Below are 576,716 nucleotides of genomic sequence, written 5' to 3'. Positions count from 1 at the left end.
CTGCAGTGTGTTGTATGATCAGTCTAACCTGCAGTGTGTTGTATGGGCAGTCTAACCTGCAGTGTGTTGTATGGGCAGTCTAACCTGCAGTGTGTTGTATGGGCAGTCTGACCTGCCGTGTGTTGTATGGGCAGTCTAACCTGCAGTGTGTTGTATGAGCATTCTAACCTGCAGTGTGTTGTATGTGCAGTCTAACTTGCAGTGTGTTGTATGGGCAGTCTAACCTGCAGTGTGTTGTATGAGCAGTCTAACCTTCAGTGTGTTGTATGGGCAGTCGAACCTGCAGTGTGTTGTATGGGCAGTCTAACCTGAGTTGTGCTGTATGGGCAGTCTAACCTGCAGTGTGTTGTATGGGCAGTCTAACCTGCCGTGTGTTGTATGAGCAGTCTAACCTGCAGTGTGTTGTATGGGCAGTCTAACCTGCAGTGTGTTGTATGGGCAGTCTAACCTGCCATGTGTTGTATGGGCAGTCTAACCTGCAGTGTGTTGTATGGGCAGTCTAACCTGCAGTGTGTTGTATGGGCAGTCTAATCTGTAGTGTGTTGTATGGGCAGTCTAACCTGCAGTGTGTTGTATGGGCAGTCTAACCTGCAGTGTGTTGTATGGGCAGTCTAATCTGTAGTGTGTTGTATGGGCAGTCTAACCTGCCATGTGTTGTACGGGCAGTCTAACCTGCAGTGTGTTGTATGGGCAGTCTAATCTGCAGTGTGTTGTATGGGCAGTCTAACCTGCCATGTGTTGTATGTGTTGTCTAACCTGCAGTGTGTTGTATGGGCAGTCTAACCTGCAGTGTGTTGTATGAGCAGTCTAATCTGCAGTGTGTTGTATGGGCAGTCTAACCTGCAGTGTGTTGAATGGGCAGTCTAACCTACAGTGTGTTGTATGGGCAGTCTAACCTGGCATGTGTTGTATTAGCAGTCTAACCTGCCATGTGTTGTATGGGCAGTCTAACCTGCCGTGTGTTGTATGAGTAGTCTGACCTGCTGTGTGTTGTATGGGCAGTCTAACCTGCCGTGTGTTGTATGGGCAGTCTAAACTGCTGTGTATTGTATGAGCAGTCTAACCTGCAGTGTGTTGTATGAGCAGTCTAACCTGCCGTGTGTTGTATGAGCAGTCTAACCTGCAGTGTGTTGTATGGGCAGTCTAACCTGCAGTGTGTTCTTTGGGCAGTCTAACCTGCAGTGTGTTGTATGAGCAGTCTAACCTGCCGTGTGTTTTATGGGCAGTCTAACCTGCAGTGTGTTGTATGAGCCGTCTAACCTGCAGTGTGTTGTATTGGCAGTCCAACCTGCAGTGTTTTGTATGGGCAGTCTAACCTGCCGTGTGTTGTATGGGCAGTCTAACCTTTGTGTGTTGTATGGGCAGTCTAACCTGCAGTGTGTTGTATGGGCAGTCTAACCTGCAGTGTGTTGTATGGGCAGTCTAACCTGCAGTGTGCTGTATGAGCAGTCTGACCTGCCGTGTGTTGTAAGGGCAGTCTAACCTGCAGTGTGTTGTATGGGCAGTCTAACCTGCAGTGTGTTGTATGGGCAGTCTAACCTGCAGTGTGTTGCATGGGCAGTCTAACCTGCAGTGTGTTGTATGAGCAGTCTAACCTGCAGTGTGTTGTATGGGCAGTCTAACCTGCAGTGTGTTGTATTGGCAGTCTAACCTGCAGTGTGTTGTATGGGCAGCATGACCTGCCATGTGTTGTATGCGCAGTCTAACCTGCAGTGTGTTCTATGAGCAGTCTAACCTGCAGTGTGTTGTATGCGTCGTCTAACCTGCAGTGTGTTGTATGGGCAGTCTCACCTGCAGTGTGTTGTATGGGCAGTCTAACCTGCAGTGTGTTGTATGGGGTGTCTAACCTGCAGTGTGTTGTATGGGCAGTCTAACCTGCAGTGTGTTGTATGTGCAGTCTAACCTGCAGTGTGTTGTATGGGCAGTCTAACCTGCAGTGTGTTGTATGGGCAGTGTGACCTGCCGTGTGTTGTATGGGCAGTCTAACCTGCAGTGTGTTGTATGAGCATTCTAACCTGCAGTGTGTTGTATGTGCAGTCTAACTTGCAGTGTGTTGTATGGGCAGTCTAACCTGCAGTGTGTTGTATGAGCAGTCTAACCTTCAGTGTGTTGTATGGGCAGTCGAACCTGCAGTGTGTTGTATGGGCAGTCTAACCTGAGTTGTGCTGTATGGGCAGTCTAACCTGCAGTGTGTTGTATGGGCAGTCTAACCTGCCGTGTGTTGTATGAGCAGTCTAACCTGCAGTGTGTTGTATGGGCAGTCTAACCTGCAGTGTGTTGTATGGGCAGTCTAACCTGCCATGTGTTGTATGGGCAGTCTAACCTGCAGTGTGTTGTATGGGCAGTCTAACCTGCAGTGTGTTGTATGGGCAGTCTAATCTGTAGTGTGTTGTATGGGCAGTCTAACCTGCAGTGTGTTGTATGGGCAGTCTAACCTGCAGTGTGTTGTATGGGCAGTCTAATCTGTAGTGTGTTGTATGGGCAGTCTAACCTGCCATGTGTTGTACGGGCAGTCTAACCTGCAGTGTGTTGTATGGGCAGTCTAATCTGCAGTGTGTTGTATGGGCAGTCTAACCTGCCATGTGTTGTATGTGTTGTCTAACCTGCAGTGTGTTGTATGGGCAGTCTAACCTGCAGTGTGTTGTATGAGCAGTCTAATCTGCAGTGTGTTGTATGGGCAGTCTAACCTGCAGTGTGTTGAATGGGCAGTCTAACCTACAGTGTGTTGTATGGGCAGTCTAACCTGGCATGTGTTGTATTAGCAGTCTAACCTGCCATGTGTTGTATGGGCAGTCTAACCTGCCGTGTGTTGTATGAGTAGTCTGACCTGCTGTGTGTTGTATGGGCAGTCTAACCTGCCGTGTGTTGTATGGGCAGTCTAAACTGCTGTGTATTGTATGAGCAGTCTAACCTGCAGTGTGTTGTATGAGCAGTCTAACCTGCCGTGTGTTGTATGAGCAGTCTAACCTGCAGTGTGTTGTATGGGCAGTCTAACCTGCAGTGTGTTCTTTGGGCAGTCTAACCTGCAGTGTGTTGTATGAGCAGTCTAACCTGCCGTGTGTTTTATGGGCAGTCTAACCTGCAGTGTGTTGTATGAGCCGTCTAACCTGCAGTGTGTTGTATTGGCAGTCCAACCTGCAGTGTTTTGTATGGGCAGTCTAACCTGCCGTGTGTTGTATGGGCAGTCTAACCTTTGTGTGTTGTATGGGCAGTCTAACCTGCAGTGTGTTGTATGGGCAGTCTAACCTGCAGTGTGTTGTATGGGCAGTCTAACCTGCAGTGTGCTGTATGAGCAGTCTGACCTGCCGTGTGTTGTAAGGGCAGTCTAACCTGCAGTGTGTTGTATGGGCAGTCTAACCTGCAGTGTGTTGTATGGGCAGTCTAACCTGCAGTGTGTTGCATGGGCAGTCTAACCTGCAGTGTGTTGTATGAGCAGTCTAACCTGCAGTGTGTTGTATGGGCAGTCTAACCTGCAGTGTGTTGTATTGGCAGTCTAACCTGCAGTGTGTTGTATGGGCAGCATGACCTGCCATGTGTTGTATGCGCAGTCTAACCTGCAGTGTGTTCTATGAGCAGTCTAACCTGCAGTGTGTTGTATGCGTCGTCTAACCTGCAGTGTGTTGTATGGGCAGTCTCACCTGCAGTGTGTTGTATGGGCAGTCTAACCTGCAGTGTGTTGTATGGGGTGTCTAACCTGCAGTGTGTTGTATGGGCAGTCTAACCTGCAGTGTGTTGTATGTGCAGTCTAACCTGCAGTGTGTTGTATGGGCAGTCTAACCTGCAGTGTCTTGTATGGGCAGTCTAACCTGCAGTGTGTTGTATGGGCAGTCTAACCTGCAGTGTGTTGTATGGGCAGTCTAACCTGCAGTGTGTTGTATGTGCAGTCTAACTTGCAGTGTGTTGTATGGGCAGTCTAACCTGCAGTGTGTTGTATGGGCAGTCTAACCTGCAGTGTGTTGTATGGGCAGTCTAATCTGCAGTGTCTTGTATGAGCAGTCTAACCTGCAGTGTGTTGTATGGGCAGTCTAACCTGCAGTGTGTTGTATGCGCAGTCTAACCTGCAGTGTGTTGTATGAGCAGTCTAACCTGCAGTGTGTTGTATGGGCAGTCTAACCTGCAGTGTGTTGTATGGGCAGTCTAACCTGCAGTGTGTTGTATGGGCAGTCTGACCTGCCGTGTGTTGTATGGGCAGTCTAACCTGCAGTGTGTTGTATGAGCAGTCTAACCTGCAGTGTGTTGTATGGGCAGTCTAACCTGCAGTGTGTTGTATGGGCAGTCTAACCTGCAGTGTGTTGTATGGGCAGTTTAACCTGCAGTGTGTTGTCTGGGCAGTCTAACCTGCAGTGTGTTGTATGGGCAGTCTAACCTGCAGTGTGTTGTATGGGCAGTCTAACCTGCAGTGTGTTGTATGGGCAGTCTAACCTGCCGTGTGTTGTATGGGCAGTCTAACCTGCAGTGTGTTGTATGGGCAGTCTAACCTGCAGTGTGTTGTATGGGCAGTCTGACCTGCCGTGTTTTGTATTGGCAGTCTAACCTGCAGTGTGTTGTATGAGCAGTCTAACCTGCAGTGTGTTGTATGGGCAGTCTAACCTGCAGTGTGTTGTATGGGCAGTCTAACCTGCAGTGTGTTGTATGGGCAGTCTAACCTGCAGTGTGTTGTATGGGCAGTCTAACCTGCAGTGTGTTGTATGGGCAGTCTAACCTGCAGTGTGTTGTATGGGCAGTCTAACCTGCCGTGTGTTGTATGGGCAGTCTAACCTGCAGTGTGTTGTATGGGCAGTCTAACCTGCCGTGTGTTGTATGGGCAGTCTAACCTGCAGTGTGTTGTATGGGCAGTCTAACCTGCAGTGTGTTGTATGGGCAGTCTAACCTGCCGTGTGTTGTATGGGTCGTCTAACCTGCAGTCCTTAGAGGGAATGCTGGAGAGCGCTCGAAAAATGGCCTGGAACATTTTCTGGGGGAATTTTTGTGGAGCAGCCCATTGCCAGTTTAGGTAGTCACGGCCCCCTCATTCAGCTTCCCCCACCAGCCACCCCCGCCCCGCCGTTGCCTTTGGCTCTGCTCATCCATGCGGAATCCAGATTTTCCACTTCTTCATTCAATAAGCTGCCTGCTCATGCTCACATATCGGACCTTTATGTGATCATTCCACTCCAGCGGGGAACTTGTTGATTGTGAGGTGGGGCATGGTGGCGAGGAAGATTGAGAACAGTGTTGGAGCGATAACGCAGCCCTGTTTGACCCCGGTCTGGACGTGGATTGGGTCTGTAATGGATCCGTTGGTAAGGATCACGGCCTGCATGTCGTCATGGAGCAGGCGAAGGACTTTAACAAACTTTTGGGGGCATCCAAATCGGAGGAGGACTCTCCTAAACTACAGAACCAGTGGGATGCTGTTTAACCCACGCCGCCTCCAGGCCAGGTCCAAGATCACCCCAACCTCTGTCGTTGAGCTGCAGTACAAGGACGACGCCTGCATCTGCGCACATTCTGAGGCTGAACTCCAGGATCTAGTCGATGTATTCACCGAGGCATATGAAAGCATGGGCCTTACGCTTAACATGCATAATACAAAGGTCCTCCATCAGCCTGTCACCCTCGCACAGCACTGCCCTCCAATCATCAAGATCCACGGCGCGGCCCTGGACAATGTGGTTCATTTCCCATATCTCAGGAGCCTCTTATCAACAAAGGCAGACATTGATGCAGAGATTCAGCATCGCCTCCAGTGCACCAGTGCAGCCTTCGGCCGTCTGAGGAAAAGAGTGTTTGAAGACCAGGCCCTCAAATCTACCATCAAACTCATGGTCTACAGGGCTGTAGTAATACCCGCCCTCCTGTATGGATCTGAGGCATGGACGATGTACAGAAGGCACCTCAAGTCGTTGGAGAAATACCACCAACGATGTCTCCGCAAGATCCTGCAAATCCCCTGGGAGGACAGGCGCACCAACATCAGCGTCCTCGACCAGGCTAACATCCCCAGTATTGAAGCACTGACCACACTCGATCAGCTTCGCTGGGCAGGCCACATAGTTCGCATGCCAGATACGAGACTCCCGAAGCAAATGCTTTATGCGGAGCTCCTTCATGGTAAACGAGCCAAAGGAGCACAGCGGAAACGTTATAAGGACACCCTCAAAGCCTCCCTGGTAAAGTGCGACATCACCACTGACACCTGGGAGACCCTGGCCGCAGACTGCCCGAGGTGGAGAAAGTACATCCGGGAGGGCGTTGAGCTCTTCGAGTCTCAACACAAGGAGCGTGAAGAGGCCAAGCGCAGGCAGCGGAAGGAGCACGCGGCAAACCAGCCCCACCCACCCCTTCCCTCGACGAATGTCTGTCCCACCTGTAACAGGGTCTGTGGCTCTCGTATCGGACTGTTCAGCCATCAAAGAACTCACTTTGGGAGTGGAAGCAAGTCCTCCTCGATTCCGAGGGACTGCCTATGATGATGATGATGACTATGATAGAGTTGTTCCATCACAAACCCATGACTAGATATATAACGAGACCTGAACAGAGCACATAAATAAACCTTAAATGATGTACCTGCTCAGTTTCACAGCTCAGTAGCATAGTCTGACCTGTGCATTTTTGTACTCAATCTCTGTGAGATAGTGGATTGAAGTTGGATATGAAGGGGTTAGGTTCAGCATGGCTGAGCTCCCTGATTATGTTACATAGGATTACATAGGATATACAACACAGAAATAGGACATTTGGCCCAACCAGTCCCTGCCGCCATTTATGCTCCACTCGAGCCTCCTCCCATCTTTCCTCTTCTAAATCTATCAGCATAACCCTCTTTTCCCATCTCCCTCATATGCTTGTCTAACCTCCCCTTAAATGCATCCATACTATTCGTTGCAACCACTCCCTGTGGTAGCGAGTTCCACATTGTCACCACTCTTTGGGTAAAGAAGTTCTTGGTTACTATCTTGTATTGACGACCTCTAGTTTTGCTCTTCCTCACAAGTTGAAACATTCTCTCTGTATCGATTCTTTCCAAACCTTTCATAATTTTAAAGATCTCTATTAGGTCACCCCTCTGCCTTCTTTTTTCAAGATTGTTCGGAGATCGGTATCCAAGTGAACAATATACAACAGCTTAATAACCTGTTTATGTATAGACTATTCACTCAAAGGTTTTCGAATATCTTTCAAAGCAATTGAGCAAGGAAGCAACTCCTAACTACTGTAAGTTTTAATAATGGCGCCAAGAGCTTTTTTCCCTTGTTATAATGATGATGCCTTTGTAGAGCTCCTATATGGTGTCAATATAGAGTCCCTGGCCAAAGACCGCCCTAAGTGGAGGAAGTGCATCCAAGAGGGCACTGAGCACCTCGAGTCTCGTCGCCGAGAGCGTGCAGAAAACAAGCGCAGGCAGCGGAAAGAGCGTGCGGCAAACCTGTCCCACCCTCCCTTTCCCTCAATGACTATCAGTCCCATCTGTGACAGGGACTGTGGTTCTCATATTGGACTGTTCAACTACCTAAGGACTCATTTTAAGAGTGGAAACAAGTCTTCCTCGATTCCGAGGGACTGCCTCTGATGATGATATAGTTTCAAACAATGAGCTGTTACTCAAGCAGTTTGAATGAAGACCCACTCGGTGTAACGTTAGGCATCTTCAAATTCTTTTGAAACATTTTTATAGGTCACCCTAGAGAGTTTTCAGGAAAGGTGCTATGGAAATATGTAAGTATCTTTCTGAAGCTGCAGTGCCAAAACAAGTGGCCCCAGGATGAACTCTACCAGAGTATGCTCTGTATAGAAGCAAAATACTGCGGATGCTGGAAAACTGAAATAAAAACAGAAAATTCTGGATACACTCAGCTGGTCAGGCAGCATCTGTGGAGAGAGAAGGGTCTGACAAAGAGCCATTGACCTAAAGCGTTAACTCCGTTTCTCTCTCCACAGATGCTGCCTGATCCGTTGAGATTTCCAGTATTTTTTGTTTTTATATCTGTGGAGAGACAAACAGAGTTAATGTTTCAGGTCGATGGCCTTTCATCAGAACTTGAAAAAGTTAGAGATACAATAGATTATAAGCAAATACAGAGGCAGGGAAAGAGGAGGAAAGATCAAAAGGGAAGGTCTGTGATAGAGTGGAAGTCAGGAGAAATTAAATGACAAAAGGAATTAATAATGGAAAATAAGGAAATGGCAGAGATTTTGAACAAATATTTTGTATCGATCTTCACGGTAGAAGACACTAAAAACATTCCAATAATGGATAATCAAGGGGCTATAGAGAGGGAGGAACTTAAAACAATCACTATCACGAAAGAAAAAGTAGTTGGTAAAAAAATGGAACTAAAGGTGGACAAGTCCCCTGGACCTGATGGCTTGCATCTTAGGGTCTTGAAAGAAATGGCTGCAGAGATAGTGGATGCATTGGTTGTAATCTACCAAAATTCCCTGGATTCTGGGGAGGTCCCAGCAGATTGGAAAACCGCAAATGTAACGCCCTTATTTTAAAAAGGAGGCAACAGAAAGCAGGAAACTATAGACCAGTTAGCCTAACATCTGTCGTTGGGAAAATGCTGGAGTCCATTATTAAGAAAGCAGTAGCAGGACATTTGGAAGAGCAGAATACAGTCAAGCAGAGTCAGCATGGTTTTATGAAAGGGAAATCATGTTTGACAAATTTGCTGGAGTTCTTTGAGGATGTAACGAGCAGGGTGGACAAGGGGAAACCGGTGGATGTGGTGTATTTGGATTTCCAGAAGGCATTCGATAAGGTGCCACATAAAAAGTTGAAGGGAGCCTCCTATCAACAAGAGCAGGCATCAACGACGAGATCAAACACTGCCTCCAGTGCGCCAGTGCAGCCTTCAGCCGCCTGAGGAAAAGAGTATTTGAAGACCAGGCCCTCAAAACTGCCACCAAGCTCATGGTCTATAGGGCTGTAGTAATACCCGCCCTCCTGTATGGCTCAGGGACATGGACCATGTACAGCAGATACCTCAAGTTGCTGGAGAGCTATCACCAACAATGTCTCCGCAAGATTCTACAAATCCCCTGGGAGAATAGGCGCACCAACATCAGCGACCTAATCCAGGCCAACATCCCCAGCATTGAAGCACTGACCACACTCCATCAGCTCCGCTGGACAGGCCACATAGTTCGCATGCCAGACATAAGACTCCCAAAGCAAGTGCTCTACTCAGGGCTCCTTCATGGCAAATGAGCCAAAGGTGGGCAGCGGAAACGCTACAAGGACATCCTCAAAGGCTCCCTGATAAAATGTAACATCCCCACCAACACCTGGGAGTCCGTGGCCAAAGACCGCCCTAAGTGGAGGAAGTGCATCCGAGAGGGCGCTGAACACCTCGAGTCTCAATGCCAATAGCATGCAGAAATCAAGCACAGGCAGCGGAAAGAGCGTGCGGCAAACCAGTCCCACCCACCCCTTCCCTCAACGACTATCTGTCCCACCTGTGACAGAGTCTGTGGCTCACGTATTGGACTGTTCAGCCACCAAATAACTCATTTCAGGAGTGGAAGCAAGTCTTCCTCGATTCCGAGGGACTGCCTATGATGATGATGATGATGATGACATAAAAGGTTACCGCACAAGGTAAAAGTTCACATGGTTAGGGGTAATATATTAGCATGGATAGAGGATTGGCTAACTAAGAGAAAACAGAGAGTTGGGATAAATGGATCATTTTCCGGTTGGCAAACAGTAACTAATGTGGTGCCGCAGGGATCAGTGCTGGGTCCTCAACCATTTACAATCTATATTAATGATTTAGTTGAAGGGACCGAGTGCAATGTAGCCAAGTTTGCTGATGATACAAAGTTGGTGGGAAAGCAAATTGTGAGGACACAACAAATCTGCAAAGGGATATAGACAGGCTAAGTGAGTGGGAAAAAAATGTGGCAAGTGGAGTATAATGTGAGATTTTCCACTTTGGAAGAAAAAATAAAAAAGCAAATTATAATTTAAATGGAGAAATATTGCAAAGTGCTGCAGTACAGAGGGACCTGGGGGTCCTTGTGACTGAAACACAGAAAGTTAGTATGCAGGTACAGCAAGTAATCAGGAAGGCAAATGGAATGTTGGCCTTTATTGCAAGGGGGATAGAGTATAAAAGCAAAGAAATCCTGCTGCAACTGTACAGGATATTGGTAAGGTCACACCTAGAGTTTTGGTCTCCGTATTTAAGGAAGGATATACTTGCATTGGAGGCAGTTCAGAGAAGGTTCACTAGGTTGATTTCTGAGATGAAAGGGTTGGCTTATGAAGAAGGGCTGAGCAGGTTAGGCCTGTACTCATTGGAGATCAGAAGAATTAGAGGTGATCTTATTGAAATTTATAAGATAATGAGGGGGCTCGACAAGGTAGATGCAGAGAGGATGTTTCCACTCATAGGGGAAACTAAAATTAGGGGGCATAGTTTCAGTTAGGACTTTTTGCTTAATGTGATTTGTCCACAAAGTAGTGGAAGTTAAGCCCGCGATCCGTAGTGGGTGGCTTATGTCCTGTCCTAAATCTGTGGAATTCTCTGCCCCAGAGAGCTGTGGAGGCTGGGTCATTGAATATATTTATGGCGAAGATAGACAGATTTTTGAGCGATAAGGGAGTAAAGGATTATGGGGAGCGGGAAGGGAAGAGGAGCTTGTTATGTTCATATTCTATTTGTTTGTTACAGTTCAGGAGACAGACATTAGGACCCTGCGGGAGCTATTCACAGTTGCTGTACTCAAGCTGGTTCATGCTGGTTTGGGGACACCATTTTGGGTAAAAGCACAGTTAAGTTAAGGAACTGGCTCAGTTTGTCAGTTATTTATGTGTACACAACATAATTTGGCAACGAAGAGGATTCAAATTAGCCTTCCTACCCACCTGCCTTTCCTCTCCACACTCGGGGACCCTCCAATTCCGTGCCCGAGTTGGATAAAATATTTTATTATATACATTGCGGCAAATGGGTTAGACGGCGACAACATAACATCAGTTCGCCGCTATGCAATACTTATCCACTACCTCGGCACCGAAGGCCAACGCATCTTTGGTCAAATCGAAGACACGGAGTCCTACAACAAAACGGTAAGCGCCCCAGAGAACTAATTTGGGCCAAAGAAAAGTATTGTGATGGAGAGATAACAATTTCGTAAAAGGGGGCAAGGGAATGGTGAACCAATCAAACAGTACATCATTTAATTAACTGAACCGGCCATTGCATGAAATTTTGGAGCACTCACAGAGGAAATAAGGGATCAAATTATTGAGAAAACAACGATCCCCTGCACTCAGGAACGCTTGCTAATGGAGGATGATAAATTAACATGTGGATAAAGCAACTAATTTGGCCATCCAAATCGAATCAGTGCTTTCCGATTCAAAAGCAATCAGATCCCCTGCTCCCCTGTGCAGCAGACTGCAGCTACAGCCCAGGTGCAAGGCGTTCATCCAAAGTGGAAGTTACAGCAGAGACCCAGGGCTAGTAATAAGCCACCCACTATGAATCGTGGACTTAACTTCCACTGCTGTAACTGAGGGGACAAATCACATTCAGCAAAGAGTCCTAACTGTCCTGCACTTGGGAAAAAATGCTCTGCATGTGGTAAAACGAACCATTTTGCTCGTGACTATTGCACATTGCAGCATATTCAACATGTGGACAACCCCGATAGTGATAAACCCAATATGGTTTACACCGTTAGTGACATTTTGGACATCTGTTCGGGCAAATTCAAGGACTGAGGTAAACATTGACGGCATGTCCTGCTGCCTCCTCATTGACCTTGGAGCCAAAGTCTCCATATTGAGCAAGTCTGTGTACAAAACCCACTTCACGCACTGTCAACTGCAGCCCACAACTTCCATTCTACACGCATACTCCAACTCCAAAATTGAGATACTTGGGATCATATCTGTCCCGATATACTACAAGGACATAACATTGGAGAACTTTTCCTTTTATGTCATGAAGGGATGAAGCCTCATGGGTGTTTACCTTTTTGACAGCTTGGGTTCAAAGTTTACAACCCAATGGGCACACCTGTGTACATGGTGGACTTTGACAAGCAGTATCTCTCAATCTTCACAGGGATTGGAGTGACAACAAAATTCTGCCATCGTCCCCGCATTGACCCTTTCGTCAAACTAGTCACGCAGCAACTTTGCCGTCTCCCATTTGCGGTTCGCGGTACCAAGTAGCTGCAGAATTAAAACAACTCGAATCTCAGGGAATCATTGAGAGCATCGACTCCTCAGCCTGGATCTTGAACTTAGTCATTAATTGGTGTAAAAATGGAGAGATCCACCTATGCATCTGTAATGACTCAAGAGTCTGGTTACTGTAAACTCACTCAGGTGCAACCTGATCCATCTTTATTCCAGCCCAAGATTGCCCGCATGACAAAGACACCCAGCTTATATACAGGTGACCAAGCACACATGCCACATGCGTACAGCCCGATGACCTCCAACCGTGGCGCCCTCTGGTGTCTGGTGACCCCCAAGCATTAATACATAAGAACATCCCCCTTTTAAAATCTTAACAACAGTCTTTTTACAAATTAAGACGGTCTGGGGCTTTCCTCTCACGAATTGATTGTCTCAGTTCAACTTTGTCTCTGGGCGAGCGTTCTGAGTCCGCTGAGACTGAGGGCTGAGTAGCCGATCTGACGGGAGTGGTCATGACCACATCAGAGACTGAAGGTTCAGAGTCAGTAGTGTCAGCAGAGTCCTCTGATGAGTGAACAATGGTTGGTTGGTCACTGACTGCATCTTCCTCACTCGGTTCCAGTTCATCCGTGTGCCGCAGTTTAACCCGGTCAAGGTGTTTCCTGCATATTTGCCCATTCTTGAGCACGACAATAAACACTCTGTTACCCTCCTTGGCTGTAACAGTGCCGGCGATCCACTTTGGACCTTGACCATAGTTCAGTACATAAACCGGATCGTTGACCGAGATGTCACGTGACACGGCAACATGTTCATGACACCATTGCTGACTTTGACGTCTGTTTTCAACACGATCATTCAAATCAGGATGAACAAGAGAAAGCCTGGTTTTGAGATTTCTCTTCATCAGTAGTTCAGCAGGAGGAACCCCAGTAAGCGTATGAGGTCTTGTCCTGTAACTGAGCAATATACATGACAACCGTCTCTGCAGTGAGCCCTGAGTTACACGTTTCATACTTTGCTTGATCATTTGAACAGCACGCTCTGCTTGACCATTAGAAGCAGGCTTGAATGGAGCTGATCTCACATGTCTGGTGCTGTTGAGTTTCATGAACTCCTGGAACTCAAGACTTGTAAAGCAAGGTCCATTGTCGCTCACAACAATGTCAGGCAATGAGTAGCAAACATGACACGAAGGCTCTCAATGGTAGCTGTAGACATGCTAGGTGACATAATAACACACTCTATCCACTTAGAATATGCATCTACTACAACAAAAAACATCTTTCCCAGGAAAGGGCCCACAAAATCGATGTGTATCCTCAACCATGGTTTAGATGGCCACGACCAAAGACTCAGCGGAGATTCCACTGGTACTTTACTTAGCTGCATGCAAGTATTGTAGTGATGCACACATGATTCCAGATCAGAGTCAATTCCAAGCTACCTTACATGAGACCTAGCAATGGATTTCATCATGACAACACCAGGATGCGTTCTATGAAATTCAAATTTTTCTCTATCTTTCTTAGGCATGATTACACAATTACCCCACAGTAAACAGTCTGACTGAATGGACAGCTCATCATTTCGATGGTTGTAAGGTTTGGTCTCCTCACGCATCTCAATAGGTATGGCAGACCAATCACCACTGAGTACACACCGTTTCACAACCAATAAAATAGGGTCATGGCTATTCCAGATCCGAACTGTGACAGGGGTTCCTTCACTCTCAAAAGTATCCATTACTAACGGTAGATCTGCAGGTTGAGGCGTCTCCATCTCAGCTGTGGGTAAGGGCAGACGACTCAGTGCATCGGCACAATTTTCAGTACCAGGTCTGGGACGGATGATGTAATCATAGGCAGACAATGTCAGCGCTCACCTTTGAATGCGGGACGATGCATTGGTAGTAATACCTTTGTTTTCGGAGAACTGTGAAAAGAGTGGCTTGTGATCCGTTTCATGTTCAAAATTAAGACATAGCAACATAGAAACATAGAAAATAGGTGCAGGAGTAGGCCATTTGGCCCTTCGAGCCTGCACTGCCATTCAATGAGTTCATGGCTGAACATGCAACTTCAGTAACCCATTCCTGCTTTCTTGCCATACTCCTTGATCCCCCTAGTAGTAAGGACTACATCTAACACCTTTTTGAATATAATCAGTGAATTGGCCTCAACAACTTTCTGTGGTCGAGAATTCCACAGGTTCACCACTCTCTGGGTGAAGATGTTTCTCCTCATCTCGGTCCTAAATGGCTTACCCCTTATCCTTAGACTGTGACCCCTGGTTCTGGACTTCCCCAACATTGGGAACATTCTTCCTGCATCTAACCTGTCTGAACCCATCAGAATTTTAAACGTTTCTATGAGGTCCCCTCTCATTCTTCTGAACTCCAGTGAATACAAGCCCAGTTGATCCAGTCTTTCTTGATAGGTCAGTCCCGCCATCCCAGCAATCAGTCTGGTGAACATTCGCTGCACTCGCTCAATAACAAGAATGTCCTTCCTCAAGTTAGGAGACCAAAACATAGAAACATAGAAAATAGGTGCAGGAGCAGGCCATTCAGCCCTTCTAGCCTGCACCGCCATTCAATGAGTTCATGGCTGAACATGAAACTTCAGTACCCCCTTCCTGCTTTCTCGCCATAACCCTTGATCCCCCGAGTAGTAAGGACTTCATCTAACTCCCTTTTGAATATATTTAGTGAATTGGCCTCAACTACTTTCTGTGGTAGAGAATTCCACAGGTTCACCACTCTCTGGGTGAAGAAGTTTCTCCTCATCTCGGTCCTAAATGGCTTGCCCCTTATCCTCAGACTGTGACCCCTGGTTCTGGACTTCCCCAACATTGGGAACATTCTTCCTGCATCTAACCTGTCGAAACCCGTCAGAATTTTAAACGTTTCTATGAGGTCCCCTCTCATTCTTCTGAACTCCAGTGAATACAAGCCCAGTTGATCCAGTCTTTCTTGATAGGTCAGTCCCGCCATCCCGGGAATCAGTCTGGTGAATCTTCGCTGCACTCCCTCAATAGCAAGAATGTCCTTCCTCAAGTTAGGAGACCAAAACTGTACACAATACTCCAGGTGTGGCCTCACCAAGCCCTGTACAACTGTAGCAATACCTCCCTGCCCCTGTATTCAAATCCCCTCGCTATGAAGGCCAACATGCCATTTGCTTTCTTAACCGCCTGCTGTACCTGCATGCTAACCTTCAATGACTGATGTACCATGACACCCAGGTCTCGTTGCACCTTCCCTTTTCCTAATCTGTCACCATTCAGATAATAGTCTGTCTCTCTGTTTTTACCACCAAAGTGGATAACCTCACATTTATCCACATTATACTTCATCTGCCATGCATTTGCCCACTCACCTAACCTATCCAAGTCACTCTGCAGCCTAATAGCATCCTCCTCGCAGCTCACACTGCCACCCAACTTAGTGTCATCCGCAAATTTGGAGATACTGCATTTAATCCCCTCGTCTAAATCATTAATGTACAATGTAAACAGCTGGGGCCCCAGCACAGAACCTTGCGGCACCCCACTAGTCACTGCCTGCCATTCTGAAAAGTACCCGTTTACTCCTACTCTTTGCTTCCTGTCTGACAACCAGTTCTCAATCCACGTCAGCACACTACCCCCAATCCCATGTGCTTTAACTTTGCACATTAATCTCTTGTGTGGGACCTTGTCGAAAGCCTTCTGAAAGTCCAAATATACCACATCAACTGGTTCTCCTTTGTCCACTTTACTGGAAACATCCTCAAAAAATTCCAGAAGATTTGTCAAGCATGATTTCCCTTTCACAAATCCATGCTGACTTGGACCTATCATGTCACCATTTTCCAGATGCACTGCTATGACATCCTTAATAATTGATTCCATCATTTTACCCACTACTGAGGTCAGGCTGACCGGTGTATAATTCCCTGCTTTCTCTCTCCCTCCTTTTTTAAAAAGTGGGGTTACATTGGCTACCCTCCACTCCATAGGAACTGATCCAGAGTCAATGGAATGTTGGAACATGACTGTCAATGCATCCGCTATTTCCAAGGCCACCTCCTTGAGTACTCTAAGATGCAGTCCATCAGGCCCTGGGGATTTATCGGCCTTCAATCCCATCAATTTCCCCAACACAATTTCCCGACTAATAAGGATTTCCTTCAGTTCCTCCTTCTTACTAGATCCTCTGACCCTTTTTATATCCGGAATGTTGTTAGTGTCCTCCTTCGTGAATACCGAACCAAAGTACTTGTTCAATTGGTCTGCCATTTCTTTGTTCCCCGTTATGACTTCCCCTGATTCTGAATGCAGGACACCTACATTTGTCTTTACTAACCTTTTTCTCTTTACATAGCGATAGAAACTTTTGCAGTACATCTTAATGGTCCCTGCAAGCTTCCTCTCGTACTCTATTTTCCTGCCCTAATCAAACCCTTTGTCCTCCTCTGCTGAGTTCTAAATTTTTCCCAGTCCCCGGGTTCACTGCTATTTCTGGCCAATTTGTATGCCACTTCCTTGGCTTTAATACTATCCCTGATTTCCCTTGATAGCCACGGTTGAGCCACCTTCCCTTTTTTATTTTTACGCCAGACAGGGATGTACAATTGTTGTAACTTCATCCATGCGGTCTCTAAATGTCTGCCATTGCCCATCCACAGTCAACCCCTTAAGTATCATTCGCCAATCTATCCTAGCCAATTCACGCCTCATACCTTCAAAGTTAGCCTTCTTTAAGTTCTGGACCATGGTCTCTGAATTAACTGTTTCATTCTCCATCCTAATGTAGAATTCCACCATATTATGGTCACTCTTCTCCAAGGGGCCTCGCACAACGAGATTGCTAATTAATCCTCTCTCATTACACAACACCCAGTCTAAGATGGCCTCCCCGCTAGTTGGTTCCTCAACATATTGGTCTCGAAAGCCATCCCTTATGCACTCCAGGAAATCCTCCTCCACCGTATTGCTTCCAGTTTGGTTAGCCCAATCTATATGCATATTAAAGTCACCCATGATAACTGCTGCACCTTTATTGCATGCACCCCTAATTTCCTGTTTGATGCCCTCCCCAACATCACTACTACTGTTTGGAGGTCTGTACACAACTCCCACTAACGTTTTTTGCCCTTTGGTGTTCTGCAGCTCTACCCATATAGATTCCACATCATCCAAGCTAATGTCCTTTCTAACTATTGCATTAATCTTCTCTTTAACCAGCAATGCTACCCCACCTCCTTTTCCTTTTATTCTATCCTTCCTGAATGTTGAATACCCCTGGATGTTGAGTTCCCAGCCCTGATCATCCTGGAGCCACGTCTCCGTAATCCCAATCACATCATATTTGTTAACATCTATTTGCACAGTTAATTCATCCACCTTATTATGGATACTCCTTGCATTAAGACACAAAGCCTTCAGGCTTGTTTTTTTAACACCCTTTGTCCTTTTGGAAGTACGATGTCGTGTGGCCCTTTTTGTTTCTTGCCTTTGTTTACTCGGCCTTCCACTATTCCTTTTTACCTTTCTGCCATCTGTTTCTGACTCCATATTACTTCGCCCTATCTCGCTGCATAGGTTCCCAACCCCCTGCCATATTAGTTTAAACACTCCCGAACTGCATTACCAAATGTCACCCCTAGGACATCAGTTCCAGTCCTGCCCAAGTGCAGACCGTTCCTTTTGTACAGGTCCCACTTCCCCCAGAACTGGTTCCAATGTCCCAGGAATTTGAATTCCTCCCTCTTGCACCACTGCTCAAGCCACGTATTTATTCTAACTATCCTGCTCCCTCTACTCTGATTAACACGTGGCACTGGTAGCAATCCAGAGATTACTACCTTTGAGGTCCTACTTTTTAATTTAACTCCTAGCTCCCTAAATTCAGCTTGTAGGACCTCTTCCCACTTCTTACCTATATCGTTGGTACCTACATGTACCACAACAACTGGCTGTTCACCCTCCCTCTCCAGAATGCTCTGCAGCCGCTCCGAGACATCCTTGACCCTTGCACCAGGGAGGCAACATACCATCCTGGAGTCTCAGTTGCGGCCGCAGAAACGCCTATCTATTCCCCTTACAATAGAGTCCCCTATCACTACAGCTCTCCCACTCTTTTTCCCCCCCTTCTGTGCAGCAGAGCCAGCCACGGTGCCATGAACCTGGCTGCTGGTGCCTTCCCCTGGGACGTCATCTCCCCCAACAGTATCCAAAACGGTATATCTGTTTTGGAGGGAGATAACCGCAGGGGACTCCTGCACTACCTTCCTGCTCTTGCCTTGTCTCTTGGTCACCCATTCACTATCTGTCCTAATCCTTACCTGCAGTGTGACCAACTCACTAAATGTGCTATCCACAACATTCTCAGCATCGCGCATGCTCCAGAGTGAGTCCATCCGCAGCTCCAGTGCTGTCATGCGGTCTGTCAGGAGCTGTAGCTGGACACACTTCCCGCACACATAGTAGTCAGGGACACTGGAAGTGTCCCTGACTTCTCACATAGCACAGGAGGAGCATGACACGGGTCCGAGCTATCCTGCCATGACTTAACCCTTAAATTAATTTACTTACTAAAATTTACTTAAACACCAAACAGCTACTTAGTAGTTCGCTGCCAATTAAACCAATCTAAAAGTCAGTCTAAAAGAGAGTTATACTTACCAGTCGAAGATGCCAACCACTTACCAGCTTGGCTGTGACGTCACCTCTCGATTTCGCACCCCTCTATCTTTGTCTACAACTGGTTGGGCTGGTCTCTGGGCCTCCGTCTCCTACTCTTGCACTCCTTATCAGCTGCTCTAGTGTCAGCACTGGTAGGAAAAACAAGACAAAACAGCACCTGCCATCCCCACTTGCCCGAAGTCACCCACTTACCAAACTCACAAATGCCACTCTATGCTGCTGCACTCTGTGCTCTGCACGAGCTGCCTCTTTTTAAATTGTATCTAGGTCAGATGACTCACTACTGGTCAGTCGTTTACAGAACTGGTTTTACCTAGCTGCTAATTGCCTCCTACTGGAGAGTTACCTTGTTTTTCTCTGCCTAAACCTGAAAGATTCCCAATTATTTAACTTTTCCCCTTTAAATTAAACTGCTACTTACTTCGAAGCTACTGGCAATTGCTACCAACAATTTACTCCAGCCTCCAAATGGTTTAAAGAGAATAACCCTTAAAACTCACCCACTTACCAAACTCACAAATGCCACTCTATGCTGCTAACAGATACTGGTGCATTTGTCTTTACCCCATACACACAGGCCAAAGCTTCTTTCTCTATCATACTGTAAGCTCTTTCCATTTTAGACAGACTTCTCGAAGCATACGCAACAGGTTGTGGCTTGCCCAATTCATTTGCTTGTTGGAGTACGCAGCCAACCCCATATGATGAAGCATCACAGGCCAATACAAGATGCTTACAAAGATCATAATGAACAAGCAACTTGTTTGAACATAGCAGATTCTTGGTTTTCTCAAAGGCTCTATCTTGAAATGCACCCCAGACCCAGTTGTCGCCTTTTCTTAGTAACACATGTAGTGGCTCTAGTAAAGTGCTCAATCTGGGTAAGAAATTATCAAAGTACTTGAGTAGCCCAAGGAACGAACGCAGTTCCGTCACATTCTGAGGACTGGGTGCGTTTTTGATGGCCTCGGTTTTCAAATCAGTAGGCCTGATGCCATCAGCAGCAATCTTCCTCCCGAGGAATTCGACTTCAGGTGCGATGAATACACACTTCGAGCATTTCAGCCTGAGTCCCACTTTGTCCAGATGCTGTAGGACTTCTTCAAGATTGTTCAGATGTTCAGCAGTGTCGCGACCTGTGACCAGAATGTCATCTTGAAACATGACAGTTCTAGGAACGGACTTCAGTAAACTCTCCATACTCCTCTGAAATATGGCTGCAGCTGAACAAATCCCAAAAGGACACCTGTTGTAGACGAACAGTCCTTTATGGGTGTTGATGCAGGTGAGTTTCTTTGAAGTGTCGACAAGCTCCTGGGTCATATAGGCCGATGTCAGATCCAGTTTTGTGAACGACTTTCCAGCAGCTAGCATGGCGAACAGTTCATCGGCCTTTGGTAACGGATACTGATCCTGTTTTGAAAATCGGTTAATCGTAACCTTGTAATCTCCACAAATCCTGACAGTACCATCACTCTTCAACACAGGGACAATGGGACTAGCCCACTCGTTAAACTCGACCGGTGATATGATCCCTTCACACTAGAGTCTGTCAAGCTCAATTTCAACCTTCTCCCTCATCATGTACGGAACAGACCGAGCTTTGTGATAGACAGGCCTTGTATTGGAGTCCAGGTGAATCTGCACCTTGGCTCCTGTAAAATTACCATTGCCCGGTTCAAACAAAGAAGGAAACTTTTTAAGTACTTGAGCACACAAAGTACCATCCACCGAGGAGAACATCTTGACATCATTCCAGTCCTCGTGATTTTCTCGAGTCAATTCCTGCCGAACAGCTTTGGACCATTACCTGGGAAGATCCATAATGGTAGCTCGTGAACCACACCGTCATATAATACCTCGATTGCTGCACTGCCGAGCACCGGTATGAGATCCTTAGTGTAAATACGCAACCTGTCATTGACTGGACTCAGCTTCGGTTTTGCAGCCTTAGTGTCCGACAGCTTGTCGAATGTCCTTTGGCTCATTATCGACTGGCTCGCACCCGTGTCCAGCTCCATTGGGGGATACAGGCACTCCATTCAGCTTCATATTAATGATTATCGGCTGGCTCTTGCTGAGGAACGAATACAGTCCATTCACTTCCTCCTAGGGTTGTGTATCCGGGCCATCACTGAACTGGTCCTCATCAATCATGTGGTGAGCCGCACCACGCTTGCTCCGTTATGGACACATCCTGTGAAGATGCTCCACTTTCGAACATCCATTGCATGAGTATTGTCTAACCCGACACTGATGAGGCCGATGATTGCCCCACAATGCCAACAGGGTGAAATCTGGTTCCAACCAGTTGGTGGGCTCTGAACAGCGGCAGGTTTCGTGTAAGCAGCTCTGCCCGAAGACAACGTCATCTTGTTTACAGTACTTGCCGTGGAACTCCAACTCGTTGATGATATCTGCTTCAAATTATCATCCAGCGTCTCTGCAGCCAACAGCTTCCTGAGGGTCGCAGCATGCCTATCACGAAGACATCACACAGCATGTCTTCCAGCATGTTCCTGAACTTACACGGCTCAGCAAGATGTTGCAGGGTTGGCGACAAATCCCCACATGACCTGGCCCTCAGCACGAACATGCGTGTAGAAACCGAAGCGAGATATGATGATCCCCTCTTTTGGCTTCAGAAGGTTACCCACCAACGTACACAATTCCTTGTACCCTTTTTCCATCGGACGTACAGGCGAGAGAAGATTCTTCATGAGGCCATAAACTTTCGGACCACAAACGGTGAGGAGAACTGCCCTGCGCTTAACTGAATAAGCCTCTGCCTCCATCGTGTTGGCCACAAAATACTGATTCAGGCAGTCAACAAAATCCCTCCAATCTTCGCCATCCATGAATCTCTCCAGGATTCCAACAGTGCCCATTGTGCATGCGAAGGTTCTTAAATTACCTCGTCGCTAATTGTAATGTCTCAAGAGTCTGGTTATTGTAAACTCACTCAGCTGCAACCTGATCCATCTTTAACCAGCCTAAGAGTGCCTGCATGACAAAGACACCCAGCTTATATACAGGTGACCAAGCACACATGCCACATGCGTACCGCCAAATGACCTCCGACCGTGGCACCCTCTGATGTCTAGTGACCCCCAAGCATTAATATATAACAGCATCGACCTGAACGAGGTCAACAAGGCCATCATCCCCGACAAGTAACGTCTTCTGACCATCACCGAACTGTCTTCAGAATTCCACGGCTTAATAGTTTTTACGAATCTCGACATAAGAACATAAGAACATAAAAAATAGGAACAGGAGTAGGTCATATGGCCCCTCGAGCCTGCTCCGCCATTCAATAAGATCATGGCTGATGTAATCATGGACTCAGCTCCACTTCCCTTCCTGCTCCCTGTATCCCCTTATTGCCTTATTGTTTAAGAAACTGTCTATTTCTGTGTTAAATTTATTCAATGACCCAGCCTCCACAGCTCTCTGAGGCAGCGAATTCCACAGATTTACAACCCTCTGTGCAAAGAAATTTCTCCTCATCTCCGTCTTAAATGGACGTCCCTTTATTCTAAGATCATGCCCCCTAGTTCTAATCTCCCCCATCAGTGGAAACATCCTCTCTGCATCCACCTTGTCAAACCCCCTCATAATCTTATATGTTTCGATAAGATTATCTCTCATTCTTCTGAATTCCAATGAGTAGAGGCCCAACCTACTCAACCTTTCCTCATAAGTTAACCCCCTCATCTCCGGAATCAACCTAGTGAACCTTCTCTGAACTGCCTCCAAAGCAAGTATAATCTTTTGTAAATATGGAAACCAAAACTGCACGCAGTATTCCAGGTGTGGCCTCACCAATACCCTGTATAGCTGTAACAAGGCTTCCCTGCTTTTGTACTCCATCCCCTTTGCAATAAAGGCCAAGATTCCATTAGCCTTCCTGAATACTTGCTGTACCTTTTGTGTTTCGTGACATGTGCCGCAGTTACCTGCAAATACCCCTAGCGGAGGACAACAAACCGCTTATGGCATTCACGACGCATGATGCTCTGCATCAGTATTGACGCATGCCCTATTGACTATCTTCTGCACCAAGTGCATTTCAGAAGTTTGTCACTACTATGCTAGCAGGCATAGAGGGAGCCTTCAATTTGTTTGACGATGACCAGCAACTTCATGCAGTTATGCTTAGACTTGCTGCACATAACATTACATTTAATGCCGATGAGTGTACATTTGCTGCTGGAGAAATAAACTGTCTGGGGTACAGAGTCACAGCACAAGGGGACATTGATGCGATCCAGCAAATGCAGGAGGCTACCAATGTCAAAGAACTCGGCACTTGCAACTTCTATCTGAAGTTCTGCCCACACTACGCACACATTGCCGAACCACTTCACAATTTGCTGCGCAAGGACTATACAGTATAAATGCACACGAGGCCCAAACTTGAGAGAAGGTCACTCTGTGGCCAGTTACCTTTATTACCAAGGCCTCAAGTGATGAAGGTGGGTGGAGCTTCCCCTTTTTACCTGAAAGTCCAGGTTAGGAGTGTCTCCCACAAGTTCACCCCCTTGTGGTCAATGTTCACAGGCTGAGTCAGGAGCAGCGTCGAGGAGGTTCGTTGGTGAGGCCGATAAAAGGCTGCGAGGTTGGGCGGTGCGTCGCTGAGTCAGGAGCAGTGTCGAGGAGGTGCGAGGAGAGGCGTGGCTTGTGCAGCTACAGGGAGAAGGCAAAAAAGAAGCAGAAAGAAATAGAAAGGTGACATCACAGCCAAGGGGGTAAGTGATTGGCTGGTGATTGGTGAGTAGTTTTTCTTTTTTCTCTTCCATAACAGTGAGTAAACTTTAGCATTGTTGTTGCAAATTTAAGTGTATCTAAAGGTTAAGTCATGGCAGGAGAGCTCGGTCATGTGATATGCTCCTCCTGTACCATGTGGGAACTCAGGGACACTTCCGGTGTCCCTGACGACTACGTGTGCGGGAAGTGTATCCGCCTCCAGCTCCTGACGGTCCGCGTTGCGGAATTGGAGCTGAGGGTGGATTCACTCTGGAGCATCCACGATGCTGAGAATGACGTGAGTAGCACGTGTAGTGAGTTGGTCTTACCGCAGGTGAAGGGTCCACAGCCAGATAGGGAATGGAAGACCAGCAGGAAGAGCAGTGCAAGGAAGGTAGTGCAGGGGTCCCCTGCGGTCATCCCCCTGCAAAACAGATGCACCGTTTTGAGTACTGTTGAGGGGGATGACTCATCAGGGGAGGGCAGCAGCAGCCAAGTTCATGGCACCGTGGCTGGCTCTGCTGCACAGGAGGGCAGGAAAAAGAGAGCAATAGTGATAGGGGATTCGATTGTAAGGGGAATAGATAGGCGTTTCTGCGGCCGCAACCGAGACTCCAGGATGGTATGTTGCCTCCCTGGTGCAAGGGTCAAGGATGTCTCGGAGCGGGTGCAGGACATTCTAAAAATGGAGGGTGAACAGCCAGTTGTTGTGGTGCACATTGGTATCAACGATATAGGTAAAAAAAGGGATGAGGTCCTACGAGACAAATTTAAGGAGCTAGGAGCTAAATTAAAATGTAGGACCTCAAAAGTAGTAATCTCGGGATTGCTACCAGTGCCACATGCTAGTCAGAGTAGGAATCGCAGGATAGCTCAGATGAATACGTGGCTTGAGCAGTGGTGCAGCAGGGAGGGATTCAAATTCCTGGGGCATTGGAACCGGTTCTGGGGGAGGTGGGACCATTACAAACTGGACGGTCTGCACCTAGGCAGGACCGGAACCAATGTCCTAGGGGGAGTGTTTGCTAGTGCTGTTGGGGAGGAGTTAAACTAATATGGCAGGGAGATGGGAACCAATGCAGGGAGACAGAGGGAAACAAAAAGGAGACAAAAGCAAAAGACAGAAGAGAGATGAGTAAAAGTGGAGGGCAGAGAAACCCAAGGCAAAAAACAAAAAGGGCCACTGAATATATAGGGGCTGCAGGAGGGGTCAAAACTAAAAATCATGGTTTAAAAACTAGTATTAAAACACTCTACCTAAACGCACGCAGCATTCGAAATAAAGTAAATGAATTGACGGCACAAATCATTACAAATGGATATGATCTGGTGGCCATTACAGAAACGTGATTGCAGGGTGGCCAAGACTGGGAATTAAACATACAGGGGTATCTGACGATTCGGAAAGATAGACAAGAAGGGAAAGGAGGTGGGGTAGCTCTGTTAATAAAGGATGATATCAGGGTAGTTGTGAGAGACGATATTGGCTCTAATGAACAAAATGTTGAATCATTGTGGGTGGAGATTAGAGATAGTAAGGGGAAAAAGTCACTGGTGGGCGTAGTTTAAAGGCCCCCAAATAATAACTTCATGGAATAATCAAGGGAATAATGGAGGCATGTGAAAAAGGAATGGCAATAATCATGGGGGATTTTAACCTACATATCGATTGGTCAAATCAAATCGTACGGGGTAGCCTGGAGGAGGAATTCATAGAATGCATAAGGGATTGTTTCTTAGAACAGTATGTTACAGAACCTACAAGGGAGCAAGCTATCTTAGATCTGGTCCTGTGTAATAAGACAGGAATAATAAACGATCTCCTAGTAAAAGATCCTCTCGGAATGAGTGATCACAGTATGGTTGAATTTGTAATGCAGATTGAGGGTGAGGAAGTAGTGTTTCAAATGAGAATACTATGCTTAAACAAAGGGGACTACAGTGGGATGAGGGCAGAGTTGGCTAAAGTAGACTGGAAACACAGACTAAACGGTGGCACAATTGAGGAACAGTGGAGGACTTTTAAGGAGCTCTTTCATAGTGCTCAACAAAAATATATTCCAGTGAAAAAGAAGGGCGGCAAGAGAAGGGATAACCAGCCGTGGATAACCAAGGAAATAAAGGAGAGTATCAAATTAAAAACCAATGTGTATAAGATGGCCAAAGTTAGTGGGAAACTAGAAGATTGGGAAAATTTTAAACAACAGCAAAGAATGACTAAGAAAGCAATAAAGAAAGGAAAGATAGATTACGAGGGTAAACTTGCGCAAAACATAAAAACAGATAGTAAAAGCTTTTACAGATATATAAAACGGAAAAGAGTGACTAAAGTAAATGTTGGTCCCGTAGAAGATGAGAAGGGGGATTTAATAATGGGAAATGTGGAAATGGCTGAGACCTTAAACAATTATTTTGCTTCGGTCTTCACAGTGGAAGACACAAAAACCATGCCAAAAATTGCTGGTCACAGGAATGTGGGAATGGAGGACCTTGAGACAATCACTATCACTAGGGGGGTAGTGCTGGACAGGCTAATGGGACTCAAGGTAGACAAGTCCCCTGGTCTTGATGAAATGCATCCCAGGGTATTAAAAGAGATGACGGAAGTTATAGCAGATGCATTCGTTATAATCTACCAAAATTCTCTGGAGTCTGAGGAGGTACCAGCGGATTGGAAAGCAGCTAATGTAACTCCTCTGTTTAAAAAATGGGGCAGACAAAAGGCAGGTAACTATAGGCCAGTTAGTTTAACATCTGTAGTGGGGAAAATGCTTGAAGCCATCATTAAGGAAGAAATAGCGGGACATCTAGATAGGAATAGTGCAATCAAGCAAACGCAACATGGATTCATGAAGGGGAAATCATGTTTAACTAATTTACTGGAATTCTTTGAGGATATAACAAGCATGGTGGATAGAGGTGTACCGATGGATGTGGTGTATTTAGATTTCCAAAAGGCATTCGAGAAGGTGCCACACAAAAGGTTACTGCAGAAGATAAAGGTACGCGGAGTCAGAGGAAATGTATTAGCATGGATAGAGAATTGGCTGGCTAACAGAAAGCAGAGAGTCGGGATAAATGGGTCCTTTTCGGGTTGGAAATCGGTGGTTAGTGGTGTGCCACAGGGATTGGTGCTGGGACCACAACTGTTTACAATATACATAGATGACCTGGAAGAGGGAACAGAGTGTAGTGTAACAAAATTTGCAGATGACACAAGATTAGTGGGAAAGCAGGTTGTGTAGAGGACACAGAGAGGCTGCAAAGAGATTTGGATAGGTTAAGCGAATGGGCTTAGGTTTGGCAGATGGAATACAATGTCGGAAAGTGTGAGGTCATCCACCTTGGGGAAAAAAACAGTAAAAGGGAATATTATTTGAATGGGGAGAAATTACAACATGCTGAGGTGCAGAGGGACCTGGGGGTCCTTGTGCATGAATCCCAAAAAGTTAGTTTGCAGGTGCAGCAGGTAATCGGGAAGGCGAATGGAATGTTGGCCTTCATTGCGAGAGGGATGGAGTACAAAAGCAGGGAGGTCCTGTTGCAACTGTATAGGGTATTGGTGAGACTGCACCTGGAGTACTGCATGCAGTTTTGGTCACCTTACTTAAGGAAGAATATACTGGCTTTGGAGGGGGTACAGAGACGATTCACTAGGCTGATTCCGGAGATGAGGGGGTTACCTTATGATGATAGATTGAGTAGATTGGGTCTTTACTCGTTGGAGTTCAGAAGGATGAGGGGTGATCTTACAGAAACATTTAAAATAATGAAAGGGATAGACAAGATAGAGGCAGAGAGGTTGTTTCCACTGGTCGGGGAGACTAGAACTAGGGGGCACAGCCTCAAAATACGGGGGAGCCAATTTAAAACCGAGTTGAGAAGAAATTTCTTCTCCCAGAGGGTTGTGAATCTGTGGAATTCTCTGCCCAAGGAAGCAGTTGAGGCTAGCTCATTGAATGTATTCAAGTCACAGATAGATACATTTTTAACCAATAAGGGAATTAATGGTTACGGGGAGCGGGCGGGTAAGTGGAGCTGAGTCCACGGCCAGATCAGCCATGATCTTGTTGAATGGCGGAGCAGGCTCGAGGGGCTATATGGCCTACTCCTGTTCCTAATTCTTATGTTCTTATGTTCTTATGTTCTCATGGTGTACAACTTAGGTCAGCTTACACATGGGTTACAATGATAGTTGAATACATGACATCACCTCCCCCCCTAAAGTCTTATTGGGATCACAGGTTAAGTCTCTCTGGTGGTTTACGCTCCCTTGTAGAGCGGCTGAGTTGGGGCTCCGATTGTTGGGCGCTGGCCTGAGTGTCTGCTGTTTGCGGTGCCTCAGGCCTGTCCGGACTGCCCACTGTGACTGGGCTCTCCTCCACTTGGTTCCGGTGTTCGGTCACCTGTGGTAGAGTAAACTCTACCTCGTGTTCTTCCTCTTCTTCTTCTATGGGGTTGATGAACCTCCTTTTAGTTTGATCCACATGTTTGCGGCAGATTTGTCCATTGGTAAGTTTAACTCCCAAAACCCTATTTCCCTCTTTGGCAATCACAGTGTCTGCAAGCCATTTGGGCCCTGCAGTGTAATTAAGGACAAAGACAAGGTCATTGACATCAATACATCGCGCCCTCGCATTCCTGTCATGGTAGTCACATTGTGACTGGCGCCTGCTCTCAACAATTTCTTTCATCGTAGGGTGTATAAGGCATAACCTGGTTTTGAACGTCCTTTTCATTTGCAGCTCTGCGGGTGGAACCCCTATGAGCGAGTGTGGTTGGGATCTATTGGCCAACAGGAGGCGTGATAAGCGGGTTTGTAGGGAACCCGCTTGGATTCTGAGCATCCCCTGTTTGATTATCTGCACTGCTCATTCTGCCTGGCCGCTTGAGGCCGGCTTGAACGGTGCCGTTCTGACATGGTTGATTCCATTGCCTGCTATGAAGTCCTGAAATTCAGTGCTTGTGAAGCACGGGCCATTGTCGCTGACCTAGACATCCGGTAGACCATGGGCGGCAAACATTGCCCGTAGACTTTCTACCGTGGCAGAGGATGTGCTTGAATTTAAAATGGCACACTCAATCCATTTGGAGTAAGCGTCTACTACAACCAAAAACATTTTTCCCATGAAAAGACCTGCGTAGTCCACATGGATGCGTGACCATGGTTTGGCGGGCCAGGATCAGGGGCTAAGGGAAGCTTCCCTGGGTGCGTTGCCCAGCTGGGCACACGTGTTGCACCTGCGAACACAAAGTTCCAGGTCTGCATCTATCCCTGGCCACCAAACGTGTGACCTGGCAATTGCCTTCATCATGACAATGTCCGGGTGCTCATTGTGAAGTTCTCTGATAAACACCTCTGCCTATCTGGGGCATGACTACTCGGTTTCCTCACAGTAGGCAATCGGCCTGAATCGAGGGTTCATCCTTGCGCCTATGAAATGGTTTAAATTCCTCAGGGCATGCCCCGTACGTGGCTGCCCAGTCCCCATTCAGGACACATTTCTTAACGAAAGACAGTAGCGGGTCTTTATTTGTCCAGACTTTAATCTGACGGGTTGTCACAGGTGAGCCTTCGCTTTCGAAAGCTTCAACAGCCATGACCATCTCACCATCATGTTCAGTTGCCCCCTCAGTGGTGGCTAGTGGGAGCCTGCTGAGTGCATCGTCGCAGTTTTCGGTGCCCGATCTGTGCCGAAATGTGTAGTCATAGGCGGCTAACGTAAGTGCCCACCTCTGTATGCGGGCCGATGCATTCGCATTTATAGCCTTGTTGTCGGCCAAAAGGGACGTTAGGGGTTTGTGATCTGTCTCCAGCTCAAATTTCCTGCCAAACAGGTACTAGTGCATTTTTTTTACTGCATATACACATGCTAGTGCTTCCTTTTCTACCATCCCGTAGCCCCTTTCTGCCTGGGACAGACATCTGGAGGCATAAGCTACCGGCTGGAACTGCCGATTGACATTCACATGCTGCAACACACACCCGACCCCATAGGACGACGCATCGCACGTTAGAACAAGTTTCTTACATGGGTCATATAACATTAACAGTTTGTTGGAACATAACAAGTTGTGTGCTCTATCAAAAGCCCTTTCCTGGCTGTCCCCCCAGAGCCAATCGCGATCTTTGCATTGGAGCAAGTGTAGCGGCTCTAACAGCGTGCTCAATTTGGGAAGAAAGTTACCAAAATAGTTTTCGAGCCCCAGGAACGAACGCAGCTCCGTCATGTTACGGGGTCTGGGTGCTCTCTGGATCGCTTCCATTTTGGACGCAGTGGATCTGATCCCGTCTGCTGCTACCCTCCTCCCTAGAAATTCTATCTCTGGAGCTAAGAAGACGCACTTCGCCTTTTTCAGTCGCAGCCCTACCCGGTCCAGTCTGCGTAGCACCTCCTCCAGGTTGTGGAGGTGTTCTTCAGTATCGCGACCTGTGATGAGGATGTCGTCTTGAAAAACCACCGTCCTTGGAATCGACTTGAGGAGACTTTCCATATTTCGCTGAAAGATCGCGGCGGCCAAACGAATCCCGAGCGGACATCTGTTATACTCAAACAACCCCTTGTGTGTCGTGATGGTGGTCAGCTTCTTCGACTCACTTGCCAGCTCCTGGGTCATGTAAGCTGAGGTCAGGTCCAATTTTGAAAAATGTTTGCCACCGGATACTGTCGCAAAGAGGTCCTCCGCTCTCAGTAGCGGGTACTGGTCTTGGAGTGACACCTGATTGATGGTGGCCTTGTAATCACCACATATCCTGACCGACCCATCCGCCTTGAGCACCGGCACAATCGGACTCGCCCAGTCACTGAATTTGACTGGCAAGATGATGCCTTCCCTCAGCAGGCAGTCCAATTCGCATTCTATCTTTTCCTGCATCACGTACGGCACCGCTCTGGACTTGTGATGTACTGGCCTGGTGTCCGGGTTTATGTGAATCACTACCTTGGTCCCCATGAAAGTGCCGATGCCGGGTTGAAATAATGAGTCAAATTTGTCCAGGACCTGTGAGCATGATACTCGCTCCACAGAAGAAATTGCATTGACATCGCCCCATTTCCAATTCATGACAGCAAGCCAACTCCTCCCCAGTATTGCGGGACCATCCCCCGGGACAATCCAGAGTGGCAATCTGTTCTCCGAATCTTTGTGGGTCACGATTACCGTGGCGCTGTCTAGCACAGGAATGATCTCCTTTGTATATGTCCGTAGTTGTGCGTCAATCAGCAATAATTTTGGCCTCCTGGCCTTGGACACCCACAACCTTTTGAACTGTTTGATACTCATCAGGGTCTGGCTGGCCCCCGTGTCTAGCTCCATTAATACTGGGATGCCATTGAGGAGCACTTTCATCATTAACGGTGGTGTCCTGGTATATGAACTGTATATGTGCTCCACATGAACTCGCTGAACTTCAGCTTCCAGCAATTTCCCCCAGTATTCATTTGGCCTCGTAGGGCTTACATCGGGCCCGTCCTCCTCGTACATCAACCTGGCTGCAGGCTTCCTGCACATACACGCCAAGTGACCGCTGATGTTGCAGTTTCTGCAGGTATATTGCTGATACCTGCAAGCTCTGGCTGGGTGTTTGCCTCCACACCTCCAGTTTGAGCTGGAGGCCTTGTTGTTGGAAACAAAAGGTCCATTACCAGTCGATCGTCTCTGACTGTCTCTGTAACTGTCCTTAAGCGCACCATTAATAGGTGTTACTGGCCGCATTGTCCATTGCAATGGCATGAATCGCAGTTCAGCTAGCCATTGTCTATGTTGAATTCCCCCTTTGGATTCGACTACATGCTGGGGCATGTCTGATTGCCCTTGTCTGCCTAGAGAACTGTGTGCCGCGTTAACAATGTTGACTCCCTGGTCGTTTGCCGCATTTGAGCCAAGATTTGTGTCATACATCATTCTGGTCTCTTCCTCCCCTGAGATAAATGTCTGGGCTATCAGAGCCACTGCTTCCAAGGTCAAGTCTTTGGTCTCAATCAGTTTCCTGAAAACCCCAGTGTGCCCGATGCCCTCAATAAATAAGTCTCGCAGCATCTCTGCTCTGCATCTGGGAACTTAGATAGGCTTGCCAGTCGCCGGAGGTCTGCCACGAAGTCAGGAACACTTTGCCCTTCTCGCCGCCGGTGCATGTAAAACCGGTGTCTCACCATGTGCATGCTGCTCGCCGGTTTAAGGTGTTCCCCGATCAACTTACCGAGCTCTTCGAACATCTTGTCCACCGGCTTCTCTGGCGCTAGAAGGTTAGGCGTGTCTCCAACAAGTTCACCCCCTTGTGGTCAATGTTCTCAAGGTGTACAACTTAGGTCAGCTTATACATGGGTTACAATGATAGTTGAATACATGACAGACATCACTTGGGAATGGACAGATTCCCAGGCTCAGACATTCACCACGCTTAAGGAGAAAATCACATCGCCTCCTATCCTCGCGCACTTTGATCCGAATGCCACTATGTACATCACCACGGATGCATCAGGCATCGCTATGGGTGCTGTGCTCTCGCAATGGATTGACGGCCTGGAACACCCAATTGGTTTCGCCTCTCACACGCTCTTGTCTGCAGAACGTAAATACTCTACAGGGGAACGCGAAGCTGTCGCTTGCATCTCCGCACGTGAACGCTGGCACATCTACCTCCAGGGCAGGTAATTTACCCTCCGTACGGATCACCAACCGCTAACTACGCTACTCGCTGCAACTGGATCTGGGCACAGACTGCTACGAATCAGCCGATGGTCGGATCGCCTTCATCAGTATAACTTTGATGTACAGTACATCGCTGGCAGTCGCGACCACGTAGCTGACATGCTCAGCCCCTCGACACCTGCTTCGCACTCTGGTGCTGACTTGTTCACAGATGACGACACATAGGTCACGTCGATCATCACGCAGTCCATCAGAAACCTTGTCTCCTGCGACGAACTCAAAACAGAATCACAGCGTGATGCTACGCTCCAGCACGTGTGCCACTTCCTCCAGACTGAGTGGCCTAAGCAAATTCCGGAAGAGCTGAAAACCTGCCACAGACTTCACGATTAATTTTCCATTTGGAACGGTGGCTGCCTAGCTCATGGTAATGGAGCAGTAATTCCAAAGTCGCTTCAACGGTGTGTTCTCTCATTGGAACACGATGGACACCCTGGCATTGTTCACATGAAGCAGAGATGTCATGATTCAGTATGGTGGCCTGGGATTGACACTCACATCGAGGAGTTTGTCTCACACTGTGAAGCAAGCATTCTGAGCGAAAAGGCCACAAACATCTGACCAGTGCCAATGAAGCCCATTGCATGGCCACAAAGACCATGGCAACAACTTCAGTTGGATATCTTCGGTCCAGTTGAAGCAGCTCCACAGCACCAACGTTTCCTTGTTGTAGTGCATGACCTGCATTCCAAATGGCCCGAAATCGCTACAACGCGTTCAGTGACCTCATCAACGATCGTCACTATTCTGCAGCGTATGTTCACAAGGTGGGGCCTCCCAGAGGTCATAATCACTGAAAATAGACCACAGTTTGTGTCCGAACAGTTCACGGATTTCCTCACTTGTCATGCTATCGAGCATCGCCTTACTGCTCGGTACAATCCTCAAAGCAACGGAGATGTTGAGCGATTTAACCGCGTCATCAAAGAGAGTTTGAAAGCCAACCTCGCAGCAGGCCAAACATTCGATGAAGCGGTTCAAACCATTCTCCGCACATACCGTTCAACAAAGCACTCGCTAATGGGGTAGACACCCGCTCAGCTCATGATTGGACGGAATCTTCGCTGGCTACTGGACATTCACAAACCCCCAGCCAAACCTAAGAAGATAACCACACTCGCATCCCAGATTTCGGAACGCCAACGAAAAGCGAAGTCGTACACTGATACAAAACGACACACTCAAAAGCGCCAACTGAAGAATGGAGATTGGGTCAGAGTTAAGCGCCAAAAGCGGAGTCATAAGCTCGCATCTTCACTTTCGCCTCCAAAACAGATCGGGCGAAAGTTCAGCCCTCACACCTATGAGCTCAGTGATGGAACTCGATGGAACGCTCATAGTCTGACCCCAACTCACAGGCCAACAGACCAGTACGATGGAACAGAGGCACCGTTCTGTTTCCCAACCGAAAACCTCGATCAAACACCGCAAGCTCCACGACGGTCTTAGAGTATCAGAACACGGCCTGGCTATCTCAAGGAGTTTGTCTGTTCATAGACTGCATTTTCAAAAGGGGGAAAATATGTTGTGTTCATACTCTATTTGTTTGTTACAGTTCACTAGACAAGCATTAGGACCCTGCGGGAGCTATTCACAATTACTGTACTCATGCTGGTTCATGCTGGTTTGGGGACACCATTTTGGGTTGTGTAAAAGCACAGTTAAGTTAAGTTACTTTTCTCTTGATCCAGTTTGTCAGTTATTTATGCATACACAACAGAGCTGAGCCCATGATCAAATCAGCCACGATCTTATTGAATGGCGGAGCAGGCTCAAGGGGCCAAATGGCCTACTCCTGTTCCTATTTCTTATGTTCTTATGTTGTTATGAGACACTTTAACAAGCTTTCTCCAACCATAGATGGAAGTAGCACAAACAACAAAGCTATTTTATTAAATGTTTTTATGCTGGCACAGAAAGCTTGTCTTGTGTTACATGGTTATTTGTGGACACTCTTGGCACCTCGCTCATGGAGTTGCAAATACTTTCAGGGCATAGTGTTTACGAATTGCCATATCTTCATGCATGAGAAGCATGTTTCCTTCTCTGATTTACTCTGGGTGGAACACAAGAGGAAATCATATGTGACAGTACAGTGGTTTGTAAACAATGCTCCCATTTGAGGTATTTAGCAGTTCATAATAAAGTCCACCCCCCTAGGGGGCACAAGAAGATTACCCTGTACTATCAGTTTGATACGTACTGCATGACAAGCTGCCTGTTCGATCTTAAAAACGTAGAGAGGGGAAAGACCGTCGCTTTGTGTGAAAATGGACTGCATTCAAATCATGTCATTTTCAATCATTTATAAAATCAAAATGATGTTTCTCAAAGGGTGTATAATGTTTGTACAATTTGAGCTGGTAACGCCACTTTAAATGGAGCAGGGCGCATTCAGGAGCTAGCCCGTGGGACTGAAATGTGCTTGCCTTTATGTAATGCATTCATTTTTTTTCACAATCTGTATAATAGCTGATTACAAGGTTGATCCAGATATTCCTACAGAAATGAACTTTGTAATCCAAGGAAACATTGAAACCCGTCAGGAGCCAAGCGACTCAATGTCCTGGAATGATTTTCATCCAGCATTAAAGATAGGATGAAAACCCAATCAATACCACATAACACTTAGGTCCTCTATCCACCAGAACCTTTATGTTCTCTCTTGGCCTCCAGACACCATATATTCAGCTGCAGCTGAGAGCAGGAAATCTTCTCTCAAGTTTCTCCCAGTGTTCTTCGAAGCTGGCTGTGGGGTGGTGTTTAATTTAATTTAATTTAATTTCCATTCCTTACTCTCTGTGGGCTAGTGGCTGGCCTTTGTTAGGTGCCTTGGCATGGCAAAACAGTTACGACTGGGGACTCTGGGTATACGTTGATGCTCTCGGGCTCTGTGCCAGCACAATGGGCAGTGAATTCGTGATATGTGTATTATCATAACAGAACAAATTTGATCCAAAAGCAAAATACTGCGGAGACTGGAATCTGAAATAAAAACAGAAAATGCTGGAAATACTCAGCGGGTCAGGCAGCATCTGTGGAGAGAAAAATAGAGTTAACGTTTCAGGTCGATGACCCTTCATCAGAGCTAATCTGATGTCTGTTAATGACCTCCATTCTCATTATGAATGTTCAATGAACACTCAAGCTGCAGGATTTAGTGCCCAGGCCTACCAGCTCTCCCATATTTGGAAGGGATCTCATGCCAAAGAGTGATCGGCCCTGAAAATTCATGAGCAAAATTTCCATATGCCAGCTAGGTACATCCCTAACCCCATTGGAATTCCAAGGTCAGGATATTTGAATAAAATGGGAGGCTGCTGGAGACAATATCGGCACAACTGGGGTGTTGGTTAGGTGTGGGGAGGAGGAAATGGGGTGTCGACCAACCACTGGGACAAGTGCTGGCAGATCCGGCTGAAGAATCTCTCGAATGAAAAGAATGAAGTCTTTCCCAAGAAAGCCTCTTTCATTAGGCTGCCATAAGCAAATCAGTCTTTCTAAATTTGGTGGACCCCACATTTCCCACCAGCTGTTACTGCACCCAGTCCTGACTCCTTCTCTGATGTCCATTGCAAAGGGGGCATGTTCAAGAACAACCTGTCCCCTTACCCCGGAAAACACTGGTGCATCAAACAGGAGGCATTGATCCAGCCCGAATGGGTGCTGTGACAGGAGCCATTCTCAACAGCTGTCCCAATTTGCACCCTGCTACTCCCTGCCTGCCAGGATAATGCACCATCGCACTACAAACCCCGAGGAAACTTGGGGAGTGGGCAGGGAAGGGGACCTGAGTCCATGATCGGGTCAGCCATGATCATATTAAATGGCAGAGCAGGCTCGAGGGGCTGTATGGCCTACTCCTGCTCCTATTTCTTATGTTCTTGTGTTCTATGAAACCCAGGGCCACAATGTTTGAAATCATCTGCCGGGTAGGGTAGTAAAGACAAGGACCTCGAATTCCCTCTGAGTTTTTGATGCATTGGTGGCATCATCTGGGTGAGGGCCAATGGGAAGGAACTTGGGATGAGAGCTGTCAACACTGGGTCATCACTCCCTTTTTGATGCACCAGTGTTTCCTGATGGGGCGGGGGCAATACTGCGGATGGTTCTTGTGTATGTCCCCTTTGCAGAGGACGTTAGAGAATAAATCCCACTGTCACTGTGACTTATTTATATATTTAATGTGGCTTTCGCCAGTTGCTTTTATATTACAGCCAGTGGCTTTGCTTTAAGTGTAAGACCACCCGGTGAGGTCTGATAGGTGATTGGCTAAAAGCACTTTGTCTTGCATTTACCAGAAAATGCAACTCGCCACATGTAGTTTATCCTGCCATAGAAAGCTATGGTTCCCACCTCATCCCCATGTGCAACTGCCTCTTGAATGATTGCAGAGTTTTGGCCTCCATTACCCTATCCAGAAGATCATTCCAGTTATTAATCACTTTTTAATTTTAGGAAATACTTCCTGAACTTGCCTTTTACCGGTTTACTTCCCTTGCTCTCCAGTTGTGGTTTAACTTAAAAAGTGTTTCGAATTAACTATTTCTATTCCACTTAGTACCTTGCATACCTTTATAAGGTCCTCCTTCATTTTCCTAATTTCAAGACTCACTAATCCAAGTCTTTTTAATCTTTCCTCTTTACTCAGTTCTCTAACATTGAGAATACACCTTGTGAGTCGTCTTTGTACTGCTTCAACAACAACTTGTATTTATATAGCACCTCTAACGTAGTGAAACGTCCCACAGGAGCGTTATAAAACAAACTTTGACACTGAGACACATAAGGAGATAATCAAGCAGAGGTAGCTTTTAAGGAGTGTCTTAAAGGAGGAAAGAGAGGTAGAGAGTCGGAGAGGTTTAGGGAGGGAATTCCAGAGCTTAGGCCCTTGGCAGCTGAAGACACGGCCACCAATGGTGGAGCAAATAAAATTTGGGATGCTCAAGAGGCTAGAATTAGAGGAGCTCAGGTATCTCGGAGGATTGTGGGGCTGGAGGAGATTACAGAGATAGGGAGGGTCAAGGCCATGGAGGGATTTGAAAACAAGGATGAGAATTTTTAAATCGAGGCACGCTGAACAGGGAGCCAATGGGTTTGAACGTTTTTCATTGTGCCTTAGTGACCAGACTGAATGCAATATTCGAGGTGCAGCATTACATGAGCGTTATACAACCTCAGCTTAATTACCGCAGACTTAAACTCTACTGATTTGGTCATCTCGTTCAGCATTCTGATTTTTGGATGTGGTCAGTGTTGAGTCTACGATCACTCCCAGATCTCTTTCAGCACTTCCCTAAATTGTTCAACACAATTTGTTCAATAAGTAACTCCCCCCCCCGCCCCTTTTTCCAGTACTGAAACTGTATCGAATTTCATCTATTCAAATTCTTCCCATTTGCAAATATTGTCGAGGTACTTCTGTAGTTCCTTAGCTGATTTCTTAGGACTCTACTGTCCTCCGCGATTTAGTATAATTGGCAATTTTGACCCACTTACATTTAAAAAATGAATTGTCAAAGCACATTGCAGAAAAATAGAGGCTGCTCACTAGGCCAGGTGATATGAGGTATATAGAGGATATCGCTGGAACAAGTAGTATGGGGTACACAGACTATCTACTGAGGAAATAGCATATAGTGTAGACTCCATACTGTGGGAAGCAGTGTGAAATACGTAGAGGTTTCCTTTTTGGAGTAGCATGTTGGAATATGCAGAGGCTGTTGTTTGAGAGAGGCCATGTGAAATTTCGACACCAATCATTAGGAATGGAATATACAGAGGCTGCTTGCGAGAAGTAACATTGGTAAATAGGGACTTTCTGTGCAGGGTGCTCACAGAGGAATGAGTGATATATTGAGAGAAGCAGCATGGTGTTATAAAGGATGCATGCTGCAGATGCAACATTCCATATGGAAACTACTCATGGGGCGGTTGTCGTTAACAGAGTGGCTATGTACAGCCAAGCAGATGAGTGACCACTTAACTTCCCAACTCATAAATGACACGCTGGTTGGAAAGGGGACAATGGTTTAAATCTGAATCCAAGTAAACTCTGGAGGAAAACAAAATCATAAACCTGTTAAACATGGAAAATCTTATCCTTTCCCACCCAACATGAGATCAAATTTCAGAGGGGAAGCAGAAAGCCCATTTCCTAGCAATGAAGGCAAGTGATAACCAGTTCCCAGTCCGCTGACACTCTTGACTGAACAGGTGTACAAGAGCTGTTCAAGGAATTCGCCTCCCACTTATTTTTTTTCCCATTTCCCTCCTCATTTCTCCCAGCTGGAAGTATGTTGGCATTTCTTGCTCTCCCTATGGCACAATGGTGATCTGCAATTAATGTGAGGGGATTGCTGGCACAGGCAATATTTCACCTATTCTGTGAAATATTCCTTGATATGTTGTACAGTCAGGCTGCAAGTAAGTAGATTTGAGAAGAATGGCACTTTTGTCAGGGTCACTGCCAGCAACTGCATTACAGATGTTAAGTTGCTTAATGCTAATAGAGAGATCTCCCCACCCCCACTTTGGTCTGTGATTTAATTACCAGTCGGATCTTGGGTACAAAGGCTTTATCACCAGAGGTTTCAAAGAGGCAGGCTATGTCTTTCTGTCTGAAAGGATTTCCATCATCACCTAAATTGTTGCAAGTGTTTTGCAGTTCTCTAATGTTCTGCAGCTACTTCTAGGTGGTGAGAGGCTGAATTAATACCTTGATGAAAGGCCAATCTCCTTATAAGGGCCAAAGCTGCACATTTTAAATCTTGTATTTAACCCATAACCACATGGCATTACATAAGAGCTTCCGTTTACACTAAGTATCCTCTGCATTTCAACAATTTTTCTTGGTGTTAAGTGTGGCACTGGAGTGTGTTTATTACATGACATCTGGGCTGCCTTGGACCTTTGTCAGCTGTCTAGTAAAACTCAATCACCATGTTATGTAATAATCTCCATTAATGCTCTTTAATTGCATTCTGAGATTTTTGACTTAATCCTTTGATTGACAGGTGGAGGGATTTGATCCATCTCACGGGGTGTTTGAGTGGAAATTAGTCTCTAGTTTGGCTTCAGACTCCAAGGAATGCAATTAAGAAGCACAAGCAGGGTTTTGAGTCACCAAGCAATGGAAATAAAGAGAAAATACCAAAAATAAAATCAATTTATATCAGATCAGATTGAAGTCTTGGAAAAGGAGCCACATGTTTTCAGATTCCTTTTTAATTCATCGGGTTTAACTTTTTAGACTCCTAGCTAGGTCTCCATATGCATAACTTGGCTGACCAAGTGCTGCAAGAACAGAATTTAACTCCTATTTATTTGAGTTAAGTTTAAGCAGGTACAAAAACTTTGGTGGGACACTGCACCCATGTGATTGCTCTTTGATCTCACTAAGAAACAATGCGAGATCAGAGAGAGAGAGAGAGAGAGAGAGGGAGAGGAAGAAAGAGAAAGAGAGAGGGAGAGGGAGAGAGAGAGAGAGAGAGAGAGGAAGAAAGAGAGAGGGAGAGAGAATTTCCAACTTGAGGGCTGATACTGCCCATTTTCTGCCATCACCTAAAGTTAAAATCTTGGGATTGAATCCAGCCCAGACTGATGGGATGGAAGTTTCACTGTGAAGGAACTGTATGGCTCCTAAGATAAATGAGGGTAATCATAACCTAATTCTTGGATTGCATGGGTCCATATGACAAGCAACCTATAATTTGATGCAAATTGCTATGAGCTGTCAATCTAACTGCCTATAGCACGTGAGACACAGCTGCAGTGGTATCTGCCTAATATATGATGCTGAAGTTAGGATTAGGATGCAGTTCCATGTGGATAGAAAGATTTTACTCTGCATCTGATTCATGCTATATCTAAACTGGAAGAGCGTGATGCTAAAATTGAATTCAGGAATATGGGGATAGGGCGGAAAAGTGGGGTTGAGGCAGAAGATCAGCCATGATCTTACTGAAAGGTGGAGCGAGCTCAAGGGGCCGTATGGCCTACTCCTGCTCCTATTTCTTATGTTCTTATGAATGGAAAACAAAACTGGCACCTCTCACCTGATGAAAACATGAATGAACAAAAACCTTCAGGTAACTACAAAGAGGTTATTTTTTGTTATATTATTTAGGAATATGTACAGCACTTTCTCGGATCATTTTCATACCCTCCTGTCTCATTACCAAGACCAACCAAAAAAATGTAAATATCTGCTCAAAAAGGTACGGCATTCCTGATCTTAACTCTGTAAACTTGAGCTCATGCAAAACTCTGCTACCCATGTCTTAACTCACACCAAGCCCTGTTCACCCATCACCCCTGTGCTCGCTGACCTACATTGGCTCCCGGTTAAGCAACGCCTCGATTTCAAAATGATCATCCTTGTTTTAAAAACCCTCCGTGGCTTTGCCCCTCCCTATCTGTGTAATCTCCTTCAGCCCTATAATCCTCCAAGATGCTGCGTTTTTCCAATTCTGACTTCTTGCGCTTTCCTGATTTTCATCGCTCCTCCATTGCCAGATGTGCCTTGAGTTGCCTGGGTCCTAAATCCTGGAATTCCCTCCTAAACCTCTCTGCCTCTCTCTGCATTTAAGGCGCACCTTAAAACCTACCTCTTTGACCAAGCCTTTGGTCACCTGTCCCAATATCGCCTTATGTGGCTTGGTGTCAAATTTTATTTGATAATGATTCTCTGAAGTGCCTTGGAACATTTTACTGCATTAAAGGCGCTATATAAATCAAGTTATTGTTGGCGTCGCCCAGATCCCAAGAGCAAAAAAAAGCCTTCTTTATAATGTAATCATTATTTTTGTATTAATAACAGGGTATCTCCTATGGCATTACTCATGGGAGTTAACTAGGAATGGAGCTCAAAGATCCCAGTCAGCATTCTGGGAAACCAAACAAAACATTGTTAATTACATGAACCAGAATGGCCAGTTGCAGGGCCGACACTTCAAAGGGGTCTGAGGCCGCACATGCACAGAGGCCTGATGTGACACACAACTCTCATAGGAGGAGAAAATATTTCCATTTTCCAACAACAAAACTGCAGGACTGACCTTCTCCACAGGTACTTTGCATGGTGTGTGGCAGCTGATTTTTTTTTTAAGCACACATCTCTCTCTGCCCCTCTCTCACTTAAAATGAATGCTTTATTCAACCACACAGATGGTTCCATTGAAGCCAGACCAAATTGCCAGTTAGCATACCAAAAGAACAGGCTGTCACATTCAGAAATATACATTTTCTTAGGAAACTAAAAGTCACAGATATACGTTAAAAACATACATATAGCTGACCCATGTGATATGAACGAAAACATGTGAACAACTTTAGGACTCTCTGTTTTAACTTACTTTTTTTTTCAGTTTCACATATCGATCTAGAATATTTAACCTCAGCTTCTTCCATGGTTCCTTCATGGCCAAAAGTATAAAGTGTAAAGTTTTCAATAAAATTAAACAAACAACTTTCTTTTATAGTTATCTGCTCACAGCAGTTCCGTACCAACAATATTGATAGAACGCCATACCCAATTGGTGTCTGAATTTTTATAATTAAGTCCAAGAAATATAACATTGAAGAGATTAAATTAATTTGCTTTCTTTTCTGAATAGTTATTAGTGTATACTGTATTAACATAGAACCATAGAAAATAGGTGCAGGAGTAGGCCATTCGGCCCTTCGAGCCTGCACCATCATTCAATAAGATCATGGCTGATCATGCAACTTCAGTACACCATTCCTGCTTTCTCTTCATACCCCTTGATCCCTTTAGCCGTAAGGGCCACATCTAACTCCCTTTTGAATATACCTTACAAACTGGCCTCAACAACTTTCTGCGGTAGAGAATTCCACAGGTTCACAATTCTCTGAGTGAAGAAGTTTCTCCTCATCGCCGTCCTAAATGGCTTACCCTTTATCCTAAGACTGTGACCCCTGGTTCTGGACTTCCCCAACATCAGGAACATTCTTCCTGCATCTAACCTGTCCAATCCCGTCAGAATTTTATATGCTTCTATGAGATCCCCTCTCATTCTTTTAAATTCCAGTGACTATAAGCCTAGTCGATCCAGTCTTTCTTCATGCATCAGTCCTGCCATCCCGGGAATCAGTCTGGTGAACCTTCGCTGCACTCCCTCAATAGCAAGAAAGTTATTCCTCAGACCAAAACTATACACAATATTCAAGGTGTGGCCTCACCAAGGCCCTGTACAACTGCAGTAAGACCTCCCTGCTCCTATACTCAAATCCTCTCGCTATGAAGGCCAACATGCCATTTGCCTTCTTCACCGCCTGCTGTACCTGCATGCCAACTTTCAATGACTGATGTACCATGATACCCAGGTCTCGTTGCACTTCCCCTTTTCCTAATCTGTCACCATTCAGATAATATTCTACCTTCCTGTTTTTGCCACCAAAGTGGATAACCTCATATTTATCTACATTATACTGCATCTGCCATGCATTTGCCCACTCACCTAACCTGTCCAAGTCACCCTGCAGCCTCTTAGCATCCTCCTCACAGCTCACACTGCCACCCAGCTTAGTGTTATCTGCAAACTTGGAGATATTACATTCAATTCCTTTGTCTAAATTATTAATGTATATTGTAAATAGCTGAGGTCCCAGCACTGAACCTTGCGGTACCCTAATAGTCACTGCCTGCCATTCGGAAAAGGACCCGTTTATTCCTTCTCTTTGCTTCCTGTCTGCCAACCAGTTCTCTATCCAGGTCAATACATTACCCCCAATACCATGTGCTTTAATTTTGCATACTAATCTCTTGTATGGGACCTTGTCAAAGGCCTTTTGCAAGTCCAAATACAACACACCCACTGGTTTTCCCTTATTCACTCTACTAGTTACATCCTCAAAAAATTCTAGAAGATTTGTCAAGCATGATTTCCCTTTCATAAAACCATGCTGACTTGGACCAATCCTGTCACTGCTTTCTAAATGCGCTGCTATTACATCTTTAATAATTGATTCCAACATTTTACCCACTACCGATGTCAGGCTAACCGGTCTATAATTCCCTGTTTTCTCTTTCGCTCCTTTTTTTAAAAGTGAGTTACATTAGCTACCCTCCAATCCATAGGAACTGATCCAGAGTCTATAGAATGTTGGAAAATGATCACCAATGCATCCACTATTTCTAGGGCCACTTCCTTAAGTACTCTGAGATGCAGACTATCAGGCCCTGGGGATTTATCGGCCTTCAATCCCATCAATTTCCCTAACACAATTCCTGAATAATAAGGGTTTCCTTCAGTTCCTCCTTCTCACTATACCCTCGGTCCCCTAGTATTTCCGGAAGGTTATTTGTGTCTTCCTTAGTGAAGACAGAACCAAAATATTTGTTCAATTGGTCTGCCATTTCTTTGTTCCCCATTATAAATTCACCTGATTCTGAGTGCAAGGGACCTAATTTGTCTTCACTAATCTTTTTCTCTTCACATATCTATAGAAGCTTATGCAATCAGTTTTTATGTTACCTGCAAGCTTACTCTCATACTCTATTTTCCCCCTCCTAATTAAACTCTTTGTCCTCCTCTGCTGAATTCTAAATTTCTCCCAGTCTTCAGGTTTGCTGCTTTTTCTGGCCAATTTATATGCCTCTTCCTTGGATTTAACACTCTCCCTAATTTCTCTTGTTAGCCACGGTTAAGCCACCTTCCCCATTTTATTTTTACGCCAGACAGGGATGTATAATTGTTGAAGTTCATTCATGTGATCTATAAATGTCTGCCATTGCCAATCCACCGTCAACCCTTTAAGTATCATTCGCCAGTCTATCCTAGCCAATTCACATCTCATACCATTGAAGTTACCTTTCTTTAAGTTCAGTACCATAGTCTCTGAATTAACTGTGTCACTCTCCATCTTAATGAAGAATTCTACCATATTATGGTCACTCTTCCCCAAGGGGCCTCGCACAACAAGATTGCTAATTAATCCTCTCCCATTACACAACACCCAGACTAGGATGGCCTGCTCTCTAGTTGGTTCCTCATCATATTGGTCTAGAAAACCTTATACACTCCAGGAAATCCTCCTCCACTGTATTGCTACCAGTTTGGTTAGCCCAATCTATATGTGGATTAAAGTCACCCATGATAACTGCTGTACCTTTATTGCACGCATCCCTTATTTCCTGTTTGATGCCATCCCCAACCTCACTACTACTGTTTGGTGGTCTGTACACAACTCCCACTAGCGTTTTCTGCCAATTGGTGTTCCGTAGCTCTACCCATACAGATTCAACATCATGCAAGCTAATGCCCTTCCTTACCATTGTGTTAATCTCCTCTTTAACCAGCAATGTTACCCCACCTCCTTTTCCTTTCTGTCTATCCTTCCTGAATATTGAATACCCCTGGATGTTGAGTTCCCAGCCTTGGTCACCCTGGAGCCATGTCTCCTTAATCCCAATTACAACATATCCGTTAACAGCTATCTGCGCAGTTACTTCATCCACCTTATTCTGAATGCTCCTCACATTGAGACACAGAGCCTTCAGGCTTGTTTTTTTTAACACTCTTTGTCCTTTTAGAATTATGTTATAATGTGGCCCTTTTTGATTTTTGTCTTTGATTTCTCTGCCCTCCACTTTTCCTTATCTCCTTTCTACCTTTTGCCTCTGCCCCCATTTTACTTCCCTCTATCTCTCTGCATAGATTCCCATCCCCCTGCCATATTAGTTTAAACCCTCCCCAACAGCAGTAGCAAACACTCCCCCTAGGGCATCGGTTCCAGTCCTGCCCAGATGCAGACAGTCTGGTTTGTACTGGTCCCACCTCCCCCAGAACCGGTTCCAATGTCCCAGGAATTTGAATCCCTCCCTCTTGCACCATTCCTCAAGCCATGTATTCATCTTAACTATCCTGCTATTTCTACTCTGACTAGCACGTGACACTGGTAGCAATCCTGAGATTACTACCTTTGAGGTCCTACTTTTTAATTTAACTCCTAGCTCCTAAATTCAGCTTGTAGGACCTCATCCCATTTTTTACCTATATACTTGGTACCTATATGCACCCCCTCCCCCTCCAGACTGCCCTGCAGCCATTCCGAGACATCCTTGACCCTTGCACCAGGGAGTCAACATACCATCCTGGAGTCTCGATTGCGGCCGCAGAAACACCTATCTATTCCCCTTACAATAGAATCCCCTAACACTATACCTCTCCCACTCTTTTTCCTGCCCTTCTTTGCAGCAGAGCCACCCATGGTGCCATGAACTTGGATGCTGCTGCCTTCTCCTGATGAGCCATCTCCCCCAACAGTATCCAAAGTGGTATATCTGATTTGGAGGGAGATGACTGCAGGGGACCCCTGCACTACCTTCCTACTCCTGCTCTGCCTGATGGTCACCCATTCCCCATCTGCCTTTGTAACCTTTACCTGCGGTGTGACCAACTCACTAAACGTGCTATTCACGGCATCCTTAGCATCGCGTGTCCCTGATTTCCCACATAGAACAGGAGGAGCATGACATGGGTCTGGGCTCTCCTGCCATGACTTAACCCTTAAATTAACTTAATTTTGCAACAATGCCAAAGGTTTCCTATTGATAAGAAAAGAAAAAGAAAAAGAAAAAGATAAAATACTCACCAATCCACCAGCCAATCACTTACCTGCTTGGCTGTGACGTAACACTTCGCTTTCTTTTTACTTCTTTGTTTTACTTTCGGCCTCAATCTCCTGCTCTCACTGCTGTGGCTCCTCCCAAACTCCACACCCTTTTTATGGGCCTCTCGATCTCCCGCTCCCGCTGCTGTAGCTATGTAGCTAAGTAATGTAGCTATGTAGCTAAAATGTTCTACATATTTAATTTTGCTTAGATTCATAAGAACATAAGAAATAAGAGCAGGAGTAGGCCATTTGGCCCCTCGAGCCAGCTCCACAATTCAATAAGATCATGGCTGATTTTCCACCTCAACACCACTTTCCTGCCCTATCCCCATATTTCCAAAAATCTATCAGAACTTTTTATTCAGAGCTTCGCTCCAAATGAAAGTAGCATTACAATCCTTTCAAAATTTCCTGCTCTTTTATTAATCTTTTTTCTGTCGATTGCTTTTGAATTATCTCTCTGATGTACATATTGGTAAACACAGCCTGTTTAAAAGCCGAGATGATCGCTTGTGAGATGGGCTTTTATTCCCTGGTGGGCATCCCTCTCCCACCAGTGCTGATACTGAACCAGCTATTGTAAGAATTACAACAAAATCCATGTTGAATGGATTCCGTGCCAAATAATTCCGTCGCTCCATCCTTGTGTTAGGCTGAGCCGTTTGGGTGAGGTAACTTCTCCCAGTGCAAAACGGATACATCTTCCTCTGAAAGCTCATGAAGTAAACAACAGCAGATTTTTCAAAAGTTTATTTGCGCATTTCACTTCCCTTTCGCGTGGGGACGGCAGCAAAGGAAAACCACCTGGCGGTTTCTGCTTATCTCCTGCTTTTCCACCAGTGCTAATGTTCATTTTCACCATTGTTGCTGTTAAACAGCAGCAAAAAAACAAGTCTAGTTAATGTCTAGAATGGATAATACACAATAAAAATGAAAAAGTATTTCTCAGCAAGCAAGTATTATGTTTAAGAATGTAAGGAAATCCTGATATTGTAAGAGCGTGAATGAGTGTGAGATGGTGGTGGGAGGGGAAATAGAGAAACCCAAGGTTTGGTGAACCTTCACTACAAGTGCCTCTGTGTTAATGAAGCTCCTGTGATGGCCATTCCTCAAACATTAAAAGTATTGTATAATTAAAACAAATCTTAGAATTAATCACTTGACCAAAGGAATTAACCATTGTGTATGATCCTACTATGATACTTGCTTAACAACAATGAACAATCAATCCAGAAACTGTGTATGACTCAGGAATAGTAAAATATTTAATTGATTAACCATTATAATTTTAGCAGGGAATACATTTTAAAAGGATATACACTTGGGGTTATTAATCAGGGCTAGTAGGTGAAATGCTACTCGGCCTCTGCCGGGTCAGTTCTGTAATTGGCTGCTAGAATGTACCTAAGAGTAACCTTAGCTTACTTAGCTGTTGGTTAAAATACTTCCTAATCCTAGCCCCTACTTGGCACTAATGACCTGGCTGATATTGGGGACTCTCCGTTGCAAAGTGCTTTGAAGCACTCCTTTTCTTTTCTTTCTAGATTGATGTGCAAAGTTGTGAATGATGGAATTGAACCTGAAATTTAACCCATTGGAACTGAATGTGTAGAAACGAGAGAGATGGAGAAATTAGAGCAACCAACATGGGCTCTCCAATTCACAAAACCCGCTGCCCCAGTCTTCAATATTAAGGAGCATTCATGAGATGGCAGGTAAACATAAAATTATTTATCAGTCTTGAAATTTGTGGGCACGTATTTCTCCAGCCTGATGTTCACCAGTAATTTCCTAAGTCATAAGTATGGGTAAAAAGAAAAAAAGAAAGATATAGGGCCTTTCATGACCACTGGATGTCTCAACGTGTTTTACAGCCAATTAAGTACTTTTGAATTGTAGTCACTGTTGTAATGTAGGAAACACGACAGCCAATTTCGCACAGCAAGCTCCCACAAACAGCAATATGATAATGACCAGCTAATGCCTTTTTTTGTGACATTGATTGAGGGATAAATATTGGTCAGGGCACTGGGGATAACTCCCCTGCTCTTCTTCGAAATAGTGCCAGGGAATCTTTTACATCCACCTCAGAGGGCAGACGGGGCCTCAGTTTAATGTCTCATCCGATAGACCTCCAACAGTGCAGCACTCCCTCAGCACTGCATTGGAGTATCAGCCTAAATTTATGTGCTCAAATCCCTGGAATGGGACTTGAACCCTCAATCTTCTGACCCAGAGGCAAGTGTGCTGCCCACTGAGCCACAGCTGACACAGGGTACCCATTTACTGGAGACAGGAATCTTAAAACAGCTAGGGCTGAATTCACCTCTTTGTGGCAGGGAAGTGGCAGAGTTAGACTTATACCACTGTGATGCCATTGCAACCCTGACTCATTTTCTTGGGCTGGGGGTCATTTAGTGTTCCATGGCTCTTGGCATGGTCCTCGCCACCAAGAGGGAGTTAGCCGCTGCCAAGAATGGAAATCCTGGTGCTGTTGCAGGAGGACCACTTAAACCAAAAGAAGAGTCCTGAGCACTTCTGTAAATCTTTTACTGAAGGCTTCACTTGGGACTGTGGCCTTGAGAAGGTAAGGGGTCGGGCTGATATGGAGGGAGAAGAGGCCACTAGTATGTCCTTGTCCTCCATCAAAGGACTTTGGCACCTTCCTGCCCCTTGCCCAGGGACTATGCCAAGTCTCATCTGGCGGTCCAAGGAAGAGCAGCAGATGGGAGGAATGTGGGCCAGGAACCTGGGCCCTGCCTCCCCACTATCACTCACATACAGGAGGCAAAGAAGGCCCCTACTGTATTGCTCATTCCACCAACACAATTGTCCCATTTGTCCTCCTGTCCCTCCGCCCCCCCCCCCCCATCCTTCTTTTTACTATCACTCATTGTTGGTTGCTTAAATTAAAACAAGCAGATTAAAGTTCTGACTCACCAAATAAATTGCTGGTTTGAAATATATTAAACTTTACAACATAAAAACAGTTGAGAGGCCTTGCTCTCCAGGTTTTTGTGGGTAGTGGATTTGTTCCACAAAAGTTTTCACATGGTTATTCTGATAATTGAAAGCACACAATTTGTTTTCTTATTCAACAGCAATGAATCAAGAAATGAGTGCATATGAAACATGTTTTGCCTACTTAGATGCAAGTGTTTTTGCTGCCACTAGATGGTGCTACGCATGCCTAGTTCCCCACTTGAAGTGATTCTTACCATAATCGCAAGTGCTGCAGATTCTGTAGACTGTCCCACATTCCTGATGTAAATTTTCCTTACCTCTGTTACTGACTGTTCCACATTATCTCTATTAGCTAATTTTTTTTCATTTTGTGTGCAAAGTAGCTTCAAGTTAAATACCTTAAACTCGATAAAGACCGAATGTTCATTGACTTCTTTCACTCAACAACAACAGAACCTTTAACATAGTAAAATGTCCCATGGCTCTTCACAGGAGCGTTTTCAAACAAAATTGGACACCGAGCCAAATAAGTAGATATTAGGCCAGGTGACCTAAAGCTTGGTAAAAGAGATAGGTCTTAAGGAGCATCTTAAAGGAGGAGAGTGAGGTGGAGAGACAGGGAGGTTTATGGAGAGAATTCAGAGCTCAGGGCCCAGGCAGCTGAAGGCCACAAATGGTGGCGCGATTAAAATCAGGGATGTGCAAGAGGCCAGAATTAGAGGAACACAGAGATCTCGGTGAGTTGTTGGAAAGACGGTTACGGTGATAGGGAGGGGGCGAGGCCACGGAGGGATTTGAAAACTAGAATGAGGACTTTAAAATCGAGGCATTGCCAGACCGGGTGCCAATGTAGTTCAGCGAGCACAGGAGTGATGGGGGAGTGGGACATATTGCGAGTTAGGTTGCGGGCAGCAGAGTTTAGGGTGAGCTGAAGTTTACAAAGGGTGCAAGGTGGGAGGCCGGCCAGGGGAGCATTGGAAAAGTTGAGTCTAGAGCTAACAAAAACATTCCTTCCATTTTGCTTAACAATGAGGTGCAGCAAAAAGATAGGAGTGTTATTTTACAAATGTTAACTTTACAACGAATCTGTATGTTGTATATCATAAAAAATCAAATGCAAACAAAGTTTTTGTTCTGTGCTCTACACTTGTTCCACAATTGATTGAGTTCCTCAGTAGTTTTCCCATCTTCTGAGCATAACTTGCTCCCAATGAAAGCATGTCCAGGCCCCTGCCAGCCAGTGCTGCTCTTCAGCGTTTTTGCTAGTTAGTGTAAGCAACAATAAAGTACCAGAATTGAATGGTAGTTACGAGTGCTGTAGCCAGTGCTTTCAATCTGTTTTGCTATACTTGTACTGCACTGTGTGAGTGTTTAGGGCATCTCTCGGGTTGCAGTTTGCAGCTTGGCTCAGAAGTACCACTCTCACCTCGGAGTCAGAGGATTGTGGCAGTCACTCCCATTCTCAGGACATGAGTACATAATCCAGAGTGTTATTGTCGTGTAGTAGGGAGGAGAGCTGCATTGTGGGAGGCACTGTCCTTTGGTTGAGAAGTTAAGCCGATTTCTGTTTGCCCACTCAGATGGATGGAAAAGATATCACAGCACTATTTGAAGATCAGCAGGGGAGTTAGTTCTCCTGGTGTCTTGACCAGCATTTATCCCTCAGTTAAACATAACACCCCACAAAACAGATTTATCTTATTGTTATTTGTGGGAATTTGCTGTTACACATTGGCTGTTGCATTTAACTACATTCTCCCTGTGGCTGAGGAGCTCCTCCCAGAGTCACAGTGCGGATTCTGTCCCCTACGGGGTATAACGGACATGATCTTTACGGCATGCCAACTGCAAGAGAAATGCAGGGAACAGCACCAACCCCTGTACATGGCCTTCTTTGGCCTCACACAGGCCTTTGACACTGTCAACCGCGAGGGCATATGGAACGTCCTCCTCCGTTTCGGCTGCCCCCAAAAGTTTGTCGCCATCCTCCGCCTGCTCCGCGACGACATGCAGGCCGTGATCCTGACCAACGGATCCACCTCAGACCCAATCCACATCCGGACCTGGGTCAAGCAGGGCTGTGTCATCGCGCCAACCCTCTTCTCAATCTTCCTCGCTCCAATGCTCCACCTCACACTCAACAAACTCCCCGCTGCAGTGGAACTAAACTACAGAACCAGTGGGGACCTGTTCAACCTTCGGCACCTCCAGGCTAGATTCAAGACCATCCCATCCTCTGTGGTCGATCTACAGTATGTGGACGATGCTTGTGTCTGCGCACATTCAGAGGCTGAACTCCAAGCCACCATTTTCACCAAGGCATACAAAAGCATGGGCCTGACACTAAAAATTCGTAAGACAAAGTTCCTCCATCAACCTGACCCCGCCACACAGCACTGCCTTCCAGTCATCAAGATCCACAGCGCAGCCTTGGACAACATGGAGCACTTTCCATACCTCGGGAGCCTATTATCAGCAAGGGCAGACATCGACGATGAGGTTCAATGCCGCCTCCAGTGCGCAAGTGCAGCCTTCGGTCACCTGAGGAAGAGAGTGTTCGAAGATCAGGCTCTCAAATCTGACACCAAGCTAATGGTCTACAGGGCAGTCGTGATACCCGCTCTCCTGTATGGCTCAGAGACGTGGACCATATATAGTAGACACCTCAAATCACTGGAGAAATACCACCGACTATGTCTTTGCAAGATCCTGCAAATCCCTTGGGAGGATAGATGCACCAACGTCAGTGTTCTCGATCAGGCCAACATCCCCAGCATCGGAGCACTGACCACACTCGACCAGCTCCACAGGGCGGGCCACATTGTCCGCATGCCCAACACAAGACTCCCAAAGCAAGCGCTCTACTCGGAGCTCCTACACGGCAAGCGAGCCCCAGGTGGGCAGAGGAAACGTTTCAAGGACACCCTCAAGGCCACCTTGATAAAGTGCAACATCCCCACTGACACCTGGGAGTCCCTGGCCAAAGACCGAAGTGGAGGAAGAGCATCCGGGAAGGCGCTGAGCACCTTGAGTCTCATCGCCGAGAGCATGCAGAAAACACGCGCAGGCAGCGGAAAGAGCGTGCGGCAAACCAGACTCCCCACCCACCCTTTCCTTCAACGACTGTCTGTCCCACCCGTGCTAGGGACTGTAATTCCCGTATTGGACTGTTCAGTCACCTGAGAACTCACTTTTAGCGTGGAAGCAAGTCTTCCTCGATTTTGAGGGACTGCCTATGATGATGATTAACAACATTACAACAGTGATTACACTTCAAAAGTAGTTAATTTGCTGTGAATCACTTTGGAACTTCCTGAACATGAAAGGTGTTATGTAAATGCCAGCTTCTACTTTCCTTCATACCCCTTTGCACAATGGGTGACCCTTGACACCACTGTGCGTACGTTACTTGGAGCAAGAAGAGGAAGCATGTTTGGATACTAGGGGACCAAGGATACATTGCAGGAAGAGGGCTCCTACCTGTTAACCACATATATCAGGGGCAAAACTTTTCACTGGCTGGAGTCATATCTAGCACAAAAGAAAATGATTGTGGTGGTTGGAGGTCAATCATCACAGCCCCAGGACATCGCTGCAGGAGTTCCTCAGGGCAGTGTCCTAGGCCCAACCATCTTCAGTTGCTTCATCAATAATCTTCCCGCCATCATTAGTTCAGAAGTGGGGATGTTCACTGATGACAGTGTTCAGTTCCATTTGCAACTCCTCAGATAATGAAGCAGTCCGTGCTCGCATGCAGCAAGACCTAGATGACATTCAGGCTTGGGCTGATAAGTGGCAAGTAATATTCGCGCCACACAAGTGCCAGGCAATGAATACCTCCAACAAGCGAGAGTCCAACCACCTCCCCTTGACACTCAACGGCATTACCATCGCCGAATCCTCCACCATCAACATCCAGGGGGTCACCATTGACCAGAAACTTAACTGGACCAGCCACATAAATACTGTGACAACAAGAACAGGTCAGAGGCTGAGTATTCTGCGGCGAGTGTCTCACCTCCTGACTCCGCAAAGTCTTTCCACCATCTACAAAGCACAAGTCAGGAGTGTGATGGAATACTCTCCATTTACCTGGATGAGTGCAGCTCCAACAACACTCATGAAGCTTAACACCACCCAAGAAAACGCACCTTATCCACCACCTTAAACACTCACTCCCTCCACCACCGGCGCACCGTGGCTGCAGTGTGCACCATCTAAAAGATTCACAGCAGCAACTCACCAAGGTTTCTTTGGCGGTACCTCCCAAACCCATGACCTCTACCACCTAGAAGGACAATGGCGGCAGGTGCATGGGAACACCACCACCTCCACATTCCGCTCCAAGTCACATACCATCCTGACTTGGAAGTATATCAACATTCCTTCATTGTCGCTGGCCCAAAATCCCAGAACTCCCTCCTTAACAGCACTGTGGGAGTACCTTCACCACATGGACTGCAGCAGTTCAAGAAGGCAGCTCCTTCTCCTAGACAATTAGGGATGGGCAATAAATGCTGGCCTTGCTAGCGATCCCATGATCGAATAAAAACAAATCTGCAGTGCACTGTTGCATTAGGCAGGTGACTGATGCTTTGTTTGCACTGAACTATTCACGTGGAAAAGGGGGCTTCTAAAAAGCAGCTCGCAAACATTGCTGAGTTGCACGAGAACCAGAACAAGCACATTTGCCAGTTACAAGAGTCATTGAACAAACATTCATAAAGGAAACTTTCCCTTAATCAACCCATGCACTCTTTGCACCAACAATCCTCATCGCCTTCCCCATGCCCTGGAATAAATAGATTTTTAAGAAGCAATCAAAGAAATCTGAAACATGATCCATCAAATTTAAAGGAGATGGAGAGCAGAGAAAGTTGTGTGGACAGTGGAGAATGCAGCAAAGAGCCAAAAGGTCCTAGCCTTGGGAATTTGGCAAAAACAAGATGTTGCACATTATAAGACAGGCAGAATCAAGTGCAGAGGCTTGGAAGAAAATTCACTCGAGGAATTTTACTTGGATGCCAAGGAAATGAGAGTTTGGATGGTGCCATCGGTAGTGAGTAAAACAGTCATATTATTTCAACTGGATACAGGAGCACAAGTGAATGCACTGTCTCAGATTGCAGAACGACAACAACAACGATATTTATATAGCGCCTTTAACGTAGTGAAACGTCCCAAGGTGCTTCACAGGAGCATTGTGAGATTAAAAAATTGGATACCGAGCCACATAAGGACAAATCAGCTGACGAAAAGCTTTGTCAAAGAGGTAGATTTTAAAGAGCATCTTGAAGGAGGAAAGAGAGGTAGAGAGGCAGAGAGGTCTAGCCAAGGAATCCAGTGCTTAGTGCCCAGGCAACAGAAAGCACGATCACCAATGGTTGAGCAATTATAATCAGGAATGCTCAAGAGGGCAGAATTGTGCTAAATTGCAAGAGGGTAAGGTAACAATGATGGGATACTCATGAGCAGACCGTGAAAGTAAGAGACACTGCCAACATCACATATAAGGACACTAAATACAAGTTATTATTTGTAGTGGTGCCAATCAATTTTAGATCTGAGTGCCTGTGAAAAACTGGTACTTGGAGACCTGGGGCTTAATTTTCTCCATGCAGTTTTTTGGCGTATTGCCAGAGTTACGCTCGTTTTTCTTGGCCTCAACTACTCCAAAAAAAAGTAGCAAGTTTCCCCGTTCTATTTTTTGAAATTGGCGCTGCGCAGCCTGCCCTGTAGCCTCGGGGGGTGGAGCCCAATGTCTGCGCCGGAAGAAACAAAGCTGCCCCTTCTGCGCGTGCGCGGGGAAAAAAGGACGGGATTTCTATGGCGCGCATGCTCAGTGCAGCTCCCAGTCTGCATTCGGCCATTTTTAAAGAGCCAGTTGTGTGTGAGAACTTTAATTCTCACTGGAAAAATCGGAGCTGCAATACAAGATGCAACGAGGCGCAAGGATCAAGAATTTCTCGCAGGATGAAGTGGGGGCCCTGGTTACTGTGATTGAGCACGAGCTGGACACCAGCAGAGGTCACATAAAAGTTCCACCCAAAGAAATGAAGAAATACTGGAACCAACTTGCAGAAGATTACTGTGCAATGGTGACCACTCCGAGGTCTGGAGGCCAGTGCAAAACAAAGTGGCAGGACATTGGTCAAGTAGTTATTGTAAATAATATTTTCCATTTATTTTCAATGGAATTGCAATTGTAAATGTGACCAGCTGTATATGTCCCACCCAGCGGAAAGACACCCTCTCTAAAAATTTATGTTTTCATCTTTGCAGAGGAAGGTGGCCCACAACAAACGAGAAAGAACTCGAACAGGAGGAGGTCAGTCAAATCGGCACCCACTGACACCCTTGGAAGAGAGGGCCTACTCATGCCACCCACCCTGCCCCCTCCTCTGCTGCTAACCATTTGTCTGTTCTGTTATATTTTGCAGAACTTGAGGCCAAGCCTGACGATGCAGAAGAAGATTCAGAAGCGGACAAACCTGAAGAGGAGAACATCTTCCAATCCAACCCTCCAGACCAAGAGCATGGGGGTGAGGAGCAGGGGGAGGGGAGGGGATGGATGAAGGCCCCACTGTGTACTCACTCTGGAGGAGGTGCAAGTGCCGCCCATTGAGGTGCCAGCCCCTTCCCTGAGTGGTTTGAGTGTTGGTGGACATTCCATGGTTTCCCACTGTCCAAGGCTGGGGATTCCAGTGGGGTGCAGTGAGGCACACACGGGGCCCCACTGTCCGGGGCTGTGGGTCCTAGTGGGGTGCAGCGATGCACACCCAGGGCCCCACCATCCGAGGCTGCAGGTCTCAGTGGGATGTAACAAGCCACACCCAGGGTGAGGAGGGGAAGGAGAGCTCAGCAGCCCTCTCCTGAGATGCAGGATGTAAGAGATGTGGTTCAGATGATGACAATGAGTTGGGAGAGCATTGACCTTACCCGATCGCTCCTGGACACCATCAGTGGGGTGGGTGATGAGGTATCGGGACTGTCGGGAGAAGTAACAACACTCTCATGAGAAATGGCAACACAGTCCGGGAGCATGAGGGAGGGAATGTCTCAGTCAGCTGATACAATGTCGCTGCACATGAGGGATGGAATGTCGCAGGTAGCTGATGCGCTGTCAGTGAACATGAGGGAGGGAATGTTGGAGGTAGTTGACACACTGTTGCTCAACATGAGGGAAGACATGTCACAGATAGCTGAGTCACTGTCGGCGAACATGAGGGAGGGAATGTTGCAGGTAGTTGACACACTGTCAGGGCACATGAGGGAGGGAATGTCGGAGTTAGCTGCTGCAATAAGGGAACATGCCCAGACCCCGTGTCCATTGACAGAATCGTCTGCCACTCCCACTCCAATCCCCAGACCAGCCTCTGAAGAGGCCCAGCCAGGACCCTCCACATTACCGCCTGCCACCATGCCCCCCCACCCCGCTCCATCAAGAAGTGCGCATTACCCGGTTGTTCAAAAGAATAAGCTTGGTACCAACCCAAGAAATGCTGTGCCACCGCCTGCGGGCAGGGGTGGAGTCACCAAGATCAAGTGCAGCGGGTGGTCTTAGATTAAGGTGGAGGAGAGATGGGTATAGCCTTTCTTTGCTGCTGCTGTTGTTGTTGTTGTTGTTGTTGTTACTGTTGTAACTATTCTCAAATTAAAAGGTTTTTGTAAGTGATGTAAATTTACAAGTTTAGAAGTTTGTAAGTGATCTTAAAGTTTTTAAGTGATCTTCGAGTTTGTAAATTATCTTAAAGTTTGTAAGTAATCATAACTGAAAACTTTAAAGTTTGATACAAGAATATTTTTATTAAAGTTACGTTAAGTACAAACATATGTTTGTTAAACTTTTGAACAAAATATATTTTACATTATAACTGAATAATTTACATTATTTGTTCCAGTATTAACACGACTTTTTGAAGTAAACAAGAATCATTTCCATTATTTGTTCCATTAACACAACACAACATTACGGAACAGGTCCATATAGTAAACATGGTCCATGTGGAATAGTTGCCACTGAGCCTTCAAGTAGCAAAGCGTTCACGGATGAACTGCTGACACAAGGCTCGGCCAATCGTTAAAGGGTCAAGACGGCCTGCCCTCATCTACCGTCGTGCTCTGGGTTCAGGTAGTTGCATGGCTTCCTCGTCCTCCTCCTCCTCATCATCTGCACCTTCCTCAAAATCATCAGCTACTCTCACCTCAGGTGGGTCTTCTACTACCAGCTACTGCTGCATCATGATGGCTAAGTTATGTAGCATGCAGCACACAACAGTGAACTGACCGACAATCTCAGGGGAGTATTGCAAGTAGCCTCTGGAATGGTCCAGGCATCGGAAATGCTGCTTCAAGATGCCAATGGTCCTCTCTATTATGCTGTGCGTCGCAATGTGCAACATGTTGTATTCCCGGTCAGCTTCTGTCCGGGTTATGCGTAGAGGCGTCATGAGCCAGGTGGCGAGGCCGTACCCTTTGTCTCCCAGTAGCCAGCTCTGCCCTTCTGGCTGCTGCTGAAACAGGTTAGATATAATGCTCTCATGCAGGATGAATGCATCATGGGTGCTCCCAGGGTATCTTGTAACAACTGACATGATGCGATGCATGTTTTTACACATGAGCTGCACATTAATGGAGTGGTAGCCTTTTCTGTTCCTGTACATCTCGGAATCCTTGAAAGGTGCTCACAAGTTGATGTGGGTACAATCAATGCAGCCCTGTACCTTTGGAAAGTCAGTAATCTTGAAGAAGCCCACAGCCCTTTCACGCATTGCTTGAACGGTCATGGGGGACTTTATGTAGTCATTCCTCCGGGCATATAGTGCAGCAGTCACTTGCCGAATTCAGATATGTGTTGCATGTTGAGAAATGGCGCACATATCCCCAGTTGTGGCCTGGAATGATCTAAATGCATAGAACCTTCACTTCAACTGATAAAGCAGTCCTCCTGACGCTTCTAGGTTACAGGTCTGCTTTTACTAATTCACAGATCTCGGTTACAACTTCTCTGCGGAAACGCAGCCTTTTCACACAGTCTGCATCACTTAAGTGCAGGTACGAACACCTGTCTCGATATACCCAACCTGGGTAAGGCTTCCTGCCCATCATCCTACGTGCGGTGACGTCGAATCAATTGTCCCCTCCGCAGCACCATCATGCAGAAGGCTTGCACAAGTCATGGCATTGTCAGTATTGCCCCCATGATTAAATTCTACCTTTGTGAGAAGCTCAAAACGGCAGGCAGGACAAGGTTCTTTGTTCTCTCTCCCCAAGGTCGATGCCCTTGTATGGACCACACCCGGGTCTGCGCAATAATCGGGAACCTCCCACTTCACCTCGGGCTTCATTTGATGCATAGTGTAAGCTTCTCAAGCCTTCCGTTTGTCTTGCACAGCCCCCCCCCACCACCACCACAGGCTTCTTTTCAAGCCGAGCCCCGAGCCCCTGTGTTCGGGCCAGGAATCGATTCTGCCGGCTGTCGTTCCAACCCGCGAGCTCGGTTTGGAGACGTTCGGTGGTGGCATGTCAGTTTTTAAAAAAAATGAAAACTTAAAGAATTCCATTAAACTTCCATTTCCTGCGTTTTAAGTTTTAAACATTTAAGGTTGATTATGGATATTTATGTGTTCTTGACTCTCTCCAAAACTACACATAAAAACAATGGCGTCTTTCTGTGCCGATTTTTTAATGTGCGCTGGTTTCTCTTAAGTGCCCAGAAGGTTTGTCGGGTCTGGTCACATACGCTGTCCTAGGAGAAATTTAAATTGGCCAAACAGCCAAACTTTCATAATTCTGAAAAACTGGCGCAGGCATCAGATGACACAAAAAAACTAACCTGAAAAAATTGTAACTAACTGAGTTACGCTGGCACACAAAGATTGGGCAAATTTGGATTTTTTAAAATTAGGCCAAAAAAAGCGGCGTGTGCCAAAAGAAACGGCGCAAATCACTGGGGAAAATTGAGCCCATGGAGTGTGGAACATAACATGAATACAAGGATCCATTTCAAGGACTGGGTTGATTGGCAGGGTAATATTGGATCAAGATTGATAAACAATTTACCCCAGCGATTCACAAATGCAAAAGATTCACATTTGCACTGTGGAAAAATAATAAAAATAGATCTATGGGCCCAAAATTCCACATGGACTTTTTTTTGGTGCAAGTACGTCCGATTTTTTAGTGGCCCAACTGCGCCAAATTTTGCCGGCATAACCTTTCATTTTGTAGCGGCACAGATTGTCCTTAAGCTCTGTGGGTGGAGCTCTGTGGGTGGAGCTTAAGGTCTGTGCCCAAAAAACTGAGGTTGCCAGGGTAACGAGGGATGTTCTGAAGGGCTGAGGCTCAAATAAAGCATTTCCCTTTTGTAAAATAGAACACTAAGTGAGACTTGGGACAACAGACTGAAATCTCAATATATGAAACAATATGAAATTCCTTTGTTCATTTTTAGCATTTAAAGATTTATTTCACCTCTACAGGAGCGGTGCCGTTGCTCCCCCCTCACTGGCCCGCACCTATCCTGGGCCGAAAGGTGCCCCTCCCCCCCCACTAGCCTGCACCTATCCTGGGCCGAAAGGACCCCGGACCGGCCTGCTGCCATCCCGGGCCAAAAGGGCCCCACCCAGTGCCGTGTCTTCAGCTCTGCTGAAAGAAACAATGACGTCTTTTCTCCGCCGATTTTCTCTTCTCTGCGCGATTTCCTTAAGTGTCGGTAAGGTTTTTCAGAAGGTGCAGTGTGCCGTTTTAGAAAAAAAAATCGTACTTGGCCAAACTCGCTTAAACGGCCAGAAATGGCGCAGCCGGCAGGTTCCGCCCCCCAGTGACGTAAAAAAATCGGCAACTAAAAAAAATCGGACGTACCTACTTTAGAATGCCGCAGAAACTTTGGTGAAACTTTCAGATTTTCATCTGCTCCCAAAAAAAACCAGTGTAGGCCAAAAAATCGACACAGAATGGTGCCAAAAATTCAGCCCACAGATTGGAGGACTTGGATGATAAAGAACATAGGTGACCAATGCAATGTGTGAACTTATTAGTACTTGTTGACAAAAGGAATGCTAAATTGCACTTTTTCTTGAAATCCACAGACCTAAATATGGATATTCAATGGGAACAAATTATGAAGACGCTGTTTTACTTTGAAGATGACAGGACAAGCTGAGAAGGCTGTTAAAAAAAAAAATGGGATTCTTGGCTTTATAAATAGAGGCATCGAGTACAAAAGCAAGGGAGTTACGCTAAATCTTAATAAATCACTGGTTAGGCCCCAGTTGGAGTATTGTGTCCAATTCTGGGCACCACACTTTAGGAAGGATGTCAGGATCTTGGAGAGGGGCGCAGAGGAGATTTGTTAGAATGGCACCAGGGATGTGGGATTTGAGTTATGTGGCGAGACTCGAAAATGGGGCTGTTTTCCTCGGAGCAGAGAGGTTACAGGGAGATTTAATACGTGCTCAAAATCATGAACGGTTTTGATAGATAAATAAGGAGAAATCGTTTCCAGTGGCAGAAGGGTTGGTAACTGGACACAGGCTTTAGATAATTGGTAAAAGAACCAGAGGCGACATGCGGAGAATTATTTTCACGCTGTGAATTGTTATGATCTGGAATGCACAGCCTGAAAGGGTGGTGGCAGCTGATTCGATAGTAGCTTTCAAAATGGAATTGGATAACTACTTGAAGAGGGAAAAAAATTGCAGGGCTAAGGGGGGAGGGCTGGGGAATGGGACTAATTGGATTGCTCTTTTAAAAAGTTGGCATAGGCACGATGGGATGAATAGCCTCCTTCTGTGCTGTATCATTCTATGAATCTATGGTACAATTTGTCAATGCAAAATATTAGCAAGTTCATGTCTCTTCAAGGTTCTGTCAGTTGAAACTGAATACAGCTGTACTTTTTTATGAGCCTTTTGGCACTGCTTCAGCTGTATATCGCTCAACTGTCCAACAGATATATAGTCAGTGTGGTATTCATCCAAAAGAGGACTTCAGTAAATACTTGAGGTTACTCGAATAGTTGATGTGAAACAAAACAAATGCCTATTTTGATACACTGAGCTGAAATTTCTTGAGATGTCATCCTAAGTGAAGGCATTAATCCTAACAATGTGAAAGTTACAGAATGTCACAGCTCAAGGAAGACATGGAGAAGCTCTTAGGTGTGGCAAGTTAAAGTTGGACCAAATGTTTAAGAAATAGAAAAGTAATTCTGGATCTGGCCAAGGTCCGACTGGGGAAGATTTGCGGTTAAGGGACCAGGAAATGGGATGTGTATTCCACCCAGTTTTATAGAAGACCTCAATAGAACTTACCCCAGCTAAAAGCATTCACAGAAAACTTTTAGAATGCACTACTTTACGGTGCTGGGACAACAATCACAAAGAGGCATGGGATGGTTCGAGGTACTGCTCTTGCAAGAGTTGCTTCAAAAGTTCTCTGTTCCTGTCAGACCAATAAAAATTTCAGCTGATGCATTACAGACAGGAATTACAGGGTGTGCTGCTGTAAATAGATGATGGTGATTAATGGCAATGTGTCATTTATGCATCATGCTAATTAGCAGATTAGGAAAAGAGATAAGCCCAGGTTGAGAAAACCCTTTCATGTTTTCTTGTCAAAGTTGTTATCTGTTTGTGTATGGACATACTGGTAGGGTTGAAATGCACCACAAGCCACTAATTGCGCTATTTGTGATATCTTTGAATGATTATCATTTTTGAATATAATAACGGTGATTAGGCTGCAGAGGTATGACCTGATGGTATCAAATACATTTGGAAAATTTATTTACACTGCTAAAGCACTATGAAAAGGCAGTGGACCAGAATGCAAAAGGCAATGATAAAGCAGTTGATACTGTTTAGTATATTCAGTACAGTACAGTATATATTATGGACAGTCCAGTATCTGATTAAAGTTAATCCAAACTAAAACAGAAAGGGATGACAATTTTTATAGAATCATAGAATCATAGAATGGTTACAGCACAGAAGGAGGCCATTCGGCTCTGCAATAGCACTTCAGCTAGTCCCACTCCCCTGACCTTTCCCCGTAGCCCTGCAAATTATTTCCTTCAGGTACTTATCCAATTCCCTTTTGAAAGTCACGATTGAGTCTGTATCCACCACCCTTTCAGGCAGTGCAATCCAGATCCTAACCACTCATTGCATAAAAGGTTTTACCTCTCGTCGCTTTGTTCCTCTGACAATCACCTTAAATCTGTGTCCTCTAGTTCTTGACCCTTCCGCCAATGGGAACAGTTTCTCTCTATCTGCTCTGTCTCACCCCTCATGATTTTGAATGCCTCTATCAAATCTCCTCTCAACCATCTCTGCTCTAAGGAGAATAATCCCAGCTTCTCCAGTCGATCCACATAACTGAAGTCCCTCATCCCTGGAACCATTCTTATAAATTTTTTCTGTATCCTCTAAGGCCTTCACATCCTTCCTAAAGTCCGGTGTCCACAATGGCCTAGAAATCGCAGCCTCCCGGGTCCATACGGAGTGTGTATGGACCAGGGAAGGTATCGCAAAAGCCAGTTTTCAGCGCATACCGCGCATGCGCTGAAAACCGGCTTTTCCAATCTGTCATGCTCCAGCTTGACAGATCCTCCGCATCTCGGGAGCCAGGACATTTGCATGGGCAAGGTTATGGTATTTACCCATACCATGTCCAGCAATGTCCTCAAAACTCTTGCGCTTGATAAAAGCAGGTGCATCGCCTACTTTTACAGGCGTAAGAGTTTTAAAACACACAAAAACATTAAAAATTAAATTTAAAAATTTTTTTTATTGTTTAAAACCCATGGTAAATTTATTTTAAACCATAATTAAAAAAACTTTTTTAAAAATCTGAATTTTTTTTTCTCTCTAAGACATTTAATTTCAATTAATTTTTATTATGTGGGGTGTGTTTTTTATTTTTTATTATGGTGTTTAGTGTGTTTTTTTTTCCTCATTAATAGCAATGAGAACTTGTAGATACGGAGTTCCCATTGCTATTAATGAGAATACTGTGGAATACTGTACCTGATTGGCTGAGCAGTCACACCTTCTGCGTGGGAACCAGGAGGACGGGAGCTCGCTTCGCAGCGCGGGAAGAGAAGGCTTCCCCACCGGAATCGCAGGGCACCTCCAGGGCCGCCAGGTACTTGTGTAAAAATTCTCTGGTCGGAGGCGTTTGTCCGACAGAAGCCTCCAACCGGAATTTCAGGGCCAGTACTCCAGCTGAGGCCAAATCAGTGTTTTCTCAAGGTTCATCGTAACTTCCTTAGTTATTTTGATGTCCTTAAAGAAACAATAATGTCTGTCATGTCCAAATAAACACTCAAATTGGTGGTAATAACTAGTTGCTTTTATATCCAGGCGCTCCAGAACATTTCTGTCAAAGAATAACAAAGTATTGCAAGAGAAGTGTAATTGCTGCAATCCATCAAGGGCCCCTCAATTGTTCGGTTAACAATATGCAAGTACCACAGATATCAATGGGGACATAGCCACAAGTAGAACAAGACTGCTTTCCATAAATTAAAGATTACTATTACAGTAAAAAAGCATGAACAGAATAGATGGAATAGTACACACATGGAATTAAAAGCAGCATCACAGGTCAGCAACGCAATTAAAATGCTAACAAAGCACTGGGATTTATTTCTGTGGGTATAGGATTCAAAAATAGTGCAGTTATGTTAAACTTATATAGGATCCCGGTCAGGCCGCACTTAGAGCACTGTGCTCTCCATACTATAAAAAAGGCATAGAAGCACTGGCGAAGGTGCAAAAAAAGATTTACATGGATGGTACCCGAACTGAGAGATTGCAGTGATCGGGAAAGATTGAACACGTTGGGGCTTTTTTCTTTAGAAAAGTGAAGACTTAGAGGAGATCTGATAGAATTCTCAATGGGTTGTACAAGGTTGATGTGGAGAGAATGTCTCCACTGGTGGTGGAATCCAAAATTAGGGCCCATAAATACAAGATGGTTACTAATAAATCCAATAGGGAAATAAGGAGACACTGCTTTACTCAGAGAGTGCTTAGAATGGAACTCATTACCACAGGAAGTGGTTGAGGCAGATAGCTCAGATGCTTTCAAAAGGAAACTAGATGAGTACATGAGAGAAAAGGGAATATAAAGATATGCTGAAAGGCTGAGATGGAATGGGAGGAGACTCGTGTGGAGTGTAAACACCAGCGCAGACTAGTTGGGCCAAATGGCCTGACTCTGTGCTGTATATTCTATGTAAGCATCGGCGTAAACATCGATACAGACTTCAGGATTTTGGACTCTAAGTTTTGGACATTGCTTTTCATATTTCAAAAGAGCTGACAGCATGACTGGGACAGGCCCAGGCATGTTCCCCAGGAATACACATCAGGTGGGCGGGGATAGCCTGGGATGGCTGAAAGCAGTTGGAGGACCCTTTTTGTCATGTAATGGGAACCCATCAGTGAGCGATCAGGTAAACTGGTCAGTGCTCAAGCCATCGAAATGACTGAGAGCCCCGGAGCGCGGGGACCTCAGGACAAAGGAAGCTATTTGGCCACCCAGACTCGTTGGAGCCTTTAAGCCCAGGAAGAGCCCGGTAACAAAGCCACAGGCCGAAGATGTGATTCATTGCTCTTTAGTTGGGCTGCCTCAGGCAAAGGACTGTTTTTTGGCACGAGGATTCAGCGAGCATTTTTCAGGTATAAGAGCAGGCAGTTTGCTGCCATATTGCTCTCTCTCCTCTTCTACGCTTGCTTGCTTCGTTCAACGCATTCAAGAACCGAGCACTCCGCCTGGGATGGGGAGAAGAAACCATCATCTACGAGTAAAGAGAGCCTCGCTATTTCGACTGGGAAGCTGACCTTGAGACTGGACTTGGAAACCACCGATTGGTACGGAACCAGAAGATATGCCTCATCGGAAGAAGCAGTAAGTAAGCCAGAGGAGTAACTGGTGAGCATTATCCCAGCCCACACATCCTTTAGACCACTGCATAGTGTGAAGGGGTGTCGTGTGTCCCAACCAAGCCTTAGAGGTTTAGTGGGGAGGTTCTATGTGGATCATAGGTGTACGCACAGTCTGTTGGAGAGATTCAGTGGTGCCCTATTGAGCCAAGCAGGGGTGTTTTAGTCGTGGGTACTTGGCGATAGGGGTCTGTTCAGACGGGCCAGTGTTGTGTGTTGTACTGTGTTTGTTTGTTTTACGCCACCAGGGTGTGTTTTACTGGAAGCAGGTGTGTGCTTTAACTTGAATAAAAGCATTGTGAAGGTTGAGACCAAAAGATCTGTCTATAACTGAGTATTCTGTTCACTGCTATAATTCCCGGGGTCTAGAAGTATTGTAAGGAGGGGATGATTCGAAATCACCAGGGGCAAAACCACTTACATCAGCTTGCAAAGGAATTTCTACAAATTGAAGTCCAAATTGTTCACAACTAAATTGGTTTGTGGATCAGCCAGTACAGATTATGAAGGTCTGATGAAATAATCGTGAGAAAATAGGAATGATATGGTGACAAAGACATAGGTGAGGGTTTCAGCAGTAGATGGGTTGAAGCAGTGATGGAGGTGGGCGATGTTACGGAGGTGGAAATATTCAACCTTTGTAACATGGGGAACCCAGGGATGTGGAGATCGGGCCTTATAGAGGCCTTCAAAATGGAGATCAGCCATGATCTTATTGAATGGTGGAGCAGGCTCGAGGGGCTGTATGGCCTACTCCTGCTCCTAATACTTATGTTCTTATGAGCCTTTGGGTTTGGAATCTCAGCTCGGGGTGGACTAAGATGCCGACCTTGAGAACAGTCTGGTTCAGCCTGAGACATTAGAGAGGGAGAGGGATGAAATCAGGGGTGGGGGTACAGAGTTTGTGGCAGGGGTCAAAAATGATGGCTTCAGTCTTCCCAAAATTTAACTGGAGGAAATTGAGTCACATCCACGACTGGATATTGAACAAGCAGTTTGACAGCACCGAGTGGATGGGTTGAGAGAGGTAATGGAGAGGCGGAGCTGGGTGTCATCAGCGTGCCTATGGAAGCTGACTTCCATGTCTGCAGATGATGTTGCCATGGGGCAGCATGTAAATGAAGAAGAGGATGGGGAAAAAGACAGATCCTTGGGGTGCTCCGGAGTTAATGATACAGGGGCAGAAAGATGCTTTGGCTATGATCGGATAAATGATAGTGTAAACAAGTGAGGATAATCCCATTGAACTGGGCAATAGAGGAAAGTAATTGGAGGAGTATAGAGTTATGTCAAAGACTGCACACAGGCCAAGGAGGTTAAAGAGACATGATGAACCATGACCGCAACTACAGACTTTGGTTACGGCCATTTCAGGTCTGTGGCAGGGACAGAAACTTAATGATATCTTGCCTACCCCAGCACCAGTCCAGAAACACTCACTTGTGGGGAAGTAAATAGCCACCCTCAGCTGCAGATCCTAGGGGCCAAAACATTAACGGGTAGAAATTGCCCCTTGCCTGAAAAGGGGCTCACGGACACTGTTTTACCGCAGGTGCGGTTCAGGTCACCTCTTGAGCGACATTCCACTCTTTGTTGGTTTTTTTTTCCTTGGATCCAGAAGTCGCTCTTAATGGGGGCGGTGACAACACCTGAGGGGCGGAAACGCGACGGTGGCAAAGACCTGAGGGGCGGAAGTTGGGGGTGGTGCGGAGTGACCACCGTGATGACGTCACCACGGCTATCCCCTTCACTTAAAGGGGAGAGCCAGGCTGCCTGTTGGCAATCAGCCGAGAAAAAAACATGGTTGCAGCAGTGCACCCTCCCCTTTAAGGGAAGCCGCACTGCAGGTTGCAGAGGTCCACAGCCTCACTGGACCACCGGGAAAAAACTGATTTTGGCAGCGCCGGGCGGGCTGAAGATTTTCAGATGGGAATGTCACCGTCGGGGTGGGGGGGGGGGGGGGTAGATCGGCGGTGCGCATGTTGATGACACGCTTACCACGGATCGGCAGCAGCAGAGTGGTGGGGCGGGAGGGGGAGGGGGGAATCGGGGCACTATCGGGAAACCTCGGGGATCAGGGAACCACCGGGAGACCTCGGGAGGGCAATTGGGCTATCAGCGGCCATTCCACGAAAAGTGGGCGGCAACTCCACGCCGCAGTGTGGCCACCAATTTGCGGTGGTAACATGCCTTAAGGAGAGGACCAATTTTAGCCTCAAGGAGTCCAGGTTTTAAAAGAGGAATGATTCAGGAGCATTGACCTCATATGCAGGCAGGCGAGCTGGTTTCCATCCATGTGGTTAAGACATGACGAGTTGGCAGGAATCCATTACATGTATCAGCAACACATTGCAGGAACTTCCTGATGACATGCAAAACACCTTGGAAAGTGTGACAGCCCAGGTGATTTCTATGGCCAGGAGGAGATTCTAAAGATTTTAGTGACTTCCAGAGTGGTGGCCACTGATTGAAGGTCAGCCTGACTTTTGCACAGCTTCCAAGACTTGATTGGAATTATTTAGTGGGTGGCGCTAATCAGCAGCACATCAAAGGCTGTGCCCTGCGTCAGGCTATAAGGAGTGGTAATCGTCGTTATGGTCTCTCAGGATAGTGACAGTGCACCTATTTCTCTCAGGCTCCCTCTAATGCCAGAATCTGAAGGAGCTTCAGACCTGGGCCCAGCTACCCTTTGCCAATGCAGGAGAATTCACAACCGCAAGCCATTCCCTTGGGGACAGCAGCTTCATCGAGACAAGAGTTAACTCAATCCTCGAAGGTTCCAGTAGAATCATCCCAGTCACCTATCTCGCAAGGAAGGTACAAAAGAAAGAAAGACTTATATTTATATAGCGCCTTTCACAAACACCAGATGTCCCAAAGCCCTTCTCAGCCAATGAAGTACTTTTGGTGTGTAGTCACTGTTGTAATGTGGGAAACGCAGCAGCCAATTTGCTCACAGCAAGCTCCCACAAACAGCAATATGATATCGACCAGCTATCTGTTTTTGGTACTTCGACCTGAGAGAGCAGATTTGGTTTAACGTTTCATCCAAAAGGACTCCCTCAACACTGCAGTGTCAGCCTAGATTTATGTGCTCAAGTCTTTGGAGTGGAACTTGAGCCCACAACTTCCTGACTCAGAGGCAAGTGTGCTACCCACTGGGCCACAGCTGACACTTACTAAATTGGTAAGAATATAAGAAATAGGAGTTGGAGTAAGCCAGTAGCTGGCTGGAACAAAGGGTAGGCGTGGTGGTAAGAACTATTTGTACTTAGTGTGTTTAAAATTATTGGAACATTGTGTTGAACTTTGTTGCAGAAAGTGAAAATTGTTTAACCACAAAGATAATTTCTTTGGATGTTGACATGTGAAAGTGAGACTTCTGTGTTACGGATGCAAAGTTCAGAAGTGTTTGGAAGTGCAGGTCTTCGTAAGGTAGTTGTGACCTGAGAGGAAGGGAAGGACAGGCAAGAAAATATATTTTATTTGGTTTATCAATGCTTGTTTAGTGAAAGCACTATAAGTTTCTGCTTTCTTTCTCTGGCGGCAGACTGATGGCTCTCCGGCTCAGTCTCCTCCTTCCTTTACAGCCTCTTCCCGATGCGGGCATGGCAGGCTTTCTTCCTTTTCTTTATCATCATCATCCCTTCAGCTTCAGGAAGTAGTAACCTTTTGTGCATGGCGATGTTATGCAGAATGCAGCGAAGCAGCAATGATATGAGGGGCTGTCACTGGGCTGTGTTTTAGGGTCCCACCAGATTTATCCAGGCACTTAAAACAAGATTCATAATAGCAGGGGGCTCATTATGTTTATTCTCTCCCTCTGTCGGTAGATGCTTAACTGGAGTCATAAGCCATGACCGCAAGAGGGGATATCTCTGATGACCAAATTATCATTCTCATACATGATTCTCAGTCATTGAAGCTGGTAAAGTAGATTGTCACTTGATAAATGCATCGTGACAGTTTCCTAGGTAGTAGGCATTAACATGATAGTGTGATTGGCATCTCACACTCGCTGGACATTTACTGAATAAAGCCTTTTCTATTCATTAAATTGAAGGGTTGGCATATGGGGCTTTCAATGCCATATGTGTTCTGTCAATTGCTCTTTGCACCTGTGGGAACCCTGCCAATCTATGGAATTTGACTTATTTCCCACTTTGTTTTGCAGGTTCCATGGAGAAGTTCATAACCTACAAGGCCTACATAGATAGAGCAACAGTGACCTTCTGTTACACTGGTGCACTGCTGCCTAACCAATGTGGCAAACATCCCTTGAGGCTGCTTGGAAGTATCCTGCGTGAAAGAAAAAAAATCAAGGCAGTGGTCACTTTCAGTGCTACAAACACTGCTGCTCTCCTTGTAGGTTGCAGGTCTTCAGCCAATAACTGCCATATCTCTTCAATAGTTTGCAGGGGAGGTGCAGCTTTCTGAGGCACTGGTGTACAGAGAATTCTAAATAGATCCTTTTTAGGTCTGTAAACCTTATGCAGTATCAACATGTTAGAAACAAATATCTTATATGCTACCTCACTCTAAGTTCATCTGATCTCGCCCCTTCCATTTCCTTATCTTCCTCTTCTTCATCACATGGGAAGAGATGGAATTCTCATTAAGAAATCCATTTCACCAGTCCAAAAAGTACATTTCTCCCAGTACTCAGGAGTTGCTCCACAGCAACAAATAACAAAAAATGATGTCCAGGCAAAGTTTCATAAAGCTTCAGACATCACAACCAAGATGGTCTCCTCAATGCAGTATCAACCTTAGTGATGCCACTGATAAACAGTTCAGATGAAAGTTCATCAACCTGAAATGTTAACTCTGTTTCTCTCTCTCCGCATGTGCTGCCTGGGCTGCAGTTTCTGTTTTTATTAGGGATACTACTGTTCTGTTCATTCCATGTGCTGCCGATTTTCTCAGAGTTTGGGTTTGGGGTGGAATTTTTGGAGGGAACAGAACATAGACCTAGGACATGCCCACCATTTACACGCAGTGGGGTGGGCAATGATCTGGACTGGTGATTTTTCATGATGAAAATTCTGCTAAACATTTTTTGGATTATGGTAGGATTATGGTAGTAAGTGACACCATCCCATTGTATTGTTTTTAACCACTGAAAAACTGCCTGAAAACCGACAGGCCAAAGAACACCTACACTGTCAGTGCATTTGTAAGTTCTGGATAAATTTCAAAAAGTGTTCACAAACTGCAAGGAGCTACTCAGCCATTTTTGGAGTTTGGTTTGACACATCACTTTGACATACTGCGTGCAATACTAACAACCCTAAGTGGTGTGAGACAGCCTCTTCTGGGGAGGGGGTCACACCATTTCCCTCCAGATTCAAGTCAGAAACCACTGTGCAAGAATAGTCCATTTGCAGTATAATATATAAGAGATAATTGGATAAATAATTGAGCGAGTGGGTGATTGAGAGGTGTTCAATCACAGCAGGCGGTTAAGAAAGCAAATGGCATGTTGGCTTTCATAGCGAGGGGATTTGAGTACAGGGGCAGGGAGGTGTTGCTACAGTTGTACAGGGCCTTGGTGAGGCCACACCTGGAGTATTGTGTACAGTTTTGGTCTCCTAACCTGAGGAAGGACATTCTTGCTATTGAGGGAGTGCAGCGAAGGTTCACCAGACTGATTCCGGGGATGGCGGGACTGACCTATCAAGAAAGACTGGATCAACCGGGCTCGTATTCACTGGAGTTCAGAAGAATGAGAGGGGATCTCATAGAAACATTTAAAATTCTGATGGGTTTAGACAGGTTAGATGCAGGAAGAATGTTCCCAATGTTGGGGAAGTCCAGAACCAGGGGTCACAGTTAAGGATAAGGGGTAAGCCATTTAGGACCAAGATGAGGAGAAACTTCTTCACCCAGAGAGTGGTGAACCTGTGGAATTCTCGACCACAGAAAGTTGTTGAGGCCAATTCACTAAATATATTCAAAAAGGAGTTAGATGTAGTCCTTACTACTAGGGGGATCAAGGGGTATGGCGAGAAAGCAGGAATGGGGTACTGAAGTTGCATGTTCAGCCATGAACTCATTGAATGGCGGTGCAGGCTAGAAGGGCCGAATGGCCTACTCCTGCACCTATTTTCTATGTTTCTATCTATTCATTATTTTGGACCATCCAGATCAAGTCATTTTTTTCCAAATCTTTACTTTGCTAGGTTCTTGTGTAACTGTGTGGAATGATCAGCTCAACAGTTTAGAGAAAAGGTTAAGGAGAACCTCTGCCATATATATGAGGTGTGAATGATATAGATAAAGTGAACCCAGAATATGACTTCAAGATAAGTCAGACCAGTAGGACAAGAGTGAAAGGCACATTTAAGACAAACCTTAGATAAAGCATAATTATTTAATGTTTTGAATGATCTACCAGGTAAGATGATGGAATAAAAAGAAAATTAAATATCAAGCTGGTTGTGTGAGCTGAATACTAGATGGAGAGCTTGATCGGCCAAATTACCTTTTCCTTTCCTTGATTTTTTTAATGTTCTTAACATCTGTCATTTGAACATGCAAATTTAGAAATATTTTTCTTCAGTGTTTCAATTCAGTTGAATTCAATTCAATTATTCAACCAGTTAATAATTGAATAATTGGCTGGAGAAGTAGGTTAGTCTGCAAGATGAGGATTGGAAGTGGGGGTTGAACTGCAGCATGTACAATTTGGACATAACTAAGCTTAGTTATTATTCCTTTGTCATTCAATGTTGGATTATTAGAAACCCGATAAACAATCTCAGAACATCACACTGTAATTACTGGGCTGAACAGTAAAGGAGTTGGATAATTGGCAGACATTTTATGCTTGTACTAAGTCCTTGTATCTATTTCACGCTTGGAGCAGGAATTCTATATAATGGGAGTGAATGGGAAGTGGTTTGCGTTATTGGAAGGCTTAAATTGAGTATATGTATTCACAGTCAGCTGTTATAATCATGAATTAAAAATAGAGTTGGATTTTTGACCGAAAGCTTTTGGCAAAATCTGTGCTGGATTGCTTTTCCTTTAATTGGTGTGTGGTCCTCTTGATTGTCTTGCTCTATATGTGTTTGATATTAAACAGAATATCCAGTTGTGACATGGCCTGTTGTTCATCAGTGTCCTTTATTCACTGTCACAATCAAGCTTCTGTGCCGCTGTTATGAGAAGCCCAGGTTTAACAGGATAACACAGTTTATCTCATTCCAAAATACCCCAGCCACAAATTAACTGTCTGGTGTTGGAGAGTAACCTGGGAGATATCGCATTACCGGTGTGTTCTTTAACAGCTGCCTTCTGTTTTCAGCTCTTTTGTGCATCTGATCCTGTACACTCAGACACTGGGCACCGCTTACGGGGAGAATGGATAGATTTCAGCAGATCCTGGTCGCTGTCATTGTGGAGCGATATGAAACATCACTAGTCGTTGATGCAGTTGTCACAAGAGCGCGTGAAACGTTTTCAGGGTTTATTTTTTTTCCTGAACCTGCCACAAAAATACGTGAAAGTAGCCACATCAAATACAGGTCAAAAATAAATCAGAATGTCATAATCAGAAAACTTAAGGTTTAATCAGCAAACAAATTTGGAAGAATCAATGTAATTACTTTAACTAAGTAAAAACTTGCAACCGTCTTCATAAAGCATAATGCCAAAAGAAGTTAGTGTGCATAATTAACTGCAATCTCAGTGCCTCCTTCCCCATGGAACTTTGTTCTGCCTTGTACATTGCATAAGCAACTGAGCGTAACGTTCTACATTGATATTATCCCTCGGTAGAGGGAGAAAATGAAATGTACCCTGTGCCAAACATAAACAGTGGCTGTGTGCCTCACATCAGAACTGCAGCGTGCTGATGTTAACAATTCTGGGCTTTTATCAAGTCTAACCCTAATATTAGAATGCATCCTGGAGGGCAGAGAAATCCAAGGCAAAAAAACGTTCTACATTGATATTATCCCTCGGTAGAGGGAGAAAATGAAATGTACCCTGTGCCAAACATAAACAGTGGCTGTGTGCCTCACATCAGAACTGCAGCGTGCTGATGTTAACAATTCTGGGCTTTTATCAAGTCTAACCCTAATATTAGAATGCATCCTGGAGGGCAGAGAAACCCAAGGCAAAAAAACAAAAAGGGCCACTGTACAGCAAAATTCTAAAAGGACAAAGGGTGTTAATAAAACAAGCCTGAAGGCTTTGTGTCTGAATGCAAGGAGTATCCGCAATAAGGTGGATGAATTAATTGTGCAAATAGATGTTAACAAATATGATGTGATTGGGATTACGGAGACGTGGCTCCAGGATGATCAGGGCTGGGAACTCAACATTCAGGGGTATTCAACATTCAGGAAGGATAGAATAAAAGGAAAAGGAGGTGGGGTAGCATTGCTGGTTAAAGAGGAGATTAATGCAATAGTTAGGAAAGACATTAGCTTGGATGATGTGGAATCTATATGGGTAGAGCTGCAGAACACCAAAGGGCAAAAAACGTTAGTAGGAGTTGTGTACAGACCTCCAAACAGTAATAGGGATGTTGGGGAGGGCATCAAACAGGAAATTAGGGGTGCATGCAATAAAGGTGTAGCAGTTATAATGGGTGACTTTAATATGCACATAGATTGGGCTAGCCAAACTGGAAGCAATACGGTGGAGGAGGATTTCCTGGAGTGCATAAGGGATGGTTTTCTAGACCAATATGTTGAGGAACCAACTAGGGGGGAGGCCATCTTAGACTGGGTGTTGTGTAATGAGAGAGGATTAATTAGCAATCTCATTGTGCGAGGCCCCTTGGGGAAGAGTGACCATAATATGGTGGAATTCTGCATTAGGATGGAGAATGAAACAGTAATTTCAGAGACCATGGTCCAGAACTTAAAGAAGGGTAACTTTGAAGGTATGAGGCGTGAATTGGCTAGGATAGATTGGCGAATGATACTTAGGGGGTTGACTGTGGATGGGCAATGGCAGACATTTAGAGACCGCATGGATGAAGTACAACAATTGTACATTCCTGTCTGGCGTAAAAATAAAAAGGGGAAGGTGGCTCAACCGTGGCTATCTAGGGAAATCAGGGATAGTATTAAAGCCAAGGAAGTGGCATACAAATTGGCCAGAAATAGCAGCGAACCTGGGGACTGGGAGAAATTTAGAACTCAGCAGAGGAGGACAAAGGGTTTGATTAGGACAGGGAAAATGGAGTACGAGAAGAAGCTTGCAGGGAACATTAAGGCGGATTGCAAAAGTTTCTATAGGTATGTAAAGAGAAAAAGGTTGGTGAAGACAAACGTAGGTCCCCTGCAGTCAGAATCAGGGGAAGTCATAACGGGGAACAAAGAAATGGCGGACCAATTGAACAAGTACTTTGGTTCGGTATTCACTAAGGAGGATACAAACAACCTTCCGGATATAAAAGGGGTCAGAGGGTCTAGTAAGGAGGGGGAACTGAGGGAAATCTTTATTAGTCGGGAAATTGTTTTGGGGAAATTGATGGGATTGAAGGCCGATAAATCCCCAGGGCCTGATGGATTGCATCCTAGAGTACTTAAGGAGGTGGCCTTGGAAATAGCGGATGCATTGACAGTCATTTTCCAACATTCCATTGACTCTGGATCAGTTCCTATGGAGTGGAGGGTAGCCAATGCAACCCCACTTTTTAAAAAAGGAGGGAGAGAGAAAACAGGGAATTATAGACCGGTCAGCCTGACCTCAGTAGTGGGTAAAATGATGGAATCAATTATTAAGGATGTCATAGCAGTGCATCTGGAAAATGGTGACATGATAGGTCCAAGTCAGCATGGATTTGTGAAAGGGAAATCATGCTTGACAAATCTTCTGGAATTTTTTGAGGATGTTTCCAGTAAAGTGGACAAAGGAGAACCAGTTGATGTGGTATATTTGGACTTTCAGAAGGCTTTCGACAAGGTCCCACACAAGAGATTAATGTGCAAAGTTAAAGCACATGGGATTGGGGGTAGTGTGCTGATGTGGATTGAGAACTGGTTGTCAGACAGGAAGCAAAGAGTAGGAGTAAACGGGTACTTTTCAGAATGGCAGGCAGTGACTAGTGGGGTGCCGCAAGGTTCTGTGCTGGGGCCCCAGCTGTTTACATTGTACATTAATGATTTAGACGAGGGGATTAAATGCAGTATCTCCAAATTTGCAGATGATACTAAGTTGGGTGGCAGTGTGAGCTGCGAGGAGGATGCTATTAGGCTGCAGAGTGACTTGGATAGGTTAGGTGAGTGGGCAAATGCATGGCAGATGAAGTATAATGTGGATAAATGTGAGGTTATCCACTTTGGTGGTAAAAACAGAGAGACAGACTATTATCTGAATGGTGACAGATTAGGAAAAGGGAAGGTGCAACGAGACCTGGGTGTCATGGTACATCAGTCATTGAAGGTTGGCATGCAGGTACAGCAGGCGGTTAAGAAAGCAAATGGCATGTTGGCCTTCATAGCGAGGGGATTTGAATACAGGGGCAGGGAGGTGTTGCTACAGTTGTACAGGGCCTTGGTGAGGCCACACCTGGAGTATTGTGTACAGTTTTGGTCTCCTAACTTGAGGAAGGACATTCTTGCTATTGAGGGAGTGCAGCGAAGGTTCACCAGACTGATTCCCGGGATGGCGGGACTGACCTATCAAGAAAGATTGGATCAACTGGGCTTGTATTCACTGGAGTTCAGAAGAATGAGAGGGGACCTCATAGAAACGTTTAAAATTCTGACGGGTTTAGACAGGTTAGATGCAGAAAGAATGTTCCCAATGTTGGGGAAGTCCAGAACCAGGGGTCACAGTCTGAGGATAAGGGGTAAGCCATTTAGGACCGAGATGAGGAGAAACTTCTTCACCCAGAGAGTGGTGAACCTGTGGAATTCTCTACCACAGAAAGTAGTTGAGGCCAATTCACTAAATATATTCAAAAGGGAGTTAGATGAAGTCCTTACTACTCGGGGGATCAAGGGTTATGGCGAGAAAGCAGGAAGGGGGTACTGAAGTTTCATGTTCAGCCATGAACTCATTGAATGGCGGTGCAGGCTAGAAGGGCTGAATGGCCTACTCCTGCACCTATTTTCTATGTTTCTATGTTTCTATGTAACCCGAAGATCAGGAAGGCTTACATACAGAAAGTACCTTTCCAGATGAAATGTCGGTACCAGATGCTTTGTTCTGTACAATGTGGCAGGCAAAGGTCTTCAGAGAGTTAGCCATCTCCACCCTGACCAACAAAATTCTAACTTTAATCTTCTAAAGGTTTTTTTTTGGCAGATCCATATGCAAAATAGATCTGAGTTTAGAAGTTGGAAACACTGAGATGTCTGTCACAAATGTTTAGTGCTGCAGTGTTTCCCGAGATCTATAAAAATGTTACAAACCACATTATTCACTTATGTGTTTAAGTGTCAAATAGCATCAGGTATTCTTCTGACGTCGCAGGTCGTTGTAATGTTTATAAATTAACCAGCCTACATCTCCTCTAGGAGTGCAGGTCTGGTGCTCAGTATCAATAACAATGAAATCAATCTGTTTTCAAAGCAGTGGGAGCCTTTTTTTCCCTTTACATAGAATGATATAATCAATTTTAGAGAGTTAGAAATCATGATCATGGTGGAACCCGCCCTGTTGCACTGGCATTTGTGCTAGGCTGAGTGAATCTACCTGGCTTACATCATGGCACTCACTGGGTCTACCTGGATACCATCATCATCATCATCATAGGCGGTCCCTCGAACGAGGATGACTTGCTTCCACGAGAGTTCACAGATGTTTCAATGAAGGACCCGATGTTTCAGTGCTGAACTCCAGTTGAAGGGGTGGAAGTTGCCTGTGCGTGGATTTTTTTAACATGTGGTGACCATTGCACATCAGCCACCTCACGGGTTTGACAGAGCTAGGCCTTTATCCAGTGTCAAGGGTTAACCAGGACGACTGGAGACCTGCTCTGCTACGACTGGAGACCCGCTGCCTGGAGACCATCACTGCATTGAGTGCATCCACCTGGCTTACAATACTGCTCTCACTGGATCTACCAGACTACATCACGGCACTCACTGGGTCTACCTGGCTACATCACTGCATTGAGTGCATCTATGTGGGTTATGTCACTGCACATCTCCGGGAATTATCTGTAGTTTAGATTCACTAGGATGCTACCAGGGTTGAAGGGTTAAAGTTATGAAGAAAGATTTGAGAAGTTAGTTCTTTTTACATGAGAGCTGAGAAGGTTAATGTGGCCTGATAGAGATTTTCAAGATTATGAAGGGTTATAAGGTAAATGTTTCCACTAATTGTCAAGAAGATAACGAAAGGGCATAATATTAAGGAAATGACAAAACTAATTAAAGGGAAGGTTAGGGAAAAAATATTAACACTGAGTGAGAAGAATATGGAATTCCCTGCCATAATTAATAGTTCAGGCACAGTTCTTTTAAAAGGGAATTGTAGAGTTGCTTGGAAAGAATAAAGATTGAAGAATATGGGCAGCGAGCAAGAGAGTGACATTAGACTAAATGGCTTATGGGGAGACTTCAGGAGCAACTGGCCTGTTTCTGTTCTGTAACATTCTATGGTATTAAGGGAACAGATAGGGTAGATAGCGAGAAACTATTTCTGCTGGCTGGGGAGTCTAGGACTAGGGGGCATAGTCTAAATATTAGAGGCAGATCTTTCAGGAATGAAATTAGGAAATACTTCTACACACAAAGGGCGGTAGAAGTTTGAAACTGTCTTCCGTAAATGGCAGTTAATGCTAGGTCAATTGTTAATTGTAAATCTGAGATTGATAGATTATTGTTAACCAAAGGTATTAAGAGATATGGGGCAAAGCGGTTATATGGAGTTAGGTCACAGATCAACCATGATCTCATTAAATGGTGGAAAAGGCTTGAGGAGCTAGATGGCCTGCTCCTGTTCCTATGTTCTGATGATTGCAAACCACTTGCACATTGAGAGATTAGAAGCTGTTACAGTTGATGCATGGTATTCAACTGATTGACAATGGCCATATCTCCATATGGGTAAAAGCTAGCAAATCCAGCACTCTGACACATCAAGCAATTCTATAAGGCTTTGCTATTTAGCTGGTTCTCTCTTAGGATTTCTGGGAAATGAATGAACCTGCCTGTCTTCCAGAGCAGTGCATCAGTCATAAAAAATTGGAGCAGGAGTAGGCCATACGGCCCCTCGAGCCTGCTCCGCCATTTAATACTTTGACTGCAGGTGGACATTGCATTCTGACTAATGCCAATTGAATCACCCCTGGCACCAAAGCAAAGATATTTACAGCTGTTGTCAATTTAACAGCCATAGACAGAGCAGATGGAGTCAGTGAGGGCCCATCATTCTACATAGATCTTGCTGAGCCTCGATCTCCTTAAACCTTGCTCTTCTGACAGGTGCTAGGATCATTTATTCTGGACTGTGAACTCTTTCCCAAAGTAGGATCTGGGTCAAAGTTTTCCTCCTGTTAGCACATCACTATTTCCTTCACCTCTGATATGCCTATTTCAGCCATTTTATTCAATATACTAAGCTATGGTTTACCAATATTGGTAATATGGATCTTAAAAGAAGTGGCTGCATAGATAGTGGATGCATTGGTTATAATCTATCAAAATTCCCTGGATTCTGGAGAGGTCCCAGTAGATTGGAAAACAGCAAATGTAACGACTATTTAAGAAAGGAAGGAGACAGAAAGCAGGAAACTATAGAGCAGTTAGCCTAACATCTGCAATTGGCGAAATGCTGGAGTCCATTGTTAAGAAAGCAGTAGCAGGACATTTAGAAAATCATATTGCAGTCAAGCAGAGTCAGCATGGTTTTATGAAGGGGAAATCATGTTTGACAAATTTGCTGGAGTTCTTTGAGAATTTAACGAGCAGGGTGGATAAAGGGGAACCAGTAGATGTGGTGTATTTGGATTTCCAGAAGGTATTTGATAAGGTGCCACATAAAAGGTTACTGAACAAGATAAGAGTTCATGGGGTTGGGGATAATATAGTATGGATGGAGGATTAGCTAACTAGTGGGGTGCCACAGGGATCAGTGCTGTGGCTTCAACTATTTACAATCTATGTTAATGACTTGGATGAAGGGAGTGAGTATAATGTAGACAAATTTGCTGATGATACAAAGATGGGTGGGAAAGCAAGTTGTGAGGAGGATGCAAATAATCTGCATAGGGATATAGATAGGCTCAGTGAGTGGGCAAACAATAGGCAGATGGAATATAATGTGGGAAAATGTGAGGTTATCCACTTTGGTAGGAAAATAAAAAAAACTAATTATTTTTAAAATGGGGAGATTACAAAATGCTGTGGTACAGAGGGATCTGGGGGTCCTTGTACATAAAACACAAAAAGTTAGCATGCAGGTACAGCAAGTAATTAGGAAGACAAATGGAATGTTGGCCTTTATTGCAAAGGGGATGGAGTAAAAACGTAGTGAAGTCCTGCTACAACTGTACAGGTGAGACCACACCTGTAGAGCTTTGGTCTCCTTATTTAAGGAAGGATATACTTGCATTGGAGGCAGTTCAGAGAAGGTTCATGAGGTTGATTCCTGAGATGAAGCGTTTTCTTATGAAGAAAGGTTGAGCAGATTGTGCCTCTTCTCATTGGAGTTTAGAAGAATAAGAGTTGATCTTATTGAAGCGTGTAAGATTCTGAGGGGGCTTGACAGGATAGATTGAGAGAGGATGTTTCCCCTCGTGGGGGGATCTAGAACTAGGGGACATAGTTTCAGAATAAGGGGTCGCCCACTTAAAACGGAAATGAGGAGGAATTTCTTCTCTCAGAGGGTCGTGAATCTTTGGAATTCTCTGCCCCAGAGAGCTGTGGAGGCTCAGACTATATTTAAGGTGGAAATAGACAGATTTTTGATTGATAAGGAAGTCAAGGGTTATGAGAGCGGACAGGGAAATGGAGTTGAGGCCAAGATCAGATCAACCATGATCATCATCATCTCATCATCATCATAGGCAGTTCCTCGGGATCGAGGAAGACTTGCTTCCACTCTTAGCATGAGTTCTTAGGTGGCTGTACAGTCCAATACGAGAACCACATTTTCTGTCACAGGTGGAACAGATAGTCGTTGAGGGAAAGGGTGGGCAGGGAGCCTGGTTTGCCGCACGCTCCTTCCGCTGCCTGCGCTTGATTTCTGCATGCTCTCGGCAACGATACTCAAGGAGCTCAGCGTCCTCCCGAATACACTTCCTCCACTTAGGGCGGTCTATGGCCAGGGACTCCCAGGTGTCAGTGGGGATGTCGCACTTTATCAGGGAGGCTATGAGGGTGTCCTTGTAACGTTTCCTCTGCCCGCCTTTGGCTCGTTTGCCATGGACGAGTTCCGAGTAGAGCTTTTGCTTTGGGAGTCTCGTGTCTGGCATATGAACTATGTGGCCTGCCCAGCGGAGCTGATCAAAATTTGTCAGTGCTTCAATGCTGGGGATGTTGGCCTGGACGAGGACACTAATGTTTGTGCATCTGTCCTCCCAGGTTATTTGCAGGATCTTGCGGAGACATCGCTTGTTGTATTTCTCCAGCGACTTGAGGTGTCTACTGTACATGGTCCAAGTCTCTGAGCCATACAGGAGGGCGGGTATTACTATGGCCCTGTAGACCATGAGCTTGGTGACAGTTTTAAGGGACTGATCTTCAAACACCTTTTTCCTCAGGCGGGCGAAGGCTGCACTGGCGCACTGGAGGCGGTGTTGGATCTCATCATCAATGCTTGCTCTTGTTGATAGGAGGCTCCCGAGATAGGGGAATTGGTCCACGTTGTCCAGGGCCACGCCGTGGATCTTGATGTTTGGGAGGCAGTGCTGTGCGGCGAGGACGGGCTGGTGTAGGACCTTTGTCTCACTAATGTTTAGCGTAAGGCCTATGCTTTCATACGCCTCGGTAAATACGTCGACTATGTCCTGATCTTATTGAATGGCGGAGCAGGCTCGAGAGTATTGCTGCTCCTATTTCTTATGTTCTTATGTAATATATCCTGGTGCAAACAGGAAAGATGTTAGTTTTATTTTCAATAACTGAAGGTGGACCAGTGTATGAATTGGTGGGATGTCCTCAGTTTTAGCCCATTGATGTAAACCAGAAACCATCCAATACCACGTTAAACCCATGTTGGAAAACATAATCATAAATATGCATGCAATTCTAAAACAAGTTTTCTATTTTTCATAAACTTGTAAGTTGGTATAAAAGTTAGCACAGAAAATAGACTCATAGATTTCCAGCATCTCAGTTCCCACTTTTAATTATATTTTAAAGTATATAAAAAGCCAAAAAGGAGGAGTGAGCAAGCGCTGATGTTTAAAAAGGTGAGCATTAATACAAATTTTAAACAATATAGACAAGGATTCAAAAGAAAGCCAGACATGAAGTCTTTTCAAACATCAGCTGCAGACAATTAAAATGAATAAGACAATGGGTAACTGGAGAATGGATTATGTAATCCCAATACCCTAAAAAGGTGTGTGACAAGAATCAGGAATTACAGATCAATTAGTCCAAGATCTCAGTGGGATGGGAAAACTTCTCACGAGTAAATTGCGGAATGCTATTGATGTTCATCTAAAGAACATAGAGGCAGAAAGAGTAGTTAGTATAGGCAATGTCCATTGGAATTATGTTAAAGAGGCAAATAAATTAGTAAACAACGGATATTCAGCAGATACGATAGATATGTGATAAAGGTTCCACATTTGAGGCCTTTCGATAAAATATATGTGTATGGAATTAATGAAAAATTAGCTAGCTGGATTGAAAATTGGTCTGGTAATAGAAAGCAGAAAGGGATGATAAATAGACATGGTTCTGTCTGGAGGGCAGTGATTAGTGGAATTTCCCCAGGAGTGTGTTCTTGGCCCTCTCCTGTTTACTCTATTTATAAATGATATGGTAACGGTATTGAAAATAATATCAAATGTGGTGATAACACTAAGCTGTGTGATCAGGTAATGTGCAGGGAAGATTGATAACATTTAAAGCATCAAGATAAATTATGAAACTGGATTAAGTAATGGCAGATGGGATTTAGAATGGAAACATTTCTGTAATGCACATTGGTGTAACAAACATGAAACATGTGTCCGCAATTGACGGGTGTTAACCTGCAAAGGTGAAATTAGAAAAGGACTTTGGTGTGATTATTGACCATTTACTGAAATTATCCAATCATTTTGAGGCTGTTGTTAATAAGATTAATTGATTCCAAGGATGCATCCCAAGGGCATTTCATTGCAGAGCAAAACAAATTATTTTAACCCTTTACAGCATCATGGTGAGGCTGCATTTGGAATACTGAGTGCATTTTAGCCACTTTAATTTCAAAGGGACATTGATACATTAGGTAGGGTTCAGCGGAGAACAATGAAGAGAATCTGTATTCAAAATGTTGTTATGATCGTCCCAGTTTTGCAGTAACTGTGAAGGATAATAAAGAATGAGTATAATGGTATTGTGGATAATTGAGGCTGTACTGTAATACAATTATTGTATTGTTATCTGAGCATCCTTCTTACAAACACTCGGGAAAATGAGACTGCAGGACAGAGAATGGCCCTTCCTGCCTCACCTACGTGCCAGCCCTAAACCTACACTCATCATGGATACAATCCACCTCCCTTCTAGGGACACCCCGGAAATTCCAAGGGAGGAACCCACTTTTATGTAGATCTTGGTGACTCTTATTTTGGTGGCAGCTAGGCTCATGCAGACAGTGGTGATTGCAAGACCCCATGATTGAACCATGCAATTTCAACCGCAGGACATATTTTTTAGTCCTGAAGCTAAAGTGTTGGGACCAGAGAGTGCCGAGTGTAATGTTTACTGACTTCTCACTTGGCCAAACTCGCAGGGTTTTCTGGGGTTGGCCTCAAATATTTATTCATGGTGAACTCCATATTGGGTCTAGAGTTCGGGGCTCGCCAAAAGGGGATCGTTGGAAAATTGCACAAAAATTTAAAGGGATGTGGGCACTTAAAGGCTTATCGGGGGGAAAAAATTGCTGAAGGGCTGCAAGTATTTGAATAATATATTTTAGAAATGCCAAAGGCTGTGTGGGGATTAAATATTTGAGGCCAACCCCAGAAAACCCTGCGAGTTTGGCCAAGTGAGAAGCCTTTCCTGATTCACGCTATCAAAACCCTTCTTCTCACAGCCTTCTCTGCTCCTGTGGAAATAATCCCAGTATCGCAAGTCTCTCCTCATAACTATAGTTTCACATTCTTTGCATTATCCTTTCAGAAAATTATATTACTGAAACCCCTAGGTGTCCCTGTCACTCCACACCCTTCAACACTTTTCCATTGTATGTATATTCCAATTCCTTGCTTTTTTTCCCAAAATCTATTACCTCACAGTTATTCATATTACATTGCATCTGCTACTAGTCTGCCCATTCCACTAACCTATGCCGTCTTAAAGTTTTGATAGTCCGCCTCGCTGTTTCCCAAACACCCTTCGTGTGTGTTATCTGTAAATTTCAAGATTGCATTCCCTACGCCCAAGTCCAAAGCGTTTATTTATACCAAGAACAAAAGTGGACCCAGCACCGACCCCTGTGGTACCCCACTTCCAAACTTTCTCCAATCTGAGCAACACCCTTTTACTGTGTTTGTTTCTGTCCATGAAGCAGTTATTGCTCCATGCTGTTACATTTGCTCTGATATGCCTGCATTTTCTAACAAACCTGTTGAGATATCTTGCTAAAAGCCTTCTAAAAATGTATTATGTCGAATGTATTTGCTTTATCTATCCAACCAGTCACTACTTCAAATATTTCCACTCCAGGACTCCCCTCTCCCCCAAAAAGACAGCAAGGCAGCATGCCTGGTGGTGGGCATGTTTAACACTTTATACATTACCTACACCAACATAGTAACAGATGGTGAAGAGCTTAAGGATGCTGCCAAAGTAAGATTACTCATTTGCCAGGTACATGGTCCAAGTATGCCTGGCACAAAGCATTTCCTATTAACCTGTTCCACATTTACTCCTGGCCTATTTCACTCACATAACCTTTAAGTTCCTTCGTGCCATACTCTAGCAGAGAACACATAAAAACCGGTGCAGCACTACATATCTGCATGATTTGTGGTAATTTACTGACCCCTGGGTCTGGTGACATTGGGAAGTCAGATCAAGTTGTTTTTTTCTATTCAATGGGAAAATAAACAAAAGTGCTGGTCGTGTCAAGTTACGTGTCAGTCACCTATTTGGTACATGTGTGAGGAGGGCGTTGGGCCATACTGCAGATGATTCCTAAGGTAGCCTGGAAGGAGGCAGAGGCACAAAACGTTCCGGGAGATGGTGACCTTGATCGCCACTGACAGCGCTGCTGCTATGGTGCAAGATTGGGCTGCAGCTGTTTGCAGCAGAGGGCACGGATCTGTCCTGGGGCCTGCACAGACAGGTCCCCAAGGTTATCGCCAGGTAGGTGGGCCAGGGTCTACAGATATCACACAAAGGCAGGTGTGGGCAGTCTGGCTTTGGTGCTTGATGCTCTTCTTGGCATGTTTTCCTTCATGTCTTGGCTTCAACCATGAAATACTGTATTTGTGGTCCTTTAAATCAAGTGACAGCATTCATTTTAAATTGACCTGTAGACTCACTCAGGTGGCTTGTCATTTGCTGAGCAACTGTGAAAGTTTGTGTTGTAAAAGTGCCTACTAACTTTTCCCTCTCTTTTTCAGCTCTTCCTGTCTTGCTATAGTCTTAGAAACGCTTCAATCACAGTTAATTTTCCAGTTAGACAATATTAGACATAGAAACATAGAAAATAGGTGCAGGAGTAGGCCATTCGGCCCTTCGAGCCTGCACCGCCATTCAATGAGTTCATGGCTGAACATGCAACTTCAGTACCCCATTCCTGCTTGCTCACCATACCTCTTGATCCCCCTAGTAATAAGGACTATATCTAACTCCTTTTTGAATATATTTAGTGAATTGTGTGACTATTTTATGAATTGTGTGACTATTAGTGAATTTAGTGACTATTTTAAGTGTCCTATAAACATTAATGTAATAGGGGAAAGAAAAAAAATCTCAATTTCAAAAAAAATTATTTTTTTAAATTATGGAAATACCAATATAAGACTTGCAGAAACCAGTATTAAAAACATGCTGTAAAACTGTAAAGAAGGGTTTTAAACCCTTTAAGAGCTCCACTGATCATGGAACTTCTCTTAGTACTAGTCTAGATGGCCAGTGAAATCCCAGCTTAGGCAAATAGAAAATAGTGCGAGGTTTCATTTAAGTGCATCGTAACATTTAACTAAAGCTAAGAGCCGTTTTTGGTGATAACTCTATAGGCTGGTGTAAAAGCTCCTCTGGATAATTGTGCTTGGCATTAAATTGCAGATCTGCCATTCTGGACCAGAGCCAGACTTACCCGTCCCCCTATATTCTGCTCCTTTACTGCCGACCGTAACAATTGGAAACATACGTTTAATTACTTATGAATTTGCGAGATTTTCTAGGGGACTCTTCGCAAACACATTTATCGCGTTGCTCAACATAATAACCTCACGCTGAGTTAAACAGGCAGTTTTAAAAACAAAAAAAAATTCCAGTTCGGCCTTTCCATACAACTTTTATTTGTTTTATTGAGTTTTAGTGCTGCTTCCTACTAATCTAGCCAGGTTTTGAACTTTTACAACCTTCTTCCAACAGTTCTTGGCTGTGTTTGTGCAGTTCTTCTGGCACGGTGTCCTTATTACTGACTGATTTGTTCAGTTAATTCTGGTTGATATCCCCCACAGTACATATCACATGAAATAATAAATACCGGAGAGGATACAAGCTGTAATCCCATTTTAGGTGTGTAAATCACTTATGCTTTGGCAATGTGGTTCATGATTTTGTCAGAAGGCCCTTCATTAAGCTGTTACACTCTCCAGCCAGGTATCTATTTTCCATATATTGAACAGCATTAATAAATACCATCCAATGTTTATGCATTTTAATAGTTTATTGTAAGGTTTACTTCAGCCACGATTGTACAAGCCAAAGTTTCATGACAAAAATAGTAATATTTTAAAGGGCATTGTTTTCAAGCGAAGTGCCAATCTGAAATGCATCTTTATATGAACATTCAGTTGATATCCGAAGTCAGGAAGCAACAGAAGCCGAGAGGTTCAAAATCACTCACTGTGGGGTGGGGGGGGGGTTTCAGTGTCAGTGGGGGGGGGGGGTTCAGTGTCAGTGTGGGGGGGGGGGGTTCAGTGTCAGTGTGGGGGGGGCGGTTCAGTGTCAGTGTGGGGGGTCAGTGTCAGTGTGTGGGGGGGGTCAGTGTCAGTGTGGGGGGGCGGTTCAGTGTCAGTGGGGGGGGGTTCAGTGTCAGTGTGTGGGGGGGGTCAGTGTCAGTGTGGGGGGGGGTTCAGTGTCAGTGTGGGGTGGCGGTTCAGGGTCAGTGTGGGGGGGGGGGTCAGTGTCAGTGTGGGGGGGTTCAGTGTCAGTGTGGGGCGGGGGGTTCAGTGTCAGTGTGTGGGGGGGTCAGTGTCAGTGGGGGGGGGGGGTTCAGTGTCAGTGTGGGGGGGGTCAGTGTCAGTGTGGGGGGGGGTCAGTGTCAGTGTGGGGGGGGTTCAGTGTCAGTGTGGGGGGGCGGTTCAGTGTCAGTGTGGGGGGGCGGTTCAGGGTCAGTGTGGGGGGGGGGTCAGTGTCAGTGTGGGGGGGTTCAGTGTCAGTGTGGGGTGGCGGTTCAGGGTCAGTGTGGGGGGGGGGGTCAGTGTCAGTGTGGGGGGGTTCAGTGTCAGTGTGGGGTGGCGGTTCAGGGTCAGTGTGGGGGGGGGGGTCAGTGTCAGTGTGGGGGGGTTCAGTGTCAGTGTGGGGGGGGTCAGTGTCAGTGTGGGGGGGGTTCAGTGTCAGTGTGGGGGGGCGGTTCAGTGTCAGTGTGGGGGGGCGGTTCAGTGTCAGTGTGTGGGGGGGGTCAGTGTCAGTGTGGGGGGGGTTCAGTGTCAGTGGGGGGGGGGTTCAGTGTCAGTGTGGGGGGGGTCAGTGTCAGTGTGGGGGGGGTTCAGTGTCAGTGTGGGGGGGGGGTTCAGTGTCAGTGTGGGGGGGGCGGTTCAGTGTCAGTGTGGGGGTGAGGTTCAGTGTCAGTGTGGGGGGGGGGGCGGTTCAGTGTCAGTGTGGGGGTGAGGTTCAGTGTCAGTGTGGGGGGGGGTTCAGTGTCAGTAGGGGGGGGGGGTTCAGTGTCAGTGTGTGGGGGGGGTCAGTGTCAGTGTGTGGGGGGGCGGTTCAGTGTCAGTGTGGGGGGCGTTCAGTGTCAGTGTGTGGGGGGGGTCAGTGTCAGTGTGTGGGGGGGCGGTTCAGGGTCAGTGTGGGGGTGAGGTTCAGTGTCAGTGTGGGGGGGGGTCAGTGTCAGTGTGGGGGGGGGTCAGTGTCAGTGTGGGGGGGGGGGTTCAGTGTCAGTGTGTGGGGATTCAGTGTCAGTGTGGGGGGGGGGGTTCAGTGTCAGTGTGTGGGGGGGTTCAGTGTCAGTGTGGGGGGGGGTCAGTGTCAGTGTGGGGGGGGGTCAGTGTCAGTGTGGGGGGGTTCAGTGTCAGTGTGGGGCGGGGGGTTCAGTGTCAGTGTGTGGGGGGGTCAGTGTCAGTGTGGGGGGGGTTTAGTGTCAGTGGGGGGGGAGGGTTCAGTGTCAGTGTGGGGGGGGTCAGTGTCAGTGTGGGGGGGGTTCAGTGTCAGTGTGGGGGGGGGTTCAGTGTCAGTGTGGGGGGGGGGTCAGTGTCAGTGTGGGGGTGAGGTTCAGTGTCAGTGTGGGGGGGGGGGGCGGTTCAGTGTCAGTGTGGGGGGGGGGTTCAGTGTCAGTGTGGGGGGGGCGGTTCAGTGTCAGTGTGGGGGTGAGGTTCAGTGTCAGTGTGGGGGGGGGGCGGTTCAGTGTCAGTGTGGGGGGGGGTTCAGTGTCAGTGGGGGGGGGTTCAGTGTCAGTGTGTGGGGGGGGTCAGTGTCAGTGGGGGGGGGGGGTTCAGTGTCAGTGTGGGGGGGGTCAGTGTCAGTGTGGGGGGGGGTCAGTGTCAGTGTGGGGGGGGTTCAGTGTCAGTGTGGGGGGGCGGTTCAGTGTCAGTGTGGGGGGGCGGTTCAGGGTCAGTGTGGGGGGGGGGTCAGTGTCAGTGTGGGGGGGTTCAGTGTCAGTGTGTGGGGGGGTTCAGTGTCAGTGTGGGGTGGCGGTTCAGGGTCAGTGTGGGGGGGGGGGTCAGTGTCAGTGTGGGGGGGTTCAGTGTCAGTGTGGGGGGGGTCAGTGTCAGTGTGGGGGGGGTTCAGTGTCAGTGTGGGGGGGCGGTTCAGTGTCAGTGTGGGGGGGCGGTTCAGTGTCAGTGTGTGGGGGGGGTCAGTGTCAGTGTGGGGGGGGTTCAGTGTCAGTGGGGGGGGGGTTCAGTGTCAGTGTGGGGGGGGTCAGTGTCAGTGTGGGGGGGGTTCAGTGTCAGTGTGGGGGGGGGGTTCAGTGTCAGTGTGGGGGGGGCGGTTCAGTGTCAGTGTGGGGGTGAGGTTCAGTGTCAGTGTGGGGGGGGGGGCGGTTCAGTGTCAGTGTGGGGGTGAGGTTCAGTGTCAGTGTGGGGGGGGGTTCAGTGTCAGTAGGGGGGGGGGGTTCAGTGTCAGTGTGTGGGGGGGGTCAGTGTCAGTGTGTGGGGGGGGTCAGTGTCAGTGTGTGGGGGGGCGGTTCAGTGTCAGTGTGGGGGGGCGGTTCAGGGTCAGTGTGGGGGTGAGGTTCAGTGTCAGTGTGGGGGGGGGTCAGTGTCAGTGTGGGGGGGGGTCAGTGTCAGTGTGGGGGGGGGGGTTCAGTGTCAGTGTGTGGGGATTCAGTGTCAGTGTGGGGGGGGGGGTTCAGTGTCAGTGTGTGGGGGGGTTCAGTGTCAGTGTGGGGGGGGGTCAGTGTCAGTGTGGGGGGGGGTCAGTGTCAGTGTGGGGGGGTTCAGTGTCAGTGTGGGGCGGGGGGTTCAGTGTCAGTGTGTGGGGGGGTCAGTGTCAGTGTGGGGGGGGTTCAGTGTCAGTGGGGGGGGAGGGTTCAGTGTCAGTGTGGGGGGGGTCAGTGTCAGTGTGGGGGGGGTTCAGTGTCAGTGTGGGGGGGGGTTCAGTGTCAGTGTGGGGGGGGGGTCAGTGTCAGTGTGGGGGTGAGGTTCAGTGTCAGTGTGGGGGGGGGCGGTTCAGTGTCAGTGTGGGGGGGGGGTTCAGTGTCAGTGTGGGGGGGGCGGTTCAGTGTCAGTGTGGGGGTGAGGTTCAGTGTCAGTGTGGGGGGGGGGCGGTTCAGTGTCAGTGTGGGGGGGGGTTCAGTGTCAGTGTGGGGGGGGGGGTTCAGTGTCAGTGTGGGGGGGGGTTCAGTGTCAGTGTGGGGGGGGGGGGGTTCAGTGTCAGTGTGGGGGGGGTTCAGTGTCAGTGTGGGGGGGGGGGGTTCAGTGTCAGTGTGGGGGGGGCGGTTCAGTGTCAGTGTGGGGGTGAGGTTCAGTGTCAGTGTGGGGGGGGGTTCAGTGTCAGTGGGGGGGGGGGTTCAGTGTCAGTGTGGGGGGGGGTCAGTGTCAGTGTGGGGAGGTCAGTGTCAGTGTGGGGGGGGGGTTCAGTGTCAGTGTGGGTGGGGGTCAGTGTCAGTGTGGGGGGGTTCAGTGTCAGTGTGGGGCGGGGGGTTCAGTGTCAGTGTGGGGGTCAGTGTCAGTGTGGGGGGGTTCAGTGTCAGTGTGTGGGGGGGTCAGTGTCAGTGTGGGGGGGGGGTTCAGTGTCAGTGTGGGTGGGGGTCAGTGTCAGTGTGGGGGGGTTCAGTGTCAGTGTGGGGCGGGGGGTTCAGTGTCAGTGTGGGGGTCAGTGTCAGTGTGGGGGGGTTCAGTGTCAGTGTGTGGGGGGGTCAGTGTCAGTGTGGGGGGGGGGGTTCAGTGTCAGTGTGGGTGGGGGTCAGTGTCAGTGTGGGGGGGTTCAGTGTCAGTGTGGGGCGGGGGGTTCAGTGTCAGTGTGTGGGGGGGGTCAGTGTCAGTGTGGGGGGGGTTCAGTGTCAGTGGGGGGGGGTTCAGTGTCAGTGTGGGGGGGGGGGGTCAGTGTCAGTGTGGGGGGGGGGGTTCAGTGTCAGTGTGGGTGGGGGTCAGTGTCAGTGTGGGGGGGTTCAGTGTCAGTGTGGGGCGGGGGGTTCAGTGTCAGTGTGTGGGGGGGGTCAGTGTCAGTGTGGGGGGGGTTCAGTGTCAGTGGGGGGGGGGGGTTCAGTGTCAGTGTGGGGGGGGGGTCAGTGTCAGTGTGGGGGGGTTCAGTGTCAGTGTGGGGGGGGGGGTTCAGTGTCAGTGTGGGGGGGGGCGGTTCAGTGTCAGTGTGGGGGTGAGGTTCAGTGTCAGTGTGGGGGGGGTCAGTGTCAGTGTGGGGGGGTCAGTGTCAGTGTGGGTGGGTTCAGTGTCAGTGTGGGGGCGGGTTCAGTGTCAGTGTGGGAGAAGGGGTTCAGGGTCAGTGTGGGGGGGTCAGTGTCAGTGTGGGTGGGTTCAGTGTCAGTGTGGGGGCGGGTTCAGTGTCAGTGTGGGAGAAGGGGTTCAGGGTCAGTGTGGGGGGGTTCAGTTTCAGTGTGGGGGTCAGTGTCAGTGTGGGGGGGTTCAGTGTCAGTGTGTGGGGGGGGTCAGTGTCAGTGTGGGGGGGGGGTTCAGTGTCAGTGTGGGTGGGGGTCAGTGTCAGTGTGGGGGGGTTCAGTGTCAGTGTGGGGCGGGGGGTTCAGTGTCAGTGTGTGGGGGGGTCAGTGTCAGTGGGGGGGGGGGTTCAGTGTCAGTGTGGGGGGGGGTCAGTGTCAGTGTGGGGGGGGTTCAGTGTCAGTGTGGGGGGGGGGGTTCAGTGTCAGTGTGGGGGTGCGGTTCAATGTCAGTGTTGGGAGGGGTTCAGTGTCAGTGTGGGGGGGGTCAGTGTCAGTGTGGGTGGGTTCAGTGTCAGTGTGGGGGGGTCAGTGTCAGTGTGGGTGGGTTCAGTGTCAGTGTGGGTGGGTTCAGTGTCAGTGTGGGGGGGGTCAGTGTCAGTGTGGGAGAAGGGGTTCAGGGTCAGTGTGGGGGGTCAGTGTCAGTGTGGGGGGGCGGTTCAGTGTCAGTGTGGGGGGGCGGTTCAGTGTCAGTGTGGGGGGGGGGTTCAGTGTCAGTGTGGGGGGGGGTCAGTGTCAGTGTGGGGGGGGGTTCAGTGTCAGTGTGGGGGGGGCGGTTCAGGGTCAGTGTGGGGGGGGTTCAGTGTCAGTGTGGGTGGGGGTCAGTGTCAGTGTGGGGGGATTCAGTGTCAGTGTGGGGGGGGGGGGTTCAGTGTCAGTGTGGGGGGGGGTCAGTGTCAGTGTGGGGCGGGGGGTTCAGTGTCAGTGTGTGTGTGGGGGGTTCAGTGTCAGTGTGTGGGGAAGGGGGGGTTCAGTGTCAGTGTGTGGGGGGGGTCAGTGTCAGTGTGGGGGGGGGGGGTTCAGTGTCAGTGTGGGTGGGGGTCAGTGTCAGTGTGGGGGGGGTTCAGTGTCAGTGGGGGGGGGGGGGTTCAGTGTCAGTGTGGGGGGGGGTCAGTGTCAGTGTGGGGGGGTTTCAGTGTCAGTGTGGGGGGGGGGGTTCAGTGTCAGTGTGGGGGGGGGGCGGTTCAGTGTCAGTGTGGGGGTGAGGTTCAGTGTCAGTGTGGGGGGGGCGGTTCAGTGTCAGTGTGGGGGGGGGTTCAGTGTCAGTGTGGGGGGGGGTTCAATGTCAGTGTTGGGAGGGGTTCAGTGTCAGTGTGGGGAGGTCAGTGTCAGTGTGGGTGGGTTCAGTGTCAGTGTGGGGGGGGTCAGTGTCAGTGTGGGTGGGTTCAGTGTCAGTGTGGGAGAAGGGGTTCAGGGTCAGTGTGGGGGGGGGTTCAGTTTCAGTGTGGGGGTCAGTGTCAGTGTGGGGGGGGTTCAGTTTCAGTGTGGGGGGGTCAGTGTCAGTGTGGGGGGCGGTGTCAGTGTCAGTGTGGGGGGAGGGGGTTCAGTGGCAGTGTGGGGGGTCAGTGTCAGTGTGGTGGGGGGTCAGTGTCAGTGTGGGGGGGGGGCAGTGTCAGTGTGGTTGGGTCAGTGTCAGTGTGGGGGGGATTCAGTGGCAGTGTGGGGGGTCAGTGTCAGTGTGGGGGGGATTCAGTGTCAGTGTGGGGGGGTTCAGTGTCAGTGTGGGGGGTGGTCAGTGTCAGTGGTGGGGGGGGGTTCAGTGTCAGTGTGGAGGGGGGTTCAGTGTCAGTGTGGGGGGGGTTCAGTGTCAGTGGTGGGGGGGTTCAGTGTCAGTGTGGAGGGGGGTTCAGTGTCAGTGTGGGGGGGGTTCAGTGTCAGTGTGGGGGAGGGTCAGTGTCAGTGTGGGGGGTGGTCAGTGTCAGTGGGGAGAGGGTCAGTGTCAGTGTGGGGGGGGTTCAGGGTCAGTGTGGGGGGAGGGGGTTCAGTGTCAGTGTGGGGGGGGGGGTGTCAGGGTCAGTGTGGGGGGAGGGGGTTCAGTGTCAGTGTGGGGGGGGGGGTTCAGTGTCAGTGTGGGGGGGTTCAGTGTCAGTGTGGGGTGGGGGGGTTCAGGGTCAGTGTGGGGGGAGGGGGTTCAGTGTCAGTGTGGGGGCGGTTCAGGGTCAGTGTGGGGGGATGGGGTTCAGTGTCAGTGTGGGGGGGGTGTCAGGGTCAGTGTGGGGGGAGGGGGTTCAGTGTCAGTGTGGGGGGGGGGGGTTCAGTGTCAGTGTGGGGGGGGTTCAGTGTCAGTGTCAGTGTGGGGGGGGGGGTTCAGTGTCAGTGTGGGGGAGGGGTCAGTGTCAGTGTGGGGGGGGTCAGTGTCAGTGGGGGGGGTTCAGTGTCAGTGTGGGGGGGGTTCAGTGTCAGTGTGGGGGGGGGGTCAGTGTCAGTGGGGGGGGCAGTGTCAGTGTGGGGGGGGGTCAGTGTCAGTGTGGGGGGGGGTCAGTGTCAGTGTGGGGGGGGGGTCAGTGTCAGTGTGTGGGGGGGGGGTCAGTGTCAGTGTGGGGAGTGGGTTCAGTGTCACTGTGGAGGGGGGGTTTAGTGTCAGTGGGGGGGGGGGGAGAGGTTTCAGTGTCAATGTGGGGGGGTTGTCAGTGTGGGGGGATGGGGTTCAGGGTCAGTGTGGGGGGGTGGGTTCAGTGTCAGTGTGGGTTTGAGGGGTTCAGTGTCACTGTGGGGGGGGGGAGTGTCAGTGTCAGTGTGTGGGGGGTGAAGTGTCAGTGTGGGATGGGGGATGGGGGTTCAGCGTCACTCACTCTCGGATGCTACAGAAGCCGAGAGGTTCAAAATCACTCACTGTGGGGTGGGGGGGGTTTCAGTGTCAGTGTGGGGGGGGGCGGTTCAGGGTCAGTGTGGGGGGGAGGGTCAGTGTCAGTGTGGGGGGGGGCGGTGTCAGTGTCAGTGTGGGGGGAGGGGGTTCAGTGGCAGTGTGGAGGGTCAGTGTCAGTGTGGGGGGGTCAGTGTCAGTGTGGGGGGGGTTCAGTTTCAATGTGGTTGGGTCAGTGTCAGTGTGGGGGGTGGTCAGTGTCAGTGGGGGGAGGGTCAGTGTCAGTGTGGGGGGGCGGTTCAGTATCAGTGTGGGGGGGTTCAGGGTCAGTGTGGGGGGAGGGGGTTCAGTGTCAGTGTGGGGGGGGGTGTCAGGGTCAGTGTGGGGGGAGGGGGTTCAGTGTCAGTGTGGGGGGGGGTTCAGTGTCAGTGTGGGGGGGTTCAGTGTCAGTGTCAGTGTGGGGGGGGTTCAGTGTCAGTGTGGGGGGGGGGGGTCAGTGTTAGTGTGGGGGGGTCAGTGTCAGTGGGGGGGGTTCAGTGACAGTGTGGGGGGGTTCAGTGTCAGTGTGGGGGGGGTTCAGTGTCAGTGGCAGTGTGGGGGGGTTCACTGTCAGTGTGGGGGGGTCAGTGTCAGTGTGGGGGTGGGGTTCAGTGTCAGTGTGGGGGGGTTCAGTGTCAGTGTGGGGGGGTCAGTGTCAGTGGGGGGGGGTTCAGTGTCAGTGTGGGGGTGGGGTTCAGTGTCAGTGTGGGGGGGTTCAGTGTCAGTGTGGGGGGGTGTCAGTGTGGGGGTGGGGTTCAGTGTCAGTGTGGGGGGGAGTTCAGTGTCAGTGTGGGGGGAGGGTCAGTGTCAGTGTGGGGGGGGTCAGTGTCACTGTGGGGGGTTGGGGTCAATGTCAGTGTGGTGGGGGTCAGTGTCAGTGTGGGGGGGGGGTCAGTGTCAGTGTGGGGGGGTCAGTGTCAGTGGGGGGGCCAGTGTCAGTGTGGGGGGGGTCAGTATCAGTGTGGGGGGGGGGTCAGTGTCAGTGTGGGGGGGGTCAGTGTCAGTGTGTGGGGGGGGTTCAGTGTCACTGTGGGGGGGGGTCAGTGTCAGTGTGTGGGGGGGGGGTCAGTGTCAGTGTGGGGAGTGGGTTCAGTGTCACTGTGGAGGGGGGGTTTAGTGTCAGTGGGGGGGGGAGAGGTTTCAGTGTCAATGTGGGGGTGTTGTCAGTGTGGGGGGATGGGGTTCAGGGTCAGTGTGGGGGGGTGGGTTCAGTGTCAGTGTGGGGGGTCAGTGTCAGTGTCAGTGTGGGGAGGGGGGTTCAGTGTCAGTGTGGGGGGGGGGTCAGTGTCAGTGTGGGGGGGGTTCAGTGTCAGTGTAGGGGGGCGGTTCAGGGTCAGTGTGGGGAGGGGTTCAGTGTCAGTGTGGGGGGGGGTTCAGTGTCAGTCTGGGGCGGGGGGTTCAGTGTCAGTGTGGGGGGGGAGGGGTTCAGTGTCAGTGTGGGGAGGGGGGGTTCAGTGTCAGTGTGGGGGGGGGGGTTCAGTGTCAGTGTGTGTGTGTGTGTGGGGGGGGTGGGTTCAGTGTCAGTGTGGGGGGGGGGGGGGGGGTTCAGTGTCAGTGTGTGGGGGGGGGGGTTCAGTGTCAGTGTGGGGAGGGGGGTTCAGTGTCAGTGTGGGGGGGGGGGGGTTCAGTGTCAGTGTGGGGAGGGGGGTTCAGTGTCAGTGTGTGGGGGGGGTTCAGTGTCAGTGTGGGGAGGGGGGTTCAGTGTCAGTGTGGGGGGGGGGGGGGGGGTTCAGTGTCAGTGTGGGGGGGGGTTCAGTGTCAGTGTGGGGGGGGGTTCATTGTCAGTGTGAGGGGGGGTTCAGTGTCAGTGTGGGGGGGGCGGTTCAGTGTCAGTGTGGGGGGGGAGTTTCAGTGTCAGTGTGGGGGGGGCGGTTCAGTGTCAGTGTGGGGGGGGGGTTCAGCGTCAGTGTGGGGGGGTCAGTGTCAGTGTAGGGGGGCGGTTCAGGGTCAGTGTGGGGAGGGGGGGTTCAGTGTCAGTGTGGGGAGGGGGGTTCAGTGTCAGTGTGGGGGGGGGTCAGTGTCAGTGTGGGGGAGTGGGGGTTCAGTGTCAGTGTGGGGGGGGAGGGGGTTTCAGTGTCAGTGTGGGGGGGGTTCAGTGTCAGTGTGGGGGGGGTTCAGTGTCAGTGTGGGTGGGGGTCAGTGTCAGTGTGGGGCGGTTCAGTGTCAGTGTGGGGGGGAGGTTCAGTGTCAGTGTGGGGGGGTTCAGTGTCAGTGTGGGGGGGGGGGTTCAGTGTCAGTGTGGGGGGGCGTTCAGTGTCAGTGTGGGTGGGTCAGTGTCAGTGTGGGAGGGGTTCAGTGTCAGTGTGGGGGCGGGTTCAGTGTAAGTGTGGGGGGGGGTTCAGTGTCAGTGTGGGGGGGGCAGTTCAGTGTCAGTGTGGGGGGGGGGGTTCAGTGTCAGTGTGGGGGGGCGTTCAGTGTCAGTGTGGGTGGGTCAGTGTCAGTGTGGGAGGGGTTCAGTGTCAGTGTGGGGGCGGGTTCAGTGTAAGTGTGGGGGGGGGGTTCAGTGTCAGTGTGGGGGGGTCAGTGTAAGTGTGGGGGGGGGTTCAGTGTCAGTGTGGGGGGGTCAGTGTCAGTGTGGGTGGGTTCAGTGTCAGTGTGGGGGCGGGTTCAGTGTCAGTGTGGGAGAAGGGGTTCAGGGTCAGTGTGGGGGGGGTTCAGTTTCAGTGTGGGGGTCAGTGTCAGTGTGGGTGGGGTTCAGTTTCAGTGTGGGGGGGGTCAGTGTCAGTGTGGGAGGGGTTCAGTGGCAGTGTGGGGGGTTCAGTGTCAGTGTGGGGGGGTCAGTGTCAGTGGGGGGGGGTTCAGTGTCAGTGTGGGGGGGGGTTCAGTGTCAGTGTGGGGCTGTCAGTGTCAGAGTGGGGGGCGGTGTCAGTGTCAGTGTGGGGGGAGGGGGTTCAGTGGCAGTGTGGGGGGGTCAGTGTCAGTGTGGGGGGGGGTCAGTGTCAGTGTGGGGGGGGTCAGTGTGGGGGGCGTCAGTGTCAGTGTGGGGGGGGTTCAATTTCAGTGTGGGGGGGGTCAGTGTCAGTGTGGGAGGGGTTCAGTGGCAGTGTGGGGGGTTCAGTGTCAGTGTGGGGGGGTCAGTGTCAGTGGGGGGGGGTTCAGTGTCAGTGTGGGGGGGGGTTCAGTGTCAGTGTGGGAGGGGTTCAGTGTCAGTGTGAGGGAGGGTCAGTGTCAGTGTGGGGGGGGGCGGTTAGTGACAGTGGGGGGAGGGTCAGTGTCAGTGTGGGGGGGTTCAGTGTCAGTGTGGGGGGGGGTTCAGGGTCAGTGTGGGGGGAGGGGGTTCAGTGTCAGTGTGGGGGGTGTCAGGGTCAGTGTGGGGGGAGGGGGTTCAGTGTCAGCGTGGGGGGGTTCAGTGTCAGTTTGGGGGTGTTCAGTGTCAGTGTCAGTGTGGGGGGGGTTCAGTGTCAGTGTGGGGGGGGGGTCAGTGTCAGTGTGGGGGGGGTCAGTGTCAGTGTGGGGGTGGGGTTCAGTGTCAGTGTGGGGGGGGTTCAGTGTCAGTGTGGGGGGGGGGGTCAGTGTCACTGTGGGGGGTTGGGGTCAATGTCAGTGTGGTGGGGGTCAGTGTCAGTGTGGGTGGGGGTCAGTGTGGGGGGGGTCAGTGTCAGTGGGGGGGGCCAGTGTCAGTGTGGGGGGGGGGTCAGTGTCAGTGTGGGGGGGGTCAGTGTCAGTGTGGGGGGGAGAGGGTTCAGTGTCACTGTGGTGGGGGTTCAGTGCGGGGGGGGGGGTCAGTGTCAGTGTGGGGGGGTCAGTGTCAGTGTGGGGGGGCGTTCAGTGTCACTGTGGCGGGGTCAGTGTCAGTGTCACTATGGGGGGGGTCAGTGTCAGTGTGGGGGGGTTCAGTGTCACTGTGGGGGGCTCAGTGTCAGTGTCACTGTGGGGGGGGTCAGTGTCAGTGTGGGGGGGTTCAGTGTCACTGTGGGGGGGGATCAGTGTCAGTGTGTGGGGGGGGTCAGTGTCAGTGTCACTGTGGGGGGGGTCAGTGTCAGTGTGGGGGGGGTGTTCAGTGTCACTGTGGGGGGGGGTCAGTGTCAGTGTCACTGTGGGGGGGGTCAGTGTCAGTGTCACTGTGGGGGGGGTCAGTGTCAGTGTGGGGGGGGGGTTCAGTGTCACTGTGGGGGGGGATCAGTGTCAGTGTGTGGGGGGGGTCAGTGTCAGTGTCACTGTGGGGGGGGTCAGTGTCAGTGTGGGGGGGGTGTTCAGTGTCACTGTGGGGGGGGGTCAGTGTCAGTGTCACTGTGGGGGGGGTCAGTGTCAGTGTGGGGGGGGGTTCAGTGTCACTGTGGGGGGGGGGTCAGTGTCAATGTGTGTGGGGGGTGGTCAGTGTCAGTGTGGGGAGTGGGTTCAGTGTCACTGTGGAGGGGGGGTTTAGTGTCAGTGGGGGGGGAGACGTTTCAGTATCAATGTGGGGCATTGTCAGTGTGGGGGGGATGGGGTTCAGTGTCAGTGTGGGGGGGTGGGTTCAGTGTCAGTGTGGGTTTGAGGGGTTCAGTGTCAATGTGGGGGGGGGGAGTGTCAGTGTCAGTGTGTGGGGGGTGAAGTGTCAGTGTGGGATGGGGGATGGGGGTTCAGCGTCACTCACTCTCGGATGCTACAGAAGCCGAGAGGTTCAAAATCACTCACTGTGGGGTGGGGGGGGTTTCAGTGTCAGTGTGGGGGGGGCGGTTCAGGGTCAGTGTGGGGGGGGCGGTTCAGGGTCAGTGTGGGGGGGCGGTTCAGGGTCAGTGTGGGGGGGGCGGTTCAGGGTCAGTGTGGGGGGGAGGGTTAGTGTTGGGGGGGGTCAGTGTCAGTGTGTGGGGTCAGTGTCAGTGTGGGGGGGGTTTTGCGTCAGTGTGGGGGGCGGTTCAGGGTCAGTGTGGGGGGGGTCAGTGTCAGTGTGGGGGGGGTTCAGTGTCAGTGTGGGGGGGCGGTTCAGGGTCAGTGTGGGGGGGTTCAGTGTCAGTGTGGGGAGGGGGGGTTCAGTGTCAGTGTGGGGAGGGGGGTTCAGTGTCAGTGTGGGGGGGAGGGGGGTTCAGTGTCAGTGTGGGGGGGGGTTCAGTGTCAGTGTGGGGGGGGAGGGGGGTTCAGTATCAGTGTGGGGGGGGTTCAGTGTCAGTGTGGGGGGGGGAGGGGGGTTCAGTGTCAGTGTGGGGCGGGGGGTTCAGTGTCAGTGTGGGGGGATTCAGTGTCAGTGTGGGGGGGGTGGTTCAGTGTCAGTGTGGGGGGGGGTTCAGTGTCAGTGTGGGGCGGGGGGTTCAGTGTCAGTGTGGGGGGGGTTCAGTGTCAGTGTGGGGCGGGGGGTTCAGTGTCAGTGTGGGGGGGGCGGTTCAGTGTCAGTGTGGGGGGGGAGTTTCAGTGTCAGTGTGGGGGGGGGGGTTCAGTGTCAGTGTGGGGGGGGAGTTTCAGTGTCAGTGTGGGTGGGGCGGTTGAGGTTCAGTGTGGGGGGGGTTCAGTGTCAGTGTGGGGGGGGGGGGTTCAGTGTCAGTGTGGGGGGGGGGGGGGTTCAGTGTCAGTGTGGGGGTGGGGGGTTCAGTGTCAGTGTGGGGGGGGGGGGTTCAGTGTCAGTGTGGGTGGGGGTCAGTGTCAGTGTGGGGGGATTCAGTGTCAGTGTGGGGGGGGGGGGTTCAGTGTCAGTGTGGGGGGGGGGGTTCAGTGTCAGTGTGGGGGTGGGGGGTTCAGTGCCAGTGTGTGGGGGGGTCAGTGTCAGTGTGGGGGTGGGAGGTTCAGTGTCAGTGTGGGGGGGGTTCAGTGTCAGTGTGGGGGGGGGGATTCAGTGACAGTGTGGGGGGGGGGGTCAGTGTCAGTGTGGGGGGGGTTCAGTGTCAGTGTGGGGGGGAGGTTCAGTGTCAGTGTGGGGGGGGCAGTTCAGTGTCAGTGTGGGGGGGGGGGGTTCAGTGTCAGTGTGGGGGGGGGGGTTCAGTGTCAGTGTTGGGGGGCGTTCAGTGTCAGTGTTGGGGGGCGTTCAGTGTCAGTGTGGGTGGGTCAGTGTCAGTGTGGGTGGGTTCAGTGTCAGTGTGGGGGGGTCAGTGTCAGTGTGGGTGGGTTCAGTGTCAGTGTGGGGCTGTCAGTGTCAGAGTGGGGGGCGGTGTCAGTGTCAGTGTGGGGGGAGGGGGTTCAGTGGCAGTGTGGGGGGAGGGGGTTCAGTGGCAGTGTGGGGGGTCAGTGTCAGTGTGCGGGGGGGTCAGTGTCAGTGTGGGGGGGGTCAGTGTGGGGGGCGTCAGTGTCAGTGTGGGGGGGGGTTCAGTGTCAGTGTGGGGGGGGGTTCAGTGTCAGTGTGAGGGGGGGTTCAGTGTCAGTGTGGGGGGGGCGGTTCAGTGTCAGTGTGGGGGGGGAGTTTCAGTGTCAGTGTGGGGGGGTCAGTGTCAGTGTAGGGGGGCGGTTCAGGGTCAGTGTGGGGAGGGGGGGTTCAGTGTCAGTGTGGGGAGGGGGGTTCAGTGTCAGTGTGGGGGGGGGGTCAGTGTCAGTGTGGGGGAGTGGGGGTTCAGTGTCAGTGTGGGGGGGGAGGGGGTTTCAGTGTCAGTGTGGGGGGGGTTCAGTGTCAGTGTGGGGGGGGGTTCAGTGTCAGTGTGGGGGGGGCAGTTCAGTGTCAGTGTGGGGGGGGGGGGTTCAGTGTCAGTGTGGGGGGGGGGGTTCAGTGTCAGTGTGGGGGGGGCAGTTCAGTGTCAGTGTGGGGGGGGGGGGTTCAGTGTCAGTGTGGGGGGGGGGTTCAGTGTCAGTGTTGGGGGGCGTTCAGTGTCAGTGTGGGTGGGTCAGTGTCAGTGTGGGAGGGGTTCAGTGTCAGTGTGGGGGCGGGTTCAGTGTAAGTGTGGGGGGGGGTTCAGTGTCAGTGTGGGGGGGTCAGTGTCAGTGTGGGGGTGGGTCAGTGTCAGTGTGGGAGGGGTTCAGTGTCAGTGTGGGGGCGGGTTCAGTGTAAGTGTGGGGGCGGGTTCAGTGTAAGTGTGGGGGGGGGTTCAGTGTCAGTGTGGGGGGGTCAGTGTCAGTGTGGGTGGGTTCAGTGTCAGTGTGGGGGCGGGTTCAGTGTCAGTGTGGGAGAAGGGGTTCAGGGTCAGTGTGGGGGGGTTCAGTTTCAGTGTGGGGGTCAGTGTCAGTGTGGGTGGGGTTCAGTTTCAGTGTGGGGGGGGTCAGTGTCAGTGTGGGAGGGGTTCAGTGGCAGTGTGGGGGGTTCAGTGTCAGTGTGGGGGGGTCAGTGTCAGTGGGGGGGGGGTTCAGTGTCAGTGTGGGGGGGGGTTCAGTGTCAGTGTGGGGCTGTCAGTGTCAGAGTGGGGGGCGGTGTCAGTGTCAGTGTGGGGGGAGGGGGTTCAGTGGCAGTGTGGGGGGGTCAGTGTCAGTGTGGGGGGGGGTCAGTGTCAGTGTGGGGGGGGGGGTCAGTGTGGGGGGCGTCAGTGTCAGTGTGGGGGGGGTTCAATTTCAGTGTGGGGGGGGTCAGTGTCAGTGTGGGAGGGGTTCAGTGGCAGTGTGGGGGGTTCAGTGTCAGTGTGGGGGGGTCAGTGTCAGTGGGGGGGGGGGTTCAGTGTCAGTGTGGGGGGGGGTTCAGTGTCAGTGTGGGGGAGGGTCAGTGTCAGTGTGGGGGGGGGCGGTTAGTGACAGTGGGGGGAGGGTCAGTGTCAGTGTGGGGGGGTTCAGTGTCAGTGTGGGGGGGGGGTTCAGGGTCAGTGTGGGGGGAGGGGGTTCAGTGTCAGTGTGGGGGGTGTCAGGGTCAGTGTGGGGGGAGGGGGTTCAGTGTAGCGTGGGGGGGTTCAGTGTCAGTTTGGGGGTGTTCAGTGTCAGTGTCAGTGTGGGGGGGGTTCAGTGTCAGTGTGGGGGGGGGTCAGTGTCAGTGTGGGGGGGGTCAGTGTCAGTGTGGGGGTGGGGTTCAGTGTCAGTGTGGGGGGGGGGTCAGTGTCACTGTGGGGGGTTGGGGTCAATGTCAGTGTGGTGGGGGTCAGTGTCAGTGTGGGTGGGGGTCAGTGTGGGGGGGGGTCAGTGTCAGTGGGGGGGGCCAGTGTCAGTGTGGGGGGGGGGGTCAGTGTCAGTGTGGGGGGGGTCAGTGTCAGTGTGGGGGGGAGAGGGTTCAGTGTCACTGTGGTGGGGGGGTCAGTGCGGGGGGGGGGTCAGTGTCAGTGTGGGGGGGTCAGTGTCAGTGTGGGGGGGCGTTCAGTGTCACTGTGGCGGGGTCAGTGTCAGTGTCACTATGGGGGGGGTCAGTGTCAGTGTGGGGGGGTTCAGTGTCACTGTGGGGGGCTCAGTGTCAGTGTCACTGTGGGGGGGGTCAGTGTCAGTGTGGGGGGGGGGGTTCAGTGTCACTGTGGGGGGGGATCAGTGTCAGTGTGTGGGGGGGGTCAGTGTCAGTGTCACTGTGGGGGGGTCAGTGTCAGTGTGGGGGGGGTGTTCAGTGTCACTGTGGGGGGGGGTCAGTGTCAGTGTCACTGTGGGGGGGGTCAGTGTCAGTGTGGGGGGGGGGTTCAGTGTCACTGTGGGGGGGGATCAGTGTCAGTGTGTGGGGGGGGTCAGTGTCAGTGTCACTGTGGGGGGGGTCAGTGTCAGTGTGGGGGGGGTGTTCAGTGTCACTGTGGGGGGGGGGTCAGTGTCAGTGTGTGGGGGGTGAAGTGTCAGTGTGGGATGGGGGATGGGGGTTCAGCGTCACTCACTCTCGGATGCTACAGAAGCCGAGAGGTTCAAAATCACTCACTGTGGGGTGGGGGGGGTTTCAGTGTCAGTGTGGGGGGGGCGGTTCAGGGTCAGTGTGGGGGGGGCGGTTCAGGGTCAGTGTGGGGGGGCGGTTCAGGGTCAGTGTGGGGGGGGCGGTTCAGGGTCAGTGTGGGGGGGCGGTTCAGGGTCAGTGTGGGGGGGAGGGTTAGTGTTGGGGGGGGTCAGTGTCAGTGTGTGGGGTCAGTGTCAGTGTGTGGGGTCAGTGTCAGTGTGGGGGGGGTTTTGCGTCAGTGTGGGGGGCGGTTCAGGGTCAGTGTGGGGGGGGTCAGTGTCAGTGTGGGGGGGGTTCAGTGTCAGTGTGGGGGGGCGGTTCAGGGTCAGTGTGGGGGGGTTCAGTGTCAGTGTGGGGAGGGGGGGTTCAGTGTCAGTGTGGGGAGGGGGGATTCAGTGTCAGTGTGGGGGGGGGTTCAGTGTCAGTGTGGGGCGGGGGGTTCAGTGTCAGTGTGGGGCGGGGGGTCAGTGTCAGTGTGTGGTGGGGGGTTCAGTGTCAGTGTGGGGGGGGTTCAGCGTCAGTGTGGTGGGGCGGTTGAGGTTCAGTGTGGGGGGGGTTCAGTGTCAGTGTGGGGCGGGGGGTTCAGTGTCAGTGTGGGTGGGGGTCAGTGTCAGTGTGGGGGGATTCAGTGTCAGTGTGGTGGGGGGTTCAGTGTCGGTGTGTGGGGGGGTTCAGTGTCAGTGTGGGGGGGGTTCAGTGTCAGTGTGGGGGGGGGGATTCAGTGACAGTGTGGGGGGGGGGGTCAGTGTCAGTGTGGGGGGGGTTCAGTTTCAGTGTGGGGGGGGGTCAGTGTCAGTGTGGGGGGGGTTCAGTGTCAGTGTGGGGGGGGGATTCAGTGACAGTGTGGGGGGGAGGTTCAGTGTCAGTGTGGGGGGGGTTCAGTGTCAGTGTGGGGGGGGGATTCAGTGACAGTGTGGGGGGGGGGGGTCAGTGTCAGTGTGGGGGGGGTTCAGTGTCAGTGTGGGGGGGCGGGGTTCAGTACCAGTGTGGGGGGGGGGGGGTTCAGTGTCAGTGTGGGGGGGCGGTTCAGTGTCAGTGTGGGGGGGAGGTTCAGTGTCAGTGTGGGGGGGCAGTTCAGTGTCAGTGTGGGGGGGGGGGTTCAGTGTCAGTGTGGGGGGGGTGTTCAGTGTCAGTGTTGGGGGGCGTTCAGTGTCAGTGTGGGGGTGAGGTTCAGTGTCAGTGTGGGGCGGGGCGTTCAGTGTCAGTGTGGGTGGGTCAGTGTCAGTGTGGGTGGGTTCAGTGTCAGTGTGGGGGCGGGTTCAGTGTAAGTGTGGGGGGGGGTTCAGTGTCAGTGTGGGGGGGTCAGTGTCAGTGTGGGTGGGTTCAGTGTCAGTGTGGGGGCGGGTTCAGTGTCAGTGTGGGAGAAGGGGTTCAGGGTCAGTGTGGGGGTGGTTCAGTTTCAGTGTGGGGCTGTCAGTGTCAGAGTGGGGGGCGGTGTCAGTGTCAGTGTGGGGGGAGGGTTTCAGTGGCAGTGTGGGGGGAGGGGGTTTAGTGTGGGGGGTCAGTGTCAGTGTGGGGGGGGGTCAGTGTCAGTGTGGGGGGGGGGGGTCAGTGTCAGTGTGGGGGGCTCAGTGTCAGTGTGGGGGGGGTTCAATTTCAGTGTGGGGGGGTCAGTGTCAGTGTGGGAGGGGTTCAGTGGCAGTGTGGGGGGTTCAGTGTCAGTGTGGGGGGGTCAGTGTCCAGTGGGGGGGGGTTCAGTGTCAGTGTGGGGGGGGGTTCAGTGTCAGTGTGGGAGGGGTTCAGTGTCAGTGTGAGGGAGGGTCAGTGTCAGTGTGGGGGGGGCGGTCAGTGACAGTGGGGGGAGGGTCAGTGTCAGTGTGGGGGGGATTCAGTATCAGTGTGGGGGGTTCAGGGTCAGTGTGGGGGAGGGGGTTCAGTGTCAGCGTGGGGGGGTTCAGTGTCAGTTTGGGGGTGTTCAGTGTCTGTGTCAGTGTGGGGGGGGGGTCAGTGTCAGTGTGGGGGGGGTCAGTGTCAGTGTGGGGGTGGGGTTCAGTGTCAGTGTGGGGGGGGTTCAGTGTCAGTGTGGGGGGGGGGTCAGTGTCACTGTGGGGGGTTGGGGTCAATGTCAGTGTGGTGGGGGTCAGTGTCAGTGTGGGGGGGGGTCAGTTTGGGGGGGTCAGTGTCAGTGGGGGGGCCAGTGTCAGTGTGGGGGGGGGGGTCAGTGTCAGTGTGGGGGGGGGGTCAGTGTCAGTGTGGGGGGGAGAGGGTTCAGTGTCAATGTGGTGGGGGGGTCAGTGTGGGGGGGGGTCAGTGTCAGTGTGGGGGGGGTCAGTGTCAGTGTGTGGGGGGGGTCAGTGTCAGTGTCACTGTGGGGGGGGTCAGTGTCAGTGTGGGGGGGGGTTCAGTGTCACTGTGGGGGGGGGTCAGTGTCAGTGTGTGGGGGGTGGTCAGTGTCAGTGTGGGGAGTGGGTTCAGTGTCACTGTGGAGGGGGGGTTTAGTGTCAGTGGGGGGGAGACGTTTCAGTATCAATGTGGGGCATTGTCAGTGTGGGGGGGATGGGGTTCAGGGTCAGTGTGGGGGGGTGGGTTCAGTGTCAGTGTGGGCTTGAGGGGTTCAGTGTCAATGTGGGGGGGGGGGGGAGTGTCAGTGTCAGTCTGTGGGGGGTGAAGTGTCAGTGTGGGATGGGGGATGGGGGTTCAGCGTCACTCACTCTGGGATGCTACAGAAGCCGAGAGGTTCAAAATCACTCACTGTGGGGTGGGGGGGTTTCAGTGTCAGTGTGGGGGGGGGCGGTTCAGTGTCAGTGTGGGGGGGGCGGTTCAGGGTCAGTGTGGGGGGGCGGTTCAGGGTCAGTGTGGGGGGGAGGGTTAGTGTTGGGGGGGGTTCAGTGTCAGTGTGGGGGGTCAGTGTCAGTGTGGGGGGGCGGTTCAGGGTCAGTGTGGGGGGGGTCAGTGTCAGTGTGGGGGGGGTTCAGTGTCAGTGTGGGGGGGCGGTTCAGGGTCAGTGTGGGGGGGTTCAGTGTCAGTGTGGGGAGGGGGGGTTCAGTGTCAGTGTGGGGCGGGGGTTCAGTGTCACTGTGTGGTGGGGGGTTCAGTGTCAGTGTGGGGGGTGGGGTTCAGTGTCAGTGTGGGGGGGCGGTTCAGGGTCAGTGTGGGGGGGTTCAGTGTCAGTGTGGGGAGGGGGGGTTCAGTGTCAGTGTGGGGCGGGGGTTCAGTGTCACTGTGTGGTGGGGGGTTCAGTGTCAGTGTGTGGGGTGGGGTCAGTGTCAGTGTGGGGGGGGCGGTTCAGGGTCAGTGTGGGGGGGGCGGTTCAGGGTCAGTGTGGGGGGGGTTCAGTGTCAGTGTGGGTGGGGGTCAGTGTCAGTGTGGGGGGTTTCAGTGTCAGTGTGGGGGGGGGGTTCAGTGTCAGTGTGGGGGGGGGTTCAGTGTCAGTGTGGGGGGGAGTTCAGTGTCAGTGTGAGGGGGTTCAGTGTCAGTGTGGGGGGTGGGGTTCAGTGTCAGTGTGGGGGGTGGGGTTCAGTGTCAATGTGGGGGGGGTTCAGTGTCAGTGTGGGGGGGGCGGTTCAGTGTCAGTGTGGGGGGGAGGTTCAGTGTCAGTGTGGGGGGGGGTTCAGTGTCAGTGTGGGGGGGGGTTCAGTGTCAGTGTGGGGGGGATCAGTGTCAGTGTGGGGGGGGGTCAGTGTCAGTGTGGGGGGGTCAGTGTGGGTGGGTTCAGTGTCAGTGTGGGGGGGATCAGTGTCAGTGTGGGGGGGGGTCAGTGTCAGTGTGGGGGGGGTCAGTGTCAGTGTGGGGGGGGTTCAGTTTCAGTGTGGGGGGGTCAGTGTCAGTGTGGGGGGGTCAGTGTCAGTGTGGGGGGAGGGCCAGTGTCAGTGGAGGGGTTCAGTGTCAGTGTGGGGGGGTTCAGTGTCAGTGTGGGGGGGGGTTCAGTGTCAGTGTGGGGGGTGGTGTTCAGTGTCAATGTGGGGGGGGTTCAGTGTCAGTGTGGGGGGGGCGGTTCAGTGTCAGTGTGGGGGGGAGGTTCAGTGTCAGTGTGGGGGGGGCGGTTCAGTGTCAGTGTGGGGGGGGGGGGTTCAGTGTCAGTGTGGGTGAGGGGTTCAGTGTCAGTGTTGGGGGGGGTTCAGTGTCAGTGTGCAGGGGTCAGTGTCAGTGTGGGTGGGTTCAGTGTCAGTGTGGGGGGGGGTCAGTGTCAGTGTGGGGGGGTCAGTGTGGGTGGGTTCAGTGTCAGTGTGGGGGGGGTCAGTGTCAGTGTGGGGGGGGTCAGTGTCAGTGTGGGGGGGGTTCAGTTTCAGTGTGGGGGGGTCAGTGTCAGTGTGGGAGGGGTTCAGTGGCAGTGTGGGGGGTCAGTGTCAGTGTGGGGGGGTTCAGTGTCAGTGTGGGGGGTGGGCCAGTGTCAGTGGAGGGGTTCAGTGTCAGTGTGGGGGGGGTTCAGTGTCAGTGTGGGGGGGGTTCAGTGTCAGTGTGGGGGAGGGTCAGTGTCAGTGTGGGGGTGGGTCAGTGTCAGTGGGGGGAGGGTCAGTGTCAGTGTGGGGGGGGTTCAGTGTCAGCGTGGGGGGGTTTCAGGGCCAGTGTGGGGGGAGGGGGTTCAGTGTCAGTGTGGGGGTGGGGTTCAGTGTCAGTGTGGGGGGGGGGGGGTTCAGTGTCAGTGTGGGGGGGAGGGTTCAGTGTCTGTGTGGGGGGGGTCAGTGTCAGTGGGGGGGCCAGTGTCAGTGTGGGGGGGTCAGTGTCAGTGTGGGGGGGAGGTTCAGTGTCAGTGTGGGGGGGAGGTTCAGTGTCAGTGTGGGGGGGGCGGTTCAGTGTCAGTGTGGGGGGGGGGTTCAGTGTCAGTGTGGGTGAGGGGTTCAGTGTCAGTGTTGGGGGGGGTTCAGTGTCAGTGTGGGTGGGTTCAGTGTCAGTGTGGGGGGGGGGGTCAGTGTCAGTGTGGGGGGGTCAGTGTGGGTGGGTTCAGTGTCAGTGTGGGGGGGGTCAGTGTCAGTGTGGGGGGGGTCAGTGTCAGTGTGGGGGGGGTTCAGTTTTAGTGTGGGGGGGTCAGTGTCAGTGTGGGAGGGGTTCAGTGGCAGTGTGGGGGGTCAGTGTCAGTGTGGGGGGGTTCAGTGTCAGTGTGGGGGGGTTCAGTGTCAGTGTGGGGGGTTCAGTGTCAGTGTGGGGGGAGGGCCAGTGTCAGTGGAGGGGTTCAGTGTCAGTGTGGGGGGGGTTCAGTGTCAGTGTGGGGGGGGTTCAGTGTCAGTGTGAGGGAGGGTCAGTGTCAGTGTGGGGGGGGGTCAGTGTCAGTGGGGGGAGGGTCAGTGTCAGTGTGGGGGGGTTCAGTGTCAGCGTGGGGGGGTTTCAGGGCCAGTGTGGGGGGAGGGGGTTCAGTGTCAGTGTGGGGGTGGGGTTCAGTGTCAGTGTGGGGGGGGGGTTCAGTGTCAGTGTGGGGGGGGGTTCAGTGTCTGTGTGGGGGGGTCAGTGTCAGTGGGGGGCCAGTGTCAGTGTGGGGGGGTCAGTGTCAGTGTGGGGGGGGTCAGTGTCAGTGTGGGGGGGGGGTTCAGTGCCACTGTGGGGGGGTCAGTGTCAGTGTCACTGTGGGGGGCTCAGTGTCAGTGTCACTGTGGGGGGGGTCAGTGTCTGTGTGTGGGGGGGGGGTTCAGTGTCACTGTGGGGGGGGGGTCAGTGTCAGTGTGTGGGGGGGGGTCAGTGTCAGTGTGGGGAGTGGGTTTAGTGTCAGTGGGGGGGGGGAGAGGTTTCAGTGTCAATGTGGGGTGTTGTCAGTGTGGGGGGGATGGGGTTCAGGGTCAGTGTGGGAGGGTGGGTTCAGTGTCAGTGTGGGCTTGAGGGGTTCAGTGTCAATGTGGGGGGGGGGGGGAGTGTCAGTGTCAGTCTGTGGGGGGTGAAGTGTCAGTGTGGGATGGGGGATGGGGGTTCAGCGTCACTCACTCTGGGATGTGTAAAATTTAGCGTTGTTAATCGGAAGTTCAGCTTAAACAGTAAACTTTGTTTTTGGCAGGTTTTCGTGCAGTTTAGCGTGGAGAACAATAGCAATACTGATCCATAGCTCCTGGACCCCGCTGTGATATAATGGATGTGACAGGGAGCGATATTTGTTCTCGCCCCGTTTGGGGGCAGTAACCGATGTAAAGCGGGACTTCCTATGCCCGGCTGGGAATTCCCGCCCTGGCTGCAAAAATTGGGGTTACTACCCCCCCGAGAGGAGATGGAGCACGGGACCGGGGCGGTAAGTGCGCAAATGTTGCAGTGTTACGCGGGGTGCCTCGTAGCGCATGGTGCGAGCTCTGGGGCCCTCCCCGCCCTTTAAAGGGGCATGCACACTGTGAGCTCCGTAGTCGGGGCAAGGGGCCACCACTACACCTCCGGGGGGGGGGCGGGGGGGGAGCGGGGTGCCGTGCTGCACCTTCGCGGCACTGACTCCGCGACATCGTCAGCGAAATGCCCGACCGGTAAGTCGGCAATTTCAAAAAAATTGCGGCACGCACCTCCCCCTTTTACTTCAGGCCCCGCGAGAGGAGTGGGGCACGGCCAGTGAGGCCTGTGCAAACAGAGGCAGCCTAGCCGGGTGCGATCCAATTTCCGCTCTGGGGCATAAGATGAATTGCTGCGCACAGCGATGACATCATAATTGCTAGCTCCATATCTTGGGGCGCGACAGGCAGGATCAGGGCACTCCCAGTTTGTACCTCCGCTAAACTCCCGCGCAACTTCACAGGAGGCGGCAGCCCCACCCCAGGCGAGAAATTAGTCTGCACCCCGTTAGCAAACCCAGGCGGGGTAGCGGGAGCCGCAAACAATGCAAATTTCTCCCCCTGTAAACCATTATGTGCATAATGTCCCCGCAAACAATGACCTGAAGTCGTGCCTGCTGTTAGCTGGAAGAAGCCATTACTGAAGAAATAGCTTTCATTTTTCTACAGCACCTTCCGTGACCTCAGGACATCCCAAAGTACTTCACAACCAATCAAGTACTTTTGAAGTATAGTTACTGTTGAAATGTTGGGAAATGCTTCAGCCAATTTCTGCATAGCAACGTCCCACAAACAATCATGTGCTAATGACGACGGGATAATCTGTTCTTTTTCATGTTGTTTGAGGGAAGTATATTGGCCTCAAGACCTCTCCTGCTCTTCTTTGAATAGTGCCATGGTTTTTTTTAACGTCCACCTGACGGCACAACCAACAGTGCAGCCCTCCCTCAGCACTACACTGGAGTGTCAGCCTGGATTCTGTGCTCCAGCCCCTGAGCCCACCACTCTCTGACTCAGACACGAGAGTCACGACTGTCAAGTTTTCCATTATTTTTTTTTCCTCCCAAGATTGCTGGTAGTAGGTTGGAATTGCTGGAGCTCTGGATGGTAACGTGATCATCAGCTGAGCTTCCTGACCTTTGAATTGGTTGTCTCGGAGGTGGCTGGAAGGCCATAACCCACTATGACCAGCGGCTTGTGGTATTACCCCCTCTCTCTCTCTGCACCAAGACAGTATAAGCTTTTTGTCTTTGTGGGTCACTTGGGAGTATCCCATGGAGTCCATTTATTTACCATGGAGCTTTGTACTCTCCATATAGTTTAAATTGATACTTTAATTATTTTTTTGGTGTTTTAATTTAGAACCACCAGTGAGGCAACAAAAGTAAGAATAATCCTCTCCAAATATTCAGGCCCACAAAATTCATTCAGAACAAACCAGTGAATATGAAATAAAAGTGGAGATAGAATTGAACTGACTGTGTTTCATGAGCCTGATTGCCAGAGCATGCAGGCTGTGTGTGAGCCACAGTTTAGATACATCTGCTCTAGATCATGATCAGGAAATACTCAATGCAAATGTGACTCCAGGGAACTGATAGTGATACTGAACAATAAAATGACTTTAGAAGTAAAGCATATCAATCATAATGTAAGCACATCGATGCAGGCGGATGAAAATGATTGGCCTGGATTTCCTTCCAACATTCTGCCTGTGACATTGAACTGGGGCTGTGGAAGAAAACTGGACGGGGGAGGCATCCCATTGCCAACCTGGATTCTTCTCCTCCTGCCTCAGAGGGCAAGGCTGCCAGCCTCCCATTCCCCATCCCACTATATGTAAATAATGGCGGAGAAAGCAGGGCCTTGCGAGTTCCCTGTCTTCTGCCATTGGCACTGCTGATCCATCAACTGGCAGAAGATTGGTGGCAGTAGTTCTGGGACAGCAGCAAAAAGGCCCGCCAATGCCCACGTTGGAGGGAGAGTTATCCAGTAATTGGCACTGCTTCCTCCCCTCAGGCCCCCAAACGTACCTGCGTTTAGGCTATAGCTCAGAGGCCTAAAATAAATTCTAACTGCGGGCCTTTAAGCCTGTTCTGTCCCCTTTAAATAGCTTCCACTCTTCTGGTGCTACATAAGAAAATAGGAGCAGGAGTAGGCCATTTGGCCCCTTGAGTCTGCTCCACCTAAGATCATGGCTGATCTGATCATGGACTCTGCCCGCTCCCCATAGCCCTTTATTCCCTTATCGCTCAAAAATTAGTCTATCGCGCCTTAAATATATCCAATGACCCAGCCTCCACAGCTCTCTGGGGCAGAGAATTCCACAGATTTACAACCCTCAGAGAAGAAATTCCTCATCTCAGTTTTAAATTATTCTGAGAATATGGGCCTAACTTTGGCCATGACTTGCATCAATTTTTTTGGAGTAAGTTGTTTTTTCTGGAGTAAGTAAAAAAAATTCAATTTTTTCAGTTTTTTTTTTCAAAAGGGGGCATTCCCAGACACTTACGCCAGTTTTGGCCATTTATGCCACTTTGGCCAGCGAAAACTTACTCCTAATCGACCTAGGTCAGCGTATGTGGCCAGCTCTGCAAAACGTTGCAGGCAGTGAAGAAAAAGCAGCGCACATTCGGTAGACATTAGGCCAGGGATAGGGGAGGGAAGGGAACTGGAGAGGACCTCAACAACCAAGCACCAAACATTGCAAGGAAAAGCTCAAACAATTAAAATACTAATAAATATGAAGTAAATCCTACCACGAAGTCACCGGGGGGGGGGGGGGGGAGGGTAGCCAGAGAGAGAGATGCTGGTGTACAAAACACTCTTTTATCCCCCCCACCCCCCAAAACACTCTTCCCCCAAAACTCTCCTCCTCCCCCCAATACTCTCCTCCTCCCCCCAGCCTCGTACACTTCTCCTTCCCCCCCACTGCCCAATCAAAACTTTCAAGCACAACCAATAAATAAAAAATACAGCCGAAGTCCTACCTCGCCTGGGAATTCAGCGGGCCAGCCGACCGGTGCGGGAGGCCACTCGGACGGGGATAGGGTGCGGCGAAATCGGGGCGTCTCTTTGGCCGGGGATAGGGACTGCGAGCATCGGGTCCTGCTCACAGCCCGCAGGACATGCAGGGAGGGCAGGAGCATGCGCGCAAACTTCACTGCGCATGCGCGTAGGTACCAGCACTAATTTCCGGGGCAGGCCTGTTGCCCTGCCCCCCACTTCAGAATGCACGCCACGCTGGGACTCGGAGGAGCGGCCAGGATGGGGCCCCTTATTTCTGGCGCCATTTCCAGCGCACAAAGTCAGCGCACAAAAGGGGTTGGGCAAAGTTGGGCCCTATGTCCCCTAGTTTTAGTTTCCCCTATGAGCGGAAATATCCTCTCTACATCCATCTTGTCGAGCCCCCTCATTATCTTATACATTTCGATAAGATCACCTTTCACTCTTCTGACCTCCAATGAGTATAGGCCCAACTTATCTTCATAAATCAACCCCCTCATCTGCGGAATCAACCTAGTGAACCTTCTCTGAACAGCCTCCAATGCAAGTATATCCTTCCTTAAATACGGAGACCAAAACTGTACGTAGTACTCCAGGTGTGGCCTCACCAATACCCTGTACAGTTGTAGCAGGACTTCTCTGCTTTTAATACTCTATCCTCCCTTGCAATAAAGGCCAACATTCCATTTGCCTTCCTGATTACTTGCTGTACCTGCATATTAACTTTGTGTTTCATGCACAAAGCACGGGTCCCTCTGTACTTCAGCACTTTGCAATTTGTGTGTGTCTTGCTGAAGCCTAGCCTGCATTTGCCTTGTTGGCAGAGACAAGAGTAACAAGCCTTAACGCAAGTCAGAGGTCGCTATGGGGTCAGAGTGGCAGCCAGAAGTTCCATCCCAACTCTCTGCTGGCGGGAGGAGGGTAATTCAGCCCACTAGTTGGGGAAATCATTCATTGTTCTTATTCTCTGCAGCTAACCTTATAAACAATGAATGTCTGAGTGGAGCATAATTCCAGGAGCATCATTTTTTTTACATACATGTGCACAAAGGCCCACTGTCCTTCTTGGGTGCCAACCTGCCCATTAGATTTTAACTGTTCCATTATTGGTGGCCGTGCTTTCCGTTGCCAAGGCCCTAAGCTCTAGAATTCCCTTTCTAAACCTTTACACCTCTCTCTCCTCTTTTAAGATGCTCCTTAAAACCGTCCTTCTGAACCAAACTTTTGGTCACCTTCCCTAATATCGTAAGTGGCTTGGTGTTGAATTGTGTGTTAACACTCCTGTGAAGCACCTTGCGATGTTTTACTACATTTAGAGGTGCTATTTAAATACAGGTTGCTGTTGTTGGTACTAGCAGACCCCCACCTTCTCCCAGGCAGTGGCTACCACAACGTATGCAGCTGCCCGAATGGGGAAAACGGAGGAGATTAGGCGGCAGTGCCTGCATCCCAGGTAATGATCCACTCTCCTTCATTTTCCAGCATTACCAGGCTGCGTGGAGACTCCATCAACATGAAAAGCTCAGAGTGACCAGCACACATGCACCAGCAGACCTCAGGTTTGCTTTTATTTTTATTAGCTGTTCCTCTCATTATATTTTTATTTAAATGCATAACAGATACATTGTACAAAGCATTTAGAGAAAGTACCTCAACTTGCTGGCTATTCAAAATCAGATATAAACAAAACAAAAGAAAAGACAATCTGCTCCGCCACAACAGGCGAAATAAAAGAAATACAATCTGTTATTTTTTTTTCGTTTTTTTAAAACATAAGTTTGGCACATTTATACCTTAACTGCTGCCACTGAATAGGATTACTGGAACAAAACACCACACAAGCAGACAAACAGCTTAAAATATCTGGTACAGGTCTAATTAGAAGAATCATGCTGTAATGAAGGAATCATAACTGCTTATACAATCGAATCAGCTCATTGTATTAAACAAAACAAACTAAGTAAAGTCTATTCATTAGGCAGATTCATTAAAACGCGTACGATTGAATTAATGTTTTTTTTTGTTTTTTTTTCAAACACTATTTGGCACTCGTGTATATCCATTGCCTTTCCCCCTCCCCTCCCCCTCCCCCTCCCCACCCCACCCCACCCCACCCTTACCCAGACTCGGAATCAAAGATCTCAACCTGTGATATAAAGCACCTGTGAGTATGTGTGTATGCTCATGTGTGGAATGAACAGTGCGAGATCGCTAAACAAACAAATAAATAGCACAGTGCTGCACACACTTTAAAAAAAAAGTTATAAAAAAAATGATTGTCTAAAATTAAAGTTAATTTGAAAAATTTGGGGTAAAGAAAACATTTATTTGTGAAAGCAGATTGGTGGTCTTCAGTGAGGAACCTGTCATTTTTATTTCATGAAGTGAACTTTGAATTGTTTTAATAACACGACAAAAAAAAAACACAAAAAAAATAAAAAGAGTCTTGATTTGTGCTTAAAAGAACACAAAAATAATGCAAATAGCAATTTGTACAGGAAGAGCCAATGTCACCCCATCTCCCCTCCTCCCCCATCAAATGAGTTTTATACAAATGATTTAGTTTTCAATAAATCGAGTGCTAGAATACATTGAAAATGGTCAAACCCTCTCCCAGTGAGTACAATGGAAGACGCCCGCTTGTGCCATTGAGGCGTGAGCTCCCAGTTCCTAGTCGAACTACTTTGTGTCACATTGATCCTCACAACAACGCAGCTGCCTTCGCTGTGCAAAACAAAATACTAGGAGAATAAATACAATTCTTTTTTTTTAAACTGTCAGTTTAAGGTCACAAAATTCCGATTGGGGTGACCCAGCAGATTTCTAAGGCGTTCTGCTCAGGAGTCTCTCTCTATAAATAGACACAAAGGAAAGGGCAAAAGTAAAAGAAACAGAAAATGTCATGCTATGTACGACGCTGGACTTGGTCCCATCCGGTTATTGCAAATCGTCATACATGGCTCATGGACTGGAGGGTGCTGGGCTCCGATGCTGCTCTCGGCATGCTGTGCCACATGTTGGGAGCATTGTGGGATGCGGAATGGATAGGTTCCTTGTCGGACAGAGATAGCATCATGGCATACGCCTACCAAGAGAAAGAAAGGGGTGTAAGTCAGGCAAATAGCATTTATTTGAATCGCTACAGTATGCATTTTAAGTGAACTTTATTTACTTATTATTTTGCCGCTCATTTTAATTTTCTTCTCTCGCACCCCCTCCCCCCTCATTTTTAGGTCTCTTCTGGGGTTCAAGAGGTGGGGTCTCCTCCTGATCGGTGGGTTTGGGGCATACAATGATAAAGGCGCTTATATAAATGCAAGTTAACAAAGTAAAATGTCCCAAGGTGCTTCACAGGAGCACAGATCCAGGAGTTGGTGCTTTTTTGTTGTTGATTATTTTTGGATGTGTGGGAAGGATAGTAGTGGTATGTGGACTAGATTTCAGAAAATAATTCACAAGGTACTGCAGTCAAATCCAATTATCAGCTGTTTTTATAGTTATGAGTGGCAGTTCATAGTACGGGGTTCATAAGGTCTTGTGGGGTCACAAAAAGGGAAATGATAATTCAGTTGAAAAGTTTTGTCGGTCAGCTTCCCCAATGGCTCAGAGAGTTTATCCAGTGAATAACTGAGCCAGAGGCTAGGACGATCCCCCCCGGTTTGGCCTGTGATCTGAGCTGATCTCAGCCCAGTGGGGACACTACCAGTGTCGTTGGTATGTCTTGGTTAGCGAGTGGGGGGGGAAAAAAAATCAGCTCAAGTTCCTGTTGCTAATTGCTATCCAGCAAATCTTGCTAGAAATGCAGTGTGTGGACTTCAGGTGAAGGCAGCGGCAGACTTGGCTGGGATATTTATTGTGGTTGAATGGTCTGGCAGCACTTAGCCAAGACTCTCCCACTTGGGGTAAGTACCGGAGGTTTCATGATATCTGTGCAACATCCTTCAGGTAGGGAGAAGTGGATGTGTTCTGTATTTAATTTTGAATAGCTCCCATTCTTTTTTTAATAAATGAACATATAAAATGAAAGGTGAGAAAAGGCCATTAGGCCAACCAGTGCTCACTCCACCGTTAGCGCCCATTCCGAACGGGTGCTGTGCAGCTAGACAGCCGCCCAATTTGCATTCAAATCAGGGGCTCAATAAGCCCACTGTGGGGCATGCTGGGAAAGTCATGTGCTTTATGAACCTTAGGCCCCTGTGCCTAATCATCTGGGGAGTGGGCACCTGGTGCACTTCAGTACAGCGGACGTATGTCATGATATTATCCACCCACTTGTGCCAGTGAAGGTGAACTCACTCCCTATTGCTCCCCGAGTCTCACCTGTGACTTGGATTTCCTGTACAAGGGCTGCTTCAGGTCTTCAGACAGGTGGGTAGTGCTGTACTTGGTGAGATCGGCCTCACTGAACTGATTCCTCTCGGCTTTCCTTGTGTTGAGGGTGTCTGTGAAGTGCCGGATGTGTTCCAGGGCGGAAAGGCTACTCTTGGTTTCAAGTCTCATATCATCTTCTTTATAACTTGAAAAAGTAATACATTAATTGTACAACATGTATGAGCAGACGATAACGAGTAATATTACGTCAGTCACAGCATTTCACATTTTCTCCCAGAACAGAACTAAGCAAGCTGCTTGCCAGAATGTGTCTAAATATTAAAAGCTTGAGTTTACAAGGAACATCGCTGTGTGCTTGATGCAATGTGGAGAATGGAGGCTCCTTCAGTACTCTTGAGTACTGTCCAAACCTTGCCCAAGTTTCCAATCGCAGTTCTGTAGCTGAAACAACGGGCTCATTTTAACCTAACCCCCCACCCCTCCCCCCAGGCGGGAAAGTTTGGATTCAAGCCCACTGCCTGCTTTACACCTTTACAGGTTTTACTCTTCTTTGAAGTCAATGGGGAGTACAATCAGGTCCGGCTGTAAAATGGTCAGCTTCCTGCCGGGCGGGATAGGTTGAAATTATCCCCCAATATCGCAGGATAACTTGCTTTATGCAATAAGAAATCTTAAAAATGAGCTGGTATGCGTTTCTGCAGCTGCCATTTCCTCGTGCAATGGCTTCTCTATCTCGCAGTCCAAGGGGCCAGTGAACAACAGCGAGTGTTCTCCCCGGGCAGCAGGAAGACAGTGAGCCAAAAAATCAAAAGGCTTGTAAAATATTTAACTGAATATTTAATTAGAATATGGCATATGTTTCTGCTGTATGTAAGTTAAGTAGGGGTCTGTTTTTCTTACAATCCCACACCCCCTACCCAAAAGGTATCTAAGTTAGCTGGCAGGGAAGCACCTACAAATGTGGTCTTGAGCAGGGCATGTTTGGGGGTTAGTCAGAGTCCTGTTGGACTGTGTTCCAGGTGCCACTCACAGTATACACCAACCTGCTGGGAGATTCCTTGTTGTTCTGCTCTGGCTCCCTCGGCTCATCATATTCAATTCCATCTTGGTTTCCTCCATCCAGTTTACAAGCAATCGGATCATTGCTTGGCTTTCTCATCATGTTACATCCTCCTTTAGCTTCCTCTTCTTCCAGTCGCACCTCTTCCTCTCCATCTCCATCGTTCAGCTCGTGAATTTTCTGACTGGTCACGGGGGCTGTCTCCTCCTCACAGTGGCTCCCATTGATTCTGAAGGATGAGAAAAACAAGGCATGAGTGGTCTCTCACTCCAGGACTTGATATCACGAGTCTCAGTATTACTGGCACAACTTTCAATGTAGATGATTCTATCCAATCAAATCATTATCAAGAGATGTTCACAAAGTCTGTTGATGATGGTAGTTTTTGAGGTGTAAAAGAGCTCCTTTAAAAAAGGGTTTGCCTTTTAACCCTACTTCTATCACTCAGACATCTCACTGAGGAGATTACTGAGTACACCAAAGGGAAGGCAGTAGGTATGGTATATCTCAAAATTTAAAAAGCATTTGATAAAGTGCCATATGAGAGACTTCTTGAAAAGATGGCATTAAGATAAAGTGGATAGAAGACTGATTAATGGATAGAAAGCTGAGAGTAGGAGAAAATCGATGGGTCTGAATTTGCGGTCAGAGGCTTCCTGCGGGCGGATACCACCGAACGGCAAAAAATCTACAAACCTACCTGATGGTCCTGGACCCATGGACCTGCGTAGAGGCCCACATATCCCAAGGGCGCAGACGTTTCGCAAGCGTCCCTGGGATCATGTGGGCTGGCCCAACCAGTGAAAGAAGGGGATCCCTAGTCATGGGGATTCCATATTGATGGGGATCACGTAAAAAACATTTACATACCAAATAAATATTTTTTTTATTACACATTTTAAATTAATACATTTTAAGTAAACATTTAAAACAAAAATTGAATTTTTTGAAAAATAAATTCAAAGGTTTTAAAAGGGCGAAATAACTTATTTTACAGGTGTTTTAATGTTTAAATAATTGAAAAAAAATGTTTTATATTCATTTAAACTCTTCCGCTGGCAGTAGTTGGGCAATAGACAACTCTCTGCCTACGGATACCCTTTTACCGGGTTTGGCAGACCGCAAGATCCGGCCTTTGCGCATGCGTTTTGCGTGCTAAAACCTGGAACTTGTGGGGCATTTACCGGCACGTACGCACCTCATACGTAGCTGTAGACCCTGGAACATCTGGGCCAATAGCTATTACTTTGGTAAAGCAGAGTAAGTGGCGTGTCCCAGGGATCGGTGTTGGCACCTCTCGTGTCAGCATACATAAATGATTTAAACATGGGGCTTGTCCATGTACAAAAGTTATTTGACAATGGGTACAGAAGGACTACAATTTGCTGATGCCACCAATTTAGAAAACATGCTGAATTGAGAAAGAATACAGGAGACTGAGACAGTTTATGGGTGTGGATGAGGATTTTGGGAAAAAGAACAGATAATGGAAATATAAACTTAATGATAGCATTCTCACTGAAGTGGAGGACAAAGAAATGTAGGGGGACAGATACAGAGACCTTTAGGAGCAGGATTGTTAGATGGGGAATAAAAGGAAAGCAAGTGGGATATTGCGATTTAGATGTCAAGGTGTGAATACACAAACAGTGAGGTGATGATGAACCTGTTCAAGACATTGGTTGGGTCACATTTGGAGTACTATGCTCCGTTTTGGAGCTCCCGTTATAGAAAGATATAGGAGCCACGGAAAAGGCCCAACATACATTTACCGGGATATACTTATGATGAGAGACTTGGAAAAAATAAAACTGTATTACTAGTGCATAAATGGTTAAATTGGAATGTAATAGAAATTTTGCAAAGTTTTGAAAGGGTTTGAGTGAAAGATTATTTTCACTGGTCAATGGATCAGTAAAAAGGATGGATGAATTTAGGATTAGTCCATAAAGCATAAAGGGGGAGGTTGCAGGACATTTTTCATGCAAGAGTTTGAGACCATGGAAGGCATCCCCTCAAATGACTATTGAAGCCATCAATCATGGCATTTAAGAGGGACCTTGGAAAGTAAAAAAATGAAAAAGGAATTAAATTGGACTTGAGTAGATAGCTTTGATATTGAGATAGCACCAGCACAAAGCTGATGTGCCGAATTACCTCCTCTGTTGAAGTCTGAATTGAAAATCTACCCCATGACTCCACAATGTTATTTTTTGCAGATTGTAAAATGGGGTTCCTTACTCCCCTCTCTGATCTCTCTAATTAAGAAGTCACTGTATCGCTCCTGTTGTGTTGGATGCTACTGGTTGAGCACATTGCAGCATCATCTTTCTGCCCCTTTCATGGTATGTGGCAGCTGCTCAGTCTCATTCCTTGTATTGGTCACTACTGCTGGAAGCTGGTATTAATGGAGTTAAAGGAGAACTTTAATTAAATAAAAATGTAATTGTAAAAATTGAATTTTTTCCCCCCATACTATTGGATAATTCTAATAAACAAAGGTAAACGATTTAAATGTCACATGTCATGCTAACAACCACCACTAGGTGGCAACTTCCAGCAGGTGTCTGGTCAAAAAAAATATTTCAGCTCAAAACATTACAGTAGCAGCATTACTCAAATCAAAACTTTCACAAAACTCGTCCCAGTAATTCACTCACACGCAGACATTCGATTTTCACATAGGTCCACTTTTATTCTGATGAAGGATCTACGCCTCAAACATTAACCTGTCTATTCTGTTTTCTGATCTTCAATATTTCTGTTGTTTTTAATGGCCCTCCAACCCACTGGAATGATTTAGCAATGGCATTCTTCATACGATTTAAAGCAAGTAACAAGCTCAGTGACCTTTGAGTAAATAACATGGATATCATCTCGCTGTGTTATTTTACAGGTGAGTTGCAAGTAAAAATGCAAATGCTGCTTTGATTGAGTTGGGTGAAGGTGATTGTTTGGATATATGAATAGGTACAAATTTGCTATTTATTTACTTTCCATACAATTTTTAAAAATATAATTTACTACAGAAATGTTACTGATAAAATATAAAAATTGAAAGAACAGCAAGTGCCCCTGCCCAGCTGTGACTGTGACTATGTATATAATATATGTGTATATAACTCTCACATACATGTCTTTGTCCTATAGGTGAACTGCAGTTTGAAATTGCAGTATCTGTGCGAGTTAGTCTGGCTACCAGTATAACTGTAATACGATAGGCACATTAGGAACTATTTTTCACGTGTTTCAGTTATTTAATTTTTCCTCCTCCTATTGGATATTGCTTTTTTTTTTCAGCAATATAAACTTCAATTCCTGACACATTTATTTACCAGTTAAACTATCTGCCATGGTCTCTATCAGGCACTAATTCCACTGTTTTTTATACAATAAACAGCTATCATTCTGTTGCTGTGTAACCTGTTTTTGTTATATAAATAGATACAACCAGTCTATATATGATTGCAGACATATGTTTGGATTTTACTCAAGAAATCATTAGACTGCCTCTCATTTTAGAGAATACAAAGGACCCAATATACTTGGAGAATGCATGTTCCAGCTCGGTGTTCTTAAGATTCATTAAAATCACACTAACTGTTACCAGGTGCTGGGTATAACAACACAGAGAGACAAGCATTCACACTTTCACACACACACACACACACACACACACACACATATACTCTCTCACACACACACAAATATACACTCTCTCACACACACATACACATACACTCTCACACACACACACAAAACTAATGCATGCATTCACGCTGTGATGCATAGATATTAATTAGACACATATCCAAATATATACACAAATGTGTACATAAGATAGGTACCTACTTAAAAGATGTGCATGAGCATTCATATACTCATGTTAGGATACATACAAATATTTATGCATACATTCACACGGTCATATGCACAGAAACATATAGGTACACATGCAGATAGAAATATGTACAATATATCCATAAATATAAATATGCAGGGACATGCATTCACAATTGTACAGTTCTCTCCACAACACTCACACATATATACATATGTATCAGGAGTCCTGTAGCTTGACAGCCCGATTTGTGAAGAGCACAGTCCAACTCTCTCTTTTTGTTTGGCTGGAGTTCTGGACACTGTTGAGTATCACAAAAGCTGTTTATTAACCCAGAAACAGATTAGCAGTCAGAACAGTAGGCCGCACGCAATACCAGAATCCCACGTGGTTGCAATCCTGACAATGTTGTGGGTCTGGTGAGCTGCCATTGGATTCCATGGCTCCCGGGCCTGGCTGAAGACAGGCTCCATGCTTCTATGCGCACATGTCAGGGCACACTCACTGGTACACTCCTGGGAAACAACCAGCCATAATGCACATGTACAGAGGTGCAGAACAGGTTAACGTGTCTGTTGTGCAGCAGGAGTCCCAGGTCTATTTTTCTGCTGCATAGGCATAGGAAACTGTGGTTAGTGGACACTCTGCTGAATGGTAGTAATTAAGGCCAAACAATGATACACTTCATGTTCTTGCTACGCGTGTTGCAATGCACGGGCTTCCATTTAGATGCTGGCCTCCCATAAGGACAATGGCAGATTGCAAGATAAATCATTTGACTACTGCTCTCCTGGGACACATGTAGTAACATGAAAGCACCTTATTACAGCTTCCAGACATTCAAGTTATTCGCAACAGCCTTTTAATAGGCTTCTTAGCTCCACTGTGCACTGCGGGATTATACCTTTGTCTGCTTCATGCCCCTATGCCCACACCTTGTGTCCTGAAATTCTTACATAGTTGACTGGAGTAATGAACACATTTTTCCAGAACTTTGCATAACACAAACTGGTTCCCTTCTTGCTGAATTTGTCCCATTCATACAGCCTAGGCAATTGCTTCACGACCACATTGATTACTTTATCATCTTAGATGTGGACCTTCCCTAATGGAAGGTCCTTGATGAACAGTATACATCAAGAATGAGCTGGTGGGCCGTCTCAGAGACTCCCCCTGCGGGATAAGTGAATGTCTCATGACTCTCCGACTCACCCTAGCCCAGAACCAGTGCGCCACAGTCATCAGCGCGTACGCCCTGACACTCGACGCAACAGAGGAGACCAAGGAGAAAATCTACTCCAGCTTCGAACATTCCCTGTCCCGAGTCCCTACAGACTACAAGCTGATCCTCCTTCGTGACTTCAATGCCAGAGTCGGTAAGGACACAGACCCCTGGGGAGGTGTGATCAGCAGAGAGGGGGTAGGGCAAACCAACTCCAGCAGTACCCTGCTCCTGACAAAATGGCTAGGACATGACCTTGTCATCACCAACACCTTGTTCCGTCAGAGGGATAAGTACAAGGCATCATGGCAGCACCCTCGCTCCAAGCACTGGCATCTGCTTGACTACGTCAACGTCCGAGTGGGGGATCGCAAGAACGTGCGCATCGCCCGCGCCATGAAAGGAGCCGATGACTACTGGATGAACCACCTCCTAATCCGTTCCGTCATTAACATTAATATAGCCCCAAAACAGCGACGGCACCAGAAACAATGCCGCAGAAAAATCAACGCTGGGGCACACAAAGACCCAGTTAAGAAAGCCCTATACAGCCAGCGCCGCACTACCAACCTGACGACCCTTGATGACCCCGAGACGCAGAGTGCCCATAGCGTCTGGTCTGCCCTCAAGGCCTCCATAACCAGCACCTGTGAAGAGACGCTCGGTCACTCAACCAGGAAACACCAAGACTGGTTTGATGAGAATGACCAGGAGATCCAGGAGCTAATAAGCCGCAAGCACAAGGCATTTCTGAATCTAAAACAGCAACCCCATTGGGGACATAAGAACATAAGAATTAGGAACAGGAGTAGGCCATCTATCCCCTCGAGCCTGCTCCGCCATTCAACAAGATCATGGCTGATCTGGCCGTGGACTCAGCTCCACTTACCCGCCCGCTCCCCATAACCCTTAATTCCTGTAGACCAGCAAAGCAGCTCTATAGGTGGCTGAAGGCCGAGGTCCAACAAAAAACCCATGACCTAAAGAATAGTTGGTGGGTGGAGAAAGTACAGGAGATCCAGCAGTTGGCCGACAAGGTTTCTTCAACGCAGTCGTCGACCTATGGCCCAAGCACCCAAGGCCCCACCCCACTGCTGGCCAAGAACAGAGGCGCACTCATTAAGGACACCGAGGCAGTCAGGACCCGACGAAAGGAGCATTTTGAAGATCTCCTAAACTGAGACTCTGCCTTCGACACGAGTGTCCTTGACTTCATCCCGTAGCATTCTACCCGCCACGATCTCAGCAAAACCCCAGCCCTGCGCGAGGTAGAAAAGGCCATCCATTAGCTCAAGAACAACAAAGCCTCAGGAGCAGATGGAATCCCCGCCAAGGCACTAAATATGGCAGAGAAGCACTACTGGCATGAATGCATGACCTCATCTCTTTTATCTGGAAGGAGGAGAGCATGCCAGGAGTTCTGAGAGATGCCGCAATTGTGACGATCTTCAAGAAAGGGGACTACAAAGGAATCTCCCTGCTGTCGGCCACTGGGAAAGTCGTTGCAAGAATCCTCCACAATCGTCTTCTCCCCGTGGCTAAAGAGCTCCTCCCAGAGTCGCAATGCGGATTCCGTCCACTAAGGGGCACAACAGACAGGATCGTCACCGTGTGACAACTACAAGAGAAATGCAGGGAACAGCATCAACCCTTGTACTGGACTATCTTTGACCTCACAAAGACCTTTGACACTGGTCAACCACGAGGGACTATGAAGCGTTCTCCTCTGTTTCGGCTGCCCCCAAAAGTTTGGCACCATTCTCCGCCTGCTCCACGATGACATGCAAACCATGATCCTGACCAACAGATCCACCACAGACCCAATCCACGTCTGGACCGGGGTCAAGCAGGGCTGAGTCATCGCACCAACGCTTTTCTCGATCTTCCTTGCTGCAATGCTCCACCGCAGTCTCAACAAGTTCCCCACTGGAGTGTAACTAAACTATAGAACCAATGGGAACCTGTTCAACCTTCGCCACCTCCAGGCTAGATCCAAGGTCATCCCTACCTCTGTCGTCGAACTACAGTAAGCGGACGGTGCTTGCGTATGTGCACAGAGGCCAAACTCCAAGCCATCGTCAACACCTTCACCGAGGCATACGAAAGCATGGTCTTACTCTAAACATCCGTAACTCTAAACAACCTGACCCCGCCACACAGCACTGCCCCCCGGTCATCAAAACCCATGGTGCAGCCTTGGACAACACGGACCATTTTCCATACCTCAGGAGCCTACTATCAGCAAGGGCAGACATCGATGGCGAGGTCCACCACCACCTCCAGTGAGCCAGGGCAGTCTTCAGTCACCTGAGGAAAAGAGTGTTTGAAGACCAGGACCTAAAATCTGGTACCAAGCTTATGGTCTACAGGGCAGTAGTGATATCCGCCCTCCTATATGGCTCAGAGAAGTGAACTATATACAGCAGACACCTCAAAGCGCTAGAGAAGTACCACCAGCGCTGTCTCCACAAGATCCTGCAAATCCACTGGGAGGATAGATGCACCAACATCAGTGTTCTCGCTCAGGCCATTATCCCCAGCATCGAAGCACTGGCCACGCTCGACCAGCTCGTTAGGCGGGCCTCATCATCCGCGTGCCCAACACAAGACTCCCAAAGCAAGCACTCCACTCGGAACTCCTACACGGCAAGCGAGCCCCAGGTGGGCAGAGGAAACATTTCAAGGACACCCTCAAAGCCTTCTTGATAAAGTGCAACATCCCCACTGGCACCTGGGAATCCCTGGCCCAAGACTGCCCAAAATGGAGGAAGAGCATTCAGGAGGACGCTGAGCACCTCGAGTCTCGTCGCCGAGAGCATGCAGAAATCAAGCGCAGACAGCGGAAGGAGCGTGCGGCAAACCAGGCTCCCCACCCACCCCTTCCCTCAACCACTGTCTGCCTCACCTGTGACAGAAACTGTAATTCCCGCATTGGACTGTACAGCCACCTGAGAACTCACTTTTAGAGTGGAAGCAAGTCTTCCTCGATTCCGAGGGACTCCCTATGATGACATCAAAAGTACATTTCTGGCCTGCACGAATGGACTGAAAATCAAAAGGACAGACGTAATGCAACACAGTAAAGTAACAAGGTGACGGGTTCCTCTTGAGATTTGTTGCTTACAAGTTTAAAAACTCTCCTCACTATCTCAGCTATGACACATATACATACACACCTACATGCAGACAGTTACACATATGATTGTCTCCCCCACTGGGGTGGACAACAGATGGTACACACTTATCTCACATATATCTCAGGTGGTTGTAAAAGATCCCATGGCACTATTTCGAAGAAGAGCAAGGGAGTTATCCCCGGTGTCCTGGCTAATAATTATCCCTCAATCAACATAACAAAAAAAAATGATCTGGTCATTATCACATTGCTGTTTGTGGGAGCTTGCTGTGCGCAAGTTGGCTGCCGCGTTTCCCACATTATAACAGTGACTACACTCCAAAAGTACTTCATTGGCTGTAAAGAGCTTTGAGACGTCCAGTGGTCGTGCATGTAAATATATAAATGCAAGTCTTTCTTTCTTTATTTCACAAAATCTAAAATCCATTGTTGCTTAATCTATCCTTTTTTGCCATTGACAATTTTCCATGGCAATTTTTCCCCCTTCCCTCCTCTCCTGAAGGTGACAACTCCTTGCTGTGGATACAGTTACCCAAATGAAAATTATTTATCCGTGATCCTGTCCTCACAACATCTCCACATGTGCACTTCATATACTCATGTTGAGAAGTTCTTGTGTTCTTGTAATGAAAGCAAAAAGGGTACAAGAAGTAAAACCAGGGCCTTACATGTAACATTATGAATGACTTCATTTTTAAAAAGGGAAGGGCGAATGTTGAGGAGCAATGGGGAAATTCCACTGACCATTTATACTTGGATATAAATATACTTTCCGGTGAGATCTAACCCAAATAGCCCAGGGCATAGGGCCAGCAGAGTGTGGTGCAGCTTACAGAAATCACAGTGACATCAGCAGTTATCAGATGCCTCAATTCTGCAGGAAAAGCACGATTTGGTAAATCGTCTGAAACCACGAGGACAAATGATTCACTGATTACAATCCAAGACGTGTTTTTTTGTCAGTCTCGAAACACCAGACCAATCGTGCATCTCCACAACATCAGTCTTTCTCTCCCAACCACAGAAACAATTACAATAATTGGTTTACAGATTGGACTTGGTACAAAAGACAGGAAATGATCTTTTTGCAATAAAAAAAAAATAGATGATTTATCCAACAGTTTGTGAAGGCAAAGTTAAAGGAAAGCAGCAGAACGGAGAAGATTAATCATGGGAGTCAGCCCATGTGAATATGGAGGCCAGGCATTCAGCCTAATCACTATGTCTCTATGATATAAACCATGTGCAACATGTGTACTCTGTGTGATATGACTTCACATGATCGCTGACTTTATGTACAGGTTAAAATTGTTTCCAACAGCATATTAATGCGACGGAATCGTCCAAAACATGATTATTAAAGTCAGTTGAATTCACTGTTTAAATATTCTCAAATAACTAAAAGACACGTTTCAATTCTTATCAACAGATCATGTTTATTTCACTTATAAGTACAAAAATTGGAGCTGAATTTTATTTTCCGAGCTGTCAATTTAGTACAAAACACACTTTCCTCTGTCCCTGTTTCACTATGAGGAGTTTCATTATATCAGCAGCCAGTGGTAATATTTAAGTGTATTAAGATATTTTTGGTCACCTTACTTAAGGAAGAATATACTAGCTTTTGAGGGGGTACAGAGACGATTCACTTGGCTGATTCCGGAGATGAGGGGGTTACCTTATGATGATAGATTGAGCAGACCGGGTCTTTACTCGTTGGAGTTCAGAAGGATGAGGGGTGATCTTATAGAAACATTTAAAATAATGAAAGGGATAGACAAGATAGAGGCAGAGAAGTTGTTTCCACTGGTCGGGGAGACAAGAACTAGGGGGCACAGCCTTCAAAATCCGGGGGAGCCAATTTAAAACCGAGTTGAGAAGGAATTTCTTCTCCCAGAGGGTTATGAATCTGTGGAATTCTCTGCCCAAGGAAGCAGTTGAGGCTAGCTCATTGAATGTATTCAAGTCACAGATAGATAGATTTTTAACCAATAAGGGAATTAAGGGTTACGGGGAGCGGGCGGGTAAGTGGAGCTGAGTCCACGGCCAGATCAGCCATGATCTTGTTGAATGGCGGAGCAGGCTCGAGGGGCTAGATGGCCTACTCCTGTTCCGAAATCTTATGTTCTTATGTTTTCATTCGGGAGAATTTTAATGTTTTATTATTAGATTGAGTATACTCAGAATGGCATGGTACTTGGCATTATTAGAGTTGAAATTCTGAAGAGGTTGAACAGATTTAGTGCAGGCCAGAATGTGTCAAAAAGCAACTATAGCCTGGTTAGTGCAGAGAGCTGCCCCACTGAAAAGACAGAGAAGGGAGCCAGGTATTGTAGATATCAGAAGCTGAGAGTATCACACATTAAGTGAGTGATAGACACAGGACTTCAATTCACTGTACAAAGTAGGGATGAAATGGTCATATTCCTGAGTATTCCAATGCAAGCAGAGACTAGTTTCCTGTCAAATTGCAAGTGAGATTGTTGCAAACGAAGGAAGGCACAGAAACCATCTTGAGTAATTCACGATTGGACGACATGCCATCGGCGCTACAGCTGGAGACTGCTCCACGGCTCTCCTTTAGAAAAATGCACATTTCTAATGAATGGATACGGCCCTCGTGCAAATCCTCACCCCATCCCATGTTTGCCCTTACTGTTCAGAAAATATCACAGAACTAATGAAACAGGTAGTGCATCGCCATCCTTATTCAAGGGCTCCCCAATAATATTACTTCTGTTTAATTCTTCTCCTCAAAGATTGGTACAATTGCGTTAAAGTCCACCTAACGTGCAAGACTTAAAAGTAAGAAAATCTACACCACTGTATGAAAGAATGGGTGTCTTAAATCTGAAATAAACCACATGACAGTGCATGGAAATATGGATGGGACAGCACAAACATAGACCCATCATTTTAAGAATCTCCCCACTACAAGAATCATTACTGGTTTCAGTTCAAAAGTGTAAAGGGGCAACATAATTCTCTTACACCTGAGCCAATATTAAGAACGTAGCTTGCTGGTGCGAGATTAAATACGATCCATATGTGCTCTCTAAATCCGCCTGTTCTCAATGTATAATCTGCCATCTTGCACTTTTCCTTGGGATAAAAACTGCAATATCTCTTACTGTTCCTCAGTATGTACTCTTTATATCGCACTTTTCCCCAAACTATAGCTTATCTATCTCATTTTTGCCCACTGTTTTTCTTCTCGAGCCAACAATTCTCTATTATGTTTCCTGTCTATCCATTGTCTGCTGTATAACCAGATAGCAAGTGCCCGACGAGGCCCCACAAGTTCCCGGTTTAGGCACGTGATGCTCATGTGCCTGAACCCGGCACTTGTGATCTGTCATCACGTGCCTCCCTGGGAGGAGGGCCTTCGATAGTGGAGATTTGGGCCATTTGCCCAACTCTTGCCCAGCGAATGTCCTTCAAACTCTTATGCCTGGTAAAAGCAGGCATAAGGCCTGCTTTTACCAGCGTAATAGTTTTAATAGATAGAAAAAATAAATGTTATTACTTATTTTTATATTAAAAACCCTGTCAATGAAGGTAAGTTTATTAACACTTAAAGCATTTTTTTTTAAACTCAATACATTGTTCTCTAAAACATTTAATTTAATGCAATTTCTATTAAGTTTTTAAAAAGTGAAGTGTTTTTTAAATTGACGTTTGTATTTTATTTGATTTTAGGAGTATTCTCATTGATAGTGATGGGAGCTCACTCCCATCATTATCAATGAGAATACTACATTGTGATTGGTGGTCCAGGCCCACGTGATCCCAGGTTGTGCTTATGTTCCTGGGATGCATGGGCCTCTGCGTGGGCTGTGCATCCAGGCCTCAGAGTGTAAGTGTGAGGACCACCTGGTATCTTCGTAAAAAAAACATTGGTCAGAGGCATCCGCACGGGGAACTCTTCAACCGCAATTTTTGGCCCACTGAATGGAAGTCAGTGAGGGAGTACCTTTAACACTTAACAAGGATATGAAGGCAGAGAAAGAACAATTCCATGTTACTCATTTTTGCATTACATCTGCTGAGAAAATAATGCCTTATTTAGTCTCTCCTTATCAATGTATGACAATAATGAGATTTGGACAGACATGAAGGGGGGTACGATTGAGTATAGTTCAAACTGCCAACTTGCAGGCCTGTCATAAACGATGTAGAACTGGCTCTATACCAAAAGAATAAGGCTAGATGATTAAGAAAACAAAATTGCTAATTACACTTTCAAATGCAGTAATTTGCAGAGGATAAAATATCCATCAAAAGCAGCTGAAAGTGCAGGAGTTAGAAAGGAAACATTGCGTGACCTCCTGACCTCGTCTTTCTTTACCAACTTCCTGCACTATTACATGTTGAGGCCAGATGTTGGCAGGGAAAAAAGCCTCGATCACCAAGAGAAGTTTTAATGTGCACGTAATGTAAATTTAATCAAATTTCATCTTGCATATTTTAGCTTTGATATTTCTATCATTCATGTTGCCATTTACAAAAAGGGGGAAAAACTGAAGTGAACTGGGAAGATTTTTATCTCTGTAATCTTTGTGATGTTTAAAAATGTTATGCAGAATTAACAAGAACAAAAAAAACACTGCAAAAAAAAAAGTGTGCTCCTAATCTTAGATTTAAACGTGACTCGGGAGTTTAATGAATCCGAGCAAAAAAAAAGGTCTCTTTTAAAAAAAAAAAATTCCTTTCCAGAAAAGTAATGGAAAACTATTTAGGAGAAGAAAAGATTCAATATCAAGTCTTAAAGCTGTGGAGTGATCCGTCATCAAACTGTATGGCTCAACAACTTGTTACTTCACACAGGTGCCAGGCTTAGCTCCGAGACTGCAAAATGTACAGTACTGCTGAATGTGACTCAGGTTGCAGATTGCACCTAGAAGCTTGGTACCCATTGGGAGAATTTACTCTGATCATTCCTCATTTCATTCGATGTTTTTTATATTTATGAACTTAATAATCAGAACTCCGAATTAGCGGATGCTTTTCACACTCTGCCATTTGCTCAGTTGTCAGCTGTGGCTCAGTGGGTAGCACTCTCGTCTCTGAGTCAGAAGGTTGTGGGTTCAAGTCCCACTCCAGTGACATGAGCACAAAAATCTAGGCTGACACTCCAGTGCAGTGCTGAGGGAGCGCTGCACTGTCGGAGTTGTTGTGTTTTGGATGAGACGTTAAACCGAGGCCCCGTCTGCTCTCTCAGGTGAATGTGAAAGATCCCATGGCACTATTTCGAAGAAGAACAGGGGAGTTATCTCCAGTGTTCTGGCCAATATTTATCCCTCAATCAACATAACAAAAACAGATTATCTGGTCATTATCACACTGCTGTTTATGGGAGCTTGCTGTGCATAAATTGGCTACATTACAATAGTGACTACACTTCAAAAGTACGTCATTGGCTGTAAAGCGCTTTGGGACGTCGTGAAACACTATATATAAATGCGTATTTCTTTTCTTTCTTTCTGCCATCTAGATGTACTGGCAGGAACCTGAAATACCAGAGACACTCACCTGAAAGTTTCGGCCTTGGTAACACTCTTGCCTCTGAGTCAGAAGGTTGTGGATTTGAGCCTCAGAATTTAAGCACTCCTGAGAGAACTCTGCATTGTTTGAAGTGCTGTCTTTTGGATGAGGTTTTCTGCATGCTCAGGTGGGCGTTAAAAAATCCCATTGCACTATGTGAAAAAGGGCAGTGGTGTTCTGCTGGTGTACTGAACAATATTGATCCCTCAGCCAACACTACTAAAATTATATTAATTGGTTATTCATATTATTGCCTGCTTGTGGGACTTTGCTGTTTGAAAATTGACTGTCCTGTCTGCCTACAAAACAGTGACAACACTTCAAAAGTAATTTATTGGATTTAAAGGACTTTGGGACATCCTGAGGATGTGAAAGGCACTATATAAATAGAAGTTCTTCCTGTTTCTACAAACATATCACAGCCTTGATCTGAATGTGGACACAAGAGCTGAATGCCAGAGGAGAGGTGAGAGGAACTGTCCTTGACATCAAGTGGTAGGTAATACTTGTGCCACACAAGGGCCAGGCAATGACTATCTCTGAATGAGAAAAGGCACCAATCACATGCAGTGCCCTTTGACAGCACCGGCATCTGTTGATTCGCCGCTATCAACTCGATCAGCAGCTTAACTGGACCGGCCATATCTATGTTAATGAATTGGATGAAGGGATGGAGTGTAATGTAACCAAGTTTATTTATGATACAAAGATCGGTGGGAGAGCAAATTGTGAGGAGGACACAAGAAATCTGAAAAGGGATATAGACAGGCTAAGTGAGTGGGCAAAATTTTGGCAGATGGAATAGAATGTGAGAACATGTGAGGTTATCCACTTTGGCAGACAACATAGAAAAGCAAATTATAATTTAAATGGAGAAAAATTGCAAAGTGCTGCAGTGGGGTCATTGTGCATGAAACACAAACAGTTAGCATGCAGGTACAGCAAGTAATCAGGAAGGCAAATTGAATGTTGGCCTTTATTGCAAGGGGAATGGAGTATAAAAGCAGAGAAGTCCTGCTACAATTATACAGTGTATTGGTGAGGCCACACCTAGAGTACTGCGTGCAGTTTTGGTCTCCGTATTTAAGAAAGGATATACATAGAAACATAGAAAATAGGTGCAGGAGTAGGCCATTCAGCCCTTTGAGCCTGCACCACCATTCAATAAGATCATGGCTGATCATTCCTTCAGTACCCCGTTCCCTGCTTTCTCTCCATACCCCTTGATTCCTTTAGCCGTAGGGGTCAAAACACTTGCATTGGAGGCTGTTCAGAGAAGGTTCACTCGGTTGATTCTGGAGAGGAGGGGCTTGACTTATGAAGATAGGTTGTGTAGTTGGGCCTATGCTCATTTTAGTTAGAAGAATGAGAGGTGATCTTATCGAAACATAAGATAATGAGGGGGCTCAACAAGGTGGATGCAGAGAAGATATTTCCACTCATAGGGGAAACTAAAACAATAATATAGTCTCAGAATAAGAGGCTGCCCATTTAAAACTGAGATGAGGAGGAATTTCTTCTCTCAGAGGGTTGTAAATCTGTGAATTCTTTGCCCTAACGAGCTGTGGAGGCTGGGTCATTGAATATATTAAGGTGGAGAAAGACAGATTTTTGAGCAATAAGGGAATAAAGGGTTATGGAGAGCGGACAGGGAAATGGAGCTGAGTCCATAATCAGATCAGCCATGATCTTATTGAATGGCGGAGCAGGCTCGAGTGGCCAAATGGCCTACTCCTGCTCCTATTTCTTATGTTCTTATATCGATCCTGCAATCAATGACCCTCTGGATTCTGGGAAAGCCAACAGTTCTGTAGAATACTGTTACCTTCTCACAATCCTGTTGCTGGTCAATTGTGAAAGCGCTGGGATTGTTTGCCCAGCTAAATCTGTGAACTCCTTCATTTATCTGTGAACAGCAAGTTGGCTAGCACTGCGGAGGCTGGAAGAAGCCTGATGCATAAACATTGAGGAGCACCGTGACTTTGACAGCCATTGGCAGTGCTGTATGGATAATTTGTGCTATATAGAGGATTTCCTGAAGGAGATGACTAGAAACTTAATTGGACCAGCCACATAAATGCTGTGGCTAAAGAACAGATCAGAGGCTGGGTATTCTGCGACGAGTCTCTCACTTCCTGACTCACCAAAGCCTTTCCACCATCTACAAGTCACAAGTTAGAGTGCGATGGAATACTCTCCACTTACCTGGATGAGTACAGCTCCAACAACACTCAAGACTCATCCAGGACAAAGGAGCCTGTTTGATGGCACCCCATCCACCACCTTAACCTTAACCAATAAGGGAATTAAGGGTTACGGGGAGCGGGCGGGTAAGTGGAGCTGAGTCCACGGCCAGATCAGCCACGATCTTGTTGAATGGCGGAGCAGGCTCGAGGGGCTAGATGGCCTACTCCTGTTCCTAATTCTTATGTTCTTATTATGTTAAGCATTCATTCTCTCCACCACCGGCACACCGTGGCTGCTGTGTGTACCATTTACAAGGTGTACTGCAGCAACTCACCAAGGCTTCTTCAGCAGCACCTCCTAAACCCGCGACCTCTACCACCTAGGAGGACAAGGGCAGCAGGTGCGTGGGAACACTATTACCTCCAAGTCACACATTATCCTGACTTGGAAATATATCACCATTCCTTCATTGTCACTGGGTCAAAATCATGGAACTCCCTACCTAACAGCACTGGGAGTACCTTTACCACATGGACTGCAGCAGTTCAAGAAGGCAGCTCACCACCACCTTCTCAAGGGTAATTAGGGACGGGTAATAAATGCCGGCCTGGCCAACGACGCCCACATCCCAAATGAAAAAACAACTTGTCAGTGTCTCCTGCTAAACCTCAGCCTCCTTAGGTACATCTCGACTATCATTGTCGGGTTACGCCGCGTGGTATCGGAGACCCGCTGTGTGGCGCAGGACTTGATGGAATGCCATGCATGCCACCTGATATCACAGCCAGCCCTTTCCTGCTCTTGTTGATCTTCCTCTGTGAAGTCCTGTGTGAGTGGAACAACGCATACAATCCCCAAAGTGCACAAAAAGCTGAAAAGTGCCAAGAAAACTTGAACCAACTCCCACTTTTAAACAAAAACACCACCTTTATCATTGCAGCCACTCCAGCAATCTTTGTTGTGTTTCTGCAAAATTAACGCAACAGGCCAGCGATGTGTTACTGCTGCAACACGAGTCGCTTCCCACTTAACTGCCCAATCTGCTGGTTTAATTGCCCTTGTTGAATTACTTGACTGTATTCGTGCCAGTGCTTTAAAGTCTTCATTTAACATTTTGTTAAAAAAGATTTGCATTTATATAGCACCTTTCACGACTACCAGGCGTTTCAAAGCACTTTACAGCCAATTAAGTACTTATGGAGTATAGTCACTGTTGCAATGTAGGAAATGCGGCAGACAATTTGCTCACAAGCAAGCTCCCACAAACAACAATGTGATAATGAGCAGATATAGTCTGCTTTTGTTATGTTGATTGAAGGACAAGTATTGGCCAGGACACCAGGGATAACTCCCCTGCTCGTCTTCAAAATAGTGCCTTGGGATCTCTCATGTCCACTTGAGAGAGCAGATGGGGCCTTGGTTTAGCGTCTCATCCAAAAAACGGCACCTCCAACAGTGCAGCACTCCCTCAGCACTGTACTTGCGATGAAATTCTAGTGGCGGAATAGATGCAGCACCAAGGAAATACCTGACCAGAACATAGTGAACTGGTTAGTAGGTGAACACTATACTGTACTAACTTTCCTGGCCACTATTGCACATTTGCTACCAGTGGAAGTTTTATGCCATCAGCAATTTCTAGGCTCCTGCATGTTCTCACTAAATTGTTAGTGTATCAGATTTTAGAAAAGTTTTTGAGCGCAGTAATAAGTATGTGTTAAAAAAGAGTGAGAAAAGGATACAGAGCAATTAAGTCCACATCCTATAAGAAACCATACACAATATACACCGCCATTGACTCTACTCGACTTGATTCGTTTTCTCAGTGAACTCAATAACTGCAGATAAACCTTTCAAAAAGATAAAGTTCTCTGAAATTTCTCCCTGTTCTTCAAAAGTAATGAATGAAGCAAATAGATAGAAAGAGAAGAAGGAATTTGCATTTATATGACACTCTTCACACCCTCAGGACACCACAGCCAGCCCTTTCCTGCTCCTGTTGGTTCAAAGGAGCTTATTCGATGAACTTCAGTCCTGTTATTCATCAGAAATGTATTTAATTCTTCTTTAAACTAATTAATTAACATTTGATGGCAATGTATTCCACCTATCAGTCTGTGTGAAGAAACACACAATCTTGCTTGCATCCTGTTAATTTTGTACTTTTAATCTTGTCCTGTACTTAAACTAAATATCTTGCTTCCATCTACATTATCAAAGTCTTTCAGCATTTTAAAGCCCTGGATTATGTCCTCACTCAATCTTAATTACTTAAGAAAAATATGCGTAGTCCGGAGAGCTTTGCTCCACAATTTCGAGTTTTAAATCCTGGTGTAGTCTTTTCTGAGCACTCTCAGATATGTGAATGTCCTTTGAAGGTCGGTGACCCCAAACTATACACATAATGTTGCAAATGTGGCCTCGCCACTAAGTTAAGCTCCTATTATTTTAAAAATAATTTCCTACAAATTCTACCATCATTGTTGGTGACAGCCTCACGTTGACAGGATCTTTTCAACAAATGATTGATAATCACACAAGGATCCTCTTTGTTTTCCACCTTTGCTTTTGGCCATCTACTCATTGTGAGCATGTTTAATATTTCCTGCTTAAATATGCATCACTCTACATTTCTATCCAAATACAAATCCCTTTGTCATTCCTTACCATGTCTACTTAACTTATCCAAGTCCCATTAAACTTGAACAATCTTCCTAACTGTTAACTGGTAACATGATTTGATATCACCAACATTTGTTTTAATTTGTTTTCGGATTTCTATCTGAACTACCCCACTCTATATGGTTTATAAATAGTGTAAATAGGAGATTCAGAATAGAATTCTGTGGAGCTTCAGCTGCTATTACCTTCCAGACATGGTTCATGTATCATTACCTTCTGATTCTCCTGCCAAGAAAGTGTTCAATACAGCTCGCTAATTTGCCATATGAGCCTTAAGCTTTCCTTAAAATCCTCACATGTGGAACTTTATTAAATACTTTACAAAATCCATGTAAATCATTGCAACTGGTTATATGATACTGGCTAAGTTAGTTACCACCTCAAATAATCCCAATGGATTTATGGGGCATGATCTATTGACCTTAAAACTGATTATGCTATAGCTTCTGCACTGTTTAAATAAATGGTAACAGCCTTCAATGGAACGCTTGAGGATTTTTCTTACTTTTAGTGTTAGAAGAAATGCTCTCTAATTCCCAAGTTCATGTCGACCTTCTTTTTTGGAATATTGCATGTTTCCAATCATCCATTTTTTATATTTATATCTGCGATATGTTCCTATATTTATGCAGCTCCTACAAATAGTAATCAACATTGTGCCCCACTTCCCAAGAGGAATTCTATGGCATAGTTCATCGTGTCCAGGCATCCCTGTGGTCTTTTAATTCTTGTGCTTCTTCTTAACATGCTTTACCGAGCCGTACATCTGTTTTAGATTCCTGGGACAATTTGACCAGAACTGGAACTTGCCTACAGTCTTCAATTGTGAAAACTGATATGAAGATTTCATCCCAACACCTCTATGGTTTCCTAGTTGATGGATTGTGCTTGAATAACTCGCAATTTCAAATGAACTCGCACCTTAACTGCCCAGGATCAAGGTACCTATTAGTGCGTGACCTGTGAGCATCTGCAACACAATCAATTTTCTCGTGGATACACATGTAACCTTGTTGGGTGTGCTTGTTAATAACACTTAATTAGTGTTTATACTTTTGGTATAAAATTAAAGGTCAGAGCCACATTCATTGTGATTATGGACAGATTTTGCAAGCCCTCCAAGAGACCATTTAAATTTTACCCCTCGAAAATTGTAACCTTGTGTACGGTTAGGTAAATACTATATTACAGCATGGATGTATTTGGTTGTCACAGGGAAAAGAAAAATTCAAAAGCTAAATTTACCTATGAATGACACTTGAGCACACATTACAGCCAAGTAGTTAAGGATATACAACGTATAAGCCAATAAATTAAAATAACAAAGATTTTTTGTTACAATGGTGCCAGAATTATTCTTTTGATTTCAGTTTTCTTAATGATTTACAGGTGTAAATGATTAAAAAAGGAGTATCCCTTTTCAGTGCTGTTCTCAATGCTGTAACTCAATAGCCAGACTGCACATCACATCTGTAAAGCAGGAGACCAGGCCACAGATTTATTAAAATCACTGTTTGACTGCTACGAACTAATTGTGTGTTGAGTGACTAAGGACTGAAGAAATCCCTGCAGGAAAGGGCCAAATCCTTTAGCTGGATGAACTTTGATGCAAAGCCAAGATGACCCACAGAGTATGAACAGGTCTAAATTTTTGTTCAAATGCATGTATTTTTACTCCAGCAATCTGTGCGTTATCTTCTCCTCGCCCCTCCCATCTTTGTGAGCACCAATAAACATTTCCTTGACTAAGAACAATTAGAGATTGTTCTGCTTCTTGTAGGTTACCTATACTACTCCTGGCCAAGGCCCTGGTAGATGTGTAGTTTGAATTTAAACTCTACCCCATTCCAGGTATACTGTATCTACTGCATCCTCATATCCAAAAAAATATTCATTCTGATGCTAGTTACATCCACAGGTCTCATGTCCCAGAGCATCTGTCTCCCTGCATCAGTACTTAATAATAATGAATATATTTACATGCCATTGTGTTTTGACAGTGCTGCCCTGACTGGCAGAGGTGGTGAAAATAATACAACAAAATCAAGAAAAATGGATTTCAGTGGGGCAATAAAAATGTTTCCGCCTCATTAACGTGGGAATCCAGCATATGATCCGTCAGCAAGATATACTCCTCACCTCTCCTCCACATGCCCCGGGGAGCACTCAGTGTTGTTGCTGTTTCCAATGAAATTCCGAATCTCTGTAAAATAGGAATCCTCCTTATTGTCCAGAATGACACCACCGCTGTCTATTTCTGAATGAGGCGAAGATGTTGCAGTGCCTGTTGAAAATTGACAACATTGAATGCTATAGTCTTTGGTTGGGAGAGTAGGGACCTAAAAAGAGGGAGTGGGGGTGGAAATGAGAGCTATATAGTTGGAGGCTTTTTTTTTGTACAGTGGCTACCATGGGAATACTTGATACTGTAGCATTACAGAATTCCTCCGCAAAAGCAAAAGGTTAATAGCTTGGTCATCCTGTTGAAATGATCAAATCAAACAGTTCCATCATGAGAAAATGTTATGTTAACTGTGATACGTTTTCCCCATCATCCAAAGCCAATTCTTGCAACTTTCTGAACAAAAGGGACATTGGGAGGGAATTAGGGGGGAAATTTCCTTGGGCTTTCCCTGCTCCTCTATCATAACTTTGTTGGGTGTTTGGCAGCAAATTATACAGTGGGATACTGGTATATCAATTGGTCTCTCCACTATTTCTGGAAGGGGGCATCAACCCATTTATTGCAAATGGAGTAACACCTCTGCTAACATGCCATACATATATTTAATGTGTTTGGATGCGAATATTGCACTGCATACTTTCAGGACAATGATTTCACTGGCGGGTCATTAATTGCAAAGAAAAACAAGTACCTGTATTCTTTCATTCTTTGTTAAAAGTGGAATCTGACCCTCTGACCCCATGTTTACAAATAGCACAGTGGTTCAATCAGTGATGCCATTAATTGCCACAAATTGCATTTGAAGTTGATAACTTAAGTTAAACTAAAAGAAAACATAATGAAACAAAAAAGCCTTGGAGTAGCTTGGAGCTTCTAAGCAGATGTTCGGATGGAGGCTGTTCTTGTCTGCTTCAAGAATAGACTATGCCCAAATCCTTTAATATGGTAACAATAACCCCTTTAGGATTTCTTCAGCATTAACTGCAGGGCTGTCAAGAGTCCAATTTACTTTTCTCTTCCTTACTTGGGCTTTCATCATTGGTATTATTTCACCGACAAGCATTTCCCCTGTTTATCACTATCAAGAGATGTCTGGCCAGAAAAGACAAAAAAAATTACAACTATAAAACATCATTTGATAGTCTACTTGTCCAACACCTATTTTCACTGGACCAAGATGTCATTTTATACTAGCTAGCATCCAGTTATTCCATGTCAGTATAATACTCTGGTTACGGGGGTTGTGCTCTGTTTAGAGGCTGTGCCAAAATAAACTGTTGGGATCGTCCTGTTTCTCATAGCACTTTGGTGAAGTAATTCTAGAGCGTGAAACCTGAGCAAGGCTAGGAAGAACTTTAAACATGGGGATAACCATTTAAAATTTCAGATGTTGGGAGATCGGGAGACAATGTAGGTCAGTAAAGACAGGCGAAATAGGTGCGCAGCAGTTGGTACAGGATAGGATCTGGACAACAGAGTTTTGGATGGAGGGTGGAGGATGGGAGGCCGGCCAGGAGAACATTGAAATAGTCAAGCCTAGAGGTAAAAAATCTCATACTTTTGCTTAGAGACGCAGGCAAGATTATATTAGCTGCAGCTTGAAAGAAGTCGTATTTCGATCTAACAGTTACTGACATGTGATGAGTATGGCCAGTGCTGAATGAATAACAATTACTGTGCGTCATTGTCGGATATTTTGCGGGTAAATATTAAGACACCGTGGCAACCATGTTGAGCTACGCAGCTGTGCTTCAGTAATGCAGACTCCACAATACAGGAATGTAGAAATATTGGGAGGGATTTTAATCCATCCCGTCAAACAGGAACGGGGCAGTGAGGCCTTTAAAATGGAGCGTTCAATCTTACTGCCCAGTTCCACTAGAATACCACTGGCCACCACTATAACTGCTCATTGCCGTTCAGTAACTGAGGCACCCACTGGAAACAGGTGGGACACACATCTATTTTTGCAAATTGAGGTCGACACCGATTGGATTTTAACTCAGGCCTGAGCAGGGAAGTTCTGTCTGGCAGTTGAAGGAGGATGAAGAAACCAAGGTAAGTGGAAATCTTCCGGACGTGGGGCCAGGAGAAGTACTCCTCCGGGTCCCACAAGGAAAGTCACCCCCTACATTCCCTCCCATGAGACCCTCCTTCCCACACACCTACCTGAATGTCGCCAGGCAGTAATGGGCCATCTGATTTTCATTAGGCCACTTGCAGCTGAAGCCCTCATTAATAGATTTTTTACCTCTAGGCTTGACTATTTCAATGTTCTCCTGGCCGGCCTCCCATCCTCCACCTCCATCCAAAACTCTGTTGTCCAGATCCTATCCTGTACCAACTGCTGCGCACCTATTTCGCCTGTCTTTACTGACCTACATTGTCTCCCGATCTCCCAACATCGGAAATTTTAAATGGTTATCCTCGTGTTTAAAGTCCTTCCTCGCTTTGCTCAGGGATCACACTCTAGAATTACTTCACCAATCCCTTCTGCTGCTCCACCTCCCATTCCTTCTTTAACATCCTCTTTAAAATCCAGCTTTTTGACCAAGTTTTTGGTCACCCTCCCTGATATCTCATTCCATTGTCCATGTCCATTGATTTTTTTATTATGCCTCAGTGAAGCGCTTTGCGATGTTTTTCTACATGAAAGGTCCTATATAAATGAAAGTTGCTGTTATTTAAAGATAATTGTTTCCTCTTAGGGTCTACCTCCTGTTCTGTACCACTTTCTGATTGAAAAGGACAAGGAGATGATCTGATTCCAGACTTATGCCAGTGTAACTCAACCAGTAAAGTGGGGGTAACTCACACCCTTGTTTTCCCTTCCTCCTTGCACAGTAAGTGATCAGCCTCAGACTGGGATCTCACTGCAGAGTGGATCCATACTTTAATCTATGAAGTGACTTTCTTTACAAAAAAGCACAGTAGAAATACTACAGTCCAAAAGTTCAAAGTCAAATCTCAATGCCAAAGCCCAAGTCTCAAGGTTCAGTTTTGGTTGCGTACCTGACATATTTCCATTCTCATGTTTTTTCAGATGTCTGTCCAGATTGGTCTGTTGACCAAAGCATCTGTCGCACAGGTGACACTTGAATGGTTTTTCCTTGTTGTGAATGTTGCGAACATGTCGTTGCAGATTGGAAGAAATACTGAAGGAGCGGTCACAGTATTTACACCTTTGGAAAAAAAAAGTGCGGATAAGTAACATTTCTAAAGATCAAGAACCGTTCACGGTTTTGAAAGCCCTTGTGCCTTTTTCTATTTTGACTTTTAAGAAAAACACACAAGCTATCTTACACAATATCCCAGCAGTAGAGCTTTTGATATCCTGTTCTATATAATGCCTTGAATTAAAACAGCTTATTAGAGCTTAAATTATGTTCAGGATGGAGTCCTACAAGACATGCTCAAAATATTATAGGCCTTAAAGTAAGAAAAGTCAATAAAAACAGAGGATAAATGTTTGATAAGCAGTCTCAACTTTATTTCAAGGCAGCAATCATCCCTTGTACTGTTCAAAAAATTACAAAGTATTTTTTTCTTAATGGTCTCTCAGAATTCCAGAGTACTCACTGGAAGCTCTTTGGAGACCAGGAGAGATGCAGTACACTGGTCACTTTTAATGTTTGGTTCGTGCAATGAGATTTGATTGGAGCATTCGGCAACCCATACACACCAACTGAATCACTAATGCAATGCCCTCAACAGATGCTGTAACCTCGGTCTTTGGAGCTCCAGGCCGGCCAGGTGCACAATCAATTTTTGATATCTGCACATGTCAGATGTATCCAACGAAAGCTGTGGTCAGGCTGTCTTTTTTTAAACCAATATTCTTTAGGTTTCTGGGTGGAGTGGTTTACGGACGATAGAATAGTTCCTCCAGAGTAAAGGAGGCAGAGTGAGGAAAGAAACCGTTTCCTCCCTCCCTCCCCACCTAAACATGAAGAATTCTCAGGATGCTTTGCATTTTCACCTGAAGTTCGTGAGGAAGTGTGAGGTGGTGAAGGACAATGCATATTAAAAAAAAACGCAGGCTTTGAGAAAAAAATGAGCATGTGACAGATTTTTGGGCAAGATCATTAAATCTATATGTTGATTAGGTTAGATGAAGTAGAGTGGGAGGAGGCTGGTGGGGAGCATAAACACTGAATGGCCTGATTTTGTGCCATGTATTCTATGATTGAAGCTGCCACTACAGATACACAGACAGCCAATGCTACACTGAATCTTACAGCTGTGTGATGTGATCTGACAGATAACGCAGGGCTCAGTGTTGGGTCCCTTGCTTTTTGTGGTATATATCAAGTACTTGGACTTAAACGTTTGGGATTAAGAAGTGTGCAGATGACACTAAAATAGGCTGTGTAGTTGATAATGAAGAAGAAAGCTGCGGACTGCAGGAAGATATCAATGTACTGGTCAGGTGGGCAGAACAGAGGCAAATGGAATTCAATCCGGATATGTGTGAGGTAATGCATTTGGGGAGGGCTAACAAGGCAAGGGAATACACATTAAATGGCACGACACTGAAAAGTGTAGAGGAACAAAGGGACCTTGGAGTGCAGGTCCACAGATCCCTGAAGGTAGCAGGACAGTAGTTAAGAATGCAAATGGAATGCTTGCCTTTATTAGTCGAGGCATGGAATACAAGAGCAAGGAGGTTATGCTTGAACTGTATAAAACACTGGTTAGGCCGCAGCTGGAGTACTGTGTGCAGTTCTGATCATCACATTACAGGAAAGATGTGATTTCACTGGAAAGAGTGCAGAGGAAATTTACAAGAATGTTGCCTGGAATTTTGGCTATGAGGAAAGATTGGAGATGCTGGCTCTGTTTTCTTTGGAACAGAGGAGGCTGAGGGGAGACCGGATTGAGGTGTATAAAATTATGAGGGGCCTGGATAGAGGGAATAGGAAGGACCTGTTTCCCTTGGAAGAGGGGTCAACAACTAGGGGACACAGATTTAAAGTAAGTGGGGGGAGGTTTAGAGGAGTTATGAGGGGAAATGTCTTCACTCAGAGGATGGTGGGGGTCTGGAACTCACTGCGTGAAAGGGTGGTAGAGGCAGAAACCCTCATCACATTTAAAAGATAGTTGGATGTGCACTTGAAGTGCCGTAACCTACAGGGCTACGGACCAAGAGCTGGAAAGTGGGATTAGGTTGGATAGCTCTTGGTTGGCCGGCGCGAAGATGATGGGCCGAATGGCCTCCTCCCATGCTGTAAATTTCTATGATTCTATAACCTGCTACACAGCATGGAAGTTACGCAATCACGCACTTGGTGCAGAGCTACTTTTCTTCTTTTCTATATGTTTGAGTGTGCAGGGCCTCTGTGATTCAATGTCTTTGGTAACACAACAAAGTTAGAAAGTGCTCAGCTTGGTCTATCCCATGTGATGCAGCTTCTAAAGAATGACAAACAAGGCCAAGATTTTTCATGCAAAATTATATCCAGTGATTACATCTTTTCTTCTTCCACGATTAGCCTGCTCAATTGCCAGTCCCAAAGGAAGCTCTGTTATCTTCCAAGAAAGATTACAATAAACAGAGTAAATGTTTAATACTGTGCCAGTGTGTGCAGTTTAGTCTAGCAAGCTGGTACCAGAGGCATCAGTTTTCATACCCTGTAGTCATTTAGAATCCCCTTGGGCCTTTACTGTATTTCTCCATGAGCTGTTACACAGACATAAAATTATTATTCTGACTGCTGTTTCTGGCAGATCACCGACAGTCTTCAGCACCCTTATTTTTCATCTTACTTCCTCTCGATGACTTCAAAAAAAATTTATCTGTCACATAATGAAGCATGGCAATTTTTCATTGCGAAAATTATTTAATATAGTTTAATTGTTTCGGTCTCATAAAGCATTAGAAAACATAATCGGCATCATGCTTGCAGTTATATATAAACCATAGACGGTGCAGTCTGGTTCCACACAGCCACACACACTCAGGAACAGCAGAGCCTTGGGGGCATGCCGTGTGGAATGTCCTAAATCACTTTTCTCTGTCTTATCGCTGAAAATCTCTTTGCTGATTGCACAGCCTACAATTTGGATTGCACAGCAGTTTAGAGTCTTTCTACTGTTACAAGAATCTCTGCAGTCATTACCCATGGGTTGTCCTTGGCTGGTCTCTCCAGAAGCAATCTCTACTGTTACATTACGTGCGCGCACAAGGATATTACAGAGTCCTTTTGTTTCTAAGGGTGTGGTGGGGGGGAGGGTGGTAAGGTTAGAAGCAGACAAATGATCAGGGAAGTGTGTGGACTGAGTTAACCAAATGTCATATAATATTGTGAAAAATTATGAGGCAGATTTTCAACTGGCTACCCGAGCATCAAACTGGGGGTTGTGGATTGGCGGCCCATTATAGAAACCACTAGACTTTCACTCCCATTTAAACCAATGGAGATGAAAATCGGGCTGCAAATTGGATAGCCAATCTGCAATGCTAGTTTTCTGCCTGGGGGCAAGTTAAAAACCTACCCCAATTTGTTTGTTATATTTGCACTTCTGTTACCGTTTATGTCTCTCTGTAAAACTGTACAGCGTTATAGTCTGCAGAAAAGGTAAGTGAATTAACAGATAACACATAGTCCATGTGATCTCCTGGACTGGTTTCGCTTGCCTGAGGGGGGTGGAGAGAAATTTTCCAGGATATTTTTCCTTTATTGGCCTTGGATTTTTCTCTGGGTCACTCGTGTTGTGTGGAATAAATTCGGCATTCACAGCTAAACGCAGAGTGTTCTATTAATGGGGATGTCAGGATGTTTACTGACAGCACACAGATATGCACTGAGCACCTTTTTGAGAGGTTCTGGTTGTGATCCAACTGCTCTCGTTCACCGCTGAGTTTCCCAAGCGTAAGTACCATCCACACAAAGTGTAAAAAAAAGTGCAAGATTAAATGCACAGGACCACGGGATAATATTTAGGAAAATGTTCCAGAAAATCAAGATGGAACACTAAGATTGAATAGGAAACAAATGGGTCCGAGCGTTTGTACAGATAGTGATGCTATCTGGTTACGAGTGTATGTTTAAAGCAATTTCCAGCTCAGTGAGGGAAGGTTTTATGATTTTGCAAAATGTTTCCTGATAATTAAGTACATTGACAGATATTCCGACTTGTCCTTTAAAAAGTTTAATTATATTGGAGCCAAATTCAGAGGCTCTGTTATGGTACATTATTGGCCAAAACATGGTCTGCATCACAGTATACTACGTATTTAATATAACTATGTATATGAGCTCCCTCAAAGCCATTTCGGGGTGTGTACTGTGAGATCCAATGGTTAAATCGGATCTTCTTGCAAGTGCTGATGTCCTTTAATTTCGGGGGCGTGACTTGTTTTTTTAAACTGACTGCTGACTGGTAAGGATGTAGCTTCTACGCAGGGGCAATGTATAGCTGGGATTGTCTGGTAATTCTCATTAATACACTTATTTTAACCTGTAAGGTTGCTCTCCAGTGTGTGTCCGAAGGTGTCGGGTCAGGTTTGCAGATCTTGGGAAAATCTTGCCGCAGTATCTGTTATGGGAAGAAAAGCAAGATCAGACAGATTGTTACAAGGAACAGATATGGAATTCATCCTTTACTTTGTTTGGTGCACAGGGAGAAGAGAAATATTTTTTAAAATGCTATTTATTTATAAATAATGATTCGAATGGTTAATTTCATCTTGAGAGAAAACCTCTTTTTCTAATTACAGCAATCTGAATGTCGTTAGGCAGGAAACAGAAAAGAGCTTTTCCTGGCAACGAAGTAGTTTGGCTGTCGCCTCCTGAATTCGGGTGCAAAAGGGGGTTTTCAGAAATGCTCAAACTCCCTGCATACAAGGAGCACACAATTGTACAGCATCAATTGTTTTCATTTATCTGGTAATATGCCCTTATTTCAGGCTGCTTTCTTTGAACTGTCTCGCTTTCAAGGTCCCCAGCATTGTGTATCATCTCCAGGTGAGAGTGCGATCTTCTCCAGGTCTCCACCAGTGTTGTTCTAAAATTGACCACCCGGAGGTGTGCAAGAGCAGCCTGCTGGGGTCATCCTCTGTTTGATTTTCACTCCCTCCCTAGGGCGAGGCATTTGGCCTCTGCTCAGCACTTCCTTGCAATTACAAAGTGGAGATTGGTAAGTTGCCATGTAGAGGATAGCACGTCCCATCACTGTGACACAGGCTAGTGATATAATGGCTGTGCTCCCCTCATCAACCACAAATGGATATTATTTGTGTTCTGACTTGATAAAATCAAATATAGACACAACAAAAAAAAAAATTACTTCTGATTTTCATCCAAGTGCACAATACACAGATGATAAAATTAGTCATGAACAAATGAGTCAAACCAGACAGTCTCCCAACTTGTTCACTGGGTACTTTACTAGACACACTAGAGTATCTCTATTAAGTACAGTACTAGCCAGATTGGAGAATCTCCAATGAGTACAGTATTAGCCAGAGTGGAAAGTCTCCAGTGCGTCCAGTATTCAGTAAACTGCTATCTTCAAAATAGCAGAGAACTCATCATAAGAACATATGAAATAGAAGCAGGAGTAGGGCATTCAGCTCCTCGAGCCTGCTCCGCCATTCAATAAGATCATGGCTGATCTTCGATTGCAACTCCACTTTCCTACACTATCCCTATATCCCACAATTCCCTTAAATCTAGGGGTCCAAAATCCATCGGTCTCTGTCTTGAATATACTCAACTTTTGGTGTAGACAATTCCAAAGATTCACCACCAATTGAGTGAAGAGATTTCTCCTCATCTCAGTCCTAATTGCCCGACCCCTTATTCTGAGACTGTGACACCTGGTTTTAGACTCCCCAGTCAGGGGAAACATCCTCCCTGCATCTACCCTGTCAAGCCCTGGAAGAATTTTGTATTTTTGAAGACTGTAGTCCTGAGTGCTTTGATTTCAAAATCCTCATCCATGTGTTTTGATGTTTTCATTGCCTAACTCATTGCTATTTTTGCAATCCCCTTGAGCTCTACATCTCTGTCCAACACTGGTCCACAGCATGTTGACCTGCCAGAGATCCGCCCAATTTTCATTGCCATTGAAATCAATGTGAGTAGTCATCAATGTGTTCTGCTCCACCAGCTTACTGCCCAAGGTGAAAATCACCCCTCGAGAATCATGGCTGCTCTATTTTTTATGCACATCATAAATTAACACACAGTGAGAAGGCATTCCATTTTAACTCACAGACATGTGACTCGACCAATCTCAGTGATTAATAGAACCTAGTCTGTTTCAGCATATAAAAAATAACTTTCGGACTGGATATGATCAGCCTATTTACTTATATAGTCTCAGACGTGTGTCGCTGTTAGGATGTTTCCCGGGTCATCTAAACAAGAATGACTTATATGATTGAGTTATCAGTTCTGATGAAAGGTCATCGACCTGAATCGTTACCTTTGTTTCTCTGAGCACAGATGCTGCCTGATATGATGGGTACTTCCAGCATTTTCTCTTTATATTTCATATAATTGCTCTTGATTTCACATTTATCGTTTCCCACGGGTAGCTTCCTCGAGCTGAGAAGTCAAAATGCTCTCAGCCATTTTTGCCACTAATCCACTCCCATGATCAGTGATGGGAGGAAATACAAGTGAAGATGGAATATGCTGTACCTAGTGGTCAGGCACACAGCTAAAGAAACTGTCCCTATCCAAAAATGCAGGTGGGACCAAGCTTGATCTGGGAGTGGCAGCATTTTCCCCAGAAAAGCAAGTGGGTTCCAGTGATAGGGCACTCTAGGAGTGATGCCATTATCCTCAATGAGGTAACTAGATTCCACTATCAGGCAGTGCTGGAATCAATTAGTCTTGTGGATAAGACTCAAGCTCCAATCCACTTTGTCGAGTGATCCTGCTAGGTATCCCAAAATTACATTTTTATTTTAGAGCAAATGCACTGTGATTTGGTTTTAGTTAGCTGGGAATATAGAAACGTAGAAAATAGGTGCAGGATTAGGCCAGTCGGCCCTTCGAGGCTGCACCACCATTCAATACGATCATGGCTGAACATGCAACTTCAGTACCCCATTCCTGCTTTCTCTCCATACCCTTTGATCCCTTTAGCCGTAACGGCTGCATCTAACTCCCTTTTGAATATATCTAACGAACTGGCCTCAACAACTTCCTGTGGTAGAGAATTCCACAGGTTCACAATTCTCTGAGTGAAGAAGTTTCTCCTCATCTCGGTCCTAAATAGAAACATAGAAACATAGAAAATAGGTGCAGGAGTAGGCCATTCAGCCCTTGTAGCCTGCACCGCTATTCAATGAGTTCATGGCTGAACATTCAACTTCAGTACCCCATTCCTGCTTTCTCGCCATACCCCTTGATCCCCCTAGTAGTAAGGACCTCATCTAACTCCTTTTTGAATATATTTAGTGAATTGGCCTCAACAACTTTCTGTGGTAGAGAATTCCACAGGTTCACCACTCTCTGGGTGAAGAAGTTCCTCCGCATCTCGGTCCTAAATGGCTTACCCCTTATCCTTAAGCTGTGACCCCTGGTTCTGGACTTCCCCAACATCGGGAACATTCTTCCTGCACCTAACCTGTCCATTCCCGTCAAAATTTTATATGTTTCTATGAGATCCCCTCTCATTCTTCTAAATTCCAGTGAATATAAGTCTCGTCGATCCAATCTTTCTTCATATGTCAGTCCTGCCATCCCGGGAATCAGTCTGGTGAACCTTCGATGCACTCCCTCAATAGCAAGAACGTCCTTCATCAGATTACTGTACACAAAACTGTACACAATATTCAAACTGATTTCAATTAAATTATACAGGTGCAACGTCCCGAATCTGGAATTCCGAAAACCAGAATTGTCCGAAAACAGGATATTTTGGCGAGCGGTTAGGAACAGAGGATTGGCGGGCAGCGAGGTCTGAAGTCTGGCAAAACCCAAAATCCGGCAAGGATTCGATCGCGGTGAGGTCTGAAATCTGGCTAAACCCGAAATCCAGCATGGATTCGGTCCTGAGGATTCCCGATTTAAGACTATTAATTTTCTTATCTGAAATCCGGAAAAACCCAAACACCGGCACGGACTCGGTCCCAAGGATTCCGGATTTCAGACGTTGTACCTGTACTTTCCTATTTTCACTCTCGTTAGAAGATAACAATGTATGGCTGCCATTTTCATTACTTCGTTATGGTTATTTGCGGAAGAAAATGCATGGAAACGATTCAAGTGTCGCTGCGACCATATTTCTCCTTTTGTGGGGACCGTGATTACCTGCAGGTATACCGCTCCTTCCCCTTTCGCAGCAGGCTTTCGGGAATGACAGACGGGGGAGCCCGGAAGTCAAACATTGAGGGGACAGACCGTAGGAGGTCATTGGCTTCTGGCTTCAGTGAACTGAAACCTTCCAGCTTCTCTGCCATGTTCTCAATCGCTGACATCTGACATGTGGGGGAAGAAGTGGGGGAGAGAGAGAAAATAAATTACATTTTATCAAGAAAATACAGGTATTAATGTCTGACTAAATAAGCCAGGGTTTGCGAAAAAATCTGACACTTTTTTGAAATATTTAAGCAGATAAAAATATGCCGCCAAGATGACTATAAATACATTTATTAATATTATACAATTAGACCACACAGCTTGTCCACTTTTCACTGTTTGTGGGGAAGCTGCCTTGTGGAGTGTGGATTTATCCTTCAGATTTGGCTCCTCTTTATGCAATGGAGCAGCTGATGTATTTATACTTCCCCAATTAATTGTTTACATTTACAGTAAGTACCTTCATTCCAAAACCTGCAGACTGCTCCAGCCGCCCACTCTCTCCCTTTCACACTATAACTCTCGATGCTAGTTACAAATTGCATTGTACAAGGCACCTCTGCCAATTTGCGAAATGTCTTTCATCAAACATTTGAAAATCTCCAAGGAAAGTCTAGATGCATTTGCTTGTCACACAGCAAATGTGAAAGCACTGGAAGGCACTGGGGTCTGCCTGCTCTTAGGCTTGATTCATAATCACTCATAGCTGCTAAAACATTCCCTGCACAATGCAACCGGACAGCACATTTGTCAATATGAAGGATGCTGACATCACAGATCAAAGGGCAGACATAGGTAATAATGATGCTGCTGTGTGTTACAAGGGAAATCTTCCCCCCGCCCCCCCAGGCCAATGTTTTGTCAATCCATAGATTTCTAAATATATATTATATATATATCTGATAGTATATGCAAAATACTTTATTTTGTTATTATTACAAATTAATTTTGATACAAAATATTTTTTTTTAAACAAGAGCACACTTTTAGTGAAACGACTAAAGATGACTGGATAACAATTAAAGCATAAAAAAAAGGAGAAATCTTAAACCTGTGACACCTAGTTATGACAAAAGGGTGGAAAGGTCTTACACTGACTAGTTAAGGGAAAGGATAATGAATACATAGGAAGTTATTTTATTAATAATTCATACTCAGAAGCAGTTTCTGGAAAATGGTTTGGAAATAAATCATTCCGAGAACAGGAACAGATTTTTTCTAAATAAAATGTGTAGTTACTATGCTGACCCATTCTTAACAATGTAATATCCATCTGCTGAGAGGGGGATTTAACTTTAATACGATTGCTAGGGTTCAGGAGAAGGTTGATGGGAGGTGGATATCTAGGCACTGTGCATTATATCATCAGAGAAGCTGGGATACATTTAATAATCCTTGTTGAAAATCTCAATTATGACTCTGAATCTAATCGAGGAGGCGTGGTTATTATTTAAAAATGCTTTAAATTTGTTGCAATATTCCTTCAGTGGTCAGTTCCATAAATTAAAAAGCAACCAATTGCTAATACTGTTTCAGTACTGATTCACAATCAAAACTGTCAGTAATGGGCAACCACAATAAAAGAACAAATAATTTGATAACTGCAGTAAGAACCAAATGAAATGTGAAAAGACATTTCTGAAAGATAAAGCACTTTTGGGCAAAGAATTCATCTCTGTGTGTAATGTTCGCTGGAAGTTAATATTGCTGTGGTTTCAAACATTAAATGCAACATAAGTATTTTTAAATCTCATTTTTAATAGCATTAATCTTATTAATGGCAAAATGACGTAAGGAAAGTTTACTGTGTTTAATCTTTGGATATTCTGGGAGGAAGGAATACTCTGGTGGCTCTGCATGGCAAAATTATAAACACATTCTTTTTGAATGGTATATACAATGACCAGAACAGCAACATTGCCATTCAAGGGACAGTACACGCGAGTGGACATCACGAAGAAGAAATGGTACAGACTTTAGCAGAGAACCGCCAATCTCTGGAAAAAGGGAATGCTGCATTCTCAGTATAATGGAGACACTGTAGTGTTAGTCTATAGTTCTAGAGTGCTTCATAGTCATTCATCTAATTACACAGCAACTTTGGGATTACCTTGCTGGGCAGGATAGAATCGTAATCCAAAGCATTCTTACCACCACTGCCCCTCTATTGGATCAGGTGAGGAATAAATTAGGGCCCTTCATATTTGTGATACAAGTGGTTGGTTATATTAACAATATCAGGTTTGGATTGGCTTATCAAATGCCAAAAAAAAAATTATTAGAGGAAAATATTACTTTTACAAAGTTATAATTTGATAAAAGCACATATCACATCAAACAGCTTTAAAAAAAACCCAACATATTTGTTCAAAGATCCCCAGGGAGTGAAATCGCAGCAGTTACTGCCCTACATAGATGTAAGACCTACTTAATATCAGTGAATGACAGTATTACTTAGCAGCTGAATAATTTGTGATTTACTTTCTCACAATCGCTGATCTTATCTACAGCCAGATGTCTGAATAAGGAAATAATACCACCCCCTCCTAATCCCACTGAGGCTGTTAACCTTGTACTGATGCAATCCAGCATTTAACTCTATTCCCAGCACAAATCAAGTATGCAGACGTCGCCATCATTGGACAAAAGCAAATATTTATAAACTTTTTTTTGTGAAAGCAAAGATATGATCAACAATGGCCTAAGCAATTATTACAAACTCTGCTATTCACTGGTTCTAATCTATCGGTGACAGAAATAAATACAAGTGGGTTTTGAGAGGCCCTGCTATCGTTTGAGTTACCAGATGGAGTGATTTATAACTCTGATACTGTGTGAATTACTTAAATACTGCTTGTGATTATGGTAATGCAATCTGATCCTGAAGTAAAATGGCAAACATTTACATTTTGATTTTGTGGAGGGTAGGGAGGGGGGGCAGGGGATTTTAAATCATCATGAGTTATGCACCATTTAATAAACCTTTCATTTTGATCTTTATGAATTATGGTTTGGAATTATAAGCAGAGGAACTTACCCAAATTCTCTGATCAGGCAAGCGAAACTAGGGAGTAGGACCAAAATACAAAAATAAATTACAATCCACAAACTGCATCTCTTTCAGCTGCCATAATTGTTTACAAATGACAAATGATATTGTTTGCATGTCCGCTGATGAGATTTTTTTTCAAAAGCTTAAACATCAGAGTTATTACGGAGGCCTCAAATCATTTCTTCACAATGCTTTTTTGATGTTAGATTGATGACACCAGATTCGTACTGCCTCTCTCAGCATAAACCCAAATAAGTAATGTCCAGGATAGCTGGATTCTGAAACATCATCATTTCTGTTTATTTATTGCCATCCGAGCCTCTCATTCTAGTGGTTTAGCAGGGATTAGTTTGATTGTAGATTTTGTTCAGGAATCTGTTTTACTAGTTTCTAAGTTATCCCATGCTGTTGGTGTTTGAATTATTAACAAAGCCAATTAAAAATATATTTTTAAACATCACTGTTTTTTGTAATAATGATGAATTTTGTAATTAATTTTAAAAAATAACTGTGAGGTAATACTCCATATAGAAAAATTTAAACAAACATTCCATGGAAGTTTTTCCCAAAATCGACCCTCTGGACTCCCTCCCATTACTTTATTTCCGGACGTTGTCTGTCTATATTCAAGTTGCGAGTGCCAAATGCCTTTTTGTGGTATCCAATGTCTATCAAGGTGCATAAATGAGCTATGTGTGGAACAGTTCGGCAATACTGGTAATGTATTAAATATATACATTTTGAATTTTTTTAAAATCCAATTAACAGCATACCTCAAAAAGAGGCATGAAAAGAGTTACCGTTTTAAAACTCATCAAAATAAAATCATAATCATAAGTCCATGTTTAGTTTAATTTGCATCGTTTCCTCTCCTTTTCATATGAACCATTCAGCTGGATGATGTAATCTAATAAGCATTACATATGTGGCATCAGCAGCAGAGTAGTGAGTGGAGAATCAACTTACATTTGATCATTGTATTAAAGAGGTGTACTCAAGTTTTAGCATCTTTAAAGGTTATAATTAGAGATTATAATTGGTTAGAATTTAATTTATTGGGGGTCGAATAATCTACCAAAGGAATTTACTTTGACAAAGCTAATTTGAAATTCTTTGAAACTAGTGGAGTTCCCGTGTGACTATGTGCAAGCGGTCTGGAGTCAGAGGTTGGAGGCTGGGCGCTAATCACAGCCACTAAGTACAGTTTTGCACTCGTGACCGTTGATTAGTACTGTGCAAGCCACTCTCACAACACAAACTCAACAGAAAGTATATCAAGAGGAGGTGAAAAAAAAACTGGGTTGTATTGTCAGCCAGGAAGACTGTTGGTTAATACAGCAAAGGCCATCCTGGAATCAGGTGTTGAAGCTGAAGTGGGTGTGCAGCCGGATATGGAAAGCTCATCAAAAACGCTGCATAAAAATGTCTTCAGTGTGTATAAAGAGGGATTCTATAGCAATGGTGGTCAAAATGGTGGCTGGAGGGAAGCGGATGGGAGGTCACCAGTTTTGCAGAAAATGAGACCCAACCAATTCTCTACCCACATCCAGCCGAACTTTATTGGCACTGGTTCAGAACCCTGGCAAACAAAGAACCCTGGTTTACCAGCAGCCAATTAGATTGCTTACAAGTAGCGTCGAATTGGCCTTACAAAAATCATTGATGTTTAAAAGAACATGTGATTGATATTGACCAGAGTTTTCTAGAAAAGGACACCAACAATTAGCATTGTCACACGATTCCTATTAGCTGATGAATGCTCAACAGAACCCTTTTATTATAGGTTAATATTTGTAACAAAAATGCATATTTATGTAACTATGCATAAAGCTATTAACACAAACAGCTAGTGTAACGTTTTCAGATTTTGACAGTATTTTAAAACCTTTATAGAAAAGTACATATAATAAGTAAACTAATGGCAATGTATGTAGCAGAATCGGTTGACTATTTGGACATTTAGCTAAGATAGAAATGATCAGCCTATATCAAACAGTGACATAGCATTTGTCTATTTGATTTATGGCAGCTTAAACCCTGCATTATAAATATAAAAACATAATAATTCATAACTCTTATATTCACATTCTAATCTTGGGTATTATTTTGATTTATAATTATTATATCTATGTTAAATATCTCAATATTTTGCCTGTGGACCCTTAGACACATAAACACATGATCAGTGAAACACGTTACTAAAAATGAAAAGAGCTGTCACACAATATATTTTAAGTTACCAAGGTAACAATATTACTTTGGCTTTGAATTATTATACCCAAGTCAGAAAGAATTTCCATGCCTATTCTTCCAATTCACAGAAGTGACTAAAGAATCGCAAAGCTGCAATCCAGTGGTTATTTTGCAATCAATAGTCTGCAGTGCTTCATGTACTACCACTCTATTTATTTATAGCTGTGAGAGGGAATTAACGTGAAATCCACCCAGTTTAAAATTCCACCACAGCTCCAGCAATTTTTGCCAGCTGGTGATCAATCGGTTTAGACAAAAGAGCAGTGGGAAATTCAATTAGAAATTCTCATGAATATTTCCAACAGCGGGTCTGGAGCACTATCAACTATTTCAGTCTAAGGAACCCCACTTCAACTGCTGGTGGATGGGGGGCAGTGGGGGAAATATACATTGCTCAATGACTGTAGGTCACATGAATGTGCCCAATCCCACTTTGGTGCAATGATGGCCAGTTGCTGGGATTGAACTGAGTTACTTGCCCAGTGGACATAGCGAAGATGTGACAGTTCTTGCCACTGACTAGCTGGAATTGGATATCATTTTTGACTTCCCAGTTATTTGGACGATGGGATGGATGCAAAAAGGTTAGTTTTTAAATCACTCCACTGCATAATAGGCATATTCATAGTGACACCAAACCCAGAAAGGATAAGTCTACTTTGAATCAACAGTGCTCCATATTCTACTTTACAACAGAGATCCCAGAATGGAGACTGCTGTTCTGGTTGGCACAACTTTATTCTAGAATGGGGACTGATGTTCTGGTTGAAACCATTGCTCATTCAAAGATGTTTGTTGCGAGCAACAGAGTCTGAAGGAAACACAAGCATTCCTAATTCCTTGCAAATGTTCTTGAGGAGAGAAGTGAGATTGAGCTAAGTAAGTAGAATTTACAGTGACTTTTATAACCTATGTTCACTTATTGCCTGTGAAATAAAACAGCTTAATGATTTGTATCTGGTTTCGTCTCAGCAAATGTTTCTCATTCTGCCTTTGAAAAATATGGGAGAAGTACAAGTGAGGGTACATACAAAAGACATCTACGGGGTAAAGTTGGTCGGGGGAGGGGGGAGGTGGTAACACTCCCCAGGCACAGAAGTCTTGCCTCCCTCGAGGAATTAGGGTTACCGCACCCGAAAGGAAGTGGAGCACAAAATAAAAGTGTTCCACTTTTTTTCTGATGTCGTAGCAGGGCTGGTGCATTGGGAGCGGGCAGCGGGGCACATCGCTACGCACCGAGCCGTGTAGGAGGGGCTCTTCCCTTAATTAAAGGGAAAGGCCCAAGCTGCAAACTCTGCAGCAAAGAAAGGGTCCTATCTGGACCACTGGCCAGCGGGGGTGTCATGCCAATAAGCCCGGCACTCAAGCAGAGTGCCGGGCTGACTGATCACGGCACGAACCCCACGTTCGAAGCGGCAACGGGGCGCAGAAGGAAATCGGAGGGTTCTTTTTTTTTAAATCAGCACACCTCCCCTTTATGTTTCATGATTCTAAACTGGAACTATTAGGGGCCAATTTTCCACACTGCCAATTTTTGGCGCAGTTGTAGATGTATGTCTGATTTTTTTTAGTGGCAGACTGCGCCAAAAAAAAGTTGTACGTTTCGCCAGAATAAACTTTCATTTTAGAGCGGCGCAAAATTGTCCCTACGCTCTGTGGGTGGAGCTTAAGGTCTGCACCGTAAAACTGAGGTTGCCAGGGTAACGAAGGGCTGAGGCTGGAAAGTGAAACATACAAAATGCAGCAACACATAAGCAATTGTAGAGCCTTGGTGCCAGTGCTATCCCGGGCCGAAAGGCCCCCCCCCCCCCCCGCACCCGGTGCTATCCTGGGCCAAATGGCCCCCCACCCCCGGTGCCATGTCTTCTTTCCTCCTTCCAAAACCTAACTCAGCTCCACTAAAACAATGGTGTCTTCTCTGCACCGATTTTCTCAAGTTCAGATAAGATTTTTCAGAATGGTGCATTGTGCCATTTTTGAAAAAAATCCTAGTTGGCCAAACTTGCTTAAATGGACAGAAATGGCGCTGCCAGCAACTGGCACCCCCAAGGACGTCAAAAAAATCAGGAACTAAAAAAATCGGCCGTAAGTAGTTTACGATGGTGCAGAAACTTTGGCAAAACTTGCAGATTTTAGTTTGCGCCCAAAAAACAGCGGATGCCAAAAAACGGTGCAGAATGGTGCCGAAAATTCAGTCCTATATGTTTTGGTTGTCAATGGTCTGAGTAGCCAAAGCACTCACCCCTCATAGGCCAGTAAAGCAGTTTTTTCAATCGCTGACTTGAGTAGACCTTCGCCACGTGTTGAGGAGGGCACTACTTCCAGTTAAATAGCTGTGAACAGTGATTCCAAAACAACTGCACATGCATAGGCTTATGCATTGCAGATGTTTTAAAGTGGAACCAGTTGTCATAGAACTTGCCGTGCAATATAAACGCGGCAATTTCTATCTGCACTGGGACCGGAGACCAGCACTGAAGAAGCATTCAGGAAGCAGTTCTGCAGCACCTCTGCATGAGTAGAAATGAATGATATGGGCTTATTAGACACTAGCACCTTAGCACTGCTTCAAAGATTGCCCAATCAATTGGTTGTGAAAACTTTATTTCAAATCTTTCACCACATTATTTTCTTCTCTCTCCATTTAGTGACTTGTGAATAACTTTTTCTCATCTGTTTCTTATTCCTTTAGTCAGAACACTCTGTGCTCTGATTTGGACGATTGGATTTGCCATGGCATATTTTGTTTCTCGTTAAGGATTTTGAGTAAGTGATATCACAGCACGTTGCCCTCATGAAATGGTTCACAACGGTGGAATGGAACTAATATCATAGTGCTATAGTCTTATACAGGAACTAGGGGAGTCATGGATTCTCAGTTTGTCATTTCTCACCCTCAAACACTATTAAAAATACATTATAAGCCCTTTGTTTCACTGCTGTCACCTTATCTTCTCCTACTGTTGGAAGGAGAAAGTCTGAAAATGAGCTTCTTTGGATTGCCTTCACACTCATTATATGACCAGCTCAGCAAATGTTTCACTGACAAAATGCCTCCTCTGGTGAGCATTGAACAAAATGTGCCCAAAGAGAACTGGATTTAGATGATAACACAGCAGGTCAATATTCTATTGCTGTTCCAGACATTTATTTTAATATTCATTCTTGGGATGTGGGCATCGCTGGCAAGGCCAGCATTTATTTTCTAACCTTAGTTGCCCTGACAAGGGCCACCTTCTGGAACCGCTACAGTTTGTGTAGTGAAAGTGTTCCCACAATGCTGTTAAGTAAGAAGTTTCAGATTTTGACCCAGTGATGATGAAGGAACTGCGATATACGTCCAAGTCAGGATAGTTTGTGACTTGGAGATGATGGTTTTCCCTTGTACCTTAGGATGTTTTACTACATTAAAGGCGCTGTATAAATGCATGTTGTTCTTCTTTCTTGAAGATACAGTAAAAGACCGCATTGTCTGCGGTTTGAATGAAACATTAATACAGAGGAAATTGTTGGTAGAAGACAGATTCATGTCCACTAGAACTCTCGAAGTAGCACTTGGGATGGAGATCTGTCAGGCTAGATAGCGACCTACAGACCATAGGGTCTAACAGCTCTGGAGTGAACATAAAAATCGCTCAATCATGTTGGAGATATGCTAAAAAAAAGTCATCCAGACCGATGTTTTAGTAGGAAGGTTAAATACCATAACTGCACAAAGTAGGGCCATTTAGCCAAGTCTTACTGGAACCCAGTCAGTGCTGCTAGATTGGAGGCAGGGAGAAGCAATCAAGACCCCAAGTCATACCAAGAAAAGATAAAGATTCAAAGATACGTCAATTCCAACGAGGAACTCGAAGAAGAAACTGTACCACAAGATGAGATGAATGAAGAAAAGATGCATCTTCCTGTATATTCCATGATAGAATGGGGCAATGGAAAATTGTGGTCCCTGTCTGATCAGAAGGTTTGAAATGTGAATTTGAATTGGACACTGGGGTAACTATGATGTCATCAAAAGTATATGAGTAAAGGATTTGGAAAATTGCCTTACTAAAAACAACATTTTGCTGAAAGGTTATTCTGGACACCAATTGCCAGTCTTGTGGAAAACAAATGCCCAAGTAAAATACAAAAATCAGCTGAAACTATTGTCTGTAATTGTAGTTAACAGTCTCTGGATTACTGGTCTCGTGGCATAATGATACAGTTGTAATGCCCCAGGCCTACTGAATTCAGGCCAATACAATTAAGTTATCATGATAGCAGTGTGAACCCAGGCTGGCATGAGGTAGATTTTCAACTTGTCTCCCATGAAAATCAAATTTAGGCAATTTCTATAACTGGCTGCTGATCCGCAACACCACTTTTAAGCCAGGGTGGCAAGCTGGAAATCTGCCCCAGTACTCCATTATCTTTAACATAAATATGAACATCGTGAATTTGCCCCCACCCCATGCCCCGGGAGCTCTAAAACCACACATGGATTAAATTGAGAGACCAGTGTGAATGTTGCCAAAATGTTAGTCAGGTGCTGGGATACTGAGGCCTGGAGGATGAGAAGAGGTCGAAATATATAGTTGGGTCAATGTGAGCAGTATCTGGCACAGGCTTGACCCTGAAATGCGGTTACGATAAAACAAAGTGAATGGATCAAATACTACATATTCTATAACTGTCATCATCAAGCAATCCTAGGATGGTGAAATTTAGGCTTTGAGACACCAACTAGCACGCTTTTCCAGAAAAAGAAACTTTAAAAGTTCTCCTAGACCTTGCACGTATTACAACCAGAAACATTCTCCAAAGTTTTATATTTTTACTAATATAATGGCCTAGAAATCCTGGTTGAGGTCTTCCTGTGGGCGAATGACTGAAAAAGGGGGAAAAAAAACTGCGCACTTACCTGTTTCTGCTGCACCCACAAGAGATCCCGGTCCTGAGGCCTCCTCTCCCTGCACATTGGAGCGCGTGCACGTCTGGACAGACGTAAGTTGGAGCTGCAGTCACATGGCTCTGGGCAGCCAATCAAGGTGCAGTATTTTCTCATTCATAATAATGGGAACTCCGTAAGTTGGAGTTCCCATTATGATTAAGAAACAGCCCCCAAACACCAAAACACTAATAAAAAATAGAAAATATACACTACATATTTAAGATTAATTTAAATTAAAACGTTATTAATATCTTATAAAAAAAAAAAATTCCGATTTTTAAAAAAGTTTTTTAAATTATGCTTTTAAATAAACTTGCCATAGTGGGCAGTGTTTTTAACAATAAAATGTGTTTGTTAAATTTTATTTTGTTTTTTTGTATGTTTTAAAACTCTTACGCCTGTAAAAGTAGACTATGCGCCTGCTTTTATCAGACGCAAAAGTTTTGAGGACATCCGCTGGGCAAGATATGGGTAAATACCACAATCTTGCCCATGCGAATGTCCTGGCTGCTGAGATATGGAGGATCCGTCAAGCTGGAGCTTGACAGATCGGAAAAGCCGGTTTTCAGCGCATGTGCATTTTGCGCTGAAAACCGGCTTTTGCGATGCCTTCACGGGTCCGTACACATCCAGTACAGACCCGGGGCGGCCGCGATTTCTGGGCCAATAGATTCCATTTTGTCCTGTTTTAGAGCTTTGCTATTTGGGTACCTCCTATTGTCATCTCCCTCCATATTTACAATTATGTGATATTTTAAGATATAGATTTGTCACTTGACAGGGTGTAGGCTAGTAATTTAAAATATGTTAATGGTAAACTATTTTTATTCAAACTGGAAAATTAAATACGTAACTGTTCACATAGAAACATATAGCACTCCAATATGAGTTCATGAAGCACTGTGTTACTGGGGTTTAATATTCCTATATATAATATACAATAACACACTGTACTACTGGAGCAAAATACTTCTACATATAATATAAAATAATATACGTCACTATTGGATATAATAATCCTACACATAATAAACAATAAAACGCTGTGCACCAGGTTTAATACTTCCACAAATAATCTATATATATATATATCAGTACACTGGGGTTTAAAGTTAAAATATATACACTGTGCTATGTGGGTATGTAACCCTATATATAAAATACAATAATACACTGTGCAACTGGACCATAATAGTCCTAGCATATAATAAAAAATAATACAAAATGCTACTTGGTTTAATACTCCTACATATGTACAATAATACAGTGCTTCTGAGGTTTAACATTTGTATATATACTCAGAACAGGCAAAAGTACACTATGTTACTGAATCATAAAGTATTAGTCTGAGATAACACTGCATTAACATTTCTGAAATTGGGGTCAATGAACAGGGAAATCAATTTACCTGTGGATGAAATAAGAAACCTGGAGCAGGCTTCATGTACTTCTCCTTTAGTGCTTCAACTGGGTCAGAAAGTTTCCTTTTTTCCACTCTACTTTGACAAAATTATTAACAAAATTGACAAAATTAATCTCAGTCGGTGAAAACATTTTGAAAAAGCGACAGAGAGGACAATAGTGCTAGTTTACTGCCTGAACCAAAACAGTTAGTAACAGACAAGTCCAATGTTTGATGCAAGCAAACCTACATGAATATTACTTTTGGTCATAGTAGGATGCTATTTTGTGCCTGTGATTCTTTACGCGGTGAGTGACTGATCTCAGCCAGGCCAGGAGGTACCTGGAGCAAGCAAAGAACCTACCAGGTTCGAGGAGGAGGGGATGCTGCCTTGTTAAGAACCTATTAGTACAGAGTTGCATTGGTAGATGCGGAGTAATAGGTTGCTTGTCCTTCTCTGTACTGGAATGTTATCAGTATATGAAAATGTAAAAAGGGGAACACAAAACAATATTTTAAATATAAAGGAATAAAAAAAAAACTAGTCTACTTAGTCATAAACCAACAAACCCAAAGAAGGTGCTGTAGGTAAGGGGAATGCAAAATGACAGGACAGCTTAACTGAGTCGAGTATTAATATCATATGAAATGGAACAGTGTAGGGGTGATTTAATGTGTAGTGTTCCTTTAAATGATGACAATAACTTGGAATTTATCGTGCTATCGCTGGATGCAGCAGTTAGTAACTGGACTGGACAAAGGAGTGTGCTATCTGAGGCACGTACAGGTTTTACTGGGATATTCTAGCCAATGGGAAGCCAAGTGTGATGCCTGCCAAGCACATAGTGTGAAGCTGTAAGAAACAGCAGAGTTACTGGGAACATAGGTTTGAGCGATTCTGCCAAAATTATAGTTTTGCAATCAAAATGAAAATTGACTCCGTGGAATCACTCTACGAAGAAAAAGGGATCCCATCGAGATCATGACTTTGTATTACTTAGACATGCGGCGTAACAATCCTCATTCGTTTTGTGCATGTTCAACTAAATTGTAATTAAAGTATCAAGCCAAATGCAACATGTTGTCTTACCTGTAAATAGGATCCATGAAGAAAGGGGTCGGTTTGGCATGCTGCAGAGAATGGTCTGAGCTTTTGGCTTGCTCAACACTGGAGCTCCTCCTCTCCCCAAACACATGGTTTTTCCGTGGTTCTACCTGGGTGCTTGCACTAGCTCGGCTTCTGCTGCTCATGCTTAGATCCAGTGGCTGCTCTTCACTGGCATAGTGGGAAGTCAGTGGCTTTAAGGTCACAGCTGGCATTGGTTTCTCTTCTTTGCGCTTGGTGGTGAGGTCAAATGGGGACTCGGGATTTCCACTTCTTAGCTTCTTTAGTTCACTTGGCGATTGCGGCTCTATTTTTAAAGGTACAACACTCAAGTCTCTATCTGGGAATGGATACATTGGTTGAGAAAACGCAGGGAAAAATTGAAAGGGGAACATGGAAGGGTATGGCAGTGGCCCTACTTTTTTGTCTTGCATGCCAACAAGTCCAGTAGAACCAAAGTACTTCTCAGCGATAGAAGCGATTGCCTTAATAGAATCATTAACAGCTCCAGTCACAGCAATCTGTTCATCCAGTGGTGGGGAAAAAAGTGAGTGGTTGGAAAAATCTTTCTTATTATTGTTTATAGGGACTGCTTTCTGGGGGCTATTTACTTGGTCACCTGCAGTTTTGCCATTTTCTTTATTTTTCTCTTTGTCGCTTTCAACGTCGCTTTCCAGCTCAGATCCAGACGTGGTCTCCAGGTCGCTGCCACTGGGTGTGCTGACGTCATCAAGGTCACTGCTTTCCGACTGGTCGCTGGTTTTACCACGCGGCTTCTCCTCACAGCATTTCTCGGAAGGAACCTCCAGTGCCCGGACTTGGTCTGAGGATGACTGTCGATGTACTGCTTTCAAAAGGTCTGGTGTGGTAGGTAGCATCTGGGACGGTGTCAACAATTGGCTTTGGTGTTTGGTGTTGTGTTCAGTGGTCGACAGCCCTTTCACTGGTGAGCTAGCAGGTATCAATTGTGGTCTGTGGTAAAGCCCTGAGGGGAACAGGCCAGGAAAGCTAAATGGAAAGCCAGGGGCTGCTGGGAAGGTTAGTCCAGCTGGGTGCCTATTTGCACCAAAATAGTCAGCAAGACCAGGATTGCTATGATTCATGTTAACCAAACCAGACTTATCCAGAACTGAAGCGTTTGCAAGGGTAATGCCTTGACCAAATAATCCCCCCGTGGTGAAATGGTTCTTGCCCTCACAGAATCGTCTATGCTTGTTTAATGATGAGGTCGTGCTGAACATTTGACCGCAGTCTTTGCATTTGATTTGCGTTCTGCAGTCAGCGTGCATCCTTTTATGGCGGCATAGGTTAGAAAACTGTGTGTATGATTTGTGACAAACCTCACCTGCGTATGAAAAATGAAAACATGTCAACTGTGAAGCAATGTATCATCAAGCACCTGCGTAAGTGGAGTCGCGACAATATTTCAATGACTTAGTTCGGGCAGCAACTCCGCAAAGATTGTCCAGTGGATGTCTGAGATATAGGCAATTCAATTAGATGCGTACAATAAGTCCCCATAATATTGTATCTATCAGGCTGATGGGTAAAACAGAAACGACACAAGGGAAAATTCAATTTGAAAAATATCAAACTTATAATTTAAACACAATTGCACTGCATGGAATATTTTTTACTGAGGGCACTCACCTACTAGGAAGCCTCAGGTTTACTCCATTTGTCCTCTTTGTAGGTCTGTCATGCCATGCTCTGTGCCACTAGGAGGATGGATGGGTGTTCTAATCACTGCCCATCACCAATACCAAGGATTTGAGTGGAAAATATGGGATTTAAATTTTTTTTTTTACTTCATTTACTTTTTCGTGTGAATTTTGTGAGATGTTGCAAATGGAGAGTGAAACACTTTTCATTTCAGGCACTCAGTGTCAGCATCAAGCACTCTCACGTCAGTTGCAGCATAGTCAGGTACAGAGTACTCTGTCCCAACATTATGCTTTAGCCATCCTGTGGCCTCTGAGTGAGATGACCATATTACTGTCAATGAATGCCAAATTAACGCCAGTTTTATACTCTGTCCCCATGTCTATTGGGAACTGAACTGAATTGCCAAATTTATTTCAGATGGGACTCTTAGAGCCAGCAGACAGAGAAGACTTTAATCCCATTGGTTTGGATTGTATTAGAACCCAGATCCTGGAGGTGAAATGTCTAACCCATTGCCAATTCCCACTCCTAAGTACAACATTTTAATCTGTTCCTTGCATGTATTCTCGATGGTCATTCTCTCCAATATGGTGGAGCAGGAAGTCCCATCCCACCCAGTTAAATGCCTTATCTGTATCCATAAGTACCAGAGATGATGTGGCTGTGTTATTGCGGTGGTGGATCACACTGATTTGCCTCTTGGTATTGTCGCTTGGGAGGTGCTCTTGTATGAACGTTGTTTGATTCAGATGGACCACAGCTTGTAGATCACTAAATCTAGTTGTACACCCAAGATTTCAACTATTACTACTGAGTAAGGATATGAACCTATTGGTTGTGTATAAGATGATGTCTTTACCCTTTTGTGCATGTGTGAGATTGTGGCTGATTGGAACGATGACAACTGTTCTTGGCTCTGAATTCTCATGATGCAATAAAATACATTTTTTTAAATGGAACCAGATGTTATTTTTTTTAAGAATCCTGGAGCCTCTGTTGGTATCTTGGGATCTGCACTTGTTAATAGAGAATTGTTGCTGTATTCATACTCATCCCTTGCACATCAAAGGAGGAAAACAATGGGTATTGAGTGCTCTGAATCACTTATCAACAACTATTTTTTAACATTTGTAAAAGACTGACAAAATATCACAATGGAATGATCCAGTCGCTATTTTAAGCAGAAAAGAAGGAAGCTGAATTGAATGTATCCCATCCTGCACTCTTAGTTCCCATGGACCTACAATCACATCCTCCATTTCCCCTCTTGCTGTGCCTGATGGTAGCCTTCCTGCATTTGAACGTTTTTGCAACCTCAGTCATTCACATTAAACACTGAAGGATAACTAGAAAACACTGAAGAGTTTTAGAGATGTAACTGGGAGGCTACACTGAAGGAGGCTGATAACCCTTCATATATTTTCAATAAAAACACTTCAATCTCTCTGATGATGACCTTAGAAGACCACACTATTAATATAGTAATTATGTAACAAATGCTTGTATTTGCTTGTAGTAGCAAAAGCTGACCAACAGCTTCAGAAAAACTAAAACCGTCCCAGAAAAGCTGACTATTTAAAAACAGCCTGGAATAAAAGCCTTATGATACGTGAAAGCTCACCATTAGATTTAAAGTGTAGCAGAACACAGGTTTGTCATAACTTGAGCTGCATAACTTTTAAGGTAGGGGAAAAAACCTAAAGTACACAAAGGGACAGTTGTTGGATGGTAAATTTAGAAGTTACTGAATTTAGAAATTACTTAAAGGGGGGAATGTGGGGATGTGAGTGCTGAAGGCACAAGATTTAATGGGGTAGAAATTCCGATGTCCTGGGCCCGTACGAAGTTTCAATGCGCATGCGCAGAAAACGGGCTTTTCCGATCCGTCAAGCTGGAGCAGATCGTAGACATATCGGGAGCGAGGACATTTCTTGGGCAAGTTTGCGATATATACCCATATCTTGCCCAGCAAATGTCCTCAAAAATCTTGCGCCTGAAAAAGCAGGCGCATAGCCTACTTTTACAGGTGCAAGCATTTTAAAATATGCAAAAACACGATAAAATTAAACTATAACCACAGTTTATTGTTTAAAAACCCTTCCCACTATGATAAGTTTATTTTTAACCATAATTAAAAAAAAAAAAATTTTAATTTTAAAAATCGGGAAAATATATTTTTCTAAGACATATAATAACATTAATTTCAATTAATTTTAAATATGTGCAGTCCGTTTTTTATTTTTTATTACTGTGTGTGTTTGGTTCCCATTAATAGCACTGAGAACTCGTAGATACTCAAGTCTCAGCGCTATTAATGGGAAGCTGTGAAATACTTACCTGATTGCATCTTCTGCGTGGGACAGGAGCTCGCTTCGCAGCGCGGGAAGAGAAGGCCTCCCCAGTGGAATCCAGGGTACCTCCTAGGCCACCAGATACTTTAAAAAAAATCTCCAGCAAGGAGGCAATTGCCCGCAGGAAGACCCCCAGAGGAATTTCTGGGCCATTGTCTTGCAATGTCTGGGGGTCTTACGCCATAGAACCTTTCAAGCCAAAAATAATTTCACCTGAAAAAGGGTTAAATATACTTTAAATATGAAAATAAAAAAGGTGCTGCACAGACTTTAATGCAACTTTGCTGGGTCTAATTGCTTTTATTGAGAATCTAACCCCAGGTGCATCAGATTATTTTATGAAATGGTACATTTTCTAACACACCCTATAATATAGTCCTAACTGGTAGTGCATTCTCCATTCACAAGACAAAACCAGCTCACTGTCACATCTGTACCTGTTCCAGATTGTGCAGCAGCCCAGAGGTAGTTGGGAGATAGAGGGCACAATGATTTAACTAGTTTCAGCAAACAATTTGTAAGTAGCCTTCAGTAGGCATGAGAATAAGTTAGAATCATCCAAACAAAATCTGAGAGCTGAGTTCTGATGAAGGATCAGGTCTAAATATTAACCTGCTTTTTTCCTCTTTTAGTTGTTGTTCAACTTGCGTGCAAGTTCAAACAATTTGACCGGGCTTTTGCACTTCTGTCCTCGTCAGCTAATGATTTTGCACCCATGGGACATATTTTGACTTTGTGCAATAGTGTAAAAGGAACGATAATGAATTGGCAGCCCATTGACTCCAATGGAAATAAAACCTGGATGAGGTGTAAAACGGGCTGCCTATTCGCTATCATCCTTTTTGCACTAACGCACAAAGTCAAAATCTACCCCATTCACTTTAAAGGGGGGGGGGGAAGATTGCAGGGCGACAAGTGCAGATGCTGAAAACCTGTTGTAAAACCTTGAAACAGAGATGCTAGAAAGTACTGTTGGTGACGGCTGAAGTTCAAATGCCTCTGTCTGCTATGTTAATGGAGGTATTAACTTATTTAAAGTAAATTCATTAATGTTGCTGTTAAAATAGCAGACAAAGGAATGTATACAAAGAAATTAAGTGTTTGCCCACTATTATCGGCAACAGTAATTTTTAGGCTATGTTACTCTTTTGACCCTGTCGAAAAGATTTATTTTCTTGCACTGTAAATAAAAACTATTTCAGACTGTAATCATTAAAAAAAAACTGAACTGCACATAATGTAATTTTCCAGAACAGGCATAAAGGAGCTACATTTTGTACTCTCAAGTGGACCTGACCAACTCCTGCTAGTCTGGGGTTTGCCTTCGATTAGATGCTTATTGGTTAAGAGTGTCACCTCCCACGATGCTGACCGCTCTAATATGGAAAGTGCAGGTTCTTTTCCTAGTTACTGCATAGCAACAAAAGAACTTCCACCACAAGAGCATAAACAAGCCGAAAACATTTTCAAAGTGACATAGCATAACCAGGTGCTGTGACCCATACACAAATACACCAATGATCTGTATCACATTACAATAGCACGTTGTGTATTTTAAAAAAATATAAGTAAATACTATCAACACTCTAACTTTCTCCTCATTTTATTTCCAAACCCAGGCAGTTCCACGAATGTAGTGATAAAAATGTTCACATAAAGCCAGTTAATGCCTTCACACTCGGCAACATCCTTCTCATCTCAGCCAGACTTGAATAAAGTAAGCCTGAACATAAGAAAATACCAGGGAATCTCCACAAAGTTCCTTTATTCAAAAATGTAATTTGGTAGTGCGTTTATTATAGGAGAATCATGATCGGGGCCCAGGGGCAGCACGGGCCAGCCCACACTGCGATCTATGGATAATAGGAGCATGTGTGCGCACTAGGTGGTCTCCGGTAATCCTGGTTAACCCTTGCCACTGGATCAAGACCCAGCTCTGTCAAGCCCGTGTGGTGGCTGGTGTGCAACAGCCACCCCACGTTAAAAGAATCCATGCACAGGCATCTTCCACCCTTTAGTATGTAGTTCGGGATTTGGATTGTCAGGTCCCTCATTGAAACACCTGTGAACTCATCTATTTTTGGTGTGGAAGTGGGTTATCCTCGATACGAGGGACTGCCTAATACTACTATTATAGGAACACACCTATAACTATGACTCTCAGAAACCATCAGCTCATCTTAAAAGTTTTCTGCCTCAGGTTAGTATGCAACCAACTGTGGTAGTAGGTAAATTCTGATGATTGGTTTTGAAAACTCTATACCCAACCACCACTGATCCAATTGGTTCCGACCATCTCCAGCACCACCCTGCAACTGATCATATTGTTTCTGACAGGCACCAAACTATTTGATTGGTTGATGCGTCTAACCACCAGTCCTAGTGAGAAAAGTTAATTCTTCTTGTGAAATATACGAGTTGAACCACTGACCATCAGCTTAAAACACTGATGCTTGGTGTGTAAAGTGTTAAGCTGGTTTTGAAGAATTAAGCTGACTGACATTACATAGGATGCTTTGGTCAGATGGAGCACAATAGCATTTTCCAGTTCTGTACATTGCTATGTATCTAGTCACAGTGTCATATATCCTATATGGCTATTGTTGGTACTATCACAAGGTGTGCCACCAGAGGGCACAGCAGTGGGAGACTTGTGGGCTACCTGTACAGGTGTACCTGGCCTAGTATAAAAGACAGGCCATCAGGTGTGATCCTCACTCTGGAGTTGGCAAATAAAGGACTAAGGTCACTACAGTTCAAGTACAACACATTGCCTCGTGGAGTCATTATTAGAGTATCTAAGGACACAATAATAGACGACGAGACTACGAACTTTCAAGCGAAAAGGGCTACCCTTGGTATGTTGCAGCAAAAAAAGAGGGAGAGAGAGAAAACGGGAACTTATAGACCGGTTAGCCTGACACCAGTAGTGGGGAAAATGTTGGAATCAATTATTAAAGATGAAATAGCAGCGCATTTGGAAAGCAGTGACAGGATCGGCCCAAGTCAGCATGGATTTATGAAAGGGAAATCATGCTTGACAAATCTTCTAGAATTTTTTGAGGATGTAACTGGTAGAGTGGATAAGGGAAAACCAGTGGGTGTGGTGTATTTGGACTTTCAAAAGGCTTTTGACAAGGTCCCACACAAGAGATTGGTGTGCAAAATTAAAGCACATGGTATTGGGGGTAATGTACTGACGTGGATAGAGAACTGGTTGGCAGACAGGAAGCAGAGAGTCGGGATAAACGGGTCCTTTTCAGAATGTCAGGCAGTGACTAGTGGAGTGCCGCAGGGCTCAGTGTTGGGACCCCAGCTATTTACAATATACATTAATGATTTGGATGAAGGAATTGAGTGTAATATCTCCAAGTTTGCAGATGACACTAAACTGGGTGGCGGTGTGAGCTGTGAGAAGGACGCTAAGAGGTTGCAGGGTGACTTGGACAGGTTAGGTGAGTGGGCAAATGCATGGCAGATGCAGTATAATGTGGATAAATGTGAGGTTATCCATTTTGGGGGCAGAAACACAAAGGCAGGTTATCTGAATGGCGGCAGATTAGGAAAAGGGGAGGTGCAACGAGACCTGAGTGTCATGGTACATCAGTAATTGAAAGTTGGCATGCAGGTACAGCAGGCGGTGAGGAAGGCAAATGGTATGTTGGCCTTCATAGCTAGGGGATTTGAGTATAGGAGCAGGGAGGTCTTACATAGAAACATAGAAACATAGAAAATAGGTGCAGGAGTAGGCCATTCGGCCCTTCTAGCCTGCACCGCCATTCAATGAGTTCATGGCTGAACATTCAACTTCAGTACCCCATTCCTGCTTTCTCGCCATACCCCTTGATCCCCCTAGCAGTAAGGACCTCATCTAACTCCTTTTTGAATATATTTAGTGAATTGGCCTCAACAACTTTCTGTGGTAGAGAATTCCACAGGTTCACCACTCTCTGGGTGAAGAAGTTCCTCCGCATCTCGGTCCTAAATGGCTTACCCCTTATCCTTAGACTGTGACCCCTGGTTCTGGACTTCCCCAACATTGGGAACATTCTTCCTGCATCTAACCTGTCTAACCCCGTCAGAATTTTATATGTTTCTATGAGGTCCCCTCTCATTCTTCTGAACTCCAGTGAATACAAGCCCAGTTGATCCAGTCTTTCTTGATAGGTCAGTCCCGCCATCCCGGGAATCAGTCTGGTGAACCTTCGCTGCACTCCCTCAATAGCAAGAATGTCCTTCCTCAGGTTAGGAGACCAAAACTGTACACAATACTCCAGGTGTGGCCTCACCAATGCCCTGTACAACTGTAGCAACACCTCCCTGCCCCTGTACTCAAATCCCCTTGCTATGAAGGCCAACATGCCATTTGCTTTCTTAACCGCCTGCTGCACCTGCATGCCAACCTTCAATGACTGATGTACCATGACACCCAGGTCTCTTTGCACCTCCCCTTTTCCTAATCTGTCACCATTCAGATAATAGTCTGTCTCTCTGTTTTTACCACCAAAGTGGATAACCTCACATTTATCCACATTATACTTCATCTGCCATGCATTTGCCCACTCACCTAACCTATCCAAGTCGCTCTGCAGCCTCACAGCATCCTCCTCGCAGCTCACACTGCCACCCAACTTAGTGTCATCCGCAAATTTGGAGATACTACATTTAATCCCCTCATCTAAATCATTAATGTACAGTGTAAACAGCTGGGGCCCCAGCACAGAACCTTGCGGTACCCCACTAGTCACTGCCTGCCATTCTGAAAAGTACCCATTTACTCCTACTCTTTGCTTCCTGTCTGACAACCAGTTCTCAATCCATGTCAGTACACTACCCCCAATCCCATGTGCTCTAACTTTGCACATCAATCTCTTGTGTGGGACCTTGTCGAACGCCTTCTGAAAGTCCAAATATACCACATCAACTGGTTCTCCCTTATCCACTCTACTGGAAACATCCTCAAAAAATTCCAGAAGATTTGTCAAGCATGATTTCCCTTTCACAAATCCATGCTGACTTGGACCTATCATGTCACCTCTTTCCAAATGCACTGCTATGACATCCTTAATAATTGATTCCATCATTTTACCCACTACCGATGTCAGGCTGACCGGTCTATAATTCCCTGTTTTCTCTCTCCCTCCTTTTTTAAAAAGTGGGGTTACATTGGCTACCCTCCACTCCATAGGAACTGATCCAGAGTCAATGGAATGTTGGAAAATGACTGTCAACGCATCCACTATTTCCAAGGCCACCTCCTTAAGTACTCTGGGATGCAGTCCATCAGGCCCTGGGGATTTATCGGCCTTCAATCCCATCAATTTCCCCAACACAATTTCCCGGCTAATAAGGATTTCCCTCAGTTCCTCCCTTAGTGAGGCCTCACCTGGAATATTATGTTCAGTTTTGGTCTCCTAATCTGAGGAAGGACATTCTTGCTATTGAGAGAGTGCAGCGAAGGTTCACCAGACTGATTCCCGGGATGGCGGGACTGACATATGAGGAGAGACTGAATCGACTGGGCCTTTATTCACTGGAGTTTAGAAGAATGAGAGGGGATCTCATAGAAACATATAAAATTCTGATGGGACTGGACAGGTTAGGTGCAGGAAGAATGTTCCCAATGTTGAGGAAGTCCAGAACCAGGGGACACAGTCTAAGGATAAGGGGTAAGCCATTTAGGACTGAGACGAGGAGAAATTTCTTCACTCAGAGAGTTGTTAACCTGTGGAATTCCCGACTGCAGAGAGTTGTTGATGCCAGTTCATTGGATATATTCAAGAGGAAGTTATGGCCCTTACAGCTAAAGGGATCAAGGGGTATGGAGAGAAAGCAGGAAAGGGGTACTGAGGCGAATGATCAGCCATGATCTTATTGAATGGTGGTGCAGGCTCAAAGGGCCAAATGGCCTAATCCTGCACCTATTTTCTATGTTTCTATGTTTGTATGTTCACCGATGGTGATGATTAGGTTGCCTTTGTGCAGAGGCTTGACTATTTCTTCACAGCAAACGACCTGGCAGGAGACGACCCGGCCACACTGGCTGATAAGTGCAGAGCTATCCTGCTAACCAGTTGTGAGCCCACCGTCTATGGCCTCGTCAGGGACTTGCTGGCACCAACGAAGACGACGACCAAGACATACAAGGAGCTTGTAACACTGATCCATGAGCAACTCAAGCCCAAGGAGAGCATCCTGACAGCCAGACACCGGTTCTACACCCACCGACGGCCCGAAGGCCAGGAAATCGCGAAATACGCTGCAGACCTCAGGAGGCTGGCGGCACCGTGCAAGTTCAGCACTCACCTCAACGAAGCGCTGCGGGACATTGTTGTCATTGGAATTGGCCACGAGGGCCTTCTTCATAAGCTACTATCGTCGGATACCACAGTCACACTGCAGAAGGCCATCTCCGTGAGCCAGGCATTCATGACCTCGACCTGCGGCTCTAGGCAGATGACTCACCCTCAGGACTCAAACCCGGCAGTTACTATGCACAGAGTGTCACCGTTTAGAGGCTGGACCATAGAGCACGGACCCTCTCAGGGAAGAGAGAACAGGTCCCCGAGTCCCTTAACTCAGAGTCCGCCGAGGGGAGCTAATCGAGTAGCTCCGTGCTGGAGTTGTGGAGGGAATCACAGGGCTCACCAGTGTCATTTTAAAGACTATATATGCAAGGGCTGCAGCACAAAGGGCCACCTCCAGCGAATGTGTAAGAGAAATATGACTCACTGTGTCGATGAAGAGTCTGCAGATGGCAATGAATCTAGCACGGATTATGAAATGATAGGCAGAGAGGCAGCTCAGCCCCACGATGAGGTATATAGCACGTTTACCTGCACCACCGAGTATTCCCCGCTGAACATGGAAGTCGAGATAGATGGTGTTCCAGTCTTCATGGAAGTGGACACGGGGGCGAGCCAGTCAGTAATGAATCGAGAAGCCTTTGAGAGGTTATGGGACAATCAAACTGAACGATCCAATTGGTCCTGGTTCAGGCAAAGCTGCGCACCTACACCGATGAACTTATCCCAGTCGTCGGTAGTGCGAATGTAAAGGTACTCCATGATGGCGCGGTGCACAAGTTACCCCTGTGGATTGTTACAGGTGATGGACCAACGCTTCGCGGCAGAAGTTGGATGGAGAAGATCCATTGGAGTTGGGAAGACTTCAACCCTCCAGCGATTGACGTCCTCTGCGTTCGAGGCACAGCAAGCCCTCACTTGAGGGTGGACCCAGCACCAGACTGCAGACGAGCACAACACCCGAGACACAGACCGCTCAGCATGACTGCGTGGAGATGATCCAGCTGAGACGACCCGAACACACCTTCCAGGCTCCAGTGGCAGGACTCTGGAGGAAGAAAATCGGATCCAGAGGCGACTTCCCAGCTTCGGTGGCAGAACCCAGGGAGAAGTGGATCACCGCAGTCGACATCATGGATGGAGGAAAGATGGCACCCAAACCACGAGGCGCTGAAGAAAAAGATGGCGGCGGCCAGACCATGAGGTGCAGCGCTGATGGAGCAACACGTGGCACCAAACGGAGAAGAGGATTGGGGTAAAGAAAGCAAGGCTCTCTTAAAGGAGTCTGCAACCCACCACACTTAAAGGGACAGTTCCACACACTCAAGCAATGTAATAGCAACTGTAAGTTAGAGACAAAATGTGTAACTGACGATCAGAGTTGTTTACATGCAACCAGCAAGGAAAAGTCGCGCGATCAAGATTGGAACTACAGCGTATCCATCATAAGTAATGAAATGTTGTCCAATGTAGGATTTCAACTGCATGCACCCAATACAGCGGACAGATACCCATCGGGTGCACACAGGTCCAGCGAGCTACCCAATGCAGTAGCCTGCATCCCAGGGACCAGAGTGATGCACCATGGAGTGTGGCCACAAGCAGCCAACACACACGAGCTGCGTAGCAAGTGATCTCAGGAGGGCAACGGCACCGGTATCGATACCTTGCCCCTGATCGGCTCCACCTCTCAGGCACCCGATGGCACCAACCGCCACGAGCCTGAAAGAACAAACTGTGTTAAGGCACAGCCCCCAGACCCCATCGCCACCAAGGCCATACCCGTGAACGAAGGGTCACCCGCTACAGTCCCCCCAAAGGGGACCGGGACCAGCCAGGATCCCAAACCAAACAACGCCCAGGTCAGCGAGTCAGCAGTTCCCTGCGCACTGCTCGACGATAGCTCCTCAGCGAGCAGCAGCGACCCAGGGCACAAAGAAAGGACAGGGAGGTCACAGGCATTTGTGAATCTGCCCGACACGAGGAACCACGGCAACAGCCCCGAGAGCAAGCAACTTGAGCCAACCGGGTTCCCACTGCCGGCACTGGGCACCACGCCGCCACCAGACTGCAGAGACACCATCCAGCAGTTCTGGAACTAGTTTGTCCTCACGCACCAGTCACCGCATCGATAATGTATCTCACCAGTCTAATGTACTTGTCTCACACCGGAACCACAAATGTAATGCAAATCTGTTTTTCTGAACTTGAATGTATATGAATGCAATGAGCCTCCGGCATAATCTATATGTGGGGGGGAGGGGAGAGAATGGAGTGGTCAGGGACGCACACAAACAGCAACCACCAGCATTCTACAGCACCAACCACTCACACAAGGTTGAAACGACCTGCTAAGGGTCAATCAGATAGAACCCAGATGGAGCTAAGCCCAGAGCACAGTCAATGCAGAGGTGATTTGCACTAAAGGCTTAGGGGAGAGTGATGTCATGTATCCTATATGGCTACTGTTGGTACTATCACAAAGTGTGCCACTAGAGGGCACAGCAGTGGGAGACTTGTAGGTTACCTGTACAGGTGTGCCTGGCCTAGTATAAAATGCAGACCACCAGGTGTGTTCCTCACTCTGGAGTTAACAAATAAAGGACTAAAGTCACTGCAGTTGAAGTACAACACATTGCCTCATGGAGTCCATTATTAGAGCATCTAAGGACACAGATATTCTAAAATAAGTTTAATATTTTAAAATAATCTGTATTTGCCCCTCAGTCTGCTTTAGTCTTTTGGAACAATCAGTCACAGGCTTATTGAGTGTCTATCAAAAGAAATAGATGTAGACTTTCAGCTTACTGCCCAGGCATAAAACTGGTGTTACAGATTGTCCACCTGTTCACCCATTTTAATTTCCATTGGTTTAAGGGAAATAACAATTGGTCAGTTTACATAATGGGCAGCTGATCCACAATGCCTTTGTGCCTGATGTTACAGGGAAAAGGCGATCAATGTTCTGCATCAGGCACCTGTCATCTTATTATCGCCATTTCATTCAGTATTGCTGATTCCCCAACGCCTGTCCCTTGAGACATGGAGGCAGATTTTCAACTTAACACCCATTATAGAAACCAACTAATTTTCATGTTATGCTGAAATAAATGGAAGCGAAAATTGGCTGGTTTCATAGTGGGTGGCCAATCCACAACACCAGCTTAATGCTGGGACATGAAGTTGCCAATCTACCTCATGTTGTGTATTCTCTAACCATATCCTCAGTGTGCACACTACCTCAATGTGCATTCTCTTTTACTAAGGAATACTCATAAATATGAAGTCAAATTCAATAAGGCTGCAACCCCAGAGCAGAGATTTGCTAGACACGAACATATGTTAGAAACGGGGCTATAGCACTATTGAACTGATTATCCAACCTGCACTGTCACCCGGTAAGTGTCAGCCTTGGTTCAATGGTTGCATTCTCACCTTTGAGTCAGAAGGTCACATATTCAAGCCCTATTCCAGGATTTGACCATATAATCTAGGCTGACGCGTCAGTGCAGTACTGAGGGAGTGTTGCACTGTCGGAGGTGCCATTTTTCAGATGAGACATTAAACTGAGTTTCAGTCTGCCCTCGCGGGTAGACGTAAAAGATCCTGTGACACTGTTCGACGAAGAGAAGGGACACTCTCCCCAGTGTCCTGGCCACCAATAATCCCTCAACCATCATCACCAAAAACAGATTAACAGGTATTAATTTAATTCATGTTTGTGGACTCTTGCTGTGTGCAAATTGGCTGCCATGTTTACCTACAAAACAGCAATGGCTACACTTCAAAGTAATTGACTGGCTATAAAGTGTTTCAGGATACTCTGAGAATGTGAAAGTAGCCAGTTTTTTTTTCCTGTAACGCGCCTCATTAGGAGGGAGGCCTCACTGAATTGGTCCTGTAATGAATACAAGTCAATAGGCAGAAGATTGAGAAATAAATCTTAACAATACACCATGCAATATTGGCATACGAACACTTAGTGCATCTGCTTGAAATTGATTTGTCAGAATGTTAAAGGAGGCGTTAATCCATTCATTTTACACCGAATAGTGAGATATCTGAGATGGAAATTGTGTTATCAAAATACAAACATTTCATGCGTTCGTATGACATTCTTTTCTCGACTATTTTAATGGAAGTTATGATATTGCAACAAAGAAACACTGCGGTAAAACCAGAGTCATGTGACAACATGGATCTACTTTACAAGAAAGACGTGTGTATCCTCTTACCAGGATTGGCTCTGTCTTGTAGCTATCCAGGATGATAATTAACTGCAGGCCAGCTCACTAGTCCTTGCTGCAGTGCTAGATCTGTGCTGCCAATATGCAAATTCCACTCAAAGCCAACCCCAGTTCTTAGCCTCAAGCCTTTGGTCTTGTCAGCTGTTTGCCCCATTTGCTATTTTTGCTCTGCTGCTCATTAAGTGCTTACTGCTGCCATTCGCTACAACACCACCCACATGGGGATTTACCAGAGACAGGACTTGACCTGCGATGATGGGCGCGACTGAATTTATTTATTTTCTATGAGGAAAGAGCAGGTCCCGGGGAGTTTCATTTGTAGTCCAATGTTAGAAATTACTTCTGGCAGCATATGCCTTCATTCAGGTGAATCAGAGTCTTTCATTGATCTCAATGGATTGAGTCATTACACTTCACACAGGATTATAATTCTGTCAGGCTGATAGAGTGAAATCATCATCTCCTTTTCTGGATGTGAGGGTTCGAGTTGAAATAAGCCCAAGGAGGCTGAACCCAGTCCCTGGTGGGCATAGGTCAACAATAAAGCACTGCTCATAAAGAGGCATATTATCATCTGGATGCTAATTTGAACAAACATGCAATCATGAGTAAATCTGTAAGGGGCCTTTTAGAAAAAGAGTTAACAGGTTTTTTTTTGTACTTTATAACCGCTATGCGAGTGATGCTCATAAAGTAAATTGGGTGGAAGGAAATTATCAAAATATATTGCTTGCTTAGAGGATTGTGAAGGCTTATTCTTAGAAAATCATGCAGAATTTCATGGGGAAACTGGGGATATAAATTAGACGCCGAGTCCTGAACTCATTGAAATTGTAGATTAGTTTCTGAGGAAAAAATTATCACAGAAAATAATTTAAAGAACTCTGCAATAAACTGTAATTGATAGTGTTGGGTATATTGTAATAACTTCATAGTTCTTATTTAGGTTAGGTTGTAACAGAATTTTAATAACTAGAGATGTCAAACAGCTGATCATCAAATATTTATCTGACATTTTTGCATAGAAGAGTGCAACTGTCCTTTGACAAACAGCAGGGTTCAGATGGAATAGGCCACTCTTCATAGTTTCAGTGCCCAGTGATACATAGTCACTATGGGCCCAAGTTTCCACACGATAAAAAACGGGCGCCCGGGTGCCCGTTTTTCGCGCCTAAAAAGGCGCCGGAAAAAAAACTTGCGATTCTGGAGCGTTCTGCAGCTCCTTGTCTGCCTGGCGCGGCGCCCAGAGGGGCGGAGCCTACACTCGCGCCGATTTTGTAAGTGGGAGGGGGCGGGTACTATTTAAATTAGTTTTTTTCCTGCCGGCAACCCTGCGCGTACGCGTTGGAGCGTTCGCGCACGCGCAGTGTGAAGGAAACATTGGCACTCGGCCATTTTTGTAGTTCTTTGTAGCTGTTTAATTTTTGAACATTTTTTAAATAAAAGCACATTGCCATCAGCACATCAGCACTTGCAGCCTTCTCACTGTCTCCTTCCCCCACCCCGCGGGAAAGAACGGGCGCCTCCTCCCCCCACCCCCGCGGGAAGAACGGGCGCCTCAGGCTGACTGCAGCATTCTCCGTGCCTGAAGCACTTTCACACAGGTAGGAAGATGGTTTATCTTTTCTTTGCTTATAAATGTTTATTGAGGTTGGATTTATTTGTATAACATTTGTAGAAGTATAAATAAGGATTGATTGTAGAATTTAATGACTTCCCTCCCCCCCCCCCCCCACCTCGTTCCCGACGCCTAATTTGTAACCTGCGCCTGATTTTTTAATGTGTAGACAAGGTTTTTTCAGTTCTACAAAAATCTTCACTTGCTCCATTCTAAGTTAGTTTGGAGTACGTTTTCACTGTGGAAACTTTCAAATCAGGCGTCAGTGGCCGGACACGCCCCCTTTTGAAGAAAAAATTCTGTTCCAAAGTGGAACTGTTCTACCTGACTAGAACTGCAGAAAAAAAAATGTGGAGAATTGCGATTTCTAAGATAGTCCGTTCTCCACCAGTTGCTCCTAAAAATCAGGCGCAAATCATGTGGAAACTTGGGCCCTACGGGTCAGGTCATTATAAAATCGCAACAAATAGCATGAAATATAATTCCAGAAAAAGTGTAATAGAGATGATCCCATGCAAGATAACGGGGGCTTCCCAGCACCATTTCTGCAATAGCTTCATTAATGCAAGGTTACTCATCCTCCGTCATGTGGTAAGCATTGTTCTTTCCAAGTAGATGAACATCTGCTGGTACAGAGTGAGCACCGTGTGTTATTCAGTCACTCTGCTTTCACTTAGTTAAGCATTATTTGTAATAGGGCAAATGCATAATCAGAACTTCACAGCCGAATCAATTTGAGATATAATTCTATCAAAAAAAGAAAACGAAAGAAAGCTTTGCATTTGTGTCGTGCCTTTCATGATCTCAGGATGTCCCAAAATGCTTTACAACCAATGAAGTACGTTTGAAGTGTAGTCACTGTTGGAATGCAGGAAAAAACGGCAGCCTATTTGCGCACAGCAAGGTCCCACAAACAACCATTTAATAATCTGTTTTAGTGATGTTGGTTGAGTGATAAATGTTGGCCAGGACATGGGATGAAACTCCCCAGCTCTTCTTCGGAATCCTTTATATCCACCTGAGAGGGCAGACCCCTCTTGGTTTAATGTCTCATCCGAAAGTCAGAAACATTGATCAGAAATTAAAAAGTCCTTCAATAATTTCAATGTATATTGGTGATTTCCTTTTCTAAATTAAAAATGATAGGCAAATGTTATTCTTACTGCACTTAGGTGTAAAGGATTGAATGAGTGTAGATCAGGTGGGAGGGCTGCATGCATGTAATTGAGGCAGGCACCAAGTTTTCTTCTACGGGCTTTATACAGGAGATCTTTCAGATCCAAGTGCAATATGAGAAAAATGTTACATAATAACTACTGAATACGCAAGGTACCCTTGTAAACATTTTGCATCATTATTAATTATATTTTAATTAATATATAGAATAAAAATTATAGCCAGGATGTTATCGTACAAATGCTTTAACTGGCTCATATCAAATTCCTTCTCATTGCCAGCTTAATAGAGGCATTAACCTGTGGCAAGATAGGAATTTTGTATGACGACATGAAGTGTTTGTACAATAACGTCAGCAACAATAATCTCCACTCATTTCTCTAAACAGTTATTCATTTGAGTTCAAAATCTCTCCCATAGAACAGGTGACAATACATTTAAAAAGTATTTCTCGTTTTGTTTATTGTACACCTTGAAACCTTTTGCACAGTTAAAACAAATCAATGGAGAAGTAAAGTGCATGTCAACACCTTTCTAAAAAAAATGTGATTGTTCAAACGTATTACCTCTTCCACATCAACTCATGGGTTCCAGTGCAACTGTCTGCAAATTTTGACAATCCACAGTTGGAATACCAAACTTTTCAACTGCTAAACCAGTTAAGTGTTAATTTAGGAACATTTTGTAAGTATGTAGTGATTGTTTTTCTATTATTCCCTTTTTTAAAATTATGTTTCATGAAACTGAGTGCAAGAAAATGACCCCCAACTGCCATTTTGATCAAAGACTATTCAAATCTGCAACAACAAAAAAGTTACCTTTTGTTTTTAAGAAAAAAGAAAAAGAGGAACCGTTCCCTCAGAAAACCCCTTGAATGTGGATAGGATACTGATACAGCAAGGGGCAGTTATTTGAAACTGGTGTCAAGACACTTTTTGGGAGGAAAATAAATGGAGTTTCAATTTTCACCCATTCTGTATTATTCTCTACCTGGTTGTACTCAATACTGATGTTGATATTCCCTCCGCCGCGCCCCCACTCCCCAATCTCCTTCCCATTATCCCTCGGACATCCTTTATCCTGAGAGACACAAAAATTCAAGTTCAACCAAAAATCTAATGACTAAAAGATGGAATTCAAAATTATGAACACTACATTAAACCAATGGAGATTGATACGCTTGAAAGTTTCTAAAAAAAACTATGCATATTAATGAATGTTCCATTTTTCAATATATGTGGCTCCCTATGATCTCAATAGACTATGAGATAATCGGTCGAGTGATATCATGCACTCCTAACATCAGCCGTTCAATTCCTGGTATTATGCGAGTCTTGGGAGGAAAATAGCAGCACACTAGAAATGCAAAGCTTCGATTTTATGATCTGGAGTGCTTGCCTACTGGGGTTTGATGAGGGACCTGCTACTTATCAGAATGGGAAAAAGTTAAGGATTCACATCAATTCCACAAAATATTTCCTTTACTCCCGACGGTAACTCTGGATTCTGATGCTGCTCAGATATTTGAATGTCTGTTGAATTCCCCAGTGTGCTGTATGGTTTGTGCAACGTATGCAAGAGCCACATGTGAGGATAATATTAGAAAGCTAGCAGCACTCGCAACTCGGTGTAGTCTTTCAACTTCACACTTCATTGTTTCACTCATACCTCTCCCCGTTTTTTTCCCTCTCACTCCCTCTCTAATTTCTAAATGTTCCAGACATTACCACCCGACAAGCTTTTCATCACTCCCAAATGCCATGAGCACACCACAAACCACAAAGCGCTTTGTAATATCAGGTCCATCTGATGCCAGTATGCTTTGTGAAGCAATTTTCTGAGAACACAGTAATTAGTCAGTACTCGGGGGCTGCATATTTGTTGCTTATTAAAACAAATTAAGTGCTATTTTGAATATGTTTGGCCCATAAGTCCATGTGGTTTCCATTGAGTGGCTTATTTTTTTTCAAACAAGCTAATAATTACCTTTCTGTTTTGTTTTATTATAGTTAAGGGTTTTTTTTCTGTTTAGCTATGGCAGGACACAGTAATAAGAGACAGTTGCTAAAAACAGGCCTAGCAGAAGGACGCACTGTGTTATGTGTGTGTGGGCCTTTTAAATAAATCACTATGGATGAGATTGAGGAGAGTAACACAATACAACACTTGAACAATATAATGCCACTTGGTACAGCTGGATTACCAGACAATTTGTAAGATCATTACCTAGCAGTAAGCAAATTAAAATCAACTGTAATATCATTTGATAGGTTTATGACACAGAAAAAAAAAACAGGTTAATGGGTTTAATCCCTTGGAAAATGCAGAAATGCGATCAAATGTAATAAAAAGTACAATTATTTGCTCTCGAGTTTTCTAACTTTGTTTTTACCCACCTACCAGAGTTGACTAATGAATGAGGTGATAAGAAGCGAGAAAAAATGATACTCAAACTATCTTAGTATCTATTTCTTAGTTCCTCAAGAGCGCAGCGGGTATACGCATCACCAAGGTTCGATGCTGGGCCACACAGAGTAGAAACATCCTGGCTTTGACCTTTGCTGAGTTAGCGGATCTTAACCAGGATGGTAATAGGGCCCCTACAATTGGTCTCAATGCTCCTTTGTTATGGGGGAGGAAAAGAAGCCAGACGTTCTCACTCCTGATTTGTACTAAAAGGTACACGTGTGGATGTCAGATGAAGGTAGGATTTGATTATGATGTTCTCTGTGATCAAATAGCCTGCTAACACGCCCCAAATGGCCTCGGGCACGAAGAACAGCTACTTAGGCGAGGGAGCACTGAATTATACTAAAGTACGAGTCTATACCTTCAGAGGAGGAAGGATGAAAGAGAAAATTGGGGGGAAATCAATTCCTCAATTTAAAAAAAACTGTTACGTGAATGAAATAAATGTAATTTAAACAGAATGCACATTGCAAAATGGTGAACTTTAAAAGGGAAAGTGTAGATTACATGCTGCCGTGCTGGTTAGTTCTGATATCCATGCTGATTTTGGATAGTTTATTTGCCATAATTTGCTGTTACTTGATATGCATCCTCTGATCAGAGTACAATTGGATCAAGTTACTATCTGCATTCACACAGTCCTCCTAGTCCACTCAGAGCAGGAATGTGGTCATGAACAGACAATAATGGGTTGCTTTTACCTCACGGGATGGTGTGCAGGGACTGAGCAGTGCAGTGCGCAGAGTGTACAATCGTCACCCAACCATCATTCTCACTCATGTGGTTTTTCTAGCAACACGATCAGAGAACCCTGTGCCCAGTTGGTATTCTGCCTAGCTTATTTTATAGTTGCAATAGCAAAAGATTGACTGATAACAGAAGTGTAGTCTTGCACAGTGTATTGAAACTTTACCATATCCCACAATGAGGGGTCATGACATGAGTTTGCATCCCCAAATCTTTATAACAGCAGCAGCACCAGCAACAACTTGCATTTCTATAGTGTCGTTAATGGAGAAAAACATCCTATGATGCATAAGGAAAACATGATAAGCCAAAGAGGGGGAGATTAGGAGAGGTGACCAGAAGCTTGGTCAAAGAGGTGGGCTTTAATGAGATCTTAAAAGGAGAGGCAGGTGGAAAGCCGGAAGAGTTTGGCGGAGGGGAGGAATTTCAGAGTGGAAACTCCGCAGCTGAAGGTATGGCCACCAACAGTGGGTTAAAGGGAGAGGGGAACATGCGTAGATGGCCAGAGTCAGAGGAATGGAGGGAATGTGGGGTTGGAGTTTGTAAGGATGGGGAATGTCACAGTGATAGGGAGGGGTAAACCTATGGAGGGATTTAAACACAAGGATGGGAATCTTTAATTTGTGGCATGGGGGTCAGTGAGGACAGGTGTGAGGTTGCAAACAGTCTGGTTTAGCCGGAGACTGAGGAGGGGGATAGGGTCAATGGTAAGGGAGTTTGTGGTGGGGCCATAGACAATGGGCCTGAGTTACTAGCCCTTATGGGCAGGTACAAGGTGTGCACACGCCCATAGGGGTCCCGCGAGTTCCGGTTTAAGCATGCGAAGCAAATGTGCCTAAACCAGGAGCTTGCAATCTGTCAAGAATCGTCTTGACGCATGCGAAGATAAAGGGCCGTGAAATTCTTATAGCCTGCTTTTATCAGCGCAAGACTTTTAAAGTACAGAAAAATACATTTTCTTAAATAATGTAAACATTTCAAACATAAGGCAAGTTTATTTTTAGACCTTTTATTTTTAGACCCTTTAAAATATGTAAATTTATTTTTCAAACAATTAAATTTTTGTTTTAAGTAATTAATTAAATTTCATTTTGATTGATTTGAAATGCGTGGGTTTTTTAATTTATTTTCAGTTGTTTGTGTGTTTTTGGGGATATCCCTATTCATACTTATGGTGGTTCCGGAATCACCATAAGTATGAATGGGAATACCCCATCTCTGATAGGTTGGGCCGGCCCACGTGATCCGAGGGATGTGTACACTCCTGGGATATGTGGGCCTCTACGCAGGGGCCCAGGACCGCAAGTCCCCGAACCTCCACGACCATTTCGTAGGAACTTTTGCGGTCAGACGCCTCCGCCCATGGGAAGCCTCTGACCGTAAATTCTGGGCCAATAACTTCTGGTCTGCCCAATATTTAGCTGGAGGAACTTACAGCTCATCTCAGACAAGCATAGAATAGATTAGAACAGCGTAAAGCTGCCTCTATTGTGTCCCAGTAAGGCACATTAACCGCAACTTCAGAACAGCACCCTCAATCTTCTCACCAGTTATTTTTGTGTTTTCTTTCAGTAGGTGTGACAATTTAATGGAAATTATCAAATTATAGGCATTTCCCTGCAGTGGACTCACACAACACGAGGAACTAGATTTAGGTTATACCGAACAAAGTCTTTTCCTAGAATCTTGAGAGAACCATCAGAGAAAGAGACCTCCATTATCAGTTTGGGCTGCATTCAAAATCAACTGCAACAGATGGAAGTACCTATATAGCCTGAATACTCTCGCTTGAAGACCAATTGAGCAGTTTCCTTCTTGGAATACCATCAACAATAACTCCAAGAAATTCACGAGAGAATTGACCACGAACAAATCCTCTTCTACCGTACTGATGTTCATGCATTCTTCGGTGAAGTCACCGATGTCGCAGCTAAAGGTGAGGAGAACAAACAGAGGGACTCACAGATGAATGGCTTGACACTGCTGTGGATGTGCTTGTGTTGCTTGAGACCTGAGGAAGTGGCGAATGTCTTTCCACATTCTGGACAGGCGTGTGCCCGAGCACCGATGTGCTGTGAGCGAATGTGTCTCTGTAGATTGCTGGGATCCGTAAAAACCTGCTGGGAAATAGTAAAGAAATCCGATGCAGGGAGATGAAGCAAACCTTTATTTTGATGCCCATAAACTACAGTTTTTCACACTAACATGGAGCCCAGTTTCTATATACAGCACTTTATTTTAACACCATCTCATCGCATTGACTTAATCTTTATATCCTGTATTTAGTATGTTCTCCTTTTCCTATCTGCTGTTTTGCCTGTGCTATGGGACCAGGAATACTTAGTCTAATAATGGTCATTGATACATAGTACACTTAAATAAAGTCAAATCTGAAGCTTAAAAACTAATATGTTTAGAAAACTGCTTATATATTTACTGTAACAGCTAGTGTATCTTCACATGGGAACTGATTCCACACTCCCAGCACATAAAATCACAGGCTGCATGTCTCCGAATTACCGCTGTACACTCCCTCTGTACATTGCCCCCTGCTGGTGGAGCAAAAATGGGCCCTATGATTTTATTTTACATTAGTCCTCTAAATAAAGAACAATGACTTACTGGTATTTAAAAAATAAAACAATGAATAAGCAAGTATAAATTGAAGGAGTTCTAAGCTGGATTTTACAACAAACTAAACACATTGGGGTAGATTCTGACTGTGCGACAATGTAAAACGGGTGATAGTGAGTGTGCAACCTGTTTTACATCTCTCCATTGACTTCGAAAGAAATAAAAATCTGGAGAAATGCAAGACATGCCGCTGACTCACGATCACCCAATTTACATTATTGCATAAAATAAAAATCTACTCCATTGATTACCTGGGAGTAGAAGTTTGTTTTTAAAAAATTACTCTTCATTTTTAGGTGGAGACCAAGCATACCTGAAGTAGAAAAACTCTTACCTTTAAAAGGTATTTTTTATATTTTTGCAAGCATTTTAAGAATTATAAATGGATTGAGAAATGTCAAATTTGCATTAGAAAATCCAAATCGGTCCAAAACACACACTCTCTTTCTCCGGCTAAATTCCTTCAGAAGAATGCGGCGTACTTTTGTGAATTTCTAAAGCTTTTTTTCTTTCCTAGTCTGGTGACAATTGAAAGTATAAGGCATTGAAACCCTTCACCATACCTTGGCGCAGTTTTCACACTCGTAGTGCTTGCCACTGTCATGTGACATCTGGTGACGAATAAGATTCGACTTCCAGTTGAAGGCTTTAGGGCACTGGTCACACTTGTACTCTCGCTCCTCCGTGTGTGTTAGCAGGTGTCTGTCCAAGCTGTTGAGTCAGTAAGAGAGAGGCCATCACTCCCTTTCTCTAGTTATCAATGACTCTGCCTCGCCTGTACCCAGTACCAGCATGTGGGAGACCAAAACGCTTTCATCTCATCACCTTTCTCAGTGTAAAATGAGCTGGATGTAGTCCTCACTACCTCGGGGGATCAAGGGGTATGGCGAGAAAGCAGGAATGGGGTACTGAAGTTGCATGTTCAGCCATGAACTCATTGAATGGCGGTGCAGGCTCGAAGGGCCGAATGGCCTACTCCTGCACCTATTTTCTATGTTTCTATGTTTCTATAAGGGGACAATTTATTACAGCTGGGGCTCTCCTCGCCTTAAATGATTAAAAGAAACACATTCCAGTAGTGTTTCTCTCAATTCTTTGCCCTTCTCTCCAATGGTGTGGAGTTTTGCTGGGACTCTGGTTCAACGCCCCTGGCAGCTTCCACCACATCACCAATGTGTCCTCTCTTTACGTGTGAGTGTCGATGGTACAATGAGTGGTAGGAAGCTATTTTACTGATGTCCGCACCCAGGCACTTCCTGGCAGGAGTCAGTGGCTGAGAGTTAGGAGTGGATCTCTGGCTAATCTAGTGACACGGAGGCCAGTTATAGCACATTCCAATAAATGTTAGTATTTTTTATTTTGGTTCAATATATATTTGCTTTGGTATAATAATGGAAAGCCATGTGGGGCTAAATATCTGCACATTTCACATGTCCAAGTATTCACTGAGACTTTCATTTTCTTTGTAGTTCTGAGCAAGATATGCAAAGTCGTGAGACAGAGTGCTTCAGTAGCTTTGGCTGGATTGTTGTGGGGCAGGGTAAATTAATCAAGGGATACCGTCCCTGCTCCGATCAGACACAGCTCAACTGAGCAGCTATATGCATGGCGCCCATGGAGATTGCTCACAGCATTACTAATTTTCCATCGTTTTCCGACTGCCTATGTTTATGGAGTTCTTTTTCTGGCAAACTCTGCGAAGCAATAAAGAAAGTAATGTAGATCCATCGTTCTCAAGACTTCAATTCTAAAGAACGTGCTTGCTTACTTCACAGCTGTCAGTCAACTGTGTCCCTGTGACTAGGCCCCACCTGCCTCCAGTCTGTCAGCAGTGAGTGAACTTGCTCCTGGCCACACTGCTGACTGACAAGTTGAAAGGTAAAACAACGAACTTTACATTCCTGTGGCTCAAGGATTCTAGGCAGAACTGAAAGTGGATTGTTTTGGCTCATGGGTGTTTGAGAAGTGCTCTAAACATAAACAAAGAAGGGCCACGTCTAGCTTTAATGTCTAGCAGTCACCACCACTGGACTTGATGTCAAAATTAGCAGTGGCATTGCAGAATGGATTACCTACTCTGACCTGGAGCTTGCGATCCCAATGACGGCGTACACTCAACTTAAGCCAGCCATCATAAGCCTTCTAAAAGGCTCCACAAGTTCCGGGTTTTCACATGCTCTGCGCATGCATGAAAACCCAGATCTTACACAAGAACATAAGAAATAGGAATAGGAGTAGGCCATACGGCCCCTCAAGCCTGCTCCACCATTCAATAAAATCATGGCTGATCTAATCATGGACTCAGCTTCACTTCCCTGCCCGCTCCCCATAACCCCTTATCGTTTAAGAAACTGTCTACTTCTGTCTTAAATTTATTCAATGCCCCAGTTTCCACAGCTCTCTGAGACAGCGAATTCCACAGATTTACAACCCTCTGAGAGAAGAAATTTCTCCTCATCTCAGTTTTAAATGGGCGGCCCCTTATTCTAAGATCATGCCCTCTAGTTCTAGTCTCCCCATCAGTGGAAACATCCTCTCTGCATCCACCTTGTAAAGCCCCCTCATAATCTTATACGTTTCGATAAGATCACCTCTCATTCTTCTGAATTCCAATGAGTAGAGGCCCAACCTACTCAACCTTTCCTCATAAGTCAACCCCCTCATCTCCGGAATTAATCTAGTGAACCTTCTCTGAACTGCCTCCAAAGCAAGTATATACTTGAAAGCAAGGTATGCCACGAGAGATCTACCGAACTGACTGGAAATTCACTTTTGCTGGTGTAGATTTGGGCTATTTACCCAACTACTGCCCAGCAAATGCTCTCAAAACTCTTACACCTGGTAAAAGCAGGCGTCAGACATGCTTTCACCAGCGTAAGGGTTAATATAAATCTTAAATAAAAAATTGTTAAATAAAAAATGATCCACCAACACTTAAAATTAGGTTATGCAAATTTTGGCCCAGATTAAAATGTTTAAAATTATTTTTCAAAAAAGTACTTTTTTTATTGTATCTGCTGTATGAATGGACTTCTAATTAAATTTGAAAATGAGAACATTTATTTTTATTGCAGTTGTCTAAATTGTTTAATTATTTCGGGATTCCATTAGGGTTTATGGACATTTCATTGGTAAATGGAATCCTCCTTTCTCATTGGAGGACCTAGCCCACATGATCCCAGGGATGCTTCTGAACCGCCTGCGTCCCTGGGATCCATGGGTCTTTACGCATGTGCATGGCTACAGGCCCACGACCCAAACTCTCCATAGCTGTGGAGACAGAGGATAAGTTCGGAAATATTTTGCCGGTCAGAGGCATAGTCCGATGGTTTGCCTCCGGCCACAAAAGAACAAAATATTTATAAACACTATGGTCATCAATGAACAAGATGAAAAATCTGTGGTGATATTTCAGCCCTATAATATATCTACTCCCATCGTCCTGATCACCCATGAGATAGCTGCGTTCCTCTAATTCTGCCCTCTTGAGCATCCCTGATTATAAATCGCTCAACCATTGGTGTCTTTGCCTTCTGTTACCTAGGCCCAAAGCTCTGGAATTCCCTCCCTAAACCTCACTCTCTCCTTCTTTAAGACATTCCTTAAAACCTACCTCTTTGACCAAGCTTTTGGTCACCTGCCCTAATTTCTCCTTATGTGGCTCGGTGTCACAATTTTATCTTATAACACTCCTCTGAAGCACCTTGGCTCATTTTACTACGTTAAAGGCACTATATAAATACAAGTTGTTGTTGCTGTTGTCCTATTGCACCTTCATCCTGGTCATTGGAATGTGGGAAGGGAAGACCTTGAGATAATCACTATCACTAGGGGGGTAGTGCTGGACAGGCTAATGGGACTCAAGGTAGACAAGTCCCCTGGTCCTGATGAAATGCATCCCAGGGTATTAAAAGAGATGGCGGAGGTTATAGCAGATGCATTCGTTATAATCTACCAAAATTCTCTGGACGCTGGTGAGGTACCAGCGGATTGTAAAGCAGCTAATGTAGCTCCTCTGTTTAAAAAATGGGGTAGACAAAAGGCAGGTAACTATAGGCCAGTTAGTTTAACATCTGTAATGGGGAAAATGCTTGAAACTATCATTAAGGAAGAAATAGCAGGACATCTGGATAGGAATAGTGCAATCAAGCAGACGGAACATGGATTCATGAAGGGGAAATCATGTTTAACTAATCTACTGGAATTCTTTGAGGATATAACGAGCATTGTGGATAGAGGTGTACCGATGGATGTGGTGTATTTAGATTTCCAAAAGGCATTCGATAAGGTGCCACACAAAAGGTTACTGCAGAAGATAAAGGTACACGGAGTCAGAGGAAATGTATTAGCATGGATAGAGAATTGGCTGGCGAACAGAAAGCAGAGAGTCGGGATAAATGGGTCCTTTTCGGGTTGGAAATCGGTGGTTAGTGGTGTGCCACAGGGATCGGTGCTGGGACCACAACTGTTTACAATATACATAGATGACCTGGAAGAGGGGACAGAGTGTAGTGTAACAAAATTTGCAGATGACACAAAGATTAGTGGGAAAGCAGGTTGTGTAGAGGACACAGAGAGGCTGCAAAGAGATTTAGATAGGTTAAGCGAATGGGCTAAGATTTGGCAGATGGAATACAATGTCGGAAAGTGCGAGGTCATCCACCTTGGGAAAAAAACAGTAAAAGGGAATATTATTTGAATGGGAAGAAATTACAATGTGCTGCGGTGCAGAGGGACCTGGGGTCCTTGTGCATGAATCCCAAAAAGTTAGTTTGCAGGTGTAGCAGGTAATTAGGAAGGAGAATGGAATGTTGGCCATCATTGCGAGAGGGATGGAGTACAAAAGCAGGGAGGTCCTTCTGCAACTGTATAGGGTATTGCTGAGGCTGCACCTGGAGTACTGCGTGCAGTTTTGGTCACCTTACTTAAGGAAGGATATACTAGCTTTGGAGGGGGTACAGAGACGATTCACTAGGCTGATTCCGGAGATGAGGGGGTTGCCTTATGATGATAGATTGAGTAGACTGGGTCTTTACTCGTTGGAGTTCAGAAGGATGAGGGGTGATCTTATAGAAACATTTAAAATAATGAAAGGGATAGACAAGATAGAGGCAGAGAGGTTGTTTCCACTGGTCGGGGAGACTAGAACTAGGGGGCACAGCCTTAAAAAACGGGGGAGCCAATTTAAAACTGAGTTGAGAAGGAATTTCTTCTCCCAGAGGGTTGTGAATCTGTGGAATTCTCTGCCCAAGGAAGCAGTGAGGCTAGCTCATTGAATGTATTCAAGTCACAGATAGATAGATTTTTAACCAATAAGGGAATTAAGGGTTACGGGGAGCGGGCGGGTAAGTGGAGCTGAGTCCACGGCCAGATCAGCCATGATCTTGTTGAATGGCGGAGCAGGCTCGAGGGGCTAGATGGCCTACTCCTGTTCCTAATTCTTATGTTCTTATGTTCTTATTGGACACATATGCCCTCTACATATGGAACATTTCAAAGGTACAGCACCTGTTTTAAAAAGTGAAAATTGCAAACATTTCTTTTCTTGAACATTTTACAAGCAGTTCTCTTACAACAAAATAGAATTGCGTGGCCCTTTTGTCAAACATTATTGAGAGGAGACAACATTTGTTGACGTCACCCAGGGGACAGAATTGAGCTGCAGGGGCTGAACCTCAGCAAATAACATTTTCCCGATTGTTCCTTGGTGTCTGGTGGTACAGTACGTTGAATTAGTATGCCAAAGAAACTCACAAGATTAGTTTGAATTGCTGCACTCACCTTTGAGTATCTGGGTATACTCCATCGCACTCTTTACACTCGTGAAGTTCGTCTTCACCGTTCAGCTTCCGTTTGAAGTCTTCGTCTACCATAGAGAATGCAGTGGGGGAATTGTTGCAGGTAAACTTCTGATGGTCCAGCAGCTCTGCCTTGCATTCAAAGAGCTTATTGCACTCATCACACCGATACTCTCGCTCCTCTGTAACATTGAAACGCCACTTCATAAACTTGAACCGTGATTCAACTGAACTTTAAGACTTAATAACTCCAATTAATCATTATCAATACTAGATGTGGTAAAAGTCCATTTCACTCGCAGTAGAACCAACCACTCCTCTCAATTAATGATGCCACATGATGCAGATTTTATATGGCCGTTAGTCAATAATCAATTAAAGATGGCCTACAAATAATGGTTAGCAGAATCACACAGTCCATGGTCCACATAACCTTCCCACACCTCAAGATCCAATTAGAGTTCAGGTTATTATTGAAAGCCACCTTTCGACATTTCACATTCGCACCCCAAAGTCATCAACGACAAATGGCGAGTTGTGTTGTGTTTTTACTTTGAAATTTAAAAAAAAAAAATATTCCAACAACAGGGCCAATATAAAATGAACCAAGGTATTTTTCCTACATGCTGGCTGACATTTGGGGTGGGATTGTTGGCATATATCGAGTGGCTATGTTGACATATTTCAAGTTGGTGCCTTCATATAGTTTGAACATAATTTAATCAAAATGGCCAGCAGCAAAACACAGCCATAAGGTAGACATGTACAGTCCATGAATAAATACTGAAATGCTCTACAGGGCTGGTAATCAGATGAAAGTGCCCCAGAGGGATAGTAACCATATCAAAGTGTCCCAGAGGACTGGTAAGTGCATTAAAATGCCCCAGAGGACAGTGATATTATTGAAGGCTAACTGTGTCTCCGCTCTACAACCCAATGCTCTCCAACCATGAATTGCATGTAAATTTATCACATACTATGTGAGCTAGATCCTCTTGACAATTCCTTCACCTTCTCCCCAGAACACTTTAATTAGAGTTGGCATGAACCCCAATTCAGATCATTCCTCTAACATCTGCAAGTTCCATCCTTAAAACTTGGAAGCCCAAGGAGCATTGGCGATTCTGTTGGCCAATCCCGGTGCCCGGCAGTGTGGAATTCTGCACTGGATGTGGGAACTTTATGTTTTGGACGTATGCCTGATGCCAGAACTAAATTCCTGTTTGACTCTTGGATTCCATCAGACATCAAGGACCTTCATTGGCTTTCCCTGGTTCAGATTCAAGCAGCTCCCTTGAGAAGAGAGCCAATTATTCAGAGTAATGTCCTAGCAAACTGTGTGCCACCCAGCCCTTGCCTTTTTGTAATAAATCGCTGATATTTTGTTTGCCAAGACATGATTATAAACAGATTTGGGGTTTCAGTCTTCTGTACACGGTTATAATAAGTGTCTTTTATTGCACAGATTTTTTTTTTGGTTCTTTCATGGTCAAAATTGCTTTTCTTTCAAAGTGCAGTTCCAAAGACATTTTCTTACACAATGAGAAATTAGTTTGACCCACTTCAAAAAAAGCACATCGAATAAGAAAACGGTGACTTCATATGGTAACAATGGGAAGGAAGTCAATTTATTACACACAGCTACTTACAAAACAAGCAGTCACTGCCAGGATCAATGGATCATGGCCTTTAATATCTCCAAGAATGTTTCTTATGAAGAAGAGAATAGACCAACTGAGTGTATTGTATCAGCAATGCATGCAAACTGCCAAATGCTTGATAATTAATCTTCTGTTTTCATCACTGGTGTACGGCGTATTTAAAATGCAACTTCAGGCACAAGATTAATATTTTAATCCAACCGCATGCAACATCAAAAAGGGACACACAGTCCCGGCTGCTGGGAGAACAAAGAGGAAAGCAGCCACAACTGGCGTGAGCATCGGACTGTTTCCACACAACCGGGATCACGCTACTCAGGGACGAGGCGTTTCACCACAGTGGAGTCAAGGGCTGGAGAGTTTCACCCCTTCGGACACCGTGAACTTTGTGTCGGAGTCAGAGTGGACAAGTAAATTTATCCCAACTCCAACTGCAGTGAGTGTGACAGCACCTCCTCTTGCTGTCATCAATACAGACTGTTCCAGCCTACTGAAATAGAATCTCTTCACTGTAGCTCAATGGGGACGTTCGGATTCCAAAAAGCAGGACTCTTCTCTCAAAATACTTTTTAACCAGTATTTGGCACCAAGAGAAGAAAAACACTTAACTATTTTAAAAAAAGCAGAAAAACTTGAGATTAACACTAACAATTCACTTAAATCCCATTAAAAAAAAAAATGGAAGTTAATGGGAAGTGTTTAATTTTTATTAAAAAATAATCTCGGTCTGGCCCGAGCTACTCTAGAGAATCAGAACATTATCGAAGAGCTGAAGATGATCACTTATGGAACAGATAATGCATTAATAAAACGTATTATATGGTCATTGCAATGTGGAAACAGGAGGACATCATATTGGGAGTCAAACCATCCAAACTTGCTGGCATCTCAATGTTGCTGCGTTCAGACAAACTAGTTACTTTTGACATGTTCTCAAATCAATGAAATAAAAACAGGTTGTAAACATTTGTAAACAACGGCGCTGTGTTTTGCAACAGCGCAATGATAATTCACATCAATGAACAGCCTCGCTGAACAGGATTGGGTGCAAAACATTGAATGTGTTTGTGTGTAACCTGGCCAGGACATGTGCTTTTGACCAACTTGGAGGTGCGTTACAACACGCAGAGCGCAGCAGTCGGAGATTTTCAAGGCAGTGACACAGTTACCCACCATGTATCGCTGGTGCCATCGTTTCCTGTGAGTAGCCTCCACTCTTCATCAACACTAAGAGCTCCTCCCCAGGGCTAATGTCTCGTATAATTCTGTAAAAAATCTGAACAACAAAAAAAAACACAGGTTGCACTCAGTATGAATAAAATAATTGGCCCTAGTGTGCGACAGGCTGGAGGGTGCTTCGGTCAAATATGGCAGGGACACTCATCTGCTGTCACTCCACTCTGTCACACACTGCCTTTTACCCAGCCTTTCAAGTACCTGGGGGCAGATCTTCAACTTGGCGCCTGTGATATCAATGGAAATTAAAATCAGGTGGTTTCTTTCTTGGGCAGACGATCTACAATGTCAGACTTACGCTTGGGCAGCCTGTTGAAAATCTACCCCATAATGCTTCACCCAACAACCAAAACAACAAACAGATATATCTAAACATTTCAAATGCATTATATTTTAGGATCAAAGTGAAGACACTTACAAGGTACAGAGCCACGCTGGGGGTGTGTTTCACGAGTTAATATCGATCAGCAGCACCTCCACACAGCTCACATAAATCAATCTTATCGCCGTTATGTATTGAGACTTTCTTTGTATATAAAATATGTTTCTCATAATATAATATAGCCTCCCAGGGCATTGCTTCTGGAAAGTCAGCAGATGCACTAAGGTGTTTAAAATTCTGAAAGGATGGAACAGGGTAAATAGAAGCAGACTGTTTCCGGTAGTGCAGGGGTAAAGTACGAGGGTTCATAGATACACGATTAGATGGAAGAGATGTAGAACAGAGGGCAGGGGAAACTTCTTCACACAGAGCGTTGTGAGGCTGTGGAATTCACTTCCAGGGTCAGGGGTTGAGGCAGAAACTGTCAACATTGAAGATTAGATTGAATAGGTGGATGTAGGATAATAAGTTGAAGGCATATGGGAACAGGGTGGGTAAATGTGATTAGAACAATAAGGGTGAACATGGACACAGACTGCTTAGGACAAATAACCTGTTTTCATGTTGTGCATTTCGATGCATCCGAAATATCACGGGACGTAAACGTGATGCTTATTTGAAGTGCATGATACAGACAAGACTTTTAACATATTATAGATATGCAATGGTGATGTTCAGCTTCATTCTTTACAAAGGTTTGAAGCTACTCCTGGATGCTAGTGTTTCTGGTAGCCTGTTATCTGAACATTCGGGGGCTCAAAGTGTGCATTCATTCCAACATACTCCCACCGCAACTTCGGCAGGAATCAGCTGGAACAGCCACAAGCTCCACGGCAACCCGGATGTGTCAGATACTGGCCTTGGACTGCCGTTTCCTGGAGAGATTTGTGGGGACTGACCCATCTGCCTGGTCCTACAAGACCATCAACTTAATGGGGAAGGTGGTGTGGGATAAAGTTTGGGATTCCCTTAGTTGGAAATTCTTGTGCCCTGGCCTTCAATCGAGACCCAGTGTGGATATACCTGGCCTTATCAGGCATATGCTGTTAACAGGGGGGAGCAGGGGGGGGAGCGGGGGAGGGACCAGGAGCACCTCCACCCCACTTGCCGGTAAGCTTTGGCCGTTATTTCTAGCCTCTTTGGCGGGGGAGTGCTCCAGATATACCCCAAGCCATCAAAGGTCTGCTATTCGTGGCCACGCCCCCTGACCTCATGAACTTCAGCAAGGTCAGCCATGGGCAAATGTACATCATCGATCACCCATCACCCCCACCCCATAGATTTTATAAACCACAGGTTTGGAAGCATTTATAACCTATCCACCAGCTCATTTCCAGTTATGATGAAGGACCCCAACCCAAAATATCAACCTGACTTTTATTTTGTCAGGTGCTGATGAACCTGTTTTGTAGCTCATTATTTCCACCGATGGAACAGGCTTCACAATAAAACTTATTTTATGCATTTTATAGTTTTCTGCGTAAAAGAGAGCTGCTTGTATCAAGCATATTATAAGATAAATAACTGAAAATAAATGTAAGTAAAAAAAGAAACATTTTCACACCTAAAGCACAGGTCTGAAGAAATCCACTAAAACCTTGGATATCTGAACATTTTACCAGCAAGGTTAAGACATCCATCTACACTGCATCAATCTGCAATTACTAACCCATCCAGCAATAAGTCACACTGATGTAACTGAAAGGATTATATTCAACATCATCATAGGCGGTCCCTCGAATGAGGATGATTTGCTTCCACGAGAGTTCACAGATGTTTCAATGAAGGACCCGATGTTCCAGTCCTGAACTCCAGTTGAGAGGGTGGAAGATGCCTGTGTGTGGATTTTTTTAACATGTGGTGACCGTTGCACATCAGCCACACACGGGCTCGACAGAGCTAGGCCTTTATCCAGTGGCAAGGGTTAACCATGATGACTGGTAGACCTGCTCTGCTGCATGGGCCTAGTGCACACACATATCGCAGTGTGGGCTGGCCCGTGCTGCCCCTGGGCCCTCGGCTCTTCTGCGACCCGTATCATCATTTGCCGCCCTTCCGCTACGATCTCTCACAGCTCCTCCGCCAAAAACATTCACCGCAACCCCCGCCACGATCTCTCGCCGCTCCTCCGCATCAAACAGTCGCCAAACCTCCGCCACGCTCACTTGCCGAATCTCAGCCACAATCTCTCATCACTCCACCGCCTCGACATTCCCACTCCTCCGCTGTACCTGGGCCTCGCTGATGTTCCTGCCCGCGCTGCAAATGGTGACCTGGGTTTTGATGACTTCACCCAGTCGCACACCTCGAAATCATCGCACACTTGGAGCAGCTCATGCTTTGGTATGCTCTTTCATAGCCCAACCTGCGGAGGTATTCTCTGGACCTATATTATATTCAACAAGGATATGCTAACTGCACATTTAATATCTTACTTGGGTTTAACAATAAATACATGGGCAGAAACGGCATCAAGTGTGATGATCCTGTTGTCTTCAGGTGTGATGTGTCTATCTCTCATATCATCCCCCTCACCCCCTCCACCATCACCCCTCCCTCACCCCTCCACCATCAACCCCTCCCCACCCCCTCCACCATCAACCCCTCCCTCACTCCCTCCACCATCAACCCGTCCCTCACCCCCTCCACCATCAACCCCTCCTCACACCTCCACCATCAACACCTCCCTCACTCCCTCCACTACCCTCCTCACCCCCTCCCACCATCACCCCTCCCTCACCCCCTCCACCATCAACCCTCCCTCACCCCTCTCCACCATCAACCCCTCCCTCACCCCCTCCACCATCAACCCTCCCTCATCCCCTCCACATAACCTCCTCACCCCATCCACCAAATGCTAAACCAAGATACAAAGATCACTGTTCCACATCAACCCCTCCATCACCCCTCCACCATCAACCCCTCCCTCACCCCCTCCACATCAACCCCTCCCTCACCCCCTCCACCATCATCCCTCCTCCCTCACCCACCATCAACCCATCCCTCCCCCTCCACCATCAACCCCTCCCTCACCATCAACCCCTCCCTCACCCCCTCCACCATCAACCCCTCCCTCACCCCCTCCCACCATCAACCCCTCCCTCACCTCCACCATCAACCTCCCTCTCCCCTCCACATCACCCCTCCCTCACCCCTCCACCATCAACCCCTCCCTCACCCCCTCCACCCATCAACCCCTCCCTCTCCCCCATCCACCATCAACCCCTCCCTCACCCCCTCCACCATCATCCCCTCCCTCACCCCCTCCACCATCAACCCTCCCTCACCCCCTCCACCATCACCCCTCCCTCACCCCCTCCACCATCAACCCCCCTCACTCATCAACCCTCCCTCACCCCTCCACATCAAACCCCCCCTCATCCCCTCCACCATCAACCCCTCCCTCCCCCTCCACCATCAACCCCTCCCTCACCCCCTCCACCAGCACCCCTCCCTCACCCCCTCCACCATCAACCCCTCCCTCCACCCCCTCCACCATCAACCCCTCCCTCACCCCCCTCCACCATCAACCCCTCCCTCACCCCCTCCACCATCAACCCCTCCCTCACCCCCTCCACCATCAACCCCTCCCTCACCCCCTCCACCATCAACCCTCCCTCACCCCTCCACCATCAGCCCCTCCCTCACCCCCTCCACCTTCAACCCCTCAGCAACCCCTCCCTCACCCCTCTCCACCATCAACCCCTCCCCACCCCCTCCACCATCACACCCTCCCTCACCCCCTCCACCATCAACCCCCCCCTCCACCAACCCCCCTCACCCCCCCCAGCAACCCCCCCCTCACCCCCCCACCATCAACCCCCCCTCACCATCAACCCCCCCCTCACCCCCCCCACCATCAACCCCCCCCTCACCCCTCCACCATCAACCCACCCCTCACCCCTCCACCATCAACCCCCCCTCACCCCCTCCACCAACCCCCCTGCTCACCCCCTCCACCAACCCCCCCTCCCACCCCCTCCACCAACCCCCCTCCTCACCCCCTCCACCAACCCCCCCCTCACCCCCTCCACCAACCTCACCAACTCCCTCCACCAACCCCCTCCTCCTCACCCCTCCACCAACCCCCCCTCCTCACCACCTCCACCAACCCCCTCCCTCACCCCCTCCACCAACCCCCCTCCACCACCAACCCCCCCCTCACTCACTCCACCACCAACCCCCTCCTCACCCCCTCCACCAATCCCCCTCACCCCCTCCACCAATCCCCCCCTCACCCCTCCACCAATCCCCCCTCACCCCTCCACCAATCCCCCCTCCTCACCCCCCCCACCAATCCCCCCTCCTCACCCCCCCCACCAATCCCCCCTCCTCACCCCCCCACCAATCCCCCCTCCTCACCCCCCCCACCATTCCCCCCTCCCACCCCCCCCACCAATCCCCCTCCTCACCCCCCCCCACCAATCCCCCCCAACCCCCCCCCTCAACCCCTCCTCACCACCCCACCAACCCCCTCCTCCACCCCCCCACCCCACCACCCTCCTCCACCCCCTCCACCATCAACCCCCCCTCCACCCCCTCCACCATCAACCCCTCCCTCACCATCAACCCCCTCCTCACCCGCTCCACCAACCCCCCCCCCCACCCCATCCACCATCAACCCCCTCCTCCAACCCCCCCCACCCCAAACCCCCTCCACCAACCCCCCCTCACCCCCTCCCCATCAACCCCCCCCACCCCCTCCTCCAACCCCCCCTCACCCACTCCACCAACCCCCCCCTCCTCACCCACTCCCCCTCCTCACCCACTCCACCAACCCCCCCTCCTCACCCACTCCACCAACCCCCCCCTCCCACCCACTCCACCAACCCCCCCCTCCTCACCCACTCCACCAACTCCCCCCTCCTCACCCACTCCACCAACTCCCCCTCCTCACCCACTCCACCAACTCCCCCTCCATCAACCCCCCCCACCAACTCCCCCTCCATCAACCCCCCCCCCCTCACCCACTCCACCAACCCCCTCCCTCACCCACTCCACCAACCCCCCCCCTCACCCACTCCACCAACCCCCCCTCCTCACCCACTCCCCCTCCTCACCCACTCCACCAACCCCCCCCTCCTCACCCACTCCACCAACCCCCCCCTCCTCACCCACTCCACCAACCCCCCCCTCCTCACCCACTCCACCAACTCCCCCTCCTCACCCACTCCACCAACTCCCCCTCCATCAACCCCCCCCCACCAACTCCCCCTCCATCAACCCCCCCCCCTCACCCACTCCACCAACCCCCTCCCTCACCCACTCCACCAACCCCCCCCCTCACCCACTCCACCAACCCCCCCCTCACCCACTCCACCAACCCCCCCCTCACCCACTCCACCAACCCCCCCCCTCACCCACTCCACCAACCCCCCCTCACCCCCTCCACCAACCCCCCCCTCACCCCCTCCTCACCCCCTCCACCAACCCCCCCCTCACCCCCTCCACCAACCTCCCCCTCCACCAACCCCCCCCTCACCCCCTCCACCAACCCCCCTCACCACCTCCACCAATCCCCTCCCTCACCCCCTCCACCAACCCCCCTCCACCACCAACCCCCTCCTCACCCCCTCCACCACCAACCCCTCCCTCACCCCCTCCACCAACCCCCTCCACCACCAACCCCCTCCTCACCCCCTCCACCATCAATCCCCCCTCCCCCACTACCGAACCCCGTGCCCTGAACAAATTTGTAAACTTTGAATTAAAATTGAAAAACAACAAAAAGTACATCATCAAGTTGGCACTGCAGCCAATTTATTGCCCACCACGGCACAGACCTGTGCCATGGAGGAGGGGAGAGGGGCTTTGGTGTGGCATACGTTTTAAGTGGAGCGGCCTAATTTGACTAGTTTTGCTTTAACTGGAACTCCACCAATGTGCCCCTTTTACAGATTTCTGTTGTTACGGTGGAAATGAGTGAGGTTTGTGCATTTCACCACCAGGTGGCTCCTTGCAACCAGGGATCCCTGAGCAGTTGCTGAAATTAAGAGCAATAGAATTTTTGAAGTGGGTGTCTCATTGCTAGAAAGGTGTGCATTTGGTTTTATTACTTTGTCTGACAGCAGGCTCTATATAAGATAAGAAAAAACCTTCTCTCCTTATCTGTGCCACTATGGGAAGGCAGTTTTAATAAGATGGAGGGAGCTGAACTTCTATTTAATGCTCACAACACAAATTCTGTTATTTCTCCAGACATTCTATCGTCTACTTGGAACACTTTTTAAAGCTGTAGACTTTTTCCAGACCTTTTGGATTGCCCTATCCAGAGGGGTGTTGATGCCTAAACTGAAATATATAATTCAGCATTGAACACAGAGGGGAAAGCACAGAAATGCAAAAATCAACTTATGCCAACAGAATCGAGCATAAACAAAACGGTTCACTTCATTCAGAGGATGCAACAAAACAAGAATTATTCTCTTACCAAGACAAAATACTGTAGATGCTTGAAGTCTGAAGAATTCATCTCTGTACAATTTGCCACCCCGCTTTATCGATAAAGAAATAGCAGGTTTTAAGTGGACCACAATGAGACCTCTGCTTTTGATGTAACTCCTTCAGTTCATTTTCCTCTGGAGAGACCTACACTCTCTCCACCTCAACGTTACCACCATTACTCCCACAATTAACTCTTATCTCCACCTACTGTTACTAATACAATCAATTTAGGGTCTGTAATAGGTTATGTAACACACTACTTCACTTGAAGATATATAGATGTAGGATCTTGCATAGTTCTGCACATCTTGATTGCGCTGTATACACTAAGGTTTATGGGTGAGAGACCTCTCTTGATAGAGTGGAACCTAGATCTAGCGATAAGGCTAGAGGGTTGAGGGGATACAATCTGTGCGAAATGAGATCAATAACTGTGGTGGGGCTGCTGAGCTGATTAATACACAGTCAATAGCATCTTTGAGTTCCTGGCCAAATTGTTCAGAATTCACTGTGCTTAAGTTTCCCCTCCTCCTCCTCACTTGTCAAAACTCTAATTTTCTTTGTTTTGTGTAGCCGATAGATGGTGTTGCACTGAGCGTTGCAAGGTAAGAACTGGTGCAAAAAAGGTACAGAGAAAAATCTCTCCAGGTACTGTATAATGCAGCATTACCCTGAAAATGGAAAGGTTCTCTTGGTACTCAAAGGATTCATGAAAAGATGGGCACGGTGCTGTAGTGCTTATGTTACTGGACTAGTAATACAGAGGCCTGGACAAATAATCCAGAGAATGAGAGTTCAAATCCCACCGTGGCAGTTTGAGAATTTGAATTCAGTTTAAAAAACCTGGAAATAAAACACTGGTATTAGTAAAAGCGACAACTGTTGGATTGTCGTAAAAACCCAACTGGTTCACGAATGTCCTTCCTTTAGGGAATGAAACCGGCCATCCTTACCCGGTCTAGCCAAATTCAACTCCAGTCCCAGATCAATGTGTATGACTCTTACTTGCCCTCAGAAGTGGCCTAGTAAGCCACTCAATTGTATCAAGGATGGGCAATAAATGCTGGTCTTGCCAGCAATGCCCACATCCCAAGACAGATTTTTTATTAAACTCTCCCCACACCCAGTATTAAATAGACAAGATTTATATGGTATATAATTTACACATTTGGAATAGGTCAGGTGGCCTGCTCTATTAATAGATGTGACTGCTCACATGTGCTGACAGGGGTAATGAATAATTGCAGACCTTTCAACTTTCCAGGAAGTTAACTGGGATAATACAAATGGAACTCGAGGACTATTGCTCCTAATGGTTAATAACAGGCTCATTCTACTTACAGAGTCCTGTAGGTTTACACAGCTAATGCCACAGAGAGGCAACTAAACCTTCCTTCACATGGATGACCATTGCCAGCGGACACCTCGTGTTCCTCCCACTTTTCACACACATCTCACAACTCCCCACAAGCTGAAGGCGGTGTCAAAGTGCTCCTAATAAATGCATCCGTTTCCTGGTCTCAACAGTGGTCGCAAGTCCAAAAACAGAGTCCACATAAACTTGGCCACAATGACATTCCCTTCATTCCTGCGTTGTACGCAAAATGAAGAAGCAATTTGATACAATAGTTGAATTTGTTTTAAATTGGCACCTTACAGTTAGATGGTAGTTTCAGCTCAACTGGCCCATGGATTTTAGCCCTGCTGGACTAGGAATTGAGCTATTTCCTGGGTCAGGTGCAAATAAAAACATGATGACTGAAGACTGTATACCATATTGGATCAGATCTGGGTTTGTCCTGTCGATTGAATCAAGTTTGAGTTTTTGATTTGCTCCCTTGCACACTCACACAATAGTTTGTCTAACCGTTCAGTTAAACATAAGAATTAGGAGCAGTAGGCCATTCAGCCCCTCAGGCATGTTCCGCCATTCAATAAAAACATAACATAATAAACAGGAGCAGGAGTAGGCCAATTGGCTCCTCGAGCCAGCTCCATCATTCAATAAGATCATGACCGCTGCCCATAACCCTTCGTTCCCTTATCGCTCAAAAATCTGTCTATCTCCACCTTAAATATATTCAATGACCCAGCCTCCACAGCTCTCTGGGGCAGAGAATTACATAGATTTACAACTCACAGAAGAAATTCCTCTTCATCTCAGCTTTAAATGGATGGCCCCTTATTCCGAGTTTTAGTTTCTCATAGGAGTGGAAATATCCTCTCTGCATCCACCTTGTCGAGCCCCCTCATTATCTTATATGTTTCAATAAGATCACCTCTCATTCTTCTGACCTTCAATGGGTATAGGCCCAACCTACTCATCCCATCTTCATTAAGTAAGCCCCTTCATCTCCGGAATCAACCGAGTGAACCTTCTCTGAACAGCCTCCAATGCAAGCATATCCTTCCTTAAATACGGAGAACAAAACTGCACGCAGTACTCCAGGTGTGGCCTCACCAATACCCTGTACAGTTGTAGCAGGACTTCTCTGCTTTTATACTCTATCCCCCTTGCAATAAAGGCCAACATTCCATTTGCCTTCCTGATCACTTGCTGCACCTGCATACTAACTGTTCATGCACAAAGACCTGGCTGATCATCTACCTTAACTCCACTTTTCCAGCCTATTCCCATATCCCTTAAAGTCTATCATTCTCAGTCTTTAATATGCTCAACAACTGAGCATCCACAGCCCTCTGGGGTAGAGAATTCCAAAATTTAAACTACTGATGTTTATTAAATAATTGTTTTTGCTGCAATGCAAGTTATTGGTGGTGACCCAACATATAATTTTAGATAAAAATACTTTTCCCACTTATACCAGTGTACAGTAACAGTCCACTCGGGAATGTGTTGGACATGCAGAAAATTCTTTAAACTTTCATTCTTGAGCCAATGGTGTCATTGAATGGCTGTGCGGTACCAGCTGATACTTGGTGCTTTCTCATTTTTTGATATACCTTTAGATCTCTGAACTGTAACGATAGTCAGTGGCTTGTAAGGAGAGAGACCTAACACTGCACAGAGAGTTGGCAGAGCCCCGGACATCCAGAAGAGGGCCACATGATACTCTTCAATAGGCAGTTAAAAAGAACAATTGAGCCCAACTTAGATTCACACAGGAGAACAATTAAAACCAAACATCTGAAAGTGGAAAAGCACCCCTGAGTTTAACAGTCAGGCTGTATCATTTCTTGTATGGCATCAATAATGTAATAAGTGTAATATTTTTGTGTATTTATTTCTTGAATATAAATGTAAAGCTATGTATTAATGCTGGCTGTGATTGTAATAACGGCCCTTATTAAAATGTGAGACATGAGAAATGCACAGGGCATGCTCAAGTTGCTCGAAAGAGTTAATATGAGTTGGCCATTGTCCTAACCCAAATATACCAGAGATGGTCCAACACTATAGGCACAAATATCGCCGCGCTTCTCCAGAGCAAAATATCTTGATGGTGAAAAAGTGCTGAATAACCCATCCTTATCCTCCCTGCACCCCCATTCTTGCACAACTGGTGGTGTGAGGGAAACATTGATATGATAATTAGTGAGAGCTACTAAAAAAATGTTTGTAATTATGTACGTTTCACCAACTCCAACTCACAGCGAAGCAGGTACCTCCACTCACACTTCAATTCGTTAAGGAAAATAAACAAATGCCCACATACATAGACACCTAGACATACATGTGCATACTTACATACATAAACTTGTGAATAAAATGCTAATCATTACAGTCTCTAATTTAAAGGCACCAGACAAGGTAGCAGACGGATGGCCTGACTGCTTAAATCATGAGCAACTTTGACACTTACTGCGTTGCGCGGTCAGTTTGCCGATTGTGAAACCATGGTAACAAGCCAGTACCCAACTGTTGCACTTGATTTAATGAGCACGAACACTGCTCAAAACGAGTAAAACAAAATATCACTAGGGTGTTATGGTCAGCTGGTACTTGCACAAACGATTGAGCAAGCCAATCATTCTACAACATGGCAACAGGGGCACATCAGAAATGGTCGCATTTCATTCAGCGCCTGCATTTGGGATCCCGAGACCGACCTTATCCATTCAGTGGGCAGTCCATTACTCCACTAACCATGTTAAATCAGACACATTACCCAGTGTAGGTGTGGAAGCATTACTCAGGGCCGTTTAATACTTTCAGCTACCTGGGAAGTTCCCGGAATACAAATTTTCTGTGATATAGTTAGGTGAAAAATAAATGTGTGGGGGGGTGGGGGGGGAACTCACACAAAGCATTGCTGAGTTTGAGGAACGTACAGAGTCACAGAACATTTTGGTTGTAGAAAGACTCTTTAAATTGCTAAAGAGCTCCCGCAGTCCCAGAGGGTCGTGTGCGTAGGCTGATATAGCCTTTGCTGGGCTGTTGGTTGTGCATTGCTATTCACAGGCGAATCGAATATTTCAGTACAAAGCAGATCTGTACAAGGAGAAAAATTGCACAATGTGCAGCATGCAACTTGGAACAAGCTCCCAACACTGAACGAGGAGGAGGGTACAGACATTTACAAATTATGAATGGCAACAAGAACATAAGAAATAGAAACAGCAGTAAGGCCTTACGGCCCCTCGAGCCTGCTCCGCCATTCAATAAGATCATGGCTGGTCATGAACTCAGCTCCACTTCCCCGTCCGCTCCCCATAACCCCTTATCCTCTTATTGTTTAAGAAACTGTCTATTTCTGTCTTAAATTTATACAATGTCCCAGCTTCCACAGCTCTCTGAGGCAGTGAATTCCACAGATTTACAACCTTCAAAAGAAATTTCTCAATAACTCTGTTTTAAATGGGCGGCCCCTTATTCTAAGATCATGCCCTCTAGTTCTAGTCTCCCCCAGCAGTGGAAACATCCTCTCTGCATCCACCTGGTCAAGCTCCCTCATAATCTCATACGTTTCGATAAGATTACCTCTCATTCTTCTGAATTCCAATGAGTGGAGGCCCAACCTACTCAACCTTTCCTCATGTCAACCCCCTCATCTCCAGAATCAATCTAGTGAACCTTCTCTGAACTGCCTCCAAAGCAAGTATATCTTTTCGTAAATATGGAAACCAAAACTGCACGCAGTATTCCAGGTGTGGCCTCACCAATAACTTATATAGCTGTAGCAAGGCTTCCCTGCTTTTATACTCCATCCCCTTTGCAATAAAGGCCAAGATACCATTGGCCTTCCTGATCACTTGCTGTACCTGCATACTATCCTTTTGTGTTTCATGCACAAGTACCCCCAGGTCCTGCTGTACTGCAGCACTTTGCAATCTTTCTCCATTTAAATAATAACTTGCTCTTTGATTTTTTCTGCCAAAGTGCATGACCTCACACTTTCTGACATTATACTCCATCTGCCAAATTTTTGCCCACTCACTTAGCCTGTCTATGTCCTTTTGCAGATTTTTTGTGTCCTCCTCACATACTGCTTTTCCTCCCATCTTTGTACAGTCAGCAAACTTGGCTATGTTACAATCAGTCCCTTCTTCTAAGTCGTTAATATAGATTGTAAATAGTTGGGGTCCCAGCACTGATCCCTGCGGCACCCCACTAGTTACTGGCTGCCAACCAGAGAATGAACCATTTATCCCGACTCTCTGTTCTCTGTTAATTAGCCAATCCTCTATCCGTGCTAAAATATTACCCCCAGCCCCATGAACTTTTATCTTGTGCAGTAACCTTTTATGTGGAAACTTATCAAATGCCTTCTGGAAGTCCAAATACACCACATCCACTGGTTCCCCTTTATCCACCCTGTTACATCCTCAAAATATTCCAGCAAATTTGTCAAACATGACTTCCCCTTCATAAATCCATGCCTGACCGAATTTTGCTTTTCAAATGTCCTGCTACTGCTTCTTTAATAATGGACTCCAACATTTTCCCAACCACAGATGTTAGTTTCCTGCTTTTTGTCTGCCTCCTTTTTTTAAATAGGGGCGTTACATTTGCAGTTTTCCAATCTGTTATGATTACTGGTCGTGTTTATCAGTTTATTTTTTTACAAAAGTCAATGAAGGTGGTGTTGGAGGATTAAAGACTGTGAGTAATCCACAACTTTGATGAGCTTCGTAACGTTTATTTACCGCAGCAGAGCTACTATGCTGATTTTTGACTGTAATACACATATGCTAATGTATGTACATGGTAAAATCCACACAGTATAATGAGAGGCCCTGAAATTCTGTGGGGATTCTCCTAGTTTTTGGGTGTGACCACTGTGACAGAGACTACAGCTGTTTACATTGTTTATTGGAGGGGGGGGAGGCTGGTCCGCTGGAATTATAGTGCGAGACTGGAAGGAACCCTGCAGAGTTTCAGGGCCATAGTGTGAACTTGCCACAGCTGGGAGCCCCACACCAGGACCTGAATGTGTGCTTTACGGTGTGCAATTATCTGTGCTTGTACATGTTTTCGGTAATCCTTTCAGAAAACATGTTAAAATAAATGTCCTGTCTGCATGGCCATGTGGACATTAATGTTAGATAGTAAGGCTGGTATTCTGGAAGAATGAGACCAAGCATGAGATCAAACACACAAAGGGGCCATTTTCATCCAAACCCATCTTGGGAGCTATATCTGCACAATATACACACGTACACAAAAAACATACATACAAGCATATCTCTAAAGTGAAAGACATACACAATAAACATATATACACACACAATAAAGTACACAAAATAAAAGCATATATGGAACAAAATACAAACAGTAAATTCATACAGTAATAAATGCACAAAGACATACAAAGTAAAATACACAAACATATACACATTAGTAAAATAGACAAATGCACACAGTAAAACATCCATACACACACACACACACACACACACACACACACAAATTTTGACCTGACTCGCTGGGTGGGAAACCCTTGGGATAGGGTGCATAGTTGGTTTTATATCCGGCCCAATATTACTCTCCAGTCACTTCAATGGAGAGTAAAATCGGACGGGGTGTAAAGCCAGCATTGCATCCGATCCGAACAGACAGGTTAGGTTAAATTTGCCCCCGACATTTCCCAGGTCTGGAATGTTCCAATGCTAAAGGGACCGGGGAACTGAAGTGCCTTGTTTTCAAGCAACACACCTTTCAAACATTAGACGGTGAATTAACTCATTGGTCAAAATTAAAACCAGCAGCTGTTGATGGAATTGAAGCACATGACGTGACAAAGAATCGGTACAGGGTCTCAAAGTTCCTCATTGTATCTCCAGAATCTTTATTCATCCAATATTAATCAGTAGTAGATGCAAATTTACAGCAGGGAGTATTTTACTAAATTTTAAAAATATCAATTTACGATGTTCACTTTATTAATAGTCATACTTATTACAGTATATGAATAATGCACCTTTACAAAAAGATTTTCAAAGATTTCTAAGTTACAGTGACTGTAGCCTTATGCTGAATGGGAGTAAATTGAGGTACATTACCCCAAGCTGGGCTTTTCAGTAGTAAACTAATCATGATGCTTAACTGGGCCTTTGGCCTTACGCCTAGGTTCCAATAATAGAAATCATGTGCAACCCACATACTCAGTGTGATACAACTGTGTGTGATTACTGTCCTTATTATAGGTTCGAATTATTCTAAACATAAATAATTGTTTAAAAGTGGATATATCTCTGCTGAGGAATTATCCTCACAAATGCATTTTTTTCTTAAACTTGTGAATATTATGAACCTACAGTAGGAATAATTAAAGATTAGGTTTTACTGACCTGTCAGCAGTGGGTGTATGCAGTCTTAAATAGTGTAATTATGTGTGGAACAAATTATATATGTATATACACCTTTAATGTAGTAAAACATCCTAAGGCACTTTACAGGAGTGTTAACAGACACAAAAAATAAAGTTGACACCAAGCCAGATAAGAAGAAATTTCGGCAGATGACCAAAAGCTTGGTCAGAGGTAGGTTTTAAGGAGCGTCTTGCAGGAGGAAAGAGATGTAGAGAAGTGGAGAGGTTTAGGGAGAAGTACCAGAGCTTGGGGCCTAGGCAACAGAAGTCACGCACACAAGGACAGTAATCACATAGAGACGTATGTACCACATAAAGCACACAGGTTGCACATGATCTGCTGAACTTTAGAAACTTTACCCGTTTTCCTGCCTTAGTGTAATACACTGTCCAAACCTGGTAAACTCAGGACTACTTCACCGGAGAATGCTCTACTCAGCTCCAGAGCATTATAACCTGCAAACACAAAGGCCCAGCTATTTGCAAATCTCTGGTGCTGTTTGATTATCCATTCGGCTGCTCAACCTGAACATCAATGGCACACAACACCTAAAAGAAACAGCTAACTAATGCTAGAGTGATCAGCCCAAAACATGCTGCAAATACTGAGAAATGTCTGGCACTGGGGAAACTATATTTAGCATTGTTAAAATACGAAGAAATAGAGAACTATGAAAATGTTGTGCTCGGATCAGGATTTTGTATTTAAATGTTTTGCTTGGATGTAGGATTCTATACAATGGGAGTGTATGGGATGTGGTTTGCTCCACTGGAATTTTATGCTTGGATACAATTATCCTTGGAACAGGCCTGGGTTTATCTTAAGTCAGCCAGATCCTAAAAACAGCCTGAGTTAGTACTTTTAGTGGCTGTGCAGAGAAGAGAAGTTCCCAACATTGTTCCTCTGAATAATCAGTGTTTATAATTACCGTATCATGAGATGGGAAAAGGGCTGTGGGATTATCATGGGTTCATTATTATTTGATGAATTGAGTATTGTTTTATCATGACATCCTTAATCGGAGTGCTTTTCCTAGAGGGGGCGGCAATGTAACGAACGATATAAAACTGTCACCAGGCCAAACAATTTCTTCCCAAAGGAAGGAGACAGAAATGTGAAAGGGTTGATTCAGACCAGGTGGCAATATAGACATTGAGACCAAGGAAGGCATTGTTAAATCTATAGAATTAATTCCTTAAAAAACCTGTGCACTGCTGGAAGTCTGTGGTTTAAGCATGAGAATAATTAATATATCACATCACAATAGTGATTAATGCAACGACAGGGGTCAGTGTGGTTGCTAGTCAGTGAAATAAGTTGGTCACTGCAATCACCAGGCAGTGGAACAATTAGTAACACGGAAGTTCCCACTGCTCTCCTGCTCAGGACTCAGTTTAAAATTGTAGATCAGGCCTCGATGATGTCATACGAACCCGATCTCCAAATTTAAAGAGGACTCTGTCAGCTTGGGATGTGTTTCCTTGCTGCCCGCAATTTAAAATTGAATTCAGCAAGATTGGGAAGGGAAAGGAGTGGGTAAGTCCCCTGTTCCATTTCAACTGCCGCACTGCCTAAGAAGAAGGAGTTAAAATCGAACCTCTAGTATTGGAGGAAAGGCCAAATAACTAAGTCACGGTGACCTTGAAAGAAGATGAATCAAAGGGTGTCTTATACAGGTAATAGAAGATAGTAAGTGAAACGGAAAAGATAAACCCAGAACAGCATTTTAAGTTAGTCTATCATCTAGGATATTTATACAAACTGGTAAAAGGCACGGTAAGGACTGATGTAAAGAATGATTAATACCCGGAATGACAATAAGGGAGGCAACAGCTCTGGGATCATTTAAGAGGCCGTTTGATGTTGTGTTGGGGAACACCAATGGTTTCAATGTAAGGAAGGACTAGATGGGCCAAGTAGTCTTCCTTGTCTGTACTTAACTTTGGGATCACTGGTAAGTGAAACAATTCAGTCACTGCTATTCCTGAGAGTAGAATCAATGGGGGTCATCTTAACTTTTAGTGATAGTATAAAACGGGCGTTATTGGATCGGCTGCCCATTATACATCTCTCCAAATTTGCCCTTCCATTGACTTCATACTTACTAGGGAGTATTGCCCATTTGCAAACCAGAATCACAACATCCTGTTACAATTATTATTACAGTCAACATAACAGCCACTGTGTTTCAGTGTAATTCGCTGTGCTGGGCACCGAGAAATGCTTCAGTGTGATAGAGCACTGCCATTATTAAATAAAAGCTGTAATAATGAAATATTTAATATTGCATAGTGTGTGATCAGCATTATGGATTGCGACCTTTTGAACCTTTAAGCCTCAACTGTTTCCATAGCCATTTATCTCAGTTTCATTTAACTCATTAATACAAGAGAAAGAAAAACTAAACAATAAAAATGAATTCTTTATTAACTTGATTAAACAATCGCAATTAGATCTAAATTGAAGTTAATTAAACAGTATTTAAAAGAGATCCCAAAATGCAAATACAAGTTATCAAACAATTTTCATAGAAAAAGAGAAAAAGAATGGGGTGTGTATTTATCACATTGTTTGCATTGAATGGTGGTTGCTAGGTTGCTAGTCAGAACTAAAACTTTTCTTTCATTCTGTTTTTTTTTTAAACTGGAGGTGTGAAAGGTGAAGTAAGGAGATCAGTGTTTATTCTGGAGTACAAAAAGGTTCCAATCTGGCTTTGTCCTACATTCATAATACAGCATGTTCTCCTGTACTGAGGCAGGAGGCGTTCTTTCTTTTCAAGCGCAAGACATAGGTGACTAACATCAGACTGAAAGCTGAAGTCCAATCTTGAGAGTCTCACACAAAGTGCCATCGCTTGCTTTTATCACCTCACAGCTGCAAAGAAATAATACAGCTCTACGCTACCCCAAGATAACTATCAAATATTTGCAAGTCTTATCTGAAGACCTTCTACTTGCAGCTGTCTGTGTGTATATGTGCATACAAGAGGCTCACTCCTGGCCTTCATCCAGCGGGACACTTGGTAATGTAAATCTATGCTACCTTACCGAGAGCACTCGCAAAAAACCGCACCCCTTAAGAAACCAATTCTCGGTGTTGAATTTAACAGGTAATTATAATTAAGGGCTAACAATCACTACTGATCAAGTGTCTGTTTCAGTCTTGATATTGAAAGACGCCTCTCACACAAAGGAGGCGTTCAGTGGATGACGAGTGGTGCTCATTCGCAAATTGTCAATTCTTTGCCCCAAGTGGAAGAGGCAGAGAGAAAAAAACACAACTGCAGGGGGCACTTGAGTCAGTTCCTCAGCAGCCGGACACTTTAGAAGGCTCTCTCCACTCAAAAAAGGACTAGTGTTCACTCTGCTATAGTCAACTATTAAATATTCCATTGCTGGCTTTCTTTCAGCATTCCTTCTGTATTTCTTGGCATCAGACATTATAATTACACTGCAACTCTCACATATAATTCATTATTCTCCCCCAGGTCATATTTCCCACAGTATTTACAGCTGTGGTATCACCTGTACAATATTTGTACACTTAAAACAAAATGAAACCGAACTTTGCTCACTTGGATGACACATGCATGAGGCTGATTGAAGGGATTTATTCTCCGCCCCTCCCCCACAAAAAAAATTGAGTAAATGACAAGAAAAACTACAAAAAGGAAATAAACTTTCAATAACAGATGGCAGTGGGAGAGTAAGGATTATAAAAAAATCAATGCAGTTTACCCATTCAATCACATAAACCCAAAATCAACAAGGGGGCACACACATTTTTGTGATTCAGGCTTCAGCCATCTATTTTGGAATTTGGTTGTGGCCTGTGGACCTGTTGGATAACGTGAATTAGATGAGATTTTCATCTGAATTAGTTTGACATTTTATATGATCATTGTACCGCAAAACTATTTTACAAATGAGCTGTCAAGATTCCTAATCCTCCTCACAAAGTGCGCTGATAGGGACACTTTGTCTCAGCGCTACACCCTTGCAACAAAGGAAGGGCTGCTGATTGGTAATCACTAAATGAGTGAAGCACATCAATTGGGAGTTTTCCTTAATACTATTGCACCGTGGTAATGGTTAGAGCCAGACTGATACCATGCCTGCCCAGCAACTACCTCCGATTATAATTTTTAGTACCAATGATTAGCCTCCATTGACTTGGCTTTCTTTGTATAAGTATTAGTTTCTTTTTTTTTAACTTTTTATTCAAACAAGCAGAGATACCAAACCATAATTGGACTATAAAAAGGAAATATGAGTCCGAGGGCTACTGGATATGATGTCTATCCCACAGGTGGACCCAATATCATAATGTACTCATGACATTGTCGCCTGTGTGTCAGATAAATATTATATCCAAGAGAAAATGTGCTTATTTTCTGTTGTACTTGTGGACTGTTCAGCCTTCCAATAGACATGCCAAAATTTTTATGAAGTAATGAATTCCAAAAAGTACTGAATACATACCTTCATAATTTCCCTTGCCATCCCCACCCCCTTTCCTGTTCGTACTCCGTTTTACTAATGTCATAGGTTGAAACTGAGCCGTGAGCCTCACTCATGACATCACACACTGGAACAGTTTATGAAGAGAGCAAATTGAGTATTGTACAGAGAACTATTAGACACTGGGGTTAATAAGGCAACTGTTCCCCTCACAATTTTTACTTGTTGACCGCCAGTTCCAAATGTTGTTTCTAAATGAGGTTGTATTCCATTTGCATGAGGTAGCCTATACAGCTAAATATGCAAAAGCGAAAAACTGTGGATGTTGGAAACCTGAAATAAAAACAGAAAATGCTGGAAATACTCAGCAGGTCAGGCAGCATTTGTTGGAACGAGAAACAGTTAATGCTTCAGGTCAATGACCCGACAGAAGGTTATTCTCCTCCTTCTCTCCATCATTTTAAAGCTGTAAGCTCCCATTATTCAACAATGCGGAAATCAATACATGTATAACACTGGAGATACATTGACAGCTATATCTCATTTTCTCAATTTAAAAAAAAAGTATTTTTATTCTGGCCACAGTTCTATGGACCAAATTTGCTGTGTTTTAAATTATGAAACTCTTCGTTTAACAGTATGAGTGGAGAGGATCTGAATGCTTAACTCTGTCTTTTGAAATTAACTAACCTACCTTTCTCTTTCAGATGCTGCCTGAACTGCTATGCATTTCCAGGGCTTTCTGGTTTTATTCCTAAAGCTTTAATATTTACCTCACTTTATTGAGCGTCCTGTTCATTGCAAAAGTACAAATCTAAATGATGGTGGATATTTGACTCTACCTATTTAAGAAATGCAACGATATTCGTCATAGTCCACAAACTGACACAGCTCATTTTAAACAGAATCTGGTTATTGTGTTTAAAACAGGGCAACTATCTCATGTCAATGAACTGCATAGTGTTATTTTTTTTTAAAACAAGAAATCTAAATGCAAAAAGCTTAGTCATAACTTAATATCTGTGGACTGCACAATCCCCTCAGTGCTGTTGTATGAATCTTACTATACTGATGTATCCAAATGTTTATTTTTAATTACAGAAGATGCCCACTCACTCAATCAATAATATACAAGCCTATGTACTTTAACAGAGAATTAAAGTAGGCTGGCAATTGAGGATCAAGATAATTAATGAGGCTGGATTACCTTCGATTCCCTGCTACGGTGCCCCATGTGCACATTATTGATCATTATTTTGTATTTTTGAAGAGGTTATTTATTAGGGTCAGTCATTTTTACTACGGGATGCAGAAGTAATGGAGATTGCACTGGCCTTACCTACACAGCCCAGCACTGCGAGGTGATACACTGCGTCTCACAAGCATATTCTCCATTGAGCCTGAAGTGAAGGCAGTTAGCTAACAATATTTAGCTATATAGGCTACCTCATGCAAATGGAATACAACCTCATTTAAAAACAACATTTGGAACTGGCGCTCAGCATGTAAAAATTGTGAGGGGAACAATTGCCTTATTAACCTCAGTGTCTAATAGTTGGTTAACAAGAGGGCATCTCCTCCCTCAGCAGTGTGGCATTTCTTGGCACTTGTGGCTCATCATTTTGAAGCTTTTAAAAAAGGGAAATGGATAAATATTTGAAAAAGTAAAACTTCAAAAAGTATGGGGAAAGGGCAAGTGAATGGAACTAAGTGGATAGCTCTTTCAAAGTGTCAGCACAAGTGCAGCAGGCTAGATGGCCCTCTTCTGTGCTGTAAAATTATATGATTCTATGAGCTGTGGTTATGACTGCATCATTGAACCAATAAAACAAAGCCAATAAAAATGAACAACTTTGCTTAAACAAAAAAAAAAGGAATAAAATAGGCAAATGGAATTCAGTCCACAGAAGTGTGAGGTAACACATTTAGGGAGGGCTAACAAAGCAAGGGAATACACAATAAATAGCAGGATACTGAGAAGTGTAGAGGAACAGAGGGATCTTGGAGCAAATGTCCACCGATCCCTGAAGGTAGTAGGTCAGGTAGATAAGGTGGTTAAGAAGGCATACGTCATATATTTATGCTACAGCTAATAAAGGAAAATAAGAACAGGGAGATTATGCAAAAACACTAACTAGTATAAAACACTAGTTAGGCCACAGCTAGAGTACTGCATATAGTTCAGGTCATCACATTACAGGAAATATGTGATTGTACTAGAGAGGGTACAGATGAGATTTACAAGGATGTTGCCAGGACTGGCGAATTTCAGCTATGAGTAAAGATTGGATAGGCTAGAGTTGTTTTCTTTAGAACAAAGGAGCCTGAGGAGAGATCTAATTTAGGTGTATAAAATTATGAGGGTCCTAGATATAGTGGATAGGAAGCACCTATTTCCCTTAGCAGAGAGGTCAATAATCAGGGGGAATCGATTTAAAGTAATTGGTAGAAGATTAGAAAGAAAGACTTTTTATGTATTTATATAGCGCATTTCATGGCCACCAGCAGTCCCAAAGCACTTTACAGCCAATGAAGTACTTTTTGAAGTGTAGTCACTGTGGTAATGTATGAAACGCAGCAGCTAATTGTGTACAGCAAGCTCCTACCAACAGCAATGTGATAATGACCAGATAATCTGTTTTTGTTATTTTGATAGAGTTATATATATTGGCCAGGACACAGGGGATAACTCCCCTGCTCTTCTTTGAAATAGGGATCTTTTATGTTCATTTGCGAGAGCAGACGGGGCCTCGGTTTAAGGTCTCATCTGAAAGATGGCACCTCCAACTGAAGTGCCAGCCTAAATTTTTGTGTTCAAGTCTCTAAAGTGGGACTTGAACCCAGAATCTTCTGAGTCAGAGGCGAGAGTGTTACCCACTGAACCACAGCTGATGATTAGAGGGGAGTTGAGGAGAAATCTTTTCACCCAGAGGGCAGCGAGGGGTTTGGAATATACTGTTTGGGTGGTAGAGGCAGAAACCCTCATCGCATTTAAGAAGTACTTAGATAGGCACTGGAAGTGTCGTAACCTGCAAGGCTCGAGTTGGAAAGTGGTTTTAGCTGGATAGCTCTTTTTCAACCAGCACATTCACGATGGAGTGAATGGCCTCCTTCTGTGCCATACATTTCTATGATTCTATGAAGGAAAATCATTAGTAACCAATGAGTCATCATCATAGGCAACCCCTTGAATCGAGGATGACTTGCTTCCACGTCAAAAAGCTCACAGGTGTTTCAATGATGGACCTAAAATTCCAGATCCCGAACTAAATCTTGAAGGGTGTGGATTTTTTTTTAACGTGTGGTGACCATTGCACACCAGCCACCACATGGGCTTGACAGAGCTAGATCTTAGTCCAGTAGCAAGGATTAACCAGGATGACTGGAGACCTGCTCTGCTGCACGGACCTAGTGCGCGCACACGTATCGCAGTGTGGGCTGGCCCGTGCTGTCCCTGGGCCCTCGCCTCTTCTGGGCCCAGGGGCAGCACGGAGTAGGCTAGGAGACAAAAGCAAAATACTGCGGATACCGGAAATCTGGACTAAAAACAGAGAATGCTGGAAATACTCAGCAGTTCAGGCAGCATCTATGGAGAGAGAAACCGAGTTAACATTTCAGGTTGCTGACCTTTCATCAGAACTGGAAAAAGTTAGAGGTGTAACAGATTTTAAGCAAGTGGCAGGGAAAGGGGAGGGAAGAAGAGGAAAGAACAAAAAGGAAGGTTTGTGATAGGGTGGAAGGCAGGATTGATTAAATGACAAAACATATGATTGCACAAAGCAAAAGTAGATGGTTATGGGACAAGTAATGAAACAAAACATGGGTCTAGAAGAGGTGTAAATAGAAATAGCAGAAAGGCTTTAAGGCCTTGAGAAGATTGCGGAAGGTTATTGCCGGTGTGAAAGTCTTTTCAGGACTTGAGCACAAAGCTGAACACACTCGAATAAACACATGTTAATAATATTACAGCAATGACATAGGTTGTATAACTATAGAATCCAAGCTTAGTTTCCCCGATACCCATACACAAATGTTGTAATAAGATCTTTCACATTAATACAATGGGCTTCGAAAGGTGTTAATGACACAAAGGTGTGTTTTGTAGATCAGCCTTTTTCCACGAAGGGTCTTATCTCCAGGGATGTTATCTGGTTCAGGCGTGACAAACTTTATTTTGTGTAATGCAACTCACGTAGCAACGTGACAGAACCGTCTAAGAATGTGACACCTTCCCCGCCCCCTCATGAAGTCAGACGCCATTGAAAAATCAGATTGTCCTGCTTCAGGGTCGCGAGCTGTCTCTTGTTATTACAAACATTGTGGGGAGACTCTCCCAGCTGATTTGGCTTACTGCCTGATGAATCATCTCCATAACTATATATTTACTCAATGATTTACCTAATTGTTCTGAAGCTGAGGTGACAGCCAATCACAGTACTATATGGGTGGTAGGTAAGTGCCATGACTCGACATTTTAGAGGCAAATTACATCACAACAAAGCTGCCTCAAGACAACTCTGAGGTTTACGACTTTGAGGATTTGGTTGAGCTGTGGCTCAGTGGATAGCACACTCGTCTCTGTGTCAGAAGGTTGTGGGTTCAAGGCCCACTCCAGGGACTTGAGCACTTAATTCTAGGCTGACACTCCAGTGCAGTGCTGAGGGAACACTACACTGCCAGAGGTGCCCGTCTTTCAGATGAGACGACAAACCAAGGCCCTGTCTACCCTCTCGTGGACGTAAAAGATCCCACAGCATTATTTTGAAGAGCAGGGGAGTTATCCCCTCTGTCCTGGCCAATATTTACCCCTCAATCAACATAACAAAAACAGTTTATCTGGTCATTATTATATTGCTGTTTGTGGGAGCTTGTGTGCAAATTGGCTGCCACGTTTCCTACATTACAACAGTGACTACTCTGTACATTCATTGGCTGTAAAGCACTTTGAGGCGTCCGGTGGCCATGAAAGGCACTATATAAATGCAATATCCCAACACTAAATTAGAACACTCTGGCATCGCATTAATAATGTTTAGTGTCACAATGTCGCTGCTTGTGTGAACAGGGAAATTACACCGACTATGCATATTTTCTCCCAGTGTCTTGATGATTAAATAGACAACAGCAATTTTAATTTATGTAGCATTCTTCATGCAAAAGAACGGCAAAAACTTTAAAAGGGAGAAACTTGGGTACTGGACGGGAAGTGAAAGAATTTGAAGGGGAAGATTGGAGGTGTGGTCAAAGTGAAGGTTTCTGATGTTATGCAAGGATGTAGTAAGATGATGTGGTTTTGCAAGAGAATGTCACCGTGGGTGGCTGAATGATCAGCTTTTGACTGTTGAAGGTAGAGAGCTGGAACCAAGTTGTATTCCAGGCACAGAGAAAAAGAAAGTAGGATGTTAAGCTGGAGTAGATTTCCCCAATGCAGCAAATGGAGTCTATGCAAGGATTTGAAAATGGGGACCAAGGTCTTAAAATTAGATTGGTTGAGGCACAGGGAGCCAGTTGAGTTGGAGGAGAACAGGTACAGTGATTGTGCATGACTGTGTGGAAGAGGAAGCAGGCCACTGAGTTCTGGACTAGCTGAATGGTGCAGGCAGTGAGGAGAGAGCATTTGAAGACTCAAGCTCAGGGTGATTGAGAGTTTCAGCAGCACCCAGGGGCGGGGAAGGAGCATAACTGGGCAAACCTCCAGAAATGGAAAAAGACAATCTTGGCAAGAGACCAAATGTGGGATTTAAACCTCAGCTCAGGACTGTTATGCACCATGCAGTTCTGCCCAAGCAAGTAGCCAGGAAAATTGATGAGCCAAACAGGAAGGCTTCAGTTTTGTGAACTTTGAGGTGCAAGAAATTTTGAGTCATCAAGGACTTGATCTCCGACAGGCAAATGGAAGTGTAACAACTGCCCTAAAGCTAAAGGCACAGTGGTGGCAGCTGAATCTTCTGAAGTATGACCCACTAATCCCATAGCTACGGCCAATGAAATGATCATATTTCATTCTATCATCCAAATGCTTAGCCAAATAACCATTAATTAATATGATCCTTGACTATTCCTTTTTCAAGCAAACCACCTGGTAATTTCTTTACATCTATATTGGTGTAATACTGAACTTGCGACTACCTTCTAGTTTGGCTAATGAAACCCTTTGTTTTTCCAGTTGTGATGGAGTAGTAGAGGCACTCTGGACACTGCTGAGTTCTGCTTGCTGTGATGTTATTCCTGAAAGTATTTTTTTTGTATGTTAACAATTATCAGGTGCATTTCATTAGCAAAATGTCAGAGAGGTGTGAATAGCTATTTTCTGAGCCACCTCCCCATCCCACCCAAAGAACATAAGATAACAGTGTAAACAATGCAAAAGTGCAGCAGTGCTGTCTGCAGAGCAGTCTGGCTAGACTCAGTGTTAGCTTTGTGTCAATAAAAGCATTAAGAGGGCTAGAAATTCAGTTTCTGACGAAAACGGTATTTTTTTTCACCAAAAATACCACGTTTGCTTCACTACTGCTACGAGGTCTAAAATTCAGGCTTCAATCTGCGCAGCAGTAAAAATCGGCATTGCATGAGGATTCGCGCGCAAACCACAAATTTTCTGCAACTTTACTCTGAGGCCGATAACGCTGCGAGAGAGGCCTTAGGAGGGGGAAAACGCAAAAAAAAAAATGGCAAAAAAACAAAAACATTTTTAAAAATCACAAAACATTCGCAACTATTGAATTGCTGAAAAAGAATTGCAGAAAGAGTCAGGTATCATTTAAAGAACTGTTAATAAAGAACTATGAAAATAATTCCCTGAGGGGAGGTTCTATCACACTTTAAAAATAATGAGAACATAAAAAATAGGAGCAGGAGTAGGCCATACAGTCCCTCGAGCCTACTCCTCCATTCGATAAGATCATGGCTGATCTTCGACCTCAGCTCCACTTTACAGTCCTATCCCCATATCCCTTCATTCCAAAAATCTTTCTATCTCAGCCTTGAATATACTCAACGAATGAATATCCACAGCAATTTGGGGCAGAAAATTCCAAAGATTCACAACCCCCTGAGTGAAGAAATTCCTCCTCATCTCAGTCTTATAAGGCCGACCCCTTATCCTCAGACTATACCCCCTAGTCTTAGAATCTCCAGGCAGGGGAAACAACCTCTCAGCATCTACCCAGTCAACCCCCCTCAGAATCTTACATCTTTCAATGAGATCACCTCTCATTCTTCTAAACTCCAGAGAGTATAGGCCTAATCTGCTCAATCCAATTATGATGCAGTGGCAGAAATTGCTTCAAAAACGTTATTTTTTCACTAAACCCCTACACCTCACTTCCTTTCTCTTACCTCTAAATGCCTTCTGTAAACATAGAATTAATAACACAGAAACAGGCCATTTGGCCCAACAGGTCCGGTGTTTGTGCTCCACACAAGCCTCCTCCCACCTTGCTTCATCTTGCACCATGAACATAGCCTTCTATTCCTTCCTCCCTCATGTACTCCTCTAGCTTTCGCTTAAATGCAACTATGCTAATCGCCTCAACCACTCCTTATGGTAGCGAGCTCCACATTCTCACCACTCTCTGACCTACATATTGAACCATGCCTTTGATCGTAGCATTTTGAGACATTTTCTAATTAAAGTCCTCATATAACTGCATACAATTTTGGACCCCTTATTTAAGGAGGGATATACTTGCATTGGAGGCAGTTCAGAGAAGGTTCACGAGGTTGATTCGCAAGATGAAGGGTTTTCTTATGAAGAAAGGTTGAGCAGGTTGGGTCTCTACTCATTGGAGTTTAGAAGAATGAGAGGTGATCTTATTGAAATGTATAAGATTCTGAGGGGGCTTGACAGAGAGGATGTTTCTTCTCATGGGGGAATCTAGAACTAGGGGGCATAGATTAAGGCGTCCTCTCAGAGGGTCATGAATCTTTGGAATTCTCTCCCCCAGAGAGCTGTTGAGGCTGGGTCATTGAACATATTTAAAAAGGTGGAGATAGACAGATTTTTGAACGATAAAGGGAGTCAAGGGTTATCGGGAGCGGGCGGGGAAGTGGAGTTGAGGCCAAGATCAGATCAGCCATGATCTTATTGAATGGCGGAGCAGGCTCGAGGGGCCAAATGGCCTACTCCTGCTCTTATTTCTTATGTTCTTATGTTCTCTCCTCATAGGACAACCCTGTCATCCCAGGGATCAATCTAGTGAACTGTCGTTGTACTGCCTCTAGGGCAAGTATGTCCTTCCTCAGATAAGGAGACCATAACTGTGCACAGTACTCCAGGGTGGTCTCCCTGGAAACCTGTACAATTGCAGAAAGACTTCCTTACTTTTGTACTCCAAATCTCTAGCAATAAAAGCCAAAATGTCATTTGCCTTCCTAATTGCTTGCTGTATCTGCGTGCTAACTCTCTGTGTTTCTTGTACTTGGACACCCAAATCTCTCTGAAGAGCAACATTTAATAGTTTTTTACCATTTAAAAAATATTCTGTTTTTCTATTCTTCCTATAAGCAGGAAAAAGGGACACTCTTCTCAGGGAGAGGGGCCTGAACTATAACCTTAAACATTATCATTGCTCCAAAAACTTATATTTTTATTCTGTACATTGACAAAGTTTAATCCTCTCTTTAAAAATACTCAGAAGAGATAACAGCATGGAAATTATTTTGACTATATACATGGACAACTCTGAATGCATTTGTGATATCCCTTTGGCCACTGTTTTAACTTGGGCATTAAGCTGTTTATTTTAAATGTGTTAACACGTCTACTAAAATAGTGGACAAAGACAAATTCATTTTATAAATGATAATATAAGTTTTGGTGAGGTGAACCAGATTCTAGATGGTTTGTAGTCATTGGTAACTTCCAATACATGGTTCAGGTGTAGCGTTTCCACTGTGGGCCCAATTGGCGATCGGGGCACAAATTGCGCTATGTGTTGAGAAGTGTATTTTTTCCTCAAGTTTCCACTAAAACTCATTTGCATATCACAGAACATAAAAAAAGAAAAGAAAGACTTATAGGTATATAGTGTCTTTCACGGCATCCCAAAGAGCTTTACAGCCAATGAAGTACTTCTAAAGTGTAGTTACTGATGTAAAGTAGAAAGTGCGGCAGCCAATTTCGCACGGCAAGCTCCCACATACAGCAATGTGATAATGACCAGATACTCTGTTTTAGTGCTGTTGGTTGAGGAATATATATTGGACAAGATACCAGGGAGAACTCCCCTTCTCTTCTTCAAAATAGTGTCACGGGATCTTTTACATCCACCTCAGAGAGCAGACGGTGCCTCGGTTTAACTTCTCATCTGAAAGACAGCACCTCCAACAGTGCAGCACTCTCCCAGTATTGTACTGGAGCATCAGATTGTCATGCTCAAGTCTCTGGAATAAGATTTGAACTCACAACCTTCTGACACAGAGGCGAGAGTGCTACCCACTGAACCACGGCTGAAACTCTGTCATTAATCAGTGCAATCGGGTGGCATTTAGATTATAATTTTTTGTAAATGTTTTTGCTTTAAAGAATATTCATTGATATATTTATGAGTGGTAACCTGGTGCAGCTTGATTAATATGACTGAAAATGGGTTTATCTCCAAAAATAAGCATTTTAAATTAGAATGCCCAGTCCACTACCTGTAAGTAACTCGATTTTAAATAACTGAAAGTGATTTTTTTTTAAACTATGCAGAACCTTTTGCTAGCTATATAGAAAAATATAAAAAATAAATGTTTAACAAAATATTTAAAAGCTTTTTAAAAAGTGTCTATAGCTGTCCTTACACCCAAAAATACAGCTTCATTTCAAGAGCCTCCTCCAAGGCCCACAAACGGGCACAATTAGCGGAAACGCACAATGGTGATTAATTCGATCTGAGGGCATGGTCAGTTTTGTGGGCAGGGCCAGCTTCCAACAGGATGCTTTTTTTAAATCACGCAAAAGATCACGGAAACGCGATTTGCGCAGAATGTAAATTGCGCTTAAAATTTGTGATCTTTTGCGCTGGTTTGGCTGACTTCGGGCGATTTGTGCTCAAAAAAAAAACCAATGCAACTGAGCGGAAATTCCAGGCCATAATGTGTGTGTGTATTGTGTGTCTGTACGTGTTTGTGAGATCTCTGGCCTTGAAATTACAGTGTGCAAATATTAGCATAAGAATGCTTAAGGAGTTCAAATAAAATCCCTTTGTCTGGTATTTTTTAATAGAGACATTAACCCACTTAGAATTAGCAGGTTAACATCTCATTAAAATATGAAACAATGGAATTTAACACAAACAGATTAAGGCAAAGAATTATAAATAATTCTTATGCTATTATTTACACATTGTAATTTCAAAGCTTCTGTTCATTAATTAACTGCTGAGAATAAAATCTCGTCATAATTAATAGGAATCATTGCAAAATTCCCTCTTTAAAGAGAGCCCCGATGGCGAGACTCCCTCTTTAAAGGGGCGAAGTCATACTGTGCGATATTAACATACAAATGCATTGACACTTTTGAATGAAATTCCTTTGTCCACTGTTTTAACATGGCTGTTAGCCCATGTAATTGTGTATCATATGATGCAATTTCACCTTGTAAGTAATTTGTATGCACTGAGTTTGGCAATCATATTCTACTATTTAGCAAAATTAATATTTCGAGAAATATCCAAATGATAAGGGTAATAACCTACTCGTATCTGAAAAAAATATAGCGAACCATCAGGAACTCCAAGCTGAGCCTTGGTCAATATTAATACCTAAACCCAGATCCTGCCCCTTTCTCCAGTGATCAATTTCAGGTCAGTTTCATCCATCCATCCATCAGGTCAACCATCGCTGTGTACTTAGGCTGATTTACCAGCAGAGCCATCAGTAATTAAATTAGTGTAATAAAATAGAATCAACAGTTTAAAAAGAGAACTAATTAGATAAAAACAAGCAGATCGCTCAAAAAAGAAAAATAGACTTTGATGGAAAAAGATTTTGTCAGTGGCTCAGGTAAATGGAAATTGCATGTTTAGTCATTTTTAGCCTAATTTTTAATACATCTCCCACCCAATGCAGAAAAATGTAAAGAATTCTGCTTCATCAATAGTTCCATCGAATTGCTCTTCCTGGGCATTCTCAAGCCTATAATTAAATTCTTAAAACAGCATTGTGGTCAGTTGTTTGAACTATATGTACTTATTGCAAAATGTTTTGTGTATCTTGTCAGTGATATTTTAGTATAATCTTTTACTAATGGACTGTTTTATCATCAATTCGTACAGTTACTGGTGTTCTTTACATCCTCTTAGAGCATGTCTAGTTTCTCTATTTCCCATCACATATGATCCCATACCCTATCTAAGCTCATCTTGTCCACGGGACTGATCTACCACTCTTTCGACCCCATCCCCACATAACTACTGATAACCCAATTTCCCTTCCTGGCCCCCATGCTAGCTGACAATTCTAAATTATTTGCTTTTCTCGGGTACTGTCACTCCTCCCTTTCAAAACCATCATCATCACCCCTTCCTCAAAAAAACTCACCCTCGCCCCATAAAACCCTTGCAAACTACCACACAATCTCCAACCTTTCTTTCCTTTCCAAATTCCCAGAATGTGTTGATACCTCCAAAACCCATGTCCATCTCACCCGTAACTCCGTTTGCATCTCTCCAATCAGTTTTTTAATCTCCCCTGCCATAGCCCTCAACCAAAGGCACAAATTACATTTTCCGTGACTATGACCATGGTGCATTATTCCAGTTGGGTGGGACTTGCGGTTCCACTCTTAAACTATCCAATTGTAGCAAGAGCATCTCTACCAATGACTTCTTTTCCCAACCCTTCACCATCACTTCAGGAATTTCACAACAATCCATCCTGAGCCTCCCTCCTCTTCCTTGTCTACATGCTGCCCCTTTGGTGTCATCATTCTCAGATATGGGGCCAGCTTCAACATGTATGCTGATGACACACAGCTCTACTTCTCCACCACCTCCTTCGACCCTTCCACTGCCTCTGTGTGGCCAGACTGCTTTCACACCATCCAGGCTTGAACGAGTCATCATTTCCTCCAGCATAATATCATCCTCGTCACCTGTCACAAATTCCACACCCTCGTCACCACCATCATCTCCCTCCCCCAACCACAGGCTCAGGGTGTTCACAACCTCAGTTCCTATTTCATCCTGAGCTGAGCTTCTGCGCACCTACCCACCACCCCCCCCATATCCTCTCGATCACAAAGACTGCCTACTTCCACCACTGTAACATCGCCCAATTCCACCGCTACCTCAGCCATCTGCCACTGAATTCCTCATTCATGCCTTTGATATCTCCAGACTCCAGTACTGTAATGCTTTCCTGTCCAGTCTCCCACCCTTCACCAATTGCAAACCTCAACTCATCCAAAATTCTGATGCCCATATCCTATCCTGCACCAAGTCCCACTCACCCATCACTACCATCCATGCTAACTTACATTGAATTACTCAACTTTAAAATTATGATCCTTTGTTGAGCCTGTAAGCAGACATTTTGTGCGCAATCACCCTGCAGTGACATCATGAATAGCGAGATGTTCTCTTTCATGATGCTATTGGAGCTGAACTGCATGTTGTCACTTTGCAGTACCCAAATTCAGACCAACAGTTTTAAACATGATATGTGGACAGGACTACTGATAAATATCTGGGAGTGATTAGGTCTCCTGTACATTCAGGATGAGAAAGATAATTAAAAACAATACAGAGTTCTTTAAAATATAATCTATATGTTTTAGTTCCCATTTTCTGCAGACATCATATAACATTGCATTTGTAACGATAGTTATGCATCTTAAATAATTAGATAGTATATAACACAGACTAATACAATCCTCAAATTTTTAAAACCAAAGTATAGCCTCCGCTAATCGCTATGTCCTGATTTACCTCTTGCTCTCTTTTATTCTTTGCAGCTTTGGTGCAACCAGTAACGTGGGCAGTGGCCTTCCAGTGGGTTTTGGCACTTCACCATGATTTGCCTATATATTTTTTTATTAAAACAATCTCAAAACTCTCAGTATTTCAATTTCGATTGTTTTATCTCCCTTTAAAATCCGGGGCTCTGTAACTTGGCTCTGGCTATTAAGTGTTTTGCTAATGTCTATTGTTTCCTTCCACTGACAATTTGCATGCGACTTGAGCTGGGCCATTTCTGCGGAGGGTGGGTGGTTTCAAGGATTTATGTATCTTCACATAGGAATCACAAAACAGCAAATGGACACGAGATGACAACATTGAACAACAACCAAAAAAAAAAGTTGCCAGTCTGTGAGAAAAAAATGCATGTAATCTGTGTTTAACATCAGCCTTATGCCACTTAACACAAGAGCAAACAGGGCATGAGGGTCTACAGTAGCTTTGCTATCAGTTACTAAGCCTGTGTTCTCCTCAAAGCTTTGCAATAGTCTCAGGCCTTTGAAACCGCGAGTGATAAAGTCAAACAAGTATTTTCAACATACCTGATCATTTATCTGGCATGCGACTAGGTTGTGATCATAGCTTCGTCCAAACCTGATATATTTGAGCCAGCTCCCTATATCAGGCTGACTGGCATCGATGCAGAACTTTACATTGCCTAACTCGTCCAAAACCTGGAAGAAAAATGTTCAGATAAAATCAATATAGACTGAGTCACAAAGGAAGCCAGAAATAAACTATGTACCTCCCACATAGATACAACAAAAAACGGCCTTAACATATATGCACATTTAGATACAAACATGTAGCTATGATATTTGGTCTTACTATAAGACATATATCTAATCCCTTTAATTGAAGGCTTTTAGGAGGTAGACATTTCCTGATGATTAGAGGGGAGGGGAAAAAAAGTCATAATTCACCTCTTTCCCTTCGGGTGGAATATAACCCTGACTTTTATTTTGTGGGGTCATGACCACACCCCCCCTCCCCTTCACTGCCCCCATGAAGTCAACATCTATGATGCAAAGGTTTTATCTGTGCACGTCAACAGTTTAGAACTACAATATAACGACTGTGGATTTTTTAATGATTCCATCAAAAGATCAACTTCAGCACTATCTTCATATGAACAGATGTTTGATTGTCCAGACATCTACTGGAAAGCAAATGTGTCTGAATCTCTAAATATCGGGACAAACATACACTGTATATGATCATGGCGGGTCTGCACGAACATTTTCTTTAATGCCCATCTGTATAATATACATAAAGATTCATTGATATTTTGCTTACTGTTTGCAATCACCATTATTACAAAGATTAAATTAAGTAACATTGAACAAAACATTTCTGGATTGCTTTATGAAGAAAGAAATCTCCTGAGAAACAAACTAATAATAAGATATAAAATGGTAGAATTTTTCATATTTGGCAAAAGTTGTATATGGCAAAACTAACTTTGATATAGTGGGTAAGGACACACACATACATATAGATAGAGATTTACTTGCATAGCTATACATCAGCTATAAATTATGTATTATAAATCATGACATGCATATGTAAATATAAACAGTTGTGTCTATCCTGCTTCGACATTTACTGTTTAAAATAATGTACCTTAACTATTCACAATTACTCTAATGTGTATTTGAAAGAGACAAAGTATTGAACTAAATCACTTTATAATATGTAACCTTCAAAACCATGCAACTTTCACAGTCTAATCTGTGGATCAGGCTTGAGGTATTGTAAATATTAAAAAGGTGGTAACTGCAAACATTGAACGCTGTGTGTTTGAATTGTGAAAATGACTATCATTTAAACTAAAAGCACCCACACATTAAAAAAAACTTGGGAAGATCCGAATATGATTCCAGGTTTAAATGGATTAAAACGTAATGAATACATAGATACAGAGACAGGGGAAAGAGTAGGCTATGTTAGAAATCAGCAAATTACTGAATGCTTAGGTATTTTGCTAGAAGTTAGAAAATAAAACTGCAGCAAAACACACCTTCAAACCAGGAATAATACACTTTCAAATAACAAAACAAGCAGAAGTGAAAATGAGCAATCATTTAAACTAAGAGCAGAAGAAACATTGAAACTATTCTGGGCCCATCAATAATTAAGCAATCCCACCAATAGACACATCTACTTCATTTAAAACAAACCCCCTTAAAAATATTATTTTCATAGACTATATTTGCATTTCTTTGGAGGAACTGGTTTTATCTAGCAACTATTGAAGGTTAGGAGACTAACCCCTGTTTACCTAACCTCCAAGCACTGTAACATGCAAATCAGGTGGCCTCTACAGGAGCTGCTCCAGGTCATTAACTTGCAATAACTTGCAGGGACACACTACTGTATTGTAAGGTGCTGTTACACTTATTAGAACTGGGAGAACGGTCCCCTCTCTTCCAAACAACGCCGGTTACTTCCCATTCCAGGGAAATCAATAAAACGGGCGCGTCTTTATAAGGCGAGAAACTACAGCCATAAACAGCCTGTAACAATCACTCTGAACCGCTCTGCCTGTAGTGGAGTCTGGTCACCTTACTGTTCACAACTACAAATGTAGGGGAAGCAAGAGCTTTGAGCCGAGTTCTTTGCAAATATTTTATATTATACAAGTATATAACATTTTACATTTATATATAATAAAATATTTCCTCTTGGTATTTTTTTAAAACATTGTAAAACTCTGATTATTGCCCATTTAAGGCAGGACTTTATATATAATATTGTAGAACTTGTATTCGCTGTCCCGACACTTTGTGCACCATAAAGCACATTTCTAGATACTGAGAAACACCTGGAGATACGTTGTACACATCTGTATAGATTACCTTGTCGGTCAGCGAATAAAATTTTAATAGAATGGAACAAATTGAAACAGGAAAGGGTTATCTCCCTGAAGATCGCGCTCTTCCCCGATCTCCTTTTGTTAATAATTAAATATCGTTACCAGCAGAGGCAGGAGGGGGGGGGGGGGGGGGGGGTGGCGAGTGAAAGTGGGATAACGAGGGAGCAGGTCAGAGCTTGAAGTGAACTCAGGGAAACGCCGCATGGGCCAAGCCGTGCCAGTGAAGGCTGCTGTGTCCTTCCGATCAGACAGCACCACTCGGACAGCAGAACTCATTCGCCACCCAAAAAAAAAAAGTGCGGCGTTGGTTTGCAGGGTGCTGTTTTAAAACGAATTGCTGGATTCGGCGGCGGTGGAAGAGGGTTAACGCGTGTTTCTGCTTTATGGCCGATCAGCCACCGTTTCAGCAGGAACTGGCGAATCCCATTGCCAGTGGCACACAGGCGGTGATGGCCCGTCCTCGGTGCACGGGGGCGGGCGAGTGGATAAGGGACTAGCAGAGTCCACACAGCGCCAGTAATGCGGCGGGAACCGCCGGTATCCGTGCATTGATATACTGAACATTGATTCCGGGAGGGGGGGTGTTGGGGTTGGGGTTCAGGAGGCCCCCCGGTGTCTTCCCCACTCATCTCCCTGGGCTCCAGTTACCGGATCGGGAGATCCTCTCGGGCTGCCCAAGTTCCTCACCGTCAGGAGTCAGTGAAAGACACAGGGAGGGAGGGAGGGAGGGGAAGAGGGTGGTTTGATAAAATTGAACAGGTCATCAACAAAAAGTAGTGTCCGTGGGGCACGAGTTGAAGAGAGAGACTTTCCTTGACTTCATGGGCTGGTGGATCAATATTCAAAGTGAAAGAGACGGGTAACCCAGCAATGTACCTGTGGGAAGGGCAGAGAGAGAGAGAGAGTTCGGCGAAACAACAGCTTCGAGAGCGAGAAAGTCGGGAGGGGAGTTTGAGGTTGCTGCCTTCAGTCGGAGAGAGGGCGGAAGCCACTAGCTTACCTTCAGAACGCTCAACCAGCCAGCACCCAAATACTCTGCTCCAAACTGCCGTTAAACAATCCCCTCTTCCTGCTCCGACTGCAGCTGCTCCGGCCCTGGACTTTCCTCGGAGCTGATCGTCCCCTCCTGTATTGGGTGAAAGTGCCTCTTGCTGGGGAGGGGGTTCGAGCCGAGGGTATATCTCAGGCTCTCTCTCTCTATCACTCCGGGTTAGTTTATTTGCCCTGTGCAATAAAGCTCGGTCAAGGCCATCAAGTTGTGCAGAGGGAGAGGGTGGGACCTGGGGAGAGGGGGCAGCAGCTCCTGTCGGGATAGTCCGATTCTTGTCCTGACCTGGGTGGGGGTGGGGGGGGTCTAAGGGGAGCAGAGCCGCGGCTCAGTCTCTGGACTTGCTTTCGGATGAGCTCGGAAGCAAATTTATCCAAACACGCGGCTTTCCTTGGACCTGAATCTTGCTTCCCCTTTCTTGTCTCTCTCTCTCTCTCTCTCTCTGTCTGTCTCTCTCTCTCTTTCTTCCCTCTGATGAAGTGTCAGAAGCGTCCTCGATCGCCGAGGTCAGCAAAAGGTCGTTATTGGAGAGAGCTCTCCTGGAGAGCTCATTAAAAAGACAGTAACCCGGTGACAGGCTAACATGGGCTGGATTTAAAGAGACAGCGTCGCCTTTCTCTCTCTCGATTGCATTACCTTAGGCTGGGAGTAGACGCACCACAACACGCCTATCAGTAACCAGCATTAACTGGGGCCCGCAAACAGTTAGAAGTCACAGCCGGCCACAGTTTCAGCTTGTAAAGCACTGTCGAGTTATCTGCAAACCCCCTACTAACACAATGTTTTTTTTAAAAAAGGTTAATGAATAAAGAGGAAAAAGCCCAATTAGAGCAACTTTATAATGTGCAGCATATTTGAGAAGGGTACTGTCATGTTTGCTGACTGACGTTTATTTGCAAGCGAAGGTATTTGGGTTAAATATTGTATTGACACATTTAAAAGTTTTATATTTGATCATGTGAAAGCACAATTAGATTCGATTGACTTTTTTTTTTAAACAAAATGATGTAGTGTCACGGCTCACAGTGAAATATCACGGAGATGTTTGTTGTGTGTTTATTTTTTGCCAGTAACCCCTCCCCGCCCCCAACACAGCAGCCGCAGAAAGGCTGGTGTTTGCATAAATCACTTGCTGAAATCGCATCTATACCATGTCCACCCCGAGCTGTTTCGATCCCCACTTTGATTTCAAGAAGTCATCAATTGAAAAGAGGTTGAAGCAGCAAGCGCCTTCTCTGCGGCCGGCGCAGCAAACATTGCTCGCTTGCATTCAGTCAGAGTGTGGGTTGAAAATCTGTGAAGAGGACGCGGGTGCTGCCATACTTTGAACAATTCGACTCCGCTTGTGTCATAAAAATCGAATCCACTTCCATTGCCAGAAAGTTGGCCAGCCTGAAGCTGCTTTGCAAAAACTCTCGCTAAATGGGAGGCTGACCAAAGCCTTGAGAGAACAAAGTGGACCAGCCTGCTCCCCGGAGCACTCGGCAGCCGATGGAACCCAAAATAGGAACTTCGTAAAGTTTTTTTTTGGGGAGGGGGGGGTATTTTCGGTTACAATTTTTGTTGTTGAAACATTGCTAAATATTCAATGGCCTTTGTATACGGTTTATACTGTATAAAGTAAATACAAATGCGGTAAAGTGGTGATAATAGTAAGGGCCCTAGAAAGCGGACAGGAAGTACAGTTTTGCTGAAAGTGATTATTGTTTCTCGAACGAGAATTGTCAAGCTAACGCCATATACTTCGAATTACACTCACATGTATGTACACAAACACAGGCGCACAGAAATTCACATGCACTCCCTCAAATCCCACACACTCGCCACATGGGCCATACATGTATATAAAGACACGCACATCCATTCAGACACCTCTTCACAACAGAAACACCGCAATCAAACTTTCTGGAGAAACAGGAAGGACAGGACTCGCAAATACAAAGTGGACTCTAACTAACCCCCCCCCCCCACAGCAAGTAGAGCACAGTTCCTGCCTGTGACATTCCCAGTCCTGGCTGCACCCTGTGGGTAATGGGCGCGGACAACATTCAGATCCCTTCATTCTGATGGGCCCAGGGGAGAGGATCCAACTATCTGCTAACTTTCTGCTTCCATATTTGACAAGGTGCTGAGGCCTCCCTGTCCCGGCTTCTTCACTCACTCTGCCACCCCATGCCTTCAGGTCCCCAAAATAGTGTTGCTGAAATTGTATTCTCATTGCTAGACTAAACACTATAATATCTTACAACCTCCACGACGCGTTTACTGCATTATCTTTATATCAGTTATTAAATCATAAAGAGTACGCGAACTTTATGTCTGCAGGGAAAGGAATTTTCTGCTTCCTAACCCCTCCGGACTGATGCTAAACGTTTTAAATCCCAGATACGTTGGCCGGCCAGGAATGAGCAGACTGGGAGCGATGTGTTTGTGAGGGTCCCAACAGAGGTACCGGCACGTTTAAAACAGGCAGGTATTTTTACATAGCCCCAATCACACGTGTTCTTCTTAGAAGACACAATCATTTTGTTTTATTCTATTATTGATAATATGAATGGAGGTGTTTTTCAAGCACCCATCACTTCTGGAGCCAGTGTTGGGGTGTTGATGCTGGGCTCAGTCCCAACTACTCAAACTTAGGAACTTTTCTAGTGCGCCGAACTTCATATAAAGGGAGATAGTGTGCGCGGTGCCAAAAATACGCCGAACCAGCACGTTTAATTGACGACTTTAATTTATTTAGTTAAATAAAATGAAGCACTCGTTCTATCTTTGCAGGGTTTCAGGTAGGCTCTGCCCGGCGCGATCAATCACACTGCTTGTTTTTTTTTCCTGATTCAAATGTTTTTTTTGTTGTGTGTGGAATTACTGACGTGCAACTTTAAATGCGACGCGAGGTGCTGCCGGATAAACTCCGGGACTCCTTTGTAAATAGCACGAGAACTTGGGCAGAGATTCCCATAGACGGCAGCGCTGAGAACCTTTACTAAACCCCGGTTGCTGACCGCGAGCTTCCTGCCGTTCCTCAAGATGTCCATTGTTGGAGCTTTTTAATTTAGCAATAAATTGGGCAAGCTGAACCTATGAGCTGTTCTATTTTCTTCCTGTCAGGATGAGGGATTTGTTTTATGATGCATTGTGTGTTAAATAGAAGCAGCAGCGAGCTGGGAAACTGATTACTATTCTGCGGAGTTGATCTGCTTTTCTGATATAGAGCTGGCTTTTTTTTTTAAGCGCAGTTCTCTGAAAAGCAGGAAATGTTGCTGTGTAAACAAAAGCGTCGAGTATAAGTAGCACGTCCTGGGCAAATTAGCTTTATATTGATAGGACTGGGACTTGGAGCTGAGATGGGATGTGTGGGGAGGCAATGCCAGAAACTGGCCAGCAGATGGCGATCGCAATTGATAGTAAAATGATCTGACATTGGTTTTCGATTTTAGCCAATATATCTTGTGTTTTACACATAATCAATCTGCTGATCTCTGTATTACTGTAAACTTCTATCGTTTCAAGGGTGCTTGTGGAAAATCTCATAACTTGCAGATGCTTTTTATTTCAGTTTTCTGGGGGGTAGTGTGCTCTTAAAGTCTTAGTTACATGGCCTGGGCCACTGTACGCTGTTCCACAGAAAGCCCTTCTGTCTAATTGTATCCCAGGAATAGTCACAACAATACCAAGCTCACTTGACGATGAGACGAAGTAGCCGAGGGATTACTGGACAATTGACTGTGACATCATGCACTTAGCGGAAAAGTCACAGAAAACCAGGAAATAACTTTATTAATAACTGTTTCTGTGCAGTCATTTTGATGAAAATAACTCGTTGCTACGAGTAACTTTTAAAGGGACAGTAGTTACAATGGTTTAAATAGAGAGCGATAAATCTCCACCTCTGGCCTTATTTCTCGAAGGATGGTTGTCAAGATAATAGAATTCTAAGTGTATGAAGTTAACAGTACTTACACAGACATATACATTCTCATTCTCATACACATACACACGATTGCATGCACAGATTCGGAAACACTGCCATAGATAAACACACATTTATATAAAGAAATGTACACACACTCGGACACCTTCACTCACTCATACAGATGCATACACACGTGGACATATTCGCCTGGTACACACATATCCACACACTCAAGCATGCACAGAGAAACTCACGTACCTAATAACATTAGTACACTCCCATAGATACAATGCACTCCCATACTGCTCCGATGGCCTGGTGGATAAAGGCACTGTCCAATACACCCAGATGGAATCCCAGGTTTTTCTTGAGTTAGCTAATCTCAAACCAGGCAGCAATTAAGGGCCTCGGGGTCTTTTTGGAATAGGGAAGGAAAAGCAAGCTAGCGTTCCCAATCCTGGTTACTACCTGGTGATCCCTGATGAAAAGTATAGAATCCTGGAAATCATATAAATTTACAGCACAAAAGGAGGCCATTCGACCTTGTGCTGGCCGAAAAAGAGCTATCCAACTCTTGGCCTGTAGCCCTGTCGGTTACGGCACTAAAAGTGCATATCCAAATACTTTTTAAATGCAATGAGGGTTTCTGTCTTTATCGCCCTTTCAGGCAGTGAGTTCCAGATCCCCACCACCCTCTGGGTGACAAAAATTCTCCTCAACTCCCATCTAATCCCTCTGTGTGCCTGTATAGATGTTGGGTGAGAAAGGGTGAAGCTTGGCAGTGATGTCCTCCACAGTAAAATATTATGTTGACACTCACTGCTCGTGCATTAAGAATGACTAGTTGGATGAGGATTTGTGGACATCTACCCAGAGAGTCAAGGGCGGGGTGAAATTGGTCTTGGGGAGTATCACAAAATGGGCGCTAGCCAATCGGCTGCCAACTTTGCACCCTACTTCATTGACTTCAATGGAAAAGAAAATGGATGGGGTGAAAATGAGCTGCCAACCCACTATTGGCCATTTTGTACTAACGCCCTAGACCAAGTTCGCCCCCAATGGTTTTAGGAAATTGGGGAAAAATCTATGAAAGGAAAAAAATAGCACAGACACATACTCAAACATGCAAATACTCAAACATATTCACTGAGACAAATGCACACAATCACACTCATCCAAACCACTTACACAATGGCACAAGGGGAGCTATTACAGTACACCATGGGACATATCACCCCAGTGATACTGCCTGATAAATATTGCACTCTGCTGCTTCACTGTTAGTTACATTTAAATATTAGAGGAGAACCCACAAAAGCACGACCTCCTAACCATTCAAACATACAAAATTAAATTTGTTAAGTATCCAGACAGTCCAGTGGGCCTATTTAGGGTGGTCTCTCATCACTTAACATCTGAGTACTTGTAAGTCGGATCACCTAATATCTCCCAAGTTGCTGATTTTCCTTCAACACATATCTGAAATGGTTTCACATAAAAGGGGCAGTATAACGATACCATATAATATATGCATAGAGACAGAGACACACAACCATATCCAAACACTTATCCAGAAAGACACTGACACTTAAAGACCCACAGTACAAATACTCAGGCAAAAATATAAAGGGAGGAACGATTGAACAGTCTCTCTCACACATAGACACACACACACACACAAACAAACACACAGAAGCAACCCCTCATATGCACACAGCTGTATACAGAGAAACACAATCACAAATATATACACACAGACACCCAACATATACAGAAACAGCATAAAGAAACATACACACAAACCCAATAATACTGACAACCTCACACACAAACACATTCAAAACATAATGAAATACTTGCTATATTGTCATTAAAGTGATACCTTTAAGTTAACCCTAAGCCTAATGAAAAATGGAAAACCTTTTTGTTTTGTACATTAAATACAAGGCAATAATATTGAAACGCTATTTCTTCTGCACATTGTCATAACTCTAATGACAATGCGTCTTCTCCCTTCTGAAGTGATAAAAAGATTTGCTAAAATAAGAGCCTTCCTCTTTAAACAAGCTCTTGACTGAAACTTCCTGAAAATACACAAGAACATAAGAATTTTTAGGAACAGGAAAAGGCCAGTAGCCCTGCAAGTCAATCTATTTTTTTTAAAAAAAGAGTAACAACAACTTGCATTTATATAACACCTTTAAGATAGAAAATGTCCCAAGGAACTTTACAAGAGAAAGAGAAAATATGAATTGATACTGAGCTGCGAAGAGAGAGATGGAGAGGGGCGACTGAAAACCTGATCAAATCGATGGATTTTGAGAAAGTTTTTAAAGATGGAGAGAGTGTTCGAGAAAATGTTCCAAGGAGTCGAACTGAAGTAGTTGATTGAATCTGACACAAATGGTGGGGTAAAGGGAGGAACGATCAAAGTCAGAGGAATTAAAGGTGTGAGGGCGGATATAAAGTTGGAAATGAGTGTTGATATAGGGGAGAGGGTGAATGACAACTGACTATAGTCAGTTGTTTCCTGAACCTATTTTTAATCCCACATCATTGATCATCCCTAATAAATTAATCCACAAAGCTATTAGTGTTTGGGTATAAAAGTTATCCCCGCTTTCTTGACTTACCCCATAATTCCTAATTCCACCCATCTGAGCCCACACTTGTATGTGATTTGTCTCCCTTCACAACCTAATTCTTTGCTCAACCCCCTCCACCTTGCTACATCACTCCCTCCCTTCAGTAGCATGTTCAAAAACTCACCTCCTTAACTCTCCCTTCAATCACTTCTAATTTTCTCCCAATCCTGTTTGGTGTCAGTTGTCCTCTGAACCTTTCCAAAGTACGTTGGCACACTTAACTACATTAAAAAAGGTACTATATAAATATTAGCAGTTGTGCTTTTTAACGTGTACCTGATATTTGCACCCATTACATCAGTGTAATGCCGAGCCCAGCAGGTGTGGAGGTCGAGCTCAGCGAGGGGCGGCACAGCATATAATAGCGGCAGGGCCGTGGCCTAGGACCGGCGCAGTATTTAACAGCGGCGGGGTTATGGCCCAGGAGCGGTGCAGCATTTAACAGCAGGGGGTTGTGTCCCAGGAACGGTGCAACAGAGCTTGGTCTCCAGTCGTCTTGGTCAATCCTTGCCACTGGACCAAGACCTAGCTCTGTCAAGCCCGTGTGGTGGTTGGTGTGCAATGGTCACCACACGTTTAAAAAAAAAAATCCATGCACAGGCATCTTCCACCCTTTAAGATGTAACTTATTGTAACACCTGTGAGCTCATCTATTTTTTTGGTGTGAAGAGCATCAGCCTCGTCAGGAGGAACTGCCTAGTAGTAGTATTAGTCAACATGTTGTCTGGAACGGTTTAGACAATTAATCCCCTTCATCATCTTGAAAACCGTAAACTAGGCTTCATCAAAGTTCCCTCTTCCCCCGAAGTAAATTCACAACTTTTTAAACCTTTCCTCACAATTTAATTGTCTGAAAAACGGAATAATGATCCCAGCACTCGTTGAATTCAGATTCCAGGGGACTGACCGATTTCTGGAAGGCTGGTGTGCATGAGTTGCCTCCCTGCTATTAAATCCAGCTGTTCTCTCCTGTTATCGAGGATCTATTCCAGTAAATGCCAGGAGCTGGCTCACCGGTGCCAGCTTCCCAGAATCTGACTAAATGAGTGCCAGTTTTTGAATAAAACTATAGTTGTACGTCTTTGTGTCTGTCCACTCAAATGCAACGGTATCCTTTCAGTAATTGACGACCAGAACTGCACACAGTAATGTAGAGAAAAGTTTGGAAGGCGAGGTGATTTTAACGAGGCGGGTTGAGAAGCTCTGTGCGCTTTGTTTTTGGCAAAAAAAAAGCTCTGGTCAATAAACTACATATTACTAAGTACTACTACCCGTCCGTCAGCGCAGCAGAGAAGTTGGGGCTGAAAATACAATAAAATACACCTTATTAAAGACTCGCTGTATTTTTATCAGATTCATTACTTCCTTTCATTCAGTGTAGATCAGAAACATTAAGTACATCACAATCGCTTTCCTAACGCTGGGTTTTAATTTATTTCTGCTGAAGTAAATGGAAATAGTAAAACAATGTTTCTATAGCAGGAAGGGGGTACTGAAGTTTCATGTTCAGCCATGAACTCATTGAATGGCGGTGCAGGCTAGAAGGGCTGAATGGCCTGCTCCTGCACCTATGTTTCTATGTTTCTAAATCATGCGGTACATTTGCCACCACATATCTGTTATGTGCCTTTATGTTCTGTGCAATTATAGGATGGGCCTTGCACAAGTCGCATGCACGTGGGTGCATACTTGTATAGAGTAAACGCGAGACTGCGTGTCTATGCGTGTGTGTGGGCGAGCCAGTGTGTGTTTGGATATATCTCAGGTATGAGTATGAGTGGAACGCAATTGTTCTGAATTCTCCTCAGCAGGTAGTAGTTTGAAAAGTAAAAGTCCACCTTTAGACACCTCGATGTGCCGGATACAGCTAAATGAAAGGTTGCTGCCGAGAGCCCACCTGTGCTGGGGAACAGTACATGCTGCCGATAAATGGATACAATGACCCGAATCTGTAATATTACTCTAACCCGGCCTTGTGGGACTGATCTTGTCCTCCCTTCCGACTTGCAGCAAACTTGTTTCCATATTTATTTCACGCGCCTCTTAAATGGATGGTGATGTGAACTAACAATTTACCTGTTTCATTTTAATCTTAAGGGATTGAAAACTGAAACCGGGCCACGTTTCCCCCCCCCCCCCCCCCCCCCAGAACTTTTCCGGATTTGCTCCAAAAGTTTATTTTTCACTCGCTCTGCAAGTAGGTGAATTGTTAAACAAAGTAGGTAGAGGAAAGCAGCGAGCTGCGGTACTTCTTAGACAACCCCTCGGAGTCGAGGATGATTTGCTTTCACACTAAAAATATGAGTGCTCGGCTGCAGTACATGGAGATCTTAACTTGCACCCATCAGTAAACCTCATAGAAAACAGTTACAATTGACAAGACCTCCTGCTATTCGAACACTCAACGAACACTCATTGATAGTGTCTTAGAAACGTTTTCAAGAAACATCTTTAAATTGTCAAAAAAAAAACTTTGAGTCCTTCACAATGCAAAGTTTCACAGGAGATTGTTAGTGACAATAAACAAGTACGGGTGGTGGAGGGACTGAAACATGTTCAATATTCAGACTGCCAATCTGAAGTTGTATTTTTAATGCTACTGACGGGTCACAGCCAAGACATCTATTAAAGTCCGTCTCAACTTAGATAATAGATCTTGAGGGGTCAACCCGTTTGATAATATTTACCTAACGCGGAACCCTGTTCATTAATAAAATAAAGTGCAACAAAAATCCAATTGCTTTGGGTAAGGATAAAACAAGGCAGAGTAAAGGTCAATTATTTGATTCGTTTTTTAAAGATTTAACTGTTATGTATCACAAATAATGTTCTGCCTTTGTTTGTGTACACACGGATATGCAGCTGTTTGCATTTACGTGTGTCTGTGCAATTATACCTGCATGAGTGTGAATGTTCATTTCTCGATACAGGGGTGTGTATACGTGCATTATATAACCATCCTGTCTCGGTTCTAATTATTTACATGTGTAACAAAGTTTAATTAATGGGATGTGTTCGTACGGGACACGCACCAGTCTCCGGGAATCTGTTGCCTCAGTATAAAGATTTTATATTAAAGACCATTTATGACGGACTGTACAGGCATCGTCAGTTCTCCTGAATCCGACATGTACTGGCGGTAGAGTTAATTTTTTAAATTTATTTAGTTGATTTAATTTATCAAAGAATGTGCATTTGACTCTAACCCCAAAGCTCCAGTGAAGAGGAAGCAATCTCGTGTTCTCCAGGGCTGCTGGAGGGAATTCCAAGCTGCTTGCTGTAGAATTAATTGCTCGAGTTTTACATGCAGACACAAGGTGAATTATATACTGAGTAATTTGGAAGACTTAAGTTTGAATACAATTAGAGGTCTCAAAATGTGTATTTGAACTGGGAATCGGAGCGACTTTTTTTTTTAAATCACGACTTCACACCATAAAAGGAAAAGAAGAGCGCTGACTATTTCATTGTAACTCAGAAAAAAACCGATTGATATAAAAACAATCTCCGCGAAGCTAACTGGTGTATTTCTTAAAATCTCTCACTTCCCGAGAGCGCTGGGGTTGGTGTGCTCGACTGTAAAAGGAGGTACATACAAAAGGGGAAAATACTTAACAGGGTTAGATTAATTCCTCATGTTCATCATAAACACCACAATCTCTTTTATTTGTGTCTGTCAAAAAAAAAAGCAAAAATGCGAATCACATTAAATTCAATCGATTTTAGATTCGACACAAAATGGGCTCCATTTGCCTGGATACATCCGATGTTTGTTATTAGCTAACATTGTGACTATTATTGCTCCAATTACTGGGACTGGATCTCCCGTGTTTGGTTGGAATGACTTTGTTTGGCGATTATTTTCATGATATTTGATGGACCCCGCTTGTTGTGGCGGTGTAATTTGATTCTCATTAATCATCCTCACAATTACCAGAGCTCTTCACGGTTATACTTCATCAACTTACTCCATTCGTTTCATTAAAACGGCGCCTTCCCTGATTAAATAGCGCACACCCAGCTTGGGCACTGGGACACAACGCATGTTCAATGGGAAGGCACTTCGACTGGAGCAAGCCTTTTTCCGGAACCTTTATTTGTGACTATTACTCGTTTAAATGTAATTCTTTAAGGTTTTTTTGCACAGGTACCATCAAGATTTGTCTCTCTCTCTCTCTCGGATTTATTTAGATCATTTTGTCCTCCTCCTTCCCCCCCCCCAAGAATCCGGTTCCACCTCCCGTGTGAAAGCGCAGAGAGACAAGTTTCGCTAATCGGTTGTTCTGACCACAAAAGGGGATTGGAGACGAAGATAGCCGCCGGGAGGTTTGTATCACTGATCTCTTTATTGTTCCACGTGGGGAGACTTTTATAATTGTTTAAAAAATTTATATTTTTTTCCCTTTGCCAATCTTTCACATACACGTTTCTCCCAGTCTTTGTAAATGACTGGGATTCGGCACTTTTATCTCGGTTACCTGCTCAGGCATTCAGTTGGGTCGGACCCGGAGAGGCTCCTGGCTCAAGTCCGGGAACTTTCCAGTCAGGGCTTTTAGATTGGAGAAAGAAACTCGGAACCTGACTATACAAGCTGCACTCGACATTCAAATATACATTTAAACACCGGGAGATGTCACTTCAGCTTTCAACATTGAAATATTAGATATTCAATAGCAATCAAGCTATCATTTTACTAAACTTAACCGAAACATGTTAACTATTTGCTGAGAAATGCAAAGCACGTTTAACCAAGTACAAATTCCTCATTAAAGCGCGTTTTTTGAAATAATGTGTGTAGGAAACCGGGAGAAATCACGATCTCAAATAAAAATTGCTAATAGTGTGTGCGGTGTCAGCATTTTTTTCCAAGCTTCCTGATATAGTGCCGCTCTACCAACTGTACATGGACATACAGCAAAGGAAACCGTGGCACTTGGAGCCCACGATATTACTCAGCCTAGTGTCCCTAGACAGTGTTAAAGAGGGAGCATTCCTGAAACAGATTTTCATTGAATATAGTTATTGATATGATGGGCGCAGAGCGTTGAACGGGAGGTACGGGGCTGGTCAAAATGACTTAATATCGTGAAAGGAGAGGATTGGGTGGTTTATAATTTTTACTGGCAACCTCAGCCCATATGCTCTAATCAGAAGAATAACTTTTATGTAAATCAGATGCAGGTGGGACTGTAGAAGAGTGGTGCGGTTACCGTTTCGGGTTCCTTTGCGTTGTGTGCTTGTTCAACAGTTTCTGTAAGCAACCCGTGCACAGCTGAGATCTGCCCCGACTTACTTTCTGCCTGTGTGATCAACAGCGATCCCATTTGTGGTATTTCAGGTGTTGCCCGTGTCCCGGCTCACGCCCACTCGAGACAAATGGAAAATATTACTGCACAGAGCACGGAGATGTGACAGGCTAAACTAACTGATCACACCTATTTATAATTTTGCTTTTGTATAATTTCAATCTGTCCGTTTAGAAATCTGCATACATATCAGACACGACTGATCAATTTAGCTGCAACATATGGCGCATTTGATCAATGTTGAAGAGACAAGACAACCCGGATTTGTAACATACATTTCATCACAGCTCTCATCAGCCCTTTTCCAGCAGTCAATGCTGCCTCTTGGAATGAAACAGATAAACCCTGAGCGAAAACAGAGTGAATGCTTACAGTGCCAGTCACGCTCTGCCCTTGGTAACCACAGGTATCTCAGTCTCTGGTACTGTTTCTCCAGCCCCATCTTTCGGGTGGAGATTCCATGTGAAATCTCGTGCCTTTATCTGAACAGGCTTTAGAGTGCAGCAACAACTGTGGAATCTGCAGGTGGCCTCTGCTATCATCCACTTACTTTCACCTGAAGAGGGAAAGTAGATGAATTTTAAAGATCAGTGCCAAATAATAATACAATGGGATAACAGTCCATTGCTTTTTAACAGTCTGCAGCATCTTTCCTGCAGATCTGTTTACCCATTTTGACATGAAACCACATTTGTGTCTGACGTTACACATCATGAGTTTCATATAAACAATCGCCAGTTTGGAATTGAATGATTGGGACCAATTTGCAGAATCCCAGCCTGTTAACACCTGCAAAACACGGGATCTGGTATTTAAACTTCGCACTTTAGATGAACTAGTTAAGTGAGTTTCCCCGACAACAAAGGCCAACAGCCCACTTCGACGCAACACAAACTGCCGCCTGATTTTAACTATTGTTTGAAAGAACACCCTCCAAAATATACTATAATTAAAACAGTACACATTTCGCGATTCGTGACAGATGTAATAGATCTAATTATTGTCAGATGTTCTCTATTAATCTGAAGGAGGTGTAGTTCAATTAGATACTGAATTTTGGGCACCTCTCCTAACGTTTCACCTGAAAGATTTTAAGGTAAAGAACGATTTTTCGGTTCCATCGTTAATTTAAAATTGCTACTGAAAAAGCAATAGGATTGCTTCTGTGCCCCCAAAATATACACGTTGGTCAATAAAATAATAACGTTACAAAGAATGATTATTCTGGTTATGGAATTTGGAAGTAATGTGATAGTTAGCTGCACGTTTGCCGAGTTCTTCAACGGTTCATCCAAGGAAGCGACATCAACATTGAAAAAAACCCGTCAGTTGTGTTTCTTCAAGATTGTTTTGTTCAGCATGTTACTTTTTGATTGTAGCCGAGTGAAAGACATGTTTATCTTAAAAGGACTCAATCTATCACTCAAAGTATTAAGGAGTTAGTATTACGGCAAGATAGATACTCCCACAAGGATGTAAATGGACACCTTCTTAAGAGTTACTTTCACAGACTAACCAGAAGTAAAACGGGAGGTCTTGCGGTGGTCAAAACCCTCTCACATATGCTGTGCTAATGGTTTCCCGGTGCCCAGGGTGCATTCCAGCACATCATTAAGAACTTAGTATACAAGAAATAAAACATCAGCCGCGATTCACCATTTCATACATTCATTCGGTAGTCACCTGGAGCTTCTTCTGGGGAGGGGCTGTTGACTCGAGCTCATCAATGGCCTGAAGATGTTAAATGCTAAACGGACAGTTTCTCTTCTATTAAAAGTAAACTATCGAGCCTGCAGTAATTCAATCCTTTTGCATACAGTATCCGGCCGGTTTTATTTGATTCAGTTACTTTGTACAAATTCGAATATAATGTATTTGTGTGTCTGACTTTGCCTTGGGGGGGATAAACGAGCAACATTTGAAACGGTTTTGAGAGACAGATCTATTTGCTGGGCTGGAGTCACGGGCTAGTAAAGGCCGACGACACAACCAATAATGTCCCTTTAACAAAGCTTTAGCTTGTAATTAGTCAAGCATCGTCAAAGCCCTTTTTTTTCTTTAACTATTTTTATTTTTTTTAAAAAGGGACCGTTACTTTTACAGAAATTGCTAAATGAGATGTCACGAGCCAATAAAATAGACCCAAAAATTGAGGGGAAAGAAATAGGCCCCCACTACAGGGTGATGGCATGTTGAAATGAGTTATTCTTTTCTGAATAGTTTTTGACATGTTTGTTAACATTTTTAAAATTGTATTAATTTGTTAACAAACATTGAATAATAGTTATTTACAATATTGATTTTTCAGGAAACATCTTTCCACATCCACGTTTTTAGAAGACCCCCAAAATTTAGCCACAGGATAATTTAGATATGCAAATCGTCTTCTGTATAATATAGGACGAGCTATTCAAATTCATCATAAATTTTCACTTGAGTAGCAATAGTCCCGGTATCTTAATAAGTGATTTTTCTAAAATGGTAGGTTTTTTTTTTGCCAGGGAGGATTACAATGGGGATATACACGGGCCCTCTTCTGGACAGAGGCACATAGCTGAGAGACTGTTACATTCCGCCACAGTAAAACAGTTTTCTTGAAAAAGACAGAAGCCTTGCCGCTATGCCCTGCACTTCATAAATCACATCTTTATATGGACAAGGTCAGGGCACCTAACAGCTCAGACATAGGTCTTTGCAGAGTTTCTGCACACTAAGGCATGTTTATTCTCCAGCACAGATCTCTGAGGAGCAGTCCAGCACGCTTCTAATTACTTTTGATTATTTTCATTTGTTGGGGTCAGCTCTGCTTGCCAGTGTTGCTGCAGGGCTGATTTACTACAAATTCCATGCCTTTGAGGGACTGAATGGTGTGTTTTTTAGAATTAGCACCGATTATTCTGCCTCGTTCTTATGGTATACTGTAAACAGGAAGCCAGGACGGGGGGACTGTCCTTTAGCAGACGCATAGTAATCCCTCTCTTCTCATTTAATGAAGCAGAAAGCTTTATTATTTTACACCGGAGACGCACTAATAGAACATTGTGTTGTGCAGCGAGAGAGCTCACTTCAAAACTCCAGAGAACAACCTCTCCAGTGTCAGCACACTAGAGTCTGACAGATTTTTAATGTCATTAGCAACGGTTAGATTGTCAGGTCATCGTATTTATATTTGATGTGGGTTTTTCACATTAACTTCCTTTCCCCCTCCCGTTTCGTTATCCAATGAATATTTAACATCTATCATATTATTCAAGGCAGGCATTCTTAACTGGGTGAGGGAGGGGGATACACAAATCACAATACAGCGTCTGGCCTTTTTACTTTCCCGATTTAAGGCTCAGTGATGAAGTAGATTGGCGAGGATTCCTACACTTTCAGACCTCGGGCTGCGAGGGACCAGAAAACTTTCGGGAAACAGTATCAAAAGTGAACAAATCATTCAGAAATTTCATTATTCTCCCGCGGACGGTTGCAGTTACATTGATGCATTTTGTTTCTCTATTTCTTCAAAAGTAATTCTTTGAAAGACCCGCTTTAAAAAAAAAAATGCCGTTTGTGGCCCTGTGTCGCTAAGCATTGTTTTCAATCTATTACACGCGCGAAGACAATAATTGCGGGAACCTTCCCTCCTGCACAGCCCTGCGGGTGGTGCTTTTATACTGCTATCATTTCGCTCAATATTACAAACGCACTGCGAGCTTAGAACAGGGCCATCTGGGTTCAAACTCAGCCTGGACCGGGGGAGAAGCAGGCCTCCCAGCTCTGACTGCTGCTGCTATCATGTAGGAGTTACTTTTAGAGTGCAGTTATACGGCTGCTGTCGCATTGACACCAGGCTCGTGTTCCGACCTGACACCCAAGCGAAAACTCCAACACTTCGAGGTCCCCTCATTTGGGTTTGTACCATGTGCAGCGAAACTCCCATGGCCAAATATTCAATTAGGCCGACCCCCATAAACCTTGAGCGAGATTATCATTTCTGCAACCGTTGGAACACTCCAGCCCCCACTTTCTTACATTACAACAGTGATTACACTTCAAAAAGCATTGGCTGCAACTCGCTTTCGGACGTCCTGGGTTGTGAAAGCAATGCAAGTCTTTCTTTCTCTACCATGGGGGAGGTCTTCACATGCTTCTGACCAGATAAGGATAGAGCTTGCGCTCTACCTCTCAATATCGTCTGCTTAGGCAGTCCCTCGGAGTTGAGGATAACTTGCTTCCACACTAAAAATGAGTTCTCAGGGGACTGAAGAGTCCAATGCGAGATCTACAGTCTCTGTCGCAGACGGTGGTTGGAGGAACGGGAGATTGGGGAGCCTGGGTTGCCGCACGCTCCTTCCGCTGTCCACACTTGGCTTCAGCTTGCTCCCGGCGAAGAGACTTGCGATGTTCAGCGCCTTCCCGGATGCTTTTCCTCCACTTTGGGCAGTCTTGGGCCAGGGATTCCCAGGTGTCGATGAGGGTGTTGCAATTTTGCAAGGCGGCTTTGAGGGTGACCTTGAAGCATTTCCTCTACCCACCTGGGGCTCGCTTGCCATGTTGGAGCTCTGAGTAGAGCGCTTGTTTTGGGAGTCTCATGTTAGGCATGCAGATGATGTGGCGCGTCCAGCAGAGCTGATCAAGCGTGGTCAGTGCTTCGATGCTGGGGATGTTGGCCTGAGCGAGAACACCTATCCTGGCAATGGATTTGCAGGATCTTGCGGAGGCAACGTTGGTGGTACTTCTCCAGTGTTTTGAGGTGCCTGCTGTACATAGTCCATGTCTCTGATCCATAGAGGAGGGTGGGTATCACTACTGCTCTGTAGACCATGAGCTTGATGCCGGGTTTGAGAGTCTTTAGAAACATAGAAGATAGTTGCAGGAGTAGGCCATTCAGCCCTTCGAGCCTGCACCACCATTCAATAAGACCATGGCTAATCATTCCCTCAGTACCCCTTTCCTGCTTTCTCTCCATACCCCTTGATCCCCTTAGCCATAAGGGCCATATCTAACTCCCTCTTGAATATATCCAATGAACTGGCATCAACAACTCTCTGCAGCAGGGAATTCCACAGGTTAACAACTCTCTGAGTGAAGAAGTTTCTCCTCATCTCAGTCCTAAATGGCCTACCCCTTATCCTAAGACTGTGTCCCCTGGTTCTGGACTTCCCCAACATCGGGAACAATCTACCCACATCTAACCTGTCCCTCCCATCAGAATTTTGCATGTTTCTATGAGATCCCCTCTCATCCTTCTAAACTCCAATTTATAAAGGACCAGTTGATCCAATCTCTCCTCATATGTCAGTCCAGCCATCCCGGGAATCAGTCTGGTGAACCTTCGCTGCACTCCCTCAATAGCAAGAATGTCCTTCCTCAGATTAGGAGACCAAAACTGAACACAATATTCCAGGTGAGGCCTCACCAAGGCCCTGTACAACTGCAGTAAGACCTCCCTGCCCCTATACTCAAATCCCCTAGCTATGAAGGCCAACATACCATTTGCCTTCTTCACCACCTGCTGTATTTGTAATGCCAACTTTCAATGACTGATGAACCATGACACCCAGGTCTCGTTGCACCTCCCCTTTTCCTAATCTGCCACCATTCAGATAATATTCTGTCTTCGCGCTTTTGCCCCCAAAGTGGATAACCTCACATTTATCCACATTATACTGCATCTGCCATGCATTTGCCCACTCACCTAACCTGTCCAAGTCACCCTGCAGCCTCTTGGCGTCCCCCCTCACAGCTCACACCGCCAACCAGTTTAGTGTCATCTGCAAACTTGGAGATATTACACTCAATTCTTTCATCTAAATCATTGATGTATATTGTAAAGAGCTAGGGTCCCAGCACTGAGCCCTGCGGCACTCCACTAGTCACTGCCGGCCATTCTGAAAAGGACCCGTTTATCCCGACTCTCTGCTTCCTGTCTGCCAACCAGTTCTCTATCCACGTCAGTATATTACCCCCAATACCATGTGCTTTGATTTTGCACACCAATCTTTTGTGTGGGACCTTGTCAAAAGCCTTTTGAAAGTCCAAATACACCAGATCCACTGGTTCTCCCTTGTCCACTCTGCTAGTTACATCCTCAAAAAATTCCAGAAGATTTGTCAAGCATGATTTCCCCTTCATAAATGCATGCTGACTTGGACCGATCCTGTCACTGCTTTCCAAATGCGTCCTATTTCATCCTTAATAATTGATTCCAACATTTTCCCCACCACTGATGTCAGGCTAACCAATCTATAATTACCCGCTTTCTCTCCCCCTCCCTTTTTACAAAGTGGTGTTACATTAGCTACCCTCCAGTCCATAGGAACTGATCCAGAGTCAATCGACTGTTGGAAAATGATCACCAATGCATCCACTATTTCTAGGGCCACTTCCTTAAGTACTCTGGGATGCAGACTATCAGGCCCCGGGGATTTATCGGCCTTCAATCCCATTAATTTCCCTAACACAATTTCCCGCCCAATAAGGATATCCCTCAGTTTCTCCTTCTCACTAGACCCTCGATCCCCTAGTACTTCCGGAATGTTATTTGTGTCTTCCTACGTGAAGATAGAACCAAAGTATTTGTTCAATTGGTCTGCCATTTCTTTGTTCCCCATTATAAATTCACCTGAATCCGACGGCAAAAGACCTATGTTTGTCTTCACTAATCTTTTTCTCTTCCTCAGGTGACCAAAGGCTGCACTGGCACACTGAAGGCCTCTCAGTATAAGTGCAGACTGTCCTGTCCTTGTGCCTGGGCGCAGACACAGAGGATATTCACTTGGGCTCCTTAAAGGCCATGTGATTCTCTCTATCAAATTTTTCCTCTATTAGCCATGCCCAGGCTGTTTAATCCACCCAGCCACAGCGGCATGAAAATGTGGCCCCCTTAAGTGCTTATTTGTTATCTTCGTATTGAATTATGTGGATAAAACTTCCCTCTAAGTTTCAGTCCGGCAATTCATTCTATTTCAGGTTGAAGGCATCTTCATCCCCAATAAATGTTTTGAAGATTCCAGCTCGTGAGATACTGATGAGCTGGAATCCTTACAACATCCAAATGAATGAGTACAAAATAATTAACAAAAATGCGAAGTGTTCAATTCAAAGGGGTGCCATCTTTACCCAGGTAATTCTGATACAAATCACTTGAATCTGGCATTGAGAAAGCCATTATTGCTGACAAGCAATGTTAAAGCATTCAATAAAGTGCAACTCAGTATTTTGCAGGGTGCTATTCATTTTATACATTAATCCTTAAGATGCAATTATTTAACCACTTTTCTGACAATGTGAAGTGGGATTTGACCATGCATCAACATGGAAGGCCTTGGAGTGACAAACTGAAGCTGGGAGGTGAGAAGCCCTCCCACCCACTCATCAGGTGGCCATCTCACACCATTTTGACTTCACCCCAGTGCAGCACACTTTCTTAGCTTCAAAGATCTGTTGGCCATTTTGTAACTTACTTTTCTATCTTTTTTCAACAAACACTGTCATAACATTTCAAATTAGCCAGCCAGGTAGCTGAGCTCAGTATATGCATTGAATGATGCATGCACAGAGCTCCTTTGTGGCTGGCCTTCATACAACCCATAGTTGGCAGTATGATTCAAGTTTGTTGACTGCACATTAATATTGCAATATTAAAAATGATCTACTCATACTCTGTTGTGCTAAAACAAACACTATTACAGTAATACACGTTCTTTCTTTTGAGAAGCAGCTTTATTACCTTTCCATTTTTGTCTTTTAAAATATCAAATTTAAAACAGTTAATTTTGGTATTGAGAGCATCTTTGGAAAAACTGGTCTGCAAAAGGCTGTAAACTTACTATTAAGGTAATTTTTTCAGCCAATTGAGTGACAAAATCTTTGATATGGTTTATCAATCTTTGAAGTTTTAAATATCAAATAGAGAATTGCTACTAGGAAAATAGCTATCATGTTCACCATTCCAATGGCGTTAGTGTGTTTCAACAAACAGACTCATCCACAATATAGGAAGGGTTAATACGTTTACACGGCTGTATAAGAACAGAACGAAGCATGTCAATTCAAATAAGTATATTCATGAGACATTGATGGTGTGGATTACAAAGTGAGCCCCAGCCATATTGGTAACAAGAATAAAAAGTGTGCGGCATTCGATGTGGGTGTTAGCTATTGGCCCAGGTTTTGCTGTGACAGCGCCTGCCGTTAGTTAGACTTGCCCTTGGACGTTTAGGTGTTTTAATTTTTTGCGAGGCAAGTTGCTGAACGTGCGAGCTGATAATGTCGCAACGAGGGAAATGGGGTTTCGGGGAGCCGAGTGAACGCGGCAAGCAATTGTGTACCTCCTTAACCAGAGTGAAAGATTGTGAGATTAACAGTGCAAAGATGGAGAAGGAAGTGTAAATTAGAGCGGATGGATTCAACGTCAAATCATGTACAGAAAAAGAGAGAAATAAAGATTGGATTAAAAGAGAGGAAAAAGAGACAGAAAGGAAAAGTTTTTTAAAAATGTAAAAAATGTACAATTTTACATTTTAAAAATCTCCAATAAGAATTAAAACCTGACGGAGTAAGACTCCATGCTTGTAATAATTAATTTTCGGTATCAGGGAGGTTGTTTGACAGCAATTAACACTTACTACAGTGTTAAAAGGGTACTTAGACTGGAATGGACAAGATTTAGTTGCCTGTGACGAGTTTAGTTCATATCTACTATGAAAATACAGCACCTTCATGCCATTCAATGCATTTCAATGGTGAGGCAGAAAGCGAGGTGCCGTTTTCATGCCGGGACAGCAACTTTTAAATATTTGATTTTAACCGCACAATTGCCCCTCGCCTGAAGTTGCTGTATCATTTGCGCATAAATAACAATGAGCCCCATTAGCCTTACCGTTATTTTGACAGGAAAATCTGGCCCATTGTATGAGCTCTATGGGAAATAAAGTATATCCGAGCCTAATACTCAACAACACACAATATGTATACAAGAGTCTTTTATCTCGGCAACAGAGTCTATTATTATATAATGACACACATGAGCATTAACCTCTGCAGAATTGAATGCATTATATAATATATGCGTAAACATGAAAATCCAAGCCACAGAATGGCGTCTAATTACCCAGAAACGGAGTATATTATTACGGAATATATATCTATATATAGAGGAAAATAGGTGGCACTGTAAAAGCTGTTGAGTAACCTTACATCATAAACTGCGAAGGTTTGTAAAACATGCAATTTATCAAAGTGATCTGTCATGAGATATCCTCTTAACGGAGAGAACAGTCCAGCGTGTACTAATTAGTATAAAATATATAAATTTTCCCCCTATTTTACTCTGCTGAATCTGCCAACATAGGTTATAGAACAGCTCCACAGCTGCCAGTAGCCCCTCAGTACTTGCTCTTCATGTGTGTGCCTAGAGAGTGAGTGTCAGCAGGATTTTTCAGTGTTTCGTCATCACAGCAAGGTCCACTTCTGCTGTCCCTTGATGTCCAAATATGTGCACTTAACAGCAGGAGCCCTGGTTGATCTCCGCCTCCCTAACCCAGAGGAACTACCATACCTACTATTGCCTCAGTTGAAATCATCTAACTCAGCTACCAAAAGAGCACTCAACAATACACGTTGTTTTCTTTTACTCAGTTTGTCAGCTGGGGGCGGGGAGGGAGAGAGAGAGGGGGGAGGGGGGCAGGGGGAGGTGGTGTTCTGGTAGATGACGATAAACAGGTGGCTTCCACAACCTAATCTTGTGATTTGAACTAGAAGTTACATTGTACCAAAATATTTGACCAATAGGAATTGCCTCACTGCATGTCACAGGAAAATAACACAAACTGTATTAATTACAGGTACAACACAGTAATAGAATCTAAACATGTAAGAGATGCATGCATGTTACATTCCAGTACAGATAAAGGAATGTTACATTTCAGTAACAGAGTGTATAATATTGCAGAATCTTTCTCATAATAGTCCTCTCCTGTTATTTCAGATTGTATAACTCAGCAAAACACTTAGGGGGAGAAAGTCAGTGTGGCCTCAGAGGGGTGCTAATGGGATGCTGAACACCTCCCGCCTGAGCACCTCGATGTCAGCGCCTGCCGCGAACTTCAGTGAAAGTTTAGCGGCGATGCTGGCAGTTTGCGCTGCGCTCGCTAGCCCCGCCCACTCGGTGACGTCATCGAGTGTGCAACGCACCCGTAGCGTCGTGGTCGCGAACTTGACTGCTTTCGCCACCGTAGCTTCCCTTAGCACTCCACTCCCCTCTTGGGGTGTTAAAAGTGAATATCCCAGTTGGAGGCGGTAAACATTGCCCAACGTTAAAGTTAGCAACCAGGCGGTGTCACTGGCTCAAACAGGTCTATACTGAGTTTCCCTCAATCTGATGTCAATTTTTTAAATTAAATTAAAAAACTCAATAGCCATAAAAAAAAACACAAGAGGAAAGACCATTGATCCAACCAAACTTGCCCACCAACTCTCTGAAAATTATTTCATTTCCTAACGATACAAATAACCACAGGTAAAACCTTAAATAAGAGAAAACCCTGTGGAATTTCTCCCTGATTAGTGAGTCACTGTAGTAGTTAGCAGCAGTAATCTATAAAAAATGTATCTTTCACAGTCATTGTGCATGAAACACAAAAAGTGAGTATGCAGGTACAACAAGTAATCAGGAAGGCAAATGGAATGTTGGCCTTTATTGCAAGGGGGATAGAGTATAAAAACAGAGAAGTCCTGCTACAACTGTACAGGGTATTGGTGAGGCCACACCTGGAGTACTGCGTGCAGTTTTGGTCTCTGTATTTAAGGAAGGATATACTTGCATTGGAGGCTGTTCAGAGAAGGTTCACTGGGTTGATTACAGAGATGAGGGGGTTGACTTATGAGGATAGATTGAGTAGGTTGGGCCTCGACTCATTGGAGTTCAGAACAATGAGAAGTGATCTTATTGAAACTTATAAGATAATGAGGGGGCTCGACAAGGTGGATGCAAAGCGGATATTTACACTCATAGGGGAAACTAAAACTAGGGGACATAGTCTTAGATTAAGGGGCCACCCATTTAAAACTGAGATGAGGAGAAATTTCTTCTCTCATAGGGTTGTAAATATATGGAATTCTCTACCCCAGAGAGCTGTGGAAGCTGGGTCATTGAATATATTTAAGGCGGAGATAGACAGAATTTTGAGCAGTAAGGGAGTAAAGGGTTATGGGGAGCGGGCGGGGAAGTGGAGCTGAATCCATGATCAGATCAGCCATGATCTTATTGGATGACAGAGCAGGCTCGAGGGGCCAAATGGCCTACTCCTGCTCCTATTTCTTATGTTCTTATAAAAACTCTAACTGCAAAATTCATTGATGGAACAGAATGAACCACAGACATTTACAGTACAGGAGGCCATTTAGCCCATTTGTGTCTGTGTCCACTGTTTGCTAGAACAATCCAAAACTAACCTTACTGCCCTATCTTCTCCCTCTAGCTATCTATTTTCCTCTGCTTCAATAAATAATCAACTTTATATTATATATATTACAAATGCATATGATATATATATATATACACACACACACACACACACACATATATATATATATATACATACAAAGTAACACTTTATAAATATATTACAAAAGCAAGGAAGTTTTGCTAACTCTATAAATCACTGGTTAAGCCTCAACTGGAGTATTGTGTCCAATTCTGGGTACCATACTTTAGAAAGGATGTTAAGGCTTTAGGGAAAGAGTGCAGAAGAAATTTACTCGAATGGTACCAGGGATGAGGGACTTCAGTGATGCAGAGAGACTAGAAAAGCTGGTATTGTTCTCCTTAGAGCAGAAAAGGTTAAGGGGAGATTTATTAGAAATGTTCAAAATTATGGAGTGGTTTTGATAGAGTAGATAGAGAAAAACTGTTCCACTGGCAGGAGGGTCAGTAACCAGAGGAGACAGATTTAAGCCAAGGCTTCTTCGACAGCACCTCCCAAACCTGTGACATCTACCATCTAGAAGGACAAGAGCAGCAGGTGCATGGGAACATCACCACCTTCAAGTTCTCCTCTAAGTCACACATCATCCTGACTTGGAAATATATCATTGTTCCTTCCACGTCGCTGGCTCAATATCATGGTAATCCCTCCCTAACAGCATTGTGGGAGTACCTTCACCACATGGACTGCAGCGGTTCAAGAAGGTGGCTCACCATTACCTTCTCAAGGGGAATTAGGGATTGGCAATAAATGCTGGCCTTGCCAATGATGCCCACATCCCATGAACAAATTTAAAAAAATAGCAAATGCACCAGAGGGCAGATGAGGAGAAATAAGCAGCGAGTTGTTATGATCTGGAATGTAGCGCCTGAAAGGTTGATGGAAGCAGTTTCAATAGTAACTTTCAAAAGGGAATTGGATAAATACTTGAAGGGAAAAAATTGCAGGGCTATGGGGAAGGAAAAAGGGTGTGGAACTAATTGGATAGCTCTTTAATGAACCGACACAGGCATGATAGTCAGAATGGCCACCTTCTCTGCTGTATGATTCTATATATACACATTTATATATATAGAAAGATGGCTATGATTGTATTGCAGTTCTTTATAAGGTTTCGAATGATGCACATAAAAACTTTGTGCTTTTGTTATTCAGTTGAGATTGAATTCTACAAGGAGGTGGGCTGTGCAAATATCCTGCAGATTTTCACTCTATGGTCCTGCACTTTGGAACTGGAACTGGGAGAACACACAGGAGAACATAATAATGAACATTGCATAGACACTCTGCGATAGTGTTTAATCATGGCTAAAATAAATATCTGGAAATGAAAAGCAAAATTGGAATTTAAAAAAAAACTGAATCTTTAATCATAATGCAGAATGCAATTATATGTAATTAAGTACTTGAATCTTAAACCCTTGCACATTCAGCTCCTTTTGTATGTAGATGTGTTAAAACTAATGGGAATACTTTGTTATTTATAGTCTAATTATAAATTCATTCTTTATACATACATTTATTATTTTACCACAGATAACTAGAGGAGGAAATCTTCATTGTGAGATTCTGTTACATGTGGAATTGTTTAAAACCAAGCTTGTCCCTGATTTATTTCTACTGACCTCTTTTGGTTCTTTTGTTTACTTTTTTCCCCATTTTTAATAGTTATTTTTTCCTCCCTGTCATTAGTTTTCTTCTTCCTTTTTGCCATGCGTAGCTTCCTGTCCAAGAGATCTGGCAAGTGACCTTTGCCAAGCCTGTCTCACTGTGACAAAGTGACACACCACTGCACTAAGATGGCCCAACAAACTGTGTAAAACCAGGCATACACGTAATATGGCAGACTTTAATTTACTTCTTCCAGCTGTATACTCCTGAAAAGCATATTAAACACAGTGGTGAATTAGCAGTTCACTTAACAGGAGCTTGCTGTACCACAGCATTCTTTTTTTTCCTACACCCTTAAGACCGTAGCTTGGTAAGACGATAAACATTGCCAAAAAATAACTATACACTGAAGTGTGGAGTACTACAGTGGTGTGTACTCCTGGTAAGTGCATGGAATATTTTGCTGATTTGACTACACATTAATAGGAGTATAGTGAACTAGCAATAATTACTGTGCATTTTGTTTCTAAACTTAAACAGACCTGTATTTCTAAAATAAAAAAAGGAAACAGAAAAATATTCTAAATACAGTAGAGCAGCAATCAAAAAGGTTTAGTATCCTGAGTTGAAATACATGTAAATAAAACATTTGTTTACTTCCCTCTCTCTATGTATATTATCCCAGGATCTTGCCTCCAAATGGTTTTTCCAGCTTTCCAAACTCTGATTTCCGCCCTCCTTGACACTCTCTCCACACTGACCTAATGCTCTTTTCCCATATCTTTGCACATCTTCTCTGTCCCTGCGTGCACATTCTCAGCCTCTCCACACAGTATCACAGATTATATAGACACACCGCTCGCCGGACCTTTTTCCCACACGCATACACACACATCCAGTCAGTCTCAGTACTTACTCTCCCATTCTTTGCACATAGTCTCTCCCAGTCCCAGCACATGCTTACTGAACACCTTCTAAAAATCACACAAATGCAACACACAAACTTAAATGATTTACATTATATCTTGCAGAGATAATTGATATAATTAAAATGTTATTGAGAAGAAATGTAATGAAGATGAGAATCATGTTGGGATGTCATTAATACAATTAAACTAGCAGGGTAATGGTGTTTGCATAGTTTGGAATGCTTAATTAAAATGCCATTAACTATTTACAGTAACTATAGTGTAAATGTTAGGGCTATTTATAGAATAACATAACATAATATAATTCTTTATACTATATTTAGAATACAAACTAATGAATTTCCTGTATTCTGATGAAAGGTCATCGACCTGAAACGCTAACTCTGTTTCTCTCTCCATAGATGCTGCCTGAACTGCTGAGTATTTCCAGCATTTTCTGTTTTTATTTCAGATTCCAGCATCCGCAGCATTTTCTTTTTTGAAATACCAGTAGTGAAGTACACAGCCAAAAACATTTAAAATGTGCAAATATATATAATAGGAATGTTCTAATCTAATAACTATTAGAATTATATGCAGTTGTACATACTGGGAGGACAAGACCATGAGGTGAGCAGAAAAGAGTTAGCTTGGGGTACACATACAGAGGGACAATCAAATGGCCAGATCAATAATAGGATTGATAGGAAGGCAGAGAAACAGTGAAAAGATTCTGCAACATGATCAGAGGGATCAAGAATAGAATTCAGGCACAGATCTGAAAGGGTGTACAGCAGTATCAACGGGTAGTCAATTAGGCAAATAGCAAGCAAAGAAATAGGCATCAGGAGAGACAGATAGACAAAGCCATGGAACTTACAGGAATAGGGTGGAGAGATCAGCAGGATGGTGGACATCAGGGTAGATACAGAAAGATAAGTGGACAATGAAGCATTCTGGTGAACTATTGAGCAGCAGGACAGAAGGCTGGCAGTGGATTACTTGGACAGAACCTGGAGGAAACAGACAACAGCTATCATAGATGGTGCTAGAGTTGAAGCAAGTACTGAACTATGGGCCAGTGGGTGGATCTGTGGCAGAGGAAAGAAAGGGAAACTAGAAAGTGATAAAATGATTCAACAACAACTTATATTCATATAGCGCTTTTAACATAGTAAAATATCCCAAGGCATTTCACAGGAGCGTTATAAACCAAAATTTAACACCGACGTACATAAGGAGATATTAGGGCAGATGACCAAAAGCTTGGCCAAAGAGGTAGGTTTAAGGAGTGTCTTGAAGGAGGAAAGCAAGGTAGCGAGGCGGAGTGGTTTAGGGAGGAAATTCCATAGCTTAGGGCTTGCATAAGAACATATAAGAACATAAGAATTAGGAACAGGAGTAGGCCATCTAGCCCCTCGAGCCTGCTCCGCCATTCAACAAGATCATGGCTGATCTGGCCGTGGACTCAGCTCCACTTACCCGCCCGCTCCCCGTAACCCTTAATTCCCTTATTGGTTAAAAATCTATCTATCTGTGACTTGAATACATTCAATGAGCTAGCCTCAACTGCTTCCCTGGGCAGAGAATTCCACAGATTCACAACCCTCTGGGAGAAGAAATTCCTTCTCAACTCGGTTTTAAATTGGCTCCCCCGTATTTTGAGGCTGTGCCCCCTAGTTCTAGTCTCCCCGACTCTATCTTGTCTATCCCTTTCATTATTTTAAATGTTTCTATAAGATCTCCCCTCATCCTTTTGAACTCCAACGAGTAAAGACCCAGTCTATTCAATCTATCATCATAAGGTAACCCCCTCATCTCCGGACTTACCTTGGGCAAGTGAAGGCATGGCCACCAATGGTGGAGTGATTGAAATCGGGGAAGCTCAAGAGCCAGAATTAGAGGAGGGTTGTCTGGCTGGAGGAGGTTACAAAGATAGGGAGGGGCGAGGCCATGGAGGGATTTGAAAACAAGAATGATAATTTGAAATCGAGGCATTGTTTAACCGGGAGTAAATGTAGGTCAGTGAGCATTTGTGTCTGTGCCCACTGTTTGCTAGAGCAATCCAAAATGAATCTTTCTCCGCCTAGCTGTATATTTTCCTCTGCTTCAATAAATGATCAAGTTTGTATTATATATATTACAAACGCATATGGGATATATATATATACACACATGTTAAAATAACACATTGGATCCATGGCTTTATAAATATATTACAAAAACAAGGAAGAGGAAGTTATGCTTAACCTTTATAAATCACTGGTTAGGCCTTAGCTGGAGTATTGTGTCCATGGGTGAACGGGGTTTGGTGCGAGTTAGGACATGGGCAGCAGTATTTATGGAAGGTAGAAAGTGGGAGGCCAGCCAGGAGTGCGTAGCAATCGTCAAGTAGAGATAATAGAGGTAACACAAGTATGGATGAGGGTTTCAGCAGCAGATGAGCTGAGACAGGGATGGAGTCGGAGGTGGAAATAAGGCAGTCTTGGTGATGGATAAAAACAATATCATTAGTAAGCCTTGAAAAATTCAGTTAAGTTTATATTTGGAGGCACCACAGCCTTAGATGAAAATTGAATGATAGATGATTGCTTTGTTCATAAAATCTACATTTTATATGTATATATCTATGTGGAAGAAGACATAATTCCAGAAAAGGTTTTAGCCAACATCAATGCGCTTAAAATTGATAGCGTTGCCACACCTGTTACCCTTTATCCTTGTGTGTTCTGCAAAATGGGTGAAGTCATGTGGTTCAGATGTTCAAGAGGCAAGTTATTTTCAATGAAGAAGATGCTAAATCTCGAGGAACTGCCTATAAAATCCTTAGTCAGAGTTAGGTTGGATGACAGGAAGTATTTATTTTCACAAACTGCTGGGATCTGTGGTGCATATAGTGTCGCTACGCCCCTTTAAAAGAGAACTGGACAAGTCCCTAAGAGAAGATGGTATTTCTAGGCATAGGGGACAAGTTGCTAATTAGTATGGATTGCAATGGATCACGGGCAACTGCGGACACCTGGAGCTTGCTCAGTTGCCTTTGTCTGAGAATAAACTTTGCATGATTTCCTGAAATGGTTGCAGATTTTTGATTTCTTTTCGCCTCTCTCAGGAGATGTCATTGCTCGAGTGCAAGGTTACAGTTTTGACTGGGATGGAGGGGGCTCAATGGATTTGATGGACTTTTTTTCACCCTTTTTGTATGTTTGAATGAACATTTTGGATTTTGTTTCTTTTTCCTCCCCTTACAAAACAATAAAATGAGTAATACATGGACTCTTCTAATATTTTCTGAAATAATTCTCAAAGCAGGAAGGTGTATAATTATATATTACCTGTTGTCCCACAGTCAGCAAGTACACCAAGAAAAACAAGCATTGGTGTAGCTGAGGAGAAAAGTGATGAGTGGGAAAGGGAGCAGGTCTGTATGTTTTGTAAAGTGTTCTAAATACGCATAAAAAAAAAAATATTGATATGAATAGTTTTTGAGTTCTGATTACAAACAGTAGCAAGTAGAGGTGGTTCAAATATAAGTCCTGAAATTAAATATTTCATTACGAAAAGGATAGAAAATATATTGAATGGGGGGGGGGCAGGGAGGGGGTGGCAGAGGGTTACACAACATACATGGATTAGGGTAGAGTTATATAAAACGTGTATATATATACATATATATATATACACACACATGCACACTCACACAAGCAAGCAAGATATGCACTGAACTAGGGAAATGGAATGAAAAGAAACAGACTGTATCACAAAATTGACTGTTTATGTGAAGGATATTTGTTTTGTCTTGCAGTTTGTACAATAGCAAACAGTTGGGATATCTGCTCTGAGGTGCCCCTGCTCTTCTCCCCACCCTTTGCAAATTAGTGGATAGCCCAACTGTTTGCTGTTGTAAAGATCTATAACACTCACTCATGAAGTGAAAATCAATGTTATGTGGACCATGTTCACATATCTACTGACAAAATAAATTTAGTCTGCGAACAAAGGAGTTTTTTTTCTGGGGAGGGCATGTCATACAACTCCATGGAGAGAATAAACTGCTTTATAGATGGATATAAGTATCACCTTGAAAAGAACATGCTACAATTAATGAGGTCAGATAGTTGAGGTCTAAAAGGATAGGGTTCACAATCATTATATTCATTGAATTTGACTAATAATTAACCTTTAGCAAACTGCAGCAGTGTGTGACGAGGCTCCGCACTCTGCAAAAGCCTAAAACTTCAGAGTTTAAACTTTTTGTTCTTTAGAGATTGGGAATCAACCCCCCCCCAAAAAACTTTTCAAAGCTTTTATTATAACTCGTTAGAAAATACAAGAGCCTGATTTGTTACTTGAGCACTTGAGATGATAAATGGCTTTGCGCTGGATTTTAAATGGATCAGTCAATCGCTAAACATAGATGAGGTCTAAAATGTAATGCTCTGCTTGCCAACATGTAAATTACAGCTGTGATCGATAGGATATTATTGGAAGCCTTTCTTGGTTCAAAGTGAGGGTGGGGGGGTGGTCGGACGTGTTTTTTTTGTAATTCTGGCAATATTTAGAGAAAACTTCTATATTCGAAAATGAATTATTAAAAAAAAATTAAATCTACTTTTGCCATGGATCAGAGTGAGCTGTGCTCAGTCACTAACATCAAACACACAACAATCTGGTCTTCCTCAACTTATTGTGGATCTGGGGCATCCACTGGCTATAATGGGCCAATTTTGCAGTGACAATATCGGTGTGGCTAACAGTGCTCACTGGTACCTATGCACAAATCAAACAGCAACTTTCACCAAGCACACAAGCGCAGTTAAACACGAAAATCCAGAAGTTGCTGTCCGTGATGCGCTGCTCCTACTGCGCGAAAACGGCATCTCACTGACTAGCTCCCCATTCAGATGCATTCAACGGCGTGAAGTTCCTGTACTTGCATTGTAGATACAAACTAAACGAGTCACAGAAATTTAGGATTTGTCCTAAATACCCTTTTAACGGTGTGATAAGTTTTAATTACTGCCAAACAATCTCTCTGGCACTGAAGGTTAACTTTTACAAATGTGTAGTCTCATTCCTTTAAATTTTAATTATTGTTGGAGGTATTAAAAAAAATGTAATTCATTTCTTTTACTTTTTCTTTCTCTCTCTTAGTCAAATCTGTCTTTCCCTCTCTTCATTTCACTTTCTGTACCTGATTTGACATTGAATTCGTTATTCTAACTTATAATTCCTGGTTCAGACTCTGCATTGCTGATTAACGATTCTTCAATCTGATTGGTTACAGATATACACAGTTGCTTGACCTGTTCACACAGGTCTCAGATGTCCTGTAGAGGGCGCTGTATTGTTTGGATGTTTGACTGACAGCAGCTTGCCATGCAAAACCCCATAGAAAGTCGATGGGCAAGTGCAAATCTCATGAACGACTGGCACCAGTCATTTGCTGCTCACATCAAAAGCTAGCCTAATATTTATCAAATGAATGGAGCTAATTGGATAGCATACGAGCGGAATAACTCAGACACTGGCACTCCCTGTTTATTTATGTAGTGATTAAAATGTAAACAATCAATTTTACTTCACATAAAAGATTTTGACAATAGTAGTAAGATGGAAGATGGTAATGCAGTGTAAGAGCAGGAGTAGATAGGACCACTTTTTATGGCATTAAACAGTTCTATACATACATGGTTGAGCTTCAGTACAAAATCAAAGGACAAAGTTGTTGTTTTCAGGGGAATATCCTGGGAATGGTTGTGCTCCTCTTCTCATTGTAATGGAGCTCCTATTGTCCTTAGAACTTGAGTTTAAAAAAAAAATGGGGCTTGGTTATAATGAGAAGCTTGCAATAACAGTTGGTTCCAACAAATAGTTTGTAACAATAGAATCTGCCATAATGTGTGGCCCCTATGGGTGTGTACGAGGTGTGCCCATAGGGGCCGCGCAAGTTTCGGGTTTAGGCTTGCACTGAGAATGCACCGAAACCCGGAACTTGCGATCTCCATTACAATGAGTTGAGGAGCTTAACCTTTCCCAGGATATTCCCCTGAAAACAACAACTTTGTCCTTTGATTTTGTACTGAAGCTCAATCATGTCTGTATAGAACTGTTTAATGCCATAAAGATTTCTCTTAACTGATAAGAACATAAGAACATAAGAATTAGGAACAGGAGTAGGCCATCTAGCCCCTCGAGCCCGCTCCGTCATTCAAAAAGATCATGGCTGATCTGGCCGTGGACTCAGCTCCACTTACCCGCCCGCTCCCCGTAACCCTCAATTCCCTTATTGGTTAAAAATCTGTCTATCTGTGATTTGAATACATTCAATGAGCTAGCCTCAACTGCTTCCTTGGGCAGAGAATTCCACAGATTCACAACCCTCTGGGAGAAGAAATTCCTTCTCAACTCAGTTTTAAATTGGCTCCCCTGTATTTTGAGGCTGTGCCCCCTAGTTCTAGTCTCCCCGACCAGTGGAAACAACCTCTCTGCCTCTATCTTGTCTATCCCTTTCATTATTTTAAATGTTTCTATAAGATCACCCCTCATCCTTCTGAACTCCAGCGAGTAAAGACCCAGTCTACTCAATCTATCATCATAAGGTAACCCCCTCATCTCCGGAATCAGCCTAGTGAATCGTCTCTGTACCCCCTCCAAAGCTAGTATATCCTTCCTTAAGTAAGGTGACCAAAACTGCACGCAGTACTCCAGGTGCGGCCTCACCAATACCCTGTACAGTTGCAGCAGGACCTCCCTGCTTTTGTACTCCATCCCTCTTACAATGAAGGCCAACATTCCATTCGCCTTCCTGATTACCTGCTGCACCTGCAAACTAACTTTTTGGGATCCAACGCATCCCCGGGAAAAGGGCATTAGTTGGTGGAGAATTGCGTTGTTTGTCCAACCTCTGCCCAGTGAATGCCCGTGAAAATCTTACACCTGGTAAGAGTTTTAAAAAAACAGAAAAATAAAATTTTATCAATAATTTATACATTTAAAAACCTGTGGAATAAGGTAAGTTTATTTTTAGCCCCTTTAAAACATGTTCATTTATTTTTCAAAAAATTGCATTTTTGTTTTAAATATTTAATTAAATGCAATTTTAATTAATTTTAAACATGCGATTTAACAAAAAATATTTGAAGTGTAAATGTATTTTTTGAGTATTCCCATTCACACTTATGGAGATTCCGTACATATAATCAAAAATAACCCAAAGTGCTTCACATATAATGAATTAGATTGAAGTGTGCAGTAACTGTTATTATATCAGCACACATAGCAACCTTTTTCACACAGTATGATCCCACTGACAACAATCAGATGAATAATCATTGATGCGTTTCTGATGGCATTGGTCGAGAAAGAAATTAGTGGGAGAATTAAATAGGGCCTCAATTTAATGTGTCATCTAAAGCACAATACCTAAAACAATACAACTCTTCATTTAAGTGGCAGCCTATATTGTGTGGTCAAGTTCTGGAGTGGAGCTTGAACACACAACCCTTCTGATTGAAGAGGAGATAGTGCTGCACATGCTCGAGTTTGTTATGCCAAATGGTATAATAAGGAAGGTTCCACTTTTAAAATTATTTTGTTTTTTTTTCCCCTTCCCTTCTTTCCTCCTTTCTGTTTTCCTTGTTTCCTTTCACATTCTGCAAGTTACTCAAGTATAATTCTAAGAGGGAATTTTATCAGGGAAAATAAATTGAAATATATGTCTCCCAATTCGAAGTTAATATAAATTAAATTGTCGGGTTTTTTTTGAAAGAAAAAGTACATTCATTTTTCCACGAATAAATAGAGAATACTCATGAAAAGCCAGATTTAGGAGCTGTTTCCTGGCCAATTCTTTCATGTGCATTTGAGCAAGTTCCTCCTTGCCATAAGGTTCCTGATTATCTAGAAATCATATTTTACTCAGCAATGTAGAGAGCTGACATTTCATTTCCCAGATTGCATACAACTTCCTGTTGTTGAGTATTATTGGAGACATTTCTCAGTTTGCAGTTTACTGAAATAACTATTATACCCTCCAGTAGAAGATATCTGATCTTTCTATTACTCTGTATTTACTGCAAAGGGAACTATATACAGAAGTTGTATTCAAACACGAGGCAGGGAAATGATTTGCTCAACTGAAGTGGCGGTGTCGAGTAAAGAAATAATTTACCTCAAATGAATACATTGATCAATTCAGTAAAACTAATAGCACACACAGAGCAGGTGTTTAATATTATGACGAAATGAAATTTAAAATTTATCATATCGCAACAGTACACCCAAACCTACAATAGTTCTTCTCTCTTCATCTGCTACTGTACACTTTCTGCATACAATCAATTTTAAACTGATTGTTTTGTGTAGATAAATGTATATTGTCAGCTGAGCGGTACAGACTGGGAAGATCTTAGAGTATGGCTCTCATTCTATGCCAAGTTAGCTGACCTCAAAATGGCAATTAGTGGGCTACAATTTATATCATTGACCTCGTTTTAGGGAGATGCAAAAATAAAACCAGCCAAAGACCCATGCAAGGGAGAAGGAATTTCTTCTCCCAGAGGGTTGTGAATCTGTGGAATTCTCTGCCCAAGGAAGCAGTTGAGGCTAGCTAATTGAATGTATTCAAGTCACAGATAGATAGATTTTTAACCAATAAGGGAATTAAGGGTCACGGGGAGCGGGCGGGTAAGTGGAGCTGAGTCCACGGCCAGATCAGCCATGATCTTGTTGAATGGCGGAGCGGGCTCGAGGGGCTAGATGGCCTACTCCTGTTCCTAATTCTTATGTTCTTATGTTCTTATGCAAGGATAGCGTATGCATATGGACCATAGGTGATCAGGTTTTGTAGAGATTTTAGGATAAAATTTCAGGCCCACCGGAAAACTGGCGCACCTTCCGTTTTTAAAGTGGTTTTTCCGCCGCGTTGGATGAGGTGGCCTCTTCTGCGAAACTTAGCTCTTTGTCATTTTTTTTCAGGCGGGACGGAAGTGTGGCGGTAAGCACAAGATCGACAACGAGAGGGGCGGAAGTGGAGACGGGATAGAGTCATCACCGCTGTCAATCATCAGTGGAGCAGTGATGACATCATGGTGCGTGTGCATCACCACATCGCTCCCCTTCACTTAAAGGGGAGAGCCACTGCGAGCACTGCGAAGATTTTAGTGAGGTCCACTGGGCCACCAGGGAGGGTTTTGGCTGGGCCAGCGGCCTGGCACCCAAGAAGGGGTGCCAAGACTGCCAGTTGGCGGCCCGGTCGAACCTGGGGGTATATTTGTCTGGCCGATCTGGAAGTCGGCTGGCAAAAAAAAAAAATGGCAGCCGCGGCAGTGCACCCTCGCCTTTAATGGCTGCTGCACAGCCATGTGCCGCACACAGAAAACAAGGTGCACCGACAGAAAAAGCTGTCGGGGGCACCGCGCGGCATATGAAAGATTTTTGAAGCTGAATTTAGATGGAGGTGAGATTGAGGTGGGGGAGATCGGTGGTGCGCGCTTTAATTACACACTTAGGACCAGTCAGCAGCAGCTGGGTGGAAGTGGGAACCGCCGGAAAATACACCAAGGTGAATTTCGCTAGCGGCGGCCATTCGACTGCTGATCAGTGGCCACTGGACTCCACAGCTTGGCCGCTGCTTTCCGGTGGTAAGTGGCTGAATTTCAGCCTCCCTTGCCTTTTTTACAATATTCTGCTGTAACTCACACTGCCTAGTCTCACCAGTAAAGGATAGCCACTTGGTGGGGCACTACTGGCAGGCTACTGGCAGGGTGGGATCATACCAATCGTACCCTAGCAAGACTCAGCACCTTCAGGAGAAGAGGGAAGAAAATAAAAAATAATTTACTTTGCTATCTTTGTGATAAATAGGGTGCTAAATATTCAAAGTGGTTGCGAGCATTCCCTGAAAGATTACATGGAATGACACAGAATTCATATGCTCAAGGTCCCATTCAATTGAGGTGCATGGTTGCAACCAATATGCCTTTATGCTAAAATATTGCAATATTGCATCCAGGTAAGAGGCAGAACAGATGATTGAAATTAAATCTAAAAATGGCTGAAACGTGTATTGTAAGGAAATTGCCAAAACATTTCGCTGGAGCTAACCTTCACTACTCATGTAATTTGAGAGGTGATTAGTTTGAAACACTACATGGCTGTACAGGAAACAGGGGTGGGGAAAGACTTTAAAAGAACATGGTTAGAACCAATAAAGAGATATTCGCAGATAATGGGCAATAAAATGGAACACTGCTGATGATCGACACTAGGGAAAGGTCAGTTAAACATTTTGGTTGAACATTTATATTCAACTATTTCTGCAGACAGTAGAGACATAAGATTACAAATTTGGTTATTACAAATGTTTTCTTGTAACAAACCTTACTCCTGCTTCTAACACAAGCTCAGTTGCAGGCAGCAGGGGACTGTCAACCCTGATCAGGCAAATTACATCTCTAACTTTTTCTAGTTCTGATGAAAGGTACTGAAACGTTAACTCTTTCTCTCCTCACAGATGCTGCCCGACCTGCTGAGTATTTCCACCATTGCCTGCTTTTATTTCTGATCAGACAAATATTGTGGTCTCTGGGAGTATGTAATAATGAAGTTTGACACTCGGGCAAATTTTGCAAGGCTCTATTTTCAATGTGGATCAGGGAGTCAGCACAGAGGTCACTGGAGGGCTGCTGCTGATTTCCTGATTATCACCATAAAATAGTTAGCAATGTGAATCAGCCCTGCTGATCTCTGCACCGGATTACCTTATCTGTGCTCCTGTGAAGTGAAGCTCTAAACTGGAAACGGATCTTCCTGCCTATGAAATTGACCTTATAATCTATCAACAATATTAAAGGTAAAATACTCTTGTTAATCAAATGACACTTTGAAATATTTTAAGCTTTTGCAGTGGGGGCTGAGAGTGTGGTTGGTTTCACCTCTGGGACCTGTGTTCAAATCCAGTCAGATTGATGGGCCTAAAGTCTCATCCCTCTTGTCATTCAGCTGTCTTAAGAGAAAAGAGCTTAGTGAAGTCTCAACCCAGGTCCTAGATGGAGTGGGTATGTGGCACAAACGTCTTTTAATTTGGCACTGAATTGTAGCGTCATTCACGGAGGTATGGGTAAGGAACTAGGGGACAGTTGGGGGGTGGGGGGGGGGTGGCGTGAGGGGTGGAGGGGGTGGCGTGAGGGGTGGAGGGGGTGGCGTGAGGGGTGGAGGGGGTGGCGTGAGGGGTGGAGGGGGTGGCGTGAGGGGTGGAGGGGGTGACATGAGGGGTGGAGGATGCTCTTCTGTGGTTTGGGATAAAATATGTTTTGGGGCAGATTAGAGAGAGCTTTACTCTGCAACTTCTATCCACCCCATATCATATCTGTCTTGGAGTGTTTGATGCTGACACTTGGTGCAAAAAGTGGAAAAAAATCTCCTGGCATGGATATCCTCAACTTGACACAGAATTAAAAAAAAAAGACCTTTAACTCCAGTAACAAAATAAAAGCGACAGTTGGATTATATGTACCCCATTGAAACAAATCTGGACATAGGTGCATTGATTTTTAAAATTTTAACAGGATGTATTAGATCTCACTTTCATTGGATTAATTACTGCCTGGTATAACTTTACAATTAAAACTGCTGCCCCTCCAGACCACGGCAGTAAATCTGCTACGTTTGCAGAGATGCCTGAACAGAGTTGAAGCAGCAAGAATTGCTCTGTATTCTTTGGATAGAGTCAAGGAAGTAAATATCGGCATCACCTGGACAGTTTCTACAGTAGGAGTGTTAGATTGGGCCTGTGAATTTAACACTTTATCCACACCAAAGAGATTAGGAAAATGGCAGTCAATGATATAAAGAGACAAGAGACAGGCAGCACTCGTGACACACTGGTGAGTATTAAAGTATTCCCTGTGCTTGTCCTCCAGTGAGTATTCTCCACATCCAACAGTGTTCCCCAGTGTGTAACCTCCCCCCCACCCCATAACCAGGAGTGGCATTGTATGTACTCTAAGGTTCTTTAGGGAAGGAAATCTGTAGTCCAGACCTGGTCTGGCACAGCCTCAAAATACGGGGGAGCCAATTTAAAACCGAGTTGAGAAGGAATTTCTTCTCCCAGAGGATTGCGAATCTGTGGAATTCTCTGCCCAAGGAAGCAGTTGAGGCTAGCTCATTGAATATATTCAAGTCACAGATAGATAGATTTTTAACCAATAATGGAATTAAGGGTTATGGGTAAGTGAGCTGAGTCCACGGCCAGATCAGCCATGATCTTGTTGAATGGCGGAGCAGGCTCGAGGGGCTAGATGGCCTACTCCTGTTCCTAATTCTTATGTTCTTATATGTGACTCCAGACCCACAGCAATATGGTTGACTCTTAACTGCCCTCAAAAACGGCCCAGCGAGCCATTCACTTGTACCAAACCGCTACAAAGAACAGTGGTTCAAGAATGCGGCTCACCACCACCTTCGCAAGGGCAACTAGGGATGGCAGTAAATGCTGGCCTTGCCAGCGACACTCACATCCCATGAATGAATAAAAAAACATTTTAAACTTAATATCTCACACTGTTCTCCAGTGCATAGGATGTTTATTAAATGCATACCCTCCGTATCCCACACTGGTGCACTATGTATTCGCTCTAAATCTACATTGTTACTCATGAAAACCTCTGCATCACACAATATATTCTGAATCTCCGATATACCATCCTTATTTTTATTTGTTTTTGGGGAAAATAAAATAAACCGTAACTTTTTTTTGTCGCACATGCGCAGAAGGTGTGACATCGTTTTTTTCTTTGCCTTTGGCCATTTTACTATGTTGTTGTTTGGACGCGACTGACATTGGCAAGGCAGTATTTGTTGTACATTTTGCCTAAGCCCGTTTTCTCCCGTATTGCCAGAGTTACACCCGTTTTTCTCGGCCAGAAATGCGCTGGACATATTTTGCCAAAGTTTCCCTGATCTATAATTCAAATTTGGCAACGCGCAGTGTGTCCAGTCGCCTCAGGGGTGGAGCCTGCTGTCTGCACTGAAAAAAACAATGCTGCGCCTTCTACGCATGTGCGACAAAAAAAGTTACGTTTTTGATGTTGTTGCAATGGGCGTGCATACACAGTACCGCTCCGAGTTGGCAGTGGGGTGGGTGACAAGCCAGCGGGATTGTCGGGAGAAGTAACAGCAATCTCACGCGAAATGGGAACGATGTCAGTGACCATGAGGGAGGGAATGGCACAGGTAGGTGATGTGCTGTCAGTGAACATCAGGGAGGGAATGTCAGAGATGGTGCAAACACTATCACTGAACATGAGGAAGGGAATGTCACAGGTAGAAACATAGAAACATAGAAAACTGAAACATAGAAAATAGGTGCAGGAGTAGGCCATTCGGCCCTTCGAGCCTGCACTGCCATTCAATGAGTTCATGGCTGAACATGCAACTTCAGTACCCCATTCCTGCTTTCTCGCCATACCCCTTGATCCCCCGAGTAGTAAGGACTACATCTAACTCCTTTTTGAATATATTTAGTGAATTGGCCTCAACAACTTTCGGTGGTAGAGAATTCCACAGGTTCACCACTCTCTGGGTGAAGAAGTTTCTCCTCATCTCGGTCCAAAGTGGCTTACCCCTTATCCTTAGACTGTGACCCCTGGTTCTGGACTTCCCCAACATTGGGAACATTCTTCCTGCATCTAACCTGTCTAAACCCGTCAGAATTTTAAACGTTTCTATGAGATCCCCTCTCATTCTTCTGAACTCCAGTGAATACAAGCCCAGTTGATCCAGTCTTTCTTGATATGTCAGTCCCGCCATCCCGGGAATCAGTCTGGTGAACCTTGCACTCCCTCAATAGCAAGAATGTACTTCCTCAGCTTAGGAGACCAAAACTGTACACAATACTCCAGGTGTGGCCTCACCAAGGCCCTGTACAACTGTAGTAACACCTCCCTGCCCCTCTACTCAAATCCCCTCGCTATGAAGGCCAACATGCCATTTGCTTTCTTAACCGCCTGCTGTACCTGCATGCCAACCTTCAATGACTGATGTACCATGACACCCAGGTCTCGTTGCACTTCCCCTTTTCCTAATATGTCACCATTCAGATAATAGTCTGTCTCTCTGTTTTTACCACCAAAGTGGATAACCTCACATTTATCCACATTATACTTCATCTGCCATGCATTTGCCCACTCACCTAACCTATCCAAGTCACTCTGCAGCCTCATAGCATCCTCCTCGCAGCTCACACTGCCACTCAACTTAGTGTCATCCGCTCTGTGCCAACTGTCAATAGTTGAGACAGTTTTGCTCAACATGAGGGAGGGAATATTGCAGGTCATTGAGCCACTGTCAGGGTGCACGAGAGACGGCATGTTGGAGTTAGCTGCTTCAATAAGGGAACACACCCAGACCCCGCGCCCATTGACAGAATCAATTGGCACTCACATTCCAATCCCCACACCAGCCTCTGAAGAGCCCCAAGCCGAGCCCTCCACATTGCCCCCTGCCCCCTGCACCCCCCCGCCCCCCCCCCCCCAACAGATGCGCATTATCCAAGATGTTATAAAGAATAAGCTTGGTACCAACCCCAGAAACACTGTGCCACCGCCTGCGGGCAGGAGTCACCAAGAACAAACGCGGCGGCGGTCTTAGAATAAGGTGGAGGAGAGATGGGTGCAGCCTTTCTTTGCTGCTGTTGCTGTTGTTGTTGTAATTATTATTGTAACTGTTGTTCTCAAATTAAAAGTTTTTTGTAAGTTTTGTAAATTTACAGATTTATTCGTAAGTGATCTTAAAGTTTGTAAGTGATCATAACTGAAAACTTTAAAGTTTGATACAAGAATAATTTTATTAAAGTTAACTCAAGTACAAACTGTTAAAATTTTGAAGAAAATATATTTTACATTGAAACTGAATCATTTCCATTATTTGTTCGATTATTAAAACTTCTCCTCTCTCCCACCCACAGCTAATTGCAGTCTTGTGACTTCTCTCCTTCTCACCGCCACACCCCCTCCCCCCCTCCCCCTTCTCCCCCTTCTCCCCCAAACTCATTGCAGTCTTCAGAAGCCTTCTGATCGACACCCCGTTCCCCGGGCTCAGTGCAGAAGGCTTCCGATCAGCAATTCCCTCCCCGGGCTCAGTGAATAAACCTTCCGATCGGTCAGCACCTCCCTCTCTCCCCCCGCCCCCCCCTGCCCCCCACACTGGGCTTGTTTTCCAGCCAAGCCCCAAGCCTCTGTGTCCGGGCGTGGGGCCGATTCTGCTGGCCAAAGCTACAACCCTCCAGCCCTGCTTGACGATGTTCGGTCGTGGCGTGTGAGTAAGAAAAAAACTTCTGAAATCCAAAAAACTTCCATTTACTACGTTGCCAGGTAAAAAAAGTTGAACTTTATTATTGATTTTGAGAGTGTTCTTGACTCCTTCCAAAATCTTCGATTAAAAACCATGGCGTCTTTCAGCACAGATTGCTTTTTACTAACTCACCAGAAGGCTTTTCGGGACCGGCCAGATACGCCGAGCTAGGAGGAACATTTTTGGGCCGAACTGTGAAAAATTATGAAAACCGGCGCAGACATGTCCAAAAAAAAACTCACCTAGAAAAATCGCAACTAACTCAGTTACACCGGCGCAGGTCACAGGGGGAAACTTTGAAAGAAATAAATACGGCAGAAAAAATGGCGCGCGCCAAAAAGACGGCGCAAATGAGCGGGGAAAATTGAGCCCCTAGTTGTGCTGACAATGTTAAGAGTCAACCACGTAGTGTGGGACTGATACACCAGACAGAGTAGGGTTGTTTATGACCGGTTCCTTTAGTGGAACCCGTTGGGTTCTTATGACAATCAGGCAGCTTTCATGCTCATTTTATCTGATGTCAGCCCAGAAATTACTGGATTTATTAAATTCGATTTCACAACTTGCTGTGGTGGGATTTGACCTCATGACCTCAGGGTTGCTTGTCCAGCAGCATAAGCATTAGGCTACCATACGGCACATTAAATCATGATTTCACCCTTTATTAGGCTTGTGGTTATCCATAGAAGGGACTAATGAACTCATCTGAGTTCTCCAGTCATTCGATTGATTTGTCTATTGCTTTTTCACAGATCATCTGCTGATCCATTTTTGAAATGACCTCGGTGCTTTATTAATAATAGATAATGTTTTACCAAACATGATGCCACTTGAAGTCAAGTGTCTAGGGATTAAACACAAGGCATAAACCTCTTCAGTATCATTCAACTAATATGTCTCAAAGGATGAATTGTGAACACCCCATTAGTTTCCTTCATCAGAAACATGATGCATTTTATTTGAGGGCTTCCCAACACTGAACTCTAAAATGGTCAGAGGGAAGCAGGAAGAGAGTGCCAAAGGAAAAGGAACAATACTCTCCCGACCAAGGCTTCCCCCCACCCAGGGTCGGATTAAAGGCCTGATGGGTCTGGGGCAAACTGATCCAAATGGGCCTATAGTTATGTTTGCTCATGTTCATTACATTACATATATGATTCTGATTCTGAGTATGAAAACATAGGCCAGTATATTCAACAATGAAAGCATATATTCTGTATCAAGCAGGTATATATTCTGGTTCTGGTAACATTGCAATACTAGATTCCAATACATATATGCAAATTTCTCTCAATAACATGTTGCCACAGTACAGCGGGACCTGGGGGTACTTGTGCATGATACACAAAAGGATAGTATGCAGGTACAGCAAGTGATCAGGAAGGCCAATGGTAACTTGGCCTTTATTGCAAAGGAGATGGAGTATAAAAGCAGAGAAGTCTTGCTACAGCTATACAAGGTTTTGGTGAGGCCACACCTGGAATACTGCGTGCAGTTTTGGTTTCCATATTTACGAAAGGATATACTTGCTTTGGAGGCAGTTCAGAGAAGGTTCACTAGGTTGATTCTGGGGATGAGGGGGTTGACTTATGAGGAAAGGTTGAGTAGGTTGGGCATCTACTCATTGGAGTTCAGAAGAATGAGAGGTGATCTTATCGAAAAGTATAAGATTATGAGGGGGCTTGACAAGGTGGATGCAGAGAGGATGTTTCCACTGAAGGGGGAGACTAGAACTAGAGGCCATAATCTTAAAATAAGGGGCTGCCCATTTAAAACTGAGATGAAGAGAAATTTCTTCTCTCAGAGGATTGTAAATCTGTGGAATTCGCTGCCTCAGAGAGCTGTGAAAGCTGGGACATTGAATAAATTTAAGACAGAAATAGACAGTTTCTTAAACAATAAGGGGATAAGGGATTATGGGGAGCAGGTGGGGAAGTGGAGCTGAGTCCATGATCAGATCAGCCATGATCTTATTGAATGGCGGAGCAGGCTCGAGGGGCCGTATGGCCTACTCCTGTTTCAATTTCTTATGTTCTTATGAAATAAAACTTGCTTTTCCTCTCTTATTGTCTATTCTATTCAGCCTATTTGGGAGGTCTTATATATTTTTTTCTACATTTATTTGGTGGGCCTATGTTCTTTGCTGGACCTGGGTCTGCAGCCCCATCCGCCCCATGGTGAATCCACCCCTGTCCCCACCTTCAATAACTGGAAACCCAAATCCCAGATATTCAACACAAAATAAGATTGGTTTGTTAGTAAAGTGCATCGCTTCCCATAAAAGTCACATCTTCCCTCCTGTGTGGAGATAAAGGAATTGCCATATTGACCCCGTTCCATCCTCAATTTGTTTTGTACCAAATCAGTAACAGGTCTACATTTGATGTGACAGAGTATCCTTGTGCAACTTTCTACCAAGTTGTACAACATTATAATCATATCTTCAGAGATAAGACCTAAACCATGAACACAACAAGTTCTGTACAAACTGACCAATAAGCCCCAAGTTCCCACATGTTTCTACACAGGAGATCAACTTGTATACTGTACTAGCATGACTTATACAATGCAGAGTTTACCATAAATAACCATAAGACATACGAGATTTAAACAACTCCCCTCTTCTGCCTTTGACATGAATGGGCAGGTGGGTGGTTTCTCTCCAGACCAGGCTCTAGGATTTGTGGTGAAAATGACGGGGGATAGAGAACAGTGCATCAATGGATATTTTAGACACGTCTTGTCTACAGCATTCAGTCCACTTAAATGACCATGATCCTGGGAGTGTCCGCGAAAATGCAGAAAAGCAATGCTGTAAACTTAAGCACGGATTAGCTTGAAAAGTTATGTTAGAAAATGCTTTCTTTTTAATGCTCTTACTGATGCACATCTAAACATATGTTTACACAAACTACCTCAGGGCAGTGCAATTCTGTACTGCTTTCACTCATTTGCATCTGGCTTTTGTTCTGTTTTGTTTCGCTCTGTGCATGAATTTCCTGAATGTCAGACACTCCACAATGTCGTAAGATGTACATACGATGTGGCAACTTGGCTTCACAATCTTCAGTCAGATGTATCCCCCCAAAAGTCGGACAATGTGAAGATAAAACCGGGATCCTGGGCTGCACAGGAATAGGCCTGCTTTTTAAAAAATATGTGGAGCCTTGCCCACAGTAAGCGCATGTTGGAAAATTGTCCCTCATGTCTCCAGGTCAAACCCCTCCCAGCAATTTAACTCCAGAGCAATGAACTGTGAATACTCAAAGCCTCCAAGAGAGAATGGACCTGTTATTTAGGCATTTCATAAATTTGACATTGGTAATTATTGATTTATAGTACAATGCATAGGCATTCTGGAACAGCGCAGATAAAAGAGGGCGAGATCGGGACCAGCAGACCAGCGGGGATAAAAGAGTTAGCCGGTGCATCGCCAATAGACCCGTGAGGGGAGATAAGTAAAAAGAAATCAAAGTGTGAGGTCACAGGAAAGCACGTAAGTGATTGGTTGGTCAGTATTTCTCTTTTTTTCTAAACTTGGGCATTGCTTTAAATTAAGAGCCGGGATTAAAAACTAAACATAGATAATTGATATTTCCAAACTTGACAACTTAGTTAATTAAAATACATTAGAGAGGGCAGGGTAGGTGATGTGTTGCAGCTGCAGCATGTGAGAGCTGGTGGACACCAGTGTGATCGCGACGACCACATCTGCAGCAAGTGTCTGCAGCTTGAGGAACTTTGGCTCCGAGTTGATGAGCTGGAGTCCGAGCTTCAGACAGGGATACGTCAGGGAGGGGGAGAGTTACCTGGGCACTGTGTTCCAGCAGAGAGTCACACCCCTTAGGTTAAATAATTCAAATTGTTTCCGTGGTCAGGGACAGGAGGGTATGACAAGGAGTGAGACAGGTATGGGGACCCAGAAGGCAGCATTGAAGGAGCCTCAACCCTTGCTCTTGTCCAATAGGTACAAGGGTTTTGTTCCCTGTTTGGACGAGAGCAGGGATTGCAGGGAGGATGAGCAAACTGAACACTGCACTGTGGTACAGGGGCCATTCAAGTTGGGAGAGTAAAAAGAAATATTGTAGTGGTAGGGGACAGTATAGTTAGGGGGTTAGATACTGTTCTCTGCAGCCGAGAGTGTGAGTCCCGAAGGCTGTGTTACCAGCCAGGGTTAAGGACATCTCCTTACATCAAATGCCAGGAATTTTTCTAACTCTTGGCATTACCATTTCAATTCGGCCCACCATCCCTTTTGTCTCTCCAATCTCTCCTGTCTTCCACCCTATCGCAGCCCTTCCCTTTTGTTCTTTCTTCCCCTCCCCCTTTCAATGCTTGTCAAGAATCTGTTCTTTCCGAACACTCTTCAGTTCTGACAAAGGGTCATCGGCCCGAAACATTAACTCTGCTTTCTCTCCACAGATGCTGCCTGACCCGCTGAGAATTACAGCATTTTCTGTTTTTATTCCAGATTCCAGCATCCACAGTATTTTGATTTTGTATTAAGGACATCTCCTCTGGGCTGGAGAGGAACTTGGAGTGGGAGGGGGAAGATCCAGTTGTTGTGGTCCACGTAGGTACCAATGATATAGGTAAGACAAAGAAAGAGATCCTGCTGAGGGATTATAAGTAGCTAGGGGTTAAATTAAAAAGCAGAACCACAAAGGTAATAATCTCTGGATTGCAACCTGAGTCACGAGCAAATTTGCATCGGGTAAATAAGATCAGAGAGATGAACGTGTGGCTCAAAGATTGGTATGGGAGAAATGGGTTTTGATTCATGGGGCACTGGCACCAGTACTGGGGTAAGAGGGAGCTGTTCCGTCGGGACAGACTTCACTTAAACCAGGCTGGGACCAATGTCTTGATGAATCAAATAACTAGGGCTGGAGATAGTGCTTTAAACTAAATAGTTGGGGGGGGGGGGGGGGGGCAGAAGGATCAGGTGAGTGGAAAATTAAAAAGTAAAAAAGAAAGGAGAATGCAATAGTGCACGGTAGCGACAGAGGTAATGATAACCAGAGTGTGACAGGAAGGGACAGAGCGTATAAACATAAGAGTGCATCAGAAAAGGGTCAAAGTAGGAAAAAATTGTAAAAAGATTAAATTAAGAGCTCTTTATCTGAATGCACACAGCATTTGTAACAAGATAGATGAGTTGATGACACAAATAGAAATAAATGGGTATGATCTGATAGCTATTACAGAGACGTGATTGCAAGGTGACTGGGACTGAATATTCAGGGATATTTGCCATTTCGGAAGGATAGGCTGAAAGGAAAAGGAGGTGGGGTAGCTCTGTTAATAAAGGATGAGAAATGATATTGGCTCAGAAGATCAAGATGTAAAATCAGTTTGGGTGGAAATAAGAATTAAAAAGGGAAAGGAGTCACTGGTGGGAGTAGTCTATAGGCCCCCTAACAGTATGTAGCACAGAGTATAAATCAAAAAATAATGGAGGCTTGTAAGAAAGGTACAGCAATAATCATGGGCGATTTTAATCTTCATATTGGCAAATGTAGCCCTGAGGTAGAGTTTATAGAGTGTATTCGGGATGGTTTCTTAGAACAATATGTTGTGGAAACAACTAAGGAGCAGACTATTTTGGATCTGGTAATGTGTAATGAGACTGGATTAATTAATGATCTCATAGTAAAGGATCCTCTTGGGAAGAGTAATCATAGCATGGTAGAATTTTAAACTCAGTTTGAGGGTGAGAAAGCTCGGTCTCAAACTAGTGTCCTGAACTTAAATAAAGGCAATTACAAAGGTATGAAGGCAGAGTTGGCTAAAGTGAACTGGAAAAATAGATTAAAGGGTAAGATGGTAGACGAGCAGTGGCAAACATTTCAGGTGATATTTCATAACTCTCAGCAAAAATATATTCCAGTAAGAAAGAAAGGGGCCAAAATTGATCAACTTACCACCCAGTACCGCCGACATGCCTCTGCTTGAACCGCCCAGTGTCACTTTCGACGTGGCCTGGAGTGGGCGGGAGGGGAGAGCCACCGGGCATCACCCGCCGGCGTCAGCGGATGGCCGAGTGGCGTAAACAGATCCCCGCCCACTGAGATGCCATGGTGCGGGCAGGAGTCGGCAGCAGAACAGGGGTGGAGCGATGCGAGGAGGCTGGTCTGTCCCCAACGGTATGAAGATCGTTGAAAAAATGTTAGTGAACATTTTTTAATTGTTTTTTTTTCCACAGCAACTTACCTTGATGGGGTCCCCTGAAGGTTTCCTGATAGTTTTTTTTATTTTTTGTGAATGATTTTTATTTTTAGGTCTTCAACCCCTAGGTGGGCCCGACTCCATCCTCGGCGGCACTGGGGTGGCCTCTGCCGCCGAGAATGAGAGCTCCCGCAAGCTGCCACCCAGATTAATGGCATAAGTCCCTCATTTGCTGCCTGCCGACCTTTGAGGAATCTTCTTCATGAATATCCCGCCAAAAGTACCGTCAGGTACCTCGGCGGCCATCGGCAGCACTTGGGTGGGCGGAGGTCTTGACCAAATTTGGCGCCCAAGTCTCTCAGAGAAGGATGAACCATCCATGGCTAACTAAGGAAGTAAAGGATGATATCAAATTGAAAACAAAGGCATACGATGTTGCAAAGAATAATGGAAGGCCAAAGGATTGGGATATTTTTAGAAACCTTCAAGGGACGACTAAAAAAAAATAAAGAGAGAGAAGATAGTTTATGAGATTAAACTAGCAAGAAATATAAAAACAGACAGTAAGAGTTTCTATAGGTATATAAAAAGGAAGAGAGTAGCTAAAGTAAATGTTGGTCCCTTAGAGGATGAGATTGGGGAATTAATAATGGGAAATAGGGATTATGGCAAAGACTTTGAACAAATATTTTGTATCGGTCTTCATGGAAGAAGACACTAAAAGCACCCAATAATTGATAATCAAGCGGCTATTGAGAGGGAGGAGCTTAAAACAATCACTATCACTAGAGAAAAAATACTAGGAAAACTAAGGGGACTAAAGGTGGACAAGTCCCCTGGACCCAATGACCTGCATCCCAGGGTCTTAAAAGAAGTGGCTGCATAGATAGAGATAGTGGATGCATTGGTTGTAATCTACGAAAATTCGCTGGATTCTGGAGAGGTCCTAGTGGATTGGAAAACCGCAAATTTAATGCCCCTATTTAAGAAAGAAGGGAGACAGAAAGCAGGAAACTATAGACCAGTTAGCCTAACATCTGTCATTGGGAAAATGCTGGAGTCCATTGTTAAGGAATTAGTCGCAGGACATTTAGAAAATCATAATGCAGTCAAGCAGAGTCAGCATGGTTTTATGAAAGGAAATCATGTTTGACAAATTTTCTGGAGTTCTTTGAGGATGTAATGAGCAGGGTGGATAAGGGGGAACCAGTAGATGTGTATTTTGATTTCTAGAAGGCATTTGATAAGGTGCCACATAAAAGGTTACTGCACAAGATGAGAGCTCACGGGGTTGGGGGTAATACATTAGCATGGATAGAGGATTGGCTAAATGGGTCATATTCAGGTTGGCAAACTGTAACTAATGGGATGCCACAGGGATCAGTGCTGGGGCCTCAACTATTTACAATCTATATTAATGACTTGGATGAGGGGACCGAGTGTAATGTAGTCAAATTTGCTGATGATACAAAGATAGGTGGGAAAGCAAGTTGTGAGGAGGATGCAAAGAATCTGCAATGGGATATATATAAGCTAATGAGTGGGCAAAAATTTGGCAGATGGAATATAATGTGGAAAAATGTGAGGTTACCCACTTTGGTAGGTAAAATAAACAAGCACATTATTATTTAAATGGGGAGAGATTACAAAATGCTGAGGTACAGAGGGACCTGGGGGTCCTTGTACATGAAACACAAAAAGTTAGCATGCAGGTACAGCAAGTAATTAGGAAGGCAAATGAAATGTTGGTCTTTATTGCAAGGGGCATGGGTGTATTAAAAGTAGGGAAGTCCTGCTACAACTGTACAGGGCATTGGTGAGACCACACCTGGAATACTGCGTAGAGTTTTGGTCTCCTTCTTTAAGGAGGGATGTATTTGCATTTGAGGCAGTTCAGAGAAGAGTTCATGAGGTTGATTCCTGAGATGAAGGGGTTGTGTTATGAAGAAAGGTTGAGCAGGTTTGGCCTATAATCATTAGAGTTTAGAAGAATGAGAGGTGATCTTATTAAAACATATAAGATTGTGAAGGGGCAGAGAGGATGTTTCCCCTCGTGGGGGAATCTAGAACTAGGGGGCATAGTTTTAGAATAAGTGGTCGCCCATTTAAAACAGAAATGAGGAGGAATTTTTTCTCTCAGAGGGTCATGAATCTTTGGAATTCTCTGCCCCAGAGAGTTGCGCAGGCTGGGTCATTGAATATATTTAAGGTGGAGACAGTCAGATTTTTGAATGATACGGGAGTTGAAGAATATGGGGAGCGGGCAGGGAAGTGGAGTTGAGGCCAGGACCAGATCAGCGATGATCTTATTGAATGGCAGAGCAGGCTCGAGTGGCCAAATGGTCGACTCCTGCTTCTATTTCTTATGTTCTTATGTAACCCCCCCCACCACCCACCAAATTTTTTGAAGTTAATTCTCTGTCTCAAGTACCTGCCCCATCTCGGAATGCTTGTTATGTTAAGGAGGAGCCTTGCCTGGCAATAAACTCCCAGGATTATTCCAGCTTGTAGGAATTGCACTAGAGTACCATGCGTTGCCTCCCCATAGAGGAACCAGCCTAGCCATCCACCAGCTAACCTGGTGCAGATCAGTTGTTCAACAGATGTGGATCTGAGAACAGAACCTGCCACATTCTGTAGGATAGCAGCCTGAAGCACCAATGCTATATTGTGAAATATGCACATATATGTTTCTTTTTAAATCATTGATAATCTAAATGTAGAAATGAAATATCTAACCATACGGCGGAACCTGGCAATGACACAGTCTGGAACTAAAGACCTATTATCACAAATTTCTCCATCCCCCAACCCTTGCGATAAAAGCTCCATTATAGTCTATAAAGGATCTATACAGAATCTGTAACCTTGATGAGAAGAATGACTTTACTATGCGGGTCCCAAAGCATTTATAGTAATGAGATTGACTGTGTATCTAAACATATGCAGGGGTACTGACCCGTATGACTAATAATCACCAAGTATAACACTCATGCTATTATCCTCATAACTCATGCAACATTGTATTTTAAAATGTATTTTCGAACATTTATGTTACATATAAGCAACATGCTCAGCTGAGTTATATTTAACACAAAACTTATTCAAGGCGGACCATGAAACTTTAACCAGTCATGTGAGTTCGATCCTAATACCCCTGCTCTTTACAATATACATTAACGATTTGGATGATGGAATAGAGTGTAATATCTCCAAGTTTGCAGATGACACTAAACTGGGTGGCGGTGTGAGCTGTGAGGAGGACGCCATGAGGCTGCAGGGTGTCTTGGACAGGTTAGGTGAGTGGGCAAATGCATGGCAGACGCAGTATAATGTGGATAAATGTGAGGTTATCCATTTTGGGGGCAAAAACACGAAGGCAGAATATTATCTGAATGGCGGCAGACTAGGAAAAGGGGAGGTGCAACGGGACCTGGGTGTCATGGTTCATCAGTCATTGAAAGTTGGCATGCAGGTACAGCAGGCGGTGAAGAAGGCAAATGGTATGTTGGCCTTCATAGCTAAGGGATTTGAGTATAGGAGCAGGGAGGTCTTACTGCAGTTGTACAGGGCCTTAGTGAGGCCTCACCTGGAATATTGTGTTCAGTTTTGGTCTCCTAATCTGAGGAAGGACGTTCTTGCTATTGAGGGAGTGCAACGAAGGTGCACCAGACTGATTCCAGGGATGGTTGGGCTGTCATATGAGGAGAGATTGGATCAACTGGGTCTTTATTCATTGGAGTTTAGAAGGATGAGAGGGGATCTCATAGAAACTGACAAGATTCTGATGGGACTGGACAGGTTAGATACGGGAAGAATGTTCCCGATGTTGGGGAAATCCAGAACCAGGGGACATAGTCTTAGGATAATGGATAGGCCATTTAGCACTGAGATGAGGAGAAACTTCTTCAGTCAGAGAGTTGTTAACCTGTGGAATTCCCTGCCGCAGAGAGTTGTTGATGCCAGTTCACTGGATATATTCAAGAGGGAGTTAGATATGGCTCTTAGGGTTAAGGAGATCAAGGGGTATGGAGAGAAAGCAGGAAATGGGTACTGAAGGAATGATCAGCCATGATCTTATTGAATGGCGGTGCAGACTCGAAGGGCCGAATGGCCTACTTCTGCACCTATTTTCTATTTTTCTATGTTTCTATGTTTCTACCTACTACTCCATTCCCCGTTCTCTTTCTAATTATCACTCCCTATTTATCATAACCTACATTCCGCATTCCACAACATGCATTGCTGGAGGTCTCCCATTTACGTGTATAGCAGTATTTGCCAAAATTCTTTGATGAAATTTGACAACAACATTTTCTCTCTTATGGGCAATGACATCATGAAAACCCGATTAAAACACCTTTGCATGAAAGTACTGCAGTATCAGCAGAGTGTGCTTACCGATATTAAGTTACCCATCACTTCGCTCAGAGTTTTAAATGTTGGGATATAATTCAGAGATTCTGGCCCCGATATTGGTGGCATTACCGCCCACTGCCGCCGAGCTTTGCTGCCGTTTTCCTCTCGCTCCCGGTGTCCACTTGGGCTGGAGCGGGCGGGAGTGGAGTACCACCGAGGACCGCCTGCTGACGTCCTCTGGCGGCATAAGTGGCCTCCCGCCTGCTGAGATGCCAGTTTGGTGCAGGCGGGAGCCGGCAGGAGGCGGTGCCAGCAGGGGGAAGGACTGCTGCGTGGAGGCAGGTCTAACCCCGACGGTAGGTATGAAGATCTGAAAGAAAAGGTTAGTGAACATCTTTGACATTTTTTTTTTTTTTACGGTGACTTACCTAGAAGGTGTTCCAGTGGTTTTTTTTGGTAATGTTTTTTATTTTTCAGAGTTTCCCCCTCCCTGGGCCCGACTCCATTCTTGTCGGCACTTGGGCGGCAAGTTCATTTGCCGCCGAAATTGAGAGCTCCCGCCCGCCCAGATTGACGACATCAGCTGTTATTTTGCCGCCGGTCGGTACCACCACCTCTTTTAAGGAATCTTTCAGGCAAAGTACCGCCCGGTCTCTCGGCGGCCATCCGTGGTCTTTTGGGAGGTAAATGGGCGGCCCTTGCAGCTCATGAAAACCGGGACTTTTAAGATTATGTCATATGTCTTAATGCCTGGCAGTGCCATTTGACTGCCGTTGACAAGCACCCAACATCTCCATCAACTATCCATCTATCTGCCTGTCCACATATAAGTTATGAATCAAAACTGAAGCTGAAAAAAATCCCTACTGATTGGAACATTTAATGAAGCCACATGAACAAAACAAAATCACAGTGACCTCTAGAGTCAGTCTGGGATATATCTTTGCTGTAAATCTGTACTTTGTGGAACAGATTCAATTGTATTTGAGTCAGGCAAACATGCATCCTGATACTTTGCATTGAAATACTGACAGAATAGGAAGGAGGACTGTCAGCATCAAACTGGGGTGTATCCTGCTGAATGTCAGCTGTGGCTCAGTTGGTAGCACCCTTGCTTCTGAGTTAGAAGGTTGTGGGTTCAAGTCCCACTCCAGACACAAAATTCTAGGCTGACACTCCAGTGCAGTACTGAGGGCCTGCTGCAATGTCGGCTGAGACATTAAACCATAGATCCCTGTCTGCTCTCTCAGGTGGATGTAAATGATCCTATAGCACTATTTCAAAGAAGAGCAGGGGAGTTATCCCCTGTGTACTGGCCAATATTTATCCCTCAATCAGCATCAGTAAAAAAAAACAGTATCTGGTCCTTATAACATTGCTGTTTGTGGGAGCTTGCTGCCATGTTGGGTGCCGACATTACAACATTGGCTGTAAAGCGCTTTCAGACATTTGGTGATTGTGAAAGGTGCTATATAAATCCAAGTCTTTCTTTTTATGTAAACCTATCTGCACAATGACCGAAGAAGGGTATATTTAAGTAAGAAACATGGTTTCAAATTTTAATATTTCTAAAATGACTGAAGTAACACTGGTCTAAGTACGTATGAGGTTAAATATTAGTCTACTCAGGACTGTCAAACACTGATTTATACCAACATTGAATAGCAGCTGGTCAAGGAGCATTTACAGCAGTCTATATGCTCCTGAGCAACTTTGAAGACAAGATGTGGAAAAAAAAGACCACATAATAATGTCCTAATGCTATATAAGGTAATCATATCCTCATATTTTCATTTGTGAAAAATAGATGACATGTTCATCAGGTTGAGGGGGCTGTACAGAGGCAGAGTTGGCATGCAACATCTTACGGGGTGAGCACAATGGGCATTCAATATCGGAGTTGAGCAAAATACAGAGGAACGCCTATTATTTATCATACAACAAAGGCTATGGGGCCCGATTATGTGGGACTACGGCATTTGTGGCACATAACATGCCAATAGTAGACGTTTTATACAATCGCTCAAAGCCAAAAATACCCCAATGCGTGAGATATCTGGCAAGAGCATTTGTTAAAGGGCTGCTCTCTTAAATTTAGCCTGCATATTGTTCAGGAAGAAATCTTCCGCACTGAAAGTGACCACAGCAGCAAGAGGGGGGAGGAGCAGGCCTGCTCCTTTGAGAGCATGGCCATGCAAACTGGCGAGGTGTCTTCTGACCTGTACTCATTGATTCCCTATGAGTTGCGAGCCCTCCAAATTCTTGGGACTGAGGCAAGGGGAAGCAGAGGACTAGGAGATTTCCCAAGCTCGTGATAGTACCATGCATTGTGGTTTATTTTTTCTACTCACTCATTCCCCAAGACCTGAGCATTTATTGCAATGCAGAAGAATAACACACACCCCTTCTGCCTGGCGGAAACTCACAATGAGATTCTAGTGAAAATCAAAGCGGTAGACATACCCCTGGTTTGCCACTTCTGCTGCTATCTTCCCATTGGTGGTTTAATAGGTGGCTGAGGTGCCCGCCTAACTCAGGTAGGAGCCTCATGAATACATTTTAAAACCTGAGTTCTATCTGAGGTTGACACCCATTCTCCTCCCCACCACAGTCATTTAAACGGCTTGCTCGGTGGATACTCCACTCAGTACAATCTCTTGGCCACGAAGCAGAGGCCTTTAACATGTAGGTGATAAAATTATGTGTGTGGGGCCAGGAGGAACAGGAGTACTCTGAGCCCCACAAATATAATAAAAACTGCATCAGCCCACCTGGTTGGGTGGGAAGTTCACCAGTTCTATATAAATGCTCTAAGCCTCCTATTGAACCTCCTGGGCGGTCAGTCCATGCATTTTTCCGGCTGTCCTCCCAAATGTTAAAATATCCCCCAATATCTTTTCATGTAAGCTCTGTTTGAAGTGGTGTCATACTGACAGAATTATAAAATATGCTTTTCTTTTGATCCTCTATGTGCAAGGGCCCCTTTAGCACCCTATATCTCTCACTCCAGTAATGGCATGGAATAAAGAACTCTGTTCAGTTACTCAATCAGTAATCCTTACCCTGCTAAAAAATATCAACTCTGTACAAACTGAGCTGGAGGGGCAAAGAAGAATTCTACTCCCTAGGCCTCAGCTGGATGTGACGATTAGAACATAAATTCTTATATTGATAATATATGCTGGGGTAGAAATTGCCTTCAGAGGCCTACTTCCAGACTACGCCTCCAACTTGCAAAATCCAAACCTACCTCCAGGTATCCAAAACTGCAGAGAGTTCCAGTCTTGGGCCTCCAGGCGGACGTCAGCTTAAAAGCCCATGGATCCCAGGGATGCAGGTGGTTCGGAAGTGTCCCTGGGATCACGTGGGCCCGGTCCTCCAATCATAAAGGAGGATTCCATTGCAATCATTTACGAAGGGAAACCCCTAATGCCATGCAATGGAATCCCCCAATAATGATACAATTTGCACAATGCCAATGCTAATAAATATAAATGTACTGAAAGTCAGTTTTATTCATAGGGCCCTTCACTGCACCAACCTCAATAACAAAATGTTGATAAATAATTTTTATACATCTTTTTCCAGGCCAATATTTGCATAAACTAATTTAAAGTGTGAGTGCATTATTTTTTATTTTTAAATATTTAATTTAAGGCTTATATACCCTTACGCTGATGAAAGCAGGCCCTTTGTCTGCTTCTGCCAGCCATAAGAGTTTCGTGGGCAACTGCTGGGCAGTTTTAGATGACCTCTGCAGCAGCAATACTGATTTTCAAACTTCATCTGCCATGCATTTGCCCACTCACCTAACCTATCCAAGTCACTCTGCAGCCTCATAGCATCCTCCTCGCAGCTCACACTGCCACCCAACTTAGTGTCATCTGCAAATTTGGAGATACTACATTTAATCCCCTCGTCTAAATCATTAATGTACAATGTAAACATCTGGGGCCCCAGCACAGAACCTTGCGGTACTCCACTAGTCACTGCCTGCCATTCTGAAAAGTACCCATTTACTCCTACTCTTTGCTTCCTGTCTGACAACCAATGGTTGGGATGATCTGTCAGGGTGTACCTTGACATGTTTTGGATTTTGTGCATGTGCAAGCGCATGCGGAAACCCAAAAGTTGCAGGGCCTTTCAAATGGATTAGAATGCAATAATTTTGTCAGATTATATAGCTTTGAAATTGCTGTCTCCCTGATGCCATCAGGGAGACAGCAATTTCAAAGCTATTATATTTATATAATCTGACAAAATTATTGCATTTTAAACTTTTATTTCAACACTGCTTTTTGGTTCACATCCCAATCACTAATTGCACATTGCAAGGCAAAAGCGGATGGTAATGGGACAATAAACCAAACAAAAGATGGGGCTAGAGGATAGAAAATGGCAACAGCAAATTTATTACCAGCAGCTGCTATCTGAAAACATGGGGGCAATGGCTATGATCTGAAATTGTTGAACTCAATGTTGAGTCCGGAAGATTGTAAAGTGTCTAATCAAAAGATGAGGTGCTGTTCCTCGAACTTCCGTTGAGCTTTGTGTAGGAAGTTGAGGACGGAGAGGTCTGAGTGGGAGCGGAGCGGAGAATTAAAATGGCAAGCGACAGGAATCTCGGGGTCATGTTGGCGGAATGAATGGAAGCCAAGGGGTGATGGAAATAGGGTAACCCCATATCCAACCATGTCATTGGCACACTAATCCACTACCCGCTATTGAGAATCTTGTGTGTGTGTGTTTAATAATGACTGATAATGCCAGCCTTGACCCAGTGGAAACATTTTTCCCTCAAAGTTAGAGGGTCAGGGATTCAAGCCCCACTCCAGAATTTGAACACATATTCTGTCTGACACTCAATAGCAGTACTGAGGGAGTGCTGCATGGTTGGAGGTGCTGTGTTTCAGGTGAGAGGTTAAGCTGCTCTCTTGTCTGCCCTCTCCAATGGTTATAAGAGATCCCATGGCACCATATAGAAAAAAGCAGGTGAGTTTCCCAGCATCCCGGCCAACATTTATCCCTCAACCAACATCACTAAAACAATTTATTGATAATTTTCTTATTGCTATTTGTGGGATGTTGCTGTGCACAAATTAGCTGCTGCATTTCCCTATATTACAACAGAGACAATCTCAAAAGTAATTAGTTGGCTGTGAAGCATTTTGGGCTATCCTGCAGTCATGAAAGGCGCTATATAAATCCAAGTTTTTCATTCTTTGATAAAGAAACAGAGGTTATTTGTCACCCATTTGACAGCATAAAATGGAAATTCAAGCTTTCATGAAAAACCCTATAAACTACAAATGTATGGAACATTAATTTTTACATATAACACTTATTGGCAGCTAACCATTCTGCCACTGATGTTATACCCATGCTTGTTGTACCTCACAGATTGGCACACCGATCTGAACATTTCAAATGAAAAGAAATCTAGTTTTCTATTAACTGAAACCACAACCAGTTATTCTAATTGGCCTAACAACTACAGTATAGGCCTCAGGGGGAACCATTCCACAAATGCCGTCTCCCATTACTGTCAACAGTTACACCAATCTGATTACATTCACATTAAGGAGGAGCAATTCTCATTTTTCTATAATGATTACTTACCTCATTTAATCATTGGGAAAAATAAACAATTTAAATGTCAAAGTTAAACACTGGAGAAGATTCTAATCAACAAGATATTCACAAAGACTTCATTGTTGCTATTTTGAATCCCATAAGTTTTTTTTAAAAAAGCATAAAATTGCACTGAAAATTGTTTCAAACCCACAGATTCATCAACAATTTTGGCAAAATATTACACCCGAAACATTAACCTGGCTTTATTCTCAGACATGCTGATGGACCGGCAGTGTATTTATAGCACTTTCTACTTTTTATTTCAACTTACCCGTGCCTGACAAAAGCAAACTTGAAAACTACAGTTAATGTATTCCTTGCAGATAACAATGTGAAAACCACAAACTACTTCAACCAATAACTAAACCAAACCAATCAAAACTGCTTTCACAACCATTTCATTTTAATTGATCTAAATTTAGTAACAATCCCTTACCCAAATATTTGAAGCAATTATATATATCAAACTTTACCAAACTTCCGAAGCATTTCCATACCAAACCAAGCCAAACTCATCACCAATCTATATAAAAATATTCCAAATCAAACAATTCCAAATGCACTAACAATATCATGTCAAAGGACTCCAAACTCAGCCACTATTATACTTCAAACAACTCCAAATACATGAACCAATTTCACATCACTGTTCCAAATTTACCAACAATTCCAGATTAAAGGATTCCAAAGTCAGCATTAATTCTGCATCAAACCGTTTCAAGCTCACCAATAATTCCATAACACTGAACTCAACCTCCGAATAAGAACAATGTGGATTTATATAGCACTTTTTTCCAAAGATTGCCCCAAATAGATCGTTACTTTTTGAAATGTAGTCACTGTTGGTATGCAGTCAAACACAACAGCCAATTTGCACACAGTAACGTCCTACATACAGCAATGAGATGAATGACCAGTTAACCTGTTTTGATTGTGTTGGTTGAGGGATGAATGTAGAACTGTCAGTGAGTGTGGTTTCATTTAATGTGGAAGAGTCAATACACTTGGAATAGTGCAACTTGGACTTATCAATGAATTTGAAGTTGAATGACTTCAAACTCGCTGCATTAAACAACTCTAAATTGACAAGACTGGTTAGGCTGGATGCTCTTTACCTTTCCGCCATTGTTCATTGGTTTATATGTAACCTTCAGGGCTGCTGACCGAGGGCCGTGAGGCTCTTTGTCAGCCGGCGTGGACATGATGGGCTGAAATGGCCTCCTTCTGTGCTGTAAATTTCTATGCTTCTATGTAAGACAGTTCCACATCAATTCTACATCCAACTCACCATCAATTATCAATTGTATATCAAAGCACTCCAAAATGATCGACAATTCCACAGCTCACCATTCCAAGCTTACTGACTATTGCAGATTAAATAACTCTGAATCCACCAACAGTTTTATATATGAAGTACTTTTTGAAGTGAAGTCACTGTTGTAATGTAGGAAATTCACTGACAGTTCCACATCAAACAAAAAAATGAAATCCACCAACAATTCCAAATCAAACTGTTTGAAACTCAGGGCAAATTGAGAATAAATCCATGCAAATTTACAAGAATTACAGAACTATTCCTAACTTTCAAACTTACTAATTATTCCATATCTAATTGGTCAAACAGTTTACCTCAAAATCATTACAGCTATTTTTCAAACTATGCAAAGAATTTTGATCAACCAATTGCTAAATCTTTCCAGATCTAAACACTGTAAACAATTGAGGGTAAAGCTTTTTCAACTTAATATGGTATTCTATAATAAACTGTTCCACACACCTCATATCAAACTGAGCCACCTTGTGTTAAGTTATTTCAACGATCTATCATTCTATTCCAAATAATTCCATTTCAATCTAATCTCTAAAAAATCCTTCAAGCAAATTACTCAAACTGCATCATGCAAATTTACTTAAAGAAATAGCAGACTGTCTCTCCTCAGACTGTTCAAACAATTCTGTATCAAACTGTTGCACACAATTCTCCATTGAACAATTCCAACCTATTCTAAAATTTTCTTCATATATTGCAAACAATTCCATATCAAAGTGCTCTAAATAATTCCACATTTACAAATTCCAAATAATGCCTTATCTATAAATTCCAAACAACTGGATCTAAACTGATTCCAAATCATTCAATCACAAATCCTTGAATATATTTCATGCCAAACTATTGAAGCAATTCCAGTCAAATTATTCCAAGCTATTTATATAAAACCATCCTAAGTAATCCCCATTAAAATTTTACAAACAATTTTGAACTATCCTAGTAATCTATTCAGACAATTTGTTAACATTGTTTTGAATGTTTCCTTTTGCAAACAATCCTACAAAAAGCTCTTTAATAATGTGTTATATTATCAGATTAATCTAAGCAACTGAATATCAAATTAATTTAACCAATTTCCTATCAAAGTATACCAAACATTTCTGTCTTACCAGTCTAAAACATACAATTGGTTAAATTACCCAACCCCTCTAAACTACTTCAAACATTTTCATAATGAACAATTCCCTAGGAATGTACCAATTCAATCCGATTAAACTATTCCAAATTGACAAAAAAAATGAACAAATGCATAACATAATTTGTTTGCTAAACTATTCCAAACAAACTCAAAGCTTAGCAAACAATCTATATCTAGAAGTTCCTTATTAAGCAATCGGATCATTTCCTTTTTAAACACATCCTTGCAAATTATTCCATGCAAATGCCATAGCAACTAGCTCATAATCAAACTCATGTAAAACAATTATCTAGCAAATAATTCCACATGAAACTATTCAACATCAAATGATTTACTATCAAACCATTCTAATAGATCTCTAGCAAAAACATTCTCGTAATTGTTTTAAAAGCTACTGTTCCCAATTAAACAATTTCACATCAATTTATTTCAGCAATTCCCAATTCAAACAGTTCCCCATCAATGTATTCCACAATTCACAATCAAACACGGAAATAATCCCCGATCAAACAATTCTCTGGCAATTCCTTATCATACAATTCTCTATGCAAATGACTCCTGATGAACAATTTTATCTGTTCCACAGTAGACTATTTGAACAATTCTCTCAAAATTATTCTGTATCAAACAGTTCATGATCAAATATTCAGATCATTTTTACATCAAATATTTATGATACAACTCCCTCTTAAATGATTCCAAATCAGTTCTCTGTCAAATAATTCCAAAACAATTCCCACTCAGAAAATTCCAGGTTAAGTAATTCCCAAACAATTTCCTATTAAAAGGTTCCCTTGCAAACAATTTCCTATCAAAAAGAGTTCTGTTTAAATAATTCAATGTCATACAACTCCATCTCAAACAATTTCCTAACGAATAATTATATTTTAAGTCATACCCAAAAATTTCCGCTCAAATAATTTCCTATTAACTTGTTCCATGTTCAAATGTACAAACTATTCCAAAATATTAGGCAGTTCACAAATATTCAAATGAGTCCAATCAAAGACTTTTCTTTATATAATGAAACACTTCAAATGATTTCTGATCAAATATTCAAACTATTTTGAAACAAACTTGCCAAATGATATCGTTTTAAATTATACTATTATACCTTAATCTATTCAAACTATTTCCTAACTTATTCTAAATAATTCTGCATCAAACAAAATCCAAACTATTGAATATCAAACTATTCAAATCAATTTCAAATTCAAATATTCAAGCCTAGCTATAATTCTTTATCAAACCATTCTATAATCTTGGTATTCAAACAATTAACTACCAGGGCATTCCCTGTCAAAACTATTTCACATCAAATAATTCCCTGTCCTCCCACTGCCTAGCACATTATTCAACCAATTATCATCAAACAGTTCAAATAATTTATATCTAATATTTAAATATGTTATGTCTATTCAAACTAATACAATAATTCACTTATCAAACTATTCAAGCAATTCCCTGTCAGTATTTTCCAAAGAATTCTCAAACTACTTGAATCATTTCCCAACTGTTTTAAATAATTCCATATGAAACTGCTCCACATCAAAACATTGCAGATAATAATTTTCTATAAACGTACTCTAAATTTACTAGAAGTACCATATCTAATTACTTCCAACTTATCGAACTATTCCAGATTAAATTACTGCAAGCAATTCCTGTAAATTACTGCACACAAATCCTTATGTTGTTCTAAACTCACTAGCAATTCTCTATTAAACTATTCCAAATGAATGTAGATATTGCATCAATCTATGTTAACCAGTTCCCTATCAAATACCCTGAATGTTCCATATCAAGCAATTACAGATTACATTGTATTGAATATTTCTGATCTGCCTGTCCATTGCAAACTTTTCCAACAAAATTCCTATTCAACTATTCTGAACAACTCCATTGTAAATGTTGGGACACTCAATATGAAATTGTTAGTAAGTTGGAAATCAAAGAGTTCTTCATCAAATTATTCCAAACAATAGCATATCCAAAAGTTTGCAACATTTTCAGAATTCAGCTATTACAAACCTAACAATTCTGTGTCAAATCACAGGTAAGACAGAACTGTGCCACTGTACAAGAGTTGAAATTCAAATACTAGTTAGAGCTTCTGAGTTGCTGGAAGCTGATGTAAATCACAGATATTTATAGGGTTTAATTAATGAGAGAGTTGGATAAGTACCAGGTGAAATATTTGGCTGAGGGGTATGAAAGGTATCGTGAGATATACTTCCCAGACACTGGGACTAGCCAGGTGGATCACAATGGTCTTTTCCAATCCTGTGCATTCCTACTTTCCTATCAAATTCTGTCTCAGGACTGTTTACTGTTCCGCACCAGAGCTGCTGTTCCAGAGTCAGAAGAATCACAGATACAGAAAGTAATTTTCATTATCAACAGAAAGTATCAGAATTCAAGCTAAAAACCCATGGTCAGAGGGGAAATGCACAGCATGGGACAATACTGAGCCTTTCAGTCCATAAATATCTTGGGTTCAACCTCTTGGCTGTGCTGGATTAACTAATCTCATTTGGAACAGCAGTTCGGGGGAGTGCTACTCCAATTAGCCTCAGCTGGGTAGGGAGAGAGAAAAAAATCCTGTTTAAGCAAGTGTGTGGATCTGATCCCTTCTGTGTCCAGGCTCGTGATCAACGCAGAGCTTCTTCCTCATTATTGTTACTTTGATAATTCAATCTGGCATCTCAGGAAAAGGAGTTCGTAGTTTAATGATGATATATGACACCAATCTTCAATCCCCACCGTAATATTGGCCATATGACATAATAGTCTTATTACTGCCTTCTGTCTCACTGGGAGAGCTATAGACTCCAGAAAGTTGCAAAGGTAATAGAGCGGAAGATTACTGTTCTCAAGAGTGATATCACAATAAAATGTCCATTTTCTCATATGTCACAATCAAGAGTATTTCATATTTAAGGTCTTCATTAACCTCGGAAAGAGATAGCCTTCACTATTGATATATTGGCAAGTTTACATTTTAAATTAATCTAATAAAACTAACAAAGAACAGCTGATACTATTCCAGTTCAATGTCTCTGTCCCACTGCCTCCTTTTATCACTCTTATTTCTATTTCTCACACACAGTCTCACACACACACAATTGTACTGAGAGGATAGTTGTTCTGTACCAATTGTTTGGTACAACTGTGTCTGAACACACTCATTAAAATTCCACTACGTTACTGCTAGCAAACAAAAAAGATGTTAAAAGAAAAACTAAAAGTTCTGGTACAGGGATAAACAAACATACTAGATTTTGCTAAATGCAAACCAAATGGAGGCAGATAAGGGTGGGGAAAGTGTAGCTCGAGTTCTGATATTTTTTGCTGATAATGAAGATTTACTAAAACATTAATGTCTGTTGTCTCCATAATACAAGAGGACAAAATCAAAGCAATTTAAACGTCAGACTTTTGGTGTTCAGTTTACATTTGAGAAATTTCCAGACAGGCCATTCAAAAACATGACTATCCAGTCCAAAGCTGGAGAGCTATCAACTTTAGCTGCCACTTTGGGTTTTCTGTTAACTCAGAGTAAGATATTATATTGCGCCAGGCCTCAAGGCATTCAATGTTCGTGTGATATATGCAGGCATATTTAATAACCGTCAATGTAATTCAAAAAAAATCTAATTTGGGACGTTTGAGAGTATGATTATCTTTTGAAACTCTAGTTCCATCACATTGACAAAAGCAGCCATTTTGTACATTGAACGTTTTTCTATTACTGCTACAGTGCAACTAGCCCCTGTGCTTTAAAATAACATGGTCATCCCAGAGAAGCTGTTGGTAAGCTTTTTTTACTATTTTGTGGGCGCATATCACAGAGCAAGCATTAATGACATTTTTATGAAGTAACTTTACGTCATTGCGTTGCATGTTTACAGAACAGGGATGAAAAGTTTATTTAATAACTTCTCACCATCACTATTAGATTCTCATTAGGTTCAAGTTCCAACAGGAGCAAAACCTTGTGTAAGAGTTACACTTTAATTTAGAATGTGAGGCAAATGCTTGGCTTTCAATTTAACTTTTTACATAAAAAAAAGATTTAATTTATGGCAATAACCCAATAGTTGATCAAACTAAAGATATGTTTTACACAAGCACAAATTGGTTACATAAAATAAATGATCTCGTAACCTATGATTACATGAACCAAATTATTCTGGCTTATCTGTTCTTTAGAATTTTGCTTGGGCTTAGGGGGCCTTTTAGCTTTGGTATCTGGGTTCAACTCCAGCTTAAACTAGCGGGATATAAGTATTCTGGCTGTAAGGATCCTAAACAAATGAAATTGGATAGCTTCAATTAAGTTCGTTGCGGGCATGGGCAAGGTAAGATAATTGGCAAAAGAACCAGAGAGGGAATGAGGATTTGTTTTTACGCAGCGAGTTGTTATGATCTGGGATGCGAGGGTAGTGGAGAAAGATTCACTAGTAACTTTCTAAAGGGAATAGATATTTACTTGAAAAGGAACTATTTACAGGGCTATGGGGAAAGAGCAGGGGAGTGGGACTAATTGGAATGCTCTTACAAAGAACCGGCACAGGCAGGATGGGCCGAATGGCCTTCTTCCGTGCTCTACGATTCTAGGATAGCACAAAAATCAGTAATAACACTCTCGCTTCTGAGTCAGAAGCTCCTGAATTCAAGCCCCATTCCAGAACTTGAGCACATAATCTAGGCTGACACTTCAGTGCAGTACTGAGGGAGAGCTACATTGTCAGAAGTCGTTTTTATTTTGGATGAGACATAAAACCCTCTCGGATGGATATAAAAGATCCCGTGACACCATTTGAAGAAAAGCAGGGGAGTTCTCATTTGTTCTGGCCAACATGAATCCCTCAAACACATCACAGAAAAAGACAGATTAACTGATCATTTACCTTTTCGCTGTTTGTGGAACCTTACTGAGTGAAAACTGGCTGCTGTGTTTGCCTACAAAACAGTGACAACAATTCAAAAGTAATTCTTGGCTGTAGGTCACTCTGCGATATCCCAAGGATGTGAGCGGTGCCATGTAAATGTAATTTTTTTTTTAGTTCTCTGTTTAATTCATTGGCATCATAATCCAAGAGGAAAAGTAAAAATATAACACGGATGCAGTAAAAGGTGTTCTTCCGAGATTGGTACCGAGGCACATTGGTTGGATAAGAGCAGCAGGGGTTTCATGGAATTAAGCTACGTATGTCCTGGGAAAACCTGATGATGACATCTGGTGCTCAAAGTGGAAACTGTTTCTTTCCTCAGCCCTAGCACCAGCTTGAAGAGTTGCAAAACAATTCACACAAAAGGAATCCTTCCTCTGCTCTGTTCATCAGTCAATCCTGACAGTTTTGTTTTAAGGAAATGCTCCTGCTGGGGTGGCGAATTATCCTCAACATGTCTCGAAAAGAACAAGATAATCCAAACATTCCAATACACAAACCAACCAGCTGTACACAGGTAGAACTGACTGGGAAAGACTTGAATGTTAAATGGTAAGGTTTCTTGGGCTGGAAGAACTTTTACTAAAAACATTGAAACTTTAACACGATGGCCTGTAAGACAAAATTGAACTGGCTCTACTTCCTGATGCACAGACTTTTTTTTGTGAAAGATTAGTTTGGAATTTTATGTAAAATGTTTGTAGTGGCAAACCCGACAGTTGTGTGACCTCACATTTCAAAACTCAATACAGTGGCCTGTATCACACTGCAGAGATGACTTTAAAATTCACACAAACCCTTATGCTTTAAGCATGACCAGCTCTCTGCGTGCAGACACTCAAGTACATGGCTCACAAATGGCGTAGCAAAGTACAAAAGACTACAGGCAAGTGATTGTGAGCTACTCTCTACATAAAACAAGACAGTTCAATCTACTTACAACGCTGAGCGACATCCAGTCAACACATGCGGTGTCCGCACAGCAGGATGCCAGCGGGCCTTCTCGATGCAGGTGCTGCTGATTAGGGACTTATTTGAACAGGCAGCTTCACTGCTTTGCAGCATTATGATGAGAAACCAGTCTGGGCTGCTTCCTCACTCCTGCTAATTCACCTCCTGCCCTATATCTGCAATTGCGGGCCCGAATTTCGCTCACATTAAACAACATCACTCAGCAGTTGTCAAACAGCCCAGTGTTTCTAGATTCCCCCAGTACCTTATTTTAAAACTTGTTCCTGCATGGTTGCAAGCAACAAAAACATGCCTCAGAGAACTTGACTTCTTATTTTAAATCTATTTCCAAATGAGGTCTGGCTCTCTCACTTCCTTTTCAAAGCCTTCTGGTCGGCACAAATCCACTATGCCCTACTTAGTAGGGTGGATAATCGCTGCTATAAAGTATATTTCAGGATTCTGGCACCTATCACACGCTGTAAATCAAGTGAAGTAGAGAGCGTTGGTGGGGAGAGGTGGGGGGGGGCGCGGGAGAGAGAGAAAAGGAGAGAGATAGAGAGAGCACGAGTCAGAGAGGAAGCAGTATTAGAAGCTGGAAGGCAAGAGAGGAAAACAGAGGAGGGGAAGGAGAAGGTGGCTGAAAGGGATGGAGGAAAGGAGAGAAAGAAAGGAAGGAAAGCATGAAATGGGAGAGAAGCAAAAAGGGGAGAAGGAATGGGAGAGTCAAAAGAGGTAGGAGAATGTGCGATAAGATGAGAGTACAAAGCAGAATGTGTAGGAACAGATGGAAAACTACAGTTTAAATGGCTGAGAAATTCAACCTCCATTGAAAATGAGTGTGTGGTCGGTGGAGTACGATGTCTGAGCCAAATTTGGGTTTGGACCTCCTTTAAAGGCTGCCGGTGGGCTGCAGGTGCCAAGGGGGTGCCCCACTGCAGCTCCCTGATCCTGGGAGGGTGACGGGGGAGGGGGGGGGAGCGGAGAAATCACCCCGCTCCTACACTGAGTCGGTAGGGGGGGGTCTGGAGGGAAGTGGTCAGGCGATCCTTGGGGTGGCCCTTGAATGGAGGCCGGAGATCTTTTGCATGCCTGATTCTCTTGGACCCATGAAAATAAAAAAATAAAAATCCCTGGGCTGTTTGTGAGCAGCCTCCAATGGTCTCCTTGAGGCCCATTGGTGGACATGCTCGACGCCTAAAATAGGCGTAGGGCGTCAATTTGCATATTTAAGCAGCCTTTGTTTCAGGCGGGTGGGCTGCGCCCCCATTTACAGGCCCGCCTGAATATTGAATATTGCATCAGGTGGGCCTTGGGTGTCAAAGGGGGTATATAAATGCAAGTTGTTGTTGTCTATAACAGCCAAGTAACGTGCCTGCTTGAAATATCCTTTAGTGGCAAGAAATCTTCACTCCAGCTTCAGCCTGAACATTCAACTTTTTCCTCCCATCATGGCTTAGCCTTTTCTTAAAGGAGTGAATCTGCAACTAATTTCATCATTCACATCAGATTGTTTATAGAGAGTGAAGCCTCTCAAACTTCATGCCTCAAGAGTGTGTACACAAAATGGACAGTCTGATAGAGCAGAGTGTATTAGATTTCGACTTGTTTGACAAGACTCCTCTGCCTCTTCCAGTCAGACAGGAAGCAGTCAATTTATTAATGCATAGGTTAAGACCTAGCTGATGTTACTGCCCATATTCTTAAGAGCTGAAATATACGTTCAGTAAAAATGCATATAAACGACTCGGCTAACTTGGGCATTTGTGTAACTTTACTATTCATAACAAATCTTGAGTTGAGACAGTAAGTACGAAATAAAATAAATCAAGGATAAGAACATGTAGAGTGCTCTGTTAAATAGGGGAGACTCTATCGGTTAAATGGTGGTGCTCACTATGAAAGTACTGCACTCATACTTCTTAGGCTCAGTTGTGCTCTATGAGATGCATGTTTTTTAATTCAGAAGTACTTATCAACCCTCTTAAGGCTCACGCCTCATCACCCAGTGGTTTGTGACAGTCCTCAGATCCGGTCATTGAAAAGGTATCTCTGAATGTGGCATTTTTGGCGTTAATTAATGAGAGTTATGTAATAGTATTAAGAACATTCTTATTAGATCAGATCCATTTTCTTCAAGGAAATTATATTGTAAAATGTTATTGTTCAAGTAAAATACCGAAGCCAATTGTAAAGTAAAAGTCTAAGGCACCACAAGACTACACTTATTCCAAGTAAAGCATTGTGATTATGAGAGGCTGATGTTTGCGCTGTGGAAAATGGTGCGATGTCAAACAAACGATATTCTGACACCATTAGGAGCTATGGGTCACTTTCTTGTTGGACTCTGGCTGTAGACACTTTCAGGATGACAGCTATGGTGAATGTATCTCACCGTGTGATTTATTTTCTTTGAAATTATTTTCATTAAAGCAATAGAATGGAGACAATGATAGAACGGAAATACTTTCTGCAACGCAGTTTATCCCAAGCTGAATATCAATTTGTGTCAGTGAAAGGGTTAAAAGGCTGAGCTCCAGAATAAACACACACAGAAAGTACGTTGTCACTTTGGAAATGCAAAACGTTACAATCAACAGATATTGGAAAGCGGGGAGTCGGGGATGGGGGGGAAGTTGACTCTCCATATAGGGCTCGTGGCCAGGATGATGTGAGGGGGGAGGGAAGAATTCCCTCGGTTCGAGTCAGCATCTTTCCCTTGTTTTGCTGGCTCAGATTGTGAACTTGCCATGAAGGAATGAATAGGGACAGAATTGGCCTTACTGACTGTCAGCGCATTGTTGCTCGTGGCTGTAACCAGCAGTAACAAATTTCCTTTTCTCTTTACATTGGACTCAACCACAGATGGAGAAGTGGGATGAGGAGATTAAAAAACCTGAATATGGGGAAAGAAGAGATGCCAAAGTGAGGCCCTTGGCAACACAATGGGGGTCATTTTAACTTTTAGCGGCAGTGTAAAACTATTGGGCAAGCCTCCCATTATACAACTGTCCCGATTGGAAATAAAAATCGGAAGGGATGTATAACGGGTGGCTGATTTGATAACGGCCATTGTACACTATCAACTAATGTCAAAATGACACCCCTTGTGTCCAGTGCTTCAAATGCTGAACAATAGAATAAAAAAATCCACTGACAGTACACTACTGTAGTCAGAATTAAATACATGACAGTGAGTCAGCCCCATGAAACACTACGTAATTCATTGCAGAAGGTTTAAGATTTTCTGTTGGCTGTTATGCAGATGGTTGAACTGTTTTAGCCAAAAGTCCAAGTTAATAATGGAATTGCAGTGCTGGGGGTGGGGTTGTCCACCATGATTCCCCGTGCAATTAGTGCCTGATTTTAACCAGGGGCCATTCAGGGAGACACTGAATGGAATTAGAATGCTTTCTCCTCGAGGGGGAGAATCACGTCAACTTTACTGTCAGTCCCGCAAACACCACCTAGCAACCAGATAACAATGGCAGCAGCAGCAAAGGCCTGGGAGCATGGTAAGGTGCATGCGCATGGGGCGGGGGGGACAGGAATATAAAAAGAAAAGGGAGGAAATGAAAATTGCAAGAGAAAGAATGTCCTGCTGGCTTCTAAGTATACAGCAAAGTAACAGGCCTGTCACTGGCTGAGCACAGCCAGGTGTGAGCACAGCTCACTGAGAAACTCAAGGACTGGTCCTCAAATCAGCTTTCTACCCCACTGTGATCTCAAGGCGTGTAACCACTCTTATCTTGGTCTGCACATCCTCAATTATATGGAAAAAAAACCCTGCAATTCTTTGAGTGATATATTATAAGCAACATCCCAACTTTGTGGCAACTATCTGATAAGGGATGCAGGAAATGTCAAACAGAATTTCCTAGTCTTAGGATTGCAGACTAGACCTGACCATAACTTAGAACAAAGGGTTTGGTAAACATCTTGGATGTATTTACCTAAGTGTATAATTTGTGTCTGTGTATATCACGACTTTCATCAGCACTTACTCGATGTAGTCCTGTTAAACTGTATACATTACATTGTATATTCTTCTTAAGTGTATGAACTTTGCCTTCACAATATATTAAGCCATGCTTATTGCAGCATGTAGATCACCAGTAATGCCCTGTCATTCAAACCCTTTCCATGCAGAGTAGGGAATACTATGACAAATGCACTCCCAAAAATGTTTTTTTCTTATGTTCAGCAGCCACAAATTTACTGTACTATAGATGCAAAGTTCAGAATGCAGCAATCTTGTGCAGTAAAACAATCTCTGAGATTAAAATATTTAAAATCTAATTATCTCTGAAGAACTATATTTTGTGCAAATTCTCTTTTTTCTTCTTGTTAAGGCTCCACCCTGCTCTGCTCCCATTCCCCAAATTTCATTTGTATTTACTAATGTTCTCGCACCTGATCATCACAAGATGCAGGAGAGCGCTGTGGGTTGACATGTCTTATGATTTTTCTTTCATTTTCTCACCGACTCCACTCTCCCACTCAGATGGATACTGAGAGCCGTTTGATCAAGTATGAATCTACATCTCATCACTCCATGCTTCAATCTGTTTTTCGATGGACTTATTAGATAGCGAGGCCTCCTACAATATAATCCCCCCATTAAGAATATATTAATTTGCTGACAAGTATTAATGCTTTGTTTATGTGTACACTTAAGAGGTCATCAATGAAGAGTAACATCCTATGCAGGCATCGTGTCTCAAAGTGCTGTTATAGGCTTTCAAGCTCTTGATCCTACTTTTTTGCTGACCCTTAAGGTGTTTGGAGGTAAAGTTAAAGAGAAGCATTTCAGCCGGAGGGATGATTGAATGGAAAAAAATGGGGGAAGGGAGCACAGTCTTCCTGATAGACCAATTTCCCAGTGCTACATCGGCAGTGGGATTGATTGATGAATCCCTGCTCTGTCGTGAGCCGCCCCTTCAGAGTTGATCACATAAATACTCATTCAGCTCAAATTTTGCTTCACAAGCCTCAGACAGCTTTGTTCTGTCACAGATATCATTGGAGAGAAAATGCTCCATTACTCACCCTTAATTAACTTTACCAGGCTCTGCTGGAACCAATATGGGCCCAGACTAAATCCCTGGATTTAACTAGGATTCCCTGCTTCAAAAAAACAAGCTGCACTTAGTGAGCTTTTTTAGCTTCCTGCTTGCCCAATTGTCTTAAACTGGATTTACCTTTTAATTTTTTTAACTTTCCTGACACAGGCAAATCAGAAATAAGTCACCTCTTTCTCCCCCACCCCCTCTCCCTCCCCCTCCAAAGCTTTACTGAGACACTGGATATTTTGCCGAAATTTGTTGAAAGAATAAATTTTACATTTTAAGAAAAACAATCAGTGAAAGGACACACAAATTTCAATCAGAATATCGTTAAAGGCCATTTCTCCTGAGGTTGGGCTGCTACCCTGAGGCCAATGAAATCAATGAACTCTTTGCTTTGGTGTGATTGCAGAGCACTGCACTCCACAAGTGCTGCTTAATAAGATGATTTTTTATTTTTATTTCTTTTGATGAAGGGTAAGTGGCGGTGGGCGAAGGGACTTCACAGCAACCTGCCCTTGAATCGTGTGATGTGATAGCCGTCTTAGAATTTCACTTTGCAGGGAGAGACCAGAGTGAAAAAGGGCTCACTTAAGGCATCAGCCCACCATACAGCAGGCGTTTGTTATTTTTTTTCCCTGGTAGAAGTCTTTCTTTGTTATGTTTTACACAGGCCTTGGACTCTGGCCTGCTTAATCAACACTACTGTTGACTGCTGAGCTGGTAAGATGGAAATGGAAGTGACCACTTCAAGCTGTTCACCATTAGGAGCCAGCTGGTCCATTTCAGAGACTCTGGCACATTGACATCTTAACAAATCCTTCCTGTAAATCCTGCGATATGGGATTCATTAAGATGCTGCTTAGGGTTATCTGGGAAAGGTGTAATAAGCTTTCAGACCAGCGACAAATGCTCTTAACCCTATAAATGCCAAACCTTTCTACAGAAATCTGCCACCAGCACCACAGATCAGAATATTGGCTGTGAAAAATATTTTTAAATTCTGAACCATTTCCAGATAATAAGATGTTAGGAATCACAAAGAAAAATAGATGTGTTATGTCAGCCTTTGACCACATTAGAGTGTAACTTAATAGTAACTGTTCATGGAAAATCTAAAGATACAAGTTTGACCCTGGCATCACATTTCAACCTTGCAAAGCTGTTTTCAACTACCTAAATCTCTTGGATTAAATAGATAATCTAATTTTGACGAGATTAATTATATTGGAATTAAAAAAAAAGTAACTGAGTTAAACCATTTTCATGGTCAGATACATATGGGCTCCATATTAACCAATGTCAGGTTGCACCCAGGGCAACTGAACTCCAGTCAGGGTTTAACATTGGCTTTACTGACTCAAGGAGTCAATCAGAAAAAAATCATGCTTTTGGTTAGCTTGCAAAATAAGTGTATCATGCCAGGGCATTCTTCTATTCCTGTTCTCAACTTAGTCAAAGTTCAAGGAGAATTCTTGCAAAAACCAGAGAGCAATGGCCTTCTGATAAATATTCCAGCAACAGTGTCATCAATTATCGGATCACTCTCAGAAGGCATTGCTAGATCAAACTTAATTGCCATCTGATATCAATTACGTGTAAGCCATATCTGCCAAATGGTTATCCCATGTCTCCATTTGAAGTAGTATGGTAACATTATGGCCTGGATTTTGCGTTAAGAATAACGGTGATGCTATCAGCGCTCACCATTATCAAGGGGCATATTGGAAAGCAATTTCCAGCATCCGCACATGCATAGTTAAACGCGGAAATCATGAAGTCACTGTCCAAGTTGCCCTGCTCCATACTGGAACCTCGATGAAGGTCTCAGCATTCACATACATGCAATGGCGTGAAGTTTGGGTAATTACCCACTAGATTCCCACTAAACACACCAGAATATGTTAGGGGTTATTCATTCAAATATACATGAAATTTTAACAGTGTGTTAAGTCTTATTTACTGCCAAGCAACCACTCTGGCACTGAATATTAAGTGTGGAGTCTCATTCCTTCAGATTTTAATTATTGTTGGAGATTTTTTTTTAACTTAAAATAAATGTTTTTTTTTACTTTATTTTCTCTTTTATCTCTCTCTATCATAATCCCATCTTTCTTTTCCTCCATTTCTGTACATGATTTGACATTGAATTAACCATTCTAACTGACACTTCCTGGTTTAGACTCTGCGTGGCTCAGTAAGGATTTTTTTCAATTTGATTGGTTGAGGAGACACGCCATTGCTTTTCCTGTTCACACAGGTCCTAGATCCCCTGTAGAAAGTGCCATGCTGTTTTGATTCTCTAATTACCGCAAATTGCAATGTAAAAGCCCACGGAAAGTCTCTGGCCAAGTACAAATACAATGAATGATGAGCGCCATTCGTTCAGCACTGGCTGCCAAATCCGGGCCAATGTATTGATATTTGGAGCAGTGTGGTGACATCATGGGCTGGAATTTCCTCTGTTGGCAGGTGAGCACTGGGGTGAGACCTCCACCCAGGCACCCACATGCCCCCACTACTAACCCGCTGAAGTTTACTAATTATGTGGGACAGGTTTATAACAATAAAACCACTGCCTGTTGGTTCACTGCTGCGAGGAGGAAGGGAAAAATCAGTGCTGCTGTAGTGTTTAAAATGCTGCAGCTGATTTAATGGCCATGCATTTTCTGTGGAAGGGAGTAGCAGGAAAATGCAGCAATGAGTGAGGAAGGAGGAGCATTGGTGGGGATGGGGGAGGATTGCAGTGCTAAGAAGAACTTACAGATTTATTGAATGTTTGACGTTTGGCAAAAATTAGGTCCAGTCTTTCGAGGAATCCTGGGAAGGAAAAATCAATTGCCCCCAATTTTCTTGAGACTGGGGAGGGGAAATTTGGCATAAAGTGACGAGAAGAGAAGTAGAGGGGGCGGGAAATCAGGTGGGATACAACAATAATTGGCCGGAAATTGCGGCCTCGTCGGGTGCATACGATGTGCGTACACACTCGGCAAGGCCTCACAAATGCCGGTTCTTGCCGTGCAATGCGCATGCGCAGAGATCCGCCTTTTCCAATCCAATGCATCTGCGGGAAAAAGACATCCGCGGGGCAGAGATTGGGCTCTTTTCCCAACTCTTGTCCAGTGAATGCCCTTCAAACTCTTACGCCTGGTAAAAGCAGGCATATAGTCTACTTTTACCAGTGTAGACTTTTAAAACACAGAAAAATTACATTTAATCACACATTTTACATTAAAAACCGTGTCCATTGAGGTAGGTTTATTTTTAACTCTATTAAAACACATTCAAAAAACATTCAAAACAAATATTTTTTTCTAAAACATTCAATTTCAAGTAATTAGAAATATGTAATGTGTTTTTGTTATTTATTGTGTTTTATTTCTTGTTTTTTTCACGGGGGGGGGAGGGGGGGTATTCTCATTGGTTGTAATGGGAGCCCGTAAAAACAGAGCTCCCATTATTAACAATGAGAATACGACATAGTGATTGGTGGTCTAGGCCCACGTGATTCCAGGATACGAATACATATCTGGAGGACATGAAGTTCCCATGTGCTGCACAGCGAATGAAGGCCTCCAACTGGAATCCTATGTTCCTCCAGGTATTTTCATGAATTTTTTCCGGGTCGGAGGCATTCAATGAAGCCTCCAACTGCAGTTTCCCCCCATTGGGTCGCTGTCCCAAAGAACACAGAATACGATTGACTGCAGGAGGCAGGGTTTGCCCAATAAACAGCCTGACATTGAAAAGGAGATGGGGCTAGCAAGATAACATGAGCCACCAGAATCTCCACAGCCCTCACTTCCAGAGAGCCCAGCAACAAGGCACCAGAAAGATCCTGGTGACCAAATTAATGAAGGGGAACAAGAGGGGCCCACAGGGACATTCAAACTTGAGTCTTGGCCTGGAATTCCTCAGAAGCCTCGGAGCAGCTGAAGTTAAATTGACCTTCTTATAAATAGGGCCAACTTCTGTAGTTTTGTGAATTTTCAGTCAGTTGGGTCAGCTTGGGCCCCAGCGGTTGTTGGGCACAGTATCTAGTGGTCATTCTGGCATGGGCACCCGCCCGATTGGTTTGAATTTGCTGGCTGTGCCCTGACCATGGATACTGCAGCAAGTTAAAGAGTGTGGGTCATCCGGCAAAGCAGAAGCAAGGAATTTCAGCCCCTGTGCATTGGCACTGGAGGAAATAATGTATTGGTATTTGGGGCACTGTGTGATGAAGTGTGTTGGAGTAAGGTTGACTTGCCAATCTCAACCCCACCATTGTGCGAAGGTATTAAATGAAATCCAGATGCTTCCCTTTAGCAAGGGAAGGAAAATTGGTGAATCCACCCATCTAGAATAGCACCAAGAGCAGGTCACTCTCACTCCCTTCTGGCACCCTCTTCCCTATAGTTGTGAACATGGGAGACCAGGAAATGGAAAGTAAATAGAGGGAGTATTACACTTCAATAAAAAAAATAAGAGTTATAAACCGGAAAAGTACGGTGCGTGATATGATTATATGAATGTTTAGCGTGATCTTGTCAAATTCCTCTTCCCGCTGTATTAACAGAGGCGTTAACGCATTTAAAATAAGGTGGTTACTGTTGCGTTAAAATAGCGGGGAGAGAAATTTGATATGATGCGCTACGTATTAATATAACATTGTTGACAGTAATTTGCAGGTTGTTGTGTTCATGGTGCTTGTACTGGAGTAGGAAAACTTGCCTGCAGAGTCATATCTGATTTCATTGTTCTTACACATGTCGAGATGCTAATGTTCTATAGAAACATATAAAAGTTGGTTGGCATGTTATGAGCCTTCTCCTAATGGCATAATACCAATGATCTTAAAAAGGAAAAAAAATGCTAGTACCCACTTCTTTGAATTAAAATGTTGACATTCATGGTTTATAGTAATTCTGTGAGTCGCCCAATAGTTATCCCTCACCCAACATTACTAAAACAGATCATCTGATCGTTATCTCATTGCTGTTTGTAGGACCTTGCTGTGCCACATTTCCTACATTCTAACAATGACTACACTTCAAAAGTACTTTATTGTTCGTAAAGAGCTTTGGGGCGTCCGGAGGGCCTGGAAGGCACTGTATAAATACAAGTTTTCTTTTTTTTTGTAGGAGATGTACACACTGCATAGTCTGGTACTGAGCCCTGGTTTGTGCTGGCTTTGCTGATCTCAACAGTGGGAGCACTGCAATTGGCTTCAGTGATCACAGGAAGAAAAAAACAGTCAGGATTCATGCCCTGATTGCTAATTCGTGACTGCTGCTGTACTTCGTGTGCATTTGTAATTACAGGTCTGCTTACATACTGTACTTAGTATTCACTTGTAACTGATAAAGTTGTTTATATACTGTATTTATGTACTTGTAATTGAGAGAACTACTTAGATGCTATACTTAATGTGCACTTGTAATTAGCAGTGTTACTTACATACCATATACTTAAATTGTGATTGACCAATGTGGGGGATTACATTTGTTTTAAACGTGTGTTCTTTCTGCTGGTGTACATTGTGTGAGGACAGGATCAAACTGTTGGGATACCCCTCCCCAATAAAAGTTTAACTTGTCACTATTCACTGTCTAGGCTCTGACTATTCACTGTCTAGGCACTGTCTGAAGAATGGCACGTGGACAAGGTACTAGAAGGTGGCCAATATCAGTGGACCAAACCTGAGCATCAATCACCAGTTCCAGGAGAATGGGGAAGAGGATTGAAAAAAATCTATATTTCCAGTACTCTCTCTGTGAAACTCTCTCTAAAATCACAACCTTTTCCTCTTTTATTTGTTGAAAAATTCATCACATGCATGGGTCCTTCTCTGATTGAGCTAGTACCCACTTCTTTGAATTAAAATGTTGACATTTTTTGGGGGAAAGATAAAAGCAAAAAGTACTGCAGATGCTGGAAAACAAAAACAGATAAAAGTTGGAAATACTCCACTGGTCAGGCAGCATCTGTGGAGAAACAGAAATCAGTTAGTCGATATCTCAGGTGGATATTCCCGACCCTTCCTCAGAGGTGGGTCTTGCAACTGAAACGTTTATGTTACATCTTCAGTCGAGGCATTTTGGTCCAATACATTTACACAGCAGTAGCAGTAAATGTTTCAACGGCAACAATTGCATCTACAGTACTCAGTCACAGATTACCCAACAGATTTATTCTGTAATAGACTCGACTATTCCAATGCACACCTGGCTGGTCTCCCATCTTCCACCCTCCGTAAACTTGAGTTGAACCAAAACTCGGCTGCCCATGTCCTAACTTGCACCAAGTCCTGTTCACCCATCACCCCTGTGCTCACTGAGCTACACTAACATCCGGTTAAGCAACACCTCCATTTTTAAATTCTTATGCTTGTTTTCAATTACTTGCATGGCCTCACCCCCCCCCCCCCCCGCTATCTCTCTCTCTCGAGCCCCCTCCAGCCCCATAACCCTCCGAGATATCTGCGCTCCTTCAAATCTGGCCTCTTGCGCACCCCAGATTTTAATCACTCCATCATTGGCGGCCGTGCCTTCACCTGCCAAGGCTCTAAGCTCTGGAATTCCCTCCCTCAACCTCTCCAGCTCTCTACCTCTCATTCCTCCTTTAAGACACTCCTTAAAACCTACCTCTTCGAGCAAGCTTTTGGTCATCTAACCTAACAGCTCCTTGTGCCTCGGTGTCAAAGTTTTGTTTGATAACGTTGCTGCGAAGCGCCTTGGAACGATTTATTCTGTTAAAGGTGTTATATAAATACAAGTTGTTGCTGTATATAAATAATTAACATATTTATGACTGGTCTTTTCTCGAAGCATGATGGCCTACCCCATCTCTGATGCAAGTCTTTGAATCAGCAACATCTATCTTTCACTTTTTGCAATCCATCACTATTCACTTAATTAAAACATTTTATAAGGCAAACTGACTGCTATTATACAGCAGAAACATCAAACCTTTTTCTAAAACATCTTTCATCTACCCACAATGGCCAATTACAAATTATTTATATAGTATGTAAGCAGCCTGCCAATTGCAAGTACACACTAAGTATGGTATGCAAGTAGGCTTGCCAATTACAAGCACAAAGTACAGTATGTAAGTAGCCTTGTCAATTACCCATACGCAAGTACAGTATGTAACTAGCTTCACTAATTACAAGGGCACGCTAAGTATAGTATGTAGGCAGCCCTGTAACTGCAAGTTCACAATAATACATGCCTTTTAAAAAGTAGATAATAAATATGAAACCATCTCAATTGCAAGTACATTATTAAAATCCATTACAGTTATGCCGTAACAATGCCCATCAATTAAAAGTATATAATAAATTATTCTGTTCATTAGGAGTATTCAGTAAAAGCCCCTCAGTTGCAAATGCAAAGTTCAAATAAATCTCTTAATTGCACATGTGGTGCAGGAGTTCTGGCAATTGCAGGTATTTAGTTAGCAACAAGCTCTGTGCTTTACAAGGGCGCAGCTTATAATACATCCTATTTAGCATAAGATTGATGAGCCATATTAATTACAAGTTTGCAGTTAATTATCAGTATATGGTATGTAATGATTGCTTCAAATTACAAGTACAATGTAGCAAGCAATCAGTTACAAGCGCAAAGTATATAAGTGCACTCAACTACAAATATTAGTGCTGAATCCTGATAATTAGAAGCACACAATAAGTCAACTATAAAAACTTATTATCAAGAGCAAAGTATTGAACCTTGCCGATTACAAGTAGATAATAACAATCCCATCAATACGACTACACTGTAATTAACAACTCCTGTTAATTCCAAGTGTTCAGTCAGTTAGGAAGATCATTAAAATCACAAAAGTAATAAATGCTGTCAATTAAAAATATACAATTTGGAACAAAATCCATTGCAACTACATTGTGTATAATGATTCCAGTGAAGTTGTGAGCCCTATCAATTATAAGGGCCGAATAAGATGGCTCCTGTCATATACAAGTACAGCGTAATGAGTGCTGCCAATTCTAAGTACTTAATGAATATTAAATATTACACGTACAGGGTAACTTGTGAGTCCTGCAAACAACAAGTATAGAGCTAGTTGGCCTCCGCCGGTTACAAGTATGTAGTAACTGAACTCTGTCAGCCATATGTAAAGAGTAAGTAACAAACTTTGTCAATAACAAGTAGACAGGAAGTAAAAGCATCATCAATTATAAATATACAATAACAAGCCCTTCAATACAGGTATATAGGAAGCACTGAGTTACCCAATTACAACTGCACAGTACGTAATGAGTCTTGCCAATTACAACTGCACAAGAGGTAACAAATATCACTTAAAAGAACACAGCAAGTATGAGTCCTGTCAAGTACACAGTAGATTAGAAGTGCACATCAACTGGCTAACTTTGTCAATTACAAGTACATAGCATGCAAGCAAACCTGTCAATTACAGGCAAAAAATAATAGGTTGTCAATTAACAATGTGGAAGAAGTAACATCTTTGTCAATTATATATAAATAGTAAGTACTGAGCCCAATCAGTTGCAAGCACTTACTCCGTTTGTCCATTGTGTTCTGCCCTAGGGCAGGTCCTCACCAAAATTTCACACATAAGATTCTTGAGCCACTTACTAGGGAAGAACAGCTGAGGTGGCTTCCTGTTGCCTACCTCACGATTTTTATTTCAGACTGCCTTCCCCTAGGTGGAGTGCTGCCAAGGCTAAAGGGACCCGTATGGGCAGGAGGGCCACCAGCTCCCACCAGACAAAAGTACTGGACATCAATCTAGTATTCAGGGCAAGTACTTCGGTCTCCGGTTGCCAGACTGTCTGGAGTGGGGCCCGAATCCAGCCCTTCTGGCTCAGAGGCAGGAGTGCTACAACTGAGTATGTGGTCACTTCATCTGGACATGAGTACCCCGCTGGCTGTCAACCCAGTAATTTAGAGACCATATTCTAGTCTCTACTCACTGGGGCTGGCTGGAGTGGGGCTCAAACCCGTCACCTTCTGACTCAAAATCAGTAATGCTACCATTAACCCAAAGGCTCACTCCAAGCATGTGGTAAGAATGCAATAGGTCAACTAAAATACACAGCAAGAAATGATCGCTGCTAATTACTATACAGAAAGGTGACCTCTGTTCCTTACAGGTATACAGAGAGATGACCTCTGTTCATTACAAGTACACAGAAACAGGGACACTGCAATCATATAGCAAGTAATGAACCCCATCAATTACAAATACACAGCAATTAATGAGCATTGACAGCTACAAGTGCGGAGTAAGCAACAACCTTGTCAATTACAAATATGAAGTGAGTACCAAAACCTGTTACTTATCAGTATAAAGTAACAAACACCACAAATAACAAATACACATTCAATAAAAGTTTTGTGAATTTGAGATATCTGTCAATTTCAAGTACACATAAGCAATGGCCTCTATCACATACTGTACGTAGTAAGTATACTGATTGTAAAATCTTGTTCCATAGGTACACGTATTACCCCTTTGAAACTGACTGCAACTTCAGGTTGCAACGCATGCACATCTAAATGTGGAAATCCTGAAGCTACGGTCAGTCATTCACTGCCCTGACACTGGCTGTGCTGTGCCACCCTCCCCACCCAATCACCCCATAGCCAGCAATAAGTGTAATCAGTGAAATCCATGGAATCCGCAAAATTGATAAAAACTTGGGTTTTCTGCGATACTATCGCTGTTAAATACCCCATTAAATGTTAAGCCTTGTTGGATTAGGTGTAAGAGGGGTTTTAACAGTGTGTGGACTGCTAAACAAAAGTTATGGCCCTGAAAAATTAATTTTAATTTTGTGGAGTGTCAAATTTCTCCATTATGATAAAAATTAAAATTAAACATAAAAAACAAAATGTTATATTTTTAAAGTTAGTTCATGATTATTTCAGGTTTTACCTTATCCCCATGTGATGGCCCCAATCTTTGTTTTGCTCTCCATAACATGTTTTAAAAGTCTGGATAAAAGCAGGTTCTCATTTCCTGCTTCCCTGTCTGTGAGAATACTGCAGTGTGATTTGAAGCTTAGACAGGCATGTTGACATCACAGCAGATCCCGTTAGGGATTCCCCATCATACTGCACTGAAATCACTTAAAAAAAATGTATTCAGTCATGGGATATGGGTGTTCCTGGCAAGGCTGGCATTTATTGCTCATCCCTACTTGCGCTTGAGAAGGTGATAGTGAGCCGCCTTCTTGAACTGTGTGGTGATACTTCTTTGTAGTGGTTTGGTACAACTGAGTGGGTGCTCGGCCATTTCAGAAAGCAGTTAAGAGTCAACCACATTGCTGTGGGTCTGGAGTCACATGCAGGCCAGACCAGGTAAGGATGACAGATTTCCTTCCCTAAAGGACATTAGTGAACCAGATGGGGTTTTTAACGACAATCATGGTCACCATTACTGATACTAGCTTTTTTAAAAATTCCAGATTTATTTAATTAACTGAATTTAAATTTCCCAGCAGCCGTGGTGAGATTTGAAGTCATGTCTTCGGATCATAGCCTCGAGGATTACTAGTCTAGTAACATAATCACTATGTTACCGTTCCCTTACGTAACGAAAAATGCAAACTTCTTGCCTGTGGGCGGCTTTCTTCAGGGCCAGTGGTGAATGCCTTTGCTTTGTCATTGACCACAAATTCCACGCCAATAAGTGATGAGATCTGTCAGTTGCAATAATATAGCATGTAATGAACCCGGTTAATTACAAACGTACAGGACATTGCAAGCTCTGTCAACTGTAAGATGTGGCAAGTAAGTCGTACCACAGATTTTGAATGCACAGTTAGTAATGAATTCCAGAGTTACAAATAGGCAAGTACAGCACAAGCTATGTGTTAGCATAGCTCGGTTGAAACCCCAGTGCAGGACCCGAGTACATCATCTAAACTGACACTTCAGTACAGTACTGAGGGAGCATTCCATTGTCAGAGGTGCTGTCTTTCAGATGAGATATTAACCAAGGCCTGTTCACGTGGACATAAAATGTCCCATAGCACTATTTGAAGAGGAGTAGCAGAGTTCTTCCAGTGTCTTGACCAACATTTATCATTCAACCAACACCACCAAAACAAATTCATTGTCAATCATCTCATTGCTATTTGTGGGACCTTCCTGTGCTCAAATTGGCTACAAAATTTGCTGAAATAATAAGTGACTACAAGGCAGTTAATTTGCTGTGAAGTGCTTTGGGACATCCAAATTATGTGAAAGGCACGATATAAATGCAAGTTATTTTCTTTTTACGCTATGCTGATTACAAGTAGCAGCTTGCACTATATAGCAGTTAAAGAACTTTATAAATGGGAAATATACAATAATGAACCTTGTCAATTTCACACAGGAAGTTTTGAGATCTGTCAATTCCAAGTATACAGCTAGCTCCACACATTACAAATACAACGAGACCTGGGTGTCATGGTACATCAGTCATTGAAGGTTGGCATGCAGGTACAGCAGGCGGTTAAGAAAGCAAATGGCATGTTGGCCTTCATAGCGAGGGGATTTGAGTGCAGGGGCAGGGAGGTGTTGCTACAGTTGTACAGGGCCTTGGTGAGGCCACACCTGGAGTATTGTGTACAGTTTTGGTCTCCTAACCTGAGGAAGGACATTCTTGCTATTGAGGGAGTGCAGCGAAGGTTCACCAGACTGATTCCCGGGATGGCGGGACTGACCTATCAAGAAAGACTGGATCAACTAGGCTTGTATTCACTGGAGTTCAGAAGAATGAGAGGGGACCTCATAGAAACGTTTAAAATTCTGATGGGTTTAGACAGGTTAGATGCAGGAAGAATGTTCCCAATGTTGGGGAAGTCCAGAACCAGGGGTCACAGTCTAAGGATAAGGGGTAAGCCATTTCGGACCGAGATGAGGAGAAACTTCTTCACCCAGAGAGTGGTGAACCTGTGAAATTCTCTACCACAGAAAGTTGTTGAGGCCAATTCACTAAATATATTCAAAAAGGAGTTAGATGAAGTCCTTACTACTAGGGGGATCAAGGGGTATGACGAGAAAACAGGAATGGGGTACTGAAGTTGCATGTTCAGCCATGAACTCATTGAATGGCAGTGCAGGCTAGAAGGGCCGAATGGCCTACTCCTGCACCTATTTTCTATGTTTCTATGTTTCTATAACGAATAACAGGCCTTGTTATTTCACATATAGTGCAAGATCCTGGTCCATTACACACAGTACATAACAAGTTCTGCCAATTAGAAGTTCACAATATGTAATCAATTCTAACTATTGAGTATATGGTGGGCTAAGATGATAATAACTATAAAATAAAGAATGAACTTTGTCAATTGTACATAAATTGTAACATGCTCTGTCAGTTCTACAAAAAGTGCAAGCCCCTGTTAAGTACAAGTATAGTTAAAACTATGAGCTTTTACTGTCACAGATATATAATAATAGGTCCTACCAATTACAAGTCCATAGTAACAAACATACAGTAAACCAGGTACATCTGCATGAGCTCTGTCATTGCAAGGGTACATAAGTAAATAGCTCATTTTTCTAATTCAGCTAAACAGAAAACTATTATTGCACAACTGGTGCGCTATTCCAGCACCATTGTCCTTTTTAAACTTTACTCTGGCACAAATCCAGGGAAAAATAGTCTATCTGGGCTGGGTGCATGCTTACATTTGCAACTGCAATGAAACAAACACTAATATTACAGGAATAAAGCTAACATAGGGGCACTGTAATATTAATCTTAAATGACTGAATGAAACATTAAAAACGCAAGTTTAAAATGAATAATTGAACATTTTCATTCTGCTCAGCTTGTCATTTTACTCATGTCTTTCCTCCTCCCAGATTTCTCTGTCTCATATATTTATTGGCTTAGCTTTGATTTTACTCCTTTTTTAATGTAATCTATTCTAACTTCAAACTCTAAGAATACCTTTAAAACCTTTTGATTACCTTCGTTCTTCCTCCTCCTGGATACTATCTTCCATTTTGGGAGGTGCAAACAAGTTCCAAATTGATTGAGCTTTCATTGGCTTTTTTTTTTAGCCAATCAAAAGCCTTAAATTGAAATTCAGATTGACCTTCTTGTGTCTAGTCTTTAAAGCATAAAAATGCATCAAACCAGAAAGGACTCCGGTGAATGAGTATACTTGGTGGGCCTCAGAGGCCCGTAGAGCCTGCATGAATAAACCCCCAGTGGCGCTGCAAGGGTCAAGAGAAAAAAAAATGACTACATTTTGTTGGGCTCAGGCTATAGTAAGAGAATATCTCTGTGCAGTCTAATTGCACTGCATATGTGAATAATAATGTGCCACAACGAGAAAGGTAGGAAGCAGGTTTATGGCCATGATTTCCCTCAGGTCAAATTCCCATTCTCAGCTGGGTCCTCTCAAATTCAGGGGCACGATGCTTGGCATAGGTGAGGAAAGGAGGGAAACTAAAGGGGGGAGGGAGGAGAAAAAATGGAACGTGGGAAGAAAGAGAATATACCTTATGATCCAGCTGTTGACATTTATTCTAATATTAAATATCTGTTGCACGCCACACATTTTATTAGTTGCTAATATTTATCCAGAGAGCATTGCTGAGTTTAAGTAGAAGCAGGATTTGTAAATTTTTGTTTTCTTTTACTCCTTTTTATAATATAATCTGGGTCACATAAATGATCTAAAACACACACACATATATTTTACTGGCTCCTTTTTTTTTAAACCAGCGACGCAATAGGGTCTAAAATATAAGCATCAAAATCTGGTAGTGACTGGGTCCCCTGCTGAAAGCAGCTGTCTCAGTTTATCAGGAGTAGAAGTACATCAGATCTAAGATAAATCTTTGAAGATAAGCCTGCCCATCACGTTGGGTGTTGGACAGGTGTCCTTCCCACACAAGTGGGGCTTGTTTTTCACAAAACACTGATTTCCTTTCTTCTTTGTTCACTTGTTTAGATGAAAGTAAATTTAAAAAGTGTTCTCTTTCTTCTTCTGCTTGCGAACCCATCATCACAGGTAGAAGGATTGCCACGTTCTCTTTCTGAAAGGCAGGTTTTTATCATCCACATCCGTGGCTTGGGACTTAAAAAGGATTGATGGCGCTATGTGGAGCAGCTTTTAGGTGACAGGTCATTCTGTTTCCAACCCAATATCACATTATCATTTGTCTCATATAGAGTTTAATAAGTGTACAGAGGTTAGCATTCTGTCAGAAATAAATGGACATATCCTGATGTATGTTTCACTCATCGTCTGTATCATTGGAACACAAGGACTGGAATCTATCTGTTCATTAATTTAGAGCTTTTATTTATTTCTCTTCAAGAACCATTAGGTAATTCAAAGGAAATTTCGGCTGGTCCTGCTAAGCTATTCATTTAAGGTTGCAATCTCAAAGCCCTTCGCTCATTTTATTTATTTTTCTCTTTGCTTAGAATTTTCCAAACTGTGTATCATTCACTTATTGAGAGAACTGAATCATTCTGGAACCAGCAGCTCGCTTTTGTGGGATTGCTGTATGTGATTCTCCCTTTTCTATGGGGAAAGTGGCTCCGCTCCCTTTAGCACCTATCCCCGGGAAACGGCGACTGACTGTGTGGGGGGATTATTCAGCGGTAGACACTATGCTCTTCGCAAATACACTGTACCATTGGCCACCTTACTATTTAACCTAGCAATTGCATTAGTAGTTTGTATAGCCAGTTTTACATTTCTCTCGCCCCCGTCACTCAGCAGTTCCATCCAGCCATCTTGTTATCTGTTTAAACTGTAGATTGAAAGGTTTATTTACACACGAGACTCGTTGCAGGGGCTCCCTGCAGGCTGTTTGTCCAGTGACATGTGGACACTCCAGTCTTTTATTGTTTGATATGGGGAGTAGGGATGGGAACTCGGCTTTTATGTGGCTTAATTGTTTATTGACAATTAAGGGATAATTGGTGTTTTTACTGCTTCGCTGGCTTCCACTAATTTATTTTGCCACCAACTTTCCGTCATTAAATGGCAATACACATTAGTGACTGGATGCCCTTGGGCATAAAGATAAGGCAGAGGAGAGTGACTGTAATGTAAGGGGCGTTGATAGCCCTTGGGGTGAAACTCCCATGATCTGACAGATCTCTTCATTCTTAAACTGCACTTACAATTGTAAGAGGTTGTCACATAAATTAAAGTGACTGATACCATTCCATGGTCAGCTCTGCTCTGAAACAAAGATTTTACCATAGATAAAATCCAAGTGACAATTAGCCTTACTGAGATAATACTTTGCACATAGGTCTATCACTCTGTTAGAATTAGAGGACTGAGGGGCAGCAAACCTCCGGGATTGTGTACTGTGTTAAGCAAACAACAACATATTTTATTTATATAGCACCTTTAATATAGTAAAACATCCCAAGGTGCTTCACAGCAGTGTTGTAAGAAAAAAACAGATCAATTTGACACCGAGCCACATAAGAAGAAATACGGCAGATGACCAAAAGCTTGGTCAAAGAGGTATGTTTTAAGGAGGAAAGAGAGATAGAGAGGCGGAGAGGTTATGGGAGGGAGTTCCAGAGTTTAGGGCCAAAGCAGCTTAAGACACGGCCACCGATGGTTGAGCAGTTATAATCAGGGATGCGAAATTCATCTTGGACTGTAGCGCGAAACTGGCAATAGCGAATCATCAGCCTGCTTTACTCTGCCTGATTTTCTTTTCTATAAAAAGAATGAAAGACTTGCATTTATATATGACCTTTTATGACCTCAGGATGTCCCAAAGCACTTTACAGCCAATGAAGTTTTGAATTGTAGTCACTGTTGTAATGTAATGCAATGGAAAAGAAAATTAGGAGGAGTCTGAAACCGGCCATTGTCTGTATTGCTCTACCTCCCCCTTTCCAATTAATTTCCCATCTATATAAGTCACAATTGTAAAGCATTAACTTTTTCTTTATTTTATAATTGTGGCAGTGGGTTTGCAACAAGTCAGCTCAGGGTTAGAGAAAACATTGATCAGCAAGTGAAAGTGTTTTTTTTCTAAATCACTATGTGGTGACCTTCTGCTGGAATGTGTTCATGTATAAATGAGGACAGGATTGAGCTTGGTTGTGATGCCAAACATAATGGACTAACTGCTGACAGTCACTGCTCAGGCTTACATATAAAGAGTGGACACTTGGGTGAGGTATTGGAGATCAATTTGGTGGCTTCACATTAGGTCCAGTTCTACTGAAAATGGGACTATTCTGTTTCCAGAGGTGATATTTTTCAGGATGTCCAATTGCTTATGGGACGGAGGAGCACTTTAACAGCGCAATCAGTAAATTCCTGCCGCCTTAATTCAAAGGCTCTCTAACCACAAGAATTCAACTGTGTTGTTTTTAAATTTAACAATAGTGCTTAAGTTTGCAGCAAAAACCAGTGAAGTGAGGACCTGTTACAGAAAATGTATGCGGTGGATTTTCCAGAGAGGTGCAAGCAGAGGTCAACGGGTACACATCCAGAGCTCCGCAACTTCTCTTTCCTGAGTTTAATTTGATTCTAATGCTATGAATTGCTAGATGGGTTTTAACATTACTCTTTCTGTCTGCTTTATGCAGTCTTGAGTACCAGTAAATCTCACAGCTTTTTCCTAAAATATATATTTCCATCATTGAACTCAGCAGACGGCGTCTAAGGAAACTCATTAATTGCTAACACAACATTTACCTTGTTTATTCTGAAACTCTGTGGTGTAATAGAGCCATTGCATTCAAATCCATCGAGGCAACACGAGGGGAGGTTGTAGTTCATACTGGTGGACAGCTTCATAAAATATTTGAGCTTTCTTTTTAATATCTAGAACTATTTTTACACCTTATTGTTGGTAGGATAATGTAAAAGGGACAAGTGGCAGATAGCAAGGCCTGAAGGGTCTAAATGTGAAGAGAAGGAATACAATAGAGATTCCCTTCACAATTTCCGAATAGCTTAGTGTGTAAATAAATGAGGTAAAGGAAGGACTTGCATTTATATAGTGCCTTTCACAACCTCAGGATGTTCCAAAGCACTTTACAGTCAATAAGTTATTTTTGACGTATAGTCACTGTTGTAATGTAGATAGTATATTGTAGGTAGTATATTTTAGCCTTGAGCAGTATATTGTAGGTAGTATATTTTAGCCTTGAGCAGAGGCCCAACCAGTCTCCTCCGCCTGGCTGTACTTGTTCTTACAACTTCTCCTTTAACTCCACTCACTTCCTCCATGCTATGGGAACTCGCATGGGTCCTAGCTATGCCTGCCTTTTTGTGGGATAGGTGGAACATTCTTTGTTCCAGTCCGACTCGGGTCCCCTCCCTCACCTCTTTTTCCGGTACATTGATGACTGTATCGGTGCCGTTTCCTGCTCTCGCCCTGAACTTGAAAATTTCATTCACTTTGCATCCAATTTCCACCCTTCTCTCACCTTCACATGGTCCATCTCTGACTCTTCCCTTCCCTTCCTCGACTTCTCCGTCTCCATCTCTGGGGACAGGATATCGACCAGTATCCACTATAAGCCCACTGACTCCCACAGCTACCTTGACTACAGTTCCTCCCACCTCGCATCCTGTAAGGACTCCATTCCATTCTCCCAGTTTCTCCATCTCTGTCGCATCTGCTCTGACGACGTCACCTTTCAGACTAGTGCCTCTGACATGTCTTCCTTTTTCCTCAACAGAGGATTCCCCTCCGCTGTGGTTAACATGGCCCTCGACCGTGTCCGTTCTATTTCCCACACCTTTGCTCTCGCCCCTTCCTCTCCCTCTCAGAACCATGACAGGGTTCCCCTTGTCCTCACCTTTCACTCCACCAGCCTCCACATTCAATGGATCATCCTCCGCCACCTCCAGCGTGATCCCACCACCAATCACATCTTCCCCTCCCCTCCCCTCTCAGCATTCCAAAGGAACCGTTCCCTCCGCGACACCCTGGTTCATTCCGCAATCACCCCCAGCACCCACTCACCTTCCTACGACACCTTTCCATGCAAGTGCAGGAGATGCAACACTTGCCCTTTTACCTCCTCCCGTCCCACTATCCAGTCTCCAAATACTCCTTCCAGGTGAAACAGCAATTTACTTGTACTTCTTTCAATTTAGTATACTGTATTCGCTGCTCACGATATGGTCTCCTGTACATTGGGGAGACCAAGCGTAGATTGGGTGACTGCTTTGCGGAGCACCTCCGTTCAGTCCGCAAGTGTGACCCTGAGCTTCTGGACGCCTGCCAACTTAATTCTCCACTCCATTCCCACTCTGACCTCTCCGTCCTCGGCCTCCTACACTGTTCCAATGAAGCTCAACGCAAGCTCGAGGAACAGCACCTCATCTTTCATTTAGGCACTTTACAGCCTTCTGGACTCAACATCGAGTTCAACAATTTGAGAGTGTAACCGCTGCCCATCATTGGCTCCGCCCCCCCCCCCCAACCCCGCCAGAGTCTGTTTCTTTCTTTCTTTTTTTCTTCTTGTCTCTAATGGCAGTTGGTCATAACCCTACCATTCAGACCCTATCTTGACTCATGTGTTTCTAACTCCTGGCATTACCATTTGAATTTAGGCCATCATCCCTTTTTGTCTCTCCAATCTCTCCTATCTTGCAACCTATCACAAATCTTCCCTTTTGTTCTTTCTTCCCCCTCCCCCAGAAGGTTTTAGAGAGTTCGGCCCCAGCTGGAGTATTGTGTCCAATTCTGGGCACCTTATTTTAGGAAGGATGTGAAGGCTTTAGAGAAGGTACAGAAGAGATTTACCAGATTGGTTCCAGGGAGGAGGGAATATTGTTACATGGACTAAAGAGGCTGGGGTTGTTCTCCTTACAGCAGAGAAGGCTAAGAGGAGATTTGATAGAGGTGTTTGAAATCATGAAGGGTTTTGATAGAATAAATGAAGAGGAACTGTTTCTAATGGCTGAAGGGTCGACCACAAGAGGCACAGATTTAAAGTGATTGGCCACACCACCAGAGGCTACCCGAGGATAATTATTTAACGCAACGAGTGGTTAGGATTTGGAATGCACTGCTTGATAGGGTGGTGGATGCAGATTCAATAGTAGCCTTCAAAAGGGAATTGGATACATACTTGCAGGAGAAAAAATTGCAGGGATATGGGGAGGAAGCGAGGGAGTGGGACTAACTGGATCGCTCTTCGGAGGAACCGGCACAGACTCGATGGGCTGAATGGCCACCTTCTGTGCCATACTATTCCATAATTTTATGATTCTAGGTTTGATTCCCAGTCTGTATTGTGTTATCCATCCTCAGCTAGGGTAACGGTTGGTGTTCTACAATAGACTGCAGCGCCGAGGGAGAAGAAAGCTCAGGTCGCCCACTCTTGATTACAGTGACCCTCACTGGAAGTCGATGTGTTTGTGGACAATGGGTGAGGGCTCGCCTCTGGTGCCTTTCATGGTTGAAACACCTAATGATGCTCATGGTCTAGGCTTATACATTAAGAAGGGCTTTTTTAGTGAAGTACCTGTGGAACCACACCCCAACAAGAGTCAATACATTCAAGAGATGAAAGATTAAAAAGGAGAGAAACACATTCCTAGTTTGTATTATCAGACATCTGCCGAGTGTGGAATGAGTTCTAAAGTTATACCTAGCCCTGTAGATGTGTTTGGCACCAATTTGCAGCTTGTAGTTTGGGGCCGTATAAATTTATAACTTGTGTCTATTGACTTTCCCCTTACAAAGCTTGCACACAAGAACCCAAGAAATAGGAGCAAGAGTAGGCCATTTGACCCCTCAAGTCTGCTCCGCCATTTAATAAGGTCATGGCTGATCTGATCATGGACTCAGCGCCACTTCCCTGCCCGCTCCCCATAGCCCGTTACTCCCTTATCGCTCAAAAATCTGTCTATCTCCACTTTAAATATATTCAATGACCCAGCCTCCACAGCTCTCTGGAGCAGAGAATTCCACAGACTTACAACCCTCTGAGAGAAGGAATTCCTCCTCATCTCAGTTTTAAATGGGCGGCCCCTTATTCTGAGACTAAGTCCCCTAGTTTTAGTTTCCCCTATGAGTGGAAATATCCTCTCTGTATCTATCTTGTCCAGCCCTCTCATTATCTTATATGTTTCGATAAGAGCACCTCTCATTCTTCTGAATTCCAATGAGTATAGTCCCAACCGACTCATCCTATCTTCATAAGTCAACCCCCTCATCTCTGGAATCAACCTAGTAAACCTTCTCTGATGCAAGGATATCCTTCCTTAAATACAGAGACCAAAACTGTATGCAGTCCTCTAGGTGTGGCCTCACCAATACCCTGTACAGTTGTGGCAGGACTTCTCTGCTTTTATACTCTATCCCCTTGCAATAAAGGCCAATATTCCATTTGCCTTCCTGATTACTTGCTGTACCTGCATACTCACTTTTGGTGTTTCATGCACAAGGATCCCCACGTTCCTCTGTACTGAAGCAATTTTTCTCCATTTAAATTATCTTACTGTCCACTATAACTGAACCAAACCACATGCTGTATTTACTTAAAGAGTGATGGTTGAGCCCTCAGATAAAAATTTATGTGGCAACTCTGACATGGAACCAATTTTCAAAGACCAATTGATCATCTTTCTCACCTGACACAGTTTGGTGCTTTATGCTGTAGATTCCAGTGCTCAAAACTAGACGTTGCAGAACAATAAACTATTTTAAAACTGCCCCATCCATCTGTGATCCCATAGGACATGTTATCCTGCAAACAAAGGCAACTTAGGATTCTTATGTACAATGGAGAGCATGCCATTTAAAAGCCAACCTGTCACCGAGTGGAAAATTATAAAATTACACCCTCTTAAAGGTCTCTGATGTCACTTGGGTATTCCAAGAGAATGATGTGCAATAAAATGTTATTCCTTAATGAGACAAGAAATTATTCCTCTAGAAAGCAATATTACAGAAACTAGACAGTCGGAGCAATACCATACAATCAAATACAAGTACTCCCAATGTATATACTTTGGATGGAATTTGGGATCTTGTTGTCCATTATAACAGAATCAAACCACATGCTGTATTTACCCAAAGATAAAAATTGTAATCAATAGATTCGTATTCACAAAGATTTGTGGAGTACTAAATAAAGGCGACTCAATGAGGATCGGTGGAACATAGAATTGATTATATTAGGGATGAAAATGTAACAAATCACAAGCCAGATGTCGAACTTTTCCCTGTACATTCAATAGGTTCTGCAAGTCCCTCCCTGAATCATCCGTTTAAACAATGTGCATTGAATCAAATCAAATCAAAAAATCAAAATATTGAAAGAATTTCCAATATATGGTGCACTGACAAAAACATATCACGTGGCCTGTATGCCAACATGTGCAGTAGCAAATTTGGGTTTAGTGAAAGTGTTTTTTTATTTGTTCCGGGATGTGGCATCGCTGGCAAGGCCAGCATTTATTGCCCATTCCTAATTGCCCTCGAGAAGGTGGTGGTGAGTCACCTTCTTGAACCACTGCAGACCTTGTGGTGAAGGTACTCCCTCAGTGCTGTTCGGGAGGGAGTTCTAGGATTTTGACCCAACAATGATGAAGGAACGGCGATATACATCCAAGTCAGGATGGTGTGTGACTCGGAGGGGAACATGGAGGTGATGGTGTTCCCATGCGCCTGCTGCCCTTGTCCTTCTAGGTGGTAGAGGTCATGGGTTTGGGAGGTGCTGCCGAAAAAGCCTTGGCGAGTTGCTGCAGCGAATGTTACTTGTCACTTATCAGCCCAAGCCTAAATACAGTCCAGATCTTGCTGCATGTGGGCACGGACTGCTTCATTTTCTGAGGAGTTGCGAATGGAACTGAACACTGGGCAATCTCAGCGAAAGTTGCTACAAATGTTCTGTAATCATTTGTAGAAAAACTGTATTCTGTAGAGTGGCAAGCGCTTACTATCAGAAGCTGTGGCACAACAGGCCGATGGTGCTCCATTATGTTGTGACATGCTGCTGCATTCATGCAAATTCCACCGGTTGAAATTTCTCAATCTTACTTGTGTTAATGGCAAGGGAAGGAGCTGGGGCAACGAATGGATGCCTCCACTTTCACCAGTCGGAGAAACAGAAATTGGGACCGTGAGCCACCCTGCTCCCACACTCCCTCCCCGCCACCCCCCCCACCCCCCCATATGCAGGCAAACACATGCACTCCTTTATTTTTGCATTTCCTGGTAGTCAGTTCAATAGTGAGGGTTTGGGCGAGGGTCACTCATCCATCTTCTCAGCCAGACATTATTGTGTGCTAACGCCCAGGGGGTGAAGCCCAACAAAGTGAAAGGAGGAAAGTACAGAAAAAAAGATTTAAAATAAGGAAAAAAGAATCAATTTTTTTTGAAGTTGTTAACTATAATAAAAATAATATGGCCAGATTTTGCAGTCAAAAACTGATGAGGCTAATGGTATTCACTTTTATTTATGCGTAAATGGTACAGCAACTTCAGGCGAGGGGCAGAATATGCCAAAGTTGCTGTCCGAGTAACGCCATTCCACCATTAGTTTTGAGAAAAAGGCATTTCTCTGCTTGCCTCACTCACCATTGGCAGGCATTGAATGGCGTAAATTGCTGTATTTGCACAATAAATATCAAGTAAACTCACAGCAGATATTCAGCACTAGTAGTTACAAGTGTAAGTACCCTTTTAATGACGTGATAAGTGTTAATGACTGTAAGTCAACCTCTCTGGCACCGAACATTAACTATTGTAAGTGTGGAGTCACATTCCTTCAGGTTGTGAATTGTTTTTCCAGAGATTTTAAAAATGTCAAATTGAAATTAAAACTCTTATTTTCCTTTCTGTACTTTTATCCCTCTCTCTTAATCCAATGTTTTTTTTTTCCATCTCTTTATTTCTTTTTTTGTACCTGATTTGATATTGAATTTATCCTCTTTCTCAGTTATCGATTGTTTATTTCCCAATCCTTAAATCTCATTGGTTATAAAATTTATTTTGGGTGCATGGCCCCTTTAAGGGACTGCGCGCCCATTCAAAATACCGAATTTGGACAGCTTTTCCGATTTAAAAGCCGATGAACCGGCTGCATGGGAGCTGCTAGAAAACAAGGGAACATTGTTAAGGAACTATCTTGTTGGATGTTCCGTTCACTTCGGTCCCCGATGCCCTGTTTCCCTCGCTGCGCCATTATCAGCTCACACTTGCAGAAACTTAGCGGGCAAATTCTTCTAAGAGCTGAAGGGTGCAAGGATGAGTCTAAATGATGACAGGCGTGGTTAAATGAATGGCCTGCTACGGTAAAATCTGGCCCATTATTTGCTTCTGCACTAACTTCTTCCTTGAAATAAATATTTCTACTGACACTTTCCACTTCACTTATTTTCTGTTGTTTATTATGGTCACATCAGACCTTGTGTCTCATCCTGACAGCAAGAACCAGCCACCACCACGCAGTCAACCACAGGATGTGCAGGTGCTGTGACAGACAGTCAACACGTAATGTTTTCCACCTCAAATGCTGAGATAATCCTTTTTTTAAAAAAAAAATCATTCATTTGTAAACAATCAACAATGAAAAATGCACGGAAAAGTGGGTCAAAACTAAATTACAGATGTCTTCATGCAGCCTATAAATATGACACGTTCGTCATTTTGGTGTGTTCCAATGAATTCAGCTCCCAGCTTCTGCAGCTGGATGGGAAGGGAACTGACTCTCGATTTAGACCCATGTAAGGAGTTTCTTTCCACTGAGCCTGTTTGATTCTTCCTGATCTAAACAATAGCCTCAATGCCATCTGCTCATCTGTAGCTCACAGGCATTGTAAGGGAATGACTCAGCCAAAAATATAATTATCTGCTCCAGGAGCACATGATACTTTAGCACCATTGTTTCCTATAATTAGGAACACAAGTATTTCTGGATTCCCTGCTCAAATTGGAGAGCTGTGCTATGGCATTTGTTTTATGTCCATGATGATCGCATCATGTGATTTCAGGGTTAACCTGTTAATCAACCCCTTGAAACAAAAATGCTAGCAATGCACAGTAGGCCCATCAGTAGAGAGAAAAATTGTGCGAGAACCATTCTGATAAAAAGAATCTGTACATAAAATGTCAACCCCTCTTTTTCTCTTTCGGGACCTGGGCTGTGGCATTTTGTGTCGTTGTGTCTGGTGGCATTTTTCTGATCATTTTCATGCCAGTTATTAATTTTTGGAAGTATCTCGACTCGTGCGTAAATTCTAATTTCCTTATACGGTGGGACTCAAAGTTGTGACAATTAAAAACAAAACTAAGCACAAGGTTGCAATATAGATTCAAAGCTACAAGATAAACTAATCTACTGTGCCATACAATATTTGTTTTGAGGTTATTCTAAGAAAAAGGTACATTGTCCTGTTCCCCTTTGACAGGACATCAATGTTTTTTTTTAATCATCACTTCTCCAGCCTTCGAATCAGACAAGACTCCACTTCCCGGCCATTTTGACCGCAGCTCCTATTGCTCCTCCCCACTTCAGGGTGCAAACGGCCTCTTGCAAAGAGCTGCAGCTACATTTGGAATATGAGTAATAACATAAAGCCGAGCTCTGCCAGAAGGCAGAGAGCTGGCAGCATGGTGTGATATTAGCATCATGCCATAGCCACAGCCCAGGTCCGTGCCAATTGCGGTTCACTCTCTCGATGCCAGCATAGTGATACCACAAGCCACAAAAAAAAGTTACCAATCAGAAAGCAGTAAAAATATTTTTAAAAATCAGAATATTAACTTTTACTGAAGCCAATGAAAAATAAATCTCTTCCCCAAGCCCCCTGCAACCCCCCCCCCTCAAAGAAATCCTGCAATTAGTTCTGAAATGTTAGTGTACATTTTATTTAAAGGCTCCATTTTAGTCAGAACTTTCAATCAAGCCCCATTCCTCAACATCTGAACTTCTGTCCCGTCACATGACATTTTATATCCACACAATAGCACTAAAATAGCCTATTAGATTTACAGCGCCATTAACCATCGCAAAAGTTTAGCATGTTGTGACAGAAGCCTGTGAATGCTGTTGAGTAGCAGAGTTTTGGGGGTAACCTGCATGTCAGGGAAGGACGTCAGGGGTCAATGTGGTGTAATCTTTCATTCTGCCCCAAGGCTGTCAGCCTCTCTCAAATGTCTCGCACATTGATATTCATTTCCATTATTCAGTGCAAAAAGGAGAAAGGAAAGCCAAATACATTGCTTGCCAATCAAATTTCACATGTTTTGCGGTTAATGTTTGTGAAGTATTAGATCGGAGAACATGAAATTCATTTTACAGGTTTTGTTCTGCCTTTGTAATCTGCCTTTATAATCTCAATGTGTAAAACTTGGATGCAGTGTTGTTGGCAGTGATTGGCCTGTTGGTAAATAAATAGTGTAAAATGTGAAAGAGGGATGGGGGAGAAAGGAAGAGAGACAGGATGAGATTCGGAAACTGGATACTGCAGGATATATAAGTGGCTTTCAGAAAACTGGCATTGTAGACTGAATCTAGAGGAATGAATGGATGGCACTGGGGAAATTAGCTATGCTCTTACTAGCAATCTGGAAACAGTTTACTATTAACAAATCAGACCCAGTATGAAGTGTAGAGGGCCAATCACAGAAGCAAACACATAGCGTTCCTACTTTCCAGTTACCTAACAGCATAGGAAAAGGAAATGATGGCGCGAAGAGTCAAGGGCTATTTTTTGAGCATCCTCGCACACTCCCTTTAAGGACCACTGGTTGGGCTGCTCAACAAGTGTAGGACCCCCAATATGCATATTTAAGCATCCTCCTCCCTTTTTTAGTCAGACAAGCTACTTGTTCATTAACAGGGTCATCTGAAAATTGCGTCTGGTGGACCTTGGACATTAACGGGGCCGGCAAGTTGTCTTAACCACCTCCCTTCTCTCCATCCCACCCCTTCCACCCGATTCTTCAATTGCTGGAGCCCCATTTTTCAGGCAAGAAATGGGAAGTTGGTAGTTGAAAACGGCCCCTATGGACTTGCCGAAGGAAGGACATTAGGAGCAATTTTTGATTATAGCACAGATTGGGCGTGCACTACCAATCCGATGGCACATGCAAGAGACCCTCATTTTAATTTGATCGTTGATTGGGGGGGAGGCGGGGATTGGGGGAGGAGCAGGAAATCTGGCGGCTCCTAAGTGGAGCCAAGCTGGAATTAAGCCTTTAAAAGGCCGGGGGAAGCAATGCTGGGGAGGTGGGTGACAGCCACTGAATGATCATTTGTGTTCCTCCTTGCCTCACTTAAAATCAACAGTGCAGCATTTTTTGGCTTTTTGGAGCAGTGTGTTTAAGGACCGTTGGTGTGGCTGCTCAACGCTCAGTTCCACCGGTACAGAGTGCCTGGAGCATAGAAATCCGATTTGAATATTTTAATAAGGTCGTTAATAACACCCATTTTGGGCAGGTGTGCTGGCCGGCCATTTTGCAGACCGCTCGAACATCAAGTTGGATGGGCCAGGGGATGGCCAGCCGGCAGCCGGCCATCTTTTAAAAACTTTTTAAAATGATTTATTCTTTTGTCTGCCTACCTCTGTGAACAAGCCAATAAAAATATGCACTGATAATGGAATTTCCTGATAATTTAATGCAATTTATTTCTTGATAAGCTTCCAATAATGCTGTCACAGTTATTATCCGTGCAGTATGAAAGTCATCACCCATTGGAATGCCCTGATACTTGACACTAGCGCAAAAACAAACCTCCACATAAAACTGAGACTATAGCCCCGATTCGAACTCGGAGCGGCAGTCATTGTGCGGGGGCCAAGACAGATGCCAAACTGACTAGGCCTCAGCAGCATAAGGCTCAGGAGACTTTTAACTCCTAAGTATCTGATAACTACTTCAAGGGGAAGAATTTGCAGGGCTATGGGGAAAGAGCAGGGGAATGGACTAATTGTATAGCTCTTTGTATAGGGTATTGATGAGGCCACACCTGGAGTACTGCGTGCAGTTTTGGTCACCTTACTTAAGGAAGGATATACTAGCTTTGGAGGGGGTACAGAGACGATTCACTCGGCTGATTCCGGAGATGAGGGGGTTACCTTATGATGATAGACTGAGTAGACTGGGTCTTTACTCATTGGAGTTCAGAAGGATGAGGGGTGATCTTATAGAAACATTTAAAATAAAGAAAGGCATAGACAAGATAGAGGCAGAGAGGTTGTTTCCACTGGTTGGGGAGACTAGAACTAGGAGGCACAGCCTCAAAATACGGGGGAGCCAATTTAAAACCGAAGGAATTTCTTCTCCCAGAGGGTTGTGAATCTGTGGAATTCTCTGCCCAAGGAAGCAGTTGAGGCTAGCTCATTGAATGTATTCAAGTCACAGATAGATAGATTTTTAACCAATAAGGGAATTAAGGGTTATGGGGAGCGGGCGGGTAAGTGGAGCTGAATCCACGGCCAGATCAGCCATGATCTTGTTGAATGGCGGAGCAGGCTCGAGGGGCTAGATGGCCTACTCCTGTTCCTAATTCTTATATTCTTATGTTCTTATGTTCTTTCAAAGAGCCGACTCAGGTTCAATGGGCTGAATGGCCTCCTTCTGTGCTGTATTATTTTTTGATTCTATGATTAGCATTGCCCCAATAGTCTTACCGCCCAAATCCACCAGCAAGTGGCCAATGGGCGTCAGCGGGATGCCAAGTGGCAGGAGACCGATGCTTGGAATCTGAAGGAATTACATAAGTGGTTGGGAAAGGAATCGGGCGGGCCTTGTGATTTGAGGAGGGGAGGAAGCCCAGGACAGAGGAGGCCCAAACATTCCTTGTGGGGCTGCTCCTCCTGACCCCACAAGGAATGTAGAATCAAGAAAATCCACTTACCTTTCTAGGCCTCTTCTGGTCCCAGGTCCTTTAGGTTGGCTTGACGATTATGAACTGCAAGTCTCCGGTTAAAATTGCAGTCATGCCCGATGACATCATCGGAGCGCGATCTGAATATTTAAAGAAGGACTCCGTTGACTTCCGATGGGGATCCCCCTTGCCTGCTCAGTAGAGCGAGTTACTATTGGAACTTGCAGGAAGGCAGTGGGATCGGTGTGGGTGAGTCCCATAGGCCCATCTAACTGCCTGCTCGCCTGGTTTCTGTCGAGCGGCAGGGTTAAAACCGGCCTTGATTTAAAATAACAAATATTAGGGAGTGATTTTTCAGGTGGTAGTCTTATGACAAGGTTCAGAAAATGATTATAAACTAGTCTCGTAACACTCCCACACTTCATGATGTCATCTGAGCCCTGAGATTGGATTTTTGTTGCCTCTCCCAGTTAGATATTATGCTTGATGTATTCGCTATTTAAAAGTAGAATTACTGCTTTGATCTGTGTTACATAGGGCCTCTGGTAGTTGGCTATTTTAAACAAAAACATCGACACTGCTGCTATAACTAAAATTCAAAAGGAATGGAATGATCTACAGTTGAGCTTTACATTCCATATTATGCAGAATTAAGATCTTCTTCCTAAATCTCATATCAGTGTGTTGGTGTTGCCAATATCAGATAAAACCAGTACATCCCTTTCAACATGCAAATAAAAACCTGTCCTTCAAAGCCTTGCAGCCAAAGGTAAAGTTGATTGTCGTCAGTTTAGTACTGGAAGGCACAGGTGCGTAATTTACTGAATCACCTTTCAGCCAACCACCTTGCCCTTGTTACTTGGGCCGTACTTTTGTTTGGAATTTGTTTGGAGCAAGGTTAAGTTCATTGCGTGAAAAAACATCGTGATCTGTGCAAGCCTGCGTTCTATCTGAGCACATGCATGGATGCTAGCACTGAATGCACATGAATGAGACTAATCATGAGCACAAAAGTCAGCATGCAACAAACCCCAAAGGATGAGCCCATTATCTCTGCACCATCTCTACCATGTCCAGATCACAGATGTCCAACTTTCATCATTCTTTTCCCGGCTTGCTGCTCCACCAACCTCAACCGAGAGAATACATCTTGTAGTTGCTATCTTGAATTTAATCGCGATTATTTGGACTTTGAACAAAATAGTCTCTCTTTTTTTTTTTGGCTGTTTTGAACGGTTTCTAAGGAATAGTGATAACAAAAGGACGTGTTGAAATGATACTTTGCCAGCTTTGAATGATGTTCAGCCAAGACATGGGAAATGCTTCCAGCTGTGTGTCCTGTACACACTCTACATATCGTTTCTTTTTAGGGCTTCCTTCAACTTTATAAGATAATTTTTCTCATTCTCATTCCATCTGTCTCTTTGCTTTTTAAATTGAACAGCTTGAGTACATCACAGAGAGTTTGAATATGATCTCTGGTATGATTGGTTCTATTGCAAACAGTTTTTACAATATTGGCCTGCCAACGTCATTTTGTTGGCTATTTTGAATGTTTTGTCGTCAGAAAAGTATTGCTGGGACCATGGAAACATGGTGCCATTTAAACCAATTTATCTCAGATATATAATGTAGGATGTGAGGTTCAATAGCTCTTTTTGAGCTTTGCTTGAATTCCTTTTTGCACAGGTGGCAGAAACTGTGTGGAACCTTTCCTTGGCGATTAAGTTCGTTACTGACATCTGTGACTTTAGAAAGGTATTGTTAATGTTTATGACTGACACAAGGAACCTGAAAATATAATGCCCCTGCAAATCTTTCACAGACATCCTGAGTATTAATACTCATCTTAAATGATTGGACTTGCGAGTGTTGGCAAGGTTGTAAATGGGATGAATTCGGGTCCACGATAGGGTAAATCAGGGACACATGATCCATGGAAGGAATAGGCTTGCTGGGTTGAAAGGCATTTTTCTCAATTCTTGATTTCTTAGGGTCTTCTTCCGACGTCATAAAGCTTAATTTATGTTTCTCCTGCCTTCAGCTGGGAAAACTTGAAAAATGAGTTCATTACTTGAAATGCTTTGATACCGCCGTTAATTTCTTCCTCCTCTTTTTTTTGAAAGTCCAGTTCATCTCCCCGCTGTGTGCTATGCTCTCTATTTCTTTTTCATTGTCACTTATTATTAAAATGTCTTTGTTTATTTATACAGGGGTCTGGATCCTTTTGGCCCAAGTTAAAGTTAGCAATCTGATAAGTTTTCACTGAATCGTTACCAAACAGTCTGTCACCTGCCCCTTGGCACTTTCTAGATGCTGCACCTCAAGATAGATGGATCAATAATGTTATGTCTGGAAGCAACCTGCTGAACAACACACCCGCTGAGTAATTATATTGTCTTGCATCTCACATAAGGGAGGTAAATACCCATTCTGAACCATTTAATGCTTCCAGCCAGTTTGGACACTGCCTCTGGCTGCCTGCAATTGGCGGTCACGCGCCGGTGCAGAATGGCCGGCGAGTCTCTGCGGAGGGGCCGGCATTTTGAAAATTGCCCTTCCGGGACCGCTCCGCCCGTTTTACTGCCGTGGCGTGCATACCGCTGATGCTTTACCGACTGGTGGGGATCCCTTCCCGAAATTGCCCCTTGGGAAATTGCCCCTTTCCCGGAATTGTCCCGCAGGAGCAGCGTTGCCGCCGGTCAATGCCCCGGATAGCTTTTGCTGTCGGTGCACTCTCTGCGGCCCGGCCGCCCTTAAAGGGAAGGTGGCGCTGCCAGCAAAGCCATCTTATTCTTTTTTGTTGGCCGACTGCCAGGTCAGGCCGACAATTATAGCCGCGGGTTCAGCTGGGCCGCCAACAGGCAGCCTGGCACACCCCCCCCCCCCCACTCCCTTGGGTGCCAGGGTGCTGGTACGGCCAAAACCATCCCTGGTGGCCCAGTGTTTGTCACTGAAATGGCTCCAGAGTTCGCAGCGGCTTTTCCCTTTAACTGAAGGGGAGAGACATTGCGACATGTCAAAGTGATGACATCATCAGCGGCGCTGAAGACTGACAGCGTCGGTTACTCCACCCCGCCTCCGCTCCCGCCCGCTCATGATGGCCACTCTGCCCTGCCTCCACTTCCGTCTCCATAATGAGGACATTTCCGCCGCTCAAAAAAAATCCCTGAAGTGCTGAATTTCGACGGGTTAGGTGCCCATGTCTGGAGCGGACGGAACACATCATAACTGGTAGGTGCGCCTCGTTTCGGGTGCTGGGCAATTTCAGTCACTTAAGCCAAGGGATGAACAAATTCAACAACAAACTTAAGAAAGCATGGAATCAGAAGAGGCCATTCAGCGCATCAAGCCATTTCCTTCCACAGGTTTGAGGCTAATTCTGCAAGCCCTGCATCATGAAGCTACCTTCATAGAAACATAGAAACATAGAAAATAGGTGCAGGAGTAGGCCATTCGGCCCTTCGAGCCTGCACCGCCATTCAATGAGTTCATGGCTGAACATGCAACTTCAGTGCCCCCATTCCTGCTTTCTCGCCATACCCCTTGATCCCCTTAGTAGTAAGGACTACATCTAACTCTTTTTTGAATATATTTAGTGAATTGGCCTCAACAACTTTCTGTGGTAGAGAATTCCATAGGTTCACCACTCTGGGTGAAGAAGTTTCTCCTCATCTCGGTCCTAAATGGCTTACCCCTTATCCTTAGACTGTGACCCCTGGTTCTGGACTTCCCCAACATTGGGAACATTCTTCCTGCATCTAACCTGTCTAAACCCATCAGAATTTTAAACATATCTTATTAATTTGCTACCTTGCTACCACATGGAGTAATTGAGACAAATAGCATAGATGTATTTAAGGGGGAAGCTAGATAAGCACATGAAAGGAATAGAAGGATATGCTGATAGGGTTAAATGTAGTGTGAGATGAGGCTCGTGTGGAGCATAAACACTGGCGTGGACCCGTTGGGCCAAACGGCCAATTTCTTTGCTGTAAATTCTATGTAATACTCTGCAACTCCTCAACTCACCAGCAGAATTGAAACATGTTAGGAAAGGGGAATAAAGGGAAATGGGATCAAGGTGTGCTTTTGGGATTAGGATTACTGCTCGTGTGGAGGATAAACATCAACTACTTAAGTCGAATGGTTAGTGGGTTATGTTCTGCATCGTCACATTTGTGGCATGATTCAAATTTACATTTTTTCTGAAGTATTTTGTGACCACATGCATTGCTGTGTGGAGCTAATTTGCTATTTAAAAAAAAAAAGTGCGCTCATGGAAAGTACAAACCTCCCATTGTGCAAATGGAGACAAACCTTTTGGGCTAGAAATTCGTCTCGGGAAGTGGCGCAAAAGGGGCGGTATCAGATCGGCCATTCCACATCAGTGGAACTGAATATCAGGCGCCGGGTATAATTGGCGTCTGATTCTCAAACGCCTGTTTTGCCCCACCACCCAAGACGAATTTCTCGGCCTTTATCTCTGTATGTCATATTGGTTAGAGCTGCTTAGTAGACAGCATGCATTGTGCATGCTGCGGCCAAACTTTTGCTTCCATTATTGCGAAACCTGGAGGAACAGGGACGCTCTGAGCCAACTAATCTTGCTGACCGCCTCCCCCCCCCCCAGTCCCATGAGTGGCGAGCTGTCTGCGGGGCCGCGATGGCGTCCACAGCTCGCTGGTACTATCCTAACGAGGCCAGTGCACTAATTTGCCATGGTCCTGCAGTCGGCCTCATTAGGCGGGTGTTGCGTGCGTTGCACCGGGACCACGACCCGATTGGGGCGTGAGCTCATTTTTAGGCACAAAGGTTTTTTCACCTAAAGAGAGATGACTGACAGAAACTGAAATGTAACCGTTTCTGGTTGAACTGTTGCCATCTTTGGACTCTGTAACTCTCTAATCAGACCGTATCCAGTACTACTGCATGTGTGCGACTGCAGATGTAACATGCTGCACAGATAATAAGATCTTTGTGCTAGTGACATCTAGGAGGACACAGGAGGAAGTGTGTTCAAAAGAAGCAATTCATCACAGGTGCCAGTTTTGGCTCAGTGGTATTGGTCTTGTCTTTTAGTCAGAAGGTCATGGGTTCAAGCCTCAATCTTAGCTGACATTTCAGTGCAATACTTTTGGGTGAGACATTAAACCGAGGTCCTATCTTCCGTCCTTTCCGCCTATTTACACCTCCGTAACATTGCCCGTCTCTGACCCTGCCTCAGCTCATCTGCTGCTGAAACCCTCATCCGTGCCTTTGTTTCCTCGAAACTTGACTACTCCAATGCACTCCTGGCTGGCCTCCCACATTCTACACTACGTAAACTTGAGGTCATCCAAAACTCGGCAACCGTGTCCTAACTCGCACCAAGTCCCGATCACCCTTCACCCCTGTGCTCGCTGAACTACATTGGCTCCCGGTTAAGCAATGCCTCGATTTCAAAGTTTGCATCCTTGTTTACAAATCCCAAATCCCTCTATGGCCTCGCCCCTCCCTATCTCTGTAATCTCTTTCAGCCTCACAACCCCCACAAGATGTCTGTGCTCCTCAAATTCTGCCCTCTGGAGCATCCCTGATTATAATCACTCAACCATTGGTGGCCGTGCCTTCAGCTGTTTAGGCCCCAAGCTCTGGAACTCCCTAAACCTCTCCGTCTCTCTATCCTCCTTTAAGATGCTCCTTAAAACCTACCTGTTTCTGCCGTAATTTGTTCTTACTGGCTCAGTGTCAAATTTATTTGTTTTGTCTTTTAACACTCCTGTGAAGCACCTTGGAACATTTCAAGGCGCTATATAAATAAAAGTTGTAGTTGTTGTTGTCTCAGGTGGACGAAAAAGAGCAGGCGAGTTCTCCCGCTGTCCTGGCCAACATTTATCCCTCAACCAAGCCACTAATACAGTTAATTGGTCATTTATGTCATTGCAGTTTGTGGGAGCTTGCTGTTCACAAATTGTTTGCTGGAGTTCTCTAGATCACAACAGTGACCACACTTCAAAAGTAATTCACTGTCTGTGAAGCACTTTGGGATGTCTGGGGCTGTGAAAGGTGCTATATAAATGCAAGTTCTTTCCTTTCCGCCTCTCTCCCTCTCTTTCTTCCTTTAAGATGCTCCTTGAAACCTATGGGGTGGAAATTCGGTTGCGCTGTAGTTGAGGGGGTGTCCCGGGCGGAGTGGTAAAGTTTGCAGTGGCAAATTTTTTTAATCCAATTTCGTTCCAGATCAACTCTAACGCCAAAGATCACTTTGCGCCAATGTGTTTGATCTTAGGCCAAAAGGCCGAGAGGCGAAGTTGCACCGTTCCTGGAAATATTGCAATACCAGGTCGGTGCCTGGAGTGGACGGGGCAAGCCCCTGATCCAGCTCCCTGTCCAAAAATCAATTCAATATCATGTCCCCATCGGGGATATTAAACTGATAAGAACAGATACTACACTTGATCGTGGCCAAAAGGCTGAGAAGTTTGCAGCGGCAAATTTTTTATTTTTTTTGAAATTCGTAGCCAATCGTTCCAATTCTTTGTCAAATCACAAACGCCAGAGGTCACCTTGCACACATCAAGGATCACTCTGCGCCAATGCTCTTAGCCAAAAGGCCGAGAGCCACTGCACCGTTCCTGGAAGAACTGCAATACCAGGTTCGTGCCATGGAGGTGGATGGGTCAGGTCCCCCACACACCTCCGTGGAGGTGGATGGGTCAAGCCACCCCACCCACCTCCTGTTTCCAAAAAAGCAAGCATATACCTTCCTGACCAGGGAGAAACCACCCGGAGGTCATGGTGACTGGTCAGAAACGGTACTACACTTGATCTTAGCCAAAAGGCCGAGAAGCAAATGGTTTGCGTCTGCCGCCGGTAAGTTCATTGGCCGGGTTCAGAGTTTGGAGCAGAGCACTAAGGGAGGCATTCCACACCTCTTTTAGGGCGCTAGGGCTGGCTGAGCAACTGAAAATTCCGAGCTAAACAGCCTCAACAAAGGCCTGGGAAAAAAGAAAACCTGAAACAAAAGCATTCCAAATACAGAGCTCACTCCACCACAACATAAATCGCAATTTGTTTTTTTAAAAAAAACAATCACACTTACTGGAGGTCGACATTACTTGCCTCACTGTGGCCCCGACAGCTTGGAAGGCCTGCTTTCATAAGCGTTCCCACCAGGGTGCGCTACGGAGCACTACGGGTAGGGTGGCAACTAAAAGTTGAGCTGGTGTCGCTACCAGGGGCGTTGCACACGGCTCTCCTCTCCCAGGCGCTATTGCACCACGCCCCGCCGATACCGGCACTGAATGTCCCGGCGCAGCGCTGGGAGCTGGCCGCCCAGGCGCAAGTGCTTTCTGCTGACATTGCCGCCCCTGCGGAGTGCTAAGAGGGACGGCAGAAGACCGAATTTCTACCCTCATCTCTTTGACCAAGCTTTTGGTCATCTGCCTCGGTTGTCAAATTCTATTTTGTAACGCTCCTGTGAAGCGCCTTGGGATGTTTTTCTACGTTACAGGCGCTATATAAATACAAGTTGTTGTCTTTCTTGAGATGATGTTATAAATCACAAGACTGAAGCTATTGATTGATGTTATCTTAAATACCAGGCGTTTTACTGCCTCCAGTCTGTGTTATTATGTATAACATGTACAGATGAAGTTTATAGAGTATGATTTGATTCTGTATTTGGGAAGATGTTCCTTGTTGATTGCGGGTATCACAGTAATAAAAAGGTTAGCTGATAACAGTAAAGTCACATGATTGGATCAGAAGTGATGCTGAGTTTTATTTCATTCTGTATCACAGGGGAAAGGATGAAATTCTATAAACTTACAATTTGGGTGTCAGATCAGTATAAACCGACCTCGAGCACAAAATGCAACTGGCTTGTGAACAACTTTGAAATGACACTGTGGCTTAGTCGTGTTTCTGCTTGTAAATAGTGAGGATACTTGAAAGCCCACCAGAGTTGTGGACCCTGCCACAATCTATAAATGTTCAGCAGCTGATAGAACGGGGAGTGAAGCGTTAGTTGTGAAAAAGACCTTTGGGCTTATTATACCATGGGACACGATGGTCCAGCTACACAAGAACAGCTTTTGCTGCTGTGATTTCCAAGAAATTGTGATGACACTGTATTTCATAACATATCCAGACACATCCTGCCTCTTAGACAGGCAGATAGTTGCTTCATTTAATTACAGCCTTTCAAAATAAATCTTAAAATTTGTGCTAAATCTTTAGACATCAAAGAAAAAAAACAACCGCACATTGTATTCCCAAATTACTTCCTCAGTACATTTATCAAGCTTGTGATAGATATCACGGTTACTACACCCAAGCAAGGCCATGATACCATTCCTTTCTCACTATTGTGTTTGAGCAAATCCTGTCATATTTTTAGCAAATCAGCTTTTTTGTTACAATGGGCTGGAACTTGCACGCATAGTGTTCCTCTATGCAGTCCCCCATATATAGACACAGCCAAATAATTTAGAAAGACATGTACATAAACAGGGGTCAACTTCAATCTAACCCACCCGTCAGGACTCTGACGGGATCGGGTTGCAACGTTGGATTCACACCCACCCGGTTTCACCTTCCATTGAGGTTAGCGGAGAGTAATATCGGGCATGGTGTAAAACCGACATTGTACCCGACGCCTGGGTTTCCTGCCCGGCAAGTTCATTTATAATTACCCCAATAGAAAGGGAGAGAGAAAGAAAGGCAGACAGACAGACACACACACGCAAAGAAAGAAAGAGAAACACACATTGAAAGCAAGAGACCGAGAAGGACACGGGGGGGGGGGGGAGGGGGGAAAGCAAATTTGCCCTGTTTTGCGATGCCTGTTAGCGCTCCCGGGGAGGCACGTTACCGGCTCCTGTGGAATTGCGCGGCAGTTAGCGGAGGCGCCCCGGCGATGACATCATCGACGTTCGCGGTGACCCCTTAGCGCCACGCGCCTGTCCCTTCCCGCCCCGCGGCGGATATTGTCCTGCCATGAACGGTGTCAGCTCCAGCCTCGCGGGTCATGAACCAGGCTGACATCTGCTTGCGGGGCGGAAGTTAAAGGGGAGGTGGGGAGCGCCCCGTGCCGCCATCTTGCCGGTTCGGCCGACTCACCGGTCGGCCTGACTTCTGCATCGCTTTTGCGTGGTCCGGGTCGCAATCATGCAGCCCGGCACTCCGCTTTGGGGGGTCCAGCGGAGGCCATCAGAGGCCCGGCATAGTGTGCAGCTGCCCCTCCCTTTTAACGGAAGGGGCGGGGCGTTGAAATGCGTCAGTGCTACGCAGAGCAGTTGCATAGCGCTGACTAACTTGCCCAATAGCGTCCCTGCAGGATGTGGAGCGCACGAGATAGTGCTCCATTTCCTGTGAGGGGCGGTCACCGCAATTTTGCGGATGGGACAGGACTTCCACGCCGGGCGCAGGAAGTCACGCTCCGAGTTGGTTACCGCCCCCTATCGGGGCGCCGGGGAATTTCTCCCTCACAGTCTGCTCAGGACACACACCCAGGAAACAGTGAAAATAAGCAACACTGTGTATTCTTGGTTCTATTTTGTTCGAGATGACAGAGGCAGTGTGTCTCTAACTTTTCATCAGTCACCACCTTGTCAGAATAATCTACAGCAGATTAGGTTCTTAAAGAACTCATGATTGATTTGTATACTATCTTCATTTACACAATTAAGACCATTTTGGGGCAATTTGTTTCTTTTGCAAAAACACTGCTCCCGTCTTTCAACTGGGCCTCTGTGAACTAAATGCAGAGTGATGCAGTGTTCTGAAACACTAATACGAACAATCAAAAGTTGTGAAAAACGAGATGGCTTGAAATAATGGGATTTTATGATGAGTCTCCTTTTAACACAGATGAAAGTTGCCATGTTAAATAAAAACACACAGCTCTCAGGCAGCCCAGGTGTCTGCTTACGCTGGAGCATTCTGGGTTAGATTGCTTTATGCCAGAAAAAGAAGTCCTTTGTTCTCTGCATGATGTTATCTATATGTACTTTTCATGGAGTTGTGTGTTATTTTGATACCAATCAGCACTCTGTGAAGAATTAAAAAAAAATGTTTAAACGCAAGCCCATAAAACAAGCTCAGGCAATATTTTCTTTCGATGTGCTTCTGAATCTCATTAGATAATATTAAATTTATAACATTGCAAGGCTTCCCATGCATCGGGTATTCATAAAAGAATGGCACTAAAAGTCAGAAAATAACCAGATGCTAAATTCCTAAAAAGGCATTTTGGCACCTGGCCTAAAAGAGCCAAATTATTATAATGGCCCAGATTTTGCTGGAGCGCGGCATCTTGTGACATCCCCTGTTCGGTAGACTTGTTCCTGCATGTTTAGGTTTTAAATCTTTTGCCCACAAAATTGCTGGAAGTGTGAGCTGGTAATGGAGGGGTGAGGGCAACAGGGCATCTGGGACCTTGGTGACCAAAAAGGACAAACAGTGTGTCTCCTGAACCAATGAGATTAAAGGATTGAGAAATGAACAGAGGCAGGACTCAGAAGGAAGGTGAATTAGAGTGGGTGAATTCAATGTCAAATCAGGTGCAGAAAGAAAAATAAAGAGAGGGAAAGAAACATTGGATTATGAGAGAAAAAAAAATAAGGACAAAAAGGAAAAGAAAGAAAAAAAAAGTTTTAAATTAAAATTTGACATTTTTTTAAAACTCGAACAATAATTTACAACTTGAAAGATTTAAACTCCACACATTTAATTCTTCACTTTCTGGGAACGAGAGGTTGATTGGAATGCATTAACAATTATCATGTCGTTAAAAAGGTAGTTATGCTGTTACTTACTAGACTTAAGGGGAATCAAGGGATATGGGGCTAGATTTTCCATTTTTTTGCATGCTTAACGCCCATTTAACGTCCATTTTACCACTGAAATGACATTTAACACCCATATATCGCCTAGTTAGCCACAAAATGGAAACTAATGGGCATTTTTCGGAAACTTATTGGCGAGCATTACTTTCCCCACGTGCGCAACGCCGGGAAAATATTATATCGCCCGCCCACTTTTTTTGAGCGGAATCATCAGAATGGGCAAAATCAACGGCCATAATATCGGCCAGCATTAGTTTCCGCACGGAATTATCGCCGAGATTCAACAATACCGATCGGCCACTTTTTTTTGTCGTAAAGATCACATTTGCCGAAACTAACGGCCAGGAGATCGCCCAGCGTCACTTTTACCACCTCGCATACATAGCGGCCACAATATCGCTCGCCCAAAACACCGCCCGGAAAAAGTGGAACTAACAGGAACTAATCACAGCGTTATAGACGCCATGTTCTACATCACATATCGCATCATTTAAAAGGCTGCTCTAGTTCAACCTCGGGGGAATTCGGATGTACTCTGGAGGTGATGTGAACATCTTTACAAACATCTTTATCACACTGTGAATGACTGGAATTTAATAGGTGTCTTTGTCAGGACATGCATTCTTTGTGACCAATCGGTGGAAAACAGAGAGCTATTGCAATGAGGCCTGTTCTTTCTCACCCACCCTTGATGACCAATTACATGCTGCATACTCAAGATGGCTGAAGGTACGCTCCACAGCATTATGTGCCCAATGTAAGATGTGCCAGACTGATGAGGAGGACCAGACATTACATCCCCCGCAAGTAGGGAGAAGCAGTCTTACCTCGACTTGCCCGACACCACCTGGCTTCGGAGACTGCGCTTCCTCAAAGAGGTTATCACTGAGGTATGCCAGCTCATAAGAGAAGATCTGCAGCCTGCCAGCACCATCAGTACTGCACTGTCCGTCGAGGCCAAAGTCACTGCGGCACTGTCGTTCTATGCCTCGGGTTCTTTTCAGGCCTCAGCAGGCGACATTTGCGGACTTTCTCAGCATGCCACACATTGCGGCATTAGACAGCTCACTGAAGCCCTGTACGCATGCAGGAGGGACTTGATCAGCTTCCCTATAACCAAGGAGGCACAGAGTGAGAGGGCTCTAGGATTCTCCAGAATTGCAAACTTCCCCAAGGTGCAGGGAGCAATAGACTGTACGCACATCGCGATGCGGCACCTTTTCAGGATGCAGAGGTTTTCAGGAACCGCAAGTGATTCCATTCCCTGAATGTCCAACTTGTTGTTGACCACCAGCAAATTATACTGGCAGTGAATTTCCGGGCAGCATCCATGATGCTCACATCCTGCATGAGAGCACTGTATCTGACTTGTTTAACAATCAGCCACAAGGTCAATGCTTGGTGACAAAGGATATGGCCTCGCCACCTGGCTGATGACCCCCCTGCGTGACACCTACACCTAAGCCGAGAGGCGATACAACGAGAGCCACAGAGCCACTCGCAATATCGTGGAGAAAATCATTGGAGTGCTTAAGCAATACTTTAGATGCCTGGACCACTCAGGCGGCGAGCTCCAATACCACCCTGAGCAGATAGCTCAATTCATGGTGGTGTGCTCCATGCTGCACAATTTGGCTATTAGGGGGGGGACAAGAATTGCCTGATGAGTCTGACAGTCCACCTCACCAGAGAGAGGAAGAGGAGGACGAGGAGGCAGAGGCTGACATCAGCCCAGACAATCAGGCTGATGGTGAAGCCATGCCCCTGCCCCCCTGTAGACCGCATGAAAGGCCTATGGTGGCATGATAGCTGCAAGTGCCTTACTTCAGGAGCTCATCAATGAGCTCTTTGCCTGAAAGAACTTTGGTGTTATTTACAAGCCTGACACACTGCTGGGTGTGCAGGTCATATATCACCTTGGTGACAGTTAAAGTTTAAGTTGATTGAAGTTAAGTGCAATTATACCCCTTGATGTTAAGGAATCACCAGCGTGTAATGGTGCAGCAATCTGAGCCAATGTGAACAAGGTTTTGTTAAATAAAAAACATTTAAACCGAACATTTGTCTGAAATCATCAGTATTTCTGTAAAAACCAATCCTCTCCCCCACTTCTCCTCCCCACCTCTACCCCTTCCCATTCTGCTCCTGACTCCAAGCCGCCTGGCTGAGGAGCTCCTCAGGTGATGCTTCATTGTGGGGGGGGGGGGTGGGGGATTGATGGCCGAACTGCTGCTTGGACGAAAAAAGGGAGAAGATGGTCCCGAGGTGGGAAGATGCTCCGAGCCAGAAGCAAGATATTGCTCCTGGCTCTGATGTGTCGTTGGCAATGGGGTGCGTCACCTTGGGGTGCAGTGCGATGCTCTGGGACCACTGGGAGCCCTCTGTCACCAGTGTTCATGGCTACCAGCTCCAGGCCTCCTCCATCCCTTCCATGTTATATATTATTTGTTGGACAAAAACTCGGTGCCAACTATGTTCTTGGTGCTTAGTAGGCTTTTTGCTGCTGGTGAATCTCCCTCGTGCCTCCCACAACAGCCAGACAAGCACACACCACAGCCACACACGCTTTCAGTCCCTCTCAGCTCCCTCTCTCTCTGTCTCCTCTTCTGTGCATGTCATGATGACCCTTGACCTCCTGAATCACGGGAATCGAGCGTTGCCATGCCATTGCTAAAGACGGTGACACTTTACAGCAGAAGGTCAGAGAGATTTAGCACTACCGCCCATTTCATAATCGCTCGCGGTAACGCCCATTTTCAAAAATGGAGACTAGGTGCTTTGAGAACGGGCGTGAAGCCGGCGATCTGAAAACTCATTTTTACCGCCCACGCCGGAAATAACGTCCATTTTTGGGCGACCTGCACAAAAGTGTAAAATCTAGTCCATGGAGATCGAGCGGGAAATTTGAGCTGAGATTGATGATCAGCCATGATCTCATTGAATGGCGGAGCAAGTGCGAAGGGCCATAGGGCCTTCTCCTGTTCCTGTTTCTTATGTTTTTATGTTCTGATGTTCTTAACTTTCTGTGGCAAGTTTAATGGTTAATTAATGTGCAAGCTGAAAAACTTGACGAATATCACGGCGAGGTTAAGGGCGAGATACCAGAGGAGCGCCGCAAATCGGCCAGAAACTTGTGACAAGACCTCTTCCTCGCCGCAAGTTGTTGGCAGATTTGGACATTAATAACGGTGATTGTCGTTCATATACCATTATTTTTCAGCAAATTCTGGGGCATGAGAACCAACTCTGTATGGAATAGAGGGGTTTTTAATTTGGTGTCCAATCATCAAATGTTAAAATGCAAGTGCTAAAAGGAGAAGTCAAGAGAAGCAATGAATTAGGAACACGAGATACTGTTAGGTACTGTAGGGGAAGGCTACTTTAGCTCAGCTCACAGTGCCATCTTTAAGAATTGTAAAAAAAATCTTTTGGGGAAGAAAAGTAAGTCACCCTGGAAATAAATTTAACATTTGAGATATTAAAATGGAAAATCTGATGAACTGGATTGATAACTATATCTTTGTCTCCTTCCAGCATATTAGCCATGATGTTGGAGAAATATTGGACCCAACTAACAGTTAAATTTTAAGCATTAAGAGGTAATATATTGGCATGGATAGAGGATTGGCTAACTAACAGAAAACAGAGAGTCGGGATAAATGGTTCATTCTCTGGTTGGCAACCAGTAACTAGTGGGGTGCCACAGGGATCAGTGCTGGGGCCTCAACTATTTACAATCTATATTAACGACTTGGAAGAAGGGACTGAGTGTAACGTAGCCAAGTTTGCTGACGATACAAAGATGGGAGGAAAAGCAATGTGTGAGGAGGACACAAAAAACCTGCAAAAGGACATAGACAGGCTAAGTGAGTGGGCAAAAATTTGGCAGATGGAGTATAATGTTGTAAAGTGTGAGGTCATGCACTTTGGCAGAAAAAAAATCAAAGCGCAAGTTATTATTTAATGAAGAGAGATTGCAAAGTGCTGCAGTACAGCGGGGCCTGGGGGTACTTCTGCATGAAACATAAAAGGATAGTATGCAGGTACAGCAAGTGATCAGGAAGGCCAATGGAATCTTGGCCTTTATTGCAAAGGGGATGGAGTATAAAAGCAGGGAAGTCTTGCTTCAGCTGTACAGGGTATTGGTGAGGCCACACCTGGAATACTGCGTGCAGTTTTGGTTTCCATATTTACAAAAAGATATAATTGCTTTGGAGGCAATTCAGAGAAGGTTCACAAGGTTGATTCTGGGGATGAGGGGGTTGACTTATGAGGAAATGTTGAGTAGGTTGGGCCTCTACTCATTGGAATTCAGAAGAATGAGAGGTGATCTTATCGAAACATATCAGATTATGAGGGAGCTTGACAAGGTGGATGCAGAGAGGATGTTTCCACTGATGGGGGAGGTGAGAACTAGAGGGCATGATCTTAGAATAAGGGGCTGCCCATTTTGAAACTGAGATGAGGAGAAATTTCTTCTCTCAGAGGGTTGTGAATCTGTGGAATTCGCTGTCTCAGAGAGCTGTGGAAACTGGGACATTGAATAAATTTAAGACAGAAATAGATAGTGTCTTAAACGATAAGGGGATAATGGGTTATGGGGAGCGGGCAGGGAAGTGGAGCTGAGTCCATGATCAGATCAGCCATGATCTTATTGAATGGCAGAGCAGGCTCAAGGGGCCATATGGCCTACTCCTGCTCCTATTTTTTATGTTCTTATGTTCATTAATGGGAGTAATTTTCACTGTCACTGCATGGGTGGCAAGCTGCCCATTATGGAACCCGCCTGGTTTTTGTCCCATTGATTTCAGGTGGCGAATTTGAAAATTACTGCCACTGATATGGTATGTCCAAGGTTTGTTCATTAATCTGTGCTCAGTTAGTTGATCTCAGCCTAAAGTATTGGACTTTCAACTTGGGGGTCTTGAGTTTAAGTTCTCATTTTCAGAGGCCAATCTTGCGACTTCTAGCTGCAGAACACTGAACTACCAACTAGATCTAAGATATATGAGTTGAGTATCAAGAGGGCAGCCTCATACCTTCAACTGCAGGATACTGCAGTTCTGATAGGGAGATTTCATACTAGCTTCCAGTCTCAACTGAGAATTGCACATGGATTACCCTGCATTGCAAGTTTTCCCATTTCAGAAGCAGTCATTTATGGGTGGAAATGAAGAATTGTTCCAGGACTCGGGGGTTTATTATTGTATTACTCAAATATGCATCCTGATAAACCAACTTAGGAGCTGTTGGTGAGGTTCATGATGTAAATGCACTTCATTCACTCTACTCCTTGGTCTAGAATGGCAACGATGTCAGTGAGATTGAGAAAATGGTAAAAGTAAACAAATGGAAATGGAAAAATAAATTTTTTGAAACAGAAGATAGAGTTAATTGAACATTTTAAAATTCAACGCTCAGATGCTGTAAATGCAATCATTTCTGAACTTAGAATCGGTGTCAGACTTTACATGAACATGGATCTCATTAAACTTTATTTCTGGTAGGGTAAAGCTCTCAGAGCGAAATTTTCCAACAGCTTCTCTCAATGGTACTTGATTGTGAGTCCTTCAAATCTTTTGTACCTTTGCTTACATTATTTTATTAAGCTCAACTTTCAGATTTTAAACGTCTGTTCCTTTCAGATGATCAATAGATGAAAGTTCTAAATCACAACGTCATCATGCCTCAAACACACAGAAAAGAACGGACTCTCTGCTCAGAATCCCCCAGGAGTTTAGAACATTTTATCATTGGAGCTCGTGTTGGTCATTCAACACACTTTAACTTTCCTTACTGTCTCCCAAATAATTTATATTCTGGAATCCGTTCTATTGTGTTCCAAAAACAGATGAGATTGCACACAGGGAGGTTAAAGTAACAGTGACCTCAGTCTTTATTGAGACACTCCAGAGTGAGGAACAGGCCTGAGGGGCCAGCTTAAATACAGTGCTCCCAAGAAATGCTGGGATCCTTTAGGACTTCAGGGGATGCGCTCCATGGTGACGGAACATGGGAGTGCATGCTTTACAGATACACATCACTCCCCCGCAAGATCAAAGTGAAAACTATTTACAAGATGAGGCAGTCGGGAGCCTTTCTTTCCCTGGTGGACCGCCTCGGTACAAATGTCTGTTCAGGTGTGTTGGCTGTGCCCTCGCTGGGTTGGCGTGTTGTTGGCCCTGCAGGGCTGCTGGGTGAGCCTGGCCTTGCTGGGCTGTTGGGCGTGATGGGTTCGATTTCCTGGTCCGGGGCGGTGTCGATGATCCTTTGGGTGTGTGTTGTGGGCTCGAAAAAGGTGGTGTCTGCTGTGGGTTGTTCAGGGCAGTCTGTGAACTGCAGCCTCGTTTGGTCCAGGTGCTTTCTGCAAATTTGTCCATTGTCTAGTTTGACTACAAACACCCTACTCCCTTCTTTAGCTATCACCGTGCCCGCGATCCACTTGGGACCATGTCCATAGTTTAGCACATAAACAGGGTCATTCAGATCAATTTCCCGTGACACAGTGGCGCGACCATCGTTTACATTTTGTTGCTGCTGCCTGCTCTCTACCTGATTATGCAGGTTGGGGTGAACCAGCGAGAGTCTGGTTTTAAGTGTCCTTTTCATGAGTAGCTCAGCCGGGGGCACCCTGTGAGCGAGTGGGGTCTCGTGCGGTAGCTGAGCAGTACTTGGGACAGGCGTGTTTGGAGTGAGCCTTCTGTGACTCTTTTGAGGCTCTGTTTGATACTGCCCGCTCTGCCTGCCCATTGGAGGCTGGTTTAAACGGGGCCGAGGTGAATGTTTGATCCCATTCGGGTCATGAATTCTTTAAATTCGGCACTGGTGAAACATGGCCCGTTGTCACTGACCAGTATGTCAGGCAGGCCGTGGGTGGCAAACATGGCCCTCAGGCTTTCAATGGTGGCGGTGGCGTTGCTTCCTGACATTATTTCACATTCAATCCATTTTGAAAAAGCATCCACCACCACCAGGAACATTTTGCCGAGAAACGGGTCCGCATAGTCGACATGGATCCTCGACCATGGTCTGGAGGGCCAGGACCACAAACTTAGTAGTGCCTCTCTGGGCGCGTTGCTCAACTGAGCACATACGCTGCATTGCCGTACACAGGACTCTAAGTCAGAGTCGATACCGGGCCACCACATGTGGGATCTGGCTATCGCTTTTATCATTACTATACCCGGGTGTGTGCTGTGGAGATCCGAGATGAACGTTTCCCTGCACTTTTTTGGTAGCACTACGCGGTTACCCAACAACAGGCAGTCTGCCTGAATGGACAACTCGTCCTTTCGCCGCTGGAATGGCTTGATTAGCTCTTGCATTTCAACGGGGATGCTGGCCCAGCTCCCAGCATTTTTTACTAAGGACAGGTGTGAATTTGCTTACATTTATCCTTTGTTGCGGACTCTGAGTCATCTGGGTCACCTGAGGCCTGCTGGCAGTTGCAGACTCATGGTTTCTGCCTTGTATATTTCTGCTCGCAAACACAGTACCAGTTAATTTATGAACATTGCTAGCACTTGTGTGCTGAGAGATTTGTTTGGTGTTATCACCGATGGACATAAATGCCTGTGCTATCGCAATGGCCTTGCTGAGGGTCGGTGTCCCTACAGTCAAAAGTTTTCGTAGGATGGTCTTGTGGCCAATGCCCAGTACAAAAAAGTCTCTGAGCATTTGCTCCAGGTAGCTCACATTGTCCTGCAAGTTGCCTTAGCTCAGTGACGTAGTTTGCCACTTCCTGACCTTCAGATCGCTGGCACGTATAGAACTGATACCTCGCCATCAGCACGCTCTCCTTCGGGTTAAGATGCTTCCGAACCAGTGTACACAGCTCCTCATACGACTTATCTGTAGGTTTCACTGGAGCCAGAATATTCTTCATGAGGCTGTAGGTCGGTGCCCCGCAGACCGTGAGGAGGACCGCTCTCCTTTTTGCAGCGCTTCCTTCTCCGTCCAGCTCGTTGGCTACAAAGTACTGGTCTAGCCGTTCAACATAGGCTTCCTAGTCCTCACCCTCCGAGAACTTCTCCAGGATGCCCACAGTTTGCTGCATCTTTGCGTTGGATTCGTATACTCGTCGCCAGTTATTGTGTTCCTAACACAGATGAGACTGCGCACAGGGAGGTTAAAGTAACAGTGACCTCAGTCTTTATTAAGACACTCCAGAGTGAGGAACAGGCCTTAGGGTCCGGCTTATATACAGTGCTCCCAAGGGATGCTGTGATCCCTTGGGACTTCAGGGGATGCGCTCCCTGGTGGCGGAACATGGGAGTGCATGCTTTACAGATACACAACACGTTCCCTCTTCCATTTGAAGTAGATTGATAAAGAATCTGAAGGATTGTTTTTGTTTTTTTCCTTTGGTTTGAAGAAAGCATCGTTTAAAAAAATAAATAAAAGCACATTACAGTCCAGATGACGCAGACTAAATGAATATTTACTGAAAACCTGTCCATCAGTAGGATTCTTGGATGTTGTGTATAATGAACAATGAGCAAATTGCTATGTGAATGGTAACATTTCGCCTTTCAGTCAATACTGTCTCATTTTTAAAACCGCCAAACAGCCTCCGCTATGTTTTTAAATCACAGACTCCACCAGCTTTTCAATTCAATGACGGATTGTGAAACAATGTCAGTACAAATCATTCCACTTACCATTTGGAATCTTTTCTCCATCTCCTGCCTACCAACACTTCAATTTGTCCCCTTGCCTGAAAAGTCCAGGGAAAGAACTCATGGTAAGCTATGCTTCCACAGGCATCAGCAACCTTCTATTACCTCATCCATTTGATCATTAATGATGCTTGAGCTTAAACAGTGATTGTCAGCAAATTATCTGACCGATGGAAGGTGGAAGAATCAGAGTCCAGTACTGTCCTTGTCCAAAATTCACATGTACACTTCTCAATGGAGGTCACAGAATATTTATTAAGAGTGGAAGCTCAAGATGCTTTTACTCCTTCCTAGCTTACTGGAGATCATTGTATCCCTACTGCTGCCCTGGCCAAGATCAGCTAGTATTTTACAGACCATGAGCAAAAAATCTAGGCTCCAGTGCAGTATTGAGGGAGTGCTGCACTGTCGGAGGTGCCATCTTTCAGATGAGATGCTGAACCGAGGCCCCGCCTGCTCTCTCAAGTGATTGTAAAAGATCTCATGGCACTGTTTCAAAAGAAGGGGGCCCTAGATTTAAAGTAATTGGGGGAGGTTTAGAGGAGGTATGAGGGGAAATGTTCTGGCCAATATGTATCTCTCAACCAACAGCATGAGAAAAACAGATTATCTGGTCATTGTCACATTGCTGTTTATGGGACCTTGCTGTGTGCAATTGGCTGCTGTGTTTTAGCATTACAACAATGACTACACTTCAAAAGTACTTCATTGGCTGTAAAATGTTTTAGGATGTCCTGAGGTGGTGAAACGTGCCAAATAAATGCAACTCTTTCTTTTTTTCTATGATTGAATGCAACATCTTCTTGACAATACTTGTTAATGCATGAACTGTATAAAACACTGGTTAGGCCGCAGCTGGAGTACTGTGTGCAGTTCTGGTCACCACGTTACAGGAAAGATGTGATTGCACTGGAAAGGGTGCAAAGGGGATTTACAAGAATGTTGCCTAGACTGGAGAATTTTGGCTCTGAGGAAAGATTGGAGATGCTGGGTCTGTTTTCTTTGGAACAGAGGAGGCTAAGGGGAGACCTGATTGAGATGTATAAAATTATGAGGGGACCGGATAGAGTGGATAGGAAGGACCTGTTTCCCTTGGCAGAGTGGTCAACAACCAGGGGGCATAGATTTAAAGTAATTGGGGGGAGGTTATGAGAGTAAGTTTCTTCACCCAGAGGGTGGTGGGGGTCTGGAACTCACTGCCTGGAAGGGTTGGAGAGACAGAAACCCTCATCACATATAAAAGATACTCGGATGTGCACTTAAAGCGCTGTAACCTAGAGGGCTACGGACCAAGAGCTGGAAAGTGGGATTAGGCTGGATAGCTCTTGGTCGACCGGCGTGAACACGATGGGCCGAAATAGCCTCCTTCTGTGCTGTAACTTTCTATGATTCTATGAATACCAGATCATAAGGAGTATTTACTCACTGAACCACGGGGGGGGGGGGGGGGGGAACTCAATTTGCAATATTTCTAACCAATGTGTTGCAAGGACAGTTTTTTTTTTTACTTCTGTGCACATTGCTTGATCTGCATCCCCAGCGGTCCAATGATATCATCACCGTGACAGCAACGTAATGCTTACAGCTCCTGTCATTTTATATGGTTCTCATGTATACGGACACTCAAGTGACACTTATAGGAAACTTCGAAATGGCTAACCTCCACAATCCAACACTTCCGTTTGATTTCAACTTCCTGCCCAGGTGTAAAACTGCCTTTGCTGACCGTTACAGAAACCATCTAATTTCTATAATGACTAGCCGATCTGATTTTCACCCAGGCAGCAAGTTAACAATCTACCCCCATGGTGTTCCGAGCCTTCTACCCTTCCCTTCCCCTGTACATTGTAATCATGATAATCATTTTATCTGTCATTTTAAGAACCTTTGTCTTTTGCTTTTCTATTATCGTCCTTGTAACTTGTAGCGTGCTGATGTAATTCCACTGCTCATTGGGGTGGTGACGGGGGGGTGGGGGGGCTTATGTTTTAATTGAAGCACAATTTATTTTAAAGAACTCCATTTCTGGCACAGGCACGATGGACCGAATGGCCTCCGACAGTGCTCTATCATCCTACGATTTTAAACTGGATGAGTTTGACTGTGATTTTTCTGTAGTGTCAGGTGTGGCTCAGTGGGTAGCACTCTCACCTCTTGAGTCAGAAGGTTATGGATTCAAGTCCCATCCCAGGGACTTGAGCACAAAAATAAATTTAGGCTTGCAGTCCAGTGCAGTGCTCCCTCAGCCCACTGTCAGAGCTGACGTTTTTCTGATGAGATGTTAAACTGAGGCCCTGTCTGCTCTCGATAGTGGATAAAAAAGATCCCATGACACTATTTTGAAGAGCAGGGGAGTTATCCCCGGTGTTCTAGCCAATATTTATCCCTCAATCAACCTAACAAAAAACAGATTATCTGGTCATTATCACACTGTCATTTGTGGGAGCTTGCTATGCGCAAATTGGCTGCTGCTTTTCCCACATTACAACAGTGACTACACTCCAACAGTACTTCATTGGCTGTAAAGCACTTTGAGATGCCCGGAGGACGTGAAGGGCTCCAAATAAATCCAAGTCTTTCTTTTCTTTTAAAGAGGCAGATCTTTAAAAGAATAAACAATTTAGGTAATAGTGTAAAATGGTGTGCCATGGAACAATATGACATGGTGTTAGATCTCTGATTCCCCACATGGTGTGTTTCTAGTGTTAACACGGATATGCGGGGGAAGTGGACAAGAAATAAACTTGAGTTGAGACAAGGTGTTTCCTCACTAGGATGGAGGAGGGAATTATCTGTGGACATGGAATCCCCGAATCAGTCAGTCACCTGCTAGTGGCTTGTTACAGGGCTGCATTTCCAGAGGCCTCGAACCAGGTCACCTACCCACTCTCCCAGCTAATGGGTGGCGTGTGTCGTGACAGGAGAGAAATAACACGGGAGAGAAAAGGCTAAAACAATAATTATGGAACCAAGTAATCTCAAAGCTGTACAAATCTAACCTCAGCACCACGATAAAATGAGCACTGGCCTTTTCATTTATTCCATGAAGGCAGAATTTATAATATTTGTTAGAATCCGCATTTAAAAAGTAATTCAGTAGTAATATCGTAGAACATTAATCTTATCTCCATTGTCAACCATCTTACTCGTTGTCATTGTGTGCCTCTGACAATCTGCCTGACCCTTTGGCCTGACCTTGCTTGGCCCAGAGTGATAAAGGGCCTGATGGGAGTGCTACTTCAGGTTCTGGATCACCTCGGTCCTCTCAGTTGTTCAGCTCTGCAGCAGGCTGACCATGGCTCCTGGCAGTAGGAAATGTGCCCGATTTCCACGCATCATTTATCAGTCTGACTGCTACAGGCCAAGGCCATCATCATTTAAAGATTCTTTCATACACCATTCAGTGCAGTCTCTTGCCATCTCTATCCCTGTGGGAAAACAAGGGGCAAATGTGGAAGTGAAGAGACACAGGGGATAAGAGCTATTAGAGCTCTCCCACCCCGTTAGCCAGTCCTATCGAAGGAGGCCCGAATATGGTTTCAGGCAGTATTTGACCGAATTCCTAGCTCCTTGCATGCAACCTTCAGAGCTCACATTCTGAAGTAAACATATGGAATCAACATGTGTGTTGTTAATGTTACTCGCACATTGTTCAATGTAATCAGAAAGGTCACATCCAGAAGAGATGGCTTAGATGTATTTAAAAACGTCTGCAGTCAGCAGCTGACAATCACAATTAAGACTGACATGAGAAGGTTTTCTCCACTACCATTTTGGCGTTAGAGGCTAATTCCTGAAACACGTTCTTTCCTTTCTACCTCCTGAGGAAAACTTTACTCTCTCTGAATGAATGGTCCATAGGGAAGTATGCTCACGTAGTCTCTCAGACTAGTGAATATGAAAAGGAGTTTGTAAAAAGTAGGAGCTTTTAGTAACCCTTTGAGTGCTGAATCATCCTGGGACTATGTAGCAGGTCTCCTGCTCTCTTAGCAGAGTGGAAGACTGAAGAGCAGAGATAGCAATTACCTTGGAAAATTGAACAAAATACTTTTTGTTTAAAGTAGCATTATCAGACTGGTACCAGGGATGAGGGACTTTAGCCATGTCAAGAGACTAGAGAAGCTGGAATTGTTCGCCTTAGAGCAGAGATTAGTAGGGATGTTCAAAATTGTGAGGGGTTTTGATAGAGTAGATAAGGAGAAACTGCTTTCATTGGCAGGAGGGTCGGTAACTAGAAGACACAGACTTAAGATAAATAGCAAAAGAGGGAAGATGCGGAGAGAGTTTTTTACACAGCAAGCTATTATGATCTGAAATGCACTGCCTGAAAGGATGGTGAAAGCAGATTCAACAGTAACTTTAAAAATGAAATTGGATAAATACTTGAAAAGGATAAAATTGCAGGGCTATGGGGTAAGAGTGGAGCAGTGGGTTGAATTGGATAGCTCTTTCAAAGAGCCAGCACAGGCCTGGAGAGGCTGAATGGTCAGCTGCTGTGCTGTATGATTCTATGATTCATTGCAAAACCGAATTATCAGAAGATGGAGAGTATGCATGCAAGCACAAAAAATACAATTTCCAATTATTTTGTTGTGCTTAGTAAAGCTAGGATATTACAAAAATAATAAGAAAATAAAGAAGTCAAACAGGACATCATCAAGGTTGAAAAGAATTTTAAAAAGTTGAAATTATTGAGGAAGTTATAATTGTGTGATACCCAGCTTGCATTTTAGAACCTTGAAGATTTTGGGAGGAAGGAAAGACTGAGGGCGACCAAGGAATGTCACCGTTTTACTGTTCTGAAAAGAATGAATTAGAGTAGGAGACTTTGATGAATCTGGATTTTAGGGAGATGTAAGAGAGTGCAAGAGATAATTTATTTGGAGCGTAGAAGAAACAAACACGGGAAGTTCAGAGCACTGACCATGTAGTATTGATAAAACCCGGAGAGAGAAGAAAAGTTGGAATAGAGATAAAGTTTGGAGATCAGAGATGAATCTCTATCAGGTGACAACCTTTTTCTTATACCTGGTCTAATGAAGAATGAGGTCTTAGAAGAATCTCCTTACATATATCGAATAGCATTCAAATCATGGACAACTTATCCCTTATAGAGCATTAATAGTTATTGAGAGGAAAAGAATTCTAATCACAAAAAAAATCCAAGCTTCTTTAAAGCAACTTCAGCAGCTTTAGCAATGCAGGAGATGTGTGAAATCCATTTGAGGTCATACAAGATAGTAAGGCCAAGAATGTCATCTTTTTTTTTGTTCCTGGGATGTGGGCGTCATTTGCAAGGCCAACATTTATTGCCCATCCCTAATTGCCCTTAAAAAGATAGTGGTGAGCCACCTTCTTGAACCGCTGCAGTCCTTGTGGTGAAGGTACTCCCACAGTGCTGTTATGGAGGGAGTTCTGGAATTTTGACCCAGCGACGATGAAGGAATGGCAATATATTTCCAAGTCAGGATGGTGTGTGACTTGGAGGGGAACGTGGAGATGGTGGTGTTCCCATGCGCCTGCTGCCCTTGTCCTTCTATGCGGTAGAGGTGGCGGGTTTGGGAGGTGCTGCCGAAGAATCCTTGGTGTGTTGCTGCAGTGCATCTTGTAGACGACACACACTGCAGCCACGGTGTGTCGGTGATGGAGGGAGTGAATGTTTAAGGTGGTGGAAGGGGTGCCAATCAAGCGGGCTGCTTTGTCCTGGATAGTGTTGAGTGTTGTTGGAGCTGCACTCATCCAGGCAAGTGGAGAGTATTCCATCACACTCTGAATTGTGCCTTGTCGATAGTGGAAAGGCTTTGGGGCATCAGGAGGTGAGACACCTGCCCCAGAATACTCAGCCTCTGACCTGCTCTTGTTGCAACAGCATGTATGTGGCTGGTCCAGTTAAGTTTCTGGTCAATGGTGACCCCAGGATGTTGATGGTGGGGGATTCGGCGATGGTAATGCCGTTGAATGTCAAGGGGCGGTGGTCAGACTCTCGCTTGTTGGAGATGGTCATTGCCTGGCACTTGTGTGGCGCGAATGTTATTTGCCACTTACCAGCCATAGCCTGAATGTTGTCCAGGTCTTGCTGCGTGCGGGCACGGACTGCTTCATTATCTGAGGAATTGCGAATGGCACTGAACACTGTGCAATCATCAGCGAGCATCCCCACGTCTGACTTTATGATGAGGGGGGCAAGGTCATTGATGAAGCAGCTGAAGATGGTTGGACCGAGGACACTGCCCTGAGGAACTCCTGCATTGATGTCCTGGGGCTGATGAAGAAATACTTAAGATGGAACCATCAAATGAATCAATATTTGTTAGTTAGATTTACTAGAGACACGAAGAAACTGTGTCTTCAAAGAATTGAAAGAAACAAAATTATCCTTCCACAATCGAAGGACATGGCGATCAAGATGCATTGATTCTACCACTGTCCCAGGAGAACACTGGAGGTTGTGTGCACGGAGGGCATGCAATCTGATGGAGACTGATCAATGTAGAGTAGAATCATCAGTAATTGAGTGGATAGGGTTAGATGAAGAGTGGAGAAGGTGACATATGAAAATGCAAATTTGGAGACAGGGAAATCTTCAGTTAAGGGGGACAGGTAAACGAGTCAACAAATTAGCCATCTATAGCACAGATAGAACAATTTGGCAGAAAACTGAATAACCATGCGACTAGCTTTAGTAAGAGGCTCCATGATGGTAACTTGTTTAGAAGTACACATTACTAGGCCTTTCAAAAGTTTTGAAGATTTCCAAAGCAACATTTCATGAAAGTGTGTATAATAAGTAAAATATCTTTCACACTTAAAGTAACAAACTTTGAACAGGAAAGTATGTACTATTTATTGGCCTACTTCTTTTGCCGATATCGAGCAGGAATTATGCTCCACCATGGTGCTCAGATAGCATCTTGATTCTGATTGGAAAAAACATACATTCTGCAAAAAGTTTACCTAATTTTTCCAAGCTCCAGTAGAATCCTTCAGGATAATTAGATGCTGTAAATATCTAAAAAGATAACTATGGAAACACTGGATGAAGTTTAAGATCAATAATTTGTTTGAAAATCTGCAAAGCAAGGTTCTGTCAATGGTCAGTGAATATTAATGATACTAGTATTGTTCTGTGATAGGAAGAAAAAAAGAGCACCAGAGGAAGCTAATTGAAAATATATGTATTGATTTTATTTTTATTGAAATAATTGATGTCTGTAGAGAAGGATCAAAAGGGCCGAAATTCATTACAGCCAGAAAGCTGGTGGTGTTAAGATCTTTTTTCCCCGATTAGCGCCGCAAAGTTTGCAGCGGCCATTGGATCCAAATTCAGTCTTTTGATCACAAAAAAGTGTTCCAGTCTTATTAGCCCTTCAAATCTGAAAGTTAGCAGTCTTAATTGGGGCGTTATTCCCAGGGGAACTTCACCCTGAGGGTGATGTGGCAGCTGCCATTGCAGCACAGGCGCGAGGGAACGAACGTATCGGTGCTGCTTTGGAGAGGAAGGTTGCGGCTCTGCAGGAGTCGGCGGAGCGTTTAAGTGCCGTCATATCTGGTGGCTTTCAGATTGTGGCTGCTCGCATGCAGCCTCAGCTGGGTGCCCCCCCTCCCCGAGACCTCGGTGTTGCTTTCGCGGCTGGGTCCACCACGGGCCACAGGGGACCTTCCGGTGTGGTGCCACAGCACCGACCTGAGCTCCCTCAGATTGGTGGTGGTGGTAATGTGCCGCCCCTGGTGAGTTACTCAGGCCCCTCGGACCAGGGTGTGGATGGTGCGCTCCCTCCAGCTCGCAGCTTTCCTGACCCCAGACCTGTCACTCCGCCAGTGGCTCCACCCATGCCCTCGCCCGAGACAAGTCGGACTGAACCCTCCCAAGATGGTGTTGACCAGTCTCCAGCCGGCCCTTCCAGCCCAAAGCTGCTCGAGGGCGTCTAGAAGGACATCTGCAGCTTCCACACAGGGAAAGCAACAGCTTTCCCAGAGCCATGAGGCAACCACAGGGGAGACACTGAGGCAAAGTCGCAGGTTAGGCACACGTAAGATCATCATAGGCAGTCCCTCGAAGGCGAGGATGACTTGCTTCCACTCTAAAAGTGAGTTCTCAGGTGGCTGAACAGTCCAATGCAGGACTTACAGTCTCTGGTCACAGGTGGGACAACAACGGTTGAAGGAAAGGGTGGATGGGGAACCTGGGTTGCCGCACGCTCCTTCCGCTGTCCGCGCTTGGTTTCTGCTTGCTCTCGGCAACGAGACTCGAGGTGCTCAATGCCCTCCCGGATGCTCTTCCTCCACTTAGTGCTGTCTTGGGCCAGGGATTCTCCAGGTGCCGGTGGAGATGTTGCACTCTCACAAGGAGGCTTTGAGGGTGTCCTCTGCCCGCCTAGGGCTTGCTTGCCGTGTCGAGGCTCCCAGAAGAGCGCTTGCTTTGGGAGTCTCGTGCCAGGCATGCGAACGTTGTGACCCGCCCAGCGAAGCTGATCGAGCGTGGTCAGTGCTTCAATGTTGGGGATGTTGGCCTGAGCGAGAACACTGACATTGGTGCGTCTGTCCTCCGAATGGATTTGCAGGATGTTGTGGAGGCAGTGTGGTGGTACTTCTCCAGTGCTTTGAGGTGCCTGCTGCATATGGTCCACATCTCTGAGCCATATAAACATAGAAACATAGAAACATAGAAAATAGGTGCAGGAGTAGGCCATTCGGCCCTTCAAGCCTGCACCGCCATTCAATGAGTTCATGGCTGAACATGCAACTTCAGTACCCCATTCCTGCTTTCTCGCCATACCCCTTGATCCCCCTAGTAGTAAGGACTTCATCGAACTCCTTTTTGAATATATTTAGTGAATTGGCCTCAACAACTTTCTGTGGTAGAGAATTCCACAGGTTCACCACTCTCTGGGTGAAGAAGTTTCTCCTCATCTCGGTCCTAAATGGCTTATCCCTTAACCTTAGACTGTGACCCCTGGTTCTGGACTTCCCCAACATTGGGAACATTCTTCCTGCATCTAACCTGTCTAAACCCATCAGAATTTTAAACGTTTCTATGAGGTCCCCTCTCATTCTTCTGAACTCCAGTGAAGACAAGCCCAGTTGATCCAGCCTTTCTTGATAGGTCAGTCCCGCCATCCCGGGAATCAGTCTGGTGAACCTTCGCTGCACTCCCTCAATAGCAAGAATGTCCTTCCTCAGGTTAGGAGACCAAAACTGTACACAATACTCCAGGTGTGGCCTCACCAAGGCCCTGTACAACTGTAGCAACACCTCCCTGCCCCTGTAGTCAAATCCCCTCGCTATGAAGGCCAACATGCCATTTGCTTTCTTAACTGCCTGCTGTACCTGCATGCCAACCTTCAATGACTGATGTACCATGACACCCAGATCTCATTGCACCTCCCCTTTTCCTAATCTGTCACCATTCAGATAATAGTCTGTCTCTCTGTTTTTACCACCAAAGTGGATAACCTCACATTTATCCACATTATACTTCATCTGCCATGCATTTGCCCACTCACCTAACCTATCCAAGTCGCTCTGCAGCCTCATATCACTACTGCCCTGTAGGCCATAAGCTTGGCGCCAGATTTGAGGTCCTGGTCTTCAAAAACTCTCTTCCTCGGGCGACCAAAGGCTGCGCTGGCTCACTAGAGGCGGTGTTGGACGTCGTCATCGATATCGGTCATAAGAACATAAGAACATAAGAATTAGGAACAGGAGTAGGCCATCTAGCCCCTCGAGCCTGCTCCGCCATTCAACAAGATCATGGCTGATCTGGCCGTGGACTCAGCTCCACTTACCCGCCCGCTCCCCGTAACCCTTAATTCCCTTATTGGTTAAAAATCTATCTATCTGTGACTTGAGTACATTCAATGAGCTAGCCTCAACTGCTTCCTTGGGCAGAGAATTCCACAGATTCACAACCCTCTGGGAGAAGAAATTCCTTCTCAACTCGGTTTTAAATTGGCTTCCCCGTATTTTGAGGCTGTGCCCCCTAGTTCTAGTCTCCCCGACCAGTGGAAACAACCTCTCTGCCTCTATCTTGTCTATCCCTTTCATTATTTTAAATGTTTCTATAAGATCACCCCTCATCCTTCTGAACTCCAGCGAGTAAAGACCCAGTCTACTCAAGAAAATTTGATTGGGAGAGAGAGAAATAAAGAAATAGGAATAGAGAAAGAGAAAAGGGGAAAAATAACTTGAGAGAGAGAGAAATAGAGAGAAATAGAGATCTGGTCGTTGCTTACAGTAGGCTCCCGAGGTATGGAAAATGGTCCATGTGGATTTTGATAACCACGGGCCAGTGCTGTGTGGCGGGGTCAGATTGGTGGAAGACCTTTGTCTTTCAGATGTTTAGTGCAAGGCCCAAGCTCTCGTACATCTCGGTAAAGGTGTTGACAATGGCTTGGAGTTCGGCCTCCGAGCGTGCACAGATGCAAGCGTCGCCTGCGTACTGTAGTTCGATGACAGAGGATGGGGCGACCTTGGATCTAGCCTGGAGGCAGCAGAGGTGGAGCAGATTCCCATTTGTTACCGTTTGGAATGCTGAGCTGGGGCAACGTTTCCAGTCTGAGCCCCTGATTGAGATTTCAGGTTTCTCTCTGTGAAAGTCAGGGTCTCTATTTCTCTCTCTCTCGCAAGTTATTTTTCCCCTTTTCTCTTTCTCTATTCCTATTTCTCTATTTCTCTCTCTCCCAATCAAATTTTCTCATTCTGTTTGTCATTCCCATTCCTCACTTCTATCTCTTTCTCCTTTCTCTTTTGCTCCCTTCCCTCTCTCCCTCTCTCTCCCTTCCCTTGCCCTCTCTTCCTCTCTCCCTCCCTCTCTCCCTCCCCTTGAGTGCGGATTGTATGCTGAACTCCTGGACTTGTTGCTGAGCAATACGGAGTTGGCTCCGGGATCTCGCCCTGTCCGGAGCTCGCTGATCTCCCCCAGCTGATCTCTGACCAGACTTCTCTGCGAGTCCGACTCAGCTGCTATTACTTTGAGGACTCCAGGGAGCTTTCGACCCATCCTCGGGTTTGGATCTTACCTTCTTGTCTCTCTCCGTTCCCACGGCTCCGAGATCTCTACCACTCTGCAGCGGCCCGAAAAGCTGGTGGGGGTCAGCTTTTTCACGCTGAAAATGGGTCCGTGGACGGAGTGGGAGCAGTGCGCACTTTTAGCGCGTCACTACTGTCGCAAGTCCCACACCGCCTCGAGAGTCGGTGGTGGCCCGAGGTGGGAGGTTGAGGGCCGAGGAGGTCCCGAGGGGGCTGCTACCCCGCCATCTTCTACCCACATCTGTATCCTGTTGCTCAGATACAATAGACCCCAATAGGGGGTCTTAAAGACAAATCCCCACCCTAACCCCAACCCCGCGAATCCCAAAAGTTCGGGCCTACCTCAGGCCTTCCGCCACACCGCACATCGGCCATTCCCGGCTGGACCTCCTGCAGCGGCTCTACGCGACTTGGGCCTCCCGGCTGGACCTCCTGCAGCGGCTGGACGATTCGACGTGACCTGGACCTCCCGGCTGGACCTCCTGCAGCGACTGGGCGGCTGTACCTGGCTATCGGGCCTCACCTCCTCCCCCTGGACCTCTCCTTCCCCACTGATGGCCTGGCCTCCTCTCCCCCTCCTCCAGCACGTGGCGAGTACGATGGCTGTGACACCCCCGCCTCCCCCCATTCTGAACCCCAGTGCACCGCTGGCCCCCCAATGCCTGCCCCCAAACAAACCTCAGACCGCCTACCACCAAAGGGCGCTACCCAGCGCCGAGCCTGCGGCCTACACCTCGCCGTAGACAATTAGGTCCATGTAGCAGTGCCTGGACCCTCTTGCCACCGGACCAAGTCCTTGCTCAGCTAAGCCCGTGTGGTAGCCGGCGTGCAACGATCACCCCACGTTAAAAGAACTCACGCACAGGCATCCTCCACTCCTCTAACATGAAGTTCGGGACCTGGAACGTCAGGACCCCCATGGACAACCCCAACAGCGATAGACCGGAACGCCGCACCGCCATAGTTCCCCGGGAACTTAGACGCTTTGATATCGATATCGTCGCCCTAAGCAAGACCCGGCGGGCAGGGGAAGGCCAGCTCAAGGAACAAGGTGGAGGTTACACCTTCTTCTGGAAAGGGAAACCAGAGGCAGAACGGCGCCTCCACGGAGTCGGCTTCGCCATCAAAAACGAGCAAGTCGACCGCCTCAAAGACTCCCCCCACGGGGCTAACGAACGCCTCATGTCGCTTCGACTCCCCCTTTCACAGAACCAGCGCGCCACAGTCATCAGTGCGTACGCCCCAACACTCGATGCACCAGATGAGGCCAAAGAGGGTTTTTACTCCAACCTCGAAAAATCCCTGACCTGTGTCCCCGCGGGCGACAAACTGATCCTCCTCGGCGACTTCAATGCCAGGGTCGGCAGGGACACAGACCTCTGGGGGGGACGTGATTGGCAGAGAGGGGGTAGGGAAGGCCAACTCCAGAGGTACCCTACTCCTGACAAAATGTCTAGAGCATGAACTTGCCATCACCAACACCTTGTTCCGCCAGAGAGACAAATACAAGGCATCGTGGCAACACCCTCGCTCCAAGCACTGGCACCTGCTCGACTATGCCATCGTCCGAGCCAGGGATCGTAAGGATGTGCGCATCACCCGTGCCATGACAGGAGCCGACGACTGCTGGACAGACCATCGCCTAATCCGATCCATCATCAACATTAACATAGCCCCAAAGCGAAGGGGGCAGCAGAAGCATTGCCGCAAAAAAAATCAATGCCGGGGCACTTAAGGACCCAGCTAAGAGAGCCCTATACAGCCAGCGCCTCACAGCTAATCTGGCGTGCCTTGATGATCATGAGACGCAGAATGCCCGCAGCGCTTGGTCTGCCCTCCAGGCCTCCATAACCAGAGCCTGCAAAGAGACGCTCGGACACTCAACCAAGAAACACCAGGACTGGTTTGATGAGAATGATCAGAAGATTCAAGAACTAATAGACTGTAAGCGCAGGGCATTTCTGAGCCTTAACTCAGGAGCAGCAAAGCAGCATTACAGACGGCTAAAGGCTAAGGTCCAACAAAAAACCCAGGACCTAAAGGAAAGGTGGTGGATGGAGAAAGCACAGGAGATACAGCAGCTGGCCGACAACCATGATGTGCGAGGATTCTTCACCGCAGTCAAGGCCACCTACGGGCCAAACTCCCAAGGCCCCACCCCACTGCTGGCCAAGAACGGGGAAACACTCATCAAGGACATCGAGGCAGTCAGGGCCCGCTGGAAGGAGCACTTCGACGATCTCTTCAACCGAGACTCTGCCTTTGACTCGAGTGTTCTCGACTCTATCCCGCAGCATGCTACCCGCCACCACCTCAGTGAGACCTCAACACTGCTTGAGGTAGAAAAAGCCATAAGACAGCTTAAAAACAACAAGAGTACGGGAGCGGATGGAACCCCTGCTGAGGCACTAAAGTATGGAGGAGAGGCACTGCTGGCCGCGAATACACGACCTCATCTCTCTCATCTGGAGGGAGGAGAACACGCCGGGAGATCTGAGATGGAGTGATCATGACCATCTTTAAAAAAGGGGACAAGTCCGACTGCGGCAACTACAGAGGAATCTCCCTGCTATCAGCCACTGGGAAAGTCGTCGCCAGAGTCCTCCTCAATCGTCTTCTCCCTGTGGCCGAGGAGCTCTTCCCGGAGTCGCAGTGTGGATTTCATCCCCTACGGGGCACAACGGACATGATCTCTGCAGCGTGACAGCTACAGGAAAAATGCAGGGAGCAGCGCCAGCCCTTATACATGGCCTTCTTCAACCTTACAAAGGTCTTTGACACTGTCAACCGCGAGGGTCTATGGAGCGTCCTCCTCCACTTTGGATGCCCCCAAAAGTACGTCACCATCCTCCGCCTGCTCTACAACAACATACAGGCCGTGATCCTTACTAACGGATCCATCACAGATCCAATTCATGTCCGGACTGGGGTCAAGCAGGGCTGCGTCATCGCCCTAACCCTCTTCTCAATCTTCCTCGCCGCCATGCTCCACCTCACAGTTGATAAGCTCCCCGCTGGAGTGGAGCTAAACTACAGAACCAGTGGGAAGCTGTTCAATCTTCGGCGTCTCCAGGCCAGGTCCAAGACCACTCCGACCTCTGTCGTCAAGCTACAGTATGCGGACGATGCCTGCGTCTGTGCACACAGAGGCTGAACTCCGGGACATAGTCGACGTCTTTATTGAGGCGTATGAAAGCATGGGCCTTACACGAAACATTAGTAAGACAAAGGTCCTACACCAGCCTGTCCTCGCCGCACAGCACTGCCTCCCAAACATCAAGATCCACGGCGTGGCCCTGGACAACGTGGACCACTTCCCCTATCTCGGGAGCCTCCTAACAACAAGAGCAGGCATTGATGATGAGATCCAACACCACCTCCAGTGCGCCAGTGCAACCTTCGGCCACCTGAGGAAAAGAGTGTTTGAAGATCAGTCCCTCAAAACTGTCACCAAGCTCGTGGTCTACAGGGCCGTAGTAATACCCGCCCTCCTGTATGGCTCAGAGACATGGACCATGTACAGTAGACACCTCAAGTCGCTGGAGAAATACCACCAGCGATGTCTCCACAATATCCTACAAATCCCCTGGGAGGACAGATGCACAAACGTTAGCATCCTCGTTCAGCTCCGCTGGGCAGGCCACATAGTTCGCATGCCAGACACGAGACTCCCAAAGCAAGCGCTCTACTCAGAACTCGTCCACGGCAAACGAGCCAAAGGCGGGCAGAGGAAACATTACAAGGACACCCTCAAAGCCTCCCTGATAAAGTGCGACATCCCCACTGACACCTGGGAGTCCTTGGCCATAGACCGCCCTAAGTGGAGAAGTGTATTCGGGAGGGTGCTGAGCTCCTCGAGTATCGTCGCCGAGAGCATGCAGAAATCAAGCGCAGGCAGCGGAAGGAGCGTGTGACAAACCAGGCTCCCTGCCCACCCTTTCCCTCAATGACTATCTGTCCCACCTGTGACAGAAACTGTGGTTCTCGTATTGGACTGTACAGTCACTTAAGAACTCATGCTAAGAGTGGAAGCAAGTCTTCCTCGATCCCGAGGGACTGCCTATGATGATGATGACACCGCTGCAAGACCTCCCGGGCCCAATCTATGTCGGGGCGGCCAGGTGAGCCGAAAGCGGCTGCCATTCGATTTTGACGAATGGCCACCGCAAACGGGCAGTAACAGTCCTTCCTGGGGCCGTGAATTTTGGGGCCAAAGTCTCTTAACTTCATTGAAAGTTGTTCCATTAGTAATCCAATTTCAATAAATGTCCAATAAATATTCCCAGATTTGATATATACAGAACAGAATTAAATGGTTCGGTTACTGCTACAGCAATAAAATCATATGATCTGTGTCAGCTATTACTCAAAAATACATACTTGCCAGGGCCTGGGAATTACAACTGTACTGTATGCTATGTTTGAGAAAATTTCACATATCAATAAAGTACATTATGCGTTCACTTTATGTTTGGTAGCTGCTAGCCAGGAAATATTAATATACACAAAACAGATGCGAGGTTTTAAGAATTACAATGATGATAAGAATGCTTCTTAAATGAACTTACTTTCCCACAAAAATACCCAATGGCATAGTAGTTAGGTTGCCCTTTCTTTTGTCGTACTTTTCAACTCTGAGCTCAATCCGCTACTCCAGACAAAGGAAATGGATCCATGAATCAAGAAATCAATCTATTTCTCTTTATCAACCAAAATGAGTTTTTGCATCTTTGACAAATCGATCGCTGATGGACAATAATCTACAGCATAAAACTGCACTCAGATTTGGCCTTAATTGTTATTAATTTAGCTCTAAGGTAGTAAGGCAGAGGAAATGCTACAATGGCGTGTTTGAAAATGGGGCAAGAGACAGAGTTATATTGTAAAAGAGGAGTTCTGCACCACATCTGGCTGATGCCATTCCTGACCTGGGAGCCATCCATGGATTTACAATGTGTCCAATGTAAAAATGTTCCATTCCTTGCTCTGTCTCACCTTAATAGACACATGCAGTACACCAAAAAGATCCAAACAGCTAATAATTCACATTGGGCAAATCTAGATAACAATATACAATCACGAATGTTGTAACTAAGTGGCCAGATTTCACCATGGCACTCAGTCCCAACACTCAGCTCACACCTTCCTGATCGCAGGCTCGAACCCTGGCAGGATTCTGCTCTCTGACCCTTTGGGAACATGTGCGATGCCTGGTCAATTGTTTGCTGAACTATTTGCGATATGTCATTCCAAGCTGGGATGCAACAGCAATCCAGGCAGCTTACGATCCACTGGATTGTGGAGCATTTTTAACAGAAGCCACCTTTGAGGCACCAGTTCATTGTTTTGGACTTGCACCAGGTCTAACTCACCAAATATCAGCAGTAAAAAGAGGAAATAGTGAAAGCCTACACCCAAATGGGAAACATCATCACAGTCTAATGATTTGGAATAGATATTGCGTATTACATTTCCCTGTAATTGACTGCACATTCTTATTTTAATAAAGCTCTAGTAATGATATCACAATTGTTCTTATTTTATGTCAGTAGTATGATGAGAGTTTCTGTTGGTGTTGACAGCCACTGCGGGCACCAAAACAGACCCGCCCTGAATCAAACCCTCACTTAAATTGAAATGCTGTGCATTATTGAAAAGCAGATTCTCGGCAGTGATTTCAAGACTTTAATCTAGCCCTGGGGGTCAGCTAACAGTTCCAAACTACTTAAGCTTCATTCTTGAGATTTATGATGATGTGAAGTCCTTCAACTAGTTTACAAACTTGCAGTCATATCTATTGGTTATTCTAAATATAAACCACCGGAACCTCCTCCAAATTGAATTGAATCTCAGGGCTCACTCCCATGTATAAATTATTCTATATGTAAACCATCTGGCACGTATCAACTTGGATCAGTCGGCAGCACACTTGCCTCTGACTCAGAAACTTGTGGTCAAAGCCCTACTCCAGATTCTGAGCACAGGCTGTAGATCAACACATCAGTGCAGTAGTAAGGGAGTACTACATTAACAGGCTAATGATTTGGAAGATTTTACTTTAAACTGAGGCCCTGTCTATTCCACTGGTTCAGGTAGGCGTTATAGACCTCATAACTCTATTTAAGGAAAGTTCTAGCAGTGTCCTGACCAACATTCCTCCCCCAAACAATATCACCATAAATAAATAATTGGTCATCCAGCTCATTTGAGTGGTTTTGCTCTGTGAAAAATGACTTAACAGTTACTGCACTTCAAAGTAATGTATTAGATATGAAGAGCTTTGTGCGGTTTCTGAGAGATGTAATAAAGCAACATAGATGTAAGCCTTTCTTTTTTAATGTGAACCCCTTGATTAGATTGCAGCCTGTAACTTAAGCACAGCTATCTATATCCATTGCATAGAATTTACAGAAAAAGGACATTTGGCCCAACTGCTGTGTTTATGCTCCACACGAACTTCCTCCCCTCCTACTTCATCGAACCCTGTCAGCATATCGTTATCTATATCCATCTATACATATATATCTGTATCTATATGATTGGATTACAATCTATAATTTACTGCTTCCCATTATTCTTTTATTTTTCAGACTAGAGTCGGTAATAGTGGGTCCTAGGTCCCTCATTTATAGAAGTTCACTATTCTATTTCTCCACCTTACTAAGCAGCTGAAAGATGATGTTTACTTGCGTTTGAATATTTCACCAAGGTTACCTAATGAGTTGCAGGTCCACCTATTTTATAATAGGGCTCTGATGCATGCACATGGAATAGGGAGTAATTATACTCCATCTGTGTTTAAGTTCTTGACTACCAATAGCTGCCGTATTCTCACCATAGTTCAGAAAGAATCACTGACCACTGAATAGGATGCACTGACCATTTCTCTAGGAGTAAGACCAATTACCTAAAATCTCTAGGTGCAAATAATGGGAGCCATTTCTGGCTCTGCTAACCTGGATGTGATGCATCTAACAGTTTAAGAGCCAAAAGCTGTTTAGAATTAGCACTGGAAAAGGGTAAAGCTATGCCTCCCTCCTGTGTCTATATCTGAATTTTTTTTATTACACCCAATGAATCACTAGTTTCAGTGTAACAAGATGCCATTTGTCTCAAATCAGTCTGGACTACTGTTACTTGTTAACTTTGTTGCCTCTGTGAGGCTGCAGGGGCTTTTTAACTCCTTGATGCCCACAGTAACATTGCCTGGAATAAAAACAAGAGGTTGCCAAGGTCTCTGGGTTTGGGCAAAGAGTGGAGGTGACTCACAGACACTACAACATAAAGTAATGGAAATGATCATTTTGAAAAGCAGCTTACAATTATTAACTATTAAAATAAACTTTTACCTTAGTGGCAGTAAGGAGAACAGGTTCCTTGTCCTAACAAAAAAAGAGATGTATCATGGTGGTGGGGGTTGGTGAGATAGAAATGTCGGTCTAGAAATTGGATAGCACAAAAAACGGGATGGGCACCGCGATGCGAGACATGCCCACGCCCGTTCAAAGAGCGCAGGCACCAATTCAACTTTTGTGCTGCTTGCTATTTATGATTGCAGTGCACAGCCGAGCGCTGAAGGCGCTGCTTACAGGCTGCGAGCTCAGCAAGGGGCCGAAGTTCGCGTTGTTTGAGCCAGGCTAGCTTAACGTCAGCAGTCGGCAGTCTGCAGCTCTTAAAGGTGAGCTGCCTTCTGCTGGATGAAAAATGGTAAAAGTGCTTCAGTGCGAACCCAAAATGGCTCAACGGGCCAGGGAAAGGGCGCCCAGGGTCCCGGACGCAGCACTCAAGCTTTGCGCAGGGGGTCAACACTAGAAGAGAGGTCCTCTCCCCACAGGGGGCCAGGAGGCCCTCCAGAAAGAAAGGTGTGGGACCAGGTTGCCGAGGCAGTCACTGCCAACAGTGTCGCCACCCCCCCCCCCCCCCCCACCAGACCTGGCATTAAAAGGAGCGGTTCAGACCAAAATACCATATCACGATCTGGCTCATCTAAATATCTGGAGCGAGCGCAGGCAACGACAGTGCTGCAGCCATTTTTCCTTCCAAACTTCCTCAACAACCGGCGCAAACGGGCCCAATTTCCCGGCCACATAGTTTTAATGCTGTTCCAAATCTTATTTTCCTTTTCTTTGCTTAGTCTTATTTTATAAGATGGCCGATGATTCATGCAGGATATTGTCCTGCCGGAGATGGAAACATTCTTTACATTCGACAACACACACTGAAGGCATTTTCCCACCTTGACCGGGTTATTGGCCAAAGCTATCAATTTGCAATAATACTGCAACAATCCCTTCTATTTACTGAAAGAAGCTCAGATCTGAGCTGCAAACAGCGAACAAACTGATGATATTCAGACTGAGCAGGAAAAGCTATGCTTTCTTGTTCTATAAACATTTTGAATTTGATCCGTTCAGAGGATGCAATAGGCCCCCAAACCTTACTGCTCATACAGTTACAATGCAGTTTCACCAAACAGTTGTGAGATTAGGACTTAGCTTTTGATTAAAGATGTGCTACATAGACACGTTGACTGTGAAATCAGGCTGTAACAAAACTTCTGTTACATGGCGGGGGGGGGGGGGGGCGGTGGGGAGGGAGCATGGGTAAGGATAATCATCTGAAAAGAACAATTAAAAACCTGATCTGAATGGGGCCCATTGCAGTGTTCATTTATCTGACTATGCAAAGCTAGAAATGATTATCATGGGAGTGGGGTGGTGGGGGGGGCAATTTAAAGTTGGGAGTGGGGCGTTGAGGAAAAACAGGGTTGGAAGGTACGAATGGAGGCCTAATGGGCAATTACAACACCAAGAAATCGGATCTGAAGTTGCAAATTGAAACATCCCAAAAGTATAGCTCCTGATCAGAACCTGCACTCACCGAAACATACTCAATTAATTTTCTTTTTATTGTGAGGCTAGGGGACCTTTGATTTCTGCATTATATTTTGTTTCAATTCCAAGGAGAAAGTGACCACTTGCCTTTTGTGTTGCAAGTTCTCAGCTACCCCCTGTGCCTATGTGGTTCCCAGTGTTTTTCTCCAATTTCCAATCCCTTGCTGGACTCCAAAGTTTTGCAGGTGCGTGTTTCTTTAATGAGAGCTTTTAAAAGTGTTGGAATGGTAACAGTGGAACTGCTGTTTCTAGCTGTGGGTCTGCTTTTCATTAACCACCCAACAAATCAAATTCCTCTCCACCAGCATCCAAGGCTGGATCTCAACTATCATGCAGCAATAATTATGTGCTGGGCGGGAATCCATTCAAAAAATTACAAGACGCACTGTGTGACAAGCATGTAACTGAATAAGCTTTCAATCTTTTTTTTTGCAGGAGCGAGTCACTTGGTTTTTATTTAGGGCGAAAGGGAAACTATAGGTTATTAAGGTTGTGAGGGCGAGTAGCTGTGCGAAATGGAGAACCCCCTAGGTAGAACACAGGGCATGATAACTAGAAACAGACCAGGGAGGAGGCCTAGTGCCTGGTAACTGATTGTGATGTATTTTAAGCCGTACTACTGTATGGTAAAACGCCATTGTGTTTTAGCCACTTGCTCTGATTGGCCCTTGTATCACACTGGCCATTTTTTCAATTGCTGTGACAAGGTATTGAAAAAGTGACTGCCATATTTAGCGTACAACTGAAGTTCTGAAGTTAACATTTTTTTGGCTGTGCATCGTTTTCTTATGCCACATGAACATAATTTCAGTATAGTGTCATGTGTGGTTTAGGAGGAGCAAGGGAGTCTGTAGCACAGCAGCTACCCACTGGATGTGCATGTGAGTAACATTCTGATGGAGCGACAAAGGCTGTCAGGGACAGACACCGCGAGTGACTGACATCTATGGGGTGCACGTCAAGAATACATTTTTTTTGGAGACGGGTGGGGTACTTTAAAGAGTTTATGGCTTTTTAACACCACAAGACATTTGTAAGAATTGATAACATGTCTCATCCTTCAAGCTAAAACTTTTATTTATTTTTAAAAACAAAAAATTAAACAGAATAATGCATTTGGTGATGAAGCAACTCACTGACAAGTAGCAAGATTAGGGATCCCTCATTATTTTGAGGAACTTTGCGCCTGTCCTGGGACAGGAACACGGATTATGAGCCGTGGTGATTAGTGGATGCTGTTCAGGAAATTCCAGCAGTCCGATGGGCTGTTAGCACACAGCCTACTGATTCATATGTCATCTGCTAGCTATAAACTCCAAATTTGCTGTAAACCCATTATTTAAACACAGTTGAAATAAGACATTGAACAAGTTAATTTGCTGGGTAATTAGAAACCAACCACACTGTTAGGAACACATTCCATTTGTGATACCAGTGCGTGTACATCTCGGTAACAAAAGTGAATTTTGAGCTTTTAAGAAAGTGCTTGAAATGCAGGCAAAGCGCAGCTCTGCAAAGTCACTTTCTGCTTCGTTTTGTGAATAGGTTACCTTTCAACACACTTAAAACAAGGATGATTTAATAGATTGCTTTGTCCTTAATGAAAAATGCCCCCAGCCTCAACCCAAACAAAGCATCTAATGTGCGGTTGCCTTTTTTTCCTTTGGCAAGGCAGTTCTGTGCTGATAAGACCATTGCCTGCTATTCTCCAAGGACTGTAGCTGCTGGAAGACTGCAACGGACCTCATCCCCTGTTACTTCTGAGGCGGGTGATCCTCCGACTCCATGGCGCCAACCACAACATGTTACCCACCGTGAGAGAGCAGGACGCAGGCACTGGTAGTCAGGCGTTATCGTCTATCATACTGATTGACGAAACCAAGAGTGAGTAGAAAAAATAAACACGAACAGAGACTTCAGTGTGTAGGGCAGTCAGCTGGGAGTTTCAGTATTTGGCCCCCGTGATCCCAGTCTCATGGTGGGTTATCTTTTCCTTCTGCTATCATTTATCATAACTCTAAGGCCAGGGAGAAACAAAACTTGGAACATTCTATTGGTTAGATTCATTACGCTTTCTGCTTCCCCTAACCCTTCTTCCTTTAAACAACACCCCATCACTCCCCCCCCCACCCCCATCACCGTCCAAAGTTCCACCTCTTCACATCCCATTCCCCGAAGCACAGTGAAATCTAATACCAGAGCAGGCTCCGATTATACCACAGACCAATTCAAGTAATTAACCTCTGTTACTTTATTGATCCAGAAATTCATGCATATTCATTTAGCACAGATGAACTGGGTTAAATATTTAACCAACATGTAGACGGAACTATGTTAAAATAAATTGCTTTCTGGTGACACATTGCTTTTTTCCCCATTAAAAACCGTTCTTATCACAATTTACCAAAGAAATGGCTGTAGATTTTTTAAATTAAATTCAGAGGTTGCGCAATTAATTGTAAGAGATGATTTGTGAAAGGTCTTAAATCGTGTAGCTATTAAACAACGTTGACACTTGTACCAGAGTGTACTCGGGTATGGCTCACTTGCTTCAGTCACTTGTACCCACAGCAACTCAGTTATCATTGCTCGCTTCAGTTGCTTGTACCCAGAGGGTATTCAGTGTGGCTCATTCACTCAGTCACGTACCCAGAAAGTGCTTAGGTATGGCTGACTTCATATCAGTCATCTTTCCCCAGATTGGTCTCGGGTGTGGTTTACACACTTCAGTTACAAGCACCCAGCAGAACCCAGACCCAGCTCTCTCACGTGCCTCGAAGCTCAAGCGGAGCTGGGGATGGCTGACTTGCTCCAGGCACTGAATCTGGAAGGGGAACACTATATTGCCTGCGTCTGTTACTTATCAGCAGAATGGGGTGCAGGATCAGCATGCTCACTTCAATCGTCTGTATCGGTGATATGGTGACGTCCCATCAGATAGCTGTAAATGGAAGGGTCTTTAGATACAGCTTTCTCATTTAGGAAAGGACTCAGGGATGGTTTGCTCTACGTCGTCACTTGTACATGGGAGGAGCAAGCTACCCACACATGACTTGCTCGTTTTATTCATTTTTACCCAAAGAGGCTTAGATGTATCACTTTCATTTAACTCCTTTTATATCTCGAGGGACTTTACTCAGAGATCAATGTCTGCTGCACTCAATGGTGACAGATTAGGAAAAGGGTTGGTGCAACGAGACCTGGGTGTCATGGTACATCAGTCATTGAAGGTTGGCATGCAGGTACAGCAGGCGGTTAAGAAAGCAAATGGCATATTAGCCTACATAGCGAGGGGATTTGAGTACAGGGGCAGGGAGGTGTTACTACCGTTCTATAGGGCCTTGGTGAGGCCACACCTGGAGTATTGTGTACAGTTTTGGTCTCTTAACTTGAGGAAGGACATTCTTGCTATTGAGGGAGTGCAGCGAAGGTTCACCAGACTGATTCCCGGGATGGCGGGACTGACCTATCAAGAAAGACTGGATCAACTGGGCTTGTATTCACTGGAGTTCAGAAGAATGAGAGGGGACCTCATAGAAACGTTTAAAATTCTGACGGGTTTAGACAGGTTAGATGCAGGAAGAATGTTCCCAATGTTGGGGAAGTCCAGAACCAGGGGTCACAGTCTAAGGATAAGGGGTAAGCCATTTAGGACCGAGATGAGGAGAAACTTCTTCACCCAGAGAGTGGTGAACCTGTGGAATTCTCTACCACAGAAAGTTGTTGAGGCCAATTCACTAAATATATTCAAAAAGGAGTTAGATGTAGTCCTTACTACTAGGGGAATCAAGGGGTATGGCGAGAAAGCAGGAATGGGCTACTGAAGTTGCATGTTCAGCCATGAACTCATTGAATGGCGGTGTAGGTTCGAAGGGCCAAATGGCCTACTCCTGCACCTATTTTCTATGTTTCTATGTTAATATTACTGTACACATTCACTACTCAGTATTCAATGTGGGGACATTTGCACCACTGAAGCAAAATGGTGACCAGGCCTGGCGCAGCCTCAGTTTCCATTCTCAAGGCAGGTTAAAAGAAAAATGGCCTGGTACCAGACCTCTGACACTGGGCACAATGAACATTGGCTTCAAAACCAAGCAGAGCTATACAGGCTGACTATTGAGAAAAGAAAGAATTGCATTTATATAGTGCATTTCACCACCTCCAGGATGTCCCAAAGTGCTTTAAAGCCAACAAAGTACTTTCTTAGTGCAGTTACTGTTGTAATGTAGGAAACGCAACAGCCAATGTGCGCACATCAAGCTCCCACAAACAGCAATGTGATAATGACCAGATAATGTGTTTTAGTGATATTAGTTGAGGGATAAATATTGGCCAGGACACCAGGGAAGAACTCTCCTGATCTTCTTTGAAATAATGCAATTTACACCCATCTGAGAGGGCAGATAGGGGCTCGGTTTAATATATCATTCAAGAGACAGCACCTCGGAGGTGAGAATGCTACAAATTGAGCCACGGCTGATACTAAATATATACATTAATAAATAATCCAATAAACAGTCTTTAAAATTAAAAAAAATACTAATTAATAAAGAGGCGGTTATTCTGTCTGTTAGGAGTCTATCTGCAGTTATACTCCACTATTGGTGTGAAACTAATAGCTGTAGAGTATAAAGCAAAGCCAGCATACCGTGTGAGTTACATTGAAGGCACACTTCCCTCCAGGAAGGTGCTCCGCACCTCTGTTTGCAGTGTGCACCGAGCTCTGGCCTGTTCTCCGGCTGTCAACTTTTTAACGATCGAAGAAAACAAGTAGGGGGTGTCAGTCTCCCATAACATTCAAAGACATACAGAGCGATCAGGAGCTCTATCACTGCCTGCACAGTTTTTAGACACTACTATTTTCCAAACTGCAAACTCACTTCAAGCGAAGTGGCTTCCTGGAGGGGATCTCAGGCTACTTGGTTTCAGATGGACGAATCCCAGAGAAGATCGTTCATGGCGCATTGACAAATGGGAAGTGATTTTGTAATGGTCAGCAAAAGAGATATAAAGACTGCTTTAAAGAAATTCTGAAACAGTGCAAAATAAATGTCTGTCAGTGGAAAAAACTTGCACATGATAAGAAAGCATGGCCAAAAACCAGCCATAAGGACATAAGAAATAGGGACAGGTGTAGGCCATACAGCCCCTCGAGTCTGCTTCGCCATTCAATAAGATTATGGCTGATGATCAGTCTCAACTCCACTTTCCCGCCTGATCACCATATTCCTTGATTCCCCGAGACTCCAAAAATCTTATCGATCTCAGCCTTGAATATATTCAGTGACTCAGCATCCACAGTCCTCTAGGGCAGAGAATTCCAAAGATTCACAACCCTCTGAGTGAAGAAATTCCTCCTCATCTCTGTCTTAAATGGCCTACTTCTTATCCTGAGACTGTGCCCCCTAGTTCTAGACACTCCAGCCAGGGGGAAACAACCTCTCAGCATCTACCCTGAAACTTGAAGGAACCTTCTACTATGAGGCCCATCGCATTGCTGATGCAGAATGTAAATGCCAGCTGAGAAAGTCTCATTTGAAAAAAAAAAAAATCAAGATTCCCAACCTAGTGTTCAATTTACGGACACCCATTCTGAACAAACATAGCTCTCATCTTTCCCAAAAGGACTCACTACAAAAAATGAGATGATATTCTGGTGGTCGCCTTCAATATCGAAGGACAATCAACAACATTACAGAATCAGGTTAAAACCCGACTGAAATTACATCACTGAATGTTAAAAAAAAATTTTAGGTCATAATGGGCCAGAAGTTGTGGTACTCGGTGATGCGACTGTGCTCGCCGATGACCTTGAAGGGCGTTGACCACAAAGATCAAGGGCTAGAATCTCCACTTTTGTATTTATCGCCCAAAAATAGGCGTCATTTCCGGCGTGGGCATTAAAAAAGGATTTTCAGATCGCCAGCTTGTCGCCCATTCTCAAAACATCTAGTTTCAATTTTTGAAAATGGGCGTTACCGCGAGCGATATGGGCAGTGGCATTACATTTTTTTGACCTTCTGCCGTCAAGTATGATCGTCCTTAGCAACGGCATGGCAATGCTCGATTCCCGCGATGTCACCATGCGCAGAAGAGGAGACAGAGAGAGAGGGAGCTCAGAGGCACTGAAAGCGTGTGTGGCTGTGGTGTGTGCTTGTCTGGCTGTTGTGGGAGGGGCGACGGAGATTCACCAGCAGCAAAAAGCCTACTAAGCACCAAGAACATAGTTGGCATCGAGATATAAAAATGGAAGGGATAGAGGAGGCCCTGGAGCTGGTAGCCAGGAACACTGGTGGCAGAGGGCTCCCAGTGGTCCCGGAGCGCGGCACTGCACCCCAAGGTGACGCACCCCCATTGCCAACTACATGAGAGCTAGCAGCAACATCTTGCTTCTGGCTCGCAGCATGTTCCCACCTGGGGACCGTCCTCTCCCGTATCCATCCAAGCAACACTTCAGCCATCAACCCCCCCCACTCCCCACCCCCCACAATGAAGTATCGCCTGAGGACCTCCTCGGCCAGGCGGCTTGGATGCAGGAGGGGAAGGGGTAGATAGAGGTGGGGAGGAGAAGCGGGGTGGGGAAGGGTTGGTTTGTATGGAAATACTGATGATTTCAGATGAATATTCAGTTTAAATGGTTTTTATTTAACAAAACCTTGTAGCACATTGGCTCAGATAGCTGCACCATTACACGCTGGTGATTCCTTAACATCAAAGGGTATAATCGCATTTAACTTCAATCAACTTAAACTTTAACTGTCACCAAGGTGATGACCACCATTGATGTATGACCTGCAGACCCAGCAGTGTGTCAGCCTTTTAAATAACATCAACGTTCTTTCAGGCAAAGCGATCATTGATGAGCTCCTGACATAAGGCTCTTGCAGTTATCATGCCCTTTCATGCGGTCTACAGGAGGACGGGGGCATGGCTTCAGTATCAGCCTGATTGTCTGGGCCGATGTCAGCATCAGCCTCTTCATCCTCCTCTTCCTCTCTCTGGTGAGGTGGACTATCAGATTCATCAGGCAATTCTTGTCCCCTCCTGATTGCCAAGTTGTGTAGCATGAAGCACACCACCAAGAATTGAGCTACCTACTCAGGGTAGTATTGGAGCTCGCCTCCTCCATCCCTTCCATGTTATATCTTATTTGTTGGACAAAAACTCGATGACAACTATGTTCTTGGTGCTTAGTAGGCATCTATAGCGCTGCTTCAGAACTCCAATGGTGTTCTCCACATTATTGCGAGTTGCTCTGTGGCTCTCGTTGTATCGCCTCTTGGCCTCGGTGTGGATGTCTCGCAGGGGGGTCATCAGCCAGGTGGCGAGACCATATACTTTGTCACCAAGCATCCAGCATTGACCTTGTGGCTGATTGTTAAACAAGTCAGATACAGTGCTCTCACGCAGGATGTGAGCATCATGGATTCTGCCTGGAAATTGAGCATTCACTGCCAGTATAATTTGCTGGTGATGGACAACCAGTTGGACATTCAGGGAATGGAATCCCTTGCGGTTCCTGAAAAGCTCAGCATCCTGAAAAGGTGCCCGCATCGCGATGTGTGTACAATCTATTGCTCCCTGTACCTTGGGGAAGTTTGCAATTCTGGAGAATCCTAGAGCCCTCTTACTCTGTACCTCCCTGGTCATAGGGAAGCTGATCAAGTCCCTCCTGCATGCATACAGGGCTTCAGTGACCTGTCTAATGCCGCGATGTGTGGCATGCTGAGAAAGTCCGCAAATGTCACCAGCTGTGGCCTGAAAAGAACCCGAGGCATAGAACGACAGTGCCGCGGTGACTTTGACCTCGACGGACAGTGCAGTACTGATGGTGCTGGCAGGCTGCAGATCTCCACTTATGAGCTGGCATATCTCAGTGATAACCTCTTTGTGGAAGCGCAGTCTCCAAAGGCAAGTGGTGTTGGGCAAATCGAGGTAAGAATGCTTCTCCCTGTACTTGCGGGGGGTGTAACATCTGGTCCTTCTCATCTGTGTGTCACTTCTTACATTGGGCAGTGGAGCGTTCCTTCGGCGATGTCGAATCTGCTGCATGTGATCTAGAACATGGCGTCCATAACGCTGTGATTAGTTCCGATTAGTTCCACATTGTGGCCGTTTTTTTGGATGAGCGATATTGTGGGCGATATGTGTGTGAAGTGGTGAAATTGATGCTGGGCGATCTAGTCGCTGGGCGCTAGTTTCGGTAAATATGCTCTTTACGACAAAAAAAAGTGGTTGGGCATTAATATTGAATCTCGGCGTTAAATCGGTGCGAAAAGTAACGCTGAGTGATATGGGCGTTGAATTCGCCCATTCTGGTGATTCTGCCCCAAAAAAGTTGCGGGTGGTAATATCTTTTCTCAGCATTAAGCACATGGGGAATGTAATGCTCGGCGATAAGTTTCCGAAAAATACTCGCCAGTTTCCATTTTGCCAAAATGGGCGATATATGGGCGTTATACATCATTTCAATGGTAAAATGGGCGTTAAGTGGGCGTTAAGCATGCAAAAAAAGTGGAGGTTCTAGCCCCTAGTCATCTCTCTGGCGTGAATTACAGCTCTCCCAACCTTAGTTTGACTCTGGCTCCAAATCAAGCGAATTTCTGGTGTCCCGCAACAGTGATGTCATCAAGCAGGCTGAGCAGCCAATCACATTGAAGAATTCACACAGACAGCAAACCAAGAAGTAAAATGCACATATTCCAATTTTTATAAATTTTACAGAGAGTGAAATAAAGATTGGGACATAGACATAGGATTAAGATAGAAGCTAAAATATCATAAACAAACAATAAAAAAATTATTTTAAAAACCATGTAAATCTTAATCATATTAATGGAAAAATTTGATATTCTGCAAATGTAGAATTAGTTTTTCATGGCCATAACAGTTGTTCAACAGTCACTACATAGTTAAACACCCAGTTACACCAATTTCAACAAGGCTTCATTTTTTCGGGGGCGGGGGTTAACAGTGATATTCCAGTTAAGCAGTGGCTTGATTTCAAAATTCTCATCATTATTTTCAAATCCTTCCATGACCTCGCCCCTCCCTACCTCTGTAATCTCCTCCAGCCCCACAACCTCCCCCTCACCTCAACCGCCATCTGCACTCCTCTAATTGTGCCCTCTTGAGCATCGCTGATTATAATCGTTCAACCGTTAGTGGCTTTGCTTTCTGTTGCCAGGACCCCAAGATCTGGAACTCCCTGCCTAAACCTCTCTGCCTCTCTTTCCTCCTTCAAGACGCTCCTTAAAACATAACACTTTGACCGAGCTTTGCTAATTTCTAGTTATGTGGCTTGGTTTTCAAATTTGTATCCCATAATATTTCCTGTGATGCGCCTTGGGACGCTCACTCCTTTAAAGGTGCTATATAAATACACGTTCTTATTGTTGTAATAGCAGAAGTTTGTGTCCTTCAGAGTTATTTGAATTGATTACCAGCTCTGGGGAGTTCCACAGTGGAACCTGTGGCGGAGCAGGGATGATTGCCCACAACTTCTGGATTTCCGCGTTTATCTGCGCATGCACTAAACCCTGAAGTTGTTGTCAGTTTCAGAAGGGTAATGATGGCGAACGCTGACAGGTTCGCCCTCATTACCATCGTAAAATCCAGGCCATGAGATTTTCTCAAGCAGGAGATTTGTGACTCACAAGTGTTGCAGTCAAGTATGTGGATCTCACATGGGTGGAAGAACTTCAGTAATTAATTGCCTAGTAAGAACATAAGAAACAGGAGCAGGAGTAGGCCATTTCTGCCCCTCGAGCCAGCTCCACCATTCAATAAGATCATGGCTGATTGACTACCTCATCTCCACTTTCCTGTACTGTCCCCATATCCCTTGATTCCCTTAATATCCAAAAATCTATTGATCTCTGTCTTGAATATATTCAATGACTTAGCCTCCACAGTCCTCTGGGGAAGAGAATTCTAAAGATTCACCACCCTCTAAGTGAAAACATTTCTCCTCATCTCATGTTCCAATGAGTCCTATTCCGTTTGAGGCACGTCATATCATGAGACAATGAAATTAAGTGACAACAGGCATATGGTTGGTTACAGGTGAGGACAAGTGACCTGATAAAGGATGGGATCACAGGCAAAGGCTCGGAATTTGTAGTCAGTGGCGAAGTAAGTCGTTTGCTGCCGGCCCCGAAGAAAGCTGCCCATAAAGACCTCGCGATCTCTGTGGCGAGAAGTTTGCCTTTTTCGACAGGTAAGTGATTTCAAAGTAATATAATGGGGACTCCTTAGAGTGCTCTGCTGTGACGTATAGAAACATGTAAAATTCTGACGGGATTGGACAGGTTAGATGCGGGAAGAACGTTCCCGATGTTGGGGATGTCCAGAACCAGGGGTCACAGTCTAAGGATAAGGGGTAAGCCATTTAGGACCGAGATGAGGAGAAATTTCTTCACTCAGAGAATTATGAACCTGTGGAATTCTTACCATAGAAAGTTGTTGAGGCCAGTTCGTTGGATATATTCAAAAGGGAGTTAGATGTGGCCCTTACAGCTAAATGGATCAAGGGGTATGGAGAGAAAGCAGGAAAGATGGTACTGAAGTTGCATGATCAGCCATGATCACATTGAATGGTGGTGCAGGCTTGAAGGGCCGAATGGCCTACCCCTGCACCTATTTTCTATATTTCTATGTTTGAACAAACTGTCTAAGCAGCCATTCACAATGCAGAATTGGCACTTACAGGGAACCAGGAAGTGAAGAAGCTGCCTTTAACATTTTAAAACTGTTACAGAGAGCAAAACAAAGATTGGGTCTCTCACATCAGGAAAAGATAAACCTGAAATAAATATGAACAAAGTTCTAAAAATATATAATTTTTTAACTTTCTTAAAAATTGTGGGGCCAAAATTGCCTCCTTTTCGTGCCCCATTAGCACCGCTGGGCGCAATTGCCTTTTCACTCGGGGGCGGGATTGTCTCCGAGATTTTGGGAGCGGTATGAACTTAGTATCGCGCACTGCGATTTGCTCCCCGGGCCGGTGCGCACGTCATCGCCGTGTGCGCCGACCCCTTTGCGCCCCGCAGGGGAAATTGCCCCACGAGATGTGAGGTTGGCACAGGGGCACTGACATCCACCCGGGGCGCCCCTTAAAGGAGAGGCCGTGTGCTCCCCGGGACGCCATTTCTTTTTTTTTTTGTGCTGCCTCTGACTCTTGCGTCAGCCCAACAATGGCGCACCTCGTCTCGAGCGGGCCGCCATCAAGCAGTCTGCACTCCTCTTTGGGTGCCATGCCGCCGGCCCGGTTGAGATTGTCTCTGGTGGCCCAGTGGTGGCCAACAAAGAGCCTGCAGAGTCCGCAGCGGCCCCTCCCCCTTCAACTGAAAGGGAGGGGTGATGTAGCCCGTCAGTACTACGCGGAGCTTCCACGTAACGCTGAGCTCAGTGCCACGCTGATGCCCCGGGAGCGCCCCTCCAAACGAGGCGGAGTGCTTGAGGGGTGCAAAGGGCAATTCCACGCTGGGGGCAGGACTGCCGGCCCGGGCGATATTTGACCCGGGTCTGGAAGGTTACGGCCCTCGGACAGGGCACGGAGCAATTTCGACCCTGTAATTTTTATCATAATGGAGAAATTTGACTCTGCATAAAATTAAAATGAACTTTTCAGGGCAAAACGTTTGTTTAGCAGTCAATATGTTGTTAAAACCCCAGTTACACCTAATCCAACGAGGCCTAACTTGTAATGGGGTATTGAACAGCGATACTACTGTGGAAAGGGCCAAGTTCTCGTCATTTTCACTGATTTCAGTGACTGCCAACTAAGGGGGTGGGCGGTCATAACGCAACCAGTGTCAGAGCAGGCAATGACTGACCACAACTTCAAGATCTCTGCAGTTAGTTGCGCCTGCACTACATCCTGAAGCTGCGGTCAGTTTCAAAGGGTAATAACAGCGCAGGCCGTTAGTTTGTCGTTACTCCCCGTCGGAAATTTCAGTTTGGAACATTGCCGTTAAATGATTTTGATTTTACTTTGAAAATAAGTAAGTAAATATTTAAAATGGTATTAAAAAGCTAAAATGTTACATGAGTTTTGAGATCGAAAATCTGCGGTGGCTCAGTGGGGTTTCGAGGTAGAACCTGGGAAACAAAGACGCCTCGATGGAGTTTGAGGTGCTCATTGACCCACATTGGCTCCCGGTCCGGCAACGCTTTGATTTTAAAATTCTCATCCTTGTCTCTCCATAGCCTCGCCACTCCATATCTCTAACCTCCTCCAGCCCTCCAACACACCGAGATCTCTGTGTCCAATTCTGGCCTCTAGCGCTTTCCCGCTGTTCATCTCCCTAACCTTTGCGGCCGTGCCTTCAGCTACCTAGGGCCCAAGCTCTGGAATTCCCTCCCTAAACCTCGCCACCTCTCTAGCCTCCTTTAAGAGGCTCCTTAAAACCTACCTCGCCTGTCCTAATGTCTCCTTACGTGGCTCGGTGTCAACTTTTGTTTGACAACACTCCTGTGAAATGCCTCGCAATGTTTTACCAACAACAACTTGTGTTTATCTAGCGCCTTTAATGTAGTAAAATGTCCCAAGCGCTTCACAGGAGTATCATGAAATAAATCATTTGACAACGAACCGCACAAGTAGAAATTAGTGCAGGTGACCAAAAGCTTGGTTAAAGAGATAAGTTTTAAGGAGCGTCTTGAAGGAGGAAAGAGAGTTAGTGAGGCGGAGAGGTTTAGGCAGGGAGTTCGAGAGCTTGGGGTCTAGGCAACAGAAGGCACGGCACCAATGGTTGAGCGATTAGAATCAGGGGTGTTCAAGAGGGCAGAATTAGAGGAGCGCAGACAATTCGGGGGGTTGTGGGGCTGGAGGAGATTACAGAGATAGGGAGGGGTGAGGTCATGGAAGGATTTGAAAATAAGGATGTGAATTTTGAAATCAAGACTTTACTTAACCGGAAACCAATGTAGGTCAGCGAGCACAGGGGTGATGGTGCGAGTTAGGACATGGGCCACATTAAAGGCGCTATATAAATGCAAGTTGTGGTTGTTGTTGATGGGCTCTGATAGAACTGTTTAAGGCTGGATTTAATAAGACTGCCGATCACCCATTAAAATATTATAAATCTAGGGCATTATAAAAATATTCTCATGAGTTTACCGGTAAGCCTAATGGATTCATTGTCTCACATCTCCCGCTGCACCAAGCTGCCTTCAAATCGATTTCTTTATTTTTAAGGTGCAGTCGTAAGGGCCTTCCTCAATTTACTGCCGGGTTGGAAATCCCAACCAATCACAAGTCCGGAAAGTTACTACAGTGTAATCGGTGCCATAATTCACACCCACCATCCTACAGCTGAATATTGATACATTACCCTCTCAAATAACAATACTCTCTCCCACAGCAAAGCTGCATGCAGAGACAGACATGGGAGAAAGAAGGTGATTGACTTTTGCAGACAGAAAACGTGTTATATATTAGCCTTGTCAGCCATCATAAAGTATTCCCCTAAGTATTAGTAAATGTGCAATCTGTCCACTTCCTTGCACAGTCCCCCATCGTCCCAGCAGCATTCTCATTCTAACGCAACAGCATCCAGCTCTTAACAGCTGCTTAAAGCTGATACAAGCACTTCTATCTCTCAGCAGGCTATTCTTACATAACCATTTATTTTTCCAGATTTTCTTTTTAAAGAGCCTGCAGGATTTAATTATGTACACAGACACTCCTATAAACTATTCTGAGAGCTTTATTGACTTTTCACTGTGCCTGCATATTCCTACAATTAAACCAAATAAAACTTTCCATTTATGCCAAGCCTTGACCAGGTTTTTGTTTGCTGTAATAACATTGTCCAGCTCAAATAGATAATAGATATCAGGAACAGCTGGGATTTTTAAATATCTTAATCTTTTATGCAATCTATTGGTTCCGTCACCCTCAGAATCTAATACAAATCCAGCCAAGTTTTTTGGACCATTGAAATGACAAGGGCAGTGACAAGGGCAAACAGATATGACCTGCCTTATTCAGGCTTTAACACTGTGGTTGTGAAACATGGTGCAAGGTGTGATTGGTCTGTTCTTTCGCGAGGTTGCTGTCAAACCCTGGACTGGCCAGTGTAGTGTTTTCACTTCCCTGTCTCATAACGGCTACTGTTACCTTAAGGTTGTCCAGCTGACTGATGACCAGATATCCTGGGTTCCACAAAAAGGGGAGCTGGAGGGTGAGAGGGGGAGGGAATGAAAGCTGTTGCCTTTGTCTGCTTTCTCCAGTGCGATTCTGTGGTATTTACAAGACTCCTGCTACCCTGCATTCAATATAGCATGCAACATTTCGTACACAGCGGGCAGCACTAGGCACACCAGGCCTGTCTGTGGAAACCTGCCTTTTTTTCATACATCTCCAGCAGAATTATGCACCTCAACTGCTCTCTAAGCTATTCTAATTTCCCTTCCCTTCTTTAAGCTGCCCTGTGAGCCATGAGCATGCATTAAAATCTCCCTAAAACAGTTACCCAGAGGCAATGTAATTCCAAAACAAGCACCTAACACTTCACAGCTAAGAAGTAATGGATTAATTTGAACCTAATGTCGCCCCAGTTTACTGCTCCAAATGTTCTGCTGCAGACATAGCCCGGAGGCATAGTGTTGTGGCATGAGCACAACTCCTGGAACTGCAGCTACAGTTGGCTTAACATCTGTGCCTCACATTTAGCATGTGCCTCATTATCCTACACCCCACTGTGCCTACCTGTCCCAATCAAGCTTCTCAGCCACAGGCTATCCAATTTTTCCCCAACTAAGAATCTTTGTTCTCTTTCTCACTTACTAAATTTCTGAGAGACCCCTGCGCCCTTAGCAGTAGGGGTTTCTGTACAGGCATACCTTATATGTTCTGCAGACTCTTAACATTTCTTTAATAAACAGAGAGAGAGAGAGAGAGAAAAAGCGAAACATAAAATGCTCCAACCTGTCACTAAATAAATCTCTCCCTCCTTTTTTTCCCCTGTTGGTTCTAATACGAGGCCTGAACACATCAGAAAGTTGTTTGTTTGACTTTACGGGCTTGATTTATTTTGAGAGTGTAAAGTGTGAATGCTGCAATCGGCAAGCGTGCATTTCTGAGCTGAAGAAACCAGAGAAATGATTAGTGCCTACTTTTCAAATGAAAATATTTTTTCTGAATAGTAAATGTTTTTACTGGGAACTACCTGATTTAGCTTGAAGGGCTTGTTTCCAGTGAGGCCCTGAAGTATAAAATATTTGTCACCAAAGCCAATTAAAATACAAAAATGAATTAAACAGTCACAAATATGCACTAAAACACCAGTTTATATACGAGTTATAATAGATACATTGTTGAAGTGTTGTAATTACAGCGTGGGTTTTGAGCACTGGTGGGTTGCTGGATACATGGACCTAGATCCAAGGTTATCTAGTGTTTACATTAGATGTTTGGAACTGATCATGTGACGTTAATTTGATGACATCACCAGGCTAGGACATTGAATAATTATGCTCACTTAGAAAATGTTAAATAAACCTTCCAGTGCTGATTTCAAAGTGTGATAAAAGCTTACAGAACACCTATTTAGCACCAGCTCCCCTAAGTCCACACATTTGGAATTCCCAGAATGACGACCATTTTGATTTTTTTCAGGTAGTTGTAAAGCACTAACCTTGATCTGGTTTATTTAATAAATAATAATAATAAGACGATAATGTATTCTCCAGCTTCTCCATTCTTGTACACCATTCTGCTGGGGCTTTGTTTTATCTCCTGCCCACCAAAGAACCAAACTCATAAGTCTCTATTCTTTTTTTTAAACAGCCATTTTCCACTGGAGTTCAATTGTCTAAGATGCTGGAGTGAAACAAAAGTTTCACTCTGTGGACAAAAGTTAGCACCACTGAGAAAATGTAAACCTTTTTCACAGAGTCATAAAAACTTACAGCCATCGTGCTGGCTTCTTAAAAAAAACTCTGATTAAAGATTGCTGATGATCCTTCCACCCAAATATAATCAAAATAAAATGTGAGGCTGTAACTTTAGATAGTTAATGGCAGGGTTAGGGCACAATTTGCTTCCGTACTTTATTAATTTTCTGTTCTGCTCTGTCCTATGGTTCAAAGCAACAGGATGATTTTAAAGGGGTCACTGAATTCACAAAGGACTGTTTGGCAAAGCTTTTTTTCTGAGGAGGGACAACAACAACAACTTACATTTATATAGCATATTTAACATAGCCAAACGTCCCAAGACAATATCAATAAAAACATTTTTTTGACACCGAGCCATAGAAGGAGATATCTGGCAGGTGGCCAAAAGCTTGGTCACACAGGTAGGTTTAAGGAGCATCTTAAAGGAGGAAGAGAGAGTAGAGAGACGAGAGGTTTAAGGAGAGAGTTCCAGGGCTTGGGGCCAAGACAGTTGAAGGCATGATCACCAATGATGGATCGATTAAAATGGGAGATGCGCTAGAGGCCAGAATTGAAGGAACGCAGTGATCTTGAAGGCATGTAAGGTTGGAAGACGCGACAGAGACAGGAAGGAGCGAGGCCATAGACGGACTTGAAAACAAGGATGGGGATTTTAAAATTGAGGCACTGTCGGACCGGGAGCCAGTGGAGGCCAGCAAGCACAGGGGTGATGGGTGAACGAGACTTGGAGTGAATTAAGATCTGCGCAGCAGAGTTTTGGATGAGCACATGTTTATGTAAGGTGGAAGATGGGATGCTGGCCAGCAGAGCACTGGAAAAGTCGAGTCTAATGGTAACAAAGGCATGGATGAGGGTTTCCACAGCACATGAGTTGAGGCAGGGCCAGACAATAGCCAGAAAGGCTAGATATCACAGGAACGTAACAGAATTCTGCCTTTCAATATGACTTACGTCATGTCGCATACTTACAAACAAAGAAGAAAAGGTGCTTGAGCAACACTTTTCATGAAAGCTGCACCTAAGTGGAGCAAGAGCATCGAGGAGGGTGCTGAGCACCTCGAGTCTCATCACTGAGAGCACGCAGAAATCAAGCACAGACAGCGGAAGGAGCGTGCGGCAAACCAGACTCCCCACTCACCCTTTCCTTCAACCACTGTCTGTCCCACCTGTGACAGAGACTGTAATTCCCATATTGAACAGTACTGTCACCTGAGAACTCACTTTTAGAGTGGAGGCAAGTCTTCCTCGATTTCAAGGGACTGCCTATGATGATGATGATGATTACTTAAAAAAAAACAACCGAGAACAGGAGCTTCTGGAACTTCATCACATTCAATGAAGTGGTGCAGCAGGGAGGGATTCAAATTCCTGGGGCATTGGAACCGGTTCTGGGGGCAGGTGGGACCAGTACAAACCGGACGGTCTGCACCTGGGCAGGACCGGAACCAATGTCCGAGGGGGAGTGTTTGCTAGTGCTGTTGGGGAGGAGTTAAACTAATATGGCAGGGGGATGGGAACCAATGCAGGGAGACAGAGGGAAACAAAAAGGAGACAAAAGCAAAAGACAGAAAGGAGATGAGGAAAAGTGGAGGGCAGAGAAACCCAAGGCAAAGAACAAAAAGGGCCACTGTACAGCAAAATTCTAAAAGGACAAAGGGTGTTAAAAAAACAAGCCTGAAGGCTTTGTGTCTTAATGCAAGGAGTATCCGTAATAAGGTGGATGAATTAACTGTGCAAATAGATGTTAACAAATATGATGTGATTGGGATTACAGAGACGTGGCTCCAGGATGATCAGGGCTGGGAACTCAACATCCAGGGGTATTCAACATTCAGGAAGATTAGAATAAAAGGAAAAGGAGGTGGGGTAGCATTGCTGGTGAAGGAGGAGATTAATGCAATAGTTAGGAAGGACATTAGCTTGGATGATGTGGAATCTATATGGGTAGAGCTGCAGAACACCAAAGGGCACAGACTTCCAAACAGTAGCAGTGATGTTGGGGAGGGCATCAAACAGGAAATTAGGGGTGCATGCAATAAAGGTGCAGCCGTTATAATGGGTGACTTTAATATGCACATAGATTGGGCTAACCAAACTGGAAGCAATACGGTGGAGGAGGATTTCCTGGAGTGCATAAGGTATGGTTTTCTAGACCAATATGTCGAGGAACCAACTAGGGGGAGGCCATCTTAGACTGGGTGTTGTGTAATGAGAGAGGATTAATTAGCAATCTCGTTGTGTGAGGCCCCTTGGGAAAGAGTGACCATAATATGGTGGAATTCTGCATTAGGATGGAGAATGAAACAGCTAATTCAGAGACCATGGTCCAGAACTTAAAGAAGGGTAACTTTGAAGGTATGAGGCGTGAATTGGCTAGGATAGATTGGCGAATTATACTTAAGGGGTTGACTGTGGATGGGCAATGGCAGACATTTAGAGACCACATGGATGAACTGCAACAATTGTACATTTCTGTCTGGCGTAAAAATAAAAAAGGAAAGGTGGCTCAACCGTGGCTATCAAGGGAAATCAGGGATAGTATTAAAGCCAAGGAAGTGGCATACAAATTGGCCAGAAATAGCAGCGAACCCGGGAACTGGGAGAAATTTAGAACGCAGCAAAGGAGGACAAAGGGTTTGATTAGGGCAGGGAAAATGGAGTACAAGAAGAAGCTTGCAGGGAACATTAAGACGGATTGCAAAAGTTTCCATAGATATGTAAAGGGAAAAAGGTTAGTAAAGACAAACGTAGGTCCCCTGCAGTCAGAATCAGGGGAAGTCATAACGGGGAACAAAGAAATGGCGGACCAATTGAACAAGTACTTTGGTTCGGTATTCACTAAGGAGGACACAAACAACCTTGCGGATATAAAAGGGGTCAGAGGGTCTAGTAAGGAGGAGGAACTGAGGGAAATCCTTATTAGTCGGGAAATTGTGTTGGGGAAATTGATGGGATTGAAGGCCGATAAATCCCCAGGGCCTGATGGACTGCATCCCAGAGTACTTAAGGAGGTGGCCTTGGAAATAGCAGCTGCATTGACAGTCATTTTCCAACATTCCATTGACTCTGGATCAGTTCCTATCGAGTGGAGGGTAGCCAATGTAACCCCACTTTTTAAAAAAGGAGGGAGAGAGAAAACAGGGAATTATAGACCAGTCAGCCTGACATTGGTAGTGGGTAAAATGATGGAATCAATTATTAAGGATGTCATAGCAGCGCATTTGGAAAGAGATGACATGATACGTCCAAGTCAGCATGGATTTGTGAAAGGGAAATCATGCTTGACAAATCTTCTGGAATTTTTTGGGGATGTTTCCAGTAGAGTGGACAAGGGAGAACCAGTTGATGTGGTATATTTGGACTTTCAGAAGGCTTTCGACAAGGTCCCACACAAGAGACTAATGTGCAAAGTTAAAGCACATGGGATTGGGGGTAGTGTGCTGACATGGATTGAGAACTGGTTGTCAGACAGGAAGCAAAGAGTAGGAGTAAATGGGTACTTTTCAGAATGGCAGGCAGTGACTAGTGGGGTACCGCAAGGTTCTGTGCTGGGGCCCCAGCTGTTTACACTGTACATTAATGATTTAGACGAGGGGATTAAATGTAGTATCTCCAAATTTGCGGATGACACTAAGTTGGGTAGCAGTGTGAGCTGCAAGGAGGATGCTATGAGGCTGCAGAGCGACTTGGATAGGTTAGGTGAGTGGGCAAATGTATGGCAGATGAAGTACAATGTGGATAAATGTGAGGTTATCCACTTTGGTTGTAAAAACAGAGAGACAGACTATTATCTGAATGGTGACAGATTTGGAAAAGGGGAGGTGCAACGAGACCCTGGTGTCATGGTACATCAGTAATTGAAGGTTGGCATACAGGTACAGCAGGCGGTTAAGAAAGCAAATGGCATGTTGGCCTTCATAGTGAGGGGATTTGAGTACAGGGGCAGGGAGGTGTTGCTACAGTTGTACAGGGCCTTGGTGAGGCCACACCTGGAGTATTGTGTACAGTTTTGGTCTCCTAACCTGAGGAAGGACATTCTTGCTATCGAGGGAGCGCAGCGAAGGTTCACCAGACTGATTCCCGGGATGGCGGGACTGACTTATCAAGAAAGACTGGATCAACTAGGCTTGTATTCACTGGAGTTCAGAAGAATGAGAGGGGACCTCATAGAAACGTTTAAAATTCTGATGGGTTTAGACAGGTTAGATGCAGGAAGAATGTTCCCAATGTTGGGGATGTCCAGAACCAGGGGTCACAGTCTAAGGATAAGGGGTAAGCCATTTAGGACCGAGATGAGGAGAAACTTCTTCACCCAGGAAGTGGTGAACCTGTGGAATTCTCTACCACAGAAAGTAGTTGAGGCCAATTCACTAAATATATTCAAAAAGGAGTTAGATGAAGTCCTTACTACTAGGGGGATCAAGGGGTATGGCGAGAAAGCAGGAATGGGGTACTGAAGTTGAATGTTCAGCCATGAACTCATTGAATGGCGGTGCAGGCTAGAAGGGCCAAATGGCCTACTCCTGCACCTATTTTCTATGTTTCTATGTTCTATGTTTCTAAAAACGTTAAATTTTCACAAATGCTCAAAAGTTTTTACAAACAAGCACAAAGTTAACCTGCTGCACACCTGAGTAAATCTAACCCCTGCTTACTTACTGATAACTATTGTGCAGTTTAGTCTTATGTTTTGTCATTAAACACAGAGGATTCTTGCAATCTACTGCTACAGTCTCTCTCCCATCCTTCAAGAAAAATGTAAATAAAGTGGCCCCCCCCCCCACCCAATTTTCCATCCAATCTTTTTTAAATTATATTTTCACAGGAACTGGTCGAATGGACAAGGCTAGAATCAAAAGTCACCAATCAGATTGGAGCCTGTGCATCATAACCAAGCTTACATTCTTAACTGACAGCTCTCAGCAGATATAATAACTTGTACAGCAGTTGACATTTTTTTCAAGTTTTGAACAAGTGCTATAGAATGAAGGCAACTGTGGTCTCAGGCAACTTTATTATGTGCCCGCCTTGACCTTAGTGATAGCATTCTTGCCTCCGAGTCTTAAGGTTATGGGTTCAAGCCCCACTTGACCGGATGATCTAGGTTGACACTTCAGTGCAGTACAGAGGAAGTACTGCACTGTCGGTGCCGTCTTTCAGATGAAATGTTAAAGCGAGGCCCTGCCTACCTTCCCATGGTAGGGGTCATCATAGGCAGTCCCTCGTATCGAGGATGACTTGCTTCCACGCCAAAAAGGGATGAGTTCACCGGGGTTTCAATGAAGGACCTAATATTGCAGGTCTCGAACTACATCCTGAAGGGTGGAAGATGTCGGGCGTGGATTTTTAAAACGTGTGTAGGGGTACTCTCCTGGTGACCTCAAGCAACATCACAAACAGTTTGGGGTAGCGGTTGTGCTGGGTTTTTTTTCAGTGTAATTCGCTGAAAATCGGCCAAACCAATGCAAAAGATCATGGAATTTCAAGCGCAAGTTCAGCACAACGCAAATCGAGTTTCCGCGACCTGTTGCGCTAGTTTAAAAAACATCATGCTGGAAGCTGGCCCCGCCCACAAACCTGGCCACACCCCCAGATCGAGTTAATTATCACGGCGAGTTTTCGCTAATTGTGTCTATTTGCGGGCCTGCGAGGATGCTCTTAAATTGAAGTTTTTTGTTTTAGGTGCAAGGGCACTACTAGGCACCTTTTAAATGCTTTTAAATATTAAAAAATATTTAACTTACTGAAACTGACTACTGCACACCAATGAAACTAGTAAACTAGCTCTGTGTAGACGCTTAAAGTCATTTTCAGTTATTTAAAATCAGGTTAGTCCCAGGTGGTGGACTAGACACTGATTTCTTTTTGTGATAAATCCATTTTCAGCTATATTAATAAAGCTGCACCAGGTTACCACTCATGAAGGAAAATGTTTTAATGCAAGATAAAAAAAAAACATTACGTTCTAAAATGCTGCCCGGCTGTGCTGGGTCTTGGACGATTTTACCTTTGTGATTACACAAATGAGTTTGAGTGGAGGCTTGAACCGTAACTTCACTTTGGAAAACGAGCCCAATTTTGAGCACAACTTGTGCCCGGGATTACCGATTGCACCCAAAGCAGAAATTCTGCCCCTTTATTGGTTTGTAGGACCTTGCTGTGTGCATATTGGCTCCTTCGTTTTCCTACAATGGAGTTAAGGTGCAGATCAGACATGATCTATTTGAATGGCGCAGCAGCCCCGAGGGGCTGAATGACCTACTCCTGTTTCTAATGTTTCTTCGTTCCAACATTACAGCAGTGACTACACTTCAAAAGTATTTAATTGGTTGGGAAGTGCTTTGGAATGCCCTGAGAATGTGAAAAGCACTATATAAATGCACATTCTTTCTTCTAACAAAGGAGACAATAGGGGGCAATAAATTGCCTTTCGCCCCAAACGGGGCGCTTACCGCTTTGTAAGTGTTCTGTCCGCCCCAATACATACCGTTTTTCTAGCTTTAGCGCTTGCAAAGCATAACCTGGCGTCATTATAAATATATTTTTTATCAATTACCCAGTGCCAGTGGCAGAAAATACACTTGTTACCGCCAATTCACAGAAAACCTAGAGTTTCAAAGGATCTACCTCAAGAATCAGGTTGAGTGGCAAAGGAAGAGGGGGCATAATTCACACCGGCCATATTTGTAGACTGACCAGTTAACTTTATTGTCTTGTATAAATGTGACTTTTAACAGATCTGTATTGGAAGACATTTGAATTGTGATAACACTCTGCAACCTTTGCTTACTGTAAACCCAGCAAAATATCGATGCAGATACTTCATTTACTACAGGCTGCTGCTGTACAATATACGCCCTCGGTGTAATATTTGTACAAGTTAAGCAACTCAACTAAAAAGACTAATTTCCCCTATATTGTGGCTATCTGTAGTTTGGTTAGTTAACAATTCATGAGTGGATCGCAAAAACACAGGTTTGGCACACGACAAAACCCCGGTTCTTCTGCAATTGATCAACCGACTGAAAATGACATTGACCGGTGGTCAACTCAATGAGCTTGTTGACTGATGATTACATTAGCTCAATGTTTTTGCTGACGAGTCACACCAATAATGTTCCCTTTAATTTTTTGGGGGGTGCGCGGCCCCTTTAAAGGGCTGTGCGACCCATTCAAAATACCGCACAGTGCGGCTTTTCCTATTTGAAAGCCGGTGAGCCGCCTGCGAAGGAGCTGCAGAGCATTGCGTGCGGCCGTGCAGCTTAAAGGGAACATTGCACGCCAACTCAATGATTTCAGTTAATCAGTGACTGCGCTAACCTAACAGCCCCACTGTGCCATTTCTATTGTGACCTGCTGTCGTGAATCATCAGGCCTTTAATAAACTGCAAAGTTCATGTCAGGAATACATTCAGAATCCAGGGTCTTGCAACTAAAAATATGGATATCGGATTGGTGGTTGCAGTATACAGTGTGCAGCTGGCAGACTTCAATTCTATTGCTGACTGTACCTCACTGGGCACTGAGCTCAGCTACAAAGGAACTCAGAGTGTGGATGTTTTCAGACATGCAGAGAGCTCACTCACTGGGTGGTTACATTTTAATGTCATGAGAGAGAGAGAGAGAGAGAGAGCATAATATTGACAGCATTCACATCTCAAAAAACTTTGAAAAGAATCCAAGCTTAGAATGGAAAATTCCCAGGCCCATTGTACTATTTGGGCATTTGTGAAATATGGCTGTGACTGGGCTGGAGGTGCAGTGTACACCCAGCATAAAACTGAAGCAGTGTGAGATTGCCTGTTGGAGGTGATCTCGAACTTCCTGCGTCAGCTTGTTTGGGAGTCAAAATTGGAGACCTGAATCTCAAATTTCCCCGCCACTTTTACATCTAAGCGCATCCACAACCATTTTTCATGGCCACAGAAACAAGGAGGAAGGTACTGAGTGTAACGTAGCCAAGTTTGCTGACGATACAAAGATGGGAGGAAAAGCAATGTGTGAGGAGGACACAAAAAATCTGCAAAAGGACATAGACAGGCTAAGTGAGTGGGCAAAAATTTGGCAGATGGAGTATAATGTTGGAAAGTGTGAGGTCATGCACTTTGGCAGAAAAAAAAATCAAAGAGCAAGTTATTTTTAAAATGGAGAAAGATTGCAAAGTGCTGCAGTACAGCGGGACCTGGGGGTACTTGTGCATGAAACACAAAAGGTTAGTATGCAGGTACAGCAAGTGATCAGGAAGGCCAATGGAATCTTGGCCTTTATTGCAAAGGGGATGGAGTATAAAGGCAGGGAAATCTTGCTACAGTTGTACAGGGTATTGGTGAGGCCACACCTGGAATACTGCGTGCAGTTTTGGTTTCCATATTTATGGAAAGGATATACTTGCTTTGGAGGCAGTTCAGAGAAGGTTCACAAGGTTGATTTCGGCGATGAGGGGGTTGACTTATGAGGAGGTTGGGCCTCTACTCATTGAAATTCAGAAGAATGAGAGGAGATCTTATCGAAATGTATAAGATTATGAGGGGGCTTGACAAGGTGGATGCAGAGAGGATGTTTCCACTGATAGGGGAGACTAGAACTAGAGGACATGATCTTAGAATAAGGGGCCGCCCATTTAAAACTATGAGGAGAAATGTCTTCTCTCAGAGGGTTGTGGATCTGTGGAATTCACTGCCTCAGAGAGCTGTGGAAGCTGGGTCATTGAATAAATTTAAGACAGAAATAGACAGCTTCTTAAACGATAAGGGGATAAGGGGTTATGGGGAACGGGCGGGGAAGTGGAACTGAGTCCATGATCAGATCAGCCATAATCGTATTAAATGGCAGAGCAGGCTCGAGGGGCCAAATGGCCTACTCCTGCTCCTATTTTTTATGTTCGTATGTTCTTATTAGTGTAATGCCACTGTATAGAATGACCTCGATGTTACAAAGACTACGCCACGTGGATATAAGAAAACATCAGTCAAGCTCCTTCGCTATCTATCCAACACAAACATTTCCTCTTCACAATTATGGCGCATTTCATTTCGCAACCACTTATCCCGACGTAACTTGGTCCCTAGTAAGAGCAAGGAGGGTTGTTGAAATCCCCACAGGGAAGTCAAAACATGTTCGCGTTGCAAGCCTGGCAGTGTTTACGTAGGATTCCTCCTTTTTCTTTTCCTCGTTTCAAAAGAACTAGGCTGTGCTCCAATTCAGGAGCACAGAATGCAGGCCACCTCTCAGTGCTGGTTAAGAGTATCAAGTGAAGAGAATAAAGACAATCTTTGTTTAAAAAGAACACGAGTCTATTGGAGAGAATCACTCCTAATTGAACTGCCTCTACTTTAAATGGACAATAGTTACAGATGCATCACTTGATGTGTCAACAGCTGCCTCTCAAAGGTTATGCCTCTCAAAGGCCCAGTCCTCCTACAAATCCCCTGGGAGGACAGGCGCACCAACATCAGTGTCCTCGACCAGGCTAACATCCCCAGCATTGAAGCACTGACTACACTTGATCAGCTCCGCTGGGCAGGCCACATAGTTCGCATAGACTCGCAAAGCAAGTGCTCTACTCGGAGCTCCTTCACGGCAAACGAACCAAAGGTGGGTAGCGGAAACGTTATAAGGACACCCTCAAAGTCTCCCTGATAAAGTGCGACGTCCCCACTGATACCTGGGAGTCCCTGTCCCAAGACCGCCCTAAGTGGAGGAAGTACATCCGGGAAGGCGTTGAGCACCTCGAGTCTCAACGCCGAGAGCATGCAGAAATCAAGCACAGACAGCGGAAAGAGTGTGCGGCAAACCAGTCCCACCCTCCCCTTCCCTCAACGACTATCTGTCCCATCTGTGACAGAGTCTGTGGCTCTCGTATTGGACTGTTCAGCCACCAAAGAACTCACTTCAGGAGTGGAAGCAAGTCTTCCTCGATTCCGAGGGACTGCCTATGATGATGATGATGATGCTATGTTCGCCTTTTGTTGCTGCTGATGACAAGAGCTAAACAGCAGTATTGTCATTGGCGTACCTTTTTAAGGCACAATACATTTCATTCTCTACTTCAGTCATTTCTCACTTCAAGGATCATAAACAGCTCCCCCTGAGTCACTGCCGCATCCCACTCTATGGGAACTCATCTAATATTCTACATGCAGACTTTCCAGACACTTGTTTCCACTTTTGAGTTTTTCCATTAAATTTCTGTGGTACTTTGTGTTGTACTGTCTAGCTGTTTGAAAGACGTTATGTCACTACAGTGTTTATTAGTGTGCTGGCCTTCAGCCCTTGCTTCATGCCTGGGCCAGATCTATCCACTCCTGGCAGAATGCCTGAGTGATCTTTTGGGGTTTTAAACTAGGAATAGGTTTAAGGATTTGAACTAAATCATCTTATATATACACATGAGACAGAAGGAGCCCACAGTTAACATGAGGGCTGAGAAGTAGACAGAGGGAGCTGCGCTTTAAGATTTCATCCAGTTCCATTGTACTACTGTTAAGCTGAGACGTGAAGTAGTTCATAGAAATGAGACATTCTCTGTCAAAACAACCAATAAAACTGGTCACAATGAGGGGTGGCACTTGTTCTCTCACGCACTGTTTTGCATTTGAGTGAATGTCAGGAAATTAAATTTGATAGCAGTCCTCTCCTCCACTCATTCCTCAAAATATAAATTTTGGGAACATTAGGCAAAATTAAATGTAACCTGACAATTTTTAAGCGTCATAATTATATTCCTGTATTAAATGTTTAAGCTCGCGTTGTGAGAATTCTGCAATATGTCAAGGTCTTTTATACTGGTGAAAAAAAGCGGCCAAACTTAATTGGCCAGTCATGTTCCTGCTCAGCTATATTCTCCCCCTATGCTCTCAATATTCTTCCCTTGGCAACAGTAGCCACTGCATCAACAACTACAAGATCATCATCATCATAGGCAGTCCCTCAAAATCGAGGAAGACTTGCTTCCACTCTAAAAGTGAGTTCTTAGGTGGCTCTACAGTCCAATGTGGGAATTACAGTTTCTGTAACAGGTGGGGCAGACAGCGATTGAAGGAAAGGGTGGGGAGCCTGGTTTGCCGCACGCTCTTTCCCTGCCTGCGCTTGGTTTCTGCATGCTCTTGGCGACGAGACTCGAGGTGCTCAGCGCCCTCCCGGATGCTCTTCCTCCACTTTGGGCGGTCTTTGGCCAGGGCCTCCTCTAAGTGTCGATGGCGATGTTACACTTTATCAAAGAGGCTTTGTGGGTGTCCTTGGAGTGTTTCCGCAGCCCACCTACAAGATACAATTGGTATCAAAGACCATCAGCAATTGCTGTGGACCACCTGGGTTTGGAGACATCTACAAAGCCGAAACCCTTGGATATGGGACAGTTTTTTTGTTTGAGTGCTTTCTACCTAAGGATTTTTAACCAGAAGATTCATCAAGAAAAATTCCTTCACCACCATCTAAAATTATCATTGCTTTTACACAGGTCAGCCAGTGATGTGTCTGAAGATAACAGTGAACAGGATACTGATTTCCAACATATAAAATCTTAATGATGTCACTGATTTCCAATATATAAAATCTTAAAGTGCTCGACAAGGTAGGTGTTGGGAGGAAGTTGGGGAGTCTAGAATTAGGGGTCACAGTCTCAGAAGAATGGGTCGGCCATTTAGGACTGAGATGAAGAGAAATTTCTTCACTCAATGGGTTGTGAATCTTTGGAATTCTCTACCCCAGAGGGCTGTGGATGCTCAGTCATTGAGTATATTCAAGACAGAGAATGATAGACTTTTGGATACTAAGGGAATCAAGGGATATTGGGAGAGTGTGGGAAGGTGGAGTTGAGGTAGAAGATCAGCCAGGATCTTATTAAACGGTGGAGCAGGCTTGAGGAACCGAATGGTCTACTCCTGCTCCTATTTCTTATGTTCTTAATTAGGTTACTGTGATTCAAACTATCCCGTACACTTTTCTGTTGGCGATCCACCATCTGTCTGTTTCTCAGAGTGTGTATAGCTATAAGCATTTTGTTGGGATAAATATATTGCATTTTTTGAGACACCAAAGACAGGCACAACTTTGCGAGAATATGTACTTGAAGCAATAACACAGGAGAATTTGGAATACAAGCAAATCACACGAGAATATGTATAAGCACACAGTACAGGAGGATGAGCCACCCAGACTACACACAAATGCACTTTCACTCATATTAACCGACACACAACTCCCTTTCCTCCACACATCCATGAACCTAGAGAAGAATTTTCATCCACATCGGTAGACACATTCATACATAGAATCATAGAACCTTATAGCAGAGAAGGAGGCCATTCGGCCCATCATGCCTGTGCTGGCTCTTTGAACGAGCTAATCAATTGGTCCCACTCTCCGGCTCTTTCCTCGTGTCCTTGCATTTTTTTTTTCATTTTCAAGTATATATATCCATTGTCCACTCTTTCATTGTTGTGCCATAGTTACCGCCTTCACAAGTGACATCTGAACAATAAGAAACAGATGTTTCGTGTTCTGATTGGCAGAGCTTGGGCTGGCATCATTAGGATTGATCTGTCTCTGGGTTGGCCGGGATTGCAAATGAAACATTATAAGATGAACATGGTCTGGCAGCCAGTGTATATAACATATGTTGGTTACAGTAGGAGTATTGCAGCACGTTGGAGAGATAGCCTGTGTCAGACTGCAGGCGCAGAGTCTACAGATAGAGTTCTGCCTCTTTAACATAAAACCCATAAAATTGACATTCAAAACAAAAAGAGAAAAATGAAAATACAAATTTCTCAAACAGAATAAGTCATGGACCTTAATACTTATTTTTAATAACCGTTAACCTGACTGGTGCAACACATGAAGCACTTCACAAATTCACATTCAGCATCTACAAGTTAACACATAGGAAAATGGGAATAAGAACACAGCATCGCATCTAATTTGCCTATCATTTAGGTCAACAGACAGAACATATGCAGACTTATTTAATGTCCCTCCTGTTTGGTATCAAGTCCACACTGAATTAAAGTTTCACCTTACCAAGTGTGTGAGGTAGGAGAGGGTCGGGTGGGTTGCTGCAACTTGAAGCAACTCCTTTGCTTGCTTTATCATCTGGCAACTTAAAAAAAAAATCAGACTCTTTAAAAAAAAGTCTATTTTTCATTCACTTCCCCTTTCTTATTTTCCCTGTGTTATTAATCATGCGTAGAGAATAGGTGATGGGCTCCCAAACTTCTGTCAAAGCCAATCTGCAATTGGCCACGAGGGGGTGCACGTAAGCAGCCTGCGGGTGACTGTCAGATTTCCCCCCCCCCCCCGCCCCGCGATCTATGGGGAGCCTCCATACAGGCCCGATTGCTGTCTGCTGTCCTATTGGGTAGTGCCATGGAAACTGCCGACATGACAACAAGAGTTGACGAAACAATAAAAAAGTGAAAAAAAGGGACACCTCATCCAGATGTTGCTGACCTTACACATGCTTCACTCACTGCCCACCAGTAAAAGAAACTTATCTTCTGAAGCAATGGTTGGCATTATGTGGTGTACATACATGAAAGAAATGAACTGTGTGCAATATATTTTTGTGATGAGGGGTTGGATGAAGAGGGGTGGGAGGAGGCTCATGTGGAGCATATACACCAGCATAGACCTGTTGGGCCGAATGGCTTGATGCCGTGCTTTAAATACTTTGGGCTAGACTTTCCCTAAAGCTCCCCACCCCCAGATTGCAGCCCAAAAAGATCGCTAAGATTCTTCAAATAACGCTGGTGAAAAATTGCATATAAAAAAGGGGAAAAAAATACCACCCGACGAGAAAATGGATCTTACATGTAGATTCTCGGCAGTTGAACATGATCCTGGGCAAATTGGGTGGTTCTTAACCAGAATGGGCGGTATGTACTCAAATTTAGACCGAGGCTACGGTTGGGCCTAGGGAGGGGGGGGGGAAAGGCTCAAAAAATATTTTTTCAATTAAACAAAAAATAAAAATTCAGAAAACATTCTGAAAACCCTTTTTAACTTAATCATCATAAAAGAATTTTAAACGAATGATAAAACAACCTTTAACTTACCTTTCTTTACAGGGTACTTGCCTACTGCCCAGCTCTGGCTACTTTCCGTGGGTTTTTTCGACCTTACCGCTGAGGCAAAACTTGGGCGGTGGTGGTTTTTTCGGTGGGAGGTCCATTCCCCAGCGGTATTTTGAAAATGTCGTGGAACTCTTTAAAAACTTTCGGCAGGTGATTTTCCGCCGAAAAAGAGCTGTACCGCCAAGAAAACTGGCAAAAATGAAGAGGAAAGTCTAGCCCCATGTGATTAAACTATTTCAGTCGGTGAATGTAGAAATTAGCTGTCTTATAAAAGTTGGGTATTTAGAGTCCCTCGCACAAAGGAATTAATGACTATTCTTGAGAATTTTGGTAACTACATTCATACATGATGACATCATTGGACCTTGTAACCTCCTATTTCCCTGACTGCCTGCAATTTCTGCGGCCTAGAGGAGTCCGTGTTCCATGTATACATAGAAACGTGGAAAATAGATGCAGGAGTAGGCCATTCAGCCCTTCGAGCCTGCAGCACAATTCAATAAGATCATGGCTGAGTGTGGAGAGGTTTCAGCCCCTTTTTGAAGGGGCTGCTCCTCAATTTTTGGCTGCACTTCACAGTCCCACGTTCCTGATCCTTGGGCACCCAGTACGGCGGGGTGAATATGAAGATCGGAGGACCTCCTTGTTGGACTGCTCCTGGGCCTGGCCAAGGTGGCCATTAACAGGCCCAGGCAGCGGATGGTCGAGGAGGTCGTGTGGCCCGACTGCCTGCCTCTTTTCCGTGCTTATGTTCACCCGGGTGTCCCTGGAGATGGAACAGCTGGAGTCCGCCCGTGTGTTTGAGGTCTTCCGTGATGGTGGGCACGAGAGGGGCTGGAGTGCTTCATCACCCCGGAAACAAAATTGCGATTTGATTTATTAAGTTTCATCTAACTTAGGTTTAATTCATAGTTTATTGGTTGTGCCCTGTTAAAATGGGGCACTTGCTTATTGGTGATGGCACCAGCCATCAATCACCAAATTTCAACATAAAAGGTGTAACCTCCAACGTCAATGGAAATAAAAATAGGGAAAGATGTAAAACAGGCTGCTGATTTGCTATCACACATTTTACACTAAGGCACAAAATCAAAATGACCCCTACTATAGTATATTCTGGAATATTAGACTTTTATAAAATAATTCTGCAGTTATGTCTTGTATTCTTACACAAAAGCCTGTTCTAATAGAACCCAGGAGTAAAGCTCCAGCTATTGCTAGTTTGTTCGATGCAGAAATGTCACACACAATGACATTTAAAACTTGACCACCATATTCCACTTTCATTCAACCGTGTTACATGTGATGTGGGGCTACAGGGATAATATCCTTTCACAAGGCTAAATTAACTAGACGGAAGTGCTGAGTAAGTTGGAGTTTATTTTAAAAAAAAATCACAGTGATAATTTCACTTTAAAATAGCAAAAGGACTGTGACAAAACTCCATGGCAATTTTCACTTGAGCCCAAGTATAATACATTCTCAGTAAGAAAAGGGCCTATCTGTTATCAATCTTCCAAGTGCTGGAGGAAATGGAGGATGCTGACCTGAAGCCCACTCCCTTGGGTCAATGCATGCTGGGAAGGAAAACAGGCCACAGAGCAGACAATTTTCAGCTTGGCTGCATTCACTTTCTCTACTAGGCCTCATGAAAACAAACTGACATAACAAAGGACGCAAAATTAATGACCCGTGCGCTTTGTCAATTGACTCCTAGTACCAGCAGCCAATTCACCTTAATTTTTTTCTTCACTTTTGTAAACTTTCAACATGTCCTCTGGCATCTGGCTGAGACTCTCGGTGTTAAACTCTCTTCAAAGAGCTCAGTTGTAGCCTCTTTCAGTAATTTGTTAATATAGGTGTAATTATGCCTCTAAAACAACAAACAAACCAATAGTTTTGGGGTCAGCGTTAAGCTATTAGCTGAAACATTTAAGATAGGCGCTAATTAAAATCACCTCCCCAGTGTCGTCTTGTACTTCATGGAGAGGACTAATCAATAACAACTGTCAAGTTATTCTTTCTGTTTAAAGATTCGCATGAAGAAAATGTCTCAGCACTTCAGGTCACATCAAAGGAAGATTTAATCAAAATCTCAAGTCGCATTGCGCTTAGTGAAATAATTTCAAAACTCCAGATCTTGAAGCAGTACATGCTCTTTAATTTGTTTTGCCTACAGGAGATGTCATCCCAAATTTCCTGGAATAAACCCGGAGCTATTCAGTAGTTGCTGGTCTAATCTGTTTGAGTCTGTGGAGCCCCTGCACAGTGTTACATTCAAGAGCATGATCTCTGTGGTCAAAAATAAAACTGGGAACCCAAAACTGAGGAGAGAGGGAAGGGGCGATTTAAGCAACAACTGTAAATTTGAATGAAAAAAAACAGACCTTGAATACAGGGAAAATAAAAGTAAAACATTTTGCTGACACAGATGTAAAAAAAAATCTTCACACAAACAAATTTATTCGGCAGTTCTGTTACTTGGTGTCAACAATTTTAAAGAAAATGGATTCCTCTGTCATTGTGGGTTGTGTGACAAGTCTAAAATGGGTAGACCGAACACAAATTCAGGGATGAGTGGTGGCTGACAAGATTACTGGTGGGCAGAATGCCACAAGTCTTTTGACAATAATCACTTGACATGTTATAATTTTGTAAGCAAAGGAGTGCTGGCAAAAATTCCGGAGATGAGGGGGTTACCTTATGATGATAGATTGAGTAGACTGGGTCTTTACTTGTTGGAGTTCAGAAGGATGAGGGGTGATAGAAACATAGAAACATAGAAAATAGGTGCAGGAGTAGGCCATTCGGCCCTTCTAGCCTGCACCGCCATTCAATGAGTTCATGGCTGAACATTCAACTTCAGTACCCCATTCCTGCTTTCTCGCCATACCCCTTGATCCCCCTAGTAGTAAGGACCTCATCTAACTCCTTTTTGAATATATTTAGTGAATTGGCCTCAACAACTTTCTGTGGTAGAGAATTCCACAGGTTCACCACTCTCTGGGTGAAGAAGTTCCTCCGCATCTCGGTCCTAAATGGCTTACCCCTTATCCTGAGACTGTGACCTCTGGTTCTGGACTTCCCCAACATTGGGAACATTCTTCCTGCATCTAACCTGTCTAACCCCGTCAGAATTTTAAATGTTTCTATGAGGTCCCCTCTCATTCTTCTGAACTCCAGTGAATACAAGCCCAGTTGATCCAGTCTTTCTTGATAGGTCAGTCCCGCCATCCCGGGAATCAGTCTGGTGAACCTTCGCTGCACTCCCTCAATAGCAAGAATGTCCTTCCTCAGGTTAGGAGACCAAAACTGTACACAATACTCCAGGTGTGGCCTCACCAATGCCCTGTACAACTGTAGCAACACCTCCCTGCCCCTGTACTCAAATCCTCTTGCTATGAAGGCCAACATGCCATTTGCTTTCTTAACCGCCTGCTGTACCTGCATGCCAACCTTCAATGACTGATGTACCATGACACCCAGGTCTCTTTGCACCTCCCCTTTTCCTAATCTGTCACCATTCAGATAATAGTCTGTCTCTCTGTTTTTACCACCAAAGTGGATAACCTCACATTTATCCACATTATACTTCATCTGCCATGCATTTGCCCACTCACCTAACCTATCCAAGTCGCTCTGCAGCCTCACAGCATCCTCCTCGCAGCTCACACTGCCACCCAACTTAGTGTCATCCGCAAATTTGGAGATACTACATTTAATCCCCTCATCTAAATCATTAATGTACAGTGTAAACAGCTGGGGCCCCAGCACAGAACCTTGCGGTACCCCACTAGTCACTGCCTGCCATTCTGAAAAGTACCCATTTACTCCTACTCTTTGCTTCCTGTCTGACAACCAGTTCTCAATCCATGTCAGTACACTACCCCCAATCCCATGTGCTCTAACTTTGCACATCAATCTCTTGTGTGGGACCTTGTCGAACGCCTTCTGAAAGTCCAAATACATCACATCAACTGGTTCTCTCTTATCCACTCTACTGGAAACATCCTCAAAAAATTCCAGAAGATTTGTCAAGCATGATTTCCCTTTCACAAATCCATGCTGACTTGGACCTATCATGTCACCTCTTTCCAAATGCACTGCTATGACATCCTTAATAATTGATCTTATAGAAACATTTAAAATAATGAAAGGGAGAGACAAGATAGAGGCAGAGAGGTTGTTTCCACTGGTCGGGGAGACTAGAACTAGGGGGCACAGCCTCAAAATACGGGGGAGCCAATTTAAAACTGAGTTGAGAAGGAATTTCTTCTCCCAGAGGGTTGTGAATCTGTGGAATTCTCTGCCCAAGGAAGCAGTTGAGGCTAGCTCATTGAATGTATTCAAATCACAGATAGATAGATAGATTTTTAACCAATAAGGGAATTAAGGGTTATGGGGAGCGGGCGGGTAAGTGGAGCTGAGTCCACGGCCAGATCAGCCATGATCTTGTTGAATGATCAGCCATGATCTTGAGGGGCTAGATGGCCTACTCCTGTTCCTAATTCTTATGTTCTTATATGTTCTTAAGTTCAATTTTCTCACACTGTCTAATTCTTAAAGTTTTCAACTGAAACACTGCGATGCTGAAACAAACATTAATATTACAGTAATAAATCTTCTCAAATGTCAGGAAAATACTAAAATGCAAAAATAAAATGAAAACATCATTTTAATTTAAAGAAACAGTAGTTGAATGAGATAAGGAATTCAGAAGCAACTTCATCGTCCACCCTCCATGGACTTGACCTGATCCAAACTCTGTAGCCCATATCCTAAACTGCACCAAGTCCTTCCCACCCATTACCGCAGTGCTCGCTGACCTACATTGTCTTCTGGTTCACCAACGTCTCAAATTTCTCATTCTCATCCTCATGTTCAAATCCCTCTGTGACTTTACCCCTCCCTACCTCTGTAATCTCTCCAGCCCTACAACCCTCAGAGAACTCTGCATGCTCTCTTTGCTTCACCTTAGGTGGCCATTCCTCCAACCGTCTAGGCCCCAAGCTCTGGAATTCCCTTCCCAAATCTTTCTGCCTCTCCACCTCTCTCTCCTGCTTTCCACCCTTGCCTCAGCTCATCCTCTGTTGAGACCCTCATCCATTATTACCTCCAGACTTGCCTATTCCGACGCACTCCTGGCTGGTCTCCCATTTTCCACCCTACGTAAACTTGAGGTCATCCAAAACTCAGCTGGCCGTGTCCTAACTTGCACCAAGTCATGTTCACCCATCACCCATGTGCTCACTGACCGACATTGGCTCCCGGTTAAGCAAATTTCAAAATTTGCATCCTTGTTTTCAAAATCCCTCCATGGCCTCGCCCCTCCCTATCTCTGTAATCTCCTCCAGCCCCACAACCCCCCACGAGATATCTGTGCTCCTCTAATTCTGCCCTCTTGAGCATCCCTGATTATAATCGCTCAACGGTGGCCGTGCCTTCTGTTGCCTAGGCCCTAAGCTCTGGAATTCCCTGCCTAAACCGCTTTTCCTCTCTACTCCTCTTCTTTTAAGACGCTCCTTAAAACCGACCTCTTTGACCAAGCTTTTGGTCACCTGTGCTAATTCATGTGGCTCGATGTCAATTTTTATTGTCTCATAATACTCCTGTGAAGTGCCTTGGGATGTTTCACTACGTTAATGGTGCTATATAAATACAATTTGTTGTTGTTGTTGTTAAGATGCTCCTTAAAACCTACCAAGCCTTTGGTCACCTGTCCTAATGTCTCCTTCTTTGGCTGGTATCTATTTTTGTCTGATTACGTTCCTGTGAAGCACCTTGGGATGTTTTGCTACATTAAAAGGTGCTGTATAAATTGAGACTTTACTTATTACATCATCACAGCACAACAATCTATTTAGTAAAAAGGATTGGAGAGAAGCAGGAACAAGCTGAATGAAAAAAATTAAAAAATGTTCAGAATTTTAATTTTACACCTTTAGAATATTAAAATTATAATAAGATGTTAGTTAACGACAAATCTTCAAAAAGTTCAATGTTAATAATTCAAGCCAGAGCTTTGCTTTAACCAAGTCCCTCACTTGTCAATCCTCCTCACGAGAAGTCATACATCTTTATTTCTGCTTGCTTTATTAATTTCACTTGAGCAATGACAAGCTGTTCTCATTGTTCCAGCTAACCCACTAGAGGAAATATGTTGGCACGCTGGCAAATATCCTTGGCTCCCCTAAATTGTTTGCAAATAGTTTCATTGTTCGTGTTTAAATCTGTGGAAACGGCAGCAACTCACTGGAGGCTGCCCAGTGAGTCTACATCTGCCCACATGGCACAGGCTGGAGTCAGGCTCATCTATTACTGTCTGCTGATATCTCCTACTTATCTTGTGTAAGTGCACCAGGACATATAAAACCATTTACTCTTATCATTAGATTGAGTTTTTTACCCCTTTCCTTCCCCCCATAATACTCAATTATGTGTAATGAAGTATCACATAAGTTAATGATTATAGCAGATCAATCTACATAGTCACATAGCACTGATTCTCGTGATCATGTTACATTGCCTTACAATCAGCACAGCACAACCTTTACAAGAGGACAACAGAAGGACAATGAGAAATAATTACTTATGAAAGACACTTTAGGATTATTTTATAATTTCCTTATTGATCTCTGGTTTGAAGCTCTCTTAGGGCATGACCTTTACAGAAGAAGGCACACTTTCACTTAACGTGTTTTATGTTTTGAAAGCGGTTCATAAAAATCAATGATTTATTTTGTTTTCTTTTTGCAGCAGTCAGCTTACAATTTCTGAAGTTAATCTTTGAATCATATCGATGGCCTCCATTCCAAGAATTTGTTCCAAATAATATATTTTTAAAATCGCAATCCAGAAAACGTAGATTGTTGTGTGCCTTTCATGACCCTTTTAATGTTAAAATAAGGAAGGCAGAGAAGGCTTTTCCAGGCAGGTTATTAAATGTTGGTGATGTGGTGATCTAATCAATTCACATAGATGCCCAAACTGGGTGAGGTTCTGCTTCCCATTCATAGGGGGTAGATCTTGACTTTGTGCAATAGTGTAAAACAGGAGACGGCAGCCCATTTTACATCGCTCCTGATTTTTATAGCTCCATAGCTCCTAGTCTTTAGCCATTAAGAAACTATTCTGAGTTGTCTTTCTTCGATCCAAAATGGATGACCTTACACTTCCCCACATTGAACTCCATCTGCCATAGTTTTGCCCACCCACTTAGTGTGTCTATGCTCCCTTGTAACTTCCTGCTCTCACCCACACAATGTACTGCACCTCCTAACTTAGTGTCGTCTGCAAACTTGGATATACAGCTCTTTAATCCTTCATTAAATTAATTAATATATGTGGTGAAAAACTGAGGCCCCAGTACAGATCCCTGGGGAACACCACTTGTTACATCCTGCCAATCAGGGACTGCTCCCTTTATCCCTTCTTTCTGTCTCCTACCTCCCAACCAATTACTGACCCACATCACAAAGCTCTAATTCCTTGCACTTTCATTTTTGCGAATAATCTCTTGTGTAGAACCTTATCAAATCATAGAATCATAGAAAATTAAGGCACAGAAAGAAGCCATTCAGCCCATCGTGTCCGTGTTGGCCGCAAAAGAGCTACCGGCCTAATCCCACCTTCCAGCACTAGACCTGTAGCCCTGTAGGTCACAGCTCTTCAACTGCACATCCAAGTACTTTTTAAATGTGCTGAGGGTTTCTGCCTTTACCACCCTTTCAGTCAGTGAGACCCAGACCCCCACCACCCTCTGGTTGATTTTTTTCCCCCTCATCTCCCCTCCAATACTTCTACCAACTACTTTAAATTTGTTCCCCCTGGCTATTGACCCATCTGCTAAGGGAAAATGGTCCTTGCTATCCAATCTATCTAGGCCCCTCATAATTTTATGTACCTCAAGTAAATCTCATCTGTTCCAAAGAAAACAATCCCAGCCGATCCAATCTTTCCTCATAGCTAAAATTTTCCAGTCCTGGCAACATCCTCGTAAATCTCCTCTGCACCCTCTCTAGTGCAATCACATCTTTCCTGTAATGAGATGACCAGAACTGTACACAGTACACAGGCTGTGGCCTACCTAGTGTTGTATACAGTTCTAGCATAACTTCCCTGCTCTTAAATTCTATGCCTCGGCAAATAAAGAAAAGTATTCCTTATGCCTTTTTAACTACCTCATCGACCTGTCCTGCTACCTTCAAGGATCTGTGGACATACACTCCAAGGTCCTTCTGTTCCTCCACACCTCTCAGTATCCTTCCATTTATTGTGTATTCCCTTTCTTGTTGCCCCTCCCCAAATGCATTACCTCACACTTTTCCGGATTGAATTCCAATTTCCACTTTTCTGCCCAATTGACCAGTTCATCGATATCTTCCTACAGTCTAAAGCTTTCCTCCTCACTGTCAACCACACAACCAATTTTTGCATCATCTGTAAATATCTTAATCATGCCTCCTACAATTATGTCTAAATCATTAATATATACCACAAAAAGCAAGGAATCGAGTACTTAGCCCTGTGGAACCTCACTGGAAACCGCCTTCCAGTCGCAAAAACACTCGTCAACCATTATCCTTTGCTTCCTGCCACTTGAGCCAATTTTGGATCCAATTTTCCACTCTCCCTTGGATCCTTTTACTTTTTTGATCAGCCTGCCATGTGGGACCTTGTCCAAAGCCTTGCTAAAATCCATATAGACTACATCAAACGCACTGCCCTCATCAACCCTCCTTGTTACTTCCGCAAAAAATTCAAGGTCAGTCATGACCTTCCCTTTAACAAATCCATGCTGACTGTCCTTGATTAATCTGTGTCTTTCTATTTGAATATTTGTACTGTCCCTCAGAATTGATTCCAATAATTTACCCACCAACGAAGTTAAACTAACTGGCCTGTAACTACTCGGTTTATCCCTTCCTCCCTTTTCAAATGCCTTTTGGAAGTTCAGATAGAAATATCCACAGACATGCTCTTATCCACTATACTAGTGACCTCCTCAAAAAATTCAACTAGATTAGTCAGATATGACCTACCCTGCAGAGGTCCATGCTGGTTCTCTTGGATCAGCTGATACTTGTCCAAGTGTTCAGTCACTCTGTCTCCGAGGATAGATTCTAGAAACTTCACAGAATTGCCTAAAATCTCAAAATATTAAAAATTTACTGACAGGGACTGGAGCTCTACATTTAGTGTACAGAGCTCGCTCCTAATCCTGAGAATTGAATTCAGAACCATAAACAAGGTGCTGCCTAGCTGGAACCGAATCTGTAGCTACTGGTCTTAACCCAATAGCTGCTACAGCATAAATACAGCCTTGTCGGACTTCACACAGAGCCATGATCAAAAGGCAGAGGAGCATCTGAAGACTGATTCAAACCAGCAAGTATTCAGTAGGTATAGATGATAATATCCTGCATCTTCTCTTTTCCCTCCAACTGCCTCCGGCCTCAACCTCCCCTTCACCCGCCCCCCTCCTCACTCCATCCCCTGCCGCCCCTTAAAAATTGTCATGTTTCCAGCAGCATTTTCAGTATTGTTCATCCCCACAGCATGGACATTACCATGTACACAGGTGGCATTTTCTGGCTGTTGGCCTTATACACAAACTATGTGAACACTTTATACAACAGACTTTATTGTTTAGTGCATTTACATACTGCATTTGATTGTTGTCTTTTAGTCTGTTTTTAGGTGGTTCTCTCACAGGAAATAACCAACTCTCAAATTTTCTTTATTGATCTGATGTGCAGATTCTAACTTCGTTGTTTCACAATAAACTTAAAAAAACATAAACAGCAGTCATTGCAAGCATCAACTCTACTGATGAAAAAAAGCCATTTTTTTTACATTTCAAAATGTCTGCAGGGGCTGGAGTCAGGGTTTGCTTCTCTTCATCCTATAAGCTGTGTTCTATTTATGCCTGGCATGTATGAATCCCCCTCCACCACTAATTGTGGGTTATCAAAGAGGGTACCTGGAAAACTGTGAGAGCCATAATAAAGTCCCTTTGGAAATCTAAACAAAACTCCTGAACTCAAGAGTAATTGGGAATATTATGCATTTAATGACGGGCCATGCATGCAATGCCAGATACCAGTAGATGGCAGTTGTAACCAGTTTCCCAGCATCTACATAATTGAAACCAGGATTCAATCTCAACCTGATTACAAATGATAGAAAACTAAACCCCATTATCACTGAGGCACTGGATAATGAAATCAAATTTTACTATCTAAGTGTAGATCAGTAAATCAGTCCAAGGAAAACTTCTGACATAAAACCATCAGCAAGCCCCAAAATCTCAGCAGTATTAGTGAGGATATTTCGACTACATGCAAGATAGCTTCCAGAGATAATGGGGCCCAAATTGCCTTGCGCTGGGTTTGGAGCGCGTCATTCAAATTAGATGGTATTTTAGCATCGGTCCTGGCGCGAAATTGGCCTCGTTGAGGAAAAAAAATGTTGGTTGCGCGAATGGCCTGTTTGCGCAGCGCTCACGGGGCGCGATGCTCAGCGCCACGCTGACGCGTCACAACGCCCCACCCCTTCTTTTAAAGGGGAGGGCCGCTGTGAACTCTGCGGCCTCTTTAATGGCACCCACTGGGCCACTGGGGAGGGTGGCGGCCGGGCCAGCGGCCGCCGTTGTCGGGCTGACTGAAACGTCGTCCGACAGAAAAAAGATGGCGGCCGCCGCGCTAGCACCTCCCCTTTCAGGGCGGCCGGGGCGCCACAGCCATCGACAGCCTCTCGCACCGAGAAGCTGTCGATGGCGTTGCCGCATGCTCGCCTCGTGCCCCACGGGGAAACTTCCCCCGAGGGGTGCAACGGGGTCGGCGCGGGGGTGATGAGGGGTCACCGCCGTGCGTGTGCAATCGGGGCGCAAACCACTTTGCAGAGCAAGAGCCCCGGGGGCAGTTCTGGGGGGGGGGGGGGGGGTGCTCGGGTGAAAACCCTTTAGTGCCCCAGAGGCGCCAACGGGCCTATCTGAGAGGGACAATTTCGACCTCAATGTTTATGTGTATCTATCCTTACCTACTGTATCGAACATGATCAGATCATGTCTATTCTGCACGTGTTGTTCTATTTTAAAAGGTGCTGAGATTCTATGACAAGCTGCCGTTTCATACCTCTTCCATCCAAGTTCTGAGAAGGTCCCTGAAAGCCAGAACGTGTGCACACCCCTCCACGTCACAGACGGACACACAATCCTGCCTTCTGATGTAAGTAAAAGGACAAGGCTTGGGTGTAACGTACACTCTTAAGCACAAAGAACACCAGACTTACTGGGACTCTAAAGTCAAACAGAGTTAATTATCTCCCCTTGTTTAATATTTAACCAATACCAACGCTTTGTAAAGTGTTATCTAGAATACCATTCCTGCATAGGCCAGTATCTTTGTCTTCTTCTGACATAAGATATCTTTTGCTCACAAATACTGTTGAATAGCTGTTTGACAAGCCCTCCTGGAGTGGCAGAGCAAACAAACCAAAAGCATTCTTTGCAACTTTTATATCAGGCTTTTAAAATCAGACAATCTCCTTACTTGGCACATAAGAGTTCAAAAATGCTTGGCAATGACTGGAGAAACAAATCATATATCGTTTTTAAGAATGCTATAATACTTGTACAAAAAGAATGGAACTAATCAAAGAGCAGCTAGAGACAGCAATGAAAAGCAATTATCGACCAACCTGTTGCACAAAGCAAATAGATTTTTTTGATGACTAATTCTAAACACTTGCTGCTTCAGAGTGAATCATGCTGTCCTCAACAGATTTATATTCACGAGGCCAATTTGTCAGCTACCTTTTACAATAGACGATACCAATTTTAGAACATTACATAGGAGTGTCTATCTCAAGGAGAGCACTTTTTGTTTGTCTTTGTTAACCTAGCAGCCATGTTCTCACTGACATCAGTCAATGTTCTTTGCTGATTGATTGACATATAAAAACGCTGATTAGAATCAGAAATCAATTCCCAGCCCCATCTTAATGCTCCAGGATTAAACCGGTGTCTGATAAGTAGAACTTTGTATTTTATTTACAAATATAAAGTTTAATTTCTAGATTTGCTTTGACGACTTTCTTGCTAAATTACCCATAAAATATCTTGCACATTTCCATTTTAAATGTAGCATTTGTACAGATAGCTGGGCAGTTTACCTCATTAATTTAGTTTTCCATCGATATAAATGCTGCTTTAGCTCTCAACCTATCCAGAATCCACGTTAAAACAATAATAAATGCAGCTGAACTGCTTAAGTGTGGGGATATGTCTGGAGAAAGCAATACCGCACCAGACCTGTGGAATCATCGATCAGTTCTCTGGCGTGACCTCTGTGGCAGTCAAGCATCCCCCCCTAACGTCAGGCATTCAATGCACTGTCCCCCTAACCCAGGGCCATTAGATTTCACCGGGCCATGGTGCCAGATGGTTTTGGAGTTATTGAACGTCTGTGGTATCACTCTGAAGGAGGTCATATGGGGGACACTAACATATGGATAAGAACATTTTATTGGGAGAATCAGGCAGATTTTCAGATTGATGTGATTGTTCTTAAGGGAATACAATCCCTCTTTGGGTGTTTTATCGGTTAGCTGTTATTAATTCTGTAAGAAAATTGAAGCACATTGGTCACTACTTGAATACCTGACTGCTATTGTAGCTGAATTAATTACATTTTAGTAATTTTTTAATTCTCTTTACTGATGATCTTGGTCCTATCAGTAAAACTGACTCATGTAACATGAGTGACTACGTTCTATCCAGTGGGGCCCACATGTTGTATTGACACCAGTTTGCTGGTGTTCAGTTTGCTGTACATACGCCAATAGTGTTGTCAAGTGTTAAGTATCTCATTGACAGCAATTTCCCTTTGAAGAGGCCTGATAGGATATCACTCTGCGAAGTTCATGTACACCTGGAGTGTTCGGTAATACAGCAACTTCACTGTATTGCCGATTTATCTGCCCATAAAAAAAAAATTATTTCTATATTAAGAAAATAAAAGAAATACCCCAAATTCAAAAATGAAGGTGAAATTTGACTGCAACGTTTGAAACAGAGTATTCCAGAAATACAGCAAAGTCCAATTACATCCCTCAAAAGAGTAATGCCACTGAGAAATGTTATTGAAGAACATTAACAAACCAAAGAATTTTTACATATGAATACATACAAACAATGACGGACAGGTGAAGAACAACTGACCCATCGAGCCTGTCCCACACAATTGCAATACCTTGTGTATCACAACATACACTCCACCCCACCCCAAACCATGTGACCTCCTGGGAGAGGCAAGAAAAAGATTAAAAACCCAGGCCAAGTTGGGGAAAAAAATCTGGGAAATTCCTCTCCGACCTATCTAGTCCAGGAGATCACTCTGGCCATTAAATTCCCTGCAGTACCTGCCTTCTGAAAGAGATGATCTCCGCCGCAGCCAGAAACAAATCCAGCTTTCGCTTGAAGGAATTCAGTGAGTCTGCATCCACCACATGAAGGGGCAGCTTGTCCCAGAGGTCTACTGTTCTCTGGGAAAAGAACCACCTCCTGACATCTAACCTCAATCTAGCCTTATACAACTTAAATTTGTGACCCCTGGTCCTGCCTAATTGAAATATACTGTCAGCTGGAACACCTTCTATTCCCTTCATTATCTTATAAACCGCAATCATATCTCCCCCTAAGCCTATGCAGCTCTAATGTATAGAGTCCCAACTCTTTTGTCCTATCTGGATAACTAAGATGCTTCAGACTTGGAATTAGTCTAGTGGCCCTCTTCTGCACCCTTTCCAGAGCCGCAATATTCCCAACCATGTGAGGAGACCAAAACTGGACAGAGTGTGTCCTGACAGGGGGTGGGTGTCACTGGCAAGGCCAGCATTTATTGCCCATCCCTAATTACCTTTAACTGAGTGGCTCACTAGGCCATTTCAGAGGGCAGTTAAGACTGGGTGCAGTAAAAGTACCAATGCCCGCGAACTTCCCCTGCAGGTTAGCATTGGCTGTAAACCTTAACGCCATGATCTCCTGCGACCCGGAGATCGTGACATCAACCGGTGCACAGAGCCCTGTTACCGTCCCGGATTCTAACTTCGTTCTGCCCCCTGCAGTATCACTGGGCATCAACAACGATAGCTGCAGGAGGCATTGTGAGGTCAGCCGGCCACTTAGGGAGCGGTAGTTAAAGGGATTGATGGTCAGGTAGGCCAAAAATAAATTCTCGTTTTTGAACTTTTGCTCTTCTGTTCATTTTTGAACTTTTCTACTGCCGTGGTTGATCTGTTGGAGTGGCTGGGGCTGATCATAAGTGCCGTCACTGAGCACTGGATTTGTTCCCTTGCAGAGCCCTCAGCAATGGCCCTTCCCTTTAAGAGAGGGAAGGAGCCTGTGATCCGGGCAGCGTTGCACTGGACAATGTTCAGTGCTCTGCCGCTACCGCCCCTCTTGCCTGGTTTAGTGCTCCAAGGGACGTCGTAGTGCTTGATTGAGCGTTCCACGTCTCTCCTGGAGAGCTGAACCGGAAGTTTGCATCCGCTGGAATTGGGTATTTCTCCACTCACTGGAGGGGAAAGATACAAGTTCAACAGTTCTTTCACATCTGAGAGAAATCAACCTGTCATAGAAATATAGAAACATAGAAAATAGGTGCAGGAGTAGGCCATTCGGCCCTTCTAGCCTGCACCGCCATTCAATGAGTTCATGGCTGAACATGCAACTTCAGTACCCCATTCCTGCTTTCTTGCCATACCCCTTGATCCCCCTAGTAGTAAGGACTACATCTAACTCCTTTTTGAATATATTTAGTGAATTGGCCTCAACAACTTTCTGTGGTAGAGAATTCTACAGGTTGACCACTCTCTGGGTGAAGAAGTTTCTCCTCATCTCGGTCCTAAATGGCTTACCCCTTATCCTTAGACTGCGACCCCTGGTTCTGGACTGTCACACTGTGTACACAGATAAGTTCTTTTAACTAACACTGCAAAGTCATTGTGAATCAGTGATCAACTTTGGCGACAGTGGACTTTAATATCAATGGATTAAATATTTATATTAACTATTAAGATGTTTAAACTATTACGTTCAATAGTTGTCCTTCGCCTAGTGTTAGCTCAATCTGACAGGTGTTGTCAAGGTTACATTGGGTATGTTCTACATACTATATATTTTTGTCATGTGATCAGTCATCTCTCCTGACATATGATTTTACAGGAGGAATCTTTTCATCTACAATCTTTGTTAGTGAGCTAAATAGTGTGGATTATCTCAGAGAGTGTTATAGTGAAGGGTGTATATTATCACGTGTTATAGTGAGAGATCCTGGACATATAAGATAGTGTTATAAGGAAAGACCTTGAATGTAACATAGTACTAAATGTAACTGAAGGATCTAAGGTATGTTGTTGAATGTTATACTCAGGACTATTCTGCATAGCAGGCAATATTATAATGGGCGAGTTACGTATATAAGGCAATGTTATAATAAGGGGTGTGGGCACATCAAAGTGTTAAACTTATCAGTGCAGGATGTATTTGAGAATTTAATTATAAGTGATGTAGGGTATAATAAAGTTGTCATTACATAGTATTTACAGCCATTCGGCCCAACAGGTTTATGCTCCACATGAGCTAACTCCATCAACATATCCTTCTATTCCTTTCTACCTCATATTTTTATCTAGCTTCCATTAAATGCATCTATGCTATTCACTTCAACTACTCCTTGTGATAGCAAGTTCCAAATTCTCATCACACTCTGGTAAGAGGTTTAATTCCACACCAGCGGGGAGCTTGTTGACTGTGAGGTGGAGCATGGCAGCGAGGAAGATTGAGAAGAGGGTTGGAGCGATGACGCAGCCCTGTTTGACCCCGGTCCGGACATGAATTGGGTCTGTGATGGATCCATTGGTAAGGATCACGGCCTGCATGTCGTCGTGGAGCAGGCGAAGAATGTTGACAAACTTGTGGGGGCATCCGAAACGGAGGAGGACGTTCCATAAGCCCTCACAGTTGACAGTGTCAAAGGCATTTGTAAGATCGAAAAAGGCCATGTATAAGGCCTGGCACTGCTCCCTGGAACTAAACTACAGAACCAGTGGGAAGCTGTTTAACCTACGCCGCCTCCAGGCCAGGTCCAATTTAACCCAAACTCTGTTGTTGAGCTGCAGTACACGGACGACGTCTGCATCTGCGCACATCCTGAGGCTGAACTCCAGGATAGAGTTGATGTATTCACCGAGCCACATGAAAGCCTGGGCCTTAGGCTTAACATCCGTAAGACAAAGGTCCTCCACCAGTGTGTCTTCATCGCACTGCACTAACCCCAGTCATCAAGGGCAGAAAACGCTAGTGGGAGTTGTGTACAGACCACCAAACAGTAGTAGTGAGGTTGGGGACAGCATCAAACAAGAAATTAGGGATGCGTGCAATAAAGGTACAGCAGTTATCATGGGCGACTTTAATCTACATATAGATTGGGCTAACCAAACTAGTAGCAATACGGTGGAGGAGGATTTCCTGGAGTGTGTTAAGGATGGTTTTCTGGACCAATATGTCGAGGAACCAACTAGGGGGCTGGCCATCCTAGATTGAGTGATGTGTAATGAGAAAGGACTAATTAGCAATCTTGTTGTGTGAGGCCCCTTGGGGAAGAGTGACCATAATATGATAGAATTCTTTATTATGATGGAGAGTGACACAGTTAATTCAGAGACTAGGGTTCTGAACTTAAGGAAAGGTCACTTCGATGGTATGAGATGTGAATTGGCTAGAATAGACTGGCAAATGATACTTAAAGGGTTGACGGTGGATAGGCAATGGCAAACATTTAAAGATTACATGTGTTGTGTATCTGTAAAGCATGCACTCCCATGTTCTGCCACCAGGGTTCCTCGACATATTGGTCCAGAAAACCATCCTTAATACACTCCCGGAAATGCTCCTCCACCGTATTGCTGCCAGTTTGGTTAGCCCAATCTATATGTAGATTAAAGTCGCCCATGATAACTGCTGTACCTTTATTGCACGCATCCCTTTGGAGCACTGTATATAAGCCGACCCCTAAGGCCTGTTCTGTACTCTGGAGTGTCTTAATAAAGACTGAAGTCACTGTTACTTTAACCTCCCTGTGTGCAGCCTCATCTGTGTTAGGAACACAACAACTGGCGACGAGAATACGAATCCAATGCAAAGATGCAGCAAACTGTGGGCATCCTGGAGAAGTTCTTGGAGGGTGAGGACTGGGAAACCTATGTTGAACGGCTAGACGAGTACTTTGTAGCCATCGAGCCGAGCTAAGGCGACTTGCAGGACAATGTGAGTTTGATGGCTAACTGGAGCAGATGCTCAGAGACTTTTTTGTACTGGGCATTGGCCGCGGACCATCCTACGAAAACTTTTGACTGGAGAGACACCGACCCTTAGTAAGGCCATTGCGATAGCACAGGCGTTTATGTCCACCAGTGATAATACCAAACAAATCTCTCAGCACACAAGTGCTAGCAATGTTCATAAATTAACTGGAATTGTGTTTGTGAGCAGAAATGTACAGGGCAGAAAACACGAGTCTGCAACTGCCAGCAGGCCTCAGGTGACCCAGATGACTCAGAGTCCGCAACAAAGGATGAATGCAAGGCAATTCACACCTTGTTGGCATTGTGGAGGCTTCCATTTAGCCTATTCATGTTTGCAAGAGCTGTGGAACAATGGGGCACCTCCAACGAGCTTGCAGGTTAGCTGCAAGCTCTGCAAAACCTGCTAACCACCACATGGCAGAGGAAGATCGGTCCATGTTGGATCAAAGCAATTTCGAGCCTGAGAGAGAGAGGAGGCAGATGCTGAAGTACACGGGGTGCACACATTTTTGACGAAATGTCCACCTAAAATGCCAAATGTAGAAGTGAATGACTTACTCGTAGCCATGGAACTGGACACTGGCGCTAGCCAATCCATCATGAGTAAAAAGATGTTTGAGAGACTGTGGTGCAACAAGGCACTCAGACCAGTCCTGAGCCCCATCCAGACGAAACTGAGAACGTACACCAAAGAGCTAATCACTGTCCTGGGCAGCGCCATGGTCAAGGTCACCTACGAGGGCACGATGCAAGAACTGCCACTCTGGATTATCCCGGGCGATGGCCCCACACTGCTTGGAAGAAGATGGCTGGGTAAAATCCACTAGTACTGGGATGACATCCGAGCGCTATCACATGTCGATGAGGCCGCATGTACCCAGGTTCTTAACAAATGTCCTTCCCTTTTGAGCCAGGCATTGGAAACCTTTCCGGGTCAGGTGCCGATCCACTTGGTCCCAGAGGCATGACCCATTCACCACAAGGCGCGAGTTGTACCTCACATGATGAGGGAGAGAGTGGAAATCGAGCTGGACAGGCTGCAATGCGAGGGCATCATATCCCCAGTGGAGTTCAGCGAGTGGGCCCGCCCGATTGTTTCAGTACTCAAAAGTGATGGCACGGTCAGGATTTGCGACGATTATAAAGTAACTATTAATCGTTTCTCGCTACAGGACCAATACCCGCTACCTAAGGCAGACGACTTATTTGCGACGCTGGCAGGAGGCAAGACGTTCACCAAGCTCGACCTGACTTTGGCGTACATGATGCAGGAGCTGGAGGAGTCTTCGAAGGACCTCACCTGCATCAACACGCACAAGGGACTGGTTATCTACAACAGATGCCCGTTTGGAATTCTGTCGGTTGCAGCGATCTTCCAGAGAAACATGGAGAGCCTACTCAAGTCGGTACCACGCACGGTGGTTTTTCAGGATGAAATATTGGTCACGGGTCGGGACAACGTCGAGCACCTACAAAACCTGGAGGAGGTCCTCCAGCGACTGGATCGCGTAGGACTGCGGCTGAAGAGGTCGAAATGCATCCTCATGGCAACAGAAGTGGAGTTTTTGGGGAGAAAGATCGCGGCGGATGGCATTCAGCTCACAGACGCCAAGACAGAGGCTATCAGGAATGCGCCCAAGCCACAGAACGTCACAGAGCTGCGGTCGTTCCTGGGACTCCTCAACTATTTTGATAACTTCCTACTGGGGTTAACCGCCTTCTTAGAGCCCCGACATATGTTATTGCGTAAAGGTGAGAACTGGGTATGGGGAAAAAAACAAGTAATTGCTTTTGAGAAAGCCAGAAATATTTTATGATCCAACAAGCTGCTTGTATTGTATAACCCGTGTAAAAGACTTATGCGAGCATGTGATGCGTCGTCGTACGGAGTCGGGTGTGTATTACAACAAGCTAACATTGCGGGGAAGTTGCAACCTGTCGCCTATGCCTCCAGGAGCTTGTCTAAGGCCGAGAGGACCTACAGCATGATTGGGAAAGAGGCATTAGCATGTGTGTTTGGGGTAAAGAAAATGCATCAGTACCAGTTTGGCCTCAAATTTGAGCTGGAAACCGATCACAAGCCCCTCATATCCCTGTTCGCTGAAAACAAGGGGATAAATACTAATGCCTCAGCCCGCATACAAAGGTGGGCACTCACTCTATCAGTGTATAACTATACCACTAAGTTTGTGGTCCAGGCCCTCCAGACCATGGTCGAGGATCGATGTCGACTATGCAGGCCCGTTTCTCGGTGAAATGTTCCTGGTGGTGGTGGATGCTTTTTCAAAATGGTTTGAATGTGAAATAATGTCGGGAAGCACTGCCACCGCCACCATTGAAAGCCTGAGGGCCATGTTTGCCACCCACGGCCTTCCTGACATACTGGTCGGTGACAACAGGCCATGTTTCACCAGTGCCGAATTTAAAGAATTCATGACCCGCAATGGGTTCAAACATGTCACCTTGGCCCCGTTTAAACCAGCCTCCAATGGGCAGGCAGAGCGGGCAGTACAAAGAATCAAACAGAGCCTTAAATGAGTCACAGAAGGCTCACTCCAAACCTGCCTGTCCCGAGTACTGCTCAGCTACCGCACGAGACCCCACATGCTCACAGGGGTGCCCCCGGCTGAGCTACTCATGAAAAGGACACTTAAAACCAGACTCTCGCTGGTTCACCCCAACCTGCATGATCAGGTAGCAAGCAGGCAGCAGCAACAAAATGTAAACGATGGTCGCGCCACTGTTTCACGGGAAATTGATCTGAATGACCCTGTGTATGTGCTAAACTATGGACATGGTCCCAAGTGGATCGCGGGCATGGTGATAGCTAAAGAAGGGAGTAGGGTGTTTGTAGTCAAGCTAGACAATGGACAAATTTGCAGAAAGCAACTGGACCAAACGAGGCTGCGGTTCATAGACCTTCACGAAGGAAGACACAAATAACCTTCCGGAAATACGGGGGGGCTGAGGGTCTAGTGAGAAGGAGGAACTGAAGGATATCCTTATAAAGCGGGAAATTGTGTTAGGGAAATTGATGGAATTGAAGGCCGATAAATCCCGGGGGGCTGATAGTCTGCATCCCACAGTACTTAAGGAAGTGACCCTAGAAATAGTGGATGCACTGGTGATCATTTTCCAACAGACTATCGACTCTGGATCAGTTCCTATGGACTGGAGGGTAGCTAATGTAACACCACTTTTTAAAAAAGGAGGGAGAGAGAAAATGGGTAATTATAGACCGGTTAACCAGACATCAGTAGTGGGGACAATGTTGGAATCAATTATTAAAGATGAAATAACAACGAATTTGGAAAGCAGTGACAGGATCGGTCCAAGACAACATGGATTTATGAAAGGGAAATCATTCTTGACAAATCTTCTGGAATTTTTTGAGGATTTAACTTGTAGAGTGGACAAGGGAGAACAGTTGATGTGGTGTATTTGGACTTTCAAAAGGCTTTTGACAAGGTCCCACACAAGAAATTGGTGTGCAAAATTAAAGCACATGGTATTGGGGATAATGTACTGATGTGGATAGAGAACTGGTTAGCAGGCAGGAAGCAGAGAGTCGGGATAAACGGGTCCTTTTCAGAATGGCAGGCAGTGACTACTGGAGTGCTGCAGGGCTCAGTGCTGGGACCCCAGCTATTTACAACATACACTAATGATTTGGATGAAGGAATACCTCCAAGTTTGCAGATGACACTAAACTGGGTGGCAGTGTGAGATGTGAGGAGGATGTTAAGAGGCTACAGGGTGACTTGGACAGGTTAGGTGAGTGGGCAAATGCAGGGCAGATGCAGTACAATGTGGATAAAGGTGAGGTTATCCACTTTGGGGGCAAAAACACAAAGGCAGAATATTATCTGAATGGCAGCAGATTAGGAAAAGGGGAGGTGCAACGAGACCTGGGTGTCATGGTACATCAGTCATTGAAAGTTGGCATGCAAGTACAGCAGACGGTGAAGGCGGCAAATGGTATGTTGGCCTTCATAGCTAGGAGTTTTGAGTATAGGAGCAAGGAGGTCTTACTGCAGTTGTACAGGGCCTTGGTGAGGCCTTATCTAGAATATTGTGTTCAGTTTTCGTCTCCTAATCTGAGGAAGGACGTTCTTGCTATTGAGGGAGTGCAGCGAAGGTTTACCAGACTGATTCCCGGGACGGCTGGACTGACATATGAGGAGAGACTGGATCGATTGGCCCTTTATTCACTGGAGTTTAGAAGGATGAGAGGGGATCTCATAGAAACATATAAAATTCTGACGGGACTGGATAGGATAGATGCAGGAAGAATGTTCCCGATGTTGGGGAAGTCCAGAACCAGGGGACACAGTCTAAGGATAAGGGTAAACCATTTAAGACTGAGATGAGGAGAAACTTCTTCACTCAGAGAGTGGTTAACCTGTGGAATTCCCTACCGCAGAGAGTTGTTGATGCCAGTTCATTGGATATATTCAAGAGGGAGTTAGATATAGCCCTTACAGCTAAAGGGATCAAGTGATCTGGAGAGAAAGCAGGAATGGGGTACTGAGGTGAACGATCAGCCATGATCTTATTGAATGGTGGTGCAGGCTCGAAGGGCCGAATGGCCTACTCCTGCACCTATTTTCTATATCTCTATTCATGACGCGGCCCTCGACAACATGGACCACTTCCCATAACTCGGGGGCCTTTTATCAACAAAGGCAGACATTGATGCGGAGATTCAGCCTTTGGCTGCCTGAGGAAAAGAGTGTTCAAAGACCAGGCCGTCAAATCTACCACCAAGCTCATGGTCTACAGGGCTGTAGTAATACTCGCCCTCCTGTATGGATCAGAGGCATGGACGATGTACAGAAGACACCTCAAGACGCTGGAGATATATCACCAACGATATCTCCGCAAAATCCTGCAAATCCCCTGGGAGGACAGACGCACCAACATCAGTGTCCTCGCCCAGGCTAACATCTCCAGCATTGAAGCACTGACCACACTCGATCAGCTTCGCTGGGCAGGCCACATAGTTCGCATGCCAGATACGAGACTCCCAAAGCAAGTGCTCTATGTAGAGCTTTTTCACGGCAAACGAGCCAAAGGTGGGCAGTGGAAACATTACAAGGACACCCTCAAAGCCTCCCTGGTAAAGTGCGACATCACCTCTGACACCTGGGAGTCCCTGGCCGAAGACTGCCCGAGGTGGAGAAAGTGTATCCGGGAGGGCGTTGAGCTCTTCGAATCTCAACACCGCGAGCGTGAAGAGGTCAAGCGCAGGCAGCGGAAGGCTGCGGCAAATCAGTCCTGCCCCCCCCCCTTCCCCCGACGACTATCTGTCCCACCTGTGACAGGGTCTGTGGCTCTCGTATTGGACTGTTCAGCCATCAAAGGACTCAATTTAGGAGTGGAAGCAAGTCTTCCTCGACTCCGAGGGACTGCCTATGATGATGATGATGGTAAGAGGTCTGTTAGAGAATTATTATGGTGGGGGATGTGGACTATGTCAGGGAACATCATAACGAGGAGAGTGGGGAATAAATCAATTTATATTATAATGGCGGTTATATTGGACAATGGTGAGAGAAATGGGATATGACAGAGAAAGCTGTAGCAAAGGGAATGGGGTTTTACACCTGGAAGACAGAACACTTCAATGCTGGTTCTTTGTTTAGCCACTATGTTCCTGGAACTCCCTCCCCTCCCAAAGTGTGACCGCATAGAATCATATCCGAGCAGACTGGTTCAGAAGAGGTGGGAGAAGGGGGAACTATCAGAAGGGAAAGTGAAAGAAGGAAAACAATCATAGAATGATACAGCACAGAAGGAGACCATTCGGCCCATCCTGCCTGTGCCAGCTCTTTGGTTGAGCTAGCCAACTAATCTTGCAAATGTTTCCCTTCAAGTATTGAACCAATTCCCTTTTGAATATTACTACTGAACCTGCTTGTACCACACTTTCAGGCAGTGCATTCCAGATCACCAACAACTCACTGTGTAAAAAAATGTTTCCTCATGTTGTCTCTGGTTCTTTGCCAATCACCTTAAACCTGTGTCCTCTGGATACTGACCCTTCTGCCACTGGAAACAGTGTCTTCTCATTTACTCTATCAAAACCCTTCATGATTTTGAACACCTCTGTCAAATCTCCCCTTAGCCTTCTCTGCTCCAAGGAGGACAGCCCCAGTTTCTCTAGTCTCTCCACATATCTGAAGTCTTTCATCCCTGGTAGCAATCTTCTCTGCATCTCTCTAAGGCCGTGACATCCTTCCTAAAGTGTAGTGCCCAGATTTGGACACAATACTCCAACTGGGACTCAACTTGTGTTTTATAAAGGTTCATCATCACTTCCTCGCTCTCCCAGTCCCCTGTGCACCTGTACCTCCTCTCCAATGCTTCACCCTGGTGCCCGTCCAGCTCTCCCACATCAGTTCAATTAACCGCCCCTCCCCACCCTCTTAAACTGCTTGAACTGAAAAAATAAAATTGGTCCGGTCTAAACATTCTCGTAAATCTCTTCTGCACCCTCCTAAGGCCTTAACATCCTTCCTTAAGTGTGGAGGCCACAATACTCCAGCTGAGGCCTAACCAGAGCTTTATAAAAGTTTAGCATAAGCTTTTGTACTCTATGGGGCCAAGTTTTCCCCGTGCTGGGACTGGAGCGCATAATTCGAATTAGGTGTTTTTTTAGCGCTGGCATGGGAAGCACAGGCACCGGTGCCGATTTGGCCTCTTTGACCCCAAAAAAATTGTTGTTGCGCTAACCGTGCGCTTGTGCGGCGCTCGCGGGACGTGATGTTCACCGCCGCGCTCAGCACATCAGCTTCACAACGTCCCTCCCCGTCTTTTAAAGGGGAGGGAGGCTGCAAACGCTTCAGCCTCTTTAGTGGCACCCACTGGGCCACCAGACAGGGTGTCGGCTGGGCCAGCGGCCTGGCACCCAAGAGGTGGCGCCGATCTTCATGTTGTCAGCCCGGGCTACAGCACCGGCCGCCATTGTCGGACCGTCTGAAAAATTGGCCGACAAAAAAAAAAAGTTGGTGGCCAGGGCACCATAGCCACCACAGCTTCTCACACCGAGAAGTTGCCGATGGCATCGTAGCCCCCCGCCGACCTCGCGTCCCACGGAGCAATTCCCCCCTCCCCACCCCCCCCCCGAGGGGCGGAAAGGGGTCGGCGCGAGACGATAAGGGGTCATCGCTAATGCGTACGCCGTACCAGTTTGCTAATCGCGGGGCGCGGCGCTAACTACTTTTCGCCGACAGAGCCCCGGAGACAAATCCGCGCGAGTCGATATGGCCGCGCACTAACTCAGTAACGCACCGTTATCGCCGGCCACTAACTAACCGACACTGCGCAAAGGGGGCAATTTCGGCCCCTCTGCCTCTATTAATAAAGGCAAGGCTTCTCATGCCACCTTCACAGATTTGAGTGCAGACACCCTGTTTCTGAACCCTCTTTAAAATTGTAAAACAACAGAATGAAATTAAACCAAAGATGGGAAAACAGGTGATATGAACAAAATCAATGGGAAGCAGTGCTGGATTATGGAGAACAAACCACTCATAAGGCGGCCGGCATGTCAGGATGTTCCTGGAGCACTCGGGCTCTGCAGCCAAGCACCATTTGAGGGTAGCTTTTGGTGGTCTACCTCTGCCCTTCCATGCATCCTTTGTAGGTTTCCCTTTGTACGTTACTTTTCAGTTCACAGGAAAGCAAAGATGTCAAGCAGCAATTTTTTGTTTCCTTCCCTGTGCACACAACATTCATTCATCACCGACGTTAACCAATGAACTCCATTGATCGCTCCATTTCTCTAACCTGAGCGAACTCTGCGGCTATTGTCATTCAGAAAGAAATCTGCGTGCTTTTAAAATTCACACTCGTATTGAGTCACTGGCAGTGAGCCAGCTTCACATTATCACAAGGTATTTAATGGAATTGTTTCGGACTTTAATGGTCTCATCAACAGAAATAGGTAGATTCAGAAGAAAGGAAGAGAATGAATGGAGGCAGCTTTGTAATAGATTTGTCACTGTCTTATCAGTGCTATTAGATTGCTGAAACATGCAGAGAAAATCGATAGAGAGTTTATAGCACATCAAAATGTTTTTTTTTGCCTTTAACGTTAACAATTAAATTAATCCGGTATTGTTTTAAGTGCCCTAATGGATCGATTGTGCTGGGGGCCCGGAGTAATTTAATTTATCTTCTCCCACCCCACACACTCCCACAGTCCCACCAGGGTAAGGGCTGAACTCAATTTGTTTCCAGATTTAGTTCATTTGCCACCAAGCTCACTCCTCATTTACAGGGCAATTCACAACAAAGAATGACAACAATCATGGGGCAAATGCAGGAGAAGAGAGAAAAATGACTGGGTAACAAGAACATTTAAACCTGGTGCATTAATACTTCATTGGCCTGGCATTATGTGTATAGAATAATGGGAGTGGAAATGGTGCCCATATGGAATAATGGGAATAGGAGCACTGTATTCGAGCACTAAGAATCAGAATCAGACATTTTCACTTGCTATAATAGCATCTGGGGAATTGATGCAAGGAGGGCAGAGAATCTCACCAGTAAGTAGAGAAGAATTTACAGGGTTTGTCACAGGATGTCATGTTAGGACCAATCATTTGCCATTCTCATTAGCCCATGTCCAGGGAATTTGCCTGAGAACATGGTCTGGTAAAAATGTTTGAAATGTATAAAATTCTTACAGGGCTTTACAGGATAGATGCAGGGAGGATGTTTCCCCTGGCTGGGGGAGTCTAGAAACAGGAGTCACAGTCTGAGATAAGGGGTCGGCCATTTAGGACTGAGATGAGGAGAAATTTCTTCACTCAAAGGGTTGTGAATCTTTGTAATTTTCTACCCCAGAGGGCTGTAGAGGCTCAGTCATTGAATAGATTCAAGACAGAGATTGACAGATTTTTGGATATTAAGGGAATCAAGCGATTATGGGGATAGTGCAGACAAGTGGAGTTGAGGTAGAAGATCAGCCATGATCTGATCGAATGGCGGAGCGGGCTCAAGGGGCCGAATGGCCTACTCCTGCTCCTATTTTTTATGTCATCTTATATCTTATATAGTGAGCTCCTCGAGCATGGTTTTCAATGATGTAATGTTCGAATAGAGGACAGTGAATCTTTGCCGAGATAAAACAAAGCCTGAGATGGGTTTTCTCTGGACAAAAGGTAAATTAAGGGGCACAAGAGTTCAGCAAAAGGCCAGAATTTTGGAAATACATCTTCATCACTGGAGTAATAGTTCCTTATCGTGACAATGGTTACAAGCATTCTTTCATCTTTTTGCATTGCTTGAGTAGGGTGTGAAAGGACACGCTTACATTTGCGAAGGTCACCCATATATTAAAATGTGTCCGGCACACAAAGGAGACACTGCAATGTGACACCATGCAAAGGTTTAATCAGGCCCACCTGCCCCGACTTTCGTTCATATTTCTGTTGTACTGATGCAGGAAGAGAGAGTGGGCGAAAGGGAGAGATGGAGGATGAGAGGAAGAGGAAAGAGCACCATGAAAAATATAATATGCAGAGTTAAAGGAGGCAGATGCCGGGGAAAGGAAGGGGCAGGGAGAAAGTGGAAGGAGAGGAGAGATAGAGGTGAATAAGGAATGCGAAATAAAATTGTGAATATCTTAAAATATACAGTGGATATCTCGGATTTTTTTGTGTATGTTAGTATTTCACTGCTTTCCTGCAATATACTTTTAATACATTTTGATTGGTCTGGAATTTGCGGGGCTGATGATGACATACCATTTGCCGTGGTGATCCTTGCAAAGGCCCCACAAGTGTTGGGTTTCCGCACGAGTTGCGCATGAACAAAATCTCGTGATTTGCGATCTGTTAAGGTTTGCCCTGACAGATCATACGAAGCGTAAGGCCTGTTTTCACCAGCGTAAGGGTTAATATAAACGTTAAATTAAAAAACATTTTAAATCATCCACAAGCATTTGAAATGAATTTACTTAAATTTTGGTCCAGATTAAAATGTTCTAAATTATTTTTGAAAAAAATTAAATTTAAAGGGACTTGTAATTAAATTTGAAAATGGGAACAGTTATTTTTATTCCAGTTGTGTAACTTATTTAATTATTTGGGGATTGGGTTCAAGCTTATGGGGATTCCGTTCATAAATGGAATTCCAAGAAGCATATGAGGAATCCTCCATTCTGATTGGAGGATCTGGCTCGCGTGATTCCAGAGACCCTTCCAAACTGCTTGCATCCCTAGTATCCTTGGGCCTTTACGCAGGCATATGCTTGCCTGCTGGCTCTGAAACGGAGAGCCAGCAGGTAGGTTCAGACTTATTTTTTGGGTGGGAGGTGTACTCCGGAGGTACACCTCCGACTGAAAATTCTGGTCCATTATGTTACATTGCATTTGATGGGAACATTAGAGGGGATGATATAATTTCCATTCTTTGAAGTACTGAGCTAGTGGTTGTTTCCAGTGAATTTCCCCCTATGGTCAATTATGCACTGGAACTACTTTACTTCTTATTAAAATAATGAGATAAAAAAATATTTATAGCGGCAGATGTCTTTGGTGATGTGCTGTCATCATTGTGTCCTTCTGTGTGTAAACATAGTCAATGTCTTCAAAACATCACTATAATGACACCGTCTCTTTAATTATGAAATTTTAACCAGTTTTCTGACAAGAAAAAAATGGCCTCGGTGCAGAAGCGATGAAAATATTTATTTAAAATACAAATACATTTCTTTCTAAACCAGCTCCCTTTTCCTGCCAATTTTCTTCCATCCTTTCGTGAAAGGGTAACTCCTTCCCGGACTTCCATGTGTTCGTGAGGTGTCAGCATGGCTTAGTGGTTAGCAATCTCACCTCTGAGTCAGAAGGTTGTGGGTTCAAGTCCCACTCCAGAGACTTGAGCACAAAAATCGAGGCTGACACTCCAGTGCAATGCTGAGGAAGTGCTGCACTGTCAGAGGTGCAGTCTTTCAGATAAAACGTTAAACCGAGGCTCCGTCTGCCCTCTCAGGTGGATGTAAAAGATCCCATGGCATCAGTTTGAAGAAGAGCAGGGGACCTATCCCTGGTATCTTGGCCAATATTTATCCCTCAATCAACATCACTAGAAACAGGTTACCTGGTCATTATCACATTGCTGCTGTTTGTGGAAACTTGCTGTGCGCAAATTGGATGCTGGATTTCCTACATTGCAACAGTGACAGTACTTCGTCGGCTGTAAAGCACTTTGGGATGTCCTGTGTTTGTGAAAGGCACTATATAAATGCAAGTCTTTTTATTTTTGAGTACATTGCTCAAATGACCTAGGTAGTGAACATTAATAGATTAGTGACTATAGATGGCATCATAGTTAAGCCCATTCCTGTCCTTACTCAGTAGCCAGGCAAGCTGAAATTGATGGATGGTGATCAGGAATGGGAATCCTGGTCAATTTCTCCCACCAAGGGCACTGAGGCCAATGACTTCATGCCTTCTGTGGTCCTTGGCTGAGATAGGCTAGCTCAGCACAGACCAAAGATTGAACCTGGGATCTTCCTGCTCTATACCACTCAGCTATTCATTGTCTTGCCCAGCTGAACCATCAGGGGAGCTGTTCTATTGGTATTGCCCGTGTCCTAACTTGCACCAAGTCCCGCTCACCCATCACCCCTGTGCTCGCTGACCTACATTGGCTTCCGATTAAGCAATGCCTCGATTTCAAAATTCTCATCCTTATTTTCAAATCCCTCCATGGCCTCACCCCTCCCTATCTCTGTAATCGCCTCTAGCCCCACAACCCCCGAGACGTCTGCGCTCCTCTAATTCTGCCCTCTTGAGCATCACTGATTATAATCGCTCAACCATTGGTGGCCGTGCCTTCTATTGCCTAGGCCCCAAGCTCTGGAAATCCCTCCCTAAACCTCTCCGCCTCTCTACCTCTCTTTCCTCCTTCAAGACGTTCCTTAAAACATACCTCTTTGACCAAGCTTTTGGTCACCTGCCCTAATTTCTACTTATGCAGCTCGGTGTCAACATTTTTTATCTCAAAATTCTCCTGTGAAGCCCCTTGGGACGTTTCACTACGTTAAAGGCACTGTATAAATACGCTGTTGTTGTTGTTGTTGTTGTAAACTAGTGGATCTCTTGTTTCGTTGCGCAGAGATAATGATGTTATTAACCAGTCAATTTGATGTAATCTGGGTCATTTGCATGCGGCATGTGGGCTCTCCAGTCCCTGCCAGGGATCGGGGCACCAGGCTGGGGCCAGAAACCTGCTGCAATGGGCCTTGGAGGTCTGCTACAATGGGAGGGGAAAACAATCAGCTTCCGAGCACCTGAGAAACTGGAAATGTAAAAAATGTTCTGGATGCTCCGAAGACCTGCTCACGCCCCTGCTCTGAGGGTAGATTCCACTGCAAATAAAGCTCTGGAAACCCCTCTGCCATCCACAACAGACTGCCCTGATGACCAGATTCACCAGAAAACCAGTGGAAAGCCTAGGAGGCCGTGTAGTCTGTGGATGGGCAACAGTGCCAGCTTGGCAACTATGCCTCGCCAGTTTGCCAGCTATGTTGGAAGACTGCACAGTAGCATACACAAGACAGATTTGCAACATGTCAGCAACAGTGAGTAAACACATTTTCCAAAAGGAAAGAACGCCAGCATTTATAGAGTTAACAAGAATGAGAGGTGATCTTATCGAAACATATAACATAATGAGGGGGCTTGACAAGGTGGATGCAGAGAGGATATTTCCACTCATAAGGGAAACTAAAACTAGGGGGCATAGTCTCAGAATAAGTGGTCGCCCATTTAAAACTGAGATGAGGAGCAATTTCTTCTCTCAGAGGGTTGTAAATCTGTGGAATTCTCTGCCCCAGAGAGCTGTGGAGGCTGGGTCATTGAATATATTTAAGGCGGAGATAGACAGATTTTTGAGCGATAAGGGAATAAAGGGTTATGGGGAGCGGGCAGGGAAGTGGAGCTGAGTCCGGGAAGGCGCTGAGCGATTTTGAGGGACTGCCTATGATGATGATGGAGCTGAGTCCATGATCAGATCAGCCATGATCTTATTAAATGGCGGAGCAGGCTCGAGGGGCCAAATGGCCAACTCCTGTTCCTATTTCTTATATTCTTATATAACATCCTCATTTGGTTATACCATGCTTAGAAGTAAGCACAAATTGCACCATAATGGCCAGCACTGGCTCAGGTTACGTCCTCTGCAGTTAGAAACCCGGGATAACTATGTAGAATGTTACTGCATTGCACACATAATTTTTTTTCCTACAAGACAGAAGCAGGAGGACTCTCAATGCAATAGATATATCTCTTGTCTGAAGGTGCATTGCCCTTTCATAGATCCATGATTTGTTCAAATGCCCCCACAAGTTCCCAGTATTATATAATCAAGTACATATTGCTTATTCAAATTTTCCAGGAATTTGCAATATTAAAGGCAAGATTGTTCATGGATCTTCAACTTAAAAAAAATAGTCTGGAATATGTTTATGTATACCTCATCAGTGAGAATGGTGATTTAAAAACCTCTACCTGCTTTGTAAGTTGTTTGATTGAAATACTAAAAATTCCCATCCTATAATTCCACATGATTCATGGTCCATCTGGCTAAATAATCAGGTTATCCTAATGTGTTGCCCACCTATCCTCTCCCACCCCCACCCCAACTACTTGACAGTAAATCTTAACAGTTCTTGTCCACAGTTTACACTAAATGCTTAATCTCAACACATAGGCTCCAGTTTCTACAGGCTGCCCGATGTTGGAAAGTATCATATTTCTCTCCTCTGCTTGATCCTTCCAACATCTCTTTCATGCTTGGTTGCTTTTACAAGGCATAGTTTTGCTGTGGCAACAGAGATTACAGAGAATCAAACAGGTAAGGCCCCAGGCAACATGGAGACAGACTGGGCCTAAATTGGAAGCATAGGGTTGCTGTATTATCCCCACTCGCATCCTGAACCTCCAGCCACAACAGTGGCACAAATTGCCATGTAGTCTATTGCTCTGACAGTCACTGCTATCCTGAGGCTATACATGATACACACCAAAATAACGTATTATATACTGAGTAATATTAACCTCAGTAATTAAACTGTAAACATGATTGATAACCTCGATCTCACCCTTGATTTTTAAGATATTTACTCCACAATAAGAGCAGATGGAAAAAATTTGCTGTGATAGGTTTCCTCTTAAAGAAAAAAATAATTTAACACTCCATTGTCACTTATTTTGTTAAAATAGACAGTACCTGTGTAATTGAGTTTGGTATTTTTCTATTTCGCAGCATTATCTTGGTTGAGTCTCACTAATAACTCATTCGTTTTTTTAGGGCCGTTACCTTCCTCACCCCTTTAACAACTTATTTTTTTAGATCTCTTTACATCTTAAATTGCTTGCCAGCTGAGAGGGTAGGGAAGCGCAGCCTGCTTCAAGCCTCTGACAACCATTCCCTTATAATCGGCCAATATAGATATAAGCCATTTATAAAGAGGTAGTGACTTACCCAGTAATTTTCCGTCCCCCAGAGTTGGGCAACATCTTTGCTCCCCCAGTGTGCCCCATCACCCTGGTCTGGACTCAGATTGGAAACTCACCTTGTGGGGGATCGCAGAGCAGACCACACATTCTTTTATTTCAAGGTGAAATGTGTGACCCCGCCAATGGTGTGTCACTACCCTTCTATCACGTTGCATTCAAAACAAATATTCATTATAGATCAACCTACAGTACACATTGCGCTCCAGGTTTATTTTTGAGAAATTGATGATGTGATTGCACGGTAAGGTTAGAATCATCCTGTCATCATGTAGGTGTAGAGGACAGGGAAGGAAAAGGACAATTGCCCATCATTTAGCTTGTTTAATTATCAATCTCGTTGTGCGAGGCCCCTTGGGGAAGGGTGACCATAATATGGTGGAATTCTACATTAGGATGGAGAAGGAAACAGTTAATTCAGAGACCATGGTCCAGAACTTAAAGAAGGGTACCTTTGAAGGTATGAGGCATGAATTGGCTTGGATAGATTGGCGAATGATACTTAAGGGGTTGACAGTGGATGGGCAATGGCAGACATTTAGAGACCACATGGATGAACTGCAACAATTGTACATCCCTGTCTGGCGTAAAAATAAAAAAGGGAAAGTGGCTCAACCGTGACTATCAAGGGAAATCAGGGACAGTATTAAAGCCAAGGAAGTGGCATACAAATTGGCCAGATATAGCAGCGAACCCGGGGACTGCGAGAAATTTAGAACTCAGCAGAGGAGGACAAAGGGTTTGATTAGGGCAGGGAAAATAGAGTACAAGAGGAAGCTTGCAGGGAACATTAAAATGGACTGCAAAAGCTTCCATAGATATGTAAAGAGAAAAAGGTTAGTAAAGACAAACGTAGGTCCCCTGCAGTCAGAATCAGGGGAAGTCATAACGGGGAACAAAGAAATGGCAGACCAATTGAACAAGTACTTTCGTTCGGTATTCACTAAGGAGGACACAAACCACCTTCCAGATATAAAAGGGGTCAGAGGGTCTAGTAAGAAGGAGGAACTGAGAGAAGTCCTTATTAGTTGGGAAATTGTGTTGGGGAAATTGATGGGATTGAAGGCCGATAAATCCCCAGGGCCTGATGGTCTGCATCCCAGAGTACTTAAGGAGGTGGCCTTGGAAATAGCGGATGCATTGACAGTCATTTTCCAACATTCCATAGACTCTGGATCAGTTCCTATGGAGTGGAGGGTAGCCAATGTAACCCCATTTTTTAAAAAAGGAGGGAGAGAAAACAGGGAATTATCGACCGGTCAGCCTGACATCGGTAGTGGGTAAAATGATGGAATCAATTATTAAGGATGTCATAGCAGCACATTTGGAAAGAGGTGACCTGATAGGTCCAAGTCAGCATGGATTTGTGAAAGGGAAATCATGCTTGACAAATCTTCTGGAATTTTTTGAGGATGTTTCCAGTAGAGTGGACAAGGGAGAACCAGTTGATGTGGTGTATTTGGACTTTCAGAAGGCTTTCGACAAGGTCCCACACAAGAGATTAATGTGCAAAGTTAAAGCACATGGGATTGGGGGTAGTGTGCTGACGTGGATTGAGAACTGGTTGGCAGACAGGAAGCAAAGAGTAGGAGTAAATGGGTACTTTTCAGAATGGCAGGCAGTGACTAGTGGGGTACCGCAAGGTTCTGTGCTGGGGCCCCAGCTGTTTACATTGTACATTAATGATTTAGACGAGGGGATTAAATGTAGTATCTCCAAATTTGCGGATGACACTAAGTTGGGTGGCAGTGTGAGCTGTGAGGAGGATGCTATGAGGCTGCAGAGTGACTTGGATAGGTTAGGTGAGTGGGCAAATGCATGGCAGATGAAGTATAATGTGGATAAATGTGAGGTTGTCCACTTTGGTTGTAAAAACAGAGAGACAGACTATTATCTGAATGGTGACAGATTAGGAAAAGGGGAGGTGCAACGAGACCTGGGTGTCATGGTACATCAGTCATTGAAGGTTGGCATGCAGGTACAGCAGGCAGTTAAGAAGTCAAATGGCATGTTGGCCTTCACAGCGAGGGGATTTGATTACAGGAGCAGGGAGGTGTTACTACAGTTGTACAGGGCCTTGGTGAGGCCACACCTGGAGTATTGTGTACAGTTTTGGTCTCCTAACTTGAGGAAGGACATTCTTGCTATTGAGGGAGTGCAGCGAAGGTTCACCAGACAGATTCCCGGGATGGCGGGACTGACATATCAGGAAAGACTGGATCAACTAGGCTTGTATTCACTGGAGTTCAGAAGAATGAGAGGGGATCTCATAGAAACGTTTAAAATTCTGTCGGGTTTAGACAGGTTAGATGCAGGAAGAATCTTCCCAATGTTGGGGAAGTCCAGAACCAGGAGTCACAGTCTAAGGATAAGGGGTAAGCCATTTAGGACCGAGATGAGGAGAAACTTCTTCACCCAGAGAGTGGTGAACCTGTGGAATTCTCTACCACAGAAAGTTGTTGAGGCCAATTCACTAAATATATTCAAAAAGGAGTTAGATGTAGTCCTTACTACTAGGGGAATCAGGGGTATGGCGAGAAAGCAGGAATGGGGTACTGAAGTTGCATGTTCAGCCATGAACTCATTGAATGGCGGTGCAGGCTCGAAGGGCCGAATGGCCTACTCCTGCACCTACTTTCTATGTTTCTATGTTTACATGGTCAATGCCACCATCACACTTACTGAGTAGAAGGTGCAGCATTGACTGATGTTTCAATCACATTGCTCTTGTTGTTTTACAAAGATTTCCTCAAAAGCCTTTTACAGCCTCTGGGAGCTTCTGAAGACACCGTGAGCAGGTAAGCTTGCTGAGGGGTCAAGATGCCTCTTAAAAATGCCAAGTCATTTGGTCCCTGTTCATTAAGCCATTCAAAACTCTAGACCTTTAGCAAAATGTAGTAGGGTATTTATCAGTCTTTTCCCTACAATTCACCCCTAATTGAAGGACAGGAGACCAGGTCAGGGTTGATGTCCCAAACTAAATGATCTGTTGTATAACAGGGGAAAGGTTCTTTTTGAAGCTTTGTGAACAAGTTAAGTATTAAAACGAATCTCTAGATCTATATATGTGCCCTGAAACAGCTCGGGCTACGATCCTAGCAAATACATTGAGACTGAACCCGCCGGTAACTTCTACTGCTTATCCCATCAAAGTGTCTGGGGTGAACAGGATGTGAACCCTTTCTCCATGAGGGTGGTGGACCCCCTTGCCACATCTCTGGCACCTATATTTACCAAACGCTGTAAAATGCAACCTTAGTGCCCAGGTCGGAGGGGCTGTTTACACCCCCTCCCCCGGCACCCTCCCCGCCTCCCACCCCCACCATCCCTAGTGACATTCAGCTGCTGCTGCCCACTATGTAAAAGGGTCACTGTAAAAGCATTTAGAAAAAAAAATGAGGCTTGAACCCATGATCTTCTGATTCAAAACCAAAAGTACTACCACTGACCAAGGGTTGACTCAGGAAGTGAAAATGAAAAAGAGAAGCAAAAGAGAAGTGGTAGGACAAAGGCAAGAGAGAGAGAGAAAGAAAGTGAAAAGGAGAGTGAGAAAGTGACCGAGGAAAATAATAGACATACAAGTTTTCAAAGTACAGCCTTTTGGATCTGTATCATTAGTTGACAAACAAACTGCCTTGTCACAAAGGAAGTATTCAAGGTAAATCTGGTTTCTAAGGAGCTTATCTTGATGTTTTTGAGGACAATCTCTTAACTGTTTTCTACATTGCAATCAACCTCATTGACAACTTGTTCAGACAGTCCTGGTGTGAATAGCATTTGTGTTGTAAGGCTGGTTTGTTTTTTTATGTACTAATTAATCAGCCACATCCTGCCTCCTCCTTCATTAGTTTAATTACCTATTTATATGGATGAGGCTCTTTGCTCCATGCATCTCATTAATGCATTTGCATGCTTGCATAACAAACAGCTTTGCTACTGTTAGTGCTGCACAAGGCACTTGTATTTAGAAGCCCGTGGTGTATTACAGCTTCAGTTATAATCAATTTAAATTATCTTGCTTATTTTGCTATATTTACAATATTTACATTTTATTTAACTGAAGCGCAGTATTCATGTACCATTCCCTAGTTGAGGGGGCAATTTGAATTACCTTGTTTATTCAGCCACATTTACAATTAGTGTATTTTATTTACCTGAGCCCAGTTATTCATGCATCATTCCCTGGCTGAGCCTTTTGGCTAAGATCATGCGTAACTGACCTGACAGGGGAGTAACCATGACCCCAACGTGGTTCTCCCTGGATCAGGAAGGTGATTCTCCTATGCTTTTTGGAAATAGGAGGTGTGTGGGGGGCCTGACCCATCCACCTCCATGGCACGAACCTGGTATTGCAGTACTTCCAGGAACGGTGCAGTGGCTCTAGGCCTTTTGGCTAAGAGCATTGGCGCAGAGTGATCCTTGATGTGTGCAAGGTGACCTCTGGCGTTTGTGATTTGACAAAGAATTGGAAAGATTGGCAACAAATAAAAAAAATTAAAAAAAATCATTCCCTGGCTGAGGTGGTCTGCACATGAAACTCTTTCCCATGTAGCTATGCAAACGACATTAGAATGTGAGAGAGCTGCAATCTGCATCAGGGTTATTCTATCACATCGTGCCATTTAAGGTCCATTCAAACTTGTTGAAATCAGCATGGGGCACTACTCAAATATAACGTTTGAAAAATTACACTTCAGGCAAATGTTTCATCCTGGTATCAATCTAGAGGTAAAACAAAATGGCCTTTAGAAGTTGGTTTGCCCAATCCTGACACTGGCCAATTTTCTTCAACATTGGTATTTTAGATCAGAGCTGTTCTCTCTTGTATGAGGTAGTCCATCAGATACAGCCTGTGCTACAGCTCCTTTTGGCAGGAGACGTCCCCATTAAATTTTGGTAATGCTTAGGCTGTCCACTCCTATATGGGACAACCCATCAGATCCAGGCTGTGCTGTACCTTTTCCACCCCTGTGTGAGATGATCTATCAGATTTGGTCTCAAGCACAGTCCTCTCCTGAACGAAAGAGTCAAACAGTTCCAGATTGTGTTGTAGCTCTCCCTTTTTGCACAAGTTGGTCCTAGCCTGAGCTGTGCTGCAGTTCAGCCTCCCATCTTCAAATCATTTGTGGGATTCAGGAGGCTATGCTTACTCCAGATAGTTTGTGATCCCCAGTTAGATTTCTTTTTTTAAGTGTAGCTTCCAGAAGGCACACAAAAACATTATGGTGTTGTTTTCCACCAGAAATACCCTCTGTGGTGAGCTCCTGATTTCAGTAGCAATGTCGACAAAGTGACATCAAGTGAAGCCTGGCACTCACCCGTGGGGGAATCCTGCTGCCCAAGCAAGCTGACATCTCAGTTATCAAGACTATTACGTCATGTAGATCAAACTATATTGCTTTAGAATGTAACATGATAGAAGATGTTATATTTTAGCCTTTTCCTAAATATTTCTCTCATGCTCTGTGCAATGACCATTCCTGAACACAAATCCTTGCTCCTGACCAAAAAGAATGTGACTTTACATGGACGATGTCTGGTAAAGTAGCAATACCTAGGGATGTAACAGAAACCCCTTTTTACTGTATCTAACCTACTAAATATGACACAAACCCTCTTGTGATTGCCCAGACTTCAGAAAGTGGAAGAATAAACACTGTTAAGCTATGCAGTATGTTTACTAAAAGTACTAGGCAAGCAGTAGCAACAGTTTACACAGTTTTTACAGAATGTTGAACTCATGTTCAACTCCTCAGGCACAAAATTGACGAAAGACTTCACTATCTTTATTGATAACATAAAACTTGGACAGACTGTTGGGACATAGACCAGGTATGTGGGGTCTCAATCCTCACCATGGCGTCTCAATGCACAGGCTGTAGTACACAGCCAAGCTGAGGTGGAAGGTCCCAGCTATATCTCAACCTCCCTCCTCTGCCTCAGAAACTTGTATGGAACCTTCCTTCACTGGAATGGCCAAGTTACTTGGGGGGAGAAATTAGGTGCATTTGCGCCTCCCGTTAGCTTGATTTAGCACTTCACTTCCTTCTTCGAACGCAAACAGTGAATTTTTAAAAATTTGAAATCATTAGCGCCTGGCGTTAATTTTTCAAACTTTTAAAAATTAGCGCCCCAAATGGACAGTGAATTTCTCCTTGTTTTCAGCTCTTTACAGGACAAATAGAGTCAAAATGGTGTTTACACAAATAAATATCACTGCCACTCACAGTAGGTTTCAAAGGTATATGGTCGCTGTTTCAAATTCAGGTCTGTTGCAGATAGTTTCTGGGGTTCAGTGAAATCAGTCACTCCCATAAATGGTCTGAGCATCTGACCTTCATGGGAATTGAATCATACCTACCTGCCTTATCTGTATGATAGCATAACCCAGGGATGTAACAACTGCATCCCCTTGCGATCTGGATTGCAGGTGTATTTCTTCAATATTTCTGAAGGTCGACCGAGTTAACATTAAGTAAAGTGAAGCTGTTTTATTTCATAGTAAGGTAATCATACAGTGCAACAGTTGGGATCACGTTCACTTACTTCAGTTGGTACAACTTATTGTCATATAATGATCCAGAATGAAGAACACGCCATACTTCCCCACGTCAATAGTTTTTATTTCTGATTTCCAGCATCTGCAGTAATTTGCTTTTGTATTAGTGTTTAATTCACTGCCACTTATCTTCTAGGAATGCCCACCTTCAAGATGTTCTGTTCTTCTCTCTGACGGGATTTCTGTTTGTCTCTTTTACCTTGTTCACCTTCATTGCTTTCTGTTTCCCTTCTTGTGTTTGATCAGGTATCTACCAAAACTCCTCCCCCCACCCTTTCCTTGCCCCTGTACTTGCTTAAAATATGTTACATCTCGAACTTTTTCCAGTTCTGACAAAAGAACATTGACCTGAAACTTTAACTCTGTTCCTCTGTCCACAGGGGCTGCCTGACCTGCTGAGTATTTCCAGCAATTTCTGTTTTTATTTATAATAGATCATTTTACTTGATTTAAACAAAATATATTCTAAGTCTCCTCCAGTATTTCTACTCTCTTCACCTCAGAAAAGACCCACACAGCTTTCCCTTTCACAAGATCGGACTGTGAGCATGCAGGCCTATGTTCTCTCCCCTCCTGTCCCCGCAGGAAATTGGGGCCGAGTTCCTCATCCCGCCCCCTCTCTGGAGGTTGGTCAGTAGAGCCACCTGTCAAACATGTTACTGCACCCGCCCACCACTTTGAAACGAACTTCATGCAGAGCTCATCAGGAAGGGATTGAGAACTGGTTGTCAGACAGGAAGCAAAGAGTAGGAGTAAACGGGTACTTTTCAGAATGGCAGGCAGTGACTAGTGGGGTGCCGCAAGGTTCTGTGCTGGGGCCCCAGCTGTTTACATTGTACATTAATGATTTAGACGAGGGGATTAAATGCAGTATCTCCAAATTTGCGGATGACACTAAGTTGGGTGGCAGTGTGAGCTGCGAGGAGGATGCTATTAGGCTGCAGAGTGACTTGGATAGGTTAGGTGAGTGGGCAAATGCATGGCAGATGAAGTATAATGTGGATAAATGTGAGGTTATCCACTTTGGTGGTAAAAACAGAGAGACAGACTATTATCTGAATGGTGACAGATTAGGAAAAGGGAAGGTGCAACGAGACCTGGGTGTCATGGTACATCAGTCATTGAAGGTTAGCATGCAGGTACAGCAGGCGGTTAAGAAAGCAAATGGCATGTTGGCCTTCATAGCGAGGGGATTTGAATACAGGGGCAGGGAGGTGTTGCTACAGTTGTACAGGGCCTTGGTGAGGCCACACCTGGAGTATTGTGTACAGTTTTGGTCTCCTAACTTGAGGAAGGACATTCTTGCTATTGAGGGAGTGCAGCGAAGATTCATCAGACTGATTCCCGGGATGGCGGGACTGACCTATCAAGAAAGACTGGATCAACTGGGCTTGTATTCACTGGAGTTCAGAAGAATGAGAGGGGACCTCATAGAAACGTTTAAAATTCTGACGGGTTTAGACAGGTTAGATGCAGGAAGAATGTTCCCAATGTTGGGGAAGTCCAGAACCAGGGGTCACAGTCTGAGGATAAGGGGTAAGCCATTTAGGACCGAGATGAGGAGAAACTTCTTCACCCAGAGAGTGGTGAACCTGTGGAATTCTCTACCACAGAAAGTAGTTGAGGCCAATTCACTAAATATATTCAAAAGGGAGTTAGATGAAGTCCTTACTACTCGGGGGATCAAGGATTATGGCGAGAAAGCAGGAAGGGGGTACTGAAGTTTCATGTTCAGCCATGAACTCATTGAATGGCGGTGCAGGCTAGAAGGGCTGAATGGCCTGCTCCTGCACCTATTTTCTATGTTTCTATGTTTCTATGTTTCCTTCCCCCTGTGGTGTGGATGTTTCTCGATAGCTCCTGGGTTGTGATAACAGCATCGCCATTGTTCCCAATCGCCTTGAGTAACAGGATCAATGTCTGGCCTGAATCATCATCATCGGCAGTCCCTCGGAATCGAGGAAGACTTGCTTCCACTCTTAACATGAGGTCTTAGGTGGCTGTACAGTCCAATACCACAGTCTCTGTCACAGGTGCAGCAGATAGCCGTTAAGGGAAAGGGGTGGGTGGGACTGGTTTGCCGCACGCTCTTTCCGCTGCCTGCGCTTGATTTCTGCACGCTCTCGGCGATGAGATTCGAGATGCTCAGCGCCCTCTCAGATGCACTTCCTCTGTAAATGCCTATAGCCTGTGGCCCTCCATTTTTTTTAATCTGGGTGAATCCACTTTCTTTTAAAACACAACTCTTAAAAATATTTTTTTTTTCCACACAAATCCTTTCCATGGAAAAGTGGTCAAAGAATCCTGAAATGTGTCAGCCAGCATCCCAGACCTTTGTCTCCAGTCAAAGAAGATGACAAGCCAGCAATTTCCCAGTCAACTGTCTAATAATTATGCAGATGTTATTAGGAAGTGCTTTTAGTAAGACCAGCTCTAATGGCTTTGCAAATAACAAGTATTAGCATATCACGGCCAACTAGAGTCCTTACATCCACCTGTAAACCTGTCCACCATGGAATACTAGATCCAGTCACACATACAGGATGTGGATTATGTCCAAATCAACAATGGTTCTGCTGTAATACAGATTTAAAGTGACCAGCCACATAATAAACACTATATAAAGTTTTAGTCATGAAACTCTCTTCTCATAGAACCATGGCCCACCATGGTACCATCTACCACATTGCCCCATGGAGTAGCAGCTGGAGGCTGAGAACAAGTCACCATTCAGGATCTTTACATAGGGGGAAAAAACTGAGAAACCAGACAAAGATTATTTTTCTCTCTCTCTCACATATTTGTTTTAAAACTGTTACCTCTTAACTTCTGTCCCCTGTGTGAAAGAGGTTGGGGGGGGGGGCGGGGTGGGGTGGGGGGAGAGCTTATAATTTGGTTAAAAACTTGAAATAAAGAAATACTTACATTTATAGAGCACTTTTCACGACCACCAGGTGTCCCAAAGCGTTTTACAGTCAACAAAGTACCTTTCTGAAGCGTAATCACCGTTGTAATGTAGGAAACGATAATATACCATAAATATTATCTTGCCAAAGTCACTCTGTGTGTTGCAATAAGTGGCCAATACTCACGGAAGTTGATGTTATTGATTAATAAATTCTAATGGTCTTCACTTGTGCATTAATATCGGACAGTTGGTAGCCAGCACAGAGCAGTGTGCAAATGTGAACAGACTTCGATTTATCCTTGTTACGTCTGTGAATGTGGAAACTCATCCTACCCTAACAGACACAGGCATGACCTCCAGTAGAAGAAAGCTTTATTGATATGATGGAATCAAACCACAGATAACAGAGATCAGAGCAGGTACAACACTGTAAAAAACAGTGTATTACATTGCACATAAATAAAAATAAAAGATAGCAGCTTCCTGGCATCCAGCCAGAATCTGAATGCCATGCTTTATCGCTCTCTAATATCCTCCTCTGCGTGATTAGTTTAGTATTGATACTGCTACTGTGATCCCAAGCAGAACACTGCCTCTCCTATTACTAAGAAAGACCTTGTGCTTTTCTTTCAGACAATCATTAACTAAGCACAGTACTTACTACATTTACTGATTTGATTAACTATTACGTCACTTGAAGCCTGCACTATCAAACAATCTTTAGTGACATTTAACTAACTCAGGAGAAGCTCATTCCCCTTTGTAGAATGGACAACAAAAGAGAACCGGGAAATGAGCTGATCAGAGAGGTACACAAGCCAGTTTACATAATAAGAAGTGCTTCCTATCCCTTTAATAGTGAAGGCTCCTTAAGTACCAATTGAACCCCTGCATCAGCCAGAGATTTAATCCTGCAACTGGCTTCTTAACGCAGAAGTTTAATCTTTTCTGGTTTCAGGCTTGTGGGAAGGACGGTTCAGACCGTTGCAACGACTACTGAGGCACAAACATTCATTGTACTAAGAGTGCTTTTAGATTTCGAGCACTCAAATAAGCAATGTTGACAGACTGGTGGCACGGTGCGTTGCTGGATTAATGTACCGTGCCACACTGGGCAGGATACGTGCTCCCCCGTGTGGTTGGCTCATGAAGCTGAGGTGTCAAAAGTCAAAGGAATGGTTTCCCCTGAGGGAGGGGAATCAGGGGCTGGCGGTAGAGATGGTGGGGGAAGTGGAGGATAAGTGGAAAACAGCCTTGGACATGTTTTAGAAGCTGGTTCAAAAGCAACATTAGATAGATTGAGTAGACTGGGTCTTTACTCGTTCGAGTTCAGAAGGATGAGGGGTGATCTTATAGAAACATTTAAAATAATGAAAGGGAGAGACAAGATAGAGGCAGAGAGGTTGTTTCCACTGGTCGGGGAGACTAGAACTAGGGGGCACAGCCTCAAAATACGGGGGAGCCAATTTAAAACCGAGTTGAGAAGGAATTTCTTCTCCCAGAGGGTTGTGAATCTGTGGAATTCTCTGCCCAAGGAAGCAGTTGAGGCTAGCTCATTGAATGTATTCAAATCACAGATAGATAGATTTTTAACCAATAAGGGAATTAAGGGTTACGGGGAGCGGGCGGGTAAGTGGAGCTGAGTCCACGGCCAGATCAGCCATGATCTTGTTGAATGGCGGAGCAGGCTCGAGGGGCTAGATGGCCTACTCCTGTTCCTAATTCTTATGTTCTTATGTTCTTAAAAGAGTGATAATAAGTGAGGGTGTGTGGGACGCTGCATGGCCCAGTAACCCGTGGGATGGGAGGTGGGAAGGCAATATTACAGCTATGTGATTTCCTCTCAGCAAATCAATTTATCAATTCATGGCCGGGTTCATGGATCACAAATCATGTTAACTGTGATTGCTACCTCAAGAGTGAGATTATCAGCAACTGGATTCCATCAGTTTCTGTACACTTACCAAAGCAAACTCAACTCTTCTCTCGATGGGTGGTTAACACATTTGTATGACATTCCTCTGTCCACTATTTAACAGAGGCATTAACCAGTTAAAATAATCAGGTTACCATCCCTATTAAAACAGCAGAGAGATTACAATATGAACAGGTTAAATATTTATCCAGCAACATCGACAGCAGTCATTTCTTCCCTAAGTTGTTCCTGTCTGGTTGGAATATATGTTGGATCTTAATATCTTTGCAATCAGGAAATTGTGCCCAAAGTGCACTTGAAATTGTGCTAGCTCAGTTGCAGTTCAAGTTTCCACTAAAATTCATTTGCATAATCAGAAACGTAAAATCTTCCATGAACCAGCACAATCGGACAGTGCAATAGAATGTAATTGTTTATTTTTTTTCTTATCGTTAAAAAGTATCCCTTGATATATTTAAGAGTGGTAACCTGGTGCAGTTTTATTAATACAGCTGAAAATGTGTTTATCACAAAAAGTAAGCATTTTTAATAAGGGTGCCCCGTCCACTATCTGTGAGTAACCACTGAAAATGACTTAAAAACCATACTGAACCATTTAATAGTTTCATTGGTGTACGCTAGTCAGTTTCTTATCAAATTAAATATTTTTTGATATGAAAAACCGTTTAAAACATACCTACTCGTGCCTGTGCGTCTAAGAAAATGAGGACAACTTGCAGAGCCTTCCCGAACCAGCGCAATCGGCAGAATTTAGAAAAGTTGGCCTAGGGGCGTGTCCAGTTTCGTGGGTGGGGTCTGATCTGGTCAAATTGAATCTTGAACCAGCGCAAAAGATCTCAGAAAACACAAATGTAAGTGGTTTTGGGCATAACTCACTTATGTTTAAAATTCCCCAATTTTTTGCGCTGGTTTAGTTGATTTCACTCGGATTGCACTGATATAACTGTTATAAGTGAGCAGAAACTTTACCCCGGGAAACCTTTGCCACAGGGAACACGAGGCACATACAATTGCACCTTTTAAAGGAAAAGTGGATGTATATTTGAAACACATGACGATGCAGGACTATGAGGAGAGAGCAGAGCAGTAGAATTAGTTTCAGATTGATCTAGCAAAGAGCTGGCACAAACATGATGGGATGAATAGCCTCCTTCTGTGCTATAAGCTTCTATTGTCCAATGGAAGTTCCACACAACATAATCAATTAGCAAAGCTGTGTCATTTAGGAGAGTGAGGCTCAGTCCATTTAAAGCACATGACATGCTGATTATTTCCTTTACGCTTTGACTTGTAAAAGTTTGAGACACTCGTACAAGTTATACACCACAACAACAGGTGAAGGAAACAGGCTGAATGTCTCACCTGTGCAGGTAGACAGCAAGGTCATTGGAATGTTTGATCTGCGCAACACTGAATTATGTATGCTTTCTCTCGCCACCTCCCTCTGAAAACATAAACTAATCTTTACCAATATTTAATGATCTCTGCGACACGTACACACATTCCTCTTCACTGATCAGACAAATCAAAGGTGGGAAGGAGTGCATAGGTCTTATCAGTGTAGAATTGCATAGATATATTGCTCATTTCCTTCTCATCCTGCTTCTGAGTAGCTCTATTGTTTAAATACAAGAGGGGTGCTTCATTGATGATTTCATATAAACACAAAAGGAATTCCTGGACTGGAGAGAAGTGCTTTAAAATATATTAGACAGGTAAAATGAAAATGGCAAGTAAGCTTGTACACAATGAAATTATCTATGAGCTGACTGTCAGAACTTTCTCAGTATGGATTGTATATTACACAGGATTATCCCAGGATGCAACAGAACTGTCCCAATTTTAATTGTATGTGACAGAAGTGCCCCTATATTGACAGTATATAATACCACACTTCAAGTAGTGACTCTGTATATGACAGGACTGATCCACGACTGACTGTACGCAACAGAGCTGTCCCAGTACTAATTGTATTAAAAAACACTGCCCTGCTTTTAACTCTATGTATAACAGAACTTATGTTCCAGTACTGACTGTATCTAACAGAACGACTATGCCAATACTGACTGCGTATACCACTCTGTATCTAACAGAACGACTATGCCAATACTGACTGTGTATACCACTAAGTGTGGCTCTCATTACTACTGTCCCAGTACCAACTGTCATCATCATCATCATAGGCAGTCCCTTGAAATCAAGGAAGATTTGCTTCCACTCTAAAAGTGAGTTCTTAGGTGACCGAACAGTCCAATACGGGAATTACAGTCTCTGTCACAGGTGGGACAGACAGTGATTGAAGGAAAGGGTGGATGGGGAAACTGGTTTGCCGCACGCTCCTTCCGCTGCCTGCGCTTGCTTTCTGCATTAACATGACTTACTGTTCCAGTACTGACTGTATATAACTGAAGTCACAGTCCCAGTACTGACTGTATACAACAAGAACAACTGCCCCAATACTGATTTTGTATATGGTTGTTTGCATGCTGGCTCTGTATATTACAGGACACGCTGTCCCAATACTGACTGTGTATAAAACTGGACTCCTTCTTCTCATGCTAATTGTATGTAACAAGACTGACTGTCTGATTATTTACTGTATATTTAACCATCCCAGTACTGATATGAACATACAAAAATGGGCAAAAAGACCAACTGGCCCATCAAGCCACGAGGCAGTCCACATGCAGGATTAACCCATGCTGCACCCCATTCACACAATCTCTCGGGAGAGGCAAAAAAAGAGACAAAGCACTTTAGGTCAGTTTAAAAAAGAAAACTCTGGAAAAATTCCTCTCCGACCCTTGAAAGCAATTAATCAAGATCCAGGAGACGGCAGCAACTAAGAGCAATAATTGCAGCTATCTCTCACCCACCTTCCACAACGCAAGATGTCCCAAACCCGCAAAGACATTTCTGTTTGTGTGCACCTGTTTCTATTCACTCCAACCGGTCACATATGAAAGGATTACACTCTGTTTTGTAAAGGACAATCTCCCTGTGAGGACAATCACCACTATCAAAATCTGCTTCCTAACTCAATGTGACTGACTGTCAAAAGGAGAATGATTCATTGTGGACTGCTGAAGTGAAAGAGCAGTAGGATTCCAGCCATGTGGATTAAATAGTTAAGGCAAGTGCTGTAAGTATGCTTATAATGGAAAGACAGGATTTTAATTTGGCACTCAAATTAAAAGTTTCACTTTCAATATAGCAAGATAGAAATATTGAAAGTGAAGACTTTAATTTGAGTGCCATTTTCAGCAATGAAAGTGTCCCCTGATACAAAAGCAAAACAGCCTTGAAAAAAAATATGTGTGTATATTATTCTTGGCTCTGACCCCTGATTAGTCCAGACATTGCAATGAAATCATTGCTATGATAGGTCCTCTGATAGATGGTCACCTGTACCCCCCCGGCTGCTCGGCATTGTGGAGAGTTTGTTGAACCTCCACTTGCTGGATGCCACGATCCCACATCTCGCGCCTGATTTATGTTTCCTTCTGCAATCCCAAACGGAAGCAGTGTGAGGCTCCCTGGCTGTCATGAAAAGCAGCCAGGAACAAGTATGCTGGTTTTTCTTTGAATGGATCTGGCTAACAAAAAACCACAGCAGCACAAACATTCGACCCCAGCATTATATGGCGCTCAGGCAGGAGTTATCAGGCTTAGTGATTCTGCAGACACCAACACCCTGCCCTAGAGTTTAAGAAAATATTAGATAAGCAGAACCAGCTTTTTAAATCGCATTCCGGTTCTACAACCCAATATTTTTTCATCTCTTTATTCTAAGCTGAAATATAAATACATTTTTTTTAATGAATAGATTTTTCCCCAGGAAAGTATAAAAGGAGAGGGTACCAAACATTCTTTACATAGAGGGTGATTGAAATTTGGAATTCCCTGCCCTAAGCCATTTTTGAAGCAAAGTTTTGAAATTATTTTAAAAGGGAAACTGATAGTTGTTTGAAAGAGAAGAATATTAATGGATCAGGCAAGAGAGTGGGATTAGATCAGGTCAGTCATATGAAGAGAAACACTGGCACAGACGTCACGGATCAAATGGCCTGTTTCTGTGGAGTAGAGTCTAGAAATTATGCAATGCAATATTAGTGAATGGTTGCTGAGCAAATTGTATGAAAATAAAGTGTTAGTCTTGGCTCAGTGGTAGTAATATTGTTTCTGGGTCTGTGGATTGAAGCCCCACTGTAAAACTTTGAGCATATGATATAGGCTGACACCTCCTGCAGTAATGAGGGAGTGCTGCACTGTTGGAGGTGCTCTATTTTGGATGAGATAATAACAATAATTATTTTTATTTATATAGCACCTTTAATGTAGTAAAACGTCCCAACGGCATTTCACAACAGTGTTACAGACAGATACATTTGACACCGAGCTACAGAAGAAATTAATGCAGATGATCAAAAGCTTATTTAAAGAGGTAGGTTTTAACGAGCGTCTTAAAGGAGGAAAGAGAGGTAGAGAGGTTTAGGGAGGGAGTTCCAGAGTTTAGGCCCCAGGCAGCTGAAGGCACATCCACCGATGGTTGAGCAGTTATAATGACGGATGTTCAAGAGGCCAGAATTTTGAGGAGTGCAGACATCTTGTGGGATTGTGAGGCTGAAAAGGATTACAGAGATAGGGAGGGGCAAGTCCGTGGAGTGATTTGTAAACAAGGATGGGAATTTTGAAATCGAGGAATTGTTTAACTGGGAGCCGATGTAGGTCAGAAAGCACAGGGGCGATGGGCGATCTTGACTTGGTGCGGGTTAGTACACGGGCTGCTGAGTTTTGGATGACTTCAAGTTTACGTAGTGTAGAATGTGGAAGGCTGGCCAGGAGTGAGTTGGAGTAGTCAAGTCTAGAGGTAACAAAGGCATGAATGACGGTTTCAGCAGCAGAAGAGCTGAGGCAGGGGCGGAGGCGGGCAATGTTACGGAGCTGGAAAAATGCGCTTTTAGTTATGCCACGCATATGTGGCTGGAAACTCATTTCAGGGTCAAATGTGACACCTCGGTTGCGAACAGTCTGTAAAAATGAGATGTGTACCCTCTCGGGTGGATGTAAAAGACTCCATAGTACTATTGAAAAGAAGTGTCGGGGAATTTTCCCAATGTCCTGGCCAACATTTATCTCTCAGGCAGCATCACTAAAACAGATTATCTGGTAATTAATCCCATTGCTGTTTGTGGGATCTTGCTGTGTGCAAATGGGCTGTTAAGTTTTCCCACGTGACCACGCTCCAAAAGTACTCAATTGGCTGTGAAGTGCTGGGGACATTCTGAAGTTAGGAAAGGCACTATATAAATGCAAGTTATTTCTTTCTGTAACATTTTATGATTAGATTATAATATTGCACCGACAATTTTATAATTGTTTTTGCATTCAATATAGAGAAATTCAATGTGTTTCATATGGGAACGGAAAATGCAGGAATTGAAAATAATGTAAATGGTAAATCAAAGAGGACTTGATTGACAATAAATTAAAGCTATCGCAACAATGCTCGATGGCAGTGAGTAAAGCAAATCAGATGTTGGAATCTATTAAATGATCAATATTGAACCGAAATATGTGAGGTAATCTTGCCACTTTATAGATCCTTGTTGCGACCGCACTTAGCATACTGTGTACAAGTTCTGGTCATCGCAGTACTAAAAGGATATTACAGCTATTGAGATGATACAGAAAAGAGCAAGCAGAATAATTGAGGGAATGGAGGGATTGGATTATGATGAGCGATGATATAAATTGGGCATGCTCTTACTGGAAAAGAGAAGTATGAGAGGTGGTACGATTGCTGCTTATAGGATTCTAAAGGGGACTAGATAATGTCAACAATTATAAGCTGTTTCACCTCGTCCAGAACAGCAGAAAGAGAAGACATGGGCTGTGCTTGAAGTGTAAGCAGATAAAATTCAAAGGCAAATTAGATAGATTTATTTCAGAAAATAATATTTTGGGATAGAGTATATGCATAATTTGAGATATGACATATGACATGCTTATGTAGGTGACTTCGGTCCAATGGTTCCCAAAACTTTTCACCACTGGAGTTTTTTCCGCAACTCTGTTGTCGATAGAGATTTTAATTAGTCAACTACACCATCATTATTGTATCATGTGACTATCAGGGATGGTAGAAGCATAACCAGATCCACCGTGGTCTTTTTCCATTTAGCAATTCCGATGTTCCTATCCATATACGCTGGAACTTTCAACGTCAGCATTTCCTTAAAATGTGTGGTAGCAAATTGGCTGCCCTTTAAGCCACCCAATGTTCCTTTCCATTGAAGTCACCGCAAAGTTGAAAGTTTCGCTCATTCTGTCTCTGCCCTCCAAATCAATGGGCCTGAACTTGCACTCCCCACGAGTGCGTACGAGGTGCACACATGCTCGTAGGGTCCCCGCAAGTTCGGATTTCAGGTATGCGAAGCGCATGTGCCTAAACCCGAAACTTACGATTTGTCAAGAATTCTCTTGACAGATTCTCTTCGGATGTCCTGAAGTCATGAAATCCGAAGGAGGCCCTTTACTTTAGAAATACTAAGGCAAAGGGCCTCCGCGGGCAGAGAGTTGGGCTAACTCCTGCCCAGCGAATGTCTTTCAAATTCTTATGACTGATAAATAAGGCCTGCTTTTATCAGCATAAGACTTTTAAAGTACAGAAAAATACATTTAAAAAAATAATTTTAACATTTAAAATCTTGTTAAATAAGATAAGTTTATTTTTAGACCCTTTAATATATAGAAATTTATTTTTCAAAAAATCAAATTTTTGTTTTAAATAATTAATAAAATTCCATTCTTATTAATTTGAAATATGTGATTTTTTTAAAAAGTTATTTTCAGTGTTTCTCTGTTTCTGGGGGTATTCCCATTCATACTTATGGTGGTTCCATATATACGTTACTCACATAAGTATGAATGGGGATACCCCTACTCTGATAGATTGGGCTGGCCCACGTGATCCCAGTGATGCGTACAAAACCCATACGCTCCTGGGATACATGGGCCTCTACGAAGGCCTTTGCGTAGAGACCCAACACTAAAGTCTCCGAACCTCCGAGACCACCAGGTACTTTCGTAGAAATTTTTCCGGTCGGAGTCATCTGCTTGCGGGAAGTCTCCGACCGCAAATTCTTTGCCAATGTCTGTTCTCCCTAGTTCTCTATCAGTGCTTGTTCTGTAATTGAGGTGCCACAGGGAGTGGAACAGCTTCACTCGTTTTCCAGTTTCTTCTCTCCCTCCGTGTCTGCTCAGTACATCGAGGCAGAAAGATTGAAAACTCATCATAAAAGAAAATGAAAGACTTCGGGGTCGAAATTGATCAGAGGCAAGCTCTGCCCCATTTACCGTCGAAATAAACCGCGAAGATCCTGATGGTACTTTGGGTGGAAATTTGGTCAAAAAAAGGGGGAAAGAAGTGCCCGGCGACAAAAGTGGGCATTACACGCCGATTCTGAGCGGTAGAGGGTGGTAGGGGGGGATTGTGGCCGGCAAATGCAATCCTGGACAAAGTTATGCTGAGGTTGGAGTCGGGTCCAGGCAGGGGGGTGAATGCACAAAAAAAAATTTTCAAAAAATAAACAAAAAAAAAAATCACAAACCTTCAGGAGGACCCTTTAACACAAAATCGCTGCAAAAAGAAGTAAAAGAAAATCTCACTCACCTTTTCTTGCAGGTCTTCATACCTACCATCCAGGTAAGACCTGCTCCCCTGCAGTGGCCTTTTCTCCTGCTGGAGTGGAAGACCGCTCGGATGAATCTCGGACAGGAGGACTTTTTTCGGCGTTACACACTGGCACACGCCAGTGGGCGCTCCCCAGTGGTCCTCCAAACCGCCGGTGTGAGGGCGTAACCAAACTCCCACGGAGGGGAGAGCGCCGAAAAAATGGGGAGACCGCCGAGTTTTCTCGGCGATAAGGCCATCAATTTCGCCTCCTTTATTTCTCAAGCGCCTTTCATGACTTCAGGACATCCCAAAACACTTTTATAGCAAATTAATTACTTTTTGATGTGTAGTCACTGTTGTAATGTAGGAAACACGTCAGCCAATTTTCGCACAGTGGGGTCCAACAAACATTAATGAGATAATGACCAAATAATCTTTTTTTTTAAAGTGATGTTGGTTGAGGATAAATATAGGCCAGGAGACTGAGGAAAATTTATGACTGAGGAGAACTCCTCTACTCTTCTTCGAAATAGTGCCATGGGATCTTTTACATCTACCCGAGAGAGCAGATGTCTCAGTTTAACATCTCATCCGAAAGACGGCACCTCCAACAGTGCAGCACTCCCTCAGCACTGCACTGCACTGGAGTATCAGCCTGGATTACATCCTGAAATGTCTGGAGTGGGACCTGAGCCCACAATCTTCTGACTCAGAACAAGTAGCTTGGAACAATATTGAATCTAGGAACAAATTAGTGAACTTCCAAGTAATCAGGTTTTCCTTGGCTGAAAGCTGGTTTTAAATAAGTGTATTCTACACCATTATCTCTGGAGTTCCCCAAGAATCTATCCTTGGCCCTCTTCTATTTCTCATCTACATGCTGACATGCTGCCCCTCACCCGGAAACACAGCGTCAGTTTCTACATGTACGCTGACGACACCCAGCTCTACCTCACCACCACCTCCCTCGACCCCTCCATTGTCTCTAAATTGTCAGACTGCTTGTCCAACATCCAGTACTAGATGAGAAGACATTTCCTCCAACTAAATATTGGGGAGATCGAAGCCATTGCCTTTGGTCCCCGCCAAAAACTCCATTCCCTGACCACCGACTCCATCCCTCTCCTTGGCAACTGTCTGAGGCTGAAGCTCGGCTCATATTTGACCCCGAGCTCAGCATCAGACCACATATCCACGCCATCGCCCGACTCCGCCCCTGCCTCAGCTCACCTGCTGCTGAAACCCTTATCCATGCCTTTGTTATGTTTAGACTTAATTATTCTAATACACGGCTGGCCAGCCTCCCACTTTCTACCCTCCATAAACTTGAGGTCATCCAAAGTTCTGCTGTCCATATCCTAATTCGCACCAAGTCCCATTCATTCCTCAACCCTGAACTTGCTGACCGACATTGGCTCCCGGTTGAGCAACGCCTCAACTTTCAAAGGATGCGTTAATTTGCAACACCTAAAGCTCTGATTGGGCCACCTTGATGACAAGTCCTGATTGCTGATTGGTCCCCTTGGAAGATAAGACACACCCAGGTGTTTCCCTTTGCAAAGTGTAATTCGAGCCATTCTGACTGCTGACTCCAGACAGAACTGAGCTCTCTTGGAACAGACAGGGCTCACTCTACCACCCCACAAAGACGTTCCTGCCCCACCCCTCAAATTCCTGACCTCCTTCCCCAAGCCAAGTCTCTGACATTCTCCCCCCCCCCCCCGCCCAAGTTCCTGGCCTCTTCCCCTCACCCAAGTTTCTGAACTCCTCCCCCCAGCCCAAGTTCCTGGCCTCATTTCCCCCAGCCCAAGTTCATGACCTTCTTCCCTTCCCCTGCCCGAGTTTCTGACATTCTCCCGTTGCCCAAGTTACTGACCTTCTTCTCCCAATGCCTCCCCCCCCCCCCCCACCACCTGGGTTCCCGAACTTCTGCCTCTGCCCAAGTTCCTGCCCCACAGATTCATGACCTTCCCCCTCCAACAAGTTCCTGACCTTCCCCACCGCCACCCCCCCACCTGGGTTCCCGAACTTCTCCCCCTGCCCATGTTCCTGACCTTCTTCCCCCCATGCCATTGTGTTGTTCTTCTGCCATCCCTACTGTGCTCTCCATGCTCTTTAGCTCTCCCCCACCACCACCGAGTTCCTGATCTCCTCTCCCTTCCCCTCCAATCCCTTCGCCCCTGCCCTCTCTCTGCTTCCTTCCAGTCTCTCTCTGACCTTCTCTCTCTCCCCTTTCTCCCTCAGTTTCTCTCTGCCTCACTCTCTCCCCATCCCCCCCTCTCTATCTGCCTCCTTCCAGTCTCTCTCTAACAACCTCTCTCCCCTCTCTTCCTCAGTCTCTCTCTCTCTGCCTCACACCCTCTCTCTTTGCTTACACCTAGTCTCTCTCTGTCCCTCTCTCTCTCTCTCTCTGCCCCATTCGCACTCTCCTTCACTCTCTCTCTTCCCCCACACTTTCTCTCTCTGCCTCACTCTCTCTCTTTCTGTCCTACTCTCTCTCTCTCTCTCCATCCCCCCCTCTCTCTCTGACACACTCTCTCCTCCCCCCTCTCCAACTAACACCCTCTCTCTCTGCCCAACTGTCTCTCTCTCTCCTACCTCTGATTTTCTCTCTCTCTCTCAGAAGACTGCGAACATGTTTGTATGGATAATCACAGCGATATTCTAGGCAAAAGTCCTGGTGGCTCCTTTAGTATAGTCATTGATTTTCGAAAGACAACCCAAAAGCAGTAATAGTAGGCTCAGTCTCGAGCATTAATGAGCTCCAAAGTCGGCAACATGGTTTGGCCCCACTTCCGGCTTCCTCATATATTGTACTGCGCACCCGCGACTGGTTCGAGTGTGCATTCACAAAGAGGACCAGGGTCCACCGCGCGAATGCACAGAAGGACACAAAAATGTTTGTGCAGATAATCACTTCGATTTTAAAATTCACATCCTTGTTTTCAAATCCCTGCGTGGCCTAGCCACTCTCTGTCTGTGTAATCCCCACAGCCCTATAACCTTACGAGATATCTGCACCCCTCCAATTCTGGCCACTTGAGCATCCCCGATCTTAATTGCTCCACCATTGGCGGCAGTGCCTTCAGATGCCTAGGCTCTAAGTTCTGGAATTCTCTCCCAAAACTTCTCCATCTCTCTCTCTCTCTCTTCCTTCAAGACTCTCCTTACCTACCTCTTTGGCCAAGCTTTTAGTCAGCTGCCCCAATATCTCCTTATGTGGCTTGGTGTCAAATTTTGTTTGCTAACGCTCCTGTGAAGCGCTTTGGGATGTTTTACTACCCTAGCTGCGCTATATAAATACAAGTTGTTGTTGTAAATATTATGAGCTGTCCAGTTGCTTCAGCACAAGTTGAGGGTTGCCTCTCACTAAGATTCCCTCTGTCAAAATCAAGATGAAATTCCTTATTTCTAAGGAATAGGAATACCTCCTGTAAAGACAGTGTTCCGTTGTTGAGTGTGGAAAGTTAGAAGCCATGGCTCATTTGCACCGTCATGGCTCCGAGATAATAATGAAGTGGTATTTGCTCCAGCCATGGAAACCCTCCCAGCTTTGTTAATGTTCTTTCTAACTCTCTCAGTGACTCACATGATTTTTTTCTTCTCATTTTACTTTGTGTTGACATTAGATGAAAAAACCTATACATATTCATATATGACATTCATGGTTATTGGAACAAGTGACTATTTCCTTGGCCGATGTTGGAGTTCCACAGGATGAGGTGCAGCATTTCCATATATCATATGCCCTTGAATCATCACCAACAACGATTCAACCAGCTAAACAAAGAATGCACAGGATGCAATGACCCCATTGCAATGTAGCTGAGTGGTTTCCCCGTGTCCGTTTGACTTATAAATATTTTAGGTGAGTTAGAAAACCAGCCTTTGGGCTCAAAATTGGCCAGGAGTTGCTCCGTTTTTTTGGGAACAACATAATTTTTCTGGAGTATCTTAAAAATCCCCAATTTGCACATTCAATCTGCGCCAGTTTTAAGTGAGTTAGTTAGGATTTTTTAGTTTAGTTTTGTTTTCAAAAAGTGGGCATTATCAGCCACCGACGCCCGTTTTGGCCATTTAGGCCACGTTGGCCAGCTAATAGTTACTCCAAGCTAACTTAGGCCAGCGTATATGGCACTTGTGGCCGCTTGCGAAAACCCTTGCGGAGAGTTAAGAAATCATTGCAGGTAGGTACATCGGAGGCCAGCAGAACTTAATGACTTGACTAAAGAATGTGAATAGGATCAAACAGCTATACAGGACATCATATGACAAACTTCGCAACGTTAATTTACTATACAACAGAAGCATTCATGGAAGGTTAAACTACAAAAATAAAAGAAGTAAAAGATAGTTGAATTAAATTGCCCTAATCTCACAACTAATTTAAACAACTATTTGTTTGCAATGATTATACTGGGCCAAAATTGAGCCCATATTATCTAAATAAAGTCTACTTCAATAAATAAGATATTCTCTCAGTGTTCCTCCGTCACTTATGTTCTTCTTTCACAATAGCACCAGGTAAATAGGTTTGACAAATGGTCACCACTATTCACAAGAGACAAAACATATTTACATAATTTTTTCAAAATATCTAAATAAAAAATAGAAGTAAGTCAGTCCTACCCTACCTTCATCTTCAGCCCGGGGAGACAGCGGGCCGACCTGTGCAGTAGGCCACTTGACCTGGGATAGGGGCGGGACGCACCAGCAGCCGGTCTGATGATGATGATTGGGTCCCACGCTGCAGCACGCACACCGAAAGGCTGGAGGCAGGAGCTACTGCGCATGCACGCACACTCCAACGCGCATGTGCAGACGTCCCGGCACTGCTTTCAGCGCGGGATACTGGCTCCACCCCCGACCCGACTGGCCACGCTGTGCGAAGACCCGGGAGAGGCCGGACAGCGGCCAAAGTGGGGATCGGTTTTTTCGGAGCACTTTTCAACGCAGAAAAGCGCCGCAACTCCGGTGAGTGCATTTAAAAAAGGTGTGGGCCAATTTTGAGCCCATTATGCGGCTTGAGATTGAAAGTACTCACAGGACACCAGAACCGCTAGCTTGTGTTGACACTCTAAATTCGCAGCAAGTGCTATTTTTTCCAATCCATAAACCAAACTGAGTTTTCAATCAGATATTGGGTAGGATATGCTGATAAAAACATACTGAACAGCCTTCCCCTGATCTTGACCTTGGGCATTAATCCCCAGATTGGTTAACAACCTCCAGTATTACCATCAGTATTATACCTAATCTGTCGTCTAAATTATATTCTTTTCATAAATAGCAACGTTTGTTGTGCAGATAGCCCATTCTGATCTGCAAACATCAGCTTCAGTAGGCTGTGGCGGTATTTACAGCGCACATATCCTATCACTCTCTGAAATATTACCGCAGACCCACGCCAAGTGAGGTGAAACTTTCAAAGCCTTTTTCTCGTGTCAGACGGCTTGTCACGCAGTATATAATGTTTGTTCTGTCAGAAGTCTTCGAACATTGCCTCGGGAGGTTAAAATGTTTGTCAGGCAAGTGATGAATGACTTTTGCATCATGTTACGATGAACCAAAACCACTAATTTGCACAAAGTGCACAGATCAAGGGTTCTTCAATAAAGAAGTCATTAAGAGAGTTTGCAGATCTCTATTTACGAAAGAACAAAATAGGAACAGAATGAACCAATAATAATGACAGCAACCTGCCAGAATTTATCAGGAAGAATACTCTTCTGTTAAATGCCAGACTGATTTTTCATAATTCTTACATAACTATCTGGCAGGCAGAATTAAAAAATAGCTACAATGAAAATGTCATTTTTAATTACAGGACTCAAACACGATCATTTCTCTTTGATTACATTTTCAGCTTTTAAAACGATTTATAGCCATTAGGTGATTATTATTTTTGCTATAACTGCCAGTTTAAAACATTTAATTGTTCAGAGCAGAGAGCAGCCATTCCGGGCTCTTAATAATGACACATAGTATTTTCTACAATGTATTATTTTTGTGCGTGGATGGATGCCATGTTCACTTCGCAAATTCCCCTGAACTGTAAGGGTCAGAGACAAAACCAGGTTGACATTGGAAACAGTGCGGCATAATGTTGGTCTGTTCTACTTACCTTCATGGTCTGCAGTTTTAACGTCGGGTATATCTGTGTTGGTGGCTGTTAATAGTTGCTATTGGTGGCTGTGCTGCTCTGGTTCTGTAGGTGATATCACAGAAGCAGACAAGCTAGCTTCTGCTGACAAAGAGTTATATTTGAAATGTTATGGTATCTTTTCTCTTTCAGATGCTGTTGTGCATTGCCAGCAACTTCTACTTTTATTTGACGACAGAATATTCACATCCTTATCGAAGTGATCTTTGGACTGGCAGCTCGGGATGCCAACCCTCCAATATTGCCCTGAAGGCTCCAGGAATTAACGATTTATCTCCAGGACACTACTGCGAGCAAACCCAGGAGAAAAATCACATGGGCATTAAAAAAAAGTGTTTATAAAATTATTTTGCTTGAACACTTTGGCTATTAGTTCTAAAAGAATACCTGAGATAGGGAGAAAAGGATGTTTAATTAACAGTCAAGAATCATCACCATCATTATTGGCGGTCCCTCATTTCGAGGATGACTTGCTTCCATGCCAAAAAGGGATGAGTTCACAGGTGTTTCAATGTTCCAGATCCCGAACTAATATTCTAGATCCCGAACTACATCTTGAAGTGTGGAGGATGCCTGGGCATGGACTTTTTCAACGTGTGGTGGCCGTTGCACACTAGTCACCACACGGGCTTGACAGAGCTCGGTCTTGGTCCAGTGGCAAGGATTACCCAAAATGCCTGGAGACCTGCTCTGCAGCATAGTCCTAGCTCGCACACATATCGCAGTGTGGGCTGGCTCGTGCTGCCCCTGGGCCCTCACCTCTCCTGAGCCCCAAACTCTCGCCTCTCCCGGGCCCCGGTCACTTCCAGCTACAAACTTTTGCCGCTCCTTCGTCCCTCCTGCTGTGCCTGCCTGCGTCGCTCTCTTGCAGCACGTGCTGCTGCCTGCAGTGGTATGCCGCCGCACGATGCTCCCTGCAATGGCCCCGGCCTGCTGATGATCCCAAATCATCTAATCGGGTAATAGTCTATTTGCTTTCTGATTGGCCATGAGAAGGCACTGCGCCATAAGTATAGACATGTTGTGCGATTAATGGCAAGAGAGCGGGGGCACCACCAGGAAGCTGTCCAACCAGAGATGGCAATCCTACCGGTAGCCAAAAAAAGACGTAGGCCTCTATATACAAGTGTCACACTCGCTCAAAACTCCCCTATTATTGGGAGAAAAAAAAATGTTGAATATCAATTGAGACTTAAATTCGTCATTAGATCTCCTGGCTTAGCATTCTGGTCCTGTAGCTGTGGAATTCCCCATAAAACTCAGATTCAGACTTGGAATCACAGAATCAAGATTCCAGAGCTTGAGTGCTGTGGCTATTAATCTTCTGTCTTAAGATTGGGATCAGAGAGCAAGGTACCACAGTGTAGAATCCATCTTAAATCTGCAGCTCCTGAATCCAATGCTCCATTATTGTAAGTATGTTAGCAATCTCTTGAAGATAGGCATCTGAAATTTGGGTCTATGAGCCCAGTGTCTAACATCCCAGGGCTGCAATGATCAAGCATCCTGCTTGAAACTGGGATTCAAACTTGGACATACTAGTTTAGAGTCCAAAGTTCCAGTGTTGTAGCTACTGGGCAGCCACATGTATTCTTTGCTTGAAAGTTAAAAAAATAACATAACGATGTGTGCAGTATTTGGCAGATCAGGAATGAAACCACAATAGCAACTTCTGGCTTCTGCGAGTTCAATCTGGCCAAATCCCAGTTGTAATTAAATACCCTGTTCACAAGAACTACTTGTGAAAACAATGTACTTTAAACGGAAAAAATATTGTGTTTAGTTCGCTTTATATTTAGGAAGAGTTACAACCCTATGACAAGTCAAGTTCAAATGTTATCTGGCTGAGTGCAGGCTGTGAGGTATAATAACCACATCTGTAAATACTGCCATCTCCATTGGCTGCTGTGGCTCCCCGAACTAAATTGTAAAGAGATACAACAGAAGGTCTTGATGAGCAAGTGCATCCCTGTATGATTAGGCTGCAGAAGCATACAAGCTGTCCATCTCGGCCTCATTAAAGTTCATAATCATTTACTTTCATCGTGAGTTTCATACTGTCAAACCATATACACTGTATGCTGCCAAAATCCAAGTAGGATTTTAAATGTTTCAAATTCTAAAGCTCATTCAAACTCAGATTATTCAAACATGAAAAAAAATATATGTTATTAAACAATCTGACAGACAGATGCTCTCTCCCAGAATATCCCTCAAATAGTGAGTTCTTCATCTTGAAGGAGACATTGTCTGGAGGCAAGGTGAAGATGCAAAAGGAAAAAGGGAAGAAAATGTAGCTTTTGGCATTCTTCTACACCATATATCGACCACCATATACCTGCCTGGTTCCTTCCATAGGGAATGCTGCATGACCAGAATAAATGACATCCCATTATTTCTAGCATAATACCTACAGTATATTACATAGAAGATGACTCTTCCTACGACTGTGTTACAGAAAGGACAGTAAATAATCCAGAGTGTGTTACATAAAGAACAATAGAGAATCAAAGTCTGTTATGTAGAACATAATCAATACCTTGAGTATGTCACCTAAAGAACAGTCGGTACCCACAATGTGTTAGAAAGAGCAACACACTGAAGGCCCCAGATAATACTATAAGTGGCTAGTGCAAAGTTCAAGTGGTGTGCCAACATCAACTAGACCATGAGTGGAGGTTTGACCCATCCACCTCCACGGAGGTGTGTGGGGGACCTGACCCATCCACCTCCATGGCACGAACCTGGTATTGCAGTACTTCCAGGAACGGTGCAGTGGCTCTAGGCCTTTTGGCTAAGAGCATTGGCGCAGAGTGATCCTTGACGGGTGCAAGGTGACCTCTGGCGTTTGTGATTTGACAAAGAATTGGAACGATTGGCTACGAATTAAAAAAAAAAAATGAGTGGTGTTACTCCCCTCAAAATGTAACTTTTACCCTCATCATACCAATACAATCCAAATTGTTAGAGGAAATGATTTGGAAGTTATGAAGGTGATGGAACTGAGGGCCTATGAACTGGAATGATATGCTCACCATATGATTGAGAATGAAATAACGAGAACTTTTTATTTTTATAACATTCTGAAATACTAGACTTTGCATGTGTTGGAACCCCTTATTGTGCAATGACTCCTGCACTGATAATAATTTCCATATGCACATATGCTTGAGATCCGACATACAAACAAATTGAACAATTGCTTATGAATCCTTATATCTAAACTATAAAATATGAAGTGACTAGTGAGCTGAGGTTTGTAATATAATGCAGATGAACAATTACAATTATATTACAAATTCACCGACACTAGCACATGTCAGTAATACTAAAATCCATGCTTGTGTTTCTGTTTGAGGAGGTTTCACTAACATACATCTCTACAACTACATCACCGGCTTTATTTTGGGCATCATTTTCAAATGACAAAATCAGAGTGTTTGCTGCGTGCCAGGCTGTAAAGAATGCTTCTGTGCACATCCAAAAGGTCCTGACTTCACATCAATTTTGTTATTACAGAAGGAAGTAGGAAAGAGGAGGGTGCTAAATGAAATTTACCAACTCAATACAAATGAAAATGCAAATAAAATTAATGAAGCATTTTGTGATAAAAACCTGAGCACTCAGTGTTGTTTTAGAATGTCGCGTCTCATCGCACGATCAGTCGGATCATCCTTTTATAGAGTGCCCACTTGAAAGCCGTGTAAAGCACCTGTTGGGATTGTCATAACCAAATGCATCATTCTTTCCAACGTTGTGTCACATTTTCTGCACTGTACAGTAACTCAATCTCAGCTCAGTTTATTTATCGTTTGCCCCGAGGAAAGGGGACATGATGATGAGAGTGTGAATGCAGTTGCAGTGTACTGCTGGGGTTAAGCTCACAGCTCCCATTTGCTTCCTGATCATGGTGGTGTAAACATGCAAAGTGAGTTCACTAAAGATAACACAGGCATATGTAAATGGGTTTAAATATATTGGGATGCAACAATGAGTATAAATATCAGAATGAAATAGAACAGGTTGACACCACAACAATTTTAATGTTATTTCTATGCAATATTTGCTGGTTATAGTTCTCGAAGTGACAACTATCAAGAGCTGCTCAGAAGACTTATTGTGTGAGCATTCGACCTTCTGGATAAAGACTGTACTTGTGACAATAGCAATTCAGTTAGATGTTTAATCCTAAAGGAGTCACACAATAATATCTGTAACTGTAATGGCAGTACAGGTGTCTGAGCCTCTTGATCAGTTTTTAAATAGTAATCTTCACTCTTGACCTTTAATCACCAACACATGGTATACCTGCACCAATTCCAGCTTTGTTATACTGGGCCATCGCTAAATGCAATAGCTTTTCCATTTAATCTAGAGGCTACAGTAAGCTCTTGGTGTTACCCACAAAGTAATTCAGTTGCACTAAGGGAGCTTTGTATTCTATGTCTCATCATGAAGCTCAATCCATTCCTTTTTGGTGAAGGTGGACAATATCCATAGTTTACCCTCTTCATCAATGTATTTATATGTTCATTTATTTTGTTGTTGGCCATGGTTTAATATTGACTCAACAGCAATGTGCTTATTTGGTGCAAAATGTGAAAGGTGACAGCAGGAATCTTAATTTCTCACCTTCCTTACAGTTCTGCAGGATATATGGAAACAATTATTGGACATGCCGGCAACACAAAGTTCTTAGGAAAAGTGATTGCAAGAGACTAATTGAGACTCAATTTATTTTCATGATGGCAGATACCCTGTAAATGTATTGAATTAAGAGTGAATTTTAATAATATATTTTATGTACAATATAATTAATGATCATACAGCCAGTATGCATCTGAACATCTACATCTATGTACTGCTCCGTTTATGTGTGTTGTATATCTGTACATCTGTTTGTGTCGTTATCTCAGTTTATTTACGTAGATGTTTGTGGTCTTGAAATTGGATTGCGCCTGAATCGGTGCATGAAAAAGCCCACGGCAATTTGCTCTGCCAGCTTCTCGAGGATTGTACCTCAGTAGATGCGGAGGGGCCGGGGGGCGGGTAGGGTGGAGGGGTGGTGGTTTGTGGGGTGGTGTTAGCTGTAAGATTGGCCAGCTTGTATGTTGGCCTCGGGCGAGTCCCCGGGGGGATGACAACAATCAGGAGGGAGCGCTAACATTCTTCACCTTATAATGAGCACCGCAATGTGCTTAAATTTAAAATGTGATTTTAAGAATGAAATCCAACTCCTCAATAAGATCGGTAAAAACCTTGAAAGACGCACTTTGAACTGCCGGATGGCTAATGTGCGGCGAAAAAATATGAACCACAGCATGCACAGTGCATGCTATGGTCAGTCGCAAACCAGTTTAACAAAGGGGCCTGGTGCTGCCACTAGGCCCATGATTCGCAAATACAATGGGCCTAACGTCAGTTTCAGGCACGCACACACACTGGATGCTCGCTGAGCATCCCGATCCGATATGGTGGGCAGCCCACTTCTGGTGTGTAATGAGCATATGCACACCACCTGCCAAATTGGACCCTTAGGTGCCTATTTTATGCATTTATAGGTGCATTTATAAAGTGCCTTTATAAAGGGACTTCTCAAAGCACTTTACAACCATCATCATCATCATTATAGGCAGTCCCTCGGAATCGAGTAAGACTTGCTTCCACTCTAAAAATGAGTTCTTAGGTGACTGAAAAGTCCAATACGAGAACCACAGTCCCTGTCACACTGGGACAGACAGTCATTGAGGGAAAGGGTGGGTGGAACTGGTTTGCCGCACGCTCTTTCCGCTGACTGCGCTTGGTTTCTGCATGCTCTCGGCAATGAGACACGAGGTGCTCAGCGCCCTCCCAGTTGCACTTTCTTCACTTAGGACGGTCCTTTGGCCAGGGACTCCCAGGTGTCGGTGGGGATGTTGCACTTTATCAGGGAAGCTTTGAGGGTGTCCTTGAAGTACTGGTGTAATACATTGAATTTCAAGGCCTATATGTCTACCTGCGACTGTGTGTCTTCACAATCTCTGATCAAGACTTTATATGGAGTTGTATTATACTGGAACATTTTGAACTTTTGAATTTCAAGGCCTATGGGCCCAAACTTGGTCAAAGCTAAGGCCCACCCGAGTGCCACCCAAAGAACTGCTGAGAGACTGGACGGTACTTTGACAGGCAGATTCCTCCAAAAGACCGCCCGGCAGCAAAAAAATGACGTACGCCATGAATCTGGGCGGCAGCGGGCGGGAGCTCCCAATCTCGGCGGCAATTGTGATCCTGGCCAAAGTGCCGCCGAGGATTGAGTTGGGCCCAGGGAGGGTGGAAACACATAAAAAATAAAAATTTGTACAGAAAAAAAAAAAATCACTGGAAAACATTCAGGGGATTCCCATCGCTGCAAAAAAAAAAAGAAGTTTACTAACCTTTTTTTGCAGGTCTTCTTACTTACCGTCGGGGTTAGACCTGCCTCCACACAGCGGTCCTTCTCCCTGCTGCTGCTGACTCTCGCCTGGAGGAATCTGCCAGCTCGGTGGGCGGGAGGACACTTACATGCCTTGCGCGTTAGCGGCTGTCAGCGGGCGGTTCCCAATGGTCCTCCGCCCCCCTCCCCCCCCCGCCCCCCCGCTGGCGGGAGCTGGTGGAAACTGGCACCGAGGGGAGACCACCCAAAAAACTCGGTGGCAGCGGCGGTAAGGCCACCAAGTTCTGGCCCTATACGTCTATCTGCGACTGTGTGTCTTCATAATCTCTGATCAAGTCTTCATGTGGAGTTGGATTGGACTGGAACATTTTGAACTTTGAAATACATGATGCTGGTTTGATGAGTAAAGGAAGTTACATTCTCAGATGACACCATCTTTGTTCGTGTGGCCTAGAGTTTCCGACAGGTTGCGCTGGGTTTTTTTTAGCGCAATTCACCTGAAATCGGCCAACCTAGAGGAATTTCACGCGCAAACTGTATCCAGCACAAATCGAGTTTCCGCGATATTTTGCACTAATTTAAAAAAACATCGCACTGGAAACCGGCCCGGCCCACAACACTGGCCATGTCCCCAGAGTGAACTAATCACCAATGAGTAAATGGTCCTGTATATTTATTTTAAGATCATTTGTAGTTATTTAAAATTGGGTTACTCGCAGGTGGTGGACTAGACACTGGTTAAAAATACTTATTTTTTTGTGATAAACCGATTTTCAGCTGTATTAATAAAACTGCATCAAGTTACCAGTCTTAAATATATCCAGGAATATTTTTTACACCCAAATTTTTAACAGAAATTCTTCTTCTTAGACAGTCCCTCGGAGTCAAGGATGACTTACTTCCACACTAAAACTGAGTTCTCAGGTGACTGATGAGTCCAATGCGGGACCTACAGTTTCTGTCACAGGTGGGGCAGACGGTGTTCGAAGCAACGGATGGGTGGGATGCTTGGGTTGCCTTGCGCTCCTTCTGCTGTTAAAAGAAATTATGTTGTAATACACTGCCCAATTGCTCTGGTTCAGGACAGATTTTATGTTTGGTGATATGTAAATAATGAAAGCGGAAACCTGAGCAAAAAAAACCCCTACTTCTGATAATTAGCACAATTTTGGGTGCAATTTGCGCCTGGGTTGCCAATTGTGTCCAAATTGGAAACTCCTGGCCCAAATTACTAGCATAGGACACTTTAACATAGAGATGTTACTGATAGGATTACAATTAGGAAGTAAAAAATAGTTTTGAAACAAAAAGTGAAATTAGTGCAGTTTTCAGAAGAATGTAATTGATACTGGCAGTAAATGACATTGAAAAGCCTACTTTTGCTTCTGAGATGAGTTTCATCATAATTTGTTATTTAGGTTCCTATCAGATCTTAGATGGCACATTACAAATAAACATTTTTGAATTCCGAGTTTCTCCTTTTTGTCGGATTCTCCAGATATTTATAAGCCTATTTAAAATTAAGTTATTTTCTGAATTATTTGTAAAATTAGTGCTAAACATTAAAAAACGATCTCATTCTTAAAATCACATTTTAAATTTAAGCAAGTTGTTATTCTCATTATAAGGTGAAATATATCAATGTTTAAAGTCTACGCTGCCGATTTAATACCAATTAATTTTTGAATTACAAGCCTTTTGTGTTGTAGACTTGCACTCATTTAAAACTGGGTTGAGTTTGCCCAACTTATTTCACTTAAGAGTATTACAGCTAGCAGAAAGAGACTTTCAACTCATTAGCCTGAAATGGATAAAAACCCTGGTCCAAGAGTGAAAAGGACAATGTTCTAACAGACAACCATACTCGAACGGATTACCCTACCCTGCCTTTTATCCAAAATCACACTTAAAATATTCACCAAGAATAATTGTTAATTATCTGTAAACTTCATTTTTGTAAAGATTAAAAGTCATTTTATTTAAACCTGAAATTGCTGCTTTTCTGAAACTATCAAATCACCTCATTTTCCTATCCCCCCATAACCATATATCCCATTCCATGAATATGACAATATAAACTAAAAGGTACAATTTTAAATGGGGTGCATGAACAGAGAGACCCGGGGGTATATGTGTATAAATCATTGAAGGTGGTAGGGCATGTTGAGAAAGCGGTTAAAAAAGCAGACAGGATCCTAGGCGTCATAAATAGAGGCATAAAGCAAGGAAATTATGATGAACCTTTATCAAACACTGATTTGGCCTCAACCGGAGTATTATGTCTTATTCTGGGCACTGCACTTTAGGAAGGATGTGAAGGCCTTTGAGAGGGCGCAGAAAAGATTTACGAGAATGATTCCAGGGATGAGGGACTTCAGTTACGCGGATAGATTGGAGAAGCTGGGGTTGTTCTCCTTAGAGCAGAGATGGTTGAGAGGAGATTTGATAGAGGTGTTCAAAATCATTTGGGATCTAGACAGGATAGATCGAGAGAAACTGTTCCCATTGACAGAAGGGTCGAGAACCAGAGGGCACAGATTTAAAGTGATTGTATGTTTCTATGTTGACAGAAGAACCAAAGGCAAAATGAGGAAAAACATTTTTACGCAGCGAGTGATTAGGATCTGAAATGCACGGCCTGAAAAGGTGGTGGAGGCAGATTCAATCGTGGCTTTCAAAAGGGAATTGTATAAGTACCTGAAGGAAAAAAATGTGCAGGGCTACGGGGAAAGAGTAGGGGAGTGGGACTGGCTGAAATGCTTTTGCAGCGAGCCGGCACAGGCACGATGGGCTGAATGGCCTCCTTCTGTGCTGTAACCATTCTATGATTCTAAATCATGTGGCATCTTGCCTGTCTGTAGTTAGTTAAAACACAAAATGATTGTAGATTCTCCGCTCTAATGACATTATAATTGGCAGCATCGCAGAAAAATAAAAAATCGCCACTCTAAATACAATCCATTTTAATATCGCAAAAAACTTCATTAAAAAAAACTTAAGATTACTTTTTGTTGTTGTTCTTAGTGCACTTCAGTCTGCTCAGTATTATTGATTGTAATGCCATGTAGTTTGAAATAGGCTTGATCCCCAGTGGGTGTTATAGCAGGGCTGTGGTATTCACACACCATGTGGAGATGATGGACAGAACCTTATTTCTTTAGTGGCATAGAAATACAGCATTGAATTTTAATAGATAGTAGATGGCTGACAGTGAGTTATATACAAGATAATGGACGACTGGTACTGATTTACCTAGAGGATAATACATGAGTAGCAGTGAGTTACGCAGATGATAATAAACAGCTAGCACTGAATTACATAGATGATAATAGATGACTGCCAGTGAGTTACTTATGGGATAATCGACAGCTGTCAGTGAGTTACATATAGGATAATAAAACAGTAGACAGTGAATTACATACAGAGTAATAGTCAGTTCCTAGTGAGCTGCACAGAAGATCAGAGACAGCTCCAGTGAGTGATATAGGAATAATACACAGCCAATAATATGTTGCGTGTAGGGTAACGGACAATGGCTAATGCACTACCTATAGGATAGGGTATCAGTTGCAGTGAGTTACAGAGAGAAAAATAGACAGCTGCCAGTGGGTTACATACAGGATAATAGACTACTTCTAGTACATATGGGATAATAAACGCCCCTACACGTTGAAGTACTCTTCTAACAAACATTTAGATATCCTCTAAAACATGTGAGTGCATCTACAGATCTCAAACTATCAAAAGGTTGCTATAGAATCATAGAATCTTCTCAATTTACCACACGGAAGGAGGCCATTTCGGCCCATCGTGTCCGCGCCGACCGACCAAGAGCTATCCAGCCTAATCCCCACTTTCCAGCTCTTGGTCCGTAGCACTGTAGGTTACACTTTAAGTGCACATCCATATGTCTGAATTTTAGAACTAAATCTGCTTTAATTTCCGATGAAGGCTCACACACATCAATGATCTTGAATTTTGGTTCTTTGGCACCACCCATTTTGGGGGTAATATCAACCCCCCTCCTCTGTGTCCCATTCAAAGGCTTATGGTAATGCCTCACTGCAACTGTTCGAGGAGGATCCCAATTTCAGACCAGGGTGGCTCAGCCTTGAGGTTTTCCTCCCTTCCTCCTGTGACTAAGTCCCAACCCTTTTGTTCACCACCTACCCTCCAGGTCCCCTCCCCCAGCTGCCCGATCAGGATGAGGGAGAGACTCTTTGTTCTGGGGATCACGGGCTACCACTGACTGCGCAATGGGTGCGAAGGTGCACAATGAGGGCAGTTTAAAATTCACACATCATGTGCTCCTACCTCAATTAATACTAATAAAATGAACAAGCCATGCACAGAAGAGAGCAGAAAAGAGGAAATTATTACTAAATAAAACACCTCAAATAGAAAATGATGTGCTTTGTAATGCACCCTCCTATACCCTTGTGGGTGCGGAATGCAAGGGGTTTATCCAGGTCCTGCCACTCAGTACTGCAGAACATTGTGATGTGGACTGCAGTCTCCATTCATTGACATCCCAGTTAAATCTTTGAAGTACAAATTAATTCAAACGCAACGTGCAGCGGCTGCGATACTGCTCAGCAGAGCAGGAATTACTCCACATTTAAGGTCCAACAGGTTTAACTGTCCAGATGTGACTGCTTTCTCATAAGAGGATGAGCCCAAGGCCCATTGAGCTTTGTCAATTCTCTGTGATGAATGATCGCATCACAGGGTGAAAAGTTCAGTCTCTTCCATAACCTCTTGCACCCAGACATTTTCCCATGCCACGATCAGAGTAATCAGTGAGAGGGAACAAGAGGCGAATAGAAAAGTAATGAACTCGCGTGAGATCAACAGCACACATTATCTCTTTCTGCTGTTCTACCTCCAGACGTCCAACTGTCTGAAATCAAAGCTGCGACCTGCCAGCCTTATCCAAACACTCCACGCAGCATCCACACAAAGTAACTGGCCCCCAGACTCTGCAAATGTAGCTGCTGCTCGCCACGGCATTAACGTCACTGTAGTGCACTCTGCTGTTTAACAATTGCTTCAGCTTATGGGACGCGAGAAGAGAAAAAAAAATCAATAATCCCGATGACAAACATCATGGAGGAATTGAGAAGGATTCTGCTGCTCTACTTCTCACTCCTGTGATGTCCGCGACCTATTCTGCAATGGTTTATGCATTTGCTTTTCTTTTGGGTGGCAGATAAAATTTATTCTGAAAAGGAAATATAGAATCTGTTGTGAACCCTTTGAGAGAGGAAAGAAGTTAACCACTTTTAAAATCTGTTTTTCCCTATAATATCGGCTAAACAAATGTTCTGCAAATCTCTGACATTGAGTGCCATCAAATAGTGTTAGAGCAATTGTCAAGATCACAAAGCTTTTTTAAAGACTAGAGAAAAACTGAAGGGACTATCTGTTCCAAATACGCTTATCTCTATCTCTGTATGAATCAAATAGAGTCCCGGCTATAAGAAGGCTCGGCCTGTACACGACGCTGACAAGTTGTGTTTATAGGTAACATATGCTTTTGCTACTCATCAGAAAGTACTATCACAGCAGCCTTCTATTTCTGGTCTGCTTTCTTCCTCACTCCATGAAGAATGTTACAGGTATGAGTCGCATGTTTCCAAAGCTACTGCATTAACTACAATTTGAACCAGTCTGAGAGCTAATATGGAGCAATCCAAAATATGTTGGTTATTGCTGCATACTCAACCAGTGCAGATTGGAGTGACTTTCGATCAGCTCACGAATTGATCCAGAGAGTCAGCTTCCATTGGAATGAATGGAACCTTTCCCTGCAACTTATGCCATGAATGGTCATGGGATGGTCATGTATGAAGTCTCTGCAACCTGAGATTAACAAGCAGGGTCTGTACTCCTATTAGACGTAATAAATTAGTAAATAATCTTCAAAGAGAATCAATATCATTAGAACATAAGAACTAGGAGCAGGAGTAGGCCTTTTGGCCCTTCGAGTCTGCTCTGCCATTCAATGAGATCATGGCTGATCTTCTACCTCAACTCCACCTTCCTGCACTATCCCCAGATCCTTTGTTTCCCTTAGTGTCCAAAAATCTATCGATCTCTGTCTTGAATAATGATTGAGTATCCACAGCCCTCTTGGGTTGGATTTTCCAAAGATTCACAACCCTTTGAGTGAAGCAAATGCTCCTCATCTCAGTCCTAAATGGCTGACCCCATATTCTGAGACTGTGACACCTAGTTCTAGACTCCCCAGCCAAGGGAACTATCCTCCCAGCAACCACCTTGTCAAGCCTTTTAAGAATGTTATAGTTTCAATGAGATCACCTCTCATTCTTCTTAACTCTAGGGAATATAGGCCTAGTCTACTCAATTTCTCCTCATAGGACAATTCCCCCATCCCAGGAATCAGTCAAGTGGACCTTCATTGCACTCCCTCTAAGGCAAGTATATCCTTCCTTAGGTAAGACAAATATTGTGCACAGTACTCCAGGTGTGGTTTCATCAAGGCCTTGTATAATTGTAGTAAGATTTCTTTATTCTTTGTTATGTATGTGATAACTCGATAGAATGAATGCTGTAAACACACTCAGGTGCAAACCTGGCTCAATTTTATTTTTGCCCAAAGTGCCCACATTACATGGCGGCTTGCTTTATATACCTGGCCCGCACACACGTGCGTAGAGCCCAATGACCTCCAACAGTGGCGCCCCCTGGTGGCTAGTAACCCCAAGCATACATACATGACAACATCCCCCTTCAAGATCTTAGTATCAGTCCTTTTACAAGTTAAGATGGCCCGGGGCTTTCCGCTCACGAATACATTGTCTCAGTTCAACTCCAGTTCTGGGCAAGCGTTCTGAGTCAGTTATGACTGGAGGCTGGGTGGCCGATCTAATGGGAGTGGCAATGACCATGTCAGAGATTGAAAGTCCAGATTCATTGATGACAGCGGAATCCTCTGATGAATGAATATAGGTTGGTTGGTCACTGATCGTATCTTCCTCAACTTGTTCCAGTTCCTCCGTGTGCCGCAGCTTTATCTGATCAGCATGTTTCCTGAATGTTTGCCCATTCTTGAGCATGACAATAAATACTCTGTTACCCTTCTTGGCCGTAGCATTACCGGCAACACACTTGGGACCTTGACCATAATTTAGCTCATACACAGGATCGTTAACAGAGATGTCATGTGACACAGCAGCACGATCATGATACCACTGCTGATTTTGACGTTTTCAACACGATTGTTCAAGTCAGAATGGATGAGAGAGAGCTTGGTCTTGAGACCTCTCTTCATCAATACTTCATCAATGGGAGACCCCGGTAAGCATGTGGGGTCTTGTCCTGTAACTTAGCAATATGCACGACAAGTGAGTCTGCAGTGAACCCTGAGTTACATGTTTCATACTCTGCTTGATGGTTTGGACCGCACGCTCTGCTTGACCATTAGAGGCAGGTTTGAATGGTGCTGACCTCACATGTTTGATACCATTGAGTTTCATGAACTCTTGAAACTCAAGACTTGTGAAGCAAGATCTGTTGTCGCTCACAACGATGTCAGGCAGACCAGGAGTAGCAAACATGACACGAAGGCTCGCAATGGTAGCTGTGGATGTACTGGATGACATGATTATACACTCTATCCACTTGGAATATGCGTCCACCACAACTAAAAACATCTTACTCAGGAAAGGACCCGCAAAGTCGACGTGGATCCTTGACCATGGTTTGGATGGCTACGACCACAGGCTCAGCGGAGATTCTGCTGGTACTTTGCTTAGCTGATGCAAGTGTTGCACTGATGCACACATGATTCCAGATCAGAGTCAAATTCTAGGCCACCATACATGAGACCTGGCGATGGCTTTCATCATGACAACACCGGGATGAGTGCTGTGTAGATCACGTACAAATTTCTCTCTGCCTTTCTTAGGCATAATAACACGATTACCCCACAGTAAACAATCTGACTGAACGGATAGAAACATAGAAAATAGGTGCAGGAGTAGACCATTCGGCACTTCGAGCCTGCACCACCATTCAATAAGATCATGGCTGATCATTCACCTCAGTACCCCTTTACTGCTTTCTCTCCATACCTCTTGATCCCCTTAGCCGTAAGGGCCATATCTAACTCCCTCATGAATAATTCCAATGAACTGGCATCATCAACTCTGTGGCAGGGAATTCCACAGGTTAACAACTCTCTGAGTGAAGAAGTTTCTCCTCATCTCAGTCCTAAATGGCCTACCCTTATCCTAAGACTGTGTCCCCTGGTTCTGGACTTCCCCAACATCAGGAACATTCTACCCGCATCTAACCTGTCCAGTCCCGTTAGAATTTTATATGTTTCAATGAGATCCCCTCTCATCCTTCTAAACTCCAATGTATAAAGACCCAATTGATCCAGTCTCTCCTCATATGTCAGTCCTGCCATCCCAGGAATCAGTCTGGTGAACCTTCACTGCACTCCTTCAATAGCAAGAACGTCCTTCCTCAGATTAGGAGAACAAAACTGAACACAATATTCCAGGTGAGGCCTCACCAAGGTCCTGTACAACTGCAGTAAGACCTCCCTGCTCCTATACTCAAATCTCCTAGCTATGAAGGCCAACATACCATTTGCTTTCTTCACCGCCTGCTGTACCTGTATGCCAACTTTCAATGACTGATGAACCATGACACCCAGGTCCCGTTGCACCTCCCCTTTTCCTAATCTGCCGCCATTCAGATAATATTCTGTCTTTGCGTTTTTGCCACTAAAGTGGATAACTTCACATTTATCCACATAGGTCGTCTTTGTGACGGTTGTAGGGTTTGGTCTCATCACACATTTCCATAGGTATAGCAGACTAATCACCACTAAGGACACAATGTTTTACAACCGATAAAATCGGGTCCTGTCTGGTCCAGATCCTAACTTGTTGAGCAGTGACAGGGGTTCCTTCAGTCTCAAAAGCATCCATAATTAACAGTAGATCTGCAGGTTGTAGCATCTCCACCTCCGGTGTGGGCAAAGGCAGACAGCTCGGTGCATCGGCACAATTCTCAGAGCAAGGTCTATGGCGAATAACATAATCATAGGCAGATAATGTCAGCGCCCACCTCTGGATGTGGGACGATGCATTGGTATTGATACCTTTTCCGAAAACAATGAAATGAGTGACTTGTGATCCGTTTCGAGTTCAAAACGAAGAAAAAACAGGTACTGATGCATCTTTTTAACCCCATACACGCAGGCTAAAGCTTCTTTTTCTACCATGCTGTAGGCTCTTTTCACCTTTGACAAGCTTTTCGAAGAACGCAACAGGTTGTAGTTTACCCGACTCATTAGCTTGTTGGAGCACGCAGTCAATATTAGACGCTTACACGGATCATAATGTACCAGCAACTTGTTAGAGCAAAGCAGATTTGTAGCTTTCTCGAAAGCTCTATCTTGAGACACACCCCAAATCCAGTCTTTTCTGAGCAGCATGTGCAGTGACTCTAATAAAGTGCTCAATCTAGGTAAGAAATTACCGAAGTAGTTGAGTAGACCAAGGAATGAACGCAGCTCCGTCACATTCTGGTGCCTGGATGCATTTTTGATGGCCTTGGTTTTCGAATCCGTAGGCCTGATGCCATAAGCAGCAATCTTCCACCCCAGAAATTCGACTTCCGGTGTCATGAAGTCGCACTTCTAATGGTTCAGCCTGAGTCCCACTTTATCCAGGTTGTTCAGGTGTTCGGCAGCATCACGACCTGTGACCAGAATGTCATCTTGAAACACGACGGTTCTAGGGATGGATTTCAGTAGACTCTTCATGTTCCTCTGAAATATGGCTGCAGCCGAGTGAATTCCAAGGGACACCTGTTGTAGATAAACAGTCCTCTATGAGTGTTGATGCACGTAAGTTTCTTCAACGTGTCGACGAGCTCCTGTGTCATATAGGCCAATGTCAGATCCAGTTTAGTGAACAACTTCCCAACGGCTAGCGTTGCAAACAGGTCATCAGCCTTTGGTAATGTGTACTGATCCTGTTTCGAAAATTGGTTGATCGGAACCTTGTAGTCTCCACAAATCCTGACAGTGCCATCACTCTTCAACACAGGAACAATGGGGCTGGCCCGTTCGTTAAATTCGACCGGTGATATGACCCCTTCACGTTGGAGTCTGTCCCGCTCAATTTTGACCTTCTCCCTCATCATGTACGGAACAGCCCGAGCTTTGTGATGGACGGGTTTTGCATCCGAGTCCAGGTGAATCTGCACCTTGGCTCCCGTGAAATTGCAGATGCTCGATTCAAACAGCGAGGGAAACTTGCTCAGCACTTGAGCACACGAAGTGCCATCCACCAATGACAATGCTTTGATTTTGTTCCAATTCCATTTGATTTTTTTGAGCCAATTTCTGCCAAACAATGTTGGACCATTTCCTGGAATGATCCATAACGGTCGATCATGAACCACACCATCATATGCCACCTTGACTACTGTACTGCCAATCACCATTATGAGTTCTTTGGTGTAAGTACGCAACTTGGCATTGACTGGACTCAGCTTAGATTTCACAGCCTTAGTGTCCCACAGCTTGTTGAATGTCCTTTGGCTCATTATCGACTGACTCACACCTGTGTCCAATTCCATCGATACCAGCACGCCATTTAGTTTCACATTAACCATTATCGGTTGGCTCTTTGTCAGGAATGAATACAGTCCATACACTTCCTCCTCGGGTATCTCGGGTTGCATATCCAGGTCCGCGCTAGACTGGTCATCATCATGCACGCGGTGAGTCGCAGCACGCTTGCTCAGTTGTGGACACATTCGCTGAAAATGCCCCACTTTCGAACAGCCTTTACAGATGTACTGTTTAAAATGACACTGATGATGCCGATGATTGTACCCACTATGCCAACAGGGTGGAATCGGATTCGTACCCGTTGGCGGACTTTGAGCAGCTACAGGTTTCACGCAGTTGATTAGGCCCCGCCATAAGCAGCTCTGCCATATGACAACACAATCTAGTTTACAGTACTTGCCTTGGAGCTCCAACTGTTCGTTGATATCTGCCTTAGATTATCATCCGTTGTCATGCATGCCTGGGCCATCGCGATGGCCTTGGTCAAGTCTAGGGTCTCCGCAGCCAATAACTTCCAGAGGATCACCTCGTGGTTGATTCCTATTACGAAGAAATCTCACAGCATGTTTCCCAACGCGTCTTTGAACTTACATGGCTCAGCAAGACGTCTTAGGTCGGCAACGAATTCCGACACATCCTGACCCTCAGAACGAACGTGCGTGTAGAATCGATATCGTGAGATGATGATGCCTTCTTTTGGTTTGAGATGGTCACGTACCAGAGCAAACAATTCCTCATAGTCCTTGTCCATTGGACGTGCAGACGAGAGGAAATTCTTTATGAGGCCATAGATTTTCGGATCGCAAACAGTGAGGAAAACTGCCCTGCGCCTAACTGCGTCAGTAGCTTCCTCCATTTTGTTGGCCACGAAGTACTGGTCCAGGCGATCGATAAAACCCAACCAGTCCTCTCCCTCCACGAATGTCTCCAGAATTCCAATGGTGCTCATTTTGCACGTGAAGGTTCTTGAGTTACTTCGTCGCCAAGTGTTATGTATGTAATAACTCGATAGACTGAATACTGTAAACTAACACAGGTACAAACCTGGCTCAACTTTATTCAGGCTGAAAGTGCCCGCATTAAATGGTGGCTTTCTTTATATACCTGGCCCGCACACACGTGCGTACAGCCCAATGACCTCCGACAGTGGCGCCCCCTGGTGCCTAGTAACGCCAAGCATAGAAACATCGAAACATAGAAAATAGGTGCAGGAGTAGACCATTTTGCCCTTCGAGCCTGCCCCATCATTCAATATGATCATGGCTGATCATGCAACTTCAGTATCCCATTCCTGCTTTCTTTCCATACCCCTTGATCCCTTTAGCCATAAGGGCCACATCTAACTCCCTTTTGAATATATCTAATGAACTGGCTTCAACAACTTCCTGTGGTAGAGAATTTTACAGGTTCACCACTCTCTGAGTGAAGAAGTTTCTCCTCATCTCGGTCCTAAATGGCTTACCCCTTATCCTTAGACTGTGACCCCTGAATTTGGACTTCCCCAACATCAGAAACGTTCTTCCTGCATCTAACCTGTCCAATCCCATCAGAATTTTATATGTTTCTCTGAGACCCCTCTCATTCTTCTAAATTCCAGTGAATAGAAGCCTAGTTGATCCAATCTTTCTTCATATGTCAGTACTGCCATCCTGGGAATCAGTCTGGTGAACCTTCGCTGCACTCCCTCAATAGCAATAATGTCGTTCCTCCGATTAGGAGACCAAAACTGTACACAATATTCAAGGTATGGCCTTACCAAGGTCTTGGACAACTGCAGTAAGACCTCCCTGCTCCTATACTCTAATCCTCTTACTATGAAGGCCAACATGCCATTTGCCGTCTTCACTGCCTGCTGTACCTGCATGCCAGCTTTCAATGACTGATGTACCATGACACCCAGGTCTCGTTGCAGCTCCCCGTTTCCTAATCTGTCACCATTCAGATAATATTCTGCCTTCCTGTTTTTGCCACCAAAGTGGATAACCTCACATTTATCTACATTATACTGCATCTGCCATGTATTTGCCCACTCACCTCACCGTGCATACATACATGACACTCTTAAACGCCAATCCTTTTATAATAAAGGCTCACATACCATTTGCTTTCCTAATTGCTTGCTGTAACTGCATGTTAACTTTTGTGATTCGTGTACATGCACACCCAGCTCCCTCTGAATACCAACATTTCTCAGTCCTTCACCATTTAAAAAATATTCTGCTTTTCTATTTTTCCTACCAAAGTGGATAACTTCAAACTTCTTATTATATTCCATCTGCCATATTCTTGACCACTCACTTAACCTGTCTATATCCCTTTGCAGGCTCTTTGTGTCTTCCTCACAGCTTACTTTCCCATCCAACTTTGTAACATCAGCAAATTTGGAAACATAACACACGGTACCCTCATCTAAGTCATTGATATAGATTGTGAATAGCTGAAGCCCAAACACTGATCTTTGCGGTACCCCATTAGTTACAGCCTGCCAATTCAAAAATGATCTGTTTATTCCTACACTCTATTTACTGTCCTTTAACCAATCCTCAATCCATGCTAATATATTATCCCCAATCCCAAGAGCCATAATTTTGTGTAATAATCTCTTATGTGACACCTTATCGAATGCTTTTTGAAAATCCAAGAACACTGCATCCACTGGTTCCCCTTACCTGCTCTGCAAGTTACAACCTCAAAAAACTAGATCAGATTTGTCAATTACGATTTCCCTTTCATAAATCCGTGTTAACTCTGCCCAATCATTATGGGGCTGAACTTGCGGCCCCTACGGGTGAGTATGAAGTGCGAAAGCGGCGGTAGGGACCTGCAAGTTCCGGGTTTAGTCAGGCACTGAACATGGGCTGAAAGCCAGAACTTACGAATCCGAAAGAAATGGTTGTTCACAGCTGGCAACTTCAGATATTTGCCCAAATTCTGTCCAACGAATGCCCTTGAAATGCTTACGCCTGGTAAAAGCAGGCTTAATGTCTGCTTTTACCAGTATAAGAGTTTAGAAAAATAGAAAAATAAAATGTCATCATTCATTTGTACATTAAATCTCTGTTCAATAAGGTAAGTTTATTTTAGCCCCGTCGGAACATATATATATATATATAAAAAAAAACATTTTTTTGTTTAAAATATTTAATTAAATGCCATTTTAATTAATTTTGTGTATGTAATTAAAAAAATATATATATATATCACTTGTTTGTGTATTTTTTAAGTGATTCCTATTCATATTTACAGGGTTTCTGTACAAACAGATTCTCAGGTTTGAGCTCTCAATGTGCCTCATCCATGCCTTTGTTACCTCTGGACTCAACTATCCCAATGCTCTCCTGGCCAGCCACCCATCTTCCACCCTCCATAAATTTGAGCTCGTCCAATATTCTACTGCCTGTATCCTAACTCGCACCAAGTCCCATTCACCTTCATCCCTGTGCTCGCTGACCTACAGTGGCTCCCTAATTGGCAACACTCCGATTTATCATCCTTACCATGTGTGTGAGTTCTCAATGTGTGTGAGTTCTCAATGTTTGAATCGCTTACCACATGTATGTGAATCACTTACCATGTGTGTGTGAGCTCTCACTGTGTGAATCGCTTACCACATGTATGTGAATCACTTACCATGTGTGTGTGAGCTCTCAATGTGTGAATCGCTTACCACATGTATGTGAATCACTTACCATGTGTGTGTGAGCTCTCACTGTGTGAATCGCTTACCACATGTATGTGAATCACTTACCATGTGTGTGTGAGCTCTCACTGTGTGAATCGCTTACCACATGTATGTGAATCACTTACCATGTGTGCGTGAGCTCTCACTGTATGAATCTCTTACCACAAGTCTGAGTTATCAATGAGATCTCTGCTCTCAATGCGTGAAGTTCCAAGTTTGAGACTTTGTTTGGAAGCCTTTATGTTTATGTTAGGTATCAGGTTGCCCCATTTCATAGGTTGATTTAAATTATTATTGATGTGATCGGTTTCACATACATGTCACCATAGGTCAGATCACAGATGAGAAGAGACAGTTATTGATCCCATGGATACGCTCCCCCCAAACCCCCCACAACAACCCACACCAATGCAATATCATTCAGTTCCACAAAGCATGCCTATCGTAGAAATGTATACATGAATAAGGATTTCTACAAACTGCAGATACAAATAACTAGTTTATAAATCTTTGTCCAACAGCCAATTTAATCACTCACTCAGCAATTCAATTGTAACACAAAAAGCACTGAACAGAAGCAGAGATTGTACAGACCAAGCAGATGTCTATAACATGGTGCTGTCTCTCGGAAACATTTGGCAATGGACTGACTGTGGCTGAGCACTAAATCCAGGATAATTAGGGAATATTTTACACTTAGACCAGGAGTTTGTACTTAATTGTTATGTTTGGTTTGGGAATTCTGTACAATGGGAGTGAACAGGAAGTGTCTGGTCTATTGGAATGCTATCCTGGGAGCTGGTCAATGTTTATCTGGATTCTGCCATTTTGAAAGCAATAATGTTTAAAGCAATATTTCAAGTTGTGTCTGTGATGTGTTAATATTTAAAGAGCCTCGGTAAAACTTGTTGAAAAGACCCGTTTGACTTGTAGTGCACAAATGTGACCCAAGAAGAGCACTTTAACTCATTTTTAACCATTGTTAATTAATTTTAACCCACTTGTTAGAAACATCTGGATTCCACGAGCACTGGAAGATAATGGGATTGAGGAGAAGAGCTAGAAAAAGCCAAGGCAATCAGCGAAGTTAATGACATAAGCCTGGGGCCAGGAAGCAGCTTCGATGACCCTAGTAGCTGAGCCCCAGTCTGAGGTCAGAGACACAAATCTTCAGATACATCCATCACAAGACCTGGGCAGTTAGCCTTCATTCCCAAGGTCAGCCAGAGTAGGGAGAGTGGAGGTGGGGGTAGGGGTAAAAGTGAAAGGTCATATTCTACTTCACCCAGATGATGCTACATATTTGTTTTGAAAACAACAACTTTTTGAAGACAGATATAAAAATGATTTGATCAGCAGGGGGATAGCATTCTGATATTGCAGTCACATTTCTTTCATCCAGATCTAAAATGTACCATGATTATTTTTTTTAATTCAATGTTACCATCGATTAATAATTGTTTCATACACTTTTCCAATGTTACTTGGTAACAATTTCTATTAAACGTTGATGGATACCTGGTTTCATTGGGCGATATAGGAAATGAAATTGGCCTGTACGAAACTTCAAACACTGAAATGCCTCAGTACACTATGGGTTAATGTGTTAGCAACAGAAAATCAACTTTAAGTAGAGGTTAAAACAAGAACGATCTCACAGGTTGAACTAATAGTATGACCTGAATAAACATATTCTACATACAGTCATTAACAGGTGATTTAAACACATCTTTTAAAAGGTGATATTTTCTCACTCAAAGTATATATTGCAGTATTAATGAGAAACACTGAAGAAACATTGATATACAATAATTCTGGGGTAGTTAATTCATCAATTCACTGACAATATATTGACACTCTGCTAGTACATCAATACATATATCAGCAAACTGCACTAATACTTTGATCTATACATTGACATGCTCTGAACATAAATGACTTTTAGTCTTCTCTATCCTGATATAGTTCCTTAACTGAAGAATGCTAGAATGCTTCAATTAGGGTGGAATGATCGGTGTCTTTGATGCTGATCTTATATACTTACCTTGGTACCAAGGTCAGTGCTTCAGGTCAACTCTGTTAATGCAATTCTAAAAGTTCCAGGATTGTTATAATTATTGTATATTTCTTCTTGCTCCCAATCTCAGAGCACTATTAACACTACAAATGTACATGCATATGATGCCAAATCATTTACATGTGTAAACACATGCTGTGGAAGAATCCTGTGATTCAGTGGATCCTTCAGTATGTTGGATGTTGCACAAGTAAAGAAATATTATTTACCTACAGGTGCATTAATTGTAGCATTCTTCAGTTAAGGAATTATATCAGGATAGAGAGGACTAAAAGTAATTTATGTTCAGAGTGTGTATTAGTGGAGTTGTCCTAAGAATTTGGGAATGTACCCAGAAGAGGGTTAGGTATTTGTCGTTATTGCCTGGGCTTTAACCATCATCATCATCATAGGTAGTCCCTCAAAATCGAAGAAGACTTGCTTCCACTCTAAAAGTGAGTTCTTAGGTGACTGAACAGTCCAATATTGGAATTACAGTCTCTGTCATAGGTGGGACAGACAGTCATTGAGGGAAGGGATGGATGGGACTGGTTTGCCGCACACTCCTTCCACTGCCTGCGCTCGATTTCTGCATGCTCTCGGCGATGAGACTCGAGGTGCTCAGCGCCCTCCCGGATGCACTTCCTCCACTTAGAGCGCTCTTTGGCCAGGGTCGGTGGGGATGTTGCATTTTATCAAGGAGGCTTGGAGGGTGTCCTTGAAACGTTTCCTCTGCCCACCTTGGGCTCGCTTGCCATGTAGGAGTTCCGAGTAGAGCGCTTGCTTTGGAAGTCTTGTGCAGAAAGAAAGATCTGGTGAGGAGGATTGAAATGAATGGAAGGAAAATGCATCAGGTTCTTTCAGAAACCTTTAAGTGGCCTGCGATCTTCCCCGCTAAATGTTCCCTCTGCGATCCACCCAGGTGAGGTTCAACACTCAAGCGGTAAAAATGAAAATCTACCCCTGAGGGAACTGAAGTCGTCGTTACAAATCGAGTAAAACGAGGTTAACAGAGAGGCTTTGGTCTGCATTTTCCAATCAAAGCTACATTTCCAAAACAGCAAAACATTCACATAGCCTTCCTTTTAGCTCTCGTGTACGCCTTTGAAAGATCAGATTTACATCGCAGCACACGGAGTATCAACTGTCAACTCATCTCATTGCTGTTGTGGGGTTTTGCTGTGCATGTGCTGGCTGTCACATTTGACTATAAACCAACAGCAACCACACTTCAAAGTGATTTTTGTGAAGTGCTTTGAGCTGTTTCTCAGAGATGTGATAAGGCACTATATAAAAGTATGTCTTCCTTTGTTTTCTTTAGCTATATGTTATTGCTACTGCTTATGTATACAGTAGGATGTAGAATAGGTGAATGATGGTGAAAATGTATGTAATTTTAAGATTTTCTTTATAGAGTATTAAGTTTTCAACTGTTGCACACCAAGTTACACACACTGCCTTCTTGGTGTTCCATGTGATTTTCTCCTCACTGTTAATATCAAGTTACCTAAAACTTTCTTCTCTCATTACCTCCCTTATCTCCTTTACACACTCCAAGTGCAGTCAGTATCAGGCTGAATGCGAGGAAGTCATGACAGTTCCTGCACTTTCAGTGACCTCTCGGAACCATGTAACATTGGCTCGCTAACACCGCTTCCACCCCCCCCCACCTACTCAAAAACCTCTAAATCTTTTCCCCAGAATCCCTTTGTTGTCTTGTAACACTTTCCAAGCCCCACCTCCTGAATTGCACCATATTACTGGGGCTATAGTTTTCACCTGTCTCTGTTGACACTGTCTAATGGGTTCAGAATAATCTTTTATTGCTTCTGAACACACCAATTAGCCACATACCATGCTGGCAATCCAGACCAGTAATACAACACCACAGACCTCAGCATTAAAGAACCACACAACTCTAAACCCTGTAATCAACTGTGGTATCGGAGAAACCACCCACCAGAATTGCCCGAAACCCATTTGAGTTCAGACAGCTGATCCTTTGCTGCTGCCGACTACAGAAAATGTCCAATTTCACATTTAGTTTTGTGCTAGTGTCACACTACTCCAGCATGTGTCTTTGCTGTTGTGTTTGTCCCTTGATTAATCCCTTTTCTGTTTGCATTTGCATCTCTACCCGCCTTCATTTTCTAATCTCACCTTCCTCCAGTCCTTAGGCTGACACTTGCACTCCTAGGTTATACTGCTTTTAAAACAGGCTCATAACTATTGATCTGGTCATTCTTCAGGACTAGGTGGAGGTCAGTTCAGTAATGTTCATGCTTCCCTTTATCACAAGTGGCAAAAATTTAAGAACGTCACCAAAAGAAAGAGCGACCAGGAGAATTTTCTTTCTGCAGAGTGTTACGAGGACATGGAATTTCTGACCAGAAACCGTGGTGGAATCAAAATCTGTAATAGCTTTTAAAAGTGAAGTGAATAAGTATTTAAAGAATTATAGAATTTTACAAGACAGAAGGAAGCCATTCGGCCCTTCGTACCTGTGCCAGTTCCCCAAAAGAGTGATCCACTCCGTCGCATTCCCCTGCCCTTACCCCATACCATTTCAAATTTTACTTTTCCAAATTATTTATCGTTTGTACACCGCTGACTCGCAGCTCTTACGAGAATAAAGGTGTGATTTTACATTTCCTATAAATCTTTGAGAAAGCACCTTTTCTTGGCTAATGGAGCTTTTCCAACCGTGCTAATTTGAGAATAATGCACTAATGACATTTACACCTCGGTAATTATCTTCTTGCATATAGAAAAGGAGTACCAAGTAAACAGATTCCTCAATAGCTGTGTACCAATTTTCCACACAACTCTTTTGTTGTGCAACAGCTCTACAACTCTTTTTGAGGAGTACAAATAAACATTAGATCGAGTGCCCCCCGATCTGGGGGACACTCCAGACACTTTTAACTGCCCTCTTTTTTTTTTTGTGGTTTTTTTTTCGGGGCATTAAAATCATATAATTTACAAGTGCCCCCTATAAAAGGGGAGGGGTGGCACTAAAACCCGGCAATTGAAACAAATTAAACTTTAAAACAAATAAAATCAAATTAAAATTTGGTTGCCGGGGGTGATGATGCACTCCAGTCCCTCCGGCGCCCACCTCTCGCGGAAGGCCGCGAGCGTACCGGTGGACACCGCGTGCTCCATCTCCAAGGACACCCTGGCCCGGATGTAGGCGCGGAAGAGAGGCAGGCAGTCAGGCTGAACGACCCGCTCGACCGCCCGCTGCCTGGACCGGCTGATGGCACCCTTGGCCGTGCCCAGGAGCAGTCCTACGAGGAGGCCTTTGGACCTACCCGCTCCCCTCCGCACAGGGTGCCCAAAGATCAGGAGAGTGGGACTGAAGTGCAACCAGAAATTGAGGAGCAGCCCCTTAAAATAATGGAACAGGGGCTGCAACCTCGCATACTCCATAAAAACATGGAACACGGCCTCTTCCAGACCGCAGAAATAATTTTCCACACACATACCCATGGAGAGATTCAGCTGCAACCCATTCCTTCCCCCCCATTGGTTTATTCAGTATTAGTAAAGACTTTTCAGCCATAGGCCTTTGGTCTATGTAAAACAGCATTAGTGTTACGGGCTGGCTAGTACAAAAATGCAAATAGAACCCTCAAATGCTTTGACTGCCTTCCTAATCCATAATGCAGTGGGTGTTGCACATTTTAATGATAAGAGACTGCGCCGGCTGAACAGGTCATGGCATTGTTGAGCTTTTGGTTTCACTGCCAAGAATCTATTCACAAATTTGCGCATAACACATCATATATTATGAAAAGACTGAGGTAGATTTTTGTTAGGTAAGAGATACGGATCAAAGGCAGGTAAATGGGCTTGATGTACAGATCAGCCATGGTGGAATGGGCTCGAGGGGCTGAATGACCTACTCCTGTTCCTATGGTCCTTTGTTTCTATATGAACCTTCATCCCACCTCAAAAGGGGATAAAACCAAAATTAAAAAACTGAGCAGAAAAACTGAGAAAAAAACTGAGATAAACTGAGAAAAAATGAGAAGAAAATCTGAGAAAAACTGAGCAGAAAAACTGAGAAGAAAAACTGAGAAAAAATATATTTTAAAAAACTGAGAAGAAAAACTGAGAAAATAACTGAGAAAAAACACAGTTTTTCTGCATTAGGAGATAATGATTGAAGCCTTTTGTTTCTTGTTAGAGTCTGGGCGAGTTTTAAAAACGCTGCTGACCTGATCGCTTCTTTGGCTATTCTTCTCTGGACTTCAGCGCCATTCTCGTCTCGTCCTCATGCAAGCGAGCCGAACATTCGGGCGTATTCACTGCCGGACCTTCATTACCGCAGGATCACAAGAGCATAGGTCATAACTCTGATGGAGAGATGAGCCCCCACAGGACATCCAGTGCCTACAGCTGCCTTTCTATCTCCTGCTCCTTCTATAACACACTCCATAAAGCCTACCTCTTTGACCAAGCTTTTGGTCACCTGTCCGAATAGCTCCTTATGTGGCTCAGTGTCAAATTTTGTTTGCTAACGTTCCTGTGAAGCACCTTGGGACATTTTACTGAGTTAAAGGTGCTATATAAATGCAAGTTGCTGTTGTTATATCACAGATTAAAGATCGGAAGGATGATCGCGAGAGATCAACATGCCAAGTTAACAGGCAGATGCATCAAGCCGGGGTTCAGGGCAGTAAGGCGCTGAAGTTAGACTCACTGCGTGAAGCTATTCGATGATAAGGAATGCACCCTTACGCAATCTATGGCAAGGATCGTAAACTTCAATATGTAATTTGAAACCCAAGTCAAACGTCCGGGCAAAAAAATGAGAAAATCTGCAAAAACAATTCCTGTCCACACGTCTGTCACCATTATGCTTTCCTTCAAAGGCCATTGGTTTCACCACTTCCGATTGGCCGCTGTGCTCACTGAGGCACATTATAATTATTTTTCCAGCAAATTTTGGCATTTATCCACCACTGGAGAATCGCAACCTTGTTCGTCACCACTAACCCCATCACCAATCTTTTGGTCACCATCCTAATTTCTCCTTATGTGGCTCGGTGTCAAATTTTGTTTGATAACACTGCTGTAAAGTACCTTAGGGCGCTTAAGGTGCTATATATATATATGCAAGTGGTTGTTGTTGTAGCAGCAGGACAATTCAGGCCAATAGTTGCAACAGTCATTTCCAGATTTTGTGGTTGAATTAATCAGCTTATTTCATGCCCCCAGGCGTCTTGTGAGATCAGAATTAGTTTCAGTGTTTCAACTGCTCGACTACATGAATTTTAAAATCTCTGAACGTCAAGAGAATAGCACTGTCCCAATAATGCACTCACACTTTGCCGAATTTTAGGGAACGCAATAAATAAAAACAGGGCAAGAGAAAATTCCCAGAACATCAAAAACGAGAGGAAAAAAAAATGAGCAGATGCTTGAAGATGAATCTGCGGTCAGACCCATCTGTGGTTCAGCCGTTAATGATTCGAAGGAGTATCCAGAAACAAAAGAAAGTATTCCAATAAAATTCCATTGTTACTCATTTTATTTCCCTCTGGAAAAACTTGAGCAGAGAGGCATGCATGCAATTTCTCGCCACCCCCACACAAGCACGCACACCATCGTGGGGTTCATGGGCACAATCAATCACCCTTCCACCACCATCTGCGGGGAATCACTTTTGCAATCGATGGTGTCTTGCTGCTGCAACCATTTGGGGGATCACACATTCAATGTACAGCACCCACTGTGTAAGTGCAATGCCCCCCAGCAACAAGCACACACACCACCTGAGCACTCACGCGTTCAAGCAATGATCTCAGGAAAAGCACAGGCAACCATCCAAGTCTTGGTCCATTTTTCATGTTAAGCTAATGGAAAAAAGGGATTTTCATTCCTATCTGTGTCTGCAAATCACTACAAAATAAGAGTGCAGCAGTAATGGATGGGGTAGGAAGAATACAGGTTTACAGCTACTGTTTCCAACAAAGATCTAATGTAGCTCATCATGGAAGATGTGCAATTTTGCAAGCAAGATGATTCCCCACAGAAATGGGCGGTGCGGGAGGGAAAACAGCAAGAAGGTATCCATGATCCACACTAATGCACCTTTTGGCTCACCTACTAAATGATTCCGCAAACAGGTGATTGCATTTTTGCTCTGGGATTCATTTCTTTTCAGGTGATTACAACAGTGGAGCAGATGTTATGTTGTAGAACAGCGCTGCAAAATCACTCAGCTCTGCTGTTTTAGGATCCAGAAAGCAGCAAAAGAAAATATTCCGAACATAATGATTAACCATCACTTTGGTGTCCTATGTGTGTGGTTTGGAATTGCGCAAGACGGCAATTAAAGATTGAATACTCTCTGAATAAAGAACGCCTCACCATTGAGAAATGGTGCGATCTGTTTTAGCTTTGTTTTGGATTATAATCATGGTGACAAAGAGTATTTGTTCATCTAACCTCTTAAGCCTAGATAATGTAGTTTAATTTTACAGAACATTTATATAATTTTCTGTTTAAATTCATCTCTTTCTCCAGCAGCCTTTATTAAAAGAAAATAAATCCCGCACGAACACCTCATTGGGAGTTGAATATCTGTAGTCTCTGGTTACTTTTCCAGTGTTGATTCAGAGAAACATAACAACCTTGAGGGACAGGAGCTTCTGCAAAAATATCTGTGGGTACCGAGCCTCCACAGGGTCAATTCCACAACATACAACATGGCAGCAATCACCGCTCACTCTACAATTTTCAACATAATGGTGTCTTTGAATCGATTTGAGACCTCAGGGATACGGACTGATGAGTAAAAGTCTTATCTCTATGATGATTGAAACCATTCTACATGAAATTAGTTTGCATCAGTCTGAAGCAAGTTATTTTGGATGTGAAACAAAGCATAATGAGACACTAAATGCAATGTCACAAGAATGGCTAACATGGACAATAGAAATTCCACTGTGGTACAGAAGGAGGTGATCTTCTGAAATGTGTGAATAAGCCAGATGATTGAGGCATGTCAGGGAGAACTTTATCCCACATTTAATCTGTACTGCACCAGACTCTGGAATATCTTATTTGGACACAGAGTTTACATTCGGGGAAAAAAAGTTCCATTAATCAACTTGAATATCCCTCATCTCAATAAACACACAAAAAAACACCCTAACAGAAAACAAATCTGAATGATATTGAGGGATTGGCCAGTACAGTAAGAGCTGTTTTGATACTTGAGCCGATGGCAAACAGTGAGGGTTACTCTGAGGTAAACAAAATGGGAAGAAACCTGTTGTATTTGGGTTTATGGTACAAGTGAAGATGACACATGAATAAATGGCATCACTCCAGTCCTGCTGTGAACCCAGTGCTGATGCCTGATTTATATTAGCAACTTAATGTATTGGGAACAGCAGCTGTAAACATGCTTCTTCCAACTCAGAATGCAGCCCAATCATGAGGCTATGTTGGAAATACAGTCCTCAAATGTGAATGGTAGTGATAATGCTTCTGCGTTAACCATTTACACTTCCTCTGGACCCACCTTTTGTTTCTTTACTTGTTCCATTACCATCTCCTTTTGCCTTACAAGGTCATTGCTTTTCTCACTTAATCACTTCAGCCCTCCATCCAATCACAGACCTTCCCCTTTGTACCACCACCCCCTCCCTCTGCATCACTCCCTTTTCGTTGGCTCTGCATTTGCTTAAAAACTTAAATCTCTAGCTTCTTAGAAAGATTATCGACCTGAAACGTTAACTCTGTTTCTCTCTCCACAGATGCTGTCTGACCTGCTGAATGTTTCCAGCATTTTCTATTTTGACCTCGTGTGTGTAAGTTCACTGTTTTCCAGGAGTGTTTTATAAGGTGCCATTAATGCCACATTGTACACTTCTCTGACATGTTCAGTTTCAGCAGCAGTCAGCAACAGCCTACTCTGAAAACCCCACTACAATGTTGTCACATTAGTTGCCCCGTGGAAAGCTGAGCTTGGAGCAGTTTATCTTTAACAGCAGTAAACCATTGTGATGACTTAAAAAAAAGTCTCCTTCATCTTCATTAAAATCCTAGCCAAAAATGTTAAATTTGTGAGAACAGACATGATCTGGAATGAAACACCAGCAACTGGTCCTTGATCGTGTTATCGCTCTTTCCTCTTGTTTACTAACCTGCTAAATTTTATTGGAAGATGTTCTGTCAGAAGAGAGCATTCCTTTAGCTATGATGATGCAGTAGGGGATTGTCCTGTAACTATACAGGAAGCGCACTGCTACAGGAAATACATTGTTTCATGGACAGGTGTGTGTCCTCTTATTGTTTCCAATGGAGAAATGGGAATCACATGTGTTATGTTGAGAAATCAATGATAAATATTTATGCGAATATAGTCATCACCAAAGTTGCTCAAGGAAAAAATGTGTTGGATTAACAATTGAAACAGCCACATACTTTTGATCCAGGAAAGAGCCTGACAGTGTTTCGCATAACGCAGCATTATTCCATGATGACAATTCAAGCTGCAAATTGAGTGAGGAGGGTGCATCTAACTTTAGAACAATTTCAAAGCAATATCACCCAAAGTTCTCATTTCCTCCTCTGGCTTAAACTGATAATTCTTCAATCCTCAATGCTTAAATCAGCACCCCTTCCAAAAAAGTGTTGCATCTCCCCACTCCAGGCAATTCACCTAGTCTGACACATTTCATCTCAAAATCTTATTTCGCACTGTGAGTCGAAGGCTCACTTTTATTTATTTCCCCTCATTGCACAGAAATCTGCACATGTTGTTTAGAAATGGCTTTTAACAACAACAATAACAAATTGCATTTATATAGTGCCTTTAACGTAGTGAAACATCCCAAGAGTATTATGAGATTAAAAAAATTAACACCAGGCCTCACAAGTAGAAATTAGGGCAGGCGACCAAAAGCTCGGTCAAAGAAGTGTGTTTTAAGGAGCGTCTTGAAGGAGGAAAGAGGTAGAGAGGCGGAGAGGTTTAGGGAGGGAGTTCCAGAGCTTGGGACCTAAGCAACAGAAGGCACGGCCGCCGATGGTTGAGTGATTATAATCAGGGATGCTCAAGAGGGCAGAATTAGAGGAGCGCAGACATCTCGGGGTGTGGTGGGGCTGGAGGAGTTTACAGAGATAGGAAGGACTTAACAATCTTTTACCAAATATAAAAAAAATAATTCCTGTTCAGTAAATCTTAAGAGTTATGACCATTATAGGCAAAAAGCAAATTGTGGCCAATATCGGTCTTTTCCCTTTGTTTGCACAACTACATTTTTGTCAAAATTAACGCACAGGGGAAAATATCTCCTTTAATGTGGATAAGCGACTTTAAATAATGGGCGTGGTGTCATTGAAAACAAAACTCACTTTCGCATGTTGGGACTGTGTTGGGTTATATAGCCACAATGCCACTTGGGAAGCTTATTATTGTCCCAGATAAAATCTCACTTGATTCTCCAATTATAGTGTGCATTTCCTCTTTAGATTATCTCCATTGGATTCAAACCCAGATCCCAAAGTCCAAATTGCACTTTACCTCCCAATTGTATTGCTCCCCTCATCTTTGATGCACAAACCACATTGGTTAAAAAGCCCTGTAGCCGGGCATAAAGGTGGGGGTGGATGTGGGGTGGAGAACAGGTAAAAGTAAATTCTAGAATAGTGCAGTGGCCAACAGCTCAGACAAGTAGTTGCTTGATTTCATTTGCTGCGGTAATGCTGTTCCTGCCACTGACTCTGCAGTTAGTGTTCCTGTAAAATGTGTAATGAGACAGATACATTAAAAGCAAACACATATATAAAGCTAATTGCACAATAAGCCAACAAACTTTTATCTCATCAAAATAAATAAATGTACTCAGTCCATTTAGTTTTACATCATTCTTAACACATGCAATTGATAGCGCTGATATATGGAGCCTCGGCCCTTTTAGGAGATGTCCTTTGGAGAGTTCATGAGACAGAGGCATCAGGTTTACACTGGCAACTCCAAAAGAAGGATTATTATTATAGTGCTGTATCTCCTGGTTTGAAGTTTGAGTACAGCTCTTTACTGACTCATTAAGGGACCATAATTCAATCTGGTGGCAATCAATTTTCCACACAATTTTGTCTTTGAGAAAGAGTGCTTCAGAAACATATAACATCGATAGTGGATAGGTAATAGAAGGACATCAAGGCACGCACATTGCAGTATTTTATGAATGAAACTTTGCTCCATATCTCAAGGTGTGAAACAAATTTGTGTGCGAAATGCCAATGATTTATTCTCAATAAAACAGAATAGTTTGACCAGTATGATTAGCAACGGCTCAGTGGGTAGCACTCTCGCCTCTAAATCAGAAGGTTGTGGGTTCAAGTCCCACTCCAGAGACTTGAGCACAAAATCTAGGTGGACACCGCAGTGCATTACTGAGGGAGAGCTGCACTGTTGGAGAAGCCGTCTTTCAGATGAGACGTTAAACCGAGGCCCACATCTGCCCTCTCAGATGGTTGTAAAAGATCCCATGGCAATACTTCAAAGAAGAGCTGGAGAGTTGTCCCCGGTGTTCTGGCTAATAGCTATCCCTCAACTGTTAAGTACAGAAGAACTCCACAAGACTGAGTACTGTGAGCTAAAACTGATGTGACCTTAGTCTCTTTAATACAACTCCAGAGTGCCTCAGCAGCATGGCAGGCAACCTTTTATATTCCCTTGCACGAGGTGTGCAGGTGACCCTTGGACCTGCAACAGTTGCGCCCTCTGGTGGCAAGTCTAACACAGTTACAATGTTTACATACATAAAATCACTCCCCCCCCCCCAAAGTCTTTGATACAAATTATTTACAAGTTGAGACGATCCGGGGCCCCCCGCTCCCTGGTTGATCGTCTGAGTTCAAACTCTGGCATGGATGAGTTGGTCGGACCATTGCTGCACTGCGGGGCTGGTCTGACAGGACTATTGGGAATGGTGGGTTCATCCTCATGATTGACAGCGAGGTCAATCACAGGGTCGTTAACATCAATGTCACGCGATACAGCCGCGCGATCGTGGCACATGTTTTGCCGGTGAGGCCGGGTTCCCACATGACCATTTAGATCCGGGTGGACTAGGGAGAGCCTGGTTTTGAGTGCTCTTGCCATTAACAATTCTGCAGGGGGAACCCCAGTGAGCGAGTGGGGTCACGTCCGGTAGCTGAGCAGAACCTGAGATAAGCGGGTCTGCAAGGAGCCTTCCGTCACGCATTTCAAGCTCTGCTTGATAGTTTGGACTGCCCGTTCCGCTTGACCATTGGATGCAGGCTTAAATGGGGCAGACCTGACATGCTTGATGCCATTGTGGGTCATAAACTCATTGAATTCTGAGCTGGTGAAACATGGTCTACTGTCACTGACAAGGACGTCGGGCAAACCATGGGTGGCGAACATGGCCCGGAGGCTTTCAATGGTGGCAGTCGATGTGCTGGATTACATGATTACGCATTCAATCCATTTAGAGTAAGCGTCAACTACAACTAAAAACATCTTTCCGAGAAAGGGGCCGGCAAAATCTACGTGGATTCTGGACCACGGTTTGCATTGCTCAATTGTGAGCACATGTTGCACTGGTGTACGCATGACTCTACATCCGAGTCAATGCCGGGCCACCAAAACATGCGACCTGGCTATAGCCTTCATCATGACTATGCCTGGGTGGGTATTGTGTAGGTCGCGTATAAATGTTTCCCTGCCTTTTTTCGGCAAAACCACGCGATTACCCCATAGACAATCCGACTGGATGGACATTTCTTCTTTGCGTTGGTGAAGCGGCTGAATTTCATCTTGCATTTCCCTGGGAACGGTCGACCAGCTCCCATTGAGGACACAACTTTTTACAAGTGATAGCACAGGATCCTGGCTGGTCCAGGTCCTGATCTGGCGAGCAGGGACGGGTGACCCCTCGCACTCAAAAGCATCCATGACCAGAAGCAAGACTGCGGGCTGCGCCATTTCCATCCCAGCAGTGGGCAATGGCAGCCGACTGAGGGCATCAGCACAGTTCTCTGTGCCCGGTCTGTGGCGGATAACATAGTCATAGGCGGACAATGTTAGTGCCCATCTTTGGATGCGGGATGAAGCATTGGTGTTTATAACTTTGCTTTCTGAAAACAGCGAAATGAGCGGTTTGTGGTCGGTTTCAAGCTCAAACCGAAGTCCAAATAGGTATTGGTGCATTTTGTTAACCCCATATACACATGCTAACGCCTCTTTCTCGACCATACTGTAGACTCTTTCAGCCTTAGACAGACTTCTAGACGCGTATGCAACTGGTTGAAGTTTGCCCAATACATTGGTTTGCTGTAACACACAGCCGACCCCGTACGAAGATGCATCAGAAGCTAGCACTAATCATTTACACGGGTCATACAGTACAAGTAACTTATTAGAACAAAGTAGGTTTCTGGCCTTCTCAAAGGTTGTCTCTTGAGACTTACCCCAAACCCAGTCGTCATCCTTGCATAGCACCATGTGCAACGGTTCCAGCAAAGTGCTTAACTCGGGTAGAAAGTTACCAAAATAGTTGAGGAGTCCCAGGAACAAATGCAGCTCCAACACATTCTGTGGTCTGGGTGCATTCTTGATGGCCTCTGTCTTTGAGTCCATGGGTCTGATGGCATCTGCCACAATCTTTCTCCCTAAAAATTTGATTTGAGGAAAACACACGTGGAGCATTTCAGCCCGAGTCCCACTCTGTCTAGTCAACTTAGAACCTTTTCCAGGTTGTGCAGATGTTCGGTGGTGTCACGACCGGTGATCAGGATGTCGTCTTGAAACACAACGGTGCGTGGAACCGATTTCAGCAGACTCTCCATGTTCCTCTGGAAGATGGCAGCAGCTGAGCGAATCCAAAAAGGTACCTGTGGTATATAAACAGTCCTTTGTGCGAGTTGATGCACGTCAATCTTTTCGAAGATTCAGCCAGCTCCTGTGTCATGTAGGCGGAGGTTAGGTCCAACTTAGTGAACGACTTCCCCCCGCTAACTTTGCGAACAGGTCATCCGCCTTGGGTAGTGGGTACTGGTCTTGTAACGAGACTCGGTTGATCGTTACCTTGTAGTCTCTGCAGATTCTGACCGTACCATCGCTTTTCAACACTGGAACAATCGGAATGGCCCACTTGTTGAACTTGGCTGGCGATATGATTCCCGCTCATTGAAGTCTGTCCACTTCGATCTCGACTTTCTCCCTCATCATATGTGGAGCCGCTCGAGCCTTGTGATGAATGGGTCTTGCATCGTGGATGAGATGGATCTGCACCTTGGCTCCTGTGGAGTTGCTGATACCTGGTTCAAATAGCGACGGAAGCTTCCTCAGCACTTGGGCGCACGAGACATCATCATCCACTGAAGATAGTACATTGATGTCGTCCCAGTTCCATCAAATCTTTCCCAGCCAGCTTCTGCCGAATAGCATTGGGCCATCGCCTGGTACAATCCACAGTGAGAAATCATGCACAGCTCCATCGAACGATACCTTAACTGCCGCACTGCCAATGACTGGTATGAGCTCTTTGGTGTAGGTGCGCAGCTTTGTCTGAATCGGGCTCAGTTTGGGCCTTTGTGCCTTGTTGCCCCACAGTTTCTCAAAAGCCTTCTGGCTCATAATTGACTGACTCGCCCCCGTGTCCAACTCCATTGATACCAGAATACCGTTCAATTTGACTTTCAGCATGATAGGAGGGCTCTTGGTGGTGAAGGTGTGCACCCCATACACTTCTTCCTCGGGTTGAGTTGCCTCTCATTTGTTCTGCGTGATCCGCGCCGGATCGATCATCCTCTGCCGACTCTGCCACATGGTGAGTCGCAGCACTCTTGCACATTCGCTGGAGGTGCCCCATTGTTTCACAGCCTTTGCACACGTAGTGCTTGAATCGACATTGATGGGCTCGATGATTACCCCCACAGTACCAACATGGTGCTAATTGATTTGCATTCAAGCCCAATGGCGGATTCTGAGTCATCCTAGGTCTTGCAGCTGCAGACGTGTATGCCCTGCCATGTGCAGTTCTGCCTGCTAGCAATGATATTTTATGCACAGTACTTGCTGGTGAGCTTCGATTCTAGGAAGATATCTGTCTGGTATTATCGCTCGTGGATATGAATGCCTGGGCTAGCGTGTAGGCCTTGCTCAGGTCTAGAGATTCGGCGGACAGCAGCTTGCGAAGAATGACCTCATGGCCGATGCCAAGCACATAAAAGTCCCGCAGCATGTCCCCCAAAAATCCAGCATATTTGCAAGTTCCCGCAAGGCGTCTCAGGTCGGCGACATAATGCGCCACCTCCTGGCCCTCGGAGCGGTGGTGCGTGTAGAAGCGATACCCGGCCATTAAGATGCTCTCCTTCGGCTTGAGGTGGTTCTGAACCAGCGTACACAACTCTGTCTTCTCCCTTGGGTTCTCTGGTGCTAGCAGATTCTTCATGAGCCCGAATATTGTGGACCCACACACGGTGAGGAGAGTTGCCATGCGCTTGATCGCTTTATCGTCCCCATCCAGCTCGTTGGCCACGAAGTACTGGTCGAGACGATCAATGAAGGCTTCCCAATCATCACCCTCTACAAATCTCTCTAAGATACCAATGGCAGCTATGATCGCGTGAAAGTTCATAATCTGTTACTTGTCGCCAATTGTTAATTATGGCAGAACTCCACAAGACTGAGTACTGTGAGCTAAAACTGATGTGACCTCAGTCACTTTAATACAACTCCAGAGTGCCTCAGCGGCATGGCAGACAACCTTTTATACTCTCTTACACAAGGTGTGCAGGTGACCCTTGGGCCTCCAAAAGTTGCGTCCTCTGGTGGCAAGTCTTACACAGTTACAATGTTTACATACATAACATCAACCAAAATCACTAAAGCATTTGATCATTATCACGTTGCAGTGTGTTGGACCTTGCTGTGTGCAAATAGGCTGCTGCATTTCCTACATTACAACAGTGACTACAATTTAAAAAGTACTTAATTGCTGTAAAGTACTTTTGGATCTCAGGAGGTCATGAAAGGTGCTATATAAATGTAAGTTCTTTATTTTGTTCTTCTACTAATCGTAAACTCTGCCTGTTTCATTGAACCTTGATATTCAGTTCAATATGGCCCATGGAGACCAATCGGAAACCATCTGCCCCTCACTAAAGCAGAAGCTAAAGAGAAAGGTGCAAGGTATTCTTGGTCTAACACTTTGCTTTGAAACACTTGGGAGTCAATCATATTGAAATCTGACTTTTTAACATTTTAGAAAGCAAAGAAACAGAATAAAATTGCTGCTATTAACTATCTTTACCAAATCTGCTTTGTTTTACTAATTAATATATTTTTTAAACTTTGGCCTAGGTTGTAGTTTGACCAGCTGTTAACAGGCTGTTACCATGGTAAATCCATCCAGTCACCTACAAATTTTTTTGCTTCCAATTGTCAGATTAGAATTTGCAAATATCCACTTCACAGTGAGGCAAATATTTTTTGTACCAATTTGCCAATGAAACAGAGGGCAGAAAAAAACAGAAAATTAACAAGAGTTGACAGAGCCCCTGAAAACCTACCATAGCCTCACAAATTTGGCAACTCAAAAACCCTGCACTGAAAGTTCAGTTGGATATGTACCTGTCCCAATTTAAACTGAATGCATACCCAACATTTCATCATATATATAGTATATGGTTGTGGCAGAAATTACAGGGATTTTCCCTTATTCCTTGTACAGAAATTGCAGGTTATGCTTGAAACACCTAATTACTATTTTGTTTTTAAGCTGCTTATGTGGTTGTCACAATGACATGAAGATACTCGTCTCCCACTTCTGCCCACTTTATGGAGATACTCTTCACCCTCTCAGTCTTCACCCTAACGCTCTCTTTATTCAATTCAAGTAACTCTGGCACTCTCCTCTACTCTCACCCTCCCAGGTCACTCTGACACTCTCCCCCACTCTCACTGACCCAGGTCACTCTGGGACTCTCGCCCATTCTCACTAACCCAGGTCACTCTCACACTCTCCCCTACTCTCACCCTCCCAGGTCACTCTGACTCTCTCCCCCACTCTCACTGACCCAGGTCACTCTGGGACTCTCCCCCACCCTCATTGACCCAGGTCACTCTGGGATTCTCCCCCACTCTTATTGACCCAGGTCACTCTCGCACTCTCCCCCACTGTCACTGACCAGGTCACTCTGGGACTCTCCCCCACTGTCACTGACCAGGTCACTCTGGGACTCTTCCCCCACCCTCATTGACCCAGGTCACTCTGGCACTCTCCCCTACTCTCACCCTCCCAGGTCACTCTGGGACTCTCCCCACTCTCACTGAACAAGATCATGCTGGCACAATTCTCCATCCTCTTCCCCAAGATAATGTTATTACTGTTCCTCCCTATCTCTCTCCAAGTGCCACGACCAAGATTCGTAACTCAAGCCAAGCCACCTAAAAACAGATTGGTGCCTGACCTTATGGGTGTTTGTGGGATGTTGCCTGCATGGCAAGGCATTCTTGCCTCCAGTACAGTCGCTGAACTTCAACAAATAAACAAATGTACAGAGTGATTTTCAGACATTTTGATAAGAAATGCATGCAAGTTATTATTATGTAGCTATTTAAGTGTCACATGGTGTGATAATATAATCTCAGGTGCTGTGGCTTTTCAGTGCTGCACTGCATATCTTAAAGGGGCAGGTCCCCTTGTGAGTGACACCATTGTTTGCATGACATCATCACTGTCACTAACCATGTACATTCGGACTTATTTCTTAAACATAGTTACGGGGGTGAACCTGTTCAGATTTGCAACACACAGAGCATCTACTGTAGGATGACTGGCTTGCTAAAGATTTTAAAAACACGGCAGTTTTTTCACAGACTGTTTTCATCTATTGTAGAAACTAATGCTGAGCCAGGGTGTTAGCTGCCCGAAATCTAACTTAGGTCGACGTGCAAAGATACTGAAATTGGCCGAGTGATTCAACATTGTTTCATGCTTTGCAGTATACCAGGAGAGTGCCAGAAATGCATTCTGATATACTAATTGGACAAGTCTTAATCAAATGATAGGGCAGCCTAGTTTAAATATTAGAGGTTTACATTTTTTTTTAAGTAGATGTTTTTGGAAAAAGCACCACAGAATATGTTGGCCAAAGAGCTAATGCTACAGGATTTTACTGTCTCATACAGGCACAAATAGAACCTATGGAATAAGTTCAAAATTGTAAGAACGTTGAAGTAAGTAGATTATCCTGTATCATTTGGTGAACCTATCATTTACGTCCCTGAATGACAGAGAATCTAACAGCAACTGCAGATGTGAAGCAAATAATCGCCTTTAGGTAGAGTCCACTCAACAATTCTGACCATTCTGCTCTATGAATGTGTTATGAAGCCAAATCTATTATGAAATCTCTTATTTCCCAGTTCTGCCCATGCTCATCTCCCACTCACTACCACTGCTGATTGTTTCTTTAACTGCTGAATGCATCATAATCATAAATGAATCAAGCTGTCTCAGGGAGAGGTCCATGGCTGCAATACTGTCAGTGTCTAATCATAAATAACAATGACATCATAGATGAAGCCCTATCTGCAGGTTGCTGCTCCTGATCGATAGCATCACTCCAGTAGTGTAAATAGGTTCTAATGCCCCATCTTCCTCCTTCAAATAGGTTCTCATTATTTATTATGGCTGTTAGGTTACAAGACTGAGCTACTGGTTGGATTTATTTCTTATTGCTGCTGCCGATTCCACATTGGATCAGAGTGTTTCTCGGTGGAAACGCTGCCCTCGTTCGAGGCTGCGGATGAGTAGGTCAGAACCTGCCTGGCTTCTTTTTCATTGCAAATGACTCACGGTGTGGTGTACAAAGCTAATTACAAGCCCAAAACTCGCTCTGATTGATCATGCTTTAAAGTGGTAATTCAATGCTGTCTTAATTAACAGGCAAGTTTGCATTTTAACCTTTCTGCTGCTGCTGCTTCAGATGTACATTCTCAAATTTTAAAAACCCTTTGGTTTATGAAGACAACTATTGGTATTTAAGGTGTACATGCAAATGACTGAGAACAGTTGTATTTCCCAATGTAGGTGTCAGCTTGGTTCAGTGATGTCACTCTTGCCACTGAGTTAGAACGTCGCAGGTTTAAGCCCTACTTCTGGTCTGGAGCTCCTGCTCCATGCTAACCTTTCAGTACAGTACTGACGGAGTGCTGCAAATTAGAAGGGCTGTCATTAAAGCAAGACCCCGAGTGCCCGTTCAGGTGGACATCATAGCCCGAACACAGAAAACCGAGGATATACCATTCCACAGATGACTGTAGTGCCATGGTGCCAATCAGGGCAGAGAAAGGAGAATTTATTGGGACATCTATATTTGTATCTTAGCAGTTCCTCTTCTTCAAAATTGGTAAATGCTCAATGTCAATCTCTTTATTGTTTGGGAACTAACCTAAAAACTGTTCCTTTCCATCTTACCACGTTTAAAACAAAAATCATGCTTGGGATGTGGACATTGCTGGCAAGGTCGGCATTTATTGCTCATCGCTAGTTGGCCTGAGAAGGTGGTGGTACTGTTTGATACAACTGAGTGGTCTGCTAGGAGACTTCAGAGGGAAGTTGAGTAAACCACATTGGGACGGAGTCAGATATAGACCAGACTGGGTAAGGTCAGCAGGTTTTCTTCCCTTAAAGACATTAGTGAACCAGTTTTTTTTTTAATATGACAATCCAACAGCTTCATGTCGCTTTTAACTGATACCACCTATTTATTGCCACATTTTTTTTTAAACTCAAATTCAAATTTGCAAACTACCATGTTGGGATTTTAACCCACATTCTTTGGATTATGAGAATTACTAATCCAGTAATTCAATCACTATGCTACCATAGCCTTCTGAATCATTCATTTGAAGCTCAAGCAAAATTTCCATAAATTTGGCAGTGCACCGATAAAAGAAAATGAAGATATAGGTTATGATGATATAAAAGCTATACCTGTGACTTTTATGATGAGGCAAAATATAAATCATGCCCCAAGGTTTCTAGGTCACAAAAACATGCGTGAAGACTGGATGCAGTGGATTTTATAGCAGCAACAGTCTATGTTCTCAGCTATGAATCTGAAGTCTTTTTTAAATCATAATTTGGATAAAGTCTAGAAAATGTAATTACTTATCACAGTATGTTAATAAACATTTTTTCATGACCACTTGAAATAGGTAGCTAACAAAAGTTAACTCTGCCATTGATGTGGGGAGCTTTACCACAGGTCCAGCTCTCAGAGCAGTTCAGGAGTGAACACCGAGAGACATTGGCAGTGCTTTCTGACGCCTCTTAAACATTTTTGTGCACTGTTTACACCAATACATTTCCCAGATTTTTATTTAAAAAATGCAATTATTATCCCATGTGATAATGTCAGTGTATACTTATCGCTATTGTATTGACCGTAGTTGTATTGACCGTATTGCCGTATCTTGGGTAACCCTTGCCACTGGACCAAGACCTAGCTCTGTCAAGCCCGTGTGGTGGCTGGTGTGCAACGGCCACCCCACATTAAAAAAAATTCACGCACAGACATCTTCCACCCTTCAGGATGTAGTTTGGGTCCTTCATTGAAACACCTGTGAACTCGCCCTTTTTTTGGTGTGGAAGCAAGTCATCCTCGCTTCGAGGGACCGCCTATGATGATGATGGTTGCCACAGATCCGAGGTGTCCCTATAAGGTAATTAACTGACAAGCCCCTTTAAAATAATCTGTGGCAGTGATTTCCACTTTAAGGGATATTTCACATCTACACAAACTGATCGGTTAAACAGTTACTGGAGACTAGTTGTCAACACATACTATATAGAACACAGAAAATACAGTAAATACCACCATTCTTTGTGGTTTTGACCCCCCTTCTCCTCATGCCATATGACCAGACAGATTTTTTTGAACCATATATTCCAGTGGAACAAGGAAAAGAATATTAACTTTGTAATTTTACTATTCTCTGAATTTGAAAATACTGATTGAAACATATTTCTTAGTTATTAAGAGTACACTGTATGACTCAGAACTCAAATTTTCCTTTAAATACACAGAGCAATAATGTGCAACGATAATGAACTTGAACTTCTTAAAGGGACACTTCTATTTTACACACTCTGCCCACATAACAATCATTATACTTCAAAAGTAATTTGCATGTTTAAAGTGTTTTGAGATGTTTCTAAGAAATGTGATCATTATATATAAATAAGTTTTTCCCTTCATTCTGTCAATATCTATTTTCTGTTGTATTTTCTGCACAAAACAAGTTTCAAAGGAATATATACTTAGTGCCTACTGAGAGCAGACACTTGCTACTTTGAAGAGATCATTAGGATGTTATCAACTGTGAGCGGTCCATCTGCTGGTGGAAAAATATAGGAACACCAGAAAAATATGTGTCCTTTTGCAATCATATTAGTTCTGTTATGAGAGAGCAGAATAATTATTAACACGCACCAAACTGCTCTTTGTTCGTTGGCAAACCCTATCTTCAGGACACCTCCAAGTAACAATTTCCTGTGTTGGAAAGCCCCATATGGAAGGATGAGCGACATCTAGCCAAATGTCATCACTTTCTGATGAAAAAAATGCTATTGATCTCTTCAAAGCATTAAAATGCTGCTCTCGGTAAGTGGAACACATGCACTTTGAAAACTTGTGTCAATATTAAAAAATAAGGGGAAAAATAAATGTGTACTCAGAACTAGTTATTGGGTGAATGTTCTGTGCAGGTCACTTGCAGTCTGTACTTTACATTTAAATATATGGAGTAGAAAAGTGCGAAGAAGCTTCTACACTGCATTAGTTTATTGATGTGTGCTCAGTCCATTGAGGGCAATCATTTAAAGCAAGAGTATCGATAATGGCCTACCTTTTTCACTAGACAAATCTTTGAAGATCAATTCATTGAATATAAAAATGTTCAGATGGTGGATGGTTGAAAATGTATGATAATAACTTGGACGCTGCCTTGGGCCCAGTGGAATCTTTAAACATGAAGGGAGTGTCTTGTGATAATCATCGCGACATAAATTGGATTCATCAGTTAATACCTAACTGAGAGCTAGTTCTTGTTAATGTGTAAGCTCATTTGCATATTACCACACAGTGTGACTTCTGCTTACAATATTCTAACTGGCTTTGTTTCCCACTAGTAGAATAATGCTTTACCAAAACTGGTTCTGTGTATAATTTGTCAACAGGTTTTCCTTCCTTTTCCCTTCTTGTAGCTGAATTATATGTGATGACTTCACTTAAAATTCTGCTGAAACAAAGAGTGTTTGCTTTGATCGAAAACCCTGCACACTTATGCTCTGTGCCCCCATTTCTCTCATCTCCTTATTTTGATGCAGTTCTTAAGTGTTAGGTAAGTGATTGTTGGGAGTCAGACTTCAGCACTGCTTTGTGGAGTATTAGCTGATGAACTACGGGAAGACAATTAACTTTGAAAAGGTGCTGACAAACATCTTCAGTAAAAGAAGCTTTTATTTCTGAGGCACGCAGGAATGTAATGGCATTTCCACCAAGTAACCTACATTTAAAATAAATCATGTTAAAAGGCAATATCGCTGCGAGAGAGTATTCTTCAACGTTATTCTCATTTTTAAACTCTTGCTGCAATTAAGATTAAGGATCCATCAAGTTGGCCAAACAGATACTCACTAGACTTAAGTGGTTTACTTGTTTGAATTGTGTCCAGCGATGTCTCCCTGCCACTTTCGGTAAGTGTCTTCATTGTCACTTCAATTGCAATTACTTATTAACCCTCCCCCATATAGCGTGAGCTTGCTTTTCTTTCAGCTTTTTTATGTCCCTTCCAACCTTGCATTGCAATATTTCTTGACCAAGTGGGGCTGCCATCCATCTGTTCCCAAACCCCTGATGTTGTATCCCTTGCCCCTCCCCCCCCTCCCCACTGCCCCTCCCCCCCTCCCCACTGCCCCTCCCCCCCCCCCACTGCCCCCCATAACCCTATGCCAAGTGTCGCATTATTGTGGTGATACTTGCCGCTCACCGAGCCTGCTCAGTGGAGGACAAGCAGAGTATTATGCATGTGTACTCAAATGAATTCATGGAGGTTCTGCTCACAATTGAATGCTGATCAAATACTGGTTGATCGAGAAGAGCTGGCAAAGAGTGCTTTTTAACTTTTAAGTTCAGAGTTTTAAGAAGTTGGATCCGTGTCGTCTGGAGGCTGTACTGTGCCAGTGTGACAAGGTCATTATTCTGAGGGGTTCGCAGTCTACACAAACTGCTGATGCCTATGAAAAGATCACAGACCAGTGTATAGATCTGCAGTGTAACCCAAAGCACTGCTAGGAGCTGCATTCATGTGCGCCCTTTGTCCCTCATGCAGGAGAAGTATCTCTCTCGCTGTCCTCATCCTCCTCTACAAAACGCCCCAGCATTTCAGCTGGATGTAGAATGTGAAACTCAACATTTGGGGCAATCATTGTATCAATCCCACTTCAGATGAGTGATTGAAGAGTAAACTGTAGCATCCAATGCTCTTTGTAGTGCTAGATGTAATGCATAGAAATGAAGGGCGGGCGAACTACAGCTTTAAAAGGAACCCCATCTCCAGGCAGGATTGGAAGCTGAAGATTATAAATGGGTTAGTGTTTCTTTTTTTTTAAAAAGGCAGTAATTTTTAGGGGTGAGCTGAAGAGCTGCCAAAACCCGACTGTGAATCTGTCATGACTGTTGACCTTGTTTGCTTCAAAGAGCCAGTCTTTCATCAACAGTATCGATTGCAGTCCTGACCAGGACAATGATTGTGGCTGGACTCTGTCTGGCTTCTTGTTTTTTTTCCACACCAACTAATTTGCATGAAGAGAAAGCGAGACCAGGAGAGACTCACTGTCAGCTGTGCTCAACACCAGCACTCATGACCTCTGTCACGTCGCTGCTCACAATTAATGCTTGAGCAGCAACAAAGGGAAAGGTGTACCTTTGTCATAACTGAGCACAAGACAAACTATTCTGCCGCAAAGAGAAATGTAAACTGTCCATGAAGCAATCCTTTGTAATTATTGCCATTAGATGATCAAATTATATATTTTTAGAACTATAGAATGTTACAGCACAGGAGGAGGCCATTTGGCCCATCGTCCCATGCCAGTTCTTTGGTAGAGCTATACAATCAATCCCGCTTCACTGCTTTTTCCCCATTCTTTCAGTATTTATCCAATTCCCTTTTCAAAGTTACTATTGAATCTGATTCCACACCCTTTCAGGCAGCGCGTTCCAGATCACAACAACTCGCTGTGTAAAAAATGTTTCCTCATGTCGTCTCTGGTTCTTTTGCCAATCACCTTAAATCTGTGTCCTGTGGGTATCCACCCTTCCGCCACTGGAAACAATTTTTCCTTATTTACTCTTTCAAAACTGTTCATGATTTTGAACAACCCCAGATTCTCCAGTCTCTCAACATAACTGAAGTCTCTGATTCCCTGGTACCATTCTAGTAAATCTCTTCTGCACCTGGATCTGATCAATGGATCAGATCAAAGCTCTGCAGTCCTGCCACATCCAGTCGAGAATGGTGATGGACAATTAAACAACTAACGGGAGGAGGAAGCTCCATGAATATTCCCATCCTCAATGATGGCGGAGCCCAGCATGCAAGTGCAAAAGACAAGGCTGAAGCGTCTACAACCATCTTCAGAGAGAAGTACCAAGTGGATGATCCATATCGGCCTCTTTCCGAGGTCCGCACCATCACAGAAGCCAGTCTTCAGCCAATTCGATTCCGTCCACATGATATCAAGAAATGGTTGTGTGCACTGGATACAGCAAAGGCTATGGGCCCCTGACAACATCCCGGCTATCATGCTGAAGACTTGTGCTCCAGAACTAGCCGCACCTCTAGCCAAGCTGTTCCAGTTCAGCTAAAGCACTGGCATCTACCCGACAATGTGGAAAACTGCCTAGGTATGTCCTGTCCACAAAAAGTAGGACAATCCAATCCAGCCAATTACTGCCCCATCAGTCTACTCTCAATCATCAGCAAAGTGATGGAAGGTATCGTCGACAGTGCTATCAAGTGGCACTTACTCACCAATAACCTGCTCACCGATGCTCAGTTTGGCTTCCCCCAGGACCACTCAGCTCCAGACCTCATTACAGCCTTGCTCCAAACATGAACAAAAGAGCTGAATTCCAAAGGTGAGGTGAGAGTGACTGCCCTTGACATCAAGGCAGCATTTTACTGAGTGGGGCATCAAGGAGCCCGAGTAAAATTTAAATCAATGTGAATCAGGGGGAAAGCTCTCCACTGGCTGGAGTCCTACCTAACACAAAGGAAGATGGTTGTAATTGTTGGAGGTCAATCATCTCAGCCCCAGGACATCGCTGCAGGAGTTCCTCAGGGCAGTGTCCTCGGCCCAACCATCTTCAGCTGCTTCATCAATGGCCTTCCCTCCATCATAAGGTCAGAAGTAGGGATGTTCACTGATGATTGTATAATGTTCAGTGCCACTCGCAACTCCTCAGATAATGGAGCAGTCCATGCCAACATGCAGCAAGACCTGGACAACATTCAGGCTTGGGCTGGTAAGTGGCAAGTAACATTCGCGCCACACAAGTGCCAGGCAATGACCATCTCCAACAAGCGAGAGTCTGACCACCTCCCCTTGATATTCAACAGCTTTACCATCACCGAGTCCCCTACGATCAACATCCTGGGGGTCACCATTCTCCAGAAACTTAACTGGGCCAGTCTCACAAATACCATGGCAACAAGAGCAGGTCAGAGGCTGGGTATTCTGTGGCGAGTGACTCACCTCCTGACTCCCCAAAACCTTTCCACCATCTACAAGGCACAAGTCAGGAGTGTGATGGAATACTCTCCACTTGCCTGGATGAGTGCAACTCCAACAACACTCAAGAAGCTCGACGCCATCCAGGATAAATCAACCCGCTTGATTAGCACCCCATCCACCACCTTCAACACTCACTCCCTGCACCGTGGCTGCAGTGTGTGCCATCTACAAGATGCATTGCAGCCACTCACCAGGCTTCTTCGGCAGCACCTCCCAAACCCGCGACCACAACTCCACTTTCCTGCACTATCCCCATATCCCTGTATCTCCCTGACTGCTTCCTCAGGACTGGGATTTGAATATGGGGATGTGTAATTGAGAGCACAACTCGCCATGGCTTCTTTGGCAGCACCTCCCAAACCTGCAACCTCTACCTCCTAGAAAGACAAGGGCAGCAGGTGCATGGGAAGCCAGTTCCCTTCCAAATTACACACCATCCCGACTTGGAAATATATTACCATTCCTTTGCCGTTGCTGGGTCAAAATCCTGGAGCTCCCTCCCTAACAGCACTGTGGGAGTTCCTTCACCACACGGACTGCAGCGGTTCAAGAAGGCGGCTCACCACCAACTTCCCCAGGGCAATTAGGGGCGGTGGTGCCCACATCCTGGAAAGAATCTTTTTTTAAATCTTCTCTAAGATTTGGACATCCTTCCTAAAATGTGGTGCCCCAGAATTGAACACAATACTCCAGCTGAGAGTCAACCAGTGTTTCATAAATGTTTGGCATAACCGCCTAGCTTTTGTACTCCAAGCCTCTATTAGATCGAGAGAAACTGTTCCCATTGGCGGAAGAGTCAAGGATCAGAGGACACAGATTTAAGATGATTGGCAGAAAAACCAAAGGCAACATGAGGAACTATGATTGAGTGGTTCTGATCTGGAATGCACGGCCTGAAAGGCTGGTGGAGGCAGATTCAATCATTGCTTTCAAAAGGGAATTGGATAAGTATCTGAAGGAAAAATCTTTGCAGGGCTATGGGGAAAGGGCAGAGAGCCTACAAAGGCTCGATGGTCTGAATGGCCTCCTTCTGTGCTGTAACCATTCTATGATTCTATGAATAAAGCCAAGGACCCCCTATGCTTTTAACAAAAAAAGCCTTCTAAATTGGCCTGGCACCTTCAAAGATCTTTCAGTTCATGCACCCTATTTAAAATTGTACCATGTAGTTTGTATTGCCTCTCCTCAGTTTGTTTTTAGATTATATTGAATATATTGATTCTTTTACTTTTTGGGATTCCCTTAAATTCACAAAATGAGTTTTGAGGAAGAACAGGTACCAAGGGAGAAAATAAAATGATGATATCTGGGGAGTTACAGCAGCCAATCTAAACCAATTAGGAACCTCCTTTAGACTCATCCAAAATCTTATTATGCCTTTATTATTTTCCCTAAAATTCTGAATTGGTTGTTTGAGAGCTGTAAAGAAAACATTTCATTTACCAACCTTTTCTTAAAACGACAATATCCTTTATTCACCAGTGTCTGCAATTAAAGTGCCCCAAGGCTATTTGCATGCCAATCACTTTGGAAAAAAAGGTGGAAATTCATCACTGTGGATTATTTGGTGCTTTGACAATGAAACTCTTTTCGAGCGCTTTGACAATGAATTCCCTGAGTGACAGGGGCAACTTCATCCCATTCATTTTACTGTATTGATCTGTCTTTACACTTTCCAGTGGGACTTGGGTAATAACCATTTTTATCTCATTTGCATCCATCATATCCTCAGTATGCAATGTATCAATGTCATCCCATATGGTAGAACGCACACTTCTGTAAATAATAGATTTTTTTTTATTTTAGAGTACAGAGTAATCTCATTATTGCAGACTTATTATGGTTACGTATTCTGTTGACTTGCCTTGATAAGTTCTCAGTGAGGGTAATGTTCATCAATCCCATTGTGTTATTGGGATACACCATCAGAGGGTTAGGTTGATATGACTCCACGGGACATTGGGGTACTCTGTTAGGGCATTGGCTTCCCTGAGTTCCAGTGCATAATGGAATATTCCATCAGGGGGCTAGCTTGGCCATGACTCTTTAAGCATTGTAATCATCTCATTTTAATTTATTTAAATTTTCTTCAGCAGATACAAGCTAATTGTTAATGTGTAATAATTTCCCACTTATTGTTGTGGCCGTTTGAATTTTTTGTATTTTGCATTGTATGAGGAAGACCACCCACACTGAGAGAGAGAGACCACCTGCCTACGGTGTCTACCTAGTGACAGTCCCAGCAATATATTAACGATCTAGACTTGAACCTACAGTAAGAGCCCATCTGTCTGCGAAGATTGCCTGAAACCAATCTATAGATGGTTGCTATCAGCAGTTCTCATTGGGCCTTATTCTGATGTTACTTTGACACTTTTGATAAAGTTCAGTACAATAAGAAAGTTGTTTTCAGGAAAAATTATAAGACTTAAATAATTTTCCAAACACACACACACACACATATATATAAATGATGCTTCTGGTTGTTGTCACCTTGACTCCATGGAAACGCCAATGATAGAACATTATAAAGTAGGAGAGAGAGATACAGAACAAAAGACTGTTTTGTAATTGATCAAATAAATTAAAAAACTATCTCAGCAGATTGTAATTTTAGATGATCTTGTGACCTTATGAGATGGTCTTAACATTGATGCCGCAATGTGTTGGTTGTTGATGTAATAATATGTTGGTTTAGTAATGTTGTTTTGCTGTAGCGAAGCCTGGCTGCTAATAATGCATTAGAGGATGCTGTGCCAAATATTAATAGGTTTCCAGTTCAGAGTTTCACGATTGCAGCATGCTGTTGGGGGAAGATTCTCAATGGAATGCACAATACATTTACCCGAGGGAGGAAGCAAAAATCTGTAGCAACAAATGAATCCAACTCCCTCTGCTTGCGATACTGGCAGATAGCCGAGGAATAAGACACATTTTCTCCCTTCTTGACTCTCAACTGGAAAATAATGCTCACTACTTTGTGTGTGTGTGTATTGAATATTGGAACAGGAATAGGCCATTCGGCCCCTTGAGCCTGTTCCACTATTCAATTGGATCTTGGCTGATCTGAGCGGGGAACAGAACCTAAAAAGGGGAGGAAAAATAAGTTCAAAGTGGCTGTTTTAGCAGGGTAGATTTTGATTTTGGTCAGGATATGCTGTTGCAGTGCTCGAAGGGTTATTCTGCCCATATGTATCTTCACAAAAAAATGTCAGCAGCTCTCAGTGAGAGATTAGGACACCTAGTTCGGAAACTTTACTCAAATAAATGATGGGTGTGGCATCGGCAGGGAGAGTGTGATATTGCTGCTGCTGATGGCACACTATAAGATAAAGAATGTGATCTCTGCACCTCTAATCATGCCAAAATCCAATGCTTTTGTACATCCTGAGAGTGAAAGGAGAGATTATGCTGCTTCCTAAAGTAGGGCTCCATTCATTGTCACCCTCAACCTACTTCCCCCTATCCTGAGATTTGTTTAATTATAACTGCAAAGGGAAAACGATCTGCTTCCAAACATGTACATAGTATAATGAGATGGCATCTTAACATGACTCCAGTTATATAATGTCACAAAAGATGCAAACTTCAGACATCTGAAGAAAAACTAGACATGCTTTCATGTTAAAATCTTGGATAAGGCTATCTATTAATTTTCATCAAAGTTGAATACAAGTTTGCCTTGTTAAAGTACTTTATCTGGTACAATACAAGTGAATGAAAGACATTTCAAGAGACACAGCCAGGCTCTTGCTCCCAAACAACAGGACTGAATGCTTTTAAAAAGCTTGCATTGAATCATTTATACATATACACCGCAAAAATAATAGACATCCATAAGGGTGACTTTTAGCAAAGTCTATATTGTAATCCAAAGTGTACATAACAGCAGTTTATACAGAGAAACTAAAATCACATTTTTGAAGTCTCATCCTCTGTTGACAGGAATGCTGGAAGATACTTGAAAACTCAGCAGAGATTCACTAATTAAGATTTTCTTCATGATCCAGTAATTCACCATACCAACATTAACCAGATCATGTGTATCTGTGTTTGATAATTCTTCTGTGTTTGGAGTTTCTTTGCTGGGATTATTTTACTGAAGACTGTTGTATTATCATCGTCACATTGTATTTATTTGTGTTGTCAATACTCCATACTGCACATACTTCATACAATAATTATTAATCCAAGAGAAACATACTCCATCGCACATTATTACTTCATGTGAAAATGAGCCTCGCTCTTGTATTTCTCTTCTAATATTTGAAACCACTCATTTACATGCAGTCTTGGCACGCACTCTTGTTTTTTTGATCCCTGACTCTTGTATTCATTTCACTCTCCCACTGCTCTTACAGCAGACTATTATCTGTCAGAAGCCACCTTTCTTTCTTGTTCCCCAATTCTATTACTTTTTTGATCTTTTTTCATCCCATCTCTTCCCAAACCCTCGGACACTTAAACCACAAAGACGCAGGAACAGACTTGGCTGCCCAGGCCTGACAATGGCTGTTTTGTCACACACAGAGACGATGGTAGCCACTCAGGAAATAGTGATCAGCCCCAGCCAGCTGATGCCAGGGGTGGATGATTTATTGCTTAGTGTCCTCGGTGGCAGTTGGACCCCTTCCTGCTGTCACTCACTGGCTGCAAAGATTCTGTCCTAAATCAGAGGTTCCCCTCCGTCCTATAGAGATTACAATGCCTGTCATAAAGTGTCTTTGAGCGAAGGGAAATGGGTATGAGAAAGGGAACAATCAGAAGAGGAGAGAAGATGGATGTTCTGTAACCTTTTCTCAGAGACCCGTTTCTTGCATTTTTTCTCCTGTCTTCAGCAGGTTTTTGTTTTGACTGATGACAATAACGTAATAGCCTGATAAATTGATTTTGCAAGTTCTTTTCTCATCTCTTGAGAAGACGCTAACTCGTTAGGACTTCAGACGGCTCTGGGAGGCAGGAGACAACAATTAGTTTGTTCTAGATGTCAGAAAGGAGGCGCAAAGTTTTGCCAGGAGAAATCCTTTCTGACAGATTGGTGCTGACAAGGTTGGCAGCTGCTTTTGGAGAGCTGAGGCTCGCGACTCCCTCAGAATCTTGAGAACATAGAGCGAGCCAGATACATTAACTCTTAAAATATGTACAGTGGCACAGCCAGGGAAAAGAAAGTATCCTCTGCCCAACTAAATGTAACAAACAGTAACTGGCCTGAGGAGCAGATTAGGCGCCTGGAAGTGTCCCAAAAAATAAGTAAATGCATTGCAGGGCCTGTAACGCACGAGGACCCAAATTGCAGTGAAATCATATTTAACCCATATATCTCATGTGCTGCAAGAATCAGTTATTATCCAAACTTATAAAATGCTGTGAGAGTGAGAACAAGCTGCTTCAGGATTATTTACTGAAGGCTTGTTTCATGATCTGTGACAAAAAGATGTCAGGCTGAATGTTCTTGCCAATGTGTCTTGTTAAATTACTGTTCATTCTAAGTATCAATGTGTGATAAAAGTCCTTCGATGCAGAAAGCAGACCGGTTCTAATCGCACAGCAGCTCGGAAAAGTGCTGCATTTAAATACTAATACACTAGGGCCTAGAAACGTGATGGCGCCACGCATCTGTTTCTCAGGCGCTAAATGGGCACCTAAGTTTCCAATATGGTAAGTAGGCAGTTCACGCTCATTAAGAGTCGCTTGTGCGCCGCTTGCCATATTGGTGGGGGTGAAATTACCCTGTTTTGTGACTCCCATTAACGCCTCCGGCGGGGGGGGGGGGGTGGGGGGGGGGGGTGGGCGGGGGGGGCGTAAACGCGGCACAAAATTGTTTTCACCCAGGGTGGGAGGGGCGATCAGCTCCCGCAAAATTGCTTGGGTGTTAGCGGAGGAACTGCCACGGTAGCACTGTAATGCTGCCGCGTAACCGCGATGACATCATCGACGTGCGTGACGACCCCTTTAGCAGCACCGCTGAACCCTTTCTGCCCCGTGGCGGAAACTGGCCAGTGCCCAGCGAGGCAGCTGTGAGCGCTGTCAGTGTCAGCTTCGCGGGTCGTGCACCGCGGGTCGTGCACCATCCAGTCACGGGGCAAAAGTTAAAGGGGAGGTTGGGAGCGCTGCCATTTTTCTTCTGGCCAACTCACCGGTCGGCCCCCTTTCTTTGTTTCTTTGGCATTGCCTGCATCGCCATCGTGCAGCCCAGCACCCGGTTTGGGCGCCAGGCTGTGGCCTCAGCACTGCGCCACGCTGGGGGTCCAGTGGAGGCCATCAGAGGCCTGGCAGAGTGCGCAACAAGCTTCCCCCTGTTAACCGAAACAGAGGTGCATTGAAACGCGTCAGCACTACGCGGAGCAGCTGCGTAGCACTGATGAACACGCCCAATTAGCACCCTGGAACTCGCCCCAACAGGAAGTGGAGCGCGCAAGATTGTGCTTCACTTCCTGTGAAGGGCGGTAATTGCAATTTTGCGGCCGTGGGGGACTTCTGTGCTGGGCACAGGAAGTCCCAACCCGTGTCAGTTACCACCCCTAATTGGAGGGCGGGGGAATTTTGCCCCCTAAATGTCCAAGACCCATGCCTGAAACAGGTATTAGGACTTTTGCATATGCAAATAAGGTGCTTAGCACCTGTTTGAAGCCCACTGTGCAAAAGTGAGTTGCCCTGAATGCAGCCAACTTATGGTTTCTATTCCAGAAACATATTCGGTTACTATTTTTCCTAAAGCAGTTATTTTTTTTTCTGTGCAAAATTAAGCAATTTAATTTAAGTGCAGTAAATTGTGATATGGTTTGATTTATTATTAATGTAGTGCGTTAAAATTCGATAGGCCTATTTCTTCATGCATTTTACTACATGTTTGTGGTGTAATATATTAGGGTTGTACACACAGGGGATCCCGAATGTTGTTGGTGGCCAGGGCCCCAAGAATTCTTAATCCGACCCGAGGCACATTTCACTTAATCCTATGTAGGAAGATTACAGGAGACAGCTACAATGTGTACTATCCACCATTTAAAAAGGAAGTAAAAGGTGAAAAGGTTGCTGTTTCTTTTCCTGCGAAATGTAGCACAATGATGTCATGATGGACAAATTGGACTATGAACAATACGGAAAAAAAGAGGGATAACTTCAAGTTCACTTGTGCAAGCTTTCCATCTTAATATTGCTGGTATAGCAGGCTGACATTTCCCACACTGTTGCTGTATAAATAGGAAAGCTGATGGCTGCCAGTGCGATGTGCTGGAATTTCTCACAATAGCTGGGATTTTCTAATCCGGATCGCCTCATTTGCGACAGTTACGCTGATTGCCACCCACTTAATGTCACACAACTTTGTAGGGCACCTCAAACATGAGAGAACTTCATTTAAATATTAATTAGAGGGCATGGATATCCTGCACGCTATTCGCTGATGTTCTGGTGTGCGAGAGGCCATGTGAAATGGCCGTCAGGGTCACTAGGTAATGGAAGGTCACAGAAAGGACACAGTAATGTCAAGTGCTTTTTTGGTAGTAGGTGCTTAATTTTCTGCTGCACTTAGGTTTTCATGAATCTTTATATCAGTTATTCTAATTTATTTTTCTCCTAGCAACAATACTGGCACCAACAGGAATCTTCTAATCTGAGGTGTTTTGAGGAAGAGGAAGACCAACTAGGCAGGTGAGGCAGCTGAGAGGTACTCTGTCCTCACCGACTGGGACATGTGCACCCACATCTGCAGACACATGGCAACATACTTCACTTTGACAGATGTGTAATGTATTCTGAGGTCCCTATTCTCAAAGGACAATGGCACAACAGACCCAATGGCACCACAGAGGTACGAGCACTTGGAAGCGCCTCATTCACAGTGTGCCATGCTTTCTGTGGCCCTGATTGGCTACATCCACCAAGATGCCACCAAGCAAGCCTTGGCAACAACCTACCTGCCAGCAACTGCATTTGAGCTCCCTTCACAGGATCCAGGTCAGCAAAGAGCTGGACGCAGAGTTGTGCCATCTGCTACAAGTACAGTCGCAGTTGGCACATCTGGTGACAGAAAGAGTCAGCTGTGGCCTGAAACTTGGCTCCTTGCTGCAACGCTGGCCTGTGGGGATGGTATTGTGGAGTGGCACAGAGAGCAACTGTTCCAAGCAGCACCATCTCCACTTCAGCAACCATCACCAGTGCATTGCGGTGTTGGGCTACTTTGACGCTTGCCTGCAGACTGATACCATTCCCTGTCACTTCTCAATCCTCTGCCCCTTCAGTGTTGGCTAACGCTGCTAAGCGCTTAGATGGCTTTTGAGCCTTTCAAAAGTTTTCCGAAGTGTTGCCATCCTGTTGTGGCACTCCCATTCAATTTTCTGCATTCCCTATATATTTCACTTACAAGCAATTTTCTGCTCCTACCACAACAGTGTTTCCTGCATATCTTGAAATCTGCAACTGGAGCTATACATTATTAGAATAATGAGCTGTACTTGGAAAATTGGATCCAACTAGCACACTTCCTCTTGTGTCAGCGTAAACACCACTTCCACCCATTCAGGTGTAAACTGCCCCCATGTCAGAAAATCACCGTTACTGAATCTATATAAACAAGGATGTTAACGGGTACTGATGTGACCCACTGACATTGCTGTCTCTGTAAATGGAACAGCTGATGGGTACCAGTGTAATGTGTGGGCATTTCACACACTGGGGGTGATTTCTGACTCATTACCATCCCATTTAAGCAGATAATTTGGTTTTGGAGGTATTGATTGAGGAATGAATATTGACCAGGATACATCCACTATTGTTCTTCAAATCGTGCCACTGGGTCTTTTAGATCCAGCTGAGAGGGCAGATGGTGCCTCTATTTAACATCTGATTTGAAGGAAGGTATTTCTGACAGTGTAGCATTCTCTCAGCACTGCAGTGAAGTGTCAGTGCTCAAACTGGGCAACAGGGGATTTGTGGGTGAATTCTGTGCTATTTATGGGGTTTTCCACTTTTGCCCCTTCTATAAAGGATGAAACACTCAGGTGTACCATGGAGTAAATACAGAGTTGAAATCCTCTACTCCACCAACAGGCCTTAAAATCAACTCCAAAATAGCATTTTCCCTATTACACATAAATTACATTTTCCACCTTATTTTTCAGCAATCCTTACAGCTAAATTCTATGCAGCTTTGTGCTATGTCCTGGCACAAGGAACTAGGCTGAGACTACCTGGACTCATTTCTCTTGGGATCCATACAGCTAGCAGAGAGGGGAAACTTTCATTTCCTGGATTTAAACCCTGTTCTCAGAGATTAAAGGACCGTGTTCTAACCAGTGGCATGACTGGTCTCCTGGGTTTTGTTGTAAATGATCATGGAACATTCCACATGGAAAGTGAAAATAGAGAGGATAGGAGAGTCATTGTTGTGTAGTGTGTCAACACCCTATCTTGGGTTTTGGACTTGAGTCCATTATGGGCCAGAAGGATGAATGTCTCCCCTCTCTGATGAGAGGATTGGAAAGCCCAGTGTACTTGCACACTATGCGTTCTCCTCTGGGACCTGGATTTGAATCCAGAAAGCCTCATCTCTCTGAAGGCCATGAGTGTCTAAAGTGAAATGTGTTCAATCAAGCTCCAAATGGGCATTCGCCCAAAGAGTGGAGCTGCCCATAACTTGGTACTAAACATAGAATAACACAGTCAGCAGTGTGTTGTGGGGAACTAACACATTAAGCTGCTGAGATGATGTCATAGCCCATGAGAACAAAGCTCGAATAGTTTATCAATGTCATCTCAACCTTAAGATGTGCCACTGACTTGTACATTCTAAGCGTGTACAAACCTAATGATTACTTATTCATTCTAATTGTGTTTGGTAACCAGTGGGACTGTCATGCAGACAGTAGATGCCGATCACAAACAAATCATTGTTGACAAACAGTGATTTCAAGATTTATTCAGCTGAATAATACCATTGACTATCCTAGTTTGCGTATATTATTTGGGTGTTCTTACTCACAGATGCCAGATAGAAATACCATATTGATGGAGTGGTTGTTCTGTTTTTGAGTTCAAGGTAAAGGCCCATTAGGGTTCAATTTCATTTGGTTATATGTTGCTTATGTTCATGCAAAGTTCCGTAGAGCGCTAATTTAATAAGGTTCCATAGTGTGCTCATTTGATGAATTTTGTAACTGTTTCTTTTACACAGGTGAACACAGGACAAGTTTACATGAACCCAGTAAACAGCACCAGCAAGGGAAATTAAAGTTGGGCAGGGTAGAGGAAGCTTTACTCTACTCTGGGCTCATCTATGGTTAACTAACATAGGAGTGCTTTGATGCTGACACTACATGGAAAAAAACGGAAAAGCATTTTCTTGCCCAGCACCAATGCTTCTCACTCTGATGAACACAAAATAGACCCCTCCCTGGGGAAAAAACCTTTGAATAAAAACTGAGGGGGCGAGCAAACGCAAGTAAATGTAAAGGAAAGTTTTCCTGACAAACAATGGGAGCATGATTAAACAGGAAAAATGCACATGTCCTCAGGCAGTATGACATTCACATCTTCTCAAGGAGAGAAGCCACTCTGAGACTAAATGACCTGAAAAATAAACTGAGCTGCTCCAAACATCACCACCTTTCGCTGAACCCTAAAAGGAAAAAAAAAAATCCCAAATCACTTGCTTGTATGAATCATCCATCTATTCTATGAGGAGTCATTGAATGCATGCCAATTTTCTAATTTAGCAGAATTAAGTATATCAACATACTTGGGCTTTACACGTATGATCTATTCTTAAATCTCAATCACTGTAGTCAATAATCTGTCACTCATGAAAGCAACATAATCAACTGTGGATAGCAACAAAATTAGAATAAAGAATCAGGAATAAACTAATGGAAACACTGTGCTCTGTGGTGGTCAGTAGTTCATTTTACTTGGACTGCGATCTCTTCTGCCATTTCTTCAATTAATAGATTGCTGAAAACTTTTACTAGACGGATAGAAGTTCTTCAGGTTTGAAGAGAATTGCGAAGATCTCTGCACTGCAGGCATCCTGGGTGATGATCAACAGCACAGCATGACTCATTCCTGGTCCTTTCAGATCTCACTGATAACACAGTATACGACCTCATGAAGCGCACATTTTGAGGTACCTGGTTACAGACTGGTTGACTGATCAGGATAATTTGTCCTTTATTCTCCCGTAATGGTGGTTCATGGATGAATCAGTAGCTTTGATAACCAAACCAGAGAACAGTGGAATTGGCATGTTGGTATGTAAGCAAACAGGCTTACAAATTGCACATCTGCTGATTCTACATGCTACTATATGTTTGTGGCTTCCTGTTTTTCTTAACATCATTCCAGTTCTAACTATTGGGTGTATGGCTCCTTCAGTGTTAGAGCAGTGACCAAAAATGCTTCGAATATGAGTTGGGGTTATCCCAGTATTTTATTACAAAACTGCAGGGACAAAGACACAAATGGAGCTAAGGTAGTAAGTCTCGCAACTGAGCTAGAGCAACAATGATGACACTCTCGATCACACTAGCCCATTTATAACCCACGCACTCTATTCACCTGATGAACATTCAGAATTGACCCTTTTGCAATGACTCGAGTGATTAACCCGTCAATGAATCACAGCTCCTTTTAACTTCGAAACTATTCAACTTATTTGTAATTAGCATGTTGTGCTATATTTAGTCTCATCTCCACCTTCCCAATACATATTTATATTATTATATCAGGCAATCACAAATTCCATAAACCAGGAATTTGAGCCTAATTTTGGAAACTTAAAAAACATGATTCATAATTGTCAGTCAACTCATGGTCATTAAAAAGCCTCATTAGTCACCCTCCAGCTAAAGCAACAAGGTGTGTTGTACTCAACTCAAGGAAATATTACTACAAAGAAAATGGGGCTGGTGTGATGACTATCTGAAGGAAAGCATACCGGAAATGAGTAATTTATATTTTTTCAGATGTTATCTGAAGTCAGAGACCAAAGTCACACCCAGCTGTGATGTGATGAAGTTGAGATGCAGACTAAAAGCATTATTCCAGTTATCCAATTTTTTTGCAAGACAGCATGGCTGCTCCTCAGTGCTTGGTACTCAGAAAGCTTATTTTTCAGTGGGAGTCACTAGAAAATTGGGAATGGCAACACAACACTGTGCAGTAGGGATGAGTAAATGGACCTGATCAGCAAATCAAATTCATAACTAAATGTTATAATTAGAGTCAGACCGTCTGAGAGAAATACCGAGCAGGGGTTAACTGCTTCATCAGAGGGAAAAAACACCAAAAGATGGGCCACTTGCATAAACATCCCGGGGTGGGTTGAAAATGAGGACCTCCTGCCCTCTTGATCAGAAATGGTACGTCGGATCTGCCTAACCCTGACCCATTTTCCTGGCTTGGGGTTCATTCTGCATGCATGGCAGGCTCCGAGTTGAGATTCTTGCCCGGGAGAGAGAGAGAGAGAGAGAGAGAGCCGACCCGGGTGAAGGTGCTAAACACAAGTGGTTCTGCCCCACTGCAGCAGAAGAGGTGGTGAGGCAACATTTTAAAGGTCAGAAACTTCCAACAATGGCAGCAAAGCTCCAACAGAAGAGATCCACTCTGTAGCAGATTTGCAGGACTCCCAACTTGGAGGCAAAAGAGCCTGTCGCGAGTCCCTCTCCCTCTTTGAGGGACCTTCGATCCTTGAGCACCGCTTTCCAGAGCCTACCGTCACTGTCATGCATGTAACCATCATGCAACGGTAATCTTCATGTAACTGTAACCTTCATGCAACTCCTGTACACTGTACTTTTCCCGAGAAATGCACACCCTGACCACAGGTGGTGAACTTGTGGGAGACACTCCTCACTTGGGTTTCCAGGTATAAAAGGGAAGGTCCCACCCAGGGTCAGCACTCCTTGGTACTGGGAATAAAGGTTAAGGTCACGTAGTGACTGTGTCTACAGTACATGCCTCGTGTGAGTCTGTAGTACGATGCAGGGACACCACATTTGGCGACGAGAAACAGGAATCGCCGAACCAGGAGGATGGCCACCGGTAGCACAGAGGAATGTTACTGTGTGGGTGAGGACTGGGACGACTTCGTGGAAAGACTCCAGCAGAGCTTTGTCACGAAGGATTGGCTGGGAGCGACAGCGGCTGACAAGCGGAGGGCGCATCTACTGACCAGCTGCGGACCACAGACGTATGCGTTGATGAAAGACCTGCTCGCACCCCAAAAGCCAGCGGACAAGTCCTTTGAAGAGCTCAGCCAGCTGATCAGTGATTATCTCAAGCTGGCGAGTAGCGTACACATGGCACGGCACCGGTTCTACACACACCGGCGCCGGGAGGGACAATGTATCTCGGACTTCGTTGCGGACCTGCGGCGTTTGGCCAGTCTCCGTAAGTTCACAGATGCCTGCAGGGGGGAGATGTTAAGGGACTTTTTCAATGAGGGCATTAATCATGCCGGGATTTTCAGGAAGCTCATAGAGGCCAAAGACTTGACTTTAGAAGGGGCGGCGTTGATAGCTCAGAACTTCATGAAAGGGGAAGAGGAGACCAAGCTAATCTACGCACGCAGCCCTGGTCCCAACGTGGCGATGGACCAGGGAGTTAACATTGTGAACGCGGCTAGGGACCCCACAGGCAGGCAAGGGCATTTCGAAACCGCCCAGGCAGCAACAGACTCTAGGGTGGGCCCGCATCAGCGACAATGGAAAGGGGATCGCCAATTCATGCCATCACGAGGAACAATGCGTCCCGCGATGGGACCATTATCACCCACCATCAGAGTGCTTAGAAACAATCAAATGGGCAATCAGAGAGGAATACCTGGTAACAGTCCCTTTGTTAATAACAACCTCGGCTCATGCTGGAGATGCGGGGGTAGACATACTGCGAAAAGCTGCAGGTTTCAGCAATATACCTGTAGGATTTGTAATGTCAGTGGACACTTGGCCAGGATGTGCAAAAAGGCAGTAGCGAGGCTAATCTGCGAGACAGAGGAACCAGACGAGGGGTCTGCAATGCAGGATGATGCCTGGGGAAAAGCCATGGATGCTGAAGTTCAGCGGGTTCATGTGGCTGATGTCCACAGCTCATACACTAAAATGCCACCCATGATGATGAAAGTTTTATTGAATGGCATCCCGGTGTGCATGGAGCTGGATACGGGAGCTAGCCAGTCACTTATGAGCACCCAACAATTTGAGAGACGATGGCCACACAGAGCTAGCAGGCCCAAACTGGAACGCATTGGAACGCAGCTACAGACATACACCAAAGAGATCATCCAGTGCGAGGCAGTGAAAACTTGGTGGTAACACATAATGAATCACAGAACCGGCTGCCACTCTGGATCGTCCCGGGGAATGGCCCCGTGCTCTCGGAGAGGAGTTGGCTAGCCGAGATGAATTGGAAATGGGGGGGATGTGCACGCCATTTTATCTGTGGAGCGAAGTTCATGCTCACAGGTCCTTCAAAAATTCGGGTCACTGTTTCAAACTGGTGTCGGAACATTCAAGGGCACTAAAGTAGTGATACGCATCACTCCAGACGCCAGACCAGTGCACCACAAAGCCAGAGCGATGCCGTATGTGATGCTGGAGAAAACTGAAAGTGAATTGGACAAGCTGCTCAGAGAGGGCATAATTTTGGCCGTTGAATTCAGTGACTGGGCAAGTCCCATCATTCCTGCCCTTAAAGCAGATGGCTCGGTCAGGATTTGTGGCGACTACAAAGCCACCATCAACCGAGTGTCGCTGCAAGACCAATACCCGCTCCCGAGAGCGGAGGTCCTTTTTGCCACGCTGGCAGGTGACAAGCTGTTCATGAAGCTGGACCTCACTTCAGCCTACATGACTCAGGACCTGGCTGAAGAATCCGAGCTTCTGACCATCATCACGATGCACAAGGGTTTATTTATCTCCAACAGGTGTTCGTTTGGCATTCGTTCGGCGGCCGCTATCTTTCAGCGGAACATGGAAAGCTTGCTGAAATCCATTCCTGGAACAATCGTATTCCAAGACAGCATCCTTATAATGGGTCGAGACACCGAGGAACACCTCCACAACCTGGAGGAGGTGCTACGCTGACTGGACCGGGTAGGCTTGCAGCTGAAAAAGGCCAAGTGTGTGTTTTTAGCCCCAGAGGTTGAGATTTTGGGTAGGAGAGTTGCCGCAGATGGGATCCAGCCCACTGAATCAAAAACGGAGGCGATCCGCCGGGCGCCCAGGCCCGGTAACATGTCGGAGTTGCGTTCATTCCTGGGACTTTTGAACTAATTCGGGAACTTTCTGCCGAACTTAAGCACATTGTTGGAGCCGTTACATAGAAACATAGAAACATAGAAAATAGGTGCAGGAGTAGGCGATTCGGCCCTTCTAGCCTGCACCGCCATTCAATGAGTTCATGGCAGAACATGCAACTTCAGTACCCCATTCCTGCTTTCTCGCCATACCCCTTGATCCCCCTAGTAGTAAGGAATACATCTAATTCCTTTTTGAATATATTTAGTGAATTGGCCTCAACAACTTCCTGTGGTAGAGAATTCCACAGGTTCACCACTCTCTGGGTGAAGAAGTTTCTCCTCATCTCGGTCCTAAATGGCTGACACCTTATCCTTAGAATGTGACCCCTGGTTCTGGACTTCCCCAACATTGGGAACATTCTTCCTGCATCTAACCTGTCTAAACCCGTCAGAATTTTAAACGTTTCTATGAGGTCCCCTCTCATTCTTCTGAACTCCAGTGAATACAAGCTCAGTTGATCCAATCTTTCTTGATATGTCAGTCCCGCCATCCCGGGAATCATTCTGGTGAACCTTCGCTGCACTCCCTCAATAGCAAGAATGTCCTTCCTCAAGTTAGGAAACCAAAATTGTACTCAATACTCCAGGTGTGGCCTCACCAAGGCCCTGTACAACTGTAGTAACACCTCCCTGCCCCTTTACTCAAATGCCCTCACTATGAAGGCCAACATGCCATTTGCTTTCTTAACCGCCTGCTGTACCTGCATGCCAACCTTCAATGACTGATGTACCATGACACCCAGGTCTCGTTGCACCTCCCCTTTTCCTAATCTGTCACCATTCAGATAATAGTCTGTCTCTCTGTTTTTACAACCAAAGTGGATAACCTCACATTTATCCACATTATACTTCATCTGCCATGCACTTGCCCACTCACCTAACCTATCCAAGTCACTCTGCAGCCTCATAGCATCCTCCTCGCAGCTCACACTGCCACCCAACTTCGTGTCATCCGAAAATTTGGAGATACTACATTTAATCCCCTCGTCTAAATCATGAATGTATAATGTAAACAGCTGGGGCCCCAGCACAGAACCTTGCGGTACCCCACTAGTCACTGCCTGCCATTCTGAAAAGTACCCATTTACTCCTACTCTTTGCTTCCTGTCTGCCAACCAGTTCTCAATCCGCATCAGCACATTACCCCCCAATCCCATGTGCTTTAACTTTGCACATTAGTCTCTTGTGTGGGACCTTGTCGAAAGCCTTCTGAAAGTCCAAATACACCACATCAACTGGTTCTCCCTTGTCCACTCTACTGGAAACATCCTCAAAAAATTCCAGAAGATTTGTCAAGCATGATTTCTCTTTCACAAATCAATGCTGACTTGGACCTCTTTCCAAATGCGCTGCTATGACATCCTTAATAATTGATTCCATCATTTTACCCACTACCGATGTCAGGCTGACCAGTCTATAATTCCCTGTTTTCTCTCTCCCTCCTTTTTTAAAAAGTGGGGTTACATTGGCTACCCTCCACTCGATAGGAACTGATCCAGAGTCAATGGAATGTTGGAAAATGACTGTCAATGCATCCGCTATTTCCAAGGCCACCTCCTTAAGTACTCTGGGATGCAGTCCATCAGGCCCTGGGGATTTATCGGCCTTCAATCCCATCAATTTCCCGACTAATAAGGATTTCCCTCAGTTCCTCCTTCTTACTAAACCCTCTGACTCCTTTTATATCCGGAAGGTTGTTTGTGTCCTCCTTAGTGAATACCGAACCAAAGTACTTGTTCAATTGGTCTGCCATTTCTTTGTTCCCTGTTATGACTTCCCCTGATTCTGACTGCAGGGGATCTACGTTTGTCTTTACTAACCTTTTTCTCTTTACATATCTATAGAAGCTTTTGCAGTCCATTTTAATGTTCCCTGCAAGCTTCCTCTCGTACTCTATTTTCCCTGCCCTAATCAAACCCTTTGTCCTGCTCTGCTGAGTTCTAAATTTCTCCCAGTCCCGGGTTCACTGCTATTTCTGGCCAATTTGTATGCCACTTCCTTGGCTTTAATACTATCCCTGATTTCCCTTGACAGCTATGGTTGAGCTACCTTCCCGTTTTTATTTTTACGCCAGACAGGGATGTACAATTGTTATAGTTCATCCATGTGGTCTCTAAATGTCTGCCATTGCCCATCCACTGTCAACCCCTTAAGTATAATTCGCCAATCTATCCTTGCCAATTCACGTCTCATACCTTCAAAGTTACCCTTCTTTAAGTTCTGGACCATGGTCTCTGAATTAACTGTTTCATTCTCCATCCTAATGTAGAATTCCACCATATTATGGTCACTCTTCCCCAAGGGGCCTCGCACAATGAGACTGCTAATTAATCCTCTCTCATTACACAACACCCAGTCTAAGATGGCCTCCCTCCTAGTTGGTTCCTCAACATATTGGTCCAGGAAACCATAACTTATGCACACCAGGAAATCCTCTTCCACCGTATTGCTTCCAATTTGGTTAGCCCAATCTATATGCATATTAAACTCACCCATGATAACTGCTGCACCTTTATTGCATGCTTCCCTAATTTCCTGTTTGATGCCATCCCCAACATCACTACTACTGTTTGGAGGTCTGTACACAACTCCCACTAACGTTTTTTGCCCTTTGGTGTTCTGCAGCTCTACCCATATGGATTCCACACCATCCAAGCTAATGTCCTTCCTAACTATTGCATTCATCTCCTCTTTAACCACCAATGCTACCCCACCTCCTTTCCCTTTGATTCTATCCTTCCTGAATGTTGAATACCCTTGGATGTTGAGTTCCCAGCACTGATCATCCTGGAGCCACGTCTCTGTAATCCCAATCACATCATATTTGTTAACATCTATTTCCACCTTATTACGGATACTCCTTGCATTAAGACACAAAGCCTTCAGGCTTGTTTTTGTAACACCCTTTGTCCTTTTAGAATTATGATGTTGTTCGGCCCTTTTTGTTTCTTGCCTTTGTTTACTCAGCCTTCCACTATTGCTTTTTACCTTTCTACCATCTGTTTCTGACTCCATATTACTTCGCCCTGTCTCGCCACATAGGTTCCCATCCCCCTGCCATATTAGTTTAAACACTCCCGAACTGCATTAGCAAATGTTACCCCCAGAACATCAGTTCCAGTCCTGCCCAAGTGCAAACCGTCCCTTTTGTACAGGTCCCACTTCCCCCAGAACTGATTCCAATGTCCCAGGAATTTGAATCCCTCCCTCTTGCACCACTGCTCAAGCCACATATTTATTCTAACTATCCTGCTCCCTCTACTCTGATTAGCACGTGGTAAAGCAATCCAGAGATTACTACCTTTGAGGTCCTACTTTTTAATTTACCTCCTAGCTCCCTAAATTCAGCTTCTTACCTATATCGTTGGTGCCTACATGTACCACAACAACTGGCTGTTCACCCTCCCTCTCCAGAAGGCATCATACCATCCTGGAGTCTTGGTTGTGGCCGCAGAAACTCCTATCTATTCCCCTTACAATAGAGTCTCCCATCACTATAGCTCTCCCACTCTTTTTCCCACCCTTTTGTGCAGCAGAGCCACTCATGGTGCCATGAACCTGACTGCTGGTGCCTTCCCCTGGTAAGTCATCTCCCCCAACAGTATCCAAAACGGTATATCTGTTTTGGAGGGAGATGACCGCAGGGGACTCCTGCACTACCTTCCTGCTCTTGCCTTGTCTCTTGGTCACCCATTCACTATCTGTCCTAACCCTTACCTGCGGTGTGACCAACTCACTAAATGTGCTATCCACAACATTCTCAGCATCGCGCATGCTCCAGAGTGAGTCCATCCGCAGCTCCAGTGCCGTCATGCGTAAAGGTTGTGAATGGCTTTCAATAAGGCGAGGAACCTGCTGTGTTCTAACAAACTGTTGACTTTGTATGACCCCTGTAAAAAAAACTGGTTTTAATGTGTGATGCATCATCCTACGGGGTTGGGTGTGTGTTGCAGCAGGGTAATGACGACGGCCGACTCCAACCGGTGGCTTATGCCTCCAGGTCGCTCTCCCAGGCAGAGCATGGATACGACATGGTCAAAAAGGAAGCACTCACTTGTGTTTACGGTGTGAAAAAGATGCACCAGTAACTTTTCGGTCGACGGTTCGAGCTAGAGACAGACCACAAGCCGTTAAACATCCCTGTTGTCCGACAGCAAGGCTGTCAATGCCAATGCGTCAGCTCGCATACAGCGATGGACTCTCACGCTGGCTGCGTATGACTACACCATACGGCACCGGCCAGGCACCGAAAATTGCGCTGACGCGCTCAGCAGGCTCCCACTGGCCACCACCGAGGGGGCAGCGGAGCAAAGCGCTGAGATGGTCATGGCCGTTGAGGCTTTTGACACTGCAGACTCCCCCATCACAGCCCGCCAGATCAAACTCTAGACCAACAGAGACTCCCTCCTATCCATGATAAAGAAATGTGTCCTGACTGGGGATTGGGCGCCCACATACAGGGTGTGCCCCGAGGAGGTCAGACCGTTTCAGAGATGGATGGTTGAGCTCTCAATCCAAGCCGACTGCCTGCTATGGGGCAGCCAAGTGGTCATGCCCCAGAAAAGCAGGGAAGCATTGATCAGGGAACTCCACAGCGAGCACCTGAGCATCGTGTTAATGAAGGCCATTACCCGGTCACACTTGTGGTGGCCGGGGATTGACTCAGACCTGGAACACTGGGTTCGCAGGTGCACGACGTGTGCTCAGCTGGGCAATGCCCCCACGGAGGCTCCACTCAGCCCGTGGCCCTGGCCCAGCAGGCCATGGTCACGTATTCACGCAGACTACGCGGGCCCGTTCATGGGGAAAATGTTCCTGATCGTTGTCGATGCATACTCGAAATGGATCGAGTGCATCATATTGAACTCGTGCACGACATCCATCACAGTGGAGAGTCTGCGTACGGTTTTCGTGACCCATGGCTTGTCGGACATCCTGGTCAGCGACAATGGCCCGTGTTTCACCAGCCATGAATTCCAGGAGTTTATGTCGGGTAATGCCATCAAACACGTCCAGACATCGCCGTTCAAGCCGGCTTCCAATGGCCAGGCGGAACGTGCGGTCCAAGTCATAAAACAGGGCATGCTACGCATCCAAGGACCCTCCCTTCAGTACCACCTATCGCGCCTCCTGCTGGCCTACAGGTCCCGCCCGCACTCGCTCACGGGAGTCCCGCCAGCGGAACTCCTCATGAAACGCATGCTTAAAACGCGGCTGTCCCTCATTCACCCAGTCCTGGCAGACATTGTCGAGGGCAAGCGCCAGTCCCAAACCGAGCTCCGTGATCGAGGCTCAAGGGGGAGGTATATAGAAATGGATGACCCGGTATTTGTTCTTAACCATGCTCTGGGACCCAAGTGGCTTGAGGGCACAGTAATTGGCAAAGAATGGAATAGGGTCATAGTGGTCAGACTAAACAATGGGCAGATATGCCGCAAACACTTGGACCAAGTAAAGAAAAGGTTCAGCATAGACACTGAGGAACCTGAAGAAGAGCATGAGATGTCACCCACACCACTACCAGTGGACGAGCAATGAGGACAATCCACAACATGCACAGTCCCTGCGGCCAGCCCGGACAGGCCGGAATCACCTCAGGTGACACAGACGCGTGCCGAGGCTCAGCCACCAGAGCCACAACTGCGGCGCTCCACGAGAGAGCGTCGACCACCTGAAAGACTTAACCTTTGACACAAAAAGACGTAAGGGGGGGAGGTGATGTCATGTATGTAACCATCATGCAATGGTAATCATCATGTAACTGTAACCTTCATGCAACTCCTGTAACACTGTACTTATACCCTAGAAATGCAGACCCTGGCCACAGGGGGTGAACTTGTGGGAGACACTCCTCACCTGGGTTTCCAGGTATAAAAGGGGAGGTCCCACCCCGGGTCAGCGCTCCTTAGTCCTGGGAATAAAGGTTAAGGTTACGTAGTGACTGTGTCTGCAGTACATGCCTTGTGTGAGTTTGTAGTACGGTGCAAGGACACCACAGTCACCTTCCACGTGGCAGTCTCGGGAAGTGGCCAGAAGTGAGGCAACTCCAGCGAAGACCTGAGTCCCACCTGTTGCCATCGTTTGCACGAGCTGGGCAGAGAAAGAGCAGCTTGCAGTGATTAAGCTGCCAGTTGGGAGTACTCAAGCATTCTATATTTTGTTGACATTTTCTCTGTGAAAACATACAATAGGCATCAGATATTAGTAAATGCCAGTGATGGAGGTAATGGCGTTTGGTACTGGAGGAGGCTTGCACTTTCTGGACTCCCTCAAACATTATGCTCAACTCCAAAATAGCTGAAAGGTGAAAGTAAGATTGCCTTTTGTACATATTCTCTTCTTTTCGCTTACACACATTGGAGTATTAATGTATTTACCTGTGGGATTTAGGCAGGGAAAATTATGTCAAGTTGAAGTGTGCACTGTCGACAACAAGAAGAAATGTCTGGGAGTTAAATAGACCGCGAGCTGTGAGCAATGCTGCCAGCGCAGCAATCAAAGAGTTAATTAGCAGCTTTGGTTAGATCAAGTCAGTGCTTCACTCCGTTATTGAAGAGTTCTATAGAACACTAACAGAAGCTCCCCTGCACTACAGGAGACTTTTACAATCCGAGTACTCACAGTCTTACAAGCACCCCCGAGAGCCACAAATTGAGAGAGATTAATTCTGTGCCCCTGCACCCCTCATTATCACTGGAGCTGAAGTAGGTCAAATGTGAGTTAATCTCTTAAATTCCATTTGGATGTGGGCTCAGACACAGCACGCAACTACTCATTTGCAATGCAGTTAAAATATAAAAATATTACTGTTAGTAAAATACATATGTGAAGGAGGAAAATAATCGAGAAAAGAATTCATAATAGTTTTCACATCGTTCCATCTTTGCTAACCACAAATAGTTGCAGTGGTTTTGTATGATAATCTTAAAGTTATAATATTTGACTATGCCTGTACTTAGATTTACTGCCCAAGTAATGAAATACGACTCATTATTAACCACTTCTGTGACTCTGTTAGCAAAATAAAGGCCGAGTAACAATTCCCACATCATCTCAGGCCAATAAAATCATGTGCGCTAAAGAACGTTTCAATTTTCAAACCTACATTTGGTAACAATCAAGCACTTATTTACAAGGAGTCCAGAGATAAGGCATTTTCAAATCACACACTTGGATAATTGATCACATTTGTTTCCTGAATATGCTTCGAGCTTCTTCTGTTTTGTATGCGTTTTCCCCTAAGTTAGCATGTTTCTGATTACCCTGAGCCTTGTTAGCCTAGAGAAATGTTTACTGTGGTGAGAGAAAGTACAGCAGGGTGAAGAGACAGACCACATCCGAACTAAAATCTCAGCGGGTCAGGCAGCATCTGTGGAGAGAAAATCAAGAGTTAACATTTCGGGTCGATGATCCTTCGTCAGAACTCACATCTGAACTAAGCTGGCAGCCATTCCTTCCAAAAGAGTTTTTTCATTCTCTCTGCATAACCGTAGATGCCTCATCTTTACTGGCTTTGCACAGGATTGAGCTTGCTGTGATTAACCAGAGCACAGGGTGAACAAGTTCCCTGCAATATACAATGAAATAAAACCTGATATCATGTGTCAAAAATAGAATAAAAATGTCACAATGAACTGTATCTAAATATATTATATAGAATAACATGAGCTGGAGTGTTTTTCATGGGAATGTAGGAATAGGAGTATTCCATTCACCCCCTCGAGAGTGGTTCACCATTCAATTGGATCATTGCTGATCTGTGCCGTAACTCTATTTTCCTGCCTTTGCTCCCGATTGCCTGACACCCTTGCCGAACACAAATCTATCAATCTCAGTGTTAAAAATCTCAAATGACCCACCATTTACAGCCTTTTGGGGAAGAGAGCTCCAGATTTCCTCTACTATTTGCGTAAAAACGTGTTTCTTGATTTCACTCCTAAATGGCTTAGCTCGAAGATTATACCCATTTGTTCTAGATTCCCCCACCAGAGGAAATAGTTTGTATCTAGCCACTCAAATACCTTTATCATTTTAAAGACCTTAATTAGATCACTACTCAACCTTCTGAACTCAAGGGAATACAAATTAGGTTTATGCAAGCTATCCTCATAATTTGGTATCAATCGTGCATTGTACACCTCCAGGCCCAATACATATTTCCTCAAATAAAAACAGAAGATGCTGGAAATACTCAGCAGGTCAGGCTGCATCTGTGGAGAGATAAACAGAGTTAATCTTTCGGGTCGATGACCTTTTGATATTTCCTGAGGTTCGTTGCCCAATCTGGAATGTAATGCTCCAGATGGGGCCTAACCAAGGCTCTGCATAACTTAAGCATTACTTCCTCACTTTTGTACTCCAGTCTCCTTTAGATAAAGGCCAACATTCCATTCACCTTTTTGATTACTTTTTGTACCTGTACACTGGCTTTTAGTGATTTGTGTACACGGACACCCTTAAATTCCTTTGTTCCTACATATTCCTGGTTTCTCACGATTAAGAAAATATTTCAAGTCACACATCTCAGTGTTGACAACAGCAGCAATAACAACTGGCATTGTGGCTGTGAAATGCTTTGGGGTGTCGTGATGTTGTGAGAGACACTATATAGATGCAAGTTATTTCTTTCTTGCATTTATATCGTACATCTCATGTAGAAAATCACCTCAGCATGCTTTACAAAGTGCAAAAGACCCTGAGTATCACACAGAGGTTAAGCGGGAGGATTAGATGCATAGATAAAGAGATGTTTTTAGAGGCTTTGAATGAATGAAGAGAGATCGCAAAGCAAAGACGTTTTGAGTGAGTGTTCCAAATAGCAAAGATACAGCGACTGAAAGATAGGCCTCCTCTGAGTTAGTTGAGATGATGATAAACAAATTTCTATCACTCAATTTATTGTGTTCCGAACACAGATGGGACTGCACACAGGGAGGTTAAAGTAACAGTGACCTCAGTCTTTATTAAGACACTCTAGAGTGAGGGGCCGGCTTATAATACAATGCTCCCAAGGGATGCTGGGATTCCTTGGGACTTCAGGAGGTGCACTCCCTGGTGGCGGAACATGGGAGTGCATGCTTTACAGATACACCACATCACTCCCCCCCCAAAGTCAAAGTGAAAACTATTTACAAAGTGAGGCGGTCAGGAGCCTTTCTTTCCCTGGTGGACCGCCTCGGTACAAATGTCTGTTCTGGTGTGTTGGCTGTGCCCTCGCTGGGCTGGCGTGTTGTTGGCTCTGCAGGGCTGCTGGGTGAGCCTGGCCTTGCTGGGCTGTTGAGCATGATGGGTTCAATTTCCTGGTCCGGCGTGGTGTCGTTGATCCTTTGGGTGTATATTGTGGGCTCGAAAAAGGTGGTGTCTGCTGTGGGTTGTTCAGGGCAGTCTGTGAACTGCAGCCTCATTTGGTCCAGGTGCTTTCTGCAAATTTGTCCATTGTCTAGTTTGACTACAAACACCCTATTCCCTTCTTTAGCTATCACCGTGCCCACGATCCACTTGGGACCATATCCATAGTTTAGCACATACACAGGGTCATTCAGATCAATTTCCCGTGACACAGTGGCGCGACCATCGTTTACATTTTGTTGCTGCCGCCTGCTCTCTACCTGATCATGCAGGTTGGGGTGAACCAGCGAGAGTCTGGTTTTAAGTATCCTTTTCATGAATAGCTCAGCCGGGGGCACCCCTGTGAGTGAGTGGGGTCTCGTGTGGTAGCTGAGCAATACTCGGGACAGGCGAGTTTGGAGTGAGCCTTCTGTGACTCATTTAAGGCTCTGTTTGATTGTTTGTACTGCCCGCTCTGCCTGCCCATTGGAGGCTGGTTTAAATGGGGCCGAAGTGACTTGTTTGATCCCATTGCGAGTCATGAATTCTTTAAATTCAGCCCGTTGTCACTGACCAGTATGTCAGGCAGGCCGTGGGTGGCAAACATGGCCCTCAGGCTTTCAATAGTGGCGGTGGCGGTGCTTCCCGACATTATTTCACATTCAATCCATTTTGAAAAAGCATCCACCACCACCAGGAACATTTTACCGAGAAACAGGCCCGCATAGTCGACATGAATCCTTGACCATGGTCTGGAGGGCCAGGACCCCAAACTTAGTGGTGCCTCTCTGGGTGCGTTGCTCAACTGAGCACACACGCTGCATTGCCGTACACAGGACTCTCAGTCAGAGTCGATACCGGGCCACCACACGTGGGATCTGGCTATTGCTTTCATCATTACCATATCCGGGTGTGTGCTGTGGAGATCAGAGATGAACGTCTCCCTGCCATTTTTAGGTAGCACGACGCGGTTACCCCACAACAGGCAGTCTGCCTGAATGGACAGCTCGTCCTTTCGCCACTGGAACGGCTTGATTAGCTCTTGCATTTCAACGGGGATGCTGGCCCAGCTCCCATGCAATACACAGTTTTTTACTAGGGACAGCAGAGGGTCTTGGCTGGTCCAAGTCTTAATCTGGTCGGCCGTGACAGGTGATTCATCATTTTCAAACGCTTCCATGACCATCAACAAGTTTGCAGTCTGCGCCATTTCCACCCCCGTGGTGGGCAATGGTAGCCGACTGAGAGCATCCTCACAGTTCTCGGTGCCTGGCTTGTGGCGGATGGTATAGTTATACGCTGATAGCGTGAGTGGCCACCTTTGTATGCGGGCTGAGGCATTAGTATTTATCCCCTTGTTTACAGCGAACAGGGATATGAGGGAATTGTGATCGGTTTCCAGCTAAAATTTGAGGCCAAACAGGTACTGATGCATTTTCTTTACCCCAAACACACACGCTAATGCCTCTTTTCTCAATCATGCTGTAGGCCCTCTCGGCCTTAGACAAGCTCCTGGAGGCATAGGCGACAGGTTGCAACTTCCCCACAACGTTAGCTTGTTGTAATACACACCCGACTCCGTACGATGACGCATCACGTGCTAGCACATGTTTTTTACACGGGTTATACAATACAAGCATCTTGTTGGAGCATAAAATGTTTCTGGCTTTCTCAAAAGCAATGACTTGATTTTTTTCCCCATACCCAGTTCTCACCTTTACGCAATAACACATGTAGGGGTTCTAAGAGGGTGCTTAACCCTGGTAGGAAGTTATCAAAATAGTTGAGTCGTCCCAGGAACGATCGCAGTTCCATGACGTTCTGTGGCCTGGTCGCGTTCCAGATAGCCTTTGACTTGGCGTCTGTGGGCCGAATGCCATCCGCCGCGATCTTTCTCCCCAAAAACTCCACTTCTGTTGCCATGAAGACGCATTTTGACCTCTTCAGTCTCAGCCCTACGCGATCCAGCCACTGGAGGACCTCCTCCAGGTTTTGTAGGTGCTCGAAGGTGTCCCGACCCATGACCAATATGTTGTCCTGAAAAACCACCGTGCGTGGTACCAACTTGAGTAGGCTCTCCATGTTTCTCTGGAAGATCACTGCAGCCAACCGAATTCCAAACGGGCACCTGTTGTAGATGAACAGTCACTTGTGCGTGTTGATGCAGATGAGGCCCTTTGAAGACTCCTCCAGCTCCTGCGTCATGTAGGCCGAAGTCAGGTCGAGCTTGGTGAATGTCCTGCCTCCTGCCAGCATTGTAAATAGGTCATCTGCCTCAGGTAGCGGGTATTGGTCCTGTAGCGAGAAACAATTAATAGTTACTTTATAATCGCCGCAAATCCTGACCGTGCCATCACTTTTGAGTACTGAAACAATCGGGCTGGCCCATTCGCTGACTTCCACTGGGGAGATGATGCCCTCACGTTGCAGCCTGTCCAGCTCGATTTCCACTCTCTCCCTCATCATGTGAGGTACCGCTCACGCCTTGTGGTGAATGGGTCATGCCTCTGGGACCAAGTGGATTCGCACCTTCGCCCCGGAAAAGTTTCCAATGCCTGGCTCAAAAAGGGAAGGAAATTTGTGAAGAACCTGGGTACATGAGACCTCATTGACATGTGATAGCGCTCAGATGTCATCCCAGTTCCAGCGGATTTTGCCCAGCCAGCTCCTTCCAAGCAGTGTGGGACTATCGCCTGGGACAATCCAGAGTGGCAGTTCATGCACCATGCCCTCGTAGGTGACCTTGACCATGGCGCTGCCCAGGACAGTGATGAGCTCTTTGGTGTACATTCTCAGTTTCGTGTGGATGGGGCTCAGGGCTGGTCTGAATGCCTTGTTGCACCACAGTCTCTCAAACATCTTTTTACTCATGATGGATTGGCTAGCACCAGTGTCCAGTTCCATGGCTACGGGTAAACCATTCACTTTTACATTTAGCATTATAGGTGGACATTACGTCAAAAATGTGTGCACCCCATGTACTTCAGCATCTGCCTCCTCTCTCTGAGGCTCAAAATTGCTTTGATCCACCATGGACCAAAATTCCTCTGCCATGTGGTGGTTTGCAGGTTTTACAGAGCTTGCAGCTCGGTGCCCCATTGTTCCACAGCTCTTGCAAACATACCCTTTGAAGCGGCATGAATAGGCTGAATGGAAGCCTCCACAACGCCAACAAGGTGTGAACTGCCTTGCATTCATCCTTTGTTGGGGACTCTGAGTCATCTGGGTCACCTGAGGCCTGCTGGCAGTTGCAGACTCATGGTTTCTGCCCTGTACAGTTCTGCTCGCAAACACAGTTTCAGTTAATTTATGAACTTGTGTGCTGAGTGATTTGTTTGGTGTTATCACTGGTGGACATACAGTCAAAAGTTTTCGTTGGATGGTCTCGTGGCAATGCCCAGTACAACAAAGTCTTTGAGCATTTGCTCCAGGTAGCCATCAAATTCACATTGTCTTGCAAGTCACCTTAGCTCGGCGACGTAGCTCGCTACTTCCTGACCTTCAGATCCCTTGTCATCAGCACGCTCTCCCTCGGGTTAAAATGCTCCTGAACCAGTGTACACAGCTCCTCATACGACTTATCTGGGGGATTCACCAGAGCCAGAAGATTCTTCATGAGGCTGTAGGTTGGTGCCCCGCAGACCGTGAGGAGGACCACTCTCCTTTTTGCAGCGCTTCCTTCTCCGTCCAGCTCGTTGGCTACAAAGTACTGGTCTAGCCGTTTGACATAGGCTCCCCAGTCCTCACCCTCCGAGAACTCCTCCAGGATGCCCACAGTTTGCTGCATCTTTGCGTTGGATTCGTATACTCGTCGCCAGTTATTGTGTTCCTAACACAGATGAGACTGCGCACAGGGAGGTTAAAGTAACAGTGACCGCAATCTTTATTAAGACACTCCAGAGTGAGGAACAGGCCTTAGGGACCGGCTTATATACAGTGCTCCCAAGGGATGCTGGGATCCCTTGGGACTTCAGGGGATGCACTCTCTGGTGGCGGAACATGGGAGTGCATGCTTTACAGATACACAACACAATTGTACCTGATATATTCTGAAATATATTGCAAGGCAAAAATATATGTTGTTCTATATATAACACGCTCCAGCCCGTGGATTATCTTCATATCTGATGCCCGTTACACATTTTAGCAGAAAGCCTTGCTAAAGTGCAGAATGTCAGAATGCTTCCAGTTGGGAGCTGAAGCCAGTGAGTGTAATAGAGCACTCAGCACCTGTTCCCAAGTAGAGCACAAACTCCAGTCTTTCAGTTTGTTAAGGACTGTATTATTCTCTTTGTGACATACTCCAGTTTATGTGTCCTCTGCTCTATCACACACTCTGGTCATTGCATTATCCTCTATGTGGCAACTGATCATTATCCTCTGTATAACTGACTCCATACGGTGCATTATCTGATATGTTTTTTTGTCCAGTCTTACAAACTGCATTTATTAGCCACTTTGTTTGCAAACAGAAATGTTATGGCGTGTACGTATCAGTTAAAGCAGACAATTTACTCACGTCTGCGAGGCCAGTGTCTGAATGTTAATTCCTGCCGACAACAGGCTACAGTTACCACATTGCAGGTTTGAGACTGTTAGCTATATGAAATGCAGCCAGCCACACCTGTCCTATATTGCAGGCTGCAGATCACAGCCTGCCCAGCAGGACAGAGTTCTACACATGGCGGTTATCCCAGAGTTCCGCTCTCCTAGCGGCTTTTATTTTAATGTTAAAAGCAAGGGGCGATAGCTTTTGTTGTCCTGTAGCATTAAACATAACTCTAAGTTGATAACTTGCCTGTTGGTCCACACTGCCTGAACACATTTTAACCCAGCATTGCACTTCACCAGAGTGATACTCCATGGGCAGCCAAGTCCCGGTCATGCAGAATAGACTCCAGGTGGGACCACTTGGTTTCAATGCACTCTGGAGTACAACTGGGCCTGACTCTGGAGTTATGCTGCAACTTTTGTATCAAAGTGCACCCTAAATTGCTTCGCATTGATGAAGGAATGGCAGTATAACTGCAGCCACGGAATTTGTATCCCTCATAAACAGTGTGCATTTCTCATACAAATAGTTACGGTGTATGATGCTTACAAGATAATTAAGGTTTTTAACAGTAGTCACTGCTGTATGTCAGGTTGTTAATTATGGATTGCAAAGACGACAAGATATATCGAATGGCATTATTCATTATACCACTGTCCCTTTTTACAATTAAACAGGCAGGCATATTATAATATATGCAATGTATCCAATGTATTTTCTGTCATTTGCACAGTTAAATGTTGGTGGGAGTTCTGTTGTGGGTCAGGTAAGGCCTCAAGTGTACAGGAGTGAAAGGTAATCTGTTGGGCTTAGGGAGAGCGTATTGGCAGAATTCCCAGGTTTGCCCAGAAATTCCTTCAGATACAGCCCAAATCAGTCCTCGCACGTGGGGTGGAGGGCGAGAGGAAGACTTGCCTGCACTCCCGACTGGAATATGGGATGGAGCAGAAATGGTGGAAATCTGACAGATCTGAGCTCACATTTTCTGTGCTTCTGAAACCTTACAAGGCCAAACAAAAAGCAAACCAAGGTCTCAAAATATAAATCTGAGCTGGGTTGAAAATAGAAATAAATAACTTTTTAACAGCTCATGGGATGGGAATAATTTGATAGCTCTTTCAAAGAGACGGCACAGGCACAATGAGCTGAATGGCCTCCTCTGTGATGTAGGGTTCTATGGTGGGGGGGGGGGGGAAGTTCGGGTCGTTTGTGCTTCCTGTTAGCATCCCGGGGGCCCCTAACGAGGCGCAAATGACGACTGACTGCCGCGTAATACCACGGGAATTCAGCAGTGGCACTAACTGGTAGCACACCGCTCGTAGCGGTAATGCCCCGGGCCGCAGTGCCATTGATTGCAGATCGCGGGGTCCGTGCCGCGATCTTGCAGCCCGGCACCCCGCTGGTGTGCTAGGCTGCTGTCACGGCACCCCGCTCCCGGGCGGTCCAGCAGTGGCCCCGTTTCCCTCCCGCAGAGTCGGCACCTTGGCCCTCCCCTTACCGCCAGCACTACCTGTCCCACCGCGTAGCGCTGGAAGCTTTGCGTCCCTTTGCACCCCGGTCCTGCTCCGCTTCCTCCCGGGGCGGTAAGCCCAATATAGCGGGACGTCTGTGGCTGGCGCAGGAACTCCCGCCTCGCGGCTGTTACCGGCCCGAATTTTCGGCCGCATGACGCTATGACGTCAAACAGAAGTATCCATAAAAGTCACGATTACCCCCAACCTATTACCGATGAGATAAAATCCACCCTTCCTCTTCAAACAACAGCTATGATCAGTCTCTATTGTTTTGACGCCTCAAAAGCTTTTTGACCAAATACCTCTGGTGTTGTCTTTCCCAGTACAGGTGAAAGCCCCATTAGCAGAGTTTCGATGAACAAATTACTGTTGTAGACTAATTAATAGAGATTGATTGCTGTGATTAGTCAACAACTCCATTATCACTGTGTCACGTGACCACCAGGATGGTAGAAGGCAAACTAGTTGGACCTTGGTGTTTTTCCGTCTGCAATTCCTATGTTACTGACGCATCTGAGCAGTCAGCTTCTTCTTAATTGGTATTTCCTTTTGTGACATGGTAGTCATCACATACTTTTACTGCTCCAATGTATTTTGTTTCTCAATTCAATTTGAGGATGTTCAATTAGGAATCCAGTTTCCTTTTGTTTTGTTCATTGCATTCTAACTAGGCTTGCTTTCGTCTCCCTCCCAATGTAGATTGATTGCTTGTTGACAGCCTTGTTACACTTGAGCACTGAAAATCTATTGTATCTTGCAATTATCTCTAGAAGTCACTCAACATCTTAAAAATCTTTGCCTGTACAAATATAATTCTCTTACACATTCAAATTGAAGGATTTTTTGTGTCAAGTTTTAGTTTAATCTCAATCTCTGTTGATTTTCCTGCAGGATTGTGTTTGTTGGTTTGAAGCATGGAAGGCAGGACATTCTTGGCTGTGAATTACTCCAAACTAGCAACAAGTGCTGTCCCTCATCATCAGCATTTGCAGTGATTATCAAGCTGAAGAATGGAATTAATTGATAATTTCACCATAGCATCCATGTTTTCTCCACAAATCTGACAAATTAATAAAGATATTCCTAATAGCTCCCTCCATGCCTCATTCGGTCAAGCTAGTGTGTACATAAGCTATGCAGACCTGAAGGTGGTCACAGGTTTGGTTCCCAGCTTATGAGCTGATCTCAATTGGATTGGCAGTCAAAGCACTACAATTGGCCTTGGTTCCTCTGGGCTAAAGAGGGGGAAAGTAGCCAGGGTTCCCCCCCCCCCCCCGACTGATTGCTATCCTGTGACCCCTGCTGGAAATACACATGTGTGGACATTGGGTGAGAGCAGGCAGACTAGCTTCGGAATAATTCTGGATAAACTTTTATTTGAATAGGTTGACAATACTCACTGACCAGCCTCACAAATGAATGGCCACCCGAGCAAGTTACTCGAGAGTGACAGGCTTCGATGGAATTATAATTCAGGAGAAGAGAAAAATTGACATATAAAAAAAGGACACATTTCCACGCAGTAGGTTTAAAGATCAAATGGCACGCGCCATGCCAGGATAAAAGATAGGAGACAGGTAGCTTAAGCTCAACATAAGAGAAGACACTCAACAACTACAAAAGACTGCAATCAGAAAGCGGAGACGCCAGATAATCAGTGTAGATAGGAGAAAGGGCAAGATAGATGGGCGAAAGGCACTCTGGGGACAAAGAATCAAATACATTGGGAAAATGTAATTTTTGCAGATAATTCTCCCATTGTTCTAGCCAACAATTTTCCCTAAACCGAGACCACCAAAAGTAGATCAATTGGTCTGTTGTTTGTGAGACCTTGCTATGCGTAAATTAACTGTCTCATTTGCTTAGATGAGAACATATCCAAAGCAATTAATTCGCTATGAAACACTTTAGGACATGAAAGTCACCATAAATTTCAATGTCTTTCTCCCTTCTACACTTGGTCTTGTTGCCCCAGGGTTAAGGACGGATACATTTGCTCTGGATTCCTGCTACTGATTGCAGTTATGTGATTGCTGATGGAATATGCAACTATTTGAACAGGTTAGGATCAAGCTCATCTGTGTTACCCTTCAACTATGCAGCTGCATCCTTTGGGCTCACATATAAACAATGGACACTTAAGCAAGGTGCCACAGGGCTACTGGTGCCCATGACACCCACCAGAACGATCTCAGTTGACTCACCTTCCCTCCTAGATGGGGAAAGAAAATGCCCATCTCCATTTGGTATTTTTTCCCCTCATGACCGCTGACAACACAGTGAGGTGGAGAGACAAAAGGAGGCCTGCAGGGCCAGGCTTATCTGCAACTACTCCTAGTCTTGCTTTGTTTCTACAGAAATGTTTTAGTTTAGATTAAATCACCAAATGACTCATTAAATAGGCTGTCGGACAGAGATTTGCAAATTGGCTGGGGTTTTTTTTTAAAAATCTAGGTTTGTAGAATTCCTTATCCAAGCGCAAATTATTTTGGTAAGCTAATTATCAACAAAAATAGAATATTTCATTATCGCAGCTCTTATCTCATTGTCCTGTACACTGTAGCAAATATGAGACTGAGGTTGTTTTTTTTAAGTATTTAGTATTATATTAGTACTGCCAGTCCAGCCTTTTAGCTCATGTTATTGTGCAGGCTCTTAAATAAAACTATAACTGATCGGGAGTGAATACTGAGCATCACTACAGCCAGCCATGCAAATCTGCTTTATAGGTAACTTTTTCTGTCTCTGTTCTGATCTATTCCATAATTTGTTTGATAATCTCATTATACCACACCCAGGGGTCACAACATTCAAGTAGAATGTTTCCACTAACCTTAGATTCATTCTGATTCTAGCAAGAAAGAACAAATTCCCCAATTTGGGCAGGCAAGGTACTGGTGGTAACCAAGAGGCACCAGCACGGTAAGCACATCTTAAAAGTGTGCCAACTCATAGGAGAACTCAGCTCAGGACAATTGTTTCAGCTGTGGCTCAGTGGGTCGCACACTGTCCACTGAGCCAGAAGGTCGTGGGTTCAAGTTCCACTTCCGCAACGTGAGCACATAAATCTAGGCTGACACTCCAGTGCAGTGCTGAGGGAGTGCTGCACTGTCGGAGGTGCTGTCTTTCAGATGAGACGTTAAACATCTGCTCTTCTCAGGTGAACGTAAAAGACCCCATAGCACTATTTCAAAGAAGAGCAGAGGAGTTATCCCAGGTGTCCTGGCTAATATTAATCCCTCAATCAACATGATAAAGACAGATTATTTGGTCATTATCACATTGCTGTTTGTGGGAGCTTGTTGTGCGTAACTAGGCTGCTGTGTTTCCCACATTACAACAGTGACTACAGTCCATAAAGTACTTCATTGGCTAAAGTGCTTTGGGACATCTGGTGGTCTGGAAAGGCGCTATATAAATGCAAGTCTTTCTTCTTTCTTTCTCTCAATCTTGAATTAATTCACGATAAGTGGTGACTTCCCTTCCGATGTAATAGTTCAACAAATTTGTCATCTAGACCTAAAGGGAGCCAAGTGGATCCCAACCTAGATTCTAGATCGAATGTTCCTCTTTTGCAGCAGATATACATTTCTCATTGTAAGAACAATGTAAGGATGGAGATATTTTAATCAGATCTTGGTGCCAAACATTTTCAAATATGAATTACAATAACAATACTTTATTGTGCAAAATGAATGCCTGAATTACATCAAAAATGTTGGCATTTTATTTAGAAATACATTTGTATCTTGGGGCGTTATCTTGGAAGGACTGCAGCTCCATCTTTAAGCTTTCCTTTCTATTCTCTAAATGATAATCTTAAAAGGTAATATTTTGGGTAATGAAAATGATGGAGCTTCTAAAGCCAGCAAAACAATTATCAGAGGGTTCAACATTCTGTTTCCCCCCCCCCCCCACCCTGAGGTTCACAGTTGCAGGCTCTTAGAAACAGACCCCCTGAGAGAATCCACCCAGAGCACCCAGCACACTCAATCAGTTCCCTAAGCTGATTAAGCTAGCTATAAAGAACTCTGTTTTATTGACACAATAAAGGAGAGGATAGAGAGGGACATGGAATGAGAAAATCATCTCCATGCCGACAAATTAAAGGACCAAGAGAGCCCCTTGCAGCTATTCCATTCAATTGGAGAAGCTACTTTATCTCCTGGACTCCTGAACTTGTGACAAGACAAACAAAAGTCAAGCAGACTCTGTATTTTCAATCTAGATTTTCAGATTGATTGCCAAATTACTACCTAAGGAGTCTTGAATACTCAGTTTCAGCTTGATCTTATTTTCTCTCGATCTCACTGTCTCTGCTTAGCTCCCTATATTTGTTTTATCTCTCACACTGTCTGAATTGCTCTCATCGGGATGGAAATTACTATTGCCATTAATCATGGGGAATGATCAACGTTTTTCAGGTATTTTTCTGATTTTTTAATGCCTCTATTAAAACAGTGGATGCAGAAATGACATACAAACATATTGGCCTGGAATTTCTTTCAAGCTGCTCCTGTTCCTCCGCCCTAATTTTGCGGCAGATGCGGCGGAAATCCCTTTAAATGTAAATGGCATTTCTTCCACTCCTCCGGTGAAGTGACATCAGCAACTCGAGGTAAATTCTGGACCCTTAGCATTTGGTCTCAATTAGCACCAACAGCAATTCCTACCCTTTCAGTCCCTCTACAACTAGTTATTTCCATATCTGTTCTTTGTTTCTCTCACTTTCCTGCTCTTTATTTATGCGTCCCTATATCTGCTGTACACTTTTCCCCTTTCTCTCGGTCTTTATATATGTCTCTTTATGCTCTTTAATTATCTTTGTCTAGGCTGAGAGTTACCTATCTTCTCTATTTCTCTACTTGTCTAAGGACCTTTCTCTCTATATTTGTTTATTTACCTTGATCACTTTACCTAACAATACAAGTCTCAGTACTGCTTCTTTCTCCCTCTCTCTCTCTTTCTGTCTCTTTCACCAGTTACAGGCCTCAATTTACAGCAAGACTATTTGCTTGTTTTTCAGTGAAGGATGACACGGTTATAATTCAGACTTTCTTCCAACATTCTTTATCCATGTGCAATGCAATGAGACAGTTTCCTTTTTGCAGATTCTCATCTCCTATAAGCCAACATTTAAGAACTTAGGCATAGAGCTAAAAGTGTTAATGTGGCACAGATGAACAATTACCCTTTTACCAAGTTATTTTGCACTGGAATTCCACATGAGCTGTTTACCACACAGGTCATGGTCTCTTCAATTGATAGAAAAACACCACGCTGAAAGATGATATCGTTCACGCGAGACTAACGGTTGAATTTATTACAAGAAAGAAATTCACGCAAAAGTAAAAATGAATACAGCAGAATATGTTAAACTTCCTCACATCAGCGTGGCTCAGTGGGGGAGCACACTCGCCTCTGAGTCAGTAGGTTGTGGGTTCAAGTCCCCCTCCAGGGACTTGAGCACAAAAATCTAGACTGGCATTCCAGTGCAGTGCTGAGGGAGCCAAATCGAGGCTCTCTCAGGTGGACGTAAAAGATCCCATTGTACTATTTCAAAAAAGAGCAGGGGAGCTTTCCATGGTGTCCTGGCCAATATTTATCCCTCAATCAACATAACAAAACAAATTAATTGGTCATTATCACATTGCTGTTTGTGGGAGCTTGTTGAGCGCACATTGGCTGCCGTGTTTCCCACATTCATCATCATCATCATAGCGAGTCCCTCGAAATCGAGGAAGATTTGCTTCCACTCTAAAAGTGAGTTCTCAGGTGACTGTACAGTCCAATATGGGAATCACAGTCTCTGTCACAGGTGGGGTAGACAGTGGTTGAAGGAAAGGGTGGGTGGGGAGCCTGGTTTGCCCGCACGCTCCTTCTGTTGTCTGCGATTGATTTCTGTATGCTCTCGGTGACAAGACTCGAGGTGCTCAGCGCCCTCCCGGATGCTCTTCTTCCACTTTGGGCAGCCTTGGGCCAGGGATTCCGAGATGCTGGTGGGGATGTTGCACTTTATCAAGGAGGCTTTGAAGGTGTCCTTGAAACATTTCCTCTGCCCACCTGGGGCTCGCTTGCCGTGTAGGAGATCCGAGTAGAACGCTGGCTTTGTGAGTCTTTTGTCGGGCATGCGGACAATGTGGCCTGCCCAGCGGAGCTGATCGAGTGTGGCCAGTGCTTCGATGCTGGGGATGTTGGACTGAGTGAGAACACTGACATTGGTGTGTCTATCATCCCAGTGGATTTGCAGGATCTTGCGGAGGCAGGGCTGGTGGTACTTCTCCAACGTTTTGAGGTGTCTACTGTATATGGTCCATGACTCTGAGCCATATAATGACCCACATTATAACAGTGACTACACTTCAATGGTACTTTATTGGCTGTGATGTCCGCTGGTCGTGAAAGGTGTTATATAAATGCAAGTCTTTCTTTTCTTTGAAGCACTGAGGATGTGAAAGTTGACATTTAAATGCAAGTTATTTCTTGCCTTCTTTTTAGGCTGGCACTGCAGTATTGAGGGAAGACTGGGAAAAGTGTGATACTGTTGGAAGTGCAGTCCTTCGGATGAGATGCTGAACTGAGGCCATGTTTGTCCATTCCACTGGTTCACTTGGATGTTAAGGGTTTTGTGGCATTATTACAAGAAGTGAATAGATTCTTTGTGTCCTTCTTACCTCAACCATACACAAAAAAACCCTGGTTATTGTCTGATTGTAGTTAATGGGAATTCACTGTATGCAAAATGTCTGCTCCATTTACCTGCATGACAGTGACCGCTAATTTATTGTATGTGAAGCACTTTGGGATGTTTCTGAGAGGGTTTATACAAATAAAGAAATATATAAATACAGTGAGTTAGCCACTGGCCTTTCACCTTTGGGAACTGGCTCAAAGCCAGCCTGAATCTGATAGGTTGAAAATCTGCTCTGTCTGCTAGCTGTAAAGCTCCTATGTTAAATGAGTTTGGAGAGTTTCAATCCAGTTCCTAGTGTCCACTGGCCTACAACATAAAACTGTCTCTAATTCAGCACTAATTGGCAATGTCACTCAGATAAGTCTAAGGATGTTTGATGTGAGAAATAGAAAAATGCCACACTGGTGCAGTCCGGGGCTACTTTTATACGGTTGGGGTTCAAACGTTTTCATTCTGCATCGATCCATACTACTTGTGGCATGATCCTTGAATGCTTGCTTGGAGTGCTTGGTGCTGATGTGGATGAGTCCGACTTTTATTCAAACAAGAACATTTCTTTCTCTCATATACAGAGCTTATTTCTTGATGAGGATAACAAATGCTTTAAGATCTGAGTCCATTTTCAGAATCTTTAAACTGAGTTAAGGTTAAGGGCAGATTTAAAGAAAGTTAAGGAAGGTGGTGGAAGCAGACTCTATAGTAACTTTCAAAAGAGAATTGGCTAAATACTTAGAAAGGAAGAATTTCCAGGGCTATGGGGAAAGAGCAGAGGAGTGGGCCTAATTGGATAGCTCTTTCAAAGAGTCAACACAGGCACAATGGGCCAAATGGCCTCCTTTTGTGCTGTATGAGTCTATAGGCAGAATTTGAACATAGAGACGGGATGTGGGGGTGGGGTGGCGGGGGACTGGGGAGGCTGGATTGCGGTCGGGAAACCCACGAGAACGGATTCCCTCAGAATTTAATGGCAAGCCCAGATAAAAAATTTTTCAACAGTCTATTGACTCTGGATCAGTTCCTATGGACTGGAGGGCAGCTAATGTAACACCACTTTTTAAAAAAGGAGGGAGAGAGAAAACGGGTAATTATAGACCAGTTAGCCTGACATCAGTAGTGGGGAAAATGTTGGAATCAATCATTAAGGATGAAATAGCAGCACATTTGGAAAGCAGTGATAGGATCGGTCCAAGTCAGCATGGATTTATGAAAGGGAAATCATGCTTGACAAATCTTCTGGAATTTTTTGAGGATGTAACCAGTAGAGTGGACAGGGGAGAACCAGTGGATGTGGTGTATTTGGACTTTCAAAAGGCTTTTGACAAGGTCCCACACAAGAGATTGCTGTGCAAAATCAAAGCACATGATATTGGGGGTAATGTACTGACATGGATAGAGAACTGGTTGGCAGACAGGAAGCAGAGAGTTGGGATTAACGGGTCCTTTTCAGAATGGCAGGCAGTGACTAGTGGAGTGCCGCAGGGCTTAGTGCTGGGACCCCAGCTCTTTACAATATATAATAATGATTTGGATGATGGAATTGAGTGTAATATCTCCAAGTTTGCAGATGACACTAAGCTGGGTGGCGGTGTGAGCTGTGAGGAGGACGCTAAGAGGCTGCAGGGTGATTTGGACAGGTTAGGCGAGTGGGCAAATACATGGTAGATGCAGTATAATGTGGATAAATGTGCAGTTATCCACTTTGGGGGCAAAAACACAAAGGCAGAATATTATCTGAATGGCGGCAGATTAGGAAAAGGGGAGATGCAGCGAGACCTGGGTGTTATGATTCATCAGTCATTGAAGGTTGGCATGCAGGTACAGCAGGCGGTGAAGAAGGCAAATAGTATGTTGGCCTTCATAACAAGGGGATTTGAGTATAGGAGCAGGGAAGTCTTACTGCAGTTGTACAGGGCCTTGGTGAGGCCCCACCTAGAATATTGTGTTCAGTTTTGGTCTTCTAATCTGAGGAAGGATGTTCTTGCTATTGAGGGAGTGCAGCGAAGGTTCACCAGACTGATTGCTGGGATGGTAGGACTGACATATGAGGAGAGACTGGAGAGACTGGATCGACTGGGCCTGTATTCACTGGAGTTTAGAAGGATGAGAGGGGATCTCATAGAAACATATAAAATTCTGACGGGACTGGACAGGTTAGATGCAGGAAGAATGTTCCCGATGTTGGGGAAGTCCAGAACCAGGGGACATAGTCTTCGGATAAGTGGAAAGCCATTTAGGACTGAGATGAGGAGGAACTTCTTCACTCAGAGAGTTGTTAACCTTTGGAATTCCCTACCGCAGAGAGTTGTTGATGCAAGTTCATTGGATAGATTCAAGAGGGAGTTAGATATGGCCCTTACGGCTAAAGGGATCAAGGGGTATGGAGAGAAAGCAGGAAAGGGGTACTGAAGGAATGATCAGCCATGATCTTATTGAATGGCGGTGCAGGCTCGAAGGGCCGGATGGCCTACTCCTGCACCTATTTTCTATGTTTCTATGTTTCTCTGTTTCCGGCCCACATCCAGCCAGATTGAGGCTGCTATCGGGCCTGCTAAGCGCGGGGGACGGGGTGGGGTGTGGGGGCCGTCAGACGGCCAGGATTGGAGGGGGTTGAAGAGCCAGGGATCGGAGGCCGGGGGGGGGCAGCGGGGGTTGGAGTTCGGGTGCCAGGGATCTTAGGCCGGAGTGGTGGTCAGGGGCTGGGGGCTGGGGATCAAAAAGCCGGTGGGTGGGGTGAGGGTTGGAGGCCTCGTGGGGATTGTCGGGGTCGGGGTGGAGGGAGATCGTAAGGGTTGGGGGGGTTCCGATCGCAGGGGTTGGTGAGGCAGGGTCGCTGGATCTAGTAGGTTGGTGGAAAGGCATTTACCTCCTAGATCCTAGATCCAGCAGTCTTCGCCTTCCGTTTGTTCCCCAAGGCCCATGAAACCCGGCCGCCCAGAGTTAAGTTTAAAATTACAAACCCACCTCCCGGGAGCGGGTTGGCCACTTTCTCCCCCGCCCCCACCCCCTCCCCCCACACCACCCTCATCTTGATTCCTTTAAAAACAGAAGTGGGCGAGTAGAGGTCGGGAATCGGATTTCTGAAACTGTAACCTTCCACTCGACCCAAACCTGCCCGTTGTTTGAGGTTAAAATTCCCCTCTCTGAATCTGTTAAAGATCTCTGACATAGGCACATGTCTCTGTGCCCACAGAGTTCTGACTGACTGGCCTGGAAATCCCTGTCTCCCCGGGTCCTTATGGAGTGTGTACGGATCCGGGAAGGCATCGCAAAAGCCGATTTTTAGCGTGCAATGTGCATGCGCTGAAAAACGTTTTTTCCGATCTGTCAAGCTCCAGATCCTCTGTATCTCGGGAGCAAGGACATTTGCATGGGCAAGCTTACGGTATTTACCCATATCTTGCCCAGCGGATGTCCTTAAAACTCTTGCGCCTGATAAAAGCAGGTGCATAGCCTACTTTTACAGGCGCAAGAGTTTTAAAACACACATGAACGTTATAAAATAACATTTTTAAAACAAATTTTATTGTTAAAAACGCTGCCCACTAAGGTAAGTTAAATTTAGACCATAATTAAAAAACTTTCTAAAAAATCAGAAAAATATATATTTTTTTATGACGAAATTCCTTTAATTTAAATTAATGTTAAGTACGTGGTGCATTTTTTTCTATTTTTTATTAGTGTTTTGGGTGTTTTGGGGGATGTTTCTCAATCATAACAATGAGAACTCCAACTTATGGCGTACCCATTGTTATGAATGAGAAAATACTGTACCTGGATTGGCTGCCCAGTGCCATGTGACTGCAGCTCCAGCTTATGGACATCCAGACGCGCTCGCGCTCCGACGCGCAGTGAGTGGAGGCCTCAGGACCAGGATCCCTCGTGGGCGTAGCAGGAACAGGTAAGTGCGCATCCTTTTTTACTTTTTCAGTCGATTGGGATTTCTAGGCCACTGTAGTGATGTGGAAGTTAGGTTTAACCCAGTAAACTCAACTTCCGCGAGCAGCTGCCCAGATTCAACCCCCTCACTTCCTATGAAATGGAGACGAGCTTCTTTGAAAAATCTCTGATTCCTTCTTATCAGGCCAGTAATTATAATATTAATTATTTCTATCAGCGGAATAAATTGATTCATGAATAGGGGTCCCGTTTCTGTCTGAGGAGGTGCTTACTGGCTCAGGTCTGAAAAAAATAGTCTTTTGGAACTTCCATCTGGCATCACATCCTCTTCGTGGCTGTGGTAATCTTAATCATGAATGAGCTCCGTTTCTTCGAGAGATTCATAGATTATCATTATCATTTCACAGGCCTGAGGAATTTGGTGAGACAATCTTTAGCTGATGGTTGTCTGTTTACAAACAATGACATAAACTGATATGGGCCACCTTCCTTTGAACCTCACCGTTCACTGCAAACAACATGTCTGTGTTGTCACATACACGGGCTCGTGTGTCAAGGCAAACAAAGCTGCTTCATGAGCAGCTGACATTGTGCGAGGCCCCTTGGGGAAGAGTGACCATAATATGGTGGAATTCTACATTCGGGTGGAGAATGAAACAGTTAATTCAGAGACCATGGTCCAGAACTTAAAGAAGGGTAACTTTGAAGGTATGAGGCGTGAATTGGCTAGGATTGATTGGCGAATGATACTTAAGGGGTTGACTGTGGATGGGCAATGGCAGACATTTAAAGACCGCATGGATGAACTACAACAATTGTACATCCCTGTCTGGTGTAAAAATAAAAAAGGGAAGGCGGCTCAACTGTGGCTGTCAAGGGAAATCAGGGATAGTATTAAAGCCAAGGAAGTGGCATACAAATTGGCCAGAAATAGCAGTGAACCCGGGGACTGGGAGAAATTTAGAACTCAGCAGAGGAGGACAAAGGGTTTGATTAGGGCAGGGAAAATGGAGTACGAGAAGAAGCTTGCAGGGAACATTAAGACGGATTGCAAAAGTTTCTATAGATATGTAAAGAGAAAAAGGTTAGTAAAGACAAACGTAGGTCCCCTGCAGTCAGAATCAGGGGAAGTCATAACGGGGAACAAAGAAATGGCAGACTAATTGAACAAGTACTTTGGTTCGGTATTCACTAAGGAGGACACAAACAACATTCCGGATATAAAAGGGGTCAGAGGGTCTAGTAAGGAGGAGGACCTGAGAAAAATCCTTATTAGTCGGGAAATTGTGTTGGGGAAATTGATGGGATTGAGGGTGATAAATCCCCAGGGCCTGATGGACTGCATCCCAGAGTACTTAAGGAGGTGGCCTTGGAAATAGCGGATGCATTGACAGTCATTTTCCAACATTCCATTGACTCTAGATCAGTTCCTATTGAGTGGAGGGCAGCCAATGTAACCCCACTTTTTAAAAAAGGAGGGAGAGAGAAAACAGGGAATTATAGACCAGTCAGCCTGACATCGGTAGTGGGTAAAATGATGGAATCAATTATTAAGGATATCATAGCAGCGCATTTGGAAAGAGGTGACATGAGAGGTCCCAGTCAGCATGGATTTGTGAAAGGGAAATCATGCTTGACAAATCTTCTGGAATTTTTTGAGGATGTTTCCAGTAGAGTGGACAAGGGAGAACCAGTTGATGTGGTATATTTGGACTTTCAGAAGGCTTTCGACAAGGTCCCACACAAGAGATTAATGTGCAAAGTTAAAGCACATGGGATTGGGGGTAGTGTGCTGACATGGATTGAGAACTGGTTGTCAGACAGGAAGCAAAGAGTAGGAGTAAATAGGGACTTTTCAGAATGGCAGGCAGTGACTAGTGGGGTACCGCAAGGTTCTGTGCTGGGGCCCCAGCTGTTTACACTGTACATTAATGATTTAGATGAGGGGATTAAATGTGGTATCTCCAAATTTGCGGATGACACCAAGTTGGGTGGCAGTGTGAGCTGCGAGGAGGATGCTATGAGGCTGCAGAGCAACTTGGATAGGTTAGGTGAGTGGGCAAATGCATGGCAGATGAAGTATAATGTGGATAAATGTGAGGTTATCCACTTTGATGGTAAAAACAGAGAGACAGACTATTATCTGAATATTAACAGATTAGGAAAAGAGGAGGTGCAACGAGACCTGGGTGTCATGGTACATCAGTCATTGAAGGTTGGCATGCAGGTACAGCAGGCGGTTAAGAAAGCAAATGGCATGTTGGCCTTCATAGCGAGGGGATTTGAGTACAGGGGCAGGGAGGTGTTGCTACAGTTGTACAGGGCCTTGGTGAGGCCACACCTGGAGTATTGTGTACAGTTTTGGTCTCCTAACCTGAGGAAGGACATTCTTGCTATTGAGGGAGTGCAGCGAAGGTTCACCAGACTGATTCCCGGGATGGCGGGACTGACCTATCAAGAAAGACTGGATCAACTGGGCTTGTATTCACTGGAGTTCAGAAGAATGAGAGGGGACCTCATAGAAACGTTTAAAATCCTGATGGGTTTAGACAGGTTAGATGCAGGAAGACTGTTCCCAATGTTGGGGAAGTCCAGAACCAGGGGTCACAGTCTAAGGATAAGGGGTAAGCCATTTAGGACCGAGATGAGGAGAAACTTCTTCACCCAGAGAGTGGTGAACCTGTGGAATTCTCTACCACAGAAAGTTGTTGAGGCCAATTCACTAAATATATTCAAAAAGGAGTTAGATGAAGTCCTTACTACTAGGGGGATCAAGGGGTATGGCGAGAAAGCAGGAATGGGGTACTGAAGTTGCATGTTCAGCCATGAACTCATTGAATGGCGGTGCAGGCTCGAAGGGCCAAATGGCCTACTCCTGCACCTATTTTCTATGTTTCTATGTATCTAAGTACTTTGATTCGGTATTCACTAAGGAGGACACAAACAACCTTCCGGATATAAAAGGGGTCAGAGGGTCTAGTAAGAAGGAGGAACTGAGGGAAATCCTTATTAGTCGGGAAATTGTGTTGGGGAAATTGATGGGTTTGAAGGGTGATAAATCCCCAGGGCCTGATGGACTGCATCCCAGAGTACTTAAGGAAGTGGCCTTGGAAATAGCGGATGCATTGACAGTCATTTTCCAACATTCCATAGACTCTGGATCAGTTCCTATGGAGTGGAGGGTAGCCAATGTAACCCCACTTTTAAAAAAAGGAGGGAGAGAGAAAACAGGGAATTATAGACCGGTTAGCCTGACATCGGTAGTGCGTAAAATGATGGAATCAATTCTTAAGGATGTCATAGCAGCGCATTTGGAAAGAGGTGACATGATAGGTCCAAGTCAGCATGGATTTGTGAAAGGGAAATCATGCTTGACAAATCTTCTGGAATTTTTTGAGGATGTTTCCAGTAGAGTGGACAAGGGAGAATTAGTTGATGTGGTGTATTTGGACTTTCAGAAGGCTTTCGACAAGGTCCCACACAAGAGATTAATGTGCAAAGTTAAAGCACATGGGTTTGGGGGTAGTGTGCTGACGTGGATTGAGAACTGGTTGTCTGACAGGAAGCAGAGAGTCGGAGTAAATGGGTACTTTTCAGAATGGCAGGCAGTGACTAGTGGGGTACCGCAATGTTCTATGCTGGGGCCCCAGCTGTTTACATTGTACATTAATGATTTAGACGAGGGGATTAAATGTAGTATCTCCAAATTTGCGGATCACACTAAGTTGGGTGGCAGTGTGAGCTGCGAGGAGGATGCTATGAGGCTGCAGAGTGACTTGGATAGGTTAGGTGAGTGGGCAAATGCATGGCAGATGAAGTATAATGTGGATAAATGTGAGGTTATCCACTTTGGTGGTAAAAACAGAGAGACAGACTATTATCTGAATGGTGACAGATTAGGAAAAGGGGAGGTGCACGAGACCTGGGTGTCATGGTACATCAGTCATTGAAGATTGGCATGCAGGTATAGCAGGCAGTTAAGAAAGCAAATGGCATGTTGACCTTCATAGCAAGGGGATTTGAGTACAGGGGCAGCGAGGTGTTACTACAGTTGTACAGGGCCTTGGTGAGGCCACACCTGGAGTATTGTGTACAGTTTTGGTCTCCTAACTTGAGGAAGAACATTCTTGCTATTGAGGAAGTGCAGCGAAGGTTCACCAGAATGATTCCTGGGATGGCAGGACTGACATATCAAGAAAGACTGGATCAACTGGGCTTGTATTCACTGGAGTTCAGAAGAATGAAAGGGGATCTCATAGAAACGTTTAAAATTCTGACGGGTTTAGGCAGGTTAGATGCAGGAAGAATGTTCCCAATGTTGGGGAAGTCCAGAACCAGGGGTCACAGTCTAAGGATAAGGGGTAAGCCATTTAGGACCGAGATGAGGAGAAACTTCTTCACCCAGAGAGTGGTGAACCTGTGGAATTCTCTACCACAGAAAGTAGTTGAGGCCAATTCACTGAATATATTCAAAAAGGAGTTAGATGTCGTCCTTACTGCTAGGAGTATCAAGAGGTATGGCGAGAAAGCAGGAATGGGGTACTGAAGTTGCATGTTCAACCATGAATTCATTGAATGGCGGTGCAGGCTCGAAGGGCCGAATGGCCTACTCCTGCGCCTATTTTCTATGTTTCTATATTTCTATGACACTGCTTAATTTTAACCTCCACTACAATGGCCAACAATGTCACACAAGCAAGATATAATATTCAAGTCTTTCATGATATGATGTTGGAAAGAGCTCTACAGTAGGATCAGATGACATGAACCTTTACACTGCCCCTTTGGATAACCCACTGAATTGTTTTTTTAAGACTGAAACCTTTTTTTGTGGGTTCATTTACACTATCCAGAGGTTGGAGGAAGGAAAGGACGTTCCAAAGATTCCTTAAACCCAACTGCTGGAGTTACAGAAGAACGTCCAGGGGTACAAATTGTTCTGGTCACTATTCTGGCGAGGTCAGGGCGAAGGAGCGGCAAGAGTTCATCGAGGAATGTGATCGGGGCCCAGAAGAGGCGAGTGCCCAGGGGCAGCACGGGCCAGTCCACACTGCGATATGTGTGCGCACTCGGTCCGTGCAGCAGAGCTGGTCTCCAGTCGTCTTGGGTAATCCTTGCCACTGGACCAAGACCTAGCTCTGTCAAGCCCGTGTGGTGGCTGGTGTGCAATGGGTACCACACGTTAAAAAAAAAACATGCACAGGCATCTTCCACCCTTCAGGGTGTATGAACCCTTTGGGATCTGGAATACTGAGTCCTTCATTGAAACTCCTGTGAATTCATCCCTTTTTGGCGTGGAAACAAGTCATCCTCGTTTCGAGGGACTGTCTATGAAATGATAGGAAGCAACAAGATAAATATATTAATGATGATTTCCGCCATACTATTATATTTCCAGTGAAATTCAAAACTAAACAGGATAAATCTTCAGGAATTAATCTACAATGCAGCTACATATACTGACTACAGTAATTTAATGAATGTTTTTCCATCCCTTCTTCTGAGAAAATATCTGCCTCCCAATTGCAACTGAGATCATGAAGTGACAATGTGGAGTGCAAACAAACATCTCATCAATAGTTAGTTTAATATCACTGGGGCTCCAATGTCCTGCGTTACTGTACCAATTTTTCTCAATTAATCGTCTTTACAATGTCAGCTACAAGTTGTGCCAAATAATACCTTGATAGTGTCTATAGAAGGAAATTTAAACCCCAGCCATAGCAAAATGTCCTCAGCATCAAGCAATGTTTCTAATCAATGTGCTTTAAAAAAAAACTGAAAATTTGCATCATGGCCTGTTCAATTTTTTCTTCTTAGATAGTAATGTATGCCTCTATCTCAGGGCTGTTATTAAGTGAGTCCCTAATTGAGTCAATTTATCTTTCACTTTAGAACATTCAAGGCAAGCCAGAAACTTACATTATATGATAAGTATTTAACTTTAGGTAATAATTAATTACTTGGAATAATAATGGCTGTACGATATTTTAAATGAATACTTCACAATTTTTTATTAAGGAATAAGTAACCGAGGAGAAATTGCAGACATAAAAGTAAACAGCAGGCACAAATAGTTAATGAGCACCTCCACAAATAAGTAGGTGAGTAATGTACACTCACTTGCACAACACATTCAGAAGTAAGTCATCAGTATATGCCCACCTGCTCAAAGTCAGTCACAGGTGTGTGACAGAGGTTGCATCCAGATACAAGTTTCTAAATGTCACTGATCCAAAGCCACTATTGTACCAAGGTTTTCCTCGTGTCGTTTGAATGGAAAATGTAATTCCATCTACCCACTGCCCAGGACACAGGACTCCTGTGTCTTCATAGCAAGACCTTAAACATCTCAATGGCTCGGATTTTCCAGGGCCTATGACCACATACTCGATGCGTTCACGGCCATAAGTGCCCCGCATGTTGCGGGTTTCCACATCTGCTGCGCATGCGCGAAAACTCGGAACTTGTGATCTGTCAGGTTTCAGCTTGACAGATCCCTGGGAAATGGACATTCGCTAGCGGAGAGTTGGCGTGGGCTATTTGCCCAACTACTGCCTCGCGAATGCCCGCGAAACTCTTACACCTGGTAAAAGCAGGCACAGGGTCTTCTTTTACCAACGTAAAAGTTTAAATAAATATTAAAATAACTGAAAAACTGAACTGTCATCTTACTACACATCCCCAGAATGGCTACCAACCAGTTTCATTGTGTGCTTTGCTGTAATCAACTTTCATAATCTGCACAATATTTGGATTGTGAAAGAAAAGAATTGATGAGTATTAGCCTTATAATTGAAAACATGCAGTATGATTCCTCAGCCATTATTATTGAAGTTAGCTTATACAGTTCAATGATCAAATAAACACCAGCAAAAAAGTCATTGATACAATAGGTCATTATTTTGCAGGCACTGTGCCATCTTACTCGGTTAACTGGTCATTTCTGCATTTCATAAATCACAGGGAGTCTCAGCCTTCAATTATTACTAATGGCGAGTTCATAGGCTGAGGTAAAAAATCACAACTTGTCTTTAATCCACAAACAATGCAGCAACAGTTGTACTCAAGGCTGTCATTTTAAAGTGTGAATAAATTTTTACTTCAGCATCATTCACAATATACAAGCTAACCCACTGAATTACTTACAGGAAATACATTGAAATACATCTCTGCAAATACACCCCATCCAGCCACCCAGATACACCCCATAACACTCACCTAAATACACCTCCGTAAACACACCCAAATGCGCCCCAAACACTCACCCAAATGCACGTTGGTTCATGGAAGAGTTCTGTACTTCACAGGCTGTGTGCCTTCTGTACTCAGAGTTTTGAAGAAATAACTACCTTTTTTCATTCAAAATCAACATTATACAGGTATTTATAATATATATTTTAAATACTCCAGAAGCATGTCCTGGGCAACACTGAGCAGGCTTGGTAATGCCATTCTGAATATTAGATTTTAAAGATATCGGTCTTGAAATTACTTTAAGGAATACGAGTGTACAAACACTTAATGCATGCATTCCTTCCTCTGTTATTTTGACAGAGGAATGAACCTATTTATTTCAAACAGGAGAACGTCTCAGCTAAAATATCAGCAGAAGGGATTTCACACACAAGGGGGGTGATTTTCGGCAACGTGCTGAGGCGCTGAAGATCCTGCAAGGTGGCCAAGATGACGTCTTGAGCTGAACTGCCGGTTTCACCCGTGTTTAGCACAAGACGCCATCTTGGTAAAGGAGTTAAAGCGCACGCATGGAATGGCCACCCGGAGGCTCGTTAAGGGGCTGATTTCCACTCCAAATGCCTGCCAGCACTCATTAAGGAGTTCCTAACGCCCGTTCCTAACAGCGATCAGCTGTTTGGGAGCAAACAAGGCGTTGATGTGGATTTCGAGCGCTGCGTAAAGAACCATTTCTTGTTCACTTGCTGATGGAGCTGTGAAGAGGACCTCTGAAACACACCGGGAGACTTTCTGGGACACTTTGTCAAGACTACACCAACACTGTAGCAACATTTATTCTGCAAATTCTCTGAGGACTTCACCTATAAAGATTAAGTGCTGTGCTACTCTACCTTATTAGACACCTTTTAGGAGTCACCAGGGGAAAGGGAGTGCTTGGTCATGGGCATCTTGCTAGTGGTCTGGACAAGGAATGACGGAGGACAGGAGGCCAGGCAGAGCAGCACCAGCTGCTGCAGGAGAGCGGGACAGGAGGGCAAAGTGGCATCCTTCCCCCCTGCGAGTACAGCGGACATCCCTCCTCCTTTGGACCTCCTCCACCAGGGCCTCCAGTGCCACGTCCACGAACCTGTGCGCCCTCTCCCTCTGTCCCTGAGCCATCCTACAATATGCTGCTGTGTGCCAGCCATGCACTCTACACCTTCAGTGGAAGTAGATGCGAGGAGCCCACATATACTGCTCCACGAAAATTGCATCTAATCAGCACATAAGTGCTAAACCTGCAGGTTTCTGGTTAGCGCCTCCAGGCAAATTGAAATTATAGTAATCAGCAATTAGGACCAAAATGATGTGCTAAATCCAGACTTTCAAACGGGTGTTTAGTGCCTGCTTTCACCCTTTGGCCAAAATAACCCCAGGAAGCTTTTATTTGTTAGAGAATAGCACAACAGAATTTGAACAGCACAGATTATCAACATATCTTCCTCATAATTCAATCATTACAAATGAGCTATTATTTTATTCAAATGTCCATTGCTTGGTGCCCATTGTGTTGCGCATTGACAAATGAACTAAAAATTAAATCACTCACTTCCAGAACTTGTACTTAACTTTCACTCCATTCTTTATAACTCCCATGTTTTGTCTTTCTGTCTGTCCTCCATACATTATCTCTCCTTTTCTCAATACGCTTCTCACAGTTTCTCTGATTGTTGTCCATGTATCTGCTTGTTTTCTCCTCTCTTGTTCAGTTGATCCCGCTTTCTGTATTTTGTTTTCTTCTCTCTGTCTCCTGATTCTTATAGATGTCTCCACTTCTCTCACACACTTTGCTTCTGTACATCTTTCTTTTTACCTGGAGCTAGAGAGTTGGAGGGAGCAGGTGGTCAGGGTTTGGAGCTGAGGCTTGGAGGAGTGAGGAACAAAGACCTGGTCTTGGCAATTGTCCCTGTCTCTCTATATCTCTTTCTCCCATTTGATAGCTACTTCCATATGTGTGAAGGGTAATGAAGGATTGGAGCTGGTGTAGGGAGCCATGGGACAGATTCTGAATGTGAAGGAAACAATAGACTCAGGCTGTGGCGAGAAGAAAAATCAACCAGAATTTCTTTTATGCTTATTCACCAGGTAGGGTTCAAGTAGTAATCCTGAAAGTTTCATTTTAATGCTTCAATTTATTCTGCAATAGATTAATTAGATTAAATATGTAAAACATTCTGATCAAGTATATAATACTCTGGTGTCTGTCATTCAGTTATGCTTGTTTCAGATTCTTGTTTTGGCAGCAATTATATGTAGAAACATTACAGCGAAGTGCAGTACTGCTGGGGAGGGAGTGGAACATTGCTGGGGAGGGAGTGCAGCATTGCTGGGCAGGAAATACAGCACTGCTGGGGAGGAAATGCAGCATTGCTGGGGAGGAAATGCAGCAGTGCTGGGCAGGAAATGCAGCACTGCTGGGGAGATAGTGGCTGAGGAGGGAGTGGAGCATTGCTGGAGAGGAAAGCAGAATATTCTGGGGAAAATGAGGACCAATGCGAGAGAGGGAAGCTCTGTTGGGCCAGGAGCGGAGCACTTGATGGGTCCAGAAGACTCAGGCAGGAAATAGTGCGGAGCATTCGGCTTGGAAGGGTGGTGGTGAACTGAACCACTAGAAAATGATAGACGTAAAAACATAGAAACATAGAAAATAGGTGCAGGAGCAGGCCATTTGGCCCTTCGAGCCTGCACCACCAATCAATATGATCATGGCTGATCATGAAACTTCAGTACCCCATTTTTGCTTTCTCTCCATACCCCTTGATCCCTTTAGCCGTAAGGGCCACATCTAACTTCCTTTTGAATATAGCTAACAAACTGGCCTCAACAACTTTCTGTGGCAGAGAATTCCACAGGTTCACAATTCTCTGAGTGAAGAAATTTTTCCTCATCTCGGTCCTAAATGGCTTACCCCTTATCCTTAAACTGTGACCCCTGGTTCTGGACTTCCCCAACATTGGGAACATTCTTCCTGCATCTAATCCCGTCAGAATTTTATAAGTTTCTATGAGATCCCCTCTCATTCTTCTGAATATAAGCCAAGTCAATTCCTCATATGTCAGTCCTGCCATCCTGGGAATCAGTCTGGTGAACCTTCGCTGCACTCCCTCAATAGCAAGAATATCCTTTCTCAGATTAGGAGACCAAAACTGTATACAATATTCAAGGTGTGGCCTCACTAAGGCCCTGTACAACTGCAGTAAGACCTCCCTGCTCCTATACTCAAATCCTCTCGCTATGAAGGCCAACATGCCATTTGCTTTCTTCACCGTCTGCTGTACCTGCATGCCAACTTTCAATGACTGATGTACCATGACACCCAGGTCCCATTGCACTTCCCCTTTTCCTAACCTGTCACCATTCAGATAATATTCTGCCTTCCTGTTTTTTCCACCAAAGTGGATAATCTCACATTTATCCACATTATACTGCATCTGCCATGCATTTGCCCACTCACCTAACCTGTCCAAGTCACCCTGCAGTCTCTTAGCGTCCTCCTCACAGCTCACACTGCCATCCAGCTTAGTGTCATCTGCTAACTTGGAGATCTTACATTCAATTCCTTCATCTAAATTATTAATGTATATTGTAAATAGCTGGGGTCCCAGCACTGAACCTTGCGGTACTCCACTAGTCACTACCTGCCATTCTGAAAAGGACCCATTTATTCCTACTCTTTGCTTCCTGTCTGCCAACCAGTTCTCTATCCACGTCAATACATTACCCCCAGTACCATGTGCTTTAATTTTGCACACTAATCTCTTGTGTGGGACCTTGTCAAAAGCCTTTTGAAAGTCCAAATACACCACATCCACTGGTTCTCCCTTGTCCACTCTACTAGTTACAGCCTCAAAAAATTCTAGAAGATTTTCAAGCATGACTTCCCTTTCATAAATCCATACTGACTTGGACCTATCCTGTCACTGCTTTCCAAATGTGCTGCTTTTGCATCTTTAATAATTGATTCCAACATTTTCCCCATGACCGATGTCAGGCTAATCTATAATTCCCTGTTTACTCTCTCCCTCCTTTTTTAAAAAGTGGGGTTACATTAGCTACCCTCCAATCCATAGGAACTGATCCAGAGTCTATAGAATGTTGGAAAATGACCACCAATACATCCACTATTTCTTGAGCCACTCTGGGATAGAGGCTATCAGGTCCTGAGGATTTATCAGTCTTCAATCCCATCAATTTCCCTAACACAATTTCCTGACTAATAAGGATTTCCTTCAGTTCCTCCTTCTTGCTAGACCCTCAGATCCCTAGTATTTCCAGAAAGTTATTTGTGTCTTCCTTAGTGAAGACAGAACCATGAGTGGGCAGTGGAAAGCTGTGTGTGTCTGTGTGAGTGTGTGAGAGAGAGAGAGAGAGAGAGAGAGAGAGAGAGAGGGATGAATAAATTGATTGTACTACATTTAATCTACGTCCTCTGATTTACAAGGTATATGCTTGCTATTGCATTCTTTTTAAAAGTCGAGTAAAAGAACTATCGAGTATTCAGAATTCCTGCGCTGAAGCCTTACTGGGCTGCTTGAGATCACCACTGCAAACCGGCAATATTCATCTCCTAACTGTGTATGAAAGAGATGAGTTACACAGATTGAGTTTCCGAGGGATTAAAGAGATGGACAGTATGGGCTGATTTACTGAAAGATTTTATTTGGGAAATCGACATGGGACCCACAGCACAATAAAGCTGCCGGGATAGTTTTTCACCGAATCAGTGTCGTGTCACATTGCTGAAAGCTGGTCATAGTTCAGCGGCTCTGCATCTGAGACAATGCTGGGAGTCGTGTCTGCATTTACTCCCAAACAGGCAGGCTCTGAAATATATCTCTGCGGACGGGATAGCAGTTCCTGCAAAGCAGTCAAAAAAGAGACAGCAGCAGCAAGATAAATAAAATGTGGCCAGGGTCCACAATGCCTTTTATTAGATTCAGTTAGGAAAATGCTTGAATCAGTTTGAATCGCCAGAAAGTTTAGATATCAAGTGGTCAGACGACCCAGTGTGTTGGTGTTACCAACATGTTGTGTCAAAGAATGGTGGAATCATGGATTAGCTCCTGTCGTTTTTCATATAGCGTGGGATCCATTTCAAACATGTGTCTGGGATGGGTAGGAGGGGCGGGGGCGGTGGTGGGGAGGCGGATAAGGTGCTACCGCTTTAAAATCAGGGGGTGAGTCAACTCACCCTGTTCTCGTGTATCCCCATGTGATCAGTTACACAGGGATTCAGCAAGGCCTGGGAACCGATTGCTTTTTCAATCTCTTGGTCAAGGAAAGATATGTGGAATGACAGATGTGGTGGGGAGAGTAAAAAGATCATTTTTCAAAGGATTCATATATTTTTTTAATCTATGGCGGCTCCTGGATGCATTAACTCTTACTTCGAACTATTAGGGGGAAGGAAAGAAAATCAAAACTGCAATGTAGTGAGTCTAGCTTTTGTTGTTTAATCCGCAGGCCCTCATTCATGCTCACTGTTAATCTCTTAAGACATTATAGAAGGAGCCAACAAAGAAACATGAATACCTCCACTAGTGCCTTGAATGGGAGACGTTTGGGGGAAATCTGGTACAGGCTAAATCTTTTCATTGCAAAGTGACCGCTGAAACCAATTGTACGGGCCCACAGCTGCTGGTGAGCACACAGGCCAGCCGACTAACAGCATGTGCCATGTCTGTCTGGATTTCACTGTACCATAGAGACTGACGGGATCCATCTCTTTTGCAGCCACGGACCTTATTAAAGAGACACTGACCTTTATTTGATGATCAGTATAATCAACACTAAATTCTGTGTGACAGGTTTGGAGTGAGGAATTTTTATTTTTAATCTTAATCCTCTTTTATTTTGGTCAGGGTAAGAACTTCTTTTAGATTTGTTAATTTATTTTAGCTCCGGGGATGACTTGCATCCGATTTTTCTTCCTCCTGTTCCACAGGTAATTGTCTACGCTTCACTCAGTTTTGTGGATTATCGCAGGAACAGACCCTTGTCCCGCCACTATAGGGTGCAACGCACTAGTGCTCAATTGTGCTGCCTCATCCTTCCCCCCTTAATCCTCTCTTTATTTCTATCCAAGTATTCTAACTATGACCCTGCAAACTTGCCCAGTTACTGGGCATAGGTGGGAGTGGGAAGGCTGCCCACGTCCATCTTTAAAGCACAACAATACCACCCCTCCTTCTATGCTGCCTGGAGGCATAACCGATTAATGGAGGACCACTCCTTCAAGACTAGGCTTTGTAATTGGGGATAACTGGACAGAACTCCAATTCTCCAGTGCTGTACCTACCAAGCTGTTCCCTCAAGGCTGATAGTTGAATGCAAGAATCCCGAACTGAGAGCCCAGTGCTCTGCTACTGTATCTCCCCGACTGCTTCCTCAGGACTGGGATTTGAATATGGGGATGTGTAATTGAGAGCACAACTCGCCATGGCTTCTTTGGCAGCACCTCCCAAACCTGCAACCTCTACCTCCTAGAAGGACAAAGGCAGCAGGTGCATGGGAGAACCATCACCTCCAAGTTCCCCTCCAAGTTACACACCGTCCTGACTTAGAAATATATCGCCGTTCCTTCATCGTCACTGGGTCAAAATCCTGGAACTCCCTCCCTAACAGCACTGTGGGAGCACCTTCACCACATGGACTGCAGCGGTTCAAGAAGGTGGCTCCCTACCACCTTCTCAAGGGCAATTAGGGATGGGCAATAAATGCTGGCCTTGCCAACGACGCCCACATCCCGGAACAAATAACAAAACACTTCACCAGTGTGGATAGATACTAGGCTGGTAATAGCCTGTAAAGATGACGATTGACATAAAAATGAGCAGCCAACATGACCGTCATTTCTGAACAGTTTACAAGACCCACATGGCTTTTAAAATGGTTGTTTTATTCCCTAACTTTTATCTTTCTGTCTTTTCAGATTAGAGTCTAACCTGTAGGCTGCAGAATGAATCAATGCTCACTCTGTGAAATGTAATTTCCTTGTAAAATAATAATAAAACAAGTTTAAATTACTTTCAAAAACGTTTGATGCAAGTCTGTGTTTAAACTATGCTCGAACATACTTATTCCTGAATCAATTACACAACTACACTCCCCAAGCAATCCAGTTTCATTTTAAAATTGCTTTAGTGAATCTATCAGTACCCAGGAGGCATTGTAACTCACTGATAAGGTCTGCAGTACCTACTTAAGATCCAGCTGCATTTGTCTCAGAATTCGAAGAGCCTATAGGATTTTCTTTTAGCATTCTGAACAGGACATCCTATTGGATAGTTGGATCAAAAATACACCTTTATGATGTACAACGTTGCTTACGCTGAATGATCTTGTCCAATTCTTGAGGAACAGTGAGTCTGTGCTAATTCTCGACAGCGCAAACCCATTCAGTCAGAACTTTCCGAGGCTAAGAAAAAATGGCCAATTGAAATGAACTCCGGCATTCACCTTTGGCTGTCACTCTAGAGCTCATGGTTTAATGCAGTGTTGTAGCTTCTCCAAACTACTCACCGACCACAAAAAGTGCCAGCACCGTGAGGGCTTTTACTTTTAGTTATGACATCCCTTTCCTGCAGTGTACATTCTTCCTTCTTATTGCTCGCTTAATCAAGGCACACCTTTGTCTTCTTCACTGTGCCATGGCTGCAGCTTTGACCTTTGACTCTTCAAACTGGTCTTGGGCTTCCTGAAGTTTTTTTTTCCGCTGGTTAATAGACTGCTGGCTCCCTTTTCACTCGGAATAGAGGCGGTGGAGAGACATTTAATTGAAAAGGCTGACACAGCTGTTTGCTGAAAGACAAAAATCTGAATTGAAAGGCAGCAGAGTTTAGGCAGGAGGGCATTTATGTTTGACAAGCTTTTCCTTTGGTTCGTGAGCATTTGTGCCCCCTCCCTTCAGCAGAGATAAAGGTAGCTCTAATCCCGTCATTTTCCCAGGACACAAAGAAATAATAATTATTTTGCAGCAATTTCTGACTGGTGATTGACAAATTTGACCATCACCTTATCAAGTTTTTTTTCTTTCTCTTGGGATTTGTTGGTGGGCTGGTAGTGCTTTCAGGTTACAGAGTACTTCCACAATGGAGCAATGGCCTCATTTACACAAATTAGTGACAATGTTCATTGGTTTTTTGGCTATCTATTAACACATGGTTGTTTGTTTATTTTTTCAGATTTCTTGGTGAGGCTGCCGGAGTTAATGTTTCTTTTTAATCAAATTCTTGTCAATTTATCCTGAACCATTGTCTTACTTTCTGCAATCAGAACCATGCCAGGCAGAGATTTTGCTGAATTTGGCACCAAGCGCATTGGCAAAGAGCCATCAAAGAGATCGCTGGACAAGACCCCTGCATCCTGCCTTGTGCCTCGATGGTTTCCATTGCCTTTTCCTGTCACCAAATAACTTTGTTCATAATTTCACTGTATGTGGTACATATATGGTAATATTCTGGTTTCAGCCCGCAGTTTGACAATAGCTACAAACAGTGCTGTCACAAAAGGAAACTGGGGCCTTGAGTCGGAAAACAAGGCAAGAGGCAAGCCACTGGAGAAGGAATCACTTTGTTAAAACTTATATTTCCTTTTTTTTTACTTTTAAGCATAGCTCTCAGGAATCGATTTTCAAAATTCACTGCTGGCACCAAAATAGATTCCACTCTATAAATAACATTCTTGCGTATCTGATATCCATCAGCTTTTTAAAATCTAATTTTCATAAGGATGATGGCCTGTCACAATTATTATTATCGAATAGCATCTAAAGCATTTTTTGCAAGTGATCATTTTATTGAGGCAACAGGCTCAGTATTAGATCAGATGGGATCAACTGTTGTATTTTAGTTGACTCACTGCACTGGGTGATACTCATGCCGTTACTTCGAGAGCCCTCATACTGATTTGTATGGGCAATGGGGTTGCTGTTAGACTCGGTATTCAAGAAAGCAATTTATATATACACATGAAATTACAATGATGTCCATGAACCACATTCACGCCATTACTGCTACCATGAGGTCTATGAATTTAGCTGGAAAAAAATGTTAAACAAAATAAAATAAATAAAAATTAGCAGCCTTAGAAAGAGAGATAGGGAATGGAAGACCAGCAGGAAGAGTAGAGCAAGGAAGGTAGTGCAGGGGTCCCCTGTGGTCATCCCCCTGCAAAACAGATACACCGCTTTGGGTACTGTTGAGGGGAATGACTCATCAGGGGAGGGCAGCAGCAGCCAAGTTCATGGCACCGTGGCTGGCTCTGCTGCACAGGAGGGCAAGAAAAAGAGTGGGAGAGCAATAGTGACAGGGGATTCAATTGTGAGGGGAATAGATAGGCGTTTCTGCGGCCGCAACCGAGACTCCAGGATGGTATGTTGCCTCCCTGGTGCAAGGGTCAAGGATGTCTCGGAGCGGGTGCAGGACATTCTGAAATGGGAGGGAGAACAGCCAGTTGTCGTGGTGCACATTGGTACCAACGACATAGGCAAAAAAAGGGATGAGGTCCTACGAAACGAATTTAAGGAGCTAGGAGCTAAATTAAAAAGTAGGACCTCAAAAGTAGTAATCTCGGGATTGCTACCAGTGCCACGTGATAGTCAGAGTAGGAATCGCAGGATAGCGCAGATGAATACGTGGCTTGAGCAGTGGTGCAGCAGGGAGGGATTCAAATTCCTGGGGCATTGGGACCGGTTCTGGGGGAGGTGGGACCAGTACAAACCGGACGGTCTGCACCTGGGCAGGACTGGAACCAATGTCCTAGGGGGAGTGTTTGCTAGTGCTGTTGGGGAGGATTTAAACTAATATGGCAGGGGGATGGGAACCAATGCAGGGAGACAGAGGGAAACAAAAAGGAGACAAAAGCAAAAGACAGAAAGGAGATGAGGAAAGGTGGAGGGCAGAGAAACCCAAGGCAAAAAACAAAAAGGGCCACTGTACAGCAAAATTCTAAAAGGACAAAGGGTGTTAATAAAACAAGCCTGAAGGCTTTGTGTCTGAATGCAAGGAGTATCCGCAATAAGGTGGATGAATTAATTGTGCAAATAGATGTTAACAAATATGATGTGATTGGGATTACGGAGACGTGGCTCCAGGATGATCAGGGCTGGGAACTCAACATTCAGGGGTATTCAACATTCAGGAAGGATAGAATAAAAGGAAAAGGAGGTGGGGTAGCATTGCTGGTTAAAGAGGAGATTAATGCAATAGTTAGGAAAGACATTAGCTTGGATGATGTGGAATCTATATGGGTAGAGCTGCAGAACACCAAAGGGCAAAAAACGTTAGTAGGAGTTGTGTACAGACCTCCAAACAGTAATAGGGATGTTGGGGAGGGCATCAAACAGGAAATTAGGGGTGCATGCAATAAAGGTGTAGCAGTTATAATGGGTGACTTTAATATGCACATAGATTGGGCTAGCCAAACTGGAAGCAATACGGTGGAGGAGGATTTCCTGGAGTGCATAAGGGATGGTTTTCTAGACCAATATGTTGAGGAACCAACTAGGGGGGAGGCCATCTTAGACTGGGTGTTGTGTAATGAGAGAGGATTAATTAGCAATCTCATTGTGCGAGGCCCCTTGGGGAAGAGTGACCATAATATGGTGGAATTCTGCATTAGGATGGAGAATGAAACAGTAATTTCAGAGACCATGGTCCAGAACTTAAAGAAGGGTAACTTTGAAGGTATGAGGCGTGAATTGGCTAGGATAGATTGGCGAATGATACTTAGGGGGTTGACTGTGGATGGGCAATGGCAGACATTTAGAGACCGCATGGATGAAGTACAACAATTGTACATTCCTGTCTGGCGTAAAAATAAAAAGGGGAAGGTGGCTCAACCGTGGCTATCTAGGGAAATCAGGGATAGTATTAAAGCCAAGGAAGTGGCATACAAATTGGCCAGAAATAGCAGCGAACCTGGGGACTGGGAGAAATTTAGAACTCAGCAGAGGAGGACAAAGGGTTTGATTAGGACAGGGAAAATGGAGTACGAGAAGAAGCTTGCAGGGAACATTAAGGCGGATTGCAAAAGTTTCTATAGGTATGTAAAGAGAAAAAGGTTGGTGAAGACAAACGTAGGTCCACTGCAGTCAGAATCAGGGGAAGTCATAACGGGGAACAAAGAAATGGCGGACCAATTGAACAAGTACTTTGGTTCGGTATTCACTAAGGAGGATACAAACAACCTTCCGGATATAAAAGGGGTCAGAGGGTCTAGTAAGGAGGGGGAACTGAGGGAAATCTTTATTAGTCGGGAAATTGTTTTGGGGAAATTGATGGGATTGAAGGCCGATAAATCCCCAGGGCCTGATGGATTGCATCCTAGAGTACTTAAGGAGGTGGCCTTGGAAATAGCGGATGCATTGACAGTCATTTTCCAACATTCCATTGACTCTGGATCAGTTCCTATGGAGTGGAGGGTAGCCAATGTAACCCCACTTTTTAAAAAAGGAGGGAGAGAGAAAACAGGGAATTATAGACCGGTCAGCCTGACCTCAGTAGTGGGTAAAATGATGGAATCAATTATTAAGGATGTCATAGCAGTGCATCTGGAAAATGGTGACATGATAGGTCCAAGTCAGCATGGATTTGTGAAAGGGAAATCATGCTTGACAAATCTTCTGGAATTTTTTGAGGATGTTTCCAGTAAAGTGGACAAAGGAGAACCAGTTGATGTGGTATATTTGGACTTTCAGAAGGCTTTCGACAAGGTCCCACACAAGAGATTAATGTGCAAAGTTAAAGCACATGGGATTGGGGGTAGTGTGCTGATGTGGATTGAGAACTGGTTGTCAGACAGGAAGCAAAGAGTAGGAGTAAACGGGTACTTTTCAGAATGGCAGGCAGTGACTAGTGGAGTGCCGCAAGGTTCTGTGCTGGGGCCCCAGCTGTTTACATTGTACATTAATGATTTAGACGAGGGGATTAAATGCAGTATCTCCAAATTTGCAGATGATACTAAGTTGGGTGGCAGTGTGAGCTGCGAGGAGGATGCTATTAGGCTGCAGAGTGACTTGGATAGGTTAGGTGAGTGGGCAAATGCATGGCAGATGAAGTATAATGTGGATAAATGTGAGGTTATCCACTTTGGTGGTAAAAACAGAGAGACAGACTATTATCTGAATGGTGACAGATTAGGAAAAGGGAAGGTGCAACGAGACCTGGGTGTCATGGTACATCAGTCATTGAAGGTTGGCATGCAGGTACAGCAGGCGGTTAAGAAAGCAAATGGCATGTTGGCCTTCATAGCGAGGGGATTTGAATACAGGGGCAGGGAGGTGTTGCTACAGTTGTACAGGGCCTTGGTGAGGCCACACCTGGAGTATTGTGTACAGTTTTGGTCTCCTAACTTGAGGAAGGACATTCTTGCTATTGAGGGAGTGCAGCGAAGGTTCACCAGACTGATTCCCGGGATGGCGGGACTGACCTATCAAGAAAGATTGGATCAACTGGGCTTGTATTCACTGGAGTTCAGAAGAATGAGAGGGGATCTCATAGAAACGTTTAAAATTCTGATGGGTTTAGACAGGTTAGATGCAGAAAGAATGTTCCCAATGTTGGGGAAGTCCAGAACCAGGGGTCACAGTCTGAGGATAAGGGGTAAGCCATTTAGGACCGAGATGAGGAGAAACTTCTTCACCCAGAGAGTGGTGAACCTGTGGAATTCTCTACCACAGAAAGTAGTTGAGGCCAATTCACTAAATATATTCAAAAGGGAGTTAGATGAAGTCCTTACTACTCGGGGGATCAAGGGTTATGGCGAGAAAGCAGGAAGGGGGTACTGAAGTTTCATGTTCAGCCATGAACTCATTGAATGGCGGTGCAGGCTAGAAGGGCTGAATGGCCTACTCCTGCACCTATTTTCTATGTTTCTATGTTTCTAGAACAGTGAAACAGAGTTATGGCTTACTCTGCACTAGTTGTGAACTGCTGTTAGACCGGGTCCAAGCAAACTATAGGCTTTAGGGTGAATTTACTGATCCCACGATCGCAGCAGAGAGGCATACTGAAAAGGAGCATAGGTCAGAGATAGGGTTACAACACTGTAGCCATGATTTTCTGACCCATGCTCCCCTTGACTGCGGCTTGCTGTTGAGAGCATGGGATCATCGCGTTTACTCTTATTTTTACACTTGTCCTCAGGGCGCAGTTGCTTCACACAAGTAGATAAAAGTCCTTAAATCTGTACTGTGTTTGGGGGGCTGGGGAAAGAGACGTGTTCCAACACATCGACTGCTATCATTTGAAACATCGTCATCAAAACGAAAGGAGGCAGGATGTGGTCGGTCCACAAAGATTTTGAAAACAACATGAACTGTCAGCTTGGCTCAGTGTAATGTATCAACTCGGCTCAATGGTAGTCCTCTCACCACCGGGACAAAAGGATGAGGGTTCAAGCTCCATGGCAGGACTTGAGCACATAATCTAGACTGCCACAACAGTGCACTACTTAGGGAATGTTGCATTGTCAGAGGTACTATCTTTGGGATGAGATATTAAACTGAGGCCTCATCTGCCTTTTCAGGTACACATAAATGATCCCATGACATTTTTAGAAGTGCAAGTGAGTTCTTCCATGTCCTGACCAAAATTTGACTCTCAACAACACTATCAAAACAGATTATCTGGTCATTTATCCCATTGCCATTTGTGGAACCTTGCAGTGTGCAAATTGTCTACTTCATTTGCAAAACAGCAGTGACTACACTTCAAAAATAATGAATTGATTGTGAAGTGCCCTGGGACATCTTGAGGATGTGAAAGGTGCTATATAAATGTAAGTTATTTCTTTGTTCTAAGCAAATGGGTGCAACAGCTATATTGATATTTTTCTCATTAAATACACATTTGTGAAGGGATAAAATCTTTATGCAAAAGGTATCTACAACCCAACTGCTTGTATTGTTTTCTTTTTGCTGCAAATTGTTTATTCTCCCTGCAAATCTTCTTAAAAGTATGCAAGTTTTCCGGGCCAATAAAATCTGCAGTCATAATACATGTCCTAATTTTGCTACTGTATATCAAAGGTTACAGGGTAAAAAAAAGTGAGTACAGGGTATTACCAAACTACTTTACAGGATGCCTGGTGACATTGAGGTAGATCTTGACTTTTTTTGCGACACTGTAAAACGAGTCGGCAGCCCCTTTTACATTTCTTCCAATTTTATTTCCATTGAAATCCTACGTACCCATCCACTCCTGTTCTCAATGACCTATGTTGGCTGCTGGTCCACCTGTGCCCCAAATTTAAAATTCTCATCCTCCATGTTTAACCCTATTTCTGTAACTTCTTCCAGCTCTACAACAGCAACCATCACTCGCCTCTCACCACCCCTCCGCTGCCCCTCCCCCCCCCCCCAACTTTCCGTTCTTCCGACTTTGGCCTTTTGTCCATCTCCCCTTCCCTTTGTGCCACTATTAGTGGATGTGCCTTTAACCGCCAGAGTCCCATATTCTGGAATTCTCTCTCTAAGTCCCTCCACTACTCGACCTCTCCCTATCCTGTAAGACCATCTTTAGAAGACTGCTATTCGATCGAGCCTGTGGTCACCCCTCTTAATTTCTCCTTCTTTAGCTCGGCATTCATTTTTTTTCTTTTACATCTCTGTGAATTGCCTTGGGGCATTTTTTCTATATAAATGGTGCCATATAAGTTGTTGTCATTGTTGTTTCTGTTGATGATGATGATGATGACGAGGATGATGATAAGAACAGTGGCTGAACATCAGTAGTCCCACAAAACGTGTCTCACAGGAGTAAAGGTTAGTTGGCAGTAGGGTGGAGAGGGGAAGAGATTTAGGCATTATTCAAAAATTGCAATGCTATTCAAAAAGGTGACATGTTACGCAAATGCATAATGAAATGTGCAGTATATCAACAAATGATCCAATCAACCCCTTCTGACTTTTGGCTGCATTAACTACAATTTCAAACTCAGTCACCAACCATTTCTGACATTCTGCCATGGCTGCAGTCCATGTTGTGAGATGTGACCGGGCAGTGCTGCAATTATACAAATGCAATTCAATGTATTTTGTTTTCCCTCTTTAGTTGGGGGAGGCAGGCTTGCTTAGAAAGTACATATTGTACCTTCTGAAATATGTTGACAATTCTGAATGATCTCTTATTATTGTGTATTATTAAAATAAATCCTGCCAGAATAAATGCTTCAACAGCTGAAACTCAGATTATTTATATTGGCAATCAGAGTAATAACTCACCATTTCTGTATTATTAAAGTAGAGAAATTTATCAAGACATTATTGAAAAGTTGTTAACGCGCTTTCCCTTGTGGCCCACCAGCACAGTATCACAATGTACCCCCAACACAGTGATCATCGATCACCCAGTTCTCCAGATGGCCCATCATCTTTATCACTCCCAGGTTGGTGACATCACCTGTTCTCCCATCTGAAATTGATGATGAAAGCAAACAGATCTATCTTGCTTACATTTATCAAATCAATTTAATTTTACAGGCCCCAGTGTTGGTGGCATATTGACAGTTTGTGTTAATGGCATCTACTGTGTTTAGTGCCTGGAAGAGCCCTCTTTGAATATCAACTTTGCATAATGTGGCATTTCATAATAAATTTTTTACGACATATTTACTTAATGGAAAGAATTATGGCTCCCTGTCAGAGCAGCAATTAAACATATCGAGGACTTTTGGAGTTCTTATCTTTCTTCCTCCTCCTTTAGACCAAAATATATTTATCTCTCCTCTTCCTCCCTTGGGACTAGTGTCTCATAACTGCTCTAAGTGCATTGAAGTAAAGTTACCATAAATTAAAGCATCTATAAAAAATTTTAAAAAGTCATTTTCATTCCTGGGATAGTGAGTTATAAGCAAAGTAATAGGATGACAGCTCGCCACTAAACACTTTGAGATATTTGCTAAAGCAAGCGCGGAGTAAAAACGCTGGCATGCGCATATTGATACTTTTGTATTTAAAGACCAGTCCAGTTATATCAAGGTAGAAATTCTCTTTGGCAAATAAGGATTTTATTAAAACCCCAATGGATTTCCTATGTTGTACTCACATGATAAAATCAGACGATATGCTGCTTCACAATGACAGGAGTGTTGTACTATGAAACTTTAATGTTAATCAGCAGTTTATTTTAAAGTGCTGATGTTACCTCCGTCAACCTGTCTCAGATTGAAGGAACTTTCCAGTTGGTTAATGTTGAGCAGCTTATACACTTGGTATGTATTCCGTTTAATGGCAATTTAATCCTAATTTGAAACCATGTGGGTGAGTTGAGCACTTTCAGATTCAACTAGCTGCAAACTTCACCCTTTCTGTCTCTCTCTCTGTTATCCACAGTGTGCACTCCACCACTTTAAATAAACTTATATAAACTATACAACACTGAAACAGGTTATTCGGCCCAACCAGTCCATACCGATGTTTATGCTCCATTCAAGCCTCCTCCCATCCTTCCTCATCTAACTGTCAACATAACCTTCTAGTCACTTCTCCCTCATATGCTTATCTAGCTTCTCCTTTAAATGCATCTATACTATTCGCCTCAACTATTCTCGGTGGTAGTGAGTTCCACATTCTCACTACTCTCTGGGTAAAGAAGTCTTGTACTTGAATTTTGCAAATCGGGGTCCTACTACTGGCTGTAGGATCACGATTTGCATATTTAAACAGCCGGATGCCTGTTTTAGGTAGGTGTTTGATCATTTACATATGGCATAAAGTGGATCTTGGGTGTCAAGAAGATGGCTGTGATGTCCCGCCATTTTGATGACTGCCTGATTTTCAGGTGCTCTGCCTTTGTGTCTCTCTTTCTGTGTCTGTCTTTGTGTTTCTCTCTCTTTCTCTCTCTCTCTCTCTCTCCCTCACTTTTTCTGCAAAATATTCACTTCACAATAGTTTTTCTGTCAAAATGCACCTCAGAAAAGTGCTAAATGTTATGCCTGACCTTGCTTTGATGTCTTTCGGAAATACAAACACATCGGGGTAGAGGTTCACCTTGGGCGGCAGAGCAGAACGAGTGCTGTCACTTCGGTCACCTGTTACACGCCTGCCCGATATTCATTTCCATCGACTTTGGTGGAAATGAATACTGGGTGCCATGTATAACATGCGGCCAATACAATACCGCCTGTTTTGCACCTCCGCCCAACACGAATCTTCTACCTCATAATTATTGTTGTAGTCCAGCTGTAATCACATTTTGGATACTGCACAGATTGCCTGCAGAGAATCATACTGATGTATGCTGTGTTTTAATAAAACAAATACAGACAGCAATGTTCAGACCATCAATAAATCCATGACATAGGATTAACCTCAAAAGGTCAGTAATGTTCCTATACTTCAGACATTATGACACCCACTTTGGCACTTCTGTAACCAGCAGGTCAGTAGTTAGAAATGAACCCTCCAACTCCCACAGGCAGTACCTACACCCCAATTAATATTGTGATATAAAAATGATTTCAATAATTTTTGACAACGTGGAACCATAGAAATTTCCAGCTTAGAAGGCTTCAAATATTTATCCACTTTTACTGTAAAAGATGCAATGGTTTCTGCCCCAACCACACCCATATTCCATGCTCCAACAAATCTCTGTGTAAAATAAATCTCTTAACCTTTCTCCTCAAACTCTTAGTGCCAATTTTTAAAGATGAACCCTTGTTACTGATTCCCCAACCGGGAGAAATAGACTTTCTGGATCATAATTTGAAAAGCTTCTATTAAATCTCCTCATCCTTTTTTGCCCCATTGGAAATAGTTCCCATATCTCAAGTTTCTCCTCAGAATAACGATAGATGGCGATTTTGAGGGTCTGGCAGGAACACGAAGGTAGTGCCCAGAAAATCGTGGCACAGTACATATTGCCTCACTCTTGCTCCCGATTTGTGGGACCATGCAGTTTGCATGTTGGTTGCTGAGCCTCCCTATAGTACAACAGTAACAATACCTCCCAAAATGTATTGCCTAACACTTATCTATGCTAAATTGTATCTTCCACCTGTTTGCCCATTCTGCCAGCCTGTTCACATCTTCCTGAAATCTTTTCCAGTCCTCACTCTTTGCCGAACCTCCTAGCTTTATGTTTTCAGGAAATTTCAAGTTTGGGTTCCCTATAACCATGTGAAAATCGTGCATATATATGGATGGCTAAACTGGATCCAACACTGTCCCCTGGGGTACACCACTTCCTCACCTTCTCGAATCTGAGCAACACCCATTTACCCTAACACTTTGTTTTGTCCGTCAAACAACTGTCTATCCATGCTGCTACATTTCCTCTTACACTGTATGTCTGCATTTTTCTAACAAGCCTCTTGGGACAGACCTTATCAAAGGCTTTCTGAAAATCTATATCAACTATATCTACTTCATTCTCTTTATCTATCTAACCTGTCATTTTAAAAATAGATATATTAAATTGGTGAATTGCAACTTGTCTTTATCGCATCCATGCTGCCTGTCTTTGCTTAAGCCTGGCGTTTTTGAAAGCTTACCAATTTTACATTGTCTATCAGCTTTGCGATTAGTGATGGATCGTAAGAGATGATCTTTCGAAGTGAATTTGCTGCATTGTAGTGAAATTCTAGAAGCAGTAATACACAAGGTAGTTCCTGGACAGCTTCACTAGACAACATTCCTGCAGACACCTTATCATATGGACCTGCCCCACAGAAAAGACAATCTCACACCCCTTCGTGTTTGACATTATATGGTTAGAACTTCAGTGGTGTGTCAAATGTAGTTATGGAGCCCTTATCCAGAATTTACTTAAATTTGTTGCACGTTAAGATGCTCTCAAAATGTTTAAAACTTCATGTCCAGGAGCAAAGCTCTGCGCATGTGTTTAAGTACCTTTCCGCAGAGCTCTCCCCTGACCTGGGAAATTCTAACTAGAGCAAGGCTTGAACCAGGCATTATAAACAAGGTGCTGCCTAGATGGAGCCTGTGCCAGTAGGTGTGGGACTGATATCTGAAATATAAATGCATCCCAAGAGATAACAATATTTCATAAATATTTGTGTTTTATTTGTTTTTATAAACTGCTTAAGTGTCGTCTCCCTTTTGATGTTGCTTAAAATAAATCACTTAAGACGATAAATTGAAGCCTTTTGCCAATCCCCCTCTGTCACCATTTGCCACATTTCCCCAGACATCTCGGAGATTGTGAACTTATCATATGGACAAGGATGAGTACGAACCCATTTTCAACAACTATGTGGGGCTGTGTGCTGGCACCAAGCACGTGTGCACCTATTGCCTCAATATTGAAGGGGTTAGAATGCATAGAATTGGCAACAGGGCAAAAGATGGGATCGATCAATGCAGAGGGTAAGAGTTGAGCTAAGATTGGAATTGCTCATGGATACTAAAGACATTATGGAGAACTGCGACCTGTCACAAGATTGTGCAATGTGTCTTGTCAGCAGTGACTGAAATCTGAGTTTCTTTTAAAATGAGCTTAGTAGATAAACAAGCCACTAAGTTTATTGGAAGGCGTTTTTCCCCTCTCGCTGATTAAGCTGTGGTCGATTCCTTTTCTTCACAATCACTGCTCCACTGGGCCAAACTGCACATCTGGACTGGGACCTCAGCACGTTCACAGTAAACCCCTGGTGACAAACTGCAAAAAGGTTTGACCTTTGCTCTTGTCCTGTGACCCCCCTTGTTCGATTTGTACTTCAGCTAACCAATATCTGATTAGATAATGCTTCGTGCCGGCCTTAAAAATGAGATAAAAGCTTCAATTTATGACTGGAGTCGAGAATAGGGCGAGTGCACTCTAATCACATTCAACGGATTCCCTGTCCGGTCATATTTCCCATTTTCAAACTTCAGTCTCTCTTTCGCACATTTAATTTACTCTTTGCCATTCCTGCTGCTCGTCTCAAGCAACTTTCTTTTCAGAGTTTTGATTTCTGGTCCAATCAAGTAATGAGATAACTTCGATTGTGCAACTAGATGTAGTAACAAAGCAACTTAAACATTGCAACCTGCCTTCTGGTTGGGTCAGTGCAGTCAGACATGGATTCGGACAATTGATATTCGGATATACTGAAGTCATGTAACTAACAGAACAAGGTTGTGCACTTTGTGACTAAAGAAACTCTCCTCCCCCAGGCCTATATAATCAATTTTGTACATTTTCATTGCCTTTTCTGAGGAGAAATGGTGAGTTTCGCTGAATGAAATAGATAAAAAAATAATTGTTTACATAATAATAGATTATAAAAACCCAAATGCTGCCAATTGGTATTATTTTTTTACAAATTATCATTTGATTTCAGATTGGACCCGAGTGTTGGTTTCGTGTGGAACTTTCAATTGCGATTATTTTTACCCTTTCAAAGTACAGATTTAAATTCCCAGAGAAATTAAATGATTCATAATCCCACTGTGATTTCTGCAGCAGTTCCATCCTAATCGTAATTATTTAAAGAGGTATCAGTAACAGCGAAGGTTATTGATGTACCTTTTTTGCCAATACACCATGCAATGATCTGCATCACATCATCATGTAATTAGAGAACATCACATTGTGAAAATGGTACTATTTTGCTTTCACATTATTACATCCTTGCAATGTAAAATGACGCACATCATTTCTTGGCTGTTTTGCTCTTTGAAATAGTCACAATGACCCTGAATGTTTTCATCACAATGTGCGTGCCAAACCTTTTTATTATTTGGTTTCAAATGCATGATGCGATGGTGCACATCATGGTGAGCTGTACTATGTCACTCGCGTGCAAGATCATTGTTACAAAATAACACATGGCTCTTCTCCCTTGAAGGTAAGTGACACTAATGTGGAACAAGGCAAATGGCCCGCGTTTTGCCATTGGTATAGCGGCATACTCTCAGAGTTTGAAATGAACACCAAGGCCGGAATTTTGCTGGCACTCAGAAGGCGGGTTTAGAGGCGGGTCCGCTGTCAAAATATAAATGATTGACAGCGGGTCAGGAGCCCGCTGTCAACCTGCCTCCATGTCAGTTTTCCAAGTGCCGGGTCTGACTGTGCTTTACACACCCACACCCAAGTGGTGGAGGAGCCAATTGACATAGTTAAGAGCATGTTAAAAGGTACTAAATAGCATTTTACCATGTACTTACAATTTTTACAGCTTTTTCACGAGGTTCACGGTGCTTGGGGATCACGTCAGGTAAGTAGGTCAGGTTTTCAATGACTCTCCATTGCTCTGAATAGATAACAGCTGTAAAAGTGATATTAAAAGCTACCATTTCACAGCTGTTCACTTTGCAATATTAGAAGTTGGAGCCTTCACGGTTTGGAATACACTTTTCAGCTGTATGCAGGTTGGAAGTGTTTGGAGCAAACTCTCTTTCCACTGTCATCTCCTTGGAGCAACCTTTCTCACCATTGACAGATCGTTTCTGTCATCTCAACTTCAGCTGTCATCTATTCCAGTAGCATCGGTGTCCTTGAAAAAATATTACCTTGGTCCTCAAAATCCCAGCATGATCAGCCCCAAAACTAGCATCCCCAGGCACACCAGCATCACCAACAACAACACCAACCTTCTCCGCAATCACCTGATGCTGCACAGGACACAGGGTATCAGCACCTGACCAAATTGCTGCCTGGGACACCAGAGATGGCCTCACCATGGATAGATTTACTTCACTTGATGTTGTACACCCTGGCTGCCACATGATGCACCAGGTTGGCACCATCCCACTCCAGGCCATTCCTTTCACACTCATCACTATTGTGGGGTGTACCCTTATGTGTCACCATTCACTACAACTCACTAAGTCACTTCTAAAGGTGCACACAAATCTGCCCAAGAAGGCATCGTGTTGAAAATAATGATTTCAATATTTGACAACACATGAACAGAAACTTTACATGAACATTGGCTAAAAGACCCAAGTCCCTACCCTTGTGTGTTGTTAGTTGGTATAATTGGACAAGGTTGAGAGTGAGTGTGAGATGTGGCTAGTGAGATGGGGATAAAGTAGATAGAGAGGGAGGGGTGAGTGGAGGTACAAGGTAAGTTGGTGTGAGTAACGATGTGCAAGATTAGGGTAGGGAAGGCAGAGTGATGGGGATGTGATGAGTGGCACAGCAGGATGAGGTTGAGCGCGGCTTTGCAGTAACGTTTCGTGATCATTGAAAGGTTTGCGCCACTGCAGCCAGGTTCTCTTGACGACATCCATGCTAGTGTCCTATGCAATGTGCAACCAGGCTGCGTTGGTGTCCTGGGGAGGTCTCCTCTGCCTATTGGAAGGGAAGAAAACCTCCCTGCATGCTGTGACTCCCTCCATAAGCAGATTTACAACTGTTAAAATGAAGGTGGACATGGTCCCTTTAAGGAAACTGACCGATGGTGCATCATCAAATGATGCTATCAGACCCGCTTCCTTTTAATTGGTCGGGAACATTGCAGGGCGGGCTTAACAAGCCCCATCAGCGGAAAATTATTTTCCCATAGTGGGATGGAGCCGGGAGCGGGGTCACAACCCGTCATCTACCTTGGCCACACTGAGCCTGCCTCGGTAGGCAAAATCACGCCCAAGTTTGGGATTTGGGCTTGCGCAATTCCGGAATTGCGATCGGTCAAGTTCCGACTCGAGAGATGATCCGCACTGACATGAAAATCCTAATTGCTGTCGCAGAGTTGGGCTAATTGCCCACCAACTGTCCAGCAATTACGCCTGAAAATTTTACGCCGGTGCAAACAAGCGCAGCAACCAGTTTCACAGTGGAAGGCGATACCCATTAATAAAAAAATCTTCATTTTGATGAAAATCCATGCCTTTAATGGTGATTAGCTGTCCGTAGACTTTGACACTCAAACAGGATTTAGAAAAAGAAATCAGTTCAGCAATGATTATTATTGCATTATATAATAGTATTGTTTTATTGTTGAGGGCTCCGTTACAATTTTACTTTCTCCCTTTTTCCAAACTGGAACCAGCTGGCCACGAACCACCTACAGCCAAGAGGATAGACAAGTGACTTGCTCCCTGGCCTTTCTCCATAGCCACTCCATTTGAGTCACTGGAAGGCGTACAATCTGATTGGAGCATCAGCCCATGTGATCCCAAGTACGCTTCCGCACACAGTGCGCCCCTGGGATCCATGGGCCACTATGCCGTGGTCAACTCTGCAGCGTCTGACAGCAACTTTTTGTTTGGGGCTCGCATCAGTTAAGTGTACATTCCGTTCGGATGCCAGCAGCGAAATCCTTAATTATGCTGACAACCGCAAAATCCGGGCCAATGTATTTTAGGACACTATTACTTTTTGCCCTTGCATTGCTTCTTTCAGTTATGAAGATTCATTTGTCTGCACTGTCCCTCCGACGTCAGCTCACAGGAGCTGCTATACTATTGTTGGAGATGTGACAGTTTTTCTGTTGTGAAGGCTCCTCAAGCACTCCTGAATCGCTGACACCTTGCCACTAATTGAAGCAGCACTGTGCTGATCTGGTATGTACTCAGCAATCAGTCGGAATACATATTTAAAATGAAACCTTTTTTTTTTCTTCCTGGGTTTATTTTCCATGAGCATTTTCAGAAATGCTGTAAAGTTTTATCTAGCATTTATACCTTTACAAGATTAAATTCACTAACCTCACTGAAATGTAGTGTAGAAATTGTGATCGTTTGGAATGGCAGGAATGTGGTGTGCCGGAACACATTACAGTTCTGGCAGCACATTCTCTAACATGTATGGCCAGACTCTATAATCATTGCCCAATCTGGCACTTTCACACGTGAAATGTTCACTCCTCTGATACTTCATCGTATTTATAGAAGTTGCTGTGCAGTTGCTATTTTGCTGGCAAAACTCTGAAATATGTACAGGTAGATATGTGGATGTTTGGGGAGATGTCATTTACTTGATACCTTATAGCCTTGAGAAGGATATTTAGGTGGTTTATAAGTCTTCAATGAAATTACTGCCATCTACACATTATAATATCTATTTTTTATATATTTACTACAGTCTTCAAAATAATAACTGCTAAAAGCTAAAATTGCTCTTGGCATCATTGCTGAGTAATAGTGTTGCAAGATTGACAGGAAAATATAACAATGAAATTAATTTGCAGCATTATAGGAGAAATATTAGGAACCTGGGGAATTTTACCCCTTGTGTTTATGATGTGTTAGCGACATCGTAAACATAGTGGGACGTCATCATCTGGGTGTAAAGCTGGAGTTGTGGATTCACCGCCCATTATAGAACCCGCACGGAAATGAAAGTCAGACAGTTTTTATAATAGGTGAACAGTTTTATGCCTTAGCGGCAAGTTGAAAATCTACCTTGTAGGATTCCAAATTTGTTCTTTTTAAAATGGGTTTCTAGTTTTGCTAGAAATAATTATGCTAAATTTTTGTGCTACAATGACAATGTTGGTAACACATAATGACCAGGGAAGATCCCCTCCCACACCCCGCTCGTGTATGTTGCATTGCTATACAGCTACATTCCACATGTGCTTGTGCTCCATGTGTAGGCTGTCAGTTATATCTGGCGGCATTATTATGACATAACCGATTATTAACCAGTCACAGTACACAAACTGTGAACACTCCCACTGCCGTAATACCACAAATTCAGATGGTTGCTATACTACTGTATAATTGCTGTCATAAAATGATTCATTCACCAATAATTCTGCACCAATCATCTGCCAATATTTAGGTTTCTGATCAGATAACACTTACAGCAGGTAGTATTTTGGGTAAAAAAACACTAAATACAAACAAGATAAATATAACAAGAAAGAAATATGTTGAAATAAATTGTGTTGCAGCAGATCCAGTAGCTACCAAGGCACCACCTTACCACTGCTGTGAACAGGATTTTGTGACAGCAGAGTTTCTGGAGTGGGCAAGTTCCAAGAATTATTGCTACCAGGAAGCTCTCACCAAGGGTAGAAAAGAACCCATTACACCAGCGCTCATTGGGGTAGATCTTCAACTTGCCACCTGGGTATAAAAGTGGCGTTACGGATCAGCTGCCTGTTATGGAAACCGCCCGACTAGAATCGAAGGGGCAGCCCATTCACAATGTTAGTCCTACACCTGGGTGGTGGGTTGAAAATCTGCCCCACTATATCAAAAGCCTGACAACTCTACTTACCATCAAAGCATCAACTTCAAGTTTTGCTTTGTCTGCGATGGGACACGACTAGCCATTTGGTACACCAAGAGAATGAACACATTCAAAAGCTAAACACTTCTTGATGGTTTTTTTAAATCCACATGAAAAGGAGTTGATCATAGTCCAAACCAGAAGCTTTTCCAAATAACACAACCATCTCCCCACAAACAACAGACATTTGAAACATAGAAATTAAGATATGTGCTTACTTCCCAGCCATGAGAAGGATCCTTCAAGCTTGATAGCTCTTCTCCAACATAAGGGCCAAGTTTTTCACCTACTTCAATCGTTCTTTTAGTCCATATTCCTAATCCGGCGCCTGGAATGCTTGACTCACGGAGTTCAAATTCGGATGGAATGGGAATATCATCAGGAATATATATGGGAGCTTTGTAGGGGGAGCCCTCCTTTGGTGTGAAGTCATCATTAGATGTGGCAGGTGAGGAAAGATCATGTGCACTGAGGGACAGAGGCCCGGTCTCATCATCAGCATTGGGCTCCTCTTCTGGTGCAATCGCAGAGTATCCATCATACAGGCTGTCATCACCTAATTACAAAAATAAATCGGAAATGAAAGAGTTGAAGACTGCAAACCAAAGATCATGGTGAAAATTATGATTGATATTTCATTGAATCCGGAGCGAAGTGAGGGTATCGCAGTCAATCTAGAGACTAGTGGTAATCTCAAGCAACATTAAAGAATTGAGGTCACTCTGAATATCAATAGAAACCCGGGACTGAAGTGAAAAATTGGGGTCATTCAGGGTAGCAGAGGAAACCTGGGATAAAGGGAGAGAATTGAAATTACTCTGGGTGCCAACAGCCATCGACAGTGAAACATGACCGAGTCACTTTGGGAATCTTAACAGGGGGAAATGGCAATAGAAACTTGATGTAAAATTGACCAAGATTGCCAGCAGCAGCAGAAAAAAGGAAGAAAAAAGTCTGGCCTGTCATGTTTCAGATTAATTACTGAATAATCATTCATAAAATATTAATGAACTCCACACTATAACATTCTAAGCTTTAATATATATATTATAAAAGCATGTATTATTTATCCGCAAAATAAGTGAGTCCCATACTGGCAGCGCCAATGTTATGTTGACAGCATCTCCCGATAACCGACTGAGTAAAAAGCTCAAATATTTCCTCCTTAATTGAACCAGTTTGTAAAGTAACAGGCTAACTAATCTAGGAAAGAGCTTATTAAAGCACACAAAATCACAACTTGAATAAATGTGTCAGAGGTAATAATTCTCTTGTTGCTTTCCTGTGCCCCTGTACAGCAAGT

At 44.4% G+C, this 576,716-nt stretch overlaps 1 protein-coding gene and 3 pseudogenes across 3 annotated transcripts; 1 reads left to right on the top strand and 3 right to left on the bottom strand.

The window, feature by feature from the left end:
• Positions 1-113,607: 113,607 nt before the first annotated feature.
• On the bottom strand, positions 113,608-575,708 carry mecom (MDS1 and EVI1 complex locus). 3 transcript variants are annotated; one of them, XM_070882495.1, is made up of 16 exons: positions 575,632-575,708; positions 225,598-225,729; positions 192,990-193,092; positions 190,139-190,337; positions 184,921-185,068; positions 183,687-183,843; positions 161,131-162,490; positions 160,047-160,134; positions 151,438-151,464; positions 148,353-148,519; positions 144,544-144,621; positions 140,095-140,264; positions 137,037-137,181; positions 116,269-116,514; positions 115,214-115,409; positions 113,608-113,978 (listed from the first exon to the last, which is right to left on the bottom strand). In XM_070882495.1, the coding sequence occupies exons 3-16, from the start codon at positions 193,036-193,038 to the stop codon at positions 113,844-113,846; spliced, it is 3,165 nt and encodes a 1,054-aa protein (XP_070738596.1). In that variant the 5' UTR covers positions 193,039-193,092; positions 225,598-225,729; positions 575,632-575,708; the 3' UTR covers positions 113,608-113,843. The 3 variants fall into 3 exon arrangements, with proteins under 3 accessions (XP_070738596.1, XP_070738593.1, XP_070738594.1); XM_070882492.1 differs by having other exon boundaries at positions 183,687-183,840; XM_070882493.1 differs by lacking the exon at positions 151,438-151,464 and having other exon boundaries at positions 183,687-183,840.
• Positions 333,862-334,040, bottom strand: LOC139266524 (U2 spliceosomal RNA; annotated as a pseudogene).
• Positions 334,175-334,409, bottom strand: LOC139266331 (U2 spliceosomal RNA; annotated as a pseudogene).
• LOC139266413 (U2 spliceosomal RNA) lies at positions 433,066-433,267 on the top strand (annotated as a pseudogene).
• Positions 575,709-576,716: the final 1,008 nt, after the last annotated feature.

This window comes from Pristiophorus japonicus, chromosome 6 (assembly GCF_044704955.1).
Source record: "Pristiophorus japonicus isolate sPriJap1 chromosome 6, sPriJap1.hap1, whole genome shotgun sequence".
In the NCBI taxonomy this organism is placed as follows: domain Eukaryota; kingdom Metazoa; phylum Chordata; class Chondrichthyes; family Pristiophoridae; genus Pristiophorus; species Pristiophorus japonicus.
This window is presented reverse-complemented; position numbering and strand designations above follow the sequence as displayed.

Excerpts from the sequence above, each read along its gene's own strand:
- mecom (XM_070882495.1), bottom strand. The coding sequence starts at position 193,038 with ATGAAGAGTGGAGGCTACTCACAGGAAACGATGGCACCAGCGATACAT. Across the intron at positions 162,491-183,686 it reads CAGTGTCAAGCCATTCATCT|GTGAGGTTTGTCACAAATCA; the intron begins GTGAGTCCCTCT and ends TTTCATACGCAG. Across the intron at positions 144,622-148,352 it reads AAGGAGCGGTATACCTGCAG|ATACTGCGGCAAGATTTTCC; the intron begins GTAATCACGGTC and ends TTCCCATAACAG.